Below are 576716 nucleotides of genomic sequence, written 5' to 3'. Positions count from 1 at the left end.
CTGATCTTTGCACAAGTACATTGGTTGGAGAATAACAGCAGACTGGGGTTGGATACGAAAGGAACTGCAGATCAAGTACGAGAGATTTCCTGCAGACTGTGCTTGTGCAGGGTTTTACCCTTAGCTCAAGAAATAGACCGTGTTCTGGAGCAGTAAAAGGTTTCTCTTTCAGTCCCATAGAGGATTTTTTGATATAAATTACTTTTAATTGCACATTTATTCTTGTATGGGACTGTAAGCAGGTATACGTGACAGCCTCTGGTTGTGTTTATATAGAAAATGTCACACTATAAATGATTTTTATTTCACGAGTGTAGAAAGGGTAAATAATTCATATGTGGTGTAGCCACAGGCAAAATTTCCAGGTATTTCTACACATACCGACTAAAATCTATCCATGGCATACTCTGCACTATATTTATTTGTGAACTTCATTTCACAGTTCACAGTCATTCTATCTTTTTTTAACTATAATTCCTTTGTTCTTTCTCTGGTCCTTAAGATTCCAGTTCCTGAGATTCCAACGACATTTGCTGAGGATCCATTTGCTGCAAATCATTCTTACAAGTTTATGAACAATTACAGTGACTGAAGGTATGATGATTTTCACAAAACAAGTAAGTAGTGAGGTTACTTTGAAATTCTATTCTGATTAAGAAATACAGCAAAAATAACAAGCACCTGAGAACAGAGTGCTCTAAAACATATAACCTACATCCCTGATCCTGCAAACAAATGCATCGTTGTGAACAACTGACAAACAACATAGTCTTCACTGGCTTTGATTTGTTGGGCTGTGATTTGGGGAAACTGCTGATTTTTTTTTTTTTAATTTCCTGAAAAGTAATTTTACAATGATGTCTAGAGCATATGATAGGCATTTTCCTTTGCACAGTCATAAATCTAAACAAATAAATGATAGTAGTAACGGTATTTTCCTCCCAGATAAAACTGTAACATCTTGCTATAAGAAACGGGGGGGGTGGGGGGAGAAAGAGGTAAATCGCTTTTTCATAGCATCAATTTAGAATCAATTTAGCTAAGCTACATAATGAAAACGATACAAGAAAATTGTGCACCTTTAAGTGTCAACAAGATACACCTGCGCTAAAACGTTCTCACCTTCAGTTACAATGATGGTTTCCATTTTATACTGTTAAATTCTTTAGTTTTTACAATCATCATTTGCATTAGGAAGAAAGATAACCATAGAAACATTATGCAATACCATCTGCAGACAAAATGGGAATATGGATAAAACAAACATTGCAAATTTTCAACCAGAGAATATCATTAGAAAAAAAAAAAAGCTCCCAAAATCCATTGGAAATTTGTAACTGCCCACATTTATTATTCCTACCTAAATCTTTACTAGTGTGCTTAACAGTACATATGTTGAAAAGACTTGGATTTTTAGAATGCCACTGAAATTTAGTATCACAGACGCAGACTAGATAAAAGAAGTCATGTCAGACTTCATCATGCAAAATAATAGGTACAAGGAGCCATATCTGTACAAGAACTTAAGGATATGCCTCATTATAAAGATGGAAATGGTACAAAGAAGGACTAAGGTATTGAGGATGAATTGAAATAAAGGAAAGAGTCACGAATGTTAAAAACTGCCTGAAAGTACAATTGTGACATAGCTTTTTTCCCTGCCCACCTAATGTTTAAAATTTGACAAGAACATAAAAGTTTTAATTCTGTACATCTCCATGACCGAAAGTAAGATGTAGGATCACCAGCTCGTGCACATTTCTCATTGTTTCCTGGTACTTAGGTTTTTCCAATTTCCATTTCATAGATTTTTTTAGAGAGTGAGACGGTACACATCTTTCAAGATGTCTGTTGGGGTGACTGTGAGGAGTGGTGATGACACAGAAACTGAAAAAATACAGATTTGACAACAACGAAAAATAATGAAATTAATTTTAAAACCCCAGCATACTAAAGGAACAGACCAAAAGGATCGAAAGTGTAATTCACTTTCAAGTGAGAACATACAATAAAGAGCTAACAAGTTAAATGTAAAACTACAGTAAAGCAAGCCAGGTAATACTTTAAGATGAAACTTGCAGAAGGCATAAAAGATAATAATAAAAATGTTTTCAAACACAGAAGGAGGATTACTGCAGAGTCAGTGGGACCAGTAGATTATCAAGGTACAAAAGGAGCACTGAAGAAAGGTGAGACCACTGCAGAAAAGATAAGTGAATCCTTTCATCAGTGTTCACTATGGAGAAGGTCAGTAAGGTTCCCTTCTTCACAAGGGATGAGATGGAGAAACTATTTTTTTTTAAAAAAAAGCATCAATAGAAGAGGTTTTAGCGCAAATTAATAAATTGAACAGTAACAATTGTTAGGACCAGGCAATTTATACAAGAGTGAAGGAAGTGTAGTATGAAGTTGCAGAGTTACCAACTGTGTTATATAAACTATTGCTCAGACCAAACACTCCAGCAAGAAGAATAAAAGACTGAACTGAAGAGGTACAAGTCTTGAGAAACGACTGCTGTGATGACTCAGGGTGCTAAGGAACAATAAATTGGATATCCATCAAGAAAATAGGTAGCAATTATGACAGAGAACAGAATTAATAGACGCATAGATAAATATGAAGTATTTGGTAAAAGAAAGAAATATTTGTAAAAAATAATAGGCAGTAATCCCACAAAATCTATCAGATTACTTTGGAAGAGTTAATGAGCATTGATTAATTGACGTCATTAATTTGGATTTTCAGAAAGCTTTTTACAAGGTTCCATTCTCCTGTGCTTGACCCATGTTGTTCTTCCTTTTATTTCTTCTGTTTTCTTTTAAACACATTCTTTTTAGGTCAGCTACATCAATGTAATTTCATACACCTACTTTACATTCTTTTTTCATCTGCTATTTTTAAATTACTAAAACAATGAAAGCAACACAGAAAAAGCTTTGATGCATTGATAGAAAGCTGTCGTGGTTATCGATCAGTCAATTTGCAACATTTCCTAGGGTCCTTTTACAATGAAATTCTGACAGTGTTCCCTGTTAATTCAATGAAAAATGCATCTCCTGGGATAATATACAACTCAGTTTTCAACCTAGTGTTTATTCTGTTTAAAATGCAATTAATATCAAGTTAACAGGCAGCACCGTCAAATTTCAGAGGCAAACACTCAGTACCACACAGATAAACGCACAGAAAACCACCAATTTTTATGGAAGCTGGGCAAACATCCTTGTATTCTCCTGAAAAACAATTTTGAAACGGTAAGAAACAACGCTTATTAAAAAACCCAGAGAGGTAACATTTTGCAGGTATTCGATTTAGATAAGCTCCTTCTAATTCCCTTTCAAATATTCTTTTTTAAGTGAAGAGGTAGAGTAGATTAGGAGACATGTTTGGGTTTAGCCATAGGTGCTGGGTTTTTTTCATTTTTGCAGAACTGCAGCTGTGTAAGTCAAATATGAGTATGGTTCAGCTTCATAATGTATCTATCATTGCAGGACAGTTTCATCTCAGCTGCAAAACCCTGTGTCTTAGTTATGCAAAGGATTAACTCCTCTCTCTTCAAAGCAAAAGGAACAGGTCCCCATTAGCCCCATTTCAGTCCTCTTTTAATCAATTAGAGTATTTTTAAATACTTCAGTTTTGAAGTTTTACGCAAGAAAACCCAGTGAAAACTTAGAAGTAAATGTCTCCCCAGATTTATTTACTACAGCTTTGTTTGAGAAGGACAGAAATGTGCGCTTTGTGTGGCATCTACACTGTTGAGCAATGTCAAATATAGCACAAATTTAGTTTGTTTTATATCATTACCAAAATACGCCCTTTTATAAATCCTCAGGTTTTTTTTTTTTGTAACTAGAAAAATGAAAAATAGACTACAATGCACACTATGTTTCATAAAGAACAAAAGGAAGCTTTCCAGCCCTGGGTCAATTCATTGCTATCTTTCTTACCTAGTACTGCTTGCGGTTTTGCTTTAGCAATTGCATATTTTATCTCTGCTTAGTTCCTTTATTGCCTATTCCCCATCAAAGATTATCATATGAACCAGAGAAAGGGGAAAAAAATACTCTTGTCTCCTCCCAATAAAAAATCGCCCCCCAAACCAGCAAAACCCCACCACGTTTCAGCATACAAAACATTCTCTGGGTCAGGAAACATCTAAAAACTTAAAGTATTATCAGGCAGTCTATTTTCTATGATTAAAAAAACCAAACATACCAAGCATATAATACCATTTGCAAAAAAAGATTATCTTGTTCTCTGCAATGTCAGTTTTGTGTATTTGAGCAATACCTGACATTAGCACTGTACTACACAGCACAGCCTTTGAAAGTGAAAGTAAACACAACAATTTTTCTTTTTAATCATGTCATTAGTCTGGAAGAATGAAAGCCAGGACTGTCCATAAAGTTATTATTTGCGGTAGCCCAATATGGCACAGCAAATAAAGAACAAACGATTAACCTCTTAACTGTCTATAATCAGTAAAAATGAGCCCCTAAGTGCATCAAGATAATGTTAATTCTTCAGTTTAAATAAAAAGTGACTTAATCCAAACCCATTACAGTACTAAGGAATTGTAGATTTCCAATAGAAATGCTCAAGTACTTGTAATATACCACATGGGAAGGCCTCCACCCTGGCTATAAATAGTCATAGTTTTACTATTATAATAGTTCTGAACTGAACGTATTTATTCTTAATGTCATTATTCTTAATGACATCATTCTTAATGTCAGTGTGAAAGAATTCCCGTGAATTTATGAAAACAAGAAACAAAGAAAATGTTTTGGTTTTGTGGTGGGTCCTTTTTGTTTGTTGGTTGGGTGGGAGCTTTTAGCGTTCTTTTAGTTGGTTGGGTTTTCTGAACTCCTGCACTGCAATTCCAATCCCACTGAATTGCAAAACAGCTTGCGTTTATGAGAGTTTTCCAATAGATTCCAGCCATAAGCGGGACCACACAAACTTCAAAGTTGCATCAAAAGTCACAAATCAAAAAGGCAAGGAAGGGGATGCCATTTTTTATGATACAGTCAATATTTTCAAACAGCCCTCCCACTAAAGATGACTGTGTTAGTAAAATTGTCTTTGAGAAACTAGAAAGACACATTGCTTAAATCACCAGAGGGTGATGGCTTTCGAGTTTCTTCTTTTACTATAAAACAAGCTTGACAAGAATTTTGAAAAACTATTTCTGTTTTGGGAGGAGTTGTTATCAAACTAGCTGCATATTTCACAGTTGTATTCATGTTTTTCAGTTCAAATGAAAAAGCCCATACTAACATTCAGAAATGTAGCTCATTACATCAATTTCTATCAGATAAGTTACATGTTTAGTCAGCGTATGTGCAGAATCCAAAATTATGTGAGACTCACTGTTCCTAAAGTTATTCCAAAATGATGTCAGAAGTATTTTGAAGATTTTTGGTCTTTATAGTAAATTACGTTAAGTTATGCAGGAAAAAATTATTACGAAATAAAATTGCAACACAAATATAGGGGGGAAAATGGACAGGGAAAAGTAGAGAGGTATGTTTTAAAAAAGAGTGAAGGGAGTAGGCAGAAAATTAATACATGTAATTTTTAAAAAATGGGAACACGATAAATGAAAATTCAGAGATAATACAGGAAATGAGAAGATGCATTTTTAGCAAGTCCAAATATTATCTACACTAATGAGCACTAGATGGATAAAGTTTAGCCATACGTCTTGAACATGAGAGAAAATTCAGAGAATGAGACTGCAAGGAAACCAACAAAAAAGTTTCAAAGTTGAAGGCTGTACCCAGTCTGAAAGTTGTTTCTATACAATGTATGGTACCCTACTGCAGTCACAAGGAAAAAGGACACAGTTGTAGTGAGTCAAGATTATCAATAATACTTTATAAAAGTCCTTAAATAACTGTTTTGTACCATGAGTATTTATTTCTGTTAAACAGAGTCAGTGTGTCAGTACTCATAGCTATGCTTATCTAAAAGGAAGAAGCAAACATTTGTCTGCTGGGCTGTTTGAACCCTGAAACGAGCACTTGCTCTTAGAACAACAGACATATTTTGGTCCTTCTAGGTTGAACCAAGGTATCTCTTGGTTCTTTTTGGTTCTTTTGGTATCTCTACTGAGTCTACCTCGTAGATTAAAACATGCTTACAAGGAACAAGGATATACCATCATCCCTCCATAAGAAGCTACCAAAAATTGATTCAATGTGCACTTTTAATAAGATCTGAGATGACCTTGGCTCACCCTGGCGCTTTAAGTTGGAAGGTAGCTTAGTAAATTAATGCTCCAGAATTAAATTTTAGGAGCTCTTACATAAAACAGATTATCATGTTAATGTCAGTTGTAACACTTAAAGAACGTTTTTAATGAGAATCTGGTCAGAAACTATTCACAGCCTCTGGCAACATGGAAAAGGATTTCTTAATCCACTGTCTACTTTCTAGTTCATTGGCAGCAGACAACGTAAGACAAAAAAAAAAAAGTAAATTCTAACTTTTCATGTCAGAGGCTCATAAAGGATCAATCCCCACATGTTCCTTTCCACACAACAGTCATAAATTTTGATAATTATTATGATCACATACAGTTTTAAATATTTAATTTTACTCTGTTAATTACAGGACATCATTGAGATCTGATCAATTAACCTTCAGCCTGCCCTGCACTTCTCTTTGGACCTGTGGATTACCTCTTAATTATCAGCTCTGCTATTTGCTGCTCACAGACATTGGAAAAACTCACAGGTGACGAGTATAAAAGACCTGCAGTGGACCTCCCCTACGTGAAAGGCCTTTTAAGCAAAGGACCACCTCAGTGCTCTTCATTCCTTTCATAGATTCACTCAACAAGTGATTTCTACAACAAGTGATTTTTACAACAAGTGAAGATGTTGGGTCGCCCAGGTATACACTTTCCTGTTCCACTAACTTTAAAAACAGCTTCTAGCACTGCATGAATTCTTGCTTCCAGTTTTCTCTGGAGAAAACTGTCAGGAGGTGGCGATCTATACTTCATGCTTCTCAGTACCTCTTAAGCTTAGCTTTCAGTCCATTTCTAACTCATCTTTATAGACTTTCTTCCCCTTGACCATCTTGCAGTCTAATAGATCATAGACAAGACATGCCTCTTTTGTGAACTACTATGAAAAATAACTGATGGAAAAAGCATCCTCACATTAGGAGTCCTAGCACCAAGAGGTGTTAAGGATTACTAGCCGATTGAGATAAGCAGTAGGAGCAAAAGACTGCAAAGAACTGTGCTTTCCCACATTTTTTCCCACATTGTTACCCTACTTCACACCATATCAATCCATCCTTTATCTCAATTCTTTCAAATCTTTTTTTTTTTTTTAAATTATTATTACTTGCTTCTCAGCCAAAGTAACTTTCTTCTTTTAGGTGCTAGTCTTAGCAACAAAGAGACACCACTGTCATCTCTAATGACCAGTCATAAGAATTGCAACTCCAACCCATAGCCCAGTTAGATGTAGCAGGAATGACTCATTTGCCAAGCTCTGGAAGCCCTAGGGGAGCCAGAGAACACCACGAGTAGGTGAAGCTGGTATCATGCTGCCTTGAAATTGACATATATTTTTGGGAAGAGATGGACTGGGGCTTAAAAGATGGTTTCAGATCCAAGAATTTCCAATTCTGCATTACTCCTTCTGAAAAAAATTTGCTAACAGTAATAACAATAAAATAAAGAAGTAAAATGGTAACTATAGCCCCAGAATACACAATAATGAAGCAAGTATAAAAAAGTTACAAGATTTTAAGAGGGACACTACATCAGTGTAATTTTTGCCCATGCTAGGTGTTACCCAGATGTTGTTACCTACTGACATTGTTAACTTACTGAGTGAAATAATCTCATACATTTACCCACATTAGTATGTCTGAGTCACCGTCTTACGCAGATCGCACCGAGTGAGACAGGAAGCAATATTATCTATTCATTTGATAGTACCTATTTTTAATTATTATTTGTTCTATAGTATTTCTTATTAGGTACAAAATTCCCTGTAAACTTTTGTTTTGTTTTAAATCTGAATGGCTGCCTACACCTCATTAATAACTTAGTAAACTGTTCATTTCTTTCCTAGAGGTCTGCAGTACAATACATGCTTTATAGAGTGTGGTAACTCCTTGTTTAATTCTGGCTTACTCATTCCTTTGTGTTGTGTCGCAATGCAGAGATTTCATTTGTGCTACACTAAAATTATATTTTGTTTAAACAATGACATTGCGTTATGCTTCGCTTAATCTTGATTAGGTTCCACGTGACTGGTATTATTTTCTGTTTACATAATCTATTACATTTTCTGTGTAATTATATTAATTAGGAGAAATGTAGATTAAAACATTCAAATATTATTTTTTATTAAGTAATAAGAGAATCAGCGCTTTCAAGTGATCTAGAAGGAAAATTTCTCAGCATATGTACTAAGTTTAAGAGCAAAATAGTGCATATCATAGAATCGTATAGTTTGGAAGGGACTGTAAAGACCATCTAGTTCCAAACCCCCTGCCATGGTCAGGGACACCTTCTACTAAACCAGGTTCCTCAAAGCCCCATCCGTATAAAATCAGCTTCAGTGACTAAGACGGTGTTTAGAAATTTTAGTTTCTGCAGCTATTACACTTTTGAGGCTGTTTCTGTCACCTCCTGAGCTGGACTAGGCACACTTTCACAGAGTATGTAATGCTATGGGTAAATCATACACTTTGCAGAGTTCATTAGAGAGGATTTTTATGCATAAACTACATTGTCTGGCCCAAAAGAATACTGGTCAGTTGAATTTCCAATAGGGAGACCTTATTAAAAAAAGAGAGTAAAAGAAAAACAGTTAATGACATCAAGGGTTTCAAAAGTTCAGAGCAGGTAACTTATAAATTATTATTTGATAGTTACTTGACCTTCATGTAACCACCATCTAACTTCATCCTCTGCTAAACTCAAGAGATGTTTGACTTCAGAAGCAGCGAGCAAGCAGCATGTGATGATGTATTTTCATGTTTTCCCTACAGTCTTCCAGTATTTTGTTCTTGTTCTCACTATGCAAGAAGCATGAGTACAAATATGACTCCTGTGGTTGTAAAACGGCATTATTATTCCTTTGTAAAATCTGGAAACAATGAAGATCATATGAGGAGAAACACAATAAGCCCTGCATATGTTCTAAGTTGAACAGAAATGAATCAGTGCGCCTAGAAGTCAGATAGCTTCATTAACACAACATGGTGTTTGAAGTAACAAGCCCTACTTAGAGTCATGATGTAGTACCCGAGAAACATTCTTTAATTTTGCTTTACATGGGATGGCACAAAACCAAAAAAGTAAAACATGGACTGGAATTTTCAGTGTATTTATCAACACTGGATCTCCAAATTCATTAATCGGAACAGTGCTGTGTACTACTAAGCCCTCACTGAGGATATGGATCTGTTTCTCAAAATTGCTACCCAGCCAACACGTAGAAGGGCACCTGAATATTTTAAAATCTCAGCCGGAGAACTGACAGTCTCTGATGGAAAGGTCAGTTTTCAAGTGAGAGATTTTTTTTTTTTTTCCTCTTTTATATGCAATAGCCCATAATGAATGAGCAAACTGTATTTCATTATTGTAGCTCAACTGGAACATGGAAATTAATTGTGCCAATCAGTCAGCAAGTAGCAACCTGTCACAAGTGCCTGCACATATTAACTATGAAATGAGTCAAAAGAATAAATATTCAGCATGAAAACCTTCTGAGTGCTTAGCACATAGTTCTGTCTGCTTCCAGTAATATTCACAGCACAGCTGTATTTGCTGTGCCAACAGAGATGCAAGTCTAAAGCCAAAATAGGATTAATTAAGCAAGGGTTGTAGGATCACCACAGGCTGATCCCAGCATCACAAATGAGATGAAGCTTCCAGTTCCTCCTGTGTGCTGGCCAAAATAGTTGTTCTGTAGCAGGTTGTGCTTGGAAAGACAGCTCTGAAGGCATGCTATTTGGGTAACCTCTTACAATTAAGCCATGGATTAATCTGCTTGTTAATGTTTGTCATCATGGAGCGATGCTTTAAAAATCCTAGATACATTATTGCTGCCCACTATGACCATCTGCACAACAATCAGCTCCTTGGAATAAATTTCGAAGTAGTGGTACATTTTGAGCTTACACCGTGCTGAAAAATTAGTGGCTGGGAAAGGTTGTGGGTTTTACCCATTTTATTATATATGATGTGTAATCCATGTTCATATGGTATTATTTAAGAACCACCAGAACTGCGCTCCTAGCAACAGAACACTATGGATGCAAAGCTTGAAACTGAGGGACCCGTAAAACCCTCTTGGAAAAGAGGTGAGGGAGAGAACCCCGAACCCACACGAGAACCCCAGGCAGACAGGCTGAGGCTAAAAGGTAGCTAGCTGCTCAACAATTGCCCAACAAAACCTTAGGGCTCAGTATTAAAGGGCAGTAGCCAGCCCCAAGTTTAAAAATATTTGTTTAGGACAGGTCTCAATAACATTGGATGAGACATATCAGAACAGCCAAGAAGAATTCTTCTTGTTAAATATTGATAATTTTGCTACTTAATTTTTCTCTTCATAGTCTGGTTTCCAGCCTCATAATTAAGACCACAAGCTTTTGATTTGCCAAAATAACTTTGTGCTGATTCTGACCCACAGACCACTTTGTGATAGAGAAGCCTCTAGGTAAAGGTAATAAATATGCAGCACATTTCCCCAGAGCCAAGAGACTGAAATCAAATGGTGTATACATGTCACATGAATGTATACCTCTAAAGGATTTAAAGAACTCACGTGATGCTTAAGGTATTGCAGCATCCTGCCAAATGAAACTGAGAATCGGTGTGAGGACTGGCAGTACCTCTTGTTTTCTGGGGAGGAATTTCCACTAGAATCATAGAACAGCACCTCTTCTGTAAGGAATAGGCAACAGTAAGCCCCCTAAATCTTAACGGTAATTTGGCAAAATAAAAAGATAAAATATTAAATTATAATTAAAAAATACTTGATTGTGTCTACTTACAGCATTTTGGTATACCTATTACCATAATATTTATGCATCAGTATTTGTATGGACATTAAATGAAAAAGGAAAAAAGAACTAATGCATTTCTTTTAGAATTATCTTTGTAGTTTTTGTCTTTTTCCCCCTCCACTTCTATAGAATATTGCTACTTGTACCTAAACAAGAACTCTGATTAGCCCTAATCCTAACAAAAGCCTTGCAGCTTCTTACTCACTACAGAAAATGCAAACGGAGAAAATGAACTTGGAAGTCGACCTGTACGCACATGGTCAGAACACTAGCTGCGCTTACAGCTTCCCTGCCTGGGAACATATGTTTTGTTAAAAAGATCATTTAACACCGTAAGCAAATAGTCTTTTCATGTTCTCGCCCACTGAAAGATATATGAAGCATGACATCTTCCATCAGACCAGTGAGTACTACTACCACCAAAATGCGTTTAACAGGGGAAGAAAAGCCAAAGAAAATCTGGAAAACTCAAGCACAGTACTGTGGAAGGCCATGGAGTTTTTAGAGCAAAATATATCATGACAGATGTAGAATAAATCTTTCATCCAACATTAAGAGCTGTCAGGAAGATGGAAAAAAACTGAAAAAAATAAGAAAATGATGGGGGGGAAAGGAGATTTTTAAAATTTTGTTTGAAATTAATTAGAAAGCAGACAGAAATTCTTTATGTAAAAGATGTTTGAGATATTAGAACAACCAACAAAAGTTTGATTACAATTTTGAATGAAGTGAGCTAAAGAGGTAACGAAGATCGTTTGTATAGTTACTCTTGTAACTGAAACCAAGGGGCAGAGAAGTTTGACTCAAACACTCAGCATTGGAAACATTAAAGACTCCTTACTGGAAGACAGGTACTTAGAGTTGTGCTGCATTAGGTTTTCACAGTGAACACTGAAAGATGTGTTTAATTAACAAGGTTAGACTAACTGTCCAGGTAGGAGTTTGAAATTATGACATCCGCTATTGTAGAACAATTCACAGACTTAAGCCGAAAGTTACCAGGACTCAAGACAGAAGAAAAGACAAAACAATTATAAATATTAGTCTTATGATCTTTCCACATATGCTGTGGAAAATACCATAAGGACAAAAATTATGTCCCACAGCCATCAATAAAAGGGCATGAAAAATTTGTATTCTGATTTCATAACTTCTCCAGTAAGAACTGATGATTTACACTTGAAACAGGTGAATTTTGTAGTGTGGTTTTTAAGCAAAGCTTTACACTACACACAGCAGCTCCTGTCTGTTCAACTACCTTATTTCAGCAACGTTACTAGACAACAGCCAGTCACTTTCAGCTAGATTGTGTAGTCAGTTGTAATGGAATCTCTGTCACAGTGCTGGGCTCCGGAAATACTAAGCAAGGGCTTAATTTAACATCCATTTGCAAATGCCTACTATAAGGAAGGATTCCTTGAAACAAGAAATACTTGGGAGTTTAGTTATCACAGAATCCTACACTTCTAAGAAGGATAGAATGAGCACTTTAAGCTTTAAGCACAAATTGAGCAATCTGATCTAAGGATTTCCCTGCTTACTGCAGGGAGGTTGGACTAGATGACCTTTAAAGGTCCCTTCCGACCTAATCACATTCTATGATTCTATCACCACGTGAAAGAGGAGGGAGATAAATCTTCGTGGACGTAGTTTAATATTTATCAAGGTATACTTTAAGTAACTAAACATGTAGGAGGCAAACTTGCACTAGAATATTTTCCCATGTGGAATCCATTGGGGAACCAAATGCAGAGTTCTGTTTCCCAGCAGAAGGTCTCCATCATTATAGCACCTTTGAGTGCACCTTTGAGACTCCTTTGAGTGCATCAGCAGTCTAGTGAGACAACTCTGAAGTAAATTTATACTCATGAAATTACTAAGACGTTGCTACTTGCAGGAGGGTGGGTGGGAGGAGAATCAAATTATTATGATTAAAGAATATGAAAGAAATTATTTATAGACGTGATCAACTGTCTTTCTGAAGTATGTGCATATGTACGTACAGAAGCTTGTGGGCTAGTGAGCTGAAAATAAGCGTTTGATGAAGAAAACCATAAATAAGACTCCTGTTTCCAAATGCTAAAATAATGTAGTGCTCATGCAGTCATTTTGCAATGTCCCACAAAGCAACATTAGAATCAAAACTAGTGCATAGCCAGCATTTTTTTGTAGTAACTAATAGAGACATGAAAGACATAAACACTGATTACGATCAGGTAGAAATGTACAACTTGCTCCATGAATTTTGGAAGTGAAAAATTCAGGTTTTACCTTTGGGGCAAAAGCAGATTGAAAGTTAAATTTCAAACCAAAGTTTTGCGATGGAAATACCGCTTAGTTGATCAAAACTCTGCAACATTCCCTGCATGAAAAGCTGAGGATAAGGTGGTCACTAGTACTAGACAATGGTCTGAATAGAACATACTTTGCAGTGTATCTCTGCACAAAGAATAAACTATCAACATGTTACTGTATGGCTGTGTATCTGATGGAGGACTTGAAGGAATCCAATAAAGCGCTGAATGGAATGGCTTGCCACAGGCACTTAAAAAAAGAAGTCTTATTCCTGGGAAATACTTGCAAGAGAAGTACCACCTGAGCTATATTGCAAATAGTATTTTATTTATGGGAAGGAGACCAAGGCCTAATCTCAGGAGATTTAAGCTTGACACCAAATCAACAGTCCAGACTGTGAAAGGCATATTTCAGAGGCGATAGCACAGAGGCAGCATTTTCAGAGATGAAATCAAAAAGGACACTTCAACAAATGAGGCATAGTCCAAATCTAGAACTTGGACAAAGTCTCACCTACTAGGCTGGCTGAAGAGGAAAACGTAAAAATAGGGAATAAGTAGTACCAATGGTATAAGCAAGAAGAGGGAATCTGTATTGAAGAATTTGAATTATGAGTCAGTTGTGCCATAACGTGATGTAAAAGCCATTTCCCTAGGTAGAAAACACATATTTTATGAGAGAAACACAAGACAACAAATCCCTATACAAAAGATCAACAGCAAAACTGTTAAAAAGAAATAACAAGCAAGGTGCAGCACAGGTTACAAAATTAAAAAGACAGAAGCTGCATCAACGCCTTCCCCTCTATGGGTTTATTTGGATTCCGCACAACATCCCAGTATCTCTGGAAAGCAAAACAAAACTAACACACACTTCTGCGGTAAGAAGCCCATCTATTTTCACAAGGGTGGCATCCCTTTGTGTTATGACCAAGCATACGGCACATTAAATACTTTGAGAGCAGCTCGGCCTTGTTGAAGTCAGTGGAAAATGTGAAATTGTCTTCAGTGGAGCAAGGAGAAAAGTCCGAGAGCAGTCCCATCCATTTCAGCAAGACTACTAATTGTCTGAAGCTATGCACAAGCATGAATCTTCAAAGGAGCAAGGCTTCAAACAATTTAGCTATGTGTATTTACTAGTTAAGAAGACAACATTTTGAAGCAGGCTGAGACACACTGACAGGTGTTTCAAATGAAATTAAGTGCACTACTGCATTTTGTTGAACCGCACAAATATGCAGTTTAACTGAAATGGGCATTCTGGATCAGCAGGTATCGTTCCCCTACTGTGAAATAAATTAATAACTAAGAGAAATAGCAGCATCCTGCAGCAGACCCCAGGAGCCATGGGCGCTCTTAGCTCTTCATCAGTGAGCCTGATGAGCAAGGAACCATCTTTCAAGCCAAGGCTCTTGAGGTTTCTGGACTCTTGCTCCATGAAATGGGATTTCCTCAAATGCTCCAGATGCACAGTTTCTGAAGTCAAAGGCAGCAAGAGGAGGCCCCAAGAGCCAAAAGCAAGATGCTCTACAAAGATGGAACAACTCTGCATTCCACTCTGCTTCCACATATGAAAGACAAACAACTCCCCATAAATGCAGGGGTTTGACTTCTACCTTATCTTCTTTACAAATTTTCTTTTTTTTTTTTCCTTCTGTTTGAGTGTGTATGGGTTTTTACATTCAGAATTGCAACCTGTTGCAATTTTTCTTTGGAAAACATTGCCAAGATTTTTCTTTGGAAATTCTGTATCAGGTTCACACAAGCAAATTTAATTTCTTGTCAAATACATTAATTAAAACTGAGAACTAAGAAACAACCTACAAAGGTTAGTAATACCTAGATGATACAGTATAAGCCAAATATGTGCATTCCAAGTACAAAATATATTCACATCTGAGTCATAAAAAAAAAAAATACTTTTTTTGTCTACTCTAAATGATCATTACTCTTAACAAAATTGGATCTATTCCTTTTTTTGTTATAGAGCTGTCATCACAGTTTGAGAAATGTATTTTTCTGTACATTTCTATGTACTCTGTACTGTTTCATAGCACTCTGTATATAGTACAGAGTACATTTCTGAGCAGAAATGTCCTCTGTACATAGTAGGTGAAAAGTATGGGAAATACAGAAAATAAAGAACTTCTTCATTCTTATGCTTTTTAACCCCCCACCCCAAACTGTGTATCTTGGAATTGATAACGACAGCTACTTTTGCCAGCACACAAGGAAAACCTAAAATTGCCCTAGTATAAATGTTCCTTTCTAAGGTTGTATGTTAACTGGAACAATCTGTTTTGCACCAGCCAGTCTGTAACTTGCCTAATCAACTCTCAAATGAATATTACGTGAAATTCATGGATTGGCTCTTTTCCTCACTATAATTTCTTCTTAAATCGATTTCTTAGTTCCATAACATTATCCACAAACGAACACTGCATATTTGAAGTCATTAGGCTTTCACTCTTACTAGATACCAGCTGTACTACAACTATTTAGCTTATAGGCTTTTATAATCTTATTTACTTGAACTATATCTTTTTTACATTATTTGTATTCCACATAAATCTTGTCATCAGTAAAATTAGGGAAACACGATGCTGACATTCTCTTGAACATCCCTAACAAAATTGAACACTGAGGATTCTAATGCTTCTAGTTTATTTCCACCTTAAAATAAAGCTACTTTTATTTAAAAAAACCCAACCTTAAACCCCATACATTTAAATTACTACAATTTACAAACCATCCCATAAGTCAGCATTTAAAACAAATATAAATTTCTGATTTATTTTTTTCAAAACAGATTACTTAAAACATTTACAATTGCCTTATTTAGTCTGTTAACTTCATATTTGAGTATACTGGCATTTAAATGAAAACATAACATTTAGTCCATAGAGTGCAAACAGCTCAACTTTGTTACATTATTTAAAAAAAATCTTTATGAAGTATGTTGTAATCTGATTTACACTTTTTTCTCCTGCCTAAAAAGCAGTAGCAAAAGAAGGCAAGTTTACTGTATGTAAAAGTACCGAAGTCCTCCATTTGCAATTATTGCTTGGGAAGCCAAATCAATTGGGGTTTTATCATTAAAAGTTCAGTTCTCTAATAAAACTTTTTTGTAATTTTATTAATACTATGTTCAATTTGTTTTAAGGGTGTTTTTCTATATAGAGGACATTCAAAGGACTGATTCTACTAAAGGACAGGAAAATTTGTGAGACGAGCATAGTTTAAATTAATTTTGCAGAATACTTATGATAAATGAATCTCATATTTATAGTGATGAACACCTGAGACACAATTTGGATCCTAAGATATATTCATCTACCCGGGGAAAAGAAACTATATTTCATTATTTATGTCATTGATCAAAACAACCAGAATTTCACACATCAGGAAAAAAAGCACCGAAGGAGCTCTTTACGAATAAACTGCACATTAATATTTAACTATTAAGAATTCTGAAAAATAACCTACTTGGGGGGGACTTTTTTTTAATATTTTCAGCTTTCTTAGCAGAAGGTATGCACAGTATGTCTGATAAATGTTATATTAAACTATTTTTTCATTCTCATAAAGAGTCTAGGGTACAAACTGGAATGTGCTCCACCACATGAACTTACCCGTCACCCTAACTGGGGACCTGCCTGGAGCATCCTCCTCATTTTCTTCTCAAACCTTTCCCCTTACAGAAAACCACGGATAAGGAGCAGCCAGGGCACCGCCTGGCATCCCAACACAAGGGTGAGGACAAGCAGAACCAGGGCCAGGGAACCCTAAGGTTCACCATATTCCTGCAGCTAAACACCCATGCGTGCTTTGGAAGAACAAAGCCAAGGCAGTCTGCAGGTGGACTACAGCCTTGTTAGCCGAGCTATTCAACTCATACAAGCTTATGGTAAAAGACACATCAAAAAAGATATGCAGGGTCTCTGTTTTCAGAGCTCAGGGAGTTCATTCTTAAGACTTTTCTTGATCAGACATAAGCAAAGCAGTCCAGGATTACTAAATACACATAAATCCTTATCTTCCAGAAAGCTGAGAGTACCAGTGGAGTTACATGCTTGGCTTGGTTTTCTACTCTTCCTGAGGTATCCAGTTTTAGCAACTCCTAGAGACACACAGTGGCTGGACTTTTGCTCTATGAGGTGGGGGTGTCAGCCTACCAGTGCCCCAGGTGTCCGGGCTGGGGACTTAACTCTGTATGCTACAGAGCAGTTTTGCCTTTGTACTTGGATTTTCTTAGAGTGAAAAACTGGGTGGAAATAGATAAATAAGAAAGCAATGTTAGATAGTTTAATTAAAACCCTACAAAACATGTTTTTATCCCACTTAAAGAGAGAATACATCCACCAAATAACAAAGCGTGGGCTTTCCACCTGGTAAAGTCAAGCATAAGGAAAAAGATAACCTCCTCCAGAATGGGAACCTTTTCATGAATACAAGTGTTTTCTATATAGAGATCTATCCTACTGCTATACATAAACATACACAGATTTTTTTCACACTAATAATATTGGGGGGGATGACAAGACGCAAACACACATTTTCTTCTCAAGGTCTGAAAAATCCAGATGACGGCACAAAGGCTAAGGTTATAGCACGTAGGAAAAAGTATTGTAAAATAATTGAGCTATCTCTGTGCAAGCTAAAATGGGGACTGGAAGCTGCAATTGCAGTAACATGATGTGGCAGGTTGCTGTGGCTACTTTTTCCCTTCATAAGTAGTTTGTCGCTACAATACCTTAAAATACACACTACAGACACACCACAAGAAATTCACCTGAGAAAACAGTTGAGTGGCACAATTACAGAAACATACCTGGGGAATACGTGCACAAATACATAAAGTATTTGCACATAAATTAATGATAGGTACATATTAATTTTGCATTTTTTAAAATAATACATATCATGTATTATTTATATGCAGTTTTAAAAAAAAGTGCAAACAACTTACAAATGCCACCTGACAGATACAAAACAAAAATATTCACAGATGTTCCAAGACCTACAGCGTATTCAAGCAACATATTAAAATATTTAAAGTGTTTGTGTTATCTTCCTTTTCTTTGAAGCTGCATCACTGAAGGTAAGAAAGATTTAACTAACTTCTGAAAAATTTTAATATTTCATGTTGGCAGCAACTCCAAGTGTTGTTTCTCAGAGCTCATGATTTGTTTCTGTGGCCACATGGACTTTTTGAGAGCTCACAGAGTTCTGCAGGATAAGTACCCAGCAGGCAACTTGGAGTACAGCACAGAATAAAGAAAGGCTTTTGTGTATTAAGAAACAGAAACCTTTATGAAGGTGCATAGTTACTTTGTACCCTGCAAAGAGTAACTAAATGATATGGGAAATGAGAAATCTTTGAATATATTTACTGTTCCACCCAATACCATGCACTAGAACACAGGTGGAATTTAACAACACATGACTTACTAGCTTCATTATCATGATCCATAGGAAACATTCATTACCAAAAAATGTTTGTTTCACCATATCTTGTAACAAAGTGTCCATAGGCACATTTGGTGAAAAAAAAAAAAAACAACAATCTGAGAGCTGTTTTTCTGAATTTTTTGTAATTGCCCCCCTCCCCTTCTCCCTATCTGAAACAGGGTTGGAAACCTATGCTTTTTAAGGTTGTTTACAAGGGAGATAGCCACCCGCTTACCTCTGAAATTCAATGATTATTTATATAACTTCTTTTCTGCCTCCTTAAGGGATTCTCAGTATACAAGTCATCTTAAAATTATGACTTATAATCAGTTAGAAAAAAGTTTGTGAAGATGAACTGCAAACTGTTTTGTAAAAGAAAAAGTTATTTTCGTTTTTGACGTTTTTTAAATAGATATATATAATCTCAGCATGGTATTTTTACCTTATCTGAGGATCTTTTGCATTACACAGATATTACGTCCCTGTTTTTCATTAGTTAATTTAAATCCATTCCTTAATTCTAGGCTGCAGCTGGGCAACTATATTTACAGGTAGTCTTGCTGAAAAATTTTGTTTAGCCTTTTCCTATCAAAGAACAAGCTATAGTTTCCACAATAAAAGCAATGACTCCATAATAAAGCATCCCTGAAATCCTTATGTGATAACTAGATGACTGTTGGGGTTTTTTGGTTCAATTTTTTTTACACTTTAGAATGAGGTTATTTACAAAAAAAAAAAAGATGGATAATTTTAAGTAGCAATGTATTCGTGTATTTTTAGAACAATTTCATTTGTATTTTTACTTTTCCAATCAGAAGAGGACTTTCGCAGGTGGCAGTTTTGCTGACTCTATCACATATAACATGATATTGTGGTGCGGCATATTAAAAGCTATAATTATTGGTGAAATCAAGATCCTACTGAAATGGAGTTTTCCATCGACTTCACTAACACTGTTAAACTATTTTTAACTTTTAAAAAAAATAAATTAACTTTTAAGACATTTTGAGGACAGTACTTCGGCCTCTATTAGGGATTACATATAGCAAAACTACAGACATTTATGAATCCTGGAAAGACAGGTATTTCTGAGTGCTCTTTTTGTTCATTTTTTAAAATTATATCGCGTGAATTGAAATATTTGCAATGCTGCACAGTCACAGAGCAACTGCTGTAGCCCAGGTAATGCTGCAGGGCACACCACTTCGTATTACTCTCACGGCATTCAACTGCTCTCTAAGATTGGGGTGAAGGGAAGGGTCTCGCTTTTCCCTGACTTCTAATTTCCCTGAGCATATGATCTGTTTATCCCTTTCTGACAGAGGGCAAATTTCCTCCGTTTTCTCTATCCTTATGGTCATTTGGTGAAGTCGCAGTGACAATATGCTTTGTCCTCAAGCTTTGTGTAGCTGATAGCTTCCACCGCAGACCTGAGCTGGGCCCCTGGCAATGCTCACTTCCTGACAGCAGCTTTCTGTTCAGACTCACACCGGGCTAGTTAGCGTAAAGAGAGCCCCCAGGAATCCTTATTCTCATAAGAACAATTTTCTCCTCAAAATCATGCTTGCATGCTGTGTGGTTACTGGCTCTAAAGTATCAGTGTTTTTACAAAACTAAGTTAAAGAGTCATATCCTATCATTAAAGGAGGTCTTAGTAAACACAAAGGGATTTTGGTTTAGTTGAAAAAATATCAGCAAGGGGATAACAGCTAACAGGCTTGGTGCTAGTTTGATATGGATTGCCAACACTAGAACTGGAACTGAATGATTTGCAGGATAAATGTTAAAAAGCATTACTAACTAAATTTCTGAGCAGAAGGAGCTGAGTAAAAGAGGTAGAAACTAGCTCTGTATGTTGCCAGCGATAAAGTTAAGAACTAGTATATGTAGCATTTTTAATGAATATGGGCCATGTTAATGTAAGCAGAGAAGATGATACCTTTGGCTCTTGGAGACTAGTGAAACTCACGTAGAGAACAAGCTACACTATTACTTAACCTTTCCTAGGTCATATGCAGGTTTTAGAGCAGTGGTGAGAGCAGGAACTTTCATTTGGGAGGTACACAGTCTCAAATTATCAGTAATAAGACTAAGAATTTCATAATCATTTAGAATCATAGAATTGTCTAGGCTGGAAGAGACCTTTAAGATCAAATCCAGCTATTAACCTAACACTGCCAAGTTACAACTAAACCATGTCCCTCAGCACCACCTCTACATGTCTTTTAAATGCTTCCAGGGACGGTGACTCAACCACTTCCCTGGGCAGCCTGTTCAAATTCTTGACAACCCTTTCGGTGAAGAAATTTTTTCTAATATCAAATCTAAACCTCCCCTGGCACAACTTGGTTTTCGCTTGTCCTATCGCTTGTTGCTTGGGAGTACCAACCCCCACCTCTCTACAACCTCCTTTCAGGTAGTTGTAGAAAGAAATAAGGTCTCCCCCTCAGCCTCCTTTGCTCCAGGCTAAACAAACCCAGCTCCCTCAGCCGCTCCTCATCAGACTTGTTCTCTAGAGCCTTCACCAGCTTCGTTGCTCTTGTTTAGACATACTGCAGCACCTCAACGCCCCTCCTGTAATGAGGGGCCCAAAAACGAACACAGTACTAGAGGTGGGGCTTCATTAGTGGCAAGAACAGGGGGACAATCACTTCCCTAGCCCTGCTGGCCACACTATTTATAATGTAAGACACGGTGCTGCTGGCCTTCTTGGCCACCTGGGCACACTCCTAGTTTATATTCAGCCGGCTGTTGATCAACACTCCCAGGTCCTTTTCTGTTGGGTGGCTTTCCAGCAACTCTTCCCCAAGTCTGTAACGCTGCAGGGAGTTGTTGTGACCCAAGTGCAGGACCCAGCACATGGCCTTGTTGAACTTCATATACCACTGGCCTCAGCCCATTGATCCAGCCTGTCCACATCCCTCTGTAGAGCCTTTCAACTACCCCTGACCAGATAGACACTCCTTGCCCAACTTAGTGTTGTCTACAAACTTAAAAGTATTCATTTTTAAAAAAACACAAAAGACACTATGCTCACCTTCTCATTGCACTCATTTATGACAGTTTCAAGATTAACCAGCCACCTGCTTGGAATTCAATACCTTTAAATAGATATTAGAATAGGGAATAAATGTTTTCCTGTGCCATGGCATTGGTAATAAACTCTTTACCACAGCAACCTCAAACTGAATTTTACTATCATCATCTTATTCTAAACTGATCAAGACAACTTTTGGAAAGAGTTACACAACTGCCATAAATATCAAAATGTTTGACACCCAAGTCTAAAACTGAACAGTGGCTATCTCTGAGCGAGAGGCCAGTTTTCAGACTCAAGGGTATTTCTCCTGTTATACAAAAAAGCTCAGTTTGAACACAGAAATTAAACTTGGCTCATGTTTAGAGAAAACCATCAGAAAAGTATTGGATTACCTATCCTTTGAAGTCTTAGGTAGCTTGATGGAAATTATAATGCAAAATGTAATTTACAGAAGGGTGTCTGATCTTGTGTTTCTGTTTACATATTCGTAAGATAGTTGACTCAGTATAGAAAGACAGACAGTGGTTTCTGATACACATAAACACAGAATAGATAATCCAATAGTAACTCCTGACCTTAATTTTTTGACAATGTGGTGATATAATATTTTTGCGTGTGGCTTCTTTGGTTGTTGGGGTGGTTTTTTAAGAAGAGACAAATACAAGAAAAGATTTATTTGCTGCAGGTTGTTATTAGTTTTTAAACTTTTTTGTTCTTTTTTTTTTTGTTCTTTTTTGTCCATACAAAACCAGTATGCAGTATATTGAAATAGAACAATAATTAAAGTTGTTTATCTGTATGACAGACTATTAGCTTTTGTTATTATCTGCCAGGAAGTGTCTAGCACTAACTGGAAGAAAAAAAAAAATCATTAGTTTTACAAAACTTTAAGTGTATGCAAACCAGGAAATCTTATAAAAAGCAGTAAAGCAGTAATGTTATAAAACTAAGTTCTTATCACATGTCAGTTCTAGAAAACAGAAGTGGTGAGCTATTTTTTCCTACAGGAATACATTATGAACTTTTTTTTTTAACAGACTTTAGTACACATCCAAAAATAAGTCAATAGAACCTACAAACCATCCCATACAGTGTACAGGTTGAAACTCTTTGATACTCTAAAGTAAAAAAAAAAATATTTATTTTTTAAAGCTGTTCCTCTTGCATCAGTAACTTGTATAGCAGAACACAGAACTCACTATTTCCCATCCTGAGAAATGTCACAAGCTGAATATCTTGAAAAGCGGGTATTTGGAAACTTATCTCTCAAAAGCCCACTCATGTCTAACTTTGGGGCGTTGTTTGTGTATTTTTTTTTTAGTTTGGGGGGTTTTTTTTGTTTGTTTTTGGTCTGTATTTTTATTACTTGTTCTGATCCTTGTAATGAGATTTCACTTGTAACAAGCATTTTTAATATGTATGGGAGAGTGAGGGAGCAAATGGATGATGTGATGCCTTAATGAGACTGTTTGCTGTCAGAGACATTAATATGGAAAATGGATTATACCACCAACTGTTGCTGGATTGGATCTGAAGTCTTGGCTGTGTGAATAAAATAATAATTACTGATGATGGAGTGTATGGCAGAGAGCATAAATAGATTTTTGGACAGTTTCTAAATAATACACATTTTTAATTACAAAATACATTAATTATTTTTAGATGAAGCACTAAAACGTCAAAATAGATAAGTAATCTAGTAATTTCTGAGATTATAATTTTGGTACAAACTAATGGCAAAGCTGAATTGTTGTTATAAAAATGGGCAATAGTTAGAGTGCTTTATAAAGAAAGTACAACCACTTTGTTCCACGGATTTCTTGAAAAGATAAAATAAGTATTCTAACTTTAATATCTGGCATCAACAACAGTATGTACCATAGAGAAGGGAGGATAGATCATATTTTTTCCCCTGTGTCAGTGCAGAAATTGGCAGTGTTACCTTTCGGTATAGATATTACACTTGCCCGTGCAAAGAGAAAAGATGGTGTTTAATAGGTTATTTTCTTTCTTTTAAATAGACAAGGGGGCAGCAAGGAGGCAGAAAACAGGGGTGCAGAACGGACTTTCAGGCGAGCAAGCATAACGTAGTATATGTTACGCTTAACATATAACATATTCATAACGCAGTATGTTATGAAAACAATTTGCATAAGCCTTTTTAAAGTTTTTTCATCCTTGAGGGTTGTGACAGAGCACAGGACAGATTATAGTTAAAAAAAAAAATTCCAAACACCCTTTTTTGGATATTCCTCAAATAGGACAAATTTTGCGTTTCCTGTTCTCAGCTGAATGCAAGTTTACTACAAGCACACAGTAATTGCTCAAGAGCAGTATAGACCAGGAAGAAATCATGGGATCAAACGATGACCTATCTATAAAAATTGTGCCAGTAGTCTCATTAGTCACTTGTACTACAGCTGGAGAAAAGAAATTCCTGTCTGTTGAAAGGATAGCCTTTTTTTTTTACCCTGTATTATTTGCTTAAATTTTTTCACCCCCCTCACATTTTTCCCTGGCTGAGACATTCAATTTTAAAACTATAGACCTTTTGAAAAGCCCATAGCAAACTTTTTGTTGTGCTTCTTCCCCATAGTATGTTCTCCTTATGGAGCTAGCTGCAAATAAGCATATAGAAGTGATCTTCAGGGGAGTTTATTTATTTATATATTTTTTTGGTCTTTTTTGGTGGTTTTTTTGTTTGTTTGTGTTTTGTTGTGTTTTGGGGTTTTTTGGTTGTTTGGTTTTTTTTTTTTTTTTTTAAACAAATCCATGACATATTTCCTGTCATCATAATTAAAGGGTTATTAGGGCAAAAATATACTTGTAGAAAGGCTAAATGACCAACACTATTTTTATATGCAAGATTAAAGCTCTACAGACAATAGTTATTAGCTAGTAAATTATGACTTGGTACTTTGATTTTTAGTGCCATGTGAGGATAATGGTAAGATGAATACTACTCTGTCACATAATGAAGAATAAAAAGAACTCTAAGTTATGAGGAAGACTGACTAGCATGCTAACTGGTAGTAGCCACAAGCCCCTTCAATGACATAACAAAATATAATAAGACACGGTGGTCGCATTATCAGAAGGGAACCGCTTCAACTACCAACAGGCCCTGAATGACACAATTTATTTACAGTTGTAGAGACAAAGAAATACATATTTTTATGGATACTTACTTAGCAATTATTTAAAAATTTCAGCTGAAAAATATTTTCCCACATGATATTGTTCTATTACTGATCATAGCCTCTATCTCAAAGTGTGAAGGGTACTTAAATGATAAAAAAAAATCTTGTACCAGTAAACATAAAAATAAACAGACATGAAAACAGCTTTTTTCTGAACAAAGATACAAGAAACTTCACAACAATTTCAAAGGCTTTGTTATTTTGCATTTGTTTACTTTTTGTGGTTTTTTGGTTTTTTGTTTTTAATTTATTTTTTTTTTAAACCAAAGACCTCTCCTCCTCTTAAAACACCAAGTTGAGATGAGGTACGAGAATGACTCATATTCTGTTATTGGTTAAAATTTTGCTTCTTTGGGATCTGAGTAAAGATTTGCTCTTTATATTCTCAAAGCAGGCATCTGTTTTATAGGTTTGCCTTTCTTCTTGTGTTACTGAAGTTTTGAGACAGAGTGAAAAATTAAACATTGGGAATTTATCCCATTGCACATTTTGAAGATTGATGAAACTCTATCCACCTTGAATGACATACTGAATACATGAAACTGCGGATGTGAGAGCTATGAAGTGAAACAGCAAAGTTATTTGTGATTTATAAGCTCCAGAAGGCTTTACATCAAAACAGCAGGAAGGGCCTTCATATATGGTCTAGAATGAATCCTGCTTCTTAGCAAACAGGAAAAAAATCCTAGGAATGAAAGGTGATTTAGAGGTTGTAATCTTCCTGCAGGTGAAAGCACCCCCCTATTGCTACTTATTCTAAATGAGAGCCTCAGTTTTGTTCGAAGCATTTCTTGGCTTCCGATGGATTTATTGCTCCCCAGCCTGAGTTTCCAGCACACTTCTCTTCCTCAAAAGATGAGATCAGTGGCCTTGGACTTTTAAAGATGTAGTCTTCCATAACTTTCAAATTTTAAGTTATATGCTGGCAATTACAGCATATATAGCCCATCATGAATTGAGCTATAATTATAACCTGTGTTTAGACAGCTACTCAAAAAGTTGGCCCGGATTTAAAGAAGAAAAATTCATTCATTACTCACTAATCTATCTATCTAAACTCATATATCTTTATCTATCTAACTATATCTTTTCTCCATTTTAGCATAGATCATGTGTGGTGATGTTGGAACACAAACATAGTAATATCCCATCAAGGGATACAAGACAATGATGATAAAGAAACATCACACTGGCTAGCACAAAGGCCTTAAAAAAAAAACCAAAGAGGGGAAGAGCCCTTCACTCTCCCTGCCCTGCTGTGTGTCCCACAAAGGCAAGTACCTGCCCGGTCCACCAACCCACACAACCCAGCTCATCCGACTATGCTGCATTTGTGGGAGAACTACACAGACTGCCTAAGAATCTCCTACCAGAGGCCATTCTGCAACTATGCTAACAGATAACGACCTATACTATTAGGCAAAAAGAAAAACAGGTAAGCACTGCAACAAAATACGTACGTGCATACATAAATACATGGAACAAGGTATGTGCAGGTGCTCCGGTGCAAAGGAACACATTCTTTTCCTGCAACTTTTCAGTACTTCGTCCATCTCCCTTTCTTCCTTGCGCTGAGAATCACTTTGAAATAATATGTGAATGGTTGTATCATGTCATCATCTGTCCAGCAAGATTTGGATTTTTTTTCTTGGTTTTGAGGGGTTTTAGTTTGGGTGTTTAGGTTTTTGGGGCTTTTTTTGGTTTTTTTTGTTTTGTTTGTGTGGTTTTTTTTTTTTTATTTGTTTTTTATTTTTGCAGACACCTGAAGTTTGAGAAGACTCTTCATATGGCTCTAGTGGAAGGTGTTTAACTAGCTTATAATTTAGTTGGGAGAAATCACAGAAACTTACTTAGCAGCTGTCCTGTGCATACTCAGTGCAAAAACTGATTTGAGAGAGTCTCCAGGGAAAGCCTAAGGCTGTGTTACCTCTCTGGGGTGCAGAGAAGCCAGGACTGCTTAGAACATTTGAGCAGAGTCCTGGCACTAAGAGGTCACTGCCACAAATTGAAAGCTGCCAGTATCCAGAGCAAATGTTATTCATGCCAGGCAAAAGAATATCTCTATGCTGCTACTTTTCTTTTTTCACTGAATGGAATAGTGCGTATTTTTTTTCTTGTCTGAAGATTTTTGGCCATGTCTTGTATTATGGTCTTAAAGGAGATAATTGAACTCTTGCCATCACCATAACTATTTCACAGAAACTTCACTTGCTGAAAACTTGAAACAGATCATTCAGACACCTCAGCCGCTAGGGGGGCATCTTCAGTGTCATGGGAGCATTTATTTCGTGGTTACCCTATTTCAATTAGGCACTGAAATCTAAAATAAAAGGTGAAGAGTTTTTTCCTCTTTGTTTCCTATAAGCAGGACGATTACACAGTTTTCTACAGTTTTACTTGAAATGTGTAGATGTATGGTAGGTAACGATGACCAAGAAAATTTAGTTTCATGGAAGACCTCACTTGACTTTTTTTAAACTTTTTCCCCTGTTACTCAGAGATGAAAGGCAAAATCTGTGCACATATGTGTAACACAACAGGATAGTCAAAATATATCATTCTAGACCTTCTGTCTCAAATTCTTCTAGGGGAATGCAAACCGTTACCAGGCAAAACACTACTTTGTTAATACTGCCAAAATAGGGAAGCATTCTAAAAAAACCCCCAAACAACCGATAAATGGGTACTTCTGTAATCAGGAATGTTTCAGTAAGCTGCATTGTGTGTAAATAAATTGTCCTATTGCTGATTTTATTAATACGCATAACAACACTATGTCTTAAATAACAGACGTATATATGATTTCTGTCAAAATGGTGAGAAAGGTGGAGTTTTTATCTCAGCTTTTTCAGCTGTGTCCACAGGAGCATACAACTGAAGGCGTTTGGTGACACGTGCTCAGAGCAGCGGCAAAACTCCTTGGAGACGCGCCAGGAATGTCTCAGGAACAGCAGGAGCAGGGTGCAGTCACCCATCTGCCCTTAAAAGTCTCGTCATTACCAAGATGTCAAACACGGGTGGGCCTACAGCAAGGCAGCACAGAGGTAAAAGCAGCCGCTGCTGTACAGCCATCCTCACTGCTTACTGCTATGATGCTCACAGGCAGTATGGAAAACCCCATTGCTCGGGGCAATTCAGCACTAAGGCAGACACATTTCTTATCTTTTTCTGCTAAATCGTTATGGCAGGGGCCTACTACTCTCTGAAGGGAAGTTTTGAGTGAGTTAGAAAAGAGAGACATCTATATTTACAATTTTTCTAAATCTCTACTCCTTAGAGAAATTCTATACATATTGGAAGAATGTGTTTTTGACAGGTTTATTGTTCATCCCATTTTGTTTAGCTGACTGCAACTGATATCCTCCCTTCTTAAAATTATTTTTCTTAATAGAAATACACCTGTAAGATCAGCAGGCTGTGGCATTTCTGAATAATTTTGAAAACCAGGATTAAACATTTCACAGATTTTGGGAAGATAGCCACATATATATTGTTGCTGAGTGATTGGAAGACTCTGGAGTAAACAGACAACTAATGCAAATTCCTTACAGTTATGTTTCACAGACTTCTGACATTGCTTTACTACAATAACGACTGTTAATTAAATCCACTCAACTAGAACATACTCTAGGAATCTCTGACTTAATTTACTGAGCATTTCACATTTTAAATTACTAAAGAATGAAAGGTACAAAAAAATAACTGTTGATCAAGCGTGATACATTTTTCACAATATAACTTCTATAGATTTCTTATAAAGGAGCAATCTAAATCATCATGTATGCTGTGACATGAATATGTTTCTTTTATAATGTCAGAGCTATTTTTCATGCCAAAGATCATCCTACTAACTGCTTTTTTTGGCGTCATAAATATATGCAGTCATTTGTCAATAGTCTCATCTTCCCTAAGAACATCTTTAATTTTAAGACCTTCCCCCCCACCACCTTTTCCTACTCGTGAAGATATCACACTTCCCCATGAATGTAATATTTCCTTATTCTTCCTATATGTGAAAAGTCTTACCATTGGGGATATTAAGCTACCACTGCTCGCATTAAATTCCACTGCCTGGAGTCAGCAAGCACCGTGAAGCTCAAATACACCATTATATTAACTGTGTATTGCACCATCACCACCAGGGCAGGAGAAAATGATACCTAATTATTTCCACTGATGCTGGGTGAAATCTTAAGGCAACTTTACCCTAGTTTGATGTAGCTGACGGCACAATGTTCCCTATAGTGACGTGGCCATGTAGTGTTGACTTCTAATGGTAAAACCCCTGAATGTCAGTGTCCGTTTTCTAACATCTGAAAATTGATGGAAGATGTTGTAACTTTATCACTAAAGTTCCCAGTGACAAAAAAGAAAATAATAAAAAAAAAAAATAGAGATAGTGTCCCACTAATCAAAATGCAACTTGTTTCACTGACACACGTACAATCCAGAGCAGACCTGGTGAAGCAACAGGCACCTCCAGGCAGCTGTCGGTTCCCAGCCGTCTGCCTTGAGAGCAGACGGATCACAGCCCCGGAAAGTAATAAAGCTAGTTTTCCTGAACTCTGGTTTATACGCTAAGGAAAAAAGTACACTGTGGATCATGAAACGTGATAGTGACGCCCACCTATGGACTATCATAATTTTGAATTGCATGATTATTCATCTTGATGAGCAGAAGAAAACAGGAGGTTCTGAAAGCCTGTTTCAGCTGCTGTTAATCTTTGATATGCTTAACAGTGTAGTTAAATGTAGCACCCAATCTAATGAATTAAATAATATTATTAAACTGGTTTCAAATAATAAGAGAATGTTTCCATAGCTGATTAATGTTACACTGTAATGCTTGTATCATGGCAAGGAACTACTCTTAAAAGTCACATACATTATGGCGGTATCATCAGAATCAGAAGCACATGCAATGTAGCCCAGATAAAATCCAAGGGTTTCTTGGAAATATATTTTATATTTCCTTTTTAAGCCATTTTAACAAAGAGATGTAGGAAAACACGATTGCTACCTCTTGGCCTACTTCTTCCCGACAGTTACGTATTGAACAATGTAGATAATGCACATCTAATGAGTATTTCATTCGCTCTGCTTGAGATCAGGCAGAGCACAATACGTTTCAGTGAGACTGATTAGTGTTCATACAGAACATCACTGGTAGAGCAAAGTGTAAGCAATTATATTTCTCTATAAAAGTGCAACTACCTTTAACAGATATCTTTAGTGGAGAGGTGAAAAAAATATCCAGGATACCGCTATCATTTTGTGGCTACGCTTCTGCAGTCATTGTTTAATTCTTGTTACAGTTATGGTAATACAGGGATTTAATTCTGCAAATGTGTTTTGCTACTTGTCATGGATTTTATCACACTTCAAAAACTAAATTACTATAGAAAGAGCCTAGTATGAATCAATTTCAAGTTTTCTGAGAATTATTGATTACCTCCTCTCATTAGCTGCAAGTGAAAACTGTTCAATAATGTATAACAAAACAATAAAGGAGATAATATTGCTGCTAATAATCAAGGTGTATATATTGCACACCTGTGGAAACGACTAAAGAGTAGAGTAAATCCTCTAAGTCACACAGAGACTACATTCCTATTTTGTCTAGAGATGTCTTATTCCCCTTGCATACCAGTAAAGCAGTGTGTCCGTATGTTACAGATTCTTTTGCATGACAGTGATGCTCTGGGGTACAGGCGAGTAACCTGTGGGGAATAGCATTATTATGACACTCTCCTAACATACTGATTCTAAACCCTTTTTGGAGACATCGTTAAGATCACTTCTTATTGCCAGAATGACTTCCAAATTCAATAAAATTTGATGACGGGGGCAGAGGGGAGAGGGGGGAAGCAAGAGGGTGACAAAATCTTAAAAAGGACGGGGTGTTACCTCCATTGAAGGTAAACACGGAATGTTATTCACTGGGCATTCAGAATGACAAGAATAATGCTAGTTCAGCAGAAATCCCTACTAATAGAACCCCAGAATCTAAGGGTAAAAACACAAGCCAAGAATGTTACTTACTGTTCATCAATGTAGTCTTTAGAGCTGGGTAGAAGTAGTGTTACAGGATATAAATGAGAACAAGGACATATCCAATGTGTGTGAGAGAGTCCAATATGAAATAATACAAAAGAGATAACAAGAAAATATGCAAGAGAGTTACAGTCCTTATTAGAATGAGAACCAAGGGAGAGCAAAGAGAAATCGCTCCAGCATTAGCCTCTCCACTTATGGCTGCTCTGCCTGACGAATGCCTACACTTCGCCACCAACGTAAGCAACCTCCCCTTCAGTAAATGAAGAAGGATACTTTTTGATTTCCTACTTCCTACATTTTACATATGATTTCTGAAATTGCAGAATTTCAAAGAGCAACCTGTGCACATGTCATGTTATCTAACACAAGGTGACTGATATCACAGCATCAAGTCACAGTAAGCGCAGATGCAACCGCAGGCATGCCACTAGGAAGGAGCTGGGATGACGGTAGGGGAAGAAGTTTGTGGAGGATAGTCAACAGGGACTGAAGCATGATGGTAATACAGGAATGAGCGGTTAGGAAGTAAGAAGGCATCAGGCAACTGAAAGAAGGTTGCAGGTTGTTGAAACAATAGGTATGGCCCCATGCCTGCTGTTGTACTTCCAAAAAAATTCCAAAACCAAAAAAATCGCAACCACACCACACTAACGTGACTTGAGCTATCACTCATTTGAGTGCTTTCCTTCATTTCTTCTTTTGGGACCCAAGTGAAAAACATAGCGCAGTTCTGGGGAATGAAAGAATTTCTTTGCTGTAAAGTTAGTGCTATAGAATTCAAGTTCTGAGCTCAGTTGCAGCAAATATAAAGTGACACCAATTAAATGCTTAAAAAAGCAAGTGTTATATTAATGTACCCCTGAATCTATAAAAAGTCTGAAACCTACACATTTTGACTCTCTTCTAATGAATTGTATATCCTGTTATACTAGACTGCATTTTTGCTGATTAGGCATTTTATTTTCCCAGGCTCTTCACACACACTGGTAATATTTGACACACATTGCCTGCAAACATTCTCATCTCTGCTATAAAAATATAAAAATCCGCTCTACACGCACAAGCAAACAACTCCTATATATCAGCTAAACCTCAAGTATCCTGGGTAAGTTATCAGCTTCAAGCCATAAAATAGCATTAGCATCAAAATAACCTCCCAAATTAGATCTGTATCATTAGACTTCTCTTCTCCATTTTAAGGATTTTCACCAACTAATATATAATTCTATTTGCATATAGATAGGCCCAAATCTATGCTATACCTATGCAAATAATATTTTAGATTTTGTATCAAATCCTTAAAATAAACAGTGTCAAAATAATTAAAAGTAAGTAATGAAATTTCTGGGCCATGCTTAATTTGTTGTCTGATGCCATTTCAAAACATTTCCCCTTCTTCCTGCTATAAGCAACTTCAGTGGCTCTTAAGGAGGAACCAGTGCCTTTTTAATTCACAATCGGCTTAAAAATTTGTTTAGTTCTTCCCTATAGATATGAAGTACATCAAAACAAATTACTGTATCTGGATAAGAACTTTTGCTGAAGGAAAAAAAAAGTTTACGTCACATTCTGTATTCTCTAGCCACCTATATTTCATTAACTTTTCTTGTCAAAACTGATAATAAATAGTGAAATTAATAAGATACCTATGGACATTGCTGTTATTCCATAATAACCAAACTAACTCCTATAATGTGAAAGAGCAACTAATCAAATGCCTCTTAAAGCAGATAAATGTAAGCCAAAGTCTAGCCCTAGGAACAGTATACTGGTAATGTAATAATACATTGTTCCCATCAGACTTTGTTACAGTTCCTGGATTTATTTAATTCTACTCATGCCTAGCACAGCTCTCAGAAAGAGCTATTAGAGTATATCATCCAGCTTGTCACAAAGAGAAACACAAGTCATTAATTTCAATCTAAATGTAAACAGAGAAAAAAAAAAATCTCAATCACCTTTACCTACTGTTTCATTGTGTTCGTTCTTTGTTACTGTTAGAGTTTCTGTGACATGCATGTAATGACAATGCATAGCAACACTGAGATCTTGGGAATGGCTATAAAACTCCTCCAGATATAAGCTGTGATTTTTGTCTGAAATACAGAGGCAGAAGAATGCAAGTCCAGAAAAAACAAAGTGAAGTTTGAAAAGAACAAGCCTTTTCTCGTGAACAATTTAAACATTTAGAACTTATATCCATATTGCTTTCTTCTCTTTCTAAAGCTGTCAACATGCCAAAAGTTTAAAAAGCTCTAGTAGAGAAGGTAAATTCAAGCTACTGTTTTTTCCATTCATCAGACAGGAGAAGAGCATAGTCTCAAGTGACCAACACTTAAATGAGAACTACCCACAAACACATGATAATCCTCTTAAATAACCAGCAGCTTAGTCCTGCAAAATAGTCATTTAGGAGGTGTTCAGCTGATTAAGAGATCGGTGTGCAGTACTGCAGGAGCCTAAACCTCACTTTCAGAGGAAAATTACTGTCGCTGACCTCAGGCGGAATGGATTGCCTTCTGGCTTGGACCTCTCTGTTACAACTTCTTACCTGAAGCCTGCGTGACAAGCCTAATCTAGGTACCTGAATTTTAGATGCACAATCTTAGGTAAGAGGAAACGGACCACTAGATTTTATTTACTTGTTTTAATCAAGGCACTTTTAAGACAGAAAAAGCCTCAGCTAAGTGTCTCATCTTTTATGAATTGCCTCTAGCTTCTCTAGGCAAATCCTCCGGATTCTCTCTAAGACCCCTTTTTCTAGCTAAAGTGGAATTAAAGCCTTAAGTCATCTGAAACCATTTACTCATGGGGCCTTCAGAAATTGAAGGTTTCTGGAGTAACCTAATTGGAACTTGCTACTTTTCAATTATACTGAATAACTGCCTGTGTCGGCACACCTGTGCAACTACAACCTACTTATCCTTTTTCTAATCTTAGTCTTCCCACCTGAAGTCGAAGATGTATATTTTGTGTTATATAGTCAAGCAGTGTCGATAACTAACAGCAATACAGTAGCTGCAATGGTTTTTTTCCTGAACTGCGGCAGTAAGTGAAGCCCCAGACCCCAGAAGCACTGAGCAATTTCAGCCATAAGAAGCCGTCCTGGAGGAGCAGTTCCAGTATCTCCCTGAGAGCAACAACCTCTTTGAAGTATGAGGCCTCAGAAATCTCTCCTGTTTTCTGAATACAGTCCATTTTAGTATTTGAACATATTAGTCACATCTTTTTCATTTATTTTATTTTTTATATTCCCTTTGCCTTGTACTCTGCAAATAGTAGTTTCTACTCTTTTATATTCTAGTTATTTTTAGTAAAGTTTTCTGTTGTTGACTATTCTCTAGTTACAGCACTTTTTCCTCTGGGAAACGTAACATTTGGGTTCATTATCTGAGCAAAATGAGGAATGAGAACATCTAGATTTTGGGTTCAACCAAATCCTAGATCTGATGTCTGCCAAGTATTTCCAGTATTTCACTTATCCTTACCTCTCCCTCTCCTCTCACACACAGTTGAAAAAAGCATTTGGAACATTTGCTTGAGATTAACCCCGTCACTGCCAAATGAGAATTTGCAACAGTTTCGGTGAGGCAAGTTAAACATAGGACAGGGCAAGAAGACGGACAAATAATCTATATTATAAATGTGTATTCCAGCTTCCCTTGTCAAGCACAAGTTAAGTCAAAGGAACTGTCAGTGAATAAGAAACTTCCTTTCTTTTCTCCTGAAGTGCCAAGTTTTGTTTACACATAGACTGCATGAGAAAAAGAAATCATTGTACCCCACCTAGTTGTTAGAGGTGGGGTCAAATGTCTTTTCAGTTACATTCGTTCACATGTGCGATTGTAGGCTCAAGGCAGAGATAGATGACAGACTTCTGGATAACCAAAGGGTTTAAATGGAAATTTTAGGTTCAGAGCTTTCATTTTACTAACTATAGCCTGAAGCAATAATAAATCATTTTCAAACATCTCACTGAATAAAAGATAAGTACAAATATCACCAGGATCAATAGCCTAGGGTTTTATCATTGTACTATAATTACTAACATAATTTAGCTTTAACGCTACCTAAAAATGAGTTTAATTACTTAAGGGCACCAGAAAAATGGAACAGGACATACAAGCTAAAAAAATATAAAGTATATTTTTCCCCTAAGAAAGAAAAAACAAAAGACAGATTTTCAGCTGAAATTATATGCTAACAGTGTGAGACACTGAAACCTGTACTTGAACCGATGTGACCAATTTCAAGACACAAACAGGAAAAGCCTAGGAAAAGGAGTTTCCTAGATGCTAAATATTTGTTAGAAAAACTTTTGTTTTCCTCATTTCTGTGTTAACCTCTTTGATGCTGAAACTTTAAGAATTCCACAATAATCCTTTTTTTGCTAATAAAATTCTAGAGATGAAAACCTTTTATTATTCTATTAGTAACCCTGCCTTGTGCTGCACCACTGCACTTCAATCCTGACCTATAAAAGCGGTCTGTTACAGAGATAAGAGTAATTGGGTCTGTACCCTCAGTGAAGCAAATACTGATGTTCATCCCAAATGTGCGAAACTTTTATTTATGTTATTAACTAAGCAGAATTCAACTGAAACTACATTTGTTTTAAATGTGTCCTTTTGCAGAAATTATTAAAAGAAAATGCCTCTATTTGTTCTGTTTAGTGTACTTGGAAAGTAAGCAATGTAACTGGTCAAAGTACTCTATTAGCTTACATTTTCCATAACGTAGTATAACTCTTCTTCATTGTTAGTGATTCAGAGTGAGTTTAGCTTCATTATATTTAGCTATTATTTGCTATTTAGAATAATCTGCACAGTGAATGATATCATTCCTATCCCCACTTGAGCAAATACTTTTGTTACAACGCCAACTTCAGAAACCAGATTTATATTAAACAAAACCTTCAATGCAGTATGTTAACAATGAAAACCCTGTAGTTCTCATGTAAACAAACAAAACTCAGTTATGGGAACAATTTATTGAAGACTAATTTATGCTGATCAGCTCCACTGCACTCCCTTTGTAGGAAAAAGAGTGATGATTGTTAACTTGGGCAAGGCTAGTACTCAACATAAAGCTAAAATAATCTTGCGGAAATTGCAGAATCACACAATAGTAGGGGTGAAAGGGAGCTTTGGAGATCATCTAGTCCAACATCCCTGCCAAAGCAGGTGTACCTAGTGCTGCTTGGACAGGAACACATACAGGCAGGTTTTGGGTATCTCCAGAGAAGGAGACTCCACAACCTCTCTAGGCAGCCTATTCCAGTGCTCTGTTAACCCTCAGAGTAAAGTTTTTCCTCATGTTCAGATGGAACTTCCTGTGTTCCATTTTGTGCCCATTGCCCCTTGTCCTGTCGCTGAACACTACTGAAAAGATTTTTTCATCTTTAAAATTAAACACAGTATTTTTCCAGTTATTTTTTCAAATAATTTTAAACAATACAGTTCCCACAGAACACACAAATTAGAGCTATCATCAGTTATTTAGACAAAGAAATGAACAAGTCATACCAATGAACCCAACTGACTTCCAACAAAATTTGAAAAAGAAAAAAAAAGATACATCGTTCTACAATTGAAGTCTCTAATAGCAAAACTATTTTTTCATGAAACACTTAATATCTAATTGCTTCCAGAAACATGAATTTAATTAACAAGAATTTAAATTACATATTGAACACTTCACACATCCCAAATGGCAGTTTCACTTTTCACTCATGTATACATGGGTATCTATCTACTTTGTCTGAATGGAAATAATCCATTATGTATAGTAGGAAAGGTAGAAAGCTCATTAAAAAAAAAAATCTATATAAAGAAAGAGTTCTACACTGTACTGGATCCCAAGAGAGCCTATGGCTTTGAATTTTTCATTTTATTTCACTTAGTTACTGAAAAAAATAAGCTAATACTTTCCAGAGATGCCAATCTATTCACACAGGTCCTTCATGGAAAATACTCATTTGTTTTATAACTTATGTCTGAAGAGATGATTGCTGAGGTTGAAAGCTACTGGTATATCACTGAGGTACGCTAACTGATCTGTATCGAAAGACCTCAAGTTGCCACACGCTATGGTTTATGAAGATCTTTCTATTTTTAGTTTAGAAAAGTTCTATTTTTTTTTATCCTATCTTAACAGTAACACACCAGCTCGCATAGTTTAAGTGAACCCTCTGTCTCTTGTACTGCTATCAACGCTTTCACCCTAGCTCTTAGTAGTGTGCAAGAAGTTATCACCTGAATTTTCAAATTTATTCTTACACATTAAATATTGATAGAAAATCTGTGTAGCAACGGTCCAGTTTGGGACTGGTAGATCACTGACAATGTACAAAACTTCTGGATTACTGTGTTTGTAGCTTACCCAAAAATGGTAAACCCTAGTTGTTGCAGAAATCAGGCACTGGTTCCCAGCATAACCCTCCACATTTTATTTTAAGGTAAATGCAAAGTATTTACCGGATAAATTTTTGTTTTAAGTATTCCTTAATGTTTGCCTTCTTTACAGAAGATCTGCTACAAATGCAGAAGCCAACTTCCTACTAATTCTTACACACAGTCTCTTTCTTGAACTCTTACTTGGGCAAGAAGGAAAAACAACAATATGCACAAGGTGCCCATGGGTCACAATCTCAAGTTGAACTCCATTTTGATAGCCTTTCTAGATTCTGCAACAGGATCTTCTATGAAATTTTAAGTTTATTGTGTACCTTGATTTTTCAAGAAATTATGTTAAAGTAATTAATTACAAACATAATATGAATCAAATCATGCATTTGCAAACATACCTGATGAATCAATTTAGAATCATATGTTAACTATTATATGAAATACCTCCACAACAGGTTAGAGAGCTGAGTTGATGTGCAGGAATGTTCTTCAGTTCTGTATTATTCTTAAGAATTGTAGTAATGAGTTTTGTTGTTAATAATCTTCTTACCATTCTTGTTAGGAAATTTATCTTCAGTATTTTTTTTTGTTTGAAAGGAAGTATCACAGTACAGTGATATGGAAAACAAAATAAGATTACCAATAGAATTGCCAAAGACAGAAGTACCAGTATACCAGTATCAATCACGGAATCTTCAGAGTTGGAAGGGACCTCTAGAGATCATCTAGTCCAACTCCCCTGCTAGAGCAGGATTGCCTAAAGCACATCCCTCAGGGCTGTATCCAGGCGAGCCTTGAAAGTCTCCACAGAAGGGGACTCCACAACCTCCCTGGGCAGCCTGTTCCAGTGCTCTGTCACCCTCACCGTAAAGAAGTTTTTCTGTGTATTTGAACGGAAATTCCTATGTTCTAGCTTGTGCCCATCGCCCCTCGTCCTGTCACTGGGAACCAATGAAAAGAGCCTGGCTCCGTCCTCCTTAAACCCACCCTTTAGATACTTGTATGCCATAATAAGGTCCCCCCTCAGCTTTCTCTTCTCCAGGCTAAAGAGTCCCAGCTCTCTCAGCCTTTCCTCATAAGGGAGATGCTCCAGTCCCTCAGTCATCTTGGTTGCCCTTCGCTGGACTCGCTCCAGCAGTTCCCTGTCCCTCTTGAACTGGGGAGCCCAAAACTGGACACAATACTCCAGTTGTGGCCTCACCAGTGCAGAGTAGAGGGGGAGAATGACCTCCCTTGACCTACTGGCCACAGTCTTCCCTATGCAGCCCAGGATGCCATTGGCCTTCTTGGTGACAAGGGCACATTGTTGGCTCATGGATAATTTGCTGTCTACCAGGACCCCCAGGTCCTTCTCCTCAGAGCTGCTTCCCAGCATGTCCGCCCCTAACCTATAGCAAGACTAGAAAGCTAGACGACAGACCACGTGTTCTTAAACTGAGGGAGACAATTTGCATCAATACCACATAGCCTTCATTGAAAATAAAAAGACCATTAAAAAGAATATGTAGCTTCTACTCTCTTCACAAATCGTATTTTATTGTTATTCATTATTTTTTTCCCTACACAAGTAATTGAAAGGTATACTTCATAAATTTTTATGATTACATGAAGAAGTAGGTAATATTCCAAGAGGGAAATAATTCTGTAAATTGTATAGAAATTAACAGTAAATAGATTACTGGTGCTGTTGCCTTTTAGATACTCCCTCCAATAACATTAATCACTCAAAAAGACTTTTATTCAAATGTTTATGTCCAGAAGTCTTCTTCAATACAGAACATTCATAGCTTAATACCAAATCCTACAGCCTGTTCTTTACTGCTGTTGGACGTTTTCCACCTTTTACCTATATAATTTTTGTGCAGTTGATTGTAATATTGGAGAACTTAGAAGAACTACAAGGGGCATTCAAACAACAGACACAGGACTTTCTATGATACAGGTGACAATATGTATAATATGTAGAAGCTTACTTGAAGAAGTAGTCTTGACATTTGGCTATGAAGACCCTTCCTCATGACAGTGGAAATCTGCTGTTGGCTATGCCATGTGTTAGTCATTGTTGTGGGATTTTCTGGATGAATGAGTTACACATCTGTACTGCAATGATAACATTCACACACCACTTCTATGACATCCTGCACATAGCCATAAATATGTGCCACACATTCAATTAGCCTACAGTGGTATCACAATACAGAAGCAATATCAGCCATGGCACTTGCTAATATTTCTTCTTTTATGAGATCTCTTGAGAGTATATTTAACTTTCTGATTACAAATGAATGTAGATTCTAACACTTTTTTGAAAAATGTTGTCCTCCTGAATTTATATTCATTTATATACAGGTGATAAGAAATGCTGTGACTTTTTGCAAATTATGATGTTAAGTAGACAACATGGCAGTCCTGCTATACGTATGATGGAAGCATATTGCAACTTTAAAACATGCAACTGGACAGCAGTGATTGACAAAATCTAACTACTTGAATAAGTGAAAATCAGAGAAAAATCACCTGTTTTATTGTTTAAAGCTTCATCCAAGCATTATGTATTTATTTTTTTTATTCAGAGGAAATAGACCGATATAGATATGGGTCCATAGATACAGGACAATAGACCCTTCATCAATAGACCCATATACTTGTATCAATAAGCACCAGAATTTCCTGAACAGATAAGTAAGTAAAAATAAAGTTATTTCTTTTGTATATTAAGTTGCTATTCCTAACACATCCTCATTTTTACCAGGTCTTTATTCCATTTACTTTGTCTTCAAAACATTTCTATATCAAGTTCATATTTTTTACTACATAACTTATCTTTTAATCTGCTTTTGCCTCTTTATTTTCTTATACACTAAAAAATTAGTTATTTTCCTTATCTCCCTTCTCTTTACTCCATGCTCAAATACATCTCTGACTTCTACTTCCTGATGCCAAGGCAAGGTTATACATACTAATACGTCACAAGATGGAGCTTACTAACAGCTATACCCGCACAGACATTTGAAAAAAAGCTGCTCCTCCATTGTGATCTATCCTCTGCTCCTGCTTCAACATATGTTGCCTTTACTGTCTGCATTATCTCTGCCTTCATCAAAAATAGGAAACGTCTTGCCTATTCTTTTCTATTTCTCAGATGGAAATAGGAAAGAGCAGTGATATGTTAACTTGGTTGCGACCACACCCATTACACCTCCACACTAATGCTGCTGGGCCTCATGCTTCTAGCTCTGCAAACGTTATGAAACAGAAAACAACCCTCATCTGCTGTCTTCCTCCCCATCCCCCCAAAAAGGTGCAAGTGAAATGCCTGCGTGACCCTCCCTTCCAGAGCTCAGCTTTCTCCACTCCAAGGTCTAATTTTGAGAGTACACACTTACACAGCATTTTTAATGTTTTAAAATCTAGGCTAAGTTGTGACAAACTACATAGACTCTAGAGCCAAGCCAGGTAGCAAGGAGACAAACTGCAGTCAAAGCTAAACTCAGGGATTAAGGAGGAAAACACCAATATGCAAAAGACATACAATTTTAAAGAAAATACAGGGAATTTGAAGATGACTACGCAGCAACAAGGAAGATCAACCCCTTCCCAGGAATAATCGAGACTGACCCTTCCACATACGACCAACAAAATCTTGGGCAGCAAAGACACCTTTGGGGTCATGGGGATGGAAAACATCTTAATGCTTAGGCAGTAGCTGGTTTAGTCTCATCAATTGTGCACATTTCCCAAAAAGCAATTGCTTTGTATTTTTTTGCACTGTTTATAACCTGCTAACATTCTCTCTGTTCACATGGTTTAAAAAAAACAAAGGAACAACCAACAAAAAAACCAAACAAACAAAAAAAAAAAACAAACCCAAAAACAAACATCCAAAGTGACCTGGAGCATGAAGGCTACACCCAAGACTGCTATTGATGTCAAGACCAAGACTGGCCATTACAATCAGCCAGAACCACATTCCCTATGACCTGGTTTCCCCTCACAGTTTGCTATGCTAGACAAAGGTACCATCAGAGAGGGGTTACCACCACTGAGTAACTTGCAGGAAACCTCTAAAAGACTTTTAGTGAGACCTGGTGTTGGAATTCAGAAAGGTACCTGCTAACATCGGATCTTTTTGGCTTTTCTTTTGACCTTTCTTGCAATGTTTTGGCTTCCTGTAGCTGGTGTGTGTTGCAGGAGTCTAAAGTTTGCTGTGGTGCCATCGCAGATCCTCTGTATAAGAAACGCTGCCCGTGATGAGAGTTAGGAAACAAGCAAACTATGTGGCCCTCCCTGTCACTCAGGGAGTTTCATACTTAAGTTTTGCATGAAACCGTTCCCCTTGTCAGTGGGTAATGCGCTGGCGTTGTTCAAATGCACAAGCAAAAGATAAATGTGCTGTTCTGATAGAAAACTCCATTGGCTGAAGAAGAGACAAGAATATCAAACATGAAGTTCAGAATGTTTTTGACTCACTACTGATTCAAAGATAGGCTTTCAAAAAGGGCGAAGAAAAGGAAGGACAGTAGGTATTTTTACGTGTCACAATGTAAAGCGGGTAGCTGAGGGGCATTACAGGTACTGAATTTACCAGGAGAGATATAGAAATTGAAGTAGCCTCAGATAATCTAATACAGAAATTGATTTTGCTCTGGGAATTTGAGAGAAAAGTCAGAAAGCTAGAGAATTCAAGAAGTCTGGCAGTGGACACTAGAACGCTTCAGGCAGAGAAAAAGCATTTGCAGTCATGTAATGATTGCAGCTACTCTCTTCTTACAGGCCAGTTCTTTCATTTTGTGAAGCACTGAAATAGATGCACAAAGGTCTAGTTCCCATTCTGTCCTGGCCTATGGTCTTTAGGGAATAAGAAAAATTCAGCACCATGTTTTAACTGTCAGTTTTTCTGCTGATGAACTAGGGAACAAAATGATGCTTATTGTTCCTGTGAGAACAACCAGTTGTTTACGAGAACTACAAAAAAAAAAAAATTTAGAACTTTCATAATCCAGTTTGTCCTTGTGTGTAATCTGCAAGACTGTGTGGGGCTAGGTAAAGTGAAAATTCCAAGCGCTTTTTTGCTCATGTCTTACCTAAAGTCAATTACAGAAGAATTACTGATATCAAAACTTTTTTTTTTTAGTTTAAATATGCTGAAATACGTTACAATATGAAATACATTACAAATTTTAGTTTAAACATGCTGAAATATGTTATAAATACAGAGATTCATCTGAATTCCAGTGAGGTCAGCAGAGTGATTTCACTGTGATTTAGACCCAGCTCCTACATAGTTGTGTGAAAGGCAAGAATACAGTCATGAATTTCAAGTATTTACATGTTACCAGCCTAGAAAATTATTCTACACAGAATCTAAGCTTAAAATGGAACCCTCCACCCATAATTACAAAGAATTAAAATGCAATTAAGAGGTACCTGAGGGTATGAACCGTCCAGGAATTAAAATTACCAGTTCATTTTTATTCATAACACCCCCAACTTTCTTGATTTTTTTTTTGTTATTGATGTTTAAACTGGGTTTAACAGAATATTACAGCCATTGTATTCGACCAGGTTTCTGCCTGCACAGAGCAGATCTGATGCATGGTAAAAGAGGAATGGAACAGGAGTCATGAAAGAGAAGAAATGCAGACCATTATAAAAAATTCAGATAGAGCTGTTCTTAAATCTAGTATCCTAAAAGAAGTAATTAGTAAACAACAAATAGGATTAGTCTGTGAAGGATGTTTAATGAAAGCCTTAAGAGAGCTTGCGTTTTACTTGGATAGAGTAATACTGGGCATTGTGGGAACTGTCACTCAAAGAAAACTCTCCGTCTCTTTCCTTGCCTAGCTTGCAGTGTTATAAAGAGGCAAACGCCACCAGAAATGCTATTCTGCCACAGAACATTGTGGTAGAAAGATTTACATTCAGGAGACTACGAAAATTACATTAGATATGTCCTATCTACTAGATCACATCAGGAAGGGCCGAGAAACCCTCTGAAGTACTACCCAAGTTGCTCCCATTACTGAAAAAAAAAAAAAAATCCCAAAGCTTTTCAGGCTCTATATGGTTCCTTGTACTTCCAGATCATTAAATCAACATTGGTGTACATAAGTAGAATGAAAGAGCAAAGATTTGGTCTTAACAGAAAGTTTCAAGAACTAGTGTAACTAAAATATCTGTATCTGAAAGCATTTACTTTTAAAGTTTCATCCCCATGTGAACTTCAAGAAATTTAACTAACAAATTCCTTCTTCTAATGAAAGTAGATATTGAAAAGGTCCACACTACCCTTGGGAACAGAGAGACGCCTTAACAGCAAGGTACAATTTTACACTTCTCTACCAAGAAAATATAAACTGGACACATCTACGATGAATTTCAAATGACTATGAATATGAAAAGCCATAGGGCCTGCACAAACATGGAAGATTTTATTATATATGGTTTAAGAACCAGCTTTAAGTGTCCAATATTTTATTTCATAAACTTCTGCATCATTATTTTTTCTATTAGATAGGCAATGTTTTTCCTACCACTAAGTCTTGTATCAAATACACTGATGATTTGTTGTTTAAACCAGGAAAATTCCCTTCTAAGCACGGTTGCTCCCCCCCGCAAGCCCCAAACTTACTTTGAATTCTTTTCTAAATGAAATCAATCCACAAAGAATCTACATCAACAGCTAGCAGACCCTCTGATTAACTCCCCATTCATTACTATTGAGGGAGTTTATTGAAGGAAGAGAGTTTATAATCACTTCAGAGTATACTTCATTCAATTCTTAATGATGTTTAACATTCGTCAGATGTTTTTCAGCTCGATCATTGTATACAGAGAATTACCGTCAGCGTGTCAACTGGAACTGTCTGAAAATCCAATTTCTCCCTACTATGAAAAACTTTGGTGTTTTTTTTTTCCCTAAATCTAACTGTTTAAACCAAATATTTCTGAATCTTTCTTTTAATATGGGATATTTCAAATGAAACAGCTAGGTTTTAAATATACAAAAAATTTTATAGAAACTACCAAAGCCAGCTCCTGTGCAAGTCTACTATGGCCACTCCTGGGTCTTTTTGAGTTGTTGCTAATGCACAGCTTTCAGTACTGAGAACATTTTTAGTTGGACAATTTTATATTAATTTAAATATGAAATGACCTTTGACTTAGCTGTAAGTTTACAGCCAGTATAAACTGAATATTCATTATATCTCAGTTTCTCTCATATGATACTACCTTAGCACTTGCAATTTGTGAACTGCATGTACTATTTCATGCTACTATTGCATGTACTGTTTCATTGTACTAGTGACAAACTTCATGATGGTCTTGCATTATTTTGAAAGCCATCACAAATTTTGAGTATATGCCTTTCAAAAATTACTAGTTATTCAGTATTTCTGAGTAATCTCAAAATGCCTAAGAATTTTCAGTAGTCAAATCTTTTCAAGTCTTATTCTACTTGCAGTTTTTAATATTAATCTCCCAGAAGAAAGCAGCTGTTTTAAAGTATTGTTAGAATTTGACATTCAGCAGCTGTTTGGTCAATTTGCATCACACTAGGGTTCTCTGTTCTTCAGCATTCTGTGCAATCTGAGGTAGATTTGTTCTACAAAATAGCAATGGGAGCAAATCATCTACCGATTAGCAACGAGCAGAGAAATAATTTGCTGTTTTTCTTGAAAAAAAATTTACTTTTTCTTAACATTTCTAAACTGTTTTTCCTGTTACATGAATATGCATAAAAGGCCAATTTCAGAGAAACAAGCTAACTAATTTCATGATCATAATAGAAACTCTAAATATAAAGAAATTTTTTTTGTGAAATAAATTAAAAAGCCATTACTAAAAATTGTTTAAAAGTGAAATCTAATTAAAATTAATTGTTCATTTTATTTAAAAAAAAAATAATTTTTGACACTCAGAAGGCCCACAATGTTTTTTAAAGAAGTATACATGTATTGTTCAGGTATTTACTTAAAAGAAACATTGAAAATACTGAAATTATTGAACATTTAAAATACTGAATTATAAAATATAATGAAATGTCTTTTTACTAAAGCATTTTATGCGTGCTAAATATTTTGGCTTTTCATGCCACAGGAAAAAAAATAAAAATAAAATCTTTTTTTTTTTCTTCCCCTCTCTTGAGTCTTTACCACAGTTTCAGCCATAGTTAACATTTAAATATTTACCAGATTGCTTTTGTAGCTGTAATTATAAAATAGGCCAAAAATTGCTGAATCTTAACTGGGGCATAACTTCACCCCTCCATGGATAGCAGCCTTTTGTGGAGCGGATTAGTTAATACAGTGTTTGTGTAGTGGCTCATGGAACAGTCTGGGACAGACAAGGTAAAGGTACCTAGACCTTACTTGCTCCTTCTTCCTCTGTTTTTTCTGGTATCACTAAATGCTGCAAAACTTTCCATGGTTAGAATTCTGGTTTTGACTTTCTGGTTATCTCACTGTCCAAGATCACAACATTTCATGAGCTGAATCCTATGCTGCTATCGCAAGGAACAAATGGGATGAAAGTATGCCAGGCATTGATGGGGAAGACTCAGCGTTAGTAAAACTTACAGGGAAAGACCAGGACTAATCTGCTCCTATGGAAGCACCAGTTGTCCACTCCCGTTTCCTAAAGCAAGACATGAGAATGAGCGTCTTACACACAGTTACTGGGGAAAGCAATAGGATGATATTAGAGCTGTTCTACAAAGAGGCAAAGAAAAGTATTTCCACTACAAAATGAAAGTAAAGGATATTCTGCCAGTAAATCTGCTGTAAAATTTAGCAGTGAAGTCTCAGCCCCCGTTATGAAATGGCTTCAATCTTCTTGCCTCATAAAGCATCTCCCCACAGCGGGCAGAGCCCATTGTCATTGACTACACAGAGGATCTGCAAAATTAATATTCTGCACGTAACAATGAAGTGCTCACCGTGAATATCAAAGCTCTTTGATTCCCAACAATTCCCCAGCATAGCACAAAATGATAAACTACTATCATGGTTTAACACCAGCCAGCAGTTAGGACCATGCAGCTCCTTGCACAGTTCTCCCTCTTCCCCCTAGAAGGGCAGGGAGGGAGAAAAGGAGGGGAAAGGGTCAGGAAAAAAACCCTCATGGGAAAGGTAAACACAGGTTAACAGAACAATAACAGAAAAGGAACATAGTGATAATAACAATAGCAATGCAAGTCAATCTCACCACCCAGTGAACGTGCACCTTCCCGAGCAGTGATCATGGACTCTCCTCCCCCAGCCAACCCTCATTTATACACTGAGCACGACACCTATGGTATGGAATATTCCATTGGCCATTCCGTTGTTCTGTCTGTGCTCCTTCTCAGCCTCTATGGGGAGCTGAAAAGAGTCCTTGAAAAGTATAAACATCACCTAGCAACAACTACAACAATATGCTTTATTGACAGCCCTTTCACAGGAATCACTAGAAAGAAAATTAACTCTTTCTGAGATGAAACAAAAGCAACCACCAAAGACGTTTTCAGGGTGTTTATTTTTTCCCTTTCAAGTTAAAGTCTGTAGATGATGTCTTAAACACTATCATAGCAAGCAACAGGAAGACTACCAGAGGCTTAGTGATTACTAAACATCTAACAATTTGTCATTTTTGACAGGTTTACATTCCTTATCTCTGTTATCCACATTCCTACTGCTGATTGTTTTCATCCACCTATTTAGCTTCTCTTCCTTACTCTCAGACATAACAATTTTAGTGAGATTTATGTTTTTTAGCTTCAGCTATTTTCCTTGAAGTTTAGATTGTCATACAAGTAGAAAGGATACTCTTTTTTTATAGGAGTCTTTGAATATCAAGGCGCAGAGAAATTGTAACTCACTATCATATTGTAATTAGTAATAATTCATCCCTGCCTGCATCCCATGACCTGGATTAGGAAAAGAAATAAAACATGTTCTAACACAAGATCTAGAACTTTGTATCAAAAAAAAAAAAAAAAAAAAGAAAGATTTACAACTCTTGAATGCCCTTCATGAGACAAAATACAAAGCACGATTTTTTTCTGTTTCAGTATGTCATTGACAGGTCATAAAGTGAATAAATCTTTTGCATAGGAACACAGACAACATACAATATTAGGACCTAATTATACTGGTAGGTCTGAAGATCCTTTACTTAAAACTCAGGAGTCTACCTGTGAAGAGGAAACCAAGTCTTAGTAATATTTTTGAAAGTTCTTTGTAGTATACTCCTAGAGAGCTAACCTTTTTTTCCTCTCTGAACTATGAGCATTGCATCTTTTCTGCCACCCTCCTGGGTTTTTTTTATCCTCAAAATTTTACACCATAAATCTTTTGTTCCAAATAAACCTGAGGACAATCAAAGCAGTTGTTTAAAAACAAAAAGGAAAAACCACAACTGATAACCCCCTCCTCACACACTGGCGCCAAAAGCACCACACTTGTCTCCACATTTTCAGCTGCTGTTGGAAAGACTCCCCCCACATCCCCCAGATCAGTCCTAAGGAAATAAATAATTGCAAAAAAGGTGTAGAAGTTTAGCTATCTCTTAAAGATTGTTTTGTCATCCTTGATATGGAAATTCATTGTTAATTATTTTATATTTCTAACACGAATACTGAAAGGTGCATACATATTTAGAAAATAGAGTTATCATCTGATATGGGAGAGCAAAAGGAAAACATCTGCTCTGCATTTTTAAAGATCTTGGGAAATTATTTTGATGCAACAGGAGAAGGCTGAATAAGTATAAAATCCCAAAGTTCTCGATAACAAGTTTTATTAATAGCCACTTTTATTATGCTTTTTTTTAAAAAAAATAAAATATGTGGAATCATGTCCTTCCTATTGGCGCTTCATACTTCAGTTCCATCACGTTACTCCTAAACGATTTCCACCTTTCAAGATTCTAAATGAGAAACAATAGAGCTTGCTGTGGTTTTTGGCCACTGAAACTATCAACAGATGCTCTCTCACCTCTCTCTCTTCAGAGAAACAAGACTAAAAATCTTCTTCTTTAAATTTCAGATTCAACTCTTCCCTTGTTCTTTCATCAAAGTCCTCAAAGAACAAGAGGAACAACTTAATTTTTCTTGTTTACAACTACAGTGTATTTTATTATGAATGTGCTAAAGATCCTTTGAAAAGATTTGGTTAATTTTACATCACTAAATGTACCGTATTTAAAAAAAATAAAAACAAAACCAAAACAATCTTAAAAGGAAAATTAAATGGTTCCCCTATGCATTTTAATGTCCATGGAATCAACTTGATTCCTAACTTTATGATAACATCTTGCAGAGGATGAATTCTTCATACATAGAACACATAATCTGACTTTGAAAATTAAATATACAGGAATGAAGGAAACTCAAAATTGCAAGATTTTGTTAATACAATATAGCCCAAAAGATCAATTTATTTACGTATGAGTGAGAACATTGATTTCAGTGCAAACTAACAGTAGTTTAAAAGTGTTAATTGGAACATGCTGCAACACATAGGTCTTAACTCAGTCACAGCATCACATTGTCACGCTACCTTGTAAAGTCAAAGGGACTATAAAACATATGTGATAACAGAAATCAGTTCCTTTAACTTCCCTTACAAGCTGAAGGGGGTTTAATGATCATTAAGTTAGTTATCATTTACTCTTATAATTCAAATTGGATACCTTTTTTTGCTGGTAAATAGATATAGTAATTCCTTTAGCTGGACAAAATAAGGACCCTACATATACATATATGTCTCTGTGTGTGTGGTTTTATATATGGATTGCTATATACACCTGCAGTTTTGCCGTTAATGTTAGAAAGCAATGTAGAAACAAACCAATACCTTGCATGCAAAATCTACCAAGATTTCATTATTAAGCACTGTCTCAGTTTTATGTTGTAAACATTCTCTTTTTTGTCTCATGTGCAGAATATCCCTGGATTACCAATGACAATATATGGAGGCAATAGAAGTTGCTGCTCATCTCAGATTTTCTGCAGTATTGTATGTTTTATGGAATCAAATTTTAGAAATTTGTCATTTCCACAGTGCTTGCAATTTCATGGTATTCAAGTGTTAACACCCAGCTGCACAAATCTTGCATTTCTTCTTTTAAATCCGCTTTACTGCGACAGAATCAAGTAGATTTGAGTCTACATTTTTCTATTTGTTATTTAATAGTAGTGAGATCTTGTTGAAGCTTCCAGAGCAGAATTGTAAATTTTCTTTCCATAGTTGACACATGCTACAGGAACATTGCTTATAAGTGCATCTCTCCGTTTCTCAAAGAAATAGAAAGATTTTATTTCAGTATATATTTTCCCTCTGAAAGAAATCCCAAATCTGCTCCCCTATTTAAGGGACATTGAAGATTTACTTCCTTTAGAAATGCATTCTCACTGAGTTCAGAACTATGTGCAATGTAATGCCAATATCAGCGTCAGAATGCCATTTCCCTTCTCTAGATATTTTTTTACCAAAGAAAACAGCCCCTTCTCTCTGCCCGCTCCCCCCCCCCAAAAAAAAAAAAAAACAAACAAACAAACCCAAACCTGTTTAAACATTAGCAGTTATTTCAGAATCAATACTTTTGAGCATAGGAAGTTACATTCTTGTGTTTGGGGTTTTTTATGGATCTGTGCAGGGTAACATCTTTGCAACCACAGGGGCTTAAAGAAGAATTTTAAGACCTCATTTTTATTGAAATATTCACTTGCCTAAATGCACTATAGTAAGCTGTTGGTACACATAGGGCAGTGACTATGATATTGAATAATATATGCCATCATTTCCCTGTAGTCCTGTTGTCTATACCTATAAACTATTTCTTCTTTTATATGTCAATGTTAATCTCTTTGGAGCAGTAACTGCACGTGGTGTGTTTGACCAATAAGATCGATATTCATGAACACAACACCTCTGTTTACAGCAGCAAAGAGAACGCTACATAACAAACAACTAACCTGCAACATGAAGATGGGCTGCTGTGGACAGTTGAGGACACTTGGGTAAAACTTAATGTTACTCTATTTTTTTTTGTTGTCGATATTTTATTTCTCTATATGCTGTTATAAATACCTTTTTTAAATTTAAATAACTTTTTCAAGAAATAATATTAAACAACAACTCATCATATATGGTAATTATTTCTGCATAAAAGAGACAGTTCTTAAACAAAATTACTACTTTTTGCTCTTTTCTGTCCAAAATTCTCCACTTCCAACCGATTTTGTTGTATTTAAAAGTTTTATTCTGCCCCTCCCACAACTTTGTTTTGTCTGGTCAGATGCTGATAGGTAGAGAATTTATATCAAAATTCTTGCAACTACTTAAACAGTGTACTGACTTTAGGTAAGACAGTATGCTGCTTTTCACATCTACAACATCTAAGTAAGATTATTTCTTTGTTACGTGGACAAGATCTAAAGTAATCTGAAGAGTTTCCAATAGCGTTTTTATCCAAAGATGCTGGCTGGCTGCAGGTAGCAAAGCAAGCTTCTAAGACTAAGTCTAGTTAAAAATTAAAACTGTACAAAATGCACTAGATAACCTAGCATTTTATGATTAGAAAATGAAACAGATGACATTTAAAAATTAAAAAAAAAAAATAAAAAAATCATTGCTCAGAATATCCCTCAAGCTTTTCTGAGGGTGACTGGGAGGGGTTTTTACTTTACCTCGGCATAGGCCAATTGAAACAGTATCTCTCCTTAAATCTCTAGACATCACTGTAATTTCTGAAAGACTCCCTTAAGCATTAAAAGTATTTCTTCACTTCAGTAGTCCATTCCTTGAAACACTGAATAAAGCGAACTTCGTTGAAGTCAGCTGAGCCAGGGGTTTACAGTTCACTTTTCTAGCAGAAGCACAGTGTCCTGAACTGCGAGAGCAAGTCAGCTAACTCCAAGAACACATTCAACTACTATACCTAACATTTTAAAGGCTGCTTGGATAATGGATATCTTTTTGCTTCCAGAGGCAAATTGAAGATTTTTGCCACATACACTAATTTAAAGGGAGCACAAAGTTATGTGTTGTATTTTACGTTGTTGGCAATCCTGATCTCTTCAGCAACATCCAACTGTATAACTTCTTGCAAAATGATTTTGAATTCATACGTGATGCCATGAAAATCAGAAAATTTACCTGCTTTAGCATGGATTAACACAATGGATAATAACGTGTGAAATAGTAATTCTTGTGTATTTAATTAAAGCAAGTATATTCAACTAAGTTAATAAAACTGTTGCATACCTAGTATCAACAGCTACAGGACCAAAATCGTTAAGTTCTAACATTTGCCTATTTAACTGAGCAGTTAAAAACATAATTGAACTTTTTAATACATTTTAAATGTCATACAAGCTATATCACATCTAGCTGGTTCGTCTCATATTAAGCACATTAATGCACATTTTCTAAGAATGCAAAAGTTGGTTTATTTCTAGAATTTATTCTATTTCTATGCCTACCTTGTATAAAAATTTTAATAATCTTGAAGCTATTCAGAGCTAATCTGGTTTTTTTTTTGTAGAACAAGAGTTGTAAGAATGATTTGTTTTTTCTGTCAGTAGTAAAAGCAGACATGCAAACTTAATTTGACATTACTTTATAGGGCATTTCTTTAGTTTCTGTGTATACTCTGCAACCCTTTTATACTATTTTCATGGTGGCCCATATTTTCCATTAAACAGTGCAAATAATATTTTAATCGTAAAGCTATTTTTAAATAATCATAGCTCACAATTAATTATTAACTCATTTCTGTACTAATTCAAATGAGCATAGATTGTGAACAAAACTATTTTTTTGCAAGTGCATTTTCTGGGATTTCTTCCCTTAGCTGCGTTGCAAATGGGTGTTAAGAAATCTTTTAGTAGGTCTACTGAGAAAGCTTGGAGAAGTCATCACTTCTCTGCTCCATCTGTAAAGTATTTTACAGATATAAGTAAGAGTAAGCTATCATTATACATGTTTTAATAGCTACACCTGAGAAATGCTATATAGAAGAACAATTCAAGAAATAGTCGTAAAAGTAATGTTTTTGTTCACTTGTTGAAGTGAAGTTACATAAGAAAATTGATTAAAAAAAATATCATTACACACTGTTTTGAAGTGAAGATGTAATGATTTATCTATGCATCAGATTTGGTTACTAAAGAACTAATTACAGAGTACTGAAAACAATAAAAATCTCCACGTGTTTTTGTATATAGACCAGCAACTGAACCTATGTGGGAAAAGGATCCCGTGCACTGAGGTTCAGGCTAAAAAAAAAAAAAAAAAAATTAAAAAAAATTAAAAAATTCAGAGACAGAGTTTCACCAAAGGTAAATCACCTGAACTGCCCAAAGAAAGCACAGCAACATCAACTTATAGTAAAGAACATGATCACTTCTCTGTGTTTCATTAATTTAAATAAATGTTCCAAATCTGATTTGCTTTTGTTATAGGTGGAAGAAATCTCACCTAAGATAATTTAACATATATGTGTTATGTAGCACAATTCAAGCCGGTGTGGTCACAGATCAAGTGATGAAAGGTAAAAAACAAAAAAAGATGGAAAAGCATAAAAATAAGAAATAAGCACATGCACAAGCTTAAGTTGTAAAAACAATCATGAAACAACTCATCTCCCTCGTTATTAGTGACTTCAGTAGAAAAAAAAACCCTGATGTCTTTTATATGATGTTAGAAAGTATTTGATGACTTTAAATTTTCAGGTCATACAGAGATATTCTTTATAGACAACCGGGATTGTCAGGAGACATGATGTGTATGTATTATACGGGGGTTCTTTGTATAACTGGTGACTAGATATAATCTATAGTTCTAGACTCCCTTGATATTAGTCATTTTTTCCCCATGAAAACACTGTTTCCCAGAAAATACTTTTTTTTTTTTTTTTTTTTTTTTTTTTAAATACACCATTTTCAAAATTAAATAGAGTAAGATATTCGACCAAAACTCTTCTTGGAAGTTAAAGCCTGAGAGAGGCTCTAAGTAACTTTTTAACTAGCCCAGATTTTGAAGCAACTGAGGCAAGAGGTGAAATAGAGAAAGAGAAAGCTGCCAGCTTTAACATGATCCTGTGTTTCTACATCTGTTTGGCGCGCTCTGACAGATTTGGCTCTTATGTGATTTTCCTCAGTTTCTTTAAATTCCACCTTTCTCTTTCATCTGATTTTCTCCCTTCTATTACAGGCCTCAAGATGTTTTTCCATGCCAGCATACTTGTTTACTTTCCTTACACACAAGTCTAGTTTGTTGATATTACATTTAGCAGAGAGAAGCTGAATTTAAGTTAAACTACGGCCTCATATATCACGTTTCATTTTATGCTGAAAATACAAAGTAGTTTATTTCCAGTGAAACACCATCATGAAAAATGGAGTACAAACTAAAAGCAGAAGTAGTTGCTTATGCGCACACAACACAAATACAATACACGGAAAACAAAAACCTGACGTTTATGAAATTTGTGGCCAGCTGAACGTACAAGTTCCAACAAACTGCATAACGAACACACATTTTTAAAAAAACCTTCAGATAAAAAGAAACAAGAAAGATTTTGATTAGTCATTGCGGGGGGACGGGGGGGGAAGAGAGCAGCTATGCAATTAGATATCCACTGGGATGTATAAAACTCAGTCTATTCCCTTAACGAATTAAAAACAAAAAAAAGTGTGATAGCAAGCTATCATTACTCAGAAGAAATGTATCAGGGGTGGAAAAGGGGAAAAAACAGACAGACTAACATTCCACTCCTTAGCTTGAATTTTTCATTTGAGACATAATTTTAAAAAATTGTTAAAATAGTATTGGAATGCAAATAATGACATCGGTTTATGTCTTTTGTACTCCACATATTTTGTGGTGGGTTGTTTTTTTTTTTTTTTCTTCTTTCCCTGCTACTACTGTTTGGAAGTAATTCAAGTGCTTCCCAGCACAAAAATCTAGAGTACTTGAAAATACAGAGAGACTTGATTATCCTAATTTATCAGGTGAGAAAATTTAAGACACTGAAGGACAAAGGGTCTTACTGAAGTGATCATACTTGAATTTCATAATGCAGCAGCTTTGTGGCAAGCAAAATACACAATTGTCAGTTCGGTTACAAGTCTCAGATTTTTTTCAGCCTTGGTGCTGTTAACAAAGTGCTTTTCAAATTACTATAGAAAAAAAGGTAATGGTTCCCGCCTCCCCCAGCTTTTCTCCATACAGCTTGTATACAGCTGCTCCTACAATCTTGCTAGCTAAAGTCCTGTGGATGCAAGGCACCTTTTGAAGCAAGATATCTTCAGCATTGCCTGCAGTCACTACGAAGGCGGCATTTTCTTTGACCTCAAAACAGCATACAGGATAGTAAAGCAGCATTACAAACCCCAGAGGATGTAAATAGCTACACCACAGAACATGTGTTTCTAAGGAAGATTTATTCCACTGAAGCACGGAAATGCCTTCATACAGAAGAACTCTTGGGCTTCATGTGAGTATTTTAATTAAATGCAAATGCCAAAACCAAAATCCTATTAAAGTTCTAGTTTTGGTCTTCAAGTTTCCCCAGGTGGTAAACGTGATATGATAACATGTCACAACGGGAGGAAAACCAGGAGGTGTTCAAAGCTTCGTTGAGCAGAAATACTCAAGAGTAATGTGATAAGTAGCGTGTGTATATAACTCAAGCAGGACTGTTTAATTGGAAAGTGTGTAATGTGATTTGATCTGCCAAACATTCTTCAAGGTTTTAGTGATAAAACCCTTTGGAGATATCTTATCCTTAATAGCACAGTGTTTGCAGCATAGGATGAACAAAGCAGCATTGCTGAATCCATATTTTTACTGTGAGTATCTCAGTATTATTACCTATAAAGTTCAAAGACCCTCTCTTTGGAAAATGGAAGTCGCTGTCAAAGTGAAACCCAAAAGATGCCAGAGGTCCAGACCGTTGTCTATCACTACATGTAAGAGAAATTGTGTTACCTCACAGAGGGCAAAACTGAATTAATTTAGAGACAAATAAGAGGGATTGTGAAATCTGATACTTTGTGTCAGTAGGGAACTGCAGTTAGTGATCCAAGAAGGCATTTCAAGTCCTATTTGATACCGACAGGTAAAAAACTGCACCAAGGTATGTGGGTTTTGTAGCATATGAACACCACTGTCCATAGGAAGAGTTTAAAAAAAAAAAAAAAAAGCAGCAACAAAAACATAGTTAGATCAACTGGAATTGCAAGTGCATATAATAATACGATAAAATTAAATCGGCTATCAGGGAAATTAAGACCTGTGAGACCAAAATACTGGATATGAATATGGTCAAAAAGGGCTTGTACAAGCAAGCAAGGGGCTAAATATGTCTATATTTTACAAACAACTGGTAGTAAAATTGTTGAACTAATTAAGGTTAACAATAACAGTATTTCTTAAAGAAAAAATAGTAGAAAAAAATTGTTGAGTTTGAAACAACTGTTTTGCACTTCAGACACCATTAAGTTCACGTTCTGTTTAATCAATCATTACCTAAACCACCTTTTTTGCTTGGGAACTAATACATATGAAGAAAAACCTTGTGCGGTTTTCCCACTTCTTCCCACCTCTCCCCAACACCCCCGGCTCCAACCACTGAAGCGCATTACTTTTGGAGGGAGGCAGAAAGGCTGTGGGACTCACTAATGGCACCTTTCTCAAGAACAAGTATATTCTAACAGAGGATCCTCCCCCAGGACTAGGAATAATATTGCCAATAATAAAAGCTCCATTCTATTTATATCTCATTTGTCTAAAATATAAGTATTTGTGCAAAACTTTTCACAGTTATCCACAAAGAGCATGTTCTCCAAGCTACAATCTGTATCGTCTACATTTTTCCTAAAGTTGCTTAAGTCCTACCAGTATGCTCACAAGAGCTTACTATGCTCTTACTTATGCTTCACTAAGACTGAATTATTACTTAAACCAAATCTGAATCCGAACAACTTCTCAGAGTTTAACTTTGGTGTTTGTTGTTAGACTCGAAGAGTTGACTGATATCAAATGGGAGTAGAGTGAATAATAAGATGTAAGAAAGGTATATTAGAAATTGAAAATTACCGAAAATTATTGACAAAGAAAGGCACAAAAGTGGTCCTGCAGAAAGGGGTAATAGGAAATACAATATTACTAACTTTGAAATTAAGAAAAAGAATAATGTTCATAAACACCTTAGCCATATTGCCAGCTTTAAAATCTTCATCCCTAAACTTCCATGATACCATGTTAAAATTGCATCTTCTTCCCAGAGAAGATAGTGCCCTGCTCTAAGTACAGAACTATACTGACTCCGTAGTAGTGTGACTGTACATCTTCCTAAAAACTTCCCTTCCTAAATATTCACATTTGAAGGAAAAATAGGAAAGTCAGTTACGGAACTCTTTTTTTTCCTACGAGCTTTGAAGTTTAGCCCTTTCGCCCCCACCTCTATCCACTTTCCTATCTTCATTCTAAGTTAATAAACTCTCAGCATTAATCTCTCTTTACTTCTCTACTATTTCTGTAATACAACAGCTAATACATACTTAGTATGTATACTTTCAGTAAGACTAACACATGTAAAGAGAACAGAAGAGCTGCACTTTACTTATAATCAGCTTATACAAAACCGTGACTCTGTTTAGCATCTTCGCCAACTTTTTCCTTTTATCTGGAAGCAAATCCAATTGTTTCCTTTGATATGCTAAGGGTGTTCTGTCTCATGAATGAATTACAAAGGTCAAGTTCTTCTGCACTGACATTCACAAGAGTACATGGGGCATTTCACATAAAAATAATTTGTTCACTGCTGATTGTCAGACAAGCCTCTCTTCTCAGCTTCCCCAGCTCCCTATTTTGTCATCCAAAGGAAATTTTGCAGCATAGACAATCACTATGGGGCTTACTGAACAACTAGATATGACCACCAAACAGCAGGAGAAAAATCTAGTGTACATCATATGGGCATGTTCTTCATGTTGCTTTTATGAAATATTGGCCACCCTGCAAACAAATACCTGAATAATCCTTCTTTGGCATCTATATAACTTCCATTTATACCAGTAGCATGAATTTTAAGTGTATTTTCCCATTATTCTTCAAAGGTATGAAGTATATTGCCACTTTTAAAGAAATCCAAGAACTTAACCCATTAAGTCTACTATGTAAACAAATAGAAAAAAAAAATTATAAATCAACATTTTCAGCTGGTGCTTAATACTGAAAGAACAATTCCTTTATTTCTTCAGTTCCTACTAAGGTATCACTCCCTTTCTGACCCTGAATATGATAAAAAAACAGAAAAGCTGCCTGAAATCCTCAATCAGTATTATCAAAAAGCATTGTTTTATCTTCAGATTGTCTAGACCTGATTCTAAGGATCCTCCAAATATTCTTAAACCAGGGGCATCCCACAAAGACAGTAGCACCAGGAATTGTTTCTCCCTCACATTTGCCATGTAGATGGAGTATTTCTCTAAGCAGTTGAAGATAAAATTCAAATCTCCCCTTCAGAAAAGGACAAAAAAAAAAACAAAAACAAAAAAACCAAAAAAACAACAATGCCTAAACAACCCCAAAACACATCAAAAGAAACACTGTTCAGTATGACATCAGATAGAGTCAGAATGGTTTTTCAAAAGCGAAAGAGCACCATTAGGCTTGGGAAGTAGCATTTACAATAGTTACCAAGTTCACGGATAAGGGAGATCCGACCGATACTGTCAGCTACAAGGCTTTCAAGAAGATTACTCGCCAAAGCCTCTTAAACAAGGTAAGTAATCATGGGATAAAAGCAAGGTCGTACACAATTGGTTGAAAGACCGGATAAGGTAAATTTCCATAGCAGAGAAAGGCTGTGAAGAGGGTTTCACATGTGCTGGGTTACATGCTGTTCAACACTACAAATACATAAATGGCAAGGAATAGGGAAAAAACAATGAAGTGGCAAAGGTTGCTGATGCAATTACATTGTTTGAAATAGAAGAGTTGAAGGATGACTGCAAAGACCTGCAAAAGACTTTATGAAACTGACTGGATTATAAATTGGCAGATGAAATTGAACGTAAGCGTGAAGCGATGCAAGTAACTAAAAAAGGAATCCCAGCCATCTATATATAGTAATGGGCCTACCACTATTAAAAGAAAACAGGATTTGGGGGCTACAATAGATAGTTATGAAAAAAATATCAGCTTAAATCATAATAGCAGCCAAAATAAAGTTAGCAATTATTAGGAAAGCTGCTGTGCTTGACAGAGACCACAGTGAAACTATTTGTATCTCAAAAATCAAACGGCTCTCAAAAGGCTCAGAAGCTGAAGAATGGTAAATTAAGAGCTCAGAAAAATCCATGGTCGAAAGGCAGTTGTTTTCAGAACATGTTAGAAGCCACCTATTTGGAACGATTTCTCAGTAACTGTAGTATTAACATCAGCACCCGAAGAAATGGATTGGTAAAGAAGAAAGTCTCTTTCAACAAACATAGTGCAACAGCTTGCCCTGATCACAGAAACTCACACGTACTCCCCGAGCACTGCTTATATAGTAGCCAGTAGAAAGATTCACATGAGGATCATTATATTCCTTTACAAGATTTCAGAGGATACGTTTTCAGTGTTCTACCTGATACCTGTTATGATTGCTCCTAGAATCAGCCTAAGACAGGAGAATTTGTCCTGAAGTAGTGGAAGCGGTGTGACAGTCATGTAAGGGCTGCCCTTTCAAGATAAGCCATAGAATTGCTTTATTTCTGGTATACAGTTTGTCACATTCCTAAATATTCTCAAAAATAACTGTAGTTGAATTTAATACATCTCAGGGGGCTGGCGTTGTAAGTTTATTTCAAACTAGCATGGATTTATTTCAATGGTAATTTTTTTTTTTTGCCACTTTACTTGTCATTAAGTTGTTTACCTAGTAGATCTCTCCGTTTTGCCCAGCTGCTCTTCCTGCTTTGATGTTGCAGAAATAATTAAAGGAATAGAATCTTACTTGATCTGCAAAATGACCCTGTACACTCAAACATAATACAACCCCTTGAGTATTTCAAGTGAGACACTTAACTTTAAAATACAGAGCTAAAGGACTGTGGGCATCACTCATTAGTGATCATAGGCATATGATAACCATCATCCTACACCGAGAAGTGGACCGAATAGTTTGGATAATAGCTTTGAGCAAAACTAGAAACCCTTTGGTTTTCCACCAGGTATATACTACAGTTTCATTCACTCTTTTGCTAAATTAATAAGTTCCAGTACACACTTGCCCAATAAACCTCCAAATAAACAGTGCTAGAATATGACCCACAGTTAGAGAGAGCACAAGTGAAGTCACACATGCATCTCAGCATTTGCAAAGTATTGGCAACTGTAAAGACTTAGCAAATAGACAAAAATCTGTAAGAAGAATTAAGTGTTTTGCTGAACATCCAAGGAAGTAAACAGAAAAAGCAAAGCTTAGTAGATTAGGGTATTATACAGTGTGTTAACTACAAGACACAGTTTCTTCTGCTACTTTAGGTACGGTAACCCTTGCAACCACCCCAGGAGGATTTGGCTTACCTAGCAGAGCCTTTAATCAAGTCTACAAAATGTGCAAACCTGCAGATTTATTTGATCAGTCATACTTTATAACTAGTACAAGTGTTTTTCCAAAGCTCATAATACATTAAGACATCTGATGGGGAGGATTTTTTTCTGTAGCTGATTCTTGAAAATTATGTTCTTGTACATGCTGGTCGTTAAAGAGACAATGTTCCATAAAGAATCCCATAGTTTCAAAGACTGACCTTTTTACAAGTTGTGTTTTCCTTACATTGAGGAAGAATACATTTTCATTTCAAGTGTACAGTATTTGGCTTTTGTGGAGGTCTGAAAAATATCTGAAGGCATTAACTTTGTACAGGAAAAAAACCAAACTTACTTATTAATATAGATATGTTTTTCATTCACTTCATTTCTTACTAATTGGCAAAAATCCATGAACCAAAAGGCAGGTTACCAAAGCCAGAGGACACTTTCTATTTAACAGTATTTCAAGTAAAATAGCCTGGTCACGTTACCTGTCCTGACGTTGCTTTAAAAGGAGCTAAGGGCTCCGAAGCCTATTTTTGAGAGTGTACTGGAAAAGATCCTAAATGAACTCATACGCTGCAATATTCCAGGTAGCTACTTTTTCTTGTTTTCAGCTTTGCTTTCACAGATGCATTACTTTCACTTTCTTAAGGTGGGAGAACCCATCTCAAGGCAGAGGTATGTGGCACCTCGTGATGCTCTCCTACACAGCACCAGCAAAACTATCCGTAAGTAGGAATAGCACGACGTGGTGGCTGACACCAGTGAAGCAAGTTGAGTAATCAGTATATCTGTCTAAGCTATTCTGTATTTAGCTGTCAGGCTCCCAACTCCATTTTTAAATGCAGAGTTTCTTCCACATGCCCACCTCTGCCAGGCTAAAACTCCAAGAATATCTTCTCTTTAGCTCATTTGAAGGCAACAAGCAGAGATGGAGCTTTCACTTAAAATGAGTGGAAAACTCTGATCAACAAAATAGTGTTATTTTTTCCTTTCTCATGGGAAGCTGGGGTAGAGTAAGATGCTGAGTCCTGGGAAATCTTATTTTCAATTAGTCTTGCATCTTTTGCTGTCATCATCAATAATAAGTTATGGTATGACTGAAATTTCTGTGGAGAATATGTTTACTGTCATTCATCATGGCAATTTATGCAGATCCCATAACAGCAATTAGAAGTCTTTGTTTAGTCATATGCTGTCACCAGAAGAGGATACAGCCTGTAGAGCAGAAGTATTCAGGGGCCTGCAAATATTTCATTTGACAGTCACACCTAAAACGTGAGCCAAACAAGCATAGTTTTTTAGGGTCCTTTACACATTTCAAGAAATCCAGAATTCTTGGTCAATAGTCTTTGGTTTAAATGCTTGTTTTGCCGCTAACGTCAAGTGAAGCACTGTATTAACATATTCTTAGCTAAAATTCAAAATTATAAAAGGATGACTGGCTTTCTTTGTAAGTAACTCTCTGCTGCCACTGGTAACCCTCACTCTGTGCCAAACAGAAGACCTGAGTACAAATGCCATACTTATTATTCATCCCTTGGTCAAACAGCAGTTGCATGATGCATAAGTCAGTGCATAAACTGCAATAACATTTGCTGGAAGGTCTAGACATAAAGGTGATGAAATAAGAAAGGAAGCGTTTCTTTTGCTCCACAGCTCAAAGCTGTTCTTCACATCAGGGCTTCAGAGAAAACATATAAAAACATAAAACTTTGTATCATAAAGAACTGTGGTGATATATACAAAGGAGAATTTAAGTTTTGGCATTCCTAAACTGAAAATAAACAAGGACCTTCATATAAGAATAAGGCTTTACCATATCTCCCATAATAAATAATTAAAATCTCTAATAAGTAAAAGATAATTTTCATCAATTCTCTACTGTCAGGGCACAATTCAGAGATTTATAAATATCTGCTCAGCAAGCTCATTGGAGCAGTGAGGTAAATCACAGGGAACAGTACTAATCAATAAAAGAAAGAACACGCAGAAGTGTCTTGGTGTGAGCTGCCTGCAGCACTGCAAAGCACCGCTTCATGCTGCGGCGCAACTGCACGTGCATCCACGCCAATATTCAGTGGAACAGCATACCCACACTAATGGACTCAACAAATCTAATGAGTTTATCACTCCTAACTGGAGCAGAAAGTGATGCATATCCTATAAAAACATTATTTTAAAGAAGCAAGTCTACTGTAAGTCTCCAAAACCATCAGTGAAATAGCTGGTGTGACCTTCGGTTTCCAATTTGCAAGTATTTTTAGCAATCCCTAACTATCATAGTTGATGAAACTTTCTGCTACCATACCTAAAAGCTTTGTAAAGCTTGCATTATTCCTGAGTAATTGGTAATAACATGCTGTTTTTCTAATGGGTGCTTATGCGTGACTGCAATATTAAAAGCATACTCTTTGATTTAAAGCACTTTGTTTTTCACAGGAAGTAGTATATTCATTTTCAAAATTTCATAGTTGGTTTACTTTAATGGCATTTCAAAGCTTCAAATAATTTCTTCCTTCTGCTATAGAATATTTTTAACAAACGCTAAAAATCAAATTTATTTACTTTCCTAGCTAAAATTTGTTTCATGAAATCTGTAAGATGGAAGAAAAAGCATGACCCAAGAAGCTATTACATATATATCGTTACATCACCAAGTTAGGAAATTTAGTTGTTATGAGTTCTTAAGTCAAACCTAAACTGAATACAATCACATTTTTAAAAGGACATTATTATAACGAAAGGAAAACCTACAACTTTAATTTAACTAGGTATGTCTTACTCACTAAGGTTACAGGAGATTTATTGTTTAATCAAAACAGTTCCTCTCTCTTCACATATTTTCCAGTGACACAACTAATGTGTAGGAATTATTAAACACTTTCTTCACGAACCAGGAAAATGCGAGGCAAATATCCTTTGAAAAATTTTCTGGTTTAGGCATGGAGATCAAGCATCAGGTCACACAGATATTTGACAGTTCACTTTTAATGCTCCTCAAGGAAATTGTCACAATAGAAATCAGACAGAGAAAAGGCTCATACTACCCAGTATAACTTACTAATTAATATTTAGATTGGGTTTATGTGGCAAGGTTATGATCGTGGGGACCTGCAAGGGTGTCTTCTGTGACAAGAGATCAGGAGCTGCCCCCCTGTCAGACAGAGACAGTTCCAGCCGGCTTCACCACTGTCCAAAGCTGCTATCACCACCACTGGTGGCTGCCCCTATGACAATGTATTTAAGAAGCGGTAAAAAATGCTGCATGCCAGTTGTGAGAGAGAGGAGTGAGAAAAACGCGAGAGAAACAGCCCTGCAGACACCAAGGTCAGTGCAGAAGGAGGGGAAGGAGGTGCTGCCGGTGCCGGAGTAGAGGTTCTCCTGCAGTCAGTGGAGAGACCATGGTAAGGCAGGTTGTTCCACTGCAACCCATGGAAAGGGCCACATTGCAGCAGATATCCACACTGCAGCCTGCGGAGGACACAACACCACAACGGGTGGATCTGCCCTGAAGGAAGCTGCAACCTGTGGAGAACCCACACAGGCGCAGGCTGCTGGCAGGAACTGCAACCTGTGGAGAGGAGCCCATGCAGGAACAGTTTATTCCTGATGGACATTAACCCATGGAAGGGCCATGTTGGAGGAGTTCATGAAACGCTGTATCCCATGGATACAGAGGAACCCCACACTGGAGACAGGAAATGGAGCAAAGAGGAAAACAGCAGAGACGAAGCATTATGAACCCCCATTCCCAATCTCCCTGTGCTGCTCGGCAGGGGAGGACGTAGAAGCATCGTGAGTGACACTGAGCCCAAGAAGAAGGGAGGGATGGGGGGAAAGTGGTTTTAGTTTTGCCTGTGTTTCTCACTACCCTGCTTTATTTTTAATTGGCAATTAATCTTCCTCAGTCAAGTTTGTTTTGCCCACGATGGTAATTAGCGACTGATCTCCCTGTCTTTAGCTCAGTGCATGAGCTTTTTCATCTTGTTTTCTGCCCCTGTGCTGAGGAGGGGGAGCAAGAGAGCAGCTGGGTGGGGGTCTGGCTGTCAGCCAAGATTAAGCCACCACAATATTGTAGATCTAGGACAAAAATTACCTATCTCTAGAAGACTCTCAAACAGCCTTCCAGAGTCCTCTAAAAAATAGTAGTTAGTTATTTTATGAAAGGGCTGATGCGGTATCATTCCCTGCAGCAATGACACAGGACATCAACAACCCCAACATCTTTTGTACCGATAGAACTCCAAAAGTCATACTGTGAGGGGGGGGGAAAAAAAAAAAAAAGCAACAAGAAAACCCCAACCGAGACCAGCTGTTGAACTGTTCTGATGCGCACTTAGCACGAGAAACCCAGTGCTTTGCATAAGACCTTTTAATCAGAAACTTAACACCTCTCCTCAGATGCCTTTAGAAATGTATTCAATGACAACTGTTATCAGCATTTTGGAAACAGCAGCAAGTGAATGTCAGCGACTGGCTCCTGACAGCAATCTGGTCCAAATGAAACAAAACATCATTTTATATTACCCTGCCTACAATTTCAAGCACTGCTAGTGATTTTCGATTCCCAGTCTAAAAATCACTTAAATGGTGATTTCTAGAAGGCAGGCACTCAGCATAGTCTGAAAATCCTGTACATCTGACAACATCTTTTTTAAAAAAAGTCACTTTCAGAATTCCCTCTCCACTTTTTATTTACAGGTAATTCTCAGCACAAAGATGTTGTTACTTCAGCTTAATGAAAGCAAACAGGAAAGAACAGGAAAAACAAAGGCTCTGTGAAACAGTACTAACCACTGAATTTAATAGATTTTTGTGCAAGAGCACAAAATGCCCTGCCTTACTGAGCTGTAATTTAACATTTCTTGCTTACACTGTCACGGGTCTGAATTGACAATATTAAAAATTATCCATCTTTAAGAAACTCACTTGAGTATAGTCTGTGTTTCAAGTGAACACTGGAGTAAGAATAATTTCAAGTTAAAACAAATCACTGTGAAGCTAAGTATAAGGTTTATCATGTTAACAGAGAATTCTAGATTTTAAAAAAAAAAAATACATAGATGAAAGCAGAATGTAAATAAGACCTGCCAATATACACAAGTATCCTGAGGGATATCAGTCTAAGGGAAGAACTACGATTTTTACAATGGCTTGATCTCACAGTACTATGACATCCAGTGTCTTCCAGAAAAAAAAAAAAAAAAAAAAGGCAATAAAAAAAAGTCTATCCTGGTTGTAAGCCTTAAAGTAAAGGATTACTGTGATAAAGTCAAGCAGTTGTCTCTGTAGACCATTTGTCTACGGCAAAAGAAGATGAGAGTTAGATGTAAGTACAGGAAGACAATCTCTCCGGTAGCGTTTGACACTTATTAGTGAAAAGCCCTCAAACTGCTGGACTGGTGCTTCTCCTTCCCAGAGTTCTTACCATGGTCCTTCAGGTTGCAAAAGGTGTTGAATGATTTTTTTTTTTTTTTTTGTGGCAAAAAGTACATAGTAAGTTGTGTTGAAATTATAATCACATATAAAAAAATTAAGAATAAGTTGAACACAATACTTACAATATGAAAGTACAAAACTCTGGGGAAAGAGATATTGTTGTAATTCACCAATGGCTGGGAAAGAATTGATTCCAGGTGCTACAATTAATTCATTGGAAAAGGAATAAGTGGATAACAGCAGAGAATGCTAAATTCCCAAGGTTGATTTATTCACAATTATTTGTGTGCCTGAGCGGGTGTCTTGATAGCAACATCATCAGTGAATTTTACAAGTCACAGGTGTAACACACTTTCAGAACACTGGCAAAGACAGCTGTGTTTGAACAACTTCAGCCTGCCAGCAAACAGTTTCTCATACTCCTGCTTTTCCCAAGATGCTGTCCCCAAAACCACTGCTAGCTTGTTCCAGTCTTGCATTACAATCTTTGTGTTCAGGCACAATCACAAGGTTATTTGATGTATTCCTGTTTTGCAGCTATATATGTAGCAGTATCAGCAATTCCCTAGTATGCAGGGGCAAGGTTACCACTTGCAGTCTTCGAATTCTCCTCAGTTACAAGCCATGCAAAACTCCAGGGCAAAATTTGGAGTTTGCCACACAAGTTATAAATCCATTTTAGATATTCATAAATAAATGCCCATTCCAAAGGTGCATTAGCTTCACAATCATTAACATATTTATCTTTATGCCACCTCTGTGGAATACTATTATCTTGATTTTACCGAGTGGGGCGTGGGAAAGTCCATTGAATCCAACTTACATGACTGTGACTTAAATGGCTATTCCTTAAACACAGGAAGAATTAGCCATTTTATAACAGGATTAAAAGGCACATCAAATCTCCATTACTAAAAACAGAACTGCCCAATAGAAAATATTGTGTCATAAGTGCAAAACTAAAATATGCTTTTCTCTGTGCTGTGGTTGCTTTATTTCGACATGTAGGAAGAAAAGATAGTCGTCTTATTAAGTCTCAGTATGGAAATCTATCATTCTATAAACCCTCTAGAAGAAAAATTATATTAAAAATGCAGTTTACATGTTCTTTGTATGTTCTCAAATACAACAGATATACTTTGATTTGCTATCAGTTTTTTTCGATGGTGTGAACACAGTTTAAAATATTATGATTTTAATGAGGTATTTGAACAGTGTAAAGGAAATCAAGAAGAGCAAAAAGTCTCTTCATTGTACCCCTACTTTTGTCAACAAATACTGAAAGCTGAGAAACACTCATGCTCAAGGAAATCTATTTAAAGTCACTGACACTGAGGTACCAAAGAGCATCAGTGCATTAATTCTAACCTCACTCAGATACAGCACTGCAGCAGATTTATTGTTCCACCAATTTTCATGACTTATCCCCACAAGGTCTCTCTGATCTACATACGAAGGCTAAATCCTTTTTGCTGCTGGATATGTGGCCTGGCTATCCCAAGGATTGAAAGCGTGAGGCTAGCAGAGAGCAAAAGCAACTGCTGCATGGAAGGCAGTGCTTTTAAGAATGGCATTTTAGTTCTAACGAATCTCTTCCTGACACCCGAGCGTATCAGAAGTACAGCTTTGTTGTACCATTGTGATCTCAGTTCCCTGCTTCTCAGTCAGCAGGGGCTGAGATTGACAGCTCACTTAACTTCATAGGGAGAGAGACTACCTCTTGCCTCATGTAACTTAAAAGTGAGTCTTCTGGCTGGATGAGAGAGAGAGGCTCCAATGGGGGAGACATCTGTTCTTACTCAACTAAAAGGAAGGTGGTTCTGATGCCAGGATTCAAAGGCAGAATAATGAAAATAGGGCAGAGTGGAGGAGCCTTTTCACACTGAATGATACTTATGATCCCCCAGTGGATGTAGATATGAATAAAATTTGAAGTTTAACATAGAAGACAACATCAGTGTGTCTTGTTCATTAAAATAATTCAATATCATTATACCATAATATTTTATTACGAAATATACTCAGTAACTGCAACAGGTTATAATTACTTCAGATACGTTTGTAAAACCTAAACAGACCCTCAGAAAATTGCAACCACCCCCTCTCATCCCCCCCAAAAAATTCACCTTCATTTTTATGAACCACATATTTCAAGTCTTCTGCATTACATAAGGTCTGCTAGTTCATTATAACGTGTTTCTTTACATACGGAAACATTGCCTAACTCCCCAGTGGCCGAGTTAAATATGCACTAGCAACTTTCATGTATCAATTAGTCGTACAAAATAGGAGCGAGTCAGAAGGAAAAAGCTACAGTTCCATAGAAATAATTTTTTAGAAACCGCTCATTAGCCTCACGTTGTAATTGCTGAGTTTACAAATAGTCCAAGGGTGGCATTTGTGATAACTTCTGAAATGCGAGTATTTCATTACCCTCCTTGTCAGCCAAGGCATACTTTACTTTAGTATTAAGCTGTGATAAAGCTTCAGAGACAGTTCAGGTAAAGTCCTAAAAGGAAAATACTTGTTACTATTTTAGAGCTTGAATAACTAGATAAAAGGGCAAACGTTTTTATAAACCCTTAGCAAATTTCCATATGTGTGTGTGTGTAGTGGTGTTCTGCTTAAGTATAACAGATTTGAAAAAATCTGGGCTGGGTGGGTTTGGGTGTTGTTTTTGTTGGTGGGGGGCATGGCTTGGGGATTTTCTTTGTTTTGTTTTGTTTTGTTTTTTTTCCTACAACAGGTTCATTTAGTCTTGAATTTCCATTCATTGTTTCTGCAGTAGAAGTGCTAAAATATTGCAAATAAACACAGTAATCTCTGCTAATCCATTGATCTACTGAGCTCTTGTGGCATTTCCAGCTAAAGCCACAGAATAAAGAGACTGGCTATCAGAAGGTTGTTCTCCCTTGCATAAGTTACAATCAGGCTGAAAGGGTGTTATTTCATGTATTAAATTCTTTACTCTGATCAAGCAAAACAAACGTCAAAACCTCAGCTGAAAGGAATTTGACCCACTAATGATAGCAACCAAATAAATAATCAGTAATACCTAAAAGAAGTTGGAAAGAAGAAAATTATTGGAATGCAACAGTTCTTGCATCAACTGAAAGCTTAGTTATTTAGTGAAAAAGTGATCAACACAAACCTGCAGCCAGAAAAAAAGAATTATTTTTTTTTTCCCAGTGACTGCTATGAGGGTTTGAAAGAATTCTTTTAATTTGTTTTAAACCACATTTCTTAAACTTAAATTTTGAACTGTTCAGACATGACACTGATATTTACCGTTGTGTACTGGGCAACTGAAGTTGCCTTAATGATGGGGATTCTATTTTGCAGAAGCAGAACCCGTGCCCTCTGGAATTGTCCATTTCATAATCTTGAAGCCAATGAAAATGATAAATATGTTCACAGCAGGGGACCGGCTGGTCTACTAACCTGTCTTTTGGGACTCAGCTAATAGTATTCTCTTTGTCAGAGCTGTCAGAAACAATGTGGATTATTTTGAAGGTTTTGAGATACCTATCATTCATTGTCCTCCAGGGCTGCCTAGAGAACAAGAGTATAGTTTCATGAGAAAATATCAAAAATTTCACCTCACATTAGAACAAAAATGATATCTTTGAACTTCTCAGGAAAAGAAACAAGAGAGGAAAAACAGTTATAGACCAGGTTGCCATCAACACAATGGCTTTGAGCACCCATTTGGTGTGCTGAGGGCTCAGGAGAACATGCTTGCCAAAAAAAAAAATTTAAAAAAAAAATTAAAAAAAAATTCTGACATCCCAAATAAATGCTTTAACTGATTGACTTCACCATGTCCCCCCTCTTTGCCTCAGCTTCCTCAAACAACAACAGTTTTTCAAAAACCAATACATTACAACAAGCTCTTCTCCACTTATGTTCTAAAAATATTTTAAATATACGTTATGTATTTTTAAACAAACACAGTCTTATCCAAGTCTCACTTATCAGATGAATTATACTTGAAAAATATTTCAAATAGTATATTACAATATAGGATGCTTGTAAACATTATCATGACATTTCCTGAAGTTTTTTAATGAAAAGATACTGGTCCAAGCTGCATGCTTTACTTAAGTAATATTATCATCCGTGACTCTCTTCTGTCTTACACGGGAGCTAGAGTACTTCTCTGCCAAGAATATACTCCGTATATATTGCGGTCTTGCAATTTACTTTCATATCTGATTTCCCACCCCACCCCCAGTAGTTTGAAAAGAAGCTTTATGACTATTTTTGGCCTCCTGCTGTTAAGGGGCACATCTTTTAAAATTGGAATTTTAAAGAATGCTCAGTATGTACTGAAGAGCTCTGCAAAAATCTTTTGGAATTATGCATCTCATCTGTAAAATTGAAAGATGTTCTTTAGAAACAAGAAATGCTGCAGCCTCCTCTCACGAAAGGAAGAATATCAATATTCTGTGAGGAGAGATCACTCCCAGTACAAAACCCTAAGTGTTTTCAATAGGACATATTTCAATCTAGCCTATTCAGAGACTTCCAAAACGAGAAGAACAATGAAAGGAATTCAGTTCTTTCATTCTTTCCTCGACCGTGGCTAGAGTCTGATGGGAAAGCATAGGGGGGTAAAAAACATAATAATGGAGGGAATAGACACCTTTCCACTTGAGGAATGGATCAAATTCACAAGTCAGATGACAGTAATACAAAACCTGGTTTAACTTTAGATCTTAAGGAGTGTGATTAGCCTCCAAAACACTAAAGCGAGCATTTGCCTTTCTCCTATGATGTTACATTTATGATCGTTCAATCCAGTCCATCAGATGCAACAAAGATTTCATAATCCCTTCACAAAAAGATTCCATCCCAGTTTAAAATATTTAAGATGTGTGCCCTCATCACTCCATTCACAAAACCATTTCACAACCTCCTCCACCGACTTCCATGTGTCTGTGGAGATTATATAGCCGCTAGCTTTTCCATCATTATTGTCCTTTACCTTAACTGCTACTAACTTTCCCATCTCAGGTTTTAGGAGAAGTCACATCCCCCTTCAGCTGTTACACCAAACTAAGAAAAACAAATAATTTATTTATTTTTCTCTCAACCCGCAATATAAGCTTTTAATTCTGTTGTTATGCCTTTCTTCAGGGTTGTTCAATTTAAAAGTTCGACTCACGAACTGTACACATAAGAGGTCTCATCAGTGAACTATGAGACAGTCTTAAGACTGTCTTTTTTTTTCTACTGGAAACACCTTTGCTAACAAGTTACATTGAAAAATCGCCAGTTTATATCCCAATAAGCATATGGTCTTTTTCTTCACATCAGTGGATGTGTTAATGCAAAAATACCAGTTGCTTGGGTTTGATCCAGATTACTTGTGATCTTGACCCCAGTTCTCACTGTATAACAGCTTTATGTCTTTCCTCATTTTCATTTTATCTTTAAAGAATTATATGTTTTATTTTGATTTCCGCAACTTAAGTAATGTAGTTTTGTCAGTTCTTTTGTCCATTCATATCCTTTTAAAAAAGAAACCAACACCTCTTTTCCTCCATTTTTCACAGAATATATTCACAGGCATCTTGCTTGTGCTTTACACTATAAGCCTTTAATCTTTTTATTTAGTTGCAGATATTGTCAGGACACAGTTTATTAAGGACTGTGACAGCAGCAACTCCTCACAGCTCTATGTAGAGCTCCACAGCTCCCTGAAACAGACCACTTCCCTGATCACATGTGCCACTTCACAGACACCTGTTCTATGAACAGGCACATCATCACCTTTGGAGATTTCACTCTTTTTCATCCTATTTGTATCTCTAAATTGCCCACAGCAGCAGGCCCCATACTAGCATATGCTGGTTTTGCCCATCCAAGGCATTTAGCAAGTATCCGAATAGATGTACGCTCAAAGGGGACATCTTTGTTAGCAATCTGGAAAGACCTGTGGTGTGGTCTGCTCTTGGAGATTAAATAAAATCTTATTTCTGTGGAACAGTAGACAGTACGTTATGTCCAGGTGCATGACCGATAACTGGTAGTTGAAAAATAACATTTTACATAATATCATTCCACATCTACTTGGAGCTTTTGGGTGGACTACCGCGAGATCAAACATTCTCAGATAACATTGCACACCAACAAAGGAAAAAAAAGGAGTCAATTAGTATTCTAATAGAAAGCATCTCATCAGAGCTGAATTCAACCAAGCAATATAATCTATCAACAAATTGATATAAACATTTAGAGAACAAGAGAAAATAAACCTTTTCAGTGCTTTTGGTTTCTCAGATATCTATTTGGCTATTACAAGCCAGATAATTGTGTTCTGTCCTCTATGACAAAGCATTCATTCAACTCCACTCCTACAGTCTCTACTACACAAAAATAACATCTAGTAGCTCCAAAACGTCCAATTTCTGACAAGTTTGGGTTAGCAACACACCAGACAATTTCATGACTGTCATTTTTTCCTCTATTATTAATTTCTTTCATCTCATATTGCTTGCACAGAGATTGCCACCTCCACTCAGAGTCTCTACCATGAAACCCCAAACTGCCAATAGAGCAACTGCTCTAATTTTTAAGACATTGCTGCACTGTTTGAGACAGAACACTCAGAATCAGAAAAACTGCTAACCACAACGTGTTCAGGACACATTTCACCACTGCCGCTTTGCAGTTTAAGTTATGCAACACAAAATAAACAATCTGGAAAATCACAGGAGGCAAGCAAACTTTAAGGCAAAAGGTTAATGCAAACACTACCCAATCCTATTTCACACCACCTCATCTTTGCCATCTTTTCAGAACTAATGGGAGTACTGTATGTCATTAAAGTCAGCAGCTCATATCAGATTCAATCCATCATTACAGACCTCACTGCACGTTTTAAAGACACCTGAAATTTTTAGTTCTAGCTAAACGATTAGATTTTCTTTTAGAAGAAAATATATGAGATTCATCGTATAATTACCTTAGCATCCCGCTATGACAAAACCAGTCTTCATAACTTTCCTGTGTTGTTGTTTTTCATATAACAGCTGATCAGAAGAAGAGTAGTCACTCTGCCTCTGGCACAGGAAATCTTAAAAGGAACCTTAAAAGACCTGTGGCATAGTATATGCTTGGGGATTAAAGAAAATCCTGTTTCTGTGGAACAAGATTCTCTCCTGGAAAGAAAGGAGGAGTCCTCCTTTCTGAAAGTACCTGAACAGATTCAGCTGGGAAGTCACACCCCCTCCCCCCCCCCCCCCCCAGGAAACACACATCACAGGTGTGGATAAAGAGATTTACAAAGAGCTGGGGTTAGGCATCAGAATCAATAATCAGAGGGGAAAGGGAAGGCAGGGTGCTGTTTTGGGTAGAAAATAAGTCTGTATTTGTTTATATCTTGTTTGAAGTTTTCTGTTGAAAAAAATTCCATTGTTGCCACTGGTGTTTTAATGAATGCTAGTTTGGCTTTGATAAACTTCAAGTGCAAGCAGATTAATCTCAAAGTTCTATCATCTAGCTTGCAGTCCCAGCGCATCCTTACATTCCTTTAAGGGTTTCTTTAAAAATTTTTTGTTCTACCAAGGGAAAACAAAGATAAAACAAATTAATTTTCAAATCCATATTCTTTGTGTAATCCTTAAAATCAGTGGACATAAATATAGTTATGTTTGTCAGTAATAAGTGAACACTTTGGCCATACAAAGGTACCATATCTGTTAGAAAATGGATATAATTAAAAAAAAATGTGAGTACAAAACAAAAAAAAAAATCTACCTTTTCAGAATCAAATGTTTAAGGAAAATTCATTGGTTTCAGCAGAACAAGTGTTTCTTGGTTCTAGATAGCAGTTTCAAACTCAACAAAGATAAAAGAAGGATTTCCATTTAGCTACAGAAGATTGTAGTCCAAATACTTGCTTTTTCTTACTTCTGAGTACAGCTAGAATCTGTTGTCTCAGACAATCCTTCTCATAATTGCTCATTTACCACATTTGCAGCTTCTGCATTCAATATTCAGCTGGCCAAAAGGGAAGGACTCCCTGGGTTGGTGGTCAGAACACACACCTGAATCGAGGATAAAAATGACTGCTCTCAAACTGCAAGTGCAAACACCTGAGGCTGGACTGTAGACAGTTTTCTGGAGTGGTTTAGTACAACGCTTTTTTGATAGTGTAACTTCTAAAAAAATACCAAATCTTGAAAAGTGTCTTTGGGTGAAAATATTTTTTAGCTGTGCCCTGCTCTAGGAACATCATCAAGAAATTACTCCTAAGGAGCAAAGCATTTGCATTAGCCTTAAAGGAAGAAAATACCCTTAACAACTGGCACTGCTAATCATAATGTTGAGTAGGGGAATCATTATGGAAATTTATGAAGCATCTAATCGATATCCCAACAGGGCAATAAGGCTTTTTTCTAAATAATACGAGTCAGTAATGGAGAGTAAGACTTTGCTCTGTTTTTTTGTTGTCAATGACAAAGGTTCTGTTGATATTTCAGTCGTACTGAATGAGGCTGCAAAATGAGCCTTATTGCTTGAAAAAATTTCTAAGTGATAGCCCAAGAAATAGTGAGGCCTTGTGAGAAAGTAGGTCTGGTATTTCCGCTCCCTACTGCACTGCTAAAAGACAGTGAGCGAAGATTAGCAAATACTTTGCTCAAAAAAACCTTGTTAGTGAAAATTCAAAGCTGAGTATGCTCTAATACAGTATGATCTTGGTAGCATATAGATACGATGTTTTTATTGCTGATACCATAAAGGTCATACACGGTGTCATAGTTTAAACTATGCAAACTAATGTTAAAAGACTGAAGCCAGTTGATCTTGTATGCTAGTAGCTGTAAGAACTTTTACGGACTTACAGCAAAGATTCATCTGTGTTGCTTTAATAGAAGCCGGTACCCGTTGTTTAAGAAATGTATAAGAAAGAGGGAAAGTAGAGAACAATCTTTTCCATCTTCTGATAAGAATTTAGGGATTTCCTGAGTTAGAGATTCGATCTAGAGTATTACTTTTAATAGCTATTGTAAAAAAAGGGATACTCATTCTCCATGCTGTTTCACAAACTGATCTGAAGATTTGACCCAAGAGGAATACGTAAGCACTTAACATCTGAATCAGGACAGAAAGGAACATTTTGCATTTACCATAAAAAGCCTTCTGTTTCTGAAATTAACTAGCATCAGTTTCACAAAAGTAAGATTAACCAGCTTGGTAAACAACTTGAGCATTTGTTAGGCAAGTCATGCTTCATGATGTTTTGGGATTTTTTTTTTTTTAAAAGATAGTACTCTGGAAAATTGCTGGTGGAACAGAAGCCTCTGAAAGACAGCTGGAGAAAGAAAGAAGTTAGGATCATACAGAATAAAATATATGATTGCAGACCAGAAGAGGTTATTACAAACATCACTCTAATACATATACATATTTACTTTTATCTAAAGGAATAATCTGAGAGACAGTTTTGCAGGTTGTCATTAGAGCTAGCATCTGCAGCATGTTTCATCACCTGAATGCCCTGACTTAGCCCTGCTCTTTGACACTCCTCCGGTCCTAAAGTGTTTTTGAGAACTCAGGCAGCTTCTCCTAAACAGATTTCCCACTTGTCACTTGACAAATAAATTTGCTTTCAAGCTTGAATAGATATTTTATTCTAACAGGTAGTAGCTGCTAATACTGTATTAGTAAGAAGAAAATTCACCTCAACCAACAGTAGAATAATAGAATAGTCCTGGTTTCTTATTTCCTTATGGTGAAGGAGATTTAAAAGTTTGTCTGTCGCGCAACATTTCTGCTTTGTAACTGTGTTTCTGACATAGACCCAGGTTTGTTTGGTTGGTTTTTTTTTTTCTCTGCAGAAAAGGTGACTTTTAAGGGATTCGGACTATGTTATCTGGAACACAAAATGTGTGAGGCAGCCGACTTCGGCTGGATTGGATTCTGGGGCTCTGGCTACAACATTTTAAGTTACAGATCAGTGTGGAGTTTTGAGGAAATTTCTAACCCTATGCAAGGGTGAGGTAAATTTACAGGAAAAAAGTATTTTGTTGTATTAGCAATACAATTTTTTCTAGAAAATGGATGATTATTTTTTTCTCATGCAAATTTGTCTGCATAAGAATGGGACTACCTTTTGTACCTCAAATTCTTAGCCCATTCTTAAAAATAATTATTCTTTAACTTTTTTTCCTTGTTGTGGAAACTAGGTAGTCTTTGATTTTTGAAAGATTAATTTCATTTATGTATTTATTTCATCTACTTTCAAATGCCAGAACAGTTAAAGAGCTGGATTCAAGATACAATAAACCAGCTGTATACATCTGTGGAATTTATAACAAACATTGCATTTCACACAAAGGATGAGGTTTTTCAAAAAAGATTTTTTGACATCCCAGTCATTTTAAACCCCAAATGGTATAGTTGGGGCCCATAATGTTATATCAACACAAGATATGATTCAGGTAGATCAGTACTTGATTTTCAGTTCTGTCACTTATGTATCCAATTGATATAAGTTGTAAATGGTGCTTATGATGAAAAACTATATCAAATGAGTGAGAACTGGCATTACAGATCTTGTAGAAGACATAATTTTTATTCCAGGGATTTCATAAGCCAACAACAATAACTGCTTTACAGTCTAGAATATTCTTACAGTCTTTTCTCCTTTATTATGAATGTGTTATATAATCAATTTTAACTATTCAATAGGCAGAATTTAGTATGGACAAGTCTTGCAGACTAGTTGTGTTTTCAGGAATAGTGAAAGGATGAAATGAGATGAAAGGCTGAAAGGTGAAATAGGTCTTCTCAGTTCTGATACAGAGGTGATTGATAGTGCCTATTATGGGTATGGTATACTCAAAAGAACTGTTGTGGCCAAAAAAGAACATAACATTACGTACGGAGCCAAGAATTTATCTTTAACCTATTTATAACCTTACCAGTCTAATTAAAATACAATCTATTGATTAGTCTAGCGATGTTAATACTAACTCATAGTCCAAATTCATACTGCAAAGCCTTACTGGTGATTTCATTAAAATTGTTATTCAACATTCACTAATATCCACTGCTTTTCTCTGGTGTTATGCTTACCATTCACATGTCTCTTGGGTCACAGGTTGACAGCGCTAATCTCCATCAAGAAGAGAGGTGATGGGGGAAACAGTGTTGCAGCAGGCCATCAGAATCCTGAGTTATTTCGAATTAGGTCTTCACTTCAGGTGTGTTTACAGGATCCCATCTGCCTCGATAGGGGCATTCACCTGGGGCTATTTTTATACGCTTTCTTATCACGGTCTGCTTCTTTCCCTGCTTCCCAACCAAAGTTTGAAAGTTGCACCATAGCCTCCTTCAACTTTATTTGCCATAAGGGGCTATTGCTCCTTAGACAATGAATGAATAATCTGGTCGGTCAGACCTTTACAGTAAAGGCTACTCACAGGACCTAACTTAAAAACCTAGGCATTAATCACTAGACCAACAGAGAACTATTAAAAGCAGCTAAAAGTGGCTCAGGCCAAGGCAGGCCCAGACAAGTCCCGAGACCTGCACTATCAGGTCAATAGAAAACCTGTGGCCTTTTACTAGTCATGGCAAAGGTCATACTTACCGGCCTACAGGTATGGAAAATATGACAATAATGGTCAGGTGGAGCTCACTAAGGAGCAAATTGATTTAGTAGATTATGCAGTCAAACAATTTGACTGCTCGGTCATTACGGTTTGGAAAGAGGGAAATAATTGAACAGGGCCTAGGATGCAATGAAAATTGGAATGATCTCAATAGGAGATTAAAATTGAAAGGTCAAATGTATTATGGCAGTTAAAGCCACTTTGTAGGTGGAAAAAGAGGAAGGGTTGGGAAAAAAAAAAAAAAAACACAAAAAACCCCCAAAAAACCAAAACACCCCAAACAAGCAAACAACAAAAAACCCACAAAAACCTACTCACACTTGCTAACAATTCCAAAAATTACCATTAATTGAACATTGAATTTTTGTGCCTGAAATGTACTGAGATGAATTTTCCCTGAATATATGGATCACTGTAGATATGGGATTTGCTTCCAAAATTGTCACAGCCAAGATCCTAATCACAGAATCATAGAATCTTTTAGGTTGGAGAAGACCTTTAAGCTCACCAAGTTCAACAATTAACCTAGCACTGCCAAGTCCATCATGAAACTATGTCCCTCAGCACCACATCTACATGTCTTTGAAATACCTTCAGAGATGGTGACTCAACCACTTCCCTGGGCAGCCTGTATCAACGCTTGATAAACTTTTCGGTGGAGAAAAACATTATTGGTGAAGATTTTTCCTAATATCCAACCTAAACCTCCTCTGGCGTGACTTGAGGGTATTTCTTCTTGTCCTATCACTCATTACTTGGGAGAAGAGGCCAATGGAGGAGCCACACATCCAGAAGATGCATCTTGTGGTGCCCACAAGAGTTAAAATGTCCAGCCATACGAAAAGGCCAGGTTACAATTTCACCACTAGATGGCTGTGTTGTTTATTAGAGTGTACCTTCTTCAAAACTTTGGGCAAACAGCTTCTCGAGAGATAAATTTGATTCTTACTAAGCAATGACTGATCTCTGTGTTCATGGCTAAGTGGAAATAATGCACATCTGGAAGAAAAAATGACTGGACTTGCTATGATAAAGCAGGAATTTCCATATAGACTGGATATGAATTTGGAAGCTAGGATGCTGTTGCATCGATTTCATGTTTGATATGTCCAATCAAAAAGCAAATTATCTTAGAAAATCACATTCTGATCACATGCAGCATTGAGCAAGTTTACAGTGCAAAAAAAGTGTTTTAATTCTACATACAGGCCTAAAGGAATTATTTTAACACCTGGTACATGAAATAACACATCTCTTCTTACATACTGTTATGAATTATCACTCTTAGAACCTGATTTTCTATGGAGATATATTTCAGGCAAAATTCATTGGTGAAGACTAGAAAAAAAAAGGAAAAACAGACATTTCAAGAAACACTTGCTGTTCTTAAGCAATTTCAATTGTACGTGCATTAGTCATTCAAGTCTCTTGTGAGACTCTTCACAAAGTCTTTTCTGAAGTTTGTAGACTAATATAAAAAGCTCAGTTGCAGGGAAGCCCCTTTGTATATACTTCATACAAATTAATTTCAGTGATTGCAGTTATTAAACTTCAACAACTCTAAAAGCACAAAACAGCGCCACACGAATCTAAAGACAGAGCGAAGGTATTCCAGCATTCAGTTTCTTCAGCAAAACTGTCCAGAGAGCAGAGAAGATGGTAATACAGGGTCTACCCAGACTGTCCTGACTTTGACAGCATTGTTGCTAACCTGGCTGCAGCTGATTACCTCATGTAACCTCCCACAAGAAAAATGAGATTTTATTCTTTAAGACCTAAAACCCCCAAACATTTTAACAAAGTGTATTTTAATAAAGTCTAAAACCGTAATTCTAGAAACACCAGTAAAAGTATAGCCTAGCTGTGGAGGCAGCTAACCTACATTTAGTTTTGACTTTAAAGTTCCCCCATCCTGAAAGGTCCAAGTTCTGCTTTTGTGCAGGGCCACCTCAGCTCTGATAGCAATGAAGAGCTTTTAATGTTTGACTCATGACACAGGGCAATCTGGGTCGAAAGCAGTAACCCCTTCACTGAGCTTTCCTGAAAATCTGAATCCAGCAGAACTCTTGATTAAAGGTTTGTATAGAAAAGACATGGACAGTACAATGACTGGAGTAGTAGAAACAGTATGAATTTTAACACATGTGTGGTGTTTAGAAACGCAATAGCAGCAGTTCAGGACTTTGCGTGAAGCTAGAAAGGCAGAGGAATACAAGTTGAACATAGGCTACCCCCAAGTCATTGATGTGGAGATAGCTGTAGAAAAGGTAAATGGCGTACTAAAATGTAGTATTTTTAGTATTCCCAGCAGATATATGAAGATGCTAATGCCATTGTGCAAGGTATAAATGAAATCTCACGGAAAAAAACTTCATTTATTTCTAATCTATATGTTCAATATAGAAAAGTTCATAACTGCTACAACAATAGGAAAGCCTGTCTTACTAGTGCGCATTAATTTTTAGGTTTTGAAACAGTCATCTATTTCCATGAAAAGCTCAATCAAGTGATTCATTGGATAAGCACCTTCTGCAGCTGTAGCCATGACACCTTTCAGGGTCAAATGCCCACACCAGCTCTTAAAGCGGTGGGCCAGGGAGCAGCAGGAGACAGCAGCTCTGTGGGGGGTGGCAAGCCGGTAGCAAAGGATAAATGCCAGGCTGCAGCATCACCGGCAAGAACTCTGGTCCCATAGTTCCCAAAAAAGAAGAGAGGAACGTGCAACAATAAGCAGGGTCATGCAGCTGTCCATAGATTGCAAGGCAAGACAGCTGTGACAAGGCAAGACAGCTGTGACAAGGCAAGACAGCTGTGACAAGGCAAGTCCGAGGTCAAGCCAGGAAGCCAAGCTGGAAGGGCCAGGATCAGCAAAGGGCAAGGCAGCAGAACTCATGCAAGGGTCTGAGCTTAAGTGCTGTTCCCAGTGTGAGGGAAGGCCCTAAAGGGGCTTCTCACAGCTGTTTCTCATCACTTAGCTGGTTTCACAGCAGTCTGAACCAAGGTTATGCAGCTGTGCCATAGCAGGGGTGTCCCTGAGCACAGGCAGCCGTTGGGGGCGGAGGGAAGGGGTTGCACAGCCTGTTGGTGCCCTCAGGGCCCTGACATGCTGCAACAGTCCAGAAAACAGTAAGTCACTACCCTCATGTTTTTTTCATGTCTCCTCTGTTTCAAATGCTAGTCTTAGCCTCTACAGGGTGAGAAGATCCAGATTCCCTTTTTTTTTGCAGCTGGAAGGCTGCATTGCTGGACTTTGGGCACCAAAATCATCAATAGACTCAGAGCTGCAGTGTTACTGCTCAAGACAAGCCCTACAACCACTCTGCTGCACTGCTAGATTTTAAAATGTTGCAGAGTGTCACCATCCTTTGAATGCAGGAGGATCTATAGCCCTACCCAACTCATGCTGTGACAGTCCACTGAGGACCCATATCTTTGCCGTCAACTTGTTAAGGTGACCCTCATTGAGGTAGACATCCTGTCAGCAGTCTGTCCTCTGCCAGAAGATCCCATGACTTTTGCATCTGAGTAGGAAGAATTTTGGTGACTCTCCAGCTGGATGACTGAGCCTCAGGTGTCTCTGTGAAGGCGGACCTCATCCCAGGGGCCCTCTATGTGCCTGACAAGCTCTGCAGCAATTGCGCTATACCTAGACTAGAAAGCCAGTTTTAGCAGAACGAGTACACGGTTGTGGCACTACTTACACAGCGGTCTATAGTCTCCCCTTCTGAGTCATAGAATCACAGAATTGCCTAGGTTGGAAGGGATCTTTCAGATCATGTAGTCCAATCATCAACCTAACATTGACAAAAACCCTCACTAAACCGTATTGCTAAGCACTACATCTACCCTTTTTTAAATACCTCCAGGGATGGTGACTCAACCACTTCCCTGGGCAGCCTGTTCCAAACTCTCATTTAAGAATATAGAATCATAGAATCATTTAGGTTGGAAAAGACCTTTAAGATCATCGAGTCCAACCGTAAATATGCTCACCAAGGTGAAAATTTTCATGAGATCTTTACTTCTCAGGAAGTAGTACCACATATGGTTTTTTTGCTCCCTCATTGCTTTATTCATTATATGTTAAGAAGGAAGGGAAAACAGGAGCAAATGGAGAGATCCTGCTGATGCACCTTACCTGCAGGTAGTACCTTGCCTGAGACTGTGACAAAAGCTGTTGCCAAATTCAGAGACAATTTGGCATCTTGTGCTGCGTAAGCCAGTGGATCCCACTGAGTTCTTGTGGGGTGCCAGGATAACGGAGTTTGCCTCTGAATGTCACATGATGCTTCTTCTCAGCATCACAATGTGATATGGCACACAGCCACACACTGCCCCAGTTCAGGTATTAGCGTTAGAGAATATTACGGAGAAAAAATAAACCTTTCAGATTTTATAAAACAAATGAATGCTAGCAGAGAGCACGTTGCCACTATCGTGACTGAGGCTTCCAGTAAGCTGATTAAAGCTTTTGTTGTCCTAGTCATACTGATTTTTTAACTGGAGTCTGACAGTATAAATGTTAACGCATTGAAGAAGGCCCATTTTTTCCTGCTTGCAGGGCCTTGTTTGCATGTTTTTGCAGAGATAAGAGGCGAGCCACCATAGTTGCTTTGTGCAGCAGAGGGGTAATTCTTAGCAAGTCTGGCATTTGCTAATAATCTGCAAGAGTGTGGAAACCAAGTGTCTGCTTTTGCAGTGAAATAGTTGCAGAGCTCTCTCCGCTTTTTCATATTGTCACTTATTTCTGTTGCTTAAAAACGGAAAACAAAGTGAACTAGTTTCCTGTATGAGGTTTTTTCTGCCAGTACTTTTTCATTCAGTGTTTTAAAACTTATGGGTCAGGACTTGCTTGACCTTCCTTGAGATCAGCCCCAGCATGTATATCCTATGAACAGGAGAAAACATTCGCTTAGTTTGTGCTCATATTAGCAATGTATAGACTATATTGGCTAGAATTTGTACACATTTTCTTTGAAAAAAGTTCGTGACTGGGTTGGTGAGGCACAAGAGATTTTGGTGCTTAAAACACTTATGTTTTCTTACAAAACTTGCATTCACATGTTTTGAATTCCACTGGGTGCCTGGTCATCTAAAGTGCCATACCTACAAAACATCTAAAATGCCCGAGTACAAAATTTAGATCCATAAAAGCTGTGCCAACCTGCCTCCAGGACTTGGGCCCCTAAATTCTCCTGTGCATGTCAGCTTCCTCCAACATATTTCCTGGAAAACACAGTGTCTGTTTCCAGGCATATCAAGATCTGACTATATTTGAATAGTGCCAAGAAATCTGAGGATTTATTTCAGACCTAAGTGTCAGCAGACAGTAGGCTTTTTCTGTCAAACAATCAGCGGGGTCTAATTCCGCAGGGTCTTCTTACCTTGGGCTTGATGCCATTCTAAAACAAGTAATTAGATCAAATGAAAAAATATTTTAAAATATTTCACGACATTTCTAGTTTACTTTTGTTGTTAAGAAACTTTTGGTGACCCCCACTGATGACAACATTGGTATCATCCTCCCTGTTCACTGTTTGGTGCTAGGGTATGTTGATGCAAATATACTTTGATACTCAATAGCTAGAGAAAGGGAAAGCCATATTTTAAGTAAAATACAATTGAACTCTGTGAAGTCCTGACTTTGGATACTACGAAGACTTTTTATTCTGATAGAATGAAATGCTTCTAATTAAATGAAAGATTTTACAGTTGTTCTGGTCAATGTGAAAAGGAATATTATAAAATTGTGCTCGTCCTGCAAGCTTACTGGTTCTGAGGTATAAATAATAATACAAGCACTAATAGAAATCCGAGAGTTACAATTTAAAAAAAAAAGATTGCCTTGAACAACAAGAGAAGAGATAAATAGCAATACAACACTATGTGAACACTAGAGTTGTTGAATTTCAACCATGCAGTTCACTTCTATAAACTGGTAATTGGAAAAATACTTCAGAATTACTGAAGCTTAGACTAAAAAAACAGTTCTTTATTTTCCTCCTTTCTATTATATGTCTATGTGTCAAGAAAAAAGTAAGATTCTTGAAGAGTGGTTTGGAATTATATTGATATCAAATGATAAAAGAGAGCGTGGGAAGATAGTACCCTTAACTCCCCAAAAGACCGTCATTCAAACAGAAGTATATTTGGAGGAGCAACAGAGAAATTTAGTTCTGTAATTTTACATATGACTAAATTACCATCTGTCTGTGAGGTGTGTAAATCATGATCGATTTCAGTCAACAAAAATCTACAGTCAGTAACTGAACCTCTAAATAAAATAGGGTTTAATAGATCTTAAAAATAAGTTTTCTAATTAAAAAAAAAGATAGATCCAATAATAAAACTCTTTGTAGATGATAAAGAAATAGGAGTACTAAGGTATTAACAAAATCCTTAAAGAACAGTCACATTTGTTGAACTGAGGATATTCAGTCCTTGGCACATGTAAAATATTTAGCAAACCAGAAGCATACCCTATGGAACACCAGGTAGGCTATTAGATACTCTAATGTATGTGTGTTGATCAAATAAGCCCTTCATTTTTTAGGTAAAGCTCATCAGATGTTTAGGTTTTCTTGAAAAAGGGCTTCATTTATGTACAAACTTTTCTGGTTTTTTCCACATTACAGCAAGCAGTTCATAAACAGTTTATCCCCTCCTAGGAGACCTTGCTTCTTCCCTTACTACATCACAGCTTTACTGTGTGTCATGCGTAATTACTTAAGTCAGTAAACAGAATGAGGGCAGGCATTAAAAATAAACATAATCATTTCTTCTACCAGCATATAGCCTAGATGATAGAAGTAGCAACATTTCTGTTACAGAACAATAGGATATGGGTGCCAAAACCAGTATTAACGATAAAAGTGATAATGAAAAATAAAATAACAATGAAAAAGTAAAGAAACATTCAGGAATTTTAGCTCCTCTGAGAAAACCTGGTCAGCCCAAGAAAGCAGTGCCCTGGCATTGTTTGGAATTCTGTTAGACCCCGTGTTTTGGAGGGTTTTCTGTGACGTTCAGTTTGAAATCTGGAACTGACATTTGTCTTCACCACTTACTGCTGGTTTCCTGTGCTGAGCTGAGGTTAGTATTCCACCTGCTTGCTCCAGCCACCATCAAACTGCACCGAACAACATCCATTACTCTGTCTCCCTGTAACTGTTGTCATCGCCAGCATGTGAAATGGCAATAGTGGGAGGTAAACACGGGCTGAAAGTGCTGTAGTGCTTATTGCTTTTGTTTCCTGCTACACAGATCTTGACCGATGCGGTGATGCCTCTCTTTCATGGCCTTCCTCCGTAGTACACACAAAGTACTGCCGCTAGGGCATATAAAAGACAGGCTCTACAAGATACCCATTCTCCTCCACAGTAAACAAAGAGATGCAAAAAATGAGGCCGACACCTCCCTTTAGTGACCTGCATGAAAGATGTCTTATTTGGGTTTTTAAGAAAGACAGTCAGAAGTAGGAAAATCTCCCTTCATCACAAGGCTGAGGTTAGCCAAGGTAAATGTAGCTTAACAAAGTAAGGCGAGTCAAAACAGTGTTTTGTGAGAGAAGATGGTAAGTCATTTCAGCCAAAATTGCTTTGGGCATCAGATACAACCGGAATGGTCTTGCTGATCTAGCGGGAGAGAGGTTCACTTGCTACCATGGCAGTGGTGAATGTTGTATTTAACCTTACAGGGGAAAAGAGGACAAAATAGCAGGAATGCCACCCCCAGAAGTCCACTTATCTGGAAATACAAAGGAGCCACAAGCCACCAAATAGTGGAGGAGAGGATATGGAGGTCTGACAGTCCAGCCTGAACAGCGCAAACTATGTAGTTCTGCTCTCAAAGTATCACAGGAAAAATTCTATTTGGAAAGAGCATCCAAGTGCAATTTACAAGTGTATCTTGTTAGTTAATCTTTACAGTAATCATACAGGAAATGGCTATTTATTTACAATTTTAATTAAGACACTTCAAAACTAGTTTTGCAATAACTTGGACACCTAGCTCCTCTTCCCGTATTTACGCAATATTATTTCCTTATGCAGGCCTCAATATAAATATGCTGTTGCTTCTACTTCCTCACAGTGTATGGCTGCATCATTAACAATGATTTAACATAGGTCTACTGAGATGAAAAAATAATGCTGATTACTATTTTGGAGGGTTTTTTTAATAATTACGTTTACAGTTTGTATTATCTCTTAAAGAGAGTGATCACATTAATAAGTTGCATTACACGCCTTGCACAGGATGCTGGGGGGAAAGAATCCTTTTTTTAAACTTGTGATGTCATTTCACAGAACTAAAAAAATATCATTCATTATTATTAAAATATGATGAAAACTGTAATGAATTTTGTTCACAAGTGAAAACATATACAGGGCCAGCTGGGGGAAGGGAATCTTCTTGTGGAAGACTCGAGGGACTTGCTGGGGAATGATGAATTGTTTGGGTTTTTTTCCTGAAACACATAAATGAACTGAAAAATATTGTCACATAAATACATTATTTTTTTTTGCCATAGGTTTAATACACATTTAATTAAAAGGAAAGTATATACCTAAGCTTTCATTACTAGAGAAAAATATAAAAAGAAGTATTGCAAAATGAGTGAACTATTGTCCATCCTTATGGAAAGATAAGGGATGTGCTACCTCAGGAAGATTAAAAATAAGAACATGAACATCATGGCTAATAACAAGAAGCTATTTTTTCATCTATTAGATTAAAATAAGAACAATTTTAATATTCATAAGCTAGAAGAAGCAATTTTTCATACATTACTTCTAAATAGAAAAAGGCAATTTCAATATCTTTCAGTCTTTTACCAGTAACTGAATTTGTCATACTTTGTGAAAGATAGCTCACCGAAGACAGTTTAAAATAATTTTTTAAGCAGTGGTGCACCAAACAGGGCATTTAACCCATTAAGAGGTGACAGATAGGAAAGATTCAAGTGAAATATATATTTTTAACTCCTGGTTATGAATTTTTCTAAAACTGATGTCGATAGATTTTTGTTCTGAATACAGAGGCTTGTTAGTACTTTCTCTGAAGACTTCTTTCCAAGTCACTATTAAAAAAAAAAAACAAACAAACCACAAAAAATCCTAAATAATCTGGAAGTTGACTTCAATTACCTGTGTCAAGCAATGTAAACATCTCTGCCTTGCAGGTATAGGACGCCAGTTTAGCTCTTTCTTAGAATACAGACCCACCACAATCTCTTCCTTCCCGATATAAGAATGAAATAGCTCACCATGCTGTCTTTGTTGCCTTTATCGTGTGCTGCGTAATGTGATGCTCACCGACTATGAAAGAACTCCTAATACCAGCATAATTAAGATTTTGCCCATTTCTTATGAATTTCATTCTTATTGTTATCCAATGACAGTACTCGTAAGTGCTGAAAATATTTTTAATTCCAGTGTTATATAAAATGAAGTGGTAGTGAGTGAATGTCAGAGTCCCAATACCCTCTCACTAGGTTCTTTTAGATATTCAACACAAGAGGGGTTTAAAGTTTAATATCAAATTTACTTATTTGACATAATGGTCATTGCATGGGATTTTGATTTAGTAGAGTGATACAGCAGTACACTGAAATCACAGCATAAGCACAATATAGCTATTGCAGTATGCAGTTGAATCACCCCGTGCAAATATGATTCCCATTAGCAGTCTCTATAGGCTCACCATCACGATGCTGGGTGTGCCCAGTCACTGGGAAGGAATACGAGGGTTGAAGCCAGGTCAAGCCCATTGCTCTCTTCAAAGTTCATATTATTAGATGGCCAGTTTTAAAGCTTAACGCTAGCTTGAGACACATATACACTTTCTCCCCCCGTGCTGCTCTGGCTAGCTCAGAAAGACATTACTCTCCACTAATTATCTCAGAAAAAGCTGTTTATACAATACCTGATAACTCACTGGTATAGCCATATATCTAAAACAAAGGTTACTCTCCGGCCCCCTAGAAGTGCACAGCTTTCTTTACAATAATTGGTGGTCATTCTTTACATTCTCCCCTGAGCTCATTATTTTTGCCCTTCTCCTCTGAGTCTTCCTCTGCTGTGTGGGGGTCGGTCACAGTGAAACATCATCACTGTGGTACAAATGCAAAGGTTCTTGACTGCTGGACTCCATCCGACATCTCTCTAATTAGTAGGTATTTGTGTTCTGAATGACTTTTTCCTCTCTCCTACCTAGTGTGTTCTCTCTAGTCTTTTTCTGAGTTTGGCTGAAATCGGGATTTTTGAGATGCAGAGTGAAGCCTATGCTTTTCCCCATCTTGATGACTGTATTCACAAAAAATATAATTCACATTTATGGGTCATTACAGCTGAATAATATTTAGATACATCTTTTTTTTATTCCTATATGTTCTACATTTTTGTTGCTAACATCAAAAGTCATCAGTAGGTTTCTCTAGGACCTGCTTAAAACGAAAACCAAAATACAAAATACAAACTGATGAGAGGTGAACAGGACTTTCTCCATATTTAAGTTTTTCCTTTGGAGAGATGACTATGGATATGACAGGAGCTATCCCATCTCAAACTGATTCGCAACTTAACAAATCTTTTATTCCACTAGTGAACCACATTATGAATTTACCCATTAGGTCTCAATGAAATGCCCAGAACAGTTTTACTTGAAGAGTTGTGACCAAGGATACGCGTAAGTGGTTATGGTCACATTTGGACATATGCTGTCTCAGAGCGTTATGAGACCTTATCTACAATGGTGTTCCTTTCTTCTGCTACAGCTATTCTTCGGATATTTAGAAAGGAGCACTTACCTTTGCATATTACATCCATCACGAGTTCTATTATCAGCTTGGGATACCCTGGAAGCCAAGAAACATATTCCAGATTTTTAAATTACAATATCCTTGGTTTAAGATGAGATGCTCAGCGCTAAGGATTTCAAGCGACAAAACTTACTACTTTTTGACTTTTGCTTAGGCCATATTTCAACCCAACCTTAACACTTGGGTTTTTCATTTGCAAATGTACATTTAAATACCTGTTGTGCAAGCTCAGTCAGAAACGTAAACAGCTGAAACAAATTAAGATTGCTATTTTTTCCATCCCCAAGTCATAATCATAAAATCACAAGATAATTCAGGTTCGCAGGGACCTTGGCAGTTCTCTACTCCAACACTGATCAAAGCCAGTTCAGCTAAAGGTCAGATGGACATAGTCCATCCAGATGTGGAAAACCTCCAAGGATGGAGGCTGCACAGCCTCTCTAGGCAACCCACTCCCATGCTCGGCTGTCCTCGCAGCTTTTCCTTATATCCAGTCTGAAACTCTTGATTCAGTTTATGCTGTTGTGCCTTGTCCTCCTGCTATGCACGGCTGTGAAGAATCTAGCTCCATCTCTTTTATGACCTTCCCATAGGTACTAGCAGGCTGCTACTAGGCCTCCCTCAAGATCTCTTCTCCAGGCTGAAAAAGCCCATTTACCTCAGATCTCCTCACAGCGCTGCCAGCAAAAAATGGAAACTGGGGTTCCAGCTCTTCCCCTTGTTCAGATTAAGGCTTTCAGTCAGGCCACCTGTATTCGAGAAAACTGAACTTCAACAGTAACAACTATGAAAACAACCATTGTGATCGAGTATTCGTCTTTACCAAAAAAAACATGTTAAGAAGTTGTGACAATTGTTTACACATACAGTCTGGAAAATACTATCAAAGAAGCAGTAGAATTATTGAAGGCAAAGAATTACATCACAACAAATGGCATAGTCATGAATAAATTTATGCTGGAAATCTTTACTGTTTTAACACAGAACTTAGTAAAGTTTTGGATGATTTTATAAATAAATGTGGAAAATAAATTTGTGATAACAGTCCTATAAAGTCTGATATTTTGTAAAGATGTTTTAAAGCAAACAAAATTCTTCTTTGTGTATTGATTGTTTTAAGCATTTTTCTGGTTACTTGTGCAAGCAAGGAAGGTTTTGTTGTTTTGTTTTTTTTTTTTAATTTTCTCTTAACCCATAATAATCTTTATCTCGGCTTTGTTGCCTTCGGTGAAGCTCTGGAATTGGCCACAACCTGGCAGAAATAGGCACTGTCAGGTCACATTGCTACTGGTTGATACATGCTGCTTGAGTACTTAGAGCTAATTTAAAGCCAGAAGTGCCTTAGGGTTAGGCATTGCTGCTAAGTGGCTTTCGTGAGCTTATTGTTAGGAGTCCTCTATGGAAAATGTCGTGTAGCTCAGAATTAGAGCTTGGAGAGGGAGAAGATGAAAAAGATGGCCTAGAGGTAGCTAATTGAACTGACACAAGGTGTGGAACCCTGCTATGACTTCGCTTTGCTACCAAGAACAGCTGGAAGGTGCCTCCCGCCGTTTTGGATCTGAGTTCAGAAAGCTGAAAATAGCCATCTACAGTCTTTGAAAATGTGGCCTTTCTTTGCTTTTAAAACACAGATGAAGGAAGAGCGGGCGAAGGCTTCCTCGTTTTTGTACCCTACCCAGTCCTGAGAGCACCTGTCCAGGATATAGCACAGCCTGGTTCAAATCCATACATTTACACAATAAAGTTAAATCAGACAAAATTGCCATCTCTTGACCTGGAAGATATTTTACAAAGCTTATCCATCTGTACTGGTTTTCCCTAAGGTTGTTTGAGAGAATGATTGGCAAAATAAGGACAGTAAGTGAAAATGTGAGTTAATGCAATTCTGAATTTTTGTAATATTCACTAGGCATGTTCCTGTAGCAATTCATTGATTCATTCTTCCACAAGTTCTTGAAATGCATCACAGATGTTCGCTTCAAAATACCATGAAAAGAAAAAACAATCAGTACAGGTGACTGGTAATCTTTTTTTTTTTTTTTTAAGAATTATTTGAGACCTATCAATTTATTTACAAAATATCCTGCAAAGTATCTTGTTTTTTTCACTAGGTAAAAACAGATGTCCCAATTAAGCTGTCGACACTCTTCCAGTTGAAATCAAACTGAGTATCTTGTGGTAAGTAGGCAAAATGATGTGATAACTATGTTCTTTTCTTAACACAACATTCATAATTTGCAAGTCTGCTACTCTGTAACCCACATTTGGGATTATTTCATTCCTAACTGAAATGCAGACGCTCCCTCGGTGTAACAAAACAGCTGCTCAACAACACAAAGATATACCGTGTTTCAGCTCTGAATATTCTGTTAATTGAAAGAAGTTGAAACTGCAGCTGAAGAGTCATTATTTAAAATCTAAATAATACTATGGTAGTCTTAAATGCCCTTTAACTTGTATTTAACAGACAGCCTTAATTAATGATATGGTGTGAGTAGGAGGCTCAATAAAAACTCAAATTGACACTTTTTGAGTGTCATTGATACCACTGACAAAAATATGTAGAGCTCTTTGAAACCTCTTTCATCATTTTTTCCACTGGTATTTTTAAAGATATGCTTATACAAGATGTATTTCTAAAGTATTTGCAAAGACATCTTATTTTTTGGTTTATGAACTCTTTGGCATCATATGTCTAGATGTTTGAAATAGTTTGTTTAAGGGAAATATATTAACTGCACTGAAGGGATTGTTCTGAGCTCAGTTTACCAATTTATGCAGTTGCTTAACTAGCAATCTCTCACACTTTGATATTATAAACCAAGTAGTCAGAAAGCCCATAAATGAGGACAGATGATGATACTCTGGACCACATGCAAAAAGTGAAAAATTGCAAGATCATATTTTGAAATAAAAATCTCTACTAGTTTATAAGAGAGAAACTTTCAAAAAAAATCTCTGGTTTTAATCTCTTATACATATTAATTGATGTACATATAGTAGTGCAGCAAGTAACTAGCTGTTTATCAGTATGGAATAGTAGTTTAAAAGACACCTTTGGGCACAGACTATTAAAAATGTCTACTGCCAAACTGAAGACACCATTTTCTCTTTCCTTTGGTGACCCTTAAAGTCGACTGACAGAGCCTTTTCTCCATGTCTCAAAAATAGTATTTTTTTTAATACCTTCGCAAAAGCAGCTCTATCGTCACAGTCCCTGCTTAAGAGCACTCCGTCTTGTCCTCACACACACTTCTGAAATGTGTTAGCGTACAGGAACACAGTAGAAACTTTCAGGAGCTGTAACAGAACTTTGTTGTCATGTACATTTGGCTTCTTCCATTACATTTACATTGTCTTCCACTACTTTTCTCTAACATATTTCCGTAAGAAAATCCTAAATCTTGAAAGTTTGTAACAGCTTGTGAAATAAAATATGAATGTGTACCACAATTTAAAAGGCATTCATTGCCTCTGCTTCCAACAGCAATTAGGGAAGACAGGATTCAAAACCAAATGTTGTTACATCTGGGTTTGTATTAAGAGAAATTTGAAACACTGAAGACAGTGTTTGATTTTTCATTTATTCAATGGGATCAAACAACTCCTGGATACCAGAAACCTGTTTCAGTTCTGTAACGCTGGCAAAGAAACAAACCATGGTCTTTGAGCTATTACACTGGCCTAGCTAAACAAAATACAGGCAATTGGCAATAGTCCTTTACAAAACCGCTTTAGCTAGAGTCAGTGATATTCTTAGCGTGGAAATAGAGAACTTGGTTTCAAACAAGAATTCTAAGCTGATTTTGACAGTTTCTACACTATAGAAATTACTGTGATATTATTGACATAGTCAAATCTCTTAAGTGTTTCGGTAGAGATTTTTGTCTCCTGTTTCATATAACAAGCAACATAGTTTATCCAAGTTTTACAGCTTGTCCAATTGCCAAATGTTGCTAATACAAAAGAATAAGATGCTGCCAAAACTGACAACTGACTTGGACTTTATTGATAGAGAGGGATCATGAATAACACAGGAGAGCTTTCAGTGTCAAGGTAACCTCACTGTCGTCATGTTCTTCTTATCTTTACTGTTAATGGTTAGGCAAGGAGAGGGCAAAGTAAGCGTATAATCCATCTACTCTGAGCAGACTGGACAGGGAGATGTTAAGCTGCATTACTGGAGTGCCACGCTTCTTGGTTTGAGCTCATTTGTTTTTATAGCTTTTAGACTAGAGGTTTTTGGCTCCAGAGGCTGGGCATGAAAATAGACACCTGTCTATACTCTAATTACTCTGTGCCTAAGTCATTAATAGAGTAGCTTTTCTTTGCAGCAGACAAAGGAAACTTTTCCAGTTAGTTAAGCTGTTCTGAAAAGTTTTCTTCCTGCACTGTATATTATTTTATATATATAAATACATCCATTTATTTATATATATAAAATAATAGGCAGATAAACTTCTTTCTGCCTTGCTTTCAAATAAAGTCTGTGTTACGTGCCTGTTCAGTGTGGCTACATTGGAGCATTCACCAAAGTCAGTACTGTTTAAAATTCATGGGGTTTATTCTCCTTTTGTCAAGCATTTTCTACATACAGAACATCCATGTGGTGTCAGTTACAGAAGAAAAATGCATGAGACAGACTACTGCAAATAAGTGAGTAACAGACGGTTTACATGATTCTTCTTTGCTCACAATGGAAAAAAGTTGTTAAAAAGGGAAACAGATTCAGTAGCTAGAAATGTAAGCAGACTCTTATCTTAGTTAAATCTACCTACCAGGAGGTTTGCTCAAGCTAAAGAGAGATCTACTGTACCACACAGGGCAGGATGCTAAATGCACACAAGATTACAATGCTAGAAAATTCCAGATTTCTAAGCAATTTTACACAATCTAAATTGCAGTAAAATTTTGTTTAAAAAAAGATATTTTTTTCTGATTGCCTTCAGTAAATGGAGGTCAGTTTAAGAGCTTATAAGCATTCTTTAGCAAAAACATAATAAAAATAAAAATACTCCCAAAGTTTTAAGTCATTGCTCTAAGTCTGGATAGTTGTTTACTGCTGGCTTCCTGATCCCACTGACTTGTTATTCTACTTCTGGGAATCTTATTTTTCCCATTTATATGTTTAACCATTGCTAATATCAGAATTCTAAGTAAACAAACTATAAAAAATACAAAGTTTTTGTTGTTTTTTTTTTTTTTGCACTAATCCAATTCAATGCATGGAATATAAAACTCGGTGAGAGTTAACCAATTGGTTTAACAAATATGGATAAATGGTACAATGCATAAGCAAAAATATTACCTACTGTAGATTTCAGTTCTTTGCATTTTCAGTTTCTTAAAAAGCATTTTGTTTACTTTTAAATAACAGTTTCCTCGATGATATAAATGAAGCTTTGTGATGCCAGGTTTTTAGAACCTGGTTTACTCTGAAAGGTTAAGTGCAATGTTTCTCTTTAGTAGAACTGAAACTCCTTGCTGATGAAACCCTGTGATAGCTGAAAAACCTAACATCTACTTTTTTCTAAAAAAAGGTTAAGCTTCTGCAAGCAGCTCTCTCAACTAAGACTCGCCATAAAAATAAACTCCTCCAGCTGCAGTGAACAGAAAACACTGCAAATATAATTTCTCCTTTTTTTTCTCTCCATGTATGTTCCACAACTTGAGACTAGAAATTTGATACCAAAAGTTTCTTTCCAATGACAAGCAATCCTGTAGCCACAGTAGGAATAAATTATACAATTTCTATGCTTTACCTTTCATGTGAGACTTTCGCTTCAAGGCACAAAAAGATTTAACAGTGGACTGGACAGAACAGGACATAACATTTCAGTTTAAGGAGTCAGAGGTTGTACAACAGCTCTTATTTTGTGTCTGAAGCAAACCAACCCAAAATTCGAATCGTATTTTATCATATGAATCACATTTTATATTATTTTATCATATTTTAGTTTTCCATTAACAAATGCAAAGTATCACATTAAATTCCCTGAAGCTTCTCCCCCCCCCACTTCCTTTAAAATAATGTATGATATTTATCATCAATTTCAGTACTTGATAATTTCAGTCAAACACCACAATCTCAGCTAATAATTACTAAGGTGTACCATTATCAAATAGCTGTTGTTTTAGTAACGTTTATGTGGAATTTGATTCAAATTGTGTTCAAGTCAAAGAAATTACAGGTATAGAAGGGTCTAACAATTTAAAATGAAAATTGTGTAAATTTGAAGAATGGTGTAATTTAAGTGCAATGTACTGTAAAACTATTAATTCAGTAAATATAGAACACAGATCCTTATGCTTCTCCAACCCAAATTACTGTGTTGCCTCTCTCAACTTCAGTGATTTCACAATTTAACTTATTGAGCCGTCCATCCAGGATAAACAGAGATTCCTTGGAGGGGGTCATGAGATACTGACCAAAAAGGCCGCTGTCTTTTATAAGACGGTTCTTACTGTTCCAAGGCCATTCGCCCGCCTTGACAGGCTCCTTCAGACTCTTCACCATCTTAACCTTGCCAGAGGAGAGCTCCACGAAGAGAACATCAGTTTGCGTGCTGGAGCTACAGTAGACATTGTATTGATGAGCTTCAGTGAATGATGGCTGAAAAGCTACATCAGATATGTGCAAATTAGTGTGAATGTCAAATGCATCCTGTATTTCTCCTCTCATTGTTATGGACTGGATCCTCATGAGACCTTTAGCATCATCAATGCTGACAAGGTAGTGTCCATCTGGAGAGATATGTGGCATGCCTGTTACGTCGCCATTGTATCCGATCACAGCATCAGTAACGCTATCCACTATAAGCTGCGGTAGGACAGCCCCGGTGGTATCAGGCTTACAGCAGATAAAAAAGTATCCTCCAAGATGTGTATAAGCCAGTGACTGAGGAATACAATTATAATCCTTTAAACTAATTGTCTTGATGTACGACATAGTTTCTAGATCAATTTTCTGGAGCACAGGCTCATCCTTATGAAGAACAAATCCAAACCTGGAAGGAAAAGCACAAAATCAAAGAAAGTCAGAGCTACCATGTGCATTACGAACAAATGAGGGAAGCCATTTATAATGGCAAAGCAGATGAGTTAATATGTCCAGCACTGTATTGCTATATATCTCCGCTTCAGATGTGTCACATACTAGGCATTTTATAATATTTAATTTTTAGTGTTCTTGTAATTGTAATTTAGAGCACATCAAATAAAATGTCTAAAACCCATTTATCTGATTAATGGGAAAAGTGGGGTTTTTTTCCTTCTGACATAGGGGAAAAGGTAAACATTACTCTGAGCATGTCTATTCACTTATAACTTTTACAAAAGCCAAGAAGGAGAAAAAGATTAAGTATCAATAGATAGTACAACCCATATATTTTAATTCATTTCATATAGCTCTTCCACTTTCTTGGGAACATCAACTTAACCCAGCGCTCATTGTTATTCAGATAATTATCTGAATCTTCCTCATTTTAATTCAGTAGCAATGAATATCGTAAAAGGATTTAGGTTTATGCCTCCGAACTACCCAAGCCCTGTATTTCTTACAATTTAAATGACCCTTTACGCTTTTCCATACATCAAGGAATTTTCACTGAATATGAATAATATGGTTAAACTTTAAAATCCTACAGCTGAATGTTTATAACATTTTAAATACAAACTACCTGACTATTCTTTAATGTTAACATGTAAGTTCTGAATGCACAATCATTTGACTGTATAGACGCAAAAGCCACCGCTCTAAATATTACAGAGTCATGTGGAAGTATATTAGTTTTGCTTATAATATAAGTAGCATTCACAGCACTTTTCCCGAACAGCTGTTTTCCTTTGGCACATTTTTTAACATAACATTTCCCTCTGAATCTTTGATCCTAAGAATGAAGCTGCTTGCTGATATATAATCTAAAAATACCTATCACATCCTGTTGATATAAAGCACTACGACATCCAGAATGTTCCAACAATCGAGCTGACCATAGCACAAGATTTTCATACGATGCTTTGCAACCCCAATATATTTACTCATCAGTGAACCACTAATGTAACAGGTAGAAAGGTTTCAGGACATTGTTCAGCCAGTTCCTCCAACATAAGACAGTGTGAACTATATTTACACCTCCTACTGAATTGATATAAGAATGTTTTCAATTTTAGCCTCACCTTCCAAAATCTGTGCATACTGCTTCAATATCGTAGGATCACAGAACTATAGAGTGATTTCAATTGGAAGGGACCTCTGGCTTTCTTTTGGGACAACTCCCACTCAAAAACGGGCCAGTGTGAATTAGACTGCTCATCATTATGAGTCGAGTTGATTATGAGATCATTTTTTTCTTTGATTATTCAGACACTTATAAATACACGTAAACTGAATTAAATTGTCTTGGTTAGAAAAAAGGGTGAGTGAAGCTTTACGAAAGTTATGTGAAGATGATAACTTGACAATTACTGTTACTTTTCACAAGGTCCGTCGTTCTGTCATAGACTAGGATCATCAGGCAGAATTTGATTTTTAGCCGTTTTGGCCATCTTACATCATCCTTTTCTTAATCTTTTTGGGCAGACCTAAAATCATTGATTCTTGATTGCGTTATTACGTAGTAAGCATTTTTTGGTCATGAGAAACAAACTTGTAGTGTATTATGTACAGAATCATCCTGTTATAGATGAGGTTAAATAGCAAGCAACATTCTTACATTTCAAATATTGTTGGTATACCTCATTTTTAAATAACCAGTGTTACACACATGAGCAGTGGTTACAAAAGGACAATGGAATTAGGTTATTGATTGTCTTTTACATAACAGCCTCCAATGTAAAACAACGAGTGAACTGTTCAAGAGCACTCACGGCATTCTGGACAATCTGCTACTTAACCTTTACTCCTGCAAAACGATAACCAATAAACCCAGTACATCCTAAAAGGACTTGTTTTCTGGATGAGAATTGACTTGAGGGCTAGACATTATCATTACTGTTGGTTTCATTAACATCATATGCAAAAAACCCCTGAAATATCTAGGTTGCTACAACAAGCACTAAAAAAATATCAGAAAACGTAAAACAGACATAGAAGGTTATGTTAAGAGATAATATTATACACGACATAAACTCAACCAAACTTCTTGCCCTGTCAAGTTTATTGTGTATAATCAATCTTCAGCTGTATTTCTAATACAACTAGGTTTATGGAATTACACGCACACTGCTCTCTCTTCATCCCTGCCCTACTCCAGTGTTACTGCTTTGGAAGCCATTGGCCACATCGGAGGAGCAGAGGTTGTAATGGTGGGGGGCGTTTCATGTGGTGCAGATTGGTGGCTGACCCGATTGGAGGATAACCATGCTCCTGCAGAGGGAAGCACGGCGTGAACTCAGCAGGAATTCATTCTATGGCTTATATTTAGCAGGTACAGGTGGCAGGTTAGAAAACACAGAGAAGGTATGTGGAGAAAAGCATACTGCTGGGCAAGAGGGTTGGTACATGCAAGACACATTAGGGTATTTTTAGAGGGAGAAACTGGATACACGGGAGAATATGTGATTATTGTGGGACAGCGTAACACGGGGCACAAAAATTACACCAGTTAATCCAAGCATGGAGAAATTTGTTTAAAAGTGAGCTAACCTATACAATTCTGGGAAGACAAACTCAATAACACAAATTGGTGAATATCAGGAATATACTAAAATCACTTGACTTCTGAGGCAAATAGGTAAAAATATTTTTTTTCAAAGAAAAATGGATTTTTCACTTAGGTCTGCTCCTGCTCAATAAGATTTTTAAAATTTATGTTCTGAATATTTGTGTTAAAAGATAAATCTGCTATCAATTAGTGATGTCATTTGCATAAATTAAAAAATAAATATGATGCTCATCAACCCTTCTCAATTCTCATTATTTTAATGAGTTAAAGGTATGTGAAGGCAAGAGAAAATATCCAATTTTAGGTCAATGTGATGGCAGGTACTGAATACATTAAATACTTTATTTTCAGCTGTTACAGTGTTATTTCATATATTTTAATGTAAGTGCGCAGTGCAGACATTTTTTGCTTTGATTACTTTTGATCTCAATTTCAAAAGCAAACACAAAGAAAACTTTTTTTGTTTGAGTTTGGTAAGTTGACTTGGGGTTTGAAAACATTCTCTTCCAGTATACCAATACAAAATAATGGGAAAAATTAAGAAATCTTATTTAAAAGAGAAAGAAAAGGCTCTCACAAAGCTGTTTTTAACTTATGTAGGTACTTAAAACACAGACTTATATCCAAGTGACATTGGATTGAGATTTACGTAAACATACACAAAAGCCATTATATGATTTTGAAAATCCTATCAGACACCATCTATATGATTAACTATATAAATACTTTTGAAAGTTTGGCCTATTGTCTTCAGAATCTGTATTAAACATAGTTAAAAATTGTTTTCTGTAATAAATCAGTAATTTAACATATTTGACACATTTTATTGTATATGTGTCCATCATATTTCATAGTACCTTTGTTTAACCTAGGAAAAAGATTTAAAATTTTGCTGTATGTTCTGAGGTGCACTCTAGTTTCTATCCCACTTGAGACAAAACACAAGTAATTTAAAAAAAATAAATAAAATTTTTAACCATTTTCTACCACGAAACAAATTTAAGAATCTAAATAAATATATTTTAAACTGGACAAACCCTTAAACGATTGTTTTCATATATCACATATCAACCTGAGAAATAAAAAGAAGAAATCTCAAGCTTCTTGCAAATCTATTTATTTTAAAGATTATTCCAGTTGATGAAAGTGACCCTTTCTTTCTGAACTAATATAAAAATGCAAAACAAGATTAGCATCAGTTATCTAAATCAGCAATTCTTACTCGATGATTTAAACCACAATCAAAATGAAGGATTTAAATCAGTTTGATTCAAAGAAATCTGCCTTACTCATGAGTACTTGGTTAAGCAGTGTTAATGATCAATTTATGTGATATTTTGGCACTCAAATGTCATTGATGCATCAGTTTAATGTGTGGAAGGACTCACACTCAACAGCTCGCTTTCCCCGCGGAGGAGGATGCTGCCACTGCTCTGTCCTCTTCTCATTACTTGGTACCTTCTGCTAGACAAGTGCCCTAAATTCTGCCAGCTAAGAGGTCTGCATAAGCATTCACCGGTGCTTGCCACTAAGATGAATTTAGTTATTGTCAAATCATTTAAATGCTTTAAGTACAGTCTGACGATTAACTTGGCTGGTATGAATGAAATCGTTTAGGAGCCAGAGCAGAATGTGGGTATGAACTTTCCCATTAGCACAGCTAGATTTAAAAAAAGGATATTTGTCTACAGCAAGGGACTCCAGATCTTCAGGGTTAATCACATCCTTATTATAGAGCGAATCAGCAAACGCACTTTAAAACACAAACCAGCTGATAACATACCATGTCTCAAGTATTTCAACAACAATTTTCTGAAACATTTCAGTTTCTTGTGCAGCTTCATCCATCTTTTTGTAACATTTAGATCCCAGTCCAAAAGCCACTAGTAAAACGCTTACAGTATCTTGGATAGATTGTTCTTGCAATTTAAATAGTGACTTCAGATTTGGTAATTGAGTTTACTTGAAATCTAAAGAAACCGGCTTCAAGATTGCAACAACCTTACCCTGATGCTGTATTTGTTGCACTTAGGAGATCTACTGTCCCTTGCTCTGAAGCTATTAAGATACTTGATTTTATAATCTCCTGCTGCAGCAGCTAATCATATATATTCTGATAATCATCTATACCTGGACACCCATTTACAATGTATAATGTATCTTACTTTTAAAGTGTGCAAAGGGCGGTTTAATACATATCTTTTTTAATGTGGTTGCTCATTTTCACGTTCTTCATTTTTCTCAACTTTGTAGACTTAAAATTATCACAACTATCCATGCTATCCGTTGTGTCCTGCTCAGTTCTGAATTTGAAAACACAGCTTTGTGAGATATGCCCTCCACTCCTTTCTTTAAGTAGCAGTTTCTCTAGCCCAGGAAAATATAATTCTACTTTCTCATAACGTTAGCATGCTAAAGACTTTTTGCTTTACAATGTTTTCTAGTTCAGACTTTAAAAACCCACTACTTTGGACACAGACGTAATGTTAGCCTAGAAGGTAATATCCTTGGAGGTGAGTACGCTAAAGGATCAGCGATGTGAGCAGAATAATACATTGAACTTAAGTAGCAGTTTTTACTTACTGATTGCAAAGCGCTTCACAAATGTTACAGCAAGTGAGGAATGAAACTGAACCGCTTGCCTAAGGCTATATAATGATCCATTGGCAAAGTCTGAGTGAAAAATACAAGTTATCTAAGGGCCAACACGGTTTCTAACTGACCATGCTACGGGTAACCACTGCAACCGAGGTCCTGAAGAGACAGATGGGAGCAAGTACAGACAATTAAACTATATCCTTTTGGAAAAGAATATAGGAAAGCACTTTGTAAAACTAATATTTGTGAGTATTAAAATTAGAGAGAACTTTGGACCTGGGTGGGAGAGAAGATCCCACGTGGGAAGCTGGTAAACCTTCACGAAGGACCTGCCCTTCGCCAGAACCAGAAGTATGGCTGCCAAAAGTAATTTATTAGAACTAATAGGATTTTATCAATATTATTGTTCAAAAAATTCCTTCTCAGCTTTTCATATTGCCTGTAAATTTTCAATGCCCCAATTAAAATCCAGTAAAGCTGGACAAAGGGATAAATACCCAAACAGTCCAACAATACAGATGAAAAGGAAGTGGGGGAAAAAAATACTTTCAAAGCTGCCAGTCTTCTTGGACGTGAAAGGATTTGGCAAGCTGTGTGTTTGATATATTGGTTTGTCTGCCTGTGTCAGCGAGAGCTGTGTGTGGCTGGGGTTTTGAGAAGCTGAACAAATCAAGAGAGAGGTCTGTTTGTTCATGTGCCTGTGAGGTTTGTGTGGCTGGTTCTTAGTCTATGAGAATTGCTAGGCAGAGGCATAAGGATGGAAAAAGTAATGGAAGCTCTGGAAGGAAGATACAGAAGGGAAAAGGGGAACTGAAGAAAACTGATAAGGAAAGTTAGGGATTCCATGTCTGGTATAGCATACAAACCCAAAGAATGAGAAATTATACTTTTGTTTCCTGAAGGCGAGGAAGTATTTTCCAGACCACCAGCAATCGAGGAAGATGATAAGCAGGTTTTTTACAGGAACGTGCATTTGTCAGGTTAGACAATTTGTTCCTGATAATTTTGAAAGAGTTGACTAGCTCTTAACATTTTAATAAATCGCAGAATAACAGGAAAATTTGGAAAGTCTAGAATGTTGTTGAAATATTCATGAGATAAAGCCGGGTATCCCAGCTAAGTGGAATAGCTTGATGCGTATCCCAAGGAAATAATAAAATAGATAAAGTGAGAATCAACTACAGAAAAACGTGAACATAATGCAGTCAATGTGGGTCTATGGAAAAATTAACTTTGTCAGACAAACCTAATTTAATTTTTTTTTTTTATTAGAAAACCTTGCTGAAGGTAACTAAATACCAGGAGAGCATACCTTTCTTGGAATAAAAACTGATACCTGAAGGAAAAATAATTTCTCTGCTACTAAACAGTAGTTGTCAATGCAGAATTATAATTTTACAGGGAAGATTTGCTTCTGCTTGGTACCAAATCTGATAACAAAATTTTCATAGGAGATTTCAATGTAAATATGTGTCGAGGACACTAAGGTTGTAAAAAATGACAGGGAAGTCATTATATTGCTCAGTCACTCACTTAAGCAAAATGTGTTTAAACGTAGCCAAGTGTAAATTTGAGCAACTGTACCTGTGAATGCGGAATGCAGGATACGCGTATAGAACTATATCCTGAAAAGTAGTGACTATGAGGGATTTAAGGATCATAGCAGACATGCAGGTCAATATGAGATCTGAGTCTAAGTCAAAAAAAAAAAAAAAAAAGACCCAAAAGTTCCTGCACAGTCCTTGGAGGAATACACAGAGAGAGGTAAGAATAATGCAACAGTCTCATATCTGTGTTCCACACTGGGGAGAACCAAGTTAAGAATGCTTTATGCTGTTTTATTTCTGCTCTTCTAAAAAGGAATATTAAAGAATTAGGGGCAAGGAAAAATCTGAAAAGTATTTGAGGGATGGAGACAATGATTTGAAGCAATAGTCTGAGAGAGACCGTATATTCAGCTTACGAAAAATATAATTCAGACATGATTTATTTACAACGTATATATACCTGAACAGAGAGAGCATACTGTTTAGTAATGTTGTCTTTAATTTCACAGAGGAATTATAGTAATGACTGCAGACTGAAAGAAGACAAATTTAAATTAGAAATAGGTATTTTTTCCTAACAATGCAGATGGTAAACCTTTGCAACAAACTACCACAGAGGTGATGAATTTTCTTTGGTGGGAATCTCCAAGTAAAGTCTATGCTCTTTTTTGGAAGATTTGCAGAAAACCAAGTAAATGTAGATTTAGAAATATCAGATTCATTATCTGATCTCTGGATGACTATTTCAAATGTTTAAAATCTATGGTATATACAGAAAGTCAGACAAGATGTTCTCATGGTCTCTTCTAGCCTGTGAATTCATGAAACACCATTTTTTTGGCTTTGTTCATACAAGCAAAATTGCAGAACTACAGTAGATTTTAATGTTATACTACTTAGTCATTTGATGCTGATATTTTAAGAAGCAGCCAAGCGTTTCGAATCTCATGAAATTAATTGGGATTTTACACAATACCTTAACTCATACACAGTCACACAAAAAACTATTATGTAGAGGAATCTGTCTTTCAGCAGGCCTGAGATTTAGATGCCACTTTTACATCCACTGTATAGAACAAAGTTGGGTTTTTTAAAATTTATCTTACACTGTTTCTGGTCCTACTTAATTGTGAATTTCACATGTGAGTTACTAATAACTTTTACAATTATTGATCTTTCACACACACACACACATATCTTCAAAATAAACATCCCCCTTGGCAACACATTGGTCATTGGTCCCCAAATTCAGGAAGTTTGTGAATTGCTTGTGTAATGTTACAACTATACAACAGCTATAATTTGACTTGGGAAGAGAGATGTTCTAAAGCTAAGATGGTCATTCCTTCGAGGTTTATTGATCTAAATGTAGAAGATCATGGTGGATAGGTTGGGGGAACAGTGATAGATCACAGAGACCTGCTTCAGAACAGTTACCTGCTTGCACATAGCAATGATCAGTCACAAATAAATTTTAGCCCAGTGTCCAATAGCCTGATTGCCCCCATCTAACCACCAGGTAAATCTCCCTGTACTTCCCTTCTGTTAAGAGCCTTCTCAGCATGCCAGTATCAGATTATTAACTCAGGTTTCACTGCCAGGTTGACCTTCATCTTTCTGATGAGGAGGCAAGAGCAATTGTAAAAAAAAAATACTTACCAAACTTGTCAGAAAACAATATTGCAAGTCACTAAGGTTAAAGGCAGTTTTGGATCACACAGGTTAGTAGATTGGGGGACCCAAAAAAAGCCATTTGTAATAAAAGAGCGTGATTTACCACAGCTGCAACAAAACGTTGTCCTCCAGTGGTGTCTATAGGCCCAGTGTAATAGGGACATTTCACAAAATTGATATTACTAAGAGAGTTTTGTTGGAGGTCCCAGTAAACCAAATCAGCAAGTGCATAGGCTGAGCTTTCACCACCCTAATTTTTTTTTTTCCATTCAAAGTAAAGCAAAGATATTAAATCTGAATAAAGAAGTCTGCACTACTACTTTATGTTTCATTCTGTTCTGCAACCGCCAAAACTACCATAATCTTAGAACCTTTCAAAAGCATTTAGTTTTCTAGAAGGATTAAAAAAATACAGCCATTCATAATCATGCAATGAAATTGTGTCTGTCACCTCTGTACTGTTTTAATGATTAGGCTGTTAGAAAACAAGTGATACTTGAGAGTACCTTCACTTTTCCCAAATGATTTATGGATAGATGGTGTTGTATTTAATGCAAAGTTTCCTCTCATATAGATTGATATGCAGAAGCCTCCCACTGTTCATTAATCCTTGATTAATATTTATGAGAATCTCAACCCTCATGTCTCTTCTACGCAGTGAAACCATGCACAATACCAGACAGCATATAAAGGCGTTTGTCAGAATGCATATTGGGATCCTGCGCAACTCAGGCCTGCAAGACATGAGAGCAAATCTCCACATTTCCAATAATTTATTTTATAGTTAATGCAAGTGGGAATCTGCAGCCTGTGGGCGTATCACTCCAATTGGAGGATATGCTAGACCTGTGGAATCTGAGATTGTTTCTTTCTTCACTCACTCCATATGAATAAATAATAAAGATTTTAATCCCAGATTTTCAACCATACAATGTGACAAATAGTTAAGAGAAATAGGAATAATAATACTTAGCAACTCTACAGCACTTTCTCTATGTGTAGTATACTGGGTTTGGCTGGGATGGAAATATTTTTCGTACCAGGCTGTATGGTGCTGTATTTTAGATTTGTGAACGAAAGTGTTGATAACCCAGCAATGTTTTAGTTATTGCTGAGCAGTGTTTGCACAGCATCAAGACCTTCTCTGTTTCTCACTCTGCCCTCCCTGTGAGTAGGCTGAGGGTGGGCAACCGGTTGGGACGTGACACAGTCGGGACATCTGACCCTAACTGACCAAAGGGATATTCCATGCCATACAACATCATGTTCAACAATAAAAATCCTTACAAAGTAGCCGTTGCTCCTGCTAGGTGGGGACTTAGCTGCCAGCTGGGGTCAACACAGCATAGGGAGTCATTAACTTTCCATAAAAGCTCACGAGCTTCACAGTACCCAGATAAAGGGGAACTGAGGTAGATAAAAATGACTTGTCCAAACTAACTTAAAAGAGACAGGAAGAATACCCTAAAAGTTGTTAATGGTGAAATGCATTTAAAAAAAATAAAATGAAGTGAAGCTTATATGGATGAGTGCCTTATTTTCCTAATTTTAATGAAAAAAACCACAGACATATTTAAGAGTAGGATAATTATGACTAAGTTAACAACATGTTATAAATTATTAATACTTCTATATTCTCACAATATACATTCACAATATACATATACAGATTTCTTTAAGTATTTTTAAAGCATTTTAAATATATTTAAAATATGGCATTTGGGCCCTAGTTTTATGGAACTGTAAGCCTGCATGTAACACAAAAACAGTGAACAGTAAACCCATGAATTGTATAATTTTTTTCCCCAAAATGATTATCATAATTATCACTATCCTATTTCCGCAACTACTGCAAAACTGTTAACCTAAAAATTCTTGTTGCCAAGCTGACAAACTAAGGAATCTCTATAGCAAGCCAGATTAATGCTATACTCCTCTCTCTTTCATCATAGTATCAAACGTCTCAGAGTATGAAAAATCTTTCAACAAATGGTTTTGGAGTAACTTCCTCACAGGAACTTGCAAATCATTGAGAAGTAACTTATGTCATGAAGCATGAATGCTGAACTCATAATTTAAAAGGTATTAATTTTGGAAATCTTACTGGGTATTATTGTTATAAATCCCCACTACCAGTTTTCATAAGTCTTACTCTCTCTTATCACACCTAATCTCCACATTATTTTTCATGAAATTTACATCACCTTAAATTCCATTGTTTGTGACAGGTATAAAGTATAAAAACAAATTATCTTTTAATATAAATCCTTATATGGTATACAACAGACGACTTTCACTTATGAAAAAATGTACACCGTAGAGTATGTTACCCTAACAGGATTTATATAGTTAGCCCCCTTTCACTGTCCAAAATACTTATGAATCATTGCCCTTTAAGGTGGTGAGCTACTTTCAAACCCGATCCAATCCCCCTGTTACTGTAGAAAAATAGTTCATCACGTTTTTGAAAAAGCAATGTTGATTTTATACAAAATTCCTGTCAAGTTCTTTATCAAGTCCATTCAGCTTAAGTAGCTTTGACTATTGCATAGCACAATGGGAATATTTTGCTTCTGAGGAATGAACAAGAACTCCTTTTCTTCTTAAATATCTCTCTCTTCTTATATCTTTGTTACATGACTCTTCTTTCTATCTATGCCAAAAATGCTTTGAACGTGAGTGAACAATTTAAAGCCTGCTCTGTTTTCTGTGGGTTTGTTCCATAATAAGAAGTTAGATTTCAGTAAGTTAATTACAAAATGTACTGTAGAAATATCATGGGTAGAATGTGTTATGTATTGGTAGTGGTAAATGAACCGAAAACCAGAAACTTAACTGACATCTCTAGTGACTCACCCAGTTCTATGGAAGGACAAGATGTCACACTCACATGCATAACTCCCCATCTTCATCCCAGTAGTACCGAAGTAAAATTCTTCCTATTTTCTAGTGTTGGGCAAAGGCTTAGTGAGCAACTTATTCCTAATGCCAGAAGGTTGGTAATTATTGTCTGTACTGCAGCGGTGCCAGATTCTAATATCCCTTTCCATACCTGGAAAGGGTTGACATTGTTTTCAAATCAAAATACATACCTGTTACACAAGGAGGTTGTATATTGTCCAGCCTTCTCTGAAGGCAGTTGATACAGCCATAGCGCAAACACTCACCTCGTGAGCTGCTGTATTCATAGTTAATTTAATGCTGATTAAAACTGACACGGATTCTGCTACCATTTTCTTATGACTGCGTATAGGTTTGTAGCAAAAGACTCTAAGAATTCCCCTGTCGTCCGACCCTTCTCTATCACCTAAATCCTACAGGACAGAGGGAGGAATAAAAGAGGAAAAAAAACCCCACACCGATGCAGTGCTGAGACTGCATGAAACAGGACTCTCGCATACCTGCAGTTTACTTACTCCCGGTCTGCAGAGTTTTAATGGAGGTGTGTGTTATTTGATACAAAAAGTAACATAAATATGCATCCATGTGTATGTGTACATATAGCAGGTATATTATCTCAGTATGCAGTTGAAATATAGGGAGAAAAACACGCACTAGGGCATACCTCCTTTGACTGTTTTTTCTTCTAATACCAGAAGTGGATGAGTAAAACTAATTTCTGCCTCACATATTCCGGGCTTCAATTTTAACGCTCCAAGTGTTTTCACTGCTCCTTTCTGCACAATCCCGTATCTTCCAAATTCGCCTATAAGGAGCCCACTGATGCTTTTTTCAGGTGAAATGATAGGAGCCTTGAAAGTGATGACCTTTCCTTGTCCTCTCAAGGGATAAGCATCCTCTCTCCGCTTAGGGTTAAACTTAAACGTTTTCATGACACAGGTGATGAATTAGATAGTTAAATACTCGTATTTCAGTATCATGTATCATTTAGAATAGCGGTTTTAGATCTCAAGCCACATAGAGCTCAATTTTGGGTAGTTTTCATAAGGATTTTAAGTAATACACCTTACATTAAAAAAGGTGCACTTTAGATTAAGAATACATGTGTAATGAGTACATTGACACAATGGACAATGTAATTTTAAGTATTTTCATCAGTTTATTAAAAATTGATATATGAAGGAGGAAATAAAAAATTACCAAAAAAACCCCATGGATTAACCCTGTGTCTTCCAGAGTACATAAAAATATCGATCTGTTTATAGTTACATCCTCACTGCTTTGAAATAAACACCCCCCCCCCAAATTTCTGCAGTATTAATTAAGCACGGCTGATTCCCTCCTCTATGATCATATCGGTGGGCAATAAGGAGGTTACAGAATTGCCATTATGAATGTTCAGCTTCACCACAACTCCTCACTCCAAAAATCACTCTCCACAGGAAGTATTCCTTTCCTGTGGACACCTACATTTCTACGTATAACTATGCATGTCTGCATATGAGTTAAACTTTTAAGTTGCTATTTTTGCCAGCAGAGATCTAGTCCATACAGATAAGAGAATCTACAGAATTTAAGATGACCAGTGCCAGAGCCCTGTAGGGGTGGAAGCAAAACTGCCTTCTAGAATCCACTCTCTGTACAGACCAGATCTCCATAAACTATAGCAGAAGACAGACGGCTCATACCCAGGGATACTCTGTATTTTCACACCTCAATCTAGGTGCTGACAATCTGAACCTCACACTCACCGTAAGCATCCTATCAGCAAGAAAGCATAATAGCCAAAAACAGCCTTACAAATATTTGCACAGATTTGGAAAACTGAAGTTTAAATGACTAACACTATATCAAGATGTCAGTAAGAGCTACAGTTCTGCTTGAAATGCGATTGTCTGTTTCTCCGAGCCTTTATAATAAATTCAGGTATCGCATAGCTGTAGATGCTATTAGAGCTGGCCCTTGTGGTCAGAAATAAAAATGACTGCTTAGAGGAGCAGCTAGCACTGCTACAAGTGCCTGGATAGAGAGAAGAATATTGTGTAAGTCTCCATGCAAAACAGAGCTAAAAGCAGAAAGGACATCCCTCACAGAATTTTCAGGGATCTCTGAAGATGGTTTTCACAACTCTCAAAGGGTAGCTTTTACAGAAAAATCGTTAATTCACTTTGCTTTCCACAAAAAGTGTATTTTTCCAACCATAACGATCAGCTTCAATATTTTCTCAAGGATAGAGAGCCACCAAAAAGACAAAACCTCTTCAGAGTCTGCCTTTCATTTTTATCTTAGGGTTTTGCAGAGCTCTAAGAACTGCATGCAAATCTTATAAATGATTGTTCCCAAAGCAACTTTGTTTACCACTATATCTTAGTAAACTACATTCTCATGTCACTGTTAAAAGTATTTGCCATAGTCTGGCTAGAAGTAACACCATAGTCTACTGCAAAATACCAAAACGTAATCACACCATACAACTTTTAGTATCACTCATTCGGACATTGTATTCGTAAATTATAACAAATATTTTTCAAGAAATATTAGATATAATGGAATGTGGCTAGTAATCATGCTATATCTACCAATTTCAAAAATTTAGGAAATGTCCTGTTTTTAAAAGATGATTTTTAGAAGCATTTCTGTTTGTGCAGACAGAACTATGAAAGCCGTGTAAGGGAATGGTACATCACCTATGTTACATATTTTTTCACATTTTAGAGCATGGGTCCTGGGTAGGTAACGCAGGAAGAAATTCAAGCCTACTAAGGTACTTCTACTTGAACTAACTATCCCACAGTTAGGCCCAACTTGTCTTATCTTTATACATTGCCTCTATAATACTGCAAGATTTATACAAGGTTATCACACAAAACACACGAAAGCAACGGTCACAAGAGAAAAAAATTCATGAAGAAGAACTGAAACTCAAGGCTGGACTTAGGGCAGCCCTGTATGAAAAAAGTTTATTTTCATTTATTGCATTTGAAAACCTTCAGTTCATCCCGTAATAATACTCTATCTCCAGCTGTTATTCAGACTGAAGGGTAATACTGAGACCTGTAGCTATAAAAATTAGTGAAGATGCAATCTCATTTTGATGTGAAATTCTAGTTAAGTAAAGTATGAATTAATAATGGACCAGATACTCCATACAAAGTTCCAAAGTCATGTGAATTCTAACACTGCATCTTCAAAATTGTTTTTGCAAGGTATCATTTTTTTCCACCTTCAGAGCAAGTTAGTTTGCATCTCTTACGCACAAAGAATAGCCAAGAAAGATGCTACTGTGGAGCTGCCAAGAAGCTGTAAATTAACAACCTGGCTTCCTGTATGTTATTTTCTTCCTCTAGACAAGCCATATATATTGCTTACTAGTGCAACTGCATTCGTTACAAAAGAGGAAATATTGATGCACTGGTTAAAAAAATGAAAAAATGAAAAGCTTATGAAAATTTTTCCTAGAAAAAAAGAGGATAAATTTCATTATACTTTTTAAAAAAAATAATACGTTAATGTCAAACCGTATTTATTGATGAGTTCAGAAAAACTGACAGAACAGAAGATGATGATGAAAACTGTTGGGGTTTAGGCCGGATTGGCCAATGATGGAAGACAGATGCTCTCCCCCACCTCTCGTTCCAAAGAGAGGAGGTGCAGAGATAAAGAGATTTATGAGTTTAGAAGGAACTAAACTACTTTAATGAAATACTAATAACAGAAATAGATACAATATATACAAAACTGTATTAAGCTCCCAGGATGACGTCAGCAGCAGGCACTGGGGAAGTCCCAGACTGGACTCAAGTGACGTGTGGGAACTGGATTCCAGAGCTGGAGTCAGGAATACACAGATCAGGATCAAAGGCAGACAAACAGATGGGGTCCTCCTCGGACACTGGCCACTGAATAGAAAGGGCTGACCCTTTGATCCCTCAGCTTTTATACTAAGCGTGGAGCAGGTGGCATGGAATATCGCGTTGGTCAGTTTTGGGTCACCTGTCCTGTCTGTTCCTCCCTGCAGGTGGGACCCCTCTACGCTTTTCTGTTTCCAACCCTCCAACGGGGCAAATAACAAAGTCAGATGACCTTGGCTGTTATAGGAATAAGTATAAGCAAGAGCCTCTCTGCATACCATTCCTTGGCATTAACGATAAACATAGGTCTTATCACTATGAGAACAAACAGTTTTCTGCACAATATGCTGTTAATTTCAGAGTTAGAAGAGGCTTAGCTGGAAAGTAAAATTACTGAACTGAAAGTTGGTTCTGCTTTACCTCGAACCAGGAGATTGATAATATAAAACCTGATGTCCTCTTTCCTTTTTGTTTCTGGCCCTACACCCACAGATTACCCTCATAAAGTCAATAGATATTTTTTAAAGAGATCTGAGATCAAACACTTAAGGAAAATTATGTTCTCAACACAGAAAGTAAGTAAAAGAGAAGAGAATTAGATGAGCTACAGTCAAAATTATCGTCACAAGAAGCAAAGAGCTTTTTAACCTGTACAACCTAATTCAAGAAAATAATAATAAACATTATCTACTTCACCCTGAGTGAAAAACATTTGTGTTTAAAGCCCCTCAGCATTCTATATATTAGGGACCATTTTTTCAAAATTTATGCAAAAAAAAAAAAAAATCAATCCAGGAAGATAAATCTCTATTAGTACAAAATTTGATCAAATCTGTTCACCAAAAGTTTTCTGGGACTCAAAGTAAATTCCACTTACTGCCCATGAACAGTCTGTTAGAGGGTCAGGGTAGACCCTTATCCTAAAAAAAGCTTCTAATCTGGCAACATGGGAAAGTATTACCATTTAAACAAAATTCTAAAATAGAAGTGTGTTATATACAAAACAATTTTTCTGATGAAGTTATCCACAGTAGCTCTGCAGAAGGAAATATTAACAATTAAGGAAAGGAAAAAGGCGAATTGGTCTAAGAAATGTTTTCTTAGGTGTACATTTCAGTCACCTTTACTGGTCCTTTGAGAGTTCCTCACCAGCACAAGAAAAAAAACCATGCACTTTTCCCTCTAAGGATTCCCTAAGAACTTAACTACAACACTGCAACCATTATTTCCTTTGTTAAAATTACTCTTCATTTTATATCCGTACACAGATGAATTTAAGGAAGACTGTTTAGACTGATTTATTTTGCTTCAGATGCCTTGCATTCCTACCATTTAAATGACACAATTAATTTTCCTTACGGAAGTAATTATAAAATACACCATTTCTCTTTTATTGTCATTTTCTAGTATATTGCACAAATAAAATATTTACCTCTAGACAAAAAACACTTTTTTTCATTTTGGAAGTGTTTCAGATTTCAAAACCTGTCAGCACCTGCCCATTGCAAGGGCATACCAGTCTTCCCCTCAGGACTTATAAAACTATTTTTGCCTAGAACAGTTCATTTCTGGCAGGTTGCTGAGAAAAGACCTTTCTTTAATTTCTGCAGTTCAGAAATTGTTGTTTGATGATAACAAAAGCCTAAGTGGATTTTGCCTAGCAGCTATTGCTCATCAGCACAAATGGTGGCTTTCTTTTGGGTACTATAACAGTCTTTGACCTTTGAAGTTTGTTTTCCTAATTTTGTTCCTGATGGTCTTTACAACACTAAGAACACTTGCTTCATATTCTTGTTTTCAATCAGAAAAGGTGCTTTTTTCTCCTTCCTTTATTTTTGTATATAACAGCATTAAGCACAAAGGACATATTTACATCTGGCGGAACATCTTGATAATTCTCAATTTTTGTAAGTGTTGTGTGTGTGAACATACATATTCACACAAGTCTGTAAAAGATTTTTGTCTTCACCAATTTTATTTATTTACTTGCTGCGTTTACTGTAAATGAAATATTTAAAAATGCCTCCTGAAAAAGATAGAAATAACATTTGCAGCAGTAACGTGTGACTCTGATAGCTTACCTGGGAAATATTAGCATAGTAGTCCTAAAAAATAGGAATGGGGAAAAAATTTGTAAAAAAAAAAGAAAATTAAAAAACAAAGAATGAAAAGTTATGGGGTCACTCTTATGGAAAATTAGTAATTTCAGTGTAAAGCAAGATCAACACTATCAGTTCTGTTAGATTACTGAAAAGGTCAGTTCTGATGAAGATGAATTTGATGGCAGGTCTCATTTTCTAAAAGTGTTGACTATTTGGTTATACACTTGCTTGGGAAGAAGTTCTGGGTTCTGAAAATTTCAGGTTTCTGAGTTCTTAGAGATTTGCACATTAAATATCTCATCTGGACCTTTCCAATTAGAAGAAAAAAATGTCTACACAATAACAGGAATTCTCTGAAATTTATAAATTATGTGTGAGGAAAGAGGAAAATTAATATATAGATATAACTTGCTTTCAATGAAAATCAATACTATTTTTATTCTTAATTGTGGATGCGGATTTAGGAATATCTTTTTAGGATGACAAATGGATGCTAGCAGAGGTCTAATCCATCAGAAGTCATATACACTTCACAAGTTTACGTGATAAAATTGTTACAAAGAAATATAGGGTTTCATAGAGTATTTCAAAAGGGAATTTAATATTCAATTCTAACATCTTTCTCTCTCAGAACGTACTGACCATTATTTGGAAAAATAAGGATATCAAGAACTTCAAGACATGCCATGCAAGACAGAAGGGAAGAAATATTTCTACAAGGGCTTGAAGGAATCCTGGTAAGTGCTGTGTTCTTAGAATAAAGGGACCTCCTCGAACTAAACTGTGTTGTCTGTTCCTAGACAATAAGCAACAGAGACAGGAATGAATGTTATAAAATAAATAATTTTTGAGCATTATTAAGCTTTCAGTAATGGACAATAATGGAAGCATTGTTTCTGAGTTTATCCCACATCATATTTAATAAGATTGCATCATATTTAATAAGATTAGCTCTAGACTCTCAAAAATGAGTGCTGCATATTTAATGCTGATTGGCCAAAGTGAATGATATTCTACCATCAAAAAAAGCCTCATTCCTGTTTATCAATCCTCATTATTGTGGTAGTTTTCACCCGGGCAGAAAAATCACAAGTGATACAATCTTTCAAACATTTACGTGTGGGAGAGAGTCTATGCAAATTGTCTTCTGTAACTCAGCTGGATAAATCATGTAAGTGCTTACAAGAGAAAGCTCAAAATTTCTTAACTAAAGTCCCATATCAATAACAAAAATCATATACTGCCTGAAATCCTTTTTAAGTTATATTCTTATTTTTGATTTCTATTTTTTCTTTTTTCTTTTTTTTAATTTATTTTATTACTATTTCAGTTTAAGATTTTACTTGCAGAGCATTTAAGTCATATCTCACTAGAGATCCAGAGGAAGGAGATGGACTGTCATCCCAAGGCTCATGTTGAAGATTATCTTCAAATGACCCCTGTGCAAAGAATAACCAGGAAAATTTCCCCGTAGCTGACAAGACAGTATGTTGGCTTCTTCAGCCATTTTTTTACATCTCACTGGAAGACCTGATTTGTTTTAATATGCCACACATAGGCTGGGACTTCTGACTCACGTTTAGTGTACAGTTGCACAGGGTAGCGATAAATCACTAATTTTAAGGGTATTAGTGCTGCAGGTGTCTATGAATCGTCTGAGGGCTCTCCCGCAGAACACTTGCAGTGTGTATATACAATACACTTAATTATTGCAAATTGTTGTCCAATGATTACAGTGTTCACAAGAAAATAACCCAAGAAATGTTAGGACAAAGGAAACCACCTTAATTTCTAGGTTTTTTATAATCCAGGCATATATGAAACTATTTGTGTTACATCAAAAAGGAACTTATTCTCAGCAAAACTATATTTGTAGTCTTGGCAGCAAATGTGTTTTTCTTTCTTGTACCTTGTAGGAAAGGAGAGCTAGCAATTTAATAAAAAAAAAAAACACTTCATTTTTAAAGCAATAAAAGTCAAAGAAAGGGCTAGCTGCACAGACATAGTGAACAAAAGACATTCCTAAAGATGATCCTGAATGTCAGTACAAGACAGGATAGGATTAAGAAGATTTGTCACTCCAGAAAATGTGGTAACATCAAGGTGGGCAGACGACCAGTAGAAAATGAATAATGAGGTAGAGATAAGGACTAAAAACGTGATAAATTACATATGTCAAAACAGTCTCAAAAGATCTTTTTCTTCATTTTAAAAATGAAGTTCACATACTGTTCTAGCTGGGGATATGTGAATATTCAAAAGAACATATACTAAACTTTACCACAATCCCTTTCTTTCCTTTTTTTTTAAACTAGTAACCCAAATTAAGAAAATATGAGACTAAACCAAAAAAAGGCATTTTTGTATGTAAAAAAATATGATAAAATATGATTTTTGGCACATAGAAGCACCAGAGATGACATTTGTATTGAAAATGTAAGATTATCATGGGAAAAAAAATCAGGCACACCATGGTAAATTGCTGTGTTCTAATTTGTAGATAATATGGGAGGTGACGATTGTTGGTGGTGGCTCTGTTAAGATGGAATTTTGTATATTTTATCCGGAAGAAAATGTTGCATGCTGACATTTGGGAAATCACAGAAGGAATACAGACAAAACAGTCTATCTCTGTAGATCTGGAAGCTTCCTTAAAGTCTTTGATTCATATGATCACACAAGCATCTCAGCTTTACTAAAAATTAAAAGATAGGTTTGTAACATAACATCAAATAGGAAAGCTTAAATGTAATGAATAAATGTAAATTATTTTAAATGCTGCAAAATAGAAATGTACAAATGAATATTTCCAAACAGATTTTCACTTTTCCAAAGTCACAGATCTAAAACGCAACACCATTCTTGCAGCTACCAAGAAAATTAACTCCATCCAAGCCAGACCCAGCACAATTTTTTTAAAAAATTCTGCTCTAGTAGTTTGTTAGAAAACATACAGAAAAATGGTTAATTGCATAATTTTAAGATGGACTTAAAGCTAATAAATTAATATTTATAATTTGGTTTATTTGGAAAAAACAAAGAGTAGTGAAGCAGAACTAAGATAAGATAACTTCTAATCCCTGGACACAACATATTACATCCCCTAATTGCAGGGATTAGTTTCTTCTTATAGTTGATTACAGTTTTATACATTTCATTGTGTCATGTATTTTCACATACTGATACATTCTAAATTTTTAAAAGCAGACAGGTACTAGAAGACAGATACAACAGTTTATTTATAATAATGGTTGGTTTGGCCACTTCAGATGCACAGATCATATTACCTTAAAGGTAAATATTCCTTACAGCGTCAGAAACATTTACAATTTAACAAAACTCCCTTTCACTTTAATAAAGCTGACTAGACTTACTTAAGCCAGGTTCTGGACATTTCCTGAACTAACAGGGAAAGACTAGTAGAACATAAGGAATTTACTGATGCTATAGTTTTATAGCACTACAAAGGCTGGCTGCAACCTCATGTTTTAGGTAACATTTGAAGGGAATTTTCATTTCTAAGTAGCCGCACCGAAGTGGAAATGTTTTTCTACATAATCTTTTTATCTTTTTTTTTTCTGTTGACAGCTAGCATTTTTAGTTTGAGAACTTTGTGAAGTTTTACTCAAGCTACCTAAGAGGAAAAGATGTGGAGCATGAGTTGAATAAATTGGTCAAACAGCATTTGTATTATATTGTCATCTGACATGGAAAAAGGCAGGCACGGTAATTGATTCTAGAAACAAGATTGTTTTGAAGACTGATTTCTTATGCATTTGTGTATGTGTGTGCATACATACATATATATGGTAAGGTTAGGAACAATCACAGATTTCAGTGCGTTATAAAAAACATTTTTATTTTAGTTACATTTAAATGTGCAATTAATTATTAGTTAAATTTTGTAACACTGAACTGAAAATTAACTTTAAAATTCAAAATATTTTCTCCATGAATTCCAAAATGACCTGGATTAAAAGATGTCATATATACCTCAGAACATCAGGTCTTTGACAGATTTCAGTGACAGCAAATCTTAACTGTATTTGTGGAGTGCTGGCAGTTACTCCATAATTTCTGTAGGTGCTTTTCAACAGATACAGTTGGGAATCCTTACTGCCTAGCACATTTTAAAGCCTGCAAACACAAGTCCTTTTGAGTCAGAATGTAAGAATGGAGCTGAAGGAGGATACAGACGAAGCTTAAGTATGGGCACATGGCATATCTTGTGTGTATGTAAAGGACTGGGAGTTTCCTCCTTTGAGAAATGCAGTGGCTACATTATGGACTCCTAGCTTTTTGGGTGGGGAGATGTGAGCAGAGGGGAAATGAAGTGGAGAATATAGGTTTGATACACTAAGGAGTACCTGCACGTTTTCTGAAGTGGCATTATTTCAACAGTAGTTGCTGTTGCCAATGGTGGTAGTTGAACAAAGTAAATTTCAGAGCATTTAAACTGTCTGAACTGAATCACTCAATCTTTCATTCTTCATATTCCCTCTGTAATAAAGATGCTGTAAAATCCACTATTTAAAGCAAAAAAGATGTAGAAAAATACTTTTTACTGTCTCCCCTCCACATTTCCCAGAAGTTCCTATGAGCTGCTTTTATGAAAGCAACACATTTATGGACCAGAAGGGTCGTCCTTTTGGGAAGCAAACACACAGACAGGGGAAAGAATGACTACAAGGTTTCCATTTAGCACTACTCTCGCAAAGATGCAGTTTACAGAGTGGGAGACCGCAGAGTGAACCCCTAACTGAGACGGACCTCCTTTGTGCGCTGTGCTACCATGTAGGATTCATTGATAGATTCCACAATCATTATTAGAAATTGCAGTTACTTTCTAGATATTTTCTGTTTGCCCTGGTACTACTGAGCTTCTTTCTCCAGTTCCTCAACCTTTCAGGTTATTTTCCCTGTAGCACAATATGTCTGTATAGCTTGATGACTAAGAACTGTTTCTAAATTTCCACTCTCCTAATGTGCCTTGTTATTTGAGTTTGTAAAATATCAAATTGCCCCTTATCTTTGGGATAAATCAACGCCCAAATTAATTTAACCTCTTTTGTTGATGCTTTGTCTACAGTTGCCTCAGCATTTACCACTTCCGTTGTTTGACTTGCAAACCACTGAACATAAAGTTCTTTCTGATTATGTAGGATTTTGAAGTAAAATAGTATTTTCTTTTTGCTTATTTGCATAGAAATACAGAAATGCTCTCACAGTCCTTCAGCTACTTCACACCTCTGTAGGGGCTTAAACTCTGGAATGAGTGCGAATTTACTGAATCACCACCCCACATGGGTTTCATTTAAGAAAGTTCATGCAAATGCATTGGCAGCACATTCCAATTACCTCTTAAAGAAAAGCTTCGGGTTTGGACCGTTTTGTGCAAATGAATAAGGATAATTTTAGAAAGACTGCTTCCCCTATTACCATACACAACAGAGAAATAAAAGTGAGAAAAAACTCAAACTGAGACTATTTTAACTCTATTCAGATCCTGAGCCGACTCACCAGTGAGTTGATTGCTCACTCTTCCACTTGTTAGGTCAGGTAACTATATGACATTTAAAATACTTGCTAAAAGATTAAAACATCTAAAAAGTTAGAGTTACTCCATTACAGTGAGTTCATTTAATATTGCTTTTGAAACATTTTACAGCAGTGTAATGACAGACCTTAATTTATTCCAATTATCTTTTGTTCACTTCGATTTATGAACAGTGGAGCTAAAATAATCAGCCCTTTTGCTCCTTAGGCTTACAATAATATATTTTCATGGGTATTGTACAAGTCATCTTTTTGCAGCCATCACACATATTAATTGCAAACGTCTATTTTTATGATAAGGAATGGTATTAGCAGACAATTAAGGACAAGATCACTGGTTGCTCTGAACTGCTTTGGCACAAAAAATAGCTCACTGAACAAAATTTTCTTCCCAGTAAATGTATAAGGCCACATATTGAAAATGTATATACTCAATTCTTAAAAGGTGCACCTACAAAAGGAATACGCTTTGTATACATTTGCCCGAGTAACAACTGAAAAAACACCCTTGGCATTTGTACCATTTATTACAGATTAATAGATCTCATCGTCTACTTTTGTGGCCCCAGTGTCTGATAACTTTTCAACACAACTGGGGGGAGGGGGAAATATTTTTTTCAAGCTGCGTGCACTGAAAATATGGGCATGACACTGTGCATGAAAAACAATGCTTTATATTCATTCATTCTCTTGGCATAATTCAACACACATTAGCAGCTGAGCACACGTCAGAGGTAAAACAAAGCTGATGATGACAGCAGGACAGGCTATTTTCAAGATACAGAAGATGAACATGTAACTTCCCTTTGAAATCTTCAGACTTGCAAGAGCAAGCCTGGGCAAACTTCTTCAAGGGTTCTTTCTATTAGTAGTTATTACTGGTTTGTGCCATGGTCTCTTTCTCATGGCTGACTGACTAAGTTTTGTGCCTTGCACTACAACCAGCTGACACAGGAAACTCATGAAAAGCCATGGGAAACCGACTTTCTCTAAACTCTAAGCTTGCTTTTCAAAAGGCTTGTGAGAAAAAGAAGGAATTTTATTTCCGTCATGAAAGAATGCTCAAAGGCATGAGGCAATCCCTCCCTTAAAGTCAGCAGCTGAACTAGTCTTGTCAAAAAAACCACATAGAAATTCTAGAAGTCAGTCACCTACATTTTTAGAGCCCTATCACGGGGTGACAACCTGATCGATCTGCAGCTGAGGCTTTCTGTACAAACAAGGATTTGCTATATGGAAAAATCAGTGAGGCACTCTACACAACGTTAGGAAGGTAATTTGTAGATTTTTACTAAAACTAATATATATTGTCTGTATTTTAAATATATGCGTTTATAAATGGTTAGCTGTTACAAAAGGATTACAGCCAAAACATTGCTTGATTCCTAACGGTGTTTGATTGCACAGAACTGTTTCTCCATCTCAGCAGTGGAAGGAGATCGTTTGACTGGAACATAGAAGAGAGGGAGAGACCTCCCCCCTCCCAAAACTAACTGATGGTACTGAACCTACAGCAGTCCTCGCCCCAAAATTATAAAGCTGCTTTTCTTGTCCTCTTCTGTATACGTATCAACTATTCACCAACTATAAAAGAAGGTTTAAAAATAACAACAGAATTGGTCTATTCTTCCCTACTTCTTTTGGCTCATGGCTACTTAGTTTGCTTAGCTGCTGTTTTGATGGTTCATCACAGCTGTTCAGAGCAGGAATGTTATGCTTGCTTGTTATCAAACCAAAAAGGTATTTGCCCTGACTCCTGCTGTACTGTAAGTATAACCAAACATTGCCTCAGTCTGTGGCAGGAAAATTCTGGCAAAACATTTATTTTTTTTTTTTTCCGTGAGATCAGTGATTGTTTACCTCAGAGCAAAATTTTTAGTACCTCTTCAAATGTCTGATCTGGGGGAAGTGCATCCTAAATTACCTGCTGCCCAAGAGAGCATTAAAAAGTGTGGAGTTTTCTGTTTTAATAATGGACAGCCCATTTCCATTTTCATATATAAAAATAACACACCGAGGTAAAGGAAATGTATAGTTGCATCACTTTTAAAATAAAATTAATTTTTGGTAAGTTTTAAATACAGATATATCCATTATTACCAATTAACATATTAGAATTATTAAAAACAAAAAATTAATGACCCACCATAGCCTTAAATTATTCAACCTCATTTCTGTTCCTACATATTAACAAGCCTGCCTATCTTTATCTGCTTTCCCTTATTCTTTACAGTGCTTAAAGAATAACTGATTGGACAGAACATGCAGTAGATGATTTGTGTTAACTGTGTTACGAAAATTAATTCGTACGTGTTAGTGGTCTGCCTTTTTTGCTTAGAAATGCCTTTACTCAGACAGAAAGTTTGGTTCTGGATGCTAATTTGGTAAGCCATGCACACTGTCTTCTGCTCCATCATTCAAAATTTCAGTTTACAGGTGACAAACGCAGCTAGCTGCAGAAAGCTTTCATTTTTCTGGAAGGGGCTGGTGTTGTATGGTCACAGGGAATGGACGTCCAACAAAGCGTAAAGAGGGCCCTTGAGCAGTTAGCCCTGTATGAGCTAACTCGGCCACTGGGGTTATTTCTCTTGTAGCTGTTTTTTGCGATTCACACTCATAAAATCTTCCCCTGGTTGGTATAAACACCAAAGAACAAGCTCAAGCTTTATGTTTGTTGCCTAACAGGCTTAACAAACACATGCTGTTATTGAGTATTTTTATTGTTGACTGGTGACAAGTTAGATTTAATAGACAGTTTTTCCTACATCTTTACTAATTTGATAAATACAGTTAATTTAAAACCTTTCCTGATACACTGCTCACATAATTCATTTTTATTTAAACAAAAAAACCCCTATAATCAAAGTACTTAAATGCCAGACATTTTATGCAAGGCAAATTCTTTAATGATGGACTAACTTCGCATAACTAGGTCTTGAAAGAATACATAAAAAATAAAAATACAGTATTTGTCTACATAGTGGGTTTTTTTTCTTTTTTGAAAAGGCACCCAGAATTAGGTAGCGTTTTAGAAAATTAACATAAGATTCTCTGCATTTCAAGTAAGCTCCTGAGTAGGTAAAAACAGTTAATTGCTGTTGAACCGATTTTGCTGGTTTAAAACCCAAAATCTACGGTTTTAGCTACTGCAAAAACTGCTGCAGGCTTTTGTCAGATTTCAGAAATTTTCTGTTGGTCTTTATCTGGTACGTGAATCCAAAAAAAAAAAAAAAAAAGTCAAGCAAGTCACAACAAGATTATTATACTAGGCAGTCACGTGTCCAACTTTATTCTTTCACTGTTTAATTGAATTTCAAATTCTTTTTTTTGTTTCTGTGGGTTTTCTTTTATTCTTTAATTCTCTTTCCTCCTCAGTTGCATATAGGACAGGTGAAAAGGCTCATCAGCTGAAGCAGAAAGCACCTACTTGACCTCATTAGGCAAAATATCAATTTGTTAGAGTTAGACAAGATGAGCTCCTCACTAGCTTTGGACTGGGCCTATTTTTCTTTTCCCAGTCATGGTTCCCCTCCTTGTATGACGTTCATCCTTGTATGATGTTCACCCTATCCGTCTTTTTTTCCTATTTATGTGAAAATTAACGTATGTAAGTGTCAGTTCTTTTGGGGTAGTACCTCTAGTACTTGGTACCTTATGAAGCAGTAACTTTTGTTCCCCCATACATACATGTTCCAAATGCAACAAAAACATTTAATGCTTTTCTAAGGCTGAGTGTACGGATTGCGGATTACTTCAGGGACACAATGTACATTTATCTACTCGATTCAAGGAATGTGTCAGTAATGGTACTTAAGAGTCAATTTACTATTTAGCTATATTAAGCTACACATTCCTTTTAAAATTGCATATGGTCGATTGCTAATTTACTTGTTAGTTAAGAGTTTTGTAGAAAATTTTCTTTTATAAACAACCTCTTTAGGAGAAGCCAAACGTTTTTTGATAGAGAAGACAAAGTTCATCACGGACAAGTAGAGAGTAAATTCTGGAATCAATTGTAAAATCATCTTAAATTGCATGTTTTCACATTTAGAAGACTACCACTCACTGCCATCAGAAATGATATCTCTTTTAACGGTTACATGTATTTATATACGCGATTTGAGATTTTAGCTAAAAGTGAATGATGATGCCTCATAACTGTATCGCAGTTAAGATCATCCTATGAAAGCATTTCTATAGAAACTTGAACTTGGGAGTGCAGAATAAACAATTTAGTCAATTATTTGCAGAGGTGTTGTGAGCTGAAATAGGTCCGCGTCACCTTGTAAAGAACCTAACAGTCCTAAACATACAAAGTGCTAATACATATTAATGCAATATTCAGATGTACAAATCCTAGATTGCAGATTTTTTTAATCCCTACAGGTAGAAATATTAGAGAAAAAATATGAAAAGAAAATGGTATTTCACATTCTTACTAATGTATTTTGAGGAAGTAAAATAGATTTTCATTTAAGATTTCTGCTTTATGCCTATATTAAGTGTTGTCCTCTTTTTCTCACACTCTCTTTCTCTGTCTCATATATCCTTTAAAATCCAGCTGGTCACCCTGTTCCAGTCTTCCCTACTTAGAATATTTCTATCACAGCCAGAACTTGTCTGCTCTTTGGACAAACGCAAAGGCAATCCTACATTCACGAAGAGAAATAACTAAGCACTCAAAAATTTACAGTGTTTCCTGGCATAGATGACAATATGAACCATTTTAACATCAAATACTCAGTACCCGTGAAATAAGACCAATTTTATTCATGCATTTAAACAGAGTTTATGTTACATGCTCAGTCATGGTTTGTTTTAAAAACAGAGCCTGACGAAAAAACAGGTAGAAAGAACTGAATGAACAGGAGAAGCCAGTTCATAAAGAGTTAAGTGATGTTGTATCACAATTCGTTTTAAAACTGCAAAAGTGTTTTTTTTCTGGTCCGTTAAGAGAATGATTCCAATACCACACAAATATGACAAATACTATATATGGCAACTGCTCTGTACAGTAGAAGAAATTAGTAAGTATATTTACAAATTGAGATTGTAAATTAGGGAATTATCTGAAAATTACACTTATCAATTCCTCAAGAAAACCCCAGATGATATTACATCTCCATTTTAGTACACAGAGCAGTGGAACTTTTGAACATTTGGTGAGATAAGGAAGAAAAACTTAAGAAAGTTTTATAAGAATATTTTCTTATAAATAAAAGTATTCTGAGATCGAGCCTGTTTTTAATAAAATTCGCATTTAGTTTGTTTACAAAGAAGAGTGTTGCAAAACAATATTGAAGTAGGTGGCACGGTCTCAGATTTTCAAGGTTTTTAAATTATATTTCTTTCGAGCCAATGTTATAGTTCATTTGAAACTCAATTATAATTCAACTAAAACTTACCTTATATGGCTAATGATGAGGGTTGTAGCTGGAATGAAAAAATCATCCACTCTGTCAAACTGATTTCCCACTGGTTGAGTATGGATTGTGTGATGAGAAACACTCCCACTGGCTTGTGTTATCACCTACATAAAGTAATATTATTATGAACTATAGAAATAGTCTTTCAAAATCTAATCTCTATGCAAATAAATTAATACAGTATTGCCTCTGTATTCCATCTCTTACATTATCCTTCAGTTACCAAGAAATGACAGTGAATAAAGCTGATCAGCATCACAGATTTCAGAGAATTGTTACGTACCTGACCATTCAATCTTCATATTTACTTTTTTCCCCTCTTCTTTCCACCACTGAGTCCATATTTATTCATTTACATTATTAAAGCAAAGTAGTTTTTGTTTACTTTTTTTTTTTTTACTCTATATCCCAGAGTGAGATTGAATTTCTTAAGCACTTTGGAGTGAAAAGATAAAATGTTATCAACTGATTCACAGGAAGTTATGGCTACACATACACCCAATTCTTGCAATCATGAGGTAATTAAACATCGCACATACATATTTCAGAAGTAGTTGTTGATTTGAGTTCACGCATTCCTTAAATTGTTATGAACAGATTTTCCTTGAATCCCCAAATCTTGGACCTTCTCTGAGGTAAATGTTTATGGGTGACTAAAAAGACAATTCCATGTAATAGCCACCATGATATTCACATACGTGCACTTAACAGAAAACTTAAAAAAAACCCCAACTTGATCACCTACATTATAAGGAAAAATGGGAGTGAAGATGATCGGTTGCTTTAAAACTTGATAAGACTGACTCAATTATCATTCATTTGCTGGAGAGACGTGACACCTACACTCCCACAAATTACCTTGCATACTCATAATTACTAAGAGTCTGTAGGTGCTAAAAAGGTGTTTTCAAATGTTACTCATTTTTCTGCTTAAGCCCTGTGTTTGAAATTCTTTTATTCTTTATCTTACATATATTTTTTAAATGCATAAGGATTTCATTAACTTCTAAAGAAAAGGAAAATAAGTTGAAACTAAAAGTAATTTTGAAATTACGACATAAAGGTGATCACCATATTCTCAGGGGATTACTTTAAATAAGGAACAGAAAGTAGTGAAAAAGTAGGAATGTAGGTATAGCTTCTTGAAAAGTTTCTTTAGTGACTGTCCCCAGGCTTGCCACTGCTCAGAGACATGGGAAAAGTGAAGATTTTTATTATTTTACATCTGAAAAAAGCAGTAAGATGGATCTTGTCACCTCCAGACAATATATATATAATTTTATATATAATTTTAATCAAATAGGAATATGTCTAAAATCCAGTTTATGCTCTAATTAGGGAAAAAAACCATCATAAACAGCAACAATTTGCTCTCAAAAGACTAGCAGTTAACATGTTGCTGCTTTCAGCTGTACTCCTTATCCTTCTCTTCAGCATTGTCATGCCTGAGTAAGGGTGCTGAAAATAATCTCAAACTTTTTTAGCAAAGTCAGTTGTCTGAATGGTTTTCTGGTTACCTGAAATCATTTCACTGCCCCTGCTGGGGTCATGGTAATAACGCTTAAAGGGAAATATACAAAATATTCCAATGACAAAAAAGGTTCAACTTGTCTAGATTTCCTTGCGTGTAATCATTCTGATCAGCTCACCTGCAAAGTTGGGGAATTCTTTTCCATGTTCCCCCAGCTCAGCACCCAGACTTGATCATGTGATTTATCGTAGTGTAGTTTCACTGGAACAGGATCTGTACTTACTGCCTGTAGCATAATAAAAATAGAAATTCTTAGTTTCTGTGAAATTTGCAAAAAAAAACCCCAATATATATGCTTGAATTAAAATGATGACCGGACATGCATTTCTTGGTCTTTTCAGACTGTATTTAAAAATTATGTTGTCAATTGTTGAAGCAGCCTTCTAATTAACTCAAAGTTACGGAATTGCCCAAAAAATGATTTTTGTTCATTATGTGCTCTAACATTTATCATCAAAACTACATTATACTGAAGCTATTAAGAAGATGAAAACAAAGGTTTTAAATGAAGTGAAAAAATACTTATCTCCCTCCCATCACTCTCACTTTGTACGTATCAGTTTAAAACTACACCAATTATTGGAAAATGGCTAAAAAGGGTATTCTCAAGCCATGTACTGAAATCAATGCCAGCCCTGCGTAAAACCAACACAATGTTGCTAGACCCAAAGCTTCCTATGTCTGCGAAACCGGGTATATTCTGTTGAAGCGGGAAAGATTGTTTTCATATGTTTATGTTAACTGTTCCAATTACAGCTGCTACCTTTGGTGGACTTGTGATCAGAACCAAAGCGTTTTCCCTACAACCTTGAGCACTGTCTCTTGAGACCACAAACCTTTTAGTTGAGCTCTACACTTCCTTTGTTATGAGAAGAACTGAAGACTTCAGAGGTATGAAATGGGAGGACAAAGTATTTGATTAAGAGACATTCTGTACGAGGTAAACAACTGGGGGGATTACTTTTCTATTTTCATCATTAAAGCGGAAAAAATAAGTGGAGATTGTCTTTTAGTCTCACCATTACGGAACTGTAAAGCACAGTTTGTTTATCAGTTTGTCAAAGAGAGTACCAGCTGGCTAATTAAGTGAACCTAATTTAAACTAATGATGTAGATCCTCAAGATAATGCACTAATGGCTGGCTGAGACTGATGATGGTACTTAACTGTACTCCTGAGGTACTGCAAGCCACAGCTTCATCTAAGCAGAATTTGTTTTTCCCTTTGAAAATGGAAAATGAAGCCAGGTTGCTCACCGGCTCATTTAAAATCAGAAAGATAACCCTCGGAAAAGGTCATTCGTGTTTGATAACGTTTTTCTGCTGCAGGCTAGAAGACAGGTTGTCTAAAAGAATACTGGGGCTGTTGTATAGCTAATTTGTTCAGGTGTGTCACGTTTCCTTTTGGCTTCCCCAGGCAAAAGGTCTGACCCGTATATATTCTGCTGAATGAGTGCCAGCCACGTGTGGGGCCTGGGCACTGCCAGGAGGAGGAGAAGGAACCGCCCGTGGAGTCAAGCACAGGGAACGCAGCTCCCAAGAGAGGAGCCAGCAGCAGAAAGGAGGTGAGCACCTCGGACGCAGGCTTTCACAGCTGTTTCTAGCTAGCCAGGCTGACCTGCCAGCAGAACGGTGTGTCCTCAACGATGATGAACTCTGTTTACTTCAGCACGCCTCTAAGTCATCCCAGTCAATGCTGCGCTGCTAAGCAATCCTGGGGAATTGCAGGTGACAGGTGCTTGCTCTCAAGAATTTACAAATGAAAGCAAATACTTCTCTTAACTTTACAATGAGAATTACCTGGCTAAATCAAAAAGTCTACATACATCCCTCTAAAGATGCACCATCCGTATTTCCAATGCATTTCAATTTAGTCTGCTCTAGAATCTTAAGTACTTCCTTTCATAAAATAAATCATATAAATAAATCATCCTAAAATCCAGTTGTTACATATGTGCACCAGTACACACATCTTTTACATTAACTTTCATAGTAGTAAGGAATAAATAGAACATACATAGTAGTACTTCAGAGAAAAGACCATAATAAGCAAAACCAAACCAACATTATTTTTATACAGGAAACAGCATGGTTACACAACTTATAGACCTTTCAAATATGTTTTTAGTTGTCTTTAGGATTTTTTTGCACCTTGACAGAATTTTATTAGAGTGCTGCTCAATGTCAAAATATGAAGTTTTTCTTCACATTTGTTCCTACCAGAGTGCATTTTTGAAAAACTGGTTTTACAGAGGAGACAGGTGGTTTCTTCTTTAAGATATAGACTAAAAATAGTTAAAATGTAAATAATATCCTCTGTATTACTACAATAGCGAAAAAGAAGTCTGGTAAGCATTTATGAACAGCTTAGTATCTATTTTCCAAGTATCAACTATATTTTGATTTTTTTTTTCTGTGCTAGGCAGCACTTTAAGTAATGAAAATAAACTGATTTGACAGAAATTAAACTCCCTTCCTTGGTTTCTGTTTCTATGGGTGTTTGTGTACGTGCGTATGATACGAGTAGAGCAACATTTAATGGTTAGAAAACTTCTTGTTGCTTGCAAAACCAAAAACAAAAAATAAATGCTTATTGTTAAAAGGTAACGAAGACAGGGCCATACTTTTTATAAGAAATCCTGAACAAAGTTATCTCTTGACTTGTCACTAAATTCCAAATTAGCCTTCAATTCTAAAAGCCGTCTTTGAATCAGCAGTGGTTTTATTTTTTTATAGTCTTACACTAGTGTAAAAGATTGTATAGGTTTTGTGCTTTCATGATTTATTTGTTTTGTTTGCAACTACTTTTACTTGTTTCTTTTTTTAAAGTCTATTTTGAATATCAACCTGCTTAAGCAAGTCCCATAGTACTTTTCCCACATATTTGGCTAAGTGTATCCTAGGAAATAATATTCAGGTAAGTAACAAGTAGAAATTCTGCTTGGGTTCCCAAAAGTGACAGTAACACAATTGTTTAATTTACTTGTCTGGTTCATCTGTTATCCCTTAGTCATATTGTCTTACCAAATGTCTGTATTAAATATTGTGAAATGGAAAGATAATATATCATTAATATCTAAATATCCTAGAACCATCAAAACTGAGACCTTCATTCCTGCAAAAGGTTTCCACAGATGGGATACATTTCATTCTACACCTCCCTAAGTACACGATCTGGATATTATTAGACATGGAAAAGCAATGGTATTCTATCCCTCAAAATCGAACTTCTTTGAAAGTTTTTCTTTTCATGGACTAGCGTGAAGGCTTGTGGAGTATCCGGTTTTAGCTCAATGTGTTTGCTTGGAGCACAGACTTAGTGCACCAAGCTCTACGTAACACCTAGGCATCCCGTATGTCTATTTTTCAGCTTATTACAGAAACTTGACTATTTATGTGATACAATAGCAACCTATCTAACTCCATCCAAAAACTGCAGAATTGCTTTACATATTTCTGGGGAAGGGGTTTACTTTTAATTAGTGGCTATTTTATTGAATTTTACTTTTTAATTAACATACATCATTGTGGTAAGTATCTCTAAACATACAGTTAATGGTAAAGTACTTAGCAAAACAGTAACTAATGTAACTGAAGGCAAATTAGAAAAACCTACCAATCAAACTATTCCATAAACCCCAAGTTTAAAAGAACCTCCAACTTCGCTGATATTTTTCAGTGAGCTCTAAAGGCATAATACGCTCTTGCCACTGAAGTCTAAATGCTAACAAATGCAGTTAAATTGGTATTTCCTCCATCATCTGTAGGAAAGCAAGATGACAGTGAATGTCAGCCAGAGACCAGGGAAACCATTGCCGGAGATTCCAGTCCTTCATATCTGTGGACTGCAGCAAGACTATGCATTTTTAGTCTCTCCTCCTGAAGAAATATATTGAATTAGTTGAAAAAACTCTTTTTTTCAGAAAACAAAAACTCATTATCCACTCAGTTCATCTCTACTTTGATATGCAAAAGCTTAACTAACTAAAAAAAAGTTAAAGAAAAAAAATTAATAACTTTTTGAATAAAACGTTTTAGCAGTCCCTGTCAACATCTGGATAGGTCAGGTTTTGAGGAAGCTATGTCTACTGAGCCAGCTGACATAGAATATAGAAGGCAGAAAATGCAGATGTTTAAAGAATGCAAAATTATTAAAATTAAAACTATTTGTCAAGTTAATGTATTTTTAAAATTGCAATTTTTCTATGTATTTTTAAATTTTACATTAATACACATAATACATGTATACTAATATAACAGAATCATAGAACTGTTGGGTTTGGAAGGGACCTTTCAAGGTCATCTAGTCCAAACCACCCCTGCAATGAGCAGGGACACCTTTAACTAGATGAGGTTGCTCAAAGGCCCATCCAGCCTGACCTTGAATGTTTCCAGGGATGGGGCATGTACAACAGGGCAAGCTGTTCCGGTATTTCAGCACCCTAATCACAAAAAAATTTCTTCCTTGTATCTAGTCTAAACTTACCCTCTTTTAGTATAAAACCATTACCCCTGGTCCTATCGCTACAGGCCATATTAAAAATCTGTCCCCGTCTTTCTTGTAAGACCCATTTAGGTTTTGAAAGGAAGTAGTAAGTTCTCCCTGTAGACTAATATACGATATATAATCTATACATTAAAGATTTTCATTCCTGTATTGGTGAAAAAGGCAAAGGGCATGAAGAAAAGCTCTATTTAAACATTTTTACTAATAATTTAGATTAGATTTCTAATTTAAAAAAATAAAATCCATATTTTATTTAGCAAAAGAACAACTGTTTCCTATGAATGTGATGATACTGTAAGTAATCCAGTAACTGTCAGGCATGTTTGTATGATTAAAATTTGAATAAGAACACCTACCGTGGTGTCAAAACCTCTTTATCAGTTCACATACAAGTGTCCTTTCTTCCGAGAATCAGAGCAGGATTGTTAGCAAGTTATTAACCAGCTCTAGAGCTCTTTGGCTAGGGAACAATTTTGTTTCAGAAAAAGAAGAACTCTGCATTTACTGTAAGTTTCAAGATTTTATATGATCTGTAATATACTTAAAAAAAACCTAACCCCACAAACACACAAACCCAGCCAAAAACAAGCCCCTTGTCTTCTGACAAGACTGTTGACAGTCCCCAACTATAATTGATTGACCCTTTTTGCCACTGAAAGTGAAATAAAACTAATCTTTCTGGTCAAATGACATCATCCCAAAAGACTATATAATGAAATATATTCTATTGCATGTGTCTGATTGTAAAAAAAAAAAAAAAGGAAAAAAAAGAAAGAAAATAATGTAATATGGTGGGAATACTAGGCAGAAACCAAATAGCAAAAAAAAATACTGATTTTGCCTTTTCCATATGCCTCGTTAACACAAACATTTTAAGACTATAAACATTCTCTTTATATTCAGAAAATATATTTTTATAATTTAATGAGTTTATGGCTATTATTTTCTAAATGCATTTTTACATGTCTTTAACAGTTCCAGAGACTAAATCTGTCCTCACGTAAATCCCCTATTTAACCTCATAACCATAACCATCATAACCACCAGATACATACAGGAAAAAAAAGGGAGAGAGAAGAGTATAGCAGTTATAGTATTTGATTTCAGTGGTGGCAACTAAGCATCAAATTTTTACTCCATCCCAGTAAGACTACTGACCATTTGGAGTATATTGTGACTCTCTCAGGCTTTCCTGAGGGAATTGCACTGCTCGAAAAAACTAATATTCATTTTAGCACTGTCTTGTACCTTGGTCTTCCACAAACTATGTTTATCCCTGTACCATAGCATCAATTTCTCTCTTTTACCCAATGAATTATTTTGACTAAGCAGAGTATCTCCAGCCTCCCAAAGACTGAGAAACTGACAGTACCACCTGCACAGTAGACAGGAATAGAGAAGTTGTTAAAATTCATAGTATCCAATCTTGGCTAGGGGTGGTGTTAGTTCTTCTCTGCCTAAAAGGTTACTGAGTTACAGTCCTCCACTTTCTGTAGCCATACCTAACCCCCTAACCTTTCCTGTCAAAACCGATATAGACATTCCTTTGATAAGACTCTATTCTAATGGATCTTCATTTTCAAGACAAAAGTACCAGAAACTTCCCCAATAACTCGTTTCCTCAACTACTTGATTAATATTTATAAGAGATATTTTTATGTTGATTCTTTCCTTCCCAATTGCTTATTGATAAGAAGAGTCACTAAACATAAACTGCTGCTAAACGACAAAAGTAGATGAGCTTTTTTCTAGATATGGTGTTTACTCTCAAGCTAATTGCATTTTTTTGAATGTATGAAGGAAACCCTTAAATTCTTGTGCACAAAGTAGATAATAACTTTAAAATGAGAAATACCTGTACAACTTTCTGAGACTGTACATCAACAATAAGAACTCTGTCAAGCGTAGGCTGAGTTACGTAAATGAACTTGTCTTTTACATTAACAGCAGTTGCCCATACACACCGCTGAACAGGATCTGCATCAGCTTTGGGACAAACTTCATCCTATAGTTTAACAGAAACAGGGAAAGCATAAGAATCAAAACAGTCAACAATGCAATAGAAAGACAAATTATACTATTTTTCTTATTTTTTAACTGTAAAATAACATCTCGGAAAATTTAGGGAAGGAAAAAGGACAGGTGACGTTAGAACATAGACTAGCGTTAGTCAAACTGCATGTTGTAGGCACCACACAATTCACAAGAACTTTAGTGTAAACCATCCCTCAGCTTTTTTGGATGTTTTCTAGACATTCAATCAGTTAGCACTATTGTTCTCAGAAAGAAACCCATTTGAAACAATAACACATGCGGAAATAAAGTGAGCAAGAGCCAGGAGATCTTAACAAAAAAAAAATTAGACACACAATGTCTAGTTCCTGTGCAGTAGCCAGCAGCTCTCCCATCTGCACCATCACCATATCTTGCAAAGGAAGACAGTTATAGGTACAACTTACACTTACATCTGAGAACACAGCAGTAAGGCAGGCAAATACTAAACTGAGAATATGATAATGTAATAAATGGAGAGGAAGAGGAGGAGGTGTGGTGCAAGCTGCCACACAATACAGGGGCAAAGCAGCAGCAGTAAGAGGGATCTACTTTTTTTGGTAACATGGAGTACTGATACGTTGCTTCAAAGGTCAAAAGTTTGCCTCCTTCTGCCACAAGATGTTCTCATGGCCTATCTCACTAGCGTTCAACCCGATACAAATCAAATGGCTTCTTACAACCATTCCTTCCCCCTCTGCCCTGCCATCACTACAAAAGGATGAATTTGAAAGAAAAAGCAAAATTCCTGTTGACTTCAGTGAATTCGTATTTCTTAATACATATATTTATAACTATGCACTCTCCCTCAAAATAGCTATCTAATTTACATGCTCACTATTCATATTTTTATATAAATATATTTCCAATCATAATACATACATACATATATATATATATTTGTATTTCTATCTATCTATTTGAAACTATTTAATCCCAGGGAAAGCTTGCTTTTATCAAAATTAAAAGTCACTTGATCAAATATGTTACCATATTTAGAAATTCCCTTTATGAAACAGCATGGTTTTTTTCCCATAATGGACATCAAATTTATGTAAAAAGAAGGACCTGAGAAAAATATTCTGCTTGGAGATGTACAGGATGTGCCAAGCTTTTTTATTTTCCTGACTTATTCTTATTTTCCCTCTTAATTTTTCTTTCTTTCATGACAAGGGGCAATTTCACCAAATCATAAGTATTATTTCTTTTCAGCACTTAATCTGCTGCTTATTCCTAATTTAGAATGCTCTGTCTGAGGCATCATAACTGGTTGCTGTGAAAATAATTACGATATGTCAGCAAATGATGACTTCAATGTAGAGTGAACAGCAACAGTTGATAAGATCTTAAACAAGAATTCTGTTTCTACACATCAGACTCCTTTTAAAAGGAAGGGGAAAAATAATGTGACAGAACAATATATCCGGCACTAAGCAATGCTTTTCAAGAAGAAGATGATGCATTTCAATACTAACTTTTCTGTATCATTCAACATTCTTTGCCTGCTATGCCTCTATGTTTGAGAAAATACACTCAGTCTTTATATGTCAAAATAAGAAATAAATCAATGTCCAGCTCTTTAGCTGGAGTTTCTTTACAGGAGATCGAAAGCCACTGCTTGTTCCTACGTCATTCTCAACTCTCAACAAAGGGAAGGTCTTTCAGAAATCACATTGATAAGGAAAGTTTACTAAACTCGGGTACCACGGGATGTCCCCTAATCAGGAACTTCAGCAGAACTTAGAAATAAGTAAAAAAGAGTAAGATTTATTTTGCACTGCTAAAAAGCCATGCACTCTGAAGGGAGAAGTTGTTTAAAATGTGTTTTTTAAAGAATGACAGGCATGGTGACAAACGGGACTTTCATCATTAAATGTGTCTAAAAGCTTCTAAAAGCTTTTCAATGCATGAAGTGTCAACATAAACGATTATGTCTCTAACATGATATGCAATCATCAGACCAATGATCTATTGTCATCTGCCTTCTGTGCAATTGTCACTTCAATTGGAAAATGTTTCACTGATCTCAAATTATTTTTTTATATTTATTCTATGTATGCCCTGTCTTAGTTCCACATTTTATCTAAACAGATAACTAATTTTAGACTGTTCTACACAGTCTTATTTCTTCCTCAGAGAACACCTTCTTCAAATTTCATCTGTAAACGTTTATAACAACTCTATACTGTGTCGTTCTTTTCAGTCATGTCTCCCAGGGACTCACCTTAGTTTCCAACAGTTTTTGGTGCTGTGAATTCTACAAGGACACGTTCAATATATTATTCAAAAATAACACCAATTCCTCTTGAAGGACTCTAGATTTCTCTCACATGGCATCGTATAGATTAGTGTAAATGATTAGGCTAATCATACCTCCCATTGTAGGAAGTATAGCAGAAGAGGAAAATACTGTAAGGTAAGCACTTACAACTATATCCAGAGTTAAGCCACCTCCTTAAACATTGTCCTGGATCTGAGTCTAAAATACTGACTGAAACTACAGAGCATGATTCTTGTTATGTAGATAATTCATAAAATTTGCTCCTCTTTTTCCACTTGAAATACAGCAAGGAGAAAAGCATGACATTTTCTCAGATTCAAAGTAAAAAATATTAAGTAAAAAATAAATCTACATATACAAAATGCAGCTTACTGGTTCTAGAATATTGTTTATGTTGTAATAAATTTCTGTAAATCAATGCCAACTATCACTTTGCCCCAAAAACTGAAAAATTAAAATACAAGCCAAAAAAGAGTTTCTCCAAAGTAACAATGAAAATCACACACCAAAATTCTCATGTTCAAAATAGGGTTTTTTTCCCCAGCATGAATTGGTTTACGCAGTTGTTTCTCTACTCGTTCAAACCCACATTTATCTAGATGCCCCAGAAATAGCTTCAATCAATGGAACTGAAATCTTGCTTTTGAAAAGTTAACATTTATCCGATTAGACAGTTTGGATTTCTTTTACATTGCCGGCAGTAATTCTGAGGCTCTATATTAATTTCCCCAGTGTTTGGGTAATTGGTTAAAATAATTTCTCCTTAAAATATAAGCACAAACCCACCATTTTCTTCTAATTAAAATGTGAGCAATTTACATTTTCCTAATTTATTCTCTCTGAAAAAAAACTAGCATCTGATAAAACATTAATTTATTTCATTGTTTTTTTTTTTCCCCCAGACTTTTTAATCAAAAAGTGACTTGCCCTGTAACAAGTCAGCAGATGGAGGAAAATAAATCCTTAGAGAAAGTTTTTCAAGGTAGTCTGAGGCAAGAAATTCTCAAGAGAAAACACGTACTTGTAGATTTAGATGCGCAAATTCTATGATTATAAACTTAAACTTAATGCAAGGGTCCTCAGTGTTTTAACAAGTTTTGAACCAAGCTCTTTAAGCAGTATAATGAAATGCCGATCTATGCTATGACTGCCTAGAGTAAGGTGACATCAACAGGGTACAACAGTGCACGCGTTAAATGCATGCAATTTATATATCATCCATTCTATATTGTTACTGTTTACTTGACATTCTGTAGTAAAAACCAGACCGTGGACCTTTTTCACATTTTTTTAAACAAACAAAGGTTAACAGTCTTGCACTTACTACACTTACTGTGCTGCAAGAGTGTAAACCAAAGCAATTTCTGTGGACTAACAAGTGCGTTTCAAAACTTTTGTGTAGAAACTTTGCTCTGCCATGTAGTCACATTAACTATATGGAAATTAAGTATTTTACGCCCACCTCCAACATATATTCAACTTCGAGTGTGAGCTCACTGAAATATGGACATTATGCACCAGTTCTTGTAAGAAAGAGGAAATCGGGATTCTATTGAAATGAAAAGGATTTTTCCATTGGTCTCAACAATGGCATATGTTTCAATTCCTTCTTTCCCCACCCCCAGCCTCCTAGAATAACTGTTCTAATTGGGATTCATTGGGAAGAGAAAATAAAAACACTTTTGCAAAAGAATTAGAACTTAAAGGCTTTGGATAATATTCATTTGCAGAAAATAAATAGAGGTTGCATGCTAGTGAGGAAAATGACAGAGACCCTTCAGAATGATGAGACATTTAACAGCTGAAAGACTCTACTTGGACCATGGTTAAGAATCTATTTGACAACAGGTTGAATAAACAACAGTCGAACCTGGTATAACTAAACAATAACAATAAAAAAACAGAAATAAGTTTAATTCTGTTCCTACGCATCTAAAATTGTCACTATTAGCCTAATAAAAGTGTACTTTCATTTGCTATTAATTTAGAAGACTGAAGTCATTTAGGAGATTCTGGGAAGGAGATGAGGAAGCTCTTTATAATTTTCTGTGAATCATGATGATCCAGTAAAGCACTAAACCTTTTGCTTCAATTTAAACACAATGAAAGTCTAATTGCTTCCCATGTTAGACGCACACTAAAGTGCTTTGCTGTATTGACACTCGGTTGTGTAAGAGGCAATTAAATATTTAGATAAGGGTTCTCAAGTATAGAGTTATTGAGAAATTGTATTTACCTTTAGCAAAATTAGCATACCTAAATATGTACATGTGTAACTACTGCAATATTTGTTCACAATACAATGCAGTGCCATGTAGAAACATCTGAGTTCGTTCTTTTACAGGAGCTTAGCTAAAGGTAATTTATTTTGTTGACAGACAAACAGGAAACCTGGGGAGGAACACTGCAGTATCATGTGTAACATCCAGACATTCTCCGTAACACTTCTAGTACCTAAACTGTGCTGCAGAATTTAGAAATGTTCCTACACTTCAGCAAATGTTTAGCAATGAAACAGGTCTACTGGGCTTCTACTTATCACTTGAACAGCTAATTCAGAAAAGTGTAAAGAAATGGGAGAGGTTTAAGCAAGCCTGTATTTCCTTTAGGTACACCTTAAGAGGTAAGTAATGGAGATTTTATCAGCAATAGCTGTCATAGATGTGAAAGGCTATGTAAAGCCACCTCAAAACATGCAGTGTGTGTATATATATATATATATACACATACATACATATGCACCATCTCTGATTAATAGTTATACGACAGAGACAAAGAGAATTACTAATGAGCAATTTATCACATGAGCTCTTACCACTAAAAGATCACATGCTGAACTCGATAAAAATCTGATCCCGGGACAGAACTGGGTTATTTCATTATTCTTACTTGGAGAAAACAGATTTTCCAAAGAAGCTTGAGGAAGACATGATATTCTTCAGACGAGGAAACAGTTGTCTAACGCTTCATAGTCAATGAGTTTTTTCAAGAATATACTGCTGTTGTCATAGTATCAGCAGTATATGCAGGGAATTCTTTTAAACTCTTCTTCTAGGAGGAAAGTAATCTTAAAGGGTTTTTTCAAAATTTCAGAACTTTTTACTGAAAACTATTTCTCAATTTTTTTGAGTGAACAATGATGACACTATGAATAGAAAAACACAAGGATATAATTTTCAAATATTTCTGATTCCCCTTGCAGGAATAGAGATTTATTAACCACCATCTGTAAGCAAAGATGTTTTCAGTGTTCAAGGGAATAAGTAGAAGTATTGTTGAACGTAACAGGCAAAATGACATACATTTCTCTCTATATATTTACCACACCTACCCACAAGCCAAAGATATCCAAAGGACAAGTCTCTTCCCCCCCACCCACCTCTTTTTTTTTTTTTGTGGAGGATAGAATTATTATGCTACTTCAGGTTTGAAAGCCACAAAAAGAAACAAGTTTGACTTATTCATCCTCATTATTACCACATTTCAATAAAAGTACACTTAAAATCTAGGCTGCACTTTAGACCAATAAAATTTTAGCAGACTTCTTAAATAATCAGCTTTTGAATTAAACAGCCGTAAAAAAGCTTTTTGGCTTATTTTTGGCTGTGTCAACCTAATTTCACTTAAGCAGCACAAATCAAGGTATGATTAGCTGTTCAAAGCATAATTATTCACAGTAAAATAAATCTTGCTGCTGAGTACAGCAGCCTTTGACATCAATAATGGTAACTGAAGAGGCAAATCCCATTGAGACAGTTCTGCTGTTACTTCAGTGTGCTTTAGGTACTAGGGGAAAAAACCCAAAGCGTACAGCTCACGGATCATTACGTATTTTAAGGTCACTCATTCAAATTCAAATAATGAGAAAAAGTTATTATTTTTTTGAAAGGCAGTATATCATATGGAACAAGTCTTAATGTAGTGACTAGTACCAAGTGTTCCTATGAGAACATGCATCATGTCAGCTAGCAATCTGATCAGCTGTAAAGGAAAAGCAACAAAAGAAAAAATGGAAGTGGAGAATACACTACTGTTTTTATGTATGCTACACATGGAAACTACTCCATAAATGCACAGAATTTGGTGAAATAAGCTATAAATCTATTGACAATAAAATTATTGAAACTACTTATATGAATTTTAAGTTGGAGTCAAAGCATCAATCATCTCTACTAACTTCACTGGAGCTGCAAGAGTGTTTATCAGGATAGGGATTTATCTCATGATAGCTGACAGTTTAATATAGACAAACAACCAGTGGAGAAAAAAGAAGACATTAAAAATAATAACTTTAGATCTTATATTTAATAGAGAGAGTATCAATCCTTGATTCATAGAGATGCACTTAACTGGGGAGGGAGGGGAGAAAAAATACACCACCACACAAACCAGAAATAAAGAGTAGAGAGCTGTTAAAGGAAAGGACTGGGAAAAGAGAAAGACAACCAAAGAAAATAAAGGGTTTGAAAAGTATACAGTGAATATTCAATCTAAGAGAGAGACTGAAAGTTTGAATTTGATCACGGAAAATACAGGAAATGTTGAGTCCACCACTATAAGCTACTTATTAATTGAGAAGACATTTATCAAGCAGAAAACACTAAACTAGCAATTATAAATTCTTATTTAAGGAAAACTATAATTGTGAAAACGCTACAAATAAATTTAAAATAATAACTTGCCTGAAAACCGAGGAGTTTTTCACTAGGCTTAATATGTCTCTGAAATTCACATTCCACTGGTTGTATTACTTTGATGCCGTCTTCATAAAAAACATAAAACATGTTCCCAATGCCCAGACCTTAGGAACAAAAACACATTGAAATGTATAAAACTAAATAATGACAAAAAAGAAAATCCTTGACTTGAACTAAAGCTCATCACATTTTTGGTATGAGATCAATTTGTTAATGCATATAGTGCTAATACAGCTAATCCTATGGGATCTTTGGCTGTAAAGCTAAAACAAAACTGTTATGTTATTCAGAATTTCTCATAGTTTTCTCCATTGGCAAGACAGGGTCTTTATGAAAACAGATCTTGAAATATATAGTTTGACAGCTGCAGTAACAGAAGTGATCTTGTGAAATCACCTACATTGAAATCAAATAAACATAAATTCTCCATGTATTCTTATTTTTCTTTTTTTGAGGGATAGTAAAGTTTAAGTAATTTCCGTATAACATTGACAGAGAAGTTCTGAATATTTGTTATAACCCTTTATTTGACATTTCTTTCAGTCAGGAAAGGAAATATTTTCTGTTGTATTTTATTGGAAAGCCAGAGTTGGGCAGATAGTCATTCCAAGTTTGAAGGGCCACAAATGTTTATAGAACTATTCAATCCTTCTGCCCCAATGTTGCTGAATGAGAGGCATGATGTAATGTTCTGTGGAGAAGGTGGGAACCGGATCTGTAGCGCGAAGTCTCATAATATCTGTGGTCGTGCTCATGAACACAAAAAGGGACATTCTCCTTAGTTTAAAACGTGCCAAGCAAGACAACAGTTGTTGATTTGCTATGTGGATGCTACGATGGATGACCAGTTCATATTTGTAAAATTCTATGAAGAAAACCACAGTACTCATAAAATTACCATCATAACCAACATGGACAGCTGAATTGTGGGTTACACTGATAATAATGTATATGTATCCTGGGTACAGGCCCTAAGCTGCCACTTGACATAACAATATTTGGTACAGGAACACAGGGGAATAAAACCCAGGAAAAATAAATTTGAGTCTGAAATTCTGCTTATCCTAAATTCTGAAGGAAAAACTATGTTAATATCAAGAGAAAACATCTTAATATAAAATAAAATAACGAGAACATTAAGGGCGGGGGGGGTTGTGTGTGTTTCTGCATAAATGTATGTATGTATACACACACATAAAGGTTCCCAGTCCCCATTAGGAATCACATAGGTGATACAGTCATTTAGAAGGTAGTAATATGCATAGGGTTGTCAGGCCATGCCCAGAACAAGGAAGTTCAATTATCTTTGAGAAACCTTGTGGAATCATTTCTCACTTCTGTCCAAGTTTTCCTAAAAAGAAAGAAGGGGCAATCTCCAAGCAGGGTTTTCTTCATTTCATATAAAATCTGTCTGTTCATAGGTTACCGAAAAGTGTCCGGGCTGCATTGGATGTAGCACAGAAGCAGGCTCAGGTTGCAGGGAAACTTACCGATCATGTCTACTCTAAGCCTAGGTTGCACTAAGGGCAACGTGCCCACTCTGGCCAAAGGGTACTTTTGTATGCCTTTGCAGGTAAATCATACAGCCTATGTAAGATAATATATCAAGGTCTTTCTTCAAAAAATGCCTGACATCGCATCCCGTAAGAACAGCTGGAATTTGCAGATAAGCCTAACTGAGGTTAGCCTGCCCCTACCAGTGAACACAGCGTAGAGATATATAGCTGAGAAACTGGCTTACCGTATCCTCGTGATAAATAAGTATGTGGAGCTGGCTGGGGACAAAACAAGGTTTTCCCTTCTCCCTGGCCTCGTTGATTAAGTATATTATAGTTATTTGCAGGATAAGTAATACCAGAATGTGAGGAAGTAAATCAGCCAATAGCCCGAAGCGATACAGACATTTGATCCCAAAACTTCCTCCTCAGTTGCTATTACCCCAAGACAGGCTTTCGAATGTACAAACAATATTTGTGCATAGTAACCCAGCCTAAACTTTTAAGGCTTTATTTCCAATGTAATGTTCACCAAACTGTTTTTCAAAATCAGTGAAGGAGACATAGTAAGAAATGTCCTTCCATTTCAATAGTGAAATCCACCATTTTCAATGCAAAATCCACCTTTACCTGTGGATACAATGAACTAATCCCCCCTTCCAAGTTATTATGACCCCAAAACTCTTCCTTTGAGCACGTGTCTACAAATATCTGATTTATACCAATATCTAATTACTTAGGCAAGCCACTTCTTTGCAACTATGGGAGCTACTCCTCTAAAGACAACTGACCTGATTTTGCAAGCCTCCCCCCACCAAACCTAAACCAACCCAGCACATTTATAATACTGTGCTGGAAGCAACAACAATAAATGCAAATATATTTGCTCCACTTAGACTGAATCTATATTTAAAACTGGCTAAGACTGATTTGAAAAAAATGGTGCTGATTTGGGGCTTTTTTTTTTGCATATAGGTTAATATCTGGATATATTTGTGTTTGTGTATATACTGTATTATCACTATAATACAAATTAATGTACTTTCAAAATCCTTTCAGATTTTCTGACACATTCTCTTTTCACACTTACACAAGCAAGCAGCTGTGGTAAGTATTTTGTGTACTCCATATACAAATATGCACTGCAGGCACTAAAGCCGATCTATGGTTTCATTACCTTAGTTGTCTTACTAATCAGCCATCCCTTCCTCCCTATCTGGTAATACTTAGATAACAGAAAATGACAAAGTATGCATGGCCCAGAGAAGTTAGCCGTGATGCTAACTGGCATCTTCAGGATACTGCTCTCTTGTAAATGAATTCCAATGTTGCAACCAGGAACAGTATTTGTTCGGCCAATGAGAAACACAGAAGAGATTAAGAAAATCAGCTCTAGAAGATGATGTTGTCACTTCACGTTCTCAACCTCTACTATAAATTGCTTTCTGTTTAGTTTCACAATAGTCACAGAGAAATTTGAATCTTTTTACCGTAAGCGTTCTGGTAAGTTACTATTTTTAATTGGTCTTTATTGTCACAAAATTTAAGTTTTCCTAAGTGCTTTCTAACCACTGAAAGCAACACCGGACTTGAAAATTCTCTAAAAAATTCAAGGGTATGCCAGTCACGTTTGCAGTTTTATTCAAGATAAAACACAAGTGATACCTTCCCAATAAGTGGTGAGAATACCATATATTTGAAAACTTTGGTGTTGGAATCTTCTTGTGTGTCAGTTTAATTGTTAACAGCAGAATCGTATGACACTCTGAACACATAATTTGTACTCTGCAAGGCCAATACAGCAGGAGGATCACAGCTGAGCTCCGCTATAATCAGGGAACTGACTGTTTATATCAGCTGAGCAACCGGTAAAACAGGAACATAAAAAATAAAACTAGTTCGTATTTGCAAACACACTGGGAAATGACAAAGGTTACTATGTAATTAGGCAAACGAAATATCAAATTTTTAAATCTTTAAATTAACAAAAATCTCTAAGAAACATGCAGAAATACCATATGCAGCATGAATTCATAGCAAAGCCTGATCCACTTACAGTATTATCAATCTTCCAATGGAAATAATTGAAACATTTCCTACTCCTGAAATACATTCATTCCTAAATTGCAACTTTAAATTCAAAACAGACTACTTTGATTATGATATTTTTCTACAATATGCTTTATGAGATTCTCATATATATGAAAATACCTACTTTTGTCAATAAACTATACTTTCCGTGCTTTCTATGTTATAACACCTGATACCGTCTATATTCACATTTATCCTTGTGTTGGTCACAAACCACAAACCTCCATTCCCCTTCCCAATACTTACAAACCCTTCCTGAGTATAAGAAGATTATTTGTCTCATTAAGCATCATCAGGTATCTCAATTTTAGTTAAACAGTTTAAGAACATGATTTTTTCAAATGAGAATGATTCATACAAGAAGATCACTCCCAACAGCATACAGGCTGATTGGATTGAAGCTTTATCATGTCATCAAACAAACAAAAGTCAAAGGTCTACATTTTAAATCTGAGCTTCTTTTTGAATCCCTTTGACTAACTGTCCGAAATTTCTGAACATCTTATTTCCTTCTCTCTCCCCAAAAGAAAAGCAGTTCTCAAAGACATGAGCATTTAAAGGATTATTTTCCACTATATTTTTTCTTTACATCAAATCTCTCAAATGTTTCAAGGGGGAATGTAACTACTGTAACTGTATAGAGTATGAACAAAAAAAAGCCCAACCAAACACACAAAAGGAACAATAGATGAACATTTCACATAACATAGAAAATATCAAAAAAAGCCATCTGTATTAGTACCTTGCTCTCGCCACAATATGTTTGCAACTGCAGCATGTAAGAGAGAGAAAAAACAGAAAACACAAATGAACAAGAAAAAAAAACCATGAAATGATATATCAATTCTGAAATAATTATGATGCTTTAACCTCTGATTCACTAAAATACTTCTACAGGTAAATCAACAGAAACTGTGAATTAACAATATGATTAAATAAAGGTCTGTAGGTCACGTGATAAAATTTTGATTAGCCATCATAGTTATTGGGATTAGGGTAAATCCCATCACCCCCTGCTAAACCCCCCCAAGTTAACTCCATTGGCCTTCACCAGTCGTGTGTCTCACAATCCATTACAAAACACACATGGAGTTTGCATACACATAAATTATGTATATTGATTACAGGTGATGTAATTGTCATAATTTCCTTTAAGCACCAGACTTTGAAGAGATTTCTTTCAGGACATAGAAACACACACAACCAAACCGCATCCAAGATATTCTTCTGTATTGCTGTAGCACAGCCATGCTATCAAAGGTGTCATGCTGTATAGTGTTTGTCATTCTCTTTGGAAGACCGAGATGAGAACTATAAGATGGCATGGTAACCAGCTACGTGTTTTAGTTGTTTTTTCCATGAAAGCATAAGTTGTATCTGGCTATCTTGTTTACAATTGGATCTTAGACCTTTGAGATCAATGAAAACTAATTATCCTAATATTGCTCTTTCTGCCTGGGGAGAATAAAAGAAAACAAATATAACTGTGCAAATTTTAAATATTTAGAGCTCAGCATGCCCTGGGATAAATTGTTTAAAACACCATCACTGAAAAACAAAGTGTTCTGTAAAGTAATGATCTTAAGAAATAGAGAAAAATTTAAAGGAGAGGAATACAACACAGAGAACACATATATGTCACACAAAGATAAAATGAAACTGTGATGTTTATTGAAACAGTGTTGCAAAAGCTAAAAACATTAATGCGCTTTAAAAAAAGTTTGGAAAAAGTAATGGAAAACACATTATTAAAAATTATGTTGGTACCCAAAAGTCCCTCAACTGCTGACTGCTCAAAGTTGAGAGTAGAAACAGGAACAACTATCACTCCAGAAAAGTCCCAAATGCTGTGATTTTCCCAATCTTGTTTTACCAGGCACTGCTGAAGACAGGACCAAGATGGGCTTTTTGCCTCATGCAGTGCAGCGTTTCTCTTGTTCTTGTGCTCTGAAAGAATATACACAGCACCATATATGTAGAAGGGTCCTTGGAAAATGCGTCAGTCTACTTTCTGACAAGTTCATGATTCAGAGGCTTAGGATAACAGAGCTACTAGGCTTTTCTTTTTTCTCTCCCTCTCCTCTACTATTTTTTGTCTCCTGATTTTTTTCCACAAATTCTCTCAACAGAGCTACCTCATTGCGTGGCCTTAGACACAGTATTTAGAACCACAGAATCACAGAACAGTTTGGGCTGGAAGGGACTTTTAAAGGTCATCTAGTCTAACCTGCCCTGCAATGAGCAGGGACATCTTCACCAAGGTCATGTTGCTCAGAGCCCCATCCAACCTGACCTCGAATGTTTCCAGGGATGGCACATCTACCACCTCTCTGGGCAACCTGTGCCAGTGTTTCACCACTCTAACTGTAAAAAATTTCTTCCTTATAACTAGTCTAAATCTTTCCTCTTTTAGTTTAAAGCCATTACCCCTTGTCCTGTTGCAACAGGCCCTGCTAAAAAGTCTGTCGCCATCTTTCCTGTAGGCCCCCTTTAAGTACTGGTAGGCTGCAATCAGGTCTCCCCGGAGCTTTGTCTTCTCCAGGCAGAACAATCCCAACTCTCTCATCCCGTCCTGATAGGAGAGGTGCTCCATCCCTCTGATCATCTTTGTGGCCCTTCTGTGGACCCAATCCAACAGGTCCATGTCTTTCCTGTACTGGGGGCTCCAGAGCTGGATCCAGTACTCCAGGTGGGGTCTCACCAGAGCAGAGCAGAGGGGCAGAATCACCTCCCTCGACCCGGTGCCCACGCTTGTTTTGATGCAGACCAGGATATGGTTGGCCTTCTGGGTTGCGACCGCACGTTGCTGGCTCACGTACAGCTTTTCATCCACCAGTACCCCAAGTCTTTCTCCTCAGGGCTGTTCTTAATCCCTTCATCCCACAGCTTGTACTGATACTGGGGGTTTCCCAGACCCAGGTGCAGGACTCTGCCCTTGGTCTTGTTGAACCTCATGAGGTTCACACGGGTTCACTTCTTGAGTTTGCCCTCCGGATGGCATCCCATTCCTCAGTCATGTCAACTGCACCACTCAGCTTGGTGCTGTCCACAAACTTGCTGAGGGTGCACTCGATCCCCCTGCCTAAATCACTGATGAAGATACTAAACAGTACCGGTTCCGGTATGGACCCCTGAGGGATACCACTTGTCACTGAACTCCATCAGGACATTGAGCCGTTGACCGCTACCCTCTGGATGTGATCACACAAACAATTCCTCATGCACCGAACAGTCCACCCATCAAATCTGTATCTCTCCAATTTAGAGAGAAGGATGTTGTGGGGGACCGTGCCAAAGGCCTTACAGAAGTCCAGTCAGACGACACCTGTAGCTCTTCCCTCGTCCACTTATGTAGTCACTCCATCATAGAAGGCCACTAGGTTGGTCAGGCAAGACTTGCCCTTAGTGAAGCCATGCTGGCTGTCTCGAATCACCTCCCTGTTCTCCATGTGCCTTAGCATAGCTTCAAGGAGGATCTGTTCCATGACCTTCCCAGGCACAGAGATGAGGCTGACAGGTCAGTAGTTCCCACGCTCCTCCTTTCTACCCTTTTTAAAAATGAGGGCAATGTTTCCCTTTTTCCAGTCACCAGGGACTTCACCTGACTGCTGTGGCTTTTCAAATATCATGGAGAGTGGTTTGGCAGCTACATAAACCAGTTCCCTCAGGACTCTGGGATACATCTCGTCAGGTCCCATAGACTTCTGTAGGTTCAGGTTCCTGATCTTCGCTTACAGTGGGAGGGACTTCTGTCCCCCAGAGATACTGTGTCATTCAATTATCCCTTGATAAAATGAAGGTGATGATTACTTTTTACCTTCAGGGCTTTGAAGTGTACAAATAAGAGATCCCTCTATAAGCAGAAAGTAGCAGGAATACTACAGAAGTGAAGTGATACTGAATACTAGCAATAAAGAAGTTCCCCCTTCCCAACACAGAACATCAGTGCAGCTTTCAAACATGCTCAGTCAGTGTTTTATTACCACGTTTTATTCTCTGGACTTGTGCATTAGTTTCAAATATCATCCTTGCCTTTCCTTTAATATTTGAACTGTTAGGATCCAATAAACTGACAAAAGCCAAGACTAATTGAGTGTGCCATCTTGTCACTTACTCAGGTTGAGTAGTAAACCCTTACATCAAGAGGTAGAATTTCTGTTGAACTGCTACTAAGGTCAAAATGGAGTCAGCATGTTTTAAATTTTTTTCTCAATCATCTGCCTTTATAGTTGCTCCTCTGATTTCAGGTTGCTACTTTCAGAAGAGACTAGCTTTGAAAGAAGTCTTGGCTACACTGGCTGAGTATGTGTCCTCCAGACATTCAGCTGCTCCGATTGAAGCTTCTTGGTGACTAAATTGCTAACACCAGTATGACTCTTTGATTTATATCCAGTGCTAACAGCACAAAATGGAGTTGTTTTACTGTATATTTCAGTGGCAGACACGAACAGGGTATTTAACATCTCTATTCCAAATAACATTTGTCTGCTTATGTTTAAACTATTTAATTATTTTGCTAAACCTTTGACTATAAATTGCAATCCTGAGATGGAATATTAGTTTGATGTTTTATTGACAGACACTATTTTTTAGATAAAGACATAACCAGTAGATCATCAGTTCGGCAACTACAGAAAGAATGGAATGAAAGGTTTAAGAGATCTTGAATTATTTTAGTTTAGAGAAGAAAAAGGTGTTCATTTGTTTAACAAGAACGCTTAAGAGAAAATTATATCCTTATGACTTTAGAGCTACAGAAAACCTTTTTTTCACTGCAAGATGAAAGCAACTGAAGTGTCCCCAAACATATACCATGACCAAAAGTAGAAGAAACTGGGACAATATTGCACTGTCCTTCTCATCAACTAAATATGGCATCTGCTTTGTGAGCACTATGCAGCCAAGTCTTTATAAAAGCTGACAACTTTAAAAAGGGAATACTAAGGTTATGTTTGTTTCCCTTTGTCGAGGTGTTAAATTGGTCATCTGTACTTTGACAGACAGGAGGAGGAAAGAAACAACCCTAGGGTATGCTGCAAGTGACTGGCCTTTGGATGTAACTGGTGGCACTGATGACAACCTTTGGGCCTGGCAGTTCAGCCAGTTTTCAATTCACCCCACTGTCTGTGTGTCTAGCCTGTACTTCATCAGTTTGTCTTTGAGGGTGTCATGGGAGACAATGTCCAAAGCATTTCTAAGGACAAGATAAATAACATCTACCCTGCCAGTCACCTGATTGCAGAGGGCTGTCAGGTTGACCAGGCTCTGTTTCCTCTTCGTAAATCCATGCTGATTGCTCCTAACACCTTCTTGTCCTTCATGGTTTTGGGAACGGTTTCCAGAGTTATTTGCTCCATCTCCTTCCCAGGGATCAAGGTGAGGCTACCATGTCTTGCATTTTCCTTCTTGCCCTTCTCGAAGAATGACGCTGGCTTTCTTCCAGCCTGCAGAAACCGCCCCTCATCACCTTGATCCTTGAAAGATTATTGAGAGTGGCCTCGCAACGTCACGGGCCAGCTTGCCCAGCATTTGTGAGCACACCTTATCAAGGCCCTTTGCCCTGTGAGTGTCCAGTTTGTTTAAACGGTCTCTAATCTGATCCTATTCACCACAGGTAAGGCTTCCTTGCAAGAGGAAGGCTTACTTCCCAGTCTTTCCCACTGGTGTCACATTCCTGGGGCAAGTTTTGCCTGTAAAGACTGATGTGAAGAAGACCTTCATTACAACTTGGCCCCTTCCATGTCCTTTGTCACCAGGTCCCCTGCCCCACTTAACAGCAGGTCCATATTTCCCTTAGCCTTCTTTTTGCTGCCGATGTCTTTATAGAAGCCTATCTTTTGCCCTGCATGTCCCTCACCAGATTCAGCTCCAAGTGGGTTTTGGAACTTCTAACTTTACCCCTGCATGCCCTGACAGTGGCTCTATATTCAGATGACAGTTCTGTGTTTGTATCATCTTCTGTAATAAAGCAAATTAATTTCCCCAGGGCAACCTGGAGGATTTTCTTTAAAATGAGTTTTCTCTTTACATTGTGAGGAAAGAACCATGTAATATATGGCACTTGAGGTCCCATAAATTTAGCCATGCAGTTCTACTTTTTATCAGTCGTTTTTCCAGGGGTGACATAGGAAAGAAAATAAAAAGTAATTACAATTATTCAACTGTATGGAAGTACACAGCATCAAATGAAATGATTTAAGATGCTAAGTACAGGAACGTGTTAACTCATGCTAATGCAAAATTATATATATTGTTCTGAACTTTCCTAAAAAAAAAAAATATAAAAGAGGATAAAAGGAGTGCTTTAAAAGCCCCACACTTAGTAATTCTAATTTTAAAATTAACAAATCAGTTTGAGGAAAAATGAGACATTATTTAAGAATGCAATACAAAAACATAAATAACAGCCATCACCTCACCTAACACAGATCAAGAAACTTCACTTATTTTTTTAATCAGTCCTAGAACTTGTATTCAAGAAAGATGTCCAGTTTGGAGATAAAGACCATAATCCCAGAACAAGTACAACATCTGTAGATAGAAAGTATGCAAAGGAACATGCTTACCTTTCTTTTTGATTAAGCAAAAATTAACATCATCTGCCACGTCCTATCCTCAATTCTCACACATTTATAAACTTCAAGATGTAAAAATAAATAATTATTGCCAGATCTCAGTAAAATTTTCTGGTTTTAAGACAGAACACTACCATCTTCTCTTATGCCATATTTCCCTGATTATGTTGTCTGAATACCCTTTTCATAACAGTTAATAAATAATATCAGGAGATGTACTGGGAGCGTTGCAGAAGACATTGTAACCAAGGAGTTAGTGACCTCCAGCAGGTTATGTCTGGTACATTAAGGCTTGGGAAGCCTGTGTCTTAGCATGGGTAGCTGCTGCAAGGGTATACGCTGGAATGCCCATAATGGCCTGCACTGCACACTGGTGGGTGTTATGACCAAGATAACGTCGCAATCGGTCAGAAGATACATGGTTTTGTTTGTTACACAAGATAACAGCCACCACAGTATGGGAGGGAGAGGGAACCTCTCCATGGACAGGATCTGTGCAGCATGACACGGGAAAATCCATCTGGAGTTCGTCTGAACTCCAGAGTTCATGAATGTGGGGTGTCCACATCTGAAGGGACACAGGATTTACTCGCTATCTGTATTTCTCTTTTTATTCTATGCTATTAAAGCAGTTATTTTATTACACCATTTGTTGTTGAGCCTTTTATACTGGGATACAAAAAGAACCCTGCACCTTGCCTCTCTCTCTCCCCACCCATCCAGTGCAGATCAGGGGACAATCCACGTTTTCCTGAAAGAGGATTTCTTTCTTTTTCTTTGTTTTAAGCACACTTACAGCTCCATAAAAGTCACTCTTCATGGTCCTTACATAGGACCTATTCTGTGCTTTCTTGCTCAGACCCAGTCTTTGATTACGAGTAGCTAACATAACATCTGAAAGCCTACTCTTCATCTTTGTTACTCATTTTCTATGTTGGCTGAATCATAATAGGTTGGCACATTTTTCGGTAAACTCTGTCCTTAGTACTTCATGAAATTCTGCAGCAAATTGTAGGAGCAGTACTGATTCTTATCCCCTTAGGATGGAAAGAACAACTGCAAAAATCAATGGCATTTCTGTTGCTAAATGAATAAGAGGGTACTACAAAGTCACTTTCCAAATATATTCTGAATCCCTCTCCTTCTTATCACGTTGGGGATAAATGTCATTAAGTTCACTTTTCTGTCTCGACAGCCCACGTCAAAGCTTCCAAATATGTCAACTACAGTGTTCTTCCTCCCTACTTTTCTTTATTTCCAAATATTTAAGGCATAACAGTTGGAAATAAGTGTCTCTGTGTGTATATATATATTTGTAAGATTAGCATTCAGTGGGTTTGAAGATTAAATGTAGCTATTCTGCTTCCTTTTGGCAATATAATTAGATGTTCACATTATCAGTAATCAGTACACAATACTATAAATACCCAGAGAAAAACAAGTTCAGGGCAGTAAGATGCAGAAAAGAAACTTGTTCTTTAAGTACAATACTTCCTTTTCTTCCAGAAACAGTTTTCCCTCTTCTATCACACGCTTCAGTGGTTGCTATCTAAGAAAATGCTGAATGAGCTTTTAAAAACCATTAACTCTTTTTTTTTTTTTTAAATTAAAAACTGACATTCTTTTGTACCTATTTTATGTATGTGTGGTTAATTTATCTAAAATTTTCCTTTCTTTTCTGCTGGCATTACATATCATGAAAGCTAAATAAAATGTTTTCATAAAATGCTATTTTGTTGGACTGGCACTCAAACAAAACAGATACCAATTAAAACCTTAACATCTGAAAAAATTCCCAGCTTGCTGCACTAAGAGAACAATGCGGTTTAAAATGGCTTTAAGAACGGAAGGAGCAGAAAAACATTTTCTGCATCATATATTGTTCCAATAAACAGGGGGGAACAATCCACTGATATCTTCTGAATGCACATAAAGATTGTTAATGAATATGAACAATTCCAGGTTTTGTCTCATCAAAACACATGCTTTGGATTTAAAATTCTGGAAATATTTTACCCCTATTTCTATCAGAACATAACAGCTAGTAGATAAAAATCAACAGTTTCCTATCAGCTTACTGTGCTAGACTTTGCACCATCCAACAGGGAAACACTGTTCCTTTTCAAGCCCTACGTCCCATAAGGGCAAGAGGTAACAAGCAGATGTAATAGAAAATAGGACAATGATGAAGGACAATATGGCAATTTTGTGGAATTCAAAATTATTTTTCAGAATTGACCTACCATAATCTGCTATACTTTTCATTGCATAAAAATTAATTTCAAGACGTTTGAAGGGATGCTGTCTGCTTACTTCACTGATAGCTACCACCACTGGCAACCATTCTCATTAATCATATACGCATCATAAAGAGAACGTATCTGTTGTCTTACTCTTTTTTCTCATATCTCTAATATATGAACACATGCCCTTATGTTACAGGGTAAATCTACCATCATCACTACCTGGCTTCCAAGCCATGCAATTTTTCAATTATTATTTTTATTTCAAAAATAACAGTAATAAAAGTGAAGATGAGGTTAAGGTGATTTACTTTTTGCCCAGCTTCCACTATCAAGCAGAATGAAAACATTTATATATATGTGTACTTTTAATTTTATTCTTATTTTATGAGAAATTCAGATTTCTTTGGCTTATATAAAAATATAAATATGTATAAACTTTAATTTATTTGTGAAGAAAACACTTTTTTATCAGTTATCTAATTCCTCGCTTCAACTATTTTTAAAGTAATTATGTCCATAAAAATTCTGTTCTGTTTCTATTCTATTTCATTCTGTTCTTACGTGACATACACTTTAATTTCGTTTCAGGTTAGTTTAATACAATAACCAAATACCTATTTTTATGACTATTAAACATTTATCAGTTAAAAGTCAAAATTGACACTTTACTTTTGGTCAAATATGACCATGTTAGCTTATTGTTCTTTAATTTATTTTCTATAAATCTTTATAATGAATCATGCTGAGTCCTTTCCCATAGCACATTAACTCAATCCAGTCTACCCTAGTAGGAAGAAAAAATGGTTCATGAGCTGAATTTCTACCCTATACTTGGAAGTTTGAAATAAAGTCTTTGCCTGTGATGCTGTCAACAAGTATAAACTTGTTGAGCTGTCCCATAAAATAAAATGCCAGCATAAATTATCTCTGAGGAAATTAGGTAAATAGGTATCAGCCAGTATAAGATGTGACAGAAAGATTCCATTAAAGTTGCATAAAGCCTTTCGGAGAGAATTTAGGCCATAAATCACAGTCAAAAGGCTTTTAGTCTCATTCCAGGTCCTAGACAGTGGAGCTGCCTGGTTGCTTATGATGGCCATAAACCTGTCAAGTCAGTAGCGCTCAGATCACATAATCTCTTGTTAGGCGATAGGACTATGACAACACGTAAAAAAGGCACAGTTAGAAATAGATCTACGTAATGGCATGGAACAGGTATTTTTTTTTTTTTTTTTTTTTAAATGTAGCCCCAAGTCACAGTACATGACGCAGATAATTTTTATCCTGCTTTGTGTGACCAGGTGAAAGAATCTGCAGACACTGCTTTGTAAAGTATGATAATGTCATAGTGGGTGAACTGAGTAACACAAGAGTCTTTGATGTCCAAGAGTAAAAGCTACTAAATATTAAAGTACCATCAAGCACTGTCAAACTGGTCTTGAAAATACCTTAATAGCATTACTTGATAACTTTCTACCATGACAGTTGTCTCCCCAGGTTGCACGCATATGTCACAATAAAATTTAGATAAATGCTTAAGAAGTCATATTTATCAATGGCAAACTAAACTGCATTTTATAAAACAAAGTTTTGGAAAACATTAAAAGATATGAAAATACTGCAAAAGCTATAAAATAAAATAAACAACAACAAACACACAAAAATGTTTAGCTTTAAAGGGAAGAGCACATGTTTTCATGATCTAAAACTCTAGTTTGACAGGATTATCCTAAATTGAAACCGAGAGGAAACCAAAGCAGAACTGATGTACCTCTCAAAGTCACTGAGGTAGAAAAATAAAAAAATAGATTTTTAAAGTTAATTTATTTAAAAATATTTTACCAGTAGTGAAGATAAGAATTTTAAGTACCTGAAAATCACCCATGACAATATTCCCCTGTCTTTGATGATCAATCTTTTTTATTTTCCCGTTTTCTGTACTGTCAGATTTTCTTCTTTAGATCTGTAGGTTATACTGATATACTCTATGCCATTATTTCAATCAGATATTCCCATTCTACTATAATCTTTCCTTCCTATCTTTTTTTAAGCTCACAAAGTGGTTTATTAATACTCCTTAGCTATGCATTATATACCATATTCAGCTAATGCGGACTTTGACTAAAAACTGAAATATGGATGAATTATATTGGTCCTAATACTACCTGAATGTAACATAATTAAATAAATAAATAAAACCCACAGGTAGAAGTTGCCATTTCTTCCTCCTCTATCTGTGAATATTATTGTACTTTGTAGCAACAAAAAAGTGAGCAACATCTTGCCCACTCTGCCTTTCTCATAAATGTATCATCAAGATACAGTCAAATTATCTTTATTCTCTGTTTAAGTTCTTCAGCTGCCACATAGTGTTTCAACAAGAGCAAGCTGATGATTTTGGTTTGCCTTATGGCTTCTAGGAGCTGGGCTGACCCAAATCTGTGTTTGTGGCTACCAAAGGTAGTCATCAACATAACTCTGCAGTGGAACTGTCTATTTGTGTGCTCATGCAGACTGCTAAATCCAGTAGTATGGAGAAGAAATCTATCAGTTAAAGGATTTGAGAGTGCCTTAAAATGCATTTGCGTGTACTGCAAGCTAGAAAACGAAAAGCCACCTTTATCTGTTACTGTAGAGATGCTGGAGCGCTAGAATAAAGACCCCATTTACAAAGAGGGAGAAATAGCAGTCCTTAAGAAAAGAAGTAGCCTTAGTAACAATTAACATTCCGTTTTTGTGCTAACAGAAGAGGTTACAGCAGCTTGATATTCCTTTACACCCATGCAGCAGCAAAGGCCCTGGAAATCATCACAAATGGCTGCTAAAGGCAGAAGAAAAGCATTCTGTGATATCAGCACCACTCATGGTTTAAATTGTATCGATATGCACCAGATTACTTTTTTTGGTAACGTGTCATTGACCATATTCTCCTATAAATATGTTTGTCCTGTATTTGCACAGAAGCAGGACAATAATTGAAAACAGAGGCTGATTAAATACTTTCTACCTTACAAAGGAACAAAAAAGAGGGTAAATGATGCGTAGTCAAGACAAACATTTAAAATAACCAGGTCCAAATGAAGTACATAAAAGACTTGGTAAAAGTTGTTTTGGATGTTTGGTCTGGTGCTATTAGTTTTGAAAAAATATCAGAATATATCACAGAGTTCAAGAGGACTCCACCTAAACATGAGAAGGAACCTTCTTTACCCTGAGGGTGGCAGAGCACTGGCACAGGCTGCCCAGAGAGGTGGTGGAGTCTCCAACTCTGGAGACGTTCAAAACCCGCCTGGACACGTTCCTGTGCAACCTGCTCTGGGTGACCCTGCTCTGGCAGGGGGGTTGGACTAGATGATCTCCAGAGGTCCCTTCCAACCCTACCATTCTGTGACTCTGTGTGATTCCAGAGTACCACTACCTAAGCCCCCAGTAGCTCCCTCACTCCCTGAAACTTAATAACTCAACTAGCTGTAGGCAGTTAGACTGTCCCAGACAAAAGAATAGACAACACACACATAATTCAATTCCGTAAGAAATCAAAGGACATGAATATAATTATAGGTCAGTTAATATGTTCTAATGGAAACCAGGTCCTCTCAAACAAACCTGATTATATTCTTTGATGCAAGTAGAATTTTGCTAACGTAAAAATTCATATAGATGTAACCCAGAATTTTGCTAAATATCTGATTTGTAACACAGAATATTCTGATTAAATATCAGAATTATACAATAGTAATAAAGTACATGTTAATTTAATTAAAAACTGCGAAACTGATTAATCTGCAAATGTAATTTTGATTTTTAAATCTTTACTAAAAGGTGAAGAAGACAGTGCTGGAATGTGTCCAGAGCAATGGGTAGTGACCATTTTCATCAATGATCTGTAAACAAAGATAAAATAATTTCCTAAGAAGTCTGCGAATTACCTGTTATGATAAATCACAAAGTTTCAAAAAGTTGTTTGAATTCCTTTGTCAAGTACATCTCTAAAATAAATTACATTTTGATATAGCCAAATGAAAATTGAGACATTTAGGGAAAAGTAATGCAGACTATGTCTATGCTGGAGGACTGAGACGGGTGGGAAAGAGCAGGATTTGGACAATGAGGCCTGATAAGATATAGGGCACGTGGTAGATAAACATATAAACATAAACTTCCACTGCTGATACCAGTGGAAAAAAGTGACAAGGGATATGTATTTCTCTCTCCAGAACATTAAAGAAACAAATAGTACATTTGCTTCTGCAAAGAGCAGTTCCATTTTTTTTAAGAAGCCTATACAAAAACCAGTTACAGTCTTTAAGGCAAAAAGACCACCTGAGTCCTGCGGTAACTGTCTTATTACGAGAAACTTCTATTTAGTGTGTGTGAGAGAAAGTAATCAATATTTAAGCATGGTATATTCACAGGGCAAGAATTCTTAAGAGGTCAATTTATTGGGGGAAAAAAAGAAAAAGAGAATCGAAGGAAACTAAAGGAAAAACTGATGTCAAAATGGAACTAAGCATTATTCCATATTACTGAAACTGATTAATTAGTAAAGCAAAATACCAAGAGAAATGAGGGTCAGAGAAATCTCTGACTCTTTGTGTCTCCAACTCAGGTAGATGCATTTCTGAGAGGATGCACTTCAGGCCAACAAAGCATTAGATCTGTATTCAGGCAGAACAAGACACAATTTAATGTCTTGTGAAATGGTCAAGATAGATTAGTGTTAGATCAAATGGTTCCATCATGCTTAAATCTATGGATCCATGAAATATCTGTTCTGAAAATTCAAACTATATTGGAATGAAACTAAAACCAGATTTTAAACCGCTATTTGTATTACAAATGTGATTATGCCAGAGACTCCTCCTAACACAGCTGAGTTCTCTCAGGTATCATTAGAGGATCATGACAGTAGGGGAGACTTCGCTGCCTTCAGATTTAGACCAGGTCGTTAATCCCCAGAATGTTTTTACCAGTCACCACAGGGGTTATCCAGCTATCACCCAGACCAGCTATCTCATTCTTGATGTCTTTAAGTGCAAACTTGAGTGAAAACGGAATTCACAGCACAAAAAGAGTTTCCAGTCTCTAGAGAATTAAAACAGCACAGTTCTTGCATTCAGAAATATTTTAGATGCTATTGTGCTAGGAGTAGGACGTATAGATTGTACATGCTGCATGGCTTTTTTGGCTATCAAAGTTATGATACTTTAAAATGAATGTTCTGAAAAGGTATATAAGGAGCCAATAAAGATGGCACAAGAAATACTGAGGTAATTAGAATTTTTGTGTTCTTTATGAATCTAAGATGGTAATTAATATAGACCAGATCAATATCTAGTGGGAAAAGCAAAAAAAAAAAAAAAGTTTTACATTTGTATAAAATGTCATAATGATCGTAAGTAGTCTCCAGTTACAATAGAGCATTTCCACAAAACATTACTTTCACCTTAAGGCCAAATTTTCTGAGATTAAAATATAGCTTTTCCAACAGAGATTACAAAATCTAAAAATTCTCAGGCAAGGGGCCTGCTGAGAAGAAGAGGAGAGAACAAAGACCACATTATAAAATGAATGCACACCAGGAAGAAAACTAACGGAAGAACTGGGCTTGTTCCGCCTGGAGAGGAGAAGGGTTTGGGGGCACCTAATAGCAACTTTCCAACACCTACACAGAGGTTCTTAAGAAGACAGAGTCAAACTCTTCACAACTGGCTCTGCAGCAATTGGTATTGTTGGAAAAACCTGACAGGCTTTCGCACACAGAAGCCCTTCTTCAGGTCTGACATAGAAGCAGCATACCTCAAAGCCTGAAGAAGAAGTTCAATCAGTAAAAACTGCGTTTAGGCACTTAGATTGGGGAAACTAACTACTTTCTGTCAGAGATAGTCAAAATGGTACACGAACTAACTAAATAAATATTATCAAAAATATCTCATAGTACAGATTGCTTCTAACTACAAACTTTCTTTTGACTAATTTGCAGATTTTCCTTTAATATACATTTATAGTCCAATATGCTGTCTTACATAAAAAGGCAAGTTAAATAGAATGTTCCACTTACTAGAACAATAGAAATCTCAGTCTTCTCTCTTATGTCTCTTATTTGTTTTAATTGGTACTGGAAGTAGTGTTATTCTCCACATGGATTAAAAAGGAGCAGCAGTATAAGATGTACACTGTTGCTGCGTGATCACGGAAATGTAATGACAAGACACTAAAGTGACTAGATACTCCTGGATGTAACCCCACATCTTATAGACGATTACTATGTAGCTTTTAAGGGATCATTTGTCCCTTTTTCCTCCCATTCTTTCTCCTTCATCGTTCTCACTAACCTGTCCTCTTTCACCTGCTGCTGCCCGTGCCCCCCCTTTCTTCCTCACATTATTGGCCTCTTCCATTGTTCCTCTCCCCAGGTCTCTCTCACTTCTTGAATTTACTCAGTCTTATTCCTCCTTACCTACCTTTCCTTGGATGCTACTTGGAGGACCACTCAAGGAGCCAAGAAGAACCAAGGGCACAAGAAGAAAGTTATTCTCACTTTCACACCCACAAAGGCCCATGGAGCAAAGAAAAAGCATTTACATTGAGAATCCACTCTGTTCTGGTAGTCCTAAAGCCTGGGTCTACTGAGTGCAAATAGCACATTCAGAACTCTACCAAACTCCCAAGAAGTGTCCACCCACTATAGAAATCACCGATCGCTTGGAGATTTTTACTGTGTCATACACCAGAGAAATCATCATTTCATTGCAGTATGTTCTAGTGATAATCTCACTGCACGAATCACCAATATCAAGTCCCAGATTGTGATGTAAATGCTTTCAGTAAAATGACTATAGCATTTTTAACATGAGTAAAAGCACGTTTTCCTCCTAATGACTGTTTCAGGAGTGCCCATAGTATACGAGCAGAAACATTAAAAATTAAAAGCAACAAAAATCCTGTTTTTTAAGACAGACAGCAATAACACAATGCTTCAATGGTCGACACCGGAGGAATTAAACAGGATAACAGACAGCACCAGACATTTATCACCAGTACTTATAACATGTTTATATAGGTAATATACACTAAAAATTTCCATTACAACTTCACAAATGTAGCAAAAAGTGCACATGTTTGGACACGTTTACTGTTAAATATATCAAATTTCAGCTACAGAATGAGTTAACTGGTAAAAGACAGTGGTGAAGTTCATGTATTTTAAAGAAACTAATTTAATTCCTCTCACCTGAGACAATGCCAAAGTGAAAGCATATTTTCAGAAGTTTTATTTTTAGTGCACACTGGAAAAGCCTGACGTGCTAAGTAGAGGCCAAACTATTCTTGAAACTGTCGTCCATTATTAAAAATTTTACCTATGTGTGACAGTACAAGGGTTCAGTGTTCAGTGCTGGCATATACTGAATAGATCCGGATGACAAAGCACTTTCATAGTATTTTCCATTCCATCTCAAATTCCACCTAGATAATGAATCATTACCATTAAAGTATATTCACTTTTCTCGGGAACTGGAATTAAAATTTCTAAAACTGGAAATTTTAAAATAAACAATGTCCTGGTACCCCTAAGTTATACTCTACGTTAAATATTTTTATTTTTGCTACTAGCATCACACTTCCCACAATTAAGTACAGGTTTGCCATTCACTCTACTTCTTTTCTGTTTATAATACAGACACATGCATTAGATGTCTCTCTAACCCATGCTGTGAATTTTGAAAACCTAGCAATCTGATAATATTTTTAGGCACACAAGTGAAGGAAAGCTTCACTTATCATTTAACCATAATGGCACCGGTTTTAATTTAGACAGAGAGGCCAGAAAATATAGGATTTTCTCTTAGGAGCTGTTTACACTACCTCTTCTCATAGGAATGAGCTAGCCATGCCCTTTCTGCTACACATATTAAATTTTTCTCCAAGCACTATACTGAGTTTTCCACATAACAAATTTGCGATCTGTTGAAAATGAGATTCCACAGATAACTACCAAAAATAGAGCTTATTATGCAAAGTAGCATTAAAAACCAAAAGCTTTCATATGCACATAAACAATGGGCCAGATAAGTACAAAAGCGAACATTTCCTTTGACTATTAAACTTTCTAGGAAATAAAATACATACACTGGTAAAAATGGAACCATGTTCTGTATTCATTATGTGGCTTATAAAGTTACTGTCAAGCTCAACGCAGTGCAATTGTAGTTTATATTTTAGAGCTCCACTGTAAAAGCTCTCACTACCCTCTCAATAGCCAATCAACTCAACGTTCTGAAGTGCTTTTATTTTGCTATGATTTTTACCTTATGTAACATTTAAAAAGTAGACAAGCCAAGATTAAGTGACAAGCTAACGAGAATCTGTTCTACTTTTGTTCAAAGCAATATCCTAAAATTTCCAGAAGGGAATATTCCAGTAAGTGAAAAAAAAAAAGATTAAAAAAGTAAACATATCTGCTTTATTCTCTTAAAGGAGGATAAAAGCAATATTATATATAAAAATGTCATCTATGATATGTATAATTTATATCAGATCATATGAAATAACATTTACATCACCAGAAACTATTTTCAGAATGTAAGTTGTGATCTAATCTGCAGGCTTTAAATTAAAGTAGTAGTAGTAGTATCGTGTTTAAAATGTGTGGGTGGGGGAAGAAAAGCCCACAATCCTATCCAAGTGGTTTTACCTATCTCATTTTCTTCCCTGATAATCCCTAATTTGCTGCGTGAATTAGTGTTTTGGGAGAAACATAAAAGCAAGCAGAGAAGAGTTAATAATAAAGTCATTCTACTCTTACTTTCAGTTTTGTAATGCCAGCAACTCTTTCCTGTAAAGGGACTTTTTTTTAAATGGAAGCATTTTTTTAAACTGCATCTATCAAAATTTGTACCTGTGAAGGCAGTTTATACATGTAGTTGTGAGAATAATAATAATGATAGTAACTGCTTTTTTTATTAGTATGTACCTTAGTCTTCTTGCACGTACAGAAATGGGTTTCTGTGCTAAAGTAAGTGAATCAGAGTACCAGAGTAAGCATCTCATGTAGATATCTGTTGCACCTATATTAGAATAATTATGCAGCTATGGACTACGCGTGTATTTACACATCCACCAATTTTTAGGAAACCATGTTCAGACACCAAGGAACACAATGGTAAAACACCTCCCTTCAACACACAACATAGAGCTCGCAGAGTAAATGACTTTTATAGGAAGGAAGGAGACCGTGTCTTTCAGATTAAATGTCTTAGAAATAATTGGGTTTGTGTTCTGTTGTCCTTCGTTTACATCTTTCATGACACCAATGGTCATCGTAACAACTTACTGCTAGTCGATTTTGAAAGCCTTTGCTGCAAGCAGCGTCCATTGCATAGCACGTGATTTTACAAATCCTGTAAAGTTAGCTAACCTAAAAATATTGCATCAGAGTATTTTGCATAGGTGTGGCTATTTGTGCAAAATCACTGCAGATCAGGTCTTCAGAGGATACAACAATTAGGATACAACAAATTCTAGTTTGTCAGGGTTTTGTAATTTGGCAACATCCACAACATTTTTCACACACTGCAAAAGGCAAATGGAGGTGACCGAGCTATCACCAGATTACTAGAAATTCAGCACGATCAAACAATTTGTTTATCCTCAGCAGCCTTCTCAGAAATGTCTGAGCAGTCATTTTCATAAAAAAAAACCCCCATGTTAAGTCTTTTGAAATGACAGTTATAATTAGTGTTACTGAAAGCAGCTAAGTAAAGATATTAACATTTGGACTGAAGTTTTCCTGCATGGAAGATTTCCTCTGGAATGTTTAAAGCTTAATAAACCTATATGTAACTGAACTCAGAGTCTTGCAACAGAAGTGTCGGGCAGACTTGCAGTGCTACTGATTCTGCCTCTAGTATCTTCTGTCGAGTACTTGGCACTGCCAAATAAGAACGCCTTAAGTTAATGCAATCAGACTCACTAGTGACATAACCATCATTTTACTAGATATATTTCTAATGAATATGTAGCATTCATTAAAGTAACAGATTTAAAAGAAAAAAAAAAAAAACCAAAACCAAAAAAACAACCCAAAACCAAACAGGTGAACTGTAAACTCAGGAATGGATTTTTCTGAGCAGAAGAAAGAAAAGGAAGGTCAAAGAAGCATCGAGGCAGACAAATATTAGGCAAACAAGGTTTATAAGCCCCACTACCACTCAACAGCAGATAAAGAAAGCTATTTTTTGGTAGTGGTAGAGATTTCTCTGGCACATCGAACTCCCAGCTTAGCAAGTGAATGTGGTCACTGTTGCTCCATATTTCTGGAGAGCCACAGTTATCCAGGCACAAGACAACACGGGCAGGCTGGAACTGATCTGGACCTGCAGGTCAGATCAAGTCCTGTGATGATACTCGTGTCATGAGCACCAAGTTTGACTCTTGGTATATCTCAAGAAAATACAAGAAGAAAGAGTGGAAAAGGCCTTCTTCCCACACTCCCGTGAGCCCCCAGAAACCACACCAGGACTACTGCTTTGTCTTATTTAGGCATCCAGTTCTTTTTTCTCTTCATATTCCCTTCCTATGCAACAAATCTCTCATGAGGAAACTATTCAAATTTTAAGAGCAATGTGAAACATTAGTCAACTCTCAGAATGAACTAGAGATTTCATTTTACTTCTGCATAAACTTCAGATTATGCACTCTGTCTTAAGTGACTCCTGGATATCAGTTTTTAAACTTTATTTTTTTTTAACCAGTCATCTGCACATGCTCATTTTGAATTATTTAATGGTTCAAGGTTTTTAATACTGATTTAACGTTTACGTGAGAACTAAATGTATTTTTACACTTTTCATAATACTTACGGGTCTTTCGAGCGGAATCTTCTACAAAAAGAGAAGAAATGTCTTCATCCACGCCGGCTTCATTCTTTGCAATACAAGTATATGCTCCTGTATCTTCATAGCGCACATTGCTAATGTGAACCTCACTACCGTTTGCTGGAAGGAGAAGAAAAATTCAACATGCGGATATGCTACAGTGCTTTCAGATTATACATTCAGAAGGCTTTCTCTGCTCATACTAATTAAACCATTTTCATTCCTGAGTTCATAACTTGGAGGCATGCCAAACTAATCCAAAGGTATTCAACTGGCTAGTGAATTACATGCACTATTATTCATCTCACAGATACCTGGAATACCTCATCTGATTTTGCACTTCAGAGCCGAATATCAGTCTAAGGTTTTATGCATGTTTAAATGACTATGGTTGCCTTTAAAATCAGGTAAATACTATGTTTTTATTACATTGCATTTGGTCACTTGACACTATCACTGTCTTTACACAAAATAACCCAAATAAGGTTTCCACGTAACATAAAGCTAAAATTTCAACATAAATAATAATTCTAATAAAATGATTTATTCCTAGTGATCAGAAGCATCTGGTTTTGTTTTCATGTGAACGCAGTGTAACACCAGAAAAAAATGTCGCACTGGAATTTTACACGTACATCAGTGTAGGAGTCTATGGAATCCACTTCAGGAGTTGCATGTCAACTTGAGTAGGAATGTCAACAAACAGTCCAGGTTTCACAGGCAAAGGTCTTTTAAATAATGTGATGTCAATAATGATGTGACAAATGATTCATTGTATTGCATTTTAAGTATATTACACTTGTTCAACTGTAGGATCTATTTCACAAAACCAACTTCGTAGTTATTCTAAAATATGGACTAGAAGGGTAACTGGGTTATGGTATAATACTCCTTCTAGAACATCTTTTGCTTGAAGCTAATGCATAGATAGTTTAACCTGGGAAAAACTCAGAAAAAATGCATTGAGATTTTAAAAATTTTATTGCAAATAAGTGTATTCAAGAGAATAGAATTAAACGTATTTTGCTTAGGAAAGAACCATTTTTATTTATTTATCATAACTATCTGATAGAGAGGTGAAGGTGTAAAAATTCCCCTCAAATTCCCTTCATGAGAAATTAACAGAATGCTGCTATGGAAGAGGAGTCCATCACTTTCTACTTTGGAAAGTGTTTCTGCAAAGCAACTGTTCGCCTACACGCAGGAAAGGGCCATGAAAGAACAGAGGACTATGGCACCGGTCAGGAAGGTAAGACTCTCTTCAGAGGAGCGTTCACCATCTGCCTGCGTCACTCTTTCTCACACTGCAGCCTGACTGCTGTCCTATCCTAATACACATCCTGTTTTTGCAGATGAACGAGAGAAGGTTTTGAAGGGAATTCTGACAGCACGAGGCTTTTTTTCCCCTATGGCTGATCAAAAATCACCAGAAGGACTACAGAAGCTCGAAGGTTTTGCGCTGGGCAGGTTCATAGAATTTGCTGAGCCCTGATGATTCATAGAAGATTCACAGACTGGCCTTTATTATTGATTACAAATAAGACTTTCCTTTAGATTTTTTGGTGGTGGTGGGTTTTTTTATGCAGCACCTTTGCACTCCCCTAGACGTCTGCTGAGACCCCTCAGAAAACAGCACATACATTTCAGGTATTTCTCATGTCCTTTCCACCATCAGGTCCCCAAGTCTCACTGAGATTCGTATCAGTCAAAAAACTTCCATTTACAACTCAGCTGAAGTAAAGGTAAAGTTTGGTCCATGTTCTGATCTAAATTTAGATCTGGACTCATGAAAAACAACTAGATTAATATCAATGCATTGGAATAAATCTTTACAGACAAAAGCATTCCTTCCCAATTTAAATATTAGTGTTGAATACCCACTGAATGGCATTAGTATAATTGTAGTGACAAATTCTAATACTGGCTTGGGACTGGGGCTGCTTGCTCTACTCAGAAACTGCACAATTTTTAATAGAGAAGAGCATATTGCAATTTACTGGTAATCCTGCCAGTAAGTATAACCATTTTTCTAACAAAGAGAATACAGAGAAGATACGTGTCTTGGGGAGAAACTGGAAGACATCTTCTGAAACGTTTTAGCTTACATTTCAACCCTTGCTTAAAACTGTGCAAGAAGGACAAATAGTATGGAAAGGATGTGCTGATAAAGCATTCGCAACCTGCAGAAAACATTAAATATACCCCTTTACCTTGAAGAGTTAGCTGTTTGGATAACTTCGGAGTGATATCAATTCCGTTCTTCAGCCAACCAAGTTGTGGGTTAGGAATACCTTCAGCATGGCACCGAAGGCTAGCTGTCACACCTGGCTCCCTTGCCTGGCTCTCTGGATAGACTCGGATGACTGGCGGAACTGAAGACAGGAAACAATTACAATTTAGTGGAGAAGAGTATTCTTCATTTTAAGAAAAATAATTGCAAACTCTTCTAAAGACTCCTGCAGCTATATATAACAGCACATAGATGTGGTATTAGTCTCATATTCAGTGACATTTAATGCTGAACTCTGTCACAATAAATTTATGAAGCAGGAATAATGTTCTGTGACAAAAACTTCTTTTCACTGTGGTATCCATGAAAAAAGCCTGAATTCTAATTCAATTGAGTAATAGTCGAGTAATAAGATTTTTATTTTTCCTTAAGTTTCTTTATAAAATATGAATACAACCAGTAAGTTATGATGTGATGTACAGAGATTATAATTGTCATTTTCACAAACTGTTTCTTTAACACTTGATCTCCACCTTTCCCCTGTCTCCAAAACACCAATCAGCAATCCATTTTACCCATATAAAACATGTAATCACAGAATCACATAATGGCTGAAGTTGAAAGGGACCTCCAGAGGACACCTTGTCCAGCCCCCCTGCTCAAGCAGGACCCCCTAGAGCCAGCTGCCCAGGACCCAGGACCACAACATATCTCCAAGGAGGGAGACTCTATCACCTCTCTGGGCAACCTGTGCCAGTTCTTGGTCACCCTCACAGTAAAAAAAATGTTTCCTGATGTTCAGACAGGACCTCCTGTGCCTAGGATACCATTTGCCTTCTTTAACACATGGGCACGTTGCTGGGTCATGTTCCATCAAGACACCTACGTCCTTTTCTGCCAAGCTGCTTTCCACCTGGGCAGCCCCAAGCATGTATCGGTGCATGGCGCTGTTCTTGCCCAGATGCAGGACTTTGCACTTCTCCTTTTTAAACTTCATGAGGTTCCTGCTGCTCCATTTCTCCAGCCTGTCAAGTTCCCCCTGAATGGCAGCATGACCCCCTGGTGTATCAGCCACTCCTCCCAATTTGGTGTTATTTGCAAACCTGCTGAAGGTGCAACTCTGCCCCATCATCCAGATCATTACTGATGATGTTTAAACAGGGCATTTATAAAACTAGTCTTCTGAGTTTCATCATTAGCAAAATATAAGAATTGTTGACATCACTTTTCCAAGCTTTGGAAAACTGCTGCAGTATATGCTTACCAAGTAAAAATCTGCTGCTTACCACATACCAGTATTGGCAGAGAGAGGGCATATGACATCACAGTGGATATATTCCTATTGGTAATCAATGATTAAGCAAGATTTAAAAATCTTACTGTGTAGATTTTTTAGATGAATAATTATTGATCTTATCTTTAATTATGTACAGAGCGAACTTGCTTGAGGTTGTTTCTAACAATAAAAAAATTAACCATAACGAAGGTTAAAGAAGCATATTTCCTATTCTCCAAAGTTTTGTTTAATGCAGCTTTAAAAATGTGGAATACTTATCTGATGTCAGAAAGCACAGCTGGGTAGAGAGGATGAAGTATCAGTTGATAATGAAAGCAGATAACAAGATCAAAAATTAGATGTGTCTATTTTGGCACAAGATTAAATATTTTCAAATGCTATCCAACTGTTTACAAGAAATGTCCCAGCATGCTGTCCTATTAGAGCATAAAATGCCTCAGATTTCTACATTGCAAGAAATACACAGATGTACTGTATCTCAGATAGGATGCAAAAATCAGTATGTTTCAGGGATATTTTAAACCCAGTTAGAGATGGGTGTCATTTCACATAATATACATGGAAAATGACACATAACTACAATATGCAAACTGCAAAAATATAACAAAAACATGGAAGAAGATTAAAAACGTGAAAAATATGGCTGCTAGTTCCTTAGACTACCAGCTGAGAGCAAAAGCGTATAAAAATCAGGGATATAAGGTTTCTATTGCATTTCTGGAAGGGACTTTACTTTTCATGTCAAGCCTGACATTCCCATTCCTGTTCTCCCTCCACTTCCTCCCTGTTCTGTCACCTCTCTCATAGGATCTGTGTGTTCCATACTGAGACCTTGCCTTCCTCACTCAACTGCACGCTCGGATGGCCTGAGCATCTTCTGGCACCTCCACTCTCAGTCCTACTCCGCCTCTGTTCCTAGGGTCCAATTTTCATGCCTGCCCTGTTCAGCATTTCTTGACACTAGGTCCTTTAGGCAGCCTACCTAATATCGCAGATTTCCCACTGCATCAAAGCCAAATAGTTTGTTTCTCCACTTTGCCTCAAGAAAAGCAAGGAGCTCCATCTCCTTATAGACAGGATTTCCATCATTTAACGCTCCCAAGCATCTCAACAACACAAACAACTTTTAGGATCAACAGCAAGGCATTTCAACTCATTGCATTCTGACTACCAATGACAGGATATTTTCTGCCTTTTTTGTGCCAGTGAAACATTCTCATTGTGTATAAAAACTTGACAGACTTCTACTGAGTGCGTGTGAAGAGAATTTTTTTTAGCAGTCCAGATTTGGAGAATTTTCATTGAATAGAAAAAGGAATGTATCAGTTTTGCTTGGGCAAAAGGCAGATGATATTTTTGGGGCAATTTTATTCTTTGCAAAGTTTTAGAAAATATTATAACTGAAATAAAATATTTCCAAAACAAACAAACAAAATCAAACCCTGCATCACAAGATGCTATTGTTGCTAAATTAACTGCTTAAGGGTTAGGAGACGTGAAGGTGAGGACCTGCTCAAGTGAAAGCAGGTCTGAGTTTTCTTTTGCTATCCCCTGTTCCTGTAGTAAATCCTGTTCCTTTTAGCTGTATTTTCCCAGACACAAAAATACTTGCGTGACACTAGAGTTTATTTGTTGCCCTATCTTTCCTCCATTTGCTGCCATTTCCCACTTTCCTCAGCAAATCGGTGTCTAATGAGCTACTTATACAACTAGAAAAGTTTTTAAATCCTTGTTTTGCACTATAATTTTTTACTTCATGTTACCCTGCAGCCTACCTATAACACACCACCAAGAACTGTGTAACCGAGGCATGCAAGCAATTAAAATATTAGTGCAGTGTGAGCTCAGTGTAAAAAGTTAATTTGATATGACAAGTTTGATGTAAACTCTTTGGGTTCATTTCAATGTAACTGACCATAAGTATTACCAGAAAGCAAATTTTAAGTACACAAATATGTGATTGTTCACGCTGGCTTTCAAAGAGGTATGTTCTAATATCTTAACCTAAAGAAGCCTACTCTATAAGGGTTTAACCCCCAGGTTAAAAGGGAAGGGAGAGAAACATCGCATAGTTGTATTTAGCAGAATCGTATGTAACTGGGTGAATCCTACATCCCTTATCATTCAGTTCAAAAAGCCGCGTGAGGCTGTTGGTTCCAACTAAGGTGAATATGAAACTATTCAATACATCTTACAATTGCTATAAAAAACCCTGAAGATTATTTCAGTCAGGTCTAATGGAGTTGGGGGGGAAGAGAGAAAAATAGTTTGTTCAAGCTGTCTGGAATCCAGGGAGAATGTACGTGTTTAAGAAAGAAACACGTAACACATATAGTGAACTAGGTTCTTCTATTGCTGTGTGTGATAACTCTTTTTGATTAAACTGAGATATTTTGTTTGGAAAAACAAAGGTGGTAAAAGATTTTCAGACACTATAAAGCATCGATTTATATCTGGTTGAGGGTCTGGACTCTCTTTACCTTAAGGTACAAAAACTTTGGGGTTTTTTAATAGGCCTTTTGTCTTGGAATTAAGGTGGGAAAAATTCTTGTCACCCCTCTGAAAAGAACTTGCCTTGTAAATCAATGTGAAAGCTCAGGGAGTAGGATACCATTGTTAATACAGAAAGAAAAATGCCACGTTGGTGCTACATATATCATAAGTTGATTTGTAACATACACCATGAACTCACACCATTTTTAGAACAGGTTTAAATTTGAAGGCAGTCTTCCTTTTTGTTTATAATATGGCTAATGAAAATTTGTTTGTTTGTCTAGAAGCAGCTTTCCAAAAGTGAAAATCCTCAAATTTACACTTTGAAAAATCTAGGCTGTGACAGGTATATGCTTGTAAAATAGAAAAACTGACTTACAAAAAAAAATAATATTTAAACCTCATCGAGGTATCGTGCCTGTAACTGCCAATGGGATCAATAATAATAACATCTTAGGCTATGGAAAGCATAGATCTGTAACTTGATAAATATTGAGTTAATGAGAAAAGGCAGACTTTCTAGGTATTTCAGGTTTTTCAATAGCAATTTTCAAGGCTTTTTTTGTGTCAGATGTAGACATCACATTCATGTAATCCTAAGAACAGTAATAAGAAGGAAGAGTAATCATTTTTAATAATGCTCCTTTACCACTTCAATTAACATAAGCAATAACATAAAGAATAAATCTTTGTTTATTATTCAAATTCTATTTTTTCACTGAACTGATGTATACGCTTCTGTTGTCTTAAATAGCTGAATATTAACATATAAAGTGGCTAATTGAATATGTTAATACCATCGAAGGGCATTTTAGAGACAGGTGGCCCCCTACCAAATACAACAGCCCATATTACAAGAATATCTGAGTTTGTTACAGATTTTTTGCTCAGCCCACCATTTACGACTTTGTTTAGAAGAACTCTACCAGCATGCCCTTATAAACTTTTGAATATCTGCTGTGGAAAAAAACAGAGGCTAATAAACAAGCATATGGGAAATGATACAAATCCTTCTAAAATACAAATTAACTAAAGACGGATTTTAACAAAGACATTATGGAGTTGATATTATAAATATTTTATAGGAGACTGAATTACATAGCCCCTCTTTACCCTCAGTGATACTAAGACCATCATATACACCTATCATTATCTGAGAACAGACTTTCGAATTCGTGGGGTTTATGACACTTGATGGCAACAGTAAAAGAAAAATACCTGATGGAATGAATTGCAATATCACAGATATATGGAGAAAAAAATAAAAATCAAACTGACTCATATTCAGAGCCAGAGTCCTGAGACTCAGGCTCAGATTCACATAGCCTCAGGTTTGTATCATCGCAAAATCATACACTTAGAAAGTTTTAAGTATTATGTAAATGCTAATAATGAAACAGTTACTCCTGCCCCATTACAACTTTGCTTTTTTTTTTGTTATAGTTAAATACCAACTTATTATAACATTGTTTAAAATATTTAATGTATTATTTGTATAAGATTAGACTGGATTTTCTCAACATAAACACGTCTTTTACAGTGCACACTACCTGTATTGTTAAGACTCCAAAGGAAGCTCCTTGTTCTTTACTACTGTACCAGTCAAATCAAACTTGAAAAAAAATTCCTAAAGAGTTTAATCTTAAAAGAAAAATAAATCAAAATTATATATATATATTTGCAAACTACTTGATGTAAAATATATAAATATTTTTTCTAAGAATATCTAAGATTTACACAAATTGAAATCAAGAAAGAATGTAAAATCTAATTACATTGTTTTCATTGAACCTTCACATTAGATCTGTGTGATCAACGAAGCCTCATTATCTCATTAACCTTTTGTCTGACTCTCCTGTTAATACAAGTATAATTATATGAATTAGTCATTATCACAAGTACTGACCATCTAAGCACATGCCTGTGCTTAGAAAGATTGCTGCTTAGAAGTACAGATCTAAACTGCGGAAGAGCTGTTCATTTGACCTTTCATCTCAATGGTTTTAACTCCATCTATCCACAATACGCATGGCAAATGGTCCTATCGCTCAAAGGAACTCCTTTCTCTTTTTCCTTGCTCACCAAAAAATCAACATCCGAAAATAGTGTTGGAAGGTACCACTCCAATAATGACTTGTGGAACAGCAGCTATTTGAGCAGAGCAAACATGGACGAGTCAATCTGTTTGGACAACTTTAAATTTATATGAATGATACAGAGGAGCAACAGTAGTGATTGCCTTTAGCACCATAAAGGTTTACAGTGCTTTCCAGGGGAAAAATACAATTTCCTGACAGACACTTTGTCACCAGAAAAATCTACGGTTGCCTTCCTTCACCTCTCCCAAATTGCTTCCTGATTTTCTAGTCTTTCAGAAAACCTTCTTCAGCTTCAGTGTTTTGCCTCATTGTGTGCTGAACTGAGCCAAACATGAAGAATCCTAGTATTTTAACTGTTGCAATGCACCTCTTCAGGATTATTAACACATTGGGATAGGTAGGAACATGTTGACAAGAATATAAACTTGTTAACAAATTCAGGTAAACCAGAACGCATAGAACAGAGGAGGAGAAAGTTGGTCAAGGAATCTTCTAATGTGCTCAACTCACCAACAGTTCTGCTATATCTGCAGGAATGAAAATATGAGTAAACTGAACTTCAGTCTTCTCATTAATTTAGCTAGTATTTGCTATCTGACTTTTTAAATGACAGAAAACAATCCCTGAAGAAGAATTTGAAGGAGGAAAAGATGTTGATGCCATGCATTAGCTCAGGGAGGACACTCCAATTACAAAATGTTGGCAGTTGGGAGGGGAAGAAATTGGAAAAAAAATTTTAAAAGAGATAGACAAGAAATATTCTAAGCCAGTTTCCTGGAGAAACACAGGGGCAGAGACAAAATGTTAAGAAAACTGCAAAGTCATTTAAAGATTTAAGGCTATTAACAACAGAAAGTGAAAATAAAAAAGGCTATTAAAAGAGGAATGAATCATATTAAAGGACAAAATAATCTTGGAAGCTGCACTTGGTGTGAATATCAATGAAAGGTATGAATATCAGAAAATATTTCAGCATTTTTGGATAAGAGACGTCACGAAAAGTCAATTATAATTTAGGGTTTATGCAACTAACAATTAACAAAACAAAGAATGATTGCAGCAGCAGTGGCCAAGAAACTAGGTCTAGAGTACGCTTCAGGAGAAAGTTGGAGCCTGTTAATGCAAAGTAAATTTGCAGGAAAAGATTGAGTTCAAACACGATTCTCGATAGGATTAAGTATCAACAGGGAATGACAAATACTGGTAGTTTACTGCAGAAAGGTAGATTTAAGAGTCAAAGATAAATATGAACACTGAAACCACAGGAAAGCACAAGGTCACTCAAAAGGAAAGGCCTGTATTCAGGGCACCAGTAACAATTGCATTTAAGTTTTGCTCATGCACAGAGTTCAGGAAAGTGGTCTTTAAAACTTGAAGAGATGTAGTAAAATGTAAAGATCAAGATTTCAAATCCAGCTGCCTCAAGTTAATCTACTAAAATAATGGTTAGATTTCAAAATAATAAATGTGAATTTAGAAGCCTACATGAATTACAAAACTTTTAGGGTAGTGCATTTTTTTAAATCTAATATTAGAATGCAACATTCTTAACACAAGAGACCTATGCACTTATTTTACTTATTACTAAATTAATACTAAAACCTACTTTATCTGTATATATCTATATGTATATATCAAACCACTTACGATTCTGCAGATAACATACTAAAAATTCTCACAGGTGGATAATTCACAGTGCAGAGCAAGTCCTCTGACTATCTTTACTTCTTTTAATAACTATTATTCATATAGAATAAATGAAAATGTTTATATTTTATTGTATTTCAAGGTTATTTACAGGAGACCAATAAGGAAAGATAATTGTACCTCTTTTTCTGTTAAGCTGTAACACAATATAAAAAAGGAAACAAGCAACAACAGTTCTGCTTAACCAAATCCAAGTCTCTAATGACTTGATAATTAGAACATTCTTCCTTACCGTTCACTTGGAGAATATGAGTTTGATAGAGCTTATCATAGCCATCAGCGTAGCAGGTGTAATTTCCCATATGAGTTGTGGTAACCTTAGTAATGTACAAGGACCCATCATCTCCAAAATCCTACCGGGAAAGAATAAAACCAAGGTTATCATAATTATGCCTGCATCTCTACATTAATTATGGTCATCATCTTGACAACAAAGCTGTGATACAAATATAAAACATCACAAATATTAAACCAGAGTAACTGACAGTAATCTGAAAACCAAATATTTTATTTGTGAATGGCGGAATTGTTTGATCTTGCCACACATATTGTGCCTGTAAGAGAAAATACAACTTTTATTTTAACAACTAGTTAAACTCTGCAGAAGTAATATGTTTGTTTATTCAGCTATGATAGTTATTTGCAGAAGAACAGCTATTTAGGATTGGATCTGATCAGACAGAAAAACTAAATCTCTGCACAATTTAACAAGGTAAATCACATCCTGTGGAAGTGTGGTCATCCTTTGAAATGTGCAGATACACAGGAAAAAAAAATACCATTTTGATCCCCAGTTCAATTCTCAGTTCAATTTTAATTAATAAAATATCATTTAAAATTTACAACCAGTTGTAAACTATGCCAATTATTGTAAAAAAGTATGGAACGTTCAACAGTCAGTGTTTTATTTTTCCTTTATTTTTCCTTTTTTGTTTTTCATGTCTGCAAGGGACCACCCTAAAATAACAGTCCCAGTCTAATCTAGCTTCTTCCAGTCTACGTCTCATAGCTTTTAACGTGCTTGTACAAATCCTGCTAAGAGTTGTTTTTTCTACATTATATTTCACGATTTACTTTTTCAAGGACACTTCCTGACAGTTAGTTTCTTTTCAGTCTCACCTAGCAATCTTTTTATTGTTATATATGCAGTGTATTTACACAAAGCAGCAATTCAATTATTTGAGCAAAGTATATAAAATATAAATGTAAAACTATGAAAAATTTATTTCAGCCTAGTAGATAAGTTTCTTCTGTAAGATATTTAATACTCAAATTAAAGCCTTTAAACTTTGAGGAAAAACACGCAAAACACAGTCAGTTTCATACTAGGAAAAAGTATATACTATGGTATGTAGATCAGCCCCTGATCCTGAAGGGAACCCATGCTCTATAATCGTATGCTTAATGTTAATATAGTCTATTATAAACTCAGCTACCTTTCTTGTGTATTAAAAAGCTGTCTCAAAGCTTCTCAATATTCTCATGTATACAATACAGTTTTCTTTTTATTTTTACCCTTAACTTATTCATGGTCAGCTTATAGCTATTTTATGCTGCCTAACATAAATAGACTCTAAAATAGCCTTTAATATCTTTAAATAACTTAAAATATCCTCTCCTTGTGATTAACCAGGGGATACAGTGCTATAAAATATATACACATACACATTATAATTTTATGCAACACAAATATTCACACACACACACTCACACGTAGAGCCCAAGGTATCCAATAGGTGTCAGATTCATTACAACAGGGATAATCACCAAGCTACGATATCTACTGGTCTCCTTAGATTCAGTGATTCATTACAGAAGTACTGCTTTTGTAAACTGATTACAGGGATCTGGGATTCCTGAAGGCAAGTGTTACTGGTAAAGACCATGGCAACGGAAGCTTTCAGTACATCACCCTCTTGTACTTCTTTTGTCACTAGATTCCATGCCCCACTCAGCAGCAGGACCATATTTTTCTGAGTCTTCCTTTTGCTGCTGATATAGCCCTGAAGCCCTTCGCGTCCCTTAGCAGATTCAGGGGAGGCTTTGTCTTTCCTAATCTGCACATTCAAATCATGTCTCCGTGTTCTTCCTGGGTCACCTGTCCTTGCTTCTACCTTTCTTCATTTTTATTTGAGTTGTCTGGAGCTCCTTGTTCATTAATACAGGCCTCTGGCTGCCTTTCATTTCCTCTTCACTGTGAGGCACCATTCATAAGCATAGAGGAGGTGATCTCTTAAACCCCTCTTCTATTCAGCATGGTCTCCTATGGGATTCTTCCAAGCACATCCTTGAACAGGCTCAAGTTTGCTCTCCTGAAGTCCAGGGTTGTGCTCCTGCTTTTTGCCTTGCTGCCTCCTCTTAGGCTCCTCGACTCCACCATCTCGTGGTCTCTGCAGCCAAGGTTGCCCTGACCTTTAAGTCCCCAACCAGTTCTTCCTTATTTGTTTCTTCACAAACTTTGTGACCTCCCCTGTAAATTCCTTGAATTCACAGAACAGACTACCAAAAGCTTTTAAAAACAGAAAACTTGCCTATAATATCTCACTTGGGAAATCTGTAAGCTGCATAGAAAAGAATTTTGATAAAAAATATTACTATGTGCTGCCTTATTCTTACGTTCTATCCTTTGAACATTATCAATGACAAAATACTGGGCTAGATTAACCTCTGGTCCATCATAACGATTACATTCTTCCATGATCTCAAGTACCACTTTCCCAATTTATTGGGATTTATTTTTTTTCAGTCTCCACTTTCTGGTTTTTCTTCTTTCCCAGGGAACATAATCTCAGTGATTTTATGCTCATATTTCACTCAAGCTGCCTTTCACTATAACATCTTCAATCTTCTTGTAGATTGAAATTTAAACATAAAAATTGAAATATAGATGAATTTCCCTTTAATTTTTCAGTCTTCTTTCCCTAAATATACTCAAATTTTATTCAGAAAATATATATATCACTGTATTTCTTCACCCAAAGGTGTTTGGGCAACTAAATGTCACATTGCACAACTCCGCTTTAGATAATTCTGCTAGTTGCTCATTGAAAGAAGAAAATAACCCACCTAAAAATTAATCCACCTGGTAAGACTGTTAATAAGTTGCCTTAAGATAACTAAAGCTTTCTGTACTAGCACTTCAGTTACACAGACAATAGTTCTACCAATCCTTCAATATGCCATTACCTAAATTACCACTACAAAACCCCCAAATGAACCCCTTTAAGGCTTATTTTTTAACTTTGATTATGTGAACCAATGTAACTGGATTTCCTTTCTAAAAAGGCCACCTGAATAACTCCAGCAATCTTCCGAGTTGGATATTTTTTATTTTTATCTCTTTCTAAAGCGTATGAAGCGGTACGTTCAATGAACTTTTTTCCCCTTACTAGCTACACACATGTTTTCAAAGTGTTGCTCTTCAAGTTATTAGCGAAAGAATGAAGAACAGCTCTTCAAAAGAGCCACACTAGAGGTCCTTACATATCTAGCAAATAGCTAGTATTATTGCTGTCTAAAACTTTTTGCTTCATCTCTGCCAAAGGAATTTGTGAACAAAATAGTACATAGGATGGAGTGTATTAACATTTAGCTGCTACAATGCAGTCTGGAGACTAGTTTAACATTCTTTATGCTAAATTATTAGATATTGCTTTGAAGCGCACTTACCTGTTCCAGGCCTTTGACTGATTCACTGTAGCGTGATGATATCATTAGGTACTATAGCTATTTTCATAGAATCATAGAATGGTTTGGGTTAGAAGGGACCTTAAAGATCATCTAGTTCCAACCCTCTGCCATGGGCAGGGACACCTCCCACTAGACCAGGCTGCTCAAACTCATCCAACCTGGTCCAGGGATGGGGCATCCACAACTTCTCTGGGCAACATGTTCCAGTGTCTCACCACACTCACAGGAAAAAATTTCTTCCTAATATCTAATTTAAGTCTACCATATTTCAGTTTAAAACCATTACCCCTCATCCTGTCATTACACTCCCTGATAAAGAGTCCCTCCCCATCTTTCCTGTAGGCCCCTTTAGGTACTGGAAGGCTGCTATAAGGTCCCCCTGGAGCCTTCTCTTCTCCAGACTGAACAACCCCAACTCTCTCAGCCTCTAAGTAAACGTATGTCTGCGTTATGGCTTCTCCCTTCTTCTTTATAGAAACCATGGGTAAAACATCCTTGTGGGTATTATACTCAGACATATCAGTATTTCAATAGGATTCCCACGACATTGTAATTTCATGACTCAGAGTTTGGGTTTTATGGATGGTGTTATTTTATGTGGTTGTTTGGTTATTTTTGGTGGTGTTTTTTGTGTTGTTATTTGGTGATTTGGGTTTTTTACAACTACAAAACAAGTCTCCCTAGTTTATTGTTATACTGAGTTCAATGTTTGTTTTGTTAATTAAAGTAAACAATTCAATACACAGAAAGCTGAATGTTGTAAGCAGTGTTTGGAAAGGGATAGTGAAGTATAGACAGAGTTCTTTGACACTGAATGTTGACATACATTTAGTGTTTTATAGAATAACTCACAAGCTAAGTCACTGAAAAAAACTGCATCCAGACACACACAAGCATCATTGAACCAGGGCCTTCAAACATCAACACCAATACATATAGAAAAGGGGTTTTTTATCCTTTTGAAAAAATATTTGATGACACCAAAACTATTGCTAGAAGCTCAATTTTTGTTAAATAGTCTACTGTTCAAATAGTAATGGCATGGTACTTCTACAATTAAATTGAGAAACTCTAATTATTTTTGTCACACATAAGAAAGATAGAATTGAACAATTATTTTAACAATGATTCCACTGCAACTCTGTTCTGTTGAAGGACTTGACATTTAAGAACCATGACACGTGTCACAAATAACGAGTAAAGGAACAGGGAAAGAAAACATTCATTTGACAGTGAATCTTTGCTTAGTTGCCTTAGTGTTAATACAACAGAAACCTAAAGGCGATTTTTGTTTTTAAATCAATAATTATTTCCTTCGGTTTTATAACTTGCTTTCATATGCTAATGCTTTGCATAGAAGAGAGTCTATGATCATTTGCCTGCACTTCTCCATTAACAGCTCTAGAAAGACTGTTGCCAGCTTTCTTCCCACAAGAGAATGTATAATGAAGCAGACTGCTTGGATTTGTTTATCATCATAAAGACTAGGATTTTTTTGGTTTGGTTTATGGGTTGTTTTTTTTTCATACCATAGTTAAATTTATTATCAATATATTGCTCTCTTAAATAACTTTTTTTTTTTTGCTTTGTATAAAAACCTTCTATGCTCCAAATCTCGAGTACCCTCTCATCTAGAGATCACAACCTTCCCCCAAAAAACCATCTCCCCCAAAATGAGATGCACTCTGTGCATCCACACCGTTCCCCACCCAAATCTCACTTGCAACATATAACTGAAAATTCAGTTCAGGGAATTTAAGAAGTTCAAAAAATTGAACAGGGAATGCAATCTAGATGGGAAATGGAAAATGCGCTGGTCTGAAGGCATTATACACAAAATTGACAGGAGATTTTTTAATTTTTTTTTTAATCAGAAAACACGACTGTTCTAGAAAACACGACTGTTCTAGAAAACAAGGCCTAACTCCCTCACAAAATAACTTTTGATTTAGTGCTTAAAGTCTCAAATAACATACAGGTTAAATCATAAACCGTAGTTAAATCATCAATGTACATAATTCAAACTAGGGCTTGCTACCTGGGTCTTCCACATTCTGAGTGATCCAAAGGATTCATCTTGAACTCAAAAAATAAGAGATATTTTCTTTCTGGGTTTTTTGGGTTTGTTTTTTTTTTTTTTTTTTTTTTTTTTTTTAATGTGCATTTTTTTGTTTGTTTTTGTTGTTTTGGGGCTTTTAATTACTTTTTTTTTTTTTTGTAATTTTTCAGGCCTAGATGATAACTTTCTGACCAGCATTTCAGCTTCAGTATTTTATATTGAGTTCCAAACATTTCATAAAACTGTATTTAAGAGATCTATGAACTGGTTAAGAATCTTCTTTTGAAACGTGCCCTCCATAAGCAAGCACCAGCACCTCAACATCGGTACACAGTAAAAAGCCATTTTTATGCACCACTGCTTACACTTAGACGCTTTCACAGTACTGATTTTATGGGGCCTGTTTCATGTAGGTCAGAAGAAACAATTGATGCAATCTTCTTATGGCCCTAAAATTTTCAACTTTTGAAGAACTTCAAAACATTACTCTTAACTCCAAAAGTCCACACTTTAAGGTAACGGAAAAAGAGAAAGGGAGGAAGAAGGAAGGAGGAAAAAAAGAAAGAGCCCAAGGACAATAAGAAAAGAGCACAGGAATGAGAATGTGAGAAATGGAGATATGAACTATTAGTTATGTTATCCTCAGACAGAAAAAAAATAGCTTACTGGGTCCTTAATAAATGGAATTAGCAAGCACCAAATATTTTTAATTAATAGCTTTTTGATTACATATGAAACATGAATTTCTATTTGCAGTGTTTGACAAACCTAAAACAAAGAGAAAAATTACATTGGTTGGTATCTTTTTTACTGACAGTTAATAATGTAAACGACTAGCTCTGGGATAATGACAACACAATTTTGGTGGGGATGTCCCCCTCCTCCTTTTTAAAGGGAAAACTTGATTTTCTTATGGGAAAAGGGGAAAAAGAAATAAATCCTCTGTCTCTGAACTGATCAGGAAAACAATTTGCACTAAAGAATTAAAATTTTGCATTGGTCTGCTATGGAAAAGCTGCATTAATAATTGCAGCCATCTAGATATTTTTAAAAAAACAGTTGTTTGCTTGTAAAACACAGACAGTATACATAATCCCCTTTTCCTATACATCCCTCCACATGTCCTGCATTTGATTTCAGTCAACTCATGGAAGTACTAGTAATACTAATGTTGCATTCTTGTTCATATTTTATGTATTTATTTTTCAGTATCTGTAACTTACTGTATTACAAGGACACAGAGAGTAGATAACCTTCTGAAGGTTAACAGGAAACATTTTTTAAAATAGTTATTGATGTATGCTTTGTTTGCCAGATAAATTCAGGTCAGGCTTTTCATGCTAGTGTAAATTTTACAACTCCTGCTTTCCGAGCAGTCAGTTTCTCTGTCCATGTTGACAGAGTAATGCAACTCTGTGGTTTGCTATTGCATGTCAGGAAGAAATTAAATTCTATAAAGAAATCTGAGAATAATTGCATTTGGCACAAATCCAAGACTTTTAAAGTTTTCCTTCTGGTTCAAGAGGGACAAAAAACTCTAAATTTCCTAGGCACAAATTCTGCATATGTTCTCTCAATCTCATATTTTACAGCTGCAATAGGAACAAATCATGAATGTAACACAAGACAACAGTTCATGGTTATTAATGCAGGCTAACTTTAGTCAAGGGAAATTAATCTTCCTTAGCTTCTTTTACAGTCAGTTGAGAAAGTTAAAGGTAGCAAAATCCTTTCATGGCCCAGGTCGGTGGATCTGGTTTTGCTCATTGCTTTGAGATAGCGTCTGCCCCTCTCTGCTGACCATGGAAACAAACTTCCTCGCTACGATTTGACATTGTAATTATTTCATTGGTCCCTCTGATTCTTGAGACTGGGGAGACTGGGGGGGGGGGGAGGAGTAATGTTTACAAAGGTATTTTTCAGCACAGCAAGGTAGCCTCGCTAGCATCACCCTACTGCCAATGGGGAAAAACAAGATCATCCAGTGAAGTAATTCAGAACATCCAAGTAAATCTCAGATTTTGAGGAAGTCTTCAAGCATATCTTCCTAAGCTTGTCTTACAAATGGTCACTGCAGAGATCACCCCCTATTATCTCTTCCTAAAATAAAATTGTAATGCATGAGCCCTGACCACTAGAACAGGACTTGTCTGCATTTAGCAAATCCTAGAAAAAAATATTTCTCTAACTATAAATGAATAAAATAACACTGTACCTACTTAAATAAGTAGACATGCATGATTTTTCTTTTATTCTCTTGGATACAGTAATGACTGCAGTTTTGCTTCATGAGGAAATAGTAACATCTAAAAAATGGTAACATCTATTATTCCATGGAAAACATGCAGCAGCTTTGTGCTTTTCAAACTATGTCAGTGGATTAAAAATTGGTTTTGCTATTTTGAAACCTAATAATGTTACAAGTTTCCTAAGAACCTGCAGAGGGACCACACAGAAATGTGCCATAACACCCTTCATTGCTAAATCAGCAGTGAGAATAACGATTTAGTGATGTAAAGAGAATTTGGATCTTGTATATGGGAGAGATGGACCAGACACAAGTGACAGCTGTCCCAAAGCACTAGAGCTCTTGAGGCAAGCCATAAAACATCACTAATCTTTTACTTCCAAAAAACTCTGTAACTTTATGCTATCTTGCTATGAATCTGCAATAAGGACTGCTAATTTATTTAGACATTCCAGATCTCCAACTGAGTAGATACAACTTATTTAAAATGGAAATTTCAGCAGGCTCTGATACAGCTGTGTTTTTTATTGGTTCATGTTACACACAGAGATCTTCAGAATGACTCATATACCATTTAACTTCTACTCCTTTTTAACAAAACAAATTGTTATATAATCAGATTCAATCAGATAAAGCTATTTGACATTCATTTCTCATATATTTTTCAATTTAACATCATAACCAGTGACATGAATTTATAATAATTATCCAATTACCACAGTTTATTACAATTCCTCCAAACTGTTTTTATTTCTTTTTAAATCAGCTTTAATTGTAGATGTATTTATTATTACACTCTAAGCCAGATCTGCAAAAAGAAACTAGCTTTGCAACATGCAGTTTCTTTGTATCAGATCACATGCCACAATGATACCTAAAAGTGCCAGGTGGCCCCAAAGAACAGAAGTACTGACACAATTCATGCTTTAAGGTGACTCAGTTTAGGGTCAGATTTGTGGAATGAGCAAGAGCATCCCCATTTCTACTTCCTTTCTTTAAACACATTTTATTTGTAGAAAGAGCATTAAGAAATCATTGAATACTTCCTAAATTTTCCCAACTCTAAACCCATCAACTCTTCATAATCACACTGGGATAAGATTGACTTTATTTTCAGTCACTTAGCTTACACACACTTTTGTTTTAAATTTATACAGTTTATTAGAGTTTTTGATCTTCCTATTGCATAAAATACTGTGTTTCAGGTTTAGTTTCATGAGTGCAAACCCCTTGTCTTATGTTGTCCATAATCCATATCTTTGATTCCTGAACTGTGCTCATCTTAAAAGTAATAGAACTCACTTATTTTATTTTACAGAAGCAAAATTCTCAGGAGGTTTCTTTACAAATTCAAAAGACGCTATAAACAACAGAAAAATAACTGTTTAAACGTTCATAATACTAAAATTTTCAGCCAATTTTTATCTAGTACATCCCATATATTTCTGAACTACCCAAGAGTGAGACAGACAGGCAGGTAAGACTGCCTTTAAGCTTTATGCAGTCTGCACAAGCTCTGTGGGATAGATTTTACTACAAACTATCCTGCGTACATGTGATAAATGAACAGGCAATAAAATACCCTGTCAAACATGTATAGCTTTCAAATATCTTGCAGACAAAACTACCTAAAACAAAGAAATGATACAGATTGGTATGGAATCTTCTACTATGTGGTGGCTGAAGAGGAAATATCGGGGGGGGGGGGGGAGAGAAAAAATAAACCTAGTACTTTCAAATCTAATTTTGAATATCAGAATGATTCACTTTAGTTTGTTCTTGGTGTACAAGGGGAAAAAACACCAAACAAAAACTACAATCATATTGTAATTTGAATAGTTTTAAAATGACCTGCCATTTTATATGCAGCATTCATGTATGATCTCCAGACTACAGTAAAGAGAAAACGTGGCCAGTCACACACATTAGCCGGATTATTAAAACAGTAACCTTTGTGTCAGTTCATTATCAAGTATGTTATATAAGAAGCAGGCACATATACGCTTAGAAAGATTTTGAATGGAATTCCTACACAAAAGATTTTTTTAAAAATACATACCTGAATACACCGAACAAAGTGAGTGACATCTATCCACTGCCATCTTTTGCTCTTCACTTAGAAAATGAAAATATTGAGAGCTTCCCTTAACAAGGATCTAGCCCAGATTGACGCACTCAATACTCAAAAATATTTCTTAGAGCCTTTTAAGCAGACAGCAAATCACATTCTATCTGAACTAAACACTTAGTATGAGCTGGAGTACAACAAGCAAAGGCTGAATTACACTAATAAAAAAATTGAAAGCTGAGACAACTTACATTTAATACCAATCTTAGCTATCTGCAAGCACGACACACACGCTGCCTTTGTTCAAACCACTAATACAATATTACATGGTCATCAGCCTAATCTTTTATCACAAGAAAGCTTTACTAGGTAAGATCAATTCCTTGATGTCAATGAAAGAAAAGACACTTCAGCGTCATTGGCAGCTACCGCAAGGCTTTCACTGTAACCACTGAAACTATTTATGTGGGAACAATTCTTTTCTTTTTCTTTCTTTTCCCATCTCTACATAAATGAACTGTGATGACACTTTTTATTGATACGCTTTGTATCCACTGGTCATGGTTTCTGATCAGGTAAACTGCAAGCTATTGCAAGAACACCCTGGTGCAAAACAAGACAAATTACAGTGTTCAGAAAGTTCTCCGTAAAAAAAAAAAAAAAGTTTCACCATGTGGTAGTACTGACAAACATGTTTTCCAGAGCTCTACCAAGTATGACTTCTGTTCTTCTGCCAATGAGGCCAAGATGTTAGGAAGAAAGTTAACAAGCCTACAGGTATCATATACTTTGATGGTTGCTCATACACAAATATAATAGTGTAATGCTGAACTAACAAAATCCCATCTTTTCTACACATTTTGACCAGTAAGCTATTTGTGTTTCTTTTTTCTGGTATACATCCTTCTGTTAGCTGTAGTCTGTCTTCAAGTCACAGAAATGAGGATGTAAATTCCCCATTTCCTAAAGGGATTGTGAATAGTGGTCCTTAATAGTTTCTGGCTCTTATTAACAAAGTAAAGAGATGTTGCCGATATTTAGCAACTTTGTTTCTATTAAACACAGGACTTTTTATCCAATATATCCTGCTACTTGCAAAATCCTTAGTAAACTGTGTATTATTTTGAAGCAAAGTGCCTATTTGAGGTACACCTGTTTCCTTCCTTTTACTGTAATTTATAATGTTAATTTTTTAACACTTACAGCTTAAACTTCTAAGCCTTTTCCATGAACGAATTTCTTGTCTGATGTTAAAACTAATGTATATCATATCAAAAACTTGAAGGCAAAACAGGATTTCAATCGTCTTTCATTAACTGTAAGTGACAATAACAGGAACTTCACAGAATTCCTAACATTTGCCAAATTGCTGCACAAAATTTAAAACATCTCATAGACAAAAGTAGTATGGCACTGATATTTTACTGTGCCAGAGTATAGCAATTCCATTTTATTTTTTATTAAGATAAACAGGTCTGCAAAGACAGACTTTTGCCCGAAAGGAGCACATATTCTACAAAGGAAGATATAGTCTCATCCCAATTAAGTAACAGGACAATCTGAAATGAAATGTGTAACTATGGCTGTTATCAAAATTCTTAGGAATAAATGGACACCCAAATCTGATTTTAAGCCAGATAAGATAACCTACTTCAGATGATAGTGGAAAAGAATGTTTTCTTTTACTACGATACTCGGAATTTTATTTTAGGTTAAAAAAAAAAATCAGTTTTGTTTTATTCCCTTCGAGTATTCAATTAAATATCATATAAAAACATTTAACATTGGAAACAATTAAGATATTTTCCTCAGAAAGTTCTACAAGAAAAATGTTAATCATCAGCAAAACAAGAACATATTTGGTAAGTATTTTTGGGTAACTCAAAAATCCAGTTACTTCTATCTCATTTTACCTGCAAAAGTGTAATAAAGAATGCAGATTCAGTGATCCTCTGTAAATTTGCCTGAGTTTTTCTTACTCTAGGGCAGGATAAATTTTTATACCAAAACAAACTAGGTATTATTTAGGAACACTGTTTCAACTTCCTTACTTCTGGTTGGAGTTTTAAGTGCTACAACAGCCAGGCATACATGAGAATTAGCTGAACACCATTGACACATCCTTATTTTTGTAATTCCCACCCACTTTGAAGAATACGTCTCCAACATTCTTTATCAGACTAGATGGAGCCCAGAGAGAGCTCCAAAGAAAAAAGTAATCCTGTGAAGAACAAGAAAGACTGAAAAGTTGATTTTCCATCGTGGCTTGGCAGAACGTTTTGGAGTGTAGAAAAGAGAAAATGGAAGCCTTCGACTCCAGATATAAGAAGTCCAACTCAGGCAAGTAACCATCACAATATGTCATTACTGTAGACATGTCCCAAGGACTGTGTAAAGATGTATGGTTGTATCAATCTTTTTACCTGTAAAGCACTGCCAAAAATGAGAGTCAGGAGAAGACAGAGCAGCAAACACAACAAAAGGCAAAAGGAACCCAGCTGAAAATAGCCCGGAGACTGCAGAGATGACCATCCACAAGACTTTTTCTTCAGCTCAGAACTGAAGAATGACCAAACAATGGACAGAGAAAGACCACCATTGCTTTACTGAGTAAATGTTTCCAATGTTCCAAGGTTTTCGTGATCAGGACATGTAAATTTGTCACAGTATTAGTTGTGGTGAATGTAAACAAATAAAAATTATTAAAACCCTGTAAAATATACTACAGTTAAAATTCATCATTTCAGCTATATAGGTGTGAACCAGAAATAGAAACCCTTAAGAAAATCAAGCAAAACTACAGGAACCATTAAAAATACTGACAGATAAAGGCATTACCATACTTCACACTTCATACTTCACTTCAGGAAAACTTTTAGTTTATTTTATCTCCCCTCTTTAAAAGAAAAATGAAAGCACTTTGGCAATGGAGACAAAGGTTACTTATAACCAAATAGGAAAAAGTTCTGAATGTAAGCTTTTGAAAAAGGAGCTCTAGATTATCAAGATGGATATATAAAAGCAGTATAAAAATGACAAGGAAAAGAAGAATACACAGGAAGGTAATAATGTTTACATATGGAACAGAACTTTGGGTGATGAAAGAGAAATTGGTCTGTACTAAAGTAGATCATCAATAAAATTTAGATATGAATGGATATGTATTACTGGGACTATGAGTAGACCGATCACTGAGAAGTTTGATTCCGAGAAATCTTAAATGTCATCATTTCAGAAGTGCAGCAGGCTTACCATCTTCTGTTGTAATCCTGTAAGAGCTCACAAATCAAGCAGGCTTGATCTGGGTAAGTGATTAACTTCACGTCACTTTTGCAACTAGCAGTACTGGTGGTTTTACAGGTGGGTGGGCAATTTTGTTTTTGAGTCAGTACTGAATCAATACCTTGGAAGACTTCTCAAGTGTTTTTTTGTTTAAATAGTTATTTTTTTTAAATATTACAAATGCCAGTTGAGTCAAATTCCTAATAGCTAATTATGTCCTACCTACATTAATTCTTCCTCCTGGGATGCTTGGGAGGGAGGGGCAGAAAGGGTTTCTTTTTTTGGTGTTTAAGCAATTGTGCCTCTCTGTTTAGTGAAACAGACTCTTGGATATCAAAGCACTTTTGTTACTGGTGATGTGGCCCTCCTATTTAATGTACTTTAGTGATGATTTGAAAGTCAGGGCTGTAAGCCATAGGAGGCCATTATTAACAAAGCATTTTTCTCATGCTTTTAAGAAGGACTGACCTTTCCTGGTAGTTGTCGCCTGGTACAGGTTACTCTTTTGAGACTTCTTTTCTAAAATAATAACCCAAAAAGCTTAGTATTCTTTTTGCATCCTACAAAACTCTTTCACACAATTCTTATCAAAGCTGTGGAAAGCATTAGGTATAGTAGCATAGCAAAAGTACTGGAAAAAGACCTGGACAAGTTGGAAACATAAATATGTAACTAGTAAAAGCATTCAGAAATTATGCTGGTTTTCACCCAGCTGAGGGAATGTATACTGCAGAAAAAAAGAAAAAAAAAAAAGAGAAAAGTAAGTCTATAACGGTACATAAATATCAAACTGCAATTTTTTCATGAACCAATCAGAAATTAATAGCACAAGTTGAATTTGCTAGTATCTGCAATATAGGGTGCAGACATAACTTGCATCTCTATATATACATATATAGAAAAGAATAGAGAAAACAGTTAATTTGAACTCAAAAGAAAGGGCTGGGGGAGAAAGATAGCGTGATTGTGAAAGAAGATGCTTAAAAAAATTCTGAACTCGGGTTGTAACACAATAGACCAAATAGCTTTCTGCTAATTTTAAAAAACAGGGAAGATGGGCAAGACTGAAAAGAAAGGTACATGTGATAGAAGTTCTAGTGTCTGTGGAAAAAGGAGTAAAGATTACTAGAGCAATAGGACAACAATAAACAATGTCTGAATGAATAATAGGGTGGAAAAATCAAGATGTATTTAAAATACAGCTTGCTGAAAGGAAAGCATTAATATAAATTAAATTGCTAGCTCTGTACCTTCCTTAAAATATTTCCATGTTTCTACAGAACCTGCTAATTCGTATTTACCGTAGAAAACTTAAAAATAGAACAGGTAGGGATGGATATAACTATATTGTAAAATACCAAAAAATAACGATGACGAAAACTGTCAGTTTTTATTTGCTGTCTTTATAGTCTAGGTTTACTTTTAGAAATTTTTAAATTTAAAAAAAAAAAATGTTACCGATGTATTCTGGAACCCCAATGAAACTAGACAGAATCAGCTGCAACCTACAGGAAGATATGTCTATGAGAACAAGGACAACAATGTCTTGAACACCTTTGGCATTCATCACAGAGGACCCTCTTAAACAGCTAGGAGTACAGAACTGTCATTTCAGCTACTCTTCTGAAGATATGTTCAAAGTGCTGTATTAAGAAATTGGTTTGAAAGAACCAATCAATTCATAAATCCATAATGTCCCTTTTATTTTACTAACAGTTTCTGTTTGTAGATGTCAAAAATGCATCGTGCTGCCTTCCAGGTAGTTTAACTTGGCTTGTCTGGGGTTATTTTCCAGGGTTCCTTCAGGGCAAGGGTTAACAGATGTACGTGTTATATTACCACCTTTCACTGTCCCAGGGCCTTTAATTTTTAACTTCTGAAAAACAAACAGGAAGATACTAACAGACTCTGTTATTTTGGATATGACTAGCAGAAATAGTTCTAGAATGCGGAATTATGAGTACTGCAACACAAGGGGCTCAGCTCTGCAAGAAGAAACTACTTTGCCCTGCTCGCTCTCCGATAGGAAAAGGACCAGATCATGATCTCGGTTACACTGCCGAGAGCACGAGACTAGATTATGGATCACAGAACATGATTCTGTTCACCTCTGAAATCAACACTTTCATTTCTAATGAAGATAAAATGAAGCAGACTAATCTAGCGTAAGAGAAGAGAAAGCCCATGAGGGTCTTAATGTTTCTTCATAAAAAGAGACTCATCAGCTGGCTCAAAGTTAAAATAGTCCCAGCCATAAAAATACATACATAATGAGCCACATCATAAAGTTCAGTGGTATTATGACTTTGAGTTATAGAACTTGCATGTCCAGATTATTTTAACAGGAATCAGTACTTATGAACAAAACCTTATCACAATCTTTTTCACTGTACTTCGTTAACCCAGAAGATTACAGATCAACACTGGTACCGGGTTTCAATGTGTCTGAAAACACGATGTACAGTCTAAAGCAGCATTCATATTGCCATTACTAAAACAAGTAGCTTCAATATTCAAAACAAATAAAACATGCCAAATCTTGCAAGTCTTACATGTATCCAAAGTTTCCCTTTTCTGTGATTTATCCCACTGTTAGTGAATGAATTAGGACTCAAAATCAGATTCCAAAAAAGGGAAGAGAAAAGTAAAGGATGGAAGAGAACTGAATGAGATGATTGCACTGGTGGTCAAGACTAAATACTTTTGGCATATCTGTAAGTGAATAAAAAAGCATTAGAGATTTGGTAAAGCTGATTGGCATCTTTGACAACTATTTTCACTTCACTTTTAATACAGGATAGAGAAAAACACCTGGTATTTGACCCATTAAATAGAAGACAAAAGGTAATAATGCAGCCTTCTTAAAAGAAAGACCATGTAACAGATAAAGGGCAATTCAATACAGATAAAAATAGAAACCTGCTGACTTTCATGAGTCATTGTTAATCAAACCCAACCACTTCATTGAAAAATTCAGTAGAAAAGCTATGAGATGTAACAGATGGGTTTAAGATATTTCATAAACATAATGTAACAAGGAAAACCTGCAACTAGGCTGTCAAAGTGAACTTCATATATCCTGATTGTAACACACACAAAATACTGCTGGACCACATAGAAGATATGACACTGCAATTGCTGCATTACAATTTCACTATTATTTACTAAGGAAAGTTCAAAACAAGCCGGTGAGGAACCAGTTTTTGTATTGCACAAGATTGGTAGCTTTTTGACTACGGTACTATGACTGATCAGTTTGATTTGTTCATTCTTGGACTGTGAGTTACAGTCTTCCAAAAAGGAAGAGGTTAGGAGCATCATCTCTGAAGGGAAGGAAATTCTTGCATTCCCTTCATGTCACAGAGCCCCTACGCTTTCCTTCACGTGGGGGTGAGAGAGTCACAGCAAAGACTCCGCAAGATCAGAGAGGCAACAGCAAAGCTTCAGGGAGGATGAAACACTCCTGAGGAACGAAGCAAGACCATCCAGAGCTTGCTGCAGCAATTCAGAAAGCCACAGAGCTGACTGAAGCCAACCCTGGAAGCAAGCATTCCCCCTTTTAGGATACTGGAGACAGAAAAAAATTCCGTTTATATGAGTTTTGAATTTCTATTCTGTTTTGCCTATTAATCCTCACTTTTAAGAACTTTTAAGTCCTCTAGTTTATATCCTAATAATTTTTTTTAGATTTTTTACTTCTAAAAGTTGTTGTCTTTGGGGAGCCGAAAAAAAAAGATTGAGGCATATTTCCCCGACATTTCTGGCTCACCTGGCATTCTGTCATAAATACAAAAAAATGAATTCTTGGCAGACAGGGCATTTATATTTATGACTATTTCCTTAAAGTCATAACTGTTTTGTACTAAGAACAATTTAACCATGCATAAAGACAACTTTGTATGTAGGTCCATAATATCCTATGTGAGAAGACCACGTGAAAGGGGATAATTTGTAACACCCTCCTGAGAATTTTCGTAAGAATAAAGAAAGTGGGGAAAAAGGATGAGAAGTTGGAAGGAAAAGAAGGGGGCAGATATCAGGACTGCTTTCTAAGAAATATGCTTAGCATTTTGAACAATCTGAAAACACTTCTGTCATCAATTGCTGAGCAGAACTCTCCAGAATGGAAGGAAGAATGTTCTTTCAGAGGACGTTAGCTTTTAATGGCATCTCCATTACGGTGTTTTGGGGTTGTGTTTTTTGGTGGGCGTGTGGGGGGGGGTGGAATATATCAACAAGACAATGCAGACTGTTGAATGGTACCAAAAAAGTGAAAGCTGTCATCCGTAAATTAATTTTAACGAGATGACTAAATGGTAAGTTTTGAGAGAAAGATAATATATACATAACTTCAAAAACCCCCAAATGGAAATATTACATGCTTTCCATGAAGGTAGCCTAAAGAAAGATATCATAAGCTTTTATCAAAAGTACAAGTTGAACTACTCTCTTTTTAAAAGTTATTAATTTAAGTATGTTAGCAGATGTTAAACTTTACATGTGGACAAGTCACCTACGGAAATCTTCTATAAATATAAGAACAAAGGGCAGACATCTTGTAAGAAAAGTGAGACTGCTGATAGGCATAGGGAAGAAGCCGAAGAAACCAAAGGAAAAGGTCAGAAAAAGAATAAAGTAAAATGAGATATAGAAACTGTTAAAAAATTCAATGAACTAACATGAAAAAAAGAAGCAATACGTATTGCATTAGGGAAAAAAAAAATCTGGTATTTTTAAATTTTCCATAAGTGAGAATTATTTTCTATGATGAATAATAGGTTAGATAAAATATACTCAAAGAGGTAAAAAAGACAGTTAAGAAATTTAAGATGCGGGATAACAGCAGGATAAAAAGCATTTCTAGATGTATACTAAAATATCAGCAAAATGTCCTGCGATATTAATACCGTAGTGAGTCATAGCACAATTATATTACAATTTAAGTTAAGTAAAATTTGCAGAGGCATACAAGTTCTCATGGTTTCATTCAGATGGATGCTGATTATCCCTGACTCCCATCAGTTTCAATAAGAGAAAGATCAGTAGCAAGATGTATTACTTCCACAAATAGTAATCATAAGTATCTAAGAAGAGCTGAGGAGTACTAAGGACTTCTAAAATTACCAACTGGATATTATCAGTAACAACATTAATATCTGACCACACGCTTGATAGCATTCTGTAAGGTATTTTATCATTTTTTAAATGCACTACTTAAATACAATTTTCATTATCATATCTTGAAAGTCAAACAGTATTTCTTAACTTTTCTTTAAAATGTCCTAGCGTATATAACACTATTTGTTATTTAAGATTGGTTCCTAGCCACTCCATACTTGGCAACCTTAAACATATCTCCTGTATACTTTCAGTAGAGGAGTGGACTATTTTTCAACATAATAGAAATTCAACAGCCATAATTTGAGTTTAGACTTGGACTCTTTTGCTGCTTCTTGTTGCATTTTTCCATTTGGCAAAACACTAGGACATTATATAGTTCTGCATTTGTTCCTCTCTGAACCAACGAGCTTAACTCATATTGAGAACCACATACTGCAAACTTAATTTCTAAGTATGAGCTCTTGCTATGATTTACAAAATCACAATGTCCCTATTGCTTAGTCTGATTGGTTTCTTAAGTATGTGCTGACTTCAGTTATGATGATCTCTGACGCATTTTGATGAAAAAAATATTTATCTGTCTTCCCAGGTCAGTGTTTGTCATGTTTTTTCAGAAAGTGTACTACTATTTACACAGCATTATTAGTCTTGAGAGGCATGGACATGGTTCTTGTACAACCAAGTAAATTAATAATTCCCAGAGTTAGGCAAACATGATTGTAGTGTATAATATAGCCATAGTAAAGTCTAGAATACATTGCCTCTGGGGACATCTTAAATTATACAAGGACTTAGGGGGTTTGAATGTTTAAAATTGCCTGAATAAGTGCAACACATTCTTTGGTGGTTAAACTGCAACAGAAACTGAACACACTATGTTTTGTTCTGCATTTGTTCCTTTGAAGTTAATATTTAAGTACTAAATCCATTTTCCATAGTGAAATATAAAACACCACTCTTTTTTGTCCAATTATTTTTTTTCCCCCCAAGGTTTTATTTTTATTATGTTGCCTGAATGGATACTAAATTATGGCTACATAACAACCTTTAAGCAAATGTGAAACTGTAAGAACCAAACAGGGAATATATGATGAACAAGGTTCAGAAAGATATGGAATGGCCAAAGAAATATGGAAGAAAAAAAACAAACACAACCAACCAAGTCAAGATCTAAAAATAAATACAGGGGAATCAAGTCAGTGCAAACAGCGAAATACATAAAATAAGTTTAAGAGACCCTGAGGACCAATTTAACTCAATGTCTTTATGCCCATTCTTTTTTTTTTTGTATCCAGACTCCATTAACTCTTTCTTCCAACTTTTGTTAGTTTATCTACAAAGACATATTAGATTAATATCACGTATATATATTTGAGTGCTATTAATTTTAGTGCCTCACTCTATGGATATTGGATCTGTCGTTCTTTTTCTATATTTCAATCCTAACTACACTGTTAATATTAAAGGATTAAGCTATAACATTTTCTGCTTAAGTAGACTTTCAAGCATTCCAGTTTGTTTATGTTTTTCATAAGCTAACAAATCAACAAACAGCATCAGAATTATGCGCTCCTGTCACTGAAAGCTTTCACTCCCTTTACAGTTCTTACTGTACCTGTACACAAAATGCACACAGAGACATCATCCTGGCACTCAGGTAACACTTTGCAGACCTTTCTTTTTATGTTTGTGAGTTGTCAATACAGTACACAGTCACACATTCCTCCTCTCCCATTAAATATAACCAAATCTGGACAATTGTAGCAATTTTCATGTTGCTTTGAATGTCTGATCACCGCTGCAATCTGACTTCAATTTGGGAATCCCATGAGTCTTTAAAAATTCCATACTTGACTCTCTTCCAGCTGTAATAAGTACCTCAGAAGTGTGCTGGGTTGGCCCTGGCTAATAGCCAAACTCCCACCCAGCTGCTCGCTTACTCATTCTCCCTCCGCCCCACACAGGAGGACAGGGGGAGAAAATAAGAGGAACCAGAATGCGAAAGCTCCTGTGCTGAGATAAAGACGGGGAGATTGCTTACTAATTACCATGGCGGTCAAAACAGACTCAAACTTGGGAAATTTAGTTTAATTCATTGCCATTTAAAAGAAACAAATAATTACTAATTTGGCTCGTGGTAAACAAAAAATATACATTATTAAAACAACAGTTTTCCTTCTCTCCTATCCCAGGCTCAACTTCACTCCTTCACTCCCAACTCCTTTATGCTCCACCCAAGTGGTGCAGAAGGATGGAGGGGTACAGTCAGTACTCAGCAGTTTCACTTTGCATCTCCTTCTCCTCACCCTTTTTGCCTGCTCCAGCCAGGACTCTCCAAGGGCTGAAGTTCTTCAAGGTAAACCCACTCCACTATGGGTTCCCCACAGGCTGCCGTTGGTAGTTACTCCACCATAGGGCACCTCCTCCAGCCTTGGACTTCCCTCTGCAGTTTCTTGCTCTTTTTATTCTCTACTCCTCTCTCTCTCTCTCTGGTGTATTCTGCCCTTTTATGAATGTTTTCCCAGAGGTGCCATGAGCGTGGCTGGGGGGCTCAGCTGTGCCCTGTGGTGGGTTCATTGGAACCAACCAGAACTGGCTGTATCTGTCACAGGGCAGCCTCTGGTCTCCTCCCTCAGAGGCCACCCCTGCAGCCCGTTACTGCCAGCACATGGGCACCCGCACCCACACATTATCTTTAGGTTTTGGATTTGGTTTGGGTTTTTTTTTTTTCATTTTCATACTCAAAATGTATGTATCAGGCTGTGAAAACACTTGCTCTTTTCAAATCTGCAGATACAGTCAACTGAACCTTTCAGTTTGAGCCGTTAGCTTCATTATTTCCATTCATCATTTCCCTTTTATTTCTCCATGTCCAGATGCATGTTGCTGTTCCTATCTACAGCTCATGCCATGTATTATGCTGAGAAGAGATTAGTAAGAACTCAAAATGATTATTTACAAGCATCATGAATATTTACAGAAAGCTAACAAATATTGCAGAAAGGAGTTTGTGAACGTGGGAGAGACATTTTTGAATGTCAGTCAAATGATTAACACCAAACTAACAAAAGCAACAATTATTTAACTGAGAACTTTTCAGAGGATGCTGGTTTTATCCTAAGTTTCTCTTAAAGCTACCATTCAAGCAAGATGGGCTTTGAAACTGTCCCTTATTTTACAACAGAAGCTCAACTTACAAATAGAACTAATGCAAAAACAGCGAAGAAAACAAAACAAAGGTGATGCACAAATACAATTGCCGCCTTAGAAATAAAAGCATTCATAAGAAAATGAAATAAAAATAAACAAACCAGATACTTGATTGTGGCAATATTCCACACACTTAATAATTCCAGTGATCATGGACTCACATGAGTCAGAGAGCAAGCACAACTCCTTATGTAAGGCCTTGGCCACCTTTATAACTTTGTTAATTTAAAAGGGCCAAAGCAAAGTAAGCATGTCCACAGGTAAACACAATACAGCTGAAAACTTATTTTTAGAGTTTTGTCAGAAGATGTAATTATTTTTCTCATTTTCTATCTTGCTCCGTATTTTGAGGTCATGGCAAAGTTAGGTGGAAAATATTTGCCTTCCTAAAAGATGATTTCTAAGTTATACTGATATTCACTGATGACTCTTTGAGAAGTACAACACTGCTGAATATTTGGAGGAATGACAAAACTACCAATTTTCTAGTAAAATACTTATTTTGGAAAAAATACATTTTCATTGAATTATTAGAAGATAAGGTTGTTATTACGATCCGTTTGTACTAAGTCACTATGCACTTCTTAGAACATTCATTTCATGGATTTCTTTTTTCTTTTAGATGTTTGAAGACTGTATAATCCTGAACATATAATGCTGACTGTATTCTGGGCTGCAATTTTATCCTCATGTGCTTTTATTGTTACATCTGTTCTTTTAAATGATTGGCCTGTGAAACATGTTTTCTCTATATTTAATAACAAGGGTTTGAACACATAGCAAAATAAAAATAGACTGGGTTTGGCAGGCGTTTCATTTCATTTCCATTTCTTTTCTTTGAAACATCAGGAGCATTAGAGTTTGTTACGTATCACTTTTCTATTCTGTATGAGAAGTTTTGATAATAAACTGATAAACAGAGCTTTCTCTTACTTACATTGATATCTTCCAAATCCAAACTATTCAGAATGACGTTGTTCCTCTTCCAGATGATGGGAGGTCTCAGAGTTCCCTGGATCGCACAACTTAAGACAGCACTTTGTCCCACAGTTGCTGCAGTGGTACTTAGTTTTTGATCTTCAGGCAGACTCAGCTGAACTACCTCTGCAAAAGATATATTGTTTGTAAGATTAATTAGCATGGAGTTTCATAAGGTTAATTAGCATGCAGTTTTTGTACACTGGTAATTTAAGGATTTTAACTGGAATCAAAGTAAAAAGAACTTCCAACAACCATAGGAAGTTCAGAGTATTTCAAATAAAGGTCATGATGACATTTCAATTAAACTGACTGACAAGTATCACCCTGTAAGAAGAGAGGCATTTAACATGAAAATGAATTCCAGAGGTAAGACTGTAATAAACATGACAGTGTATCCAAAGTCAGACACCAGAAGTTATTTGACAGTTAAGGCCAATGCAGAACAGCCGTCAGCACCTCCAGCCGAACTAAGATGGAAGCACTGGTAAAAGAGTCATTCATATGAGTTCATTTTCAGAAAAGAAAAATACAAACGGAGCTCAGAGCACAAAACATACAGGACTGAGACTGAAATGGACAACAAAGTGAATTTTGCATTCAGAATATAAAATTAAGGCATAAGATTTCTTTTCTGGCAAGACAATTTTTATGGGTCTTTTTCATTAATATTAGTGAAAATGGTTTCCAGATCAAACTGACATTAGTACTCTCTCCCATTTCAGTCTCAGAAGAATATGCATTAACCATAACACATTAGTTAATGTCATTTTTTTAAAAGTGTTAAAATAATTTCTACTACATTTCTCTGGTCAAACATGATTCCTTTTACAAGAAATGCAGAAATTCAGAGACAGAATAATAAATAGTTCTGTACTTGAATAAATCTCTCTAAATATAGAAAAAGAGAGAAAAGGAGAAAAAGAAAAAAGAATTAAAAACCCAGAGCACTTTATAGCATCAATTCTGAAACTGCTTTGTCTACCAAAGAACAGAAACAACAACCAGGATGGACTATAGCACCTGGTAGAAGTACAGGGTACAATATTGTATAATAGTTGAAGACAAACCTGAAGTAAATGCAGTGTGTCACCTGAAATATTGTGAATTATCTCAATCCACAAATATTTGCCATCTGGTTTTTGCATTTACCATGCAACACAGTAAAAATTGCTAGTGCTGATAAACTATTTCACAAGGCTTGCCAAGCCACTTTTAATTTATTTAGTATTACCTAAAGTACCCTAAGTAAAATATCTGTAAATCAGTACATTTAGAGGCGGCAGTTTCAAAAGCGTGTCATAGGTGGATGTTTGGGGTTGAAGTTTGCTTTAACAAAAAAACCAAAGTCTACTTTGTTTTTTCTTCAAGATAGCCAAATTGCTAACACATTTAGAATCAAAACCATCAAGAATACGTGCAAACACACATGTTCTTCACAGATAAATATGTATGAGAAAATTCAATCAATATGAGAAATTTGAGGAACTTAACATTGCTTTTTCACAGTCATAGTTATTGTTTGAATCATGAGAAAAGTTCAATATTGCTCTTGAAAAGCATCCAGTGGTTTTAAAACTCACACCAGTGCAGCAAATTCAAACTCGCTTAAGTTTATGGCATGGTATCTAAAATATCTAAGAAAATGTGTGATTACAAAACAAAACAAATTTTATAAGTTTAAAATAAAAAAAAAGTCAAAATCTTAATGAAATTAAATTCAGTATAAATGAACACGGTGACAAATAAACACTATACAGCCTTTAAAGGAAAAGTATTTTTATATTTAATTTAAGGAAGCCTTTGTCATACAATTTTGGAACAAATCTTGCTTGATGCAAAAAGAAAAAAAATTAGGTACAACTAATACTAGGAGAGAAGTACCCTTTCAAGTTAACACTACGAAAAGTACATCTTCCCCTATTTTTCATCGCCTCTGGTATTTCATATTGCAAGAAAAATAATGCACAATTTCAGTAACTACATTTGTAACATAACACAAACTAAAACCAAAGCAACTGAACAAAATTCAACAAGAAAAAAATAAATTATGTCAGCATCCACGTTCATTTCAGTCCTAGAGGAAAAAAAAACAGAAATATGTATTTTCCAGGTTAACCAGAAGTTCATCATTATTCATGTTTGCTTTTAAAAATTTCAAGATGTGTGATGGGAGTCCAGACCTTGACACTTTCTCCACTACTCGATGTACTAAACAACTCTAATAGTAATAAGAGGTCACTTCACTTCTATGTCCCACAACTCATTTGATCACTTACATAAAAAGAGAATGAGTGATACACTTTAATTTGATGACATTGTATCCTCTTCCGTCTTGTATAATTGCCCATATGGGAGAGGCTGAACAGCTGAGAGTTGTCTTTTCACTTGTGGTGTGCCCAATTATATATAACCTATTAAAATTCTACATTTGTAAGGATCTTGTCAAATTAGACAGAAGAGCTACGTAGGAGCTGAAGATCATCCAAATAGCAATTTTTCCAGTCAACTGCTGAAGCATCAAAAAATCTCTAGGCTTTTTTATCTTTCATTTTTTTAAGTAAACTACAAAAGGCATCATGTATCTATTCTCTTTTAATTACCAAATTCCTTTCACATAAAAGAGCCATTAATCCTTCCATTACAACAAAGCAGCAACCTATAAGTAAACTAATATCCTTTACAGGTCCTTTTTACCCTCATAAAAGCAATACTTTGTAATTAACACAGATTGTTGGGGTTTTTTTTAAATACAAGCATCAGAAAGGCATTTTAACATCTTCAGGAAAGAAAACCTTCTTGTTCTATAATTAAACTTGATGGTTCATTTTTGAATGATTAAAAATATTGATTTTGTATTTAGACCAAAAAAAAGGCCCGATCCTTTTCTTTTCCAGAAGGAAAGTTCTATGACTCAAAACTCAAGTGATACTGCTCACCAGACATGCTCAAATGACTCATTTTTTTTTCTAACTAGACACATTATCTGACACAATTTGTTACACTAAGGAAAAAGAAATATATGAATTAAGTTTAATACTTAATATTATTAATAGTTAATATTAACTATTTACTGTAGTTTTTAAAATTTACTGCATCCATCTGACGCATTTCAGCTCCTATGTTATAGAAGATGGTTCTTCAGTGCCAGTATTTCTGGCCAGTATGTGCAGAATTCCTGAGACATACCTACACGGCTACTGAATGATTCAAAACTTCTGGCAGAGAATTGACAGTACTAATATTTTGCACCTTTATGGAATTTGCTATGCAAAGTTCTCAAAAGGTAGATAAATATTCTGATACTCCATTTATAAAGGGTAATTATCTATGCTTACAAAAGTCACTGTCTAATTTAGGAAAGTCATGAAACAATGATCATAAAATCATGATCAGAATTTTGTAAAATTAAGAACAGTTGTCCTATTTGGAACAGGTCAACGCACTGATATTACAAATTTCTCAAAAGTTTAAAAAAACAAACACTCTGATAAATGCACTGGGCTCACTGCTTTCCCTCAAAACACTGAACAATATTTAAGTAAAAAACCCCTTCATATATAACACAGTTATGTGTACTTTAAAGGATTATTTAATAATGAAAAAATATATATATAATTTATACTATAACTTTTCTTATTCTCTAAAGATAAAACTATTGCATATATTTTCTCCTTATTGGTGAAGAAAAAAAAAAAAAAAGAACCACTCAAACCAAAAAGCCCTAGACCTACAGGGCTGTACCTGAAGCAGAGCTCTTTGACAAGTAACTCCCTGAAAATCCCCGTTCGTGAACTCTCTGCAGCCATGGTGGAAGAGGCAAACGCTGGTGTGGGGGGGAAGGGTGTGGTGTGTGCAAAACGTCCCCAGGTGCATGGGGCAGCACCCCTCAGAGCCCAGGCTCCACGACATTCCTTTGGAAACAGAAAAGATAGGCCTGGGAACTAAATGATGCATTTACCACCTCCTCTTTCCTCCCTGAAAGAAATAAACCTGGGTCTGAGAACAAACACTTTTTCTGGCAAAGACTGATGCCGTGGCACTGGGAGATATCACCTGTTCGGATGGCACTCAGCTTTCTCTCCATGCTGCCCTTGTAAAGCAATGATAAGTCTCACACATTTTGTTTGTTTAATTTTAAGTGAAAAAGCAGAGCAAATGTTTCAAAAAACCGGAAATGGAATGGATTCAGTTTACTAATACCAACACTAAGTGAAAAAATAAATTTGGATGTTGTTGGTTACAAAGCAGTAGTACTTTATGTAAGTAGCCAGTAGGCTTTAGCTTTTATAGCTTGTCATTATCAGAAGCATGAATGCTCTTCTATGGTGTACTATATGAATGACTGTAACTCCTCCAGATACGATATCAGTCTGACACACATTCCTGGTTCTTCACTACAAAAAGTCACTGGATACGTTCTTTCAGACAAAGAGGAGAAAGGCGGAAAGAAAAAAGGAAAAACTAATTTAAATAAAAGCTAGAGGTACAGTCAGGAGAAGTGGACAACAAAATAGGGTACAGACAGCTATGTCTAAACATCTGGTTGGATGTAACATAAAAAAGGTGATTATAAAAGGGGACAAAAGTGGTGAAACCAGAGTAAGTGTTAATTACTGGAAAGACATTTTAAAACATTAATACCGACCAGGAGGAAAAAAAAACACCAAACAAAAAAACTCAAACAAACAACCAAAAACACTCTTACTGAAGGGGTTCAGAAAGATCCGAGATTTAAAAAAAAAGAACCCTAATGGTTTAAATATAAGATACTCCTGCATGGGTTGAGGAACATGTGCTAGACGGTTGAAAGGCTTTGACAAATCTCCTGGCTGCTACAGCCAATCTGCAAACTTCCATACCTTCCCACCTGTCGTTCTGCTTAATGATACCAAGTCAAGTTCTTCTGGTTCCTCCCATCATGCTTTTCGTTACTGAAGTTATCACTGTATCTGATCCAGATTGAATTCATTCTTCTTGAAAACACATGAAATAAAACGGCAACGTATCAACTAATTGATATGTTTCTTCTTGAAAGACTTCAGTCAATACATCTGTAGAAAGCAATTGCCATTTTCACATTGATCTCATCTCGCTCCTTACAGTCACCTTGTGATTGACTAATCCTCACAACTTTCTTCTTCTTTGCTCTTTCCGGTATGTTAGTTCTCAGCTTGAAGTATAATTTCTTACTATTAACCAAGTATAAGATCTTGTACTTTTTTCATCTCACTTTTACTGTGCTAGGCTTCAAGGTTGTTCAGTTCCTCTACTATAGTAATCCAACATTTCTCTGTATTGATGATGACTTCCAAATCTTGGTCTTCTCTTACTTTACCTTTTTTTTTTTCTTTTTTTTTTTTGGTAAGGATATTAGTGAAAGCATTACATCAATTTGCTTCCCAGGTGGTCACCGGAGAACTTCACTAATAACTCTTTCTCAAAGTGATGTTTTCCCATTTCATTGAACCCGTATCACCTCCCTTTCAGCCAGCTCCTTAATTCATTTTATGGTTTCTCTACTACCTGCCAATGTTTTAGTTGACTAAACAGGTTCTCATGTGGCATCATACCAAGTGCTTTACTGAAAATGGTGAAAGTGCTTTTCTCGTTGCTTCACTTTAGTTATCTAGAACCTATGTTACAGATTTACTTCTGTTTGTCCTTCAGTTAAAATTAGATAAAATTAAGATCATATTTTTCTTTATATTTTCTGATATGTCTTTCTCATATCTTTCTAAAATATCTTCATCTCTAGCTGAACCCAAATGCAAATAACGTCAATCCTATCGAATCAGCAAAGAAACTGGACAATTATCAGTTGTCTTCTGGTTTGGGGGGTATGTTTTGTTTTGCATTGTATTGATATACATCACTGCTACATACATCATTGTTGCGTTTGGTTTTAGGCTTAAAGTATTTGTCCATCTTTGTCATATGTCCCATAGGCAGGAATTTTTGGAAGACATAGACAATGCATTCAAAAAGCTTTCCCTAAATAGGTAACTACCTAAAATACATGAAGACATACACAGTGATTGTGTTCACTTATAAAGCTTTTAACTCCACAGGCAGCTCACCTTAGAAAATTTTTTAAAATTTATCGACCATCACAAGTGAAAGCAGCTAAGCATAAAAATTTCTGAGGAAGATATTATAATACTTCAAATAACGATCAATTAGGATAAAGTGTAAGTGCTTCAATTTTCTTAGTTTGCCCAATATTTAGTAATTAAACTGTGAAAGGCAGGGAAAAGGAGTTTTCAAAGCTGACATTTTACAAAAATATGTCAACAGCAATAGGGAAAAATCAATAATGAAACCTTAGTTTAAACATTATTTTTTCAGGAGTCATATATCTGGGGTTGTCATTCTTTGTCTAAGTTAAGCTATATCAATGTTATTGTAAGCTAACAGACAAAATGATATCACTGTATTTTTAAAGCATAGCAGGAGGGGCAGGGCAGTGCTTTGATCGAACTTTCTGTTTTCTTAATCCTAAGTACAATGGTCTGATGCGCATAACATGGAACATTCTGATGGTCAAAATTGAACATGTTTTTAAAAGGGTTGTTACACTTGGATTTATGAGTTTTCTGAGGAAGTTAAAGAACAGGTAGTGAAGGTACTTCAGTTCTCTCCCTACACATGAAAAAAATCTTATCTCCAACTCCCCTGACAGTCCAAAACAGTCTGTAAGGACTGTAGGCAACCATAAAATTAATTTGTGATCTTAGAACACCTAATCAGGCTACTAGGAGGAAAAACACTGAAGCATATAAAATTTCTGCAGATTAAGTGGTTCCTTACTGTATCTTATGACCAATAAAGGAAAGCCACAATATCAGTCTCAATAAAAGCTTTTGAAACCTAAAACTCATGTTCGTATATAACTTTATAATTGATTATCTATTAAAAGGAGGAAGATCTTATGCAACTGTAGAGCATTTTGGTTAATTTAATTCCATTAACAAGTGTATAATTCGAACCTTCTCATTTATTTACATAAGTTGTATGTACCTATTCATAGCAGCCACAAAACACTGTTTTGAGTCTAAACTAATGAAGTTTATGCAGACTGGTATCCACTATCTAAAATTAAGACCACATTAAGCCTGTATTTATTTTGTTTGCCTATTTCAAACCTAATTTAAAAGCAATCACCTTTTAAAACCAAGTAAAGAAGCCGTTTGTCCATGGACTACAGTATGCTCTGTACTTAATGGATAGCATTGCTTGGTGGCTTGAAAGAGCTGAAATGCAGGTAGGCAATGTGCCTTTTCCTCTCCCGGCATTGATCCCACTTTCCTCAAAATGACATAATAAAAGCTGTTTCATCAGTATCATTTTGCTCTTCTTTTACAGCAATTTTAAAATGAGCACACATCACCATTAGCATGACTAATTTTGTCATTTTCTGCTGTCTTCCACTTTTAATTTGTTTTAAACATATTATTCGCATATTTAGTAGAATGTTTCAGTATGAGAAGTAATAGAACATGGTTCGTGAGGGGCTGTTCTCTAGGGTCTTATTGCCAGCAAAGGATTCTGTTTCTGTTCTCATAATCCATTTAACAGCACGCAGAAGAAAAAAAAGCATAAATAACTTTTTCACAACTCCTTAATGTTTTAGCTGCAGAGCCCAGATTAAAATTCAGGAGGTCTTATTTCCAGCTTTATGGCCAGGATAGCAGAGGATTCCACTTTAATATTACAGCAATATGGTTGTTATTCAAAACCAAAAGCTCTTAACAGACTTACCATTATAATTAACATTTATTCATCTTTCATCTTTGCTGACAAGAGACTTGAAAATCATTTTTCTTTGACAATTATAATATTATAATAGCTCATGTTTTTAGGAAGACCTGTACAAATCAATTCCATAAAAAAAATTAACAGAAACCATAAAAGAAAACACAATCCTGTCTGCCACTTTATGTATAATACTGGTCAATGAGATTTAATGGAGGGTGATTGATAGATCATGGTAGGAAACATTTACTTTATGGAAGAACTTAAAGCTTCTCCGAAAGACAAATGTGAAGCAAAAATTTATGGTTTCAATTTCTTCTTACAAACATGGAATGCAGTATTCTTTATTCAAATACCTAGAAACATTAAGAATGCTTAAGATTTTAAAAGTCAGGATAAAGTAGAATATTTCAGCTGACCTCTTGCTTTACTGAATTTAGCATCAAATTCTTTTATTATTGAAACAGCTTTCATCTTCTGATTTTGTTAGAACCAAAAATAACCATGTAAGCAAATTTCTTTAAAAAAAATCAAAAAGATCAGCTGAAATAAATAAAACAACTCAATAAAATGTAGAAGATTATATTTTACAAAAGTTTATAGATGTATGCACTAATAAAGTGTTTAAAATTAAAGCAAAGTTCATATTTTTAATCATTCTTTGAAGTAGTAAGAATGAACACAGACTGTGAGAAGTAGCTCAAGGGCTTTATGAGACTGACAACCAGAATAATAAAATGGTAGATAAATTCAATAGGGGAGAAAGTATTATACAACAGCAAAAGCAATCCTTTGAATCCAGATCAATAGGCTGTAAGTTGACTTGGCAGGAAAGAGACAGCAGAGCGATAATAAGTAGTTTTATCAACTCTGTCCTCTTTAGCAGTGAAAAATTAAAATAAAAGATTCTGAATTCCTAGGAAAGGAACTAAAAGCAAACAAACCCCCCATATTTTTGCCCCATGGTTTGTCCACATGAACATCAAAATCAGCTCTGGGTCCCCTGCAAAGCAGATGGAAACTCAGAGCAAAAACAAGCATGATAAGGGTATAGAGCAGTTTAAATATGAAAAATGATCATAGCTTGGATTTTTCTTTTGCAAAACAGATGATGCAAAGGGCTCTGACAGAAGGCTACAAAATCATGACTGTCATGGAAAAGCTGAAAGAAGGAATTGACAACTCATTGTTTCTTCTAAGACAGAAAAGCAATCAAAACAAGCACGTGGGAAGCCAGGTTCAAAACAAAGGACAGTAGTTTTCATGCTTGAAGTGCCCGATTTGAAAAAACTCTGTGCTAAAGGATACTGTGGATTCCAGAAGCTTACATGTGCAGGAAGAGATCGCACAAGCACTTGGAAGAATATGAACAAAGTATCATGATATTGTTCTTACACTTCTCTAGACAACAACTTAAGTCCCTGGTTGTGAGAAAACACTGGACTAGCTGGACCTGGGACCAGTACAGTCATTTTTATAGTCTTAAGACACGATTCTTTATTTTACATGGAAGTCACCCAGCAAATGTGATTTCTAAGTTTTCTTTACAGTGTTTACACACTCTAGTTTTACCTAAGTGAAACATAATTTAAGTTATTTTAAGAGTTTTAGTGAAAAAAAGTAATTTAACTGTAATGCAGCTGAATTAAAAAAAAAAAACAGGAGCTATACTACCTCCTGAAAATTATTCTACTCAGTAGGTGAACTGACCCTTCTGATCTTTTTAATTGCTCTTAATAGGATTATCTCTGAATGGCAAAGAACTTTTCCTGCATTGCTTACATATTAAAAATGCTTGTTTTAATATTTTTTTAAAAAAATGTGAATGGCAATCATTATGAAAATCTGTGACAATCACTTTTTGATAATTTCTAATTCACAAACTGATAAAACTAAACCAAAATTTCAAAGCTCATTATACATGTGTTTTAAATTTAATTCCTACTTTAATTAAATGAATTTTACTTGCTATATCCATTGAATCAAATTCTTCCTCGAGACCTTGTGTTTCTCACAAGTCTGCACAGACCGCAACAGGACTCAAGCTATAAATGAGTGTCACAAGGACTATAATGATTCACTTAAGTCTTTATAAAAATCAATAAAACATATACTTTCACTTGCTCTGCAGGGCACTAGGATCATTAAAAAATAGGTCAGAAACATTTTTCATGGAAATATGAGAAGTCGTTGATTCTTTAACACTCCCTTGTCATCGCATACAGAAAAACAGGATGTTTCTAGGCAGCTGTGGATTCCACCTCATTTAATACATCACATGACATCAAGAATTGCCAGAAGTGCAGTATTAGCAGCACTGAGAAACCAAATATATTCATCAGGTTTCTCAGGTGACTACCCTGTCGCGGTTACTTTTTATCAACACCTGAACCAGATCAGATAGTTAGAGAATTGCTATATTGACAGGAAATATATGAAATAAGAAACTTGTAAAGATATACCATTTAAATCTGCCTAAAGACACTTTGGAAAATACCTAATTTCACCTAATATTCATATATCAGTACTACAGGAATACTAGGTAAGCCTGAGTGTGTTCTGAAACGTATCCCTACCTGCTTATGGTAAGGATATTTACCATAGTGCAGATAAAGGGTTCACTCTACAGATTGGCTTCTTATGAGAATCCTTTGAAGTTACAGAGGCCATTCAATTCTTATGAGAACTTTCTCAGCCTGGAGCAAAACACCAGCCAAGAAAGTCAACTCAGGATCTATATGGCTTCAAAGTCTTCTGTCGCAGGGGAAATAGGTAATCTACTCCCATAACATCGACAGCCTGTTTCTCATAGCTGATTTATTAGGGATAAGCAAAACAATCCAAACTTGGCATATCCTGACAGACTATTTCTTTCTCTTTATGAACAACAACTGAATTCCAGCTTCTATGAATTTACATCTCTTGAAGAGATAGTAAACAAACGGCTAAATAATTCTCCCTCCTGTTTCTACTATCATCTCACCAGACTGAAACTGCCTGCCCAACCTTAATGTACCCTCTCTGTATGTTCTGTAACTGAATTTATGCATCATTCAATGAATCCTAAGGGAAATTTCAAAGTTATTGTGATGGGTTAAAATTTGATTTTATGCATGTTACTGGAATTGCTGATCTGAAAGCAGTCAGATATGGTACCTTAGGTTTATGTGTATATATAAACTTGCAGTTTTTATAGACTCAGTATTCAAAGTTATACAACAATGTATTTCTAGCCAATAAAGTTGTAGCAAAAGTTAATTTTAAAGTATGTTTAGAAGAGAATCTCAGAGTAAATGAAACACTAATTTCCTAATAACACATGGCCATTTTTAGATTTCAATCCCGTTTTAAAGGCTCTAGGTAAGATGAGTAAGATATAATTAAAAGAGTTGTATGCTAAAAATATTTCCAAAAGCAACAGAAAGCACGGCAGCCCAGAAAATACGATCAACCCTTTCACCTAGAATGCTACATCACTGTATAAGAAAGTATGCCAAATGACCTATTCCAATAATACCTGTCTTGATGTGTGATGATACGACACCCACAGCCTAGACACTGTACCTGTCCAATCATTTGTATGGACTCACTTATTCACTGTGCATCCACAGTATTGCAACAATTTCTGGTGATGTTTCCTTAAACAGAGTTGTTCTTGCAGCAGTAGTTACTTTTTAAAAAATCCATGAAAAATGTCTTTTTTTTTTTTATTTTAAGATAGGAGGAGAGCATACACTAAGAGTGACCTGTGCAAAAATAAAGCGGAAATAAGAATCTAGCAGATCACTGAACTATATTAACATATGTACCTCAAATGAGATACATTAGAATTTCAAAAAAAACTCATGGACTTGCAACTAGTTTCGTCATTCAGTGTGCAACATTTAACACTTTACACTTGTATTCATCGTAAAACTCAGCAGTGAATAAGTGGGTTTTTTTCAGAATATGGAGATTAAGATGACTCTCCACAACAACACTGACATTGTTGATAAATAAACACTGCCTGTGCTTGAGTGTTAGATGCTTGCTTTTTTTAAAAGAAAGAAAGTTCTTGTTATGCTAATATATTCTCAATAACAACTGTTGCAGAACTGGACTGAAATGTGTAGATTTTTTTAAAACAATAATAGCATGAAACAAGATTACCAACCATTGATGCAACATTGACATGATGTTAAATTTAGTCTCAGAACTTTTTGAGGAATCTCAGCGTTTAATTTTCTGAAGTTAGCATTTTTAAATGCGCATAACTGAACTTCAAATCTTCCAAAATTGCAGTGATGAGTCTTTGCAATGGTAGCGAGAAAGATATTCAAGGAAGATGCAAAAAAGAGCCAAACACCACAGATGGAAGAGGGAAAAAGAAAAAAAAACAAACATATAAAAAAAGATGCTAACAGAAAAATTCTGGAGGTTACTTAGGTTGAATGAAATTTTCCATGTTACTATTATTTACATTCATTTTTAGTGTGCTCACACATTCAAGAAGGGAGAAAAATAAATATAACAACATAATCTATCTTGTTTCTTCTGGGGAGGGGGGTTGTTCACATTTGCCAAATGTAATGTACCATTCCCAAATCATCACTCGAATTTTCCTTACAACAATCACATTAACATCAACTTCCTTATGTAGATCACCAAGCCTCCGAATCGCTTCAATTTGCAATTTGATACTTCTATGCATCCTGTCAGTGTCTATGCACTTCACCAACTCCTTCATGACATGTTTCTGTGCACTGGAAATTATCTGCCCCAGGACAAATATTCCAAAATATTTTAAAATATTTTTTAAGAGTTTTCTTTTGTAGATTCTGGAAATGCTGACTGCAAATTGAGTGAACCTGTGGAAGAAAGGTAAAGAAAGATACATTTGCTTTCTACAGTCAATAGACCGTAGAAGTCATTGGACTTATTAAAAAAAAAAAAAAAAAGAAAGGTACCTGGAGCCCTAAGCTGGGGATGCCATGGATCTTGCATCATAGGCATATATGTAACTGCACAGATAGAACTGTCTTTAAATTATTATTATATTTAATTAATAAGGAAAAAAATTAAAGTCTTTATTTTGCTTGTTTTCTTACTTATGGTTCTTCAGTTAAATATCGGTGTGGTTTTGTTTTTTCCAAAACAAAATTACTAACATTGCATTTATTCATTTGAGTTTTCAGTTAATTACAAATTTAGTAGCTTACTTTTCAGTTTTGGAATGATGTAGACAGAAACAAGTAGTACGAAGGGATTATGCTGCTGAAGAGAGCATTGAATGTTCCTCTGCTGCACCAGAATGTGTAATGAGCAGCAACAACAACTTCAGAGAAGAGCAAGGAAGCAATGGGAGGGGGCCACATCAAGCTACAAACTACCACAACAAGGCTGTACTTGCAGCTTTGAGCAGCTGAAGCAATGCTTCAGTGAAAACACTGAACAGCCCAACTACAGTGGATTTTATCAAGGCAGATAAAACTCTTAAAACCAGGATACTTTTCCCCAGGGAAATGCTTTGAAGAATACCTATAATTTGATGCAATCTGTTCCACTCAAAAGACAAAAAGATTGCTTTTCAATAATACCTTCAAAAAATACCTCTCTTCGTGGGGGGAAAAAAAAAAAAAGAATATATGAAAATGATACTTCACAGAAAGCAAACAAGGAGGCTGACATCCAACGACCTCAGTGTTTATCTGCAAATCAATACTCACTCCAAAAAATATCCACTGAAATGGTACATATATACAACCTTACGCAAGATTGTTATACTTAAAAGCAGTATTTTGGCAGCTTCTCTGGTTTATGTCCCTTTAAAAACTGTTAATAAATCTTTGCTTTTTCTTCTAGTTGCTTTCCTAGATACGCAGTCTCAGATGCATTTAGAATAGGCTCCACTTTTTTCTTTCCCTCTTCTTACTTTCTTTCCATCTCCTATTCCCATCTCCTTTTATTTCTCCCCAGCCTTTCTTCCCTTTTTATTTCTCTACCACGCTACTCACACCCACTGATCCTATTAGTTCTACTGTCCTTTCTTAAATATATTCAGATATACTCTTTATGCAATAACTCTAGATACTGAAGTGAATATCAGCAGGATTCCATTAGATCTGGAATTCATTTATTTGGACTTATCACTAGGTGGGGTGAGGGGAGGGAGGTTCATGGTTACGTCTGCCTTGTGGCTTGGGGGCACAGCTTGGTGTGCTCACAAGTCAGAGTTTGTTGGAATGAACCCTGGGCCTGCTGTGATAGAACAAAAGGTAACAGTTTTAAAATTAAAGAGGGCAGATTTAGACTAGATATAAGGAAGACTTTTTTTACAGTGAGGGCAGTGAAACACGAACAGGTTGCCCAGAAAGGTTGCGGATGCTCCATTCTCGGAAAAATTTAAGGTCAGGTTGGATGGGACTCTGAGCAACCTGATCTAGCTGAAGATGTCCCTGCTGATTGCAGGGGAGGTTGGACTAGATGACCTTTAAAAATCCCTTCCAACAATATTTTACGAGTCTATGATTCTAACCTTTGCCACTCCCTGCCTGAATTTTGGGCAAGATGAACCCGCTCCCACTTGCACATCTCATGTATGGGAAGAGACCTGTAATATGTCAGTACGTATGCTAGTCTGGACAACAGGGAGATCATGACAGTGAGCACTTTATTTCTCATCCAATTTCTTATCTCAGATATTTTATTCAGATTTAGATTGTATTCTGAACAATAGCACACACTTTAAAAGATGATACTGGACTATAATTTGCTGTCAGAATAGCAGGAGTATACACAATTAAGTACAGAAATATTAACCAGATTGTTTTCTATTGCTACTAACCTTTTAATTTGCTGCAAAAGGAGAAAAAAATTGTTTTCAAACACTGATCACTGATACATTAGCCAATATAAATCAATACTAAATAACTACTTAGACTCTTCCATTTGCATATCAAATACATAACACTAAATGTCTCCCCATGCCTTTTAGACTTCCATAAAAAAAAGAATCTAGAAACTACTCTTTATATCACTCTTTTCTAATCTTCCTGTATAGCTTTCTCCCTGAGACCTGGAGTGCCACTCAGTTGTCTGCAATGTCAAATCCTTACATCTCTGGAACACTTCCACAGTTTAAATACAAACTTTCCCAGCACCCTATCCAAGACTGTGCCGTTTTACAGTTTATTTTAGAACAAACCAATGCACATTGCAGATACAGATTTCAACTTTAAAATCAAGTATTCGCAAATTTTTAGAAAAGTAATCTTAGTCTCACTTCCCTCTATTCTGGATGACTCTTTTCTTGAGAAACCCTTAGGATCTGGGCTTATGAAACTGGGCCATCTCATCAGGCTCCAGATACAGGAAGATACAGCTTTCCTGATCAGCTTCTAACATATAAAAATTCCTACTGAAGGACAGTTGATAAATGCCCAGTCTGGAAAAGTGCTTCTCCTTAGTAATGCTTTTCACTAAGCATAGTTGAAGACAAACGATAAAAGGAAAGGAGGAGGGGCGGAATGGGGGACACGCACAAGGTGGGGACACAGATATGACAGGACACATACCACAAACATTAACATTTGCAGTCTAAACTCAAAATGTAGTCTGAATTCACAACATCAAGCAGAATCCATAGGTCTAAAGACCGAGTCCATGATCTCTCGCAGTAACACAGCCACACTCAACACATATCAAAAAATCCACATGGTCAGAACAAAAGTATCCTGTTACTGATAATGGCCAACAGCAAATGCTCTGGGAAGAAAACACCGGGCAAGCATATAGTGATAATTCTCATGTATTCTGTCTTAACACCCATCAATACAGTACTGCCTGAGACAGAGGCAGTTCATGTGGTGACACTAAAATATGAGTCAAAAGAGTAAATTCTCTGGCAAGAATAGGAACATAGACTAGCATTAGCTGGCCTGTTAGCTGAACAACTAACCAATTCCACTGTCTTAACCTGAGGAGTTCCTCAGCTTGGAATGGAAGAGGTAGTTTCCCATGAGGAAGAAAGAAAATAAAGTCCTATAACCATGTTTGTACAGTAATATGATGTTAAAGGAAAAAAAAACAAACAACAAAACAAACAAAAAAAATCACAGAAAAAATCCACATCTAAACCAAAAAGGAAAATAAAAAAAGCTTGAAATCTCAAATGTCTAGGATTTTGTAACAATTATGACCCCTAATTAAAATCAAACCCTGCTCCTAAGTTATTCATATCTAAGGAACTTGTTTTGAATACTATGGTTTAAATCCGCAGAACTGAGACCTTCAAAGATTAAAAAGATTAAACCAATGTTACAGAGGAAAATAACAGTAGTTATTATGATACCACTAATTTATTCCAATGATATAAGCAAAGAGTCAAAGGGTGAAGTTTTGGGATATGTCTATCTACTCACACATATTCAAATAGAAAATCCATTTATGAACAACTTCACTATAAAATATAAATGAAATAAAGAGAAAGGACTCTCTAGGGTGAAATAGAACCAGGCTAATTAATACACCTACACCCCTCTGGAGTTGTAAACACAAAATGTAGACAATTTCATTAGAATTTGTTTTAAAGCAAAACCGGAAAGCTTTTCAGAAGATCTTCCACATCAACCATCTTGATTCCCCCTCTCCCCCAACTATAGCATATTACTTATTATGGATTGCAAGTTCTACCTAGACTCAAGTCCAAGTATCAGTTTCTTTGCTTTCCTCAAGCCAATCCCACTTGCTGTCCTGGGCTGCTTACACCAAAATACAACTTTTGTTTCACGTATTACCCAACTCTCATCTTAAATTTAACTGTTTGCTGTCTGCTAAGAAATTCATCCTAGCTTTTATCTGTCCTTGAAGTCCTCTTTCTTCTGACTTCACAGGAGGTCACCATTTGCATCAGAGTTTTCTCAGCCCCCACCTTTCTGGGAGGGAGACCTTCCCCAGGTTCCCTGTCACTCATTTGGCAGACAAGAAACCATATAGTCTCCCTAAGCTATATCAGCAGTGAAATTTAAACTACATTTGTGCCAAAAATTGAATCACTTTAAAATCAGTTTGTCTATATCTAATAAGCATCACCTTTGATCTAATTCCAGGATGAATAAAGAAAAGAATTTATGGAGAGAAGACCCGATCTTAAAGACAATTCTGCCTAACAGACTATATTCAATTTCTACCTTGGATACTTTCAAAAGCTTTTGACTTGCAGGATCTTACAAATTTCCATCTATTGTGAAAGCTGCTGATTAGTGAGCATAAACTACTGATAACCGATTTTCCTTTTCTTAACTGTAACAAACCTCTTAGTCATAACTTTGTCCTTATATGCTATATGAATGGGACATAACTGAATTACACGTAGTAAATACAGTTCTAGCTAAACAATAATACAGCTAAAAGATTGAACTCCTTTCAATGAGAAGATTATTCCATGATAACTGGGTCAAGCCTACTGTTTTACCAAAATCAGATAATGCCACCAGATACTGAAAAAGTGATGTTGAAAAAAGCCAAGAACAAAACAAACACCCTGCACCTTCAGGTTTAATGCAACTCTAAAAGACATCTTCTCACACTGACACTGTAATCATCAAGTATATTGACTTAACCACTGATAGCACTTTTCTTTCAAACATCTAAAACACTTTTAGATAGATACAATTAATGAACCATGATGACTGTCTACTTTCAAACAGACTTTTCAATTTGAAGAATGCACAAAAGGCTGATAAGTACCAATAAACATATAGGAGGATTATACACTACATTTTGTAAATCCTCACAGGAAATCTAATGAGGAATAAAGTCAATCATGATTCATGATAAGACCGATTGCGAATGTTTAGCACGTCACCAGCACAAGGTTCACCCAGTACCGGAAATTAAGAATGATAAAAATGGAATGCCATTAAGTTGAAAATAATATTTTCCATGGAAACAGTGGCACACATAAGTATTCATGAGTGGTGTTACGTGATAAGATTGATCTACGTGGTAATTTTTTGAACTTTAAATAAATAAGTTCAAGTTATGCACCCCGTGATGATGGCAAATTCAAATACAGAGACTGGTAATGAGTGAATGATAATTTTATATAAATGTTTAAAAAATACAATGTTCAAAAAAATTGCAGGCTGCAAAGACGGACATAGGCAATGTTAACATCGGAGGACTTCCGAATGAAGTGAAAAAGCTGCATTTACCCATCTGTGTAGGGGGAACATTTAACAGAGTATATGCACAAAATTTAAGTCTGAACTGGCTCCTACTATGAAATGACGAGCCCTATGGTTAATGGAACAGCAGGCAGCGTCATTTACTTTAGCCGGGCTTTGATGCCGTCACTCACAGCACTGTTGGGCCCCAGCTAGAGAGGCGCGTACTACATGAGCAGACTGTAAGTAACTCACTGCACCTTCAGGCTCAAAGGGCAGTGGTCAGCATTTCACGGACTGAAGGTCAGTTCGCTGCAGGCAGTTTCAGTACTGGGCTGGTACTGTTTAACATCTTTGTTGGTGACTTGGAAAACAGGACAAAATGCACCCTTGGAAATCTTCTAGTTGGCACCAAATTAACAGGGATCAGGGAGCACGCTTCTGCAAGACTGCCCTTCAGAGGGATCTGTATAAGCAGCAGAAACAGGCTGACAAACTATGAAATTCTACCAAGACATAAGAAAAGTCTTGCACTTGAGATAGAGTAAGCTCACGTAACAACACAGGGATTCAGCTGACTAGAAGTCCGCTTCGCAGGCAAGGATCCAGGTAGACCACAAGTTGAGGAGTTAGGCCAAATGCCTGCCAGAATTCCCCTCTGACATGTTCTGTGATTCAATGACCGCAGCTATGAAGGAGTCTGTGACAAATCTGAATTACTAATGGCAGCGGTAAGGGCTGTGAAAGGCAAAGGTGATCCAGTTCATGTAATCTAGCTGGATTTCTGAAGAGCTCTTAACGATATCCCTCAAGCCTTCATCAAGAGCTTTGAAGGGACAGCTACATGTTTTACAAACTCTACCAGCATGCCTTTATGTCTCAGTGTGAGCCTAGGGAGCAATAATACTAACATCATATAGTACAGGCATGGAAGTGAGACAAAGAAAGGTTAAAACATCCAAAGTGTTCAAGAGGTATAAGAAATGAAGTTAGGTGTTAAATATAGATTTCTTATCCAGATAACATGGAAGTGCTAATTCAACTAAAGTAATAGCAATAATTATAATTAGGTTTGACCTTATTTATTGCAGAATATTGTTCTTGAATTTGTCTAAAAAAAAAGAATTTATGCAAAAAAATCAATTTCTCTATGTTTGTTGTGTTTGCACATGACTACTTCAAGCAAAAACATTTTATTTAAATGCTAAGAGTTAACATAAATATTTTCAAGTAATTTTACAAGTACAGATCCAAATTTAATGCTCCTCCTGTTCATTGCAAATACAGATGCTGAACATCAATATTGCATACTTGCAGTAACCTCAATTGAAACATTTAAAATGAAGAAGTTCGATCTATGAAGTATTTCTGGAACTAATCAATAATGAAATGGGAATTTTAAGAGGAGGGTTGACAGCTCTGGTAACTCACAGTTTTATGCACAGAGATTTCAGTTTATAAATATAATAATTTGCCAATTTTATTTATTGTATAGCTTCATTTCACTTTCAAATTTCAAAGCGTCTTTCCCAGAATGGTAATAGAATTCCTAAGTATTTAAGTTCTCTGGACTTATCCTGAGTTTTATAATAACCTAACTTTGTAAAAACTATCTCCTCGCCCAGTTCTGTCAGGAAAATGACAGGACAATATTCTAAAATAGTAATTCAGGATTAAATTACCTGAACTGCAAATGTAATTAGAAAGCCTGAAGCATAGCAGAACTACTACATTTCCAGTGCAAAAGGAGGAGGGCCATGCAACTGTTATTCAATAGTTCCCTGCAATATGAAGACTAGGGGTTATGAAGCAGCCCCTCACAGAAATCTTTAACATAGAAATAAGCATAGACGGGAACAATTCTAGGATGAAACAGACTCTGAAAAACTTATCAACTGGCTGATTTAACTGTTTACATTTAGAGGGAAAAAGAAAGAAACCAAAACTCAAGGTAGGCTCTGTTACCTGACTGTACAGAGGCTTCTACCTTTTGTTATGCACTGAGTAGAGTTTTACTCCTCTTAAGAGCAGATGCACATGGAAACAACCATGACTTCACGTTGAGCACAGTGGCACATTCCAAGGATGAGGAGGACTCTGTATTCCTCTCTTTGTATACTTCCCTAAGATCAAAGCAGACAATGGGCTATGCATCTAAGAAGATCAGCACAAAAGTCAAAGAACAAACTAAAGACAGACTAGATTAAGTAAACTATGGTTCTTAGCACTTCTGTCTTGTATACTACAGTCCTACTCACAGTACCTATAATCTACCCTTTCACAAACAATGTGCATCAGATCTTGTCATGGGCTGGGAAATGATCTTCCTTCACTTCCCCATTGAACAAGGCTGTTTGCAGGGCTCTTGTGAAGAAAAGTTACCAGTGGAGTTCCACCTGGACCTCCACTGGAACTCATGTTGTTCAACATCATCCAGGAGAAGGGGTAAGAAAGTGAAGTGATAAATTTTTCCAAGATAAACTTTTTGGAGAACAACTACTCGGGTAGTTTAGGTAGCAAACATGAAAGCTGATTTGCTTAAAGCCTGGCCTTCCGATACTGGCATGCCAAATTCAATAAAATTAATTCAGTATTCAAAGTACTGTATGAAGGAATAAAAAAAAATCACCCAACCTTGTTTACACAGTGATGGGCTCTAAACTAGTTATTGCTGCTTAGGTATGAGACCTTGAGAGTATAATTTGCAGTTTTTATGAAAACATCTAGTCACTCCTAACAGTATGAAAATAAAAGAAATTATTTGGCAAAGACCGGTACCCAAACAGAAAAACATTATTATGCCACTGTATAAATCCATGTTGCATGAGCAGCTTGCCTGTTTACATTTTGTCCCTCCCTCTGTAAAAAAAACTTGCCGTAAAACTTGAACCGAGAAACATAACAGGAATGATCAAAGACGTGGGAGGCTTTCCGTACAAGCAGCTGTTAAATGACTGAGATTTTTCAGAATGGAAAAGAGGTGACTGCAAAGATAGGTCAGGAGCTTTAAAAAAAAAGTGTCTCAGAGGCTTGGAATATGGTACAATTGTTCACGGTTTCTTATTGTACAAGAAACTAAATAAACTAAACAGAAGGTGTGCACAATGAAGAGAAAAAAGGTACTTATTCTATACAGAAATCATTAAATTGTGAAAGTCTCACAAACAGAATGCTGTAGACACTAACTTCACATGGGTCCAAAAAGCAATCGAATTTATGAGTGAGGCATCCACCAAGAGCTATTAAAGACACGCAGCCTCCAAGACAAAAATCACTAGAAAAGAGAAGTATATTAGAGGAATTGCTTTTTCTAATTTTGTAATCTTCCCTAAGCACTCTTATAGAAAAGATACTGGACTAGACATATCTTTGTTCTAACCCAGAGAAGTTGTTGATGTCTATATGTTGTTACTCAAAGTAGACATTAACTCAGCACTTCATAAGCACAAACAAAACATTAATCTTTGTTTAGCATCAACTAATTCTTAAATAGAGTGTTCAGCAAGTTTTAAAACACTATAACTATTCCCTCCAACAAATACATCTCTACCATATGTCTAGGCTGGGAAGAATTATAATCATAATGCAAAACAAATTTAAAAAAAATGACACTTTCTCCAATCATTTATTCATGACAGAGTGGCAACCAGATGAATTGTTTGGATCCCTTCCATCTTAGGCAATCAGTTTCCCAATTCTCATACTAAACAACTACATAAAGAAAGCTTATGTGGTTTTACCCTCCTCTAGATTTTCACAGTTTTGCATCTTTTTTAAACGTATTTTGATACAATATTGCACTATGTATACCCCTGTTTCATAGCCTTTCTATGGCACCTTCTTTTTTACTACAGGCAAAATTGCATTTCCATATAAACCACTTGCTAACCTACTTAACATAAGATTTCATACTCTGAGAGCATGATCTATTTAGAAAACTGGCTTGAGAATCTATTGAAAATTTAATTCTGTATACAACACAACAACAGGGATATTGTGTTAGTCTGTTTCCTTATTTCCTTTGGTAGAAAATGTTTTTTGTTGGGGGCTGGGGGGGAAGAGCGAGGTTTTGTGTGGGTGGTTTTTTTAAATCTAAAAACATCTAAAACACATTTGGATAATCCCACACATGTTTTCAGGTTGTATATAAAACATATAATAGTCATTCAACTAAATAAGGGCTCCAGTGATCAGAGGGAGTCGAGTTAGCACGATATACAATTTCATCGAAAATACGTAACCCACACATACATAAATGTTCCTACTGAATTCAGCTCACATGTATCTCTCTAATGAATACATAAATAATTATTACATGCAATTATGAGATGTTTGTTTCTGAATTAGAAAGCCAGGAGTGATGAGGAGCAAGAAGCATCACAGTTTAGAATACTATTATCAGAGACCATAAAAATTGCTTTGACAGACAGGAGTATTTGATATTCTTTCCCCCCTAACCATGAAGTTGGCAATATTTATATGGAATTTTAGCAGCTTAAATTCTGGGGTGCCACATGCCTTAACTCGACACACATCCAAATATTTTTAGCAGTGCCAGCATATGGGAAGCTACTTACACTTAAGAGATCTGTGGTATATTGACCAGGCAAATGCTTGATGACAAGAGATCAAGACTTATTGAAATAAATTTAAAAAAAAAAAAAAAAGAGACTTTATCATCCATATCTTCAAACATACCAAATAGTTCTATTACTACAGGATTAAAACAATCCTACTTTCCAAAACTTAAAATAACAAGATGTAAATTGAATTTTCCTTCATTCACTATATGACTTGAGAAAAATGAAGTTATCAGTTAGTTAGAATTAACACTTCATCATGACAGAATCCCTTTATCACTAAAATGATCGACATTATCTAATATGTGTACTAGCAACAGTTACAAACTAGATTAATAAGATCATTAGATGTGTTAGATAACAACATTCTGCCTTTAAAAATCTTCACATATTTTTTTTAAAGTGGAAGTTTTTTCAAATGCTGTTAGATTACAATATTGATCACCCCCCCTACTCTCCCATAAAAAAAACCAAAAAATAGTTGAGCCTAAAAGACAGTTTCTAAGGGATTTTTGTAAAATCAAGTATTCCCACTAGCTATTTGATAAACCTATTCATTTTATAAAACAAACCCAAATTTATAGGTAATAAATAGCACTAAGAGCTGGCAGTATTGCAATTTTTTTTATCTTTCTGAAGTTAGAAATCAACTTTTTATTATATTACACTTTTCTTAAAAAAACCAGGTTAAAACCAGAAATAATGCACTTGTCATTTAACTAATATTGCAAATTGTCCTACCTTCTTCAAACTTTGTAGCTTTAGATTTTTAGAATTAGCTGACCATTGAAAACTTACTAGAGAGATGATTTTGACATATTACGACCTAAGATGATCATTGCAATTTCTGCAGTTTGAGCGTCCTTGTAATAAATGCAGACTTAATAGGAAGAGTATAACAGTTGGCAGGCTGGATGCTCTCCTCTGGCCTATTACATGTTTACTTGTGGTATTTTTCCCTTGGGAAGTTTGAAATGGAAAAGAAAAATATGCCTGAGGGATCAACAAGCAAGGAACTCTTCCATTTCTTTCCAATACTTCCACTCTTTTCCCTTGTCAGGACCCTACAGCAACTTTAGAGACCAGTAGTGTGAAACTGCACAGAAGGTGCTCTCAAAATTGACATAAAGAGGGAATACTCAAATAGGAATTCGAAAGTCTTGAGTGCCTTAAAAAGCACTCATCAGATTAAACTATATACCAACACACTTTTATCTAAGGGGACATGTATGTTATTCATAAATATATCTATGAGTATGGCACAGAATTTTAAAATAAATTATTCCCATTTTATAAAATAGAAAAAAAAAAAACAAAACAGGTAGGAAATTTCAAATGTTTATTGAAGCATTTAATCTAGGATACCAAGGTAAATAACTTAATTTATTTTTATTTTAAACGCAATATGTTGAAAAATTTCTTATTGAAAATTAATTTATCCACTTTTTCTTTGAAGTTTTCTATAAAATATTTAGATCCAAATATTTCATTCACTGGCCAAAACCAGTGTCTTATTGCCAATGGTATACATGGATGTGCTTGGATAGTTGTAAACTGCAAAAATATACAATAACACACTACGGAAGCACAACATTAAAGAGAAAAAATAAATAAATCCCAAACTCAAAAGCTATGGAGGAATACTATACTAAAACTTGAAATTGTGCTATTAAGTCCTGTAAATGAAGTTAGTAATCAAATTTCCTGAAATAAGAACACTTTGCCAGAACCTAATTCACCATGAACAATGAAGTGAACTAAAAGGGTTTCTTCTCCGATATATTTCTTCGTAATGGAGACATTTTTGAGCTAATTTTTCCATATTGTACGTAATGGATATTTGAGGGCATTCAATCAAAAAACTTTCCCAATATACTGTAATACACTCTTCTGTAACACTATGGTCTACAGAAAAGCTCAAAAGTTCTGCAAAATGGGAATTATTTTTTTATTAACACCATTTACAGCATTTCCAAAGTACTTTCATATAATATAGGTGGCTAAACTATGTCTTTGGATTATCTTTTTATAGTGTAAACGTCAGACACGCTTAAGAAATCCAGGTATCTCAGCAATTATTAAAAGTCTTTTATAATCTTCTTCTGGCTGTAATAATTTTTCTATTTTTATTTACCCAGATGCAAGAACAAAACCAAAGCAAGCAAGCAGAGTACATGAGTTATCAAAAAAAAAAAAAAAACCCAAAACCAAAACGAACCGACAGCCTTCATTTTGAAAGCTTGCTCCTTTGGACTCCATAATAGCCTAAGAGGTAAAAAGATGAAACAACATGTTCCAAATTTTTGAATAAAATTACTTAGTAACAGTTTTCTAAAGTGAACATTAGTGCTTGATATTTAAGAATCACCAGTAAACTCAACCTTTTATGGAGCACAAAGTAACACAAAGCAGCTCAAAACACTCCAAAGAAATAAATTAATTCTTGGACAGAAAAGACATCTTATTTATTCAGTCTTCATCCGAAATACTTGAATTATCTTAGTGATCAAAACGGTGTCCTTTTTATGACTTGGGGTAATGAATTAGAACCACCTTGTCTTTCCTCTTTTTCTGTTTCTTTAATGCAAGTGAGAAATTACCACTGCATCTTACCATGTTACAGCAAAGTTCCCTCAGGTTTCAAGTTGGCAGTGCTTCTGATGGAGTTTTTTAATTTTCCAAATATTTTACTATTTAATTTAATGCTGATCCAAGAAACCATTTACTTCAACATGCAGTAATGATCCCCTTTCATTAAATGGATTTTAAATTGGTGCATTCAGCCCTATGGAAAATAAACCAGCTACCTAGGCATATAAGGAAATACCCGAGATGCAGTTTTAAACATTTCACCTGTGTCTTAAATTCAGATTTAAAACTCTGCTGTTTATGTAAGAGGAAAAGGATTTCTTCATGCTGTTTCCTAAAGCAGACAAATACTAAAAATTATTTCAGTTCTTTTTAAAGGAAAGGTAACTTGTATTGAGATGTAATATAATGACAATATTGAAAATAATTTTAGAAATTATGCTTAAATTAATATTTGTTGTTGGCTAACACTGTTTACAGACAGTTACTCTGGAAGGTGAAATTGGTAACCAATTTTAACTATGAAATCCAGATAAAGAGGTAATGCCATGGATGTAAAGGAAACAAGCGAAGCAATGGCTATCAAGGCTTTCCTACTAAATAATATTTTGTGAACCTATTAATATTCATTGCAGTTCCAGAAGAGTAATTCTGTCTTAAAATAGAGATGCTTAATGTTCTTTCTTGTGGATTAGCTAGTGATTGTCTCCTTTAATGCACAGTCATTACTCCTTATGTTCTGATAGTATTTTCCTCTTTTTCTCAGCCCCCCCCTCCCCACACCCTGTGTTATGGAGAAAGAGCGCTTCCTTTAAAATTGTTAATAAAGGAAACTATGATTCTAAATTATCATTTTAAATTTGCCTTGAAATGTTCCTTACAGTATCTAGATAAAGGTGTTTGTGGATGTTGGAACATCAATCACAGCCTAATCTGAGAGGTACACTGCTTCGCAAAGATGAAAATATTCGCAGAACTAGCAACATAACAAAATAGTTGCAACAATACTGTAACTCACCACAGATAACTCCCTCGCCATTCACCCGATTCCTGAGAAACAACTAATAGATCAATTACTAGGGGACTTTGCAAACTATAACCAGATATGCATAATTGCTCAGTGTTTCTCTTTTCCTCAACACTCTGTGTCATTCTCCACAGCATTGAAATAAACTCACTGAAAGGCATGTTAAGACTTCATTCTCAGGCATTTTGAGCCAATAACAAACATTATGCAGGTCAGTCTCTACCAGTCCTCTTTTCTGAAACCATTATACTATAACCAAGGTGTTTGGTTCCAATCTTCATCCTCTGCAATCCTGTATTTCACACTGCTACCTCTAGCAACCTACATCACTGAACTGAGCAAAGCTCCCAGGTAAACACAATGACGGGATTAGAGGTCAGCAGAACTCAAGGTTCATAAACAAAATCTGCAAGTTTCCTCATTATTTCATGATAGCCAAAGACTTTGTGAAATATTTGTTTCATCTACTCATGGAAACCTAACACAGCCTTAAACTTGTTACTTGATTCCCCCAAAAAGTGAAGAAAAAAAAACCTTTGGCACCCAGCCTTAGCAAAAGGTCAAATTCTAAATTTACAGAACTGCAGCTCATTTATTTAGCATCACAGTGTAATCATGTTTTATTAGTACTCCATTTCTAGATATACGGCTTTAGAGTAAGAACAGATACCTAGAAAAATAAATAACGGCTTATTAACTGTTAGATGCGATTGGTTCATTTTCACAGAATCATAGAATTATAGAATCATAGAACGAATTAGGTTGGAAGGTACCTTAAAGATCATCTAGTTCCAACCCCCCTGCCATGGGCAGGGACACCTCCCACTAGACCAGGTTGCTCAAAGCCTCATCCAACCTGGCCTCGAATACTTCCAGGGATGGGGCATCCACAGCTTCCCTGGGCAACCTGTTCCGGTGCCTCACCACCCTCACAGGAAAGAATTTCTTCCTAATGCCTCATCTAATCCACCCTCTTTCAATTTTAAACTATTACCTTTCGTCCTAACGCTACGCTCCCTGAAAAAGAGTCCCTCCCCATCTTTCCTGCAGGCCCCCTTTAGGCACTGAAAGGCCGCTATAAGGTCTCCCCGGAGTCTTCTCTTCTCCAGGCTGAACAACCCCAACTCTCTCAGCCTGTCTTCACAGGAGAGGTGCTCCAGCCCTCTGAGCATCTTTGTGGTCCTCCTCTGGACTCCTCTGGATTTTGACGCTTTTTATCCAGTTCTTAAATCACCCGAGTCAGTGCAAACATTCTTCGGCCTAGGAGAGGCAGTAGCAGGACCACATAAAATGATGAAGACCATACTTCATCAGAGCTTCATGACAAGCAGGTACAATATCTGATCTTGCAGTACCTGACAAAATCTTTCATTTTGTGTTTATCCAGAAGGAAGGCAAAAATCAGGCAAAATTTTTAAAGAATAAAATACTTCAGCTGCATGGTACTATTTATGTATTATCGAACGTTCTGAACGTATCCAAAAAAGAAGGTATGTTAAACTCAGTTATCTTCCACATTGAACCAGATCCGAAAAGGCAAAATATACCAACAGCTTAGCTTTCCCAGAGGACTTCTACATTGTCGAACAGCAACACTTAAGATATTTTTTTTTAAAGGGCCTTTTTACTCAGAGAACTTTTTTTAACTAAAAAAATTAAAATATTTCTAAAAAAAATCCAAAAATAAAACACCACTCATTAAAAAAAAATAAAAAAATCCACAAACACACACACAGTTTTACTGGGGAAGCACCAAATAAACACATTTATCACCATTTAGAAAGCACTTGGCATCAAAATGATTTGATTATGACTTAGTGGCATGTGAGAAATTTCAGGCACACTACTTCAATCCATTAAACAATATTTAATACCTTAACTATTTACTCGTTTGAAATGATTAGTTTAAATTTCTGCCCACTCAACAGAAGAGGTTGTACTCTTTTCCAAGATGAGAAGTTCTAGATTGAAAATACATGTAGAATTTGAAAGATAGATGAGTTCGAGCAGAAAAATATTACTACTAAGTCCAACAGCTTCTACTCGGCATGATATTTACCGGTATTTACAGAGCTTAGTGCTGAAATATAATACCCTCTGGAACAATCTGATACACGCTAGTTGTTGCTAAAAAGGCATTAACGGTAGCAGGAGGCTGAATAATTTTTCTTCCTCCCTCAGAAAATCTTTTCTCTACCATTTGTTAACCTGTTTTACTATTGAGGACTCATCACAGTTACAAAGCTCTGACTCACATTCCACATTAAATACAGTATTTGGGCCCTCATACTGAAGTCATTGGAAGTATAAATTCAGTAAATATTTTTTGAGTTAGGCTTTGTGGACTTGAGGATAATTTACAGAAGCCAATGTGAAGTCTCATTTATTTCAATGAGTAATTCAGTACAGATTTTATATTTAGATGATGATGTTAAATTCTGGTCTATTTTGCTTTGGAAATAAAGATTCACATTTCGAAAAAGGACTTTTTGAACATGTGCCTGTAATAATTGCATTTGACAAATTAAAATAGAAGTAAAGCTATCATAATGAAAGCTGTGATGTTTTAGAAGCATTTTTCAGAACCGAGATAATTCCATAACTAAGCATATGCAATCGTAATGAGCCCTGTATTCATGGGGACTTCTTGCTGCTTGCCTTTCCACGTGATTCAACACAACAAGGCACCAAGTTTGAACATCATACTAGGTGCTGGCCTCACACTTCCTCCTTAAAGCTAAGCCCAAAGACAAGTTATATAATTTCAGCCCAGACCAGCTTCTGTAATAGCTGCTGCAATTGCAGGTTTATGTATCACTTCATACAAGTACCTCAGCAACAAGGAGTGATTAAAATCTGAATCTGATATCTGTGACCTGAATGGCATTTCAAAACTGAAGGTGCTTTTAAATATACAAAGCAATAGCATGTACAGTAACAATATACTTGATCCTGAATAACAGCTGCATGACAGACTAGATATTGTTAACAGTATGGAGTGGTACCTGAAAGCACAAGTAGTTCCAGCGAAACTATAAAGGAAAACAACTCGAAGAAAGGACATATTTTATTTTGGCTAGCTGACATTCTTTCTGAAAATTTTTTGTACACCTAGTGGTAACTTTTACACTCAAGTCCTCAGTGTGAGGGCCTTCCATGGCCCCTTTTTTGAGCATAAGATAACATTTTAAATAGTTCTACACTAACAATAGAAAACAATTCTGAAAGATATTGCTTTTTCTTTTTTCTTCATTTTATGCAGGATGACAACTGTTACATAGAGCATTTAGTTCTATTATTTACAATAAGCTTGTTATTTGTATTCATTGCATTCAATCAGTTCTATTCATAAATGTCTAAATTAGCATCATTCTTTCTACTGCAATCACGAAGGGAAATACCTACATATACATCTGCATCTGCTGAGTGATCAAACAGAATAATTTATTACTATTTACTTGCTTGTGGTATGCCTTGAGGTTTTGCAACCCGCCATGAAGTCCACATGAAGTACCTGCTTTGAAATTTCATTTCAGATAGTACTTCAGAGGAGGAAAACACATGAGATTATTTATTTTAGAAAAGAGCACTAGAAGACGAACAAAAAGAGACCGCATTTACAGCAAGCACAGAATTATCTTGATACCATAGGACACGTTACACAAAGAAAGAAAACCCTTGAAAAATAAAAGAAGCACATTAGTTAAATTTTAGTTTACAGAAGAGAAAGCTTTCAAGAATCTGTATTCCAAGAATCCGTGTCTTTCACAGCCACTCTTTCATAAAAATTTAAATATATTTTTCCCTGTCTAAAAAAAAAAAAAACATTTGCTGATAGAAAATCCTTCAGCTTGGGGCTGTCTGGGGAAGGAAAACAAACAAGGAAACCAAAACACTAAGACGGAGCTGGATCCCTTCTGGGATAGAATTTTACATGATGTGGCCAAAGCAGTAGAGGACTGAATCATCTGATTCCTTCAGTCCCAAGCTCCCGAAACCTACCTAGATATAAAGTTTCTGGTTTGTCTTCTTACATTGATGGAAATAATTTTCCAGGCTCCTCTCTGCATGCACTATTGATCTAGTTAAACGGTAGACAGTTATCTAGTAGATAGATGCTATAGCACCAAAAAAACCTCCTCGTGATATGAATGAAAACAGCTGACACCCAGAAAGCCACATCAGTCTCGCCAGTATGTAAAACGCTACAGAGACCAGTAAGTGTCTTCATCTGATTGTAATATTTTGTGAACCTGGACGAGGCACAAACTTCCAAGGCAGAGGGCACCCTCTCATACATTTCCTTTCTTTCTTAGCGTTAGTGCCTCAGCAGCTGACCTTTTGAAGGGGAAAGGGATTTTTATTCCACTGCATACCGTTATTCACACTTGGTTGTACTGTTTTATTTTGAACCCTTTTTGACAGATAAAATGAGACTGTCGAAAGTAATTCACAGAATACAAGCAAGCATGTATATGTATAGATATATATTTATGTGCACGTTAATACCTTTAAAACAGGCAGTGTTTAATCTTTGCCTTTAAGGTGTTTATTTTCTACCACTAGAGAAAAAAATATAATTGCTGTTATCTGTGGGGAACTCTTCATAAAGCAGTACAATCTACAGTTATGTTTGATTCTGAATTTACAATCTTTAGGTGACAGTCAAATTTCTAATTAAGTATACCAATGAAAAAAAATTCCTACCTGCGAATGCTAATGAAACAGTACTGATAATTAATCCCACAGATACACATTCATATTTAAATAAAATGTAATTACCTAATCCTTTAAAAAGAAACCACTGTAAGGGCGTAGGTTGTTCAACAGCACAGCAAAGATGGCTTTTAAGCCTATTCAACTGCTTTCAAAATCTTATCCAAGTGTTTTAAATACCATTTGAAATCACAGCTAGAAATGTGCATGCTTGTTGTAGGCTTGATTATTACTATCCCCTTTTTAGGCTAAGGCTCCTGACACAAATATGCCTAATGCCTTCCCTCACCCCTTTTCCAGTCTTCTCAGTTGGTTTTTTTTTTGTTTTGGTTTGGTGGTTTGTGGTTTTTTTTTGGTTTTGTTTTGTTTTTTCCAAAGATTCTTCTGTGGAGCATGATCTGTGCCAAGTAGAGGATGTTGATGAAGAATTACCTTTAGAAAATGAGAGCTGTTTAATCGTCACCAAACTCAAATCTTCTTAAAAGTATATTTTGTTACCTATAGTACATTTTATATTTAACCACCTCCAGGTACAAACTGGCTTCAAAAGTAAGCTCGGGGAATTGCTACATATAAAACTGTACTGTGACCCATACCACCACCACCCCCCCAACCTCTACCACCTAGTCCCAGCATTTCGGTGCTCATATGACTCTGTTTTAACAAATAAGGCATTAGAACTGCTTCCCTCCTATGCCCTTTCTTCCACTCCCTCTCCATAGTTAACAAAGCAACTCATTAAAGTTACAGAAATAAAGAAGAAAAATCAAAAAAAAAAACCCCTTTTGAATTCTGTGCAGCAGTTTTGAACAGGACCAATTTCCCCAGAACTGCAAACCCAAATTTTCTTCACTGCCCTTCTGAGTGAATAAATGTCAGTAACTCTTGTTCCAGCAGCTGGGCAGACAGACTTTAATGAGGAGAGTTCAACAGTTCTCAAATCCACCACTCTATTGCTACTCGGGAGAGAGGCAAATCCACTGGGAGTAGCAGGTATTACATTGAGATTAGGTTCTAAATGTAGATGAAAAAGATGGAGATAAAAGAATGACAAACCAGAGACAAACACACTGTCAAGCTCAGTGAACAGAGGACTGTGCGAGGGATCAAAAATTCTGCAAGCATTCTTTATTTAAAATAACAGCTACAATTTTTAAACTGCTTTAAATAAAAAATAAGCCCATAATATTTTAGAAGATGATCCTCTGCAAATACTATTACTCAGTTATAATCTTTTACTCATGATGCAGTTACGAAAAGTGTTTTGAAAAAAATCCTTCCTATTATGATTACGATTTGTTCTACATGTTTGGAAGTGTCCAAGCTGGTGAAAAATATTTTTTTCCATAATGTATAAAATTATAATTTTAAATTTATAATATATAATTACAATACAACATAATTACAATTTGAAGATGCAAAATTGAAATTAAGATATAAAGAAAATTCTGGGAAAAATTCAGTTCTATTTCTGTTTGGAATAAATATTTTCAACATTCTTATTTTCCTTTATTGAAGAAAATTAAAATGTTTAATGCTATCGTAGCTTGATGCTTAAATGAGGAGATACTTGTGTGTGGAATGATGCGTGGAAGACATTACATGATGGCTTCTTGCCTAAGTTTCCTTACATGGATCTTGTTCCCTGTGTATATGAATTCCCTGTATCCTGGTAAATGCAGACTTGCCGTTACGAGTAACAGGTCACAGGCTTTGCCTTAAGCAAACACAGGCCCCTTGGACTGGGGCTGTCACATTGGCCTTGCCTGAGTTTGGCTTGGGTTGCATGGAGAGCTTGGTTTCAGCTTGTTTAGCCTTAAGAGCAGTAGACAAATGACCAGGTGGCTATCATTTGATTTGTTTTGGTTTTGCTTAGCTTAGTATACTTTTACAGCATTATGTATTTTTTGTAAATGCTATTGACATAGGTCAGATTGCCTGAATTCAAATTCTTTTGAGAACAAATTTAGTTCAAGAGTATTTGGTTTGCCTTAATTACAGAGACTAATGGTATGCCACATTCCTTTGGCCTGTTGGGCACACACCCTACAATGAACTAGTACTTTTTTTTAGTTTTCATTTTTAAACAATGTAATGAATGTGTACACAGTTTGTTAAAAGACCCTACATAGGAGAATGAATCTTGCTAAAGAGATCATCTCCCAAGATACCCTTGTATTTTTAAATAGGGTCTTCACTATTGCATTGCAACAAAGAAACCTAAATAATTCTTAAATTTATGTAATCTAATGTTTCCATTATCATTCATATTAAGGCAACACTTAACATACCATATGGAAATGATTTTCCTTATTCAAGAGTCCATTAAAAGCATATAACAAGAAGCTATCCTTATGTCTGGAGTTACGTAGCTATGCAAAATAGTCCCTCAGGGGCACATCAAAGTTTTATTTGGAAGAACAATGTTATGCTTCCATTAATACATGGTTTCAGTGTTTGCAAACAGCATGCTAATGCCTTTAAACATGTCTTTAACCTTCTTGGATTGCTATATATCCTACATGCTTCATATATATTTCCACTTCTATGCATATAATCAAGATCTACATGTACAACATCTACCCATATAATCTTGGATAATGCACTGGTACATTTCTGTAGATGCTATGTAACTCTGTATGTTTTGGTAAGTCAGACTTGTATCACAATTTTTAATAAAGAAATTACGGTATTTCCTAGTGTTTTGATGGTACAGATGAACAAATTTATCTCACTGCCACAAAGTCCTAACATCTCCCATTTTTTCCCTCTCTCCCCCTTATTTCTTGGCTGTACTCTCCTTTCTTTTCTTTTGCATGAGTTACGGTCTGGCCCTTCACTTAGTCCATATTCAGGTCACTCAACTGGCAGAAAATAAGCAGGATTGGGGGTGGGATGTAGAGGGTGAATATTTTTCTGCTGATTTAGTAAGTGACTCAGAGGAGAGACTGTGTCAGGACATGGCAAGAAAGGCAATCAGAAAATCTCAGGAAGCAGGATCAAGTGGTTTGTGTTTTGTTTTGTTTGGTTTTTTTTTTAGAAGCAGCAAGCCCTTAGTTAAGCTAAGCAGTATCACAGAATCACACTTTCTGAAAGACTTTCAGGGAAATAAAAGTAGAGTTCAATACGGAAAACTAGGAAACTTTCAGGCAGTCTGTCTTGACGATTAATTTCATGTTTATTCTTACTGCTTTTCGCACGGCCATTTTTTTCCTAATATACATTCATTACTTTTTAGTTTAAACTCTGTAAGTAGTTTTGGATCTTTTTTCATTTGACATGGTCTGAAGTCGCTGACAACTGTCTGTTGTCCAAAGATAAAATGCAAGAAGACCAAAGCAACAAGGTTGCAATGACTCAAAATGACAATACATTAATGGACTGGTCAATGTATAATCAAGCTCGTATAATAGGAAGAACTGAGCACAAACTTGATCTCCTGTGCCGCCAGGTTGCTGAATGTGGAGCAACAGCTATTGAAACCAAAGCCAGATTTCAAGATTCAGTCTTAGATCTGAGGTAGATAAGAGTGAAAATCATCAGTTCTGATCTGGATACAAGAACACATATAGATGTATCTTATATTGCTTGTAACATACCATATGAAAGTTCTCAACATCTTTCTTCTTTCTGCTACTCACTACCATGTTGACCCATACCCCAGTGGTTTGGTCGAGATGTTCATATGTGCTGTACACATTTGTCCCCAGTCACCTTTGGCATTCAAAGAGCAAATAAATACCTGGCAAAACTACACCACAAGTCGTCTACATCTCTCTGAGTCCTGTGAAAAAATAAAGCACCTAATAGAAGTGCTACATTTGCTGCAGAGTTTGTGAGAAATGGTCTTAGCACTCATAAATACAGGGTGTGGGTAAGCGTTCTAGTTTTTTTGGTTCTACTGATTATGTCCTGACCACACTATTTCCCACCTGTGTGCAACACAGACTTATCAATGCATGTTGGCATTAAGAAAGATTATCTATGAATTCTCCATTACCAAAATCCCTCAGAAATCTGCACATTAATGGATCTCTCATTGATTTCTGCTAAGTACTAAGTCATGACTGTTAAACTTTACTCATTGTTTACATACAGCATCAGGATGTAACAAGATTTAAAAATAAAAAAATAACATTTTAGAGAAACAAAGCAAGAGAGAGAAAAGAAAATTAAAAGGCTAATCTTTGTACTTACGAAAAGCTCTATAGAATTCTTCCAGAGCTAGGTGCTTGTCACTATTATAATCATCGTATTTCAGCAAATCGAACAGAGAGCAGTCAGACAGATCCTTGCCAAGCTCATCCCGTTTTATTACCTGACAAGAAAATTATAACCATGAAATTACATTTGAGCTCTTAGAGTTCTCTGGTATAATTAATTGTTTCTAATAATCATTTAATAGATCATTTTAAGGTTGCTGTGGGGCAATGAACTGCAACTGTGTAAAGTCAGGGATTTCCAGTTACTTTGTAATTATTTATTGCAGTTTTAAAAGTTAATACCTTTAGGACAGACTCACTGAGAAAGTTTTTAGAATATATAGAGGATATTTATAATGGGGCTAGACAGAACCACTATAAAGACACCGAATATTAAAGCTGATCTTACTTTACATGTATAGGAATGATGATTAAGAACTCAAATATACTTGAGATAATAATTTCCCAAGTACACATGATGTAATGTCTTTTTCCTCTCAGTCTAATTCCTAACCAACAAGAAACAAGTTCAAACATTTTAAAAAAATAACTAAAATAAACTCCTATTACCCCACTAATTGTATCAACTTCTTACAGGCTTTTGACAAGCCTATTACCTTCCCAAAGACCTGTTATACAAGTAGCTGACCTGAAAAGGCTCCTGTTTCTCAATGGGGCCACATAAACTTTGCAAATCCATCATAATTAATAGCTAGTAGATTTTTAACTCCAATGAACTTCTCACAATGTTCTTTAACTTGTGCATCATTTTAGTTTAAAGTCTGTAAGTGTTGTAGACATGTAACTTGATTCCATCTGAGGAATTTTTAAGATGTTGATAACCACAAATATTCAGAATTCTCATTTTACAAGGTGCATGTATTCAAAACACTATCCCATGAAAATACCAAAGCTAACTTAACTCTGTTGTAATGTTGCACAGTTTAAAGTTTTGTAACAGGCACAGAAAAAATGAATATAACTGTAGTTCGTTCCTTTGTAAAATAATTACTTTTCCTACTCTCTACATGTCTTCCAAAATAACTGCAAAACCGTTACATTTGTATTATCATGTGCTAGCTTCTGAAAAACAGAGGATACAGAGACTTTTGTGTTTCAGTTGCTCTGCAAAGGAATCAGCAGGAATAGAAAGGAATGCATTCACTTATTATTCACGTAAATAGAAAATTTCTAAATAAACAGTAGAGAATAAAAGGAGCATTAGAGCAAAGAAAAACAACACAAACATTTTATCCTACCGGAATTAATCTTATACATATTAATATAAAAACATTCTAAAAAGATAATGACCTTGTTAGTACATTAAAAAGGATGAAAACCATTCACAAATGTAAGGAAAATCACCACAAAACCAGCTTTAGCTATTATTAATTAAAGGTAAATACTAATGGTACCTGAACACTAGGCCTAGATACTTCTCATATTTTAAAAGCCTGTTTATTAAGTTTACATTAAACTGAATTAAGAAAAATTGCAACAGCTGGTACATAAAGGACAAAAATGTAACCTTGGAAAAATTAATAACCCAAACTAAGTCCATTGTAGTCATACAAGTATTACTAAATATATAACATTGTATATTGAAAACTTCACTCTACAAGAAATATCTGAGATTTCAAGGCCATGAAATGTGTTTAAAAATCACAGCTGTTTCATGAAAAAGGAATATTTGGGGTGAGAAGCATTGTTTCCTGTGCTTTTTTTTTTTTCATAAAAAGTGATCTGAAATAGTTTAAAACACTTGTTCCCACTAGCTTCAATTGTACAAGCAAGGATTAAACTTTACACTTAAGGTGATGCAACAAAACCTTTGTTAAAGCCCACCAACACCCGCTAGTATAGTACCATATTTTTAATTGCGTATTAGTGTTCTCAGCTTCAATCCTTTGAGTTCAAATCTGTCTTACGATGCTTTTCATTTATATTTGGTCAATTTTATTGAAACAAAAAATAATAATAATTTTTAAAAGATTAGTCAGAATGATTGAGATATTTCCGAGACTGATGCTGTGGACAGGTTATTTAGACAGATGTCTAAATAGACATCTTTATGCTGGCAATATACCTTGGGCTTCTTTGGAAAATTCACTGTTTTGATAAATACATAAACCCTCAAAAAATGTCCATTAGGACAGATTTTAGAAGGTACAGAAGTGATTTTATCTTAATTATGTGTAATTTGATGCTGAAAGAGCTGTTCCAATTTTTACCCAATAGGAATTCTCTTATGTTGGATCTAGCCATCTCCCAACTCTGCATGTGATCTGTGGATCAGATCTACTCTGTGATCAAAAGCAAAATTAATATTTGTGGAGATTTCAGTTGGTTGGTTATTTTTTTCCTCTTGAAGTGGTGGGGGATTAATATTCTATTACAAGAAGTACAACTCGGAATAGGTATTAAGGTGTTGTAGGGATTTGTATTTTGAAAAATCATCTGTTTCTGTAGCAGCCTGCAGTTAGATCAGATCAACTGTGATATGAAATTACTACCTATATGAGACTCTAGTAAAGCAAAACTGACTACTTGCAAAGCCATTAGCCAACAGAGAAGTCATTTAGCAACTTATGTTAGCATGAAGTGTTTTAAAACCATCAGATCAAACTGCCTGTTGACAAGAGTCCCAACTCACTGGCTGAGGAGACCTTTTTCTTGTTGACATTACCTTCTAACAGTATTTCACATATCAGTGAAATTCTATACGGCGGGACATATAACGACACAGCGCAAATATTCAAACAGGGCAAGAAAAATTGCCAGTATCGGTTCAAGAAATATACAGTGGAATTCACAAATAGACTGTGAATATTTTTTGTGTTTCTAAATGCTGTAACGACATGATATTTTAACACCGTCTTCTAGGAAATACAACCTGTCAGACAACCCCATTTTTCATGTTCTTCTACTTACATAAGGGATTTAATTTACAAAGGCAGCTTGCTGAACATAATAGCTTCTTGTAGGTATTTTTAATTTCACACCCTACACTATTACAAGAGAAAAATAATACTATGCCATACAAATAAGGCATATACTGCATGAATAATAATGTCAGTAATTGCAAAACCTGAAAAAATAGATGTCAGTAAGGAATCATCAATGTCTGAAACAATCCAGTGGGATTTTAAAAGTCTGGGGTCTCATCCCAATCCTTTTTGATAATCTAAAAATAAATATAAAAAGAAAATTGGCAGATGGTATATACTGTTGAAGTGAATAATAATGAGAAGAAGGACAGGACAGCATATGGAATGAAATGGTTCACATGGTTGGACATTTTCAGGAAAAGGATCTATGTTTTCACAGAGCCAAATGCAAGGCCATTCATCTAAAAATAAGAATGTAAACCATACCTTAACGAGGATAAATGGGCCCTGGAAAGCATTTTATCTGAAAAAGAGGCAAGTTTTGCTGTGGATAAGGAAGTCTCATAAATTCCAGGATCATTCTGTAGCCTAAGCAAGCAGTATGATCTTTGGAAATGTAACAAGGTAACGGGGGGTAGAAAGGCAATGTTGGGACTGGTACTGAAATATGGAATACGGTTTTGACTTGCACATATTAAAATTTAATGTTGAGAACTAGAAGCAAATTTTTCAAGTTAGAAAGTATCCATGAAAGCAATCAGAAGCCTGATGAAGACCCTTTGCATTAAGAAAGCTGAGAAAAATCAATCTTTACAGGGTTTGGGGGTTTGGTTTTGTTTTTATTTAAAGGGAGACTAAGAATTTACCATATTGCATTCCATAGGTACTTTCACATGGGGGAAAAAAAATAAATATGAATGTTTCAATTTAGTAAACAAAAGTTAATAGGACAGGAAAAAATTAATAACACTTTTGAAACCATAAAAGAAAAGCTATAGGAACAATTAACCTTGAACTCTGGGACTCTTCTTTGACTTTCATCCTTGAAAACTTGATGTTTTCAAATCAAGGCTGCACACTTCCTTGTATACCTTTATCGCTTCAGCCAAAAGCCAGACTTTTTTTTTAATTAAAATTTTAGAACAAATAGAATAAGATTCCATGTCTATGATACAGAAGTTAGGTTAGATTATCTAAATTGTGTATCACAGATGATCTAACAGCGTGCCTTAAGTTTTAAATTCTATTAATCTCTGTCTATGGAGGAGAGAAAAGTAAAATTCAAGGAAACCAATTCTTAAGCCAATTCTTTAAACCCAGCCTGTCTTCTCCTTGGTTAAACTAAACAGACAGTAATTAAAAGTCAGGGAGGCAGGATAGAAACAGGCAAAATTTTTAGTCCATCACATGCTAGAAATAAAATTCTTACTATAAAGGTTAAAGACTGATTAAGATAATCTGCACAATTTTATGATTGTGCCATACAAGTCATGCATGGGATTATTTGATTTCAGACTTCTTGAGATGAAAATCCATACCAGAGAACATTCACAAATATCTATGCTGACAAATTTTACTTTACATTTCCATAAAGACTGTGAAGTACTTACTTTCCATATCGTGAACAGGTAAAAGGTAAGACATACAGCGAAACAGCTGCTCTGTTTATGGCTCATTGTGAAACCCCATAAATACTGGAAACTTATCTAAATTTTCAAGTTAAATACGGCCTTTCTGAACTATGAATCCTACCCTTGAGAACTGAATACTCTTTGAAACATGGAGGAGGGATTTGTATTATTTGGAAAATACTGTATATTTTAAGGATATAGCAGACAATTATTTATTTCCCAAGAAACAGCATACTGTTAGCTTAGTGCAAAACTTCTCAGGAATTTAATCAGTACTATTTCAAGTTTTAGGAGACTATGAGAGGCAATCTAATTAAAAATGACAAATTGCATGTCAGAATAGATTGTTTCATTCATTTCAATTTGATTTCTGACAGCCACAATGAAAACTCTGCAGATGTCATGAAACTAGATCAGAAATAACACAACATTTCCTTTATTAGTCTACCTTATCAAAAATTTTGTCAGTCAGTGGTTTTTTGGTTGCCTGTGATTGATGGTCTCTATGTACCTTCCTCAAAGAAAATGCTATAGAAATACAACTACAAACAAAAACTTCACTTATAGTGAATGTGGTGGTTCAGTTAATGTGAAGTTCATCTTCCCTAAAAGCAAGTATCTCATCACAACAGTGTCACTCAGTGCTTTATCTAAGTACATCAAACACAGAACACTGTGGGAATTATGCTCCAAATTAACTCTGACTGCATGAGGTTTTCATTTACCTTGCTCCACCATCTTCCACAGCAGTATAACTGTGGAAATTAAAAGAATTGATCATTTTTGAAATCAAATTACTAATAAAGGTTGGTACTTTTTTCCTTGCTTTAAGTTTCCTTAACCCAGTTAAATCACTATTCTTCTTACAGTTTTCCAGCACATTCTGTAGGGCAGCAACACCATCTTCTATTTGGTGTCTATACCTTCGGGGATTTGAGGTAGAGTGCGTAAAGATATGGGACTGCTGCATCACAGAGTGGGTCATCCCTGAGCAAGCAGCGATCTGAACTGGTAAACCCACAGGGAGTGGCATGGTACTGTTTTAATGTAAAGTCATCGTCTCAATTTCAATTAAGGGTATTATCTCAATACTGTCCCATACTAATTGAGTTACGCTGCTCAGATATGAGGTTTCTCCTGCAAACTTACTCCAATGAGAGTCACACTTCCCTGCCTTTCCACTTCCACACTTAGCAGGAGGAAGATTTAATCTGATTCAAAAGATGTAAATGTGTCCTTAGGTGTCTGCAAGTAGAATCACAGAATGACAGAATGGTAGGGGTTGGAAGGGACCTTCAGAGATCATCTAGTCCAACCCCCTGCCAAAGCAGGTTCACTTAGAGCGGACTGGACAGGAATGAATCCAGGCAGGCTGGCCTAACCTTGAGGTCATTGGCTACAGAAAGGGATAGCCCAGGTAACCCCAGCTTCAGAAACTGTTTCTTCCGTATTTTGCATTAGCCAATCACTAGACTGTGCCCACATAATCTGGTGTCTAAGGTCCTCTTGTTTAAAAGCATTTCTACTCAGACTTTAGGCATGGACTTTGTTCCTAGCCAGAAACTGAGAAAATCATAGGTGCAAGGTCATCTGATGAGGTTGCTAACCCGCTCTCTATTATATTGTAAAAGTCATGGCAGTCCGGTGAGGTCCCCACTGACTGGAAAAGGGGAAACACAATCCCCATTTTCAAAAAGGGAAAGAAGGATGAACCAGGGAACTATAGGCCAGTCAGTCTCACCTCCGTGCCTGGTAAGATTATGGAGCAGAGCCTCCTGGAGGCACTGCTGAGACAGAATAACAACCAAGAGGTGATGGGGTACAATCAACACGGCTTCACCAAGGGCAAATCGTGCCTGACAAACCTGGTGGCCTTCTATGAGAAGGTCACAACGTCAATAGACAAGGGCAGAGCAACTGATGTCATTTACCTGGACCTGTGCAAAGCCTTTGACACTGCCCCGCATGACATCCTGGTCTCCAAGCTCATAAAATATGGCTTTGATGGACTGACAATTCAGTGGATAAAGACCTGGCTTGACAGCCACACCCAAAGAGTGGCTGTCAATGGGTCCATGTCCAAGTGGAGGCCAGTGACAAGTGGAGTCCCTCAAGGATCAGTACTGGGACCGGTCTTGTTTAACATCTTTGTCAGCGACATGGACAGTGGCACAGAGTGCACCCTCAGCAAGTTTGCCGACGACACCAAGCTGTGTGGGATGGCTGACACACTGCAGGGAAGAGATGCCATCCAGAGGGACCTTGGCAGGCTGGAGAGGTGGGCCCATGCCAACCTCATGAAGTTCAACAAGACCAAGTGCAAGGTCCTCCCATCTGGGTCGGGGCAATCCCAAGCACCGATATAGGCTGGGCAGTGACTGGCTTGAGAGCAGCCCTGAAGAAAAGGACTTGGGGGTGCTGGTGGACGAGAGGCTCAACATGAGCCGTCAGCGTGCACTTGCAGCCCAGAAAGCCAATCGTATCCTGGGCTGCATCGGGAAAAGCATGGCCAGCAGGTTGAGGGAGGTGATTCTCCCTCTCTACTCCACTCTTGTGAGACCCCACCTGGAGTACTACATCCAGTTCTGGAGCCCCTACTACAAGAGAGATATGGACATGCTGGAGTGTGTCCAGAGAAGGGCCACGAGGATGATCAGAGGGATGGAGCACCTCTCCTATGAGGACAGACTGAGAGAGTTGGGGTTGTTAGCCTGGAGGAAAGAAGGCTCCGAGGAAACCTTTATAGCGGCCTACCGGTATCTTAAGGGGGCCTACAAGAAAGCTGGTGAGGGACTTTATAGGATGTCGGGTAATGGTAGGACTAGAGGGAATGGATTAAAACTAGAGATGGGACGATTCAGACTGGACGTTAGGAAGAAGTTCTTCACCATGGGGGTGGTGAGACACTGGAACAGGTTGCCCAGAGAGGTGGTGGAAGCCCCATCCCTGGAAGTTTTTAAGGCCAGGCTGGATAGGGCTCTGAGCAACCTGGTCTAGTGGGAGGTGTCCCTGCCCATGCTAGGGGGGTTGGAACTAGATGATCTTTAAGGTCCCTTCCAACCCTAAACAATTCTATGATTTTATGAACTAAACAACAGGAATAAACTAATTAAAATGTTATCTTACTTACGCATTTAGCAGAAATTAATGCTGAATGTATATTAAATTACTAAATGAATAATTCCTTCAGATTGTTTTTAAGATGATCTATAGTAACCAAGCTGTTTATAGATACAGCTCTACTCATCTAGAGAGTGCATTCTTCTAAGGTATGGCATATTCCGGAGATTTACAGGTAAGTACACATACCTACACACAGCCATAAAGACAACAGTACTTAATTTCTTACATAAAAGTTGTTATTTTTTCAGTACATTTTACATTAGAACTCTTGAATTTATGCTTTATGTAAAGATGATATGTATACATACACCTACACCCCAACCCTGTGTATTTATCTACAAACGCATATGGACATGTAACCCTATTTAAAGATTCATTACACTTTACGAGAAATCCGTATTTCTGATGTCATCTGTAATTGAAGCATATTACACTGATATGTGAAAATGGCATATTTAATCTTACAGTAGTTCCCATAACTTCCTTGAAATAATGAACTTCGTATAGTTTCCTGAGAGTGAGTGGTTGGTTCATTTGGCTGTTTCTTAATTGGTTTTGTTTAGTCTCATTAACTGTAATGAAACGGCGCTGATAAAACATCAAAATAAAATGCAGAAGTAAGGATGAGTTTTTTATAAAATGCAATATGTTAACCTGGTAAATAACAGAACTGTATGCAGATATTTGAAATTATAGATATTCGTTGATAAATAAGGTTGCTAAACTCTTTCTCTGACTCAATAGAACAGATTGTTAAAAAAGCAGAAAAGGAAGATTTATTATTATTATATATTCAACTTGCTTTCGGACTATGTCACCTCCTTTTTCTATAAAGTGTTGCTTTCTTAGCTCACTAGTATAAGAAAGAAATAGAAGTAAAGCAGTTCTAAGTCTAAACAAGTCTAATCAAGCATAGATTATTTCACTTTCACGCACAGAAGGAACTTGAATTTCACTGTCGAGCAAGATGAAGTATTCTTAAAGCTTAAGTATCTTTCACTGTGAGTAACCAGAAAAGGCTTACTGTTTATAAAATGGCAATTCCACCACACAGGAATAACTACATTCATCACTGGAAAAACACATTTTATTCTCATGTCTCCCCATAACATTTCTGATATTGCTTTCTCTTCTACACAGCAGTAAAAATGTACAGTAATCAAGCAGTCTACAATGACAGACAGACTGAAGTTCAACTTATAACTTTGTATTAAATTCCAGTTTGGCTTTTCATAAGATAAAAGGCAATAGATAAAGAAGTGAACCTGTTAGAAACTGAATATTCATAGCTAACCAGAAGAATCAACTATTTTCCTTTATTTTGGATTCATTTAAATTCTTTCAAAGTGCTTTAAAATCAAAACAAAACAAAACAACATCAAGGAACCACCACACTTTACCAGAAACCTTGCAGATATGTTGTATTTATGTTAGACTAGAGGTGATTAAGATGATAAAAAATTCTGCCTATTTCATAGCCCACCCTTTTGGAAGGATAGATACTCTTTCTGATTAGTACCTACCTCTCAAAACAGATTGGGTTAAAGGTTACCTTCATGAATAAGTCTTCAGAAAAATCAAATCACATCTGATTTTCCAATATAATATTTGGAAACTAGAACATTAAATGAGGGTCAGCAGTGAAAGCAGTCAAGTCAGAGAATTTATATGGGCAAAAATGTTCACTAAGCCTGCATGGGGGCTACATAATCCCACCACCCTTCCATCTTCATTGCAGATTACTTTGGCTGACATTTACACTGTGTAACAGAGTTTTGTGTTTTTTTAACTGTAATTCTGCATTAGACTACAGAGCCATGAAAAAAAAAAAATATTCCTAGATGCCCAAATTGTCCAAATGAACAAAATAAACTATAGTTTGCCGATTTCTAATTCATTGTTATAGTACTTGACTTATTTTTTTAAAACTTCCTCACAATTTGAAATAGCTTTTTTAATAAAAAGCAGTATTTTTGCTTTTTCTGGAGAGGAGTATTTGTTTCTCTTGCCTCTAGATGCAAATTCAAGAACTTTATGATTTCCAATCCAACATACATCAATAAAAATTGGAGTGTTGCCGTCATCATTTCCAGTCTCCAACTGATCCATTTCAATTTTATATTAGGTAGGATGACTATATGGACATCTATGAGATGATAATAAAATGCAATCCAAGAGCCTGATCACACTCATTGCACAGCAAGATTGAGGAGATGTAAAATTTAAGATGCACTAAAAACTGAAGTTCAATATTCATGTGAACATAAATTGACTTCAGGAGTCCTTGTTGTTTTCTACAATAAATATGTTATTTTTCGTATTCCCTTAATATGATTAAATTTAAAATGCAGAAAGGCACTATTTTTTATGACTGGTCTGCAGATTGCAAAACTTTTGCTGTATTGTGAGAACAACTGAGAAAAGTTCCCCTAATCCTGAGAACATTTTCAAGAGTATTTCATTCAAGAGCCTCCCATTCAGCCTTAGGGAAATTCAAAGACCTTTCTAACCATTGCCCCCTCACGCTCCCTGCAATCATATTCTCAAAGAAGTTAATGGGCTCAGCATTCTCTCAATGCCAGGGACCTCTCTCACATCATGAATCAATACCTTCTAAATAGGGTGTTCAAGACTAAAACTTTTTGTTCCTTTTCTCCTACTACAGCAATTCAAATTGTTAGAAATACTGATAGCTATCATATACGCTAAGGGCAGAAGAGAGCAAGAATCTAATCCCACTTTGCAAAACAATCTTGATTTACCAAGCTTTTAGTTGAACAAGGACAAAAAACACTCAGTGGGCTAAACCACAGGAGGACAAAAAAAAAAGTGTCAAGTTTTCAACAATCAAAGATAATGCTCTGAAAAACAATGCATTCCATTTAAAGACATTGCTCTAAATTCTTTTAATTTGTCGTCTTGTTTTAAGTCTCCAGCGAGAACTGAGTCACGAACCTGATTTGTTCTCAGTAAATATGCAGGCTAAAATCTTCCTTCAACAGATGAAGGCAAAGATTTACAAATATTGAGGTTATACAGGAGCTAGGCTCTTAACTGCAAAACCACACACTATTCTGCGTTTTGCAAAGGCGATTCAGTGATTCCTTTTGTCATATGAAAGAGACACAAAGGTTCTCAGCTGAAGCTTCCGCTGTCAAGAAGTCTTAACAAGAAACAGATAGAACTTCTCTGTTTTAATTCTACTGACTAAAGAATGATTTCTGAGGGGAAGAAGTTAGTTCATTGTGTCTCTTGTCAAAACATACAATAACAAACCACACAGCGCTAACAATGAGCTTATTTTATATTATTCTTTAGATTGAATAATTTGGTATTTCTGGAATGAATTTTAGCAAAAAAACCAAAGCACCGTGTTTGGGCTGTTTGACCTGTTTCCATGCTTGTGAAAAAGCATTACTTTACAGTTGCTGTTATAAATTCATTTTTATAGAAAAAAGTATGTGCACTGCCATGCAACGTAAAATACAGGATTATGATTAACGGTGGCGTCTGACAAATTTTACTTTTCATGACTTTTTAAGTGGCTGACTAGCCTTAGACTCATTAATATAGTTCAGCCATGATTAGGTTTCTCAAACATGGACTTCCACATTATCTAGTAAATCAAAGTACATTTGCTACAACAACACTCTCTAATAGAGTTAATCCTAGGTAGATTGAAGCCAGTGCTGTCATGCCTACCAGAGCAACAATTACCGGTTTACATCCATAATGAGTTAAAGCTTGCTGTTTAGAGACTACTATGAACTCTCTTTCCAAGACTACTTCTGTACTTCTCTAGCCCCAAGTTATATGAAGCAATAATGCTTGTTCAGTATTCCAGAAGCGATTTAAAATATCATTTTAATAGTTTTTAACTTCTAAAATACATCCATACAGTTGGACTTTACTATACCACACTGTGGATAATAAAACAACTCATGGTCAAAGCAACTTACGGTGTTCTAACCCTCTAAGGTATATCCCAAAGCATTGTATTCGGATTTCTAAATAATCACTGCAGACTTTCTGAATAATTCATCTTTTCCAAAATTCTTGAATGAAGTTTTCAACCTCAGAGACTAAAGTGAGGGCGTTCTAAGACATAATATACCATGTGTGTCCTGACAAAGACAACTGAACAGCTACTTTGCTAATGCAACAAAATCTAAATCTTACCTGAGATAATTCATTAGAGTCCACAAGTCCATTGTTGTCTGAATCAAAGTAATTAAACATTTGATCTACAAGAAGTTTCTTTAAAGCCATTTTCTCATCATTTGTTTTATCTTTTGATTGTGCAATGTATCTCCGATTTTGAAGATCCAGTAACATATTTTTCACTTTAGTGTATTCAGTAGGTTTGCATTTATCTCCTGAAAAGAAAATACACAAGATTGTTTTGAATTTGATTTCTTATTAAGAGTTTAAAAGTAAATTTAAAAAAAAAATAATAAAATGGAAAAGCAGGGAGTATTAACTTATAACAATACCCCAGAGTTGCTTCATGAGGCAAGGAATTTTTCTATAGTAGTTTCTTTACATATCATTTCCTTGTCTGGTCTTCAGATTTAGGCCAAAAAATGATTGCACTTCTAGATACTTTCTGTAGACAAAGTTTTCCGTGTATGGAAACTAAGGAAAGTCTTAACAGTTTCCAAGCATGTACTTTTTTTCATTTAGATCATTCTGGAAAGCTACATCTGAAGATTTCTTTAAAATGTTATCTTTAGTAAAGCATTTGGTATAAACATTCATAAACTGAATACTGCCATGTAATATATGCAGTAAAACCTGCAAATATGACAGAAAATTATACACTATAAAGAACACATTTCATAATAACATTTGACTTCAGAAAGGAGAAATTACATTCATAAGCTAGCTCTGCCTTTTCATTTAATGGACACACCAAATTTATTTGAACAAGAGAAGGTGGGATTGCCAGAGGAAGAGAAAGGGTATCTTTGACAAGTTTATTCTTTTCATTATCAAGCCTTCCATAAAGCAGAAATTGCTACAGCAAATGCCCTACATACAGCAATTACAGTCACTACTTATTCTAAACCAAAGCACAATATAGTGTATATGTCTGGTATTCTCTTATTAGATTGCTGTATACTTTAAATTGAACAGAGAAACAGTTTAGAAGTTCTTGGTTTTATTATGATAACCTTAGTATTTCAAAGAATTTTTTATAAGAGGAGATGAGATAAGTAAACGTGGACCAGCAAAATACCATGTATTTGTTGCAAACATATATTTACAGTAAGCTACTACTTAAGTCAAATCCAAAGAGCAAAGTCAAGGCCAGAGCGATACGCTGACTAGCATAGAAAGTTATGTTCCGTTCTTGTTTTCAGATGCTAAGTTGAAGATATAAGTATTAATGAGGAACCAATATCTACCTCACAGAAACTGCATAGGAAGTTGTTTTGCTTTGCAACTGGATCCCACTTAAGAAATGTCTCATTTACATGTATGAGACTGGAATTTATTATTTTCGTGCATTTAATAGTATATGCATTATTATGGTGACTGCACCATGTACACCTCCGTCACCATTTCATTAGGTCGAGAGAGAAAAAGCTCCCAAATGCTTCTCACTATCCTAGAGAGACTCAGATCTAGAAGAGGAGGACTCCTATAAGAGAAGTTAAATTGTGGAAGTAGACAAAATGTTTTTAGGAATCAAAACCACTCTAGGATTATTTTTTTTTTTTTCTTCTAAAAGCCACTGCCTGCTATGTAGCTACCTGAAAATCCCAACTGAAGTAACAGCTGTAAACAAAACCAAGCTGTATTTAACTGGCAGCCTAAACTATGCATGGTATTTGCATATTTGTCCTTCCCTGCCAGAGGCATGGAGATTGAGGATGTACAATTTGTAAGAGTTGAATTCTACATGACTGCTTTTCAGGGTACTGATGCAGAAATACTTGGTAGGGAAACATGTTTATTCCTTAGCCATCCTGGATCTGCAATGAGCAAACCTGTCCATCTGAATGGATGCCGGCTCCAGGTGGTGGGGAGGGAAAAGAGCACTTAACTTTAACATACTCTAATTCATTTGGGTGAACTCCAAAAGACTGGGCCAGGAAAACAAGTATCACCTTTGTCTCCCCTAGATAACTTTTTCTGGCTGTGGTATCCTGACAGAGACACAGTTTAGTTTTCTTCTGGTACAGCTGAAATCCGACACCATTTTATCTACACTTCTGGGGCAAAAAAAACCCAAATCCTACCTATTTCTTAGCTACTATACTACTCAGACCTGTTTACCACGTCCAGATTTTATCCCCTGCAAATTATTTTTGATCAAATGGTTCTCATTCTGCAATTCTGGAACTGCAAAGAGATATGTTTACTTTAGAGATACACAACAGAAGTAAAGCAGTTTATTTCTTAATAGCATCAGTTAAATCCTGGATTTGTCATAGTATCTGTGATAAGTTAGAAAGAGAAATGGAAAATGAAACAAAAGAGTCACACTGACTTTTTTTTTCCCCTTGAGGCACAGTATAATGCCTCTCACTGTAATGACTGATCAAGAATTGAATATAGGTTCTCACTTCTATGGATACAAGAACGATGTTAATGTTCATTAAAATATTTAAGGTTGTTTATTTATTAAGTATGGAGAACATTTGTATGGGTAGCACAAAGATTCCCACAGGAGAGATTATACAAAGTGTAAATTTAGAGAAAAAATAAACTGTATAAGTTACATAATGATGAAAAGCATTGCAATAGTCACTTTGCATACTTTTAACCCATAACAGTGTTTATGAAAAGTAGTTTTACTGGAAGTTCAACCAAAGAACGTAATTTCCTGAGAACACGCTGCTAAAATCTGTTATAGGTGTTCCATACTGAGATAACTTTTCGTTTTTATTGTTCCTTTGATGTCCTTTGGAAATATTTTTAACCTGAAGAGCAGCTCAGACTCATCAATATGTTGTACTAATTGCTAACAGAAAATATGAATGCCTCTTTCACATTAAAGAAAATAGAATTAAGGAAAGATGATGTTATTTAATTACCTAAACAGTTATTTTTTATAGATACCGAAACATTAATCAAAATGGCAGTCTGTTGAAAATCAGCTGCAAATAAGGTGACTACAGTTCACAAAACAATTTCATGTCTCTACACTCCATCTTCAGTAGATGATCATTTTATACTCAACAATGGTGTTAAAGTCTATCCTCCTTATGGGGTTGTTTGTACCATGCCTGTAAGATAATAGCTGTAATTTGCTCTCAGTGTGTATCTGCTCACTTTACAGATCAACCTGACTGAATTACAGTCCCAGCCACAACAGCCCATTGGCTTCCAGCGTGTGTATTTTATGTTTGCTAGAGCCCAGACTGATTCTTTTAGTGCTTCACTAACTTGTTTGAGAGCTAGTCCTCATGATGAAAAAACTGCTAACACCGTTCAGAAAAAATCTCTGCTGGTCATCGTTTATGGTTTAAAACAGATGCTATTTTGTTTCTCACTTATCTAAATAGGTTAGTCCGACCCACATAAAGGGCAGCTTTACCAACAGTAGCTTCATACTCCCTGCAACCGCACTGTGCCACAGTTCTCTATAATATGAAAGTAGCATTCCCCTATCTCTACCTGAAAAGGATGTAAAGGTCACTGCACACGAGCACGTGGTTTGCCTATAAGGCGAGTAGAACGATACTTAGGTATTTAAGCACACTGACAATACTCTACACTATCTTAAAGTGACCTTAAAAAAAACCCATTACAAATAAATGCTTTGGTTTGGCTCCTGAGTTTGGGGCGGGTGGGTTGGTATTGTTCATGACAGACCACACTAATACAAAAATAACCTGAATGATTTTTCCCTTACACATTGTGTGATAAATCTTGAGAGAAGCATAGATGTTCAGGGGTCTGGGTAGACACAGGGTACATGCTGCACATGATAAATGGTTGGTTCCCCCGCCTTATCATACTGATTGAGAATATCAAACTTCAATACTTCGATGTTTGTGATAAAAACTAGGCGATATGCTTAGCTATTAAAAGTAAGTATATAAGTAAAAGTAGCTATCACAGTAGTTGTTTAAGTTGAAAACAAAGGTTTGTGTGGGTTTTTTTTAATTGCAGCAAATAAAAAAGGAGAATAGGGAGAAAAGTATTGTTTGCACACTTACATAAGTGCAGGTTACTTACACTCTTCAAAAAGAGCCTGAACACTGTACAGCAATTCTACCCCAAAGTCTACAGCCATTTTTTCCCTATTACTGCTTTAGCTTTCATTATGTTCGGCAAAGTAATCTGTTGCAATAGAATTAATATATTTTGATCTAACACCCACCTTTTAAATCTTCCTATGCATTCTCGCAACAGATTTTAGACCTGTGACAGATGAACCTTTAGTTTATGATCTAAGCTAATTACAGTTGTGGTAAAACAGGTTTACATAGCTAAACTATATTAAAATATTTTCATTTTGTACAAACAAACTGGAATCGAAGTGCCATTCTCTGGTCCCATATCTTGTAATTTCCGAAATAGTGAGAGCCCTGGAGTTTACTTAATTCAAACTCAAAAATAGTACAAAAGTGGAAACACTTGACTGTTTGCTTCCATTCGGTTCCACACAGTTTTGCAGCTTTATCTCTGTTACCTAGGAAACAGCTGAAAGTTAGATTTTGAGTGCTACTGTCCTCCTAGACAGTATTGAACAGATATTTGCCCTTAATACAGGAAAAAAAAAAGTTGTATTTGACAATTTAAGTCTTACTTGATTTGCAAGAGAGAGATATATTTCAAAACTAACTAGTTATTTATGAAAACTTGGCAAATTTATATACACATTGTTCTTAACACCTGTAGAAAAATATTAAAGAATCAGCTAAGATAATAATTTAGGAGTCACTCCTTAAATCCAAATTCAAATCTCGGATTTTTGTATGACATAGTTTTTGGAAAAATACTACTATACACAGAGAAGGAAAGAAGGAACACATAATTTAAAAAATAAAGACAAACCATCTGATTTCTGTTTTCGCTTTTCACCACTTTCATGGGTAATACAGGCATTTTAACCTTACTTTGCATTAGCATCTCCATTTACATAGCAGGAATAATTCTTATATCAGAGACTTATCGAATCATTAATATTCATGGAGACTCTATCTCCACTAAAGTCATTAGTTGCTGAGATACAACTGGATTCTTAGATATTTTATGATTTTGAGCTGAGTTGTATCTATGATTCTATATAGCGCAAATGGTTTCCACAAAGCCATTTTTCCTTCAAGATTAAAATAACTTTGGATCTCCAAGAAGTGGCAACTAGTTTTCAGTGGACTATATTGCATATGAACAGTTTTAACTATTCCAAAACGAATATTATCATAAACCGGATTTTTGGAAATAGAATAGAACTGATAAGCAGCAAGCATATACACCCCCATACACAGGACGCAGAAGTCACTAAAGACCTGGTTGGATATGAATCCAATTTCAAACATAACACAAGAGACAATTTGAAGGTCTTCATCCATTCAGTTATTTTTCAAGATTCAGTTTCTATAGATGAAGCACGAAAGCTGTAATCTTACTTGTAACCCTAACAGATAAAGGAACATTTTAAACCACCAAAATTGCTTTGGTTTATCTGAAAGAAACTTCAGGTTCAGATATCATTTCACAATATCTTATTTTCCAATCTCAAACTCTTATTTTCCAAATCTAGAGCTCAACAATTTTGACCCTTATGCTCCACTCTCCTTACTGAAGCTCTGAAACTGTAGTTGAAGAGAAGCAATCTCATTTGTACATAGACCTAACTCTTGATCTATGGTCTAAAGATTGAGGGGGATGGGGAGGGGGGCTTTACACTCAAAACCAGTATTTTCCAGTAAAAAATCCTGGATAAACAGGGATTAACATAAAAACTTTTCCGTGTTGTAGCTATATTTTAAATAAAAGGTGAGGCTTTTCTGACACTTTTTAAAAACATAAGAGTTTAAGGCTGCAAAACGTGGCCCTGCAGAGGCTCAACTTTAGATATTCAGAGACCCCAGGGGAAAAGAAAAAAAAGGAAAAAAAAGACATTTCAGATCGTTCTGGATTTGACTTTTGGTTTGGTTTTTTGGGGGGGTTGTTTTTGTTTTTTGGTTTCTTTTTAGCTAATTTAAACAGCACTCAATCAGCACATGGGCTGCTTTATGTCTTATTTTTTAGCATCCGTACTTTCCAATGACATATATAATTATCTAAATTCAGCTTTACTCTCAAAGTCACACAGTGTTGAGCACTTCCAGTTCTTCAGTTCTTCCGTGTATATAGGTCCAAGTAGATACAAGAATTGTTAAGAAATTTCAAGTGTTTTCTGTTTATTTGTAACATACATATAAAAACACCTACCACATACATAAACAGGCCCACAAATACAAAATTTTAAATTTCTGATCGTTCAAAACTATAAATCTTAAGACAGAAGTCATAATTGTACTTAATTACACATATCTGCACAAGTCTGGTGTCTGGTATTACACGGAGACATATATAACCAGCTTTTATACTGTTTTTATACACTTTTTAAGTAGTGTTTAAACAATGAATAGTTCGGAAAAAATATTATTTTCATTAAAGATATACCACTTAGGTTAAATACTATTAGAAGCGGAATCAAATTTGCATTAAGAAAACAGAAAAATAAGTAACAGTATTCCTTTTTTTTTTTTTCCCCAGTTAGAACGAATATTATATGGTGTGAGAAAGATTAATCCAAAAAGTAAACGGGAAATTAAGAAAAGGACCAAAATCAGCACTTGGGATGGGGGTGGGGTGGGGGGGGGGTGTTCTACTTGTTAATGCAGAGTGGTTAACATATCACAGATCCCTTGACAGAAGAAAATAGGTCATATAAACTTTCACCTTCAAGATGACATTTGAAGGCTAACGGAGGCTGACAATAATAATCAAAACATCATTTTCCACAGCTGAGAAAACACTGAGTGTACAGGTTGTTGGGACTGCATCTTAACATCATAAATACCATAGGCAGAGTCAGTATGGAACTGGCAGTTACATACTGGTTAGTATGTAACTTACCTCAGGGTATGCTACTGTAAAAAAGAAGAGACGAAAATGGGCAAATTTAGCAAACATGCCCGATTTTCCATACATAAGAGATTATTTCAGATATGTTGTTATTCTTTTCCTAACGTGCTGATGAGATTACTTATTCCCTGATTTTTTGTTTTCTTGAATCAACTCTAGGTTTTGGATGAGTTTTTCTATTTGTCCCATATGTTAGAAAAATAATTTCAATTTCACAAGTAAAAATTCATAGACAACATTAATAAGAAGATAACCTGGACTTCCACGTCCTTCCTAGCTTATTAAAAGAAAAACTGAAGAGAGAAAAATATAAAAGGAGTGTGCCCCAAAGGCAGGCGCTGCTAAAAATGAAAGTTGAGATAGGAGTTTAATGCAGCATTTTATTTTCCCCTCTAGTACAGTTAACCCAACCATTGCTGTTAGTCTTCCTCCCACAGGGCTTAGACAATTTTTTACTTCCAGTATCTACAGTGACTGTGATTCTGTGAAAGCTATGAAATGCTATAGGCTTACATAAAAAAAAAAAAAAGAAAAAAAAAGATTAAGAAGTACTCCAAATCCAGCAGGGAAATACTTATGGGATGTAAGCTAAGCCATAAATTTGTGTAGACTTCTGGAGTTCTGCTTTTGCTTCTCAGAAAGCATGTGTCAGAGGACTCTATTTTATTTAAAAAAAAAAAAAAAAAAAAAAAAAAAAAGAAGTTACTGAAAGAGATGAAACATGACTTAATAAGTCACAATCTTCCTTTTTCCAAGGGCTTCCCAAAGACGTGGAGTATTTACAGGTTTATGAAGTTGAGGTCTCAAGACTGGGTTAAGCCTAACTAAAACAGCACTATAGTTGAAAAGGACAGTTCTGTTGCTCCATTTCTGTTCCTTCCCCTCCATCGCATGTTTCCACCACTTCCTTTGTTTCACCTTTAGCACCAAAAGCCAACTATGCTAATTACAGAAGTTGTTACATTCAGCCTTTTGCTACAGGAAAAAGAGAATTAATTATATGTGTGCATATATATATGGAGACAAAAATTGTCATTACAATTAATATTTTAAAGCAGTCTATCAGACCAATTTATTTAATTAATGCAGAAAAGCCTCAACAACACAGATCAAATTACTTTAAAAACCTTCCTAGTATCTTCTTGAAATATCTATCTTATGCTTACCCTTCCAGTTTTTCTCCGAGGACTAAGAGTTCAATCTTTTCCTCAGGAATAATGAGGGGAAAAGGCTATAAGGAGTCAAAAGCATCCTGAGAACATCATCAGGAGGAATATGAAGGTATGGTGAGAGATAATCCTCAGTCTTGACATGTTTGAGTTCGTTTTATATGTTTCACTATCAGAACCTGCTGCTTCTTTTGGTAACATGGTTAAGCATGGAAGTGGAAAAATCTTCCCCCAACCTCAGTTGAAATAAAAGGCTATTATTTGTTAAGCATAGATTATGCATATATGGTTTTGAGAAAGCCTAAGGTAAACAGGGTAGGCAGTAGTCATTTGACCACTGGGCAATTTTTGAAACCGGTAAAATCAGCTCATGCCAAGGCAAGATAAGGCAAGTCCTGAGACTCTCTGCACCATAAGGTCAATTGCAAAGGGGTTTGTGTGGTTGGTTTTGTTTTGTTTTGTTTTCTTTTTAAACCAGAAGAAAAATAAGTAAATAAAAATCACATTCTACGGGGCTATTCATCTTTGAGTCATGATTACTGTATAAGCTAAAGCAATTCAGAGAAATCTGAGCTACAGAGGACCAAGGTCAGTAAGTGTACGTGATTCAACTTCATTTTAGCTAGCCTAAGGAAGAGACATTAACTAGTGCTTTCCAGGTTGAGCAGCATAGTTCTGTACTTGTTCTCTGCTTCCTCCACCCTTCCCACCAAGACACAAGGGAATATGCTAGTTTGGCAACAGGAGGAGGAAAACAAGATTTTTAAATTGAAACTCAAGTAAAGGAGCGTGCATTTTACCTTTGAACCCACACCAGAACGTAACCTAACCATACTGGTCTGGCAACAGCATGAGGATGTGATCAGGCTGGTAAGTCTTCACAGCTTCACATATCACTTTCAGGTTAAGTGTTTCCCTATTGTACTTAGCGTAGGCTTGAAATTATGTTTTCAGTTTTAAAAATCCATTTAAACCTCATCAATTATGGTTGGGAAGATGATGTCAAAAGGATTTTAACAAAATCGGAAACCTTGCTGAGACCTGTGTGGAGCCCCATTTATTTTAATGATACCAGGTCATCTACTACACTTGAAATTCCTGCATGCTTAACTAATTCACTCTTCCAGAAAGAAAGGTGATGTAGGAAAAGGCAGTATCGTACTATGAAGATAGATACCAGTATCTCCCTTAGCTATGCATGAAGGGCTTAAATATTGTAAACATGGCTGGTAGCGTTTTATAATGACACACCTTATCACAGGTCTTACAGCATTATTACATGATGGATGAAGCGAAGGTAAGGTACTGCGACAATCACACATTGGTAATACTCACTGTGGAGGTTTTATATTAAAAAATCCATATTCTTTTAGCAATAATTTGGCATCTCACACACTTGTGCCTGAATTTAGAGTTGAAGTTAGAATTGTGTAAATCAATGCAAGAGCAAAGCTAGGCCTGCATAAACTCACTTTCGCTTACTTTTAGAGATGCAGTGTGTATCTTGCAAAGTTGTGGGATTATACACAAATGTATTTTGACCAGTCACCCCTAAACAGAATTTGAATCATTGTTTCCTTTCACAGACACTCACAGAAAAGGCTACCTAGAGAAAGTAGATCAATAATTTTATTCTAGCATCACTTTCAGAAATAAATGCTTTAGTCAGAGATTTCTCTATACAAATGCAAAAAGCCTGCTGACCTAGAAGTTGTTTCAAAGTTACTGTCTGTCCTGAGGTACAGCCTTGCACCTTTATTCCTCGTCTGTGGTTTGATGACAAAAGACATTTAAAAAAAAATTAATTAGACTCTTCAGCTTTTCACCAATTGCAGTGGAATTCATAGCTTTGTTTTCTTACAACTGAAGCTTTTCTTTTGTTTCAGTGTTTTGTTCAGCACTTAACCTTCGGCAGAAAACATCCTTATTCACATAGACTTACGTACTTATAAAGTAGTTTCATTTCTATTTAGTTTCATATTGATCCTGTGTTTCTAGATATAATCCTTCACATACTTCATTAAAGAAACATCTACAGATTATCACTAACATGACACTGATCTCTGTCAAAATGGGGAGCATTTATTCAAATTGAACTTTGCCAAAATTTAAACAAGATATTAAAGCTATCTTTTCCATTACTGTTTAGGGAAGAAATGGTATAATTACACAAGGCTTACTTTAAAAACAATGATTTGGTTTTTTAAAAAAAAACAAAAACAAAAACAAAACCAAAAACCAAAAAAAACCCGCAACAAGCCATAACCACCAACAAAAACCCCAAAACCCAGAGTAGGTGAGTTTCAGCTGAAAATTTACAGAGTACGTATTAAAGAAGGAAACGCAGCTGAATTTGGTTTTGATATGCTCTGTTTTACTTACAGAAGTGATTTATAAAATGATCCTATTTTAAGACAAGTTTCAAAGATACAGAAAGTATCTTCTTCCTCAGAGGTTTTGAAAAATTAGGGGAAAACATTTAAATTTATATGAATTAAAAAAATATATATATTTCCATGCAAAAGCAAGCATAATAAAATTAGTTAATATTATAAATCTACCTTACCTTTTCTGCAAGTAAACAGTCTATCTTCTGCCTCTTCATATATTACTGAACTTTAATTCTTTTCTTTATAGGTACATATCAGAACTGGAATTTTATATTCAATGAAATTCCAAATTGTTACTTAAACAAATGACCTCACGATAACTTCAGCTACAGTAATCCTATAAAGCAGCACTAGAGACATGCCTTGGACACAGAGTATTCATCACTGTCAACAACTGTGATAAAGATCCTGACAAGAAACACCTCCATCATAAATTTGAATATATGCATTGAAAAAAAAAAAACCAAACACAAAATAAAAAAAAAAAACCTAACTAATTCTGCATAGTCCATTGGTAAGAAAATTACCTTTAGGAGATATGCAAACCAAACCAACAAGAATCCAACAAAATTTCCTACCATTTTAAGATCTTCTCTGCTTTTCATGTCATCACTTTGCTTGATTAAAGTACAATGAAGGGAATCTTTTTTTTTCAGTTGTTCTAATTTCAATTTAATATAATCTTTTTGCTTTCTCTCTGTGACTGTTGAATAGTGTTTTGTTGCCAATTTAATGCAGCTGCCTTCCAACCCCAATGATGACTGTCTCCTCACCACAACTCAAGACGAGTGTCAGACATACCAAGATGTCTAAATAAAGAGTACCATATGTGCATCAATCATTACCGTTAAGATGCCAAAAAAAAGTTATATGCAGGCCATCTTTTGCATCTGAACCAAAAAGAATACATTTAAACATGTTATTTCAGCATTAACTTAATTTTGTTGATGGATTCTGACATCTGCCAGTGTATACACCAAACAGAGCTAACTTGCAAAGTAAGCAGGGAATGAAATTAAAATTTGAATAGTTTTAATGATTCTGCAATCAGTACTTTTTGGGGTTTGGGTTGGATTTTTTTGGGAGGGGGGTGTTTTTTGTTTTGTTTTGCTTTAAACACCAAAAGTCTCTTTGACTTTACTTATCCTAAGGTTTTAGGATAAAAATAGATACAAAAAAAAAATCATCAAGCTATGCTCTTACTAAATGACAACAGCTTACTTGAAAGACCATTTTTGGACAAAAATACCAGATAACAATTCCTGTCACAATTTTGTGATGTTAAAAACATATTCCAGCTCTGTATTATTTCATGTCAACAAAAATCGAAAAGCTTTCATAAATTTTTTATTACTCTCTCAATCTAAATAAAATATTTCTTTGATAATGTTAAAATTTACTTATGTTTGTATTACCTAGTTAATGGCTTTTCTTGGTATCATTTTAGGGATCACTGAGCACAGTGATAAGAGATTATGAAAGCTTGTCTTGGTAATACCTAACGTTTATATATTGCTTCCTGAACTGGTGTATTTATAGTTACTATATTTTAAATAAAGAATCTGAAATAAGCGGCTTGCTTTCTCTAATGTAAACATGACACTGAACACAATATAACACCTCACACTTTAAAAACAAGGAGTTTCAACCTGTTTACTAATGTGGGCCACACAGCAATTTTGGTTCCATCTATCCCCTCAGACTGTGTAACTGTGGCGAAGCTGACAGTTTTCATTCCATGCACCTCCTCCTCCTCACAGATATACGAAGGGAGGTGGGGTAAGATTTCAGAATATCAGAACCTGCAAAATGGATACAATTCTTGTCCGTTTATAGAAGAGTTTCAGCCATGTCTGCCATCTTCATTCTTATCTATACATCAGTCACTACTTAAATCGCATTTTCAGATTTTTACTGATAGAAAACAGCTTCACTACCTTTTAGCAGCTTTGGGGATTTTTGAGAATTTGACATAGTGACAGGATCCAGAGTCAGCTGAAGGCCCGAGTCGGAACTCCTCCTTTCAAAGCTTTCATTTTAAAGCAAAAAGGCTTCCAGTCTCTAAAATCAAATACTGAACAAGAAAAGAGCAACATTATAGGTTGCCGTTTGGGATATTCCTCTTCAGAGGAATTCTGATCTCAGACCACACTAAAATGCTCTGCCCCACCATGTATTCTGTGAGGCTTCTGCACAGTCCTGAAGCCATACAGGTTCAGCTGGTCTATGGAGAACGAGCCGCGTTCTCCCTCCAAGAGTCAGAGTACAAATGCCAAGGCGACGTACAGCAAGAGCAGAGAAGCTTTCAGTGACTGAATTATACTAACATCTGCAAATTTAAGTGACCCTTAACAGTGAAAGAAAATTCTACATACTGCTAAGACAAAAAAAAAAGTGTAAATGCTTAAATAATAGCATTTAGCATATCTGATAAATCTCTAAAATAATAAATTAGGAAAAGCAGAGGTCAATTTTTCCTCAAAACTATGGAAGCAATCATCATATTCAAGTGCTTCCTTAACATAATGACAAAACTAATTTTCAAAATACCTTATCATCAGATACGGTATATTATTTTAGAGTAAAATCAATTCCAGATTCAAATGTAATTTTCAGTTACCCGTGTTAACAAAGAACAGTGGCAATGGTACTGGGTAACAAAACAAGCGCAAGAAAGTAATGCAAGATGAGAGGCCTGGACAACACAGAAACTCCAAGACAAATTCATTGTAAAAAAATGTTTGAATTTTCAGACTGCTATACGACAGAAACAAATGTCAAACAGGTTCAAAAATAAAAGTAGATACACTAAACAATAACTTTCATTAAAAAGTTACCCCCTGCCATGTGATATAGCTGTTACCATTCCAGAGAAAATACAATTTTGGGAAATTATGTCAGAAACTGAGGGTGTATACAAATATGTACACTTATATGCACTAAAAATAATAAAGCAACAGCTAAATTCATTTGTAAATAATATAAGTATTTGTTCAAAGCATTTAATATTTTAAAAAGTGTCAATTATCCAGTTAAAAATGATAAAATAACAACTGGATAAGACTGCTTAAGATAACTACATTCACAGCAGAACAATTTTAGCTGCTATCATATTTTTGTTGTTTCAGAAAAACAGGAGTAGAGTGGGAACACTACAATAAAGTACTAGCAGTTGCATAGAAATAATTGTAGTTATAAACAACAATTATCCTCAGTTCTTATTTTTGTACTAAATAGCAATCATCTCCAGAAACTCGTTTAAGAAACTCTACAAACAAACTTTATATAAATTTCATCTTAGTTGGTTGCTTGAAATAGCAGACACAGATTTTATTTAGATAATATTCCCTCCATTTTTAGTTTCTTATACCAAACAACACTGTGATAAAGAAATTCATATTTTGATAAAGATATTTCCTTTTCATACATGAGAGAAAAATACACAGATACAATTTACTACTACTATCAGTCAAATTCTATTCTATTTTTGCAAACTCATTCTAATTCAAAATTAAAGTATAAGGAATTCACAGAAAACGCATGCATTGTCTAAAAACACACTTTACACGCACTGAAAAATGGTGACAAAAATCTCTAGTGGTTCAGTATGATTAAATTCTGCATACTGGTACGAGACTTTTATTTGGGGTTCATTTCCTCACTAATTAGACAGCTGAAGTGTATTTTCAAAACTCCCTGCCTGGAAATAAAAAGCATGTATTAACTATCATCGGCCTGGAAGTCTTCTAATTCTAGTATCCATAGGCATACAAAACTGATTTTAAAGACTGAAGTCTTTAGAAAAAGCAGTACACTGGAAAGAAATTTGTACCCTGCTGTGTGAAGGGATGACACTTGTGTTAATGATTTGTAAGTCTGAGCAGGTTTAACCTAAACTTGCCTCTAGAACTTGACTGAAAATGGAAGAGGAGGAAAGAAAGGTAGAAAAGAGCTTCGCATTACCCTAATTCCAAGATTATTTTCAGGTTAGGTAGTTTTCATGTCTTCCTACCACTGACAGGTCACCAGAACTTACCCTGCTACCAAACTCAGAGACTGAGTTCTATTCATGTTCAAACAAGGTGTTGCACAACACACATACTGTTGAGGCAAGGAATTTTATTATTATTATTATTCATGCCCTGAGAAAAAAAAAAAAAAAAAAAGAAAAAAAAAGAGTGAGATTAAAGCCCTACATGGATTTGCTTTGCAAGACTACATTTGTTCATGAGACAGTTCCAGTTGCTTAGACCACCCATTATGTGTTTAGTGCCTCCTGAAAAAGCTGGATTTCCTGCTTGTTCTCCAAACTAACTAATCTATTGCAGGCTTTTCAGACAGAATCATTTAGCAAATAATCTCGAGAATGAAACTCAATCTTTTTTTCTCTTCTTTTTTCTACACTCCTTAGGCTAGTAAAGGGGGAATGGCAGGGGTGGACATCAAATCGTCTTTTAGAAAGAATAAAATAACCCTGAATTTATATAAAGATGAAAATGTTAAAAAGCCACTGGTATTATTGCTCTATTCCTTTTTCTAGAGTTATAAGTATGGACAATTCTTCACATCTGGGTTGGCAGGGGGATGTTCCTGGGTTTTGTTTTGTTTTAAAGGAAAACAGGAATAAAAAAATTCTCACTTCAGTACTTTTCAGAAATTCATTATTCTCCCATTAGATGTATTGGCAAGGAATAAAACGAACAGCATTTAGATACAGATTTTCACCTTTATAAATTAATAAGCTTATTTCGGCTCCTAACTTCACCTGCTCTTTTGTTGGAAGAAATAGTCAAGATCCTTTCCCAAATACTCAAAATACATGTTTTTGAAGTCCCAAACAGATTGTAAATGTTAAAAAAATATAATTAGCAATAACCAGAACTCAGAGATGCAAAGTCCACATGTGCATTTATACTTTGTGACTGCGAGAATTAGTTAAGAAATTTTATTTGGCCGTGTAATGAATGGGCCAAAATATCAGTGTTTAAATAGGAACACGGTCCCTTGTGCATATACTGCACGTAATGTATGTTATGGATTGGACTGAATAGGAAGCGAGTACATATGTGACATACAGTTCTTTAAGGATTCCCTTTATGCTAATGTTTCCTTAAGAAACTGTCACCATGTCGATTCAAAACTTTAGTGATTCCAAACAATGCCCCGATCACTTAAGATTACTTTGAGTCCTTCCTGTGAATGAGGATCTTTGTTAAAGGCTGTCAACCATAGCTAATTCAGCAAGGGTACACTGCTGCGTGAGAGTAAACAGAAACAGCACGAAACCATGACATACAACTCCAAGAAAGCGATGTTCTGGTTACATTTGTAGGTCAGCTGAAATATTTTAAAAGCCTTCAAGGCAGTTTCATCCTTTCTGACTTGTAAAAGCTTCCAATGCAATCTGTTATTCTTCAAAAATCCACCACAACAAATGGTCAAGAATTTTGGGACTGCATTTGAGATCTAATGCTTGATACACAGACAGCTTTACAGTCACAAGTCCTATAGTCAAATGTGTCAGTAATACGAGAAGACATTCTACCGAAGGTGGGAACTGGTTACTAAATATGAGCTTATTACCTAGACCAAACACAGTGCTTGCATTTATTCTCAAGAGATGTGGACTTGAAGGGGCTTGTTGTGGAAGGTCTCTTCCACTCTAAGACTAACCCAAATCATGAGGAGGGAGATTTAAAGAAGTCACTTCCGTCAAAGTGCTTATTTGCCTAGGCAGATGTTCAATTCTTCATTTAATTTCTCAGCTTAAATATACAAAGTCTGCAGTACTTCTTTTTAATCCTCTTGAAGAATGCTTTAAATTCACGTGGATATGGCATGTAGCAGCAGAGACAGAGAGGGGTGCCCCCCAACTCTAACCTATTCTCAGTAATAGAGAAATGATCTCAAGAAGAAGAGGACACTTTGCCTTAATGGTCTTAATTCTCATGTTAAGTAAATTAGCGTGTGCCAGAGCAGCGAATTACAGTCTATTCTGAGAGTCTGTACTCCTGATGATAAAGCTGATCTGACCTTAAAGAAGGTGGGGACAGACTTCCTGGGCCTGAACAGGTGCCAGGCTTCAGAGATGTCCCCGAGGCATCTTGGCAGACTCATTCTCAGATACTGAGGAGGTGCCAGAGGGTACCAGAACTTGAAGAAAAGGAACTGCAAAAGAAAATCTATTTCAGAAAAGATTTAAATGGGACTGCAAGATCACTGTACCAAGTCATGTTCCTTAGCAAGGCAGATGGTGACACTCGAGGTATGGGCACTGATGTTACTGCTACTAAAGGTATCTTACCCATTCTTTGGCTCAGATCAACCCTTTCTATTTCCGCAATGAAAGCTTCTGAATATGAACCATGATTTCGGGCCCATTTCAGGTGCTGAGAACAGCCACTTTGGCTACAAACTAAGAAATCAATCTATATCCTTAGCTGGGCATGATCTTCTAGGTTCCCAACTTCTGACTGTTCTAAAGGACTATGAAAAAGACAGATAAAAAAAAAACCTCAGCAGAATACATTTACGTGTCTACATGTGCGAGGTGTGTTATGAACAATAGCCCAAGCACTTCCAGAGCTGTGAAGGTCACAGGCAGATTAACAAATTTGTTATTCCTTTTTTTTTTCCCCCCAGGGCAAAGAAAAATCAAACATTTAAAAAGGAAATCATAACAGTATGAACAAATATTTAAAAAGTAAGTAGGTCTGATTAAAAAATAAAAACCAGATTATTTTAAATGAATATTTTATATCAGGACAGGAAGACAGAATGAAGGATGTGGGTGGACGCTGACTTCTTTATCCATGCATGAGCATAAAACACCCCCAAGAGATACTGCTGAAGCCAAAACACATGCCAGTAATGAATATATCTGGCATCTAGCATTTCAACATATATGTGGACTATTCTTAAAAATAAGTATACACTGCAATTCATGCTGAACAAAACCCTATCATTGCTTTGCTACAAAGTTTATTGCAAAGGGTCAAATACAGGAAGCTAAACTCAACTCTCACCATTAACTAATTTTATGGAGTTGAGGAACACTCAGAAATTCTTCTTGGTAGAAAATTTGCCAGTTTAACGTTAACAAGTGGGTATATATTTAGGCAGTTCTTTGAGTCTTCTTTTATCTCGTATCATCAACACATGCTGCCGTGGTGTGACTCAAACAGAGTCTGTAGTCAATATTTTCCTTCAAAGCGAGTTCTCATCACACCATACTGATGGTGACTTTTTTGCCAAAGGTAGTCCCCTAGGCAGAATTTCACCAGGCGTAACTTAATGTAACCATTTCTTGGTGCATATTAGGATAGATATGTCAGATACAAAGAAAAATACTTTGTCAGAACAGAAATATTTGTTCAGCAACAAGAACTCTCTGTTTAAATAGCAGCTTTCAAAACAGATGTGGTTTCTGGTATTGTCCTTTTGCCATCTGACACTAAAATCAGGTCCAATTTATTTAGATTATTATTTGTTTATTGCTAAAAAAAGAGTCATGCTCAGCAAATATAAACTTCATCTTTTCAGAAGAACTTAGATCCTAAAGGCAGATTCATAGAATATAATCACGCATCCCTTCCCCTTACCCGATTCTGTTTCTCTACCACTAAATTTTCCTTGACAGTTTCTGACTTGTATAACAAGTTTTTCACTCACTATGGTATAATTAATCATATTAAAAGCAAAAGAGACCTTGCACTCTTGTATGAGCACTGAATTGCTGGACTATCATAGTGTTTTGTTCCTCAATTACTCAATGAATTAATATGCAAATATTCTCTCAGCAGCACACACTGAACATTTCCACAGATTACTGCAATTGTTCTAGACTATCAGCCCCCCACCCCTAAAGTAAAGGGTAACAAAAGTCTCAACGTGCTTTCCCTGTGGACATAATGGTTCTATCAAACAGATGGGGGGGATTTCCTCAATCTTTCTAATAAGAATTAATGGAAATTAAAAAAGGATTTATTGACTGATGGCAGATGGCTGAAGGATTTTGCAGAGGTATGACTCATGTAAATTAGAAGAAAAGCAAATCCAACCTCTTGTTGCGGACAAAAGGTTAGTTCTGCATTAAATCAGGAGCATTCTGCTCAGATGTTAAAAGGAAGTAAACGCTTTCTTCTCTACTTTGTCAGACATGACCACACTAAGACATCAATGGTCCCTTGATCACCATACATAGTGCTGGCCCACTTTGCATGCTTGGGAGGAAGCCTGTAGAAACATACATGACGAAACACACGCTCACACTTAAAATGGCTGCTGCCTGTGCATGCACTTTAAATTGTCTCCTGCAATCCAAGCTCCTCTCAAGGTTCCATTGCTTTGTGTTCCTCATGAGCAGAGCAAAGCAAAGGCAAAAACAGGCAGAAGGAAACACATGAACAGTAGAGCTTTTTGTTGCAGTGTTACCCCATCTCCCGCAGATCCAACTCATATTAGTACACATCAAACTGGAACAGTTATTATTCTCAAGTCTAGGAAAAACTGACTTGCTACCTGAAGATAATGAAGACTCATCACCTCCCTTTTTCACAACTGGCTTTGGATACCAGTAGATTACCAGAATTTTCTGTCAAAGGTACATATTGCTGCTCCTGAAGCTTCAATGCCATCAGCAACTGCAAAGCTATGGAAAACCACTCAGCAAACTACCTGCTGGCTACCACCATGTCTACAAATGGCAGAGTACTGCAGTAAACTGTTCAACCAGCCCTATAAGCATGAGGAGCGCTCTCTCATTTTTCTCTATCTACTTTTTCTTCACTGATGAAAGTTTTTTGGTATTGCTTTCTTAAGGACAGGCATAGCGCAGGGCATTCCTTGCAGTCACATCACGCTCCTAAGAAATGCCAAAACACAGGTCACTGAATGATCTTCTGAGGAAGACAGGTATTATATTAGCAGAGAACGTTCAGCCCAGTATTTCATCTCACAGTTGAGTGTTGCTTATTCCAAAAGACATATGTTTGTGAACACTGGACCAAGGGAATACGAGATTCATTTTCTATTTCCATGCCTGTGTAAAATCTGATAGTCCTGGGTCTAAAAACACTAGGGCTGAAATTACAGAACACAGTTTGGCTTTTATGTTCTCATAATATTTTATTACTATATAGAAAATTGATTTGTTCTTTGATAAAAATTATACATGGAAAGAAAATATTATTTCTGCAAAGATAAAGAATATTTATACCCCAAAAATCAATTTAAATAGGTTCTATTAATCCAATATCCTAATAATAACATCTTTTTTTCTCATCCACAAAGGTCTTGATAACCTAATATTAAGTTACAAGCTCTGAAGCCTCAGAAATTATACATTAGAAAACAATCATTTGTTTGTTGGTCCCATGAAATGTTTATGTTTCTTGAGCTAAAAAAAAGGAGCCCTTCTGCTTTATATTGTTGTATTTAAAAGAAACTAATCAAAAGTTAACTCAATTTTCTGGTAAAAAAGCAAACCAATTTAAAACATAGCTTTTATCAAGACATAATAGTATTTAACCAATATCTGCATTTTAATATAACTTTTTTTTTAATATTTGTCTGATGTTATGATCCATTTCATTTTTAAAAGCACACTGGTAACAGGTTAAGATGATGGTGTTGGGGCACTGGTTTGCTGCCTGCTTTTTTTTTTTTTTCCTCCAGAACAATAGCCTAGATATCTGTGCAGTCTACATGGAACGTGTTTTCTTACCAAGAAAAAAGAAAACCTATATGAACAGTTAAAATATAATTATAATTACTGGGGTATTTGAGCTCTGTCTAGATAGTAATATGAGACACAACTCCAAAATGTTAATGGATTTTCACGTTCTAGACTTCAGGTTAAGCTTTCCTTAATCAGCTTTACTCAATAGAAATTGCAAAACTAATCTTAAAATGACCTCTAAGAATTGTTACCTCCTCATACAATGTATTTCTGGTAAATTTCTAAAATGAGCAAAGCTGTTCCCAGAAGTATTCTTTGCACCTCAAATTATTAATGTACTCATATGAAACATACGTAACCAATCCTACCCAAACCCATCCAACGATTTAAGAAACAGTACACAGATTTCATGATTTGCTGGCAGATGACTACATTCTGATGAACGGTGTGCAGTTTAGGAAGCAGTCATCCCTGATTTCAAGCGTAATGTGTACTCAGGAACAGTTTCCTTCAGTAATGCAATACAGATACTCAAAGAACTTGAATAGCTATACATACAGGTAAGTGGGAGGACATGACCCTGCATGTATCCATTAAAAGCAACATTTATCCAGTTCAGCCAATGATAATATTGCTGGTCTGGTGACAGTAGTACCAGTTTTGCTTTGCGTATTTAGTCTACAAAGCCAACAGGAACATAAACTCATGAAAAGGCAATTAAACTGACGGAAAATACAACCCTATTTTTACTTAACACATTAAAGTATTTTAACACAAACATACATACACAGAGAAGTTTTAGCTTCATCAGAAACCACAAACGTCTAGAAACTTAGCCAGCCAAATGAAGAATCAGTTTACAGAATTACTTGCAATTCTTAATAGGTCCATAGATAAAACTCAACTAGTGGAGTCAATAATTTGTCACATATGCTTACCATTGGTAGTTTTCAAAGCTGTTTTCCATGTCCTGTTCTTAGCCCACAGTGAGAGTCACATTATTAGAAAATGATCCGTAGAATTGGTTTGTGAAAACTGTAGCTAGAAGATTTAAATTTGTCATTCCCGCTAACATGGTGGGAAGATATGTGTAACTTATCTTGACTCTAATTGAATTTCAACCCATTTAAAGGCTAAATAATTTCACTCAAAAAAATTTAGATTTTTCTGCCATCTTTCAATTACAGCTAAAACCAAGTCTACACCATTTATTTTGTATTTACTATGGGCTTCAATGATTTCAAAATGAAGAAAATGGGAAGTGAAGCAGTTGAAATATTTAATGCTTAATTGGACTTAATGAACTTTGAATGAGTTTTTAAACAAGTTTGGGGGCAATGAAAACCTGAATTCTGCTCAATGCTAAAAATATATTTTCATAGAGCATTCATCCTGAATACTTACCTTCTGAAAGCTTTGTTAGCATTCTAATTATTTTTACTATAAAAATTGAAATAGATTTCTTATCTCACTTAACTGTTTGCATTTTAAGAAGTCACATCCTTCTGTAAATTACTGTTATAAAATATGACAATTAATTGTATTAAATTGTGCTTGGTCTAAACAAGACAGAACACAACATCTAGCTTTCTTCCATAAGGTAGAATGTACCTGAAAGTACCAAATGTCAGATGCAGTACCACTTTATTTTTTCAAGGTAGACCAAAAGATGTAAGTACAAACCAATTCTGTTTAATTTATATACAAACCACTTTGAAAAAAGTAAGATTTGCAGATTTATTGATTTAAAGAGATTCAACAGAGCAAGTCCACATATTAATGATTAGGAACAGATTAGTTTGAGCAAGTCATTGATTATGAAGTTTGGAAGAGATGTGTAAGACAATGACATGAGAGACCCAAAATATTTTTATATATAAACCTGGACTTCTTTTGAAACCATTCAGCCAAACTATCTATTTGATACTAGCAAAAACAAGCATGAATTAGCTGAAGTTGCTTATAACTCAAAATTATTTGTTAATAAGTTGTAAAAATGTCAATGGAAACAACTACTTTCATTGAAGCTCAGATCATAAAAGCTACAGCATAGTCACACGTTATTTCAAGAAAGAAATACAACAGTATCTATGAGGAAAAGTAATTTATCTTGGCAATGAATCCTCAGCAAAAACACTCTAATACTCAATAAATATTTCTACCTGCACAGCAGGATCCCTTGAACTTTCTTCAGCACCTCCAAACCTCCTGAAAATTTATTTTCACTTTTTTCCATTCTCATCTCATCTATCCAGTATTTTGTATTCTCCCCATTATGCTCAGTAATGTATTCCTCCTCCTCTTGATCTTTATGTGAGAATTATATATTAGAATTAAATAGGGTCCACAGTAAGTTTTAAAGAACACTTTGCATTGCATATGCAGATTCCTCATAAATCAAAACCTTGGCTTGAAATTCAGGATAAGAGTAGATGGATTAGTTCAAAAATTCATGTTGATGGAAAAGTTAATCTGGATTCCGGTAGTTCAACTGCTGAAAGCAATTCACATGCTGTTAGGAAGAAGGGACACACTACTTTGGTCTTTTTGTCCGTCTGTCTCTCACATCGGTGATTACATTGCTTTGTTCCTGTACTGACACCAACTTTACTACAAGATTCTTGACTCTTGAGTGCTTGCCATACTCCTGTACTACCCTGTACAGATAAGCAAGCGTAGGTCTAGATGGGTCTCTGCAAGATCAGCTTTTAACGATGCTCTACATAAAGCAGATATGTGGGTTTGCATTCCAGAAATGCTGCAATTACTATACGCAGACTGCTTAAATTTTCACACATATTAATTAAGGAAAGAATATGCAAGAAAAATGTCACCTTCATGAAACTTAAGACTATTCAGCACTTATGTTATCTATACACCATCCTCAAATTCCTTGACTGGATTATATACTTAATTATTAAAATGACAGATGCAGATACTTTCCTGTTATCCCAAACAATGAGTTTAAGTGCTTTAATGATTTTCTTCCTCATTTGGTAATGGAGACCTACAGAACTTCTGCACTATACAGAAGATCACTCAAAAGCAGGAAACACTAGGCAAGTTAACATGGAATCAAAAGATCCTGAAACTCTTCCTCCCCAGGCGAAATTCTAAGGGAGAAGAGCTCTCTCCTTTTTAGGCTTTCTCCAGCACCAATATGATTTTATTTCAAGTATCATGGTAATCTTTGTAGTTCAGGAAAATGGGTTCCGAATTTTTAATTTTCTTGGGTTTCATTTTGTGGTTTAAGAGATTTGATGATGCAAATGTTGATTCACATAAAATTCTCAAGACTGCAAAAATCGATGGGTTTAATGTATCTAGATTAATGGCTAAACAAAAATAAGAACAGAAAAACATCTGTATTGATTCGTTCAGATCAATGTGGCCAGCCTATAATTTTGTTTTGAGAGAAATTTGCTACCTTCCAATCCCAGAAGAGGGTAAGAAGAGGACAAGCATATCTATTTTCTTCTGTCTCCCAGCCTACACTTATTTTCAGATGTTTGTGTAAGAACGCTGCAGTGGGTCTTTTCAGTCAGAGGCCTCATGGAAGCAGTTTCATACTTGCTGACCAGCAAAGTTCCTCAAGTCTAATTTCAGAGTTAAAATTCTGGAACTAGGGAGAACAAGTGGAGAAGACTTAGTTAATGACACTCTATGTACCTGCAGTGATAGATGCCGGACAGAGACATCAAAATGTAGCTTGAATTCTGACAATCACATGTTCTGAAGAAGTCGATGAAGAAGTTGATTTTTTAATCAGTTTTTATTAATTTTATAAAGTTAAATAGCACCACTCCGAAAAAGGAGAGAGACTTTGAATCAACAACTACAACAAAATATTGACCCAATAATCAAAACCCCTTCCCAAAAAGTCTCTCTAATATTATAAAACCCACAGTAACAGGCAACATGTAATACTCTGCTAATCTTGGGATTATGGGAGGAAACAACATAATACCTCGTCAAAAGACTGTTAGGATAAAAATAAATTTTTTGAAGAGTATGATGTAATAATACACCAAGCATTTTATATTTGCCAAAACAAGGTATTCTCAGAGACAACCGAGTCATAATGGCGAATTCAAAAGCCTACCAAAAAAATGTCGTAAAACGTGAGCAGAATTCAGTGTCAGAAAACACAGAACAACACAGCGAGCAAATGTCACAAACTAGTATGATATCTAGTATCCAGGAAAAAGATAAAAAAGCAGCAATCTATTAAATCACTTTGCCCAAGTTAAAAGGCTTCAGCATAATGTGCGCAGCATGGACAAAAAGGGTAAGAAAAGTTTTATTGACTAAGAAGAAAGGACGACACTCAAGTGGGGTATAAGCAAGCCACCAGCCAGCGAATAACTCGCTATTCCACAGCCTGTAGGCCAGTATGGTACCAACAGCAGTGATAGACTGGGAAGCACACTGCACAAAGGTAGTTGTGCGAGAGCCTCAAAGACTACAAGAATAAGATGATTGCTACTGGAAAAAAAAAAGGTGCATGTGAATGTTGTTACAGCATAGCAGCAAGACACTCATTTAACTATCAGTCTTTTTGGTAACTTGATTGTGTGCCTGATCACAGAATGTTTATTACCAAAAAAAAAAAAGAAAAAAAACCAGGACAATCCTAGCTCTCTATTTTCAGCTATAAGTATCCCAACTTAATACTTTGTCACTTGCCAAAAGGGATAAGAAATCAATCTCATCTGTACTTAGGACTGTAAAACTACAAAATGGTACCAGTGAATCATGGATTGTCACCCGCTGACATTGTATTCAAGGAAAAAAAACCCAAAACAAAACAAAAAAATAACAAGTATGTTTGCACTGTTAGAAACTAATGTCAGTGTCACTGTGGACCTGTAGAGAAATAAAAAAAACAACTGATAAGGCAATAGAAAAAAACCTACATGTGATTTTGGGTTCAGGAAGTGCCATTTCTTTCTGAAAATTGTATCAATTATGTGAGAGCACTGCATGTTGCAAACATAGAGGAAGTATCTTTCCAGAGAGATAAAAACATTTGGCTCCAAGAAAATATTTTGTTTCATTAAATCCAGATGTACTGCACCATCACGAAGGCTCAGCAAAATTTATGAATTAATTATACCCTGACAATTGCAGTGCTGGTAACTCAGCGAGATCTGCATATCCCTTTGACATATGAAAAGACCAACCCAATATTCCCAATATTTTCAATACTCAATTTAGTTAGATTTTTATGAAATACTTTATATTCTGTATTGTGCTGCTTTAAATGCCTACGATGAGTGTCTTCAAAGGCTTTAGCAGGAAATAGAACAACTGAAACTCTCTGCAGGATCAGCAATAGAAAAAAGGGCGCAAACTGCAACCTTCTTATAATACAGAAAAGTTAAAATAATACTACTAGAATGAACCAACAGTTGGAAAAGATACCTCTATGCTTTTTAGAAAGAAAAAAAAAACCATATGCTTACGATGTGCAAATTACTCTGGTATCTGAATGGCTTGTTAATTATACTATGAGGCCTCTCTGCTCGACAGTGCTGACATTATTTGTATCCTCTTTTGCATTTTTCTCTTCTAGCAGAAGTGAACTGAATAGCTTTGGGCTGACAGGCTGCGCTCAGGTGTCCTAAAGTGCCTGCTAGTTTCATTGTTCCAGAGAAATGAAGTTCTTACGGGAGGTCACAGCCATAGACTAGAAGCAACGGTCTCTCATAACTTAAACTAATCCTATGAATGGCTTGGATAGTTAAAACCTAGACCTTGAATTTCAATTGATATTCAAGATGCGAGTCCTTGTAGCAAGCACAGTACTACAGAGGAGGGGCAGCAGTGCTGACTACTGTCGTTAACCAGGCTGCCCAATTCTAAACACGTTGAAACATTTCTCAGAGTTGAGACTTTTATTTCCATGTACAGTTACCAATAATTGAACTTGAATCACTGATCATCAACTTTGCAGTTGTATGTTACATCTTATCTTTGAGGTAGATTTATATTTCTTTTGCCTTTTTAATTTTAAGCAGACATAACTACATGGTTAGTAGTGTCACTGAGGGTTCCAGCAGTGCCCTAAGGTCCTAGTAACTTAAGGACAGGAAATGTTTGATGAATAGAGAAGTTAGAGAAATAGATAGTTCTACTAAATGTTTTTTTTTTAATCTCTCCTGGAGCTTTGACCTTTGTTTCATTGTTCAGCTTCAATTTCCTGCTCATCCTCCAGGAGCCAAGATCTTTTAGCCACTGAGACTGCAGTTGTAAGGGACATATGGATCCAACTATATTCGGTATATTGATATCATTTAGGTCACATGAGTGAAAAAAGTGGCATTACCAGGACGTTTTGAACACTGAATGTTTGTTAGTCAAAGTAGCAAACAGCAATTCACAGAACTATAAACACCAGAAGAAGCAAGACCCTTAAAAAGTCAGAGCAGTACTTTTTGTCTGTTATTCCAAGCGCATGTTAGGTACATCTGTTCATGGCGGTAAGGGAACACATTCCTACAGAATCAAATGTCAAAAATTCAAATGACAAATATCTCATGAAGAATACACAAAGCAAACTTTTTTGCTTTGTTTTGAGATGGTAACAAGTTTGAAAACAGTACTAGTAAGAAAAATATATATATACAATACTGTTACAAGTTCCCAGCAGTACACATCTCACGCATGCCAAAGCGGCAAACTACTGTAATAGCAGGAGGACCTAACAGCAGGACCGTTACAATAAGAACCACCTTGTTATTATATAGTTAACATCTGTGCTTCCTAAATGGCAAAGTAAACGAACATAACGGTTATTGCCCTGTATTCACATTTTGCCACCTGCATATGCATGGCAATATACTGAGTAATGAAATCAGAAAGCCAAAAAAAAAAAAAAAAATCCCTATTTCTATCTTTCCACCTTCCTTTGAACATCTATATGAAATGTGTTCATATGCAGCTAAACAACACACCAAAGATTTACAGAGAAGCCAACCAACCAACAACCACCAGTCGACACTATTATTTGCAGTAAGATAAGGACATAATCAGCCATGCACCTTTATATCTTGGCAAGATGGAATAAAAACGCTGGAGTAGGTCCTACTTGCTTGTATATATTTAGTAGTTTTATAACTGTAATTGTGTAGTAATGCTAGAGATCTCAGTTAAGCAATTAGTAAAAGCTTAGACATTTGGGGCTTAGGTCTAGAGGTTGCCAAAAATCTTTTAAGTATTACAATTTAATCCTCAAAAAACTTTCAAGGACCACAACTGTTGACTTCTACACCTATCAATATTTTAAAGCCAGCTAACATTACTTTAAAAGAGAAAAAAAAAAAAGATTTCTTGCTAAAATGGGTAGCTAAGGCTTCTATATGAAGGACCACATACCCTTTTGTTGAGGGGAGAGAAATATGGGCTGCCGTTCCCTCAGGAAAATAAGATTTAAGACTAGGATTTCAGTTAAGAACAAATAAAGGAAATACACAATCCTCTTTCCAAGAGATCTGCTTCTTTCTGAGACTGGATCCTACATATAATTGAGGTTGCATCTTTAGAGTGCCATAAATTCTATTCTTAAAAGAACATTTTCATTTTATTACATGATATCTCAGCACTTTGTAAATAGCTGTCCGCATCTTACGTAAACCAATATGATACAAAGCTCTGTTGCATCCGTGCTCCTAGAGAATGGTGGAGTTGCAATGAGTCAGTTCTCATGCTGAATTACTAGAGCAACTCATTGAACCACATCGTTGCTTAACGGGACAAACAAGTCTGTTATTAAAACTACTTAGAGTAGTTAAAGTGTACTGGAAAAGCACTCTTTTGCATTTCAGTATATGATCCTTCCATATTTCTTAATCTTTAATTAGTAAGATTTGATTTTAAAAAATACTTTAGAATGTAAGCATGGGGTTTTCTTAACCTCATCGATAAAATTGGTAAGATTTTTTTAAAGTTAGTTTTAGTCTTCACATGACTTCAAAGCTTTCTAAATGTTATGAATAGTCCCTAAATCATAAAGTTTCCACAGACATACAGATGGAGCAGCCATTTCATTTTCCTGAGCTTAAGAAATGTGATACGAGAGCGTTTTACTACATATTCAGAGGGAGGATCCAAGAGCGTTCACCCCAGAGAAATTCAAACGTGATTGCCCCTTATAATCGTTGTTGGGACTTCCATTAAGTCTAAGACAATCAGAATTCAGAGGGCATTAAATATTTGTTCTGTATTAATTCCATGAATGCTGACACCATGCCTGAGGAAGTGGCTATATATCAACTGTCTGTTACTCTCCACAAACGATTTTAAGCCAAGCTTTGCTGGAATAAAATTATTACCAAAAACACAGTGTTATGCACAGTAGGAATGTTAGGGTCGCCCATATTTTGCAAACCTCAATATTTGCAGTAGGCCGTAAAGAGTAATTTTATCCATATTAGAAAACACTCAATAGGTATTCCAGTCCTAACTGTGGGCGGAAGTTGCTAGGCATATAACAATTACATATACATATATGCATTATTACCTCCCCAATGCTTACAGTAGATTAATTTATAATAAAACTGAGATTGGCAAAATACTGGAAACAGTACAGCCAGAGATAATTGGCCCAGCTGGAAATGCATTCTGAGGACATTTTCATGAGAGGTGACATAAGAGAGATGAGTATGTGCTTCCAGAGTACACCGTAAACAAGAAAACATCGGAAGTTTGAAACTTTTACAACCAAGTTTAAACATTGTTTGTAAAATGTGCATTTAATAGTATTAATTTATTTTTTTACAGCTAATTACACATGTATGTTGTTCCATGTTAAAAGAAATGTATTCTTTTACAAATTTTCTTAAAATTCCTCTACACAGATTTATTTCCTTTTAAAACATCAGAGAGAGACTAAGCATAGAATGAAGAAAAAATGTACGGGGAGGTTTTAAAAGCGTTTTTTTTACCCATGGTCTGGATGAATTTATAATGAAAATATCCCCATGGTTGAGAAAATGAAGAATTACAATGTTTTTAATTTTACAGAAAATGATTGAAGGTGGGGAGATGTCTTTGTTTTCAGCCCATACTGGTTTTTCTCTAACTCTCTAGTGTACAACATCCTATCACCAAATCTTTTCTGTAAAGCAAAGCATTCGTTGGCTCAAAATAACAAAAAGACCCTTTATTTCAATTAATTTTAAAATGTATCATTCTTTCACTCACATGCTCTAGGCACAAGTTGCTTGCTCTTAATGACTTAGGATCCTGTCCTTTGTAACAGCCATATGTCATTATCAACAGCTGTCAGTTTTTCCTTTTCTTTTTTTCCTTTTTTCTCCCAATTTTTCCAAAAAGTAGCTAAAAGCTAAACCTTTCAAATAGTTCACCAAAACTCTAAGCAAAATATGAGTCCATACAGCATGTACATTATAATACATTACATAAGATTATACTGACTTTATTTAGGTGTCGTATGTAGAAGTGTGCATTTAATTATCAAGTTTTCATTGCATATATATTATATATGTGTTGGGAGTTTTTTTGAGAATCAAAAAATTTACTAAAAATCTTCCTGAAAAGATCTATGACTATGTTGGAATACATAAGCCACTTGAAAAAAATTATTAAGCACATTGACATTGACTTTTCACAAGCAAATAATACTGGCTAGAAACTAGTTTTAGTACTCTCAATATTATAGGGGGAAACATTCAAATCTGAAGATAACTTTGAAGTACAGATAGGTCACAGACTGAAATTGCGTGTTCACGTGTATTACTTACTTTATTTAAACACAGAATTTAAGCTTACACTTCTAAGAGGTATTCCCATAAAGAATGAAAAACTTTTTAATGTTAAATATAAATATAAAGGAGAACTGAAAGTGTCTCTGAGAAAAACAACCGCTTTATTTCCATATTATTTAAGACGGTGTGCACAACTATATCCAGGTGTGTAACAGTTTCTATAAGCCTTTGAAGGAATACTCAACAGCTGTTGATCTAAAATTATATATACTTCTTAAATTTTATTTTCTGCACATATATGTTGTAGAGTGTTCTCTTTTCAATTCCTCCAGAAGTAATACCATCAGGACTGCAACGAACTAAAATAGAAATGGATTCTCCTGAAAATCTCAGAAACAAATGTGGCCTCAGAATAAACTAAACTTTAAATTTGTTATCTCTTTAAGATAGTGTAGTGGTTTACTGAACAGAGTTGGCATACGAAAACGTTCCTGCAGTCAATGTCCCTGTGCATTAGCAGGTGTGCTGCAAGAACATTGTTTTGAATTTCATCAGCTCTGATCATTAACTTATCATGCAGTGAAAGGATATTTCAGACTGACTGTAGTGCCAAGACATATTGTAAAGGCTTAGGAAAAAGTACTCAAGCAAGAACCAACAACAGATTTTGTTTACAATGAGGGACTGAGGAAAAAAATCATTAACAGACTACAGTGTTTTGAAAGACAGATGGCAGAACACTAGACTTAAATTCAGCCATACAACTAAAAACATATAGAACATGCAGAAAAAAGAAGGGCACTTTGAAAACCTCAATATCATTTCTTTTGCTGACATAAACATATGTATGCTTTTTTTTTTTTTCAATTTACATCATTAAAAGCATAAAGAGTTGGCCTACAACTATAGAAGCTGCTTCTGTATTTCTTTTTTTTTTAAACTGAAATTTTTCTCTGTGCAAATTTATACTATGCCCATCAGAAAACTGTCAGATTGCATTTCAGGATGTGCATTAAGCAATGGAAATTACATGACATGCATCTTTTTGTGCAGACATCCTTGTCAGAAGATGCATGAAGTGGAATGACATACTTTACTAGCATTTTTGTTTCAAGGCAAGTATGTCTGCGATTGTACATATGTATCTGCTGCTAAAGAAAGCAATGTTCAAAAAAAGTGCCAAGTACTGGAGCAGAATACAGTGATTTTCCCTAGATCCTGGCAGAGTTCAATTTACAGTCTTGAATAGGCCTCCAAATAAAACTGCTTCCTACATAGGTATGACCTCCACATCATTCTTTTTGCATGGAGGAGAACTGTTAGTCATGCTTTCCACCTGAGATCATCAGCTAGCCCATTATAGATTAAACTAATCTAGTGGGAGGTGTCTGTGCCCATGGCAGAGGGGTTGGAACTAGATGATCTTCAAGGTCCCTTCCAACTCCAACCACTCTATAAATATAGTGAAGCAAAACTCTGCCTCTGGATTTTAGCATACACTTAAGTTTCATGCTCATAATCATATTCCAGAATGTGACATCTAAACCTTAAAGCAAAAAAATAAGAAGTTATTGGCTGGGGCAATCCAGCCTGTCTTTGACTCCAGGTCCTCAAATAGCAACATCCCTGAAGAATCTTGCATCACTCTAGTCGTAGCTATATAATTGTACAGTCCCATCCACCCAAGTAACTCCTCAATGACTTATAAAAAAAAAATCACCCCTTTGATCATTACCGTATTGTCTTTTGTTACTCAGAGCCTGTTTGAACAAAGGCATAAAGTTGTATGTTACCTGCATATTTCAACAAGTAACTCTTGCCATTCCACCTACTGGTTGTATACACAGGTTGAAAAAGAATTACAAATATTGAACTGAACTTGCATTGTAACACACTGTTTCCATTGACCAATGAATTTTAAAAATTTGGACGACCAATACATTGCAGAAGGGATTTAAACTGACTGGCTTTTGTGGACTCAGATGGACCACGATGCACACAGTCTTTTTGCATTAGGTTAATGCTAACAACTGTTACTGATAAATTCTGACATGGTTTATAGATCTTTTAAAACAGATTAAGCAATTTGCCTTGAATGGGCAATGAATTCAGATACGCGGTTAGGTTCAGTGGAGACATAGGGAGAAAGTTCTCTGATTCATAATAGAGCCTTGATAGAGATGTTTTCAACTACTCAACCAATAATCAGATCTCACAGGTACTGGACTGCAAATCATATCTGATGGATGCTCACGTGGCCTGTGGTTATGCTTCTCACACACACGCTCTCATTCTGTTAAACCTGTAATCTCACCCATTCCCAGTGCTGGGACATATAAATAACTGCCTGCTGGGTCAAGCAGTGCTAGAGAGGCTGCAGTGCTGTCCTGCAGTGCCACCTCTCTTACACTCATCACCGCATGTTCGACACACCACCAGTGGCCACCCTCATACACAATCTGCTTGTCGGCTTCAGTGCACGGTGCCATGAGGTGGCGAAAAGGCCACCACCATGTGCAGCAGCTGCACGTTTACTGCTTAGCAGTGCCCTGTATTCAAAGCAGCCTTGATAATAGGCTCACTCCCAACTTAGCTTAATGCCGCAGTTCCTTCCTATTCCCATACTGTCAGGCACGGTATCTCACAATGGGAGACAGGGTGCTCCTGAAGTCTAAACGGCCAGTTTGATTCAGCTAGCAATACAAGAAAAGCTTTTGATACAGTTTTATACATTTTTGTGACGTGACACCATTTTATTTTGGAGACAGAAACTATAGGATCGTCAGCAGAAGCCTTCACACAGTATTAAAATCATGTACTTAGGATTTACTTTGCGCAGCATTTCCTAGCAAAGTAAATTGCATAAATCTAATTGAACAGCATTTCTTCTGGTTCACAGCATCTTCTTTAAGCGAGCTTTCCTCCAGAGTTTGCCAAAGCCATGCATTAAAACCAGGAAAGTAAATTATGAGGCTTTGTGACCTCCTCATCTGGCTATGACAATAAGTGGCACTAAGGCAGAGTTCTATACATTTCTAGGGAATACGTAATTTTCCACTGAAAATGATTCTCCCACATCTGTTACCAAACCCAACAAGGAGGAGGCAGCTGTCATAGCAAATAGCAGAGGTGGGGTTTTTAAATTCAAGAAAGGAGGGTTCTTTATCAAATATTTTTGGGAACTGGCCTCAATACTGAAGTAAGGGCTGTAAGTGTGGGTAACAGTATGGGTAAAGTATACATATAATGAGGTGATAAGGCTGATGACCTATATGACCCCATTCATAAGTAAAATGGAAAATTTTTCAATAGTGACCTATTTCCCACAAAGGCACACGAAGTACTTAAATAATACTGAAAAGCAACAGCTTTGAAACTGGACAAAGAAGGGAAATCTGATGTAGTCTCAAACTTGTGTATGTAATTAAAACACAATCAAAGCTTATGATTTTATAAACAACTTAGGATTCTAAGATTTTTTGTACGTTTTTACTCTTGCACTTTCTCCAAAACAGCCACTATTGGGGCTTGCAAAATGGCAAAAATAAAAGTTACATGGTGAGAGTTATTGTAATATCAAATAATAAAGCAATAACTGAAAGAATTTTTCAACACCAACCCTATACTCTTAGAGGAGAGCATCTAGGAATAACGCTTTGAGCTCTAGTTTGATGCAGAAAAAGAATGATCAAGTATCAAGAATGATTTTCACTGTAAAAATAGGTTATAAGCTGTCAGCAGAAGATCAGATAATTCACAATAATAGAAGAATTAGAGAAAGCAATGTACTAAGCCTCTGCCTACAGTGTTACAGTCCCTAAGAGATGAAAGAACAGATTTTTATTTTTTTTCCCCTTGAGTGTTTCACTGGCTAAGAAAAGCTCAAATTCAATGCAAGGTTCTTCTGATTTCTTTTTAGAAAGCACATTTAGACAGGATAAATGAATACTACTAAGTTTAACGCTCTTCCTCACTAGGGACATGTTTTTCCACAGCTCCATCCTCTTGGAAAAAATCTTTTATATAACACCCTTTATCGGTGGATTTTATATCACTTCACAGAGGAAACAAGATATCATTTTCCCTCAATTTACAGTGAGAAAAACCATACAGAAACCCTAAAACAGGTATCATGGGAGAGCCTCAACACTGGAACTACCTAAGAATTTTCAAACAAGGTTCTGATGCTGACAACTAACGCCCATAACCATAATGGCTTGCAAAATCTCAACTTGTTTTGTCTAAATATCCCTGGAGACCAATGGAAGAGTCCCTACCTCTCTCAGCAGCTTCTGGGACTATGGCTCCCCAGAAACTATTACCCCAGAAACATGTTAACAAAGCCAAAAATAAAGGCCAGGTCCCAGCAGAGTGAGAATGACAAACTACCCACTAGCAAGGCTGATGAGAGGGAACGCATTGATTTCCAGACACTGATTTGGCCAGCATCATCACGACAAAAAAATATGAGACATTTGGGTGTTTCCATTTTATAATCTCAACCTGATTTCACAGCATTTTAAGACGAAAATTTTCAAGCCAAACTCTTGAGGAGCAGATCACTGAGTTCAAAATCACAACACGAACAATGCACATCAAGGTAAAATCTAGTAAAATCTCGGCTAAGGACTTACCTTTCCATTTGATACTCCAATGGCACTTACATCTAATCATAGGTATTTACTTAAAGTTGAGCTTTTATGTTGCTAATGTATTTATTTTTAAATAATTTATGTACTTGAATACCAAAAATATGAATGCATTAATATGGGGAGAAAAATAAAAGAGCTAAGATCTCCATAAACCCTTCTTTTATGTCTCATTTCTCTAATACAAACAGACTCCGTTTTCACTAAAAGAATCCCATTTGATTTAGAGTATTAATAGTTGCATTTCATTTCTGAAATACAATGTGATCAGTAATTATGCTCAGAGACAGATAACGAACTCACATCACTCACGCTCTCACAAGGTCTGCAAATCATTATTGCACTACTGAAAAACAAGTTTGGGATGTGCTACAAGTTTAACAAAAACAGAGTAACTCACAGAAGGTCAAGGTCTTTTAGAAAGCTTTCAAACTCCTGGCTTAATATTGGCTTGTTATATCAATTCTCTCTACCAGCTTTCATAAAAATCACTTAGACAAAACTTAATGAATTTTCAGTAAGACATTTCTAAGCATATTATATCCTTACATTCTCACCACTTCCTCCACTGTTCAGAAATTGAGTACAGGAACACTTTGCATTGTTTTCTTGAAGTTCTGTGTTTGTATTTTTTAAAGCAATATTACAAAGTAACGATGGCACAAAATGGTACAAGGAAGAGCGAGAAAATGGCAAGGGTGCAGTTTCATGAGGTACTTATGTCAATCTAAATCCAAACTGCTGCTGCAAAAAAAAGTGATAATCCCCCTGTTCCTCCCACCCAGTCAATGTGTTTCCTCCTCTTCGCTTGTCAGCACTAGATTTCTAATGCCCTGCAGACAAATTAGAAAACCAATCTATATTTAAGTGTTTGAATTGTTAAGGCTCAAATTAAATTTTGTTTTAATTTATAAAGTTTCCATCAGCATTGGCCTGATTTGGCTATAATTTCCCACAGGTTCCTGCAACTATACTTGATTACTACCGATAAGCATGTGAACGTTTATTATAAAAACAATCTCTTAGCCATCTCAGAAATTTTAATAAGAGAGTTTTCTAGGTTTGAAAAGATTCAGTTTGCAGTGTATTCGTACCAGGATAACAGGTCCTCAGGACTAGATCCAGATCTCCTTAGCTTTTCATTTCTCAGTTGGAGTCTGTAAACGCCAGAGTTTATAAAGATTGAGAGGCTTATTGGTAAGACTCAAGTGAGGTAGTGGACTTAGCCATTTTACCTGTTCCAAAATCAAAATCAAACAACAACAACAAAAAAAAAAACCCAACCCAAAAACCACACAAGAAAAACCCAACAACCAACAAAAAGGATTAATAGAAAAGCAGCAAATAATCTCCTTTGCCTTTTTCAGCTGTTTATCCTTTAATTTGCCAATTTTCCATTCTCCAAAAGCATTAAACTGGTTTTCCAGGAGAGGGTATTTTCCTTTATGCATACTTATCACAGAGCTTATTGTCAAATCTGAATGTTTTTTTCTTCTTGTTCTTGAGCTTCTGCTATGCAGAGCGATGCTTGCTAAGGGCTTTGTTCCATGGCTCCACAGCTTGAGCACCTCTGAACGCAATTAATCACGCATTGTAAGTTATCCATACGCTGATTTCTCAAAATAAGCACATATAAATTGCTATCATTTACTGTAACATCAAATTTGCAATGGGGACTTACATACTTTGGGGTACTGCTCCCATAAGAGAAAATTTGTACAGCTCCACTGACTTTAGTGAGCTACATTGTTTATATTGTTAAAGGATGCGATCCACTGTAATTTCAGAATCAAATATAGATACAATAAAATTTAATGTAGCTTGGGGAGGATCTATTCTAGAAACAGCTTGCAAGCATCAGATAATTACTCTCTTCAGATAGTTACAAGGGTGGATTAATTTTACATCTTGCTCATTTCCATTTAGTACATGATGCAGATGAATCAATGCTACAAGAGGAAAAAATGCAGAAATGTTTATCAAAATGTGTAAACATGTTTACAGTCCTTTGCTGCACGTTCATTCCATCTCATTTTGACTTAATTACAGATATTCTTGAGTAGCAATGAAGAAAGCTTCTGAAAGAATCCCTTGCTACTGAACTACAAAATTACAAAACATGGAAAAAAGGCTAGTTGTTCTGTAGGGACTCACTCTCTAAAGGTCAATGCTGATCTCATGAGGGTGTTTCTCCATGTTTTTTCTCCTCAGTTATATAAATAGATTCACTTTTAAAAGATCTTTGACAGTGTCATGACTTTAAATGGTCAGAAAACCTAAGAAATTTCTTAAGCATATTCCACTGCAAAAGGAGATGCAAACTGAAATTGCCTTTAATTTCTAGAACCCTGGATTACACTCTTATTCTATAAAATCTATACTATGAAATATCTGTCCTGCTGGTTAGAAGCTGCCAATGGCAGAAACATTTGGTATTCTCCAGTTTCCACCCTTCTGTAAATGTTTCTAGTCTTGGCCATGTCCTTTTTGTATTTAGAACACACAAATGGAGATCAGTCAGCTCTTTCTACAGGACTGAAGCAATTCGTGATAGCTCTAAGCTCTTCTCCCTTGTCAAGGGTTCCTCGCTAAGTCCTAAGGGACAATGTAAAGTAATGGGAGAGTTTTAGACAAGAGGTGTTTTCCCTTCTACCAATTCTATGAAATAAGTGTCATACTTTTAAAATGGAAAGTGCTATGTAAGAGCTAAATATTATTGTCATACTTCATTGGTAAGGGATGGTTGCTATTAAAGTCTTTCTTTGTACAATTATTAATTTAGCATTTTCCATTATATGCCCTGCTTTACATTATTCTATCCGTGTCAAAATTTAACCATTTGGACTCCAATATTGCTTGTTATTTTTCTCAACAGTGACCATTAGATTTTAATATAATAATCTATGCAAAATCCACTGTTTTTAAAGGTAACAGCTTTCCTGTAATTTCTGGAGCACTTATTTCCATAAATACAAAGAATACCTCCAGCACGTTCATTTGAAACCTGGCTGGAAATGGAGTATTTCTTCTGCAACTACAAAGGTACATTTTCCTTTCAATAATTTTTCCAGCATTACCTGATGTATAAACCCACAAAAATTCATATATTTAACACAGTTTTTATTGAGTCTGGTGGCCAAATAACAAGAAGATTCCCACTTCAAAAGCATGCCTCACATCCAGGGAGACTGTAGACCACAAAGGGATTATTCCCCCTCACCCCCAACTGCTTTTGCTAAAAGCCAAAGGACATTATGGGAAGATATCTAGAAACCAAAACCAAATTGCAGCCCTAGTAAAGTTATCATCTCAGTGCTTTTCTTGTCCAGACGTAAAAAAGGAGAAAGCATTCTACTGGGTAGACAAAAGGGTAAGGAGCTATAATGGAAATAAGAGGACAGCAATGGCTTTGATCAGCAGAAGGTTAGAAGAAGAACAGACTGGAACAGTTGCATCCAAGTAACGTGGGGAAGGAGCTAATCTATGAGAAGGGACCAATTGTATGATAGAAGATGGGGTAGAAAGTTAAAAATTGAAGAGTCATTGGAGTCTTGTGGAATAAATACTAAATTGGCTAAAAATGCAAAAGTACAGCATTGTTCACACATTAAGGAAAAGTATAAAATCAAGAGGCTTCTAAGGTAGAGAATAGCCGCAGCTGGCATGAAGAATACAACACCTGTGGTTCCCTGATAAGCTACATGAGGTACGGGATGGGATGCAATTATTCCGCGGCTTTACCTTATGATGTATAGCGGATACAGGAATGGGATGATACCATGAAACAGATAAACTGCCAATTAGCTGCCCGCTTGATACTCGGAGCCCACATTTTGTCAAATTTTGATGAAATGCTGTCCTTTGTGTGAACTTTGCTCATTATGATGCCGTTATAATACCAAAACACACCTCCACCTCGAAGGCTACCCGCCTCCAAGGTGCGACCATTCCTTCTTGAGTCTGTGCCCTGAATTTCTCGTAAACTATACCTTTAATTGTGAAGCGAGAAAAATTTACACCAATCATGATAAAAGTATGTATGACTAAAGTCACTCAAACTCCACCTTGAAGATAACACATTGTATAAAAATAGCCCGAGAGAGGGGGGATACCCAGGGAAGACACCATCGCAAAGAATTACATCACTGACTTCTGGGAGCAGTCGACGGGCTGAGCCTCTCTTCGCCCCCATAGGGACGCCTTTGGGTAAGACTTAGATTATACCGAGTGCTTTCTCGGGAAACTTAGAAATTTCTCTGGAGACTCTCCTTCTACGTTTATAGCCAGGCTGTATCTTTATAACTTTGTCATGCGTTTTGTGTATGTAACAATACTTTCATTTGCACGTGCTTTGCCGACAGTGTATTTATCACCAGCAATCCTAAGAACCTATGTATCTGTTGTTTAAATAAACTGCACTTTGTTTAAGTAGCTAGTCGTTTTGGTTTCTCACTGAACATGACCAAAGACTCAAGAGTGGCCGTGCTACTTCATGAGCACGACTAGACTGAGGGTGCAGTCCACTATTAGTGTATCCAAATCGTAATAGTTTAATACATATTAAACGCGATTGGACTGATAGTGCTGAATTGGGCATCACTCAGAATTTAAACCTAGCTGCACCTGGCCTCCCATCTTGGTGAGAAGTGTTCGAACGCAAGGGGGTTTATTTTCTGCCAAAACCACTTTGCCCCTTTTCACGCAACAAGTCTATAATCAAACACAGACCTTTAGTTGCTATTTTTTCCATTGACATTCTAGGAAACAACTATCAAACTTACGGACAAGTATGTACTTCATTCTTTCTAAGTAAGAGCCAGCCAAGGGTTATATTGCATTGTTACTGTCGCTCTGAGCATGCGGAAGAACTGCCCTTCGTGCACCTAAGGACTCCAGTCCAGATGGGTAGGAGCAACACAACAGCACACACTAACTTGTTCTGGTTTATTTACTAACAAAGAATTGAAGTCTTTAAAATGTTAAAGGAATACAAAAACTAAAAAGGACACCATAAAGTTTAGGAAAGTGTAAGCTAATGTTGTTTAGTTCAAACTTAATTTGACTTCATTGAACATACCGAATGAAATATAGCATTAAAGGAACAAGCGTTAACCTGTATCATTAAGTCCACAACACAGGCAGAGCTCAGGAAAAAAAAAAGTTTAGACTCAAATAAATGGTTATCACATCCACCTCAGTATAATACGCTAAACAGCTTTACATGTTCAGATAAAAATCAAAACATTGTACTTGGAGAGGCATTTTATAGGCTATGTTCCTTTCCCGAGATGGCTTTTCACTTTAATATTGCCTGCATTTCCACTTATCTTCATGAAAGGCTGAAGAATGAGCACTGAGGGGGCACGTGGAGGGAGACAAGAGACCCCATTATTCTCGCAGGAGCCAGAAAGTGTCTGAGTAGAAATTTCTACACTAGATTACACACTAACCTGTAGCTAAAGGTCTTATCTTAAAAAGTCTTACTCACGTATGTACCTTCAATGATAAGAAATGAAACAACATACTTTGGGCCCTGAAAACTATATTCTTCATATTATGAGAGGACTTACCACACTGATTAGAGGGGCAGAATTTTCTAGAACTGATGTAAGGATATGTAAGGTTGGAGCACCTATGCTATGAGGACAGGCTGAGAGAGTTGGGGCTGTCCAGCTTGGAGAAGAAAAGGCTTTGGGGAGACCTTATAGCAGCCTTCCAGTACCTAAAGGCTGCTTTAGGAGAGATAGGGAGGGACTCTTGATCAGAGAGTGTAGTGATAGCACGAGGGGTAACGGTTTTAAACTGAGAGGGGAGATTTAGATTAGATATTAGGAAGAAATTCCTTCCTGTGAGGGTGGTGAGGCACTGGAACAGGTTGCCCAGAGAAGCTGTGGATGTCCCTTCCCTGGAAGTGTTCAAGACCAGGGTGGATAGGGCTTTGAGCAACCTGGTCCCTGCCCATGGCAGGAGGACTGGAACTAGATTATCTTCAAGGTCCCTTCTAACCCAAACCATTCTATGATTCTGTAATACACTTGTTCACTTTATAGAATTAAGCGTATAAAATATGCTGGGTCATTTGTACCTATATCAGCCTAGTAGCCTGTGTTAATAATATGAGAAACTAATATGAGAAACTATATAAAAAGTTAATTTGAAAACGTGGGGGGAAAAAAGGAAGTGTCAATCCACAGGGAAGAAAACAGTCATTCAATTTTGTCATATAATTTCTGATTGAATTTCATAGTTATTCAGAAGAGCACAGGGAAAAGAAAAACAAAACCGTCTAATAAATTAAAACTATTCCTATTTTAGCAAGTGATTTAATACAGTCACAAAATTAATTCACACTTATTTGAATTCATAAGGGGAGAAAACGCTAATAAGCTACACAGTTTTAAGACATGGTGTGCATTGAACAGTGCAAGGTCCCTTCTAGGATGATATATAGATCTTTATTAGACCTAGTACTCAGCATCTTCACTAATGACCTAGAAGATTCAATAAGTAATAAGCTGAAGAAACACATCATACCAGTTCAGAGACAAAGCAATACCAATGAGATAAAGAATTTCAAAACATAATCTGAAAATAATAAAATTGGATTAGACTGGGAAAAATAATTTGGAACAGTTGTTGAATAAAAAGAAGACATTTTCAGAGCAACATCAAATTAGGGGATTTAAGGGAGAAAACAATGTATTTTATTGGTATGAATTGATAGCAAGAAAGCCTTTGCAGCGTTAGGCTGTGTATACCAAAAGCTACACATGACACTGGGAACTCGGTATACTGCACTTCCACAGCTGCTTCTGGAACGGCGTGTTCAGTTCTGGGCATATGACCAGAAAACTATTGCCAAATTAGAACAGACTTGAAGAACAGAAAAAGAACGAAACGCCTGAGGGAGTTTTATATTAGAAGATTTAGGTGAACTAAATATGAACTGCTCTCCTCAGCAAGGACCGAAAAACCAAACAATTCAAATATATTTGTAAGGTTAAATAATATGGTTGGAGAGGATCTAATTGTCACAGGAAATATAAATAAAAGTAATGATATAAAAACAAAAAAAAATATTTAACTACCAGGGAAAATATTCTAAGACTAGAATAAAAGCGCTCATTACAGTTTTCTCTTTGTGACACTGGGAGAAGATTCTCTGGCAAATTTAAAACTAGGATAGTCCAGAACTTTACAGACTAAGAAGCCAAAAAGAGGCACCCCAGGCAGGGACAAGATTAGGATACAGCCTGAAATAGCAAAGGTTTAATGTCTGAGAAAAGGGAACCAGTGCAAAAGCAGAGGGAATCCATGAATGCCAGAAACACCTGAACAAAATTACCATTTCTCAGCACTTTGGTTGGTATCTCAGGAGTCTTGCTTAGTAATAGTTTCCATCTGTAGCACCTAGTTCTGTAATACATGTTCTTCAGTATTGGATGTATATTTGTGGGCTATTCTGACAAGAAATGCTGCCATCAGTTATAGCAAATATGTATTAGAAGTCTAAATGAGAATTAAACTAGGCAAGGTAACACAAATCCAAATCAGTCTGTTAGAAAGTCTAACTTTCTTAAAAGCTGAATCTACCTTACTCCAAAAGTAATTAGCTCATCCAGACTCAAACAAACAAACAAACAGAAACAAAAGACTTACTTCAGATAGAGCTGACTTAAATGAGAGCTTGCCATGCAAAAAAAAAAAAAATCTACTGCATGATAAAATAAGCAAAAATAGTCATTCTAATATACTCACACTTCAAAGACCTTCCAGGCATGAAAGATGTGAATTTTAAAAAGGTTAATTTCAGCTCTCAGGTATGCCTGACTAATGTCAGATTACAATAAGAAATCGCTTTAATTATGGCAAGCCAGCTAACTGTATCCCTAAAGTTTTTAGCTCTAATAGTCATAGTTAAGGAATTTTGAGCAATTCTACCATAACCACCACATTAAAATCAAAGCACCATCTGGGATCAAATTTTGCCCTTAGTTACACCATTTCAAATCAGCATTAAACTCTCTAAATTAACTTAGATTCTGTTTACAAAAGCCTTCAGACTCACAAAGCTATCAGAAATGGAGTGCAGCTTTAATAACTAAAACAGTGGGGAGTATTTCTTACAATTCAGTCATTCACAGGAAAAAATTAAAAACTTGAAATCTTCTTTAGACAAGTTATTCCTTCTCAGATACCACATCCCTAGGAAGATTATTTAGCTATGAAACCAGAGAGTATTGTGAAAAATCTACTTTTTAATCACTTTGGTTGAACTTCTGTAGCTTAAAACACTAACTGTAGAAAGGACTAGGATTTGATCCTTCCACATTAGGGCTCCAACTAAGAAGCTAGAGAATATTTCCCACCCATTAGCTGGCACAATGATATTTTAAGCCTCTCCCAACCAGAACAAGGCAACCCTCAAAGTGCTGCTGTTGTGAGGTGCAACTCTTGAGTCAGAGTCTGCACCCCAAATTAAGCAGAAGAGGATCTGATTCTTGTTTCCCGTATCACTTCCAGATGAATACAACTGCAACACTAACAGCTCCATTTCAATGAGCTTTACAAGTGCTTCAATAGAGCTCTAGGTACATCTAGTAAAAGGAGTACCTACAGGCGAAATACACAGAAAAAAAAAAAAAAAAAAAAAAAAAAAACAAAATTCCAACTCTGTCTGTGCCGGACAGATTCCAAGTAATCTGATTCAGGACATCTGTGACAGTTAATATACCTTGGAAGCAACAAGCTCTTGGGTCTTAACCTAAAGATGTGTGCGTATTTTTTTTTTTTTTTTATTAAAATCTTAAACTAAGATGCCAGAGGGACAGTAAAACAAACCAACCAAACAAAAAGAATTAATCCAGTTCTTACTCTCCAAGGGATTGGTGTGGAGTTGTCTGGGATTGGGAGAAATCTTTGTTTATAATAAGAGTTACTATTCGATTATCTCAATGAACCTTCCCATTACCTTCCTGAAGAAGTCTTTCTTGTTAGACTACCTGTCATTTAGAGCTTAAGTATTTTCCAAGTGCCATACCTTATCAACACCCTTTCCTTTCCACTTGTTTAAATGAATCTTTCCAATGCCTGCTTCTTCTGCTACCACAGTAAATTTCATATGCTAGTTCCCGATGTTCTTCAAATGTACTTTTTCACAATTACTCATAGAAAGCTATCAAAACACCAAAAAAATCCCAAACCAAAAGCCTACATGGCAGCATTTCTACAGGATGTTTACTTTGAAAATTACGTATACATGGTGCCTGAGTCCTACAGATTTTGATATTCTGAAGCTAATTACTAGACACAATATTGTAGTATTAATAAAAAACAATAGAGGAGAACAACAGCAGCAAGACAAGTAAAATAGATTTCAAAAAGCTATATTCTGAGAGAACACTTTGACAGTGTATCTTACAATGTTTACTAAGGCAAAATTTGCCATAGGAATAGTACTTCAGTAGCTTGAAAACCCCAGACCTGCATAGTGATGCAGGGTATAGCCATGCCATGAATTATCCGTCTCACTCAAAGAATGGCACTAGAAATAAATTTCCCAAACGGCATATTTAAAACACAAAAGGAAGACCTTTTCATATATGGCACAATTCAAATGAAGAATTCCTTCTTACAGAAGTATAAATGGAATTAGCTGCAGAACAGGCTAGTTGCGGGGGTGGGAGGGGATATCAAACACGATATACGAACATAATTTTGAACTCCAGGAACTGGGAAGACATACCCAGGGAGAATGACTATCCATGTTCTATTTCTTGGATTTATTTTTTTTTCCCCGAAGTATCCACTACTGGCTGTCATCAAAAACAAGATATCAGACTAGGCAGATATTTAATCTGACTTAATCACTTTTACTATACTTATATGCAGTGCCAAGAATGATATTCACATCTCCTCTGCAGTAAGTCAGTGAGGTGTGTGCCTTACTATAGTGCCAGCACATTGAGTAGAATAGCTAAGCCACGAAATAATACCCCAAAAAATAGAGATATATTTGAAAGTCTGTGCTTTCCCAGAATCAGCAACTATAGGTTTGTTTCTCAGCACCAAAAATTCAGTGCTACTTTAGATCACATCCAGATTCAGGCATGAAACTTAACTGAATAAGAGCTAAATATACATAAAAGTTTCTTTAAAAAGTATGTTTTGCATTGCTAAATTATGTAAAACTAAATGGACAAAGCAATATGCAAAGAAAATGAAGAAGACACTATCATAAAGGAAAAACAAAAGTTAAGATAGCCCAGGTTACTAAGTGCATAGAGGAATAAAACCAGTCTTTCCCTGGTACACAGCTTTAATTTGAAAAATATTACTAATATTTAATGCTCAAATGAAAGCAAAGGGGAGCTATAAATCACAAGAACTGAGTAGATTGCTTGGAATTTCAAGAAATGTAGTTATAAATGCGTTTGTGAGAGAAATAAAAAAAAAATGTGATGAAGTTTGTAGTTGCTATTCTTATTTTTCTTCATAAAATTATAATAAGTAGCTTAATACCTTTTACAACTGAATAGCTACACATAAGCATATACTACAAAAGTACGAGAAGCATATGGCAACTTTGAGAAGTGGCAAAGGATGGTTTTGTTAAGACAAAATACTAAATATTGATTATGATTATTATTGATTATGTATGTATTAGCTACCTATTAGCTATCCAAGATTTTGAATTCCAAATTGTTGAAGCAAAACAACATTCTACCTTTCGTTATCTTCTAGTCCAGGGACAGCTACACATAGGAATAACTTGAAATGAGATGAAGAGAGATTAGTTTCTAGCAAAATACGTTCTTGGTAATTCCTAAGAGGTGGTTCTTCCTGTTTCAATTTTTAAAATAAAATTAACTATTAAATTCAGTGTCAATTAGCATTTTAATGATCATGTCAGGAGAGAAACAAGGTTCCATTGTGCCAGATCTAAGGAAGTCATCTGTTCCAAAGAATTTAGCATTTCAGTACATTTAACATGTACCTACGTGTCACTAGAAAAAACAAATAACATAGTGAAGTTTATATATACTCAGTGTTTCCGCTATTTAATGTTTTTGATTAAAACTTTAAACAAAATGGAATGAAAAAAATCAAAATCATATACAAGTTAATCAGAGGGTAACTTCCTTGTACGTATTACAAGGCCATTATACCAAAGCATCGCTTTACTTTCAGGAGTTTTCTAAGCAAGTATCAATTAAAAAGTTACTAAATAATATTTTTCTACATTATCACACAAACCCTTGCCACCAAAACCACAGTCCCCACCCAGAAAGCATATAATAATTTGAAGCAGGTTTCTTCTAACAGTGAAAATTAGATTTAGGTTATAAGAAGTTAATTTTGACTCCTATAAACTGATTATGTAAGGTAAGGCCACAGAATATGAAAAATACTTCTTAGAAAAGTGATGCCAATTAACACTGAAACAAGTGATGTGATACTTAACATGGTATTACTTTTGCCTCCTTATGAGTCCTTTCCTCCCCTCTATGAGGAAATTTACCAGCCATAACAAAGCCAATGAGGAAATGCTCAGTAACTTCAGCCGAGTCAGCTCTTCGTGACTTCTAGTGCAGACTAGGAGACAGAGTGAACAGCCTATTAAATCCCACTGCAGTGACAGGTCCATTACGGGAGAGATACAGACATATATTTGAGAATCCTAAAAATGTCTCAATAAATTTACCTATCTGACAACACCAAACCTATACGGTCTAAAACAGCAAAAATCAGGACTCTTTGAATAAGGATTGTACATGCTGCACTGTGTTTATCCTGCTGAAATTAATGTGCGCATATTGGCCAGATAAAAGGAACATGAACATGTTGTAGTCAGTTATTACTTCTTAACTCAAAGCAATTCTAAAGAAAAAAAAAAAAAGAGAGAAGAGTGCAACAACTAACTCCCTGCAAGTAATCCTAACCTACACAGCTTTTATGACGTGTCTGCAATTTACAGATTTTAAGGCATAGAATATTTAAGATACAATTAGAAAAAAGTATGAATTAATTAAATTCTTTATATTCAGAATGCAGACCAGACTGCATTTTATCTAGTTGTTCCTAACGGAATTTAAATGGTTACTCACATAGGACAGATACACATTATATCGCGTAGAGAGCAGCTGTCATTAGAAGCTTGTTTTCCCAAGCACACTAATACAAAAAAAAAGCAAAAAACTACCAAAAAGCCAGCACTATAATATCTTACATAGCCTCTATTGGTAAAGATACATCAATTGGATCACTCTCCAGTCAGTTATACTATATACACTTACTTTTACATACAGGAATTTTCACAGGATGATACCCATACAAAAAAACTATACATGAGAAATTTGTCACTGAGGATGTGGATTTGCCAAAATTATCATCATTAATGCTTTGCTTTACTTTTACTTTAGCCACAACATTCAGAGAAGTATTGCAAGTTTTATGGTATCTATTAAATTCTATTCTATATTGCTGTGAGTAATGGCAAGGGTGCCTCCTCCTTTTTTTCCCCACTCTACTTAAATCCAGCAGGAACTTAATTACAAGATAGGTCTCTGCACAAACCTTCCAGCTCTGGACCTCAGCACATCCAGTTCAGATTAAAACTTTGGAGATTATTTTGTGTCAAATTTAACTTCTACTGAGCATGCACCAGTGCAAGTTAACCAATAGGTTTATCTAAAACAGAGTAATTTTTTAAAAGGACATGAAAAAGAGAAATAGGTACACAAGTAGGTACACAGAATTAAGAGGTTTTTCTCTAAAGCATAGAAATGACAGATAAAACTTGTAAAGTGTCTGAAACAGTAAGCCAGGCCATACTGTTAAGTACAAACGCAGAATTAAAGCTTGCTATGCAATACTAACCCCACTACTTTCTGCACACATGTGTTAAAAATCATACTTCATGACACCATCACAAAACACACACATATTCACTTTCCAGAGGTCTTTCGTTTCATCAAATCTGTTATGACGAAAAAGTATACTCTGTATGGAAACATCAACAATGTAATGTTCTTCAGATCATAAACCGCTAAGCAAGCAAAATCCAGGTATATGATCACCAGTTAAAGTCAAATAGTGCTTCACATTCAAATCTATAAAATGAAACCTCAGCCAACTCGTTATGGATATTTGCAGTTCATAAACAATTTAAAAATAATCATGAATCATTAACTCAAACTCCAAAAGCTAACATAGTTTCACCTTGCATAATGTACATGGGACATGAAATAGATGTTGGTAAAACATACTTTGCATATCTTATACTTATTAGTCAAATATTTGTTATAAATTTCTCCCACTTCACACTTTATCTCCTGAAAAATGAGTCGAACAATATTACCTCATGTATAAAATTATAATACTTACAAAGAAGATCAGCCTAGTATTTTTTATGTTTGGACAGTAGCAGTTTCCATATAACAATTATTTAACAAGGTAATTACACCTCAGTGTGACCACACCTACTTCTCACTTGTCTAAAAGACAGCAAAAAGCATAAATACATTGTATTCCATTTTCAAAGTCCGTTCTGCCACGCAACATCATATTCAAACCAGCACTGTGTGAAATCAGACTAGGCTTTCAGAAATTCTTGATGTTAAATGTGGTGGGAATTCAAGGATGTTTGATCTAATTAATTTATTGAAAGAATCACTAGCACATAAATTACAAGTTCCAGCTAAAGGATCGTGGTACTGTACAGAAAATTAGCGTCTCCTCAAAGATCTCATGTAGTTTTCCTGCAATTGTTTTTCCTCTTGGATATTACAGTCACTAATCTTCCAAGGAAGATCTTGGACACCTCCAAGACTATTGCTTCTTTAACTAATTAGTCAAAATAGCATTACTCCTTGTTGAAAGAAGAGATGGGAAATAGGTCTTTTAAAGATCTTTTTTAAATCTAGAAAAACTCTGTACATCAATGACACAATATTTGTCTTAAGATTCCAAAATTCTTTTCCCTGCGCAAGGCTTGGATGATATTTGTGTTCATAGGATTAATTGTACTGCAGACTGCAACTGGCAAGTCTGAAAATATTTTCTTTATGACTTATTTTCCCATTTTTTCCTGGGTTTAAATCTTAGGCGTTTTTTTTTCCTCATATTGATTTACAGAGATGCTTTATTTTGCAACTGCTTGCATTAGAACTGCTTGAGTCACAGGTTCATCCATTCCTCCTGATAGAGCTCTGATCACATTTCTTAAGGAATTTTTTCCCTCATCCATCACTGATACCCATTCTAAGACTTCATTTTCAGTCTCTCTTTCCCCCTGCTGGAAGGGGGGGAAAGGGTCGCTCTCAGCATGGCTAGAGAGGTATTAACCTTTTCTTCTTAGAACACACAAGTACTGTACGCCGCAGGAGTACCTGTCTAATTCAGGCTATTTTTTTTTTTAATTACTACTGACTTACTACTGTATAACCATAAATCATCTACTAGTTCAGCATTAGAATTTTGTATTGTGCACAGCAAAACTCATTTGTTGGACACACTTGTTCAAACCATCTCAGATACTGACTTTGATTTATTAGGAAGTATTTTAGCATGGGCATGGCATTTGTAAATCCCACTCTGGAAACGTACACATAGGTAAAAACAAAGACACTTGATGGCCTCCTGTTCACTTCATGGAGGTGGTTGGTAGCTGCTATCTTAAATCTTATATGGTCAAGCAACTACATGTAGACTATCCTCAGCAGACCTTCTTGAGTTTGTAGCGTATAAATAAAGTATAGCTCCACATAGTGACAGAACAGAAGACCTGCCAAGTGACACATGTACATTATGCCCATCTGCAATAAGAAAAAGAAAGGGAGAGAGGGAGAAGAAAAGAGCGTGTGAGCGTGAGCGCGCACACACACACACACTAGCGTGACCCTCCCCCAACAATTTTGCTTCAGTTGGCTATGCCACATGCCTCTTCTACTGACTGCTATTAATATTTTTTACGCAGTTAGAATTCCTTCTATTGAAGACTCACATAACTACACCAGATAACTACAACTTCCACTATTTTCTTTATTAGCAAATAAGGTAGAACAGAAACATAACAATGATGTTACTTCAGGCAGACTGTTGAACGTAGTTCATACTCACAGAAGAAGAAATGGAAAGTTTAAAGAATTGTAATGCCCTCCTACAGATTGCATGAGTTATTAGGCACTGAAAAACGCAGATTATTTTGTTTCCATGACACAGCAGCAGTTTGCTACAGAGCTTACCTCTTGTCTAACCCTTGGTACACACGGTCCAGGTCCAGCCTAGAGATCACCCCCTGTTGTCAGTAACAACACCCAACAAGTTATTTGCCAATAAATTTAAAGTTCCCCTTGCACTCAGCTAAGAGGCCAAGACACGAACAGCACAGGGAGCACACTCATGTTAGTTCTGTATCAGAGATGAAGCGTATTGGCTAGAGCGCGCGATTGGGAAATTTGCACTGGTGCTGCCTGTTTGTTATTTGAAGATTTTAGTTACAGCAATTTCTAATAATATTTCTTTAGTCAGCAATAAATCTATGAATTTACAAAACATTTTCATCCTTTTAAAATGATTATGTGCAAATGAACTGACTTAATATTTTATGCAGCATATAACGCTTACAGCTGGTCAAAATTTGGCAGCTTTATCTTTTGGTGTATCTCTTCCTAGCAACTGACTGTACCAAGCCTTTTTTTTTTTTTACTGACATTAAGACTTCACATTGAGAAATGCAACTCAATTACTACATTCACGGCAAAGCAGCCAAACACCATTAAGTGAATCACCAAACGATGATATGAGGTAAATTTAGCACAGCCATTTAAGCTGGTCAGTATGTTAATTTGTTGTGTAACACTATGCTGAGAGGCTCAAGTAGCTGCTGAAGTCAGGCTTTCGTATTAAGCCTTAAATCAGAAATACCAGAGTCCTGTCCTTGTTGCTAGTAGTGCTGTATGTCTATCCCTATGATGACAACTTTGTTACTTTTGCATACTAGACGATTTACCAAGAAAGAAGGTTTTTTCTTTTGCTTTGTTTTGTTGTTTTTTTTTTTTAAATAATATAAACTCAATTAAAACGAAAACATTTCTGGATTTGCAACTGCAGGCAAAAATATTGTGCATTCTCAAAGAATGACAAGTCAGCAAAAGGCTTACAGATATGTAAACAAATTTTATGAATTATCCCATGAAAACCATGTCTGGAGGACTGTTCAGAGGCATTGTTTTCAAATTGTGAATTAAGGGAATAATTATATATTTATTAATCTGTCTGAATCGCTATGACATGATTTGACTGTCATAATGCCATAGGATGTATTTCAGAGCTGATACAGGATGTCAGCAGAGAAAATTGAAAATAGTTCAATTGATAGGTTTCTACCTTTAAGAGGTTTCTTTTCTATTAAGAAAGGAAATGGTGCTATTGTCTGTAAATGGAGTTAAAATGCTATTAAATGCCTGTACTTTGAAATACATCCCAAAGCTATTTGATGTCTCTTCCTGCATCTTATTAGCAGTCAAGAAAATTCAGATCACCAAAACATTTAAAAATGCTGCCCAGAGCAGACGAATTTTTATTGTCAGCAGAGATGATAATCAGGTAATCAAGGAACTTTTTTCCATAGGCAAGTCTGAACTGGTCATTTAGTGTTCCTGCTGATGAAAATGTTCCCTGCAGAGATTCAAAACAGACAGAAACTCAATCTCAGCAGCAGAAGGAAAAACTATCAAGGTTCCTTTAAATCAATCCTTCCTTTGGATTTAAGTCATTGTGTAACAAATGGGTATCTACTAAACAGAGGTCGCGTAACATGGCAACTTCTGGACACTGAGAAAGCATCAAAAAGTGGAAGGTAAGAGAAGAGGCAGAAGGAATGAGACAATTTTCATTCTTAAGAACTTCTGAGATTTTTCTTCTCTATCTCTTATCAGTCATGTATAAACTACAGTTTTCTTTAACTAAGCACTTGAGACTTTTTTTTTTTTTAAATTAAAATTCATTGGTTTGGGGTTTCTTGGGGGTGTTGTTTTTTTTGTTTTGGATGTTTGTTGTTTTGGGGTTTTTTTTAAAGTTCTCTATAAAAAGTTGTCATTTCCTCACGATGTTTGTGTTTCTCATCTCCCTATCAGGTCCAAAGGATTGTGAAAGCATACATCCGTTGAATGTTGGCTAATTGCTCTCACTTTCTTCACAGTTGCCATTCTGGATTTTGATTTTTTGTTCTCCACCAAAAAAAACCTATGCATAATTAACCGAGGTAAACTGTCCTACTGTGCAGCCACAATTCCACAGCCAAGGTCTCTGTAAACATATTCATATTTAGTATTATTTATATAGTTTCTATATACACACATACATACAATATATACAGACTATAACCTATGTGGGCTAATTTGCCTTACAAGCTAAGAATGTTCTTCATCAGACCATTATATACACTGACAAAGAAATTGGCTAACTAACCTGGGCTCCAGAAACTACTGCAATATATACAGCAATTCAGAATAAAACCTTACAATTTACACAACAAACACAACAAAATGAGTCCACTGTTGAAATCCCAGTGCATCACAACTACTTCTACAGCCACAGAGACTCTGATGGAGATGAGAAAGAAAAGCTCAGCCTTAGGAAAAACCTTGACCAAGGCCACTTCAAGAAAGACCAAGCAGAACCTGAATACTAATGACAGAACGCTGAGGCTACAGCAATTTGTCTCAACTGTCACACTTGCCATGTAAAACAGGGAAGTAACTCACTGATGCAGTTTTCAAAATGCAGAACAAAGTAGAACAATAAAATTCCTAGACTCAGTGATGTATCTCTGCAGGATTTTATTCCCTAAAAGATACAGTAAGATGGCTGTTTCGCACAATGGAAGTGCATCCTCTTCAGGACAGAAAATAAATCCCTTCAAGTCATTCAGGGAGAAAAATTCTTCAACTTCGGATAGCCTCACAGGTAAGAAAACCCACAAAATATACCAGTAGATTTGATTTTTTCTGGATTGACACTTATGTAGTCTGTCAACAGGAAGTGGAATTCCTTAGGAAATCTCCTTCCCTGTACTCTGTTCTGTTACAAACTAGTGTTAGCTCTACCCGATCCTTAAAAGACCTAGACAGTCTGCTGAACATCACTATTCCTCAATTATCAATAAGCATATGAATTTAAAGGGAAGAACACAGTTCACTTCCCTGGCAATTGTAACAGCGTCTACATTTCAGAGGCCTAAAGCAAAACACCGTGCCTAAATTAATTATCTTTAATTTCACAGAATCTTCATGGTTGGAAAGGACCTTTGAGATCATCAAGTCCAACCAAACAACCTACAATCTCTGCCACTAGAGCATGCCCTGAAGTGCCACATCTAGATGTTTCCCCCCCGCATCCAGTAAGGGATGGAGATTCTCCCTGGCTCTCTTTTTGTTGATGTATTTATAAAAGCTTTTTTTGTTGTCCTTAATGTTAGTGGCCAAGTTGAGCTCCAGCTGGGGTTTTGCCTTCCTAATTTTCTCTCTGTATAACCTAACGAGATCTCTGTAAAAATCCCAGAGCAACAATTTAGGACTATTTAAAATGTGCATACACTAAAAATTTAAAGTTAGGAATGTGAATCTGAGCTTCAAACATAGCGATTTGTTGAAACAAGCAGACCAAAGTATATATAGCCTCCTCTCAGCATTCAAAAATAGCTTGGAGAGCACAACTCATTCTGAGATCCCTAATAATCCATGAAAGACAGTTGGATGAAGTACATTCCATCAAGTTAAGAGAACTTTCCTCCATTCCTTAAATTAGGAAAGTGATGAGAAATGCAGAAAATTGCTATTAGATAATTGTACAGCCACCCATGGGTTTTCCACTGCTCCTGTGAAAAGATATATTTAAAAAAAAAAAAAAAACAAAACAAAAAACCAAAAAAACACACCATTACGGAGCAGCTGCCCATTTTCAGCCCTCAGAAAGCATCATTACCTAGCTCAATTTTGTGTATCAAGGAAAAGATTAAAGAGGCTATAACGATCATAGCCTGTGAATACCTGTGCTACTGTAAAACCGCTGATTCTAGGATGCTTTTTAACTTAGTAATCCGGTAATCAGATAAACCACCTTTAAACTAATATCAATGGTTCATTCTGGGCTACTTTTCGGCATAACTGAGTACTGCTGATCTCATGCACGCGACAGACTTGAGAGAACAAGGGCAGTACCCCGCCAGCCAATTCACAGACTGGAGCAGACATTTTTATGCTGCGGAAAAATAGCGAAACGTCTGTAGGATCCATTTTTTTAGAATTTTTCTTGACAGGAATTCCAGCCTGACAGTTTGTTTGGTTTTGGGGTGGGGAATTTTTTTTTTTTTTTTTGGTGTCTGTTGTTGGGTTCTTTTGTTTGCTTTGCAGCTTGTTTTTGGTCGGTTCATTGTTTTATGTTTGGTTGTTTTTTAAAGGACTATGGCTCCGCTCTTCTTTCCAATTTAGTATCTCAGTTTCTCACTCTTCTGGCAGTTTTGAGCTTTTATTTACGGGGTGGGGGGGGGGGTGTGGAGGGAGAAGAGAGTAAAAGAATAAAAGTAGAAATTCTTGCAAATCATTTGGAACAAAATAAAAAAAAAAAAAATCACACACTACAACACTCCTAATAACCAAGCAACATGGCAGTGTACTGCATATGAAAAAAACAAAATAGCAAGTTTAAGTTAGAAGAGAAAATCCAAGTTATTCCTCTACTCTCTTCCCACAGAAACTTTCCAACTTTACAAACAGAACTCCTTTTTTTATTAGTCAAAATTGTGGCTGCACTATATCACCTGCATAGTAACAGTTCTTGTTTAGTGAAAAGATGGATCTCAGCTCTAAATATTTAACTTTTACTTGGAGCTTTTTTGTGAAGAATCTTTTCTTTCCTTTTTTTATGGACTTGCTCATAAATACATACTGTAAATAAATTTAAGTTGATGCCATTTCTGGAGAGTTATTAGGCCTTATTAGACATGTTGTATGGATTGATCACCATGACTTTGTAGTATTGCATGTATTCAGCTCTACACAAAGAAAAGCTGTTTTCTGCTACTATTGCAATTTTAAAGAATAATTGTGGTTTAAAATAATTTTTTTACAAATTTTTCAGAGTGGAAGAGTTTTCAGTGAACATTCCTGTTAATTTTTATTTGCACAAGTTACCATAAATTTTGCATTCAGCTTCTTGTAAAGTGAGGCTCACTAGTCCAATCAGCAAATAAAAAGGTTACCTATTAAAACGAAGGTATTTAACCTTTTCTTGTAATGGTTACACACACTTTTTCTTACAAGAGACAGAGAATTAAGATCCTTTATTCTTTGATTTCTCCTCTGGCTTTTAAAAATAACAATACCCCATTCAGCCTTCTGCAGTGAAAGCCCAAGTCCTTAAATTACCCATTACAAAAGAGCATTTAAATACTGCAAATATTGAACCATTCATCAGGTGAACTCTCCATAAATTTTCCGTGCTATCAAATTATCATTTCAGAGTCCCATTCTCTATGTCAAAATAGGAATAAAGCACTGTCTGAACTTCAACAAAAACAAGCACAAAATTAGAAGTTTATCTGTGCCACCATTCACTTTTTAGTTCAAAAATTCCTTCACTTCAAGGTCCAGAATGTTTGGTAGAGCATTTGTATAAAACCCAGGAAAATATTCTTAGTAGATGTAGATTGAAAGATACATCCACAAGGCATCCTATAGTCCTAATCCTTTGATCGTCTAAATAATAGCACTGTTCTGGGAAATAACCCTTTTTAGGGTTTAGTCAACATAACCAGATTTTCATCTTCCAGAAAAAAGTATGCAAAATGGACACCATGGACTAGCCTCATCCACGGATCTTTCACAGTATCAAATCGGAATGTTTAGATGCACTTACAGACCCCACGAGGCTTGGAAGTGTCCTCACTGCCACCACCACCACTAATATTTGAAAATAGAGGAAAACAACTGACAAAATGAGGCAATGATTTCATTTTCTTTTTTTATTAAACACTATTTTTTGAGGACAGGTGGGAGATTTTTTTAACTGATGTTGAAGTTATATATGTATTTACAGGTTGGTGTTAAGAAGAGACTATCAAGACAACTCTAACGGCTACACATATTGTGCATAGACATAAGCTCATTTATCTATGAATTACAAAAATGAGTAGAGGTTGTAACCTGTTATTACTAAGTAATTCAGCTAACCTCCTGTTAAGTCAAAATTCAACCTATTAATGTTTTTCTATTTAGACTTCCTGCTGCCTAGGAACGGGACTATTGTTAAGTCCACAGAGAGCAAAAGATTAATGGAAATGCTTTTTTTTTTTTCTTTTATTTATTTCCAGAGTTATTTGCTAGTCTAATACAAACAGTATTAAGCAAAGACAAAAAAAAACCAAAACAAAAACACACACAAACCACAAGCAGCACTGGGAAGATGAGTTCCTTCTGACCTCTTTTTTGGTTGGTTGGTTGGTTTTCCAAATACATATTCTCTACAAACACTGGAGATAAACAAAGCAAGTCTAACTTTTTTTTTTTCAAAGCATGAGAATTTTCTGAATACTTTCAAAAATTTTATTACTTTAAAGAGGTCATACAAGAAAATCTTTTAAAACTTAGTTAAACTGCGAAGTCAATTTCTAAAACATACAAAGTAGGTCAGCCATATCCATTATAAGTGAGAAGCGCCACCAACTGTGATGTTTGCCACATCACTAACCTTTCAGACACAGTTTCACAAAATGCTGCACCATTGCACTACGCCTTTCTCTAGAACAGTGGGGCTAGGAGCTCTTCCTTGCTTTTGGGTCTGGATTTACATTTCAGGCAAATCCTGAGAAAATTTCAGGACAACATTCAAGTCAGCTAACTCGTGTCTTTTTCCCTAATCCCTGCTTTCTGTGGAATATGTTAAGCAAGTGAGGGAGAAATCAGGATGTGGTTCCTGCATCATTAGGGATGAGGAACCTAGGTATACCGACAGGAAAAGCCCCAGCTCAGCATATTATATGTACCTTATGACCCCTGACGTCAGTTCTCTGCTACTCATTGTCAGCTACACGTTGTCAATGGGCTACCTAAAACTAACCTTCCTATGCAAAAAAAAAAAAAAAAAAAAAAATAGTTTGAAGATTGAGTATTCATTTTTGTTCTGATGTTAACAAACCCAGCATCTTTGGAAATGGTCCTAACACGATCCTAACATGTCACTTGAACTGCCATGCAGCAAGGTATTAGCCAGCTTTATGAAAAACCTAGGCTACAGCTTCTTTTTGCCAATTCGGAACAAAAACTTTGTCATGTTTCTCATCATCTTTAAGGTTAGTGCTTGCACCATGAGGCCTGTGAACGACTAATTAAAACCTCCAGTGTTTTCCCCTTACTACTATTCTTTACTATTATTCCACACTTTCCATTTGAATAATAAATTTAGCAAACACGACAAGTGGGCAGCTCAGGACTTAAGACTTGGCCTGAGACAGTGATCTAAAAACCAGACTTCAGAGCACCAACCTGATTGCATTTTCACATTTCGTATAAGAACTAACACCACATTATTGGTACAAACAACATGGTTTTGATAAAACAGCATTTGCCAATTTACTTCGGGTTTTGGGTTTTTTTTTTTTAGTTGTTTCTTTCTTTTGGTTTTTTTTTGGGGTTTTGGGGGGTTTTTTGTTTTTGTTTTTTTTGTTTGTTTGTTTTTTCTTTCAAGGAATATCCTTTTCAAACTTCTAACCCAGTATTTCCTCCTATGGACTCCCTCTTATATCTTTCATGCTTGCAATATACCACTTACTCTTCAAGTGACTGACTTCAATGAACCTCATGTTCATTAGACTCGGTACAAAGGCTTGAACCAGGCCCTGAGTTCACTCAGGGGAATAGATAGTTCACTCAGAGAAACCTCCACGTCAAGTAGACAGGTTTTTTCCCCCCACTAATTCTTACCACTCAGGGTTTTTTTTGTTTACAAAAATCTGAAACACATAATTTCTAATTTTTTTAGAATACTTAAATTAAAAATATTGTAAAGAGTAAAGAAAGAATTAGCATTCTTACACATAGTGCAAGTCACTTGTCCTCATGTATCTAATACATACTGATTTCCCATGTTCAGCATTACTAGGGACTTTAAAATCTTTTACCTTTTTTTTTCCCCTACAATGTTTATTACAAAAGTATGTTTTTCCAACCACCGTAACTAAAATTTCTGCTTTAAAACTTCATCATACAGTAAAAAAGATGGATATATTCCCAGTGTGGCCATTCACCATCTGCTTAAGCAAATACACTTAAAGATGCTTCTACAGTTGTGATAAAATGGCAGCGAATCTAAGAGCACACAGAGCTCATATTCTAAAATGATGATTGTACAACTACAGTTTGCATCATTAGGGACCAATAAAAGTCTTTATGTTCCATTCGAACGGCAAGGACCTTTATCAAAGAGAAGCTGGAATAGCAAAATAACAAAGAAATGATTAATTCAGTAGTTGCCTTAAATTTAAGAGCACTAATGAAACAACTTCTAGACAATAATTAGTATTTAACACCACAAAGATATTTTTATCACATTCCTTTTTTTTACTGATATACAAGACTTGCCATTTTACTAGACTTCAGGAGTGGGGTTTTTTTTAATCATTTTCCAGGTGGGATTAATCATAAACACAAGTAAATTCTGTATTCTTAACAACAGTTCAGTTAAGATTCTTTGTGTATTTAGATTGTTATTCTTTTAATTATCAAAGTGACGACTGGGAAATACTAAATGCATAGCTTCCTCCTTGAAGAGTGAAAGATCCTGACAAATAAAGTCTGAGTAAGAAATTAATACTTGCAATTTTATTAGTCAGTAGCACTTTTTTCTGTTCTATACAACCAACATTACTAGATAGATATCAAATCTATATTACAACACTGCTAATAGCAAAGCTTCAATACTCTACATGTTTACTGGGAGTCTTAGTAGTAACCCTATAGAGAATACAGCTAAGAATTCTACTGCTTTAAGGCCAACATCAGCAGTTTTCTTTGGCAAAAACACTTTTTCTTCTAGAGATTCAGCAGTCTTGGTCTCTAAATGGTGGAAAGAAAAAAAAAAAAAACTTCCACCATCTGTTTCAGCCTTGAGGGAGACAAACTTTCCTGGCAGTACATAGTTCAGGATTTAATTGCACCCAAAGCCAATACAAGTAAATGCAAAAATATAAAACGTTATTCCTAGCAAGTGGAAGTTTTGTATAACTTTACTTTAGCTTATTTCTTTGGGCTACACTTTAACCTATTTTTTGCCGTAATCTGTTTTCCTTTATTTCTGTTGTTTGTTTTCAACAATTTTAAATTAAATCCATGTTATCATGCCAGATAAAGAAAAAACTAAAGGATCTAATTAGGTTTCATTGCCCAATTTATCAAATTTCATTTACTCTATGCTTGAGTACCAGGAAGAGTACATTTGCTAAGGCCAATGACAGTAGAAACATTTTCTAATCTCAAATAACGTTTTTTTTTTAAGCAATCTAGTTTCTTCATGAAAAACAAAACCTTCAGATAATATAATTTTTATAAATATTAATATAAATTTTAATATCAGTAGCAAAGCTCTATGATTTCAGTGACAGCAAAAGGGAGAAGTTCAGAGTCAAACAAAGAGAGAACTAAACTACACTGAGGCAAAAATTAACTGTTTTGAATTTCTGAAATTAATATTTAAAAAAATCAGTTTCAATTGGAGTATTCTTTGGGCCATTCCGTATAAATTTCAATATGAGCTAAGTCTGGTTTATCTCAGGACAAAGTCTATCCCTTAATTTGATAATATGCTCTCTTTTAATTGAAGTTTATGTTAAAAGGAGTTTTGTATGACATCAACAATTCCTTAACAAATAAATAAAATGCTGTCATTGGATCACTCCACTTACTATAGGTCTCTGACAAGCTTCAAATTATTGTTTTTTGCTTGCAATGCATTCTGGTACAGTGCTATAACTACCTATCTTGTTTTTTTTAAAACTAAGGTAATATATTTAATATCTAAAAACTGCCAAGTCCTGGTAATAAACAGAATATATACACTACACTGTTCATCAAAACCATGCTAGTTTAGTTATTTTTTTTAACTATGACACAATTAACAGAGTATACCGCTCAAGTCTTCTTCTGTCAGAAACTGCTTGTAGATAATTATTTTCTGTTCACTTCTCACACTTACCTAATACCATAACTTTAAAAATAACATAATAATTATTATTAATAATAATAATCTGACAGCTGTCATCACAAGCATGGATGGAGGTGGAAGAAAGTCATCTTTGTACCACAGTGTGTTCTAGTCACAAAATAAGACAAAAAAAAAAAGGGTCAAATTGGAATTTATCTAGGTAGTGATCTACTAAGAATTTGAATTTAGAAGTGCCCAGCTCTTACATCTCATTATTTACAGTCTACACTTTCTAATCGATTACAAGTATGAAAAACCATACAATATTTACAGAAATTGATAGAATTTTGCCTAAACTAAGTACCGCCAACTGTGTAGATTAAATTACTTTGAATCATATCCCATTTCCCAGGTTCCACTAAGACACTACACATTAAAAACAAGAAGACAACCCTGAAAAGGCAATGCTACTTTCGTAGTTTTTGTTTAGTGAACGCACAAATTTTTGTACTATTCTATGCTAAAGGAGAGTAAATGGCAACCCACAAGGATAAGCTTTTATCTTACAGGTTTTATCTACTGTAGATTTACTTTCCCCATCAATTACCAGCTACTGCGGTCAGAAATGGAAATTCAGGATCAGTTTTGCATGCTTCCTTCTCTCCAGCATTTGTAAAAGAAGCTACTGCTTTTTTCAGTTGGTATACCATACACTAGCCAACTTGAATCACAAATATTATGCCAATTCCTTGTATACGTATCCAATTGCTAATGATTTTTAAAGGCCAACAATATGTTCCATCAGACTAATTTCCCACAAGACCTAATGATAATTCTGACATGACTGTAATTAAAACTCTAAAAAGTTTGCATTAAACAAACTGATGTGCATTAGCATAAGGCTTTGTTGTTATTCTAAACTGAAAAACAACCTTCACTTAAATATCTGCCTATAGACAAGAATTCCTCTGTTTATTATAAGTTTGACACAATAGTTTAAATTTACTTTTATTTATTGTGCAACGATTTTCACTATCCCACGGTACCCAATTTGATATTTAAAAATAACCTGATTTGATAAAAATAATTGAAGAATTATAACTGGCAGCAAGTCTTAGGTTTGGAGTACGTGCAAGTCATTGTGTGGCTACATTATGGACTACTGTTGCCTGTTGTTGTGAGCTGTAGGAGGCGAAAAGGCAGCTGCGCAGCATCAGGGAGGCTGGAGAGATAGCTGGTTCCAAGTGCAGTCTGCAGTGGACCCACAGCCCAGGGCCAAACAACCAAAAACTCCCCCACGAGTACACACAGAATGGAGGGGGGCCAGTAATGCAGAAGAGTGGAAGCTTGCAACGGCAAGGACCAGCAGGAGGAAAAGACTTCCCCCAAAATCTGAGGTGCCCTTGCAGAACTGCTTCACCACTCTGCAGAGTGAAGAGGAAAGACCAGTCAGTCACATCAGGGGAGATGCTGGAGCTGAGTAAGGCAGCTCGATCTGCTCCCCATATAACAACCAGTCCAACTAAGAAAAAACAACTAGTAGTAGGCAACTATCTTCTGAAAGGTATGGAAGCACCTATTTGCCAACTTGACGCTAGAGCACTGTGTTGCTTACTGAGGGCTCATGTCAGCAATGTCACCGAGACGCTACCAAGCCTCGTACAGTCCACTGACTATTATCCACTGCTGCTGTTTCATGTGAGCACCAGTGATACCTCCAGGAGCAGTCTAAGGAGTATCAAGGATTACAGAGCCCTGTGAGCCGCAGTAAAGGACTCTGCAGCACAGGCTGTTTCTTCCATCAATCCTCCTGGTCAAAGGGAGGGGGTTTGAAAGGGTCAAATCTGTCGAGACAACAAACAGTTACAGGACTGGTGTCACAGCCAGAGGTTTGGCTGCTTAGACCATCAGACTCACTTTGAGAAACAAGGTCTACTGTAGGCTGATGCGGTCCATCTGTCAGACAAGGGGAAAAGCATCTTAAGTCAGAAGCTTGACAAGTTTGTGAAGAGGGCTTTAAACTAAAGTTGACAGGAGAGAGGAACTATCTCATTCCCATCAGTTTGATGCCAGTGCCAGCAACAGACAGCCAGAGCCTGGAGAAGGATCGCAGGTCAGCAGTAGAGCACCTGGAATGCAGCACAAAGGAACAGTAGCCACTCCAGCCAGTGAGTCAACTTCATTGGGGACCCAACTTAAATGCCTCTGTGCAAATGCTCTCGGCATGGGGAATAAACAGGAGTTGGAGACGCGCACATACCTGCAGGGCTATGATCTTACTGGCATCACAGAGACATGGTGGATGGCTCCTATGACTGGAGTGTTGGAATGGAGGAATACAGGTTCTTTAGGAAGGACAGGGAGGAGAGACAAAGAGGGAGTGTTGCCCTCTATGTCAATGACTAGCTGGAGTGCATGGAGCTCTCTGCCTAGGGATGCATAAGGAGCTGACCAAGAGCTTATGTGTCGGGATTAAAGGGAGGGTGGGGGCAGGTGATATTACAGTGGGGGTCTGCTACAGGCCACCTGACCAGGAAAACTGAGCGGATGAGGCCCTCTATAGACAGATAAGAGCAGCCTCACATTCACAAGCCCTGGTCCTCATGGGGAGCTTCAACAACGCCAATATCTATTGTAGGGATAACACAGCAGGGTACAAGCAATCCAGAAAATTCCTGGAACGCGTTGATGATGACTTCCTTCTTCAAGTTACAAAGGAGCCAACGAGGAGAGGTGCCATGCTGGACTTTGTTCTCACTGACAAAGGCAGGGACTGAGAGAATGAAGTACTGCCCGCTGTAGGAGAAGACCAAGTTCAAGACCATCTAAGGAACCTGAAAGGGCACAAGTCCATGGGACCTGATGAGATACAGCCATGAGTCCTGAGCAACTTGTGGATGAAGTTGCTAAGCTACTACCCATCATATTTGAGAAGTCATGGCAGCCCAGTGAAGTTCCCACTGACTGGCATAAGGTAAATATAACCCCCATTTTTAAAAAGGAAAAAAAAGGAGACCCAGGGAACTACAAGCCATTCAGTCTCACCTCTGTGCCCAGGGAGATCATGGAGCACATCCTCCTGGAGGCTATACTAAGGCACACAGAAAATAAGGAGGCAACTGGTGACAGCCAACATGGATTCACTGAAAGCAAATCATGTCTGACAAATTTGGTGGTCTTCTATGATGGGGTTCCAGCATGGGTGGATAAGGGAAGAGCAACTGACATCATCTACCAGGACTTGTGCAAAGCATTTGACGCTGTCCTGCACAACATCCTTGTCTCTAAATTAGAGAGACATGGATTTGATGGATGGACCACTCTGTCCACAAAGATGACTGGAGGGCTGGAGCACCTCTCCTGTAAAGACAGGCTGAGAGAGTTGGGGTTGTTCAGCCTGGAGAAGAAAAGGCTCCAGGGAGACCTTATAGCAGCCTTTCAGCACCTAAAGGGGCTTACAGGCAAGGTGGGGAGGGACTCTTTATCAGGGAGCATAGTGATAGGACAAGAAGTAACAGTTTTAAACTGAAAGAGGGGAGATTTAGATTAGATATTAGGAAGAAATTTTTTACTGTGAGGGCTGCAAGACACTGGAACAGGTTGCCCAGAGCGTTGTGGATATCCATCCCTGCCTCCAGGGAATGCCTCTGTTCAAGGCCAGGTTGGATGGAGCTTTGAATAACCTGGCATAGTGGAAGGTGTCCCTGCCCAGGGCAGGGGTGGTGAACTAGATGATCTTTAAGGTCCTTTCCAACCCAAGCCATTCTATGATCATTTTTCCAATTTTGAGCACATGCAGCACTCTCAATGTTAGAGAGTACCAATATATATTTTAGAATGCCATAGAGAGTTGTACAGTGGCTTTTTTGCCTTTTCCAAGACTTTTTTTTAAAGGCCATAAGAGCACAGAAATTGATGATGCAGAGACTATTTGAACCATACTTACACAATTGTTGTGCTCCTAGCAACATGTCAATACTTTTTTGACAGTATTGAATGAGCAGAAGAACAAAGGAAATCTGTCCTGTGATCTGCAGTCCTAGCTGTAACCACAACCCCAAGTTACCAGGTTAGAAGGGAGAGTGCTAGTAGGACTTCAAATGCTACCTCTCCACTTTGCCAAAACTCTACTTCTGTTTCTCTTCCTACGTTCTCTTCAATTCTCCATCAACAGCACTGGAAACTACTGGCTGAAGTGAAGCACTTGCGATACTTTCTGCCTCTTCAAAACCAAGCTGAAGATGTGTAAGTAAGGCTGTTTTTTGGAGACACTTATCCACAGAATGCCTGAGGTTGAAAGGGACCTTCAGAGGTCATCTGCTACAACCCCTCTGTTCAAGAAGAGCCACCTAGAGCTGGATGCCAACGACCACATCCAGTTTTGAATATCTCCAAGGAAGAAGACACCACAACATTTCTGGGCAACGTGTGCCAGTGCTTGGTCACCCTCACAGTAAAAAAAAAAAAAAAAAAACACAACACAAAACAAACAAAAAGCCAAACATGTTTCCTGATGTTCAGATAGAACCTCTTGTGTTTCAGTTTGTGCCCATTGCCTCCGATTCTCTCACTGAGCACCACTGAAAAGAACTTGTCTCCATTCTCTTTGGACCCTCTCTTCAGGTATTTTTATACGTTGAAGAGATCCCCCCGACCCTTCTCGTCTCCAGGCTGAACATCACAGCCTCATAGAAGAGCTGCTCTAGTCCTTTAATCTTCTTTTTGACCCTTCACTGAAATCTCTCCAATATGCCCATGTCTCTCTTGTACTAGGTGACTCAGAAACGGACACAGTACTCCACATACAGCCTCATCAGTGCTGAGTAGATGGGAATGATCTGCTGGCAATATTTGTCTAATGCAGCCCAGGATACTATTAGCCCTTTTTGACACAAGGGCACTTTGTTGCTCATCCCTTTAACTTCTCACCATATCAGTCCTATGCTACGAGGTCCCTCTCTCATCATGGTCCCTTGTACGAAAGGAATGATAAAAGATAGCTGCACATCATCTGCTTCTAGAAAATAACACTTAAAAATAACTACTGTTGCAATATTGAACCAAATGCAAATTGAACTTTATGCAGTATTTGTTATAGTAGAGGTGAATGAGGCACTTTATTCAACACATAAAACACAATGTCTAAGAATAAGTTAATTTAGAGCACGAATGAATAACATATACACTTCTAAAGAAAAAGATTTCAAGGTTTTTTCTCTAGTAAATATTATCCAGGTTTACCTATTTGGAAGAACTATTGTACTATATTCAGCAAATTCATAGGAGTTGTAATCGTTTGTGAAATTGTTCATGCAAACACAGTATCTCCATTTTAAGCCAAAAATCACTAAAACTATTTTTTCTCCCCTTAAGCACTCTTAAGGGGTTTTTTTTAAGAAAAAACCACCCAAGCCAAAACCACTAAATGTTATTTCAATCAAATTCCTGAAGCTCATACAGATCTTAAGTAAAGTATATTATCACAAATAGGCAGTGAGCTGCCACCTACACTAAGGAAACAGACAATCTGGGTAATCATATCTACATTTAAAATGCTGCTCAACTGATACAGTGACTTGACAGAGACTTTAGAATGCAGCTTTCAGTATAATTGCAGCTTCTTTGAAGAGATTCAACATCATTACTAGAAGCAGAAAAAGTTTTAAAATTCAAATTCTTCTACCAGTGAAAATCTGTGCTACCAATAGGCCCATTTCTTTGCGTGGTAGCAAACAGCAGTGATGTCCCTACAAGCAATTTTAAACTTCATTAAGTTTTGTACAGAGATTAACTAGAGAGCACTAATTCCCCATCACTATATGAATGTAGAATACATAATAGGTTACAGCTTATTAACACATTTATACCAATGTTGAAGGAATTAATATACAAAACTTGGGCCTGCTCTAGCTACTGAAAATAAGAGATGTCTTTAGACAGTCAAAAAAAATCCTATATTTATAATGTGTTTGTCACTGCCCTATCCTACATCGGAGAAGTGCAAATTTAACTCAAAGGAAGGAAAAAGATAACAGCGTTCCAGGCTTTAGTTGCACAGTGGTAAAATATCACCAACAGCAATCTATGCAGGGTATGCTGAATGTTTACTTTATAAATTAAGCATGTTATATGCATGTTCTCATAAATATCTTGCACTCGACTTCACTCTGCAGGTTGAATAGCAGATACTACATACATAGGCCTTGCATCTCTGTTAGCTAAGGCAATTTAAGACAACTGTGGGCAGTTCAAGAGAGATGTTTGTGACAAATCTTACGCAGATGCTTGAAGAAAAACAATGGCAGTCTTCCAAGTCTCACGAGCAGGACAGCAGACTAGAGAAACAGTACTACAATTTAGGTCATAGTTTCAAAGGGCAATAAAAAGAACCAGTGGTTAGAGCATCACTTTCCAAGAAAAAAAACGCTGAAAGAAGAAGAATATATACCTGTCATTATCACAGAGTGGTAAATCACTGTTGTGTATGTGCAATTACTAATGTTAATACTTAAAAACAGATACAATCCCTGCATAAAGCCATACTTAACAAATTAATCTTAAATCATAAGTGCTGCACTAAAGTGAACAGATGTAGATTGTGGGCTGAATTCCTAATGCAAGCTGAATAATTCCCATGCTCTATCAAAAATGTTTTAAGATCAAGCAGAATTTTTCTTATTTCTCAGTCTTCTGATAAGAGTTCTGAAAGATTTTTCGTATTTCTTTTCATAATCCAGTTTATGTTGAATATACATCTGGAGTGATAGTTAAAACTTGACAGCAGCAACCTTAAGGGTGTATGCTATCTGGAGGAATCCAAGTTTTCAGGAGGAGTACAATAATGATGTTTTTGAGAGCTTCAACAGAGAAGCCAGAGAAAAAAGCAAAGACATCTTAGAAAGAAGTTCTGTTGCAATGAAAACACTGCACCAGAATGTCATTCAGATTAACATATCCTAAATTTCTTTTGAAAGACTGGCTAGTGATCAACATTAAATAATGAGTGTTCAAGATTCATATTTAAGACCACATAAAGTATTTCCTGAAGTGAAATTGGTAAGACGGAGACTTATATGCTTACTTTCGAAGTATATGAACATCAAATCAGATTAAATAAACGTCAGTGCTGCTAAATGAATGTGCCAGTATTTTAAGAACCAGTCTAAGACCACACTCACCTAGGGCACAAGTCACACACACAAAAAAAAAATAAAAAAATATCTTTGAACTAATCCTGTTGCAGTCACTGGAGAGGCTAGACGGGTGTTCTAGATCTTTTCTGTGGGCTACTGTTAGAATTTAGTTCACTTCAACTCACTTCCCCTAGCTGCCTTTCAAAATAAAAAGCCTACAGCCTTTTTCCTAGTATTTACAAAGTCTGTTTGTGAAATCTTACGTTGCTTTTACTCATGAGATTCACTGTGTAGAAAACAAACACCAAAGCTTGTTTTGAATCGGTTTCTGCTGCCTTATTTGATAATTTTTATTTCTTTTATTGGAATACAAGACAGTCTACTTATATCCACCCTCAGCATGCTCTGATGATTTTATAAGCCTCCTCCGTGTCCCTTTTAAGTCATTTAGTACTTTTTCCAGTTTGCTCATACCTCTTTTGAATTTATTCACCATCAGGTTTTATCCTCACTGCCCTGAATAACTTAGGATCAGCAGCAAACTTTCTTACTTAAGTTTCTACTTTCGTGAACAGACTGAAAAGCAAACATTATGGCAGTCCTCGGAAATCTAGCCATTTTAGTAATAGTAGTAGGAAACCTGAAGCTCACAGGCAGTTCAACAGATTAAAAGATTCACCAATTGAAAAATGAGACAAATATAGAAAGAGAAGAAAGTAAAATATTGTTAACATTGTAAGGATGCTACAGAAGCTACTTGGTAAGTAAAAAGCTTACATATGAAGTAACCTTTATTCCAGAAATATTCTATAAAAGTCATAGGACACAGGAGTGTTACATTCCTGAGGATTCCTAGTAAATTGCAGTTTGTCGTAATGATTGAGTGTATCACTGTGTATAAAATAGATTTAATGTAAAATGTACAAGAAACTCAGGGTGCAAAGAAAATAAGAGATTAAGTTTGTCACAGGGAAATTTTTAGTCTCTTATTTTGATTTACTGACCTAGATTTAAGGAAAAATGAACACAAAAATTTAACACAAAAACGCTGAAGCTTATTTGACACCCTGTGCGGGGCATTCACCACTCAGTACATTGCCCAACAAAACTTTTTAGAAGCCAAAGAATAATACCTCCGGACTTCTAAATTCGGCACAAAACCATTAATTTCACAGTGCCACTTCACAGGACGAAGATAGTGGTGGAGGCATCAAGTAAAGCAATTCTAGCCCATTTGAATCGCCCCCCTCTGGGGCTTGTTAAAGCTATGGCTAGTACAGCCAGGAAAGCGTTATACAATAGTATCAAGCACAGCATAAGCCAGATGGTCAGATTTCTTTTCTCACACAAAACATTAAGCTGCTCTGAAACACTAAGTGCATGGCTCGAGAACAGCCAGGGCACTGAAAGCAGAGAGCATGCAGAGGCTGCCCAGCCAAAGAACTACACAGTCAGCCAGCCAACCAAAGCAGTGCCAAACCAGAATGGCATCAGCGTATCAGGCTTCCCAGCTCACACTGTCAATATCACATCTAATGGATAATCTAAGCTCTGAACTTTGATTTTTGTCACTAGTATTTCCTTTAGTTCATCATTTATGTTTCCTCTTCTTCCAACCATTGAGCTCACTATGCTTGCAGTTAGCCATCTCTCTTTTCTCCTCAATATACTCGCTCCTCACCTTCACTCCATCCTTTCCTTTTCTTCTTCTCTTACCTTCCCCTATATTCTGTTCAGGATTAAAAACTAATAGAATCACAAATATGATAACCACCAAGGCTAAATAAACTAGCCGCCAGCCAGCTGCTCCCTTCCCCATTCCTTCTTCATTCTCCTAGAAGCTGAAAAAATTATTTGAGATCATTCTCAGCCAGAAAGTTCCTTAGATCACAAAGGATTTCCTAAAGAGTTCTCTTAAATTCTTAGAATAATCTTAAATATTTTAAAACATTTTTAGACACTTAAGAGAGAGACAATTGAGAGCACCTCTGAAAGGAGCTGTGGAACTGGCATTCACTAACATCCAGTCAGAGGACACTGGACTTCACAGGTGGGAAATAGAGGACTCAACAAGTATAGAAAATACTTCTAATATCCCTTTTCTATGGATCTAAAAGTAATTAGCGCATCTGCAGAATACATTCTGCTTCTATACCAGAAGAAATTGAGACAGCTTATGAGTAACTCAAAGGGTCACAGCCAACATCTAACATCTAACCAAGCCATTAGGAAAAATCGTTCAGCATCTGATGGAAGACGTCATGACATGCCAATAAGGAGCTGATGGAAAAATTACAGTAAGAGTGGTGAAAACAATTTCTAATTTAGGATAGCCATTATCTTGATCCATCTCAAAACCACACGATTTGCATAACAGCCTCAATCACTAGGGAAGGACAAAGAAATACTTAAAACTTCCTACTTCAGTTATTGTTGTATGACTGTGTTTCATGCAAATTTGGGGCAAACGTATGGTTTAATTTAGCGTGAGGTAAAAAAAACCAAACAAAAACACAAAGCAAGTGACAAAGAAAAAGGAAGTAGTCCAATGAATCCGGCTGTGCCCATGTCAGACAAAGGAATGGGAAGAACAGTTCTTATATTCTATTAACTGTTCCAAGTTTACCTGCATCACCTGTCAGCCTACAATAGGAAAAGAAAAAAAAAGAAAAAAATGTGACAATAAAAAAATAATCTACATAAAAAGCAGGTAAGGAACAAGAACCTGAAGTTTTAGTTTAGAAAACTAGCATATCAGGAAGAGTACAGCATTGACATAGGTAGCTTTCACTATCTCAAAACACATTTATCAATTTTTTCAGACATGGCTCTTTGTGAAGGATTTGATGTTTTTGTCTATGCTGTTTCATGCCCAGCTTAGGTAAGACACACATTTCTCAGTGATGTTAATGGAATTTCAACATATAAACCAAAGATCTCTTTCATTTAGCAAGTCAAGCCTTTAACTCCACTGATCACATAATTGTTTAAAAGGGTAATTATCAAATTGTTAAGTAGAACTCATGATGTTTGAGATCAACTATAAATCATTCGATTACAAGACGTATTATTTAAATAATTATAGCTACTTAGCTGCTACAGTAATGTTAATCAGGTATATAGAACATTTGCTTATAAAATTTTATTCTCCAAACACAATACTGAAGCGTTTTCTGGTAAGCTTACTCCTTTAAATAAGGTGTATTTCTCAGCTTCTCTGATCTTCAGATCAATACTCATCTGTCTAAAACTTAAAATTTATCCACGAAGACAACTCACACTTGGATACCCTAGTCCTCTTCTGAAGGTCATCACTGACTAAAGCAGAAACCTACTTTTTTAATCTAGCATCTACATTAGGTGCCTGAAGTTGAACACCATTCAGATATTTCATTGTCCACTACAACAGATACGAAACTAATGTGACAAATTTAAAACATAAAGATGAGCTAAGAAAACTTTAGGCAGCATCTGGATGACATTTCTAGCTGAAGTACTGTCTCACTTTCTATTTCAGTAAATAAATCTCACCACATTTCCCCTCCCCCAGAAAAAGAAACACTAATTTTTCCCAAACATGCCCTGAATTTATTTGTACTGTATATAGCAAACTGAAATTAGCTCCATAAATTTAAACATTTCAGTGTTTATTAGTGTCATCTGTTCTACTGGAGTGCCGTATCATCAAAAAAGGTTTTAAAGAGAGATTGTGACTGTTAAGACAAGACAGAAGCATTCATGTTTTCTTGTCATTGCAGAAACCATCCCTGACAAGCCCTATATGCTACACTCCTTAAATCAAATTTTAATTTTGCACTACCTCAGAACACGTGCTAGCTCCTTAAGTCTCTATATTGTCATGATATATCAATTTTATACAGTGTCCACATTTAGTTTTGAACAAAGGTAAAACTTTATTATTACTTACAAATGTATTTCCCATTGCAAGATTTCCACGCACACCCTCTTTAATCTATGAACCCCTGCCCCTTAACATGTTTTGATGAAGTTGCTGAGCTTAACATGTCTGTTAAAGGAGGCCAAGGAAGAAAGGCATTTCATTTTGGCAAGACTCAAAGATTTACCCAACAAGAAACAATTATATAAAGCCCAGTTGTGCAAGCATTATATTTTTTTCTTTAATTAAGTTCTTGAGAAAAGGTATTTTTGAGGGGTTCCCCCACCCCCCCAGTATTCAATTGTTCTACTACAAACCCCGTCATAATAGTAAATATATTGGTATTTCTGCATGACCTGAGACGTTTTAATTTGGTAAAAAAAGCCCAACTCTTAATTTAAAGGACAATCCCTCAGCCATAAACGCAGTGAAAAATTCAACTGAAAATTTTAAAATTTGTTTCATTTGAACAACCTTATACTAGAATACAATCATGAAAATTCAGATTAAGATTTAAGTGAAATATTGCAATTTAAAGGAATGTTCCCTACACAGGTGAATTTAATTTAATGGAATATTTTAGACTTCTTTCTGTGGTGAACAGTAGTTATTAGTGAGAATGAAACTATACCCACAACAGAAAACAATGTTAACAAAAATAAGACAATCTTTAAAAAGAATATGAATTAATTCAACCCCTAGGGAGACTCATAAAAAATGGCCTGCCTTAAAAACATTTTTCCCCAAAAAAAAGCCACCTGCCTGTTTTAACCAGTAAAAACATGCTGCAAATCTGTCAAAGTACTCATAAACATGCTTAATCAAGGCCTGTATTGGCAAAGTTGCAGAAAACTGAAAAGTGTGCTCAAATTACATAAAACATAGCAAGCTGCAGTTGTTGACATCTTTAGTATAAGATGCTTTACATAAGGTATATCTCTCAGCATTCAGAAGATTAAAAAGTAGCTAAACTTGCATGCTTTGGTCAATATGCAAGTAAACTCTTCACTGTTCAAATTCAAAGCAAGCAAGACCTATTTAGCCATGAACAAGCTGCTGGTCTATCCACTTCAACACCAAATACAAGCACAGGTCCTGCAGCCTTACAAAACCCCTCTGAAAGCCTAAATTCTGTTTTTCCTGTAACAGAGATTAATATCCTTTGGGCTTTGGGAATGTAAGTACATTCAGATGAATGAGGTCAACAGCCACATTTCCAAGACAAACTGATGTGGATTCGTTTCCAAGACAGAATTGGTTTATTCAGGTTAAAAAGGGGTGACTGCCCAGAGCACTAAGTGCAAACAAAAAGAAAAAAAAAAAATCTATAAGATATCTCTGGAGTGAGATACTTACTGTATTAACTTTTTGACTCATTTATTCACTGTGCACTTGGTGCAGCCTCTATAGAGCTTTAATTGAACTGCTTGAAAACACCTACCTGATGGCAATATTGCAGATATTGTTCAGCCGCGCTTACCTTTGAAGAAGCAATCTTCATTGTGCACAATGGTGACCTTTTGCTTTTTCAGACAGGCAGCCCTGTGCACTTCGCAATGGTTTTCATAGAATTCTCCATCAGAACCGCACACAGGCTTGTAATGCGGCTTGCAGTGCTCCATGCACAGACACTCAGCTTGGCCAGTCTCCCCGTTCACAACGCAGCGTCTACCCAGACCGCAGTACTTGTTTTCACATGATCCAAAATGGCCATCTTGACCCATATACCCTAATTAAAAAGAAAAAAATTATTAATTTCATTTTGTCTAATTCCATGCAAGATACAAGAAGGATTGTATTATGTAAATGAAGCGAGAATATGTCCTTTGTTACATCCTTGATTAATGATTAACATAGGTCAGCCTGAAATGAAACAAATTTAATCTTATTATCATGACTAGGTATACTTTCAGTCATTGTCATGCGTCAGATTAACTGTAATTAAGCGCAACACCTAGTAACAATACAAGAGTTACTCTTCATTTAAAAAAATGCATAGTGAATCATGCCTCTTTAAAATGCATGTTGAAGTTTGTCACTTTAAGATTGCTATGCTATTGCATGTAATAGAACAATGTATTCCCTAGAATTTAGAACACAGAATATCTCAAGTTGGAAAGGAACCATGAGGATCACTGAGTCCAATTCTGTGCTTCTCACAGGACTACCTGAAACTAAACCATATGACTAAGTGTCGTCCAGATGTTCCTTGAACTCTGACAGGCAGATAAAATAGGCATTCACACCTTGAGACTGATACACATGAATAACTAGAGCTGGGTCAAAGCTCTTAATCAACATGAAGAAGTGAAAAAACCAAACAGCTCTGTGCTGGCAAGACAGTGACATTTCAGGGAACGGAGCACAGTGGAAGAGCAGGACCGATACATCAAGGGAACAGTGGCTAGAAGGAGCCAAATGAGTCTCTAGTGGTATTTCAATGAGACAAATGAGATTTGGATAACGAACTGTGTTTTAAGAGGGCTGCAGCAGAGATAAAGGAGTTTCTGCTGGCCACAACTCCCACTTCCTTCTGCCCCTAAAACATGGAAATGAACTGTCTACGTTAGGCTACCAAATCCATCTGTCCGCTTTCTATTCTACCTGTGCTGCTGCTGCTACCAGAAAAATAAGTACTGTGGTCAGCAGCAGATCTCTAGGTGAAGTGGAGTTACGTGCACAGTAATACTTCCTTAGTATATCCTCAGTTTCCACCTTGGCTGTCACTTCTTGGCGAGGCAAAGCGTACAACAAGAAAAAACACAGAATTGTTAATTGCAATTACCAAAACTTCAATTATGTAGGTGTTCCAATACTGTAACTGTGCCCTAAAATAAGTACAAAAATGCTAAAATGTCTCCAAATGTGGGAACAGACACTGCCCTTCAGAGTTACTACATTTTATTCTCTTGCTGTACAACCCTAATCTCCCAAACAAACAAGAACTTGATCCCCAAATACTATATGCACCTCGTATTATAATTCCTTGCAATACTTTCCTCATCCTCACAGCCTAGCTGAATGATACTTGGCTGCCCCATAAAAAAATAGCACAAACAGCAATGCATAATTTGATAGTATTAGACTTGTTTTCTGTAGTGAAGAGCTAACATGTCAATGCCATAGTTTGACACACATTGCTTCTAACCACTGAGAATTTATGTCTTTCGCTTCAGTGGCAGAAGTAAGTTCTTACCACTTCCTTCTTATCCTACAGGTCAATTAGACCTAAGACAATGGTGCTTTGATTCTTTGCTTTCTCACGCAGCACAAATTTTCTACAGACAAGTGTACTACAGAAAGCACGCAACCATGAAATCTGGCTCTAATGTGACAAATGCTTTCGCTGTATTATTTTATAACAGTATGAGCACAAAGTTGAGAGGACTACGTATTCACCTCAGATGTTGCATGTCTGATACAAATACACTACAGTGGCTTTTATACACATGGATGAAACAGCGTAGACCGAGCTGATGGTGGCTTTCGCTTCTTATGCGTCAAACTGACTTGAAATGGGCAAACCCAGTTCAACATTAAGGAATTCCCATAACTTTTTGAAAATACTACTTCTTGTGACAACATAATCGCCACTATATACAAGCAACAGATGTTAAGTGACAGAAATTAAGGTAAATCCAGTTTCCTGATACTACCATTAACCTTAAATAAAGTCTTGCAATGTCCAAGAGTACTTTACGGCACAGATCATGTACAGATGCTAAAGAATTACAGGACTTCTTTGAAGTGATGGAATTGTTGCAGTTTGAGGCCAAAGTCCATAAATCATTATTATTTCTGCTTTCTGAATTGGAAGATAAAGATCTCAATCTGACAGCCGCTCTGAAATATCGAGAGGTGTGTGGTGACTCAACAATGCACTGTGCTGTATATTGCTGTGAAAGTAGAAACCAATTTAAAACTTCACTTGGGACTTCATTTTAGTACTATAATTGAATGTGATGCCTGAATGCAAAACAGCTACTTTCAGATGAGGGAGAATGATTTGCATACTATATATTGATACTGGTATGAGTCAGAGTATACCAATCATGTACATCAGTAAACAAGCAAGGTTTTTGCCCTAATGAAAATCTATATTACTTTGTTATGAAATGTTTTATAAATGTCTCCATTTTACACCATTAACTATCCCAAAACAATACATATATTTGCATAAATCACTGCATACACAACTCTTTCTATTGAAGTTGATAGTAAAATTCCCATTGACCTCAACAGAAGCAGGATTCTTTCTTCTGATACAGTCTTTGCTTTAAGTTCAGCTATTTTTAATGCCTTCAGCATGTTTAACAAGCACTGCTCTGTGCTATTTTTAATTTAGGAACTTGAAGATCTTCTGAAGTATTTGATGAAAAGGAGCAGATATGCAGTGTTTCAAGTGTTTTACAGTACATATTTAAGAAGAAACAGCTTAAACGTTTATTCTTAAAAAGTCCACCAACTAGTGGTTACCAAATTACTCATAACAAAAAATAAATAAAATCTGGCCAATTTCAGATGAGGTGACAAAACGTTCACAAACATAACTTTGATACAAATTTGAACTAAAAGTGCACCCAATTCTGAAAATGTAAATAAACCGATAAATGTGAAATAGCTACTGTGATATAAATATAAATGGGTTTAGACATAAGTAAAAACATTTTTAAATAAGCTAGTGACACAGAAATCTACAAATTTTAAGACTACCAACAGAAAATAAGGTTATATGTTATGGCATGAATCTGATCTTCACCGGTTAGCTCTGAATACTAACTTTATTGTGGAGGAACAAATCAAACTAGCCAAAGGTGCACAGCACATGCAGTCATCTTGGATTTTTTTTTTCTTTCACCTGAGTAAGTGATAAAGCACTAATTGCTGCAACTGAATAATAACAAAACAACTGCAAAGAGCTATTTTAAGTACTACTGAGAGAAGTTTTCCCACGGATACTTATGTTTCTTCTTTACATTTGTGGGGAATTATTCATGAAATACTGGGACAGTCAGATTTCAAATTCACAGAGGAATAAGCCAGTGAAACAAAGGAGATACCAGATGTTTTGAACAGCCTTAGTAAGGGGTGCTTACTAGCTATGCATATAAAGCACTAGCATTTTTTGTCAGAACTTAAAAAAACAAAGCAAAATGCTTGACCCAAACATGCTGATACAACAATACCAGTAACCTTTTTGTTCACACAAATGCATCATCTTCAAGTCTTAGCTCACTGTAATCATAACAAGGTTTAGTTGATAAAGGCAAGTAAACCACAGCTTCATTACTGTTCTGATCCACTGCGTTTGGTTAGACAGACCTGAGTGTTTGTTCTGAGTGGCAGAGGTATTGCAGGGTATTCGGGACTCTCGCCTAATATACTTTTCATCAAGTTCCAGCTGTCTCCTTGTCCGTATCATGGTAGGAGGAATGAAAACTCAACTGCACAACCTAGCCCTCAAATAAAACCAACTTCTGCTGCTTTTCATTGTTCCAGCCCAACTTACAAGAATCACTGTATTTGGCAAATCCTTCATTTTATTTTATGTTTCCAAAAAGGGTAGTTCCTTTAGGTGGCAATAATTTTCATCCTGGAATAGAGCTGCTTCCTGTTTGGGTACAAAGCTACAGGAATCTTGTCATTATCAAACAAGAAACCGGCTTTTAAACCCATATGGGCTGTGAACTGCAGCCCATTCATGAAAACCTGACTACTCCAATGCATCTCAGGAAATCACCACTATTACTTTTCCTACCTGGAATTATTATTAATGGTGATATACTTTTGAGAGCGTGATAACAGAAGTTTTTTGGGGTTTTTTTTTGTATGGCTTTGTTTCTTTTGGGTTTTTTTGGTTGTGTGGATTTTTTTATTTTTTTTTTTAATGCCAGTATAGATAAGTCTCCTGGGACTCTGTAGGTCTCCTGCAGCACCCTTTCAGCAGAGCGCCACCACCACCTCCCCCCCAAGCTAACAAACAAAGAAACATTGAGTTTTTCTGAAGGCTGTTCTTCTATCTAAGCATCTAGATTTAGAAAGTAAACTAATCCAAGATGAACTTCGATTCCTATATTTGGAATTCATAATTCAGTAATTTAGTAGAGAAGATAGGCAGCCTAACATATTCAATATTAAGAGACTGAGAACAAGTAACTCAAGATGACAAATAACCTACCCATGAATGATAATCTTTTCCCAGCAATTTAATTGGTATTGCTTATGCGATAGGTAAGTCTCCATGTGTCAAGTGCCACAACACAATAGGAAAGTGTGCACCCATATTAGCTATGTTAGCTTACTCTGAATTTTCAGCCAAAAAAGTGTAATGCCTATGCATTCTGAGAGCGTCTATAATACTATGGAAAATGAAACATACTTTGTTCAATTTGAAAGTAAGTCAGGAAACATCTAAATTATAGAATAGAATCATCAAATCGCTGAGGTTGGAAGGGACCTATAAGATCATCAAGTCCAACCATTCACCCACCCTGACAAAAGCCACTTCTAAACCATGTCTCTAAGTACCACATCTACCCTTTTTTTTTTTTTAAACACCTCCAGGGATGGTGAATCCATCACCTCCCTGGGCAGCCTATTCCAATGTTTAATAACCCTTTCAGTGAAAAAATGTTTCCTAATATCCAATCTAAACCTCCCCTGACATAACTTGAACCCGTTTCCTCTTGTCCTATCACTTGTCACCAGGGAGAAGAGGTCAGCCCCCATCTCTCTACAACCTCCTTTCAGGTAGTTGTAGAGGGTGATAAGGTCTCCCCTCAGCCTCCTCTTCTCCAGGCTGAACAACCCCAGCTCCCTCAGTCGTTCCTCAAATTATCCTCATTATCATAGTCTTAAGTTTAAAAAAACCCCACACTTTAAGAAATATCATTAAAAATGTATTATGCCCAAGACAGCCAAAGCAGTCGCATAGTTTTTTTTAGAGTTTAAGTTTCAAGAGAATCTAAACAGACATAAAATGGAAGAACAAACAAAAACAAAAGAGTTTTTACTTAAAAAACTCTTCGAGAAAGCTAAATGGCTTTGACTTTTCTTTTAAGACAAATTGTAATAAATACACTTTCACGATGTCACTACGGATTCCTCATACGTGTTTCCTAGCTAAAGGCCAGTTCAACAGCACCCAAAGTTGAGCAAGTTTTAGGTGAAAATTGCATCATTTACACTTGGGAATTAAGCGGATGTTTTAGCATGCAAAAGGCTCATGGGAACATGCACTTTTTTCTTTTTCTGTGACTGACTTATTCTTAACGATTACAGAGCATCTTCAATTTAAATAGTCTTTCATAACACTAACTACAAGATAAAAATTACTACATGACTATTCACAAAAGGCTGGTCACACGAAGAGTTTTTCTGAGGAGCTCAACAACATATGGAATTATAGATTAACAAATCTGAGGGACTCTGCTGCCTTGCACTGTTAAGGTATAACCTTGTAATGTTGAAGTAACAAGATAGGAGCTGAAAGAACTTTGGAAGATGATGAATATATAGGCACAAGAATGTGTTACATCACTCTAACGACAACAAAATGGCCTGTGCGTATTCAGTTACAAAAAAAAGAGTTAATAAAATTAGTGGATAAAGTGTGAGGAACAGTTTAAACCACAAAGCAGGAGTAAAAACCATGGAGTTCAAGATAACAATTGCACAGAGGTAAAACAAGGTAAAGTTTACTTAAATCAATATTTACTAATGATTTAAAAGTGTAAAATAGTTGTACAGCAGGACCTCTTAAAAAATTCAGGGCAGAAATAAACCTTTGTTAGAATATTGTTCTTCCTCCCAGGCGGCTTTCAAGAGCGGAGGTGCAAACCTGCTTTGAAAGGGATAGAACAAGAGTGAGCTATTCCTGTTTCCACACCAGAAAGAGCTCCTCTTAGCAGCCCTGTCAGGCAATTCCTTGTCACATACTCTTTTCCATAACTCTGCTAGACCTACCTGTCACTGAAAGCAGCAATTTGGATCACTTCAAAGTTTCTCAGAGACCGAGGCAATACAGAAGTTCATATCAGCATGCACACCCCCCCACAACCTCACACACAAAGAAAGCCTCCTCTTTGTAGGGGGACTGGAAGTACTGTAAGGACTTGCACCTGCTTAGAATTTGATTGAAATCTCCTGGTGTGCTCAACGTTTATCTGTGAAGGCTGACTAACAGAAATAGACACAGAAATTATGACTACACATGCTTTTTGTTTTTTTTTTTAAACTTTAAAAGTCAGGCTAAATACACTTGGTAGAATGCCTGCCTTGTGTATTCAGATAAAGTGATTTTCTTATTCCCCTGTAAAGGTAAATTAGAAAGAAAATAGGAAAAAAGTGCCACACTTCTAAAGGAATAAAAATGCAAAACTACAGTGAGTAAAAGAAAAAAACTGTAATAACAAGAAGAATTGTAAAGTTGCATACCCAGCTATTAACCTGAAATATTGATATCCTCCAAAAAAGTGCATCTCTTGGTCAGAAACAACTTTGCCCACGTCAATCCCTTTCCCTTACCAGCGCCCTGCAGCTCTCTTAAGTAAGCTTCATGGAATTTAGCTTCCTCAGAAAAATCAAATCATAGCCCCTTCTACTTGAATAAAACTGAAGACAGGGACCAAAACGCCATATAAGAGAAAGAGAAGACCTGAAATCACAACGGGCACTACACAAAAACATCTTCGGCTTATTAGACAGAAACTTTTTCCTCACCTTCCGCACCCTTCACCTGCGCCTCCCCCTCCCTGAGCTGCTCCTCCTTCCTGCCCGAGCGGTCCCTTTATGGCCTTTCTCCACTCCCGCTCCCCGCCGCTCCCCGGCTCCTGCGGGGCGGCCGCGGGCGGGCTCGGCTTCCCTGGGCTCCCCTGGCCCCGGCTCCCCTCCCCTCCCCGTCCCGCACCTGGAGGCTCTGCAGCCGCCCGGCGCTCTCTTCCTGCGATTAAGACGACTTTCTGTGGATTCCTGCCTCTATAAAGTTCCTCACCCACTCCCAGCGCCGTCGGAGCATAACAAATGCCTGTGACAGCTCGGCGGCCCGGCCTTCCCTCCGGAGTAGCGCCCCGTTCGGATTTCTGCCTGAATCACAATTAACCGTGTCACCAAAGCGGTGCTGGGCGATGCTCTGGCCCTGTGCCCAGGGCCCAGCAGCAGGGGCTTGTGTGCAACCTCATAGCCCAGGGATCTGCGGGTTCCCCCCAGGTGAAATTACTGTCCTCGCTGAGGCTGTTCATGTGCTCGGGGGAGCCAAGAAAGTGTTGCCAAAGTCTCTTTCACTGCTAGGAGGTGACCTTCTGGTACTACACTAAGCCGTATAAACATCCCCTTTGTTGATGATCCTCCTTATGAGGAAGACCAGTGACCATCACATTGGTAAAACTATCTGTGGGCTTAAGACACACTACTTGCCTTATGCAGGAGAATGGAAAACATACACACACCTGAAACAAACAGCTGAACAGATCTGGAATAAGAGCACTGCTGGGTCTACGTGTAAATACAGACTGATGTCCTTTGAGCAGTTTCAAGACGGCAGTTCATAACTTTCAATTACACCCTTAGATGTACCTAGCATTTACTGTGTTTTTCTTTCTCACGTTATCTTTGTCTTTTGAAAAATGTTTATTATTCATTTAACATCTAACCAGTGGCAAACAGTGTATCCTCTAAAACAAAGTGGGAAATGACACGTTTGCCTCATCACAGATACATGGACCTTTATTCAAATGGTTGATTGCTTTTCAATTGCAGCGCAGCAGGCAATCCTCTATTCTGTCAAATGTGTTACCCAGTGTCACCAAGAGCAGGAAATGTGCATCACAGCGACGGCAGTTTTGAAAAGGTCATAGTTTGAACAACCTTTCACACATCTTAATGCTTATTTGAAATATAGCTTGCTGAAAATCACAAAGGGCTACCTTAGTTCGCAGTCAGACAAAACAAACCTGACCATTGCTCACTTGTTCTTTAAAAACCAAACTGTTTTGGCAACAATGACCAAAATACGCAAAACTCGCAGTGAAATTATTGACTGGAATTTCCCTTTTACTTAGTTAAAAATTAGAAATGCTGTTAGAATTTGGTCTCAAGAACCAAGGTAGTAATTACTGTATCACACAATAATATTAACTGTTCCTGTATGGTAACTTTTGACCTGAAAAACAGATCTGTCGATTTTGAGTGAATAGTACAGTAAAAGACTATAGTTTCCTACATAGGCATATGTGGCTTTCGCTGGGATTAAATATGCTCCTATATGAAACAGTATTATAAACAGAAATTGTAACTTATCCCCTGATCAAGTAGCTGGCACTAAAAAGGTCATTCAATTACCCATAGTGCAAACTAGCATACCATAATCCAGATACTATACAATTCCTGTGCTAAACATTGGAACAATACTGTTTTGTTGGGTTTTTTTAATTCAAAGCCCTCCCTGCAGAAAAGAGCTGTGATGGCTTTCTGCTACCTTCCCCAGGGACCTCTAATAGAAAAAGTAGCATAGACATTACACCATATGGTTAAAGTGCAGCATCATTACTGTTCAAGGAAAGCTAAAAAAGAAATGTCAAGCGTTTTCAGTCTTACTGATTAGAAACAGTTGCTCCTAGAAAATTGGACGTTGTCAATTTTTTTCGAGTTGTTTTACTAAGGAACTGTGGTGGGTTGACCCTCGACAGCCAGTAAGTGCCCACCCAGTTGCTTGCTCACACCCCCCCGGGAATTCAGAAGGAATTCATTCACAATTCCCACCAGCAGGCAGATGCCCTGCCATCTCCTGGAAACTGGCACACGCAAGAGGGCCATGCCTTAACCACCAGTGTCCTCCTCTTCATCCTCCTTTCCCCCGGCTGTTATTGCTGAGCACAATGTCATATGGTATGGGATATCCCTTTGGTCAGTTCGGCTCAGCTGTCCTGGCCGTGTCCTGTTCCAAATTCTTGCTTTGAGGGAGGCAGAGTGGGAAAAAGAAAAGGCCTTCATGCTGTGCAGGTACTGTTCAGCAATAGCTAAAACCCAACACTGTCTTCGTCACCAATCTAATACACAGCACTATGAGGGCTGCTGTGAAGAAAATTAACTTCATCCCAGACATACCAAGTAAAGGAAAACACTATGAGAGCTTTGTAGGCATTAGTAAATCCAGCAAGGTAAGGGGGGGTGGGCAGGATAGTTAATCTAAACTGTTAATCAGTGGAATTTTTTAGGAAAAGGTATATTTGGAAGAATATGAGAATAATTTTATATACAGGATTTCTAAATCAATTTCTTTGACAAAAGTAGTGAGAGACTAATATTTTCCATGTCATATACCTGTGTGGAACATAAACACAGGTATATAAACCTGTGTTAAATTCCATAAACATGGAATTTAACAGTGTAAGGGTTATTAAGGTGGGCTATGATTTTTAAAGCCCTTCAGAGAGAACAAGAGCAAAACACTGAATATTTGTATCATACCCCAGTTTGTAGACTGTATCCATCTTGTAATTAGACACGGAGTAGGCAAGAGCTTTTCAAAAACTACATCTGGATCATCCTCAACAGAAGAATATGATTCTATTTGAAAATGTGTCTGAACATCAGCAGAAGACTACCATCTATCACAGAGAGGCAGATACGTGCTTGAAAATGCTACACTGAAAATTACTGTTCATTTATGGAACTGTTCATCATTTAGGAAGTACTTAGAACAAAAATATACCATCGTTATAGAATCAGAGAATCGTAGAATCATGGAGTAGTTTGGGTTGGAAGGGACTTTTAAAGGTCATCTAGTCTAACCTGCCCTGCAATGAGCACAGACATCTTTAACTAGATCAGGTTGTCCAGCCTGGCCTTGAACGTTACCAGGGATGAGCCATCTACCACCTCTCTGGGCAACCTGTGCCAGTGTTTCACTACTCTCATTGTAAAAAATGTCTTCCTTATAGTTAGTCTGAATATCCCCTCTTTACATTAAAGCCATTATCCCTTGTCCTATTGCAACAGGCCCTGCTAAAAAGTCTGTCGCCATCTTTCCTGTAGGTCCCCTTTAGGTTCTGAAAGGCTGCGTATAAGGTCTCCCCGGAGCCTTCTCTTCTCCAGGCTGAACAACCCCAACTCTCTCAGCCCATCCTGATAGGAGAGGTGCTCCAGCCCTCTGATCATCTTCATTGCCCTTCTCTGGACTCGCTTAACAGGGCCATGTCTTTCCTGTACTGAGGGCTCCAGAGCTGGACACAGTACTCCAGGTGGGGTCTCATGAACGCAGAGCAGAGGGGCAGAATCACCTCCCTTGACCTGCTGGCCACGTTTCTTTTGATGCAGCCCAGGATAGCTGGGCTACCACACTGAGACATGAATTTGGTTTTTATAACTAGCGAAACAAACACTGCTGTGTTATTATACTGAATTCAAAGTTATTGCAGGTCAACAAACCCTGTTTATGCTTGGCAAATCTAAGTTAATAATTGAACAAAAATAAAGATTTCATCGCAAATCCTTTTAAAATTGCAATGCCTTTGTAAATAAATTTTTACAATTGTTTTTATAATAAACAGTTTAGTTAAATGACTGAAATTATAATGCAGAATATTTTTTTTCTCTGTGCTTTAAGGGCTGCCAGCGATCTTTCAACTTACAACAGTTCGAAAAGTGGCAAAGAATGTGACTTGACTAATTAGTTTAAAGTTACTGGAATGACACAGCTAACTTGCTTAGTTTTCCATAAACCAGTTATATCTTTACAATATACATTTATCCTTACACACAAGCGTAACTGAATTGTAACTGTATTATTTTCTTTTCATTACTGCACTGTAAGGTAACATTCATATAATCCTTCTGTACATATTAAGTCATGACAGAGCTTATTTTACTGTCGTAATTTCATCAACAAGAAAAGTACAAACAGGAATAGGAATGGGTATGCACTTCTTTTAAAGCACTTTGTTCCATAAATTGCCATAGCTATTTCTGAAGAATTTGGATGTCAGTGTACTTCCAGTCATGCTGGTTAGCACAAACTGGCTGTTAATTGGTCTTTAAACCTATCCATTATTTTATACAGAATTTGAACTGCATCATTTTTTGAATGTCCAACCAAAGTTAAATGGCAGTTTAATAGTATTCATAAAGAAATTTCACAGAATTCTGTTAGTGCTGCAATTTCTAGAAAACAGCAAAATGATGGATAATGTACTTGTGTGTAAAGCGCTCCGGAGCTCACATACACCTTCCTTGAAAAATAGTTGGAAAGCTCATGACCTAGAAAGAATGCTTTTTATTTCCTTTATAGTTATTCTTAATTTTTCACCTGAATTTATTTGCCAGTGTAAAGAAAATTCATAAATATATATGGCCTATTTTTTTCAACATAACTTTACTGGAGTGGAGTGATTTTCTCTGAGTGTGTATGCTATGACAACATGCAAGTATTTAACTCATTTCTTCCTCCCTCTTCCTCACGCACACAAGAATTATATGCCTTTCCTTCCCATGTTTCCCTTCTCGAAGGAACTTTTCGGAGTGGACAACAGACTTGACAGTAATATTCCACTGACGTGAACAGCACAGAAGCACCACAGATTAACTCATCAAAGTTCTGTGGATTCTGCAACACAGTCAAGTCAAACTGATTTTTTCAGAGATGGAGGCAGGCAGGCTCTCCTGTAATCTGTGTGCTATGGTAAAACAGCTGCTGAAGATTTTCGGGGCAGTTATGCCAGCTGAAACAGGTAAGAATGTGCTTGGCTTATGTCTTGAACTCACTTGCTCATATTTGATCAGTTTAAATATAACTCTAAATCACACAAGTTTCTATCTGCAATGCTTGCACAACTCTTTTAATACTGTTGATGTAAAATGTGACAGACGCTGAGAACTTTAAGTCTGACAGACGTATTTAGATAGCCTAAAATGTTAGATACGTACTGAAAATGCGTTCAATTGCTGAACGTGTGTACAATACTACAAAGAATACATGTAAACATAAGTATCATTCTCCAAAATAATATCAGAGTTAATGCATATAACGTAGGACAGTTTAAAAATGAGTTTTATCAAATCCATATTGTTAGAGAAGTACTGGGAAATTAAAATGTGACTAAAACAAATTTAGTTTTTTGAAAGCTAGATTTGGGGAATAATCTCATTATTCTGATCTGTTGAAGCTGTCAGACATGTAATAGTCTGTTGGTGAGCATGTAAGATGCAGAAATCTTTGATCAAATAATTACTCTGATTCTGGGTTTCCTGCATTTTCAACTGCTGAAAGCAAGTTATTGTGAAGTGGCTAGTTTCCTCTCCATTGACCAAAAGTTTGGAGGCAGTAACTCTATCCCAGTAAATGTTTTGACACTTTTCCCCAATACGTCCCTTTTCCCTAAGCTTGTATTTTCCCATGAAAATGGAACGCTTTCTTCTTTGAGAAATAATCTATTCTAATGCTCCACACATTATAAATCTAAGGTAGGACTGCTCAGGAAGCGACTCAAACCTTGATGCTATTCAGCCTTTGTGGTGATCTGTGGTCCCAAAGTCTAAACTCAAAGAATGTGCTCATATTCTACATAAACTGGAAAATAGTGTTCAGACGAGGTCTACACCACTTGTCACATTCACTCAGAGAGCTTAAATTGAATTGATGAATGCTGGGGTGTTGGGACTATCCACGGCCATGGAGAACACAAATTGCTAAATCTGCATCGTGAGTCACTGCCCAACTCAGGAGGCAGTGCTAGGGAAGGTAGCTTTGATTTAACCAGTATAAGACCATTACATAATTATTGATGAAAGGTACATTCAGGAGAAAGTGAGCTGTTTTAAGGTCTTTTTTGTGAAGGGTTTTTGTTTTGCTTTGGTTTGGTTTCATTTTAATCTGAAGACCTGACGAGTAGTTTATACTCTTCTTGAAATCAACACTACAGTGATTTTTGTTCGGGCTTGGTTTTTCACTTCACCTTGAAGATAGTCTCTTAACATCTTATCTTTTATGAGACCGGTTGGTCTGCCGTAGACAACTCTACCTGCTATGAGCACTGCTATGGCTCCTTGACCTAAAGCCCTATCCTAAACAATCCCCAACGACTGTGGGATTTTGCCAGATATGATAATAGCTCATAACTTCATGTTCTTGCTTTGTGTTTTGTGTAGGAACTAGGTTACAAATGAAACCTCCCCAGAGGCAGAAGCTGCATTTTCTGCCTTTGATAGCCTTCTCTTTTCCTGTTTTTCTGTGCTAATCCTGTTTTGATCTTAAAGAATAAGAATCAGACATTCAATAATATCAACAGCTGGAGACCTTATAAAATTAACGTTCTCTCTTTTCTCTCATTACTACCATCTCATTAATAACCATTATACAAAACCAAAATAAAACAAGGGGTAAAATAACTTCTGGGGGAAGAAAATCTTCCAAAAAGTTTTTCCTTGGTAAAGAGACTTGATAAAGCCAAAAATTAATTACATTTGAAATTCTTTGATTCATACTGATTTTTAAACTTTTATGTGTTTTCCTGATTAAAATTCACAAAGTTTAACATATTCATTAGTGAGCTAGCCACTAATGGCTGGATACAAAGACATTTGCTTTTAACTGTTTAGTGGTGCAATATTAAAAAAAATGCTGTTAATATTCATTGGAGCTCTCTACTCAACACAGTCTGTCTTTCTATTTCTTGCATGCACAATGTCAACATTTATGTGCCCATTTACAAAAAAAAAATATTATGACTTTGTGCTTAGGCTTTTATAGAACAATTGCAACTAGACAAAAATAAATGTAAATGTAGTGTTATGTAGAACATTCAAAGTGCATGCAAAGAACAAAGACAGGGAATCAGAATATTCAAAATAATTGAGCAAAGTGTTAAGTGCACCATCTGAAGTTGTGTTGGTACCATCTGATTCCTGCAGCTAACACAGAAAGCATACCAAGTGCTAATGACTAAACTTGGCAGACTTTCAAGGTCTGAGTTTTGTTTGGTTTGTTTTGGGTTTTTTTCCTATAAATGGGCTATTTACCATTTTAGTTTAGCATTTGCTTCCCTTCAGGACTGTAAAAATGAGAAGTCATGTTGCGTGTGTTTTGTGCCTCTATCAGTTTCTATTTAGTGAAATCAAGGAAATACCATTTTACAGTACAGACATTAACAGATAGCTCATAAGTGACCCTTTCTAGATTATTGGATCTACACTGATATGAAAGTAGAGTGAATGAGCTGTGGTCATTATTGAATTCATGCCTGGTGAACACCATCTTTTGTAAAACAGTACTGAGAGTGAGCTAAGTTCATACTGAATAAATATATAAATAAATAACAAAACAATTGACAAAAAGTGCTCAGTGATTTTTTTCTAACCCCATTCTTATTTTTTAATATTGTGTTTTAATAAAAAGGAAAAATCTCTCATGAGAGTTTCTCAGGTAGTATTTAGTGCTTTTGATTGTAAAATAATGTGCGATCTCGTAATAATATCTAACAGACCCTTTTTTAAGACAAAACACCCCACAAGAAACAGCAGATGAGCAAAGTATTACTTTTTTCCACAATTTTCAATTCAGTCCCTAGAATCTAATAATCAACAACAAGAGCACATACTCCCATTTCTCACTTCTGAACTCAGCCTGAAGACCATTCTGGCTACCATAAGTTTATTTTATTTATTCTCGTTTGTGGGAGGAAGGAAGAATCTTTGCGGCCGTTCAAGCTTCTTTGGGGATAGGCAGTCAGTGCAATGCTTTGAAAATCCATTTGTCATGACTGAGCTTGAGTTTGATGGATGATACAAAGACAGGAAAAAAATTAAAGTGAAACATGCTAAGCATCTGATTTTGGTTCCTAAGTTCACATCTAAGGAAATACACATAACACAGCTAAAGAAATAATAAAAGATCTGGTTCCTTTTCATTATTTGGTTCAGCCAAAGCATTTAGAAAAAAGGCATGTCTGTGTTATGATCTCAAATGTGTTAATAATCTACAGATCCACCATGATGTGCTTGCAATACCAAGTCATTTGAGATGTTTCCCAGTGGTAAGAATATCCTCCTATTCATATGATGTACCATTCCATTGCTACTAACTTATACAAGGAAAAGGAAAAAAAAATGAGGACCAAAATAACAACCATTCCTATTTTAATCTGCTTTAATTTGAACCATTTATCTGTCAGAGTTCTACTGAACTCTCCACTTTGGTTTGTGATGTTCAGAGTTTCTGGGTGAACTTAAATTACACGTTCAGTGATCATGCAGAAAATAATTCAGCTTCAGATTACTCTAAGAAAACGAGGGAACTAAATAAGGCAACTGTTTTGCAAAATAAAATAAAACACAGAAGCCTTGTATTGAACTACAGGCTTTATCCTCTTCAGTACCCAAAAACAAAATTCAATTTTGCAATGTAAAGTAATGCAAGGATGTGTGTTGCTTTATTTCTTCCTTACAAAAGCCTTATTTTGCATGGTTATATTTCTTACCTGTCCTAACTTTCCTAATATTTTCCAAGAGAATCCGATTTTGCATTAATTCAGTCAGGTGTACATTCTAGGCTTTGAATAGCCTGAGTTTCTACTCCAGGTAGAAAAAAGTAATCATAAGAGACTTGGAGATGGCAGTAGAAATTGGTTCTTGAGATCATGAAATTTTGTGAGCAAGATGAATTCCCTCAAGCGTGGCAGTTGTTACAAAAAACCCCAACTAGTGACAAGGACTGGAATGTGAGGAAAGACTGTCATTTCTACATTCCCCCCAGAATAAGAGGAATATTAGGAAACAAAGAGTTATCTAAAGAAATTCAGTGTTTATTATTATGTTACTGTTGTTTCAGAATGGTTCAACAATCTCATTGAAAATGTAACTTTCCTGAAAAACAGTCAATGCGAAAACAAAGAAGAAAAGCTAAATATTACAGGTATGTGATGAAATGGGAGGAAAACTCCCATACAGACCCAAAAAAAGGGTCTATAAACCCTAAGGTAAAGTAGGAAACAGTAGAATACCCACAACCCAAAGACCGGGATGTTAAGTGTTAAATAAAACTATGAAATTAAATTAAATGAAATCTACTCTAAAGTGAAATCTTCTCTTTAAAAAGACAGCATTACAAGTACGTATGAAATAATGCATAATTAACATATATTATGTGTCTCATAAAATCGACTCAAATAGCATTAAAAACTAGATTTATTTTAATTCTAGTGCTGACACAGTCTTTCATAAATAACTATCAATAAAATCTGAGGCTAAACTGAACAAAGCATTTTATTAATAAGTCTGATAACATCTTTCACCAGCAAATAACTCGATACCTGTATATTAGTATACATATCCAACTATTTTATAAACTGTGAGTTTCAAGCTATTACACAACCAAATTTATGGAATATTGACATGCACTACTGTGGTCGGAATACAACAAATATAGTAATGCATGTAATTCTGAAGAAGTGAAAACAACAAAAAGTAAAATGTGAATTGAAAAGAGTTGTTAGTGACAGCTATTTGTCAAGGAATCGATAAAGTAATTCACATAGTTTGTGTGCAAAGACACCTGAAGAGCAAAGGAAACTTGCATTCTTCTCTGTGTTTTAGAGAGAGAGGAACTGGAACTCTTTGATTACTTTTTGTAATACTACTGTCCCTTCTTGAAAGTAAAATGGAAGAATAGCTGGGTAAAAAAAATCATTTCCCTCACGCTCTTCAAGAAAAAGCTGATTTATTTCTATGACTCTCAGCCATCCTTACAGTTGAAAATATAGTTAGTGGCTCTTTTTGGGGCAATAAGGTGTTCCAGTCAAGCATTTCCTGTTCCTTCCCTCCAAAAAGCTTCTTTTCTTTCAATTATCTTCTCCTTTGTTCCACTGAGAGAGAAACTTCCCTCTTTCTGAGATTCACAATTCACAAACACCTACACCTTTTTGCTTAGTCAGTTAAAACTTGCCTAAAGTGAAAAGCTAATGCATGCAGCTTTGTTATTCTGTAATTGTCTTTTCTTGCATTTCTGGTAGTGCAATAATGAAATCCATCATTATATGATGCTTGACGTTGCCACAAAAAGTCGTCCTTCTGTTTTGGTCTACCTAGGCCAATCCTTCTGACCTAACAGTCTTACAAACAACGCACAATCAGATGACTTTTGGAATACATTTTTTATTGCCGCTGTGCAAGAAATGCATAGTTTGTAAAAATCATATACATAAGAATTATACAGAGAGGAGAAATAGACTATATCACAACTCTACAAATTAAAAAGTGATGTGTAGGCAAAGTAGGATGCTTATGGCTTGCTTTCAAAGAAGACTAGCTTCAGAATGAGCTTCCAGTGATCTGTAGACAAGTCAATCTCTGTTCATAGAGAACAAGAAACCGTGTCAAGCTTAACAGAAGTCACAAAACTCCATTGCAAAACTGCACATTAATATGGTCAAGTTGCAATCTATGATTCAGTTTCTTTCTTTTTTAAGTAGAATATTCCCGAGGGATCAAAAGTTAAACTACAAAACAACATCCAGACCACACTGATGTCAACAGTTAACACAGCTGAAGAAGAAAATATCGATCATTAAATGGTGAGCTGCCTTTTTTCCTAAGAACTTAGGCAATTGTAAAGATACAGAACACAAAGAGCCCTTCAAGAAGCAAGTGAGCAGAGTTCACATAAACAAGGATCCTTGCTACTGACAAAGGGGCACAGCTATGGGGAGAAGGTGCCATTGCTCATATATTCCAGTTCAAGAAGAAAGGTCAGTCAATTGCCAAAATTCCTCCAGAAAAATCTCTTGTGTGAGATACCAGGACCATGCAAAAGGAGGATGCATTGACCACTACACATCTTCCTGCTGCAGACCCAGCTCATTTTCTTTCCACCCATAGCATTCAAATTTTGATCAAAAGATCATCCTAATTAAATCATCATTCCAAAATTAAAATATTAGAGTAACTTGACACAAATGGACACTTAGGCATATCAAAGGGCCTTTAAATAAATCTAGTACTCTGTCATTAAATAGATGATCGAAAATCTTTTCAAATTTTGGAGTAATCAGTTGGATATAAAATGCTGCTGTATATATGTAATGTAACAAAACTAGAAAAAAAAGTTATGCGATATTTTAGCATTAAAAGAACCAACCAAACAGAGCAATATCTAAATTCTTCTTGTGCACAGTAGGGTCTACTCATTATTAAGTCCAGGGTTTATTGTCAGCACTTGACATATTCTCATAGATGCCTCTTTAAATCCGTGTAAATACTGTTTTCTGCTAGAGAGGACTTTAACTTCAGACTTTCAACTCTCATCACACGTTTTCTAGCATGTGATAAAATCACAAAATACAGTAAAAGTCATCTCTGTTCCTTTGTTTACTGCTCAACATACTTCAGGGTCACAGGTGGGTTCAAAATACACTAGTAAGCATTTTGACACTAAGGATACTGAGAGAATAGTGATCATATTGAATGAAGCTGACTGGAAAACACTGTTCTTGCCAAAATCGGTTAATGTTTTCCAGTTTCATAGCTTTTTATTAGAAAATATAAATTTGTTGGAAAAAAAATCTCCACAGGAGGGCATTCACTTGAAAAAATTGACCAGGTAAAATGGTTAAGACTGTAATAGACAGTAGCCTGATTTTTGCTGAGGGCACAGGATACTAAAGCAGCTTGTATTTAAAATACTTGAAGGCAATAGGATTTACTGAAGGTAAAAAGCCATTTGGCCCTGAAAAAATTACAATAAATTCTAAGAAGCCTCAATTCACCGTCACCATGGAATTTTGATTTATTTCTGAAACAAAAGAGGACCAGCATCTTCAGTTGAAAATTTGTCTAAGCTTGAGTATACTTTCGATTTTCCCGGTATTAAGAAAGTTTTCTCCATATATCTCTGAAATAACACACTTATTTCTATACTGGAAAGCAATTCCCGCTTCCTTCACAGCTTGCTTTCCATTAATACTATTCACATTAATGGTACTCAGTAGTATAGAGATTCTTTATAGAGGGTACACCTAGGGTTAAGCTTTAACTATATAAAAATCTGACAACGGATGACACAGTACAGGAGTCTTATAATCTGTTCAGAGCCCTCATCTCTTCCATCCTCTTGCAGTGAAATGAGTATTCTTTCTAGTGTCATTTCAGAAAAGGAAAATGATGAATACTGCTCATTCTGCACTAATACACATGCACATCTCTCTTCTCTGCTGTCATTTGTAATACTTTAGAACAGAATTCTGTCTCATTACTCCTGAAGTACAGAACCTAGCACTTCTTTTCATTTTTTCCTATTTCTACTACTCCACCTTTAAGTAATCACATCTTCTGAATGCCTCCTGCCATTCCTTCTATGTTCAACTTCTTAAAAAGTGCAAAAAAATCCTTACCCACTCCAAGATAATTTTCATATTCATTTGTTGAATGCTAGTAAAGGTAAGACAATGGAATCTTAATAATTTAGTTCTCCCACAGAACACTGTACCACTATAGCTGTTATTAGACAGCAATACTCCTATAAACAACATATTAACACCACAGAATAATACTGATGCTTCATAAACAATGTTGTGTTATTACAATACCACCATATGCAAACTGGATGACTTTCTATAAAATTAATTTAAGATAGCTGAACTTCATTTAATACAAATCAGTCTGAAGGCAGATTCAAGCCATGTTAATAGTAACTTAGTTCTCCAAACACTAGGCACTCTCTCGGTCATTGCAGTAAAACAAAGCAGTTCACACCACTTTGTACATCAACAGCAATCTGTCCATGTAGGTTATCATGAGGAAGATGTGGAAGCCAGAGAGGGAAGACAGGCACGTTACCTGCTGTTGGCTAATGACTACTTTGAATCAGGTGTTCAAAGCCCACATGATTCATCCCTGAGGTATAGGGACAAAAATGAATATGAACAAACATCTGCTTATATAAGGATTAAGAATCAATGTTTCACACACTTTTCTGTTTAAATCCTGAGTACTACCTACGTGACATCTGAGGTGTACTCTATGAAAGGCAGTCAGTCCTCCCTTTGCAGAAAAATGAAGTTTATGATCCAGTTTGCCTTTTACATATCTTTTATGAACTTATATTGGTTCCTTATTGATAAAATGGCAATCATTTGGCAATATCCAGTAAGAATTGGAAATAAAGGATATAAATTGCTCTGTGAGCCATCAGCCTAATGAAACTTGGTGTCTTGCAGATTTTTGTCTTCTATCTCTCAGCTCTACCTATTCTCTTTATTTTCCCTTGCCCAAAAATTTTCTCTTCTTTCACAATAAGCAGAGGACACGCTGACTAGACCAAATATATAAGCCAAATGACATGTCAGCATGTATATGGTGGTTGGCCTGCCATTACTCATGTGCAGCACTTACTGTGAACATGTCCTTTCTTCTCTGTGAGATACTAATTAAGTAGTTCATTTCGTAAAGTTGCTGATTAAGACAAAACTAGTAGAATGTATTTCTGAGACTCTGATTTCTCTTTCAAAGCTGACTCAATCTGATCAATGGGCTTTAAAAGTTATTATGAGGGGACTAATAGAAGAGAGAAAAAAAAAAAAAAAAAGATGACTCCATAAGCTTCATTTTCTAAAGAAGCCAGAGTATAAAAGAAGAAAAATATAAGGAATCCTCGGTCAGCTAATAAGTAGTTAATGATGTACTGACTAGGAAGCATGTAATTTACTTTTGGATACAGCTGATTATTAAGGCAAAAACCCCAACCTGTATGAGGTAGAATAACCACCAGGAGCTTTACTGAAGAGAGAAAGGGTTTCACAAAATTTTTAATGCTACCTAAAATTGATCCATCAGTTAAACTCCTTGTGCTAGGTCTATAAGACCTCTCATAAGTAAACACATTCCTAATGCTGGCAAATATTTTCAGTATATTCATCAAGGGCAGTCACCATCTTATGAATGCAAGATGAGTTCACGTTAGCATTGCCACTGGATTTGTTTGCCTATTTCGTTGCTACCTATATCCACTAGTGCATAATTTTGCTTGTCATTTCCCTTAAAGGTTAATCACCTGCAGCATCTTTTAAACAGCCCTAAGTTCCATATGAAAAATAAACTCTGAACTTTTCTAAAATTTCACTTTTATCTGTGTCTCACTGAAAGTGTGAGGAGGCCAGAGCTACAATCATATACAATCCTCTTAAAACTAATTTCTTTCTGTAACTTGTACTCGAATCATAGATGGCTTCTGTGGCAATGTTCATGTGTTAATATGGAGAAATACGTAGCTCTTTTCCACTATCTTTTTTTCAGCAGGCATGATGTAAAACTTAAATCTTGTCTGCAATAGAAATAGAACTTCATAAGCCTGCTGCTTTTTAAAATCAATGCATTTTAAGTATGATTCCTGATCACTTTAAAATATACAAACTACATCTTGTTCTTTTGAAGAGGATGGCGGGGAGGGACTCAAGTGCTTTGGAGTAACCTGTGGGCAATGCAGTAGAAGAACACGAACAGCTCATGTTCTAAATATTGACATCAAACTTTTGAAGCCTGAAATTGCAGATAGGCTAAATTTGCCCTTCAGTATTTAGGGTAGATTACATTTTTTAAAGTATCAATTGTGAAATCAACTACTGAAAAACTGATTCTTGTTGAAAGCTGTACTAAGTGTCATGTGTCATCCTGAAATTGCCTCCATCTGATCTTCAGTTTTCTCAACACACCAACATAAAACCCTCCCAGTCTTTGTAGTTTCTCTTCAGGTTAGGAGCTTCCTTTTTCCTCCGTGATCCCATCATAAGCAGGCCTAGGGGTGCACCTCTGCTCTACAATCACAAGGGAATTGGCACCCTACTTACTTCCAGAACACAGAAGCAAATCCAGAGTTATTAGAGCACATGACAGAACACAGGAAGGTTACAGGTAAAATATTATTTCAGAGAGGTGAAAGAATGCAAGTCCCTTTGTGTTTCCTCATTTATCTCTAAATTTTTTTTTGTTGTAGAGCCTAGAGATTTTTGTAGCAGCCAGACTGTTCAGACTGCTGCCTACAGTTGTGAGATGCACAAAAGTACATCGTATACTTCGAGTACATCATCATCAACACCACTATAGTGGTGTTACTGAGGAATATTAGCTCTTTTTGTTACTAATAATCATACATCCTTGCTACATAGTACCTTGGAACTACTACTACAAAAGCTCAGTGGATTTCAGAAATTAGAACTTTTGCTGAGTTACACACTTTCCAATTAAAAAAGCCTTAACTAGGAATACTGAACTCATGCTGTGTGTTGAAGACTCACCTCAAGAAATCCCAGTGTGTATTAGGCAAGCTCCAGTTCTCAAGCTTTGGGGATGTTTACATAAACCTTACTTCTGCAGTAAGGAGATAATGTGAAAATGTAATTTGTCTGCTTCTGTGGCTTTATCTCATTTAGTTTCAAACATATGTACTTTTCATGATACAGTTTACTTGAATTTTCACCATCTTTCACTCAGAAAAAAATAATCCGAAGAAAAACCAGCATCAATACTCAAAAAATATACCTATCAAAGAATTTTGTTTTCTATGGACAGTACAGATAGATGGGGGGTGGAAGTAAAGTGACTGCGAGCACAGCAGCTATGGCATAAAATTCGTATTGAATACAAGATATGGCATAAAAAATGTATTTCCTGTTGTGGTGGATAATGTGACCAGCTTCCAGAAAAAAGGGAATTAGCACCGTATAAGCACACACATTAACTAGTGAAATTAAAGCGGTTCTTATTTGCATAATATCCAATCCTATTCTAGCTTCAAGATATAACGTAAAATGAGATATGGAAAGAAAAGGGAAACACCGTTTTCAGATCTTCAACTTTTCCCACTGTTTTTCATACTACTAAAAATTCTGATACCTATAGATACAGATATATTTCAGAAACCGTGTTGTCTAAGGTATGATACACTGAGCTTGAGGTCTGGTGACTTTTGTTGCATTTCTACCATTGTCTTTAAACCTTGGAGACATAGTTAATTCAAACTGTGGTGGTGTTCTGGTTTTCCTTGCATTTTTTTTTAAAACTGTGTAGAAATACATTCAAGGTGTACAGGTAATGTTGACCAGAATTAGGCCAATGGGAGCGTACTCTCCATTGAACCAATATGCTCCATATTCACTAATCCAACATATGCTACAAACATCTTCTGAAAATAGTCGTTTTTCAATTCTTATAGCTGTCTTCCTAAAGCCAAGAACGTAACGATAAATTGTTAGGAACGTAGCAACATTCCTTGTGAAGGAACGCAAACATTCAAAATGTAAGTGCCTTATTATTAGGTTCTTGGCACTGCTTTGTGTCTATGTCATGAGTATTGCTAGGAGCATTCTTTTAATTTTCTCAGTCTTTCCTCCCCTATGTGTGTTCTGTGTTACAATTGCCAGTTGTGTCTTTTTTTTTTTTGGTTTTGGTATAAAAAGGCAGTATATACACAGAACTAAACTCTGAAAGAGAGAGGCTGGTACAGACTGTTGTTGCCCAATTGTTAATAGAGAAATTCACATCAGAAACCGAACTGTGAGGTGTGAGAGTTCTGTTAACTTTCAGGTAGAATTCCGATTTCAATCTTACATGGTTTGGGGAGACATAAAAATTGCCTCTCTTCTCTGTGACAGAGTGCCACATCCCAGAACAATAGAAAAATTGAAGTAGATTTCTGTGGCTGAAATGAAAAATAAACAAATATGAGATTTATTTCTTCCTTCAATTCATGTTGAAGGTTGTTTGTCATGTTAGGCAACCTCAATATGAGTGCAATAATCTTCCTGCACATTAACATAAATCTAATTTTTCTTTTGCAAATTCTGTAATTACACACTTGATTCAGTGAAAACATAATACCTTAACCACATAGTCTGGATTACCTAAATTTTTTAATGTCTATTGTCCATCCTCCTAAATTTCCAACAAATCTCTCAAGTGAAAAATAGTGATTCCCAAACAAACTTACAAATAATGTCACCAAATAATATAACCTTTTCCCATTCACAGGCACCTTACACTGTAATATAAACGTTTAACAACAGCATGGCCATTTTCTCTTGTAATTAGACATTTCAACCGTGTCCAGCTGAGTCAAGCGAGACAAATTTAAGAAACTAGAGATGTCTTCTCCAAGATCAAAGTTAGGTTTTCTTAAATTGCGTTTTGGTATTTCTTTTACTTTTGAATGATAAAAATGTGACGACACCAACTTTAGACTCTGTGGGTTCATTCACGATAGTTTGATTTTTTTTATGATTAATTTCTATCTTGTGTACTATTATTGTCCTTCTTAACTGTGTTTCCTCCAAATAAGGAAATATTAAAGAAAATCACTAGCCAGTAGACTTGCCCTAGATAAACAACAGAAAATCCCTGAACAGATTAGCGTTTGCAAATATTTTAATGGTTTCCTCTGAGACAAAAGTCTGGACTCTTTTAATGCAAGGAAGGATTACAAATGTAATCTCATACTGGGGCTAGCTCTTCAGTTCAAAATTCTGCTACCAAATAGGCAAAGTATCTGTTAGGCACAGAAGAATATGACTTGTGATCCATCTAGTGTTTAAATGTCGGGAGAGTGTTTTTGTATATTTTAGGATAAGGAGGTACCATGAGAAAAGCTGACAGAAAAAAATACAGAAGAAACTCTCAGATTAAAACTCTTGAGGACATTAAAGAAGGACAAGCAAGGTCTGTGCAGATGTATTATTTTTCCAGACATACATAATTCCTCTGTGAAAATCTAACCAGGGTTAAAGTGTTACACAATATGTACTGTCGTTTAGTGCCAAAAATAAAGACACAGAAAGTCTGTAACTTTAGCAGAACTCTTGGAGTATGAACTAGCTACACAAGTGTACTGCATGGGCTAACACTAATTTCTGCATTTTAGACTAAGGGACTCTAATATCTATGGTTAGAAACCCATACATGCAGGAATCTTCAATACTGAGATGTCTGCGGAATCCTATAGCCGCAGAGAGCACCTACATCATCCAAATGAACATTCAGGAAAGAGCATATTGGCCCAGAAGGATTATATGAATTACAGTAGTTCATGTGTAGGAAGGAAGCTCAGGATAGTCAGAAACAGTGGCTGTTATGCTGCCTAAAAAGTTTGCTATGCTCTTTCAAGGAATTTTTTTTAAGATTACAGGTTAACGGCCACTAAACCACAAAGTATCTGCAGCTGCTTCATGAAGTCAATACCGTAATCTTTAGAATAACTTCTGATCAGACCTTGTTGACAAATAAACAGTCACCTAAGGTTGAATTAAAACGAGCAAAATATCTGCTAACCTATCGGTCAAATTCTCTCACAGTCTTGCCCATCTTTCTGAGCTGCGTTATGGCCTAATTTCAACAGTAATATCACAGAATCATCACAGAAAATCAGCAGGACCTGACTCAAATTCAGATCTTTCACATCCTATTAACCTCTACATGACAAAACGGGAGCATAATCTTCATTTCAGAAAGTGACTCCTGCCCAGTGTTTAGAGGGGAAAAAAAAGAAAATTAAGTAATGCGGCGGGAAGTCATTCTGAGTAAGCTACGCAAAACCTAACATTAAGGGTTTATACACATTTCCTGAATCTTCCCTACAACTGTCGCATCTTCTAGATTCTATGCTGGCAGAAGCTCCGTTAATCAATACAGAACTAGCTAACAAACTAATTTCACCCATTAAAAAAATGCACGTTTTGTAACACTTGTTGGACTGGTTTTGCATTAAAGTTAGGTTGCTGACAGCTATCAACAGATAACATTTATAGGCTCTAGTTTATGTGTTTCTAATCAAACTATGTAACCAGGTCACTACAAATATTTTTTTATCTAATTTTTAATAACAACCATAAAATCAACCTTTTCCAACCAGTTTCATCTTTGATATCCACTCGAATTCAGATTTTACTTATCTGTGGATGGCTTACAATTCTCACAGACTTTCTTCTATCTCACTGATGTTTTATCCTGTCAGGTATCTTTGGTCTCTCACTGCTGTTCCTAAACTGGCTGCTATATTTTGACATGGTAAATCAAAGATAGTTTAATATTTCAAGTCCCTACCCAAAAAGATTTTCACTCAGACAACTATTGCAATGAAAAAAGATTAATATTTTTCCAGGGACCCAAAAATAATTGCATTGACTACATGCCCTCCTACTGTAATTTTCAGTAATTCATGAGACAAGTTTTATTTTAAGAGAAATATAAATAAATCTATAGTGCATACTATACTCTGGAACCATTATTTACAATAATTTGTATGCATACACATTCTCAGCTCATGGAGAATATAGCTTTTGAGATCTTACATCTTTTCTGGAAGCCATTGAAAAGACACTACACAAGGCAGCAAAATATATCTAAAACAGATTATTTGCTCAGGGCTGTTATAGAGAAGTTTACAAAAATTGGGTGTTACAGATGAAAATTTCATTGGGCACCATTGACAAATTTAATTTATTTTTAAATTTTTAATTCTAACTTTTCTTTGAAAATATCTGTGGAAAATAATTTTTGAATGATATTTCATCAAATATCTTTATATACGGCATTAAAATAATTACATTTCTTTTTCCTCTATTTAGATCTTAGTTTTTTGCTTTTGAAATGTTGCAGCATAGGAAGATACTTTCCTATTCTGCATAGGGTTTTTATACAAAGAATATAAAAGTTTGAAAGTGCAAACTAAAAAAAAATACCCTCACGTAGATGCCTGAAAACTTGTATGCACTGAAGTTTTATTCAGAAGCTAGCATAGGGGTCTAAATTTCACATTTACAGGACACATGCCTTTTGTTTGTGTCCTCTAAGGAACACAATCCTGTAACCTTGGCATTCTCTATTGAAAATCATATTATTGTCTAGAGTGGGAAAAAAAAAAGTTTCCATGTCATTTAATATCTTTTTGATTTGTAGCAGTGTATTAAAAGCATTAGACAGTAGACAACTGTTTTTTCAGGAACCTCAATAAAGGTGTAAGTTCACCGGTCATGTAGTATACCAAAAAAATAACTTTTGTATGTTCTAATTTCTCTTCAAAGATTTCCCACTCCCTGAAATGAAGTGCTTATATGCCATATAGAATTTATCTGTCAAAAAAATAAGCTCAGAAAACCAAATTACAATAATTAAAACAAATTCCAATGCATAACTTCCTTAAATTCAACATCTTTTCAAACATTTATATTGTTATTCAACAGGGTTTTTAAACTTAAAAAAATAAAAAAGTTTTCTAGCTTTATTTTATGGTATTCAAAGACAAACGGTTGCTTGCATTTGCTGGATTTTAATCAATTATTTTTAACAGAATTTTCACAGCACTGCTCAAAACTTCAAGATATTAAAGAAAAGAGAAATGATGAAACAGAAAGGAAAGTAAGGTTTGCTTGCCTGGCATATAACCGTGAGGTTTTGCATTTCTTATAGTACATGGTCTTCACTGGAGTAGACCAATTTTCTTTTACGTTCATTTTTCCTTCTATTTTAGTTTAGTAAAATTATTACTTTTTATAGGAAAAAAATACGAATCAGTCAAAAATGTAGAAGTGTTACAGTTTTTAGCTCATTAGCACCAGAAATTTTTGGTGTCATTGGATTAAACTATTTTGGAATAAACTTAGTTTTGAGGTTCATTAAAAAAAAAAAAAAATGTGAACAACAGAAGTATCTTTGCTGCACTGTATATTTTATACCAAATCTGTTCAGTATGATAACACACTACAAAAGCTCAGTTAAAATTCCAGCACATCTTGAAATTTGCAACTAAAGCACACACAGCAAACACATGATCTTAAACACAATTACTATAAAAGAGAAACTCTAGAATTTGGTATCTCCTTAAGACATCCTGTGGCTCTCTGTTGGTGATGTGTGCAAACGGGAATCAAGGTAACACTGATTTTGTAGACATTATTACTGGAAAAGTAGGGAATGTTATACCACCTATTAACTATAATAACTGCAGCTCCCTTATTAAAATACAAGCAGAAAATGTAGTTTTAGTACCAAACAATTAGGTAATACATTCATATCTTTGAAGAAATCCCAGCAACTATTCAGACTATCATTCAGACTATAATCAAAGACTGTTACTCCACTGAGGGCCAAAAAATATATATATTGATTTTTCAAATACCTATTTTGTGATATAAATATTTCTGGTTTTAGAAATGAGTAGGTAATACATATTCTGCTAAGCCTCATAGTTGTATCGCTGAAGGGAAGAAGCAGATCCAAAGGTATTGCACATTTTCTGTTACCTGAATAATGTAAAAACCACAAACTAGTTATCAATTTTTCAGCTAACATAAAATGGAATGGTTTATATTTTTCATTACATGAATTTCATTATTTAGTAGAATAAAATGACTACTCCATTATTTATCATTTGCTGCTTATTTATTTAGTATGGGGCTAGCCACACATTTCGGCCCAACAGCCAAAAAGTCAGTTTGATGTTCTTCAAGACGACATTCTTTCTAGCTCCAGGAAAACATGTCAAAATATAAAAGGTGAACAAAAAAGGAGCAAGACCTACCCCGTTCTCCTTTTCTCAGGAAAACAAAACAAAACCAACGAAAGAAACACACACAGAAACAAACGAACAAAAAAACCCTATTGAATATTTAGTGAGAAAATAATAATGAAAAGGAACATCAAAACTAAGGCATTTCTTTGTGCTTTTAAAAGTTGAGTGGAAGAATTCTATACATCAAAAATGTATAGAATGTATAAAATGTTCTGATTTTTCATTCTGAAACTGGCTTTCAGTTTCTGTTTTACACATGATGTGACCAAGTTTCAGAAATCCATACATAAGCATTGGCATTTAAATAAGTACGATGTATATTTCAAGCTCTTCATCACGTAACTGTGTGGAAAGTCCGGGCAGACTCACAGACTCCACAGGCAGGGGTCTGCCTCCCAAGCATTTCACCACAGGCTTTGCAAGGCTCTAAGAAATTCAACTAGATGTAATATGGATTTTAGTTCCCACTTCTGAGAGGCCTACCCAATCTGGCAGAGCTCTTGGAGGGGGGGGGGGGGAGGGGGAAGAACCACTAATAACTGAGGGTATACAGATACTCCAAATAAAGGTCATTTTCAGTACTGGCTGGGCTACATATATGCTCCATAACTTTGACAAAACCAGACATTAACATGACATGAGCACTCCTTTAAATTAGAGAACATACATCCTACAGACAGTTTTAAGTTTAATGTTATCCTTGCAGCTTTTGCTGTTCTATTTCGTGGCTGATAAACTGTTACTGTTTATTTTTTCTTTAGAAAATAACAACATGTTTAGCCCCTAGGATCTCCTGTTCACTGATTTCTAGAAAAGCTTTCCCCTCTGTCTATTTGTTTAGTGGAAAATCTTCCAATATTTCTCAACATAGTGTCACCTTGTCAAGTTAGAAAACATTCAGGACAGAGTAAAAAGTTATGAGTCTATTAGCTTTCTTTGTATGCATGACATGATTCACACAGCCAATGCAAAGCTTACTAAAACTCACAAGTCCTGAGTAAAACATCGAGGAAAAATTAAGGCATAAATAACTGAATTTGTTCACTAGTGTCCAGATTTTCTCTCTTATTTTGAGAATGTTGACAGAAGTGCCCAGGTCTCACTCTTACTATCTTAAAACTCTTCCCTGGTTGCTCTGATGTCCAGCTCCATCTTCTACAGATGCCATCTTGAATGACACAAGGCATGATTAAATTGGCTGGTTTAACAGATAGTTATTAATTTCAAAATAAAATTTTAAAATGCATTGTATCCATGCATTGCGGGCAGGAGCCATCAGGATTGGCAGCAAGATGGCAAGATTCTGTTGGCCCTTATTTTTCTGCTAACCACAGCCCACTTTTCTACCTCAACCTAATGAATGTAGAATTTTTCTATGCAAAGTCACACTACTGGCAAGTGAACTCATAACGTCTTATGAGAGTCTGTATTACTGGTATATGGAAAGCAAGAGCATTTTCATGAATACAATCAGTCTGAAAAGAGCTACAAATTTTTAAATGACTGTTCTCTACCCAATATTTTCCAAAGCATAAGGGAGCAATTTTGTAAATGTCTTTCTGAGATACTTTCATGGATCTTTGAAAAGGATTTTTTTCTGCGTTATAAAAGCTTCAGAATGATGTGGTCTGATTTAAGTTTCTCTCTGCAGTCAAAATCCAGCACACCTGCAGAATCTCACTGAAGTCAACCGGGCTCAGTATATGTATACAAGATCCTGCCCATACAGAACACCTTTTGACTCTGTGGCCTGTAAAACATGATCGCACACCAGCCAAAAAATGCTGAAATTCAAATTAGTTTTCATTAAAATTCTGTTGATTAGATATTTTTTAGACCATTTAAAAATCAGTCTCAATTTTGTACTACTCTTTCAGGTAAACTAATGTTTCTCAGTAACCACCGGGATTCATGACTTTTTTAAGTGATACACAAACATACCATGAACTAAAATAGCTTTTCTGTGTACACTTAACATTCTATGAATGAAAGCATTTTTTGATATTTTTCTTCGAGTTGTCCTTCCAGTGCCCTAGCTGAAATTAAAGAACATCAAATTCTAAGCCTGTTTAATTTAGAATAGCAAAGAATTAATCCTAATAATGAAATAACTCCATACAGCGTTGTCTTTGAATCATTAGAGGATTTGGAGATAGTATCTTGTGAATGCAAACAGGATAATCATACAAGCACAGATACCAAATAGCCCTTTTCCCAAACACTGGTGGGCATGCATATTCAACAAAATGCAAATATTGACTTTTCTGATAGCAACTAGATCAGATTGCTAAGGTGTCTGATGGGACACCGTAATCCCAGTGTGGGAAACTGTACTGACCTTCGTGCTCTTTATGGCTAGCATATAGCCTGCTTGCATTTGTGATTCCCCTAACCTCTAAGCGTTTGCCACAACTGGAAGAATAAAGTAGACATGTGGAAAAGGGCAGTCTCAGTAAAGAAAAGCTTGAAAGAAAGTTAACAGGCTTCATGTCTCATAACATCTCTCTGGAGAGGCAAGGAAAGAAAGAAATGTCATTTGCAATTGACTGCTTATAAAGATAAGTGGTCACATAAAAAGGCTCTTTTTTTCTTAATAAGCAAGGAAAGAGGATCATAACAGGTCACACACCTGAGCATTCAGCAATCAATATGCCCAGCAAGTATGTTAGAATACACAGGCGTATGAAAAATGTTAATGTTTCAAAGAGCATTGATCCAGACGGAGTGTATACAGTCATGCAGATAGTCACTTTTTTGGTGACATGCTTTACCACCCACCCCCCCCCAAAAAAAAAAAAAAAAACAAACCAAACAAACAACATTACATTTCCAAATCTTGCCTTATCCATCACTTCAAGTTGAAGTGGAAATAAAGAAATGGACAGGAAAAGGCTCAGGATTTCCTGCTATTTTTATTACAATTGCAGTAGATGACATGATACCTTCAAATGGGTGTTTAAAATATGTATTTAAAGCCTATTAAAGGTTCACAAGAAATTCTTTTTTCTAGGTTCTCATTTCTAGTCTGGGTAGGTATTCTCTTTTTGCACATTTTGTACTGACCACAAGCAGGAAATAAAGAGATGCCATAAGACAAACTTGAAGTAACAGTTTGAGACTTTTCCAAATAACTTTCTTTTTTTTGATCAAAGACTAGCACGTTGGTTTTTTTATTCGGAGGAAACACAGACAGAAATATATTTTAAACAAACAACAATCCCTACACTGCTGAAATATCTGAGTGAAGCCTTTGAAAAACAAATGGTTCCATTGCTGTGCCTCTGCCTACTCTAAGTTACCGTATGGGTCCGATGGCAAATCCTTAACTCCATCTTCCACTAATGTACTTATTTTACTCGACAATGCTTTTATGCAGGCGCATCAAGGGGAAATCATTTGTGCCAGATATGGAGATGATGAGGTGGGTATTTTTCCTTATTTGTTTAGGTGTCTTTATATGAGGGTAATGTTAAATAAATAAAGACAAAGCGAAGAAGGATCAGAAAATAAGAGAAACAAATTAATTTCCCTTCTTCTGAAGCAGAAAAAGGCCTGTTTATTAAGGACTTTACATAAAACCTAAAAAGCCTGTTAGCTGATAGAGCTCATCTTTGTGACATGTCAGGACATTGCTTTTACTGTTACACAAGGGCAACCTGAACACTTCCCTCAATAGAATGAAATGCCACATTTCAACAAGTTTTGCTTTTAAACTGAATTATTTTTAAAACTTCTATTGCAGAGATCCGAAATGGTTTCTAATAATACAGCCATTCAACATGTGATAACAGTCACTATTAAAAATTGCACTTGATATGGCCAAACATACTTGCTGTTCATTTAAAAATTCTTGATACATTTTTCCAACCGGCAGTGCTTGTAAGCCTGTGAAAACCGTTACTGAGTAACTTTGTAAGATTTATCTTTGCATCATTAATGGTTAGAGTTGTTTCTGTCAAGCTAATCATGTTTTTAAGCAAAGTTAGAAATGCACAGAGCAAAGAACGAGTTATAAGTAATTCAGGTTGAAAGGGACCTTGTGAGGTCTCTAGTCTATGCTCCTTCTCAATGCAGGGTCAGGTATGAGGTCAGACCAGGTTGCTCAGGGCTTTATCCAGCCAAGTCTATTTCAAATTTAGGAACAGTCTAAATAATGACCAGCCATGTGCAGAATTATCTATATTATTATCATCATCTATCCCAATATATAATTTAAAGCAATCTTTACCATATCGACAAATTTCTGTATTCATCATCATTATCAAGTTTTCTGTGGATAAAAAGTTTCATGCTTGTTTCAGCATGTTTTCAATCTGAACTGGATGTGCTGAGGTCCAGAGCTGGAAGGTTTGTGCAGAGACCTATCTTGTAATTAAGTTCCTGCTGGATTTAAGTAGAGTGGGGAAAAAAAGGAGGAGGCACCCTTGCCATTACTCACAGCAATATAGAACAGAATTTAATAGATACCATAAAACTTGCAGTACTTCTCTGAATGTTGTGGCTAAAGTAAAAGTACAGTAAAGGTACAGAAAATACTTGCACTGACTGCCTTAAGCATCTAACTTAAGCTTCTGGTTTATTTATTTTTTTCCCTACATCGAAACTAAGTTTTTGAACTTACGTGGAAAGCAGCAAGTACCTACACAAGGGTTATAATTTCATTAGAAATGTAAAGGACTGTAGATCATGTGAAATCACGTGAAATCCCCTTTGTCTTACAGGTTTTTTTGTCTCCAGATGTAAAGATAACAAATGTTTCAATGATGTACAAAAGCAAAAAAATAATCTGAATTGGTCAATTAGTGTCAATATACTATTGAATTTTATTTTCCAAGTTATAATAAAAGCAGTTTAAAGCTAATCTGCATTTTGACTGACATATTGAAGAGCTTAGTAATTGTACCACTCTTCATTGTGAACAAGTGTGAGCCTAGATCCACTCTTCACACAACTAATTCCCTGCTAAATTTACAAAAATCAGCAAAACCAAAAAAAAAAAAAAAAACCCCAAACCCCTGTCTATTTATGGCTCAGCCCGGGCATTCTATGTGTGTGTAAGTCTATGAACGTGCACACACATATTTCTATAAATTTATTCTTATGTATTTACATAGGAGCATGTTGAACCGCCCTAGAAAGACTCTGTTTAAGCAATATAAAAAAATTCTTTCTAGATTTTGTGTTGCTGTACAACTTCTGACAATTTTATTTCATTAATCATACTTGTAACTCTATATACTGCTTTTATTTTGAAATGTCAATGACAATTATAGAGAGTAACAAGATTTTTCATTGTTTCTGGGGAAAGAAGGTCAGATTACTGCTGATTAGACCAGAGTGCAAGCTACATAAAGGATCCTTTGAGCACAGAAATTATGATACCAGAATATTATTTTATTGGAGTATTTCCCCCATTTTTAATGCATTTTTAGTGGGCAATTATCCTTAAAGCTACAAAATCATAGCTTTTACATTTTATGAGGAAGAATCAATGTGTGCTAATTAGAACCTTGGTGGCACTTATAATACGAATGGGATTTTTGTATGCCTTTCTATTTGCTAAATTTCTTTATTCTTCCTTTCCTCCAGAGAGCCTTCATTTAATCATCTCTATGCAGGATTTTACAAAGCTAAGAAAAATGCTTGCTTTAATATTCTCAGATTTATTTATTTTTGAACCATAATAAAACTTTTTCTTAAATTCCTATTCAAGCAATGCCATCATTGATTTTTATGGTGTTTTAAGAGAATAGAAACATCAAGATTTGACTGATTATTGCTAGTGGGCCAGCATTCACAATTGTATCTGTGTTCTTTGTGCATAATTTAAATAGAGAGTAATTTGAACCTTATTATTGAGAATTTTTGTATTGAGATGCTGCCAGCATAGCAATCTAAGCCTATGCTTAAACTAAGTCTAGACCAGAAGCCAAATGCTAGGAAAACAAAAATTTATAGTTAGTGCACCATATGTGCAAATAGATTCTACATGCTACAAAGTCCAGCAAGCATGAAGAAAAGAAAGCATCCTACTATATCACTTTGCTTTTAGATGCAAAGACACTTGCTTGTAGCATGGTATTTAGACGTGTAATCATTTGCATCAGCTCTCTTAGATTGTTTAACCAAGGATCACCCAGGACTTTATCAACCATGGATTTACCTTTGAACCAATACCTGTGCAAGAAAATTCTGATAGATGAATGGACAAAACTCTGTCCTACTGTATTTCTTTCCCAGGCTGGTAACACTGATAAGCAGCTTTTTGATCAGTAACTGTTGCCTAAACAGCCAAATGCCTCCACTTGTAGTTATGCAGGGCCACACAGAATGACAGTGCATTACTACCATAGCCATGATACCATATGGGTATCCTTTCAGTATCTGAGCAAAACAAAATTTGGCAAACCTTAGTGTCAACAGTTACAATTTTGTAAGACAAACTTTTTCTGACAATTATCCATACATCACGTACATCAAAAAAATCTTCAAGAATCATTAGGAACTTATCCTATTAGGATTTCAGATAACATCTTAAAGACCAGAAAATAGTTGAATGAACATTAATTAATAAAATACAATTCTTTCTTGAAGATTCATCAGACCCTCCAAGGTAATGGACGCATTAGGTCAAATGACAAACAATATGCAGGTAAAGACATGATCCATATTGAGTGTTCACTTGAACTATTTTCACTCAGACTATCCCATAAAGTCCACTCCTCTTTGGACTCTGAACCGGAAAGTTATGTGTCCCATGATTGCGAAAAAGGCTAGAAGTGACTTCAAATACGTGATCTCTCTCCAAAAAGCTTTGAAAGTTCAAAGGCATATCCTACACTTCTTGGTTATTCAAGGGAGGCTGCGTTCTAAAGCCTTGCACGTTGTCTCCCAGCAACATGGATTACTTTCTGCCATCTCAAATCATCAAAGATATGAATGGCTGGTATGAAAAATGGAGACTTAGCTTACACAGAATGGGGCACAGCTGGGAAAGAACACTGAAAAAGAAGGCTTTAGAGAAAATGATCCAGGCCATGGCTGCACAAATAGTTATCTTTATATAGGAAACAGAAGGACACAAAACAGAGGTTTTATCATATCCCAAATGAAGCATATTACCTCACCTGTAAATATATTACCTTAGGTTAGTCCTCCAGTCTTGCTTCAATTTAAAGGAGAGGCTGTGGGTCTTTCTACCATCTCCTTTGGGGAATTTCCTGAGGGTTTTTTTTCCATTAATGAATCACTTTGCCAGTAGAAAAATTTGTTTGAGTTCATATAAAGGACCAAATTTCCTCCTAAGTTCCAAAAATTCCTCCTGAAACAGGTTTCATTCCACTTTTACTTTATCATTTGCACACAATCACACATGGTAGTTTTAAATCTGGTGCTATCATACTAATTCATGCAAAGAGGAATAATCTGCAGTCTGTCTTGCTGCATGCAAGGAGAACTGCCTCTTGTCTAAAATAATGATAATATAGCTAATATTTAATCTCAGGAGTTCCATACTCTTTTCAAGTATTTTAACCAAAATGCTTTATAGTCTTCCATTCTGCTAGGCAAAAGAAATTGAGTTCTTCAGTTTTCACTTATAAAATACAGTCTGATCACTGCAGTAGCCCTTCTCTGTACCTGTTCAAGATTAAATTCAATTCAATCTAAAACATGAACATTCAGACAGACAGAGTATGTCAGATGAGGTTTACGTTGCATCATATATAACACTTTTTATTATTTCTCTATCTCTGCTAGGAAACCCTTCCTTTATGTGTTATGAAGACATATGTTTCCTTATGACATGTTGGTTACTCAAGTCATCATACAGTTGATTAAGTCTTGGGTGTTTGGTTTTTTTTTCCTTTTTCCTTTGTTGTTTCAAAATTATAACCTTGATTTTAGCAAAAAGGTTATTCCAGTTCCTTGAAATTCGTACCATCGTATTTAAGCTCGTTTTCAATATAAACCTGAAAATCATTCAATTCCTTCAGCAATATATGCAGATCTTAGTAACTCTACCGACAACTTCTTGCCAATTCAGTAGTTTCCTTTTTCGTCACAGGATGCTGTGATTTTTGTTAATTTATGCGGATTTAAAGAAACAAATAAACCACACAACTTTTTTCTTTTCTTATTTTTTTTTTTTACAGCATCTAATTCATTTTTACATTTTAACAAAACTTTAAAAAGCTATTTTCAAAAATGCCCAGAACTTTTATTATTAGGAAGAAAGGGTAGAAAGTTGCATTCATTTACTAAAGATGTATGCAACTGCATAATCAAAGAAGTGTTATATCTTTTTATACTAATAACTTGAATAGCCCCAATGTAAATATAGTTTTTGATTTTACTTTAGACGATTAAAGTTTAAGCTATAAACTACCTATCCACTCCACAGTCGTGTTGGAATACATACGGATAGGTCTGTTTTTAATATTTGATGCAGTTTACTTTACAGCGGGTTTGTCTAAGGAAATAGCTTTTCAGGTATTTGGGGAGCTATTTAAAATTTAAGGATTTAAAACTGAAAGGAATTTATAAAAGAAACCTACTTTTTATATTTGTAAATTGTAAAGCAGACATTTGATCGACAGCAACCTCTGGTTTGTATCTTTTCAGAAAAGGGTCTGATAATTACCCATATTTAAACTGCTAGTTAAAATGGATGCATTCATTCCTTGCAAAGTCTCCTTAGAAACACCAGACTTTTAAGCATAATCAAAACAGACAGCTGGGTCCACCCTTTATGATAATGTGCCGTGCAGCTTTATTAATCTGACCTTTGGAAACAAATGAGAAATTTAGTACTGCCCCACCATAATTGTTAGTGGCAGGCATTTTAGCAGTCTTTAATTTGCGCTTCACTTCAATATCTGCTTCCAGTTATGATGTAAACGTTAACAGGATCTGACACTGTTAATCGTGTTCTAGTGCCTGAAGCAGTGGCAAAAGAGTGTGCTTGGAGTAAACTAGAACATGACCTTAATGGATAATGAAATGCAACAACCCTTGCTATGCAAGGAGTAAGGCAAAAAATGAATACTGTAATTGTTTCAACTGCCATCTGGGTGATATACACTGCTGCAATAATTGGGCGTGAGGGTGGGGGTGGAAATCATGTTCACCAGACTCGTCTTTCAAGGTTATATAAGTTCTGATTGTCCTTTAAATTGCTTGCAAGAGATAGCTGATATGAGAAAATATGTTCCCAATATATAATCAATAGCATTCTAAATAATTCACAATAAGCGCAAAAAATAATTCTCTTTTAGATGGCATGAGTAAGGAAATTTGTCCCATGTAATACAAATGTGTCTCCCCCGCCGGTTTGTTCTTAGAAGAAATGTTTGATAGCCTATAAACAGCACAGAAAACCTATCTGCAAGTTATGTTGATAGCTATTAAACTTTAATGTTATAAATGCACAATAAAAAACACGGTACATGATTAAAAAGACATCTATTTCCAGGTATTTATTTTAAAACAATATAAGTTAAATAGAATTTATTTATGAACTACCAGTACCTGTGATCTGTTGCTTCTGAATGTTATGTTCTCCTCCTGGTCTTCACTTTTTCTTTCTAGACAACACTCATCTCCTTTCAATACTCCTTTATGAACAGGCTAGTTGAACTATTGTCTGTATTGTTTTTTTAAGTTCATATCTAAAAAAAAAAATGCTTGTAGAGCCTGTAAAGATCCCTGTGGATTTTTAAAAAGATCAGTCTATATACCTTTTTCAGTGATATAATATCACAGCCTCCTTTTTGTTCAGTAACAAGGTATCGCAGCAGGCTGTTTTAGAAGCTTACTTTGAGATTATACTGAGATCTACTGATAAAGGAAGGGTTATGCTATAGAAGAATAAAAACAAATAAGGAAAGTTCACAGAATCGTAGAATAGTTTAGGTTGGAAGGGAGCTTTAAAGGTGATCTAGTCCAACCCCCCTGCAAGGATCAGGGACATCTTCAACTAGATTGGGTTTCTCAAAGCCCCATCTAACCTGACCTTGAATGTTTCTAGGGATGGGGCAACTAGGCAACCTGTTCCAGTGTTTCACCACCCTCGTTGTAAAAGATTTCTTCCTTATACCTTGTCTAAATCTACCCCCTTTTAGTTTAAAACCATTACACCTTGTCCTATCACAACAGGCCCTACTAAAAAGTTTCCCCCCATCTTTCTTATAAGACTCCTTTAAACGCTGAAAGGACACAATAAGGTCTCCCCAGAACTTTCTCTTCTCCAGGCTGAACAACCCCAGTTCTCTCAGCCTGTTCTCATAGGAGAGGTGCTCCAGCCCTCTGATCATTTTTGTGATCCAACAGGCCCATGTCTGTCTTGTAAAGTTGCTTTCTCCAAAATTCTACATTGATTCTTTAGCTATTACATTGTGTACTTATTTACAAATAAAATGTAAGTTTCTAGTGTAACAGCATTATAATAGTTTCTAACATACACTATTCTTTTTTAAAATCTGTTCTAAAAGGAAAACTTCAAGGTGTTAAGATATAAAGACTCTCTGGCTTCAACAGTCTGCAACATAAAACACAAGCTGCTGTTTCTATTATTCTGATTTGATTATTTTTAATCATAACAATTGCCTTCTACATCACAAGTACTGTGAAATAACCTGCTCCCAATGGCTATTGTACACCAAACTTATCTAAGACAACTATAGTACAGATACAAATCATATTTTGCTCCCCATTACGGGAATGGTAAGGTTCTGAAAAGGGGCAGGGTATGCAGAAGAGCTGGGGAACATTTTAAACCAGTGTACCTAAATGCACCAAAGCCATGAGAGCTCTAAGTTTCACAGGGAATGTGATTTTACATTCACATTCTTAGATTTCTATTGCTAGCGTAATCAAATGAATATTCACTACAAGTGAGAAACATGACACGCATAGCCTAGAGACACTGCAGTAATGTTTATATTATGTATATTAAAGGATCCAAGTATACTTTCTCACTGCATTGCATTCTCTGTATGAATTTAGTGCAAGTCTTCAGTGCTCAAGAGCTAATTCACATTACTTCATAAAGCCATCTGTGGTTTGCATACCTCTTTTAAGAGGAAAGAAAGAAGTAAACCAAAGCTTAATATTATTGAAAATACACATATTTCTTGTCTTAAGCACAGAGGGGAAACTTAATATATGAAATTACAAAGCTTTTAACATGAATTTTTAACTTATAAAATTCTATATTATTAATAATAAAAGAATAGACTAACTTAAAGTAAGTCAGGTTCATTAACTCTTCTCAGCCTACACCAGAAACAATGCAAGAAACTCTCCAAAACATTTTCAATAGTGTTAAACAGTAGCTACTTTTACATGGAAGCTTTTAAACATAATTTATGTGAAAAAAAAAAAAATCAGAGTGCTAGTCAAACTGCACTACTATTCAAAATCATTTGTGGGTCACACATCATTAAAATTCAGACTACTAATACGTTTAAATTCAAATAAGCAAAACTGCTACATTCATCCTTTGAGCGACTTCTTTAAAGCTAGCAGAGTCTGAACAGGAATGAATATGTATTCCAGTAAGTATTCAGGACTTCCCTCCCACGCCAGTGTTGAATCTCTTCTCTGCTGTATCTGTTCAAATGAAATGTTTGTGCACTAAAGAGAGAAACTTCTTGAATACCACTGAACATATTCTCTTTAGTCAAGTTCAAAACGTCTACTTTGAAACAGATTTCACAACTTAACAGAATGTAACCTAAATTTTAGAAGGATGTGGATTAATTTAAAAAAAAAAAAAAAAACCTAGGTAGGGATACCAATCTCTTGCGTTAGCTCTACAATGCTACTACATACAGAAATAACCATTCTATCGCTTGTTAGCGTAGATACATTATTTTGCAGAAGAAGAGTTCTTGGATGGAATTATGACAGAAGGCATTTTTTTCCCCCTCCAAGTTTCTGAATGGCAAGAATGTTACATATGAGAATAATAATGAAGTCAGATGTCCCTTTCTCTGCCATAAAGAAAACCAAAAGAAGAAAGAAATTCTTTGTGCGTATAATTCCTAAAGCTGCTAACAAGTTCAGATACATCTCACATGAATTTCATTCTATTATGAATGCAATAAAACACAGTTGGAGAACATTTTTGTCTTCACTTCTCCATTATCACTAAAAATATAATACATATGTATATGGTAATATATACGTAATATATATCAGTTGGTATCTCTGTAGTGGTCATCAAGGTATGGGTGACCCCCTCACATAACTCCTACGCTGAGATACGGACATCATTTGTAACATGACACTCAAGAAATTCTACGTGATGCTGTTCATCCCCTGACACCACCATACTAAAACTGCTGACGATTTTTCACTGGTATGGAATGTGTGTCTCTGTTTTAAAACATGGTAAGTGCTGCAATTCTGTTATATTTGAACCGTGCTGTATCCACTTGTTGTTACTTGAGTACTTTTACTTACTTTCTTGACTAGCATAAAGAACATTTACCTCAAGACAACAACTGGCGAGTCAAACATGTTCTTGCAGTTTGCTCTGTTTATCTCCACGGCATTACAATGGTAGCAGGGCTGACTGGGTTACTGTAAAAATACTGTGCTGTGTCGACGGACAGAAACTGGAATTCAGCTTCATCAATTAATGCTTTCTTTAAAATAAATAAGAAAACCTTTTCACGAAGCTGTATAGTACAGCACAGACCTTTCTCTTTAACGTATACTTTCAAAGCCTGGGTAATTGCACTGTTATCAAAGATATTACCTAGAACTGATATCTCACCCTCTGACCCACACACTTCAGTTTCTCACAGTAAGCTTTGGGTCTATTCAAAAAGATTGTAAGAATAACTATTATATTAAAACTATTTTCACAGATAAAGAATTTTGTTTCTTTTCAATGCGTTTCATAATCTGACTTTGAATTTACTCAGCATCTAGGAAAAAAATTGGCATTTTTACAAATGTTAATCACACTAAAGCCATTCCAAGATAATAGTAAATAAATAAAACCCTACAACATTCAGTTAGTAACACTGTGTCTGCGGGTGTCTTGTAAGAGCATGGAAATTAAAAGGAATGGAGAATTGTTTGGATGGAAGACAGAGCTGCATTTCTTATGGCGATTCTTAAGTGACAGATTTGAGTTTCAGTTGACTAGGCTTGGAGGAGAATGGGATGGGGTAAAGAGGACAGTATTTGGCACACAATTCAAATAATTCTCATACTACCTCTTAAAAGTTTATTCATTCAGGTAAGTTGCATCATAATGATAAAGAAAAAAACTTAAGAAGAAATAACACTGTAGGTCAGATTATTTAGCACTTGCATTCCAATAAAAACAACACTCTCAGACAAACATTTACTAACCTGCCTGCTGTTACATATATTCTCTAAAATACTACATTTTTTATGATATTCACTGCTCTACCAGAGAAGGATTACTATAGTGTAACAAACTAAAATATTATTCAATTCAGTCCAGGAGGATTGCAGTTCAGATTCTAACCATACTCATATAATACAACTCTGTTGAAATATGAATTTAGAATAATTTGATCGACGAGACATAATGAGTGACTGGATATGTTACAGAAAGTAATGAAGTGCATTTTTTTGCTATAGTTAACTGGTTTAACATGACATAAGAAAATGATGCCATGTATTCTGCGTCAGAACATGCACAGCTTTGGTCATTATCAAAAATAATAATAATAATCCTGAATCCCTTCCATAAGGGTCTAAGAAAATACTTTTTCCATCAGCCACATTCAAGGCCAGGCTTGAGGAGGCTCTGAGCAACCTGATCTAGTTGAAGATGTCCCTGCTTACTGCAGAGGGGTTGGACTCGATGACCTTTAAAGGTCCCTTCCAACCAGCCAGCCATATGGCAGGATAGGCATAACAGTTTGCTCACCCGCTGGCATTTGAGAGTATCTCAAGCTAAGTTGTCACTTTTAAAAGTTATTGCTTTAGTTAAGGCCTTACTGTTTTTGTCCTTTAAGTACTTTCAATTTGAACAATCTTAATCTTTTCTCACCCCTTCTTGCATTACATTCATCATTGTACGGAAGACGACTACAACTCCAGTCTGAAATTCCAGACAATGCCACAACTGTTGTGGAGGTATGCTAACTGCTTAAGGAGTGAAAAACAAGTAGGATATGCAAGTGTTGCCCATATGGCTTTATGTTTGGTAGCTAAAGATCATAAAAGGAACAGATGTTTGTTAATGGTATCAGAAGAGTCCGGCAATATGTTCATAATAATACGGAATTGTATTTTTGAAACTGATCTGTGAGTCAACAATGATTTGACATTCAGATTATTAAGGTAAGCATAAAATGAGAAGGGTTGAATACAATTAGAAACTCAGGTTGTAATTAAAATACCGTCTGTCAATATTATCCTGTTTAGTTTTGGGTGTTAATGTTGTTCAAACCTTAGATCAATAGTAGCTAGCAAATGCTATGAAAAGTATGTTTTCCAAATCTTAGCTGGAGGAATTTTTATCTTTCATTAACTGTTCTTTAAGTTGCTAAAAGAAATAGCCAAAGTTACACAAGTTTTGTACAATATCATCTCATTTCTCAATGTCAGCAAAACGACCACCTTACTCTCAGCCTAACTTCAAAACTGTTTTTTAGCTTTTTACTTCTGGTTGATTTTCTCTGGTTTTGCGGTTGTTTCTTTTTTAGAAACATATTAAATACCTCTTTTCTATATTGAAATTAATTTTTCACTCTTAAAAAAAGAGAATTATTGTACCATAAATCAAAATATCTTCGACTGAGTTTAGGAATTGATCTCTGAAATATTACCAGTTAACTGAAATATTTTGTGACTCCTTATTTCCAGGGTGCCCATGCTTTGTCTGAGCAAAGTAATTGAGATGACTTTGAAGTTTGGCAAAAGGTTGATACATGTCACTAGTCAACCTTATGGTTCTTCAGAAATAAAAGTCTTCCAGAATAATGTTGTCAGAAACAATTCCACTTTAAAGTTTATAACGTACTTTAATAAAGCACCTGAAAGTCTCCAAAATTAGCATAAACTGGCAAGAAAATTCTGCACATTGCTAAAATACAACACCATTTCTGATATTGGCAAATGTATTTCCAATTCATTGCAAAAATACCTATTTTATCATCCACCATAGGTTTGGAATAAAATGTGCATTTGTCTGAAGGAGTTAACAATGAAAAAGAGGTAAGGAAGGTCAAATTGTGACTCCAAACCAGAAAGTAAAATTTAGCAAGGTTTTAATTGGTGATTGTTTGCCTTATTATTTCTTTCATATTAAAGATGTGTTATGAAACTAATTTTATTTGTATTCTGCAGTGGTGATAATCATTTTCATGCACAAAAAATTCTCAGAATTGTAAGGAAGTTTGCCAGCGTACGCTAAAATTGTGAAATGTTAACGTAGTATTTTACATAAAAGCAATGTTGCTTTATTCTCAAACAGTGTACACAAAGAGCTCTTATCCATTAAATGAAGCAAGAAAAAGAATATCACAGATCAAAGAGAGATGGGATTAGTGTCAGAACAGGGCATGTTTGAGTATTGGCTTCTATTTTGGTGTGATTGACTTAGCGGCTGACAGTAGAAGTAACAGATGGGAAGGACAAGTGGGTCAGAAAAATGTCAGGAGAAAAAACAAACACTACAAAACAATAACAACATCATTAATAAAATATTAATAGGAATCAGATTTATTTTAAAGCAAAAATGAATTAAAATGAAAAATTACTAGGCATTTATAATATAATAAAAGATACAGAATGGTGCTTGTAACTGTCTTGATCCTGCTGAAGTCAAAGGGCATTTGACTTTAATTCTGCTGCAATCTCTTCCTCTTATAAAAATAAAATCTTAAAGAAATTCGTAATAAAAATTAGATACCAAAATACTGATATCAATGGAAATTATGAGGCACACCAGAGATTCCAGAGTTTCATTTAGTAGGGATGTTTAATGTAAGCTGTAATTGTCCTCTGGATTTGGAAGACAACATTGGTTCTGAAAGTTTCAGAACATTTAAGAAACCACAGAAAATGTTTTTATTCTTTTACCGTATACAGTAGCTGTCATATGCGAAAGTGTAAGGAATGCTGTTAGAACCCTGTCCTGAGAACCCGGGGTTAATTTACCTATCTCAAAAGAACACGCACAGAGCCCAGTACACTTGGATGCTGCATGTAGTTGCTCATTGACAATGCAGGAACATTTATGCCAAAACATTAATTTAGATTTGTTTCATCCAAACCAACCACTACTTTACGCAGAAACACTTTTAACATCTTATATATATCTTATAAATTACAAGTGAAATAAAAATATCTTTCTGAAACTTTGCAATAACATGGAAAAAGAGCACACGAAAACAAATAAGAAATTTAAAAAATATGAAAAGAGAAGGCCAAAAAAAACCCCGACCCCAAAACAAACCACAAAAAAGCATTAAGCAGGTAAGCGTATCTGTATATGTGTGTGTGTGCATATATATATTCCGAAACCTACTCTGTGCATGAGTAGTCTTTCAGACCACTGAAACCCTCCAAGTTGAATTGTCAGTTTAGGCAGAGACAAGCACAGCATGCAGGAAGTTTAGTAGATTAAAAGTTTCCTCAAGAGATGTTACAGATATAATCACAACAAATTTTGTGCAGCTGAGCACCAATTTCACTGCCTGTTTGGAGGTAATGGATATCTCACTTCAAGTAGGGTTTAATGCTTTCCTTCGGCTGTAGTTGTGGACAATATTTTACAAGCCTTGGAAAATTGTTTCTGTGGTTGATTAACTAAACTAACAGCTAATGAATATGATGGGCACTCCCAACTAGCTCATTATTTTGTTCCTACTTTCACTCATTCCTCACATGCATAGCGTAGCAACCACACACATTGCAACAGGGTGGGGTAGGAGGTGGGAGGGGGAGTGTCAAACAGCCAAATATAACTGAAATAAATCATAAAAATTCACAAGGAATAGCCTTGTGAATACAAGGAATACTTGTATTAAGTCATAAGACAGGAAAGGTCTTTGAACAATATATCACAGATACACTCACTAACTACATCGACAGATGATTCAACTTTATATTGTACTACCTCAGAAAATAAAATTATAAATTACAAACTGGTGAAACTGACTTTTTTTTTTATTTATTTTACCATGCAAATGCTTCAAACGAAGGACCATAGGTCTTTCAGATGATGTTAATCATATCATCATGATGTAATTGTCCTGCCACAACTCCAAACAACCATTAGATTTGGTTTGTCTTTAGATGCCTGTGTATAGCCTTAGTGTGAGGGAAAGCAAGGAAATTGAGATTAATGAGTAGTGTGATACATAAATAACTGAATTAAGAACAGATAACTCAGGTGATGTGATTAAGCATTGCTTCCTCAGGCAATAAAAAGATACAGGTTAGTTTGTCACTTAATTCCCTCCTCTCGTTATAACCTTTAACTGGTGTTCTTTCTTCTTCTACTTTCCTTTTGTTTTCCCTTTTAAAGCACCTCGTAGCCTTCCTTTATAAGCAACTAAAATATGAAGAGAACAATCTTTGCCTCTATTGGCAATTTTGCCTTTCATTACTTGCTTAGCAGATTTTTAACCAAGAGATACGGGTGTTCTGTCTCTTATCGGAATTTGTATTAGAAAGAAGCATGAAATCCACAATTTGGGTTTCTGAACTCTTTAATGTTCTTGATACAAGGCTGTTTCTTTAACTTGGATATTCTATTTCATGTAGTACCTAGCCACTGGCACAGAGGAAGGTGCAGTGGAAGTATAAAAAAAAAAATTGTATGCAAAAACTACAGATGACAATAGTTTTGCAAGGCAGCCCACTAAGGACTTGATTAGTTTCTGCATAAATTGGAATCACATCCAATTACAGATTTGCTGAATGGAAATGGAGAAGCTAAAGTGACACTACTGGTGTTTCATTGAAGTATAATAAGCATACACAGTTGAGGATGCAAATTTAGTGAGAAGCTGTGCAGCCCATCCCGTCCAGAGTAGAGCAGTCAGCCTTGTTCACCTCAAGCATAGTTCCAAATATAGTAGCTTACGCATTTACTTTCTACGTTGCATCCTCCTTTCCCAGATATCTTTTTGTCATTTCAAATACCAAAACACTCAGCAAACAATTTGTCTGGATAATTTTTTACCAACAATAGATGTTAGATTTGTGATAATTACAAGAATCTCTACATTCTGAAAATAATTAGCACTTACCTTTATTTCTTGAGCTTTCCTGATTCTTTTGCTGCTGCAATGAAAAGAGAAAAATATGTTATTTATGGAATTATTTACCACAAAAATCATAGACATACAGATCCAAAAGAGACAATCTAGTTCATCCTCCTTCCTGCACCAAGGTAAAATCAGCTATGCTTTTCCTGCTGCAGAAATATTCCGACATAACCTGTTTTCAAACTAGTATTTTTCACGTTTTTTTCACAATGACGGTGAGTAAATGCTGCAACACATTGTCCAAAGAGTCCCTGCAGTCTCTGTCACTTTACCTATATCTTGGGAGTTGCTCATAATTCAACTGAGCAAGACCCTGTAGAATCTGATGTAATTTTGAAGGCAGATCTGCTTTAAGCAACTGATTGAACTATGTAGCTGTAGAGGCCACTGCCAGCCTAAATTATTCTGTGATATGAAGAGGGTGTTCCAGAACCTTGTAAGCCCTGAAGCAGTGCTTAACTGTCCTCAGTTTCATCCTGAAGGAAACTTTGCCAAATTCCCCTCAACTACAAATAGGTTTGGGTTTTTTCTTATTTTTCCTGACTTGCTTGCATCACAGTGAACATAGAAAACATTTTGTCTTTAAAGCAAAACAAAGACATCTTCCCTTGCTTCAGTTATCTTCCAGTCTTCTCTTTCTATTTTTAGGGGTTTTTTTTTTAATATGTGTTGCCTAAAGTATTCCAATATTCCAATTCAGAATTGTTTAGAACTAAGGATTTTTTAAAATACATCAGGCTCTATAACCGCATCAGCAACACATAACATATATTGACATTTTTCAAAATAACATTTACCTTCCAAAAAACCAATATGACACAGCTGATTCACAGTCAACAAGTTTTTCACTACGATCCCCTTAGTTCTTCCCTCTCACCCATGAATCTTTTCCCATAACACTGTTACCTAGTTATTTCTCGTTTTGGATTTTCTTTTAAATACCACTGTACTATTTTTCTGTAAAAATGTGTTTAAAAATAACGTAAAAATATGTTAGGAGATAAGAGGAAAAGATTCCTTCTACTGAGGCAACACCACACAAAAATGGATGTAAAATTCCATGTTTAGAAAAGAATCAGCTGATAAAGCTTCTGAATCTCTTTTTTGAACCATCAGAACAAGTTATTCCCACACCTAGATCCAGAAGATGAAACCTGACCAAGTTGTTGATGGAGTAAGAGATTTTATATTTCCTGTTATGCAAAAACACCTATCTTTCACATCTTGAAGACTAAATTTGTATTTCTATTATTTGTTAGAAAGTCTGCATGAGACACACTGGTTATGTAAGTCCCTTAGTTATTATTTCTAATGACAGAGGAACAGGAAAGAGTGGGGTTGATGGTTGGACTTGATGATCCCAAGGGTCTTTTCCAACCTAAATGATTCTATGATTCTATGAATGGAGGGCAGAGAGCAGGAGAGAAAATTAAGAGAAGAATTAGCCCAGGGGTACCTTGCAACGCAAACCATACTATGATCCTATGACTGACCAGTATCACACCATGTGCACATGATATGAAACAACTCATAGGCAATTCAAAACCTCACAGCGGTGGATATTTCTTTCATATTCCCATTAAAACAATAACTGTTGTATAAACCTTATACATATTAATATAGTATTAATTCTCAACACTAATACCAAGAACTGAAATTATGTCAACCAGTGGGTATGTGTGAACATACTGCATATATGAAATGGGTCACAGCTAGCTTAAGTAGAAATTTGACAGTTTATGAAGTAATAGGCAAATGCTTGCAAGGCTGATGATTAGGAATCCACCAAATGTAAGTAAGTGGCAGAAAAAAAGGAGAATAGGCACAGTAAAAGTGCCTGTAACAAGCACAATGATACTTGAGGCCTTTGGATGGCACATGATAACTCCATTACAAGCTGACTATAAGGTGGCCAAACAGAGCAACCTGATACAGTGCTAACTATAGGACAGCAGTAGGGCTCGAAAACCACAGGCAGAATGGCCAGGCTAAAACTCTGAATCAATTAGTTCCCGAGAGAAGTATCACATTTAATACAGGACAAGTTAACTGGTTGTTACCAGGAACTGGGACAAATTTTACATCTATCTAGAGGATGCTGTTTTATCTTAAAGCCACCAGCACAACCTCTTAGGCTGACCCACTTATTTCTAGTTCAGATCAGAGTATTGGGCTTACCTATGTTTAATTCTAGCTCTGCTTTCTTCTCCTACAAAATCCTGAATCCCTTCCATAAGAGTCTAAGAAAATACTTTTTCCATCAGCCACATTCAAGGCCAGGCTTGAGGAGGCTCTGAGCAACCTGATCTAGTTGAAGATGTCCCTGCTTACTGCAGAGGGGTTGGACTCGATGACCTTTAAAGGTCCCTTCCAATCCAACACATTCTATGATTCTATGATATACTATGCTATCAGTGTGTTAGACTCAAATTTTGTAAATATTTATAGAACAAAGGCGGTAATCAGAAATTGTGAAAAAGGTACTTTAATCATGTTAAATGTGTTGACTTACTGCCATCAAGCTAACAAAGCAGCACTGCATCAAAAATTACTTATGAAAATGTTTCAGAGTTATCAAGTCAAAAGTTTGAAATGGCTGAAATTTATCATTTTACTGTTTTGAACTAAAAATTAAGTCAATGCAATACTTTATTGAAAACACACAACCATTTCCAGCCTCAAGTTTCCTATAAATATAGCCTGATAATTGTTCAGAAAACTTTTTACCTTTTGTAATTTTACTTGCACAACCATTCTTTTACAACAGTTTCTAAGTAATGAAGTCTAAGTGCTGATGAAGTTATTTCTTGTTTTATTTGAGCAATTATTTATTAAGCCATATTTTCTAGTTATATTACTTGTTTCACAAGCTAAAATATTGAATGAAAATCCATTTGGAAATTAATGGTATATTTACACAGTAACTTATTAAGCAGCATATTTCTTAAATGCTCTACTTTCTACATGTAAAACATTATGACAATGTCTTACTAAAGAGCCAGATTTCCCTGTTGAGCACTAGTAGTAAAAACTCATTCATAAAAAAGAAACAAGTAAAATACACGCTGAAATTAAAAAAAAAAAAAAAAGCATCAAGTTCATTAAGTTCATTTCCCAAAGGGATCACTGAATACTCTGAAACTACAACTAAAGTTGACAGCTCTTCTCTTTATTCATTTTGATTTCACTGTCTGACACACATCCTGTTGTTTGCTTGGCAAACACTGAACAATTATTTTCCACTCAAGTAATAACTGCTACCATAGCACGTTCGCCTAATTGAAGTTTTAGGTTTATTTTATTTTCTGACTGACAAGTTGTTTCTTCAGAAATGCTGAAGTCAATGTAATATGAAAGTTTTAAAGTACGTAACTCAAGAAGTTTTCTTCAGTAGCACACTTGTACGTAATTGCATATATTCACTAAACACCAGATCACCTACATGAGAATGAACACAATAAACAATTTGCTTTATAACCTGATGTTCACTGTTAAGTATATACTGATCTAGTTGTCTTCAATGCCATAAGAAAAACCTGAGAATTTACTCAAGGCAGTAATCTGTCCCCAAAATTTCAAACTCTGATTTTACACAAAAGTTGCTCAAAGAGATGCTCCTTGTTTTATGTACTGCAATTCTTCAAATATTTGCTGCTTTATAAGTTTATGCCAGTAAAAATGGCATTGGGAATAGGCCAAATGCAAAACACTTGCAATGTTCCTTTTCTATAACAGGATTTTTAAATTTGAACAAAAAGAAGAAATCAGATAACTTTTTTTTTTGCTTTTGTTGCAATTTATGAGGTATTTTTAACATTCTATAACCTATTGATAATAAAGAGTGCACCAATTACACTTCAGTACTAGTTGCAACATTTTGTTCCATCTATATGCAACGAATGTTTGTTATTATGGTGCTCGTATCAGGTTCATTTAGTCTTAAGTATGTCCAGATTGTACATATAAATCTATGGAATAAAGTTAACGTCTACACCAATATATAGGTCTTCTAATAGTATACCTTTTGATAACATTTTTCCCAGTTACCATGCAAATAATTTCAGAATAAGACTTATTACATATCTCTGTCTGAGCAATATAGAAAAATATCACCTGTAACTAATTCTGTGCACTCACACAGCTTTTTAAACTCTACCAATGAGAAGAATAAAGCTATAATCAATAATACAAGAGTAGTTAATAATTCACAGGGACATAGAAATGTTTAGCTACCATAACCTTAAATAATGAGGTCATGTAATCTACAAACAACTAAAACATATGGTTACAACTTTTCACATTTTGTAAAATAATACGGGTAGTGATGTTATATTTGTGTTGTTGCCTGCAACCCAATCTTACAAATCTAAGTTAATGACTTTTTTCTTGTTTCAAAATAAAGAAGTGTGTCAAAACCTGTACCTGTCTGGAAAGTATGTTTTCAAATTCCTCCATTAATACATTAGAAATACTGGTCAGATATAAAAAAACCACACACAAAAAAAAAAAAACAAAACCAAAACAAACCCCCTTCTATTAACAATAAAATATGGTGTACTAGATTGTAAAGCATTTCCACGTATGTTCTTAATGTGTCTAAAATGCAATGAATAGTATTTCCTGAAATACAGGATATGATGCGACAGGTTGAACTTACAAGTAACTCTAAATCTCTGATTTTCATGCTGTACTACAACTAAAGCAATAGTTTCAGTATTGCTTAACTCCTTTGACGTTTCTTTTTAAACTACAGCCAGCATTTGATGTAGATCTATCTAGCACTTTCTTCTAGTCTTCATAAAAGAGAATTTGGTTTTGTTTTCATTTTATATATCTTTATAGGTCAGAGAGTGAAACTTAAACTTTAACAGGCAGGTTAACTCAGTGGAATCTTATTAATGATAAGCATTCTGTGCTTGAAAAAAAAAAAAAAAAAAAAAAGGATTTAGAGGCAATACGTAGCCAAGTCTTGTCAGTGTTCAGATACCACAATTTAGAGGCTGAAGACTTAATCCAAGCATTGATGACTAGATCAGAGTAGCCTTGCAGGAGAGCAATCTTAAAAATCAAATCTTGGTATCAAAAGAGAAGAGAAACACTTAAAAGGATGAGAAGGACTTTTTAGGGAGAACAGAGTACAATCTCAGCAAAGTTAGGAGACGAAAGAAAATTACCCAGATGAAATATTAAAATTAAAAAGGATTTTTTTTAAAAATGGAACATGTTAAGATTTCAGTGACTTAAAAAAAAAACAAAAAAATTTCAAGGAAAGAAGGCATTAGATGCAGCATATCTTTTATTTTCTTTAAAGACCTTATTTTTTTCTAATATCTTTAGTTTCTTTAATTTCAGATGAAGACTTCTGATCACCTTTTCATGGCTTAGTTTCCTCAAAAGACTTGAATTTTAACTTCAAGATGCCATTCAATCTATCATGAAAAAACTTTGCTAGCAGATCATAGACCAGCCTCAGTGTGATATGTGTTGGGCCAGCAAGATGCTTGGTAGCAGCTAAGTGCATCCAGATAGAAAGAGAAGTCTGTAAGCCTCAAGTTATTTCAAGATTAACCAGTGATTAGACTGGATGTAGCATCTCTGAACTGTGAAATTAACCTTCTGCCTAGGGAAAGCTGATTTAATATTAGCCTTTTCAACTGAAAACACAGAGTTAAAAAATATAGAAAAATTTATATTGAAGGTGCATTAAATACAGATTCTTCCTTATTATTAAAAGATGAAGTATGTGAATTAACTTATGTAGAAAACCACTGAGAAGCAACGACTTATGTTAGTGAGTAGATGTTATAAGCACCTACAACTTAGGAAAATTAAGTTCGGATGCTCAGAGAAATAGGAACTGCTCATCCTGTTTGATGGTAAACAAACAAACAAACAAACCTCTAAGAGCCTTGGAACATGAGAGAGGTAAACAAACAATTGTTCATCATGCCAGATACTTCCACTTGCATTTGTGCAGCATGCTAGCGTTTTGATGCTAGTTGGCCTGAAAATAAATCTCTATCCATATGCTATTAGAAAGCATGTAAATGTGCAAACATCACTGTATTAAGTAAAATATACCAATTCCGTATAAACACTGTGGTGTGGAGGAGTCAATAGACCTGCTTTTACATACATTTCTGTTATTTTTCTCCTGTATTGCACTATTATATATATAAACAAAATATTTTCACCTCGCTTGTTCTCAACTGAATAAGTTATATATATTTACTGTCTAAGTAATACTGGAATAATTACATGAACCACAATATTATATTGTTATCTATTGCTACGAGTCACCTGTAAGCAGAACAAATCATCTTGCATCCCAGGATTTTTTATCTGCCTCAATATAGCAAAATGGTTTTGAATTTAACAGTCTCCAAACCAAATTAATCAGACAAGTTGCGTGGCTTTGCATGGTTTTGTGCTGCATCATATTGTATAAGCCTGATAAAACGTATCGATGCAGAACATATTAGAACTGTAAAGAAACCTTTCTTGTGTGTCTAACAGAGTGAATTCAATGTAAACTTTTCAAAGCACAGTGGATGAAAGTGGAGAAAATGTCAAGTTTTCTGCTGTGTTTGTGAACTAAAAAAGATCATGGATGGCAGACCACACAAATTGCTATTCAGGCAAATCATAACTTATAAGCTATTTGCAATATATATCAAACTAGGGTCTGTAAAGAAACTTATTTAAATATACACAGAAATGCTTTTGCAAGGTATAAGAGCTCTTTTTCTAGTGCTATTTTCTCTTTGTCTTAACACACAAATAGTGTCAATATCTCTTAAAACGTCCCAACATTTTGACATCATCCTTGTTCAAAAATGACGTTTGGTACATAATGTTGGCATAGTATCAAATTTTATTTAGAAAGGGCTTCATATTAGCAATAAGGGAGTAGAGCAGGATGGTTAAAGGGACTCTTAATGTACAGTGATTCCAAAGAAGGTACACAGCAATTTATAGTAAAGACAAGAACTGATCTGTAAAGGTAGATAATATTTTAGGACTAACAAAATCCACCAGCCATTTTAGAAACAGCAAAGCTAGTTTCTTAGGCCCGCTTAAATACGTATCACGTGCATTCCATTTGGTTTTTTTTCTTTTGAAAGAAGAGCCAGTATTTATAAACCATGGATGTTGGACATAGAAGCATATTGACTTCCACTTAATTCTGGGTTTTTTTGAAAGACAAACTACATACTTGTACTGCATCAGAGAACCTCACCCATCTCTCTGCCTGAACCATCTGTTGAGGATCTGGGTACATGTCTGCCAGAGTGGGCTAGTGATAAAGAAGAATATTTCCTTCTTGCAAAACTCAGGCAAAGTCTCCTCTTCCCTGCTGGCCATATTTAAAAAGTAGCTGCTGAATTAATGGAATTCTTAAAATAAACAAATTGCTAATTAGTCTAAAACATATGGTAGATTGTCCTTGATATGTGACAAAAATTAAAATAATTTAATAAACATAAACCACTAATTACAGAAACTCTGATGAAAGAGGGAGTGCAAACTTATTTGCTTGATTAACAATTTATAATGAAAATTTATCATTAGTCATATCATAAAATGTAGTTAAAATGCATAAAATTAGTTTTGTGTTCATTACCTTTAATATTCATTTTGCGGTGCGAATACTTTGTTACTATATAGTTACTTTAAAAAAGTAATTAAAGGAATAATTGTTATTAAAGATATTATTTCATTGAGACAGGTACCAAGATAATTATTCCTACCATGTTGTTAAAACACACACAAGCAATGGCAGTTGTACAACAACATATTAGTTTATATATACAATACATATATAATCTTATATATATATAAAAAAATACAACAGCTTTAATTACAAGAAATCTGAATTATACACGTACAGATTTTTATTCATGGATGAAATAGTAGCATGGTAACAGCTATAGATAGCAAGTGCCCATACAGCACAAGACAATTTGGTAAACTATTCTCAGAACCAATTTGGTCAATGACATTATGCTGAAAGTTTGTGTTTCAAAAAAGTTTCACAGAATCAGACTTATCAGACTCAGCAATTGCAGTACAATTGCATTTTAAACTACAAATGCATGCAAAGCAGAAGCAACAACATTTACATTTGTAAAGCTATTCTGTTAAATAGCAGTAAGCAAGGCCTTGGTTATTATACTAAGGAAGAAAGAATGAGCAAAAAGTGATCCATTTTCCTGTTGCTCTTGTCAGAATACTATTTACTACAGAGAGCTTTGTAATTTAATGTTTGCACCAGGATTCTTGCACTGGTATCCTGCATACACAGCTCAGTCTTGTTAGCAATTGCCACCGTTTATGGCAGCAAATTCTGGGAAAACAACGTGACACAGGCTGTTCTTGTATCAATTAATGCATTACATGAATGCAAGACTGTGTGAAGGAAACAAGATGCGGAGCAAGGTGGCTAGGCAGAAATAAGGAAAAATATAAAGCTGTTGAAGTTTTCAGAATTAACACCGTTCCCAGGATTTGGTATTACAGTCTTAGAAAAAGGCTTACAGGCCTGTGGAGAAGATTTGATGAAGCCTTGAATTCATGAGCCGTTATGAAAGGGACCTGACAGCATTTGGGAAGCCTAGATACAAGAGTGAAATATTGTTTCATTAAAAACAAAATAACAAGAAAAAAATCCAACCATAGAGTTGGGGGTAGAGGGCAACTGTGAAATCTGATGATTTGGTTCTTGGTTTGCTGATTTAGATCCCTGAGGAGTACAACAGTCATGGCAGACTCAGAAAGGGGGGCATGAAGCAGTTGTTCCTCTTCGCGTGCAGCAAATTACAACCCTTCAAAGCAAAGGGGAAGCAAAGAAAAAATAAAGATATGCAAAAGTTCCACATCATCTTGTCTATGCCTTTATACTTTTAAAGAAAACTATCTTTAGGCCAGGCTTCAACAAAGCATGCACTTCCTTCTGTTTGCTTTTCCATCCGTTAAAGTTCTACACAAAGGCTAATCCACAGTTTTTCCATTAAGGCACATCTGACTGTGCATTAAAGCAAATCACCTAGACGTGTTGGTAGGGCCCATACTAGTCTTAAAGGCAGCCTCGGACCATGTAAAGCAGAGCAGACAAAGCCTTCGTCCTCAAGGTGAAACAATTGTTCTGGGATAAAGTTACAGCCTGACTCACAATGTTCTTCAGTACCAACCGAATTGAAGTAGCTTCATACTAATGTCACAGTAATCTTGTATAAACCGCGTATTACATTCTACAAAATAATACTTCTTTTCCAAAACAGGCAGAGATAGAAAGACTAATGCATTTTAAAAGCAACAATTCTTCTGGTAGTTCATGACTAACGTGTTCACGTTTCCTAAAACTGCTGCCTAGTGTAAGGCTGCAGAGAGCTCCCAAGGGAAATAAGCACCCTGGAGTTACGCATATATGCCCTGATTACTGTCGCAGTGGAAAAGAAGCTAAGAATTAGATTTGATTTTATCTTATCTTTAAATTCAAGGATTCTTATTTCACCAAATCATTACTTTTTAAGTAGGACTGTAAAGTTTTCTATTGTCTTTTTATTTCCAATGTAAGATCTTGTCCAAGAGGAATCTTAAGGATTCTAGAGGCCCAATAAAACAGTAGGCAAAGGCCAAATAAAGTCTTTCCTTCATCTTACTGAGGCAGAGAAGGGCCTGTTTTCCAAATTTTGTCTTTCTTTAAATGGAAAAATCAGAGAAAATCTTCATGCTAACTTTAAGGATCAATTCTTCTACGGCTGTTACCCTTCTATATATACACTGCTTTCATTAGGACAATTATCCTAAAACAACTGGCCACAGTTCTGAGCCAAATAGGAAAAAATAAATAATCAATGGAACATGCATAGAAGCTTACTCTGGGTAAATTTCTTAGGTAGCTCATTCTTACAGAAATACAACATAACTATAGCTGTTGACCTGGGGGTGTTGGTCGACAGCTAGCTGAAAATGAGCCAGGACTGTGCCCAGCTGGCCAAGAAAGCCAGTAGCATCTTGGCTTGTCTGAGAAATAGCGTGGCCAGCAGGACTAGGGAAGTGATTGTCCTCCTGTACTTGGCACTGATGAGGCCACGCCTCAAATACCATGTCCAGTTTGGGACCCCTCACTACAAGACAGACACTGAGATTCTGGAGTGAGTCCAGAGAAGGGCAATGAAGACGGTGGAGGGTCTCGAGCATAAGCCAGATGAGGAGGGGCTGAGGGAACTGGGGTTGTTTAGCCTGGAGAAAAGGCGGCTGAGGGGAGACCTTAGCGTTCTCTACAACTACTTGAAAGCAGGTTGTAGCGAGGTGGCAGTCTGTATCCTCTCCCAAGTAACAAGCAATAGGACAAGAAACAATGGCCTCAAGTTGTGCCAGGGGAGGTTTAGATTGGATATTAGGAAAAATTTCTTCACTGAAAGGGTTATCAAGCATTGGAACAGGCTGCCCAGGGAAGTGGTTGAGGCACCATCCCTGGAGGCATTTAAAAGATGCGTAGATGTGGTGCTGAGGGACATGATTTAGTTGTGGACTTAGCAGTGCTAGGTTAATGGTTGAACTTGATGATCTTACAGATCTTTTCCATCCTAAACGATTCTATGATTCCAGCCTACCAAGAAAGAAATGAGATAACACAGGACAGTTGATAAGGTGCTGTAAATGAATTTACTTATCTCATACAGGTCATAAGCTAACCATACTCATTGTATATATTTATTTTGAAATTATCTGACGACACTCCAGATTTGAGTAGACAAATAAGGGAGAGAGAGATCTCCAAGAGGCAATATTTTAGCATACTGAATTATAATGACAGGACCAGGGGAAATGGTCTGAAGCTGCGGCAGGGGAGGTTTAGGTTAGGTATTAGGAAGAATTACTTCACAGAAAGAGTGGTCAGGCACTGGAACAGCCTGCCCAGGGAGGTGGTTGAGTCACCATCCCTAGAGGTATTTAAGAAACATCTAGATTTGGCACTTCAGGGCATGCTCTAGTGACAGAGATTGTAGGGGGGTTTTTTGTGTGTGTGTGTATGGTTGGACTCAATCTCAAAGGTCCTTTCCAACCATGAAGATTCTATCACTGGAAATTCTAAGGGACAGTATTTAGTGGGTATTCTATTATCTTCCCCCTCATGTGAGCTCCTAAAACTCCAGGTAACCTCAGAATTACTGAAAAGCATTATATTTCCTGACAAAATAGTGTTATTTTTTTTCCCCAAAACCCCAGTACAGATGGATCTTAGCTGCACAATTCCCACTGACATTAATGGGAGTAATTTGCCTAAAACCCCTATTCTTTTTTTTTTTTTTTTTTAAATTTCAGAGATGGTTTTTAAGTGCAATTTTCTCAAGTGTAATTTTCTATAAACCACATAATGTGCATTGCATTTTGTTATTCAGCCTTTCTGAGGCTCATTCAGATCTTATCTTTCCTCTCTGCAAATTTTTGTCTAGATAAAAGAAAATGTGCAGGAAGAATGACAATTAGAGAGTATAGACATGAGAGTGTCAACATCAATTACCTTCTTACAATGCAAGTAATATATAGTCTGTGCTAGGACATAAATATGGGTAAAAATGTAGTATATCTACCAGTATTGATTAAAACCGATATGCTGATAAGTTTCTAGGAATAATATTTTGTTTCTGCCTTTCATCTTACAAAGGCAGATAAGGTAGTGTTGCAAAGGAAAAAAGAAACTCATGATATGAATATTAATCAGTTGCACCTGCCCTTTTGTAAAGTGTTCAACTGTACATTTGAGGTATACATTCATTTTAGCCAGAAATTTGATGAAAGGTTATACCGTATTATCCACTGTGTGACATTTAGTAAACTAGAAAGTAAAATTAAGATGATTTTTTTCTGTTGAATCTTAGAAAATTCAAGATTAGCTCAGTATTTGGTTGTTGAATTTCAACTAACTATTCAAAATAAATCATGAAGCTATATACAGTACAGATGTACCAACAATTGGTTACAGTCTCCCTACTGTGAAGTAGGGAATGTATTGTAAAGCTTCTAGTTATTTTCTCGTGGAGTTCATGTTGGAAGCAAGAAGCTTACAAAAAAAAAAAAAAGTGTGCAAAGAGCTGAAATAACAATTCAGTAAATATCCAAAGTTCTAATCTAATTGATAAGTGTATTTTAATAATAGTTCCTTAATTTTTATATATATAAAAGACATCCATTTTTCTTCCCTGCCCTAGACTGATACAGCTAAAATCAGGTTTGTTTTTAATAATGAACTATGAATAATGTTTTGCAAACATTTCCTTGTACCAAACCAAAGACTTTCATTACATTCTCTCTAATGATGGAGTAGATATCAGGATGCAGTCATTGGAAGGAGAAGACAGATGTATCCAAATGATAAACTCTGTTAATAATCAAGGGAAATGATCTGGAAATATTAAGGTGTAGAAAGTATTGGAAGACTCAATAATTTTTTTGAAGGACATGCTTTACTCATGCTGCAGTTACAGGAGCAATGAAGGAATACAGAAATAAATGGGTGACCTTCATCTGGAAAGTCAGATTGGCTAATACAATAGTTTCTCAGACCTTTGGAAAAAAAAAAAAACAAAAACAACCCACAAACTATCAGTTGCAATGGGATTGGTCTTTCACAATCTTTAGGATCATTTTAGTGTAATATAGTAGTTACTGTTATTTTTAACGTATTTTTTTATCCAGTAGAATTGTTACATCAAATGATGTAACACCAAATAATATTAGATATATGAATGAAGTTGAATAAATTCTATTAAAATAATGTAATATTAATTTTGTATTACTTGTATTGATGTATGAGTATAATCCTCAGGTAAGAATAGTAGAAATTAATAGCATTTCCATGAATGACTCTAGAGAATGAAGGATTTTGCTAATGCCTGAGGAGAGTGATAGACCTTATTTCTTAGAAATTAGACTTGAATTATAGGCTGTTTATTCCAGGTTACATGCCCAGAGGCTATACATTAAACAAATGACTAACAATTTTTGTTTTGTTTGTTTTCATGGGAAGGGGGGGACGTAGAAGGAATAAGTTTGTTAGGTTTTTCGTATTTCAAATTAATATTGAGTAGGGGAACTCAATTCCAAAAATGTATTTGATAGAATTAACAATGACTATTAAGCAGTTGTTATTAATACCATGCAATATTAAAGAAATATTTATTGCTATTTTACTTAATTCATATAAATGCACTGTTCATACATTGCAATGTTCATACATTACATATTCATATGTATGAACAGAATAAATATAGCATAGTTAACAAAATACATTAAATGAAAACTTAAATATGCCAAAGAGCTAAAAAGACACATCAAGTGAAACAATAATCTTTTGCTCATCTCTCAGGTCACTTTCAACAAGGTCAAATAGTATTTTTTTTTAATTAAAGTTTAGGAGATCTTTCGTTTGACCTTTATATTTTAGGCTCTAACCTTCCATGTTCTTACAAGCATTTAAGCATAGTCATATCAATGCATAACAATAAAAATTAAGACATAATTAAGACAGCTTTTAGTTAAGCTGTCATTAAACTCCATTTTCTTTGTGTGTCAGGCCTGAGCAAAGCTACCAAAACCTTTAATGTTTTCAATGGGCATCTTAAGTTTTAGCCCCATTATTTCAAAGGCAAATAAAACCAGTGGTTTGGGGTTGAGTTTTTTTGCAGGTTGTTTTGTTTTGGTTGGTTAGGGTTGGGGTTTTTTTGTTGCTGTTGCTGCTGCTGTTAGGTTTTATTTATGGAAAATGAATCTGAAACTGAAAGACATCACATTCCCTTAGCTCTTGGTTGAAGGGATTTGAGGATACTGACAGATGTAGTGTTCTTATCTGGTAAGATTTACCATGGAATTAGTTAGCAGAAACAAATAGAATGCTCTGAGCTGGACTATGATCCCAGCAGCAAGTATAAAAGAGGAAGAGTAAAAATAAGATGTCACGATAACTATTGTAGTCTATGCAGAGTCACCCTACCCAGAACTGGAGGCATTTTAAGGTAAGCATAGACTACTTAAGTAACAACGGTCGACAGGATAAGAGGACAGAAGTCTATGAGACTTTCTAACTGATATTTTGCTTTATAAACAATGGAGATAGTCACAGAGTTTTCTAGTTACAGAACTCTCAAAAGGAAAGGCTGTTGAAGAAAGCTAAATGAAATACACCTAGACCTCACATACATAAACACAGATCTATGTTTCTTTGCAAAGCTTTCAGATGAAAAAATTTTAACTGATCATGAAAATAAATGGTAGAGAAATAACATATTGTGATAGCAAATACTTTTACTGCAAGATAAGAAAAGCCATGGTTCGCATGAGGTACAGATGGGTTGCTTAACCTGACGTCTTGGTGACATGAGATCAGGACAGCTGATATTGCAAAACCAAAAAAAAAAAGCTATAGTAACATTCCATCAAACATGGTTTTATCCAAAAAATATCAGATTTGTGCTCCCACTGCAGATCACATTCTCAGTAAAATTATCACAGTTCAAAATTACTACTAAAAAAGCAATTAAGACAAATTAACTAATGAAGAAGGAAGAGTTTAGAACTACTGAAATTTTTTTTCTAGTGTTAAAAAGAGCTATTTTTTCTGAACTTGTTTTTCTACCACATAAAGTATAGGACTGAAAGTCTTAAGGATGTTTTAAAATACAGATATTGAAGAGACATGAACGTAAGACCTAATATTAGTCAATCTAATTAGAGACAATTTAAAAGGAGTCTAATTGTACACACTGTACTTTAATTTGATCTCAAACCCAATGTAATTAACAGTTTTCTTACAAAACATTATTACTATATGTTATTGCTGCATTTACTCAGCAGTAGAATATATATATAAAATATATATTCAGTTGGGAATGTATCACTGTATAGATGCACAATATACTGATGTTTAAAACAAATGTTTATAGTAAATAATTATTTTCATTTAAAAGCAGTATTTAAATAGCTAATTAGAATCAGAAAGGTGAAAAATTAACCATAAACTAAGTATATCATTATTTAGATAAAAAAAAATGGGACTGAGGTACATCCCAGTTTCCCTGCACACCAATAAAGCTATTATACACCATGTTCATTATTTAATAATATTTGGATATTGATTTTTGCATATTACTTCTTATATTAGAAGCACTGTCTATGCTACAGGATATGACTTTCATTTTAACGAACCCAGATAATAAAGGTTAATAAAGATAATAAAAATCTACATCTTCCTAGGTAATGAAAATAGGTATTAAATCCTTGGGAAAAATGACCGAGAAAAAGAAGCAGTGGAAAAGACTAAAATAAAACACTTGGCTGATAGAAAAAAACCTTAAAACTCATTTAATAATATACAGACTAGTCTTGAGTATCTGAAGAATAAGAGACAGCAAGGAAGGCTGGAAAAGAGACGGATCTCATAAACTTCTGTAGCAACATGCACTTCAAGTATCTGGACTCTTTCATGATCTTAGAAATTTCAACTGCACAAATTTGAGCAGGAGCAAAGCACCTCAAGTAATATATAAAACAAGTCTCTTCTGGCTTTGTTTTGCTACTACTGTGATTGCAATTTGTGATGATGGTTTGCCATTTTAATAGGACGTGAAAAAAACATACTAATCAAGAATCTGAAGTGATGGCCGATATAGATTGTGTTTGCATCAACTCCCAAACACCAGAAAGGTTCAAAACCCATTGTCTTATCTATACAGAGGCTAACTGGAAATCCCCTTCCTAGAAAGCAATACGATAAGGCCAAGCGGAGTACTGTAGAAAATAATTACATTACCTCCATATACCACTACTTTATATTTTATTCTTTGTTGCCAAGCTGACATGTGAAATTTAAAAGGCAGCATTAATCAAAAGGTAGGTAATACACATGGATCTCATCATTCCTTAAAATAACTGTGTAAAATTAATCTTTTTCACAGGGGCGATTTTCAGTAACAGGATCGCAAAAGATAGGTACAGCAAGATGTTCGGTGCAATAGTGAAGATACACCTTTGCTCCTTCACTAGCCCCATAGATTTAACTTAAAGTTTATAGCTAGGTGTTGCTAATGAATTAGCAATGCAAGCATCAACAGACAGCTTGAAAGAAGAACTTCACGCTTGCCTTAATTCCAGACTTTGACACCCTTGCCCCCCCCCCCCGCCATGAATGACTAGTTGGAAAAAGGACTACAGAAGAAATTTTATAGGCAACTCTCCTAAGACTTTTTCAAAAAATGCTTTGAGCATGTAGTGAGAGATAGCAAAAACAACATATTTAATTGCTATCAGCTAATTAATAGACAATGATTGTAATGGGACTTAAAAAAAATTAGCCATGCCTTTTAAATGTTATCGCCCACAGGAAAAAGCAGATTAGAATGCAGATCATTCTCTCCCCGAGAAAAGCAAAATAAAATAAAAGATGTTTCATAAGACTTCTTGACTACAGTTAGACAAATGATTAAGGGGGGTAAATAGAAAAAGTAAGTCTTGTGACTTAAATGAAATCATGGAATTTGCATAGGACATAGATCCTGTGTTCAAGGAGCCTCAGAAGGAAGAACATTTTCTTGTTACCTTAGAGCTGAGAGTAGCATTGATGTGCTCAGGAAAAGCTCTGTTCTTAGTCCTTGGAATTCACTATTGCATCTTAATGCAATGGATTTTTTTACCCTCTCTCTCTCTCTCTGTCTAGGACAGAGGATTTAAGAGGATCAAATTTTATGACTTCTCAGATCCTGCAAGCAAACAGACTTTCCAGAAAAACACTGTGAACTATAAACCTCAGGTTGTTTGGAGACCATACCACACAAGGAAAGCTCAGGCTATTTTTGAATCCTGAAGTACTACTTTCTGTGCATTTCTTTCTTTCTGTGATACCCTAAATAAAAATAACATCATTGAACACTCAGCCTGTCTGTATTTTACGGGTGTTTCATTATAAAACAGAATGCACTATTAGTTGAGGGAGAACATTTCATAACCTTTGGTCAAAAACCTAAATGCAGAACATGTATTCTATGCTTTGTGTTTATACATTCAAATTTGTCTTTAATAACCTGGGAGAGCATGCTTATGCCACTATATGTTTCTCTCTTGCTTTGTTGCATTCAGACAAAGTCATTATTGCCTAAACACCTCTAAACTAGACCAAGTTCTAATCCAACCTAATCACCTCTAAACTGACTTAATCCTGAGGCCTAAATTAATGAGAATCACAGTTGAATTGCCTAATTTAACAACAAACAACAACAGTAAGAAGGGGGGGAGAAAGAAAAAAGGAAAGAGGCAGGTTTTTTTCACAGGAAGCTAAATATTTTTGTCTGGAGAAATAACACAGACAAAAGTGACTGCTGCCCACCTGACTCGGATCAAAACCAGACAAAATAAGGACAAGACTGGAAACAGTTACAATCAATATGGCAAAATCAGTCACTTAAGGTCCATGAAAGCTGTTAAAAACAAAGCACGTCCCCTTTGCTGTACCCTCTGTACACACCTGCTCAGCTGGACATAAAGCTGTTTCCTGATGGAAGCTCCTGGAAGGCCCAGGTCAAATTCCAATTTTCCTCAATTCTTCCCTCTCTCCTTTACCCACATCCCCCTGCCCGTTGCCCCTCCTGCCCCCACCCCCTTTCCCAAGCCAGTGGCTCTCTTAGTTAGTCATTACAAGCCTGAAGATAATCAACAGTCTTCACTGATTGTCCCTTGAGACTAGAACCAACCAACTCCCTACCCATAATGATATCATTGACAATGAGGCACTGCTGTTAACGTTAATCCCCGCTAAGCCCCATCAATCACCTGGCTTGCAGAGGAGGGTTGTGCACACACGTGTTTGATACGCAGACTTGGCATGCTCTGGAATACACGTATGAATGTACAGGCTATATCCCATACTTCTTAGTTTCTGACAGAGAATCAGACACCGACAGTCAGCATTCTGCCGGTTGCCGCCTGCCCGTCTGTACCTGGAAATCTCAGAGCATACGCTTTTTCACTGAAGACATTGTATGAACACCGCTCTCTGTCAGAGCCATGCAAATTACAAGAAGAAAATTCATTAGGATGCTAGAAGTACTTCCTAATGATTTCAGGTGGGAACCTAGGTATTAACAAATTGCTTAAAATATTTCAGCAGCACTGCAAGAAGACTCCCAAATGAAAAGTCCCTGACAAACTTTTCCAGTGTTTTGACAAATGAGGAACCAAGAATTAAGTGGTGTAACAAGAGCTGCCCAGGGAGGTTGTGGAGACCCCTTCTGTGGAGACTTTCAAGGCTCGCCTGGATGCAGTCCTGAGTAATGTGCTCTAGGCAATCCTGCTTTAGCAGGGGAGTTGGACTAGATGATCTCTAGAGGTCCCTTCCAACTCTGAAGATTCCATGATTCCATGAATCCGTGAAATTCGCATGCTGTTCAGACATATCCCAGTATTTTTCAACATAACCGTGTATGTGTAAGCCACCGCAGTTTAACAACAGAAGGGAACTGGAAATAAAATTTTCAGGAGTGCTTTGTAATATTCTTTCTCCCTTCTAGTTCAAGCCAACTTAGCTCTTCCTGGTTTTGACTATTTAATACATAAGCCATGCAGCCAAATGTTTGATCTTCGTGGCCATTACAATAATGAACGTGAATATACTTGTAATTTGGACCATAATTATAACTTAGATACGAACTGCTGCAAGTTCTTAGAGCTATATTTTATAAATTATCACAGATTTTCTGTTAGAAAATTTCCAGAAAAATAAACGTAATACTTGAAAGTCATCAGCTCATCATAGGTACTGGGTATTAAAAATTCCACTGTCATACTAGAGCAGTTCCAACTAATGCATAATAAAATTAGAAAACTGTTCAAAGTGGAAACTTTTCTTTAATACAGCATATGATAAATTAGAAAGACGCTGAAGAATAATCTGTTAATTCCTACAGATCAAGTTAAACACACAAAAATACATTTCTATATGGTAGGAAATTGCTGCATATTTAAAGGATATAAAGAGCAAAGTTGGGAAATCAGCAATGTCCAAAGCACTAGATCTAACTTTTGATTAGTGTCAAAACAGCAACTTCACATGCCATCAGACTGCTCTGGCATTAGCCAAGGAAACCTTACAGTCCAGACTCAGAAGTTAGTTATCTATATACCTAAAGAATGTTTGACTATGATTTTCTGCACAGTTTTAACAAAAAAATGTAGTATCGGAGACTGGAAAATAGTGGTTTCAATTGCTGGTGAAAATGCTGGTTTCTTAAAAGGAGCGCAATTACCTGCTAAGGAAAAACTGGCTGTAGGCTCTCACACACATTACAGCACTGAAAATTTCTATCGACAACAACAATTCTCGTAGTTATTTCCACCACTGAAGAAGGATATGAATTCCATACAACTGTGGCATAAGAATTAAATCAGCTATATGTTCTATTCTATGTAAAGCAGCATGAAGTATTGCAATATAAGTGTTCAAGTGTCTGTCCTCATATTTAGTCTACTATAAACAATCTAAAAAAAACCCAAAATTATATGAAAACCAAGAAAATAGACAAAGGCATCACTGGAGGAAGATAACGGGATATTTGAATATTCTGTTACTGGAAAAATGTATGTTCATAGTCCTTTTCTGAATTCAGCATAGGCACATACAGAAACCTGAAAACTCATGAAGGCAATCTCTTAAATGGAAGGTTCCCTAATCTCTAAACTGGAGTGTTAAGTAATTTTTTTAGAGCTCCCTAAAAAGCCAGGTGACTTTTCTGGCAAAACATGCCGGGACTTCCTTGTGATCTACCTGGATGGCTTGCTGTCCTCTGCAAACCAGGATCTGAGGAACCACACAGCTCTGAATCACATGCTAACGTAAAGATACCAAACAACCAAACTACATACCTCCTGGGCATGCAAATAAGTAAAAAGCTACAGGCTAAATAGCCTGGTATGCAAATAGTGGGGTGAATATGTGGATAAATGCTGTATACAATGTTAATAAAACCTGATATGTACTCTTCGTCCTGTGAAACAGATTTAACATTTCAACTATCTCAATTAAGTTATGCAATTTGCATTATTTGTTGCAGGTAAATGATAAATATTCAAGAGAGATGATTACATTAACTATTGAAGATGTAGAGCTGGGTACATTGGTAGCTGGGGGGCAGGGACAGTACAAAGATAGTATCAAAAGGTTTTGAACAACCTATGAATAAAATTTGTGGTAAAAATATTTAGTTCACACATTTTACTATCAACCTATTAAAGCAGTGGATTATCTTTTTTTCACTATCATCACATTTAGATTTTCTAATAAGATTTTGTAAAGATTTTCTAAAATATTTTTCTAAAAAGATTTTTGTAAAAATCTCTTCAAATCTTTTTTAAGTTTCATCAGTAAAATCCCACAACTATTGAGTTGACTATAAAAATTGTAAAAAAAAATTAAATAAATTATATATTATTATATGTAATTATTAATTATGTATTGTAATGAATCAGAATGGTTGAGGATGAAAGGGACCTCTGTAGGTCACCTTGTCCATCCCCCCTGCTGAAGTATGGTCACCTAGAAGTTGCCCAGGACCACATCCAGATGGCTTTTGAATATGTCCAAGGAGGGAGAATCCACAAGCCCTCTGGGCAACCTGTTCCAGTGCTCAGTCACCCTCACAGTAAAAAAAGTGTACAGTTATGCATAAAGCTTTTCACGATTTTTAAAGCTTTTTCCTTGTGTGCTTTTTCCTTGTGCATTTTTTCCGTACGTACTCAGACTAAATGCCTACTTGTAATTTCTGTGCATAAAGAGCTGAATTTGTTCATAGTCCCTTAAAAGAACAAAACCTTTATGATATGAATGCCTGTTTTCACCACGAACACAATTATTTTTTCAAGATAATACTTAAGTAACAACAGGATTGTTTTTCCCTGCAGTCTCACATTTGGAGCTACTTTGTTTGGACTACTGTCCCAGTCATATAAGTTCCCCTTTATTACAGCAAGAGTGATTACCCCTTTTTTTTTAATATATTCGCACTCATAAAATTGCATACATATTGCTTGATCAAAGCAAATATGACTCTGCTGATTTGCATTATCATATTCTGTTTGTAATAAGTATTCTACTCGCATAACTTAATCTAAATACTTGATATATTAAGTGTTTGATGGAAGCAGAAAGTCTCCTTTACCATATCATTTACATGTTTTGAATCTGTGTATCTGTGCCAGAAAAGTTTTTAAAAACTGACTTTAGAAAAGTCAATGTTTCATTCCTTTTTTTTATGCTAACATGTATCCATAATACCAAAAGCTGTATTATACTAAAGCATTTTTTTATCTAGATATATTGCCTAGAAAAAAACACACCATATTTTCTTTGCATTTCAGAATAAATTTTTATATCACATTTTTATTGTTCTTTTTCCTTTTTCTTTACATTTTTTTCTAGCATTCGTTTTCTTTCTATTTGAGCCTTATCTTCTTTTAAAAATAAAAAGTCTATTTGAAGGATACACCATTTGCTTTTGTTCTGTATGTATGCATATTTTTATATGTTTTTCAAAAATATAAAAGGAATGAAAAATAAAAGAAAGGTATCTCTACCTTTCATGTGTGTATATATATATATATGTATGTCTATGTGGGTACAGGGATATGTGTGTGTGTGATGCCCCCAATATTAAACTTGAAATGTTTATGATAGCCTATTCCAAGTGTTATGTGAGAGTTATCAGAGGATTAGAAGTATTATTAAGGAACAGCAACATACTGTTAATTCCACGTGCAATCTAATATTAATGTCAGAGACCATATAAATCTCAAATAGTGTTCACTATACCTCATGTCCTGCCCTTGATCCCTTGATACTTCTCACATTCTTCATTGTTTTGTTTTGGTTTTTTTTGTGGTACAAGTGATTTCCCTCTCACATGGTTCATTCCATATTTATGTTAGTAGTCTCTATCATTCCTTCTAGATTTCAAAGTATTTTTCGTGTGCTATTTTGTTGTATTTTGTTTAAAGATGACAAATGTAAGTAAACTGATGAGGCAAAGTTTCTGATTTTGCAAAATACTCAGTGTGAACACCTGTGTGCTCACACATTTACGTATTTACTTAACTGGGGGCCTGATGCATTCTTAATTCTAATTGAACAACATTCCCTAGAGAATGCAGTTTTATAAAGAAATTTATATTTTAATACTTTATTTTTCATCTGTTAGAAACTTTCTATATTTAACATGCGTAGTTGTCCTGATTTCAGCTGGGATAGAGTTAATTTATTTTTTTTCTAGTGGTTGCTGTGTTTCAGATTTGATATGAAAGGAATGTCAATAACGTGTATTGTTTTATTGTTACTAGGTGACATTTATATTTTTCAGGGACTTTTTTCAGCTTTGCATAGAAGCTGATAAGGAGCATAGATAGAACGATGGAATGGGCAATGGAATATTCTGTACCATAGACATCGTACTCAATATATAGACGGGATTAGTCAGTGCGAGGGGGGTACTCGTGATCACTGCTCAGGATGGTGCCAGTTCACAGGGCAATGAGAGTGACTTGTGTCATTATTATTATGGTTGTTATTTTCCTTTTCTGTTATTGTTCTATTAAACTGTCTTTATCTCAACCCATGAGGTTTCTTTCTTTCTCTTTATCCTCCTTTTCTCTTTCTTCTCCCTTTTCTCCCCTTCTGGGGCAAAGGGGGAGAACTGCATGAGTGGCTGCACGGTTCTGGCTGGGACCTGGGGTTAAACCACAATAATAGTATACAGCAGGTATTTGCTAATAAGCAAATGTTTTGCTCATTTGAGCAGAATTCAATTATCAGTTCCTCCTCCTTATATGCTGAGATAGAATCACATGCTTTTTGATCATTTTTTTTTCGAACTGAGGACCAATTGGAAATAGCTTTCATATTTTATAAAAAGTATTGAGAAATTAAACCAGCCAGATCTTGAAACATTAATAGAAACTGATATTTAGAGTTTCTGGCTATAATTCTGGATATCTAGTTGAAGCACCCAGATTCAGAAGTGGAAAAAGAAGGTTTTTTTATCATCTTGGTTGGCCAAATTTTAGGCCTTGGAGCTCCCCAGATGTTGCTCCCATGACTACCGTACCAAGAGGAAACTAGGAAGCTGATGACACCTATGCTAACTTCAGAGATATTACAACCCTGTTCCTTCTTTTATAGAGCCACCACAGCAGTTTTCCTCTAGCTACCAGAAAAAGAGCAGGATTTGTTAGCTGAGAACTGGTTTGGGAGTCCTGCATTCGTGACAAAGGTGTGGCAAGTAAGCAAAATTTGAATGGCATATAGTGCTTGAAGCTGGAAAGCCCAGTATCTCAGGAAACACCTGCACTATGCCATGGTTCAAAACTCCTAAATTCGGCGAGCGCTGTGAACATCTACCTCATGCAGACAAGTTTTTGGTGATCAGTTAACTTCAACACCATGCTGCTTTGACAGACAGTTCCCTTGGTTGCTGCTTGGTCTGAAATCTAGTGTGTTACAGGAAAAGTCATTGCCTTGAGCAGATGCTGACAGTTGCTTTGAGACAACATGTCCTGGCTCTCTCTCCGAGTTTCTTTTGATAAACATAATCTCTACTTTGTGAAACTAGAACAGAACTTAGCTCCCTATCTTTGAAAGATTTCTGGGCTTTCAAATCAAAACAGCTCCTGTTTACTTGTCAAATCAAGTCCATATTTTTGCAAGCATTGTTTCTGAATTAATTATTTTCTGAACGTTACTCCAATAAACACAAACAAGACAAGGCTGGAATGTAATTTATCCCTTGATCATAGAAGAAAAGCTAGAAGTGCTAGAGAATGATCTGTACCTTGTGGCGTAATCTTACTAGGGGCTGATAGGGCCTAAAGTCGTATCCTTCCTTGGCCGGCCACCCGTCTGCTCCCAGCAAAATGCATCCAAGAAGTAAAACAGCTGACCACCACATAAACATCTTTACCGGTCTGCTCCTGTCAAAATAAAATGTAAAAGTTCAGCAACAGACTGCAGTACTGCTATGTAAAATCAAGTCAAATAATAAAAGTTTACAATACTGTTATTCCATTTCTGGACTTAAATAAATATAATACAAATAGCATAATACATCTGGCCCAACAGCAAAAAGAAAAAGAAAAAAAGTGAGTAGTATTTGGGACCACAGTATCAATTCCGTTGTGCTGAACTGAACACTTTCTTGTCACTCAATTGAGAGGTTGACTGAGGAAACAACCGGCAAAAGCCTCAGAAAACATAGGACATAATAGAAAAGCAGTGGTGAAAAATTCAACACTGTTTTTCTTACATGAAGGAAAAAAGATGATCATCAATGACGTGTTCATCAACTTTTTATTTTAAATACAGCATCCTGTGATACGCTGTTCACACCCTAAAAGCGTAAAATACCTGCATACCTCTAGTATTATCTTTATCTCACCAGCATTGAAGTCTGAAATGTAAGCAAAGCACTGTGTTTTCTGCCAATATTCTGGATGAATTGCATTGTTGAAATTATGTATAGTCTATAAGCTTTATTGCATATGTCAGCATTATAAGAATATTTTCAGTCTATTATGTAAACTCGCCAAAACTTGCCCCAGAATTCACTGCAATCAAATGCAAAATTCAAGGTAGATTATTTGAAAAAATTTTCTTTGATTGGTTTGGGGTTTTGGTTGTTTCTGTTTCAGAATCCCACAAATCATGTTGCAGGTGACCTGGACTGACAAAGGACTACGATGGTAAATGCACCAGCATTCTAATACTTCTTAGAAACAAAGCCAAAACAGCAAATAGATCTTTAAGCAATGTTAGGTCACAGGACACTTCAGGAAATGATGTGAATACTTTTGTTTTAGGATTGATTACATTTAGTGAATGTTGTTTGTCTTTAGAAATAGTTATTTCAAACACGGTTGTTGGTACAGTTTTGTACGTATGTATTGCTTCATACTTGTCTAACGCTGTTTTATTATGAGCAAGAAAAATATTGTCATCCCAGAGGAGAGACTCCGCAATAATTCTTAACACCTATTTCATAACATTACAACATAGTGTCTTTTACAGTGAGTACAAAGGGGGTTCAATAACTATTTTTATTTGCATAAACAATAGCACCTTGTTGAAATTTGTGTAAGAACACTAAAAATCACAGATTTCAAACAAACGTATGAAACTTCAGTTTTTGCTGATTGCAATGTTCTGGTATATTTTAAAATAGGTTATCAAAGAATTAGTTTCTATTTGAATGATTGGTTTCATGAACCACGCCTACCTTATTCAGCTACCGTGACATGTTAAGGTGTGACCCATTAGAATTAAAATTAGGATATTAGATACTGATACTAGAAAGGGAGAAACACAACAATCTGGAAGAATGCACAGAAATGTTTCTGCTGTTAAAGACCTTGACAAACTTCTTAAATCTATGAGAAAATCAGCAAGAGATGCTGAAAAACACATAGTGAATTTGCGTTGCTGCTTTTGACTGGACTAAGACATTGTAACTTCATAAAGATAAGATCAGAACTATGGAAGGCCTATTATAATCATACTCACAGATTTTATAGATTATATGGCATGACAATTTCCTTACATGGTTCCTAATGGACCCACAAACGTGCATTTCATAAGTGGTTTCAGTATGGACTAGAGATATTTGATATTTATCATTGATATTCAGCATCTGTGTTGAAACTATCATGCTAAACGGACAACACAGCAAACTGATCCTCATCACTTCAAGACACGTGCAAGTCATTCTGCTTAGTCTATATTATTTAGTCCTGTAGCATTGGACAGAGATGAACAACTTCTCTACAGGCTGACTTATGCATGAGTGTTTATTTTTTCCCCTTTCTACCTTTCTTCTAAGGCACTTACCCAGCTAATATCAAAATCTCTGATAAGAATAAAGATATACATGAATAAGTACAAAATGTCGTAAGTGTGCCCTAAGAGCTCAGAGTGTGCACAGAATGTTAAAGTCTTGCATAACATTTCCTTTTTTATAGTAAATCAGCTGAGCAGAAAATGTGAACAAATTGGGGATCACTTATTATCCTGTATCATTTATAGTTGTGCCCCTGGCAATACTGTTACACAAACTGTGGGTTTGACTGCTATCATTCTTCATATAGCAGTAGTCTTCACAGTCACCCGAAGGCAGGGGCTGCACAGAATTAATTTCTGTGGAGGTATCAAAGGTATTAAATGGACTCTAGCCTTACCTCTATTCACAGTCTCAGTAATGGGATCCTGCATAAGTCTTCTTTGGGGACTAGTCTACCAAACTTGGTAAAACCACTTAACGGTCCCTGTCTGTTTCATTCTCATTCCAACTGACTTTTACCAGCCTGCCGAGCTTTCATACCTTTCACTCAAACTCAAGCTTGAGATTAATGTACCATCCTACTGTCACACCACCTATCTTTTCTTCCACCAAAACCAATCTCATTCTGGGTCTCCCTATTAATCAGATCTAAGATTTCTTCTCATTTATCATTGCTTATTCCAATAGTTCCCACTTCAAGCACTTTTTTTTGGTACTACACCTATTCTAATATACATAGTAGAGGTATCTCTCCTAGGAGATTTCTCACAGAATATATTAATCAGTGAATGATTTGAAACAAAGACAACAAGCTCTAATACAGAGATATATTTTACATAAGTAATTTAAGGATAGTTCTTTTACACGTGTTCAGTAACTGGATATTAAGTGATGATAGAAAGTGACACAGCAAGTAAGTTTTCTTGGGTTCCTCTCATACTTCCACCAAAACAGAACCACTAATCTGATGTTCCAGTGGACCTTTACTATGGGGTTATTACAACAAATCTAGCTCACTGACTTGAAACACCGGAAAAGATTATTTTAGAACTCTGAGAATTCCAGTATGTCATGAAATCACATTTTTCTTCACTGCCCTTGTACTAGTTCTCAGTATCACTGCTATTGGAACAATAATTTCATTACAAAAGGAAAAAAAAAAAAATGAAGAAAGAAGAAAAATCAGAATCTTGACTTTTAATCTCAAAGAAAACACCTCTTTATTCGTGTTTGTTGAAAAAAAGTTTTTGAAAATAGTTTATTGTTGACTTTCAGGGTCACAATCAGATTAGCTTAGCGGTTATGCATGCTGAAACCAGCTATGCACAGCTGAACCTTTGTCCCCTTTGTGCACTTGTGGAATATGTCTACGTACAATGAAAATTAGTTTGGAGAACAGTCATTTCACAGAAGACAGTAAGGGCAGCAACATTCCAGCACCCTCCCATCTAAACTGCATATATTTTAGCCTCATGTGGTGTAAAAGAATAGAGTCCTTATAGTTCTGAAATTGTTTGACCCTGAAAGGCTTCTTCTTTGTACTTGTCCAAAACAATAGAAAATTATTACATGCTTAGTTTCTGACTTCGTTGCCTGTTACTTGGATGAACATTTAAAAGGTTAAAGCCAGCTTTTTTGGACAGATGCCACCTAAAGTCCCAAAAGTGTGTAGTGTGTCTGTAGTTATTATTTGCTTTTTCAGAAATAAAAAATACATTTTTTTCAAAGCATTATAAATTTTTTATTGAATTTATTGCACAACTTAAGTGGCTACTTCTTAAAAAACTACCACCGAAACCGCAGTTCTCCTTAAAATGATGCTATGATTAAGTCTTGATTTTAAGAAAAATCATGATTTGTCCTTAAAGACTTACATTGTTAAAGCATTAAATTAAAGAGAAGGAATAAAAATGAGTTTTCAAAGCTTCATTAAAACTCCAGATTTTGTTGCTGCGTATAGAAAGAAATAAGGCATCAACTTTATATATTCACGATACCTAAAATAAATTGCTTGTTATTTCTATTTGGAGGTACAGCACAAATGGTACGTAAAGGATTTTTGTACTTTTAATAGCTCTATTATCAAACAATCAGAAATTGGGTTTTTAAAGGATGCCATGCACTCTGGGGCAAAGTGGTGTATTTCTGAATGAAAACTTGCATTAATGCTCTAGATCTTGTTTAGTCATTGATTGTAATCTGACAGAATTTGATGTTTCAGTGTTCGGATAACATTCTTCCTTATTTTTAACTTCATGAATTACATATTTGTATAGCAGTTGCTTTTAGTTTTTTTATTATATCACAGAGTCACAGAATGGTAGGGTTGGAAGGGACCTCTGGAGATCATCTAGTCCAACCCCCCTGCCAGAGCAGGGTCACCTAGAGCAGGTTGCACAGGAACGTGTTCGGGTGGGTTTGAATGTCTCCAGAGACAGAGACTCCACCACCTCTCTGGGCAGCCTGTGCCAGTGCTCTGCCACCCACAATGATGACTTTTATTTTCACTTTTTTTTTTTTTTGTTTTGAGTCATGGTGGACATAATGAGTTTTAAGCTGCCAGAGACTTTTTCATAGATCATTAAATTGGAATGTATGAATGACTACAGTTACTTAGCATGCTTTTATTAAGTGCACAGGATATTATATAAAAGAATTTATCTTTCACAAGAACTGGAGATCAGTGGTCTTAAGGAGTTTCAGGGTCAAGCAAATCGTCAAAGATTTTGAGCATTATTAATACAGATTTTAATAAATATTTTGAAAAACGAGAGTTCAACAAATATAGCTCACTGTAGAGCTCCTAAGTACAAGCAACTTAATCCTTTGTATTTTTCTGCTATCACTGTTTGGAAAAGTGGAAAACAAAGTTCTACTTTAATCTCCCAGACAGTATATGTATTTCTGAGAACTTTGGAAGGGCCCAGAGGGTGGATGGTGTGTGTGCCTTAATCAAAGATGAATGAGGCGTTAATCTCACTTTCTGTCTCTCAGGGAAGTCACCACAGACTGAAACTTATGATCTGAATTAAGCAGGAGCACAGCCAGGGAAGACAAGGGAGAGGCCAGATTTGAAAGACATATTCCAAGAAATATGCAAGTGTTATTCAATTATATTTGACAATTTCAGTGAAATGCTATTGAACAGATATCTTTCCTTGAGTTTGTCACGTCACTGAGGCATCACCCAGAAAGCAGTGTAGTGAATCTACTTGTGCTGAGAAAGTTGTGCAATCAGATTGTCAGGCAGATACATTCCTGACCTTTACCATTTTTTCCAGTGATGTATTTGTTCATGTAACAAACTTAAGTAAATACAAGCGCCACATATTACAATACTGCCCTTACATACCTGTAAGAATTTTAAGATAAGAAAAAATAATAACTTACATGTTGATTAATATAATTATGAGCAGTCTGTCATTTTCTAGAGATCCTGAGTATCATCTGACATCTTTTGGTCTTTTGAAGTTATTTCTAAGGCTTTGCAGAAATAAGTAGTTCCACCCCATATTTTCACCACTCTAATGTTTAGAAGTTCTTTATCCTGTATGTTGATGTTACTTTTCACCTACTTCACCAGGGGTTGTCATTAAGCAGCTATTAATCAAACTGTACCTTATATTTCCAGAACCCTTGCTCCGGTTCTTTTTTTGCACTAAGCGCTGTTGTGATACTGTAAAGAGAGGCAAATGCTGTTTAATAACTACTTATTATTAAATTGGTGGGCAATGGTAGATGCTTAAAGGATAAGTAAAGAAACAGGGAGAGAACGGACAAGTTAGTTTATTCCCCCAAGTCCCTGTACTGCCTGAGCTAGAAACTGCAGCTAGCCATTTTGTCTACTAGCCAGTGATGGACTTTAGATCCTTAAGTTTATCTGCTTCCTTTTTTAATTTATGTATATTTTTATTTCCGTAACATTATGTGGGTGTGAAGAGTGTTGCTTCTTTACAGTGATATAACCATATTTATTTAATTTATTTTGTTTACTCTGTCTTCAAACAGAGACCAATCTGTACTTCTGGGTTTTCCTGTTTCTTTCTCTGTACATTCCTTATCGTACTATATTTTTTTAAGGAGCTTAACCAGAAACTAATACAGTATTCAAGACAGGGATGCACCAGGCACTTAGATAGCTGGATATTTTCCTTGTCATTTGATATTCCTTTCCCAATAATTTTCATACTCTAAAATATTTTACTACACATATAATTATAATACAAATTATAATAATATATGCTTTATAATGTTAATATAAAATTGTATTTAATAATTATTACATTTATAATATAACTAACAGGTTAAAATATAGAGAGAAATAAAAAATATTGCAGCACATCTTTTAGTATATATACAATTTGTCTGCCACTAAGCACTGACCAGAAATTCTCAGACAACTGTTAACAATAACTCTCGTATGTCCTATGAATGCAAACAGCTAATTCACAGCTACTCGTTGCACATAAATAATTAGGGTGTGGGGTTTGTTTTCCTCATTGTATGTACATAATTAGGGTGCTGGGTTTTTTTCCTCGTGTATTAATCTTCTTATTAACAGTGAGTTTCACCTGCTATTTTATCATTAAACTGATCTATATTATGGGATTCCTCTACGTTGTTCTCTGTCAACCTTAGATGCGCCTGAAAAGATGAGGAGGGATAGAGTGAAGGATGTGGAACAGATAATGGTTATTCCTTATTTCTCACTGTACAGTAAGTTCTTCAGTATCAAATTTAGATTTTCCTTTCTGATTCTCAGAAAGCTCTGTCTGTCATCTTACTTTTTAGCCTATTTCCAGAGCGTTCATGAATCTCATGCACACTGAAGTTTTCTCACTGTTGACTTCTCTCCATTTCAGTTACTTCTGAAACTTTTTGATACATTATTATCCGTAAGAGGATTCTTTTATTCTGTGACAAGTTTGTTCCTTAAAACCATTGGGTGAAGAACACTGCTGGGAGAGTTGTACCTTCTGAACTGGCAGATGGAATACCTTAGGGCATCTCACTTGCCTCATTTAGGTAAGGGAATTGAGACCATAAGATCATTCCTCAAGCAAGTAACCTGATCTGCCACATATAATTTGTAACTTGTGTTCCTGTTCTGTCATCTTCTTTTCCTAAAATTTCCAAAATCATTACTATATTGAACACCTCTTTAAACAATATTTTCTCATGTATTCAGTTTGCAGCCATTCGTACAGAAACCTTGGTTATGATTTATTGTCTTATGAGGGTATATATATTCTTCAAGCTGACCCTCATCACCGGGATGGGGGAAAAATACTCTGTTCAAACCAGAACTGCAAAGAAGAAACATTTAATCACAGTTTTATACTGCAACTTACGAAGCACAAGTATGAAATATTTTATGTCATTAAAGAAAATTCTACTTGATATACACTCTTGATTAAAAATGCAGACAGTGAATATATTTGGTACAATGCAATCAAACACAATTTATTCTGCTCAGCAGAGCAACTGGGGCTAATTTTCCAGCCTTGAAACTTTCAGACTGTCTCAGGAGTGGTTTATGCTGCAAGATCCTCAGTTATAGTTAAATCGCTATTTTACTTATCTCAAAAATACCATAACATTATATATTAGCTCTTCACTTAGCTGAGGCTATTGATTTTACAGCATTAAACCCTTTGTGTTTCCAAATCTGGTAGTTGATGCTGAATAATCTTCCATATTTCTATCGCACTCAAAATCTCAAATAGTATCAATAATGGGGATAAGATTCAAACACACATACAAACTCCAAGGCAGACAGTCTTACATAAACTGAATATCCAACCTTTTTGAACTTAAACTATCACTTGTAAATTCAAGGTATGTTCTTCTGTAAGCAAAGGCACATTAGACTGATACATATCAGGGCTTGTACATTATACTTCAATATGCATAAGCGCAAATTACAGGTATTTATGGTATCTGTGTGTGATGCACATTGCCTGCTTTATCTTAAAACTAATGACAATATTACACTCAGAAAGAAAGGAATAACTGCTTTGAAAATAATTGGTTCATTTATTTAGCTCCTAAGCCACCAGGAGCAATAAATTTTGGCTGTGAGGGAAAATATTGCTTATCTATTTTTATTTCCATAAAAGGGTATGTAAAGGGTATGACATCAAATAATTCAAGTATTTTTCAGTGAATTTTTTTTAAGCAAAGAAATTGCTATGAAAAGTTCACGTAATTGCCACAGTTATCCCAGTTGATGAACCACTCACACCTGAGTGGGAGACAATTTCTTTCAATTCTTGACAAAACGCAAGGCAAATCTCTATCTCCCCTTTCTCTCATGCTGGTGTTTTTCACCCTTGCGATTTCAATACCTTATGGAAAACAAACTAAATCCAGTTCTGACACCTTCCTTATGAATATCTAATCATGATTAATATATTCTAGGATACCATGGTGAGTGCTTCCTCTCAAAGTTTATTATCCTTTCTAAATCTCCTCAGCAGTTCATTGGTAAGGTAAATTTTGTTCTCTGCCTGACTATTCCTTGGAATTGTTGGACTAGTAGAGACGTTGCTATTCTGAGAGTTTAGCAAGTATATACTAATTTTACCTCTCCTCATGCTGTAATCTTCACGGGGAAGACTGAAAAAATATCATGTTACACACAACCAGTTCCAAATGTGTTATAGTATGTGTACTTAGTGAAAGCTGACTTAGACAGAGTTAATATGAAGAGTGAAAATATAAACCTAAATATGAGAATGCCCTATTTTTAAATGTACATATATTTAAAATTAAGAATTTTTTCCCACTTTCAAAGAAATTGTTTCCCAATTTCCTCAGCTATTATTCTCTTGTTCTGCATTACTAAATGGTGACTAGCCAGGTTATTTGGCATTAAGAACAGAAATATAATTCATTTGAAAATACAACCATCCCACCCCAATAAACTGATGTAATCAACTTAACGCACCTACATAGTATAATAAATTAAATCTTAAATACTGGCTAGATCACTGCATTCCTCCTACCTTTAAGAGAGAAGACACATCAGATATTAACCTGACATTATTTAAAAGGTCATTTTCAACATATCAATGAGTAGTGCTGTATACCCTTGGGTCATGTCAGTCTTTGTCTTTTACATACTATTGATCTGAAAAACCAAGGATTAAATTAATTGTCTGTTTTACGTGTCTCAGAAAAAGAACATAAGTTCTATCACCATATTCAGTGTTATTAATAAGTTTGTAATATGGCTACAGTAATAAATATAAACCATGCTTCATTGCCTGTGACTTTGAGGACTTCACTGTATATACTGATGGATGCAAATACCTGCCAAGAAAGAATACGCCACTACCCTTTCTTAAAATGCTTTTACCTACCATTATGGTTTCATGGCAGAAAGGCATCTGCAAACAAGATATTTTTTGTATAAATAGAGATTATTGTATTACATGAGCTTTGAACAAGTAGCAGAAGTTTTAGCCAAAAGTATGTCTTCTACCATTAGCTTGCCTCTACCACTAAAAAGTGTCTCCACATCTTTACCCTCGGTCTGCGTCCTCAAAAACCTCATAACAAACTTCTCCAAGCCATCATACCAACAATGGGGTTCTTAACGAGTAATCACAGCATCAGATTCTCTCTACGAATGCAGCCATAATCCATATCTAGCAAAGTTTGTCCTCGTTAAAATGCTACATGGAAAGCAAATCACAGTGTCGTGATGGCAGCTCTCCACTCCAGGCTTTCACGCACAGCACACCTCATGCTGTCACCTTCCAGTTCTCCTCCAGAAGCGGCAGCCACGCTCTTAACCAGACTTGTTAGGTCACCTTAACTACGTACAGCAGGCTTGGGGCTCACAACAGCGAAACGCAGCGCTGCCACGGCAGCCAACAGCTCGTGCATCTGTGTACCCATCTGTTCCGTCCTTCCGCTGCTACTTTGCGTGGCTAAAGCCACCGACTAGGCAGGCACACGCTCTTCATCCTCCACCCACTGAAAGAGGCTAGCACAGTCATTTCGGAACAGCCAGCGATGCTGCTGATAGCTCATGCGCTGGAACACGCAAGCGGAGAAACAGGTTTTTTTAAAAATCTCACGAAAACCACTCACCGTGCCAGATGAATCCGGCCTTCTGCTGACTCCTGTCCATCCCTCCCTCACTCCTCTCCTGATTTGAATTGCAAAGCTATCGCGCTGCACGAGCAGAAGGTGGGGTGCAGACCCTCGCGCTCCTGGTCCTGCACTACCACACTTGGTCTTTGTGTAGGCGCTAGAAACATGTCAGCTGGCTCTGGGATGCGTCCCCCAGGACACCTCCCTGGTAAGCAGCCAGCACAAGAGCCAGGTTTCCCCTGCCTTTCGTGGGTACTCCAGCTCTGCCCCCCGGCTGCTTGCGCCGTCAGGTGCTGTCGGATAACAGCAGAAGCCCAGACAGCAAGTCTGGCGGGGGGGAAAGCGAGCAAGATGCAGCTGCCCAGGGCTTTTCTAGAAGAGCTTCTTTGGAGTGGGGCCTAAAGGCTTACAGGTGGCTCTTGTGGCTCCGGACACAAGTGGCCCGAGGGCGCCAGGGGCATATCCGAAAGACCAAAACACCCATAAGGCGGAGGGGACAATTATTAGGTGAAAACTTTGCTGTTAACTTCATGCGCTAATTTAATTTTACCATTTTAAGCATATTTATTTATTTATTTATTTAAAGGATGACACCAGATGTCTCAGTATCAGTGATCCAGGTTTCAATGAATTATAACGGAATGAAAAATGGCAATTTTAAACCATTCTTATCACGTCCGTCACACGATCTCACAACTGCAACCTCACAATTTCTTCGATATTACAGAAAGCAGAACAAAAAGAGGTTACTATCTTTCACGCATCTCAGAGGGGCTTTTTTTAAATGGAACTGAATTGTGCGTGTTGATCTAACTTTTCCCTAAGACTTCAGTATCAGCCTCAGGAAACTGGTGTATTTACCACCATTGATAAATACAAGTGCTAGTTTATGGGAGTTATACTGTCGGCAAGGCGGTCTCTTTCTTCCCTCATTAAGAAAGCTTGTTACAGCTGGTTCCTCAATATCCTAGAGGATTAATGTTTAACATCATGGCAGTATCTGAACCGATGGGAATTCAACTGCTTTATGTTATGAAATCAGAAATACAAAATCTGCCAGCTTAGAACTCAGGCAAATATTTTGGTACTGTTACCATTTTGCAAAATTTGTAAATTAACACCTAACATACCATTGTGTAACTGTGTGCACTGTGCATGCTAGAAAAGACAAAATATTTTGCTTTTCAAGTTTTTTATTTAGTCTTCTTAAATAAAATACTGCAAACTAATTAAATGTAATAAGAGAAACAGCTGTTTACACTTCCATAGTAAATCATTAAGTCTATTTTTGAGCAAATATGTCATCCTGGAGAAGGCAAAATGGCCACTCAAGATACAACTTTTTTTGTTAAATGGGTAAGCTGCTAAATTAAAGACTAAAATTCCTCCATATTTGCTATGATATGCTAATCTACCACCCCTACTTCTCCCATTTGTTATTCATGGAAATTTTGGATTTTGGTAAAACGTTAGTTACCAACAAAAACATTGAAGCCTTGGTGTTGCTGAACTCCTTGAATGAATGCTAAACCGTGATATGCCTACCATTAATTCAAACTACCAAGGTAATTTAGGGAATCTCAAGCAAATATTCTGGTTAATATTATGATTTTACCCCTTTATGTCTATGGAACTCGCTCTATTATAATGTTCTAGCCAACAGAGATGGGGTCCTATCCTTCTTGCCCAGTGAAAGAGATTTTTCAATGACTCAGCCGCTTTAGTCAGCTCGTCTGGAAGATGTGGCTCAAGACCACCATAAAAATGGCAAAGATTGCAATAGGTGGGTTTGGGGTTTTTACCTCTAATGGGATTTGATGTAGCAAAAATTTATAAAGGACTAAAGAAGGAAATCAGGTGCTACAAAACAAACACGTAAAGAGAGGAGGTAGGCAGTTTGGGGCAGGGGAAGTAGTGTTTCCCTTCATAGTGTGGGAAGATAGCTAGAGGACATATCAGAGAGAAATGTGATATGGGAAAGTCTATGACTTGGAACCACGAGCTCCCTGACTGCTTAAAAACAGATGAACACTTATCAGAATGACATGGCTGCACCCTGGTGTGATGAAGAGGAGCATACACAACAGTACAAACACCAACAGGAAATATCAAATCATCAAACTGCAGAGAATAAAGATGCTTGCGGATTTTGGTATCATTGAATCGAACCACAGTTCGATCAGTAACCAAAAGGACTGATGACTGTTGCAGCTATTTAAATAAACAAGGACTTTTTGTAGCTGAGGGCGGTCTGTCCTTATCAGGATTGAACACAAAATACATTTGCCCTCCAGTGCTCTCCCTCAGTGCCTGCATTAATATAATTAAGTCAACTACAGATGAAATGCTGACCTAATTGAAAACATGAAAACAACTCTAAAATCCACTTTAGTATGTTTAGTCCAGAATTTTACCCTATTTATAGGGCTTAGTGACAATGAAGGTTCAAAAAGATGGAAAAAAACCCTCTAAAATAACTCCATTAACTAAAATGAACGAAAGCCAAAGTTGCTTATGATTGTGTTTTGAAAAATCTGTGTCTAACCATACAGATACACAGAAATATACAAATAAATTGTTCTATACTTGAATACCTAACATAGTTATAGGCATTTTCTCCTTTTTAATTTAATTGCTGTGGAGTTTTTCTCCTCTCTTCTTTCCTGCTTTGCAGTGACTTGTCTCTCTTTCTTCTTTACTGCCATGAAGGTCAACTTTCTTCATGAGCCTGATTTCAGCATAGTCAGAAAGAAATACAGAAATTTGCACTTGTTCTGTCAGTCATAAAGCTGACTTGGGTTGCTGGTGTAATGTATTGTATCCAAGAGCTTTCTTAGATCCATCAATTGGGGAAATGTCTAGAACCTGTCAGCTTAGCTGCATTCTTTGAGAATACTATGGGAAAAAGTTTGAAGATATGCCTTTGACCCCAATTTGAATTGAAACTCTGATGTCTGATGGACTTGCTGCTTCACTTGGACATTAAAGTGCAAGTGAATAAAAGAAGAATCTTCTCTCCCTATGTAAAATGAAATTATTAGACTGAGTAGAATATGAAGCAAACACATACAGTTTGAAATTTTATAGAACAAAAAAATCCCACCCTGCAGTGTCATAGCTGATTAAAAAAAACCATTTTTTGACAGCTGACTTGGTCTTTTACATTCTACTATTCATAGTAAATTTGGTGCATCATTATAGATCATATTAATTTTTCATTGAACAACTGCATCCTTCTTTAAATTTTGCATAGATACTTCTAATAAAATAATGCATTTCTCTTATTGTCTGCTCACAATCCCATTCATTAGGATCAGAACCTTCATTTCCTGCTATGTTTTAACTGCCTTGTATTATTTTACAGAGTTTTATTGCGTATGGTTTTATACTGGTCTGATATATCTACTAGACAAAAGCTTTCCAAATGGATGCTGAAATGGTGACAGTAAACCAGAAAACAGAAAATGTCCTGATGAGCTTGTAGCTAAAGTGAATGGTAAAATAACATCTTTCAATAATTCATTAGCTAAAAAAGCTGTCATTTCTAAGAAGAATGAAATGGGGATAATACAAAACCAAAGTAAGGAGCAGCCAATATGTGGTGATAAAACGGTCCGTATGTGAAAGGAATTAATTTTGTCTGTCCTCCACCACCACTGTATAATATATTAACATGAAATTTTCGTGTGCATTTGTTGACCAAAAAAAAAAAAAATTGTTGTATTTTATATATATATTTTTTTTGGAAAGACAAAAAGGTAAACAGCTTCAATTTTATTTATACAATAGAAATACAGGAAAAGTTAATGTAAAATTGACTGGAACTAAGTTTTGACCATCTATGGTGCTAAGAAACACTAAGAAGAGCCTAAGAAATTAAAGCTCAGCTGGCTTAGGTACGGCCGCCACCAGATACTCCATATCACATCTGGTATGAACTGGGTATAGGCAAGAGCATCCCATCTCTCTTCTCATATAAAGTTATGGCTCTGAAACTACAACCTCAAGAGTAATCATGCTACCTCCTGAGACATGTTTGTGCTTCCTTTTTTCTCATCCCACCCTGACACTGTTCCCAATTTCTGAGTCAACCACATAGGCCCTGGGGTTGTCTAGGACACCTTTGTGAAGTACCACGCTATGACAAAGAGCCAGGAGACATTGCTGAATATCGCATTCCTACTGCTCAGCTACAAACGCTGATCAGATAATTGGTGGCAAACATCCAAGTACTGCAGCTACGCACAGGTCCTTTATTGATGAATCAGTTACTGTCGGCGTGAATACGTCCTCAGTGCTGACTCAGGTAAGCATCCTTACACAATTAGAATTGAAAGCTCCTCTTGCCTCTGTCTGTATTTTGAAGGTCTGGGGTTGCCTACCCTTCAGCAATTTCAAATATTTCTTGTTAGCCAGATGAGATTTTCTGCAAACCACCACTGATTAATCAAAAAAGAAAAAGAGGGGTTTGAAAGTTATTTTGCAGGAGACTATTTCTACAGAAAAAAGGTTTTAATCTTGTTCAGCAACATGTAATGCAATCTGAGAACTATTACATGTATACTCTTGCACAGCTCTTGTGTGACTAACTAAGCAGAGAAAAGAGCATCAATGGAGTCCGTTCAGATGAAAGAAAGCCTCTTTTTTGTCTTTAATTAATGACTTTCATTTATTAGTTTCCTATAATTCATATAGTTCATTAAGTAGTTTCACATAATCATTCTCTTATTCTCACAATCTCTCATTTTGGCCCATGGTGGAAAAGCAGGATTACCCTGAAAAAAGAGAGAGCAGAAAATCCACCTTTCTCTTCTTCAACATCTTAAGCATACCATTGCCTAAATGAGGCAATCTGTATGTACAGTGAAGAGAGGAGATAACAATTTCTGTCCTCCAGAGCAAGATGCCACACAGATTATCTCAAATCACAGCTGATGGCAAACCCAAGTCAAACCTTCTCTCTTTGCCTCCACCAAAAATAAGACCTGGGACTGAGTTACTTCTGTAGCAATAGAAAGTTCCGTCAGGAAGAAGAGTGCCGAAGAAGGACAGAGTCAGTAAACACAAGGCACTGTACTGAAGAATCAGGTTCATTGTTCCTCTTACTGCACAGGGCAGGAGATGAGGGGAAAGGGGATGATGCTAAGGAAAGAGAGGGGATGTCCCTTGTAGCAGTGCATAGCGCTCGTATTCCCTAATTTCTCACTTAATAAAGGATTGCCAACACCCAGTGCTGGCACTGCAGCCAGTGGCTGCAATTTCTGGGTTGAATGATCGGAAAGAAAACAAGAGGAGAGCCATTGCTGCTCTCTCCCAATAGTTGCCTGCTTTGGGCAGCCTCCTGTGCTTAAAGCCAGCCCCGACTGAAAACTCAAGCTCCAATTTGAGAGTTGCCGCTAGGTACTGCTCCCTGGTCATGGCCCATAATAGTACTACAGCCTCTGAGCTCCTCACAGCTTTGAGCGCACAGTAGGGTAACATACAATATACATCGGCAAAAAGAGTGCAGCACCATTACAGTGCTCCAAAACTATCCCTTCTTTCCAAAGTTACTTGACTTCTTTGAACGTCACTCATGAAAGATAGCTTGGATTCAGGTCTACATTTAACCCCATTTTTGGCTACTCCAAAAGCCCAAGGGAGATGGAAATTTGGAAAGCGATATTTAAAAACTACTCCAGAAGAACCATTTTGTACAAAGCTAGGCAAGCCAGCCCTTTTCCAGCTTTTTTCTTTTTTTTTTTTTTTTAAACACACCATCATGTGATATCAGCAACATGACTGGGAGGATAAATGTAGCTGTAACAGTGTTTGCTTTCCAGCAATCTCTTTCTAGAATAACATTCCCACAAGGCTATCATCACCCACTTGAATTTATACCACAGGGACAAAGTATTCCACCAGGAGCCCTAAAAGAAAAGCTTAAAACTACGTCTTGGGGGCCGAGAGAGGGAAGTAGTTACCTGCAGCTCAGTGACTGAAGTCACAGGACTGTGCTGTTCTGTTCAACTTCTATCTTGGACAATTATTTTTATTGCCATTTATACGTCCACAGTAACACCCTCGTTCAAATCTGTTTTACGTAATTTTGAAGAAAGCTGGTTTGTTCCATGAGAGTTTAAGATGATGTTAGAGCATGATATTCCAACTGATAACTAGTTGAGGTGGTGGGCAGTGGAGGAAAAGGTTAGTTTCTGGCCAGATCAGCTCCCTAGTTCAGCCCACTCCCCTCTGATATGAACATCATCTGTCAATAGAAGGAAAGAAAAGACTGATAAGGATGGGAGGGTAGCAGCGGCCCCAACACAGATCAATTAATACTCTAAAATACTTTTTGGTTTATAGTATAGTACTTTCTCTTTGTAAGTCTTATAATCACAGAAATTTTATTTTTTTTTATTAATGAAAGCTTTGCTAATATTTTCTAATCTTAATTCCAGTACATGCTGCTTGATATTTCTTCACATTTTAATGAAGCTTATATTCATTTTTAGCTCTACAGGATGTCTAAGCTGGTCTTTACATAAAACAGTGAAGTAACTATACTATTTGCATGGTTTGTGCATGACACATACTTTCTCAATATCTTCACACAACACAGGAAAAGCATCTTCACTTCAACTAGACAAAAAAATGTTTTTAAATCATTCCACCAATTCCATTTAGTGACTGTCTGTAAAATGGTAGATTAATATAGTTTAATACTTTTACCTTTTGTTTTTCTGATGGATATCAGAGTCCAGTAAGGACTTATCTATTTAGCTACAGTGTGAAAATACATAGCTAATTCTCTGATTTATGCCTTTACTTGCCCTATTATGTCAAAGTGAGCACAAGAAACTTTAAATCAACATACTTAAAATATAATTGAAATACTATTGAAGGAAGCTGAGTACATGGGTATCTGTCTTTTATTGTTGGGAATATAAAGTTGACCCTGAATCCCACAGTAACATGGAAGACTTTTCTGCTGTTGACTCTGAATAATCTAGACGGAAGTAATAGACTTTCATCCTGCAGATGACATCTGCAAAGATTTGTTTTCACTATGTGACATTAACCTAGCTTGACGCTGTAAACATCCATTCTAAAGAAGCATTTTAAGTTTGGGGGTTTTGTTGTTTAATTTTATTACATAACGGAAAAAAAAGTTAGATTGATATTGTGGGTCATAACAGCCCTTGGTGAATATCCGGTAATTTAGGAACCTACTTTAATAACACAGATTTTTACCATTAATATTCTTCTGTTGTTAGAGTTGCCCACTGACTCTAATTTCATAATATTTCCTGCAGATGGCCAGAAATAACATGCATGCAAGGATAAAGAGGAGGAAGCAAATTTCAAAACAATGCCATAATCTTCATTACAGAAGTGTTCTTTTAGTAATTAAGTGTGGAGCTGCACATATGGTGTCTGATTTATCCACATATTTTCACCGATGCAAACCTGCTATGATAATATTAATGTAAATGTAACCAAACCAGTTTTCAGTCAGTCTGGGAGCACAGAAAAGCTCCAAAGGTCACCTCAGAAACCCAGTTTCAGTGAGAGATGGCTAACCAATGCTAAAGAACGCCCAACATTACCAAATCTTTTCCTTTCTTAAAAATACAGAACTGGATCTTACAGGGATGATAACAAATATAAATCAATGTGCCACAGCATCCTTCTGCTCCATGCTGAGATAAGAAAATTGATGTTGAAAATAAAAATGATAATCTGAGGCCTTAAGAATCTCAGATGTATGGGAAGTTTAAAATGAGTCCTTACTTCAAATCTTTAAAAAAAACCAACCCAAACTACCAATGATTTTTGCAATACTTTGTATATAACATTGTAAATCTCTTTGGAAGAGCCCCAATCTAATACTTAAATAACACAGATATTTAGAATTCAGAATTTCAATGCATGCATACAATCTACTGTTTGCTTTCTTTATTAGAAAAAAGAACAAAGGTACAAGACACTCTGCTTAAATTTTAACCATTAAGAGCTTCATGGTCAGATCTTTAAGCTTTCTTCCAGCATCTACACATGATAATTCCAGGAACAAATACCCAGTTTATCAAAAATACAAGACTAACTCACTAAATTCAGACCTTTTGCCTCTCACAAGGAAAGCAGAGAATGATGAAACCAAAATTATTAGCCATATTACTTCACACAGTTCATGGAGGGGTCAGATTTAGCACATAACAAAAACACTCTAACTCATTACAGTCAGCAAATTATATGACAAACTTTCATTTATATCCTTTAATTAAGATGAGGTCTGTTCTATCTCAGAAATTATAGCATGGGGTTGGGGGGGTGTTATTTTTGATACCGATTTTGAGGCTTTGGATATATAAATCAAATTTTCAGTATAGTTTTATTAACTTTTTATGTGTATACCACATACATATTTTACAAAGGCAAGCATGGAAGCCCTTTAAAAAGTTTACTTATGCATGGAAGAAATTACTGAGAGCCTAGAGCAGTAGATGAATGTGCCTATCACACTGAAAAGATATAAAGGACACAAATATATTTAAATATTAGAGTTATGGTCCATAGGGGATACCAATTTTGAGATCTGATGCCTGAAGCACTCTACTAATGCTTCAAATGATACCCCCATGGTGCACATAACCTCCTTCCACCTCGCTGACTGCAACAAGAACATACAAGTGTTGAGTATTCAAATATTTTTGTGACAATAATTCTCCAAGCGTAAGAGAAAAGAATCAGCTTATTATTAGATAGTAGACTAAAATGTAGTTATAGCTAAGCAACACAGTTTAAATTCACTTGAAAAACTGTTTCCAGTTCAAAGAAGAGTTAGCATAATACAAAAGTGAAATCTCAGGAGTGATGTTAATTATGTTTTTTCTTAGTGTCCCAAGGAAAGAACTAAGTCAGCCCATGCATCAATACATGGAACATTTTTTGCAGAATATTACTGTTTATCAAAACCAGCCTGGAGGAAAAAAATCATAAAATCTAAAATAGAAACATAATTTTCATGTTAAAATGCTACCGTAGTACTAATTATTGCTGGGTTTCAGATTTACATAAGAATATACAAGTAGCATAAATGGAAGACAGAAACATAACATATATGTTAGAGGACAGGCAAATTTAAAATTAATATTTTAACTCTCCACTATACTATCTGAGATTCACTCACCTCAAAAGGCATAGGAAATAAATGCAAAATACGATCAGTCTTCAAACTATCATAACCTGGTTCTGTGTTTCTTGTGGTTTATTTTAAACAAAAATTATCTCTGTCAAAGGACTTGATAATACGGAAGAACTGCAATGTGATGAACTGTATTTCAGTTTGAAAATCGGCACTCAAGATTAAAAACATCGATTTCTCACTGAAGGTGAGGTTATGGCTAACCTTGGTTGCTGCAAGGAGAGGGAGGACCCATGTGATATAATTCCATTTTCAAGGACAAGCCAAAAATACTGTCAGGAAGAGCCTCTCTTCCTTCTCTGGGGCCTTTCTACTGGTAAAACAAATGATGAACTGAACTCCAGTTTCCATCTTGAGCAGAGTGAAGAAAAGAAAGACTCACAGTTAAAATAAGGTGTTTCATTTTTATATCAGGTTTTGCACTCCTGTGGATACTGTAGGGCTAACTGAGCAAATGTTTTGAAATGATACGGTTTTTCTGACCATTTTCTGAGCCTTCACCTCTTAGACCAGAGGAATACCTGGACAACGCTGAGAAAATCTGCCTTTACCAAACTCACTAGGCCTCAGATTTCATTTTACAGATTCAACAACCTCAAATCTTTCATAAAAAGTGAAGAGTCACGAAGATTTTGTACAAACTTTATGTCTTATGAAGGCTTCTGCTTTTTGTTGACCTAAGACTCAAACCAGAACCTTAGAAGGGAAAAATTAGACACTACTAGAAATGATGATGCAGAAGTGACAAAAAACTCTCTAAAATGCACCAAAAATAATTCTCCTTCTCCTGAAAGAAAAATTCAAATGCAAAAAGCATTTTCAAAATTCACATGGTGCATCTCTTCTTTTAGTTAAGTAAAATAGGTTATTTTCTGCTGTATTAATAGGAAGTTGGATTGCTGCAACTCTAAAACATAGTTATTTGTGAGTTGATCATTTGTTCATGTGCATTTAGCTTTCCATTACACTGGAGTTTTGTCCCAGAAAGCAGATACTATTCCTTTCTGTTTATATACTCAATGTGTTTGAATCTTGCATAAAAAAAATAAATCTGATGATGACAGGGATAATTTCTTAAAAGAAAACTTAGATTTTAGTAACTTTTCCATGTAGGGAATACAATCTTAAGAAATACATATTCTAGTACTTGGTGAACTCTCATCTAGAATTCACACAGGGAACAAATACATTCTGGGAATCATAGCCAACAGGAATTTTTATGCTGGTCTTGACTGGAGGCCAAATTGCTATGCTTTCCTGCAAAAAGAGAAATCCTTTTGTGGCAAATTATGGAATATAAAATTCATAGAAGTTTCTTCCTAATCTATTTTATTTCTCTTCTTCAATTATTTATATGTATTTTGTCTTTATATGTAGATACATACTAAACTTTTTTGAATGCTGGTCATCAACTTTTTGAGTTAGATCACCTCTGGAGTGGTGTGTCTTGTTTTGGACCCCCCAGTGCAATGAAACTATGGATAAACTGGAGCGAGTTCAGCAAAAAGACAATGGGCACAAACTGAAATGGGGAGGTTCAGACTGGATATAAGGAACAACTTTTTCGCAGTTATTTTTACCACTTTTCTGCAGCTTATTTACCTTTTTTTCTAAGGATATCTCCTTCGATATCATGGCATTTTCATGCATCCAGTACTTTTGTTGCTCCTGTTTCTTGTTACCACTGGAAGGGCATGACTGTCACTAAATACAGTCCTCATGCTAAAGGATTATTTATATAATTGAAATATTGGTGATAGTATATTCAGTCTCTAACAGAAACAAAAGTATATTTTTGATTGCTCTTGCATATGAATTAAGGTTTCCATTGATGTGCCACAATGATGGGAAAGTGCTTTTTTTGTTTCTTTCATAGTAATTATGGTTGACAAAGTTTAACAAAACCCATAAGTAACATATATTATCAGTTGTAATGGTGTTTTAAGTAAAATTTTAAAAAATATAACTTGAAATGTTTGAAGTATGTCTCATAATCTGCAAGCTATTTGAAAAAGTTCATTTCCACTACCCATCATGAAAGAAGAAAATTTTCTACCTGTTTTTGTTTCATCACTCATTGATTTGTTTAAATGTGTTTAAAAGTAATGATTTACATATTATTTAGGAAGACAAAGTTCTATCATAATAATGAAAATACATACAGTTCAGTGTTACAATGCAGAAAACTAAAATATTTTGTTTCCTACTGGAAGAAAAAGTATGCAAAGTACTAATCTAGAAGTTTCTGTCTTTTCTTTACTAAGGAATAACACTTTATCTGACAAATGTTATGAGCTGTTTTAAGATTATTTTATTTCTTTTTGTAGGTATTAAGAACTTCTTTGTGAAGAAACTAAAAATGATTTCAGAAAGTTTTTAATATGCTGATTTAAAAATGATAGTGGCTTTTAACACCAGAACGCCCATTCAGTGGTAAAAATATTTCAGAATTACAATAAGCCTTACTTAGAGGAAAAGGAGAAAAAAAGCTCACTCTGTCAGGAAAAGAAAGAAGTATTTTAAATATCCTTCATCTTCAACTAACATTTTCAAGTACTTTATTATACAAAAAAGTCTTTCTGAAACCTGCTCTGAAAAGCACTGCTGGACACCAATCTCAATTAATTCAAATGCAAATAAACTGTGAACTTCAACCTACTTCAAGCAATCAGTGCAAGCATTGCCAACTCTGCCCTCATTTAACTCTTTAGAACTTCTTATTTTCTTAAGATTTGCACAGCTCAGCAATGCAGCCAAATAATTCACCACTTAGTGTATGGCAAAAAGAGTACTTAATTGAATAGACGTGCTATGATCACTTCTGGGGTACTAGGGGTGAATACCTGCATAAACATTGCTATCAAATGAAGGTAAAAATAGATAACAGATACATATTTTCAAGTCATTCACATCCCCACTTGGTAAGGAATTGTGCCTGGCTAGACCACAACAGTTTGGCTGATTTGAGCTAATTTCATTACATCTCTTGGCCAATGCAACCAACAAAATGGGAGATACTGGCAAATGGGGAGCATTTTCACAGTTCTGCCACACTAAACGTGCAGAAGTTTCTTTATCTGCACCGAATGAAGACACATCTGTTTATAAATATAAGCGCTGGAAAGGAACACAACCTACCTACAAGGAGACAAGACTTTGTAACTAGAGGTTACTCAATTAACCCAAAACCTAAAGAAAGAATTTGTAAAATAGTACAAAAGAGAGTTAGCCTGTGGGTTTGATTTCTCTTGACTACATTCCCTGGGCATTAGTAATCTTTGATGTTGGGGGCGTTAGAGGGAGCTTCGTACAGCGCTGTTTTCAAAGGTGCTGGTCAACCACAACTCCTGTTCGACCCACAGCCTTCTCAACATCTCTTTACTATAGAGACAAAGTTTCAATTTATTGTTCTTCTAATAATATAAGAGAGCGTTCTTTGTCATTTCTGTCTACTAAGGGGCAAGGAAAAAGTGAGCTGTATTAAATATGTAAAATATCTTACACAAACAAATTCCCAGCCTTTTCATTTCTTGACAGCTATTCCCTATGTTTCAGGAAAAAAAAAAAAAGAAAAAAAAAAAGAAAGCTGGACCTATAAACCAGGATTAAACAGATTTGCAAATAAACTTGCTAATCTGTTTACTTTGCTTTAAAATTACATAGCATAATAGGCCAAGCTACACTGAATAATTAACAATTATTTTCCTGCTTTTGCTTAGAAAAACTGAAGAAGAGTGGCATTTGATTCATTACTCCCCCTTGAGTCTGTGATTCACTCCTGTGATATTTAATGTCCAGAATTACCCCATAATATTTGCCAGTTTGGAGAAAAATAGTCAGAATTGGCTACCTAAGTTTCATTTGACTTCTTACCTTAGAAATTTCTAAGCTAAGTTCAGAACTGTTAAAAGGCAGAACTATTCGTATTGGAGCTGCACCTTTTTATTTAGGTTTGAAACTAAAAAAACAAAGAAGAGCCTTGTTTTCATTAGTGTTTTATAGACTCTGAAAGTCAGAGAAGAGTGACACAAAGTTTACATTTTCTAAAATGTTATATAAAACAACAGTTCAGAACTGCATGCATTTATTCCAGGTGGGGGGGGGGAAGGGAGGAGGGAAGTTTCCTATTTATTAGAGACATGATTTATGTGTTTGTAAGAGTTATTTTTTTCTAGGATTGAATACGTTCACTTTTTTAAACAAATACTGAGGATTATTTGATAAACTCACACACAAAAAAAAATCAGAATGACAAACCAGCATGATTAGATAGATCTAGAACACACCTAGAACTGATAAAACATAGCATTTAGGTTTTTAACTGAGTAGTTTACTGCCAAAGGCTATAGCCCAGCACATAGTCCAATGATTCAGTATCAAATGTAGGCTTAGGACACCTGACAGGCTGTACGTATGTTGGTATCATCAATAATCGTAAGTGTATGCCCTCACATGTGCATCTTTGTGTGTTGTTCAGTGTAAGCAGTGTCTGTAAAGCAGCACTTTAAACAGGGAATTTCCCTGAATACTGGTTCTATGACAAACCTCCTCCCTGAGTTTGCATTAGTTCTGCAGTCAGCTGTTTGGTCAAGTCATTAGCATCCAGATTTCTTCAACTTTTGAATGGTGTTGTTAGAGGTCTTGGAACCGCACACTGTACAAAATCACATCCTTACAAATATACAAATATGCTTTAAGAAGCATTACTACTGAAGACAGACTTTTTCTCATTAGAACAGATGACCAAAATGGCTATGGACCACACTTGATGTACATGTGTGCTTAGAACACCATTTTGTTGAAAAATAGCAGTGCCATTTTACTTCCTTGAAAGTCTACATATCATGTCAAATCTCCATTTTTCAAACATGATTTATAAAATAAAGCAGCCCAATACAAAAAAAGGGCAAAACATCACATAGAAAATACAATCAGGTATAAGATTTAAATTTGTAAGTGCAGAATTCATATCTTAGTACTAAAGTTTATCATCTGATTGATGCTGGTAACATGACTGATCTCAGCAAAATCAATAACATTTACTCATGTAATGATGGATATAGTCCCTTTGCAGTTAACAGGACTACGTGTATGAACAAAGACTACTGAAGTGAACAAGGATTTGCAGATTCAGGCCCTGTATATTTACAGATAAACATCAGAAGTAGGGCAGTATACTTAGTGGGCTGGGATTGTTTTGTTGGGGATTTTTTCCCCCAGTTAATGTACTGTTTGCACTGCATACTTCAAAATTAACCCTTCCAAAATATTTTCGTAATGTCTACTTTAGAAAGCAAGCATCCTGAATCCTCATACTTTGAAAAGTATCATTATTTAAAATTATATCAAAACATTTCAAAGCAAATTAATATTCATGTCAACGACAGATGATAAGAGCTCTCCTAGATGATGGGTAAACTATTAACGAAGGTTTGCAACCGGTGCAAGTGCAGTGTAATAAACTTTCTTTCCCTACTGTTTGAGGGAGAAAGGCAATAGGTGCTATATAATTGGGGAAGACGCAAGGGGAGGGGGCCCGTAGTAAAACATAGGCATTTCCTAATTGTACCTATATTTTATGAATGCCTTCACAACCTAAACTACTTTCTCCTCAATTTGCATCCTTTCAGCTTTACTCCTCAGTAGTGAAGTGCTGCTGCCTGATGGTTATCTTTGTATTCTAGCTGATAAAAATATTCAGTGAAAACAACCCTCCTTAACATTAAATAAATGATGCAGGAGTAAAAAAATGCTGTAATATTATGAAGCAGTCTCCTTTCGTTAGCTTCATCTCATCAGCAAAAGTTCCCTCACGCTTACAGTTACTTCAACAGTTAGCACTTGTGCAGGACAACTACGTAAAGAAACAATTGTGGTTTAGGTCCCAGTTCCAAAGAAAATTCACCACAGCCACAAGAGTATGAAGTGCTACAAAATGCTAAAAAATATACAGGATGGGGACCTCATTCGCCTGCTTGTTTTGTTCAGCCATCTCAGCAGCACTGACTACAAGCAGCAGCAGCCCATTCCTTCTGGAATCAGCCTTAATCTCAGACAGAAATCCCTGCGTGATGCTCTGCATGTGCAGAAATCCCTGTGTGGCACTCTGCTCTGCGTGTGCAGAACTCTGACAACTTGCTGAAGCAGTAGAAAACCCCTCTGTGAAGCAGAGCGCTCTACCAAGCTAAAGAAAGGTTAAACACTGCTGAAATAGCAAGGCATTTCATCTGCCCACACCTCCCCATTCTGTTCAATTACCAGCAACATCAGTCCTATAACGCAACATAATATGGTATTATTAAATCAGAGATTCGCATTCACACCTTGTTGTAGCCTGGAGGAAGGCCTGACATTCATCAGTCGATATCAAAGGAAAGAGTCCACAACTTTCACAGGCACACGCACACCACATTGACCTTGGAGATAGAGGTGGGGATGATCCCTTTCAAGACAGTGCTGCTTCACAAGTTCACAGTGTTACAGCGTTAAATTGTTCATCAAGTAATAAGGTATCACTGTCCTTCTGTTACACAGGCGTATAGGCACCACAAGAACACAGAGCAACATGAGGCTATGCTTTTAAATCCTCTTTAATGCCTACTTTGCTCTCTACTTCCCAGAATGACCTTACATATCCCTTCTTCCCCCAGACAGATTCAATTAGAGCTTTTCTTGTCTCCCAAAACTGGTGCTTATACAAAGCAGCTTCTGTAACGTCTTTTGATATCTTCTCATAACACTCAAGATTTCTGTAATAAAATATTTTCAAACATTTAAACGTTATCCTGACAGCAAGTTTTTAAGAAAAATAAGCCTCTAACTTCTCCTTCGAGATTAACCCTTTGTTTATGGAGCCCTTCTCACTAAAAACTGCACACGTCTTTCCCAAGCGTTGCCCCTATGCTGAGCTAGGCTCCCAACTTTGCTCTGCCTTTAATTGCCAGCTCCTCCACCCCACTCATCACCCCACTACCACTTATACGCAGGTATCAGCCGGGAAAAGAAAAAGAAAAAAAAAACATAAAAACCCCCCAAAAAACCCCAAACCTAATATTCCTGCTTACCTTATCCAAGAGTCACTAAAGTCCGCAAGGAATAAACCCAAACGCCGGGTGCCCGCGCGAGAGTCGCGAAGAGCGGAACACTTCTCCGTCTAACAAAGCCAGGAGCGCACCCGCCGCGATCCGGCGAGGGATCTCCCGCTAACCGGGGGAAAACTCGCCGCAGCTGCCGGCGCCGCGCTTCCCCGCCGCGGAGAGCCGAGCTCCGCCGGCCCCGAGGCGCGGCGGGGGCGGCGCGGGGGGGGAAGGCGGCGGGGGAGGGAGGGAGTTGAGGGGGGGGGGCGGCCGCCCGCCCGCCCGCCCTTCAGCACCCGCAGCGCCGCGGACAGCACCGGCCCCGCGCGCCGCCGCCGAGCCCGACTGCCGCCCCCGCCGCCGCTCGGCTCCGCTCCGCCCGGCCCGGCCCCCGCCCCCCGCCCCGCCCCCAGCATCAGCCTACGTCTGCCAAAACTTGCTCTCAACTGCCCCCCCCCCCCTTAAAAATTGTTATTATATTTTTATTAATTTTTTAACGGGGCGCCTCGTATTTCACCTCCCCGTCTGCACCCCCCCCCCCGCCTTCTCCCCGCTGAGAGATGTTGCCTTGTGGAGTTCCCTGCTTGCCGCCCCACGCTTCCCCGCAGGGGTATTGGCCCGCTCCCTGTCCCCCGGCCGCCCCACGTCGCCTGGTCCCCACAGAACACCGGAAAAACGACGTCCCCGCCCCGAGGGGCTGCGCCCAGGGCGCTTTGGGCAGATCGCGCCGGCAGAAAGAGCAGCAACTGCTGTGAAATAACCAGTAGTTCCCAACCGCGGGGCAGAGGATTACTGTGCTCCCATTTTTAAAGCAGGGTGGATGTTATGCAATATTTATAAGCTTTAATATATCAACTGTCTCTCTGAAGGCTCAGGTCAGCTGGAGGCTTTGCACAGCCTCTATTGGTAATCCCTGACATCCATATCAAGCTTTAGGGCCCGAGTGTCGAGGTAGAGCTGCTCACTGGTAACCCATGCTAAAAGCATTGACTTGTTACTTGGAATCATTTTTAGTTATGAAACATAAGGAAATAAAAATCACCCTGAGATAAGACTATTAATTACAACCCCTGTATATAAGGAGGTGAACAGGTACCTTTGGATGAACAGAAGCAAACTAAACAAAAAACCCAGAAGCTAACAGCTTAAAAACTAGAAATATATTTATGTGAAGTCAAGTAAAGAAACAATAGTTTGAAGTCTCACTTGAAGCTGCTTTATTGTGAGAAAGCAGGTTCAGTTATCTGATTTATGACTTTTAAATTAATTTACCATCCATTCCACCACTTTTAAAGAGTAGCTACTTAATCTTCAATGTGAAATCATTATGAAAATTAAGTATCTACTCTTCATCGCATTATAGGTTATCTGCTTCTGGCCTTTTGGGAAAACGTGTTACAGATTAAAGTATTAAACAGTCTTTAAATCATCCATGACTAGGGGAAGACAGACAGAGGTCAGCTGTTCTGATGTTCAATAGCACGCTAGGTTAATTACACTTGTGTCTACATGTGGAATAAACTTGTAGCGAGAAACAAAACTAGGTAAATCCCCTACTTAAAGAACTGAACCAGTTATCATAGGAAATTATAAAATAGGATAAGATGGAATGCATTAGCTTTTTGATATTTTGTAAGGGAGTTCTTGTTGGACTGCTAATTAGGTCATGGCACTGCAAGAAGAAACGTGGTTAACTTTTACACACAAAGCATAGAATATAAAGCCAAATCAACCAAACTTTCATTAATCCAACCCTTTATAATTTCCAGTTATCATAAAGCCAGCTTGGCTGGCATCTGGAGAACATTTCTGAACTGCTAATATTCTATTTCTCCCCTCCTTTTTCTCTTAAGGCCTCTCAGGTGTTTTTGCAAAGTAGAAACAGAATAAAATTGGACTACTTACTGACAATTTTTGGGGTTCAAAACTGATATTGATTCAACACTGCTTCCTCCTAGCACAGCTGCACTAGAAACTCTCCTGGGATAGAGATAAACCTAAAAATGACTTGTTCCAAACTAAGTGGAAATTAAAATCTTGTGAGAGCAAATGGGGCCCTTGTTTGTCCATTCTCCTTTGCCATTATGAAAGTACATGAAACAAACCATCAATAACTACATAAATGTTTTATATATCCCAATTAATGAAGCAGTCAGGAAGTCTATCAAATTATGCAAGGTCTGACTTAAATTTGAGTGTAAATAATTACAAAACAGTGTAATACATTAAGGTATCTTGGCATTCTTGCATTTTTGAATGTGTGTACAAAGCTCATATTTAATTAAAATTACTTTGATGTATTTGTAGCACATACATTTTCTAATTTTTCCTCTAATTCATCTCTGTGCCAGATATCACAGATAATAGTTAGAAAATAAATTTTGCTTATTCTTATCCTGACGGCTTTCTGTCTTCTGCTCAATGGATACTGTTTATCAGCTCCATTTTGTATATTGTTTGCTCTATTTTTCCACAAAGAAAATAAATGTGTGAATGAACTAATTCTTTTTCCACTATTTTTTGAACCATACATTACATCATCACTGTTTGCAGCTGAAACATTTTCATCCACAGAGTACTGCACTGGGATATCACTTTACTTGACATGATGTGGACCAATGTACGCTATTTTAATGGAGAATTTATTCTGTCTTTAACAATTAACTGTTAGTCCAGAGAGACGGTTGATGCTTAGTAGTATGTTTCTGGTTTCCATAACCTTAATTTGGCTACTTTATGGCAGCATCTCAACGGATCCCACGTAGTATGCCACACAATTTTCAGAGTTTAGTATACTTCAGAGTCCCATGTGCTTGGCTTGCTTGGTTTTAATTTTCTGCCTGAATTACTGTATTTGAAGCCTTTGCCATTCTTATATTGGGCAGAGGAGAAGCCGTGCAGTAAGTACTAATGTTTTCTTGTAAAGGTGAGAAACACAGAGGAACTTCAAAGCTGTTTTATGCTTGTTAAGACTATAGGTATTAATAATAAAGATTCTCTATTTTGCATTTATGAGGCTCTGTTTAATATAGGATCCAGTAAGCAGGAAACTTTAGGTAAGACAAAGAGAAGATCAAAGCCTCAATATATTAAGGGGAAGTCAATGCAAATAAAACACAGTAAGAGTTGTTTAGCAACCCATTCAGTATTTGTCCAAAACATTTGCCCTCATACTTTACAGCCTGTCCATAACTCACTGAATTTAGAACAACAGTCACTTTCTTTGGCTGATTTGGATGCCCTTTCCTACCACAAATAATTCTGGAGAAAGGGTTACTTACCTTGTAAACCGCATTGCGGGCAAAATGAATGCAGAATTAGAGAGTATTAGTATTTCAGAAGTGTCTGTTTTTCTTCTCTTGCCTTTTCTACTGCTAGCACTTCTAAAGCTATTTAAAATAATTTTTTGTGCTTGGGTTTCTGTATTAGCAATCAGTAAGGAAAAAAATAGGAAATTTCAGAGACTTGCACTGTTACTTATTCTTCAGATTATTCCGGTGACTTCTGCGTGGCTTGGTACCACTCACCACTTGTGAGTTCAACACCACCACTTCATTTTTCTGCGGTATATCTTTAAACATGCAAAATGAGAAAAGTGTTCCCATGAATAGCATTATCAAGTTACCAAAGAATTAAGGATATTAAAATCTGATACTACCAAGCATCAATTAATTTGTTGTCCCAGCTAACCCGACAGTTACAAAGTAGTAAACAAGACTAAAAAAAAAAAAATCTTTTTTTTTTCTTTGAATCAAGAATATGCAACACTTCAAACACACTTCTATTTGTAGCTTAATATCAAAAATAGTTTTAGACAATGTGATAGATTCAAGCTATAAGGAAATCTTATTTCAAAACATGCAGTCCAAAGTACTGCCCTTTGTAGGGTTTAATTTCCAATTCTTTTTAACAGATTATTCCTTTTTTTTATTGGAAGAAGACAGCTGCCCCTTCAGTGCAGCTGTTACTGGTGAAGATCATTGATTAGCTTGAAGTCAATGACAGCAAAAGAACTCTCAGCCTGCTCTGACACGAGACAGCATGAATAATCCTACAAATCTCCCTCTCGCACACACGCAGCATGAAGTTTGGACACATACATCTTTCCCTCATCTTCCACTGGTCTAATTCACTCAACGTCTGTTTAATGTTTTAATGAAAGATGATGCATCTGTGTAAACTCTGTGCTGATCAAAAAGCACTATAAAGTGTACTGAGACCTGGACTGGTGCTCTCCTAGCAGCAGGGCATCATAAGCACCAGAATGGCAGACACTGGCAAATGGTATAGAAGAAAATTAGCTTGCTTGTGGCTTGGAGAAAGGTTGTGCCAACCATCTGGCACAGGAGATCTCCCAAATAACACAGGGATCATAAAGGCACATTAAGGTTTACCCCATATCTCCTCAAAGACAGTTCTCACAAAGGGACTCAATTCCTTAAATAAAAGGAACGTGCAATAGTGTTCACACCCAAGAAAGTTATCTTTGAAATGCATCAAAATAATTCAAAACAACGGATGCAAACTTGGGGGGGGGGGGGGGGGGGGAAGGCGGGGAGAGGGTAAGCCTAGTGTCTGAGGTTAGATCTGTAAATTTCTCCAGTATTTCTAATCGAATGAATGCTATAGGTTCATTCCAGTGTGTATCAACTTTGCAATGATAATGATTTTGACAATATGATGTTGCCCCCATTCTCATCTTGTGAATATAAAGTAACAACTGATTAAACAGTAAAGAGATAATACACTACAGAATTAATATCCACATTAAAAATCGCTATTGAAAAACAACTGAGAAATGAGGATAAATATTTAATTTCTTATCATCCAGCCTTTTTTTTTTTTTAATTCATTTGGGATCAAATAATTTCATTATTCACTATCATTGAAATCTGAAAACGTAATACCACTCGATAGCAGATAACACAGACTCTATTAAAAAGAAAACAAAACCCAGCACAAAGAGAAAGCTGAAGGTACTTAATTTCAGTACTCGGTTGTGATGTTTTTAAGAGATCTCTTAGGGCATCTATTGGGGGATCTTAGTATTGCACTCTAAAGAAGGAGCCTGTAAAAAGGGTAATAAAGAAGGAACAAGTTCTTTTATTGTTAACAGATTTAAACAAGAACATTAATTCTGACTGTCTTCTCTTCTGAGCAGTCCTGGTTTGACTGACTAGAGTATTTAAAATAAACAACCAAATAAGAAATGTGTTTTAACACTGACCCTGAAAACTTCGCAGCTGATGGAAGTGAACAAGCTAATATTCTACATTTCATAATTTGTCAGCTCATTCGACCTCGAGTATTTAAATACATATGAAGCTGAACACATCATATGGTGTTTACCTAGACATAGTGAGAAATTTAATTCATAAGGATTAGGCTTCATAGGTAATTCATAAGAATAGCAATTTTTTTTGGATTAGGCTCGTTTAGGTTGGAAAACAAACTTAAAGACTATTTTGATACTTTCAATTTTGAATTTTTACCCATGAAGCTCTATGGTAGTAATCCTAACATCTTTACGTTCTTGCCATGATTTATGTCTGTCCACTAACATGGAACATTCTCTATTCTGTACCTCATTTCTTCAAATTCGCACACAGGGGTGATTACTGGAGTCAGATGTTATGTAGCTAGGAGTTTTAGCTAGTTCGTGAAAGAATAGAAAAGAATTGTTCAAATTATTTTACAGAAAGGATAGCTTTTGTAATTTTATCGATAAAGTAGCAAGCACCCTATATCAGCCTCGTTAGGCTGGATTTATTTTTAAGTAAAAATTCTGTCAGGGCCTTTACCTTCTCTTATGTATTTGTGTGCTTTCCAGGAGACAGTGAGCTGTAAGAGTCACCTGCAAGCTCTAGGTAAATCTGTCACTTTGTTAAAATAACACCACCACCACCACTGACAAACCCGCAACAGCAACATACCTAACCTGAGGCTGAGGCGCACTGGCAAATTGTTAATAGCCACTGTCACTGCAGTTTAGGTAACCTTTCCCCCATGAATAAAAATCCCCTTGAGCAGCAATGGATAATTCGGCTCAACAAGATACAAAAACATTCTTTTGTACAGTCATAGCAAACTGCAACCTTTTGTTTATGTTATGCATTATTATAGGAATGAATCTTCACAGAAATTTTAAAAAGCCACGCAGACTTCTGTGGCAGCGCTTGAACATCACGTGTGCTCAAATGCCCCGTGCAGTCTGTAAGCATCCAGGAATTGTGTGATTACAGAACTAAAGAACCATTTTTCCTACAATTTGGGACTTCCTGCATTTGTCCTTATTCTGCATCACGGAGATGAAGCATGATATCTTGTTTTCAAGTGAGTTTTGCTAGGGAATAAGCCAATCTACATAGTGATTGCATCTTTGGAACACAAGTCTAAATTGATACATACTGATGTGTAGCCTAATTAACTCCTAGTCACATATCTCTTCATATACCTGATTCCATCCCAAGTTGTACTAAGAATATAAAGGAACCTGCTCTTCAAAGAATGCACTTACCGACTTTGAGGCAAGCAGGTCTGTGAACTCCAGTATCTGTACGGAGTAAGAGACATTTCCTACAGTTGTAAAGAACAAGAGGAGAATATATAAGGTTCATAGGCACATCTTACCCTGTCTCTCCTTGAGAGCAATCAGCCTGTCCCAGAAGAACACAAGGAATATTAAATGGGGCAAATATTCTGGCTTATTGTCTTAGTGACTTTGACGTTGCAGAATTTTCCACTTCTTTAGGAGATAAATTTAATCAAAGGTTCATACTGATATAGCAACAACAAGATAGGGCGAAGAATGCATTGCATTTTTCAGTTGGGAGTCAATGTCATTGTCTTACGTATCAGTTAGTCCACAGTTCTGCTCAGCCAGAATCCTTCTTTGTTGTTATAACAATGTTATAACAATCTGAGTGAATCACAGAGTGAAAAACAGAACAAAAAAAAGCTAAGAAGTTCAAGGAATATGGAAAATTTCTTCCCTTGCGTCCCAGTCTCTCCTTTTCCCCTTGCAACTAGTTTTTAACCATTTTGTAACTGGTCCCATACAGAGGAATGAGATGATGCAAAAAGGGCCAGTGTGCCAGTTTCACGTTGGCAAATCCTAGTGCAAAAATTGATATGTTCATACTTCTTACCTATGGTGTAGATCCTGGGACAAAATTACAGCTGTAGTCTTATATTCTGCACCCATTTTATTTCATTTTCCTTCCTTTTATAGGTCACTCTATAAACTCTAACATTCACAAGAAACCACCTTACTCCTGCCAGTAATATGGTGTGAAGCGTTAAGAGGCACGCATTTCTTAAATAACATGAGGGATGCCAAAGGGTTACTTGAAAGTCTTCAGTTCTTGACCGTCTCAGTGAACCCATTGCAGGATTCAACTAATTCTTCTCCAAAAATTATCTAATTTAAAATGACAGACTTTTAATTACATATGACATACTAATTAAATTTAAAAATCTATTTTCAACAGTACAGTAATATTTGAAAACTTGAGATTTGTCAAAAAATATCAGATTTTCTCCAAGTGCTTTACTCAAAAAGGAAAAAAAGAGAGTGCATTAAAGCTTGTTAAATATTCAGTTAAAAGATCATTTTTTTTAACAGTATATCCTACCCTCATGTAGCTTTTATTGGAGTCAGAAACAGGCCGAGTAGGTTCTTCTTCTTTATTCTTTTTGAATTTATAGAAATTTGTTTAAAAAGGATTACCCAAGTCCCATATGAATATAATGATATTTGGTAGAAAAATGCCAGGAAAAAAAAATCTTATTCTGTTTCCAAAAGGATTTACAAATCAATAGTTGAAATTCAGTACAAATGAAATTTACGTGTTTATCCTTAACACATGTCTGATTACCTTACTCCTGTATTCACAAATACAAGAGAGATTACTTCTGCATTCTTCCACAAGGAAAGAAAACATTGATACCCTCTTTTTGCTTAAATGGGAAAAAGAATACTGAAAGGCTAAGCTGTTTAAGCAGCCACAATTGAAATCTGGGGCACTGCTGGCAACAGAATTTTCCTATTTCTTATTCATTCTCAATCACATTATAATCCTGCCTTATCAATCAACACGTAAATTTAAAAGCAGTGATTACAAATCATCAGTAGCGATGATCTAATATTTTAGTATAATAGAAGACGACACACAACTGAACTTCAGAGAGTTCAGAAAAATCACAGCATGCACTTCTTTTAACATAAATGGTACTGCTTGTCTGAACACAACTGGTTTTCCCCAGCAGCTCTCTATTCAATGAGCAGATATGAGTGAGACAATGTCTGCTTTCAAAAACTATTTTCTTCAGGCACATGTAATTTCTAATCACCTGTGAGGTGTTTGTTGTTAGAGACTCACTAAGCACCAAAGAGGCAGAAGACAAGTTTCATGGCAGTAATGAAGTGGAGAAAACTAGAAACCCCCTCCTTACTCCACCTGCAGTCATGCTGTCCAATTCACAACATAACTTCAGCCTTTTGCAACTGGTAACACGTTTCCTATAGGATTTTTTTTACTCACAATGTAATGGTGTCTTCCTCCCGAGAGGCGATTGAGAAAAATCTAAAGTTGCAGTTTAGGCAAAGTGGTGTGGATTAAGTAAATTGACTTAAAACCAGGAACTGGCAGTATTAGAATTGAATTGGCAGTATCAAAAGCAGGGGAGAAGTCATAGGGATGAAGGACAGAAACAGAGGATTCAGAGGTACATTTTTCAGGAAAGTGTATTTTTTGAGAGAAACATCAGTGGAGCAGCCAAAGAGGCTAAATGGCAAGACAAGATCACAGACAAAAAGATTCTCTGGACAGTTGAGTGCAGGAAGTGACAAAGAGACAAGAGAAAGCGTTGGAATAGAAAAAAGAAGGTCAGAAGGAAGGAGGGAGACAGGCAAACAACAGAATTAAATTCCTGGAACAAGAGGAAGGGCTAGAGAGGAATGGATAAGAATGGATGAGAAGATTCAGTTCACACGGGAGAGGAAAGGCAAAAGAGATATGGGAATGGCCATCTCATGTTTCACCTGTCAGGATTTTTTTCTGGAAAGTACTTTGCAAGATTTTATTCAAAAGGAAAGAAGCAGAGGAGAAAGCTTGAGGGATGGAGTCGGTAATGGTTTCATCCAAAGGATGGGAAACTAAACAAGAACTATTAACTCTGGAAGCAATAAGGAACTCGTGAAACTCAGTTTCAGCATCCATTTGAAAATAATAACTTGCAAGTCATGTTAGAATGTCTACATGTCCTACTACAGAGCAGAATAAACCCAATGTAAATTGGTAATCTTCATAATCATCTCTTAAAAATTGCCTACAGACGAAGATTTATTCACCTAATAAATTCCCACATAAATTGGAATAATGAATATATTTGAGAACCAGTGATTTGGCAAATACAGGAATGGCAAAATATTTAATGAGTTATTCATGCGATATATTTGCTCAGCTCTATTAGACAGTGCTCAAAAAATAAAGAAAAAAAAATCGACAGGACAATATTTGTTGAAATGCATTCCAGTACTTACGCACTACTTACAGGCTTTACCAGACATAAAGGAGCTTACGGTGGAATCAGCAACAATATGACTAGATAGTGGATAACTACCCACAGCCCTTCAAAATATCATCGTGTTATGCTCAAAGCTGTGCCAGGTGCCAAGCAATACAAAGGCCTATTAGGAGAATTGCTTAGACCAACCATAAAAACACAGCAAAATCAGAGTCTCTTATTTAAAACTGCTTTTCACACAGGACCATATTGTATTCTAACTCTCTGTAGATGTAAAACAAAATTAGTTCTTATCTATCCCAGCAGCGGCTGCTAACCCCATCCACGCAACATGGAGATACCTCAGTAGCTCGTTCAACACCAGGTCAGGTAGAGGTGCCAGTCTAGTTGTAAGTAGAAAAGCAGACTAAGATAAGGTACAACCTATCTGTAGCGCAGCTTTATTTAGTGTAAGCATTCATTGAAACACAGTTTTAAAATAAAACACAGTATTAAACTCTGATATGGCCTTTTGTTGGTCTTATGCTCTCACTCTTTTCTAAATTTGGCGGTAAAATTAGTCAGTGGAGTAGCCTCACTTTAAACCAAAATACGCAAAACCAAAGCCAAGATCATTGTGCTGCAAATGTAGTAAGGCATTGCAACAGCAACATAAGAAAAAGCAGAGTTAAGCAAACAGTTCAGGAAACATGAAGCTGCTATAACTTACATCTATTTTCAAACTTTAAAAGCACTATTATAGCAAGCACTTTGGTTTGCTGCCTGTGGATCCATTTAACTAAGCAAGCAGCTGGTCCAGTGGATCTATTTGACTATGCATGAAGTGGTGCATGACTGTATATGAAGCAGTGTGACGGTTTCAAAATTAAGTCCTAGCTGTAAAAGTGCTGTTGTCATTTAAACAAAGTAGCAAAATTATCTAGATTATTTAGACATATTTTGATGCATGGGTCTTATTTCTATCCAATTCGGTGAAGTACTTGCCAAGTTCACTTTCATCAAAGCCTGACACTTCATGTTAGAATGTAAAAGTGGCATTTCGAACGTAGAAGCAATGACTCCAGTAAATCTCACCTGAATGCATGGCCAGCCTGCTTAGAATTCTGTCCTAGCTTTCAAGTCTTGCTTTCAAATCCCTCATTCACTACCCATCTGAAACAACTAATTGTTTGTAATTAAACCCAAAATAAGGTCACCACACATCTTGCCCTTATTCATTATACATACATATATGCAATAGTTCTTAACATACTAATAACCAGTCTGCAGAGAGTATACCGTGTAGAGGTCAATATATACAGCCTACTGTGATAGACAAATTTTTGTGTAATATTAGGAAAACTATCATAAGGCATTCTTCAGTTTATGCTGATTCATTCCATGTGTTGTCTTTGAAGGAATTAAGTAAAAGTCCTACTGATACAAGCTGTAATTGGTTTTTCTAACTGATTCCATCTTGCAGCTTTTGGAACTGTTGTCTGTTTTGGAACTTAAGTATGAATAATCTATAAATATTTCTGCATCAACTAAACATTTCTTCTTTTACGAGTAGTCATTATTTTATATTCCTGACGCAGTCTGAAAGAGTCTCCAAATCTCCCAGAAGGACACTTCCAGTGAATTCAAGTGTAGGGCAATGGTTTTTATTTAGTATATAACTGAGACTATTCTCATGTTTTTTCCTTCAATGGACTCCAAACCAAGGAGACAATTATGTTGATATACAAGCATCCAACTCTTCACATTTCAATTCATATTTTAGCATTATTAGCTTCCAGACTCCCTTAGAGTCTAACTGAAGATTTAGATACCTAATTTTAAGCATCCAGACTTGAAGAATAATCATCCCTGTTCTACTTGAGCTCTTCCAGCAGTGTTTGTTTTGATTAGATAAATGTAAAATAATTAGAAAAATCTCAATATGAATGTTGTGTTGTATTTTGGCACACCTTATCATACTCTATTTTGTCGTGCTCCATATAGCTCAAAATTTCATGCTGGCATTAGCAGCTGTTTTTTGTTTTAAAACTGAGTTTTCCATTATCTTTTGTGCCTTTTTCATCAAACGTGGAACAGGGGAGAAACTATTTGGTGTGCTATAATATATCTGTCATATGCAGTGCTCTGCAGAGTAAACGTAGAAGTATAATCTATGTTATTGAAAAAATTAATGCGTGGAGCAATCTGTAAAACATTAAGCATTCACTCTTCGTTGTTTTCCTCCTTTCCTTGCAAGTTTACATGACTCAGAATGTCAACAGCGCACATAAAAGCATCTTATGTAGAGCTGTAGGACTCCACTAAGCAATTCAGATCAGAATTTTTAGAAGAGAAAGTACTCTCCTGAGAGATGTGGGCATTTCAAATTTCATCCTTCATCACAACTAATATGAAAAACTGAACTTGTTTCCTTTTTAGAACTTGACATCTACTTACAATGAATCATCTAATCACATATGCTTTTCCTACAGAAGGTGATTAATTCTTCTGATTTTGTGGGCTGCGGTTAACTGAAAAATTAAGGAACTTCTCAATCTATTTATCTCCCAACTATGTTAAAACAAACAGTGTTATAAGAAATACTATTGACTTTGATGGTGTCCTGGTAATAATCATTAAATAACTACATTTTTAATAAACTCATAAATATTGAAAGAAACACATTTTTGGAATACTGAAAAGGAATTGTTGATATAGCTATCTTAGTTGTATAGCCTTTATTCTACTTCATAGCCATGTGATTATTTATATTTCTTCCCCCCAAGTTTAATATAAACCTCAAAATTATACCTGTACTGCTTTCACCTCCATATTTTCTTGAGTGAAGTTCTTGAGTCCTTGAGCCCTATTAAGTTCTTGAGCCCTTTTATAAGGGCCTGATATCAGTATTCTTTTGACTTTTGTCAAGTAATGAGTATCCTACATTTCTCCAGGTGTTTCAAAGCTGCTATCCTGGCATCATCCCCCTTGTACAGCTACACTAGCTGTTATCCCTTTAGATTTCATCAACATCACTAAGGTTTTGTCCCTTTTTCTTCTAGGGAATGAGTTTACATGAATACTCCTTGAAAAACCTATTCCAACGGATATTGAACATTTTTCGTGGAATGTCAGCATGTGAAGTATTTGAGGTAGAATTCTTGATTTCTTGAAAACAGTTAAGAGGATTTTCATTATGTTCAGTAAACCAAACTAAAGAAGGCATGTCCAAATAGATATTTACTTACCCATGAAGAATTCTGCTGAAGTGAATGTTACCAAAACTACTAAAAACCAAGAATCTGATTAGTCCCAGATTAAGTTCTTGTTATATACTTTAAATTGTTCTTGGTTCATTTCTTTTATGTGGAATTTCAGTCAAAGTATACCCACCAAAAAGGAGTTATAAAAGTTATGAATATCAAAGACTTACACTACAGTCAGTGTCAAAATTTGTTAGGAGAGAAATGCAAGGGAGCACTCAAACTAACCTGCAGTGACCATGATTTTGGCTAAAATGTCCTTGATGGTGTTGTCATTTTTGGTAGTTATGGCTTAGCACACTGTTTTAGTCCATCAACCGCATTGCTTACACAGAGATAGACAGAAAATTCTAACGAGGTTTGAATCTGAATTGAGAACAGAGTACTTGTGGACACTCTTGAACACTGTTTTACAGAAACGTATAATAGATAACAATTCTACACCCTATGCTGTTCACATTCTCCAACAACAGAATCATAGAATGGTTTGGGTTGGAAGGGACCTTTAAAGATCATCTAGTCCAACCCTTCTGCAATGAGCAGGAACATCTTCAACTAGATCATGTTCCTCACAGCCTCGTCCAATCTGACCTGGAATGTTTCCAGGTATGGGGCATCTACCACATCTTTGGGCAACCAGTTCCAGCGTTTCACCACTGTCATTGTAAAAAATTTCTTCCTCTAGTCTAAGTCTACCCCTTTTTAGTTTAAAATCTTTTTTTTTTTTTTTTTTTTTTTTAGTTTAAAACCCTTGTCCTATTGCAACAGACCCTGCCAAAACGTTTGTCCCCAAAGTGGATGTTTGTGAAGCGTCAGCGGCTTAACACAAAGACGGTTAAGCACATCTAGCAATTTTGAAAAGAAGAACCAAAGGTATATGTATGAATATTACTGTTTGAAACCTATTTTAAAAGAAAAAAATACATTCTGTGATGTATAAGTTCCTGTATCCTGCCACAGCAGCTGGAAGAATTACATGTTATCACTAAATCATAGTTTTAACTATTCAGAGTTGTGCACTTTGGTTTTGCTTACTAGTCTTTTTTTTCCTATCTAGTTAAGCTAGCTGAGGTATTATGATTACCTAAATTCTGTTTGTTACTTTGTTAGTGTATTACCCAGAGACCACATTAAAGGAAAACAGTCTCTTGCCCTCCTCACGTTAGTCCCTGAGGTAGCAACGCTGGAAAAGCAAAGGCCTAAGGAAGGCAGAAGACAACTATCTCAAGTAATCAGAGCACTAAGGAGATCAGTACAGATAGTTCAAAAAATAGACTAACTAACATAATACTTCCAAATATGATAATGTAATTTATTGAACTTGTACACCTAGAGCAAGTGAGAAAACAGTTCATTTCCAATCCCAAACTTGTCTGCGATACCGTAACTGCGTGGTGGAAACCCAGCTTCCAGCTACAGGAAGTCTGAGTCTTTGATTATCAATTCTTCTTCTTCAATTCTTTATAAAATACAAACTTTCTCTGGTGTCAAGTTGATTTAAGAGTGATACTTTTTGTATCCATCTGGTTTCTAGTGCAGCTACCTGGGGAACTAATTTGAGAAAGAAATGGAACAGTTTAATTTTGTATGAGAACGCTTTCAATCTGTAGATTACATAACTTGCTCTAGATTTGCTAATGTTTAAATGACCTTAAGCAAATTAATTTTAGAGTTAATACATGCAAACTTTCATCAGATAAGATGGAGAATGTTACACAAGACCAGGTTTGCAGTCTCCCAGCTTCACTCATGCCATTCATTTTCCTAATCTTGCTCAGAGTGTTTGATGTCTCATACTAGGGAAATCATTAAATCAATAAGAATGTGGAAAAAGACTTTTTCTAAATCTATACCTGAGAGAATCCAGAATTGCACTTTGACACTTGTAGGATTCGTTTGGTTGGTTTTTGCTATTTTCATTATGTAAATGTTTAATAGTGTTTTAATCTGATAAACTATTAGATGTTGAATTATCATACAGTGGGCATTTAAATTATACAATTATAGGCATTGTACAAACACCATTTATTGTTAATAGGTTTAATTTGTTATCTTTCATCTTGATCAGTCATTTCTCATTTTATGCGAATGCTTACCAGTAGCTGTTTCGAGTGTGTCGATCAATCTCGCCTCTCTTTAAGCTCTTTTCAGCAAAATAGTTACGTGTGTCTTATTTTTATCCCACATTTTTTGACTCCCTTCAATCTTATTAAATCCTGTGCAACAGAGCATAATGGCCAGATGATTTAGTGGTTCCCATCTGTACAGGAAAAACTCTGCTAGCATCAGTGAGGATATTTATCTAAAATCCTCTCATCTGGGCAAGATAATTGCACAGTCTATCAGGGAGACTTTAGGAAATCATAATTCTCTCAATTTCAGAGGAAAAAAATCCCACATATCCAAGAGGGCAGGATTTCACCCCTTCCAAGGCTTGCCTTGCCCTTCTTGTGAAATAAAGGCATTCTAATTCAAAAGATATAATTTGGAGTGTGCTTTAATGGAAAATTATCTTTTTTTCATTTTCTAATTCTACATCTATAAAGATGAAGGGTAAATTGAGGTTCCATGCGTTTGTACCAAAAGGGCTTATCCTGACATTTTTCTATCTTTTCTTTCTGTTATTTTTCTGAATCAAGTACTTGATGTGCCTTGAATGCTATATATGCTGAGATTGCTCCTTCCTCTCCCTTTATTTTGTTGAAGACTGTTGACGCAAAACAACACAGCCGCTACTGAATGCTCAGACTTTTCAACACTTTGCTATTCATCAGACTAAAAGTTACTGCTTCAGAGCATCATGTTTTCTATTCCCATCATGACTTTTAGATCTCCAAGGACCTATCTTTGTTTTTTCTTTTATTTGCTTCCTATGTTATTATTTGCGCTCACAAATGATCTCTACTATAAGAGCTATAATTAGGCTAGTGTTTTTCGGCCTTCAGGCAGTTTTGGATAAATATGAGAACTATGCTATTTGGATACCTGAAAACGAGTACTGCTTCTTTCATTTGGTCTTATACATTACCTAGGGCCTGGAAAAGGAAAAAGTAAACACTGGTTTACTGCTATCAGTCCCTTGCCCTGCAACACAGTAAAAACTTAGACACTGTAAACTTGAAATACAGTGCAGTTTAACTGAGGCTTTAACTTAATGACACACACGTGTTCTGCAGTACGGGCTTAGAGGATGCAGCTTTGGGACACGAGGCACATCAGAAAAGTCCCCTCATCCAGTTGTGCTTCCCCCTGCTCACCCCTAACCACTCACAATCGGCAGCCTTCTACCACAGCCTCCTTCCCTCAAAACAACAGCAGTCAATTATAGATAGGTAGAGATATACTGGTTTCAAAATTTTCACTATTTAAGATTTTATTTCTCCTTTAACTTTCTTTCCTGAGGTATGGGTTGTTGTTGAAACAGAGACACTTTAAAAAAAAATAAATTAAAAAGTCTATTGAGAGAAAATTAGAAAACAGAAAGCCACAGTTAAACTTACTAAAGTTGACACATTGAAACTGATGGAGGATTAAAAAGAAACAGATTCAAATTAGGAAAAAAAAACCAAAAACAAACCAATGAAAAACGTTGACTACAAATATGCTGTTCTGGTCTGTGCCTACGTCCACCAGACACACTCACGTGTTCTGACTAGTCTATAAAATTGGACTATAAACACATTGCTTCTAAAGTTTTTTCCCCACTACTTGGGAGCTACTACACTAATCTCCTACAACATCAGGCTGTAAACGTAATGTTTATTTACTGTCATAACCTGTGCTTTTCTCTCCTTGACTGATAGTGAATGCTTAAGGCATTTCTTATACCAACAAGTCACTGATTAAATGGAATCAAATTAGTTAAACGAGTTGGCTAATTTTACACATGTATATCTAAGTCATCAATGTCTATACCAACGTTACTTTCACATCCCAGACTGCAGTGTAAATGTGATGAGTGCATCTAATTACTAGCAATACCGGATTTAAATAGCACTGTTGGCATCGCAGCTGAAAGTCTTCTCTGTGACAAATATCCACAGCCCTTGGCTTGCCATCTCACGTACACACAAACACACCCACAACACAGTGACAAAGGCCTCATTGTCACACAGCTATTCTTGTGTGTTTAGTATTGTTTTAATGTAACACCAGAGCAAGAGAGTACTCTGTTCCAACGAATATAGAATATCACAAAATAACGCAGGGAAAGGAAAGGCCAGATGGCTAACATAACCAGCCACATCTATTTGTTTTATAATAGATTTTACAGCATTTAAAACTTTTTATTGGTACTTGAGCTTGGAAGTCCTGAAAGCATTTACATGGTGCAAATAATAATGACTAGTTTGTGTCACACTAAAAACAAACAAAAAACCCCCACACATCACTGATAAGACAATTCAGAACATTTTTAGGGACTTCAAAAGCTGATGTTAAAGGTTCCTAAGCACAGTCTTGGTTCATTACTGTTGCTGTTTTAAAGATGACTGCCAAAAACATGGCTGGGAATGATTAAAAAAAGTCATAAGATTCTATAATGACAAATTCTTACATAAAAGCAACATTAAGATCAAAAAGATTTTTTGCACAAATACCTGCCTTTACTGTATTTTTTGTGTATATATGTATAGTATATATAAATACACACAGACTGTATGCATGTATCTTTATACATAAGTCTGTATCAACATTAATACAAGGTACAACCTGTACAAGAGAAACCTCAGTTGCATGCAAGATTTTTCATGTTTGAATGTTCAAATATTAATTTGTTGTTTTTATTTCTTTCTTGATGGCATTTTTTTTTCAGATCATAATAATCATCCCTTAAAAAAAAAAAAGATAAATTAACCTTTGTATTTGGAGACAAATGCTTGATTCTAATGTCTACATTTGCGGAAGTGAGAGTTTATTGACAGAATTCTAGAAACCCAGTCAAATTAAATCTTCTTTTGATCCTTTTTTAAATTCCAAGGGAGGAAATCACACTAGAATGTGACTTTACTTAAAATGATGGTGTTTAACTTGTGAGTACATCAGAAACAGAAATCTTTTCCAGAAATTAAATATCTATGCTATGCGATACACGGTATAATTATGAAAACCACCCCAAAGAAGTACTTGTGTTCTTTTTTAATCTGGCTCCTGTGCCCATGTTGTGCAAGAAGACTTTGCAAACCTCTGACTACTCTCAGCTGCTGGTGGGAGTCAGTGGGGTGCTAGCAGGGCTGTCTTGCTTTGAGATTACACAAGCAAAATGAACTAAGCTAGAAGCTGCTTCTGCAACAGTTTTGTGCCACCTGAGGATTTCTCAGCTGTTGGCCAACTTGCTTCAGCTATATACAGAAGCTTTGGCTATGATGTACATAAATATCCAGAGCTCGGGCTGCCGTTCCATTACCACCCAATCACCTTTACTAATTTCCTTCACTTTACCTTCTGCACTTCTTATTCCTTGTCATCATATCTTTCTTCATAACTCCAGACACAATAATAATGACTGGTACCAGTACTGGCTTGATAGGACAGTTGGCTATCACAGCAAATACACACTGACTTAACAAAAGGCAAGACTCAAGGATCTCAGAGCACCTGACGTTGGTATAATTTCCTTTGTCACTAGTGGGTTTTAGGGTTTGGTTTTGTTTTGATTTGTTTTTTTTAAAAGATAATATTTTATACTTTTCCGTGCTCATCACAATTTTTGTCAAGAGACTAAAGTTAATTTGGTCATATTAAAATTACCCAGTGTTTTTCCTTTGATTTGAACAACAACATTTGACTAAACAATGTGTAAATAATAATATATAAGCCAATTGAGGGTAAAGTCTGTTTATTTATTCTACTGGTAACTAAAAAGAAACACAAACCAAAATGTTATGTGCGCTATTCTTATTTGTAAGAAAAAGTCAAGTCTCTGTCTTAGCACCATTCCTCATTTGTATATTGCTGTACTTCTAGCATTCAGGTGAGAGGGTCAGAGCAGCTGAGCATGAAGAAGCACAGAAACAGAAGAGATGAAGAAAGTTGAAACTAGAAGAGGTGCTGTTTTTTTCTTTCACCCCAGCTCCCTTATCTCTTGGTTGTCCAACCCAATATCTGCTTTTTTAATATATTATTTTTGTACTTGCTTTCATAATGTATTTCTCAATCGAACAAATCAGTTTCTTCCAAGGAGAAGTCTGACACAATTGATAGGTAGGCATTGGCCTTAATAAACTGCCTCATATTCCTGTCATCCAGGATAGCTCTCCAGTTTCATCTCAGCATCATTTCTCTTTTTAACACCTTCATATACTCATGCCATCCTATACCCTAATAGCATATTATTAAGAAGTGAAACAATCAAAAATAATCCCAAACTCGGTGAGAGGACTAAAGATGTTTCAAAATGACAAAAAACTCCACTGTTAAATGACAAACCACAAAAAACCAAGAACATCATTAAGTCAATACTGCACTGGCCAGTTCAATTATAGTCCTTCACTTGACTTTATCTGAAGAGTTTTCTGCTTTCACCTGAGTCATTACAGCAAAAGGAAGCTGGTCCTTATGAACTTAAGGTATGACTCTAGTTTATAACGAGATATAAAAGTAATTAATCCATAGGCTTATGTATATAAAAAGATGACAATGGAAAGTGCATTCTTTGCACTAGATACTTTCACTCGTATTGCCTAATTCTATACACAGATGCCCAGATTTCTTTGAGTGTATATATACGTACACACATATGTATGTAAATGCATGTGTTTTTTACTCCACGGAGTGGTAAACGTCTTTATTCTCCACTCTAAGTATGAAGGTTAACGATTGCAAAGATGCGTGCCATAACCTTTTAGTCAAAGTGTTTCACAGTATGCATTTCATAAAGAAATAAACAATTGTATTTTAAAAGTAAAAAAAAAAAAAAAAAAAAATATCACAGAATCTTCAGAGTTGGAAGGGACCTCTAGAGATCATCTAGTCCAACTCCCCTGCTAAAGCAGGATTGCCTGGAGCACATCACTCAGGGCTGCATCCAGGCGAGCCTTGAAAGTCTCCACAGAAGGGGACTCCACAACCCCTCTGGGCAGCCTGTTCCAGTGCTCTGTCACCCTCACTGTAAAGAAGTTTTTCCATGTATTTGAACAGAACTTCCTATGTTCTAACTTGTGCCTGTTGTCGCTCGTCCTGTCCCTGGGAACCAATGAAAAGAGTCTGGCACCATCCTCCTTCAACCCACCCTTTAGATACTTGTATGCCATAATAAGGTCCCCCCTCAGCTTTCTCTTCTCCAGGCTAAAGAGTCCCAGCATTCTCAGCCTTTCCTCATAAGGGAGGTGCTCCAGTCCCTCAATCATCATAGTTGCCCTTCGCTGGACTCGCTCCAGCAGTTCCCTGTCCCTCTTGAACTGGGGAGCCCAAAACTGGACGCAGTATTCCAGTTGTGGCCTCACCAGTGCCGAGTAGAGGGGGAGAATTACCTCCTTTGACCTACTGGCCACACTCTTCCCTATGCAGCCCAGGATTCCATTGGCCTTTTTGGTGACAAGGGCACATTGTTGGCTCATGGATAATTTACTGTCTACCAGGACCCCCAGATCCTTCTCCTCAGAACTACTTCCCAGGAGGTCCACCCCTAACCTATACTGGTGTTTAGCATTCTTCCTCCCCAGGTGGAGGACCTTGCACTTGCTTTTGTTGATCCTCATTAGGTTCTTCTCTGCCCAGCTCTCCAGCCTGTCCGGGTCATGCTGGATGGCAGCACGGCCCTCCGGAGTGTCAGCCACCCCTCCCAGTTTGGTATCATCAGCGAACTTGCTGAGGATACACTCTGTCCCATCATCCAGGTCATTAATGAATATACTGAATAAAATTGGACCGAAATAAATAAATAAAAAGCTCAAGGAAAAGACAGGAAATTACCTCAGGAAAATAACCAATGATACTTATTCATAGTAAAATAATTTTTAAAAATAAAATTCATGTAAGACTGGTATAGAAAACATCATTTGAAATATGTTATTGCTTTTTAATATGACCTCAGTAGCATTTCTGTTGCAGGGTAATTTATTTCAAAATAAATTGTACTAATTTTCACTGGTAAATTTGTTAGTCCTTAGCTGACTGCCTACTCATTTGTGCATGTGCCCTATGGTGTCTAATGAAATACAGCAAACCACATCAATTTTGTTTTCCTTTCAAAAGTGATGGATGACTTAGCTCTGGTCAGAGAACGTGGGGAGCTACAAGTTTTTCTTGAAAGAAGCTTAGATGCAAGGCCACTTTACTTTTATTTTTCATTTAGTATATAACCCCTAGTCAGTGACAAATTTCCCATCTTTTCATTCTCGCACTGATTTGATTGCTCAGCAAGCTCCTACATAATTTCCTAAAGTGCTCTGTTTCCAACTTTGGATATCCTAAATTTCCTTCATTATCGCTTGAAAATTCAACAGCTACCCTATGCTTTTTTCACTACATTTGCAAGACTTATGTTTTACATGAAATCATAATTAGTATAAGTAAAGGAAGACTTTTGTAAAGGCCAGACCATGAAGTACAGGAACAGAAGTAAAATACAAAATAAAGAAGTCAACACAAACAAATGAAATATTTACATTGTTCGATTAAGAGAAAAATAGCTGTGCAAAATCAGTAACGGTTTCTTGTTCCTTTCAATTGATCAAATATATACTTACAAATTTTCAATTATCATATTTGTCTAATCAATCATACTATACTATTTTTTTCCTCCGAAGACATGTAATGAGCATTACAGTATTAACATTTAAGTAAACTGAAACTGATCTTGCAAACAGTTTCATAAGGTAACATATCAAATGCCTTATTAAAAAAAAATAATCCATCAGACCCATTGTTCACTCTTCATTTGTTTTTAGCCTTGTAACCAAAAATAAACTACAGATATTTTCTTCCCAAACCAGACATATAAAAATAGACTCCCCTATAATTTATGACTCTGCCTAAATTGGAGATATTATTTGATTAGACTTAAATGGAATTTACATGTGTTGCAAGTAATTGTTAGAATTTGCCTTTATCTTTTTCTTGGCAATCAATACCTTTTTTTGATTCATGTGAATACCTATTTTAGCAAAATCTTAAGCACTCTGAATACAAACAACCCTACACCCACCATGTTTATTTCGTGTTGCACTTAGACATATCACTATTCTATGACTGTCAAATTGTCTTTGAATTAATTTTTTTTTAAAAAGTGTTTTAAAGCACAGTTTTAGTGCCATTTTATGTTTCTTCTCCCTACACTTGTTCTGTTAGTTTGAAAACCTTTGTTTGGAGAACGTTGACCTTTCTAAACGGGAATCTCTAGGGAAGACTTCCTCTCCTATGGGGAATAAGAGAGTCCAAGGTGGGATCACCAGGAACAGCAGCAAGGACCTGGGAATCTGAAGTTTATGCAGAGTCCAAGAAATAGCTCAAAGGATCAGGCTGATGGAGAGCCCTCCTCCAGGACAGAAAGAGCACAGTCCTACAGACCAAACTGTGCAGACAGCACTGAAAACCAGAAAGACACAGACCTGACTGAAACCAAGCCTGGAAGTGAAGGGCCGTTCTTTAGGAAAGGTTCTACAAGAGATTTTTTTAGTCCTATTCTTTTCTTACCTAATCACATCAATTTTAATGTAAAAATTCTGAAGTTGTATATTTTATAAATAAAGCTAGTCATTTGAGTTTAGACTCCTTTTTGAGAGGCTTGGAATCAGTAAGAAGAACTGCAGAGCTTTGCTTTAATGCTCTGGCTACCTCAGGGCTGACCCAAAGAGCAATACTGGTAGGAGATTAAAAGCAAGTAGAAAAATAAATTTTTTTGTGTTAAATAAAAAATTGCAAGCAACAAATTTTGTAGGACATTTTGTAGGAAGAGGTGAGAGAAATCTGGGGAGTTATGCATCTGGAAAGAAAATGTAAATATGGAAAAGATAGACAAAGGCCTCAAGAAAGTACCAGCACACAATATTCTTGTACCATAAGCTCCTGGAAGGAAGAGGGAAACTACAAGTCCTGTGTGGAAATAAGTTCAGTTCTACACACAAACCCCCAGGCAGTAGCACACCCAGACTCACATGAAGACTGCATAATCACTTGTTTTCTAGGAAGATAAATTCAGACTACAACCGAAACAAATAAATGAATCCTAGGTTGGGGAATAGAGACGGGCTACAGGGTTAAAGGAGAGGATCTTGATTTGTTTACCTTAGCCAAAACCCAGACCAACAGGGAAAATAACTCATATTTATAAAAAAAGCCTTGTGGAAAACAAAGCAAACAAAATTCTCTTCCCACGTAAAAAGAAAGATAATACTGGAATAAACAATAAAGGCATACCCTTGGTTATAAATTCAGGCCAAAGAAAACCTCAACCCAACAATCCCAGGTGTAACACTGAAAATATATTTAGGCTAACAAGGCCTCCTAACCTCACCTACTTTAAAATGCTATGTGGTCACCCTTTAAAAGGAATAATTAAATGGCTTTCACTAGTTTATGAAGGGATTGACTTCTTTCCTGTGTTCCTATTTCCTGTTGTTCCGAGCCAGTTTTTAGGTTGATTCAATAAAATCAAATAAAGTTCACTTTTAAGAACCTTCTAACATTTCTCTGAAGACAATGAAATATAATGCTTAATACCCCTTTTGTTTCGTGGAATAAAAACCTTAACTTAATAAACATTTCAGCTTTAGAGATGTGTGCTGAAAAACACTGGTATAAGAAGCATCATATCATACTATAAAGGAAGGAGAAAGTCCCATATTTTAGGCCACAGGAGAAAGAGAAATTCTGCAGTGCTGAACTACATTCTATAACCAACTTAGTCATCTATTTTTTTCCCTTTTCTTTGTTTTTACTTCATCTATTTCTACCATTGAAAAGCAGCATCAAAATAGTAACATTTAATAACCAGATGGACTGGATTCAAGCAGGTCACCATCTCTGTCAAAGGAACAGGTGGGGATCTACTACTCACCACTGCCATACCCTGTCAGACCTCTGCAAGGATAGGCTGGGAGAGCTGGGTCTGAGATTAGAAGTTCAGGGGCATCTAATTGCTGCCTCTACCAGCCTAACGGGGATCTGAGGGAGACCTGCTCTCTTCCAGAAGTGCTCAGTGAAAGGAAAGGCAACGAGCAGAAGTTGCAGCAGGGGAAACTCCAACAACTTGCAAGAAAACATTCCTCACAGAGAGAGAGCTGTCAAACATTGGAACAGGTTGTCCAGAGAGTTTGGACACTCCCATCTATGGTGATATCAAAACTTGTCTGGACAAGAGCCTCAGCAATCTGATCTAGCTTTGAGCAGCAGGTTGGACAAGGCAACCTCCCAAAATTCCTTTGTGGTTCTAAAAATGACGCATATTTCTGCAGCTCTTTCTTGAACTGGAAGAAATGGCTGCACGTCTTTATGGAAATTATAACATACATACTTTAGGCTTATACCTTTTTGATTATATTTAAAGATCACATCATAAACATATTAACAATTCATAGCTTATTAATTAAGTGAAGAGTATTAATGAAAAAGAGTAAGAAATTCTTATCTATAAACTCCAAACAAGTGGGTAAACCAAAGAAGGTCTGTGGGCTAATTTTGCAGAGACTTCGAACCAGATGTGTTGCAGGTATAAAAACCAATATGCTGGATCCTCAGTGTAATGTTACCTCTTCATTCTAGATTTTTTTGAACGGCTACAGTTTTCGAATCAAAATCCTGCCAACCAACTTTTTGTTTTGTGTTCATTAAAAAAAAAAAAGCAAGAAAAAAAATTGCACCCAGTCAAAATCTTGCTGAGAAAAACATTGTCTAGAATTCATAAAGCATTCTCTAAACATTGAAAAATGTTATGAAGATATCTGCAGTTTGTGACTACGGGAGTACCTAGGTGAAGGTTATTTCCCCCAAACACAGCTGCTGCTATGCGTGCCAACAGCAAAATGATGTGAAAGAATTTTTTTTACAATAATCAGGACCTTCTTGACATAGCTGTCTGGAAGTCTAATAATTTATTCTGATTAGAAACGTGCATGTTTCAGTTGGTGTCAATATTTGCATTGACTGCAAATAATGTATTCTTTCTTCATGCAATTAAAATGAGATGTAAATACCTAATAAAAATAGACATTTGTCTAATAGCAGCATTGTTCACATTTGTCCCTTCAGAAGCAAATGAACAACAAACTGTATGTGTAGCCCTGTGGTCCTATAAATACAGTGTTGCCATCACTAGTAGAAGCCATCACATGCTTCCTATTGAGTTTGCAAGGCCTCAGGACCAAGGCTTGTCAGGTTTGCTTGCTTTGAGCGTGTCTTGACCTGCCTCAAGCTTCCTTAACATGTGGTTTGGCTATAACAGGAATTTGTTAACGACCAGATGGGTATGCTTAACTTGGTTTACACGTAATTATCTTTGTATGGTACATGCGTATTTTTTGTGTGTATGGTAGCAGCAAGTAGTTATTCCGTGTAGAGTGGGGTATTTATGGCTTTAGTAGAATAGCATAGCGTAGAGGAAGAGAGACGTGGCGTGATAGCAGAGGCCTCAGGAAGCGGCAGCACTGGGTGCGGCACAGAGGAGTACCAGGGATGTCAAGAGATGGGGCACGGGCAGGCAATGGAAACCCCTGGGTTTGCAGACTACTCACAAACGGTCAGGGAAGAAACGATAATCCAAGTCTGGACAAAAATGGGTTTGGGGCTCACAGAACAAAGAAACAAGTATCTGACATATGTAAATGTGCACCACAGAGCACATTTGCAAACAGCAAAGAAACAACAAGGTGCAAAGATGTCCTAGCAAAGATATAAAAATGTCTCAAGTTTCATATGTTCTAGGGCAAGGAGGAAGACAGCATTATGATCAGACTTCTTCAGGCAAAAGGATGCTGACTACTTGCCGTATTTTCCTCCCTTCTTCCTCTTTGCTACTTCTCGCAGCAGTGAAAGATTAAGAACTACCAGGAGGTGTGCATTTAGCTGTATTATTATTTATTGTTCTAATTCTATTATTATTTAATTTGATTATGATTTTTCTCTGTACCAGTATTCTCTTTATCATTGTTTCCTCTTTCTGTAATAATTAAATCTGAACTGCTAAAAGTAATTCTTATATTAGTCTGCTAAGATTTCAATTAAGAAACTAACAAACTCTGACTTTCCTTAAAAGGTGTGTTTCTGTTTTGCCTGTAACAAGATATTGAGCATACCATTTTCTTTAGTTCTGTCTGACAATAACAAGATCATGGACAACAACTGAATTATGCCTAGAATACTGTTTAATTATCATTTAAATATTAATCTAGAGATTAATCAAAATAATGGGAGTCACTAAGCAGTATTTCTATTCTACTTAAGCAAATAAACCCCCTGCATATTTTGGTAGGCACATCTTGGCACTTCAGTTGTAGGTGCACATTGCCACCTCTTACCCACTTTTCAATGTTTTTCTCGTTTCACAATAGTTTAGCAGACAACTTTATGATAAGAAAATCAGCCTTTTTTTTTTTCTTCTTTCGTGCAAACTCATGAACAAACAAGATTATTACTTGTTCCGGACCCTTAAATTTGCAGCCATCCATTCCTATAAAAATTATGTGAAAACAAAAATACCCTCTATGGCTAGATTGGTCTTTGAATCAAAAACACTGAATACTTCCCCCCCGCCCACCCCCCCACCTCAGAGAATATTTGGTGAGTACCTCATCGGGTTGTTCACTAAGTATAAAGAAATAAAATAAACAGAACACCTAGAAAGATGTTCTCTTTGTATAATGTGCACGCAAGAAAAATAATTAATTGCTTTTTCTGACTGCCTTTGATTATTGCGTTCCATGACTGCATGTTTTAGCGATTCTACACGTGGCATTTTCGTAATCCACACTACACAAAGTAAGTCACGGTCAGTTGCCCAACTCAAATACCTCAGCTCAACTCCTCTCACTCCAGTGCATTCCTTCTTAACTGAATTTTGCTATGCACTAATTAGCACAGAATGAAATATATATACAACTGATGGGGAGTACTACAGATTTTGTCTGTAAAATTTAACAGCGCAATTTAAGCATACACAGGGTTTTGGAAGATTTCATTTTGTCTTCAATATGCAGAAAATTATGCTTTCTGTCAAACAAATTGCAAAGAGCTATCATGCTACACATTTCTGGGAGACTCTTTTACAGTGTCTCCAGAGGGGACTGGATAAAGAATATTTTAGTGTGCATTGAGCTCATTAAAGTATTTCTTCCCTATAAAGTCCTGTTCTCAGCACAGTTTCCAGAACGGGTGAGTTTGGGCAGAGGGAAGACTTTTGCCCCCATATAGAACTTTTAGAAGTGCCAGAAGACAATTTATTCTTGAATACTAATGACTCAGTAATTGTTTGCATGTGTGATTGGAAAGGAGATAGAGGGATTTGGGGGAGATTCTGGTTCACAGCAGGTATAGCGTACAATAGCACCTCAGAGATTCTGAGATGAGAAAACTTGTGTTATGTTGATTAGATTTTTTTTTGCTAAACTGTAACTTGGCATTTTGCAAATCCTTACTCTAAAATACCGTGTTTGTATCATTACTGTTTCTGTATGGAAATATGAAGATACTAGGAAACTAATACAGATAATGGATGCTTCTTATAATGTCAAATCAAGATGGTAAGTGACTTTCATGTTGTTAGATACAAATTTGTAAAGTTCAGCGACTGCTTAAGCAGCATTTGCCAATGTTTGAACTGTGCATATAGGGAATGGCACCTGCAAACTTAATTCCATATACAAAAACATGAGCCCGTTCCTGTAAAACACGTGATGTGCTAAGGCTCAAGTACAGCGAAGCACTTGGTGCACTCCTTGGCTTAAAACAACGCTTCAATCCCACAGGGTTCAAAAAGGCTCAAGTAAATTCTTTCATGTATCTAATCTGACAGGTGCAAAGCTCCTAGCTACAAGCATGTAATGAAGACACTAGCATAAGCTCAGACAGCACAGAAATGGTTTCAGACAGTAGTAATTTCAGACACATACCTACATGCATTCAGCTGGCCTAGTTAGCGGGTTTGATTTTACAGGTACATTGAGAGCTGCTAATACCCGGGCTGAGACTACACTAGGATGCTATCGGAGACAAGCAGATAAATCAGGCAGCAGGAAGAGCCTAGCTGCAGCTCCGTGACGATCATTTCTGAGATGACAAATTGTTCTGTATAGAGTAATTCTTAGCAAAGCTGGTATACAGAGTGGATGCAAGAGGCTTCACCATACAAAACTGCATACAGTCAAATCAAATAGGTGCAAACCAAATATTACCCTATGTACAAACAATAATTATAATTTAAAAAGCAATTTCCCTTAGCCCTAATATGCTTTGAATGAGATCACATTAACCATAGGAGCGACTGGATGCGCACAAGAAATCTTTAGTGTTAAAAAGAAGATATCTACTGATAAAACACAGTAAGCATTGTTTATTGTATAGTTTAATTTGCATTTGCATGCTTGATGGGACTTTTATACTGTAATGTAAATAACGATAATTTGGCCTGGCACTGGCAAATGTCACTGTTGACATTTTCTCTTTGGAAAAAACAAAAACAACCACCACCACCCCCTCCCCAAACCAAAACAACCAGCCTCCCGTAAAGTACCGTATATATTTTGTTTGTATTTAGAATTATTTTATGCAACAATCAGGGATTTACATAAAGCTTCCTTAATTGCTAATCAATCATTTTTCTACACAACCTAATCGGATACCTTCTGCTGCATTCACTGAAAACAACATTAAGCTGAAATATATATTTCAGCTTATCTAAAACTAGACCATGAAAATAATTTATGAAATATTAATAGACAGCTTTGCATATCACTCAAAGATCACTGCAAACTCCCACACCCTTGTAATTGCATTCCTACAGCATTTGGCTTTCTTTATAGGCTCTTTCACCTTCATAACATTAAAGGTGACACATTTGCCCCGCCAAGCAAGACACAAACATTCAAATGCTTGATCTAACCTAACGACAGGGTTCAGTTGAAATACTGCAGTAAATAAGACATGTATTCCTGCGTAGCTGAAGAATGATTTTATCTTATTCTTGCTTTCTGTCTGACAAAGCAAGGGTCTCAACTAGAGGCTAAGGTCCTTTACTATTCAAATAGAGCAACAAAAACATCTTAGAAAAAAATAATGAAAACCAAGTTGTATAACTCTGAGGATTTTAGGCTATTATAGTTAATGGAAATGAAGGAAAACAGAAAAGCCTGCTTTACTCAACTGAGGCTTACTGGAGAAAATGCTACATGTGCTCGTACCTCCCACATTTCCCCTTAACGAATGGGCTACTCCACTACTTATAGCCAAAGCTTTTGAGGCCTCCGTATTTATAAAGAGAAAAATCTGAAGGTTACAGCTCTGAAATACCGAGGAAAGTTATAGCTCCCCTCTCTTTTCCCCAATTGCTCTTAAGGTGCTAGAGAAAGACAAGATCCATATTCCGGAGATGGCAAGGACCACAGGAGATGGCCCAGGGTCCCCCTGGAAAGAGGTCAAGGACCTGGCAGACCCCATCAAGCTAAGCAGCATCCAAGAGGAGGGGGGTAGATGCAACAACATGACAAAGAGACAAGGCAGAATTTGCACCACCAACATAATAGCATCCAATAATCACAACTTGTAACATCAATCTCCTAAACCACATAAAGCACTATTATCTTAGATGCAGAGCCATTGTTTGTTAGATTCTCTGTTTCCCACCCCAGCCTCTGCCAGGTAGATCCTATCTTGTACAGCGATGAGCTTTTTTTAATATCTCTTTTTTAATATTTCGAAACCTCTCTTAACGACATCACCAACTTCTGCTTAAGGGTGTAAAGCTTTCTTTAGACCAGAGAGTAACTGAAAGTTAAGCATCAGCCCAACGATGTAAAAGGATATCTACATTAGCCTATAATTTGCAGGGGATTTACAGTAGACCTTGTAAGGAAATTGCTTTTCAGTCAAAATCTTTATTCTACTACTGCTTACAATATTTTATTTAAGAAGATTTTTACACAAGTTTGATGTAATGGTAGTTCAAGAAAGCCTTCTAAAGGGAGGCTTTCTGTAATGAAAGCTCAGACTAGGTTTGAAAGAGGGGAGAAGGTTATTTTGTTGTTATTGCTGAGATTATAAATAAATGTTTTATGTCAAATACCAGGCTCCATGAAATACTTCTTAAAGTCAGCAGTACTTTAATTTCTTAAATGGGGATTACTTCCATCTTGGATATCTCTTCTTTCTTAGCTGCCCAGACTATATTTTTAGGTTTATGGAAAAATTAGACAGTGACAGTATTCCCTCCCTTTCCTCCACGCTTCAATTGCTTTTCCTTTGCTGGTGTTAGTTGCTCAATACTCCCTTTTTGGGTATGATAACTAATTATATTGAAGATTGCCCAGTCATTGCCCTGTCATCGCAACAACACTTTGCAGAATGTCAGCACCACCACATTCTCTCAGAAGTTATAGGAAAAAGAGTATGTCAAAGGATGAAGGATATTTTCCTGTTATTTTTGTACTATACAGGTAATTCTGTCATTGTCTTAACATCTGTTAAGATACCAAAAGATATCAGATCTCTATAATACTCCCTTCTATAGGCAGAACTATTTTACTGTAGGCAGAGAAGTATGACTCACTTGCAAAAAGAATACAACATGCTTAAAATAAAAAGGAACACTATTCAAAATGGTCAAGTATGTTTTGAATTACCCTTGAGAACAATTTACATTGCAGTCGCGGCATTCTCCTTGTAAATTAGAAGCAAATTCTGTAATCTTTCAGTAAATAAAACTGAACGTTTTTTCAGCAAAACCACATCTACAGTTTTTGTGAAAGGAAGATTTTTACCTTTAAATTGCTGTTGCAATTGCAATCTCCTGTGCATCATTCAGCCACCTTCTTCTCACAAACATCCAAATAAGGTCTCTGTTTGTAACGATTGTGTCTCATGGCTCACTTTACTGATTGTCTGATTATTCTGTCTAGAAGCATAAATCATTTTCATACTCTTTAAATAGTCAGTTTGTATCAACATTTGAAAAACCCATGCCTAATAATAATTACAGACACCAGAATAAAATAGAGTTGTGTTTTATCTGCCTCTTTTTGCATACTCCTTAACGCATTAGTTAATTTTCCTCTACATGGTGAGATGCGGTTTTAAGAACTTAGCATCAGTGAACATTCCAATCAATTATATTTTTTTAATCATTCATTTTCCCTATATCTGGTCAAAGTTATAAACACAACTTAGTTATAAATATACTTTATTAAAAGACTGAAAATTGACAATTGAAAAGTAATTCAACTGACATATGACCAGGAACAGAGGTCAATAACCCTTTGATCACCTAGTTTCGCTCAACTGATGTAATTCCATTCAAATTGGTGAAATTATTAATATATCCATTGCTGTAGGAGACCTCATCCCATATCACAAGATTCATCCGAATACACTCTCCAAAGCTTGGAGTGGAATTCATAACTCTTTCTGACCACAAATCTTGAGCAGCTCCCATCAGAATCAAAAAGCTTGGGGGACATACAGCACATTTATGAGTGAAATTAGAGCCAGGTATTAGTCACAGGCCTCTCAAAACCACTGTCAGATGTGAATGTCAAATAGCCATCCGTTCTTTCGGAATATCAAAGAGCAACGTGCAAATGTATATACTTCAGTGTCTTCATGTCAATATTTAACACTCCCAGTAATATTTAATTTACAGTCAGAAAATCTGATTTTTCTGCTTTTTAAGTTCAGAAATAGCAAGAGTTAAACAAAGGCCTTATACAAAATATTGAAAAACAGTTATCTTAGCCTTTCCAAGATAAATAAAAAGCCAACAAGTTTGCAACTGTACTAAAATACATGGCTCGATCTTTTCAAACTTACCAAGCAACAGAAATCAGTGTTTGTTCCCACTGTCTGCCAGATCAGGTTATTTGTTTGGGTTCCGCATGTATATGGGTTTGAAAATCCCCCACCAAGTATGAAAACTAAAGGATGGACTCAATTTCTGCTAGAAACAAACAAAAAAAAAACCCCAACAAACAAACAAAAAAGCAAGCTGCCTCTTATCTACTTAGCATGTCCTTAACAAAATTTCAAAGACTTCAAAAAATAGGAACACTCTATATATTTTCGGTAGACATTACTGATTATCAACAGAAACCAGGCTAGCTCACAGTGCTCGGGAAACAAATATGCATGATTGTAGCGGATGACTGCATCCAAAATCCCTTTTCACTCCTGTGCTCAGGAAGCTACCATTACTCCTGGTAATGAGGTTTGCCCCGTGTTGCCATGAGAGGGACGTGCTTCCCTCAGACCAACCACACACACGTACAAACGTGCCTAACGCTCTACCCTGACGCAGTGCTGCCAGAAACTGAACGTGCTCCTCCACCCCACCTCTCCATCAGCCTCCCCCTCCCTGCTCGGGAACGCAGTGAATAAGGCACTCAGACTTCCAACGGAGACACGCCACTTCTTTAACACAAAAGGATGCCTGTGCTTTGACTTGCATAACTTCCAAATAACTCAGAGATGAGCATGGAAAATATAAAAAAGAGCTACTGTATAGCAATTTTGCAGTTACAGCTTTAAAGCTTCTTGCGTATGAGCTTCTTATTGCAGTAATATTTACAATATACACTCAGACCTTCAAACACAGCCAACAGTTCCTTTACCATGTAAATTTAAGAATACACTGTGAATAACCTGACAGGCACAAATGTTATCAATTAAACAGAAAAAATGTATCATGCTAGAACTGTTTTTTTTTTTTTTTTTGCTACAAAAGATATGCACCTGGTAAGCAGATAAACTTTTTTTTTTCCCCCATTGTTACTATGCCAGCCTGTGGTTAAGATATTGTTGATGAACCAGAGTATCTCCATTGGTATCCACCTCTTAATAAAGTCAATTTATTCAAAAGAAGAGGAGTGAAAAGGGCACCAAGGGAGCACATACACTGAAAAGCATGCAGAAACCCGATCAGTCCTCTACGCTTCAAACAGTAAAAAGATCACAGTAATAAATATGAAGAACATTTAATAAACCCAAGTATGTGGTACATTTTGACTATAAATAGTTAACATATAACACCTGCATCAGTCAAATATAGATTATGGTAGAAGCAGAAATGTTGGTGTTTCCCCTCCCCCCCCCCCAAGTTTTCATTTTAATTTCTACATCATTTATTGTATTCAGTATTTGATTTCCCTTCTCCTCTCCTGTTCCAAGGGCTTGCCAGCATTACATTGCAAATTTCAAATTAATTTACAAATTAAAGAGGGGAGCAAGAAGTGATTAAATGTGGTAACAAGCCTGATTATGGTTAGACGGTTTCAGCAGAGGTTCGAGGAAAAGAGAGGAAAATCTAAGGAGATGGTATGCTCATTAGAGTTTCATAGACACATATCAGGACTTCTTAAAACTATTGTCCTCTTTATCCCTACCGACTACTTTCCTATCACCTTTACCAACACATTTAGCAGGTTTCAGTGCTGCATGTAGAATGACTTCTCAAAATGTTGAGAAATTATATGTCTAAACTAGTAACAATGTTAGTTTATGTATTGGTACTTCTCTGCAATGCCACTTCAATGTGACATCCCAGTCTCTGAAGAAGTTATCCAAAACTAGTGTTTCATAAAAGTGAAACTTTATACTTTCACTGCATACTGTTACTGCAGTTATTAACGTAACGCTTTGGAGTACTACACACAACCACCCTTCCCCTTCGTAAGTGAGCATTAAAGTCTTGTTTTCAGGGGAAGTGGGGGGGAGGAAAGGGTAGCCATAGTATGAATTATTCCTATTTAATGGACAAACAGAGCACAGCACTGAGTTTTCATGCCCACATTTGGTTTGATTTGTTTTTTTTAAACCAAAACCACATAGGTCTGGATTTACTTCTTCCAGATACTGCAGCGACAAAGCACATGTGGCTTTAAAGGAAGATCTTATTGCCAAGGCAATAATGGCAATCCTTAGACTAAGGAAAAACTTTCTCATCTTTATTAAAAATGAAGATGTGAACATTGTTTTACATAGCAAGTGTATAATCGCAATGCAACTATTTGCCAGATCTTCCAATTTTTCTCACTAAACATTTCAATGATTTATCCAGATTATACATGGTTAAATCTCTGCAATTTTAGAATTTCCCAGAGCTCAAAAAGGCCATGAAATGACAGAGGAAAAAGAAAAAAAAAAAAAGGAAAAAAAAAGAAAAAGCAGTATATTATTCAGGATCAGTAACTGAAATTCTTGTAAGATTACATATACAGCTAGTTCTCTCAACATTGTATGTCAGTATATGCACTGTGCTCAGATCAATGACTGAAATTTCATAGACCGTTAGGCTGACAGGGGTCAAACAGACCTCAGTGCGTGAGGCGATTCCACAATTCTGGCTGCAACACATTATGGGAAAAACAAGGATATGACTGAAGAGTGATTCAATAACCTACGCAGCAAATCAGCCCATGACTCAGACACTTGAAATAATGCATTATGCAGAGAAGCAAAAAAACAAATTCAGATCCTTACTTTTCACTTCATTATTCCCCAGCCAAACTGCACTGGCAGTTGTCTTCGTAAGGCAGAGGGTGTCAGTTTTTAGTGTTCCACTGAACATGCACAAACCTTTTATTTTGAGGGATAGAAGAAAAAAAGAAAGTGTAAAATAATAAAAGTGAAATACAAAAAACATGCAAGAAATTAAAAATGTCATTTTGTTGCTTTGGGTTCAGAATAAGAAATTTCACTTAGAATCAAATCTCATAGCTAAGACACAAAATCAAAACAAGTGTGTGTCATTACCCAGTAGCCAAGACCCCCTAAAATGGGACAGGGTGAAAAGGGCAACATTTCATATTCAGTTCAGAAATTTATTCTCCTTATGAATCTGTTTTAAAGTTCTGGCACTGAGATTCTCCTCAGCTGTTCACTCATCTCAACTACACCGATAAAATTAAGAGGTGTAGAAATGCACAGTTTAAGTCCTGTAATTTATATGCCCTTGTTGTAAAAATTATAAATAAATAAGACAGCTTGGCTAATGAAGAACCTTGTGGAAGCAACATCAAGTTCAAACCCTCTTTTACAAAATTTACAACACAGCTATAAATACACAGCTGCTTCTTCCTTTACTTAAATTGGGTTTCCAAAAATAATTACCTCTTAAAACCTTCATGTAATTAGAACATACAAGAATTAGCCAATTTCAGTCTTCAAGATACAGATAACTGTCAGCTCGAGTCAGGTGTTAGCAGACACAAGCATGGTGCCTTACATAAACAGAGAAAACGCACACACCATCTATGTATCTCCTTACAAAAATCTGTAAAAATGATAGAGTGTGACCGAAATTCTTTGTTAGATTCAATTGCTTTCTAGAAAGTAAAAAAGTTGTTGATCACCCTAAAAAAATGAGAAAAGAAATAGTAATTTAAAGATATTTGTGAAAGATATTCACAATAAAGAATGAGAGACTTTATTTAACAAATGACACACAAGCTTGCTCTTGCTGGTCTTAATTCTATGGTATTTTGACACTTGAACTGGAGATAGTCTTTATTTAAAAGTCAGGCTTCTTATTGCAATGAATTTTACAAAATTTTGTTTTAATTAGTGTTACATATTAGGGTTAAAACCAACCTGCTCATGAACAGTGCATGAAAGTTTCATTAAAAGATCACTAAATTATTCATATTTAATGAAACTGCCAGGAACTCCGCAGAAAAGTTCAACAACATTTATCATATCATTAGACTAATGAACTTGTTCTTCCTAGTTAATGAATAAAAGTTCATAAGAATTCATAGAAATTTCTTAAAGGTTGATGTGTCTTCAGATGTATAAGAAAAAGCACACTTAAATATGTTCCCAGGTCTTAAAAAAAATTCTGAACTTAAAATATATATGTTAATGAAAGCAACATAATAATGAACAAGCTTTGCACTTTTTGATGAGAAATAGGTTAGATGTAGAACACTAATTAAGAGAAGAGGACATGGAAAAATACAATATGTAAGATGATACTAACAGCAGGAGTGACAGATGAACTAGAAAGAACCATTAAAAAGGAGGATAATTAATAATGGAAAATTAAATTATCCCATAACTGATTAAAAAAGACACAAATGTAGTTATGCATAGAATAGGAAAGATACAAGCTCTCGGCCTTCATCATTACAAATAAACTAAGCAAAATGAAAGCAGTGCATGTACTTCGTCTTTCAAACAATTTCTATTGGATACAGTGACAGGCTTCCTAAAAACATAGTAGTAGCTCAAGTAGGATTAGCATTTGTTTCTGTGATAGGCCTATTACAGCATTAGCAGGATTTATGCCTTCTTTGCTTTAAATAAATCTAAACTCTGCAAAGATAAGAAACAACTATGGAAACAGTGTTATAGTGCTTCTGAGCCCTGCAGTAATTTCCACTAAGCCCTGCAAAAGCGCTGCTCTCCTCTACCGTACCCCCGCACAAGTGCTCCTCCTCGAGAATCCCTCTTGTATACAGACAGAATTGCAGTTCAACCAAACAAACTAAAAAGCACACACACGCAGCCTCCTAGTGCAATACAAGGCTTGACAGTTATTGGAAAGAACCAAAGAAGGCATGGGCAAAATCACAAGGAAAACTACCGGAGGAAGAGGGGACCTTGCTCCTATTTTCCCCATGCGTAATTGTATGATTACAACCCGTTGAGATGGTGAACGACCACACGTTCCTTTTTTCTGCCGAAATGTGAAGCCCAAATGTTTAAATAAACCAAAATCCTGAAGTATCTCAATATCATTTAGACACAAAGCAGAAACAAATTCAGAAGTACCTTCACTTCCATAAACCAGAACTGGTATTTTAAATTCCACTATTTACTGAAGCACATCCCTTGTGCTGTTCTCATGGTTAAACCGAATCCACCACTGTTAATACATGGCTACTCTCCAACTTGCAGTCTTTGGAGAGGCCTATTTTGTCTTAGTGTAAAAGCGTACAAAGACCTTATCAGTTACAAATATGTATTATTTGTGTTCATGTCTCCGCAAGCAGGGATGCTCAACTGTTTCTGCAACTCTTGCCAAACTGTTTTATGCCTCAGTACAAATAAATAAAAGCAACAGGCTTGTTTGTTTTTTTCACACAAGATATTAACCCGAATCTAAGTTGCTCCATAATCTCATGTGAAATTTCTTGTTTTGGAGGGAGTGGTAGAATGGCACAAGCACAAGAGTCTCTTAAGCCTATCCTCTATTAACGGTGTCAGTAGAGTTAAATCCTTTAATTTCTACTTTAGAAACACCACACTGATCATGTTTGCCCTTCCCGTCACTACAGTTTGTGGTTCATGACTGCTTACTCTTGTTATCGCCGAAGATATGGAAAGCAATTAAAAAAAAAAAAAAGAAATTATAGTGCACAGTTGCATAGATCAACTTTAGATGAAAAATTAATTCAAATAAAAATCACTAGTCCTGATTTTCTCTAAATGCCAGCACTTCTGAATTTCTGTCACTGCTTTCCCACAATCTGTCATTACAAGGAATGAACTGTGCATACATAAAATGCTATTGCCAAGAATGTGGGATTTTGAAAACTTCCATCGAATGCGCGGCTGTTTAAGACAGCTATTGTGCGTGACTCCCCAGGATGTTAGACCAGCTTGATATTTGCGATCACCTAGTCTATTGTAAATATTTCTTAATCTCACGTTTATCTGAATGGGTTTTTTTTAATCCTTGCTTGGCTAGGAGCAAATACACACTCCTTAAGAGAGTATGAAATAGGAGAAGTTGAGAGGATACATGAGTGTGAGCTTTTAGGCAAAGGACAGAAAAAAAAATAATATTACCATTTGGCCACAACAAAACCTTAAGTTAGAGGACACGCAAACATATAGCCATGAAAAAGGAGAAGGGTCTTACACTCTAGCACACTTATATCCAATTTGAGTATTTATGCACAAAGTGTAGGCACAGTAACATCTGAAAACCTTACCCTAAATTGTTCCCATTTCTTGATGGCATCTGATAAGCATTTGGAATTTCAGACACATAACAGAAAGGATAATATTCATATTTGAATAATTCTTCCAAACAATTTTAATAGGCTACAGGCTCAGCCATATTTTTATTTCCCCCTCAAACCGTACATAGCAGAAACATGGGAAATTAAAAAAAAAAGTATTCTTTTGTTTTCTTAAGTCCTCTCTCGCAATTTTTTGCCCCTGAAGTTTGGTTTATAATTTATTTTGTCAAAAGTTATAGCATTTTAATCGACAGATTATACTCCTTCCATAAAGAAAATCTCTTAAGAGCAAAAAGTAGTAAACTAACAGTTACAGTTTATATGACACATCAAGTCGATGAAGAAAAAGGTAGCTGATTATCAAATAAGACACTACAAGAAGCAGGCAAAATTTTTAAACCTAGCACTTAAAAAATAATAAAGTTTTCATCCAGAATTAATATGAAAAAAATAACGACTTTAGCTAGCAAATCTCAAAACAATCTTTAATGATTAGCAATGAAAACAATAATAAAGCGCTAAAAACGTTTGGTCACAAGTTACCCCTGAATTCTGAAACCTTTTTCCAATAGCAGCAATAACTTTGAAGATTTTCTTACACATTTTTTTTGAATGCTCAGACTGCATATTTTAAGTTTCCCTGTGTGTCTCCCTCAGCAATAAAACTTCAGGTGTTTATACTTTTTTGTATGATTACAGAAAGCAGACACATAGTTCAACATTTATATTAGCTTCTTGAACTATGTAGCTGAAACACTGAGAGGGTTTTATTCATAAATAAGTTAAAAAACGCTCAGCACTTACAGATTACTTTTAAAGTTGCGAGTCTATATATAATATTTACCTGTGCTCAACAAAACAGCAAAATCCTGATTTGTACTCACAACTTATACAGCTGTAAGAAACTTGAGGAAAAACACTTTTAAAATCTTGTTGATCCTTTGGAAAGACATCAGGGAGGGAAAAAAGCACACCTTGTGCCCTGGGAGAAGAAACTTCATTTCTTGATTGGGTGAAAGCAACAGGGAGGAACAGCAGCAGGTGCCTCTAACACTAATTAGCAAGTTCTGAGACCGTTAGGGACTACTCCAGCACCTGCGTGAACCCTATGGCCACAGGCAGCCTGTGCAGCCGTATCCAGCCCCTCCAGAAGAGAGCTGGGCGCTTGTGCAGTCCATTGGCTGCTGCTGGAGGGTCTCCTTCCGTCTTACCTACGTATCCCATGGGCACGCATCTCAGGTGCCAGCACGCAGGGGCAGGCTGGCCGTACTGCTAGTTAGCTTCTCTGTTAGGCAGAGAACCTCGTTATGTTACTTATTCATGTTTCTCCCTGGAGACCGCCAAAAAGAAGTACTTCAAACCACTTCGCATATATAAATGTGGCAAGGAAATCAGAAGTTCAAGGGTAGCTGAATAAAATTGCCATACGTTGGCTGACTGTCTATGATGCCTTTTGCAGACTTTTTAAGCAAAAAAAAAACAACAAAAGCAATTCATTATTTGTGTTGCAAAACAACTTTGATTATGTACTAGTGTTGCTGCCATGACTAATAGACCTGAATAATAAGTAGTTCCGAAAGCATTATATATATCTATCTATATATATATCTCCTAGTGGCATCTAGCCTAACTTTATAGAGTCAACTGCTCAGTGACGCTGGGAGAGGACCACACGTGTGAACAGGTTGTGCTGATAAAATGCTTGTTACGTTATCAGGAAATTACAGCTTGACCACTGGAGAAAATAAAATGTGACCTTAACAGGAGACCCCAACAGTACAAGCACGGGATGATAAGAGGGGCCCTGGGGATACAAGCACCAATCTGTAAGGGTCAGTTAGCTGTTGCTGGAGGGATGCAGCCTCGGTAAGAGTAGACTCGGTAGGCTGTAAGACTCAGACATAGCATGGAATTTGCAGAGCAATGAAGAAAGAGCAAGTAAGCAGACTATGTTAGAAAATACATGCATATAAAAACATGGCTACACCCAAGATTGAGAAGGAAGAAATCCTCCACGTCATACACCTCTGATTAAGAGCTCCCTGTAACCACCTTCCCCATTAACTAATCAGACTAACAATCAATTTCTGGCTCTGTAGGTAAGTGCATTTCTTTAGCCCATGTGGACAGCCTCTGATTTTTTGGTTTCTCGCCCCACCCTAGAGACTGGGTTGCAACATTTGTCCGTTACACCACACAGAATCGCATCAAACTGCAAACCAGACCAGCCTAAATTTGTAAAGCTTTGCTTCACTACCATTTTTTCAGTTCGCCTTCTCCAAGAGCCCAGCCCATTTTCAGGGACGTCAGGTTCAAGCACCGCTAGTCTGTGGAAAGATGCAGCTTCGTCCATGTTCGTGACGAGCATCAGTTTTACCATTATAGAATTATACATGTGTAATTTTCATTCACGTAAATTCATTTCTTTTTTGCGAGAGACCTTACATTCTCCTCCAACTGCATAGATGGTTTTCATTCTATTTTTACATTATTAACTTTAAATGCCTTTTTCTCCTCACAATTTTTGTTGTAGTACTGATTTTTTTTTATTTATCTAACTCTGTTTAACTGTCTACCATAACATTTCTATTTTAAGGGAATGCTGCTTTCAGAATGGTTGTGCTTTGTTTGGGATGTGATTCTCCAATGGCACATCTCAGCAGCAAATGTTGAGCAGCTGGAAACTACCTAATTAGAACAGGGAGGAAAAAAGGGGAAAAAAAAGGATGTTTGAGATGAATAATAATCACATCCATCACACTCATATTTTTTCTTGTTTATGTAGTGTACACCTATGTCTCATTGGCAATGAAAATGATTGTAGGATGAAGCACTAAGCTGGCCTTATATCATATTTCTCCTTCTGTGAGCTTTAAATAGATTTTGTGTGTTCCTTTAATTATATAGGTAGATTTGTTTACTGAAGCATTCATGTTAAAAATCATTTCATGCAAAGGGGCAAATTACATTTTTAATTATGTTTCTTTGGGAGGGCTACATAGTTAAGATGATTTGCTGTCTTCTATTCTCCACAGACCTCCTACAGATGATAATCATGGCAACTCAATGCAAAACACCTTCAGTGGCATAAAGTTTTCATACAGTAGATATGCACACATTTTTAAATCAGTGTATTAGGGTTTTCAAAAACACCTGCATTACTGGTTTATCTACGTCTTTAGGTAATGAAATGCTTTTATAAATAGGGCCCTCAGAGCCTAAGCCAAAGCACAGTAAAATTTCTATTGAAAGACTGAAATGGAGATTCCTATTAACTTCAGAGAAGTGAACTCAAGCAGAACTACATGGATAATATTAAACAAATAGAGAAATAGAAATGCTACATCCTTTGGTGTTTTCTGTGTTTTTCTTAACATCTTAACAAATTCCTTTAAAAAAAATTAATGTAAACTCTTCTCTGTCATGATTACAGACTAAACATTGGAATTGTGTCTGAGCATATGTTAATGGCTCAGATCTAAACAGCAAGAGGAAAAAATCCAGAATAGATGAAAAGCAACTCTATTTTTCATTTTGGAAAAAAAAACCAGGATTTTTAAGCAAATCTCATTGCATCCTTACCACAGAAGACTTGTGATCACATTTTCCAATTTTATAACTCCATTAAAAATGGCTGGGAGCAGTTATAATCTTGCAATCACCTAACTCAATGTTCTATCATTTCAAATTCAGATAAAAACTTTCCAGCTAAATTTGAGAAGAGATTATCACAAAATTAAAATGTAGTCATACATATTCTTTGCTAATAACTCTTTCAAATAAACTGTTTTCAAATAAACTAGGAGCCAAGTATTCTCCTGATGGATCTAAAAGCATAAGCTACGTGGGAAGTAGAAAACCAAAGCAGGGAGCACACTGAAAACTGACCTGTAGTGAGTACACAGAGAAACAAGATATGGTACAGTTTTGTAGAACAAAGGGTTCTCTTCCAGGCTTAGCTCCTAGTTTGAAGTATCAGGTATATCAGCAATTTTAAACCTCCGCTCTCCTGCTGATGTTGTAATAATTTGGGGGCATGAGCAGTAGTGTTCATTTGGTTCACTAATGCACACTGCAATGTTGTTTAAATTAAAAAAAAAAGCTAGTTCTGTACTTGACCCTTTCTCAGAAATATAGTACATGGAATATGTACTATTCGTCTTTGCACATGCATCTCTGTAAATGTTAATTGAAACTTTCTGCTGTATTCATATTCTGCACTGTAATGACTACTAATTTTTTTAATGCAACAAAAATCCAAACCCATTTCAGTCTGGGGAGGGGTGTTGCCAGATGGGGGGCTTTGCCATTTTTTTTGTCACCTTAAAAAGTATTTTTAAAATTTTGTTCTGCTTTTAGCACAAACACATGTAGTTCGATTGCCATGGTTATTCCCGCTGATACTGTTTCCTACGCACTTAAAACTTTTTGACCAAACTCACAAAAATGTAATCAGGTAATTACTAATTCCCTTGCAGAGCTTTCTTGATTTCTTATGATACCTACCATTCAAATCTTATTTTCCCTTTTGCTAGGTGAATATGCTTCTCCTTATCAAAGTTTAATAATTTCTTTTAGCATTAGAGCTTCGTTCTCTATCTCTTACTATCCATAGTCAAGGAAAACATTGTGCGTGGTTTAGATTGTACAGCACAAATGCTATGGCTTGGAGGTGTTTGGTTTTGCTGTTATTGGGGTTTTTTGTTGCTTTCTTTTAAATGAAGGTATGTCTCAAATCTAAATTGTACATCCTCTTAACCGTTTCTCCTCTAAACAAGTGTAAAAAAAAAATTATAGTAGTAAATTTTACAAGTGCAGCAGTTGGGGTGATGTATGAATTCAACCACCTCTGCTTTACTTGTTTTATAGAGGTACAGAACACATCAAACTTTAAGAACAGCCAATACATTTACCGATTATTACCAAGCACTGATTTCAATAAAGCAAAACAGTAAGGTCAGGTCAAAGTTGCTTATCAAATGCTTGTGTTGCACATGACTTTGTGGGGCTCTTTTCATTTAACTTTTTAACACTCTAGGGAATGAAAACAGACATACAGCAAATTCAGTCTGATATTACTCTCCTGTTCCTTAGTCAGAGAAGAAAAGAATTTTAAAGAAATTTTAATGCTGACTGTAGTACTTGTAGGTTTCACTTCCAGCTTAATCGTAGTCTACAAAATATTTTTCAGCTTTATGTTGGAAGAAATGCAGCTGCCATTGTTTTAATTTGACACAGTAGGCAGGTGTATATAGCTGCCTGCTACATTTTTTAATATTTTTTTTTTTTTTTACCAACTTGCTGCTTGCTTACTGTTCATAAGCTCCAAGCTGTTAACTGTTGGAAGCTCCCCTGCAGTACTTGCATCTTTGATTGTTTCATATTAAGCACTGAAAATTAAAAATTTTGTCCTTGGATCTTGGTGGTGGTAACTGAAAGACTGGTGCCAAACTTCACTGGCATTGTGACAGGGTACATCAACACTTAAATCCAATTCAGGCTTTAGGCTCTTTAGTATTATCTTAGATAAACCCCAAAATGAATCTGAAAAACCCTGCTCAGCATTCGTCTCCCAACCTGGGGGTGCTTTAATTTACAAGATGGTTCCTTTTTCAACTCAAAAATGTTCTGGGTGTGTAATTTTTGTTTCTTTACACAATCAGAATGTCTGTGGTCTGAACAGTCAGGAAAATTTCGCAAACTCCTTAGCATGTAGAATACAGGCACAGTGTCCAAATCCTCCAAGGAGTCCCAATTCTTAAGATGCAAAGGAGCCCTAATCAGCAGCTTATATGCCAAATTTGACAGCGTTAGCTTTCTGTTCAAGAAAGATATTCATGGAACCAATTCATGGAACCAATTCACGGAACCAATTCATGGAAAGATATTCATGGAACCAAAAGCACAGAGAGCAAAAGAGGAGAAGACCTAAGGTCCATCCACCTGGAACTGAGGACTCCTATCTTGAATTCAGAGGACAATTTGATCCCTTTGATCCTAAACTATAAAATGCAAAAACAACTCGGAGCAAGGACAAGGAGCAAGACCTTCCTACCACCCCTTTCCTTTCTGTTTGCTTCTGTTTGATGAAATTTACACAGTTGCAGAGGCCAGCAGAGCCTACCTTGACTTTTAATCAGGCTGCTAGGATACTTTCCTAGGAGACATGGCATTAAAGCCTCCAGTAAAAAATGGTAAAAACCCCAGGTCTACTGTTTCCTAGATGAGTTATGCACAAAGTTGTGATGTAAAAGATGGTGATTACCACTTAATTTAAACAAAAATTCTAAACGTATGCGCTTTAGATTAGATTCTAAATTATCCGGAGCAGAGAGTATCTCACGTTTTCTGTTGACAGCTTCACAGTTAATAAGCAGGAGTTCAGGATCGTCCTTGTGAGACACCTTGCTTGAACAGAAGGCTCTTTTGCCATTTCTAGGCCCTATTTCCTCTCACTCGGAGCAGATAGCTAAAAATATACATTATTGGGTTACAGTTTGTTTCTTCCCCTACATCTAGAGCTAGATAAAACAAACATCTGGAACTCCAGATTGCTCTAGCAGTCAAAACGTTTGTTTTGAATTCCACAACATTAAGCGCATCACAAGAAGCGTTACACCATGTATGTAAGTTTTGATGCCAGTGTTTGGGAGTTTGCACTACAAAACATGTCAGTATGTAAATGAGTTTTAGAAGTAATAGCAGAAAAGACTGAAAGAGATAGCAGCAATAAAAGCACTCTGCTGTAAGGGAATATCCCTATTCAAATTGGTTATCCTGACCGTTTGACTACTTTCTCCAGCCCTGTACAGGAATACAAAAGCATTCCTTAAAAGCCAGAGATTTGAAGGTAGTTGTGACATTGGGATTCACTTGGGTAGCAGAGAATTTTCATAGGTGCATAAAACACAAGATTTCTATTGATTTCACTGGGAGTTCAGCACTTGAATGGGTGTTAAGTTTCATTTATGCAGTACAAAATCGATAACTGTATAAGCAAATTTCTTTACAGATCTTATCACAAGATGACAGACATGATATTATACTCATCTGACTGTGAGAAAGCCTTCTGTAATGTATAAAGGGAAAACAAGAAAATGGCTTCTAACCTTTTATTGACATTTTAACGTGTCCTCCCTCTAGCGTGAAAAAATTGAGAAAATCCACCTCCCACAGAATCCACACAAGAACAATTTTTGTGTAACGTGAAATCTGAATTCCCAGGTCTGATGCTTCAGGGTGAAAGAACGGAGTCAATGATGACGCAATCCTCAACTCTCTCAAAAAAAAATCAGAAAGAGTGAGGGAGAGAAGGAAGGGAAGGGGAAGAAATATTAGATTTCAGATGGCTAATTAGCAAGTACATCTTTAAGCTTGCATCTTTATGACAACTAATTATGCTAATAAGCCACACAGTGACTGGCTCCTTTTTTAGAAAGTCAAAGAAGTTAGAATTCACTCTACAGCTACCATTTAAGCAGACAGCTGTTGAGGGATACATTTTCAAAGCCTTGCGTGGGAGTTACAACAAAGGTAAGGCTGGCCATGACAGTAGCTTTCACAACTGTTGATGTTGTAGCTCTTTCCATTCAATATTAATAAATTCAGCATGCAATTATTTTCCCATCTGTCTCCTGTAGAACCATTTATCTTTTGTCCTTCAAGTAAGTACACCAAGAAAATATATTGATTAATTTCCTCAAATATAATAACTAATAAATTACTATAATGAGCTTTGGTATACTCTATAAGAAATTAAGGCATGACTTCTTAGCTTTTTTCTACTATGCATAATTGTCAAGACAAATTACTTAACTGTAGAAGAATATTTTCATATCTTTCAGCATGTACTAAGAGGTGTCTTTTTAAATTTACCTATGAAAATTACTATCAGCCTAAATTCCGCAAGTCAAGCAATTGGTTCAAATCTGCTTTCCAGTTTTGTTACTCTCTGTTAATATTTCCACAAGAAACTTAGTACATGTTAACTGTTCTATTTGTATTAGCTATAAACAAACAAACAAACGAAAATAGTTCTATGGGGACATAGGCTTATTCAAAAACAATCAAATGTGTCTGAAACTTCGAATTTCTGCTTTGCAACTTGTAACATTTTGCTAAATTATCTTTAAGAAGGGAAGCTATTACCAAGAGGGAACACATATGTAACCAAAATAAATGGTCTTTCCTTCTCTAATTATTTGCTACCTAAAAGAACCTGGGATATTTGGAAAATCCTGAGGAAACAGAAAAGAGGGTGAAAACATGAAGCAAGATTAAAATGTGGCGAATAAATAATTCACATGCAAAACATTCGGACTTATAGAACTTAGAACTCAAATCACTGTTATAAACAAAACTAAATGTTTAAAGTAATCTTTTTTTTTTTTTTAATTCTATTTTCATCTCTTTAATATTGTTAAGGAAGAATATGATATAAGATCCAACAACAGGCCAACAAGAGTGAGGATGAAAAGCAGCTATCCTAAACACAGAGAATTCTAAACTTGTATGTTCTGCACACATCTAGATAACTAAGGAGATTAAGAGACAATGGCTCACAGGAAAACCTGGCCCTACTGTTGCACGCTCATGATGATTGTGACATGAAGAAAAGGCAAACTGGGGGGGGGAATAAAAATTTATCAGTAACTTCTTTTTGTCACTTCTATATTTTCTTATTGCCACTTATTTGTTATTTTTCTATAAACTTTGTTGTATCAATGAACGTGTGTTATAATTAAGCAATAGGATTTCACACCCATTTCTTACAAAATTAATTTGAACCACCTTTTATTATCATGTCTTGAAAACTGTGAGCTTGCATTAAAGCATGCAAGAAATGAGATTTTGATAATTGTAAATTGTTTCAAATTAAGAATAAAGATTAAATATATACAAGTAGCCATGAAGGGCCATGTCATTGCTATAAAGAGCTGGTAAATCAAGTTTTCTTTTTCAGTTACTGTTTTGTAAAGTCTTTCAGGTTTTGAGCATCTTCACTTTCAAATATTGTTGGTGTTCACCTGAATAAATAAAGCAGTTATGAACAGCCTGCCCAGGGAGGTGGTTGAGTCACCATCTCTAGAGGTATTTAAGACACGTTTGGCACTTCAGGCATGCTGTAGTGGCAGAGACTGTAGGGGGGTTTTTTTATGTGTGTATGGTTGGACTCAGTGATCTCAAAGGTCCTTTCCAACCATGAAGATTCTATGATTCTGTGATTCTATAACTGTTAACAATAAACTGATTTTTATTCAAAATTACACCTTTGATTGGGGGAGATATGTTTCAGTTTATTTACACGTGAGATTTAAGGCCATTTGCATATTATTTCACCAACTTATGAATACAATAATTTTAGATCAACAAAGCATATAAAGCTGCATTTTCCTTTCAAAGTTGTTAGATAGGCTACGAACTTTAGAAAGCTGCATTCCCAATTGCTGTGCAGGTTTGTCGTGACCTAAAGATCACCTTCTCAAATCAGAAACCATAGCAGATTAACATCTTCTAACTTCTAGGTTTCAATAACTTAAAAATGAAATTTTTCAACTAGTGATTCTCTCCAAAGTGTTAAATTCTATGTAATATGTGTGTGTAGAAATTTTTCTGTAAGTAAGCTGCATATCACATTATAATGAGGCCATTTCTTATTCAGACTAGATTGTTTATGTATCTTGTTCAGCAGCCACCCCATCCACTAAGAAATATTTCTGCTGTTCTGGTCACTGATCAAAACAAGACATTATGCCTCATCTTTAACTTGGATGAATATTTTTCTAGTGCATGTTTTCATCAGAATATAGTCACTGAACATTTCATCTGTTGCTCATTCTGGCATGCTTATTCTGGGAATTTTTCCCCCTTAAAATCTATCTCCATGCAAGAAAGATTAGTATCCTTATGTATCAGTTAGCATGTACCTTTAATTTGCAATTTGGTCCAAATTTTTACACTTACAGTTTCAAGACTGCAGGTAAAATTCACGTCACTAACAAATGATTAAATTTACAAAATTAACTCACTAAAGAAAAAGTGTCACATATGGAATTTAACCACTTGAAATATGTTTTTTATATAAAAACAGGAGAATCTTTCATCCGTATATTGTTTCTCAAAGTCAGAAGTATTTTTCTCTTAAATATTTAAAATGTATTTATAGCTGAAGAAAAGTTTCAGGGCTGAGAACACACTCTATTTATAATTTCAAGATTGAACTATTCAGCTGTAGTTGAAATTAAAAGGGATCCTCCTCCTTCTGCTGTGTTCTTCACCCTTCAGTTTCAAGAAGCTGTTTGATTTCCTGCATACTACTAGTGACAAAAGCCAGGAACCCAGATCCCAGAAGAGTAAATACAGGATAATAAATGAAAGTGAAGCTCTTGGAATTACTCTAAAGATGCATGTCAGTTCTCAGCTAGAAATAGCTTTCCTGTCTTTATGCATGCTCATTCCTTGGTCTTTGGGCTGAAATTATTTCAGAATGAAAATAAAACCAACTGCTTGCTTCTCACAAATTGCTAAAGGTATTCAGCAGAAAAGTGATGTGACTTTGGTTCATTTTGAACAGAACTTTCAGAATCTGGGTCTGGTGCATGTGAGATCTCTTGAGCTCTAAAGAAGGTCTTTATTAGAGCTGAAGAAACATCACATGCAAAAGAAAGTTTTACATTCTAGATCCCAGTGGATGGATAAAGATTTAGGGCTTCTAATGCAATGGTCTCTGGATTTGATATGTCACTGTGGATAATACATAAGCCAGACTGAAGTGTCATATCACTTGATGCAGCAATGAGAAATAAGGGTTCTTCTTTTTTTCTTTTTGTACTTAAAAAAATCTGAGACAAAAAATACCACCTGCAAAACCAGCACCCTACCATTTGTGAATATCCTTCTTTATCAGTTCCTATATAATTTAAGGTTGTTTCTGTGGAGGGATGAGGTTTTATTTTGTTATTTTCTTGTGGTTAGTAAGATACTAAAGTTTTGATTGTCTGTCAGCTGGCAGTTTAGATAGTCCTGGAGACAAAAATTTTCTTCCTTTCACACAGCAATAGAAATGGGACAACTTTCTTTGAGGCTTATAATCACTTTCTTCTCCACCCTTCATTGGGTCAGGTAGACATTTGAACTAAAAGCACACCTCAGAAAAGGAGTCATACTGGATCTTGACAAACTTTTCTGGACAGTTAATCTGAAACGTTGAGTGCTACAATGCCAAAGCAGCTGCAGACATGGAAACAATACCCATTACGGTGCACAAAGCTGTGATGGAGACGAATCAGGAAGTAGTGTCTGAGGTTGACGTGACCTTGCTGCACGGCATGATTTCAAACATGATTGCCTTTACTATTTTGTTATTGTCTTGCCCTACCTAATGGTAGCCTCCATGTCAGAGCTTCAAAGCCTGGGAAGCCGGGAAGGGAAAGCAAGGGGCTGTAGCTGTGAGAGCTGCATAACGCAGATGCGGTGCCAGCCCTGGTGATTGGCAGGAAGAGTCCATCAGATGATAATGCAGATGAGATGGTTGTTAGTGGGAAAAGTGGATTAATGAGATATGTAACAAAGAGATCTGAGGGGTAAAAAAAAGGAAAGAAAAAGGAAAGAAAACAACCACCCATGGTAATTTGACCTCAATAACAACCCTAAAATTTACATTGAGGACAGCAATAGAAACTCCTATTGCAAAGATCTGTGTGCAGCTAGGTTTGCTTCATAGGAGCCTGTTTCTTCTCATCATTCGAACCTGCTGCTAGTGTTTAACTCAAGGTAAACTGTAATGGATGGGTCATTTTACTTTCTTCCAGAAAACCCATCAAAAATTCTCCAGATATCACTGCTGCTGTGTCCACAAACAGGGGAGGATCTCAGATTGCAGTAAAAAGGCACCAGGACTCATTAACAGGCAACAGCCAGCAGCAAACAAGACAATTATCTGAGTGAATGGTCCTGCTCTGCTCTCATGATGGCTTAAATTAACCTGTTTATCATTGGATTGAAATAGAGAGGAAAAAAAACGCTTCAGCTCTCAGGTGGAAGGCAGAGATTCAGCTAAAAGTGGAAACTAACTTTAGGATCCTTTCATCACACAATTCCTGGGAAATAGTAGCTAGCCTCATTATTTCTAGTTGGCATCTTTTCAAGGCATAGATTGTTTCCTAAGCTACTTTTATATTTCAACTTGTCATTTCTTCCATTTATGATTCAAGACTAGTGTGTTTACTTGCTCTAATCCAAAGTATCAAAAAAGTTGTAAGACTCAGCTTATAAAGTGCATTATAGTGGGGGTTTGTAGTGAATTGCAGTTCAAATTTGGGCTACAACTTAACATAAAGTTTACATATATATCTTGGGATAAAAAAGGCACTAGGGAATCTGAGATATTAAGCAGGGTTTTTTGGAGAATAAAAAATTTCTTCATTTCACCTTTGATTAGTTACCTTTTACCCTTTTTTTATCAAACACACACATCTAGTTAAAACATTCCATCAATAAAGTATAGGAAAATTTCAAAGATAAGAACAAAAAATGCAATCACGGGCCATTCATGGCAGTGGCAAAAGGGTGCCCTGTGTTTTTACATTTTGAGTGCATTAGAGTTTTTAACTTCCACTGTTGCTCCCACAGCTCTTTACTACTAGAAGTAACTAATTTTATTATAGGTGGACAAATCACAAGGCTGACTCTCCTCATTCACAGCTACAACACATAAACTAGCTTGGGATAGACAAGCTCTCTTCAGATTTCCAAGTTTTTGGTACTTTACCAGAAATCAAGTTATTTCTGTTCATTTGTGCATTATCTGTTTCCTATGCCTGGTAACTGGGATTTTATTGCAGCATCGTTATTTTGCAGCCACTGATGTATCAGGTGTGCAGCCAGCATTGCACCTCTCCTATAAGCAAATCAAAGCAGACGCTGCTGTTTTATGACTAGCCTATCTAGTGGAGAAACAAGACCACAGGGCTGAAGTAGCTTCTTACATTTCTACAGTTTAGAGCTTATTTGACCTGGAAATATTCCTTCAGAATTAAAGAACCATGTACTCTGACCCACAGCAGATATGAAAACAATATACATGTTCATCCCAAGTGTATTCATCCTACCCTGTAATAACACAATTTAAAAGGATTCTTGCCTGCTGGGTTGTTTGGTCAGAGATTAATGCTGTAACGCTCTCCAGCTGGTGCAGCAATTTGTACAAACAGCTCTGCTTTCTGTAAGAGTCTGAAGCCACGTAGCCCAGGAAGCAGGTGAGGGAAAATTCCAGTCTCTTAGTGATTTGCTTTTTAATCTTCAGTCAAAAAGAGATTTAAAGACATTCTGTCCACCTACCTTCTCTGTAGCTAAACATGGTTGTGAAAGTAGAAATAAAGGCTAACTAGCAAAATAAAAAGCAACCCCATTCAAATATTAAGCAGATTTTTTTTTTTCTATTTTTTCGCCTTCACATAATCACACTCTTAGAGTGAATCTACTCAATCTAAAAACTTTTAAGGCTAAATCTTTCATGCTTTTCTCGGGGTATCCCAGATTTTTTTCCCAAACTTTTTGTTCATCAGACATAACGCCCTCAAATTCAGTACACAGCAAAACATACATGGCAAAATTACTAACAATTTTTTATAAATACTTTAAAGCATGAGAAAAAAAGAAATACACAGAGATGTATATATTCCAATTATACAAGAATTATCAGTTATCATTTTTTGAGATGACCAACTTTGAATAAAAAGAAAAAAACAACAACGAAACAACATATATAAACTGAATCATAATCTGGGAAACTAAATAATAACATCTAGTGAATGCATTTGAATACATTGTATGGAGTAAGATAGAAAGGCATTAGTTTAATTCCTTTAATCTTTAAATCAGCAAGTTTAACTTCTGCTCAGGTGTTCTAATAATAAATATAGCAGAAATGGGAATGATACACAGTTCATTTCAGCACATTCAAAAAGCACATGGTTTCTGGATAGATTTATTATAATTCTTTGTTCTTGTTCAGCTTTCCTTCCCTTCCCCAAATAATGAAAAAAATGAAAATAGTGTTTTCTTTCCAGATGACCACAGAATTCGGAATAAATGCAGATATTTAGAAACATAAAGCTGAGGTTAACTCTACAGCATTTAGGAAAATGCTTCAGATTTGTTTGATCCCCGTCACGAGCCAAGCTGCTGATCATCAACTGGCCTAATCCCATCTGGGATGCTGAAGGTTGCCCTGTGCTGAATCTGACCATACAGAAGTAGCAAATGTCCTCCTAATTACTTTTATTGCCTGTACATGATGGAAAAGATGTGGAAACCATTTTAAGATTTCCTTTCATTAGTGATGCGCATCCTTTCATTCCAGAAGAAAATCTGTGCAGGCTTTCCACACAAAACACCTAGAGACATCTCCTTCCCCGTGGAATAGAAACAAAGTGTTTATGCATAAATTATACTTGCTAATGATTTTAAACATAGTGGTCTGTGTTAGACGTTCAGAAAAATTCACAGATTTTCATAGCCTTATAATGTTAATCTCAAATCACCTGCTTCCTGGGGTTTGTCTGGATTGTTTCCTAGGTTTGGCTTGATTTTAACATTGTCTCTCACTGAAATTGCCATTTAGCACAAATTCTAATACACTGTAATCTCTAGTGAGACCCGTAAGTGGAAATACTTCCCATACAAACACCTAATAACCTGTCCTGCTAGCCCCTAGGAGAATGGCCTGTGTATTTCAGCTACTGGCACTCTTAACCACAAACTAATTCTTAGAATAAATAAAAATGTTTTTCCATCCTCGGGAACCAAATGCTTCAAGCAGGACAAATGATCAGAGCAAATTTAAGAAAAATTGCTGATAGCCTAACTCTATATATAGAGAACAAGAGGAAAAACTTTGTGCTTCTGACTGACCTTACAGGAATTTAATGAGGGACCATCTAATATAAGAAATAAACTAGTGAACTGGTGAAGATAAAGAACTAGTATTTTGTCACAAAAAAATGTCTTCAGATGAGTAATCTGTTGAGCATGCCTAAATAAGCAGCACAGATTAATTTAAAACTATCTTATACAGATTACTCTCTAGGAAACCCTCTTTCTTTACTGTTCTGTCACAAAATAGGTGAGACATAAACATGTCTATTGAACAAACCACAGACACTAAACCTCTATTTAATATAGATGAGGTTAGAATAAAATAATCATTCCACTCATGTCCATTTATGCCCAACTTCATAGGTAAAAGTTTTACTGATAACTTTAAAATTGTAGACCCTGAAATTTTTCTGCCTTGGGAAGCATATTCTCAAATTAAATAATAGACACATATATAAGAAATTTCTTAGTGTCACAATGTAAATGTGGTTGGATACAATTATCAAAAGCATTATTAAACAGCTATATCTGTGCAACCCAGGGAATAATTCCAAGCAGCATCTCTGAATTCCCTGCATATAAATATTTCTGATTCCTCTATCGGTAGCTGACAAAAATTAATATTTGATTGGTCTTTGGAATAAAACAAGCATTTAAATTAAGGGACCAGTAACATGGCTTCCTATTGCTTATTGAAAAAACTCAAGAACTTAGACTAGACATGTTCACTGTCAAAGTACATCTCAGGCTAGTTGTAGGCTACTAGAACTAGATTACAAAAGGATCTTCTACCATGAACTTGCCTTGGAAAAAGTCACAGGAAATTTTGGTATAAGACTTAACTAGAAAATACTTTATACTTTAATATGTCTATCTATCACCAGTAACTTTATCATCACATTCTTTAGAAGAGTTGCTACCATAGAAAGTTTCTTACTACACATACTCTAAGGTAGTATGTGGTTAAAAATGGACATACGTTTATGACTGAATTAACACAACATTTTGTGTTACATCTAGGAACATAAAACTATAATTAGAGTATGCTGCATACTGCCATTTAATTAACACATTTATGAGCACCGATCTTTCCAACCAGAAACACTATTTCTAGGTAAATAGACTGTTGAAATAATTGCTAGTATAAGAAAATAATTCTTCTCTGTACTCAATTTCCTGATTAACTCATTTAATAAGCATTACTGACTCCCTCAGAACCTAAGTGAAGCTACAGCTCTCAGTGATCCAGGCAGTGCCACTCGGGCTTAATTTTGAGGAACAGCCGGGCTCAAATCAAAGATTGCTTCCTCAGTCTGTCTCCCATTACCTCAGCGTCTGACTTGACTTGATCTGGTATGGTAGCATCATCCTTTCATTCAAAAGAAGGAACTGCATACCTCAGGACTAATCTATCAGAACGGGAAAATTGGTTTAACAAGTAGCAAATTTTGCTCCTATTATTGTTCCTATAAGGCAAGAGCCAGAAAAACCCCCAACACTAAAGGGTACCTTTGTCTCTAGTAATCTTAAAGTGAAGGTTATTGATACTCTTACAAGCAGTAGTAAATTGAATGACAAAACGTAATACACTAGCTCATTCAAATATTAGTCAAGAAACATTTGCATATAATTTAAAAGACACTTTTGCAACGTACATGAATTCCTAAAGACAGGAAAAAACTGTGAACATGTGACCCTAGTTGATGCATTATAAGACATAGAAACAAAAATATGTCATTCTCTCTATCTAATGTTGATGCAGGATTATCCATGAACCCAGGCAAAGATTAAATTGGGTTTTTTTGAGAATGTATTAGAAGAATGTCTCCATTGAGTGGACAAAAATCATCAGCAGAAGAACGGATTCAAAAGTCTACAGGAATACAAGCCCAGTTACCATGATGCTCTGATAATTTCCTACCAAGACGAAACCAGGTTTTTTTCCCCTTCATGTATATCATTATGACACAGAAAACACTCCCTCTAGAAGAAAATCAATCTCACCAAAGGAAAATGAAATTCAAAGTGGCCTTCAGTGACAGTAGCCAAGCAACTCCCTTTTTTCTGTACTTCATTGTTCTCATCTATAAAACGTGAGAATGTTATTACACTTGTTGGTAAAGTATTTAAGTATTTAAGATCTACTAATGAAATAACTGTATTTTTTTGAGATATACTAATGAAAGGACCATTAAAACCAAACCAAAACAACACAACAACACAAAAAAAAAAAAGAGAGAGAGAGAGAGAGATGGTCAATATGCCTATAGAGCTACCCAGAGCAAGTGATCACTGATTTTGAAAAAAATGTGGCAAGTCAATTTTGCTACCTGCCGTGTCTCTTGGTTTTTCAGGCAAATCCAAGAAAACTCAAAAAGATCAGCCAGCATAAGCCAAGCTGTCTAACACTATCTAATCATTTAAATCCTTTTGGTTCTGGAAGAAGTATTACTTGAACAAGGTACTTACTGACTGGAGAAAAGTGAAAAAATAGAGTACTCTCAGTCCTATAAGAGCCTTTTGTCCAAAGCAACCTAAAATAAAAGAAAAACAAAACCACACACACACTCTCTCCCTCCCCCCTTAGACCCCCCTTCCCCCCCCAAAAAAAAAGCAGGGGGAGGGGGGAAAAAACCCAGAAAAGGTGTAATTGGAACTAGGAAGGAAAGAATAATTCAGAAAACTAGTTAGAAACCTTTGGAAAAGGGGCTATGGGTGCCTATTGTAAGATATTTCCTTCAGATTAGCAGGAACACTTTTGACACTAGTGAAGGAGAATATAGTCACGTGCAAAGACATAGTAGATGCTAAAATGCAGACAGCAGAGCTAAGAAGTTGTTTGCTTGGCACCACAGGAGAGAACAAACAAAACAAAATGTTAAAGGCTGCATGCCAGAATGACAAGCATCTTAAACTAAAGATGACTGTGTCACAGAGATAAAAATATGCCCCAGCAAGAGTCACATCTGTAACTCATGTAGATACTTATTTGATAGAACATATATTGAAGCTGGCTTTCTGTTATTCTCCCGAAGCAGCAACAAAAAAGAAATACAGAAAAGGACTGTCATATTCTAAATAGTCTCCAGCTGTTTCATGCTCCTCTTCTACCACATCTGCCAAAAGAATTTTATTCCTTCCTCTTCTTCCCTCTGATTTTCATTTTTAATTTAGGCTGTTGAATTGTGGAAGTCCCAACTGAGTAAGAACAAACTTTTTTAAATATTCAGTGTCATAAATAAAGTTTTTAATGATTTCTTCTGTAATAAATGCCCTAATTTAAATGTGACAAATATGTTCATTGGGTCTGTTACATTAGGACATACCCAAATACTCATTTATAATACTAGAACAGTTCAACATTTGTTGGCCAGTTGTAATTATATACTTACATAAAAGATAGCCCAAGGATACGTTCTACTTTAAGTGACACTTTAAAATTATGTCAGAGAAGAATAAATACAAGCCAAGTGTTTTTCCATCCATCCATCCAAATCTCTTCTCTTCTTACTTGTGTAAGTCAAACCTTAACCCAAGCTATAAATACTGTTCATTACACTTTTTCGATGCCTGGCTAAGGCAGCTGCTGCTGCTTTCATGTTCAAGTAGCATATGCATAGGCACATGGCCATATTAATACTCGTTTGACTCAGGAATGCCACTGAAAGTTTATTCCTCCATACATCACTCTGAAGCAGAAAAATTGCAAAAGGTTCAAATTCTAAGTGGATATCTAATAATCTAAGTGACTTCCAAATGTACTCAGAGTATATTGCTGCATGGTTTCAGTTCTGTCCTTTATTGACACATAGAGATATGTGTAAATATCCCCCCATCTGAATCCCTCAGCACCTTGCATAAGGGGTTTTTTTTGACAAAAGAACAGAAAAATTAAAAGTACGAGGCACTCCTACCTGACCTCATAATGAGGTAACCATACCTCAACCTGCTACAAAATAACCTTCTTTCACTGAAAAACAATAGGAGGATTTTTGTCAAATAGCTACACTTTGACATGTTACTTACTGTCAGCAGTCCCCAGTTGGAAAACGAGAGACTTATAGAAGCAGAACAATGTTTCTGTATAGCTTGTGCCTATTCAGGACAGTATCACTACACTTCTGTATTAGGATTATGCTTATAATTATACAACCATCAGATGATAGTCGACTTTCTTATATAGCTGTATATTAAACAGAACATTCAAAAACTTAGCAGGATTATTGACATCTCACAAATTTCTTTAGGGACGGTCATTTCCCAAAAGCTCAGATAATACAATGTGATTGACACAGTATGAGAAATTAATCTAGTGAAGTTCCTGAATATTTTTTTTTCTTTTTACTATGTTGCTGTTGCCTGCACATTCTGTTCTCACTGCTGGTGAAGAAAAGATCATTATTTCTGTCTCAAGTAGTTTTATATGGCTTTTAAAAACCTTTTAGACACAGTAGCTACATTTATGTTGGAATATTTTTCAAGCGTTCTGCAGATGGAGAAGAAAGTCGGTGTCTAGCAAGATACACTACTTATTTCCTTTTATAGAACGTGTAAATGGTGATTCATATGACTTTCTCTGAGTAACAACTAACCAAACAAGATCTGTGTACATCATACATATCGTGCATTCCAACGGCTAACCATAAGGAAAAATTAGGTGTTATGGTTATGAAACATATTTTCAATATTTAAAAAAATAAAGAAAATGTATAATGTTCAAGAATTCTGTATGACATCACTAATCTTCTTGTGACACTACATCAAAAGAGTAAAAGAAAAGGAATGATACCTTTTTTTGATATATAAAAGAAGAAAATATAGAGCTGGAAATAACTTAATTGTAGCAGTTGTGGTTTTATGACAGTTAGGACTTGGCTTTGAATCTCCCTTAATCTGCTTTTAGTCCCTCAGTAATCACAGTTACCACAACCAAGCCCAGGCAAGACTGATCAAGCAAGAAAGAATATGGCTGCAAATAGTGAAGGGAGATTTCATAAAGAGCAACAGAGGTTTAAAGTACATGTGGAAAGGAATTTTACTGTTCTTAAAAAAAAAATCAAACTAAAAATTAAAATAAAAAAATAATTATTTTATTCTAAAATATGCTCAGTTGCCAATCAATATTGCAATGTGGGGTACAACTGATTCTCTAACCGTGTTTCTTCCATGGCTCTAAAAATACTCAGGCAAACTTTATATTCCAAAATGACAAAATAATAATTTTGTCATCAGGGATTTTTTCAGTCACTTCACAGAAGTGTAAATAACTATATGAACTACAAGGTCATAGAACAGCAAAAACTTTTGTTTTAAAGTCTTATTGTGCACCTTTTGCAGCTATTTAAGCGTTTCTATTGTAACTCATTTATCTCCAGAAATAGTAACCAAGAAGTTATGCTTGACAAAAACTACGAATTTGCAATATTTATTTTTCTAAGACACTAGGAAGATGTTTCTTCTCCCTGAATTACAATATATTCGCATACTACAGCTAAAAAGTTCCTAGTTCATTTAGGAAACAGGAAAATGAAATTTAAAACAGCAACGAGAGAAGAGAGAGAAAAAATAATCATTAAGAAACTGAAAAAAAACCCAAACAACCCAAAAAACCCCACACAAAACCAACCCAAACCAAAGAGCAGAGAAAGTCCAGCAAAGGGCCACTAATATGACTAAGGGGTTGGAGCATCTCACATATGAAGAAATGCTGAGAGCTGGGACTGCTGAGAGCCTGGAGAAGAGAAGTCTCAGAGATGATTTAATAGACATGTAAAAATATCTCATAGAGGGAACAAAAAAGACGAGGCAGGATCTTCTCAGAGGTGCCCTGTGACATGACAAGAGGAAATGGACACAAATTGAAATACACTAAATTCAGTTTAAATGCAAAACAAAACTTTTTTTACTGTGAGTGTAGTCAAAGACTGAAACAAGTTGCCCATAGAGATGATAGAATGTCCATCCTTGAAGATATTGAAATCAACTGGACATCACCCAGAGCAAGCAATTCTAGGAGGAGATTGGATTAGACATTCTCCAGAAGTCCCCTTTAAACCTCTTCCATTCTGCATATCTGTGATTCTGTGAATAAGATGGTGTAAATTTTTTGACTTTTAGGTTCTTGAATTTTATAGTTTCTATAGAATTGATGTTGAAATATTTAATCTTCTTTTTGACCTCGCAATGGTTAAAGCCATTTTGAAGGCAACCGAAATGAAAAATGTCCCCTCCCATGTATGCTACTCCCCTTCTTTGACAGATGAACATCTTTTTCCCCACTGATCTCACCTGACCGTATGTTATCCCTAATTCCTCCTTTTTATCTCCTGTTCCATCTTTAAAAGCTATGTTATGCACTCCTGCTCTCATCACCTTTCACTCTGCTCAGTAATGGTGAGAAGTAACTTTTAGCTTTACCTTTTCACAACTATAGCATCACCTTTCTGCCTCTTAAACTGAGAGAAGTTGTGCAATGAGCAGCCCACTTCATACCCCTAAGTTTCTTTGGGAAAGCAAGTAAGAGAAGTCAGCTGCCAATCACCTTATGAGACTGAGGGAGATCCCATAAATTTTCCTTTGAGTTTCTTGCTCTTCCTTTTCTCAGTGCTACAGAATTAGAAAGCTCTTTTAACAACTTTATGCTCCTGTTCTTCATGAGGAATTATTTTCTAGAACCCACAGAATCAGACTAAACAAGGTTCCTTCAGCAGTTAATGAGATCACTAGGCCTGTTTCCTACTTGCACATACTACAAGTTTGGACTTGTGCCATAGTTACACCTACTACATGTCTGGCACCATCATATTTAGGAGATTACACATGTCTCCAGTCAGCACTGCTTTGCAGTGTACCCTTGATGCATCTGCATTACAGATTACAATTGATACTCCATCCCTAATAACCCGTGTGATCCTTCTACCTCCTGTTAACCAAAATCAATTGCAGAGGAAAAATTTGTCTTGACTAAAATTCCAGCTTGGTCACATTTTGTAGCAGTATCTATTCTCCTGAGCTATACAAAGAGATTGAAGTAAGTGAGGGAACTCATGCTCGATGAACCTTAAACTTACATAAATTTTTGGTATGCACATGAGGTGTGTGCTTGTGTGGTATTGGCGATGAGGAAGGCTGTACTTTACATGCAGATAGTCACTAAAAGAAAGACATCCCAAATTATTATTCTTCTTTCATTGTTCATCCATCATCAGTATAGAAACATCTAGGTCACATGTCCATCTGTATTTATGCTGTTGATTATAGAGAAACTACAACCACTTGCTGCTGCCTACTACAATTCTTTCTGGTTTTTCACAAAGATTTAAGGAAACTTTTTTTTTTTTTTGCATGCCACAGACAGCTTTTCATGATGCAAAATCAGTATGTCTCTTTTCTACTAGTTTTTTTTGTGGAGAGTTATTTTTCAGTCTGTGAAGTGGGTCTGCCTGGATCCAAATAACACAAAATAAGTTCTATTGCTCTGAATTTCACCCATTGCCTGGTGAAGACTCATCAGACTACATTATGATCACACCCTTCTTTGCATGTGCTCTACAAATAGAGCATTATAATTTGCAACATTCACTAAATAATCATTCTCTCTATTTCTCTGAGTCTGTGTAATAACCCATTATGTTACTGTTATGTATACTCTTGCTTTTCCGTTATATCTCCTCACACAGTAGAAAATTCTTTATGCTCTTTATGTACATGAGGTGTAATCTTCTACCAGGCAGAAAACCCTGGAAATATTTTAAATATCAGCCCACAAAATTTCCTCTTGTGGGTAAAAGGCATTTTACAACTGGACCATATATTGTGCATCACAGTGTAAAATATGAAATGAAATGCTGTAGAACTCAACTTACTGGCAATATGGGCCGTGAATAACAATCATAAAGCAATTTACCAACATTAGTGTCAAATTTCCATGCGTAAGCCACAAGGCTGGAATACTGGTCCATCTTACATGTCAGTGTAACATGCCAGCATGTATGAACTTAATTTAAGATTTTACTTGTCCGCCATCCTATTGAAATTCAAGATCATTCGCCACAACCACACCTTTGAGACTTAATATGTTTCTCAACAAGCAGTGATTGAAGTTTATGGACCGTTGCTATCTGGTTTTTGTCCCTGTCTTGGAATTCACTTGACTCATGTGATAATGTTTGAGTTATATTAATGTTATAATCTTGCATTTTCAAGAACTTCGGTATTTCTCATGATTTTGGAGGAAAGCTTAGCAATGTAAGTCTCACTGGCTAAAAAAATTGCAAGTGCTAACCAGAGGAGGTTGATTTATTTATTTTTCCTAAGCAACTGGAGCAGGCAATACTTCAAATATAATATATACTGATCACATTACTTCTCACTTATTCAGCACCATTCTGAATAATTCCTTTCTGTAATTCCTGCTTTATGGTAATAGGATACCGGTTCCTTTCCGCAGCATTAAGTCTCTTTCTTCCTTTAATCTCTTCTGAAAACATCTCTCTCCTCTCTCCTTATATCTCTTAAATAATAAATAGTAGATGTCAAGGGAGAAATAAACTCCACAAAGCATGATAAATAAAGTTAACAGGAAAAGTTTTGGTTTTGTTGTTGGGTGTTTTGTTGTTGTTTTTAAACAAAAGAAGCCTGCCTTTGATTATTAATGGCTTCTATGATCACAAAGTTAGTACGTTCTTCTCTTATTAAAACAAATAACTTCAGTTCTCAAACTTTATGGTTCCAGTAAAACATTTTTCTAACAGCAAGAGAAGTGTATACAGTGCAAAACATCCATCAACAGCACTATTTATGGCCATATAGCCAGCTTTTCCAGCACTGTATAAAAGAAATGGCAATTGTGTTTCTGCATCGATAGGAACACACTGAGACACATTTCAGGGCAAAAGAGAGTCTATTATCTCTTTTGTCTCATCATCTGATAATCCAAAGTACTGATGTTTCTAGGAATTCCTGTAGGCTTCCCTGCTGGAAACGCCCTACTTAGGAGATATATAGGTTAAAAAAATGAAGGAGTATTAACTTGTGCTGACTTACTAAGCAAAATTTCAATTCCGTGCAAAGACAACAGTTGTCTGAAAGTAAAGAGCAGAAATGAAATCTCATACATGAAAAATACTTCAATTTATCTAAAAACATGCAACATGACCATGATGGAACAGTGCAGAAATAAAGAAACACATAGAAGGTAGAAACCAAATATGTATACTTGGTTCTTCAGATTTTTCAATGCAGATGTCTTTCAAGGAAATAATTACAAGGTAGTTAAGTTCATGATGTTTTGTATAGTGAGCTGGAAACTATAGAAATATTATATTAAAAACAGAAAGGTATTTGGAGAGCATAGTTTGGCCCATTCCCTGCTTCTTGGTGTGAAATACTGACTTGAGAACTCCCACCACCTGTGCAGAGCCAGGCTTGAAAAATGAAGTAGGGACATGGCAGCATATTTATTGGCATAAATAATTTTCAGTATCATGAATTCTGAACAGTGTTCACATCAAATTATCTAAAGCTTGGACTGTAGTTTTGTTTCTATAACGAGTGCTGTTTTCTCGTGGGTCAATAATCTTGACAAACTAGTTAGCTGGAATGGCTTTCTTACAAAGAAATAAATGACAAATAAAATTTCCTCAGCCAAATCTAAGAAATAGCACTTACGAAGAGGTAATTTTTGGCATGTTTATTGAAAACTAGTCCTCTTCCAAGCTGACTTCATTATTTTGAAGCCAGAATAACTACTTCTTATAGTACCTACAGGAAAAATACTGGAAGCAAAATCAGCTCGGTGGGACATCTGGTCTTCTTTAATAGCATTCATAATTTAAAGAAGTGACTTTATAGATGTAGCACCTAACCCTTCCCAATCCCCAACTACACATTTGAATATGTGGTTTATTGGGCAATAGGAATAATTCTATTTAGCCATTGAGATTTTAAATGTGCCCCACCGTCCCTATTACTCTGTCTAGCAAATTTAAGGGATTTGGTGTTACTAAAAAAATATATCAAACTTTATAAATAGGCAAAAATATTTGGATTTTGATAGTACAATGTATTTCGCATGATAGTACACATGCATTTAGCAGTTTGCATAGACAAACAAGAGTTACTGCCTACACTGTATGAATTTTATAGGTTATTTCAGCTCCACTGTGGCTCGAGGGACCAAATGCCCACTGATGGCTGGTGTGCATTGAGAACACTCCTGGAGAGCATCTGTAATTTAGTTTTGTCTGAGTGAATCCAGTTTGAGCACTCAGAGACTTCTCCACATCATCAACGGAATCACAGCAAACAAAGACAATTGTGCTATTCACTTGAAAAACACACTTCTGTTCCAAACTAAAACACCAATGTTTTTCACACTGATACTTTCCCAGATACATCATTTTTTTCATAAGGCAGAATTAAACATTGATGCTCATCTGGTAACAAGCAGATTTTTTCAGGGATAATGATCATGCTGATAATTTTAAGAAATATAAAGCTACGGGAACGTTACCATAGGGGAAGTAAACTTTCACCACATAATCAGAAAACAAAATGTTGGTACTCATAGTAGGAGGTAACTGTTCTTGAAAGTCACAGGCAGCTAGTCCTCTTTATCAGATAGATATTAATTATCTGACTCTCAGAGTTTTAAATCCCTACAGATATCAGTTTGCAGTTATAGATTACTTTAGCACTCATACAAGTTTCACTTTTCCCCTCTATCCTGGATGCATTAGTGGGAACATTTTATCCAAGGTTTCAGTTTTTACTTCTGATAGAAAACAGTCTCATCAATCTGTTACATGGAAAGTCTAATGCACAGTGCTTTTTGAAACCTTGGTTATGAGCCAGCTTTACTTCATTCTTCAGAGAAAAGGCAAACTGGAGCAGCCACTGAGCCAATCTGAGATGACTTACATTTTGCTGTCAGTGATTTTGACAGGACTTTTGCCTTGAATTCATCATGTCTTAAATTTGCAATATAATGGCCTACTATGTGAAGAATATTAATAATTTTTTCTTAAGCTCAGGAAAATAAGAGGTGGAAAACTCAATGACAGAGTGTTGCATGTTAATACTTATGCATAGGTAATTAAGGGTAAACAGGAACAGAAGAAACCCTAAATGTAAATGAGGGGGCTTCAGAGCTCAAATACATCATCATGGGGATGGGCAAGCATAGGATTGCATGTCACTAACAGAGGGAATTGGACAACTTCTATTAAATCTATGGGTGGACCAGAAGCCTCACAGTTAGCATTAAATTCCCGGTCTTGTGAGAATTTTCCATGATAAATGGATATTTATATACACCGATTAGCAAAAACAACCAATACAAGACACCTAAAAGGCAAGAAAATGGTGCTAACATAAAACGCTCATTAGTTGCAGATATTTAAATTACACAGACTTTGCTAGAAATTGAAAATATTTATTTGCAGCCTTAAAAGTCTGAGGGGAGGGAAGGGGGCAGAAGGAGAAGAAATTGCACGGGATAGTTTCTCTGTCTTCTGAAAGATGCCTAATTAAATTCCAATTCCAAAGCATGCATTGTTTTGGACCCAAAGAATGTTTTAAGCTTCAGAGGGGAAATTCTATCCACTGCAAAATTAATGTAATTTGTTGTTGCTTTGACGAGATCACTGAAATCAGTAGAATACTTGTTTATAATTATTCTCAGAACTCAAAACAATTAAGTAGCCCTTATTCAGCAAAACATGTAAGTGTACACTTTGATGTCTGGCTTTACTGAATAGAATTTCAAATGTGTAACTCATGTTACATATGAAATGCATTTTCATGAAGTTACATCCCCTTCTCGATGCCAAAAGCTCCTGTTCTAATCTGCAAACCAGAATCTAGTGCTGCTTAAATGGTAGGAAATACGTAAATACAGGTACTTGAACAGGACATTTCCATAAATTCTTGTTCCAAAATCTGCTTTGCAGCTTCCTGAAGTGTTTCAAAATAGGACTAGTATTATCCTTTTTAATATTGAGCTGTAAAATGGTAGCTCCATGACATTTACATCCTCACTAATGCACGCAACACTATGCATTTTGAAGAAGAGGGTAAAGTAGGATAGAATATGGTTGAATGATCATTACTCAGAACCGACTTTAAAAATTATTTTGAAATAAAAAATGGTTACAATTTTTTCCGGTTTTATATAGGTGGTGGATATTGTTGCTTCCTGACTATATATACCAGTTTGAAATGCAGCTTTCGCTATTGCTCCTCAAGAGCAGGAACGAGTTACGTAGCTGAGCAAGTTCAGCCCGTTTAAAGGTTGGTGTCACCACCTAGTGGCACTTTGAAGGATCTTTACTTAGCGGAATCTTCAATGCAGTAGTTCGTTTAGTATGTAAGAACAATACATTCAGACGTTTCCTACTCGCATTGCACTCCTTTAAGCACACCAGTTAAGTATTTGGCTAGCATTTTAATGCAGAATCTAATTATAATTTATGCAAACGATAGCTTTGTAATATCTGTAAAAAGCTAAAATACATCTTTCCCGGCAGGTTGTTGCCCTTTTCTCATAGACCCTTTCACAAAGCTTTGGGAGCCTAGACAGATGCCTACTCACAATGCTTAACATAGATTACGTATTCACATTATATTTTCAATTCCCATGTTTTGCAGAATATATTAATTAATTGCACACAATTATTACTGTTTTTTTTTTCATTGTACGTCTTACAGTCTCATACAGGATGCTGTGTAACGTTGTTAAAACGTTGTTTAACATTTTGCTCTCAAGGTGAAATACCTTTGTAACTCTGGTTAAGAAAAAAAATCTGTTCAATAGTATTGTTCCAATGTTGCGTATACCACCCTCCCAACCCACCTATTCTTTTCTTATTCTTAACTTCTCTATTTATGATATATTGTTGTAGGAAGAATAAAAGCTTTTATTACATGCTAAACTATGGTAATAACAAGTTCTGGTAAACAAACACATGCCTCTTTAGTAAATACCATTTCTCAAAGTTATTGTGTAGTAGTAAAATCACTGGACTTCACTAAACACTTATAGAGTTAGAATCTTGGTACTTCTTGTTCTGTATACTACTTTTCCTTTTCAATTATTATAAATAAACACTGATAGATTGACTTGAGTTATTAACTACTCATATTCTTTGAGAGTACAAGAAATTTAGTTTTTACTATTTCTGTAAGAACACAGGAGTTGTCACGCCAATCACACCCATGAGCCTTTAGGATAGATAACATAAAATCCAAAATCCATACCATCTACCACATTTCTCTGAAACTTCTGCTTCCCATGTAGTCCAATATATTCTCTTTTCTTTAACTCCTTCATGGCATTTCTTACTATTTTGACGTTGATTCCAAGAGAAGAATCCTCTGTACTGCTCTGAGGGAACCTGGTTCAGTTTTCCTTCTTGCCAAAAAGGTACTACCTCAATTCTTTGGAGCAATTTTAACACCCAAACTCTGCCTTTTCCTTTTCCTCTGTTTGGGTTGGGTTTTTTTTTTGTTGGGTTTTTTTTTTTTTTGGTGTACACAAAAGATTCTGCCCAGACTTTATGTCTCCAGCAGGTACTATACAACAGAGATTACTGCTGCCCTCACCAAACTATTAATCCCTTCCTTACCTCAGTGCACAGCATTTTGTATGCTTTACAAACCATGACATTCTATCATTGCTAACTTGGAATGCACAGAATAGCCACACATGCTGTAGACTAAAAAGTTATCCCAATAGGACTGTAAGTTTTATTATAGAGCCCTCCCTCCCTCCCCAGCATATAGATGTTCCAGTTTACAACCATAGGCCAGTCAGTGTTTTAAGAGCCAGAAACATAGGCAGCCCATACTATTTATATGTGCAGTATCCCAACCAGAAGAGCCAGAGGAAAAAGAGCACCCCTGACATCCTGAGTATATTTTTATATATATATAATATATAAATATATATAGCTGCTCTATAAGAGCTGCACTCTTTTTCCATTTTCTTGGAAGAGCTTGATATTCAGGGGAAAGAGATAGGTGAAGTCTCCACTCTGCTACAGGCAACAAGCCCCGAGGCCTTTGGCATCTATGGTTCACTCGAACATGAACTCAAAGGAGATTTTGAATTACTAGACACAATCATTCAGCAATTCCAATACTATGATCCATGAAAAAATGTCAGCTGGCAAAGATATCAGAGGGTTAGTTTATGTTTTACATTTAGAAAGACAGAAAATATGCAAAAGCACACAAAAAGTAAATACACTTATTTGTACTCAGAAGAAAAAAAAAGAACGAACAAAACCACAAACCCAAAGCACAACAACTTTATCTGCAAATGCCTGTCTATTGAAGGCTAACATATATTCTTTAAAGCACATAATGAAACATGTAATGGATGAAAAAACAACAAGGGCATCATGTATTGCACTAATGCAGGTCCTTGTGAATTACCAAAAATACTAACATAATGCAAAAACCTGCTAGCAACCCATTATTAGGAAAAAGGTGATTGTAACTAGACTGTGCAATTGGCTATTATTGACTAAAGATAGATGCCATTTGGGAAAAATCACAGTATGTCATTTTAATAAATAGTATATTTTACCAAGGCTTCAGTTATAACAGCAGCATGACATACAGGGATGCTTATGAGACACCAGGACATCAGCTGGTGTGGAAAGTAGAGGTGTGTGAGAGAACAGAGTTTTGCCATGTTTGAAAGGATTGTGTAATTCTTATTCTCTTCTCTTCTCTCTTTCTAGCACTTCCATTAGCAGGAACAAGCTAATAGGGGAAAAGGGTTAGGTCTTGCCAGGGCTCACTGGTTAAATGCAATTTCAATTTATTATTTCAGTCCATATTTTAACTGCCATGTTTGTTTAGACATCTTCAGTACAATGTTTTGATCAACTACCCCTTTCTGAGAAGAAGATAGAGAAAAAACTGCTTCAAAAGCAGTTCTATTTATACTATAAGATCACTTAGTTTAGAAACAGGCTTCCCTTTCCCACACCTCCAGACAGATCTGCAAATTGCAGTAAATCCCCTTTATTTAGAGCATCTCACAAGGTAAATTGATGATAAAAGTTTGATTTTATAGAATCATAGAATGGTTTGGGTTGGAAGGGACCTTAAAGATCATCTAGTTCCAACCCCCCTGCCATGGGCAGGGACACCTCCCACTAGACCAGGCTGCTCAAAGCCCCATCCAGCCTGGCCTTGAACACTTCCAGGGATGGGCCATCCACAGCTTCTCTGGGCAACCTGTTCCAGTGTCTCACCACCCTCACAGGAAAGAATTTCTTCCTAATATCTAATCTAAATCTACCCTCTTTCAGTTTAAAACCGTTATCCTTTGTCCTATCACTACACTCCCTCATAAAGTGTCCCTCCTCATCTCTCCCATAGGCCCCCTTTAGGTACTATAAGGCTGCTGTAAGGTTTCCCTGGAGGCTTCTCTTCTCCAGGCTGAAGAAACCCAATTCTCTCAGCCTGTCTTCATAGGAGAGGTGCTCCAGCTCTCTCATCATCTTCGTGGCCCTCCTCTGGACCCGTTCCAACAGATTTTTAAAGATTTGTTTTAAATAAATCTTTTACCAAATCAGACCATTTATGAGACAATTCAGACCAGAAGGTATCAAATAAGATTTTTTCATGGTTGAAGCTGAGGGGATGGTTTTCTCTTTTATAATTTATTGTTAGTTTCCCTTCTTGCCAATAATCTGAGCTTGTGTTGCTTTTATGGCACATTACTTTTTCACTATACGAGGTGGGTAGCAAACAGCCAAGATATTGCCCTCACTTGCTACTTTCTTTTTTGGCACTTTCCCATTTCTGCTTAGAAAACTGGAAGTTTCCTTTTACTTAGAGAAGGGAAGGGAGTTACATGTGGCATTGTTAAATAATAGAGTTTTTCAGCTCATTAAGCAACAGATTTTAAAACCACAGGGACCATAGCGATCATCCAATCTCACCTTCTACACGTCACAGGCCATGAAACCCCAGCCTGTAGCTCCTGCCAGTAGCCCAGCACGCCTGCAGTGCAGATCTGTTCTGTATCAGTGATTCCCAAACTGAAGTTAAAGCTTGCATGACGAAATTGGCAATATTCTATGCATCGCCAAAGCCGCTCTTCTCATCTATTACGTTTCTTTGTTATTGCTTAGCATTACTACCATCCTCCTGGAATTTAAAAACCTTTTTGATCACAATGTTGTGGTTTTTTGAGGTCACTATATTCAATTTTAAATATCCTGCTAGGAACGCCTCTGCTCCACAGTCATTTAAAAAGTTCTGATATTGCTTGGGTTGCCATGTGTTATGTTATGTGTTAGGTTATGTGATAAAAAGCTCATCTCCGCACACAAAAAGGAGCAGAGGCACAACTGCAGGTGGGGGAACCCCAATAACCTAATTGGAGAAAGGGATTCTGTGTCCCAGCTCCTCCCAGGGTCATTCCAGGAAAGCCTCAGCCCCATGGCCTGGGGCAAGTCCATCACTGTGAGCTGACAGAAAGGGCTGTCCAGAGCATGTTACGGATTGAAGGGGGTTATTGCTTATGGGAGGATGGGATTCAATATGGGATGCAGGGAAAGGAAGATTTGGGAATCGCACAAGACTTATTATGGGATGCTTAACTATTTTCCTGAGTGAGGGGACCCTCTATTTGGTGAGCATGTGAGCATATGGAGGTCTGAGTGCCAGCAACTGCAGTCCCACCATGGGTCATAGGGACCCCTGTGTTTGTGATACCAGTAACAGGAGTGAGTAAGGGTAAGTAAATCAGTGTGCAATCCCTAGTGATTATCAAGGTGGGCCAGCTGGCAAGGAAGTGAAGAGGCCTGGGAGCAGATAGGCATGTGTGCCTCAGCATGAGACAACTGGAGGACTTGGGTACCAGAGGGCCAAGACAGCTGTTGGAGAGATTGTGGGTCTAGGCATTAACTGAGACACCCATTTCCATGTGTGTGTCTCTGTGCAGGAGGCAACTGTGGAAGGCAGGATCCACAGACAGCTACTGGATAGATTGAGTGCCTAGGTCCAGCAACAGTATATATTTTATACACGTTGCATATATATGTATACATACATATATTCCCCGCCTCGCCACCCATTTACAGATCTAGCTTTTGATCAACCAGACAGAGGAACAGGATAAGGCTGTTGGTGTTGTTTGTGTAAGTGCTGAATATACGTGTGTGTGTGTGCTGTATGTGTCTGTCACATACATACGTTCGTCTGTGTGCCTTTTGGGAATATAGGTAGACTTTGGGGCACAGAGCTGTGACAGCCTCACCTCCAAAGGACTACTGGATTTGGCAGCCCCTAACACTATATAAATCTATAAGACATTGTATGTGTTTGTGTACACAAGTAGGTACGTATTTAACTTTTTTTTTATCATTCCAGTAGTCTAGCTCAAAATCCAGCTTGCCTATTAGGCAATTATAAAATCAGTGCTACAGCTATCCCCATGGTGTTCAGCCTCCTGAGCTGGAAGATAAGGATGGAGAGCAGAACAACCCACCCATAATCCATGAGGAAGCAGTTAATGATCTGCTTCTGCGCCTAGACATACATAAGTCTGTGGGGCTGGATGGGATTCACCCAAGAGTACTCAGGGAGCTGGCAGGAGAGCTCACCAAGCCTCTCTCCATCATTTATCAACAATCCTGGTCAATAGGGGAGGTACCAGATGACTGGAAGGTGGCTAATGTGACGCCCATCTACCAGAAGGGTCAGAAGGAGGATCCGGGGGGCGACAAGCCTGTCAGCCTGGCCTCGGTGCCAGGAAAGATCATGGAGAGGATCATCTTGAGTGGGCTCTCACGGCAAGTGCAGGGCAGCCAAGGGATCAGGGCCAGCCAGCATGGGTTTAGGAAAGGGAGGTCCTGCTTAACCAACCTGGTCTCTTTCTATGACCATGTGACCCACCTTCTGGACGCGGGGAAGGCTGTGGACATTGTCTATCTGGACTTTGGTAAGGCCTTTGACACCCATCGTCCCCCACAGCATTCTCCTGGAGAAGATGTCGAATCATGGCATAAACAAGTGTACTCTTCACTGGGTTAAAAACTGTCCGGATGGCCATGCCCAGAGAGTTGTGATTAATGGGGTGAAATCTTCTTGGTGGATGGTCACCAGTGGTGTCCCTCAGGGCTCAGTTTTGGGGCCAGTTTTGTTTAATATCTTTATCAATGATCTGGATGAGGGGATTGAGTGCACCCTCGGTAAGTTTGCAGACGACACCAAACTAGGTGGGAGAGTTGATCTGCTTGAGGGTAGGAAGGCTCTACAGAGGGACCTGGACAGGCTGGATCGATGGGCCAAGGCCAACTGTATGAGGTTTAATAAGGCCAAGTGCCGGGTCCTGCATTTCGGTCACAACAACCCCAAGCAACGCTACAGGCTTGGGGAAGGGTGGCTAGAAAGCTGCCCGGCAGAAAAGGACCTGGGGGTGCTGGTGGACGGCCAGCTTAACAGGAGCCAGCAGTGTGCCCAGGTGGCCAAGAAGGCCAACAGCATTCTGGCTTGTATCAGGAATAGCGTGGCCAGCAGGAGCAGGGAAGTGATCGTGCCTCTGTACTCGGCACTGGTGACGCCTCACCTTGAGTCCTGTGTTCAGTTCTGGGCCCCTCTGTACAAGAGGGACATAGAAGTGCTGGAGCGTGTCCAGAGGAGAGCTACCAGGCTGGTGAGGGGTCTGGAGACCAAGTCATATGAGGAGAGGCTGAGGGAGCTGGGCATGTTTAGCTTGGAGAAGAGGAGGCTGAGGGGGGACCTCATTGCCCTCTACAACTACCTGAAAGGAGGTGGTAGAGAGGTGGGTGTTGGCCTCTTCTCCCAAGTGAATAATGACAGGACCAGAGGAAATGGTCTGAAGTTGCGGCAGGGGAGGTTTAGGTTAGATATTAGGAAGAGTTACTTTGCTGAAAGCGTGGTCAGGCACTGGAACAGCCTGCCCAGGGAGGTGGTTGAGTCACCATCCCTAGAGGTGTTTAAGAAACATCTAGATGTGGCACTTCAGGGCATGCTCTAGTGGCAGAGATTGTAGGTTGTTTGGTTGGACTCGATGATCTCAAAGGTCCTTTCCAACCATGAAGATTCTATGATTCTATGAAATACCAGACATAAAATGATAATTTATGTTTCAGGGGCTTATGTAAATACAGTCCAGGAAACTTTGTCCTCTGCTGTGTCTTCTTATTGTCTGTTCCATGGAACATGGAAGTCAAAAGTAAACATCGGTAAGAGAGATAGACCGTCCTGGTGACAGGGAAGGTGAGACACTCTTTGGGAAAAATGTGGCTTTTTTTAGATTTCCTATTACCTGAAACAGTTCAGTAAACATTGCATAAATGGAGGAGGACTTTTTCCTTATCTTATTTCGGAAACTAACTCACAAAAAGAGAATTTATACAATCAATTTGGTTCAATTTTGTGATTTTTTGGGACTACTAAAATAATTTTCACACGACATGTAAGTACATTTGCTCAGCTGTAGTTTGGAAGAAAGCAGAAAACAATAAGGTTGCCTTGTGTCACTTCAGTATAAACCAAAATTGAAAGAAAAAAAAAATAAATGTATCAACTCAGAAAAAGGAGTTTTGAAGAGGAAAACATTAAGACTGACACCATAGTTTCAGTCACCTGAAATGAACAATACCTTCATTAGCTAGAAAACATTTTATAAGAGCAAAAAAATTAATAAAACATTTTTAGACCACAGCTAGCTAAAATTTAATGGCAAATATATATAGCTAGCAGGCAGTAAGTTATTTTCATTAGGAACCAAAAATATTTCTGTCCTTCTACAGGGAAGTAGTTTCTAACACATTTTAAATCAAAGAGAAATCTACTGGGAAGACAAACAACATCAAATCTAAAGCAGTTTGTCAGAGGAAAATACTGTCATTTTCCAAAAACCGTCACACAAAGCTTATATATTTATTCCCTATTTCTTTACTATTGTGTTTGCACACACAAATATTTAGGGAAAAAAAAATACAAATCACTGGAACTGTGTAAGGTATAACCCAGGGAATTTTAGACACTGATTAGAAAAAGATGCCAAAAATACCAGTAGCTAACAGGTTTTGCACATATTATTGCTCTTATCTAAACTAAAGGTCTGAAAAATACTAACTGGATTATAATGGATTATACTTCAACAAAACAGATATCTAATATTTTTTTAAACAAGAAGCAGGCGCTTACCCAATATCTAGTAAAAGAAATATATAATATAGTTATAAGGGGTGGCCTACTAAAAAAAATAAAATAGAGAGCTGTTGCTTTCACCTGACCCTTTTGCTTCCCTTAGCCCTAACGTAGGTGCTACACTTGTTCATACTGGCTCTTGTAGCAAATTCCTGGCTAATAAGAAAAAGTCAAGGAAAACAGGCTTCTGGAAGAGTTTCTGCAGTCTTTTGGAAATGGTGCAGCTCTTTTGATCCAGGTAAATGGTTATCAATCTATATTTTAAAATGCCTTTGTCCTCTTGTCCCTCAACACTGCTCTCCTCCCCCCGACCCCTGACATACATACACTATCTTCTGGGATCGCTTTCCCTCTTCCAAGAGGAAATGTCCAATGGTAGGAAGGAGTGAAGAAGGCAACGCCCTGTAGAGTACAGCAGAGAGTATTCTGCTAACAAATGCCAGGGCTGGAGCAGAGAAGACACTGAAGACGCAAAAGCTCAGTCAAAGCTCAGAAGGGATGGAGACTTTCAAAGCCTGCAAAAGCCCTCCACAACCCAAAGGACTTCCATGCTTCTGTACCAGCATCTTAACCTATACTACTGCTGTACTGCTACCTTAGCAATATTTCTGGCCCCATGTTCCCTTCCCCACTTCTATGCCCTCCCTTACCCAAAAGCGTGCCCTTTTACTTTTCTAAATCCCTAAGTATCATTCATCTGTCAACAGAACCATTAAGAGAAGTAAATATGACTAACTTCCATTTTTATTTTAAATACATTTTGTATTTCTGGATTTTGCATTCAAAATATTTTATTCTGTATTTCATTTCATATGAGAGATTTCTTTAAGATCATTAAATTCATACACTGATATAAATGTCATCTTCTTCTGGTTATAGTATTTTTGCTATAAGTTACCGTAACCAATCTTGGCTCAGCTAATTGTTAGAAGGGAGGTGTCTTGCTTTTGTACACATGCGAAACTTGTTCAACACATCATTACCAGTATCCTCACAGGATAAGGGTAGAAAAAGTACATCCTTGGTGATCTAGTTAACTGACCATTTGTAATGGTGAGTTCACAGGATTTCGTGTCAATTCAGCAAACTTGAGAGCAATTGTTTCTACCATCTAGGTGGTGATCTTCATCAGATACGCCTCAGAGAATCTTCCTTTATGGGACATCTACCCATGAGCACGTTCTGTTTCAGGTAGGTACTATTCTCTCAGATCCTGAATTCCCCCAGGAATGCCAATTATATGAACTACTTGTATAGAAAATGGCATGTTCCACTAGGTATAACTAACAACATTGCAGTTCATCAAAGCAGGAAATATCAAACAGCCTAGGAATAAATAGTTTTATGGGTGAGATTCAGAAAAATAACTGTGGGGAAAACAAAGAGCAAAAAGGCAACCCAATTTCTTTGTAGAGTTGATGTATTTTACTACAGTTAATGCGAAGGCTTGTTGCATCAGTGATGTAACCTGATATGACAAATTCACCATTTGGAATAACCTTTCCTGCCACAACTATGACGGAAATCTTTTTCAGACATTACAATGTCACCCATGCCTGGATTCCAGGTTTATTGGACACCACCCACAAGAAGATTTCACTAGCTGAACTACTCTACTGTTAATGTACCTCCTTTGTATCTTGCTTGAAAACAAGTTAATATTATTATAAAAAATATTCATATTTTTCATTTCAAAACTTTATGTATAAAGTCTCTCATATGCATTCCTTTCATTTATATACATATCTCTCCTGACTGTTTTTTATCTTGGGTTTGTGTTTCATAACTTTCCTAGGTATTTCTCAGTCATTTGATGTCCTATTATTCTATAAATTTGACAAATGCCTGTGCACACAAGTAAAAAGAAAAAATCAGATGTGTAATTTCTTTAACAGCTACTATTTATACATTGGCTGTCAGAGTTCTCTCATTCAATTTCCAACAGTTTGTTCTTATTGTTTGCATTACTTTTTTCCTCTGAGTACATTATAACATTAGCCTTTACTTTCTAACCCATTTCCAAGACTGATTTAAAGCATGTTACAGCCAGTATCCCCTCTCCTCCCAATACTTCATCACTCATTATGATGGCAACTTTTTTTATAAGGTGTTTTGGTATTTTAAAGGCATTTTTCATTCCCATCTAGAGAGGTATGACAGCCTGCTACAAGGAGTGGATATTCCTATAGATCTTCTTGCTCCAAATTAGAATGAGAAGTGGGACCAAAGACTGCAGTGACCTGCTGAGACTTCCTGAGGTTTAGTAGCAGTGCTCCGGAGAATTTCTCTGTGCCTAGCCCCCTGATCCAGCCCACCTGACGGAGTGCTGGTATTCTTCCATCGGTGCACATTGAAGACTTGGGGCACTTTGGCCAACATTTCATGGGGGATGAAGGAGAAGGTGAGAGTAACCATACACACTGTAGGTCATCTTAACTCAGTGCAATAAGAACGTAAGGCTGGTTGCACATGCATAGCCCCCTTTTTTCCTGTATCAGGCAGACCAAAAAAATCACCAATGTCAGTACAGTACCAGTAAAAGCAATATCTGTTGCCCAAATTGTTGGAACCAGCAGGTTAAGATTTGGGACCCAGCTGACTTCAGCAGAGCCCTCTTACATACAGCAGCTAATGGATGTTCCCACCAGTTTAAGCAGTCCAAGTGACTTATTAGGAAAGGGACGGTAGAATTGATATATAACATGGTAGGTTTACTGAAAGAAGTAGAGGGTCATTGTTATTTGAATATTGGGGTCTGAACTGTGCACATTCAGGAGACAATAACTTCAGTAGACTAAGCTTACACACAGAAAAGAGAATAGACGTAAGAGTTTGTGACCTACCGCTGGGTAGGTCACATTGGGTTTGTGTTCTACCCAAATGATCAGTGAGTATCATACTCTCTACCAACATACTCTATCAACATCACTACCCTATGATCAGTGAGTATCATAACCATGCACTGGCTTAAAAAATAGCAAATATAAGTATCAGTCATTGCTGAACAAAGCAGCATTTCATTTATTCAGTACCTTATTACAACTACATGAGTTCTCAACATATTGCATACATTAACATTTATGCTAAAAGACTGAGTTAGTTTTACTCAAGAATAATCTTGTTATAAGAACTGTTCCACTAAATTTAAACTTGGCTCATCTCTGTATGTGATTAAGAGTTTTTAACCTCTTTTTCTAACGGATTTTTTTGGCCAGCGACTTTAATATCTCTTTTCAAATAGTTTGTGATAAACATTTAGAAAAAGATGGACACAAATGCTCATGACTAGTAAATCAGACTGTATACAGCATTTCTGAAGCCACATGAGCTCTCGTAATACATGATGACTGGCCTTCATTAAAATAGTAAATTCCACAAAGGACTTGTATGAAGTCAAAAAAGCACAGAACCAGTAGCATCACTGGAACAAATTGTAATATGTAATTTTTTTAGGACAATTTTAAATAGTGTAGAAAAAGAAAGAATCAGAATTTTTATTTCTGCATTATTTGTTATAAATTAAGAACATGAAAGCATCTACCAAAACCACAAAGCTTCACATGAAAGCTACTAGTCATCATTTATTTTGAGGGTCAAGAAATCTTCCCTGGACTGAGCATCCGTGGGGAGGGTGGGGCAGATGTGAGAAAAAGCTAATGGAGACATGTTTAGGCTACTGGTTTTGGTTTCCTAACTTTTATAGCAAAAGTCTTTACTACCAACCACACTACAGAAGTGTTAGAGGTACGAACATGAAGATGGAAGTAAACAATTGTACTGTACTTAATTTATAAATTTGTTTTGTTCAGTCAGGGTTAAGAATCATTTTAAATGGACTCCAGACGCATGAGAAAATTCTCAGTGTGTGCTAGAGACAGCATTTTAATCTGAGAGAAATCAATCCAATGTAAACAAGTGGTGGAGGAAGTCATATAACTTACAGCAATCATCTTTCACATAGTGAATTCCTTTAACATTTTCATATAAACAGTCTCTCAACTTCAAAAACTAAGCAGAAAGAAGAGGAAATTCAGAAAACAGAAAGCAGAAATTTGAATTACATATAGAAGATATGGCAAATAAAAAGAAGAGAGGTAAATATTGCAAATAGATGGTAGGAATTTGAAAAGTTTTGCCATTTAATTTACCATAAAAAACAAAGACTCAGAAAGAAGGAGAACTCTGCATTTGCATATTTCTGAATTATATTCTGCAAATCTGATGTTTGTTTTTTTTTTTAAAGAAAAATATATTCAAAAAAATCTGGTTCTGAAGAATCCCCTTTTCAACAGTAAAGTTTATGTCAGATCCTGTAACCATCTCAGATACAAGTAAAGGCAATTGATAAACAACTACTTAGAGCAATTTCAGTTTTAGTATCCATCCTGAACTTTGTTACAGTTTAGGTTTCTATTCCTCCTTCCCATTTACTCTTTCAGACCCCTTGCCTTTGACTTACCTATGGATGTTTATTCTAATTTTCAGGAAGATGTCAATGTCACAGTCTATCTTAGAACTTAAGCGACAGATCTTAAACATGTTGGTGCAGAAGTGGGGAAAGTCACACAGCAATTGCTGTGCAATTATTTCATTTGTTAAAAGTGAGAGATATGGATTATATAAATAAGCAGTGCTCTGATGGATATATACTCAATAATTTCCCGTGCTAGTGCCCAGAGGGTCTTGCTCCTCTAAATGTTGTACAAGAAGTAGTTTTCAGAACTGCATTTTCTATGTCAATAAAACCAGAGAAGTTTTTGGACTGAAACATATTTCAGTGGTGTTTATATTCCGCTTTTACTTTAAAAGCAAAGAAATATTTAAATACAAGCTAAAGATAATGGAGGCCTATGTGCAACCAAATCACTTGCTTTAAAGAATGTTTTACAGCATTCTTTAAACATTTTTACTAATTGTAAAGGGGAGGAAAAGGCACTGAATGGTGTTTCCACAGTACACCACAAGGTAGCAGTAAAGGATAAAAGGAAAGAAGATTAAAAAGGAACCGCTAAAGGCCATAGGGGAGAGGGCAGGAGGGAAGAAATAAACAGAGGAGCTTAACAATTTTGATGGATTCCCCACAGCATAATTACATGCACATACCAATGCAAGGATGTCTAACTTGGTGTAAATTACATATTAATCAGGCAGGAAAAAAGTTAAAGTTATATCTGGGTGTGATTTCAACCAGACATTCAGTTGCAGTCCTCCTTTTCTTGGCAAATGTTTGGGTTTAGCAATTGGTTGTGTTTGGTAGCCTAGCTAAGATACCGTCATCACTGCTTAGTAGGCCAAGATCATCTGCACAAAAACCCATTTATTGGTGTTTAGGACTGAACTGAGCACGTTTATCGCAGCATTTTGTTAGACTTCCCTCTTCCTCCCCCACCCCCTCCCCGGCCGTAGGAGAGCAGGGAAAGTAATCATACTTCATTTTAACAGACATATGATCTAAAGATCGTGTTTCAGCACTTACAGTATTTCCAAGTGTATTCAGAATTGCATTCGTTAGGATTACGTCTGTCTGTTACTCATATCAACTCTTTCGGGTAACCAAAATTATATGAACTTGGCAGACCTGCTCCAAATGGGGACTTTTTTGTCCTCACTTAACAGCATTTGCTTGCAGACAGTGAAGGCAACCCTCCACGCCTGGACATCTCGTTCTTGCCCTGTAACTTGCACTGCACATTTGGCCACCAGATGGCAGATACTCTCCATCAGACCAGCAGCTAATATTAAGATTCAGAAGTATTTAAAATATTACATGAGTTTCTGAATTTCGTCAGCTCTGTTGTCTTAGGTAACTTTTGTTAAGCATGCTATTCTATCTGCAATACTACTATCCTGTCTGACTGGACAGGGCGGAGTATTTTCTTAATCTTTCCACATGAAACTTCTTAGTACTTTTGCTGTTGCCCTGAATAACTTCAGTCAAAACACTTTTTCCACATAAATGTCATAACATTGACTCATTAACAAGAAGGTAGACAGGAGCAATAAATGACAGGATTTCCCTGACTAAAACAAGAAAAACTGCCAGTATCTGCATTTAAAAAAAAAGGGGGGGGGGGGGGGCGGGAAGCATGGAGGACATAGATACCAATAGTACTTAAAGCCTGCTATCTACTCCAGAAGCCTATGCTCATGGATTTATTTGTTGCTTTTGTTGTCTACAATTGCTCGGTAAATCACGATTTCTAATTTCTAATGCTGTGTGTGTCATCTAGCTAGCAGTACAAACGTTTATCCTTTTCTGAGGTGATTACTCACTTATGACTACTTTGTTAAAGACAGGAATAGGAATTGGGTGAAAATTATTAAGTTATAGAGATATAAAGATATATGATCTGCCATAGATTGTTATTACTAATATAGAGGAGTATAACCATACAGTGTAATGCTGAGAAACCGAATGTATGCTTAATCAGAAAACCTCTCCTTAAGCAGGGAGGTCCTAAATCTCAGTAATACATGAAGCTGCTTCTCTCAGAAACTTCTGCAGATACGTCAAGTATACATACACAGACTTACAGTATGAATTTCTGACAATGAGCTGTTATTTTCTTCACCACCTTCAGTTTTCCAAGTGATTTCATGGATAGCTAGTATCAAAGCTATTATTATGACAGCACACTTGGCAAATAAGAGCATCCTGGTCAAGCAGGCAAATAAATCTGAGCTTCCAAATGAAACAAATTCTGGCAAATGAGTCAAAACTGACTGGACACAAAGGAACAAAAAGATATTTTCCTTCTCATCCTGCTGTCATAGATTCTGCAGCATGTGTCTTTCAGGTAACTTTAACATTCTTTACCTGGAACCGAGTAAAGTAATGCATGTGTGAGAGAGAAAAAATGAGCGTCCAACTTATGCTGGAGGTACAATGGCTCAGGGTTCTCACTATTCTTTTTCATTCCTGTTCTCCACAGTATGCTAAGTGAAGTGCTTCACCGATTCCATGCACAGTGAAATAATCCAGATAAAAATGTACGTGAACTATCTTACAAGCATTTCTACAAATTGAGGAAACATATACCTTTATATTTTTCTTTTTCCTGAAAGTTCATAAAAAATGTGAACCTTAGACAACTTTGTTTAATATAGTCACATAATGAGAAGTAGTTCAGCATTTCTCAGTGCTCGTAAAAGCATGAAAGAAGGTGGAATTCCTCTGTTTACATAAAATAGGTATAAAATGTATGGGGATTCAATGTCAACTGATTTACCATTCAGTTATTTCTTGCTGATGTGACCAACATTTTGCACTTAAAAAAACCACAAGGGAATAAAAACTTTTACTGTGAGTCTTCCTACAGCAACTTGAACAATATTTAGCTGCACTGTGTTAGGAACCTTTTCACTGCAACTACTCAATATTTATTATTCATGGTAGGGGTGGCTGAAAGGTTTTCGAGTAATACATTATTGAAGAATTTTTCACTGGTGTTAGCTGAATTATTTACTTAGAACTCTTTTTTTATAGCATTTGTCTTGCTCTAAATTGTGGCATATATTTTAAATGGAAAGAATTGGTTGAAATAACGAGCGGGGGACATAAACTTACCAAGTTAGTTGTCCTTGAGGTCTGTGAGGAACTGAGACAACATCATGCATTAAAGGAATGATGAATATTGCACTACCCTCTCTCAACAGCTCAATTCACCAACGCCTACCATCTCCAACTTCTTGGGATCACAGAGCAGTAAATTACCTTCACAGTTAGTCTAAGACATGAATCAGTAACGAGCTACATTTGTGTGTTTGGATGTTTGTATGTAGCATGTTTGATCACGTGCAATTTTATATACAATGGGAAGTTCACATAGGAAGACGTTTCACAATGAAAGACTCTTCACACTGAAAGTTAGGAAACAGTTTTGCCCTTTGTTGAACCAAGAAATTGTTACATAGAGATATCCCAAATTTTGACAAAGTGACACCTATAATTCCAGGTGAGCAACACATTCCTCAGTTTATTTAAAAGGGTGCCAAGTTTTTTTCTGAAACATTTAGATGTAAATATATTTCAGAAAGGAATGTATTTTCCTGAATCTTTTGAAGGCTTCCAAGAAAGCTTTTGCTATAAAATTCAGCATACATAAACCAGGAAAAGAAACAGTTCTCCTTCAGAGCACAGCCTGAGATAAGATAAATTGAAGGACAGACTCTCCAAATAAATGCATTAAGGAGTTATCCATAATGTCAGTTAAATTCTAGAGCCAAAACCCTGCTTAATCAAAAGGATCTCTCTTTTCTTCACTGATGTCTCTTATAAAGAAATATAAATGTTGTGTCAAATTGAATGCTGCATTCAAATAGTTCATTTAAATTTTACTTAATCTGGTACAAGCAAAGAGTGGTTTTGAAGGTAACTGGTTAGCGCATCTCATTTCATGTGTGAAATTCAGTAACTGGAACACTTACTGGAATAGCAAATTGATTTCTTAGCAAATGTCAAACTTCTCAGTATGTGTTACAAAACTTTCAAAGAGCAGGAGTATACATCCTTACAGAAATTATGCAGGGGAGGTTGTGGAAACTAGTTAACAAAAAACAGCTAAATATCATCCATTTTGCCTCACCTTCCAAACACACAGTTACCATGAAACACTGTATTTTTAGTAGCTATGTTCTTATCATGAAGTTGTTGAAAATGAGAAGTTGGTTGCTCTTCTCATTCGTTCTGTTCAGCTTCCTTTCATAAAATACTTAAATGAGCTACTAGATTTTGCAGTCTCTGACATCACCAAAGGTGGTTAGATTAGGTCACTTCTCTGTAAAAATAAAATTCCACTCACGTTTGTCTTGGATAGAAATAGATCCAAAAGTTGCGGAAAGTCGGCAAATTTGAAGGTGTTGTAGCATCTTAGGAACATATGGGATCATCCATATGTGTTATTCTTGTGACTCTCCCCAAACAGTACCACGTCAATGGCTTTCTAAAATACCTTTTTTTTTTTTTTTTTTAAAGATTGGAATATACCAAAACAGAAATGCCTGAATAAACATATCTCTATCTCTGAAATTAAAAGTATTTTTGTGGTGTTTATAACTTAGCCTATAGCTTGCAAAACTACTAACTGAAACCACAAATTGAGACTGCTATTTTTGAGAGTACAAATTAAAAAACACTCTTAGTGACATTCAGGTGTTAGCTTGAGTATTCCTAAATAACATGACTCCAGAGGTGAAGGTGATTATGCATAACTATGCAAATTTTACAAAATAATTTCTATTGTCGTATTCAATATATGGCCAGCTTTTAAAATAATATAATTTGTTAGGTTTCTGTCTATTTCTGTATTAAAAACTCTGAAATAAGAGATGTAATTGTTGCTCCAGTGAACTCATTTATTATTTTTTTTACTGAGCAGCTAGCAAATGGTCACAATTTTCATCCATTACAGCTTGATCTGGCCTAGATTTGCTTAAATAAAATTTGTAACAATCTTCTGAAGAATTTTGCAATGTCTAGCTTTTACCATTCAGCTAGATGTTATTCACAACACCAATCCTCCTCAGTGCTGAGCCTGATGTCTGTGCATAACTACCCAGAAAACGAGCTGCTTTAACAGAACCTATGCTTTACCTCTGTCTTACTGCCGCGCTGTTGTGGATGGAGCGCATAATGAGAACGTACCAACGAATGAAATTGCAAATACATACCTGATATTTTATATAGCAAAGATTACAAAATTAAATCAGAGGACAATTTTTAAATCTAGAAGTCTGTCTAGTTTAACCCTCTGATCTCACTATTTGTTTTTAAATAAAAGGGCCAGAATCTCAAGGGCGCCTGGCACCTAGTCTGTTCTTTAGAAGAAGTGCTGAACATCTTGAAAAATCAAACCACATATATTTAAGCATTAGTTTACCAGCTCAAGTGCGGGCATCCAACATTTAAAATTCTGGTTAGCCTTTCTAAAATACATGTTTAAATAAAGTGTTATTTTCATCCTTTTACCTAGAAAAAATTCCATTTCACTCCCAGATACATCCCTCCACCATGCTTAAAATGGATGGTAGAAAGTGCCCTGATTGAGCATTATTTACGTAGCTCAACAATCCCATTCTCTTATGAGCACAAGCACAGAACAGCAACGTTTCTCAAACACGTTGACAAAGCAAATCCTTTCAGAGACAGCAGGCAGGCTTTTAAACATGTACCTGCGTATGTCCCAAAACCAGAGTCAGACCATTTACAGTGGCTGCATCCAAGCAAACAAGAGAGCATCTGCATCAGGCGAATCCCATTGAACCCAATTTGCACATGCAATCCATTCATATAGAGAAAAACCTACAACCATTAAGTCATTTTAAATTCGATATTAATACCAACGGCTGCTTTGCAGTCCTCACCATCTGTCATACCAGGTTGCATATATTTTTTCCCACAAAGTCATATCCTCATTCTGCCAAATAAAAATGCTTTTTGTTTCCCTTGTAAGAACTGCACTCTGCTTCGAAATATGAAAAATTTTAGTGGCCTAACACTGACATTTAACAGGTTTTGAGACGTGAACTACACAGAAACTAACTCAGCTTCAGACACAGGTTCACGTACTCCTGGTTTTGATTTACACATAATGAAATTGGGGTTTTTTTCCCCTGTTATTTGCATATTTTTCTAAAAGATTATTTGGTTTCTTTGTATTTGGTGCTACCAGTAAATGCTGAAATATTATCCTGGAGCACAAATTGCTACAGTTTTTCTAATAAACTACTATGTGTTAATTTATTTCTGTGACACATTAAAAAAAAACATATTCTGAGAAATGTATCTTGTAAAAAAGTATAAGGTTGGGTGTGGAAGTAGTCTGTCAGAAAATCCTGGAAGGGACTTGCTATTTTCTTCTCTCCTTTCAAGGTCTAAAAAGAAAACACCCGTCAAAACGTTCTAAGTTTTGACATAATAGAGCACCGAAGAATCGCTCAGCAAAGCGGAAAGTGACTTTCATTTTTTCAGTAAGTTGGTAGAGAGAATTGGGAGAGAAAACAAAATGATAATAAAATATATTGTGGGAGACCTATAGGCTTTTGCGGGTATTGGCATCCTTTCTCATTAAGCATGTCGCTCAGCAACTCCACACCAAGTACGAACCTACAATTTCTACACAATACACTTCGCAGTACATGCAGAATCTAAAAAGAGTCCAAGATTTTTTTTTTTTTTTTTTTTGCATTAGCACTATTTTCCCTGCAATTTCTATTCCCTTAGCTTGTCTTAGGTAATACATCCAAAACAGACTGTCAGTCCTTCAAAACACCAGGCCACCTCTCATATCCTCAAGAACCACCAGGCTCCGATTTGTAAAAGGCACATATTTTCCGCCTACTGTGGATCTGCCCAACCAGCATAAGAGTTGGGGAAGCTGGAAAGAACCTGTTTTATAGAAGACTGTTGAACTGCCAGAGAATGCCAATGCCGCTTTTAAGTCTACACCTCCCAGTGTACTTTCATTATGTTGTTAATGGAATGCTGTAAAAACTGGCTGTAGTAACAGAAAGAACAAATTACTCTTTGATAAGGCATCAGTGATAACAGATGTTATCATAATATTCCATATTTAGAGTCTCAGTGTTTGCTTCCAGCCCTTAGAAACTCAGAGTTCACACTGATTTAAAACAAAACAAAAAGAAACATCACACAAAAAAACACCCAAAACACCACTATTTCTTTGTCCTACTTCTCCCCATCCTCTCTCAGCTTAGACAACAATTTTGTTCATAAGTCTCCTTATTTAGCTATAATAATTTAAGCTTCCTATGACCCTGACCTTTATCATAGTGTGTATGGTCAGTGCTTTCAAGCACACCAGCAAATCTGCAATAACTTATGTATTCACTTCTTCAGAAACAGCTTCTGAAGTACTAAATGAACTTAAACCATAAAGCTGTAAGCCAAGTCCATTCAGGATTCCACTTCTTGGGCTAAGTCATCTACTCATTTACAGTACATACAGGAACAGATATCTCCTGTTTTTTCACCAAACAATTAACATGTTGAGTTGTTCTTTTGAAGTGAAAACATGGCTTCGGGAAATTTCTTTCATATGCTGTTGTTTCAGATAATAAATATTAATTCTCCCATGTTTTGCTCCTTTTATGTTACTGGCACAGCTACTAGAAACTAATAATTTTAAAACTTACAGAAATTTTAATATTCTTGTCGCTGGTAGGAAAAGCCTCAGTATACCATCTATAAAAAATATTAATTTGTGGTTCTTCTCTGTTTATTGCTTTGCAGCAAAGTACACTAAATAATAATCATGTGTTGAATATTAAATTTACTTTTAAAACCAGGTGGAATACTATTCCTTAAAGCAGCTGCTTGGAGGATATGTCAAAATGATTTTTTAGTTAGAAAAGTGAATTTCTTAAAAGTTAAACTTTTGTCAGAAACAAATCAAATCCGGAAAAAAACCCACCCAAAACCAAAAAAAACAACCCACCAAACAAACAGACAAAAACCATTAAAAAACCCAACACATTAAAAGGAAAGAGACATGCTGAAGTTATAACCCAGTGAAAAGGCATTCCTCTTTCCTGAGAAAAAAGACAGGAATTAAACTTACGCTTTCTCAATACGTGACGTAATTATTCAGCTATTACATACTTTGGGATGGTTTGCATGCCTGTATTTTCCCCTTTAAACCACACAAGAACACAAAGGATTTGATTTCTGTTGATACTGATTGAAAAAAAAAAAAAAAAAAAGCTGTCAAAATATCTCAAAAGTGTTTGCAGCCTTCTGCTTGAGCTGCAGTGCTAGAAATACTTCCGGGCTTCCACAGCACGAGCAGCTTTTCACAGGCCTTCCTCAAAATAACAATGTGCGCCCACACTGAAAAATTACATATTTTGTAATGGCATTGAAATAAGGCATTGAAAAAACAGAAAATGAGTGCTGTGCTCATACACACATCTAGAATCAAAAAAACCCCAAAACCTCACATAACTTTGAGTGTACATGTGTGATTTATAAAGGGGTTAATATGCAAAGAACTCCACACAATTTCTGATCCTGCTTGATATAACTTCCAAAGTACAGTCCTCTGGTGTGGATCTGCTTTATCAATTTAATGTTTCTGTTGCAATTTGTCACAGTTCTGATGTAGTGTATTTTTGTATTAGAGCCTACTGCAGAGCTGAGCTGTGTGAATAATGGATTTTTTCATTATGCTGGCTGAGCCAGAGAAAAAAAAGTGTCTCAGATCAAATGAAATATTTCATTTTCTGTTCATTTGGGGTTTTATTGCCAAATTTTCCCCTTTATTAAGCAAGTTTCCAAATACATTTTTCATTTTATTATTTTTTTAAGTTATCAAAACATGAATCCTTTGGCTTAAAATAATAATAAAAAAATATATTACAATGCTTTTCCTCCCCTAAAATATTCAGCAGATTAGTTATGGATTTATATTAATAAATGCTTTGCCTGGTTTTATTGGCGAGAAAGCTTTGCTCTTCTTCATGCCATTTGATCAACCTCTGGGCATGAACAAAGACAACTACTATTCTTCTTCCAGTAATAGCTGTTGCTATAAGATACAATTTTTTGACAACTTCTTGAAGATAAGGTTATTTTTGTTTCCTTGTTTTATTTATTGTCCAGACAAAGGCAAAGAAGTTTTGCAGATTTAGCTTTTCCAATTGGTTTTGTTAAAACATTCTTCGCTTTTAAATTTAGCACTCCTTTCTTGGGCTGGTTTAGATCTAGGGGGAACAAGAGAGTAGAATATATTGCCTTGACAAAATTAAGTAGAACAACAATAAAAATCTATCAAATACATTCTCCACGCTTTCTGGAAGAAATTGAGGAAGAGCTATTACCCAAACTTAGCCACTTCATACTAATTACACAGAGAATAACTGAATTTGTTATTTCATATATTGACTGAATTGCAGATAAACAGTTTAAGCAGAGAGATTAGAAGATTGGATGCAATGTGCTCTTTACCACCCCCCCTTATTCTGAAATCACAAAAGCTGGGAAAACTAGGAGTGAGTGATATCAGGAATAGAATTAAACATTTTTGTCAAACAATTAATGTATTCTTCCCTCTTGTGATCACATATAACATACAAACCTTCCTTTTTTTTTTAGTGCCTTGGTAAAGTTAAGCTTTCAAAAATTCCAAATTCATAGAATTTTTCATAACCAAAAATGAAAAAGATCGGCGACAGTGCTTATCTTGCAAAATAAATCAATTCAAATCCCTGTTAGAAGGATCAGAAGGAAGAAGAGATATTAGCACTGCAGCGTTCCACATCTGAGGAAGTCTTCCAACCGCTGGAGATTGACACTACTTTTATGGACTCATAACCATTGTTAACCAGACTGCAGCTAGTGAGCTGCCAGGCACCCTCACCGAGTGGGGAGCGTGACATGGTCCTCACATAAGCTCATTCCCTGAGGTGAGATGATGATTAGGAGGGAGGATCATCTCAATGGCAAAGCCCCTCTGAGTTTTCAGACTCCTAATTTATGTTACTCCTTCCTCCCTATAATCCTCACTTTTGCCGCCTCTGCCACTGATTGGAAAAACTTCTCCCCCTGGCCTGCCTATGTCCATCACAGATGAGTTTGTCCTCAGGCACACAGAGCAACTCAGTGCAACAGCAATGCAGTTCTAGGCCAAAGCACACTCAGTATAGGTAACATATTTGAGCTTGATGAGCTATATATATATATGTAGATACGCACACACGCGCAGGGGAAAAAAAACCCACTGTCTACTAAGCAAAGACATTGTTTAAATTCACCTCATCCAGACAAGCTATACATTTTGAGAGACCACAGTTTCCACAGTGGCGCTCTACTAAATACAGTGTTTCCACATTTATTACAGAAAGATCACCAAATGCCCTAAGCAATTGAAGTTGACATCCAGCAATTTTCAGCAAAACATGTCAGTTCTAACCACCTGAAAATATAGCCCTGGTTTTTTAAAACTAATCTGTTGGTGACACAGATCTATAATCAACACACATGCTGCATCCCAAGATGTTAAATATCCCCCTAAAAATTGAGAGGTCTTCAACTTTCTTGTGCATCGTTTTGTGCTCGCTCCCCTTTCCCATGTCTCTCTGAATACAAAATTGTTCAGGGGAGAGAAGACATTTAAACAACTGGACCTTGATGAGAACCTCTTAGGACTATTGCTGTACAGATTACCCATTACACTTATAACTATTAAGCCACACCGATGGAGTTTCAGAGCAATGACCCACAGTTACTACAGACTGACTGGCTGGGATCTCGGTAGGAAAAAGGTTGGCGTATTTGTTACAATCGAGTATATAACAGCAGGCTGTACACCTTCGCTGAAAAAGACTGACAACTGTATTTAGGAAGCAGATGAAGAGTCAGGAAAATAGAAAAAAGCAAGCCTCGTTTTGGAGCAAGATTTAGGCCCTGTATCATTGTTCTGAATAAATAAATAAAATGCATATTTACCCTTACAACTGTGTTTTCTCACAGCTGTTGCTATTCTTGTGATCTGGCAACATTACATAAGCAATACTATAACATTTAAACTTGTGTTTCCTCAGACTTCACCATCATTCACTAAAAGTCTTTCATTCATAGCAAAACTCCTGGGATGGATTGGTGTTATATCTTGCTGTTGAAAATCAACTGCCCTATTTACACTTCAAGGCAAAGCTGAAATACAAATTCTGCTGCAGAAACAGAATTCAAAGCTGCCAGTATGGATAATATTTTATGCTCAGTGGAGAAGTATCAGGCTAAGGAACATTTAAACAAATGGAACATTAGCACGTCCATGGGTCCTGGACCAAAATTCTTGAATTCTCAACCTCATGCTAATATTTCACATTTGTTCAGTGCAGAAGAAGAGTTATCTGTCAAACCAGGAAATCTTACAGGCTCAGAGATTCAATGGATCTAACTGGTCAAAGGGGAGAGGAAAAGAAGTCAAAGCTCTAGCTTCTGCTTCAAAGTTTGCAGTTCATTTTCAAAAGCTTGATGAAACAAACAAACAAAAAAAACCCCCAAAACAAGAAAGCTTTACAGTATTTTGGATACTCATCACAAGTACAGGGAAATCCCTCCGCTTTTGTCCAATAAGAGGAAATCTAAGGGTTACGCTATTTGCGATTTGGCAAGAAAACACGGATAGAATGACAAAATTTTCAGTAGGCTGCTATGGACCCACATCACAATAACTCTAGTTAGACTCAGTTGAGCACGAGGAGGAATTTAAGCCTGATTTATTCAGCCCAAGAACATTTGTTTAAAGGAAGAATTCAGGAAGTGAACGCTGATACTTTTGCAAAACTCAGCTTGGATTCGTGTCTAGAAATCTACCTAGAGCAATAGCTTTCCCTGAAGACTACAGGAATTTTGGGTGCATGAATTTATTTGGAGTCAGCCTCCACCACAGCGGGACACAGAGGGATATCTGCACCTTCAAGCAAATCTGTAGGATTTAAGGAATCTCCATAGATTGAGAAAACATTTTTAGATTATCTACTGATAGGGACAATGATACAACTAAGCAATTTTATGGACTTAGCCCTTCATGTTTGTTTTCTACATCAGAGAATGATTGTTTATAGCTATACTGTTTTGTCAGTTTACATTTAAGATTTCCTGCAACTGAATTTGACCTTGTTTGTTTGGAGGCAATTCTGCAACCCAGTAGATTTAATTATCAGAATGCAACCCATTTAGTATAGCTCTACATCTATATATCTAGGAGCAGTCAATTTATAGCTCTACATCTATATATCTAGAAGCAGTCAATTTTAGTACTTTGTCTCTCTAGTTAGTGCTTATAAATTTTGAATGCTTATGTAATAGTCTACTCAAGTCCAACAAAACAAATTTAATTTGCTGTGTTGAACCCATCCAGGTACCTTTTTATAACATGTTGACATTTTGTTGGCTTGCCTCAGAGAGTTTGATTTTTATATTCAATGGTTCACAGGAAAGAAAACATTCTTTACTCTTTGTGAAGTATTTATTAATTTGCTATTTTTCCTAAAAAATTCTTAAAATCCTGAGATATTTCTTTGAGGATTTCCTCCTATTAAGACTTTTTCTTACTGAGTTAAGGAACAAGAGCATCCAGGAAATATAAAAAAACATATGCACGCACACATACAAAACACCATATTAAATTCACCACTGTAACTAACAGAAGTTTCCTCTGCTTACCCCCATGACTTTGTTCATCTAAGGCAAAGATCTAAGTAGTTATGAACCCTTCAAATAAAAGGCTTCAAACAAGAAACTTTACCAAAGAAACCAAAAACCAAGTCCCCAAAAAGCAAAGTCAGATGGCTGCTCCTAGTTCTCGAACAGTTCCAAGTCCAGAAGAGGGACAGAAGTATTTCTCAGCAGTGCTGTTGTGACTAAGGGAAAGAGGACCATTTACAAAGTGATAAAATTGAACTGTCAAGAAGATATGGAAGTATCTTTGTGATAAAAAATATCCCCAAACAAATAATTAAATGAGGTCTGTACTTGTCTATTATCAATAAAAATGACACCTAAGTGATCAATCTTTAGGCTATTACTGGAGAATTTTGTAGCATTTTACCCAACTCTAGAGGACCATAAAGCATACTTGTCTAAGAGAGCTCCCACCACATCTTTAGACTATAGGTCGTAGTATAGACTTTATGTTTACCTCTGTGGAATTCCACCAACCATGAAGTGCCATAGTAAATGGGGAAGGAGAATGCCCCTCACTCCTGATTTAAACACACGTAACGAAGGGTAGTGAGCTAAATCAGACCATTCAGGACATGAGGCTATAGTTCATGATTCTGTGAAAATGTCCAGTCAAAGGTCATCAGGAATCAGAAAAAGCAAAACACAAAGTTGGGAACAAAATCAAGAACATCTCCACCGTGCTCTGCTGTGTCGAAACTGTGTGCGCTATATAATAGAGCTAGAAGAGATACAGAAAAAGCAAGAAGGATGAAAGATACAAAACTGCTTTTATTTAAAGTCCAAATACGGTAGGGCACAGACTGTAAAAGACTTAACTGATGTAAATTTAATAAAGGTCTACAAATCAGGAGCAGTTAACAGAAAGCTATCATTCATTTTTCCTTCAAATATAACCAGATACTACTAAATCAACCTAGGAAGCGATAGGCTCAAAACAAAACTAAAGACGCCTCTTCACATAAGGTACAATCAACTTATAAATTCCGTGCCATGGGATGTCGCGGCTGCTGATGTTTTATGAGATTTCAAGAAGTTGCTGCACAGTTTCAGGCTGGAGACAGCTCTGTAATGTAATACAAAGATTTTCCCTCTGGCTAAGGAAGACTTGAGCCACAAATTGTTGAAGATTGGGAAAGTACACTGGGAAAACATTCCAATATATACGAGTGACTACATGTTTACTCTTCACTGCACACCTGCTGATGGCTGCAATCAGAAACGTTCCAGGCTAAATGAACTTTCGGGTAGATAGCGAGTTCTTACGTGACTCCCTGCCTACTTAGCAGCAAATCTGCTTCGGAGTCCAAGGATGTAAAAGTGGATGCCAGCAGGCTCAATTCGCAACCTCCCTTAAAGCTTAAACCTGAGAAAAGACACCTACATGAGACCAGACTCCACAAGAAGACCCCTCCAGCAGCAGCAGTACCCTTACATACATCAAGATCCAAGCACACGTAAGAAAGCTAATACAGAATTAGTCTCTATTGTACGCGGTCCACATGTTGTAGTTTACTACACGTAAGAAAATGTCCTTAGTTTTGGAGTCAGAAGGCATTAAATAGCTGATAATAGTATTTGTACTTCATTATAACATTCTAATTAGCCATTCAAAAACACTGTCAATACAGTGTTTATTAATTCTTTGGGAAGTAAGATACAGTTTATATTCCTTTCTGTTTCATTAAGATAGGTAACAGCATGAATAATTTTGCCTAGTTAACTACAAAAAGGAGTTGCTTCTGAAGTCCAAAAATCACTACATTTTGTGGAAGTAAAATTAATATTTGACTAGCCGGGCAAGCAGGGAATAAAACTGAGAGGGATAGCAACAATGCCAAGCTGAAGCTCTCTCAGGGAAGCATCAGAAGTAGTGAACCAACCAACAAATGAATTTAAATAGAATTTTCAAGCAATAGGAAGCTAACCATTTCCTCCATAATTTGCTTTATTAATATATATAGTTTTTTTTATTTTGGTTTGGATTTTTTTTTTTTCTTTCAACAGCATTCAGTGTTAAAAGGTGCTACTGATGGTAAAACCCTCTACAAACCATTTAAGTTCTGGTAAAAATGCATTTGTTATGCAACTATTTAAAATGCAAGTGTAGCTGCTGGGGGAAAAAAAAAGGAAGACTTTAATAGACTCATTTACTGTGTGTTGACACTAATTAATGAAGATAGTATTTTTCTTACTTAGTCTAGGGAGTTCGAAGACCTCACACTGAACCTTTTTAGAGTGTATGAATACAGTTTCTTCAAATTGCATTCGGTTTTTAGCAACATGCTGACATGTGATTGAAACAGTGGGGAAAAGACTCCGTGAAGTGAAAAAACGAGGTTTAGAAAAAGTATTTTTTAAAAATATGCATTAGGGGAACAACAGTAACTTGAAGAAAAAAGAAACTAGTGCGTCTATTCCCAGTACCTTCTGTGATCTATGCATAATAATAAAGTAAAAAGCCTGCACTGCAACCAGATAGTTCCCTTTCATAGTGAAAGTTATAGGAGCAGTCTTGGGGATGGGGGTGAGCGGGGGGGAAACAACAACATAAAATCTCCCACAGTCTTTACATGGCAACAGGATGGCAGGTGTTCTTGCTACTAGGTCAGGTTCGTTCTAGTATTGTTGAGGTTAATTGCTCACAGGCACTATTTAATTTTCTGCATTCATTTCTATTCCCTTTAAAATTTCTTCATGCAAATTATATGGCACTTTTCTACCCGAACTCTGTCTTTCACGCTATTAAAAAAACTCTACCATTCTACATCTAGCAGGGGAAAAAAATAAAAAAAAAAAAAAATCCAAAAGGGGGTAGTGTAGAAACCTTCTTTAAACAAGGATTTTTATTATTTTTGATCTGAAAATCTCTTCATTTTTTCTTGAAGTTCAAACTTCTCATGAACAAATGCACACTTTTTGTGACCGCTTGTGAAAAATTTTTAAGTTATATATTTAGGTGCAAGATATGTATCTGGGAAATATGTTACTTTTTATGTTTTGAGGAAGTAGGATTGAGAAGGAACATTTAGATCACTGTAGTTGCAACACACTATGTGGCTTTTCATGTGGATAGAGGTCCAGAATTTCTGTGTAAGCTGTTCAACAGGCCCCTTCAGCAATGTGGGCCTTTTGGGGGGAGAACTGCCACCGAAAGACACTATGATCCCCCCCACCCCCAAAACTCGTAATAAATCAAATAAGACTGATTTTATAATACAAATGAGTAGTTAAAAAAAAAAAAAAAAAAGGCAAGTCTTGTTGTTAAACCACGTGACTAAGAATCCTGGAAGCACGTTCATGGTATTACAGTTTTCTTGGATAAGCCATTTTATCTTTTGAAGCTCTTACTTTTTAAACTTTGCTCCCAGCTTCATATGCATTGGGCATGGGAAAAGTAATTATATCCATGTGAGAAAAAAAAAATTTAAAAAAAATCAGACTTTGAAAACTGATCTTTTCAAAATTATGTTGAATGTTTCGGATTTCATATGAAGATGTTGATTGTGTTGAATGCCTTAGATGTGAACTCTAAAACTACAAAATACACTAAAGTGCACCTGTACCAGGGTGGCAGATAACAAGCAGGCTCCATACCACAACAAAACCATTAAAGAATGCATACACTAGCACAACTCTTTCAGGCAGCGTTCAGATAAAACAAACAGGCCAAATTTGTTGTTAATGACTTACTATTGATAGAATTTAGACTATTCATATAGTAGTTATGATGTATTGTTTCATCCATTTATCAGTCTTTGAACAGCCCCCAAGCATTATACAACTGAAGAGAGATATCCCTATAAAATATTGCTATAGGCTTTGTACTTCTGCAAGTAAATCAGGCATTTAAGTACTAGAACATACCAAGATTGCAGGAATTAATTTCATTTTAAAGCTAGAGAAGGCCTTTTCCTCTTTTGGAAAGGAAGACAAGATAGCTTCATTCCAAGGCCATTTGGAAACCAAAAACTGGCAGCAAGGTCTCTCTCTGACTCCAGTTTCCAGACAAAGATCAGGGACAAGAATCTGCTGCAAAGTCTTTTTACTATTGTAGCAGCATTGGAAAACGTGGAACACTGCATAAGCATAGACAGGTTTTATTCTCAATAAAGTAAGAAATGACTAACAAACATTAGAACAGCCCCCCCCCCTTCAAGCCTCTGACTTCATACTCTGGGGATCAGAGCAGTCTGAGCCTGGGCGGGGTATGTATGTATCTCCTCATCTAGTTTTATAAAAAGATTTTGGTATCTTATGCCAGAACGGAGCCTGAATCTTACATGCTCGCTGGCAAGTAACTAACTGGATACATATATACTGCTCCTAGAAATGCTTAATAAGGAAGGAAACGCCAACTTTCCTTCACACCTCTCCTTGGATTAAAAACAAAACAAACAAACAAAAAGAAAAAACACACGACAACAAAAAACCAACCAACTCTCCTTACAGAAATCTTGTTGAAACACTTCTGTCTGCGAAAATACAGATTTCCAAGGAAATAAGATCTTGTAGAGCAAAAGCCCTAAAAGTGGTGTAGATTGTGTTTCTGGGATCTTGTTTTCCTTTACCAGTAACTCGGTTTCTAGGAAAAGCTTCTGTTTGTGTGTTGAATATCACACTATTTCAGTAAAAAAAAAAAACAAACCAAAACCCAAAAAACAACAAAAAGAAAAACCAGAAAAAAAGAAACACCAACACCTGTTCTCACACGTATGAATAAGAACACTTCACTTTGCTGCATGCATAGAAGGAGATATTGAATTCAGTTTTTCTCTGTAATTCACAATGCAATATTTATTTTGTTCAATTATTATTTTCTGTTGTATATGGATACGGTTAGGTAATACTCCATACCTTTCAAGGCTGTTGTAACATTTTAAAGAGGGAGCAAGCTTTTGTCTGTTGAATCTTGAGAATCAAGTAGGAATGGGAAGTGGCCTTAACTGCTGATATTAGCTCCAAAATTCAAAAGAACTGTGTACATTTGAGAAGGAATTTAGAGACGTGAAATTGTGAAGATACAGCTTAGGATATCAGCTTGTTGTTCAAACCTAGCTCCATTACAGAAATCTTGTCTAGCCTTTTGAAGGTTATTTAACTCATTATCCCTAACTAAATACGTGGATGAGAATAACGCTACGTAGATACTAGAGATGTGTGTGAGAGGTGTCAGGGCAGGGAGGGAAGAGCAACTTTTTGACTAAAATTTTCATTTCACATACCTTTACACTGAATCTTGTGGTTTTTGTGTCTCTTGTTTTCTAATTGCCACATGCAGTATGGTTAATACTTAACGTGCCTGTCAAGGCAGATACAACAAAACATCAGGCTTCTTTCTACCTCCCTGACTCCACAGGAGTTACCCTGCCAGCAAATGCGGGCAACTCCTTATCATCCAAAATGAAGGGGTATGCAAGACCTACAGAGTGGAAGGAGGGACTGCCATTACTATCTCTTTTCCTCCCCTCCCTTCCACATCTCGAGGATGCATGCTTGTGCGTCTGAAGACAAAAGAAGGGAAAAAAGCAGCAAAGAACACCATGGAAACAGACACAGCAGAAATAGTCATGGGTTCAGATCTGATTGCTTCCTTATTAACTTAATACAGATAAACCCAGAAATATTTTACATTGAGCACTGGCTGAAATTTCCTCTACTAACAGCTTAAAGTTTCTATCTTTATCTATCCATACTGTGCTCAGAGAAACATGATTGTGCACATAATTCTGTTGAAAACTACTTTTTAAAAGAAGTGCAACGCTGTCAACTTCCCCTGCTGATTTAAACAGGCCCCAGAACCACATCAGAAAACTTGTGACTTTTGTCAGAGAGGTTTTTTTGTTTTGTTTGTTAAGAAGAATGGAAAAAAAGACATTCCTAAGGCCACAGCCAGTATAGTCTTTGGCTCCATTTACACTGAAGACTAGACGCGTTTCAGCAGAAGGTAACCAAAGTGTCTCCTGGCTCCTGTTGCACCCAGGTTTCCTTCCAACGCCAGTAGGAAGTAGACCATGGAGTGGGAAGTCAGGTCTTACCCCAAGATGGCATCATAACAAAATAAGGCATACATTAAAATAAAACCAAGAGATGCAGAGAGGAAACACTCTCAAGTCCTGCTGTCTAAACCTTGTAGTTCTATTAGTTCTAATACAGTTTTGGGATTTGCTGTTATCATTGTTAAAGAATTCATTGAAAACCGGAAACTGTATAGATCACCCAGTGAATAAACTCTGAAAAGTAGTATCATTTGCCTTTTCCTTTCCTAACAGGAGTGAGATAATATATCTTCAGAAACCCTATTAACTATGTGTGTAAGTAATCAAGGCTAAGATTCAGGACCAGTCAGTTGTGACTTTATACACCATTACAATAGCAACGAGAAATCTGGTCAGCTATCTCTTCTCCTCAGTACATGTTAGAAAATACAGCATGACGGTGCTGCACAAAACAATTTTGTTAACAAAATTGAGAAACCTATCAGAACTCGTGGTGCATTCTGCTCAAGAAGCATATGCCGAGACTCACAGGACAGCCAGGGGCAGACAATGTGTCGCCCAGTCTTTTTTTTTTTTTTTAAAGCCATTTCTGACATTACACTCCCACTGTCATTATGAAACATTGTTCATATACATTCCTCTCTATAAAAACAGGAAAAAAATACAAATCAAACCCCACAAAGATGGACTGTACAGTTCTTATAGTTGTAAATCAGTCTTTGAAAAACTGTTTTGAAATTTTTAGGGAAAGAACAGTGGAAAAAAAATAATAATCCATAACAACCATTCCAGTGCAACTTTATCAGACCAGAAAGACAGTTTAGACTGTAAAAGAAATCAGATCTCTCCTCTGTGTGCAGGAACATGATGTGAAGTTGTTATTTTCCCGATCTCATACAACTTTCTGTCAAACTCTCCCATTCTGTGGTTACAATGGCGTGATTACACAGCTGCGGTCACACAGCTCTCTCTTCTCCATTTAAAAAAACAGAAGCAAAAGCTGCCGCAAAGGGTTTATATAGTGGCTGTCATCTGTCTCAATTAAAACTTCTGAGGAAATCCTGCTGCTCCAAATGGATCAGAAAAAGGATTTGTGCCCAGCTTTCTTCAGATACAGGTGCACCAGCGCTGAGCTAGCGGCACCATTACACCACTGAAAACCAAGACATTACAGAGGACATCCGAGACTGGCAGGTCTGGACTAGACTTTCTGAGATGGAAGTTCAAAATGAAGAGTTGTTATTAATTTAGCTCTTAATTTACCTTCCCAACTTAGTTTAGTTAACATATTTCTGAAATTCAGTCTAAACTTGAGTACAGTGTCAGTCACCTCAACATCATTATATTTTTCCATGTTAACTGACAAGATAATTTGCTACAAATTTGCTACTCTCAGACCAAAAAAAGTGCTCTCTCTGACTTCAATTCTAGCACACAACACTGCAAAGCACGTATACGCCACCATTTTATGTAAATTATTTTCTTGGTCCCTATGCTACAGTAAAGTTTTATTGTAGCAATAGGAGTTTAATAATGGTCATTTTCAATAACTTTCAGAAGTTAAGGGGCAGAGGGGTAAAGTTCAATGTTACCATGTTTTATTGAAGGTATTATATTTAGACTTATGTGACCTTTAAGTAGTGCGTCCTCTAAAATATATTCATTTCTTTTTTCCCCCCCAAAGAAGAGTGATTGTTCTTTATGTTGTGTCATAAGACACGACAGAAGCTGCTCAAATATTGGAGTCCAAAACTAGAAAAATATCACCAAGTTCACAGCCTACTCAAAAAAACAAAATAAGCCAGAGAGATACTTGAGAAGGAACAAAATTAGAAGATCAAATAACAGTTCATGGTACAGGGGAAAATATACATATACTACTTTATGCCGATATGTTTAAAAATGCATAAAAATGACCCCACCTTTCAAATTACTTTAAACTATCCTGCAAGTTCCGATAATGTTCTGAAAATTGAAAAATCTTCTCAAATATCACTTTATACTTGAAAATGACCAGATATTTCATTTTTATACAGGTTTCCTCAAAGCAAGAAAAGCATTCAGGTTTTCAGGATACAAGAAACTAAAAGCACTTTAAAGCCTGCATTGCCACTGAAACCTCTAATCAACCTGAGCAGGCTCAGATCACACAACCAAGACTTTATTATCTTTCTTCTTTTTCAGTATCCCTGCTATATATCAGACATGGTTCTTTGTACCCTGAAAATCTCATTTTTCCAAAGTAATTTCTTTCTTTGTCATTGTTATTTACCTAAGAACAAAATATATGTAGTGAATGACCTTTAATGTGTCATGCAGTCGCTCTACTTATATAGTCCCCAGACAAGCGAAATAACTGTTTCCTTATTTATAGACTTCCATTTCACTCAATTTTGGTGTTTTACATTCCCCACACACTTTTTTCCTCACCCTGAACATAGCATGAATTGGTCTAGAGCCTCACTTGCAGCTGAGCTGCAAATGGCCTTATTTCTAAGTCAGATGTTTGTTGCAGTAGTAGATGTATTTATTTAGTGCACAATCCATGTGATTAAAAAGGATGATATTTTTACGTTTAAAGCTTTTCTACTTTCTTTTTCAAGTAGGAGCATGCTTTTTTGGACACGAGATTAAGGTAAAGGTCCAGTGACTTTCTTCCACTGTTGTCAGCTCAACCTACTAAAGGTTTCCTGGTCTGATTGCATAACTGGTTAGAAAAACAGATAGGCCCAAGTTTAGAAATACTGATCAAAAGATGTATATTTAGACATGCCATTCACTGTGTGGAAGGCATGCTTCTCCCTCTCCCCCTCAAAGTATATTCAGTAACATGTCTTCTCAGAAATAAAGAAAACGAGAAACAGAACGGAGCATTGGTAGAAGAATTTTTATCAAGCGGACCTGACTGATTTTTTTATTTTTTTTTAAAGTTCCTTAAGATACATTGTATTACCAGGGGAAAAGACCAAGCCAGAGGAAAGACCTTCCCTACCCCTACCTGTTGTAGCTCTTTTCTACAGAATCTACAGCTGTAAATATCTTTCTAGAATCAGATGTCACTGACCTCATGACTGTGAAGCACAGGAGAGGGCTGCTCTACCCCAGGCAAGAGCAGTTACCAGAAATGTGGGAGTCTGCTGCTTAAAGGGCCAATTCACAGAAGTTTAAGCCTCTGTGGTTTTGCTTTCTGCTCAAATGGCCTCATGGAGCCAGACAGCCATTCTACTGTAGCTCGTTACATAAGGGAAAAGTCCTTCAAAATCTTAATTCAAGATCTTTCCATGGAAGGCTGAGATTAAGATCCTCCAAGCAGTTGGGAAATTAAGACTATTTAGATTGATTCTTAATGATCAGCGTACAAGTAAACACGTTGATACAAAATGTGCTTGATAAAGCCCAATAAGTAGTTGGATGTCAGAAATAAAAATTAAGTTATCCAATTTTGAAGATAATTTCTCTTGCTGAGGTTCTGGTAGAAGTTGAATTGAAAGAGAGAAATTAAAAATAAGAAAAGCATAATTAGATATAATTAAGATCTCATCTTAGCAAGGCATTCGGAATTGTAACATAAAAAAATAACAGAAAGGGCAGGAGCAACAGACACACCTGGAGCGTCTGTTGAAACACTCCTGGAGAAATATTTTTAAAGTATCACCAAAGCACTACCAGTTGATATCACACTGCTAAAATTACCAGTTTCAATAACGTTACCATTTTTCACTTATTCTATTGCACTTTCCACAAAAGATTCTCAAAGCATTTTACAACAACCTATTTAATTTTTGAAGTAGTTCTTGTACTTCCACTGTGTTGGTTCCTGATTAGTGCTGCTGTCCAGTACAGAACAATCGTTCTAAGGCTTACATTCCAAAGACAAGCACATGTGGATGATTATAAGGCTCAGCTTGGCCTTGTCCTTCTATGCCACAACAATTTTCTTCAGATCACAAGTTTCATCTTAGAATTAGAGTATCCAATTAATTTTTTCATTTCCATGTCCATTTTAATTTCCAATCATAAAAAACTCTATTTTCCAGAATTAATCAAGGCCTAATTCAGATCAGGTCTGACACCTTCTTTTAGGTGTCTCCTCTGACACATAGTAAAACCCTTTTATTAGGCTTAGATTCTAGTCTATTCTAACAGTTTAATTTTTTTTCCATTTTTAACAAATTAACAATTTGTAGTAAACATATTTTTTATTAAACGTTTCAGTATTATCTACCAATATGTATTATTGAAGCAGGGACTCATAACCTATCTGTCCTTTGTCCCATCCAGTAAACAGCCTTTGAGAAAAACCTCAAATTTCCACAGGTGAAGATTCACCTTCAATATCATTTGAGGGCCAGCTTCCCATCTAGAAACAGGCTCTAACTGTTAAGAGTTTTGATATCTGCAAGGTTTCTGAGCGTCCTTCAAGGCTGGGTTCACTGATGATTAAAAAAAAATAAATAAATCTGTATGTGTTGTCTGATGTGCAGTTAAAGGCCATTTTCAGAAGAAAGCCGAACCCCAGGCGCACGGATAGGCCTGTCAGCTTTCTACAGCATTAGGCAATTTAGCGCATTGCCAAGGGACTCAGTGACAACAGGTCCCTAACCTTTCTTGCAGGGTTTCTCCTACCCTCTCTGTTAACAGGCAGGGGGTAATCTGGCAGTGTGCTGTGCTCCCCGCCGTTTCTCAGATCTGTCATGAAAATGAAGATCTAAAACCTTGAATCTTTTAATTTTTTTCAAATAAAAGTTGTCATTGTCTTCCCTAAAGACCACTCAACATTTCTTAGAAAACTAAAAAAAAAAAAGAAAAACCAAACCCTAAAAACTACAAAGTAGCTACTGCATGCTAGCAGGAAATAATGATGGCAGCTATAAGAATTTCGTGGAAACCTACATAGCAAAAGCAAAGGGGTGCGTGGCAGATTTTGACTTAGAAAAGCATGTTGTGCAATATTCTGCTTCTACAAAAGAAACAGGCCAGCAAAATTATACGCAGTTGACCTCAAACTATTATTTATTCTACTACTGAAGTTGCTATACCTCTGTTTATCCCCTTCACAAAAGAGAGCAAAGAAATTTGCTAGAAGGCAGCACATTAATGATTATTTCTTTTCCACTTCTCTGCACTACTAGTTACGCAATGAAATCGATAAGCACGTCAGCAAAATCTACCACAATAAGCATATATCACGTTAACGTATCAGTCTGATATACTGGTATCACCAGACAAAACCATCTTGTTCCTCATCTACATTCTGTTCTTCATTCATCTATAAATTAATTTATTCTCACTAGTAATTAAATGGGACGTACACATATTGTCCTGTACAATATAATTAGATATAATTAGATTTTATTTTTGCTTTCCTACAAAGCTGTAGATAGATGAACAAACTTATTGAGAAATCTAATTTCAGCCACCCCTGCAGAAAATTACACACAGAGTTGTAGCTAGATGCACAAACTTGTTGAGAAATCTGATTTCAGCGATTCCTGTGGAGAATTACTTCTTTTTTTGGATTTATCTCATTCTTTCTCAATATACAGAGCCTTTTTGGCTATTTCAAACTAGAATTAGGAGAAAAGATATTAAGAACTGAGTTTAAAAAAACCAAACCAAAACAAAAACAAAACATTCAAAAGGAAAAATAAACATTCATATCATTACAGGAAAAAACATAAATTTGACTTACCTGGAGAGCAGAATCTGTTAGAAATTTTCTGTTAACGCCATTTACTTTGTCAAACACTGACTGAGTAGGAAGAAAAAAAACCAAACAACTTACCAAAATGTAATTGTTTTAATGAAACTCTCCTTAGAAACAATTTTTTTCCTTAGGGAGAACGTTCTGGTCAAGACCAGCAAAGGAAATTCTTAAACAGTTCCATATGAGAATGCAAGTGTCATCAAATCTCAGGTGAGGGTTATAATCTCATCGCCAGTAGTAACCCTTCAAAGGTAATTCCTCAAGCATTACTGGTAGAATAGATCTGCTATTTATTAAATAGTCAATGGGTTAAGATGTGAATCATCCCAAAAAGCAGTTGTAGTAATGATCAGCATGATCAAGTGAAAGTGGAAGACGTGATCACATTGCGGGTCCACACAAATAGTGCAGCTTCAGATGTGAACACTGAGAGAAAGAATTTAAAGACTACCAATAATGTGGTATTAAAACCACTTATCAGAAATTCAGAAGGCTCTGTGGAAGCTTTGTCGTAGCTGTGCAAGATGAGATTTTTAAGTCATTTCTCCATCATTTGAAAAAGATATCACAGTAGCTAGTTACCATCTGGCTTAAAGGTGCTTCTAAAAAAACCATCACAAATATTGACTTGTCCTATGACAGTATGAAAGCCAAAGGAAGGTGACTAAAAAAATCTTCAGCTGTCTTTCCAGGAGAGGACTTAACCTTTACCATGTTTTGTGCTACTATTTAAATGAAAAATGTTATTCTCTATTACTATAGTGAAAAAAGATAAATCAATCATTAATTAGGCTAGGTTTCATTTCATGTGGTTTGGATAAGGTCTGTGTATCTCTCTTTGTATATGCCTATAATTATTCTAAGAGTAAAATGCTTCTATTCATTGGTAGCACTGTGTTTAATGTTTTGTTGTAATTGAAATGCTCTAGTAAGTACAAAAGTGATATTGAATAAAGTAGAAAAAGATTTACTGCTCCAATATGAGAAACAAATATTTTGCTTTTACAAAATTTGATTGTTTAAGACAATAAATGCTCCATCAATGCATCCATTCAAAAGTAATCACTAAATAATCTCATTTCAGTTTTGTTTTTTTTTTAACAGATAATTTTTTCCTGCAAAGCATTCTTCATGAGATTTTTTTTAAGAGAAATTCAACATTACTCCCTATAGATACTAAAGGATTTGTAGTTTAGGTCCCTACTTAGGAAGACATTAAGGCATTTTTGGATATTGTATTCCCCACAACACACAGGAAGATTTGGTAACACTGTAAGGTGACTTAGGATATCGTATATGTTCTTCTACAGAATCTCCAAAGGCTCAGTTACACGAGTAATCAATAGAATCAGAGAATCATAGAATCTCCTTGGTTGGAAGGGACCTTTCAGATCATCTAGTCCAACAATCAACCTAACTGACAAAAACCATCACTAAACCATGTCCCTCAGCACCACATCTACAAATTTTTTAAATACCTTCAGGGATGGTGACTCAACCACTTCGCTGGGCAGCCTGTTCCAATGCTTGACAACCCTTTCAGGGGAGAAATTTTTCCTAATGTCCAATCTAAACCTCCTCTGGTGCAGCTTGAGGCCATTTCGTCTTGTGCAATCACTTGTTACTTGGGAGAAGAGACCAACCCCCACGCCTCTACAACCTCCTTTCAGGTAGTTGTAGAGAGCGATAAGGTCTCCCCTCAGCCTCCTCTTCTCCAGGCTAAACCATCACAGTTCCCTCAGCCACTCCTCATAAGAGAGGATAATTGCAGGATCAAAAAAGAGGAGCATGGCAAGCTGATATGGAAGTGTGTAAAAGTTTGTTTTTCTAAAAATAAATAATAGTACAGCAGAATTCAGGAGACACTCAGAGATTTCATTAGATCTTACTTTAGATGCAACTGACATGAGGGTCTGAGATCTGCAATGGATGTTCATGAGAGAAAGATAATTTTGGCAAGAAATCATACTTGTCAATCAGGGTGTAGGTACATGCAAAGTATCAGCTACTTTGCTTTAAAATGGCAATGGTGTGATGTTTTTAGAGGAAGAAAGAAAAAGAAATGGTGTATGTCTTTTTTTTTTTCCTCGAAGTGGGTGTCCCCATTCTGTCAAGTTTGGCTTACAAAGTTCTACTGGATTCAAATTGGTAGGTTACCAGTAAAAGAAATTTGCTGCTGTTGTGAAAATTTGCAGGGTAGGGAAAAAAGGAGAGGAGAGGAGGGGAGGGGAGGGGAGGAGGGAGGAAAATTTCGGCTCTTTACAGTGATAGAGCTAGAAAATCTTTGCCGTTTTTAAAATTAGGTCTTCGCTTTTACTGATGGAATTGATCACCATTTATGTGCTCCTAATAACATAAATCTAAAACCAATGGCATTTCAATAACACCTCTGTTTTTCACCAACAGCATGACCTTACACAGTCCAATAAAAAGTTGGACACTTTTTTTCATAGGATATGTTTAAGTTTTAGATAAAGCAATTGGCAAAGGCATACAAGATTGATTTCTAATGTTTACCTCCTAAACCAATATCTAGGAATCTAAGTATGCAACTATATTTCTCAAGGTACGCAAACCAAGCAGTTCTTAAAACTTGTTGGCACTTGTGATTGTCTATATAAGAATGCAGTAGCATATACTGAAATACTCAAAAACCCTAAACTAGTGTTTTTCGTACTGAGGCCCATGACCCTCTTTTCCAAATTTCAGGAACTGAGCTGCCGCTGATGCAGTTCACAAAATTTGAGATGGAGACTAAACTTTCACAAGGTCAGGAAAAATTTAATGCAGTAGGAATACCTTGTGTTCCTTACATGTCCTTAGCAAGAAGTATTATATATAAAATCTGGCTGAATGTTTATGTCAAACCCCATTTGTACCTTTTACACAGTAAGAAAGAACATTCAGAAAAATCTTTTTCAACCTGTGAAGCACCATTCACCAGGTTCAATAATGTTAAAAATAAACATGAGCGAAGACAACACTGGGTGATGTTTCTGTGTTTCCATAGTTACCTTATTTGTTTTGACCAATGATACACCACATAAAAAGACATAATGACTATCAGGGAAAGAATAAGTTCATCTGATAGCATATTTTCCTGTTATTAGTCACACCTGCTAAAGGCAATAATAGTTACACACTCATAGCTCTTTACAAGAACTTCCAAAAGAACCATCGATTGGGAGGAACTTTCTCTTCACATGCAATCTCTGCCTCTTCCTGTGGTGTGGTAAGTTATGGTGGGCAACGTGCAGGCCCTGAAAAGGAGTGTGAATTTTGCACGTTTTACACATTGTAATCTATGTGACCCTTTCCTCATTTCTGCTGTTTCCTGGGGCCATTCTTAGTTTGAGACTTAGGGTGGTTTGGGGAACTGATAAAATTCCCACCCCTTGCTCAGCTATCCCCTCTAAAGAGATGTCTCTTCTATCATTGCCTTGTGTGCAAAGATTTTGCTCCTGCCTCAGCTGCTCTTGCAAGCATACTGCCTCCAGGTTGTATATATGAGGAGTTGGTAACACAGAAGACCGAAAAGCCAGCTTTCTGAACTTTGTCTTTCTCTTCTTTTGCCTGCAGGGTTTTATGATTTCTTCGACATGACAAATTCAGAGACTTTTGTTTAAACCCAGTAGTAAAGCAGGGGATCGCTGAAACAGCCAGCGAATACCGAAGCAGTTGAGCCTTACTGCCAGTCACCAGTTTTCTCCCTGTATTTCAGATGTGGTGGCCAGGTGAGCAAGCAGCCTCTGCTCTTTCCAGACCCTGGGTAGCCTTCACCCACTAGTGGTTTAAGACAGACCATTCCATCTTGCCTGAGTAGAGGAGCACTCACAGAGGCCACAGCTCAGTCACTTGGTAAAGGTTCTGTGTATGACTATGTGACCATTTCCCAGATGTTTGGCAGGCCAGTTTCAAGACCTTAGCTTTAGTTATTAGCCTAAAGTGGTATTGATAATTTCTGGATTATGGATAACCTTTCTGTAACAAACAACCCTGTTTAGTTTTGCAGCGAAACAAAGCAGTCGAAGGGGCACCAAAAGAATCTCCCGTCTGTTGTGTCAGCTTGGAGCTGCCACCTTCCAGCTCAAATGTGTCTGGCAGTACAAAACTGAGCATGACATGAGCAGGAGTTCGAGAGATGCAGAGTCATGAATCTCGACCCTGAGCACACAAAATGATCATGCCTTTCATTATGCAATGATCTTTTACTTCTTTATGTAGTAATGCAACGTGGTGGTCAAGTGTACTTAATTCCTATCATATTTGCTTCAAAATCAGGGATAGCCAATTTTAATTTTTTTTTATTTCTTTTTGAGATTTTGAATCTGTTGAAATAAAATACCTTTGTTATTTTAAAATTTAAAAAAAAATCCATTTCTAATCTGCAGATTATGTCCGCTCTTTGTTGTTCTCCCTTTCCAACCCAATGTGAGGACCCAAGTGATGATAAAATTCAAGATTACAGTAGAAGACTGCTACATCTTGGTGATCATGTAATCTAGTGGATATTGCCACAGACAAAGACTTGGCTATTTTGTAGGGTAGAGCTCTTATATTTTTGCCTTTAATATTGAAAAATATTTTTCCCAAAGAAAAAGCAGCAAAGCAAGGGAGTAAGAGTTAAGAAAAAAATCAGTGTTGTATTTTGAAATTTTGAAGGAGAAAAAAATCAGGTTCTAAATGGAAGGAGGAGAGGAGTAATCCAGAAAAAAACCCACCTCACAATAACAATAAAACCCAAACCACAAAAGGCTATGGAACATGCCTGAAGAACAGAAAGGAAAAGCTGAGGCATGGAAAGTATGTGTGCTCATTTCATCCCGTGCATACCCATAAATCTGGTGCTTTGTTTGGAATCTTGCAATGCCCACAGGTACCTGCTAAGCTTTATCCCTGGCCCTAAAAACAGGGAGCCACTGAGCTCTGCTTCTGCGGTAACAGTTTAAACAGGGTGTTGGAGTGCTTCAGAGAGCTGTAAATGTTAGGATCTGCTTAAAATCAGGGAAGCTTAAGAGCACACAGCTTCAATTTTTGTAATCAGCTCCAGCTGAGTGTCCCATGCAGGTGCCTTTATAGGACCATAGTGCAGAGTAACAGCATCAGTTTATACTGCGTATATCCCTGTATTCCTGCAGTAGCCTGTACCCTTTACCACTGTCAACACTGAAACCTGTACTGCTAGGATACATTTCACATGCAGAATTTTTGTTACAGATTCAGTGGAAGGTACAAAACAAGACACTTAAAATTAGGACAGGTAGTGGACAGAATATTTTTTGTAAACTGAGAAAGATGCTATAGAGAAATAATTTAGGTGCACGAGATAGGACTTCTATTGTCATTTTTTCAGAATGTAATGTGATAACGACAGAAAACCAAATTCAGAAATAGTGCAAGTTCCACTGGAATGGAACACTAATTAACTAATTAGCTTACCATGAATTATTCAGCATAATTTAGACAAATGCTGTGAAGGGTCCTGAAAACTCTGCATATATCACACAAGGATGCTTTACTGTACCATTTCCCACTCTGTGCTCAGAAAAGGCAACAGGACACCATATTAGCATGAAATTATCTGACACAACAACTTTTGGTTATTTCAGTTGCAGCTGCTTGCAAGCACTGCAAAGCAGGCATATTCTTACTGAATTTTGCAACAGAGAAATTGTTATTCTAACTGCATGCTCATACGTTTCAAAATTTTCCTTTCTGCTTTTCCATGCAGCTCGCTCTCAACTATATCCATATCACAGAAACAGGCTGAAAGGGATTAGATGATGTCGTCAATCACTAGGTCTGCTAACCAGGTGACATCGGCTACAAATCTAAGCCACTTCTTAATGTTCCTTAACAGAAACAAAACTTACGTGCATAAAGTCATAGTAAAAGATTCTACCCCTCTGCAAATCAATCCACGTGGTTACCCATTGCACACAAGCTTCAAAAATTATTGAATTCTATTCTATTATTATGCTTCTCAGTTAACTGAGAGTGGGCTACAGTGTGCTATGAAAAGAATGAAAACATTACTCCCTAAAAAACATGGTAGTTTCTTTTCCAAATTAGCCTGCTGTTAGCCCAACAGTTCTGTTAGTAAAGCTTTGGAAACACCCTCCTGTGCTGTCACACAACCTGTTCGATTCAATCAATAGCCCTCTACACAGTTCCCGTTTGTCACTCGCAGTATCAGAGAAAACTGTAATTTTGTGCTCCATTTGAAAAGTAGATTATGGCCTGACCACACGCTGGCTTTTTGGATGAAACTCCCATTTCACATCTAGGCAAAAGCAATTCTTGGAAATCTTGGCCAATAAAGTTCTGGGTAAGATGTAATTGCTAAACAATAAGGCATAGTATGAAAAAATGAAAAAATAGGTGGCAATGAAAGAGAATTGCTAAAAGTTGTCCTTGTTACTTTTGTTTTAATATATGCATATTGTGCTTGGATTGTGTCAGTATATACATAGTTGCTAAATGAAAAGAAATCTGGTGGGACAGTTTATATCTATGCACACTTCAAAGAATGTCATGTTTAAAAGAAAAATATGAGTTATAATACTCCATCTATAAACAGTTGATTAAGTTCAGCAGTTCCAGGTTCCAGACTTATCGTTTATTCATGAAGATACATCTTGAAATCACATACACACAACACAACTTCCCTTAAATAAATAAATGAAAACACAAGACAAAATATGAAAATACAACAGTGTTATCCCGTGCTCTACTGTATTTGTCACAGAAGTGAGACTGTTGGTGAGCATTTCTTTATGGTTATTGCTGACATGCCATTGCACAGATGCACAGGCCAAGAAGCTGTTTAGCCCCACCAGCAGACAGCAGTGCTAGCAGTAATAAAGCCTGCCTTTGCACCGGACTTCTGTAACACCAGCACAGTGCCAGATTAATGGCTTCCAGATGGGAAATGGTTCAAGTCCTAGTGGAAAGCCAGCAGACATGGCACATATCTGTGAGCCTGAGAAGGCAAACATTCCATATTTATATTCTCCCTGTAGGGAAGAATATGTCAAACTATCTTTCACTGATGTTTTCAACATAGAGGAGCTCTGATAATAGCTGAAATCAAAGGAATGTTTTTTTTCTCCTCTTACACTTAGGCAATTACAAAAGCTTTTAGAGTTCTTACCCTCAAAGCACATATGCTGTGAACCAGTAACTGCTAAACATCAAGTCTTAAAGGATATATAGTCTAATGCTTACTGGCAAGGTGAGGCAGCAGTGGAAGGAAAGGCAGGCCAATCAAGATAATGTTAAATATCTTAATTATTTGGGGCGAGGTCCATAAAGCATGGAGTGCTTGAAATAGCCTGTAGTGGAAGTGGGGAGCCTCCATTCAGAGAACTCCCACTATGTTGTTCTGTAGCATTCAAATAAAGCTGATCTCTCTTTGAAGGGTTCCAGCTCTAGAGAGATATATATCCAGATCATGTCTGCCTAAACAAATATTGATTTTGTGATGTACATTAAAGGTCACTCAGTGCAGAGACTCTGCAAAGAATGGTGCATTCATAGTCCCCGGGAAGCTGGAGTGTAGAACGATTACATCCTGTTTCTTAGTACAATAGTATCTCTTTTTCACCAAATGTGACTGTTTTGGAGCCTTTATCGGCCTGTTATTGAATAAACACTTCTAATTAAGGAATCACAAATGACTTTGTACAAACAGCTTTGCCATGCATCCTGGAAGAAAGAAGCAAAGAATGTATTTTATAATCAAATTATCACGTAGATTTCCCTGGGCAAGCAGAAGGAATGGCATTTTACCCACCCCTTTTTAGTAGCAGCAGGGATTGGCATAACCACATCAGCAAAATAAGAGCTATGGCAAAGTTGTAATGTGAAATGACTGAAGCAGTGTTAAAACCGTGGGCGTCTTTCTTCTGTAGCTGAATTGGTTTTGGTCACAAAAAGCAGTGGGAAGCAGGGGAGTGAAGGGAAAGGTTAGAAAGCAAGAGTAAAGTTGGGCCTGGAGATTTGGTAGCATTCAGGTCTCCATTAATTCTACCTTAATTAAAGGAAGACATAACACCCAAGCACACGAATCTTCTTTCCTGTTGGGAGTATAAACAACAGAAAATACGGGCTCCTCTTCAAGTAGCATAACTAAGCAAACAGAAAATGTTTAACAGAAAAGATATAATTCTACTTTTTCAGATTTGCAAAATATTAACAATATTCTTACTGTTTTTTTCATTAGATCAGTCAGTATGTATCCAAAGGAATAAAATGAACATTCTGTGAACACGATGTTATAACGTGTTGTTTAGTTAGTATATTCCTTCACAAAAATTGAGAGCTATACTTCCACATGGAGGCTGCTGAAATGTCAATTACTTCTAATTACATAGCACACGGATGATTAAAATTTTATTTGTCCCTCTGTTCTTTGAATGGTCCTTTCACAGATTTTCCAGCACCTTTCTGGCTTCTAAAAGCAAAATTAAATGCACTTTACACAGAATTTGTCTGCAAGTGCAAAAGACAAAGAAATAAGAAAAAAAAAAAAGAAAAACGATTTACATTAAAAATGTTTAATTTCTTTACAATAATCACTGTTGACTATCATTTTATTCTATTGGTAAGAAAATGTGGGATTCAGTGAAAACATCATATAATCTGCTTATTTCTTTTGTTAAGAAAAGAATTTGAAATGTTTTGAGGTTTTAAAGTCACTATTTCAATGGCTGAATTGTCTAAACTTTTTCATTTAATTTTGTGAAAGAAACATGAACCTCCTGGTGAGTTATACTAAATGAAAATGCCAACTGAAAAGTCACTGAAAACAAAATACATCTTACTCTCTTTTTACTGAAGCTAATATACTACAGAGGCTGCAATGTGAAATTAAATAAAATAAAATAGGAAAGGACGGGAAAGAAAAATAAAGGAAAACAAATAAAATATTTTTCAAATACGGCTTTAGGCAACCCATCTAGGTATAAAATCCAAGATGAGAAAGCTTTTGTTGATTTACTGAATTTCCATATCTGTCAGGTTTAAGCTTTCTAAAGCTCCCTAATGAAAATAGCGTCCCATTGTGCTACCTGGAAAGGCACGGCTTTTAAAAGTTAAACTGTTGTTATGTTTGTCTTCAGTTTCTCCCTGAATGATTGAATAGTCAAATTCTAACCTCGCTTTTTGCGGGTAGGGGAGAAAAAAAAAATCTGTTTGTAACAGCTGCTACTTTTCATTTCAATATTTAGCCAAGCAGTTTTTCCAGGATAAGATGGGTATTTTTAGAAATTGTTTTACATAAAAATGGATGCTGTGCATTCTGTGAATCAGTTCAAGCTCTATTTTGATAATTTATAAAAGAATTGCTTTATTTTACACATATATTAAGAAAAAATGTAATTTCAAATGGTTATAGTAAAAAAAAAAAAAAAATCACCAACATCTATTCATTCTCCACTGCATAAATTAAGGATTACAATGTTTAAAAAAAAAAAAAAAAGGAAAGTAAAATGTCTTAGCCTTAATAGAATATAATCTTCAGTGGAATGAACATTCACAGGGACAGCATTCACCTCTGTCCGAAAACCATAATAACTTCAAGATTCACACTAGGACTACATGAAAGGGCAGCAGCAACAAAGGCTTAGCAAGTGCAAAGAAGTGCCTACACAGTGGAAGTCACCAAAGCAAACCAGAGAAGATTAGGCAAAAGGTCAATCCTCCAACAAAGTAATCTTCAGAAGAACACTGAGCAACATGAATTGTTCCCAAGAGGTTCAACAATGAATGACGGAAAGTGTACCTGCTCAGCTTGTATGAACGCACTAAAATATCTAAATCAGAATGTACCCTGGCTGACATGAATTATTTTGACTTTTCTCATGAAACTCTTAATGGGGTTTCAGAGCTCAAGATCCCTTTAGTGCTGTGCTAACTTACAATTCCCATTTTTCCTCTTTGGAAGACTCAAAAGTCTTTCTTTCCTTTGGATTCCCTGGCTACTTGGCACATCAACAGGCCATTCTAGCTGTCCCTGGATTTATTCATAAGTACGACAGTGTGATGTGAAAAAGTTGTAGCTCCTGCACACCTTACAGTGTAATGAACCAGTGTGAGAAATGTAGTTCAGATGCTCTTTCCACCTTCAGCGGCAGCGTTGGGAATCCTTCTCTACTTTATTATACAGTAAACTACAGACGTATACAAATCTCCTCAACTAGATTCAAGGAGACAGCAGATTCATTTCTCACCTGGCACGATGAAGAACAACAAGTTACTATATTGTTTCTTTTCTGACTTCTCAGGAAGATAAAAATGCCCGTTTCCACAACCATGACAACTCAAGGGAAGAAAACATCCTCAACCCCCTATATTTACAGTACAACCCAAATGGGTATAGATGTTTCAAAGAGGCTTAACAAAATAAGATGCATAGGTGAAGATCTGTGGCTGACCAGTGAAAATTCGAGAATGGCTACAATAAATACCGAAAAACTTAAATGGAATTGATGATGTGCTTTTTGCATACATCACTGTTTTACGCTGCCAGCCACCTATTATGTGAAAAGGCAGGCCATAATTACCAAAAAACATCTTTTCCATGCTTTTAGCCCCAGCTGTATTCCACTCAAGACAGAAAAGGGGGAATCCCACAGAGTGAAACTTTTGGATGAGGTTGTCCCTGGGTCCTTAACACACAAAGAAAAAGACACAGCCTTCCTTAAGGGTCAGCAAACTACATTTGAAAAGTAGATATTCTTGAGAAATTCACCAGGATAGATGCAAAAGGGAGGCTGGAAAGCAAAGGTGTGCCAGAAAGACTGAGCAGGTAAGAAAATATAAGCTTTTCAATCTGTAGCAAGCCCTTCAATAAATTTCAAGGGCCTAGGCCATTCTTCACACGCATCCAAACCACACATTCCCGCACTGTTAGCTCTTGATTATAAAAACAACTTTCACACTTTCTTAATGTCAAGTAGCTATTGCTTTAGGCAAAGAAGTACTTAACAGCCTTCTTGAGCATGTGAAATTTAGGGTAAGGGGAAAAAATAATCTAATTTTTTTTTTAATTTCCAGCCCTGTTTAGAGTAAACATCAGTTGTCTCATCAGCTGCTATTATGGGGAATAATGTACTCCAAGTGCACAGATGTGGATCATGGAAACAAATTAGGGCTAAAAGATTTTTTTTTCTTCTTCTTTTCATAAAAAGAACTTAGAGGAACAAGACTGAATTATGCACTGATTTTAATAACAAACAATATTGGATGAAATTTTTCACTTGACAAAGTGGAATTTCTTCCCAACTGTTATTATTTTAGCCTGTGGTTTTTAGAAAGCATTAACCCACTGGTAACTCCTGTGTCTTTGGGCTAGATTAAAATGCAAGAGAACATAAAGATGATGATTGAATGTGCAGTACCGCCATCCCCTCCTCTGAGGAATTTAAAAATACTGAAATTCTCAAAAGTATATTATGTCAATAATTTGGCTTGCTGTCTGTTTTCACCTGAACTCTACGGAGGAAAAGGGAATGCTATAGATAGTCTTAAAAGCTTATATATTTTGGCAGCTGGATACCACAGACTAACAGAAATGTCTTTCTAAGATAATAATTCTTTTCCGAACTAGCTCAAGATACTGCTTTTATTCTGAGATAATAGCCACCACTATGTTCTGCATATAGGAAACTAAAATACTTATAGCAGGTATCACAGATGTAAAATCAGAATAAAATAGGACAAGAAGCAAAACAGGTCCCAGTTAGGGCATCTGTCACACTTTCCTGGAAGCTGAGGCACATGGCAAAAGACCCCATGGAGTTTTTGGAAGCGCACCAGGGACAGAGGAACACCAGTCCTACTTAAAACACAAAGGCTGTCCATCCTTGCCAGCAAGGTAACCAACCCAAAAGCGTGCCAGAGGACACCACTGTCCATGAGGAACGATGATTCTTTGTATTAGTTTGTTTTCCTTTTTTGTCTAGGAAGATTTGGCCAATCCTTTCTCTCCTGCAGTCAGTTCATTGCTTAATTGTATCAGCCGCTCCAAAAGTAACAGGAATCCAAAGACTCCAGTCCATGAAAAAAACCCACAAGCTTGACACTTCTTCTACTCTACCGAGATTCTTTTCTCTCTCAGCAGTTTTGTTCGTATTGAAGTGTATGGCGTTTATCAGGGACAGCAAAGCTTACAGATACCAGTGTTCTCCATGCGAAATTTGCGTAAGAGGCTTATCTCTGAACGATATTTGAAAAGGAGAGCAAACTGATTGAAAGTCTGACAACAATCAGAGCATAAAAGCAAGGCAGTAATGAGGAGGGGAAAACAAATAGTGGGAGGAGAAACTGAATGCAGGTACATCCCAACTTGAAGGTCCTAAATTTTCAAGTTTGCAATCTTATAACAACTGGAAATGCAATTCATATTTGATTAGTGTTGTTATAAAACAACCACAAATATTGTCATAAATGATATTGTTCTAAAATAACAATAAAAATTTAAAATGAAGATGATATCTTCAGTAAGATTGACATGATTAGCGGTAGATTCAACAGAGATTCTCTCCTTTCTTATCCCAACACAAGTGAGACTAGAACAGTGTATTAATGATTTCACAGCTTTAAATAATTACCTGAATTTGTCCTCTCCATTTTCACTTCTAAAATGTTGGTACAATAGCATTATCATTACAGCTATGAAAAAAAGTAATCACTTTATTTTACATGCTATTACTTCTTCTCAATACTGTGGAAATTAGTTACCTTCTGAATTTTGTGACAATTACTCATTTATAAAACGGTCCATTAAAAATACTTAATGGAAGTTTGGGTGTTTTTTGGTTGGTTGTTTTGTCGGGGGGGCAGTAGTTTGATTTGGGATTTTTTGTTTTGTTTTCTTGTTTGGTTGGGTTGGCTTTTTTGGTGGTAGGGCAAAAGGTGAAGACAGAACAGGAAAGAAGGTTTTTAAAGAAAATGTCTTTCCTCAACCCTATTCTTTCACCAAAGTTGAAAGTATGCTGAGATACACATGAAAGGGAATTTGTTTTTTTCATGGAGGGTCGATAACCTAAGCAAATAGTCTGCAAATAATAACAAAATAGTATTCAATCATTCACCAATTAAAAACACATTAAAAAAAACAACAACAAAAACAAAGTTAAATGTTGGAAGCCATGTTATAAACAGATGAAGGGAGACTGAAATCCTAGATGTGCTAACGTCCCATTAAAAATAGGCTCAAAATGTCTAGACAGCGAACTGTCCCATCAAAAATAGGTTCTTCCATGTTACATTCATCCATAGTAGAACTCTTCCATACAATTTTCAGTATTAGGAAGATTATTTTTCTTCATACTCTGCAGTTTTGGAAACAGAAATACATAAATAGCTTTATCCAACTCTATGGATATTTACAGTGATTTATTTACTAATTTATAGGCAAAAATAATAAACTTTCATCTGGTGTTCTGATAATGAGGGAACAATCCCCAGGATTCACCTCTACCGGACTAAGAAAATTGCTTGGTAACCAATGTTTCTACTAATCAACATTTGTTGCAATTTTCAGTCTGCACATTTGCTGTATGCCAATCCTGTACTCTCCTTCATCTCTGCATGGGGATTGTACTGCTATAAGCATTTTACTCACTGCAGGTCAAAAAAAAGACCTTTCGTGCAGCTCATGTGCCATTAAAAATCTCTACTTTTGGCTGAACTCTGGCCAAAAGGGACATTTCTTTTGTTTGATCTTCATTTCTGACTATCACACGGGAATGACCCAGTACCCTAAAGCACTTAACCTATTTTCTTAGAGCTGCCTAGATTCTTTGGTAACATGAGCTCTTCTTATGCCTTTAGATATGACAAACAGATTTGCATGTAAAAGACAGCTTCTTATTCAGAAAAAGCAGGAAATCATTCTTTGTCCTCTTGTTTTGCCTGAGTTTGGGCATAACTGATGAATGAATGCATTTTCTATGAATAGTTACCTACAAGACATAACTATATTCATAATACTAAAGTGATAAGTCATTAGGATTGCAGCCTACTCCAGAAAGCTTATTCCTGGTTCAGATGTTCAACAATATCAACAATATTTTCACCATCCCTTGAAAAATCCAAGAGCTACTAATGGTAAAAGGAGACAATCCCACAGTCCCCCCACTTTTTTTTTTTTTTTTTAAAGAGGGAGTGGATTTGATCTCTTAATTCTATTATAAAACCATCATTATGCTTTACCTTTTTTCAGAGTATTAGGTGGTTTTGTTAGTAATTCAAGATTAACATTTCAGTATGGAAATATGTCCTGTTCTATCACACAATTAGAAGTGAATTTTGTATGTGGGATGTATTGCTTAGGGATCATTTTCTTGGTACAAACCACTGCTGTATGCTGTGGCTTAGGCTGTCGTTGTAAGTTCAAGCAGAAAAGGAATTTTCACACTCTAGCTATTGCAGTCCCTGTTACTGTATCTCAATTCCCGTAACAATGGGGGCAAGAAATCTTGTAAACATTCTCTTTTAAGCATGCCTCATTCCAGAGTAGGATGCAACCACTGGTTTGTTTTGGTTTTCTTTGTTAGTTTTTTTTTTGGTTAGTTGGGGGATTTCTTTGGGGTTTTTTTGTTTTTTGTTTGTTTGTTTTGGAATTTTTTTCGGCTAAAATCAGGAAAACTTATTATTTAATATTTTTCCATACTTCTTAAGTATTTTTTTTAGACAGTCCTTTCCCAAGTAAAGCACAATTAAGCCGGTTACTGTTGATAAAAGCATTTCTCTCAACAATGCTAGACATTTCTTCTCTACACAACATGCTTCTATAGCTTGCAACTCCCAGTATCATGCCATTTGTACTTTGGTTACTTCTACAGATCCAGCATCAAGCCGTAGCTTGTCTTCCATTTCCCCGGGGATCTCCTTCCTACCACTGTTCTCCCCGCCCACCAAAGGCAAAGTCCTGACCGGCCAAGAGGTGTTTAATATCAGTTTTTATCATTTTCAGGAGCATTTGCGTGTTCAATTTCTTTTTTCTGCAAACCATGTCAGAAATTTGCAGTAACTAGGGAACAAAACCAGTGTTACTTTGAAATACAAAAATATTTATGCATTTTTTACCTTTCCCCATATCTTATAAACATACACACATTAGAATAATAAACATATATAAAAGTATATAAATTTTAGCACTTGTTTTTTATCTAGAGAAACAAGAAATTACTAGCAAAATAAATTATGAACTCCTATAATAAAAACAGGATTTGGCAAACTCATAAAATAATTTAAACTAGATCTTGGATAGACTGGACTTACTCAAACTCACAAAATTCAAATTTAAATTTGTCCTCAGTTTCTGTAAATCTCAGTGAGAAAACTAAAATCAGTGGAGCTATTCCATGCTCAAGTTCACTGCTTTTCCAATTCCTGTGTAATGAAACATATCTATAAATTTACCTAAGCTATGAGAAAAATTCCAATATAACCTACTATAATTTTATGAAGTCCATCTTAAAGAAGCAAGAACTGGAAAGGTCAAAAATCATAGCATTTTAGTTTTACAAATGCACACAAATCTTTAAACATTCATCCTAACCAAAACAAAGTCTCATGAACTTTTGAGTCTGAAACATGCTGGTAAAGCTACTGCAGAGCAATAACATTAATCTTTTTTTTCCACAACAGGGTGCTTTTTAAATAAAGAATTAGTTGGTAGTACAATGCAACTTCAGTATTCTAAGCCCTGAATATATTACAATATCTTTTTATTTTACTGCAGAAGAAAACACCGAAAACTGAAATTTGCAATACTTTCACAACTGAAGTAGAATGCTTCAAACTCCAGTTAAACTTGTTACTGCGCATAAATATTAGTCCAAATTTAAAAAAGAAAATAAAACTGAAACACAAGACACCTATTAGCTGAAAACAACTAATGCGTTGGTGAACAATCTCTTCCCTTACCTTATACAGATGCTCAGAATCTGTAAAAATTGTTAGTGATGACCATGCCCACTTCTTGATAAATCAGGCACTTGAGAACAGCTGCATTACCTGGTGCACTGAGTAAAAGTCCATCATCATCATCAGTGCTGTACAATACTCCCAGAACGTTAAACTCCATTTTAATTTTCACCTGAGTGTAAAACTTGGGGTTTTTTCCCTTTTAGGTTGAGGACATCTTGCCTGTTATAAGGACTTCAGGATACAGAAGTTAGAGGACAGGACACTTCAAAACAAGGCAAGTGAGGAACTAGAGGGGCCCAGGGGAATGGAGCCAAGCATGGGTCACACTAGAAACATTTCTTCAGTCTTGCTGCCCATCCAAAGCAGGTCTGATGGTCCTCTGTCAGACTTACAGTAGGATGTCTGCATCCTCTTTCTAATAGCACCTTCAGGTGGCAGCAACCACTTAAAGGAAGAAACTGATGTAGGAGACGAGCCAACCAGCCACCCAAAAAACTTGAGAAGCCAGGAATTACACCACACCATGGGTGCTATGTTTTAGGCAAATGAAAACAAGAATGTGATCACAAACCTGGCCCAAGGAAGGCAGATTCTAGATAAAGTGCTGACAAGTCTGGTGGAAGATTGGGCACTCCCTCAGGAGTGGGAATGGGGGTTAAGCCAGGAGAAGGAAGATGCACAAATGCAGCAACTAACAAGTGGCAAGCTGAGCAGCCTGCAGCAACAACTTGCATAAGGACAGCACATCACTACCACTGAAAAGTATGGCTAAAGTAGTGTTCAAAAACATACACAGCTCTGTAAAACTTTTAAAGGAGACTTAGAACAGTTATAATATAAAACAATTTGTACACAAACCTCCCTTAACCACCATGTTCTTCCAGAATATTGTCCTTTCCCCAGGCTGGCCTTCTATCCAGACATTTTCACTGTATTTGTGAACCCAGAGGACAAACTCTATACCGACTTTTCTAGGTCCCTAGAAAAAGGGTTTTTCTGTTACCTTTGAGGCTGCTGTGGCTTCTCCTCAGATGCTCTCAGTGAGAGGTGAGCTACTTCAAGAAAAACTAATATTTACCAAATCACATCAAAGTACCTATGGACACCAACGACTGGTGTCTTGATAGTCTGTAGTGACTCATATATGCTTCAAACCCATTGTGAAAAACTAGCTGATCCTCGGAGATATTTGTTTGATATATCCCATTTACAGCTGTGTTATGGAAAGTGGCACTACTTAATGTAAAATCCACAGGATATTTCTATATTTAATTACTGTTTTCTAAACCTTCTATGAGTGCACTTATGCAAATAACACTCCTTATATAACCTAATGTCTCAATTCAGTGAAATACAGAAGCATGTGTTAACTACTGAAATCGCTAAGCTGAGCTAGAATCCAGAGGTGGGCAAGCTCTCACTGTGAGATGAGAACACTCAATTTGCAGTAAGCACTTTGAAAGATCAGTTTTCTTCGTTATGATAATTTTCTGGTTTTGTTGCTTTCTTTTATTGGAGAAGGAAGGGACATTGAATATTATTTCAGGAAAAAGCGTAAGGGCAGTCTGTCCTTCCAAAGGGCCTTCTTCCTTTAAATCTATTTGTTTTTCCAAAGTTGCAATATTCTACCTCAAAGTCTGATGATGATATCAGCTTGGCCTAGCAAATACAATATTAACACTACTTTGATTTTCAGGGGCAATATTGCTCTTTTCTTCCAGTAAAAAATGCTCTTAAACATGTTATAGGTTTAGTTTTATACACCTAAATTAAAACAGTAATGAACACAAAATAACTTTTCATGAGGTGCATTGAAGTTGCAATCAAAATGTCAAAGAGACCAAAATTAAGACAACTGATGTAGTTGGAAGCCAACTTCTGTTTTGCAATCTAAAAGTAGTGCCTCATCAATTAAAATTTTAAAATTTCTTGCTGTGCTTAGCTAGTGTATATCTTTTTCCTTCCTGTTTCTCCCATCTCCTTCCTTTTTTATCTGGAAAAATTCTATTTCCTATCTCCAGTTTCCTGTATGTCACAGTTAATTTCAACTATCTACACCTGTTACACTCATGCCTTAGGAAATTCAGCAGCTTGTGAAAATTTCTAACATTTATTACTTGAGTTTAGTAATAAGACATGATGGTCAGGTTTTAGCTGGTTCCTGAAAGAGAAAGGTATCTTCCACTTTGAGATGTTCCTAAGGTTTATCACAGCTAATAAGAATAAAGCACCACCAGAACAATCTTTCTTTCCCTTACAGAAGATTAGAAAAAGAAAACAGTAATACTCTGGGCCTGATTTTGTTCTGTTACAAAAGAGAATTTACATTAACAGAGTGGATGTCTTAGTTACCTTTATTTTTGTGGCTGTTCTATTTACCTCGATTATATGATTTATTTCTATGGCCAAGATAACATTGAATAAAATGCATGGCTTTTTAATGAAACTACAAAAGCCCTACCTGTTTTTCCCAGGTGTTCATGAAAAAAAATTAAAGGTTTAGCTTAATCAAAGCTCTATAATCTTCTATATAATATAATCCAGTCTCATTCGATGTTATTGCCAATGGAAGGAAAATGAGTATTTGGAGAAGTAGAATATATTAAAATGTAGAGCTTCTAAATTTAGCAACAAACTCAGAAAAACCCAAATTGAATCTACAGTTTTTTGGAAGTGCTAAAGAGCAGTACTTAAAGCATGCAAGTTATGCATGATCCATTATCTTTGCAAATTAGCTGTCAGTCTTTACCACAAGCTGTAAGAAGTAATTTGCTTGCACAATCACTATTGAGTTAAAGTCTGTGTGCACCTTAAAAAAAATAAAATGCATAAGTCATGATTCACAGCATTCATAAATCAATATATACTTGATAAGTAGTCATTTATCTTACATTTTGGAAAGAGATTATTTTGAACTAATGGAATAGTCTGCTACTTAGATTCAATAATAAATGTCAGGCTGAACTTTCTTTAGCAAAAAGTTGAATTTAAATTTGGCTCTGGACCAGATGACCTCTGGAGATTTCATCCAACTGAAATTATTCTGCGATTTAAATAATGTTCTTTACTGTTCTTGCTTTAAACAGCCTGAGGATGACTGACTGAAGTTCTTCTGAGATCAGTCTTGCCATTCTTTCAGGCTACCTATTTAAAATGTTACATGTTGAAAAAATACTTAAACTTCAAGGTCTTTTTTTTTTTTAAACAAAAATAAAAATCAGTCATGATGTTAAATGTTTCAGGCCATTAGTTAAAGATAACTCAAAAGTTCTAAACTGTCATTAAGAACTATGGAACATTTCACTTTAGCATTAAGAACAGTTTAGCAAACCATTCCCAGACACTACCAAATACAACAAAAAAAAATGTTAATGCAAGAAATAATAAAGATATACTGAGCATACTGAGACCACTTTGAGATGCAGTAACGCATATTTCAGAGTAATCTGAATTACATGAGACCCATACAGACTTGTAGATGATTGGAGAAAAAAAAGAAGCATGCTTTCCTTCAGACATCTATGTGAAGAGTTTTAATTGACATGAATTGATAAATTACCATATTTTAAGTGTAGATCCTCCTATATCCCACCTGGAGTACTGCTCCCAGCTCTGGAGCCCCCAACATAAGAAGGACGTGGACCTGTTGGAGCAGGTTCAGAGGAGGGCTACAAAGGTGATGAGAGGGCTGGAGCACCTCTCCTATGAAGACAGGCTGAGAGAGTTGGGGGTGTTCAGCCTGGAGAAGAGAAGGCTCCAGGGAGACCTTATAGCGGCCTTCCAGTATCTAAAGGGGCTTACAGGAAAGATGGGGAGGGGCTATTTGCAGTATAGCTTCAGGTAAGGATAACAGTAGCACTGAAAACTCAACTGCGGAAATAAGCTGAAAACCCATTCATCTTAGTACATAAAGCTGGCTCTGCAACTGCAGATCTATACTAAGAACATCATTTCTCTAATGCCACTCCTAATACTCGAGTTGGGTCATTGCTCTACAGAAAGGGGATGGAGGAGGGAAAAAAAGTAAAGGAACCCTGGACATTTTTAATTCAACTCTGTGTGCTTATCACTAAAGTTTCAAAGAAAGGAAGTCAGTACCACTAAAACTGAAAACAATACATGTTTACATATGACTTAGGCATATATAAAGGAAGGGCATGTGGTTCAAAGTACCTTAAACCTAAAAGTAGCTTATGTAGTCATGTGAAGCTTAATTCTGACAGTGTTGTTGCAATTGAACTACACTTCATTCCCATCACGAAGCTGCAATTCTGAGGTATTGTTTAGTGTGACAGCATCGTATTCTCCTCCACAAAAATATCTATATTACGATATGTAAATATAGATATTTTAATTTTGGGTTTGAAAAGTTGTGTTCATATCACAGGAGAAAATGAAAAATTTCAAATGGCAAGTTTATTCAAGTCAGAAACCGCTCTTTGTGCAGGATTTTCCACTGTTCATATATTGCATACTTCTTTCAAGTAGAGCAGTTATCTGAGTCCAGTTTTTTTAAAGGAACTGGTCACCAGAGGGAACAGGATGCTTTCTTATTTTCATGGACTAGCTAAGTTTATTAACAAAAACTGTTACAAACTATTTAAGTTCCCACATAACACTCCAAATGACTCAACTACAATTACATGAATGTTTTGAACACCCACACACTGATTTACTTTAAAAATACTAAGAAAAAACTCACTCCTAGTTTGCAGAAGAAAATATTTTATTACTCTCATGGTTAGGTTACCATCATTATTGAAAAGGAAACAGTTTTGTGTATCCACAGTAAAGATTCAAACTTTAGACTGTGTGTTGGACATTAGTGTTCAACACATCAAATCACTGAGACACCTGCGGAGACTATCTCCAGTAGTCTCAGTAGACTTATCTCACATGCACTGGTTAGTTGTAGGTCTAACATTTACAAGGGGAGTCAGCTGTACTGAACATATACCATGAAAAAAAAATAATCTATCTCTATCTATATCTATATAGATATATAAGAAATACTGACAACAACCACTATAGTAGGACTCAGGATCCCCTGGAAAAATAGAAATAGGAAATGAGATTAATAGATTTGGTGGGACTGCAGGGAACAACAGTGTCATGAACTCTCCTGCCATTCTGCTATTGCCTTAGCCTGACTGAGCCAGCTGCCGTTCCACCCTGAAAAGAGCTTTGCAGGGAGATGAACCATGAAGGGTCACATAATGAGGTGATATCCACAGTGGACTTGGGGTCCTATGGTCTTTATATGTTTGACTAAAGACCACAGGACCATAAATCCATTATGTCTTATTTCTTATCTACATAAAGCATAGGGAGAGAGTATAAAAAACAGTGTTTTGTGACGTGAAAAAAAGACAGATGAAGTGAGATCTCCTACCAGGAGCAGGGAAAGGTGAGGAAAGAAAGACATACTGAAAAAAAGGCAGGCTTTTGGTAGTCTGATATTGCTGCCAGTTCCACGATTAGATCATGGACACCAGTAATAACCCACATTACAGAAACAAAAGCCTACGCTGCTTTGCATCACTGTAACTTTTCTATTCGCATTATTCCAATGTCACCTATTTACAATAAACCTGAGGTTATTCTAGAATAGCTGGGTCGCTATAGTATCTTTCTCAAGCGGCCAGCTGAAAATTCCACCAATAAAGCAAATTACTTCAAGCTGCATTTTTTCTAGTGGCCAGTGACCTCTTCACAACATCACAAGATATGCATTTGAATGACATCCTGTGTAACTCACTCTCACAGGGAATCTTGCTGATTTAGGCTGTATGACAGAAATTTCCAAGCCTGTGCATCTTTTCTCTGAGATTTCAAAGCACAATACTTCTGACTTTTGTATAAGAAGCTGAAAGGTTAACGTTTGAATTTTTTGCTCACTTCAGTACCTTGCTAAGGCCTGTGCTAAAAGTTCTGTATGTCTTTCACAGTACTATCTAGTCATATAATGGGAGAAGAATTTATCTCTAAATCATTGGCTACAGTCACAAATCATGAACAACTCTCCAGTTTGTCTCTGTTTACCAGCTAGGCAAAACAAAACTTTCAAGACTTGAGAGAAAATGCCCTCTTCAGCCTTAAAGGTAAATGGAGTGTTCGGCTTTACATTGCAAATTATTTGTAGTATCTTTAATACTCTGACAGCTACTACAAATACAATCATTACCCTTATTCATTCTGTCATTTTGGGCTTAGTCCACATTTGTCCATCCAAAATGACCCCTATTTTTTGGATATGCCCTTTGTGTCTATGCCCTCTTCCTCCTGCGCAGATGAGGCCAGCCTCCCAACAGGCTGTTGTGGAAGGTGTCACATGCCCTGTAGATGGGATAGTCCACCTATGCTTCCCAGTTACCCTGGGATAGCTGCAGATCTGGTCACTGGAGCAGCCTGTGAGATGATTCCTTCACACCCTGGCACGTCTCATGCAACAGCAACAAGAGGAGTGAGCTTACCTGTTTAACACCACCTTCATCCATCTGCTTACACTCCTGGTAAATTGCCCTCCAGCAAGGCAAGCTCTTTCTCCTAAACACAGCATTATTCAATATATTTGTTCTTCAGAAGACGTCCTCTGTGGCCTAGATGAAGTTGTCCTATGTTCCTTATTCATCCAGGAAGCCTTGAGTTTGCAAAGACATTTTGCCTTCAGTTGTGCGGTCCTACTAGAGGGTGAGTGTTTGTGGCAGGGTCCCCCTCAGCCCCATCACTGAGCATCATTTGATTCTCTAGGAAAAACAACAAACCCCATGAGCAAGCATGTCCTCTTATTTTGGGATGGATGGCACTTACCTGGAGGAAAGTTGCTGTTGATAGTGACGTGATCACACAAGCATGATCTTTCTTCTTCGGTACGGTTGAGGAAGTGCAGCTGCTGGCTTTTTAATAGGAACTACCCTGCTTCTCCCCCTGTATTCTCCAAGTAGGGAGTGGTTTCAAGTTGCTGCTTTTAACCTTCTCTTCAAATCTTTCCAGAAGAGCCTTAGCTGTCCTCCTCTCCATGAGGATTAGATGAGACAGAATCTGGATCATTAGTGCACTGCGCCTATAGCCCAGATGATTCAGGGAATTCTCCCTTACAGAGGAGATCTCCTCTTGTGTAATTACCACCACAAGCACCTGGGGAGAAGCTGTCATAAATAGTCAATTGTGTAGGAGAGCTCAGTATGACTGTTGGAAAAGAAGACGACTTTTAGGTGTGAAAGCCCGATAGCTATTTCTCCCAAGAAAAGGCTAGTGGGCCAGCTGATGTGCAGGTGGAAGAAGCCAGGACTGACCCAGGCAGCTAATGATTTAATACTAACACCAGGAAGCCTGTCAGAATGGTTCCACATGTGGGGTTTTTTGGGTATTATTGTTTTGGAAAAATCCTCGTGTCACCATCATGGAGGTATTCCTCCTCATCATCTGTCTCTTCCTGAGGGCCACCCACTGCATGGTAGCCTTGTGGCATCCCTAGTGCTGCAGAACCTCCTGGAACACATTGTATCTGAAGCAGTGTGCCTTCCTGATTTTTTCCATGGGTGTCTGAACTAGGACTGTCTCAGTGTGGTGCCAGAGAACACTTCATCTTCTAAAAATTGTTGAAAGGCAGAAAATGTGGCTCTGAGCACGCTGCCAACAGTAGAATAGAAAATACAGTTGGAAACTTAGTACCATAAGAAACAAACTGCTAAATAGATTGCTATTGTTCTAAAAGAGGTAACAATCTACACAGCAGATGGCAAGAAGATTGGGTGGAAGCAGATGTAATCTTAACAGTGATATACCTAAAAAATCCCAAGTTTGTTTATAGCACACTAAGGGAAAAATGCACATTCAGAACTCAAAGAAACTGTATGGGCTTTTGTTTTGGAGGAGGAATGAAATCTGCCATGTCGGCAATGTAGTTTGATAGATATTGCTACAGTGCCTCTGGCGATGCATTCAAAGACTATTTTGGTTTAGAGATAGATTACAGCGGTTTTTATGCATGAGCATAATAGTACAATTTAAAATCTTTCTCTTTAATTCCAGGCAAACTTGATTTTATGACTGCACAGAGTTTGTCTCCTACATTGGAAGAGAGATACATTCCCTGAAGGAGGAGACGATTACACATAAAAGCCACTACAAGAAGAAAACAGAGGGGAAAAAAATGGTCTGAAAAACGGCAGAAGAGAAGCTGATGCCAGCATTGTCCAAGAATGACCCTCTCTCTGGAGAGGTGATCCTTAATGATCATAATTTGAAAAAATGTTCCTTCATGAATAAAGTATGAAAGAATAAAAGAATTGTAATTGCTTGAATTATTAAAGGATATTTTCAGCTTCAACATGTTAAGAGATTTAGAGACACATATTACATGGAGAATCGAATGTGATTTTTTACTACTGTCCACAGCTTGGTTAATAAGTAGAGCAATTTGACAGTATTCCTAAAGGAAAGAGTCAGCACACACAAACTAAAGACAAGCTAAAAGATTTTTCAAAACATGACCACTATTCTAAGTTCACAATGAATCCATAGCTGAGGAAAAGACCATTCAGCCAAGAAAAAGCATTTTGTTATAATAATAAGATAGTCCTGAAACATTTTAAAGCAAGTATCACAGACTTGTATTCTGGGAACAGATACAAATATGTGCTAATATTACACTGAGTGTCTAATTCTATTTTATTCTGATTACCAGAAAAGGGTACCTTTCTGCTGACCGTATCCTCAAGATTATAGATTTTCAAAGTGTAGCATTTCCATGCTTTGGGTGATCAGAACAGTGTTGAACCTGTAACTGCTATGGATAACCCCAGACTGAAAAGTCAGCAATGACTGAATCACTTACTGATTCCCATTTCTCTTATTTAACAGCTATTTTGTAGCTTTTATTTCCACAACTGCTATGGCATTTCTCTGCTATTCTCCTCTACAATGCTGATAAAAAAGGTGATATCTAAGGGGCTGAAAAGAAAGGGAAGAAAAGCAGATGTGTTAGAAGATGAAAGGGTAGCTTATAACAGATAGAGAAGACAAGCAAAATTGGAAAAAAACCCCCGAGTTTAAAAGAGGAATTTATAATTGAAAGGAATCTAGAAAAAGGGCCAGGGAATGATTACAAACAGGAAGAACGTAAAGGAACAGCCGAAATGAAGCAGATGAACCATCCTCATGGTCTGGATAATAATAGGATTACTGTCACTTCAAGTGTCTCAGCCGAAAATTTAATTTCATTACAATTAATTTTTATTTAATTGTTCATATTAGAAGTCTAATAAACTTCAATTACTGTTCTTTTTATAGTACCTTTGAATGCTCATGTAATATAAAAAAAATTTAAATGAATAATTTTGGTGTAATTAAAAATAAAAACATATTGCTCAAAATATCCCTCCGTTTTCCTCCCATTCTTTAGCCTGTAGGACAAAAATTATCAACAATTACTGCCTAATATAGATTTTGGTCCTTCACATGCAGTGAAGTTCCTCATTCTCCCAACAAAATGATCTATTTAGCGAGCATTGCAATTGGTAGCTACAACTCTATAAGTATTTCCCGACTATCTTTCCTGACACATTTATTGAATGCCAAAGAACAAGAAGAGGCTATAATAAGGATAGAGTTTATATTCAGATGCACTTTAAATCTTTTATTCCATTGCAGGCAGAACATATTGGCATAATTTTTAAATTGACTACTGCAGAGTTTAATGAACTTTTGTAAAGGCATAAAAGTTCCTTTAACAAAAGTGTTCTCCACAGGCAATACCTTTTTCCGACCATTCTGGAGAAAACAGTTATTTATTGTTTCCTAAGCTAAAGCCAACAAACATTTAAGGTTTTCAACAACTCAGATTAATTAAGCTTCTGTTAGAAAAAGAAAACTTCTAACTAACTTTCCAATTTAATTAACTTTGCTTTTAGACTTTGAGTTTTGGAATTTTTGACTGTGGTTTGAAGGTATTCAGGAAGAATATGTGCCATATCTCAAAGCAGTATATGACAACTTATCCTTTTCCTTTTAATAGTACAATTTTCAAATAATTATTCTTTAGTGTGTAGTGCTGATCAGAAGCGTAGTTTTAAAATGCTTTGAGTATTTCTGCTGTCTAACCATTTATACTTATGATATGCCTTAAAATCTGGTTACTATTGAGGCATTTGGGTTTGTGTCCTTCACTCAAATCATTCACTAGATGACAGTCTTGTATCATAGTAAGTTCCCTTGGTATGCAAGGCATCAGACTGGCTCCTTAACATGAGAACACAAATTTTAATGAAAATAATTAAAGACAGTGCTTTATTTTTTCATGAAGTGCTGTGTAGACAACAGTTAATACTTATAAGCTAATATTAAACTAAATTTATATTTATAAGCTAGTATTAAACTAAAGTTAAAAAGGATTCAATACAGCAACTACTGCTAGAAAACTGTCTTAAGCTCAGTGTAACAGTCCAGCAACTGTACATTCATCTGAAGCCAAGCTGGTATGCTCACTACAAGATAAATGAACAGGAGTTTTACTTTATTTTTTCACATTAAATTATTGCCAATATTGCTCATTGTAGATTCAAAGTACAGTAATAGATTCTGCAAGAGTGAGTTACTATTTTTGCATAAGGCCTGAAGTAAAAAGCAAAGAACAAATTACAAAATGCAAGTAACTGCTTTCAACCATGAACATTTCTTTCACCTAATTAAATTGAGAGACTGAAGTAATGAATCCTGTTACTTTTTCTCTTAGGGCTTACCTGAGAGGTTAGGATTCAAAGGATTTCTCTGGTAACTTATGAGAATTTCTTCTGTACTAGCAGAAATCATCACTAAATGCCATTATCAATTCCAAGTTTATTTCTCCAGCCATTTTACCAGTTCCCCTCCAGGTTGGTAGACTTGGCTGCACCACATGTAAAAGCTGCAGAAGAACAGATTTAGTATACTTTGCTTCCACACATGAAGAAGGTCTATGAAAACAGGAACGCCCAGTGCAACATTAGAAACAGAGTACATGATAATATAGTGGCCCTCTAAATTTGTAGCATGTGTATAATCTGCAAAGACATTTCACATAAATTATCTACTGTTCTAGACCTGGTCTAGCATAGATGGTGAAAGTGGTCTAACATAGAATCCAGAGCACTGTGAAGATTAAGCTACTGTTTCTAGGTAAGGGACATTAGCAATCATATAAATAGCAAGACTATCATGTCTATGTAGTCCTCTTAACCTTGCAGTTTAAGATACTGTATTTTACTCTTTTAAATAAATCTGTTATAAAATTCCTTTTCTGCAGAGGAGAGAATGGTAAACAAAGAATTCCATGAGCATAATTTTTCGGTAAGTATTATAATTCTTTCTTTGTAAGAAGTATATGCAACAGCACTTTGTTCTCAGAGTAGGTGAAGTACTTCAGAAAAATAATTTACATTTATACTTCTATGATGATTTAAGTTTTGGGTTGCACTGGAAAAGTTTTGTAAGTCAGTTTGCCAAAACATTCATGCAAGCAAAATAGCTCTTTTAGAGATATAGTATATATCCAGTTTTCAAAGCGAAAAAGATACACTTGGGGCAGAAATGTTTTAGTTGATGAAGAAGTGGCATCAATGCCATGGCTATTGTTATAGTTATACCAAATTGTTACATTAAGTCTGTTACATTGAGTTCACAGATGCTTGTTTTTGAACTTTAGGATGAGATTTGCAAAAGGACTTGATGATTTAAATTTATCTTTGTCCAGGATGACAGCCCCCCAAAACCTTGCTTATAATTTGTCATCTTCTGACAAATACCAAAATGTCAGGCCTAATCTGACACCTAGCTTTAATAGTCTCATCAGAGGTGGGACCTGCTAATATTCTCCAAGTACTGTTATGCTCAGAGTGTGCCCAGATCACTAACAAGTAATGAGACACAGAACACAGAAAGATATTTATGAAAGTGATTTTATGAATTGAAACAAAAGATTGCATCTTGAATTTAAGATGGTGTTGACAAAAACACCCGAACATATCACTAACTCAGACACTTAAAATCTTTACGTTTTCTATAGCATTCTTCATTTCCTTTTCACTATCATCGTCATACATATCTCTCAAAGCTGTTTCCCAAGAAATACACTAAAGATAAATATTCCATCTTAGGTTTTTTATGTTATCTAAGTAAAGGCAATGTAAAAGAATCGAAAAAGTATCTCAGTAAGACCATAAATCAATGTTTAAGTTACTTGCTGAAATAGCTAGAACATAATGCTATATCATTACCTATTGTAGTGTGCACTGAATTGTGATCTTTTTGACTCTCTGAAGCTGTATGAAAAAACATTTATAATGATCACATTCTGATTATATTTGTTTAAGGTCCAGGTATATTTATTTATAGCTTTTGGGTAGGGATAGACTACCTGTACAAATATTGGCCTGTGAATAATATATTTCTTTCTATGAATTTATTCTTTTTAGTTTCTTTTCTGATCTTTACTGCCAAAGTTTTTTCATGGCAGGAGAAGCAGCTTATATGTATATATAACCTAACATAATATGCTTGAAGATGTCCAAATGAACAAATTTACTACCTATATAAAATGAACAAATTTACTACCTATATGAGAAATATTGCTTACATTACATTAATATGGAAAGCTATAGTCTTTTTTTACTTGGTTAGCCAAACGAAAATTCTGTGAAACTTGGATAAAGTCACTGGACTACTCTACATTCAGAGTTATATAACATAAAAAAAGAAAATCTTGGACATATTTCTTACCTAGAACAATAGAACACATTAAAAAAAAAGAATCAATCAAACAGATTTTATGTTTCTTCCAACCAGTACATTATTAAAAAGAAGACCAGAATACTGTTGTTTCTCACAAACTATTAGCCCACTGAAGCAGGCTGGAAGTCTCAATAACTACAAGCAGACCAAATTTTTATGCATTTATTTTTAATCCTATTTGTGAAATCAGCAAGTTGATTTTCCTTCTGAGAGACAAAGCAAGTCTTACTCAAGCCATAGTCTCCTCATGAAAAAGTCATGTTAATCTAAAGTCTTATTAAAGTAGTTAATGATTAACTACTTAATTTAATAAGATTAAAATCTTATTAAAGTAGTATAAGAATGGTGGTATTATTTCAGACCGAAGATCACTTAGTCCAGCATCCATCAGGGCTATGAAAGGATACCAAGTTGCAAGAAGTTTATTTGAAGCATTTCCCAAGTAATCGACTATCACATAACTGGTTTTGGCTCAAAGAGTATCCTGAGCTTGGTGCTATTTATTAGTTCAGGAACTCTCTCAGTGGTTGGCCCTTGCCCAGTCTCACCTTGAACTGTGAAAAGTATAAAGCATATGTCTACAAATACTCTTATTTGTAAAATGTGCAATCAAAACTTTGACCTATTAAGTCATTTTAAGAATCCTACCACAATGTTCAAGATTAACGAAGTGTTCTGTGTGCAGTCATGCATGCAAAACTCATGTTTACAGTGTGTGAGTTCCAGCAGAGCCAAAGGTAATATATATTTAAATAAAAAAAGGAAAAAGGCACCGGCTGTATTTGAAACATGAGCCTAGCTTAATTCATAATATGCAGGTCTTTTTCAAATATTATAGAAGCAGTGCAAATTTGCAGAAATGACAATTTAGAATAATTAAATTTTTAACACCCTGATCCTTTATATTGATGAAAGGTGGAACAATGCTTAAATATGGAAGAACTGCGTTGCATTGAATGGTCAAATGTCTTTGCTCTGGTGACAAGTAATGGCATTAAGGTAAATCTGACAACAGCTTTCTAGTATTAATTGATCCATGATGGGTTACACATGACCTACTTAGAAAAATTCTTAAATCAAGAATTGAACACAATACTTGAGAAAAATATCTGTGCTTTTCAAAACACAGATTAATGTTTGAATTGAAATAAATCCATATTACTTGAGATTTCCAGTCAATAATGCCCCAATTCAGATGCTTAATAGAGTTTGAAGTGATATTTATCCTTCTATGTTTTTTAGTGTTGTTTTTTTTCCCCCCCTTCTAAGTATGCCGTCTACACTGCTTCCTACCTGCTTTTCTGCAGATCCATTGTAAACACCATTGTTGAAACCTTTCAATCTATTTTCCACTTAATGAAAGTTGGTCCTCTTAGCCTTCATTCCCAGTGGACAATTACATGCTGTCAGTAAAAAGCAGACAAACCTATGGTCATCTTCAGCAGAAAGGTATTGGATATCTTGAGTGGGAAAACTGAAAACATTAAACACAGTAAAAGGAGAGACACGGATGGCAGGAGAAATGACTGAAAGCATGATTTATTCCTCCTCCTCCATTAGGTCAATTAGGTCATATGAATATGTGTCAAGTAATGGGTTTTTTTCCTGACCCTGTACAGTTTGCAGTCACCTATCTTTCTCCAAGCGAGTTAACATATATGTCAAGGATGTATTATTTTAAAGACAGCTCTCAGGTTGACAGTGCAAGCAGATGTCTCAAATAATGAATCAGAAACCAGCAAAAATGTTGTTGATAACTAGGCACTATAAACAGCCCACTCTAAATCTGCTATTAAAATGAAATTCTGTAGCAACCAAACTGTGAAAAAGAAAAGCTGATATACATCTGCATTGGTTCAGAATAGGAGGAAAGAAAAGAGGAATAGTTTAAGCTGTAAAAGACAGGCAGAGAAGACGTGCTAACGCAGGTATCTAATCTTTAGACTCCCTTATCAGCAGCAAGTGTCAACTGTTTGAGACAAAATCTCTACTGACAGTTCTCACACTGAGCTTTAGTTTTCTATATTAAAGTACTCTGCTCTATAAAGTGTCGATTGCTTAAGAAATATAGCAATGCTAAGACTTAGTAATTCCCTGATTCCACCACTCCCACACTGGTGCACACTTAAGCTGCAGGAGAGAGAGCAGCCAAACACACATGAATAATCATAAACATTTTCCCAATGAAAACATACATCAGTAATTTATTATACCTACAAACATAAAATGTCATCTCTTGTAATGACAGTTGTAGTCAATGCTTTTGACTTTTAGATGCTACATGATGACAAATACCATAAAATACCTACCAAAAATTCCCTACTGGATTATGACTTCCTGGGAATTCAAACACAATTTATATATATATATGTATATATGTGTATGTGTGTGCATACATATATACATATATATGTATATGTGTGTGTGTCATGTCTTGTTTCTTTTGGGGTGTTTTCCTAGAATAATTTGCTTCTCCTACTACTGAACATTGCCCAATCTTTTTCCACATGCGAGTTTTGGGCTGTTATGATGCTATGTTTCTTTGAAAAGAAGTATCAGTTGGGAATAAATGAGAGAGTTTTATTGTAACAATTACTCTGTGAGCCCAGAAAAATATTAGTTATTATTAGAAACTCATGGATACTCATATAATTTGAAAGTGCCTTTTGGTCTCCTCTTCAGAATTAACATTGCTAAATCTGGGTTTATTAACATTCTCTTTGCCAGTCTTATTCTCCACTGGGGGATCGACAACCAAAGTAGCGTGGTTTCATCAGAAGCTATGCACTGCAAGATGCTGAGAGATGGTTTGGAATGAATATTTCTTATTACATGGGAGAGGCCATGAGGTTTTCTGTTCAGTCTTGCCTTTGGGATTGAGGGAACAAAGTATGAATTTGAAATTACTTTATTTTGAGATGACCTCACCACTAATACTAAATTTCTGATGTGGCAAACACAAAGCATGAGCCAGTCTTAGTTTCAGAATCTTATTTATTTAGAACACTGGGCCATAATGGACAGAGAGGGAAGAATCAACAAGTAGAAGCAGGGCGGTCATTTGATGTTATACTTTCATATTGCTTAGTTCAACAGAGACCTAATGTGCAGAGAGGTCTGGCAACCCTTAGTTTTAAAACTGAATGCAAGTTTCATATTTATACAGATACTTCAGAAGGTAGGATGCTATATGTCATCATGACTCAGAATTCCCCTGATCCAAAGAGTCAGATTTTACCAAAATATTATGAGGCAAAACATTGCCCTTACCATACTGCCTTGAGGTAAATCTTGTTTGATTTACTGACAATATGTTTTTTAAAAACTAATATCTTGGTGTTTAAATATCAAACCAAATCTTGTTTGATTTACTGACAACATGTTTTTTTAAGTACCAATATCTGCAGCAGACTACAAGGCATGTATTAGTTGAAACGTCAGGCTGTAGCCACAAGTGTCTCAATTTTAAGTAAATAATTTAGAATCTGTAGGGTTCCTCAGAGTCTGAATAGAGTCTTTGTTATTCTTCACTTTACCAATTACATGATTAATTACTATTTCAGTGGCTGAGAATGATCAACAGGGATCAGATGTTACATTTTTATTTTGTTAGGTGTGTTAATGTTACAATGTTATGTTTCAGCCCAGCACAATTTGTAAATATTTCTAGACTTAGCAATTTAAACAAGTTAAGAACAGGAGAAGGGGGATAAAAATGTTTTATTAACATACTAAGACCTGCTACCTCCCCTAAACAGAGTGAAACAGGTGAGAGGAAAACAAAAAATCCTAAGAAAACTAAAAACTTTGACATAAGTGACTCCCTGAGAGATTCTTCAGGCTGCCAAGTCTCAAAAAAAAAAAAAGAATCAAAAATGGTGTGTCTAAATGAAAAATGTCCCAGGGAAAAAACAAGCTTAATATTAAATGAAGGTTTCCAATTTTTTATGCCAACTGAGTTTCTGTATGTTAAAAAAAAAAACAAAGTTGAATAATGATATAGAATTTAATCCATAATGCTCAAATTCTACAAGAGCATTGCATAGGTAACTCTGTATGCACTCAGAAACACATTTATTTCAATTTTCTCTCTGCAATAAAAGGGCATGCAAGATGGAAGAGTGCTTTTCTGGAGTGGGTTATTGAACCCTAATTCTGCCAGCCTTGAAGTCAGCTACACTTCTTTATGACTTGTGTTGAAAAATTCATCTTGTGAATTCCTAGGCAGCTCTGAAATAATAAAAAGTTGACAAAGTTGTCCATTGCAATCAGGTGCAGGTTCTGCTCTTTCCCCCCACCTTTTTCTCCAATATATCTAACTTCCTTCTACCTTGACCCAGCTCAGGAGGAGAGATGTAGTGGGACATTACAGAGCAAAGATACACCTTACCAACCTTATGCAGAGGAGATCACAGCGGCAGGCAGTTGCAGTCTTCTCCCTTTTGCATTCCCCTTCAGAGCTTCCCAGAGGAGTTCTGCAGAATCTAGACCCACGTGTCTAGACACATGATCTGCAACCAACTGCCATATTTGAATAGTTGTTGTTGTTTAAAATAAACGAAACAAAATGAGAAGAATCAAAGCATTTTCTACCAGAAATTCTAAGCACAGTAAGAAGTGAAATGTATGGCTGGTGATCAGAGGTGACTTTCGTTACTATATTTGTATAGGGTTTAATGAAAAAGGAAAAAAGCGAACTTTGTATTGTGAGAAACTGCAAATATCAAGCACCAGCACTCTGGAGAGGCAGGACTAATTAAGCTACTATACAAAGTTTTCTGGAGGGGAAAGTTGGAGAGGACCACAACTTACTAAAGCATGTTTTTACTGTCTCCAATGTTATGGTTCTTCCCAAGTAAGGTTCTTTGATGAACTTTTTCTTCGTAAAAAAGACTGGGAACCACATGGTCTGGGAAATGGTCTGATCACAGTGAAATAACTCACCTAAGAAAGGCTAAGTTAGCATAAATTGACTGCCCAGAAGCACTTCTGAGCCAGCTCTTGAGATGATGTTCTGAAACAATAGTGTCCATGGCACAGGTTGTTAAACTTATTTAAATTAGTCACAGAGTTGTTTTGAAACTGAATTGAAGGTGAAAATCACAATCACTTGCATACATAATCCTATGACATATTAAGCTTTCAGCAATTAGTCACTCAGTCTCAGTAATTTTGCAGTCTGAGCATGTTACCAGTTATAATTGAAAGAAAAATCACAAAACCTTTAGTCCGGTCACACCAGTGCCTAGGAAATATTAACAATTCACCTCACCTACTGGCACTACCTTCTAGTTTATGTCTCGATGGCCTCAATTTTGAAAAGTGAAATGAGACAGACAGAACCTGCAGCATACCCTGAAAGGTGAGAGGAACAGGTCAGTGTGGGGTTGTGGGTGTGGACTTTAGTAGGTGGGTGCTTTTTTTTTTTTTTTTTTTTTTTTTTTTTTTTGCAGTTGGACTCGATGATCTCAGAGGTCCCTTTCAACCATTAAGATTCTGTGATTCTGTAAGTCTTCATTCTGTACAGACAGGGAAGGTGAACCAGGCAGGCAGCATTCCAGGCTGAACATCCTAACAGAAATTTGTCGTTTCACAGAAATTTGTCTTTTCACAGAATCACAGAATGATCACAGGTCCTGGAGAAGAGGTGAGGTGTCTGAGGACTGGAGGAAAGCCAATGTCACTCCAGTGTTCAAGAAGGGCAAGAAAGAGGAGCCGGGGAACTACGACTGGTCAGCCTCACCTCCATCCCTGGAAAGATGACGGAACAGCTCATTCTGGGAGTCATCTCAAGGTGTGTGGAGGAAAAGAACGCTATCAGAAGTACTCAGCATGGATTCACCAAAGGGAAATCATGTCTGACTAATCTGACAGCCTTCTATGATGGAATGACTGGATGGATAGATGGGGGGGGGGTGGTGAGTGTTGTCCACCTTGACTTAAGTGAGGCATTCGACACGGTCTCCCACAGCATCCTCATAGGGAAGCTTAGGAAGAGTGGGTTAGATGAATGGACAGTGGGGTGGATAGATAACTGGGTGAAAGACAGAGTTCAGAGAGTAGCGATTAGTGGCACAGAGTCTAGTTGGAGGTCAGTGACGAGTGGTGTTCCCCAGGGGTCATCACTGGGTCCAGTCCTCTTCAATATATTCATCAATGACCTGGATGAGGGGATAGAGTGCACCCTCAGGAAGTTTGCTGATGACACAAAGCTGGGGTGGGCGGCTGACACAGCAGAAGGCTGTGCCGCCACACAGAGAGACCTGGACAGGCTGGAGAGTTGGGCGGAGAGGAACCTTATGAAATTCAATAAGGACAAGTGTAGGGTGCTGCACCTGGGGAGGAATAACCCCATGCACCAGTACAGGTTGGGGGCTGAGCTGCTGGAGAGCAGCTCAGCTGAAAGAGACCTGGGAGTCCTGGTGGACAACAGGATGACCATGAGCCAGCAATGTGTCCTTGTGGCCAAGAAGGCCAATGGCATCCTGGGCTACATCAAGCAGAGTGTGGCCGACAGGCCGAGGGACGTCATCCTCCCCCTCTACTCTGCCTTGGTGAGGCCGGGCCTGGAGTACTGTGTCCAGTTCTGGGCTCCCCAGTTCAAGAGGGACAGGGAACTGCTGGAGAGGGTGCAGCAGAGAGCTACCAAGATGATTAGGGGACTGGAACACCTCTCTTATGAAGAAAGGCTGAGGGATCTGGGTCTCCTATCCCTATCCCTATCTCCAATCCCTATCACAAAATCACAGAATGGTAGGGTTGGAAGGGACCTCTGGAGATCATCTAGTCCAACCCCCCTGCCAGAGCAGGGTCACCTAGAGCAGGAGAACCTTCATTTCTGTGCAGATGAAATGAGTGGAATCTCCTACTTCAGCCACCTCTCTCAGCAGACAATACTAGAGAAATTGTCTGACTGGATTAAAAATGTGTGAGTTATAGATGTCTGATATACATTTATTAATTACTTTAATGAGAGACAGCTATATTCCTACTACCCATGACTAAAACTGTTGCATTTTTTTCTGCATACATTGATGAATTTATGTCTAAGTAAACTTATTATATGCAAGGTAAAATTAAGAAATGGAATAATAGAACTAAGCAAAACGTAAAAAGATAGGCCTAGTGTTCTTGAGTATCTGGATATATTACTTACAACTTCATATTATCTTACAATCAACAAATTCTCAGTTTACTTTTCCATCATGATAATATCTGTACAGTAAAGGATATGCTTTAATTTTCATTTTTACAGAACTTTTACCTGTTATTTGTAGAAGTACATAGAAATAAGAAAAGAACAAACCATAACAAAAGTGATTTTTCCAAGGATATTTGAAAAATAGTTCTCAGCTGTCTATATAGAAAAAGAAATAAAATCTCAAAGATCACCATTTAATCAGATTTACAAATGGTCACTGTTCTTTGCATCTCTTTTGCAAAAAAAAAAAGAAGTTCTGTAGGATTGTCCTTTTCCCTTTTCCCTCTTGGAGTGTTTTATTTATCAGTTAAAAAAAAAACCCTCCGGAGTGACTGTTTATTAGCAAACCCAGGAAAGATCATTATCTTTCATTTCAAAAAGACCATTTAATTATACGTAATCCATCCCAACGTCACCATCTGATCAATATCAATAATTTCTCATGAAAAATAGTAGCTCTTTCTGCTATCTTCATTCTCAGATAATCAATAAAGTAACGAAAGCCATCTGCAGTCCTTTTTTCACTGAAATACAGACATTCTAGCCAGTGAATTAGATAACAACCTCCAAAAGGAAAATCTTTTTTGAAAGCAAATTTCAATACAGAAATGTTGATCCAGGAAATCACAAAATCATGCCAATAGGTTCTGTTAATATTTTCAGCTTTTCAGAAAAACAATAACAGAAATTTGAGGCTTGAGAATTTTGATTGACACAAGTCTGTTGAATACTATTTTTATACAGAGGAACTTGTAGTTAATTAGAAAACAAAGAATATGATACTTGTTTGATTGGGATATATAGACTCAGTCCCAGCACTGTTTTAGTACCTGATATTTTGATAAGCCACTTGCCAGGTTTAAATTGTAATTATGTTACCATGGTAACATTGTTGATGCAGGATTTATGTAAATATAAAAGATCAGTTTGTAAAGCCAATAAGAATTGGGCTCCTGATGTACTAATTATTCTGGTTAGGAAACATTTGAAAAATTTCTATTTAAAATAAGATAAAACGGTTATTCAGGGGAATGAATGTTTAGAGTGTTGGGGAGTTTTTTTCTGGAAAATGGTTCACCAGACCTTCCCTTTCAGCAACATGAACCTGTGAGTTTTAAATATATGGAAACACAACTAGCTAAATCACAAGTGCTTAATTTGCCCTATTTAAATATGAAACTAAGCTGGCCCATTCCATGTTCTGTAACCTACTTGAGAAGGAAAAAAGAAGGAATACATATGGGAAGGAAAGAAAAGGCAACTCGATTTTCCCTGAGGACTGTTGCAGACGAATGGACCTCTCTACCATAATCATGAAGAATGAGACTTGGACTTGCAGAAAAAGCACTCAGCCAATATTGCATTATTTTGGAATGCCAGAAAAAGCAAGCAAGCAAAGAAACAAACAAACAAAAAAACTCAAATACCAAACTGTGATTGAGTACAGCATTAAGAGGAAGAACCTCCAATCAAATGTCACTACTTAGCTGTTCCTACTGAAAAGATTACAGTCCTAGTTAAAGTCAAGAGAAGTTTAAACACTTAATATTTAACCCAATATTGTTAGCAATTTACTCATTCACTTGTTAGTAAACATGACTAAAAATATCAGTGAGAGTTTATTGGAATTTGGATTGTATTTCCATGTTGTAAAAAGGCTCATTATAACTGGAACACCAAATATAAGATTTGCTATATGGAGCTATTTTAGTAACTTTTACTACTCGTAATCCAGAATACATTTCATCTATAATAATATAAGGTGGAGAGAGAGAAATAAATAATTAACACAATAAACCAGAAATATTTTAAAGAACTTGCATAAAAGCAGCTTAATTTCTTGACTGCTATCATGTACAGAGTGGCTTTACTTTATCAGACTCAAAAAAGATTGAATACAATTGTGAAAAAGTTAACTATGGTATTGAACAAAGAACAATCTAAATATTACAAGGATTAATAAATGGTCTACAGTTAGCATCTTATATCACCTTATTATTCCATTGGGATTTTTATTGATCCCACCCACAGCTCCAGAACTTCACGGATTCACTATTATATATAACTCTCTCTATATATGTATAACTATATATAAACTATATAGTTTATACTATTGGGACTGAATTTGTGTTTGAGTCCTGAAAGGCAAAGTGACTTTAGCCAGTGCTCTGAAATCAAGTGAAGCTATGATGACCTCATGGCAGTCTACAGCTTCCTCAAGGGGAGCAGTGGAGGGGGAAGTGCTGATCTGCTCTCTCTGGTGACCAGCGATAGGACACGTGGAAATGGTATGAAGCTGCGTCAGGGGAATTTCAGACTGGACATTATGAAAAGGTTCTTCATGGAGAGTGTGGTCGGTCACTGGAAAAGGCTCCCCAAGGACATGGTCATTGCACCAACCCTATCAGAGTTCAAGCAGTGTCAGGACGATACTCTTAGTCAATATGGTTTAGTTTTAGGCAGTCCTACAAGGAGCAAGAAGTTGGACTCAATGATCCTTATGGGTCCCCTCCAGCTCAAAATGTTCTGATTCTGTAATTGCCGTATGTCAATATTTCTGCTTGTGTTCAATTTTCCCTAAATTTTCATCGGTATGAAACATGAAGAAAGTGAGTAAAAATGTGTTCTTCTATTCTTTAAGGTCATTAGACGTAGGGAAACTGTTTGTGATTTTTTTGGATTTTTTTCATATTGGCTATGACCTGAACGTTAAACAAGGTAGAAATCAAATGTGTCAGAACTGGCTAGAAGTAGAAAAGCTACATGCTGAATTACTGCAGTCTTGCATTTTCTTCTAGAGAGTAGTTACAACTCTTTAGAGTTGTTACTAATACTGTAAGAACTAACGATAAGTGGGAGACACCTTGGCAACTAAAAACGAGCATTTTAGACTCTGTTTTGATAGTACTTTTTAGGTTTATCTATCTTAAACATACAACGATCATATGTTTAACAGATAAAGAGATATAAAGATGTCTTGGAAAAGTCATGTAAAACACAGAAACAACCTCCTCCTTTCAGAAGTGCCTGAGACTATGCTTTCTGAAGGATCTCGCTGGTAAAAAGCTCTTCTGTAGCATTAAAATTCCACCAGGTCATGGTGGTTTTGCCAATATATATTCAGCTAATCTCAATAAATAATAAATAATTATCTAGTAAATAATTATCACAAGCTGAACATAAATGAGAAGATCATAGCTACACAAATTATGTCTGAATATTTTCTCTGCTTCAGAGAACGTGGGTATCGAGCCTTTTTGGACCCTACTCCTGTCACCACTCACCAGAGTCAAAAGAAAACAACAGAAAGTCCTGTCTTGTAAATGAGAAGACCACTGTTAATCAATGAAAAACACTGTAGATGATGAAAGGAATAATTCAGCCAAATGCATGATCCATTTGCTTGTGTCACATGTGTGTTCAATAGCCATATATACCTGCTGTTTTGAAATAGGCCATTACAGCTTAGACCTGACTGGATATAACACAGATGAAGCGTAAATAAGTATAAAGTAGGCATAGGACTTTGTGAATGAAAACACTTATTACGTGGCCATCTCACCTCTTCCGCATGATGGTGTGGAGCAGCCAACCTGAATGGGAGCATGCGGTTGCCAACCATTTTTAAAATAAGTATACTGAAATCTCTTTAGATACCTCCATATTCTGGCCACGTCTCACTCCATCATCATTGTTATGCACTTTCTAGTCAATTGTCTAAGGTATTTAAGTATGTATTTAGTATTAAACATGCTGTTTTATATAAAAAAAAAATAACATTATAAATTTAAGAAACTGCAACACTATTCAAAATGAAAGATTATTACATAACTAAATAAACTGAATATAAAGTCTAATTTTGTTCATTTCTCCATGGATTTGGAAGCCATCCCTTCCGTAGACTCCAAATTCTACTCTTCTTGCACTATTTGCATTTTGCGCACTAACTGTCTACTCTGATATCACACATATGTACTGCCCTTCATGAAACTCCTTGGATGCAACTGGGGACAAAATTTGGCATAATATACTATTACATGGAAAATGTGTAGCTAGAGAAGGAACAGTAAGCATTTAAAATGTTCTAGCTTGTCTTTAATCCTCGATTTTCTTCATATTCCAGGTTATTTCACTTATTCTACTGATTACAGTTATATGAATGCTATTGCCATTAATTTAATGTGCAGGCTGCTTCTCTGTAAAGGTCTTATGTTGTGTTATGGATATTCAAGGTACAAGGAATTATTCCTTGATTTATTTACATTTTAAGCACGTTATTGCATTGCCTATGTCTATGAGAGTGCTCATAAATTTCGAAAAAGGATCAAAAGTAAGTTAATAAATTATAGAGTAATACTCCATGTATTTTATTTCTTTCAGATAGCACAAATATACAATGATTTTTCCTACCATATAAACAGCTAATGGTTTAACAATGAAAAAGTTAGCATGTAAAATCTTACCTTTGTTATGTAATTCTGTTGGCAGACCACAATATCGAAAGAAATTTGGGATTTAGGAGCTTTGGGAAGATCCCAAAGGATGCCTTATTCTCTATTCCATCTTTTCCATTACTATACATCATGGAGAACCCATCCCACTGTGATATGTACAACACAGAGAGCACAGTAAAACGTGGCACTCTAAGCAATCTGGTGAATTATTCTTTATTTGGTGCATGATATGTATAAACTATTCACTGTTTTGTGTATATTCTATATAAGGCAGATGCAATACAAAATATTGACTGACATTGGACTAAAGAATGTCTTAACAGTACAGGGAGTACTGTCTTAGAAAATTAGAGCCAAAATTAATATGAAATTTTTACTTTATAAAAAAGTATGTATTTGGCTATAGCAAAATGTCTGGCATGGATTTAAATGTTGAAAAGACTAAAATGAAGGAAATACACTGTTAAATCTCATTTTTTGATTCACGGGGAATAAAAAGGTAGAACTATAGTGTGAAATACTCCAAACCGTTACCAGAGAAGTGCTCCAAGGCTTTTTATCTTTTTCCCCCTTAAGTGCTAAAAGGTTCTTTGCTTTGTGGATCTGATTTCAGAGATGTGCAATGTACATGAATTAACATAAAAGCAGGTGGTTCAGTGTTCATGGATGTCCTAAAATCCACTCCTTAAATCTGGTGCAAAATATAGCCTTTAATACCAGGTTTAACATTAACTGAATCCTTATCATTCATTTCAGCAACACTACTGAGCAATGTCTCGCATAAGACCTGGTATTCTAACAAAGTCTCGTCTTGAAAATATAGATGATGGATGGTTCTGAATATTTCTTCCTTGGAAAGGCTCTCACCACAGGGTTTCTAAGTATTATCAGGTCTGAACTATCAGCTGGATTTCAAAGTAACCATTTCAGTTTGTTTCCTTGTTTGCGTTAACTTTAACCTGGATTGTTTCTCTAACTCATTTCAACACACAGCTGCTCAAAAGCTTGTGCCAACAAAAGAAAAGTAACGGCACAGAAGTGGGACTAAGCTAAGCTAATAAGTGCTTCTTTTAGCTGCAGTAGAAACTTAGGCTGCCTTAGAGGCTTCCTAGAAGCCTGGCCAAACCAGCGCTCACCCTTCTAAAGTAAGAGCAGGCTAAAACCCTCTTTATTGGACAGTAGTTCCATTATATCCAGTAATAAGACAGAACTGAAGCAGCACTAGGACAGTAAATGTCTTTCACAGCTTGTTGCCTGCTCTACAGATTTCCAGTCTACATAGCAAGCTAGAGAAAGGATAGACAGAAGGGAGCACAGCAGTACTCCAGCAGGCATCAGCACCCCCAGGGGGAAATGGCAAGGGTCTTCCAAGAACACATTGCTAAGTATGCAACTGCATTGGATGTGTTAAGATAAATTTGGAGTAAACTGTTTGAAATGTAAATAATATTCAGGTTTTTAACCAGGGTCTGCTGTATGGAGAAAGTATGGGCAGACGTATGGTTATTAGAATGCAAAAGGAAAAATATCTTGCTGTCAATATGAATATGTACTTGGTATGCCTATAACTTTCGAAAATATTCTTTAATTGGGACAGTGAGTGAGATGCTAATGAAGTCAGATGTCAGGCATCTGGATTTAAGTAAATGTTGTTTTGGATTAGATAAGAATAGCTCTCCAAAATTATTAATAATTTATAACAAACAAGATCTTTGATTAATTAAAAAAAAAAACCAAATCACAAGAGTGAATGCAGCATAACTACTATCAAGTCATAGATCATAGTTTAATAGCGTTAGCAAAAGACCCATACAGTCAACTACGAAAAATACAGCCAAAACCCTCCAAAATAAAAAAATCTAAACATACTACCAGCATGACATTACTTACATGTCCTGTTGTGGAAGTGTTGACTAAAATGAAATATTGCAGACACTACTTGCAAGCTATTGTATAAAGCCCAGAAAATGTCACCAACCTTATGGTATAGATTATAATGCAAATTCAATGAACAACATGTTTTAGGATATTCTTCATGTGTGAAAACAGTGCAGAATCCTAAGATATTCGGTCTTCATTGTCATTTGGCTGTTAAACAAGAAAAATTATAATTGCTACTCTGAGATACATCAAAGAGTCAGTAATTTTATAGTCTTATTTTAGTATTATGCTATCTTTGACAAAATGAATGTTCAGACTGGCATTTCTGTTGGAACAGAAATCTTACATAAAAAAAAAAAACCCACTGAGTATCAGTATAGCAAAATGCAAACACCAGTGACAGAGTAATACCACTGAACTGCGATGACAAAAAGCAGGAAGAATACTCTTTTTTTTTTGTGCCATACAGTCTTACCATTTAGCAGGTGGAGAATGAGCTACTTTGTCCAAAAAAGCTAGCCAAATGGTGATTTGCATGATTACACAGAATTTGTCTCATTAAAGCTTCAGCGCCCAGATTATCAAGTCTCCTTTCCCTCCTTTGCATTTTTGGCAGAGAACACATATGTGACTTGCATCATTAAAAGTCTAAAGAGTCCAGTTTTGAGCAGCTGATGGAGACTAATTTCTTTGAGATAAGCACAGTGTAAAAACTTACTTTATCCAATAACCTGTTTTTTAAAAGCTCAGAAGTCAGAAGTAGGAACTGACAACAAGACTTCCAAAAGGTTTCAGGTTGAAAGGACTGATGGAGGGAAGAATTCACTCAATACAAGCCAGTCCCCTTGAACTTGGTCTGTCTAGTGTCCGAGATCAAATGTGAGGCACAAAGACATACACACTTTAAGGAAATTGGGTTATGAGAGCTTTGAGACAATATAAATATTCATTCATCTAACAATCACCTCAAGAAAACTGAAAATAGTGTCTTTTTTCCTTTTGGTGACCAAAAAAACCCCCAAAACCCAAACAGATGCATCCATATTTCTGTCACTTACAGTCATTTTCTATTCATATCTATAGTATTTTGTATCAACACCTTCCAGACCTATAAATTCCATCAGAATTTAGAACATCACTGGTGCTCTCACTGTTAAATTACCTTCCATGGTTGTCTTGACTTGGAAGTCAAGCTATGTCCACTACACTGAATCCCTGACTACCCTTTAAGTGAGAAAGCCATTTGTACGTTGTGACACAGATGCTTATTAATGCAACTGGTAATTCAAAAGTAGACTCTCCTAGAGAAAAGTGAAACCCTCTGTGGATTCATTCATAATCTAACTTACCCAAGTTAGATGTTCCCTCTAAAATACTGGAATTCCAGCCAACTTACTTCTTCCACTATGATTCAGAGAATAAGGGAATCAGTTATCTTCCTAAAAACTGTGTTCACAGTAAACAGATCCATTCAGTCCTCGGACAACCTATTAATGAAAAAAGTTTGCTTAGAATTCAAAGATACCATCAATCAAAGTCCTAAATTAGAACAAGTTAACTCTATTAATTTATTGATTTCTAAATGAACTAATAACTGTCGTTATTAACACCAGTACTTTTATTGACATATTTTCCAAATATTTGTGATATAAATATTACTACACACAAAAGATACCATGCATTACATATTACTTCAGGTTCATACAATTACTTAGGTTGGAAAAGACCTTTAAGATCATCAAGTCCAACCATTAACCCAGCGCTGCCAAGTTACCATTAAACCACATCCCTCAGCACGACATCTACACGTCTTTTAAATACCTGCAGGGATGGTGACTCAACCTCTTCCCTGGGCAGCCTGTTTCAATGCCTGACAACCCTTTCAGTGGATAAATTTTTCCTAATATCCAATCTAAACCTCCTCTGGTGCTGCTTGAGGCCATTTCCTCTTGTGCAATCACTTGTTATTTGGGAGAAGAGACCAACCCCCACGTCTCTACAACCTCCTTTCAGGTAGTTGTAGAGAGCGATAAGGTCTCCCCTCAGCCTCCCTTTCTCCAGACTAAACAACCGCAGTTCCCTCAGCTGCTCCTCATAAGACTTGTGCTGTCTTATGAGCACAAAACATAAGTGCTTATGTCACCTTCACCAGCTTTGCTGCCCTTCTTTGGATGTGCTCCAGAACCTCAATGCCTGTCTTGTAGTGAGGGCCCCAAAACTGAACACAGTATTCAAGGTGCAACCTCACCAATGCCAAGTACAGGGGGACAGTCACTTCCCTAGTCCTGTTGGCCATGCTATTTCTGATACAAGCCAGCATGCTGTTGGCCTTCTCGGCCACCTGGACACACTGCTGGCTCATATTCAGCCAGCTACAGACCAACACCCCCAGGTCCTTTTTCACTGGGAGTTCTCCAGCCACTGTTCTCCACGCCTGTAGCACTGCATGGGATTGTTGTGACCCAAATGCAGGCCCCAGCACTTGGCCTTGTTGAACCTCATACCATTGGCCTCAGCCCATTGATCCAGACTGTCCAGATGTCTCTGTAAAGCCTTCCTACCCTCAAGCAGATCAACACTCCCACCCAACTTGGTGTCAACTGTAAAATTACTGGGACTGCACTAGATCCCCTCCAGATTGTTGATAAAGATATTAAACAGGACTGGCCTCAATACCAAGCCCTGGGGAACAACACTTGTCACCAGCCGCCAACTGAATTTAACCCCGTTCATCACCACTCTTTCAGGCCTACCGTCCAGCAATTTTTTTTATACAGCAAAGCATACTCCCATCCAAGCCATGAGCAGCCATTTCCTCCAGGAGAATGCTGTGGCAAATGGTATCAAAGTTTTTACTAAAGTCTAGGTAGACAATATCCACAGCCAATATCCACTAAGTGGGTCACCTTGTCATAGATCAGGTTAGTCAAGCAGGACCCATCTTTCATAAACTCATGCTGACTTTAGCAGCACTTACTGAAACAAAGCACTGAATTAAAGCTCTAGAGATGACAGAGATGCTTGCACCTCCTCCTAATCTCTTATTAGGGAAAAAAATGTAATAAAGAGGAATGATCCTCTTTACATTAGTATTCCAATAAAAACCCACTACTTCCCTCCAAGGCTTTTGGAAAAAACTCTGTATAGTTTTCTGGCACAGATCAGCACAGATTAATAAGCTGCACACTAAAGATTTCAAAACTATCAAGACTGTAAAATTAAGAATTTAAATTCCCTTTGCACATTTTTTTCCTTGACCACCACCTGTATAAACAAGCAGTGTCCTATAAGATGCACAATATAGCCCAGTGGAACTAATGTTTCATTTTATCCTCCATGAACCTATACTTTCAATAAATCTTGACAGCACAAATACAGATTTATGCTTGGGAAAGAACACATATGAAAATATTAATCTTTTTTGTATTATTAAAATTAGCAATTTTTATTAAAAAATTTTTGTTTAACTGTTTAAAACAGAAGAATCACATGCACCTTCAAATTCAAGGGTTCCATTTTGTTCCCATTGAAAATAAAGTTGTTTGGTGATTTCTCTGTGAATAACTCTCTCCTGGCAAACGGAGGGCTTCATGTCATAGGGGTTATGTTACACAAATAGCCATGAATACTCAGTACAAGTATGCTGGAAAAATGTCATTTCTAGTTTTAAAACCCAGTTTCACTGATTTTCAATACCAATTTCTATCATTTGAAGTCAGTCCATGGATATTCTAAGTCCAGAAAGTACCCAAGGTTCTGATCCTTTTTGCACAAGCATCAGAAGGATGATGGATACTGAATTCAATAGGACTAGAAATGAGTGAAGAAAAAGGCCTACTTACATGGCACCCCAAATATAAGAACTACTAAGCTTTAAGAGTCTTACTGTTAAGCAAAAGAGCTATTGAAGAATTGGCAGTGATTCAGTGGGAAAAGACCGCTCTGTAAGATAAGTACATACAAGAAATTCAACATGCCTCTGATATATTCCAAATCACTATACCTTGGAAAGATACCCTTTAGAAGAATCTCTTTGCATTACTTTTGTAGACAGCTATTTTGTTTCTTATCACTCAAGTCTTGAATTTCAGGTTCTTTCTTTGTTGAAAAATTGAAAAAGTACAAAAAAGAGACTAGTAATTGGCATGGTCAAAATTTTTTGAATGAAAAATTATTTCATTAGCAACTGAATTTTTTTTCAAAAGAGAGGGGGGCTTTGGAATATACTATTTGGATTGGAAGGGACCCACAATGATCATCTTGTCCAACTGTCTGACCAATTCAGGGCTGGCCAAAAGCTAAAGCATGGTATTAAGGGCATTGTCCAAATGCCTCTTAAACACTGATGGGCTTGGGGCATCAACCAGCTCTCTAGGAAGCCTGTTCCAGTGTTTGATCACCCTCTCAGAAAAGAAATGCTTCCTAAAGTCCAGTCTAAATCTTTGCTGGTGCAACTTTGAACCATGCCCACATATACTATCACTGGATACCAGGGAGAAGGGCTCAGCACCTCCCTCTGCACTTCCCCTCCTCAGGAAGCAGTAGAGAGCAATGAGGTCAGCCCTCAGCCTCCTTTGCTTGAGAGATTAGTTTTATATGACACTAAAGATTGATCGAATTTTCCTTGAGGTCTAATCATGCCCTCACACATTGGTATCTGCCAGGAAAGGAGCCCACTTCAGCTAATGGACATGTAGAGAATGACTGCACATTTAGCATCATGTTCATTGTTTTTTTTCTCATGGTAAGAAATACTAGGGAGAGGAGTTTCAAGCTGGTATCTTAGCTGTTTATTCAATTCACTTCATCTTCTGATCTAACATTTTAATTCCACCAAGGCTCAAAGAAAGTCTCATCTAAACATCACTTTAAAGTATTTCCCCTTCAACATAGACTCCTGTACTTACCCTTTTGAAGTCAATTCTTAATCTAAATAGTTATTTAAAAATTCATATCCCATATGTTTTAAGAAATCATTGGAAAAGTAACTCTTACTCTTTTGAGTTTGGACAAAAAAACTGATTCAACTTTACCAGATAATGACTTTCCTTGTTAACATAACATTTTCATAACTATATGCTTTAGTTCAGTTATAACAACAACTGGATTTGTTATTATTGAGTAGAAAATGTGTTGCATCTACCAAAAATATCTTATTTCAAAGTTGCAATCACACATCTCAGAAGTAACATGCTTATGTAAGGAACTAAGAGGTTTTTTATTTTTGAATGGGAAATAAATTTAAAAGTAGCTGAAGTAAAATACTTCTCAAATTTGATGTTATCCCAAAAGTTCTTAAAACAAGAGAATTAGAATACTGGTACAATTTATTACTTTCCACAGGGAACTCACTCTTAACTTCTGAAAAAAATTAAATGTGGAAAATCATTCTTTCACAAAGCTTCTCAATATCAGGATCTTTCCAAAAAGTAATTATTTTGCATACACTAAAACCCAATCCTCTCTATACTAACTGATATATTAGATTCATTTATATTGATTTTTTTTTTTACTTTTAAAATATATGGTTTTCTTTTTGATCTATTCTCCTTAGCTTTGTTATGTGTGATTCTTACAACGTATAAGAAATAGATCTAGAAAAACAATGGAAAAACACATTAAAAAAATTAAGACCTATATACATTTTCCAAGATAAAGAAGAATAAAAATAGCACAAGATTTTAAAGGAAATCAGTTTAAAATGCGTATCTAGAATATGTGTAAACTGCTGTTTTCTCCATTCAAGCCTGAAAATTTATTTACACATTTTTCCAAACAGTCTGAATAGTTCCGTTAATAAAATACCTGATCAAAGCCACACGCACATACTATAACATTTTCTAGACATAACAGTATGAAAATAAATCCAGGCATCTTAAAGTTGGTTATGGACATTGACCAAATATAACAATAAGTCTTAAGCAGTAGAACCATATTACCATTATCAACACTGAGTATTACTCTGCTAGTGAAGAATTTTCATCCATATTCATGTGTTTCTCAACTAAAATTGAAATACATATTTATCATAAACCACATTTGTTATATGGGGTTTTTTGCTCTGAAGGACATATTTCTAGGAGAACGCACAATTTAAAGTTCTTCAAACATTTAAGGTACTTCTTCTGCATATGTACTGAAGTTTTGTCTGTTATCTTTTTCCCAGCTACTTTCAGAAAGCTTTTTACACCACGTAGGTCTGAACTTTTTTGTACTTCTTGCATGAGTACCTTTTCTGACATCACATGAAACACCTTTCTATTGAAAGTCAACCATAGGAGAAATATAATTGGGAACTGAGAGTTTTCCATCTCCATTCAGATAGATATCATTCTGCTAAGTATTTTCATAATTTAGATCTTGAAGTCTGGACTTAAATAAAGAGAAGAAAGAGAGAGCATATCTCTCATTATACTAAGTTACTGATATAATAATAATATCATAGCATTTTTAAGATTTTTTAAATTTGCACAGGAGGAAGCCTTGAAAATTGAATGTCCCCTTCTTCTCACCTTTTGTTCTGAAAATACACTGACTTTATGTCTATCTGTTCTCTAAATCCTTGATGATTGTATCATCTTTTCCCTATCTCCAGTAGGACTGCCCTTCTTCCCAGTTCTCCCTGTGTACTCCCTTTGCCCTCCCATCTTCCTAATATAACTTCATAATCAAAGGTAGCATGGCTTATTATGTTTTAAAATATATATCATAGAAATACAGGTATATAAAGGAGTCACCTTGTACTACAGGACATACTTTCTTAGAAAAAAAAGCATTAGGAAACCTCACTATGGCTGCTCCAGGTATGAGACATGTTTCTTTGAATTTCTCTCTTTACTATTAGCAGAAATTGTTGTGAATGTCAGGGGAAAAAAACAAACCAAAACCCAACACACACAAAACATAAAAAACAAAACACAAAAAGAACATGTTCTGCTGTACACATTTCTCCTCTGGGGAGAAGACACAAGAACACAGAATCTAAGATGTGTTTTAGTCACTTTGATGACTGAACACCATAGAAGGTGCACAGATAATGCAGTGACAAATTTTAACACAGCAAATTTAAAGTAGAAGGGGTTAAAAGGTCCTTTCATCTTTTGACTGCTACCTGGGCAGAAGCTTCACAACAGTCCTTTTAATTTTACCTACAACGCACTTTTATGAATAATGTTGATTATTTTGTGAATTATTTTACAACTGACAATTATTTTATGAAAAAACAGGTGAGAAATTTTCAATGAAAAAATTTTGCTCAATGGAATAAGAACCTTGAAAAGATGTGTAATAATGGCTACTTATGAGTAAATCTGAAATACAGAATAGAATCATAGAACAGCCTGAGTTGGAAGGAACCCATGAAGAGCATCGAGTCCAACTCCTGACTCCACTCAGGGCAAGTTAAACCATGTGTCTAAGAGCATTGTCCAAATGCTTTTTGAACACTGACTTGCTGCCATGAGCATTTCTCTGGGGAGTTTGTTCCAATGCTTGACCACCCTCTCAGTGAAGAACCTTTTCCTAATATGCAATCTGAGCTTTCCCTGGCATGGCTTTAAGCCATTCCCTCGCATCCTATCACTGGACAGCAGAGAGAAGAAAAGGTCAGCACCACCTTTTCTGCTCCTCATCTTGTTGAAGCTGTGGAGAGCAATGTTTAAATACTGTGACCTGTTTCTGTTTTTTTCACAAATTCTACTTACTTTTACTCCAAACCGTCAAAGGCCGAAATCATTCTAACTTGCAGAGCACTACACTGAATTCTAATGTTGTGTTTTAGACAAATACACGTTGTCTGGTCACTGGTTGAAATCAACATCCTGAAAGGATAAGAAATCGAGAGCAGAAGGGTTACATTTTCCTGTGTTAATCAACTATTGAATAAATATGCAGTTGACAATAATGTTGTTAAAAACCTTCTAAATATCTCAGGTTTTTATCTGTTTTGCAAAAGCTTACTAACAGTTAACTTGGCTCTGGGCATTAACAAGATATTTTGTTTTTATAAACTATGACGCTCTTTGTTTTCATGTGACAGCCAAGAATAATAATTCATTACTTTGGCTCCAAGATGATTCCAAGCACATAAAAACACAACTTTAAATCAAGAACTACACGTCATGCATTTGCCAGCATTAATCTTGGGACTCTTACTTCTTTCTTGAATTTAGAATGCAAAATACTAATTAGAAAAGAAAGGTTTAAGAATTCAAACAGAATAGTTTCCTAAATGAAAGAAAGAGATCTCCGAGAATATCAAAGAGCAGATGAACAGTAAATGAAAAAAAAAAAAAAAGTTATAAAATATGCATTCCATTTTAGTAAAATTTCAATGTAATAGTACTAGATTTGGCTTAGGAAATTTTGCATATGCCTTAACTAGGAAAGTTATTGTTCAGCCACACTAAAGACTTTTTAATGAGATATGATTGTTCATTACTAGAAACAAAAAAGATGTATTGCTTGAATCACCAAAGTCTTTAAAGCAGGAGTTTAGTAGAAACCTTGAAATGATCCTAGGCCACCACGATAACGAATCATTCAAAATCTAGTAAGAAGTGAAACATTTACAAGAATTAAAAATAAAAGATAAGTGGATCAAAATTTGGGGGAATGTTATTTATTTAATAAAGATTTTATTTTTGACACAATCTCGGAAGGTCCTTCAACCTTCATAATGAGAACAGGAGCCTTATGGCAAGTCCTCACCCCCAGGAGCAGAAATTTCTCCTCTTTAAATCTGGATTTAGATTTTTCTTTTTTTTTTTTAAGTTTGAACAAAAATACGATGTGAGACACAAGAAGTTTTTAATCACATTAGACACCACATTAATTAAAATAGCAAGATTATTCTAGCTTTCATAATCTACAGGAACAACCACTTGCTTTTCACAAACAAAACAAACAAATAAAAAAGTGATTACCAAGTTTCATTCACAGTCAGCTTAATCTGATGTCCCCACCAAAAATGTGGCCCACTCCTCTTACCAAATCCCCTTTCTAGCTTCCTCTCTTCTGACAGTTGCACTCCTTTGAATGCTGATCTGGAAGCACATATTATAAATACTTTTAAGTCTGGGTTACTGCACATCTGCATGAGCGCCAAATTAACTTTGACCAAGTCGGTACTTCATTGTTTCCTGAAATCAATCCAGGTGTTTTGTAAAAACATATATTCCTATTACTCCTGTATTTAACTTAACACATAAGACGAATATTTGCTTAAGGAACGGAGAGAACAAGATTTGAAGACAACACAACAAACAATGTGAAATTCCTCACACATACACATACACATTATTTGTTTCTTCCATATACAATAGTCCTTACACAGTCTTTATTTATCTTTTTAAACTATGAATTGAATTACTTCCAACTTTTCATAGAAGAGTCAAAACACCTTTTATCTTCTCCCTTTCATCATCTGTGGAGAATATAAAATGAGTAAGTACTTTCTTAATTAAGAAAAGTACTTCCTAAAAATTCTTTCTAATTGCAGATGGAAAGACAACTGTTTGGTAAGGACATGTTCCAGAAAATGAAAAAAACATTTACTTTTGTAATGCTTTGGTAGATGGATAAGATGATAGAAAACTTTTGAGCAAATGATGACTTCCTTGAAGCACAAATTGCTGTATTAATTACTACATTGTATACTACGTGTATACAATTATTTTCCTTCCTTTTTTTTTTTCTAACATTAATTTGTTAATGGGTCCCCAAACGTAGCGGTTTTCTCATTAGTCTCAATTGATAATACATTATCAAATCTCAAAACATTTGACTGGAGATTTTTTTTTATATATTCTTAGTGCAATGTGTTTGCACGGCTTGAAAATAAATCAAGCAATGCATTTTCCTTACTTGGGTAGTACCATGATCTGAAGTTATGTAGGCATACAGGAAAGCATGCTTTTTTTTGACGAAATTTTCAATTTCTTGTTCTGAAAGAGAACCTATTATATGCTTGGTGATACACAAGCCATTTGTCCTGCAAAGATAGACCAACCTATAGTTAAAATAATGTGACATTCAGTCGTAATCAAACTGAAGATGTTTTAAGTGTTATTTCCTTAGAAGATATGCCAAGATTGTCTTGCTGAGTCACTGTCATTGCAGGATGCTTCATGTTTGGTACTTAATATGAAGAACAGAGAAGCTTCTTCATGAGCTACAGTTAGACTGTTTATCAGTATCTTTACGGATCTGTACAATATCATTATTCATTACAGAAAGTGCAAAATCCGTCCTTTTCAGATGTGGTGATTTTACCCCATCCAGCAGCTAAGCACCCAGACAGCCGCTTTCCCGCTCCCTCCACCCCAGCAGGACAAGGGGAATGAATAGGAAGAGCAAAAGTAAGAAAACTCCTGAGTTAAGTTAAAGACAGTTCAATAGGTGAAGGAAAGGAAGGGTGAGGGGGGAAGCAAAGCAAACTAGAGAAAATTGCTCACAACCTCCTATAGGAATACCAATGCCCAGCCATTCTCTGAACAATACCCACCTTGGAAGCAAAAATTGTCACCTTTTTCTTCCTCTACCCTAGCTTTTATTGCTGAGCATGGTGTCGTGTGACACAGAATATCCCTTTGATCAATTTAGGTCATCTGTCCTGGCTGTGTTCCCCCTCGTGTTCTTGCTCACCCGCAGGCTATTGCTGTGGGTCTGGGAGGCAGAGTGAGGAAAAGGGAAAGCCTTGAAGCTGTGCAAGCACTCTTCAGCAACAGCCACATTCCGGTATTTTATCAGCACTATTTTAGACACAAATCCAAAACACAGCACCTGATGAGCTGCTATGAAGAAAGTTAACCCCATCCCAGCCCGACCCAGTACATCAGGAAGTAGTTTCGTTGATGGAATTTTATGACCTTACTCTCACACTCCCCAAGACACACTCGCACACTATAAGAGAAATAACTGAAAAATCATATTAAAAAAAATAAAATACTTCGGTGCAAGCACTGTTCATCATCATTCTTGTATGGTGGCGATGACATGAGCTTAAACTATTTGTTTGGTGTTTCTTGTTTTGCTCCAACCAGGTTCTCTTCAGTTTTCAAGCAGTGGTCCTAATGTAACACCTAAGTCTGTAATCCTTACCCTTTCTTTAGTGTGCTCTACCACAGCTGTCTAAAATCTTCCTTCTACCACCTTTCAGCAACACCAAACACATCAGTAGCACATCGTGGGTAAGTCCCATAAACACTGGAGTCCTCCGGTATTTAAAGTCTGCTGAACCTGCACAGGAATTCCTACAGAGCTCTGGAAAGGCCTTTCTCCGGATCCTGCCAAAATAAGTGGACTTACCACTGTGCTTCTGATGAATCCAGACTTAAGTTAAATGATTACTTATATGCACTGTGTTGCTTCACGGTGACCTGATTGAGTCACCGTCTGTCTTATTTAAGAAAGAAAAGGGAATAAAGAATGTAATTAAAATAAAGAATGGATCACCATGCCAATGAACTAAACAAAGAACTGCTCTTTTAGATATAATGTGAGTGGTTAACCTAGTCATGATTCCCCGAAAATCCACCTGAATATGTGAATTTGTAGCCTAGGTTCCTTGAAAATTAGTCAATTTTTTTGTGAAGTAACAGTTTGCACTAAAGGAATAACTGTCTTAAACATGGGAAGGGCAGATACCACTAATGATCATTAACTCATGAAATTTATTTTTTTATGCAAGTCTTTGTGAAAAATGCCTACAGAGAAAATAATTTCCTGCACCTTTTCTTCCAGGTTCATGTAGCAGGAATGTATATCAATCAATACAACAGACATCCCTCCCTTCCTTTTAAAATAATGGACATTAGGGTAAAGTCATTTGTGTTCTCTTCTCAAGACTGATAGCTCAGGAAATTCTACTTGAACTATTTTCTATTAAAATATTAAATAAGTGAGATAATATCAAGGGTATTTGCCATTATAATTAGTGGTGCTTAGCAAAGTGAATTTTATGTATCGTGTAAATATTAGGCACAACAACTCCCAGAGATATTGCACACTCAGAACTGTGTGTGGTGAACACATGACTTAAGCCTAATGTACGTACAATATGACGCCAAAAGGAGAGACCAACACGTATCCTGGAAACAAAGAGAGTCCGGTCCGAGGTAGCTTAACAATTGCATTATTTCCAAAGAACAACTGCTATATGTCATTTCACAGCATTCTTCTTTCCTTAGCCACCAACAAAATAAGTGTAAGACATCAACGACTGAGAACTGCAAGAGTAAATAGTGAAACACCGTACCTGCAGACAAGTGTTGTAAAATGAGGTAAAACTGTGACCAGTGCCAGTAGCGAAATATTTCTAAAAACCATAAATGGTATTAAACTAAGATAACACTGTATGAAGGTTACATTTAAAAGATACATGCAGACAATGCAGTGAATACAGGCTTTCAGCAGCATAAGTAAATGAAAGTTCATTTAATAACAATGGAGAAACCAAACTATGGAAGGGGGTTATGATCGCAGTTCTTCCAGGCTGGTTACACTTTTATATCCCTGACAAATTTGCTACCTGCAGTTTTAGATTCAGGAATACATTTCCTCTGATTTTAATGCATCACTTAAGTTTTATACTTTCAGGAATGTTCACAATAAGATATTACACCTGATAGAGAATAAATACTAACTAATTTTTATTATGTTTCCCACCACTTTTCACTAATTTACTGTAGTTGGGGTTGGTCTTGCCCACTATAATACAGTCTGCTTGGATACCTCCTTGATGCTAATTAGGTTGAATATTTCTCAAACCTCAGACATACCTTATTGCCTCAGCTCTAAGGTACTGCTCCACATACTAGCATTCTCCATAATATGAATAAAGTTATTAGAATCTAAAACCTCCAAAACAATCTGAGACATTTTCAGATACTGTCCCACTAGTCATTTCCTGCCTACGTTCATAAATATTGCTTTATGTGCCCATTGGATGTGAGGTAATATTGAAAGTAAGTAATTAGTAGCACAGTCTGGCCACACACTAACACCTCTGCAGAGAACTAATCTTAAACAAAATGCATTGGTCAATCATAAGACCAATGTGGTAACCAAGATTTTATGCTGGACTTAAGACCCTACAACAACAAAAAGTAATAATAACTTTTGAGATCTTTGACTTGTTTAGGCTCTAGTGTTTGATAACAGATTTCTATTGATCTCTCACTGAAGATCAGATAATGAAAAACATCCCAAGCAGTGACTACCAAGCAGTTTGATGAAGTACATGTTTGCCCAGAGCATAATTTGTCTCGATGGCAGCAGAACTGATCTTGATGCCAATTTGTAAAATGCACCAGAAGCTTTGGCATCTGTTCAGACCTGTAGTTATGCAAAGAGCACGGGGAGTCCGCAGAGTGCTGTGGGAGGTCAAGAAAAGAAGCTTGCAAACTGAACGGTCTGCTCTTCTCCCTACCCTTTTCTCATGAGGAACTTCTTTGTCAGGGCATAGGTTATGTGGCTGTGCCAACCATTTATCTAGCCCAAGGAGCAGAAGATGCAAGTGGGCGCAACTTGGATTTGCTAGACTCTTGCTGCTGCTGGGATAATAGGCTGAGAACTGACAGGGGATAGATCTGCTAGATACAGTGGGACATCCTGAGCCAACATCTGAGCTACAGAGCTAGCACCAAAAGCTGCCAAAAACCATATCCATATGATGATGTCTTACTAAGATAACGATTAGAAAGTCATATAGGATGTCTTAAGCCCCGTATCTTTAAATAAAGCTCCGAGGTGTACAAAGACCACTTTCCCTCTAGCGACTGAAACACCTGAATTCTCTGGAGAAGTTTCTATAAACAACACATTGTTACTGTGGTATCCCAGTTGTCCAGCAGCTCAAGTATATACATTAAATATTCACCAGAACAGGAACTTGAAACACCTAGTCCCCTCCCCGAGGTGAATGTCCTAATTATAAGGTGCATTCTAGTTCTTGAAAATTCTTGGACTCAGTCTGTGCAGAAAGTAGTTTCCTCATGAAGAACAGAGAAATACCCACCCCCGCCCCGGAGTACCATTTAACTTAACATGAGAGTTCTTTCCCATAAATAGAAGATATGGGATCAAAGTTCAGGAAAGTAAGCCTGTATGTCTCAAAAGTGGGGCAAGAAACAAGTGACCAGTGTAGGGATTTCTGGGGGGTTGGTGTTTTTTAATCAGCTAATTGTTTTCCTGTGAAACCAAAGTACCACTTGTATTCTGGGAATATAGGTCATGGGAGTTCTTGGAGTTTGGCAATCCATTTCGTTTGAGGATTGGGAAATATATAAGCCTTACGAAGTTTTTTGTTCTCAATTATTTAGACAGGTTTAGTTAGATTTTAGCTACATTTTGAATGTAGCCACATACTCCCTTTATTTCTAATATGTAACATTTTTCTTTACATATCACTCATTTATGCTTTTCCTTTCTTATCCATTTTCCTATTATGACTTCACACTTTAGATAGATATAAGATTTCCTGTTATAAGACTTCAGAGTTATTCTGTATGTTCCGAATATAATAGCATCAAAATACTCTTGACTTAGAGGGAAAGACTCTTAGATAAAATAACTTCTATCAGGACCAGAATTCTGGACCAGACCAGTCAGAATAAACAATATTTCCCCCTGCATTTAGTTTTTACCTCTTGGTAAAACTTATTTTTCATAGTACTCTATTCTCTATAGAGTAATCCAAGGCAGACAAAAATCTGCATTTCTAACACATAAAAAAAAGGAAGAACAACTTTAAAATTTATCAAAGTGCAATAAACAAACCCTCCCTCCTTTAGAACTTTGGGCCTACCTTGCAGAAAAGTATGTAACCACGCAATTTTAGTTTCATTTACCTATTTCCATTCAGGACAGCACCATCATCTGTGAAAGCCTTGAGACCATCAGATACATATAAATTAGATCTGAATCTTTTTTTTTCATAGGGAATACACTATATGTGTCATTAACTGCTGTGTATAATCAACCATACCAGCAATTTGTAGCTATTCCTTCATACGAGGTAAGAAGCATCAGGGTACTTTATATCATTGATGTCAATGACTAGCTCAGCTTCCTCTATCTGTAATTCTGTCAGCTGTGTCATCTCAGGTTTTGAATAAAGACTCAGCTATAATTAACTGGCTTCCTAGGGTGAAATCAGAGTTTTAGTCAATATTGCTTAAGTTTAAACAATAGCTCCTGAATTCTGTATAACACCTGCTGCTGCTTCATCTTTGAAATGCTTAACAAAGGTGCTCAGTCTCTTTCAACAGCCATTACTATGAAAAGCCAATGTAGGTGGTAGCCTGTATTATCACATTCCAGTTAATTGCCTTTCTGTATGCAATTTTCCTCCTAGCCGTTTAGCATACAATTATTGTTAAACCATTGCATTCTGATAGCTCCCAGATGCTCAAGTTGAAATCACAGGCCTTTTTGTTAAGAGACTGTACAAAGTATTCTTAAACTGATTTCTGTCCTCAAGAGTTAGGAATCTAAACACACAAAGCAGACAAACAAACATATAAATAGAAAAATATTCTCCCATGGAAGAGAAGGATCATTACAAATGTTGTGCTTGTTAACAATCACACTGCTCAGAAGTAAGTCCTTTCAGTATTGACTTCTAAATCCTGGCATTACTAATGAGAATATTTTAATGACAGTTAATGAGAATTTTGCAGCTAACTTCAAAGAGATTGATCTTTCATAATATTAATCTTGTAGAAATACGATGTGTGTGATGATTATATTTTAAATGCTGATTGTCCTAAATGTCCTAAAGTATTGTTTCATAGACTTTATGGAAAATCTCCCAGTAGGTGGCTATAATCCCGATTTTTCATTTCTTCTTTTCTTCTTCCCATCTTTTCTTCTGTGGTATGGCTTCAGATGAAACATAACACTAACTAAATCACTTTAAGAATTATCCTTAAAAAACAGAACAGGTTATTGATTATGTCATCATGCTCCATAGAATCATACAATCATTTAGGTTGGAAAAAAACTTTAAGATCATTAAGTACAACCATTAACCTAGCACTGCCAAGTTACCATTAAACCGTGTCCCTCAGCACCACATCTACATGTTTTTTAAATACCTTCAGGGATGGTGACTCAACCACTTCCCTGGGCAGCCTGTTTCAATGCTTGATAACCCTTTCAGTGGAGAAATTTTTCCTAATATCCAATCTAAACCTCCCCTGGCACAACTTGAGGCTGCTTCCTCTTGTGCTATCACTTGTTACTCAGGAGAAGAGACTGACACCCACCTCGCTACAACCTCCTTTCAGGTAGTTATTGAGAGTGATAAGGTCTCCCCTCAGCCTCCTTTTCTCCAGGCTAAACTACTCCAGTTCCCTCTGCTGCTCTTCATCAGACTTGTTCTTTAGACCCTTCACCAGCTTCGTTACCCTTCATTGGACAACTTATTATGCACCAAAAAAACATGACAACCTCCCCACCCAAAAATCATAGCATGGTTAGAGCTGGAAGGGGCCTTAAAGATCATCTAGTTCTAATCCCCCTGCCATGGGCAGGGACACCTCCAACTAGACCAGGCTGCTCAAAGCTACATCCAACCTGGCCTTGAACACTTCCAGGGATGGGACATCCACAACTTCTCTGGGCAACCTGTTCCAGTGTCTCGCAACCCTCAGAATAAAGAATTTATTCCTAATATCTAACTTAAATCTACCCTCTTTCAGTTTAAAACCGTTACCCCTCATTCAATCACTACAATCCCTGATCAAGACTCCTTCCTCACCTTTCTTATAATTTTAGGTACTGGAAGGCCTCTATAAGGTCTGCCTGGAATGCAACATGTGGGAGAAAAAACCCCAAAACATTGAACCCCAAACACAGAAACATGTACGTCATGAATAGCATCAACTCTAAAAGTGTTTAAAGTAGGCAACCCTCACAGAATGAGGAGGAAAAACAAGTCTGCAGTCAGTACAGTTACACTGCTACTCCAGATTTCAATACTCTGTGGGAAGTCTGTGGGTTTGCAAATCAAAAAACAAAAAAACATTGATTTAGTTTGTCATGCTCCATATCACAGGTCATTAGATCTCAATCACGTATCCCTGTGTTCAACTGCAGTAATTGGTGTTTAATTAAGGGAAAATTTTGAGAAAGCAATCCAATTTGGCTTTGGCCCAGCATTTGCTGTAAGAAGAATGAGGGAGACAGTAGCGCCCTCCTCCTCCCCCAGCCGGTAGGATTTCAGCTGGAACAAGTGCAGACTGTCCTACGTTGTGACTCCTTCCAGCCATACTGAGGACTTTAAAGATGGTAAATTTAGCAATCCTATAGTAATTTATTCCAGCACTTAATTATCCTTATTGTTAAAAAGCTGTCCCAAATTGCTAATGCAAATTTCTGTGGCTCAGCTACCAGACATTAATTACGTCTTTCTCTGCTGGATTTAAGTCCCTTTTATTAACCACTATATACTCATATGTTGTAATCAAGTGACATCTCAATTTTATTTTAGATAAAGTAAACAGATTGAGCTCAGTTCCTCACAGCAAGACACTTTTTAATCTTAGGAGCTTGTCAGTGGTTCTTTTCTTCATCTGCTCCTTTTTTTCAACAGTCTTTTAAAAACGTGGGCTTCATGAGCACTATTTCAATATCATATACAAAGATCTAAGACTTTTCCATGTTCTCAGTATTTTTTTACAGATTCAAAGATTTCAAAGATTTCATTAGTCCTTTTTTCCACCACACTAAACTGTGGTGAAGAATTCGGAACAAGCTATATTCTGTTCTGAGAAAAAAATATTCAGAGCAGGGATCAGCGGAAAAAACCTCTGCAAACTCAGCAAGGTAATAGCTAATTACAGGCACCTCAAGAGCCAGGCAATCAGCAGAATGAGCCAATGAGCTGTCATTAAACATCATTCAGCATCAATTCTTGATTGAAAACCGTATCTTTCCAGAGTATACTTCTCACCAACAAAAACTGTGTTGCAAAAGGGATACTACAACTAATTTCCAATGGTAAAGCACAGTCCACATTATCATCACATAATTTTAGGCATCTAATTTAGTTTAGGAGCACACCTTTCTTTCCTGGCTACACAGGTAGGTTTTAAATTAAAGGTTTCAAGTTAGACTTTCAGAGTACCACCAGGTACGTGTAGGGCTTTAGCACAAGTCAAAGAATCACATGCACACTCTGAGAGAATGCAAAACCATAATTGATTTGGGAAAATTAGTTCAAAGGATGGCTACACATTTGGGAGCTCTAAGGTTGAGGGTAGCGAGTACACAGTGTTGAATTTGAACCTGCTTGCTTTCCTTCCTTTCTTCTTTCCTTCTGCTTCTCTCCACTTTGCCCCCGTGTCAAATTGATTCAGAAGCATTTGAAATTAACTGCTGATCAAACCCATTTATTCTTCTTCATCGCCAACAGCTCCCACCTGGTTCACCCTTAGGCAATTCACCCTTACTGCAATTTCAGATTGGACCTTCTCCTGTAGGCAGTACGGCAGTGTGTCAGTGGGCACAACCTAGGAACACAGCATCACACGCTTGAAATATGTATTCATGTGCGTGTATTTTAATATTAGAACCAGCTTGGACTATGTTCTCTTTTTGAGCAAATAAAAAGGTTTCTCTGATTTTGGTGACAGCACGAAATCACTTACTCTGCAGAGAAACAAACAAACAAACAAAGATAAAAACCAAAACAACTGCAACATAACAATATCAAGTAACAAGTTTGGTAAGTTTAATGATCAAGCTCTACCTATACTCACAAAAGCTCCCCTGAGGTATGAATATATAGCACTTACGAGTTTTAAAAACTCCTAGAGGGAGTGACAACGACTGCACACTAACAGCCATTTGTGCATTAAGTAAAAAAAAATGGGTTAATTGCAAGAGTCCGTTTGGGTCCATTAAACCAAAAATACCAATAACTAATTCCTCAGGTAATATCGTTCAATAGCGCTTGAAAAATAAAATGACAACCATGTTATTAAAGATGTAAAAGACAATAAAAGATCAGCCATTCTAAAGCAGATTAGGCTTAAAATGTACCTCGTTTCTGATTCATTTCCAGACAAATGTAGACTTTCTCAAATCTTTGATTTAATTTTCAGATGTTACTAAATGATAAAACAGAGTGAAGTATCAGGGAAGCTTTCTGTCCACTGCGTAGTTATGTTGAATGTAGTTTGATTGATTTCTAGGACCGCAAAAAGTATAAAACGAGCAAAAAAAATTTGTCTGATACAGAAGCTTCTCAGAAATTTCTGTAAAGTTGTTGAGAGCTCAGCGCACAGATATGATCATTTATTTATTTAACAAACTACCACTAAAGTTAAGAATCCTTTTGAATTTAAAGATTTATATTTTATATTATTCCCTTATATTTATAACATTTTTTTTGTTAATTATTATGGTTATTTTTCACATGACATAATCCATTCATCATAGAAGCAGGATACATACAAAGACAGAAATAAAAACTTTTACAGGTGTCAGTATTATAGGGAGGTGTCATTGTTGTCCATTCTACAGCCTTGTAACATGAAATGACACCAGACTTCAAACTGTTGTTTCTCCAGGTGAGCAAATTAATATATATACACCACACATACGTATAAACACACAGACACACAAAGGAGATCTTCAAGCATTGGAACAGGCTGCCCAGGGAAGCTGTTGAGTCACCATCCCTGGAGGTATTTAAAAGATGGGTAAACATAGTGCTTAGCGATATGGTTTAGTGATGGGTTTTGTCAGTGTTAGGTTGACGGTTGGACTCGATGATCTGAAAGGTCCCTTCTAACCTGGGCAATTCTATGATTCTCTTAATATTCTAGTCTGGGAACTTTACCAAAGTTTACATGCCATACCTGGTGTCACTGTGCTGGATTTAATCCCCAGTTTCTTTGGGGAAAAAAAATTAACGGGGATTAACAGAAGAGAATTAACTGTGTGTGTTCACTTTTTTCATGGAATCATTCATCTGTGATGGATTTCATCAGAGGCTCAGTGAACCGGACTCATCAAATTACCAAGGGAAATCACAGTTTTGCTGAAGAATTACTCCAGATGTCTTAGCTCAAACCAACTTCTATACATCTGCAACTGTTGTTCACTTGTGCTGTTTCCATTTTTAACCTCTTAAATGAAGCTTTTCACTTCATCCAATTCTACTCCATCCTGGAGTGAAATGTTAAAGAAAAAGTTATCCAGGCACAACGTAGCAATTTGCTGGCGCTTATAGTGCTAGAAATTGTATATTCTGCATGTTATCTGAAGCTTGAACTGTAGGTATTATTTCACATAGACAGAAGGTAGGAGTTTAATATTTTTATTAAAGTACATTTTTCTATTATTTCCAGCTCTTTCTTTTAAATAGTCTGTTCTGATGGTTACATAAAGTAGAAAAGTTTGAGCTGCAGAATTTATGTTGTGTTGCATTTTCATTTGGCATTTAGAAAAACTAAAAGGGATCTTTTAAATCTTTGAATATTTTTAAGAAAGTATCAAGCAAGAAGTCATTCTAGTGTATATTTTCACAACAAGATAAATAAAAAGTGAAGAGGGATAAAGACCAAAACGCAATCTGCAGACGATCTGTTGCAATTAAGTCTTGAAAACTGTAAAGATGTTTTAGGATTTTTTTATTATTATTTATTGTTTTGAAATTTTTTTCATTAAACAAATCATATTTTTTGAGAATGTGTTCTTAGTTTTGGTGGGGACTTCTTAAGGTCTCAAAACTGCTTAATGTAAGCTGATTTTTAAGATTATTCCTCTATCTGTCTGCTGAACTTAGGCATTCTCTTCTGAAGTTACTATTTCGTTAGTCAAACAACAGCCTCTTTCCCTACAGAAAAAAAAACCCACCTTAAATATGTATTGCACAAACTAGGGAAATTTTCAATTATTTTTATTTTTTGTCATCCTTTGTAAAGCCTAAACTGCCACAAACTTATTTTTCCCCATTTGCCGAGTCTTAGCAAACACAGATAAAATAATAGATATGTCAAGATGCTAATTTACACATAGTAATATATAGCTTTTTTTTTCCTTTTTCTACTTTTGAAAATGTTGGTACTATGCGAGCAAAATATATACTTGCAGGATTATAAGAATTCATTAATATTGGTTAAACTACTTCTGTACTTTACTTAAATTTTAGTGCTTAGGTGTTTTTCTGATGTACTTCTGATTTCCTATCCAGGATATAGTAAATAAAAACTTTTGTATAGCATCCTCTTTACCATTTTTTTATTATTATTTTTAGGTTTGAGGTTTTTTTACTAATCATGGTGAATTTTGAAATGTCAGTATGTTGTTACTGTACTTTATGAATCACAAAGTCATGGGTGTGGAAAGGAATACAAGAGATCAATTAGTCCATCAGCCCTCCAAAAGGCAGGATCTATTCATAGCAAACCTTCAAAAGCATAGAAAAAATCTTTATTTAACCTATTATACAGATCACAGATGACAAGGACTGAACAGATTTGCTGGAAAGTCTTGCCCTTTTTTTCATGATATTTATTTCGATCATTCCTTGCTGCCTTCTGCGTCATATACGAAGCACTTCCTTTCTTCTTCTCAGTAGCTTTTTATACATTTGTTTACACATTCATTTCCCCTGCTTATATGACTTCCTACATTTTTAGAAGCTTGTCAGAATTCTACTCTGCTTATGCAGATCTGCCTATACCCAAAATGAAAATGCCAGGAACTGAGCTATTACAAATGCATAGTTAGAGCTAGCTAGAATCACTTCAGCATCCTTGTGAACTCAGCACATCCAAATGTTACAAAGGATTTTGCAGCCTTAATGTATCTGTCCATGAGTTTTTCGTCTGCAGCAACCTTTCCCTG

The 576716-nt window shown here is 36.3% G+C and overlaps 1 protein-coding gene across 3 annotated transcripts; it reads right to left on the bottom strand.

The window, feature by feature from the left end:
* Positions 1 to 93963: 93963 nt before the first annotated feature.
* FSTL5 (follistatin like 5) lies at positions 93964 to 384516 on the bottom strand. Of its 3 annotated transcripts, none has more exons than XM_054202954.1 (15): positions 384382 to 384516; positions 360497 to 360530; positions 313191 to 313439; positions 240953 to 241149; positions 229127 to 229247; positions 194077 to 194243; positions 171694 to 171814; positions 163846 to 164007; positions 161621 to 161755; positions 142680 to 142706; positions 138336 to 138454; positions 131176 to 131325; positions 124934 to 125041; positions 123264 to 123388; positions 93964 to 94971 (listed from the first exon to the last, which is right to left on the bottom strand). In XM_054202954.1, the coding sequence occupies exons 1-15, from the start codon at positions 384502 to 384504 to the stop codon at positions 94269 to 94271; spliced, it is 2541 nt and encodes an 846-aa protein (XP_054058929.1). In that variant the 5' UTR covers positions 384505 to 384516; the 3' UTR covers positions 93964 to 94268. The 3 variants fall into 3 exon arrangements, with proteins under 3 accessions (XP_054058929.1, XP_054058928.1, XP_054058927.1); XM_054202953.1 differs by having other exon boundaries at positions 360497 to 360527; positions 384382 to 384504; XM_054202952.1 differs by lacking the exon at positions 142680 to 142706 and having other exon boundaries at positions 360497 to 360527; positions 384382 to 384504.
* Positions 384517 to 576716: the final 192200 nt, after the last annotated feature.

This window comes from Rissa tridactyla, chromosome 5 (genome assembly GCF_028500815.1).
Source record: "Rissa tridactyla isolate bRisTri1 chromosome 5, bRisTri1.patW.cur.20221130, whole genome shotgun sequence".
NCBI classification, from domain to species: Eukaryota; Metazoa; Chordata; class Aves; order Charadriiformes; family Laridae; genus Rissa; species Rissa tridactyla.
The sequence above is the reverse complement of the archived record's forward strand: the minus strand, read 5'-3'. Positions and strand labels throughout refer to the sequence as shown.

Excerpts from the sequence above, each read along its gene's own strand:
- FSTL5 (XM_054202954.1), bottom strand. The coding sequence starts at position 384,504 with ATGTTTATGTGGTGGTCAGCTGTTTTACTTCTTGGATGCATTTTGCTG. Across the intron at positions 313,440-360,496 it reads GGAAAGCTCAAGAAATAAAG|GGTATATGGGTCAAGATGGC; the intron begins GTAAGTGCTAAT and ends CTTTTTAATTAG. Across the intron at positions 123,389-124,933 it reads AGAATTCCCCAACTTTGCAG|GTGATAACACAAGCCAGTGG; the intron begins GTGAGCTGATCA and ends TACTTTATGTAG.